At 40.5% G+C, this 555,067-nt stretch overlaps 5 protein-coding genes across 14 annotated transcripts; 3 read left to right on the forward strand and 2 right to left on the reverse strand.

Annotated features, from left to right (window-relative positions):
• Positions 1 to 10,192: 10,192 nt before the first annotated feature.
• On the forward strand, positions 10,193 to 25,258 carry LOC306771136 (clavesin-1-like; the record flags this gene model as incomplete). Its single annotated transcript, XM_079260214.1, has 7 exons — positions 10,193 to 10,294; positions 18,116 to 18,286; positions 20,614 to 20,732; positions 22,326 to 22,500; positions 22,614 to 22,724; positions 23,093 to 23,322; positions 25,124 to 25,258. The coding sequence occupies 7 exons, from the start codon at positions 10,193 to 10,195 to the stop codon at positions 25,200 to 25,202; spliced, it is 987 nt and encodes a 328-aa protein (XP_079116340.1). The 3' UTR covers positions 25,203 to 25,258.
• Positions 25,259 to 29,995: 4,737 nt separating this feature from the next.
• On the reverse strand, positions 29,996 to 101,627 carry unm_hu7910 (un-named hu7910). Of its 10 annotated transcripts, XM_079259761.1 has the most exons (26): positions 95,892 to 96,397; positions 95,761 to 95,817; positions 88,666 to 88,869; positions 85,356 to 85,400; positions 81,777 to 81,845; positions 61,689 to 61,739; positions 59,510 to 59,542; positions 59,177 to 59,212; positions 57,709 to 57,753; positions 56,205 to 56,234; positions 56,095 to 56,127; positions 53,815 to 53,850; positions 51,912 to 51,959; positions 51,240 to 51,308; positions 46,747 to 46,785; positions 46,573 to 46,658; positions 46,393 to 46,479; positions 45,221 to 45,371; positions 43,184 to 43,320; positions 43,000 to 43,098; positions 35,276 to 35,365; positions 34,618 to 34,755; positions 34,392 to 34,524; positions 32,239 to 32,330; positions 30,642 to 30,775; positions 29,996 to 30,554 (listed from the first exon to the last, which is right to left on the reverse strand). In XM_079259761.1, exons 1-26 carry the CDS (start codon positions 96,058 to 96,060, stop codon positions 30,404 to 30,406), a joined length of 2,262 nt encoding a protein of 753 aa, XP_079115887.1. In that variant the 5' UTR covers positions 96,061 to 96,397; the 3' UTR covers positions 29,996 to 30,403. The 10 variants fall into 10 exon arrangements, with proteins under 10 accessions (XP_079115887.1, XP_079115893.1, XP_079115895.1 ...); XM_079259767.1 differs by having other exon boundaries at positions 34,392 to 34,755; XM_079259769.1 differs by lacking the exon at positions 85,356 to 85,400 and having other exon boundaries at positions 34,392 to 34,755.
• An 84,721-nt stretch (positions 101,628 to 186,348) lies between these two features.
• On the forward strand, positions 186,349 to 441,129 carry LOC306770982 (sodium channel protein type 3 subunit alpha-like; the record flags this gene model as incomplete). The annotated part of the gene is made up of 31 exons (XM_079260002.1): positions 186,349 to 186,471; positions 186,587 to 186,730; positions 191,645 to 191,755; positions 199,318 to 199,415; positions 201,776 to 201,904; positions 213,648 to 213,739; positions 215,758 to 216,000; positions 232,389 to 232,452; positions 285,547 to 285,688; positions 287,812 to 288,009; positions 288,711 to 288,893; positions 288,980 to 289,237; positions 291,327 to 291,452; positions 299,055 to 299,175; positions 310,741 to 310,979; positions 329,647 to 329,820; positions 332,824 to 332,985; positions 333,079 to 333,273; positions 358,683 to 358,823; positions 358,952 to 359,072; positions 362,184 to 362,371; positions 388,267 to 388,390; positions 412,465 to 412,619; positions 415,125 to 415,298; positions 420,751 to 420,873; positions 422,755 to 423,021; positions 433,216 to 433,269; positions 433,555 to 433,696; positions 435,845 to 435,945; positions 436,093 to 436,363; positions 439,829 to 441,129. 31 exons carry the CDS (start codon positions 186,349 to 186,351, stop codon positions 441,127 to 441,129), a joined length of 5,964 nt encoding a protein of 1,987 aa, XP_079116128.1.
• Positions 441,130 to 468,122: 26,993 nt separating this feature from the next.
• LOC306770983 (coagulation factor XIII A chain-like) lies at positions 468,123 to 473,898 on the reverse strand (the record flags this gene model as incomplete). Its single annotated transcript, XM_079260003.1, has 11 exons — positions 468,123 to 468,296; positions 468,501 to 468,610; positions 468,721 to 468,874; positions 469,082 to 469,170; positions 469,253 to 469,356; positions 470,653 to 470,791; positions 471,400 to 471,574; positions 471,722 to 471,829; positions 471,912 to 472,030; positions 472,825 to 473,073; positions 473,748 to 473,898. The coding sequence occupies 11 exons, from the start codon at positions 473,896 to 473,898 to the stop codon at positions 468,123 to 468,125; spliced, it is 1,572 nt and encodes a 523-aa protein (XP_079116129.1).
• An 18,227-nt stretch (positions 473,899 to 492,125) lies between these two features.
• Positions 492,126 to 507,552, forward strand: nrn1a (neuritin 1a; the record flags this gene model as incomplete). Its single annotated transcript, XM_079259874.1, has 3 exons — positions 492,126 to 492,317; positions 501,846 to 501,993; positions 507,324 to 507,552. The coding sequence occupies exons 1-3, from the start codon at positions 492,263 to 492,265 to the stop codon at positions 507,550 to 507,552; spliced, it is 432 nt and encodes a 143-aa protein (XP_079116000.1). The 5' UTR covers positions 492,126 to 492,262.
• Positions 507,553 to 555,067: the final 47,515 nt, after the last annotated feature.

Below are 555,067 nucleotides of genomic sequence, written 5' to 3' on the forward strand. Positions count from 1 at the left end.
CTATATTTGATTATATATATTTGATTAATAATGCAATATATGTGAGTTGTTTTATGGCTACTGCTAAAGAACAAATTGTTCTCCTGGTTTATAAAGACCGAGATCTGTGAGATAAATAACGGTTTCTGTGGAGCCCAGCCCATCATATCAGCATGTCACTGAGCAGCTGGGTCAAACCTTCTGTCAGGGATCTGTCCAGACAGTCTATGGTCCAGACTTTTAAGGGAAAGCAGGGATCTGTCCAGACTTTTAAGGGAAAGAAGGGATGTGGCCAGACTTTTAAGGGAAAGACAGCCAGAGAGGCCATGTTGAATCATGGCTAACATTAGTAGCTAACGCTAACAACGCCTTCTGGAGGTGTTACTTTAAAGCAAAATACACATGGAAAAAAACTTGAATAAAAATACACAGAAACACTTCTTACCTTTGGTGTTTCTGTTGTGATTATTGCTTGATCCATAACTACGATATCGATCAGTCCGCTGTTTCTCTGGCAAATGAATGGCGGCTAAATGCTAAGCTAACGCTCGCAAGTTTCCAGGGATATTTGGCGACAGAAACGCCCGAAAAACGACCAAATAATAACAGTCACGCGACGTAACACGCACGCACAATTGTGTAAAGTTGAGAAAGTATTAAATATTTGCTGCAAATAGATAAGAAACTTTTTCTGTTCTTTTTAATGACAGAAACTAAAGGTTGAAACGAGGTAGAGAAGTCTTTAAAGACCAGTTTACCAGCAGTGAACTTTGGACAACCGGAAAAACGTCATAGTGTAATGTAGGACTCTTCACAATAAGAATCGTGAATTTCCTTCAAGGGCTTTTAATTTATCAAGCTAAAATCAAGCTGATTATAGCTTGACTGATCGGGTGAAAGCTGTTTAATGTAATAACAAGGAAACAAATATGAACAATGAAACAATAATATTGTGAATAGTTTTAAAATAAAAATAAAAAGCTAGTCCCTAAATCGAGCTTGTTGTGAAAAATCAATCAAATTAAATTAAAATATTTTATGCATTTCCTGAGGGGATGTTTGTTGCAGGGTGGGTTTTTCATTTGTAATTTTTAATTTTAAAAAAAAGAAAAGGATAATTAACTGACAATCAGGTATTATTATGGAGAGAGATTTGTTATACCTTTTTGTCTTACAGTGTAATTAAAGAAGCCTCTGTGTTGTGTAGAGGGTATGAGTTGTTGTTCATTTTATTCAGCAGCTTGAGCAGCATGCATCATGGACCTACAGAGTCGTCCACACATCCAGCCTTCTGAATAAGTTCATGTTCAGGATGAGGTGATTGTTTTCATCCCACAAACTGGCCTATACAGGTCATACTACCCAGCATTTTCCAACCAAATGTTGGCCATGAAATGAAAACACACAAAATAATGATTTGTTGATTTATCATTTAATTTTCATTCAATATTCAGTCAGTTTTTGTTTGTTGTTGTTTTTTTTTTTTTTTTTTTTTTTTTTTTGTTATAATAAAACTAATTTTTTAATAGATTTTCTTATAAAGAAATAGTTCTCGTACATAAACAGAAAATTGGTTAAAGCTAATGACCTGAAAGATCAAATGAAATAAAATAATATGGAATAGACTTGCTGCTTTACCTCCATCACCTACAACCATGTGCGCATGTCCGTATGCGCGTGTTCTATAATCTGTCCAGGTTGGCTCGTGAACGCGCACCATCAGACACTGTCAAAAGCAAGAACGTGCAGGTGTGTGAAGTGCACGTCTTCATTTTGACAAGACAGGAAATAGTCTACTGGAGCTTCATAATAAAACATAAGTTTTTGTAATGACCGAATGATTGAATTAATGAATAAATATGATTCTGTGAGGCTCGTCGACACATGATATACACTCCTAATAAATACTGCGGATTTATGATGTGTTGAATACTTGTAATTATTGATAACTAAATAATAATTGGCGTAAAAGTACACTAGATGTGAGCTTGAGGTCTGTTGGTGCTGAATATATGTAAATTCTTCATTTTAGTTTTAAAACATATGTATCTGTAGTGCCTATACCTGTATAGAACAACTTAAACTCTTTAAAATAAAGTGTAGACCATCTGAAAAATGTGAAAACTATACATGAAGGCATTCTTAATTATGATCATCACATTAATACTTTGAATCTGTCTACAGCTGTCATAAGAGTTTGTTTAATATGTAGATCCTTTTGAATATGTGGACCCTCTACTGACCTTATCACTGTCTTAGTATTGGATATTAAATACTTTAAATAATTTTTGGTATTTTAATATTGTGGTATATCAGATTTTAGATTGTTTACTTTCATTAGTATTGATGCATCCCTAGCTATGTTGTTGTTGTTTCTATATATGTGAGATTTTACCTTGCTATGCATGTATTTATTTTTTCATTTAATTTTTATTATTATTATTATTATTATTATTATTATTATTATTATTATTATTATTATTATTATTATTATTATTATTATTTTCAAATGTTGTCCATGAACTGCTAACTCTGGTACATTTACAGTAATGTCTGTTAATGTACAAATAAAGTATATAGACTATAAATATAAATGTATGAGCCGATGTAAATATGTTAACTGTACATATTAATTTTATTATTTATATAGAATAATTATTTATATATATATATATAAATCTAGAGTAATTTTATATATATATATATATATATATATATATATATATATATATATATATATATATATATATATATATATATATAAATATAAATCTAGAATAATTTTATGTATATATATATATTTATTTACATACATACATATTAAATCATAAAAATAGATATACACAAACACTAAAATTAGAAAAACAAGTCTATTAAAGGCTACAATTAATACATAATTTGTTAATAAAAAATAGACATCAGCTAAAAATCAGCTACCAGTTTCTATAAAATATTACATGTAACACAATAAAATACACGACAAGTATATTCCAGGTCTAACATCTAGTAGAAATGATCTTATATGTGTCTTTAATTCATTTATTGTTTGACATAATTAACACAATTATTTAGTTAATTTGGATCATTTATGGATAATTTAGTTAATTTTGGATTTAACCTGAAGGTAATGGAAATGTATTGTGAAATAAAAATAAAAGGTAAAATAAAGACATAGACGTAAAGCCAGTGTGTAGGACAGACTTTAGTTGTGAAAATCTCAACCGGAAGCAGTATGATCAATAAACGAACATTTGACCATGTGAAGCATCTTGACGTCTTCTATCGTTGCACAAAGTGAAATCTCACCTCCTCCTCTTCCTCTTCTTCCTCTTCGTTACGGAATCACAGGGACGAGCTTCTTTTGAAGGGAAACCTTATTTTTTATTCTTCTTCTCTTAACCAAACAGAAATCTCTTTTGTCCGCGGGATGCCGACGGCCACCACCACCACCTCCTCCTCCTCTTCCCGCAGCAGCATCAGCACCACCGCCGGAGGGCCGTCGGGCCGCGCAGGACAGCCGGGTTTCAACCACCGAGCAGGTCGCAGCACTGTGAGTTCTGTCTTTCAGAAATGACGCTAAAATGCGGCAGAAAAAGCCAGTAAAGCGCAATCTCCTGCGGGATGCTGTTAGGTTTTTCAGCTCCTTGTGAGGACATGGTGAGGACACGATATCAGGAGGGTCACTTTGACCACCAGACCGCAAACATCTGGTCTAAACATGACATGTAAACACGTTTCCACCCAACATGCAGCCTGTCAGCTCTAATTCAGACCTGCGGGACCTTTAGGTGCCTCCGGATTTTTCATTACTGCCAGTGGAAACACAGATTGGGCGACATCTGATTTGTTTAATGTGACTGGCAGATGGGGACGAACTGGGTGGGGTGTGTGTGTGTGTGTGTGTGTGTGTGTGTGTGTGTGTGTGTGTGTGTGTGTGGGTGAAGGGGGGTGGGTGGGAGTGGAAATAAAAGGAGGTCATCTGTCAGGACACAACGCTGAAAATCAGAGGAAATACTTCACATTTAGTGCAACGAAATGAGAAAAATTAGCTCAAATGTGAGGTTATTATTTAGAAAGTAAACATTTTAAGGCATTTTCCCAGAAATCTCCACCAGGATGCACCAGCAGATCAAAAACTCTCAGTCAAAAATGTAAAAAAAAAGTCATTTCCAGGTTTTTCCTGCTTCACCACTCAGCAGAGCTCATTACAGAGACAGTCAGACTTTATCAGCCTCGTTTCTGACTCACAGCTGCTTTACTCAGCTCCCAGTTTTAGACTCTTATAAAATCTCAGAAACTAAAACAGACTCTTTCAGCCTCTGCAGAGGATGCTTTTATTAAACAATGAGGCCCTTTTATGGCCTTATGGATGTTTGGGACTCTTACGAAACTAAAACAAATGTACAAAAAAACACAAGAAAGACACCAAGAAGGGCTTTTTTAAAAACTGTATTCATGAAAAAATAAGAAAACCCTTCAGAAAGGATCAGAAACTGACTGGAAAAGTGACGTAATACAAGCTGAAACTGTATGAGCAGACCAGACACGCTGCAGTGTGTCTCAGTTATTTAGTGCAAGCTGTGGCCTACTTCTAGTTATTAGAGAGGACTGGACACGAGAGGGCGATGGACGCTGCAGGACTTTGTCTCCTGAAGACAAGAAAGTGAGTTTTCTAAGCAACTGTTTCCTAAACGTACCACTTTGTGTGTGGAGACAGGTCCTGGAAGTACATAAAAAAATTAAAAAAAAAAAAAAAATCAGACTGAAAACAGTGTCCATGAAATTCATAATAATCCCATTTAATCCACAACATAGATTTGTATGATTATAAACTAAAGTGTATATTTTGAATTTAACTCGGATTATTGTATCAAACCCAGATCCTGGATTATTGACACGTTCTGGTTCATGCTAAATGACATCACCTGTGAATCATTTCTCACAGTAAAAGCCTGTTCGGTGTGTGGCAGCGATGCTGCTGAAAACACAGACACACAAACTAAACAGGAGGCTGTAAATTCTGTCGGTATTTAGCTGAATTTGTCTTATTGGGGTTCGTGTTGATGAACTGCAGCCCACCAGAGGCATTATGTTTGTTATGAGGGTAGAAACTACCAGCAGCTGGAGGCCAGATCAATACTTCGATATCTGCGTGTCAAAAGATCAGATTAGATTCTTTTCTGAGTATGGAGATACCATTCTGCTGATAGAAAACACACCATTTGTTTTAACTGGTAATAAAACTGCGTGTGAAGCTCAGTAGCGGTGTAGTCCCTCCGTGTCACGTGATCACGGCAGCCTGTCAGACGTATTGATGATGCCGCTACTGTTATGTGTGATGGATTACGTTTTGATTTATAATATTATTTATAATTATTATTTATAATATTTTATTTACCATTTAATAAATGTTAATAATCTTACATTGACCTGTAATCTAAGTATTTTATTATTTAAAAAAAAAGATTTATTTGATAATATTTTTTATTAATTTAGTCATCAGTATAATTTATTATTGTTTTAAAAGCATTTTCTTCAAGTATTATATTTTTTTGGGGTTTAATTTTTATTCCATATTGCATTAAAGATACTAATGGACACTGTACTAAATCATGATATTCCTTTAAGTGCCAAGAAGCATCATTTCTGACATGGATGAAACAGTTCCATAAATTAATGGTCTCGTTTCCACAGGAGAAACGCTGACATTGCACATCTCTAACAGAAAGATCACCTGTCTCACTACTAATCTTGACTTGTTCTATTTTTAATTAGTAATAAATTGACTGAATTCAGGTCAGCAGAAGACCTTTTTCCTCCACCGCATCATCACAAACCCTGCAGGCTTCTCTGGTGATTTTGCTTGCGGCGAAGGCCAAAATACCTTCATCATCGTTGAAGGGCTCCTCCTAGCTGAGGTGATGCTGGACAAAAACAGCAGAAAAACACATCTGATGAGTTTGCTGCAGAATAGATCAAATCCGAGCAGACGTTGGTGGAGGAGTGAATAAAATCCACAGCTTGTTTCTTTTGTTAGTGATAATATTAATAAACAGGTCTCATTCTGTGCTAGTTTGGACGTATTTAATGTTCTTTACTCACATTTCCAAGGAAAAGGCAGAGCTTTGCATGACGAGAGAAGGTTTGGTCTGAGGTTAGTCATGGATCATTCCCATTCAACATGTTTGTCTCCTTTTTAAACATTTGAAGTTTGTTAATGGAATAAATCAGCCACTGATGGCAAACCAAAACCAAAAAGCTCTAATTTAATGAGCAGAAAAATGAACCTCCAGTGGGTGAAACACTGATCTAATATGCTCTTGAAAAATCAGGAAATATTGAAACAACGAGGACATGAATGTGGCTCAGACACTGAGCTTAGAGGTGCACCACAAAGCAGGATTAATACTTACTGTGGTGTGTTTTTTGTGTTTAACCAGGCAGATTTCTACTTACCTACAGATGAGAAGTGATCGGTGAACCCAGTGTTTCTCAACTCCAGTCCTCAGGCCCCCCCTGCCTTGCATGTTTTACAGGCAACCCTGCTTTAACACACCTGAATGAAATAAAGGTTCGTTAACAGGCTACAAAGAACTTGATGAGGAAGTTCGATAATCTGACTCAAATGCTTTGGAGGAGGATCATGTCTAAAACTTCCAGGGCAGAGGGGTCTGAGGACCGGATTTGAGAAACACTGAGTTAATCTAACATACATGCAAGGGAGCACATGTAAACTACTCACTGAAAGGCTTAAACCTCCCAGTAGCCACAATAACCACAATAAATACTGGTCTGGCTATGATAATACACCAATCTATGCGTTTCTATGTCGACTCAGCGATCATCGAGGTGATGAGATCAAGATCTGATGTGAAAGGAAGTGAATGTGTTAAATCAACACGTCTCCTATCGATCGATCGCTGGATCCTGAGTCAAATCAAAGAGAAACTTTTCTACGTTGAATTGATATTTAACAATCCGATCAAACTTGTGATTTACAGTCCCTGTAACGGCCGCTGAACACATCGCCTGCTCAAGAGACGTTCATGTTCAGACTGTAAAAATCTACATCCTCTTATCCTAAACAGTCTGAAAAACCATGTTTCTGCTGCTTTCTGACATCAGAACCACGTGCGGAGTAAACAAAAAACTTCAGATGACTTCAAACATCACACTAAAAGCCAGGCAGTGATCTTCAGATGTTTGAGGGTTTTAATCTCCAAATTTAATCGTGGCATCTGTTGACGGAGCTGCAACGTGTTGAGCTGTGAAATGCTACACGCACACAGTTAAAACAGATTGCAGGCTGTGCAACCCGTTACCGTGGTAACCATGCCTCAGATGAAGAATGAAAACCTTTTTATATTTTGTCCCGATTGGCGAAGAAGTCTGTTTTATGGTTGTCCATCTACCACAGATAAGAAACGGAGTCAATATATTTCTAATATTCCATCAATAAATATGATTTATTGTGAGATTTGAGGTGATCTGCAGGTTGTTGTGGAGAAGATTCAGAAAGAAATGCACTTTTATGAGCAAGAAGTTGATGTTTCAAAGCTGTTAGACATTAACTGCAGTTTATGACCGCTGTTTTCTTTCATCTTAATAACAAATTTAATTTATTATCTTTATTTTCTACATAAAACCTGCTGTAATTACTGAAGCATCGGATTACCAGGATAGTTTGTGTGGATTCAATGTCCACGCACTAATAAGAAACTCAGGTCAGAGTCTGAGGAGGAAATCCAGGCGAGGAAAATCTAAATTATGGACCCGGTTATTTCTCTGAATGGAGGTTTGGGTTGTGTTGGACAGCTAATAAACACACACACACACACACACACACACATATCACAGTGTGTTGACCTTTCATGCAGTACACCCTGGTTAATAGAGGTGGGAGAATCGAATCGAAAATCGGATTTTTTTTTACTTTACAAAAAAAAAAAAAAAGAGTTTTTTTCAAACAAAGAAAAAATAATTGTAAAATTTTTGTCATTTTTATTGTTTTATTGATCTTTTAACTGGTCGTCTTGGGCATTATAGCAGCAGAATGATGGTCTGGCTACTGGGTTGTTGTTTTCTTAATTCAAATAAAGAAAAATGACAAGCAAAAAACAAAGTTTTATACATTTTTTTTGTTTTTAATCTATAAAAATCAGAAATATTTAAGAATTGTGAGAATTGCAATTTAAATCTAATCAGCACCCCAAAAAAATCGGAATCGAATCGAATCGGGACAAAAGCATATTGTCCCAGCCCTACTGGTTAGACTAAATAAGCTGAAAATGCAGCATGAGACCCAGTTTCACTCCAGACTGAAGTTGTCTAAAACAGGACAAGGTCAGACTGAAATGTCTCACATTTGCCTGAATTCTTTATAGAAGATTAATAATCCTTATTTATTTATTTACAGGTGAAACAAAAAAGAAGTTTTTAACTGAACCGTTTTTATATTTTAAACCACGAAGGCAACATTACTGAACTGAACTTCTGCATATTTTCACGTCGCCTCCTAACGACGGCTGATTCAGTTTCCATCTTGCATCCTGCAGCGACTTCCACCGTAGCGACTGAGGCGACAACTGAGTCCGGTTTATTTGTTTGACGCGCTGTTGGTGGTTCCAAAATGACACACATAGGTCACAGATATTGTAGATTTGTTTATTGGAAACTGGTACATAAATTGCCTGATGATCAGATACGATGTAATTTCACCAGTATAATATCACAGTGGGCAACGTAAAATGTGCATCAACGAGAGCGCTCAACAAAAATGACAGCTTCCCAGCCTTCCTCTCCAAAACCCGAGTCACTGGCTGACAATGCCCTTTTAACTCCTCAGCCCTACACCGATCCACATCCACGTGACACCAATCCATATCACCATAGCAACAACGTAACACCAACCATCCACCCAGTGATAATTCCCCACATAAACTACATTTATGGCTCCTACACATCCTGTCTCTCCTCTGAGATCTCTCCTCTCAGTAAAAGTCAGTCTGACGTTGATTCCTGTCTTCTCTCTTGCTTTGTCGCCCTCTTGCTTTCTTTTTTCTCTTTCTCTTATAACACGCACTTGGGTTGCTTTGCTAAGTTGGCTACGACTGCCATGCCATTGTGAAACGCAGTTGCAGGTGTGTGACGTGGTGGCTCGAAACAAAACGCAGCTGTAACGTGATGCTACAGACTGGGGGAAAAAATGTGACTGTCCGATCACAACAAGGGAAAAACACAAAGTTTTAATGTTGGAAAGTTATACAGTGATTCTTTAAAAACAAAAAACAACAGATCAGTTCCTTAAATGCATCTTTAGTTGAGTGTTTTTACAGATTTTCTGATTCCGGATCTTATTTTAATGTGACGTTGAAAGTGTCTGAATATCAGAGATAAAACCCGTAATTCTGACGTCAAAGTTTGATATTAATGAGATATTACTAATATTAATGATACGACATGATTAAAACTGAATTATCCACCTCCAATATTTCAATTTAAACACCATTTCATGATGGTTTGTCCTCTCTTTCAGGTTGAGGTGCTTCTCATTACACCAAGGTGCCTCAACTGACCCTCGTCTGCTGTCAAAGCAAACAGATCAACCAGTCTTCACCACAGTTTCCATCTGCAACCATCATGAGGAAGGAGAGATTTCACAGCTCAGCTTGGTAACACCTGAAAGAGCCATGACAGCGAGCAGGAGGAGGCGGGCGGCTCAGCAGGGTAAACCGGCACAAAAAGGATGTGACTTCAGCTCCAGCGTTCACAGAACTGTCTGTTTACAGACCATATGGGTCTGAAACATCCCAACCAGGCACCAGATACCAAAAACTGAAGGTCTTTTTTCTATCCTGATCCAGAAAGCTGAGACTTTCAGTTTCCTGGAGGCTGGCAGAGACGGCTGTCGGTTCTTAAGCTGCTTCTGTTGGACAACAAACTGGTGCAGCTGCACTAGATTGTAAAACTCTGTGTAACTCAGCGTCTCGTCTCTTTCTATAAATCTGAAATTAAAGACAGACAGCAGATACGATTGTGTTACAGACACAACTCAAATATCCTTCAGCTTTAATCCTTCGAACTACAAGTCTGTCTTGGGACTCCAGAAGCTGGAATAACAAACATTCTGCATAAACCAAGCGGTGTTTTGATCCAGACGAACTTCTACTGGGAGTTATTTTGGAGGTTTGGAATTAAAGCCAAGCGAGACACCATGATGAATCACCTTCATGTCGGTCTGAGCTCGGAAATGACGGAGAAAGCTCGCTTAGAGCTGAACGAAAACCCGGATACTCTGCACCAGGACATCCAGCAGGTGCGTAGACACACCACACACCTGTATGACAGACGGCTATAAAAGGATCTGTAAAACCAAGCTCCACTCCTTCCCCATTGTGTTCGGTGCTCTTAAGTTCACAGGTACAACAGCAGTCCTTTGGAAATAATGAGTAGGAATATAAAAGATAACAAGAAGAAGCAGGATATAATGTAGGAAAAATGGTTGTTTGGATAAGAATATATACAATATGTGTATTTATATTTGTAGCCTTTACTCAACCAGGAGGTCCCCTGTAACTACTGCCTCTTTAGTGTGAAGGAGACGTGACCAAGGAGGGATGCTACAACAGTCTAAACACACCACACAATAAAAAATAAAACAGACATGAATCATGTAATAAGCTAAAAAGAATAATTAACAAACTCCTGTTTGAAGAGTTTTTAATAGAACTTTAAATTGACCCAAAAAGACCAAGTAACTGAGCTTTAAAGGTCCACTGTGTAAGAACTACTGACATCTAGTGGTGAAGATGGGTATAGAAATTACTTCAAATACTAAGCACAGTTGTGAATGGGGGCTGCACGGTGGCGCAGTGGTTAGCACTGTGGCCTCACAGCAAGAAGGTCGCTGGTTCAATCCTTGGCTGGTTTGGTCAGTGGCCTTTCTGTGTGGAGTTTGCATGTTCTCCCCGTGTATGTGTGGGTTCTCTCCGGGTACTCCGGCTTCCTCCCACCATCCAAACACATGCATGATAGGTTAATTGGTCACTCTAAATTGCCCCTAGGAGTGTGTGTGGTTGTTCGTCTCTCTGTGTGGCCCTGCGATGGACTGGCGAGCTGTCCAGGGTGTACCCTGCCTGTCGCCCAAAGCCAGCTGGGATAGGCTCCAGCTTCCCCGTGACCCTGAATTGGAATAAGCGGTTCAGAAAATGAATGAATGAATGAGTTGTGAATGGATGGTGGCCTTTACTGGGCAAAATTCTCCAAGACATAAACATGTTTACATCAGCGAGTGGATCCAGTAGCTCCATGTGCAGCGACGACTGCACTGCAGGTAAATATACATTATCTCTGTGTTTGATCTTCTTCTATGGTGCTTTTAAGGCATTTCTTATTCCAAACACAACCGATACTGCAGTTTTAGATCTCAGTAGCATTTGGTGGCAGCTAACATGTATCCCTGATGTGTAGATGTAAATATCTCATTCCAAGATGGTAAAATATACTTTCGTAAAGTGAATAAATCAAACACATTGATTAATTTTCTAGTAGCAAAACAAGAAAACCCAGTTCTACTTAGCCCAGCAGCAGTCTGAATTAAAAGTTATTGGTTGGGATAAAAAAGCTTCTTGAATAAAGAGAGTTTACCTGATATAGTTACATGTGTATGTACTGAATAACTTATCAAACATTTATTGATGAGTTAGAGTTTGTTAGTAGTGGGAAGGAATCATCATTCCAGTGGAGACCCATGGTGGAATGAGTCTGATCGAAAGAGCTCCTGTGACTGACCAGCACATTACAGAGTGACTGTGAAATACTTTTTAGTATTGATTTTAGCTTGGACAACATCCTCCTCTCTTACATAATCATAAAAAAATCCAGTTCCAACTCCACGTATTCCAGATCAGTTTACTGAGCGTGCTGACAGCTTCTACAGTCTGCTGTCCCAGTATACAACACCATAAAGGATATCACTGACCACTGCAGATTCATAACACATCCCATCCTGAGTATTGTTCAGACTCTGAAAATAGTGGTTTTACTTTGGTCCAATCCAGCTTATTGTCAATAGAGGGGGTCCTCGGGTTACAAGGTTCTCGACTTACATCGTTTAGACCTCACGATGTTCATTAAATAAATAAAATAGAGCAAGTTTTGAATTGCAAGGTTCTGTATAAGCTCTTACAAGGCTGAGACAACACCTCAGTTTGTGTATATTTATTTTATTTTAATTAAAATATCTATTTTAATTGCTTCTACTGTTTTTCCATAAATATGTTGTATAATATATGTATTTAGATATTTATTTAGTGATTAAGGGGGTATTTAAAGGGGTTCCATGATGCTATTTCTAGTTTTCTGAGCTTTCCACAGTGTTATAGTGATGAATACTCATCAGAGATATGAGCGGTGCCATTTTTTTTAATCATCTAAACCAGGGGTGTCAAACTTCAGGCCTCAAGGCAGGTTTTTGCTGTTTCCTTCTACTAACACAGCTGATTTAAATCAAATGGATCCAGCAGCTTCTTGTCAACTTATTGATGAATTTTGGTCAGGTGTGTTGAAGCCTGGAGACAACAAAAACCTGCAGGATGCCGGCCCTCGAGGACTGGAGTTTGACACCTGTGATCTAAACGATCGTTTCAGTTTTCCAGTATGCTTTGTGTTTGGTTTCCATGGCGACGGAAACTATTGGTTTTAGCGGTTTTTTCTACTTCGAAATTTTAGTGACGTCCCGGAGGAGAGACTCAGTGATTGGTCATCTTCTCTAGGTTGTGCACGTTCACGAGAAGAAAACCACTCCCAACTTCACTGCTCAGAATAACTACTCCTAGCAGCTGACCAATCAGACGCAGCCTGCAGGACATAGGGCGGAGCTTTCTCTGTTCGCTTGTTTCTGGCAGACGCTCAATTCAATTCAATTCAATTCAACTTTATTTATATAGCGTCAAATCACGGTAATGCCATCTCAAGACGCTTTACAGACAGAGGGGAAAACATAATGAAGGCCAATTCTTAATAGCCTATATAAGGAAACCAACAGATTGAGTTGAGTCCAACTCAATCTCCCATCCTGAGCAAGCACACTGGCGACAGTGGGAAGGAAAAAACTCCCTTTTAACAGGAAGGAAACCTCCGGCAGAACCCGGCTCAGGACAGGCAGCCATCTGATCTGAGAGGATCAATACAAAATGAATGAAGGCGTTTGTGAAAAAATGCTTGATTATTTCTTGCCCTTCTGGACTTGCATATTAAAATAAATTAGACAAAAATGTGCATCCCAGAGACACTTTAAGGGTAAAAATCAGACTCCCGCAGAGTTTCGGGTTACGCCACGGCATAGAAACGAAACTCATTCGTAAACTGAGGACCACCTGTATACACCAGATACTGTATATGTAGTCCTCCACCGTGCCCACATCAATCCATCAGATGGAAATAGGACTAACATGTGTTCCAGTTAGCCTAAACTCCACCACCAGTGCCTTCGACTTCACCACATTAAGCTGCAAATGGTTCTGTACTACGGTTTAGTTCATCCGCTTGTATGCAGGTGCCTGAAACGAGTTTCCTCCTCTGGTGCCCCCACGACCCGACCCCGGATAGGCGGTGTAAGATGGATGGATGGTTTAGTTCATCACCATCTTTTATACTGAGTTTGTCAGTGAACTGGCAGGTGTCTGTGAAGTGTTTTAAGTCTTTAGTGTACAGACAAACTGCTCAAATGGGGGTACATGGACGTGGAGACACTGCAGAGGGGTATGTGAGAAAATTAAAAAACAGAGATAACTGGTTTTATCTTCATAACTTTCTGGATAGATCTGACTTTGGTTTGCATTCAGAGGGGAGTCAGTTCATATGGTCAGGATGACTACAAATGTCTAAATGTACACGCATGTACATTAAAATAACTTCTAGATCTAGCTTGGTTTCAATGAGGATGGGAATTACGGTATTTTTCAGTTCAGGATACCTGTGATTAAAGTTATTTTTCACATCCATTGTGATCAGTAAGTTGCAATATATGTAAATGAGTAAAAAGTAAATAAACAAAATGTAAAAAACAATTTAAAGTAGGAATGTTCGATACAGGCTTTTTTACCAATATCCAATTAACCAATTTTTTTCAACTCTTAATTATTGATATCGATATTTTTGGAGCCACTTTTGTCATACAAACAAAAATATGTGGAAAAATATAGCAGACATCTCTTATATTTGGTCATTTTAAGTTAGATGAGACATAGCTAAAGAGTTTGATGTATAATATGTGCATGTTGTGTAAAGGTTAGGTCATTAAAAGCGTGAAACCAGATACCGATAATGTCCGTTATTGCATTTTCATGCCATTATCGGCCAATAATATCTGTGTGTTAGATTTAAGAGACGTCTATAAATAAAAATATAAAATAAAAAATATAATGTACTGTGATCTTCGGGCTATAAGTAGCTACTTTTTCGCACAATTTGAACAACAAAGCCGCTAATGTATTTTTTTTCTGGCTAATGTGTCATATTGAGCATACAAACACCCTCATCATGGAAAACACACGAAGAAATGCATCTGAAGAAGCCTTCAAGTTAAAGGGATTTGGCTGTTGAAGGGAATAGAGCTGCTATACACTCGCAGAAGGTGCAGCTTATGTTCAGGTGTGCTCTATAGCCCTGATATACGGCATATAATAACAAATATATCAAGTGCATGGTTTTTTTTAAACATGTAACACTGATCAATGTTTATGCCTTTAGAAAAAAAATATAAATGCTTAACAAAACAAATAATGTTGAAAATGCACCTAAATTTCACTTTTAAGTCTTTGTACTTAAACAAAAAGGTGAAACTGTGCTGGGTTTTTTTTTTTTATTTTTATAGTTTATTATACTGTTATTTTACTGGTCTGGCCCAGTGGAGATCAGAACTGGACCCTGAACTGAGAAGTGAACAAAGTACTGGGTAAAATTATTCTACTGGGGTACAATCTTGAGAAGAAACACTAGTGTAGAGTGAAGAGGAGAGGAGAGAGGACAGTCTCCTGGGCCTCAGTATTGCTGATCACACAAAGTGCCTCATGCACACAAGCTGTGGTCTGCCTGTCAGGTAATCAACAATGGTGGGCACCTGCAGCTCTTCTTTACTGCAAAACCCAAAGCAATCTAGTTTCATCTTGATGAGGATTTATTTACATGTTTACAGCTGAGGAAGCATTTCTTGTGCGACATGTTAGCACTAAAAACGTCCTGGTGTCCACCAAAGCTTCAGGCCTTGCCCCCACGTAACAGGTATCTGACAAAAAGAAGATATTTTCCTCTAATCTGGCCTGTCTTCACAACAAAAACACAGTTTTATGTATCAAAAACTGTATTTTATGCTGTGTGAATACTCCGTTTGCACTTCACATCTGCATGTGGACATATATAACCAGGGTTTTAGGTTTGGAAAACGTCACCGTCTGCGACAAAAATAGCATGAGGTCACATGTGCGACCTTTGTTTTCAACATCATGGACATCCTCAAAACTGTGTTGTCCAGGCGCTTTGTGTGTGTTTTTACACTGCCATCAGTACCGCTCCACATAGACGACCAAAGGCGAAGAACAAGAGTAAGGACAGTTATTTTCTGCCACCTAACCATACCATATTGAGACATCCATTTTCCATTTATAGGTCAGGTTTACCTTCATAATAACTGTGGGGGGAGGAAATTTTTTTCTGACTCGCCCGTTTAAAAGTAATTTAATCTCGAAGTTCAGCAAATTTAGGGGCGTGTCCTTTTGATTGACAGGTACCGATCTCTCGCTTCAAGTCAGAAGAATGTAGAACAACCACGGTTTTTAGCCGGTTAACAACATGACTTAGCTTTAGCCCGCTAACCTCCGTTAGCTGGTTAGCTCTTGTTTTCTCGGGATTAGCTTTTAGCAACAGAAAGCTCGGAGTTCGCTTGATGTCAATCATCTGCCATGACACTCACGGCTCCCCTCTCAGCTCCACCTCTTTGCCCATATTTGTATTTTCCGGGCGAGACTGCAACTGCAACTGCAACTTTATTTATATAGCACTTTTAACACAACCACAGTCGACCAAAGTGCTGTACAGAATAAAACAGAGATAATGATCATAATACAAATACAGAGTGCAAAAACATATAAAATTTCTAAAACTGGTAGAATTGTAGAATCATGATAAAAACAGTCAGATTAATAATGTCAACATCTCAGGTGGTGTTAAAAGCCAATGAAAACAGGTGGGTTTTAAGACTTGATTTAAAAACAGGTACAGAAGAGGCCTGTCGGATGTGCAAAGGCAGCTTGTTCCATAGTTTTGGAGCTGCAACTGAAAAGGCTCTGTCACCTCTGAGTTTACGGTGGGTTTTTGGTTCACTCAGGAGGTGCTGGTCAGCTGACCTGAGTGACCGCGTCGGAGAGTAAGGGCACAACAACTCAGAGAGGTAGAGGGGGGCAACATCATTCAAACATTTAAAAACAAATAAAAGAAGTTTAAAATGGATCCTAAAATGCACGGGCAGCCAGTGAAGAGACGATAAAACAGGGGTGATGTGCTCAAGACGTGCAGCAGCATTTTGTACAAGCTGCAGGCGAGTAAGTGCAGACTGGCTTACACCAAAGTAAAGTGCATTGCAGTAATCCAGCCGTGTGGTGACAAAGGCGTGGATCACTGTTTCAAGGTGCTGTCATGATAAAAGTGCTTTACTTTGGCTAGCTGCCTTAGGTGGTAGAAACTGGACTTGACCACAGAGCGAATCTGACTGTCCAACTTAAAGTCACTGTCCATTTTAAAACCAAGGTTCCTGATTTCAGTTTTTGAATATTTAGTTAGTGTTTCTAGGTCCACAGTCGCAACTCCATTACTGGGACCAACAACCAAAACCTCAGTCTTTGAATTATTGAAATGGAGGAAGTTTATGGCCATCCAATCTTTAATGTCACGCAGGCATTTTTGTAGTGTACTGACAGAGGAATTGTCTTTCTTTTTAAGCGGGACATAAATTTGACAATCATCTGCATAACAATGAAAAGCAATGCCATGTTTCCTTAAAATAGAGCCCAGGGGAAGCAGATATAAAGAAAAAAGGGTGGGGGCCAAAATTGAACCCTGTGGAACCCCATAGGACAAGGGGGCAGAGGATGACTCACAGTCTCCCAGATGGACAGAGAAAGTTCTACCCTTTAAGTAGGACCTAAACCACTCAAGGGCTACGCCCTTAATGCCCACAAGGTGCTCTAACCGGGAGATTCAAATATTGTGGTCCACTGTATCGAATGCAGCGGTTAGGTCCAGCAATACAAGGGCCACACAATCACCAGCATCACAGGCTAAAAAAATGTCATTAAAAACTTTTAAAAGTGCAGATTCTGTGCTGTGCATAGCTTTAAAACCAGATTGGAAGACCTCCAGCAGATTGTTCTGAGACGACGCGCATGACGCTGCCAACATGGCAACGGTAGGAACCGCCCACCGAGCTTCAATTCAGCTCTTCAGAAACCTACGGGGGACGTCACGGAGACTCCGTCCATCTCTTTATATACAGTCCATGTTAACAACGCAGTTATGCGAATATGTGTGAATGGATTTGTTTTTTTAAAAAATTAGGTTGTGAGCACTTTTTTTTTTGTTTTGTTTTACTGGCCAGAAGGGGGAAGATAATCAGTTTTACAAAAACTCTACTACGTGTGGACATGAAGCGGGTGTGGCTTTCTTCTTGTGACTGTGCACCCTCTCCCATGATCCCCTGGGACATTTCTAAAATCTCAAAGTAGAAAAAAGATCTCTAAAATAAATCATTTTCATGGAAACGCGTGTAGAGACTTGCTGGAAAATTCAAACATGCATTTATGTGAGAAAAAACTGCACTGTTCACTTGTCTGATGAGTATTCAACATTATAACACAATGAAAAGCTCAGAAAAGTTGATATAGCATAATGGTGCCTCTTTAAAGAATAAGTCTTCATGATGTTCAGCTGGAAAGACGTGAGGTAGAAAATAAGAATGAGTTTTATTTGGATTGACAACCCTAAACTGAAGAAAACCACTTTAGCCTGGAAATGAGTGATGTCTGTGCTTCTCCCTTTACCAACTGTGTGAACGGTCTTCATGTTTTGGATTTGGTTTTTCCAGGTGCGGGACATGATTGTAACGCGACCAGACATCGGTTTCCTGCGAACGGATGACGATTTCATCCTCCGCTTCCTTCGAGCCAGAAAGTTTGACCAGGTGGAGACCTTCAGGCTGCTAGCTCAGTACTTCCAGTTCAGACAGCAGAACCTCGACATGTTCCAGAGCTTCAAGGTTTGTGCTTTTACATCCAAATCGTAGACACAACGAACTCTGTCGCAGTTACGGTCCTTTTCCCCCTGGAATCAGGTTTCTGAAGGAGTAGTGTAAAGAAAGTGGTCCAGGCTATAATTCTTAGCAACTTTCTCCAGTTTTCCATGGTGAAATCTGACTGGATCTCTTTTTTTTTTTTTTTTTTTTTTTTTGTCTTGTCCAGCATTTAGGCAAGCAGAATAATGGTCTGGATGCTGTGTTCTGCTGAACAAATTTTCTCTGCCAAGGGAAGCTTTATAGATATAATGATCCCCTTGACTTTCTGAATTTTTATTTTATTTCTATATTTATTTTGTAATATTGTTTGAATTGTAGAGTTTGTACTGCTGGACCAGAAAGGACAGACGAAACACAGAAAGAGAAAGGAGAAAAAACACCTCATAAGAAAAGTGAAAGAGATAAAGGGAGAGGAAAGGGAGAGAAAACAAAAACCCTGGATCTCTGAATACTTCCACACAGAGGCTTTGAGGAGGCATCCTGTACTGCTCTATGAGTGTGAGTCTCTGAAGCTCTGCAAAAGAAAGCCATTTCCTCTGGTTTTCCTCAATTTTTCCTCTTTGAGTATTTAGTAGTAGTAGTAGTAGTAGTCAAAGTAGTGCTTTGACAAAGATCCAGATCACATCATCTAAAGTGTTGATCTCTTAAAAAGGAACACAAAAATCACCAAAAGGCCCCTTTCTGCGAAATAGATTAATAGCAAGCACCTTCGGCGGTTGAAAGTGAAGCCCATGCAGATGTGCCAAAAATTGCAGTTCCCTCTTCCTCCACTAGGGCCGCAAAACAGAGCAAATCCCCATAGACTCCCATGTTCAAAAGACCAACTTCATAGCAGAAATAAACATGTTTACAGCAGAAATAAACATGTTACAGCCTGCTACAAAAAAAAGCCATTTCGGGTTCAATAGGTCTGGTTTACCTTTATGATTACTGTGATGGGAGAGAATTTTCTTAAAAACTCATCCGTTTATAACCAATTTCATCTTGAAATTTGGCATAATTAGGGACGTGTCCTTGTGATTGACAGGTACCCAACATCCAGCTGCAAGATGGCTGATGGCACACCTCACTCAAATTAATCACTCATTGTGCAGAACTTCATTGGTTATTGGATGCATTTAATGAAAACCAGGTGTTTTGGAACATAGATGTATCAAAAACCTGTAGGACAGCGAACCTTGAGGACTTATTGTGGACACCCCTGGTGTAGTACAACCACCGTTTTTATCCAGCTAGTTTTAGCCTGCCTGCATTTGTTAGCTGATTAGCTCCAGTTAGCTCAGTTAGCGCTTAGCATAGACTGTATATAAAGGGATGGACGGAGTCACCCATAGGTTTGTGAAGAGCTGAATTGAAGCTCGGTGGGCGGTTCCTACCGTTGCCATGTTGGCAGCGTCATGCACATCGTCTCGCCCGGAAAATACAAATATGGGCAAAGTGGTGGAGCTGAGAGGGTGGCCGTGAGCGTCATGGTAGATGATTGACATTGAGTGAACTCTGAGCTTTCTGTAGCTAAAAGCTAACCAAGCTAACTCCAAGATAACAGGAGCTAACCAGCTAACGGAGGTAAGCGGGCTAAAGCTAAGTCATGTTGTTCACCAGCTAAAAACCGCGGTTGTTCTACATTCTTCTTACTTGAAGCCAGAGATTGGTACCTGTCAATCAAAAGGACACGCCCCTAAATTTGCCGAACTTCGAGATTAAATTACTTTAAAATGGGTGAATTAGAAAAAAATTCACTCCCCCCACAGTTGTCATGAGGGTAAACCTGACTTATAAACCGAAAATGGATTTTTGTACTAAGCTGTAAACATGTTTATTTCTGCTGTGAAGTTGGACTTTTTAACATGGGAGTCTATGGGGATTTGATCAGTTTTGGAGCCTCTAGCAGATGAAGGGGGAACTGCAGTTTTATGCACTTCTGCATAGGCTTCACTTTTAACCGCCAGAGGTTGCCACTTGGCGCTTAGCTGAGTAAAGATGGTCCAGCCAGATGCAGTTTGTCCTTCATGTCTTGCCCCATCAGATCTGACTTGCTGAAGCCAAAACTATAGGATCTGTAAAGTTGTTCCATAGCATCAGACCTTACCAAAGTTTAGCACAGGGCGTCCAGCTCCGGTTCTGCAAATAAAATTTCTCTCCTTAACAGCTTGTTGTCAAATTCTGCCCAATCATGTTGACCCAACAATCTGATTCAGGTGCTGCAGCAGGAAACATGCAAGAACTGCAGGACAGCAGGGACCAACTTTGTCTTTCTTAGAAGGAAATAACTTGTGGTGTGTGTTCATCAGGTGGACGACCCCGGCATTAAGCGAGCACTGATGGATGGTTTCCCAGGTGTGCTGGAAACTCCTGACCAACATGGCAGGAAAATCCTCATTCTGTTTGCTTCCAACTGGGACCAGAGCAGGTAAAACCGAGCTTTTTTCTGGGGTTGTGACGACTAGAACCTGGAAAAAACTTGCATTTAATTTATCTGTTAAATGTGCATACAAGATGTGAGGAATGCGAAAAATGTTATGGCAGTTCCAAAACTGAAACCTTTAAAGATGTTTTTTTTTTCAACTAACTGAGACTTTAAGTAACATGATGCTGAAAACAGAAAATACATTAATTAGAGACTAAACCTTCCGGATTATCAATTTTGCAAGTTTGTAAACAGATTTATTGCTTGTGAGAACCAACAGTGATGTTGTGCTCTTCTTAATGTTTCAATCTTCCTGACTTGTACAGATTAGCACCAGGTTCGGTCATTAGTTAATCAAAATGACTGATTTCAGAACCTGGATCCTTTCTGTCTCATTGGAATTAAAAGAAAGTATGAAGCATTTCAGACAGTTGATTTTAGCTGCGTGAATCTCATTTGATTTTTCAGGATTTTCCCAGTGAGATACAAGATCCGTTCTGTCAGGAGGTGCTGGTGGAATAAAATTGATTGCAATAAGGGGGTTGGGGGGTATAGGGTTGAGAAGAGACTGTACGGAGAGCTAATAAAGTCTCTTTACAATTTAACATATTTTTTTTAAAAAAATCAAATGAATTGATAATTATTTTAAAATTATTTCAAAAGCAGGACCAGACTTTTTTTTTTTCCTTTGTACACCTCTATATCTGTTTTTTTCTTGCTCGTCCACTCATCCCTTTATCCAACACCGTCCATGTCGCCATACTGTTTTTTCTGCCATGCACAAATTGAGGGATATGATGGTGAATGCCATTCTTAATCATTCCTGTAGTTTTGTCCACTGTGTGGATCCAGTTTGTTTGGATGAACCACAATATACATGTGCATTTTCTTGATGTGCAGCCATTTTTAGGGTTTCATTAAACAGAAGCTCTTTCTTTAAGACGGTACCTGAAATACCAATGAAATGTTATTTAAAACTTTGATAACATTTAAGTACAGGGAATAAATTTATTAATATACTGTATTCCGTCACTTGTCTTTATAATACATTTTTTATTGTAAAGAGACTTTCTGCACACTCTGTATATTATTTGGCAAAATGAAGGGGTTTGAAGAAGCTGCTGAATTATGGGGTGAGCTTTGATTTTCCCAAACTTTTTCTCCATTTTTACTAAATAATGACAGTGTAATACTGTCTGCCATGTGTTGTTTGTATGAGATTATATTTACCTTGTTTTCATACCCTGTAAGGGCCAGATCCTAATGCTAAAAGCCTGAAATGTAAAAAATATAGCAATTAAAAGAGAGTCTACTTTCTGCGTCACATGACTATGTGAGGGAAGGTCTGCTCGAAGGCAGTTACTCCAACCTGTCTCCAAGACTGAATCCTTAAAAAGCTTTTTAAAAGGACCTGAAGTCCTCCTCTGCTGTGATTTATAGTCCTCATGAAGACAAACACACATCTACAAAGCCTAATGAGCCGTTTTTCTGAGACTGAAACCAAACAGAGGTGTAGTTAACGTTAAGAGCCTGAAGCATGTCACATGCTCAATAACCATCGATTAGCTGCTGATCAATAAATACCTCCCTCCTCAGGAACTCATTCATAGACATCCTGCGGGCGATCCTGCTCTCTCTGGAGGTTCTGATAGAAAACCCTGAACTCCAAATCAACGGCTTCATCCTCATCATCGACTGGAGCAACTTCTCCTTCAAACAGGCCTCCAAGCTGACGCCCAACATCCTCAAACTGGCCATAGAGGGCCTTCAGGTGAGCGCCTCATCCCGCCTCACCTTCCACTTATATTATCACTGGAATAGTGCCAGAGGAGGAAAGTGGGTGTTGTGAAGACAGAATAAAGATTTCTCCTCGTCTTACCTCAGGACAGTTTCCCAGCTCGGTTTGGAGGAATCCACTTTGTGAACCAGCCGTGGTACATTCACGCCATGTACACCATCATCAAGCCGTTCCTCAAAGACAAGACCAGGAAAAGGGTGAAGATATGTTTATGTCAAGCAACACGTCTCCTTCATCATGGTTCATTCCACAAACCTCACTGTGTTTCCCTCCATTTCTCCTTATCTTCACATTATCTCTTTTGTTTTCTTTTCTAGTCTATTCTCTTCACTCCTTCTGGCTTCCTTTCGTCTAATCATTTCATCCAAATCTTTTCTTCTTGCAGGAGAAAAGGTTAGTTTGTTTTATGTTGACTCTTCCCTTGTCTTCATCTTCTCTTCTTCGTTTCACCTCCCTGTCTCTCCTGTCTCTCCTTCATGTTTTCTTTTCTCTGCTTGTTTCTCTTCCTTTCTGTTCTTATTCCTTTCCTCCTTCCTCTCCTTGTTTCTTCTACTCCTCTTCACAGATCTTCCTCCACGGAAACAACCTGAACTCGCTCCACCAGCTTATCCAGCCTGAGTGTTTGCCGTCAGAGTTCGGTGGGACGCTGCCACCGTACGATATGGGGATCTGGGCACGAACACTCCTAGGACCAGACTACAACGATGAGACCGAGTACACACTGACGTACGATGCTCTGCATGTCAGGGAGAATTGTGGAGGAGGAGGAGGAGGAGACAAAGACATGATGAAGAGGTGAAAGTGTGTTTTTTTTTTTTTTTTTATTGGAAATAAGGTAAACGTTTGAAACTTTTTCTGTTAGTTTTATTAAATCTTTATCAGGCAAGTTATTCATAAATTCTTTTACAGTTACGGCCTCGTAAAAAAAAAAAGGGAGACGATGTTCAATAAGAAATATGAAATGCCTATTTAATCACCATCCACTTACCAGTACCACCTTCTAGTACCGGGTTGGACCCCTTCTTCCTTCTGAACTGCTTTAATTCTTGGTGTGTTGGATCCAACAAGGTGTTAGAAAGATTCCTCAGAGATTTTGCTCCATGTTGACATGAAGCATCACACCGTTGCTGCCCATCATGATGAGAATCTCCAGTTCCACCACATTCCAAAGCTGCTCTGTTGGATGTAGATCTGGTGACTGTGGAGGATGTTGGAGGACAGTGAACTCATCGTTGTGGTGGAGATGATGTGAGCTTTGTGACATGGTGCATCATCCTGCTGGAAGTTTCCATCATAAGATGCTACACTGTGCTCATAAAGGGATGGACATGGTCAGCAGCAGGACTCAGGTAGGCTGTGGAGGTTAAACCATCTCATGCTAGTACTCCAAAATGGACCAAAATGGGACAAGAAAATATCTCCCATACCATTACACCACCAGCAGCCTGAAGCATTGATCCAAGGCAGGATGGATCCATGTTGGACATGTTGTGTGTTCAGAGATGCTATTCTGCATGCCTTGACTGAATCAAGTGCTTACAGCTGCAACTTCCTGTTGCCTTTCTATCATCTCCAACCAGTCTGACTATTCTCCTGTGACCTCTGACACCAGCTGCTCACTGGGTATTTGCTCTTTTTCCAGACCATCTCTGGAAACCCTTGAGATTATTGTGTGAAATCACAGTAGATCAGCAATTTCTGAAATACTCAGACCAATAACATGCAACGTTCAAAGTCACCTAAATCTCCTTTCTTCCTCATGCTCAGTTTGAATTTCAGCAAGTCGTCTTCATCATAACTGAATTATGTTTATGTTTATTTGTTTCTATTTAATTGGGTGGGTAGATATTTGTGTTAACAAGCAATTGAACAGGTGCACCTGATAAAAACAAACTATTCTTTTAAACACACACTACCTACATCTAATCATAGGTTTAGTAAGTTAAGAAATATCATTGCAGCATTGCAATAAACATAAATATACATAAAACAGCCAAAATAAAAAAATATCTGTGAGCAGGAAAACAGCTGGATGTGTAGGAGAGAGAGAGAGAGCTTATAATAATGTCTTTTAAAGCAGTTTCAGTGTTTTTTGTACATTATTTCAGGTTGAAAATGACCCAAGAAAAACTTATTTATCTGAAAAACATTAAACAAAATATATTTTGCAGGTCAAAACAGCTGAAATTTTCACTAAGCAACATAAATAAGACGGCAGAAACCAAGGATGGTTTCATAAATCAACACTGAACACAAAATATAACACATTTGACTGCAGTGGTATAATTTACATCGAGCATTTGGGTTGCAGAATGATGAAGGACACCAAGCTTCTGGAGACTAAACTCACTCACTGATCAACATAAAACATCACCATAGTCTGTTTCTCTAGATTTTCTTCTAATTCCTTCTTGGTGGGTGATTATTTCATACAATACCTCCCTCCGTGTGTAAGCAACCCAAACCCATAAAAAAGATTTCAGAATTTAGCACCCAGTTAAGCCATGGACTATCCCAGTGTGACATCAAGAAGCTAAGAAAGGAAGTGCAGCTTTGTTGTGTATCCTGTGTTTCATTCATAATGTTTGTGTTTCAGGTCTCAGTCGACAGTGGAAGCAGGAACTCTCCGACAGACGGACAGAGAGACCAGCACGCCGCTGCTGGCCCTGGACTGAACACACACAGTGTACACAAAAAACATGCAGATTTATTTAAACACACACAACAACACACACAGACAGGCAACAACAGCTGAGTATTATCTGGTAGAATTGAACTCTGTTCATCTGGTTGGCCTGAACTCTTAGTTATACATCTCACACACACATTTGCACTTCTATCTTTGTGGGGACTTAATGCTTTAATTTTTTATCATGTTATCATGTCGTGCTGTTTAAGCCTGATGAATCTTTCTGTGTTGATCATCAAGACCAATGTACTTTGGGGAATGTTTCTATGTTTGTCTGTCTGAAGACAGAATTTGTCATCAGTCAAGCTTCTCTACTTATTTTTATATCGCATCATTAATTAAACAGCACAGAGCTGTTCTCAAGCAGTCATAAAAACAAAGAGAAATTTCTACAGTTACAGGAAAACATTTCATTTGAAATAAAAAAGTTAAATATGTTAATATGTATCATGCAATACATAAGTTCCCACTCTGGGTTTGATTAATGTGAACTTCATGTGAGGACAGGACCAAATGTCCTCACAGTGAAGGAATGTCCTCACAGTGAAGGAATGTCCTCACTATGAGGTCCCCACGAGGGTAGCTGTACAAACACACACACACACACACACACACACACACACACACACACACACACACACACACACACAGAGTCTGTCCTGTGTCTGAGCCATGTAATGCCTCCTAGCTGATCCATCCTCCAGCCAGCAGCATCTGTCCAGATGTTCACAACAGCATCGTCACAACACAACTGCAGCACGACTCTGTGTTGCTACGTTGCGCTAAGCCGGATTTCAACGCCGTAATCACATCTTAGATGTGACGCAAAGATGTTTCTGTGAACACTGAGAAGAGTCAGAAACAAACAAAAGAAACACTGGAGGTTTGACTGTGGAAACATGATGGGATGTGGGGAAACTGATGTCATCTATGCCACAAAGATGACGGCAATAAGACTAAAAAGTTGCAAACAAATCTAGACTTAAAAGACATTTCAGAGAAAGTTGCACCAATGAGGATTCAGTAAAACAACCTACATTAATAATAATTTAGGTTTTTCTTCATTTCTTTTTATTTTGTCGTTTTGGATTTAAATTACAGTAAACATAGAAAACTCCATAACTAAAAATGTCAATTTTACCACAATAGATTAACATTTTAGGCTACAATGGGACATGTTTCAGTCCATTTTAAATCTTTCATAGACTGATTTTACTAATTTGGTTTGACCTTGTTCTAAAAAGCCAAATTACAAGATCTGATTATTAACTAGCAGCAGTAGTTATTACTATTAACAAGTAGATTAAAATATACTTGGTTTTAACTATACACTAAGAAACAGTCGATTAGTACCTGCCTGGATGCTACATCTGTTACCACTAGAAGGTAAACAACACATCTGCACAGGACTTACTGTTCATTGTTTGTGCAAACAGTGAACATAGAGGTTTGATCTCCATCTACAGCAAAAAAAAGCATTAGATGTGGTGCCATAGATAATAATTATGGGGAGCAAATCTATTCCCCTTTACCTATTCCAGTCTCCAGTAATGTATGTTGTGTACAGCAGCTTAATTTCTGATGACACTGAATAGAGATATATTGTTTATGTTAGGTTACTCCCCTTTCCAAAACAAACAAAAATTTCAAGGTACTGGTGGAGAATGTAACTGCTGATAAAGATTGATAATTAAAAAAAGCAAACACATAACCATCAAATGGTAACAATTAAAACGGCAAATGTTTGATAATGTCACTGAAAACAACAGTTTTTAGACACATGCCAGATAGCTCTGCTGTCCCCAAGTGGCCAAATCCCAACTAATCAAGCTTTACTGACAAGTAAAAGTGTATTTCCATACTGGCATCGAGTGGTGAAGTTGGAGAAAACAGTCTTGAAATTTCAATTTCAATTGCATCTTGAGGACTTGTAACTCTCTAAAACTCTTCTAAATACCTTCCAAGACTGAATATTACTGTTCTCTAGAGTAGACTGTCACTACAGTAGATATAAATAGTCCATTTTAGGTTATAAAAACCGTAAAATATCATTTAACAAGGGGTTTAATTACAAGCAGACCATTTCTAATAATCTAGACCTTCGTTAATGTTAGATAAGAGTAAAATAAGTCTGACAACGATCCTCTATGGTGGAACTCAGCTGCTCTGATGTCTTTTAACTTAATTATGAATGAAAACACATCAGTTTCACATCATTTTAAAGAACTGAAGAATCCTGGCAGCAAAGCTCAACAACATCCTGGAATCTGGGAAACAATGGACACCTCTCGGAGGCAGAAACCTTTACGTGGATCAGCCAGCAAATGTAAGAACAATGTAAACTAGCAGAATAATTTCACCCTTTTTTCTCCTTTCTGCTACAAGAAACTCATCAAATCACACTGTTTTTGCACATTTTTAAACAAAAAGCACCTCGAGTGGGACATGAACTTTGACACAGGATGACATGCATGAAATTTTTAATATCTCCTTAGTTTCAACCACAGGATGCCAAACTCACCTTGAAGCTCTCCTGCAGTGATGAAAAGATTGTTTTTATTTAAAGATTGTATATTACTGTTACTAGTATTACTACGCTGCAAAAAACAAACAACAACAAAAAAAAGTTTAATAATCTTCACTTTCTTGACAGACACGACTCGGTTTAATGTACAGGAATACTTCAAGCGTATGAAGGTGAATTACAAGGTTTGTCATGTTTTCTGCAGTATTTGATTTGTCAGGGCAACACTGAGCTGATCTGCACTCGACTCCAGTGTAATGTATCTCCTTTCACTGAATGTAAACAAGTAAACATTTACACCAATGTTGAAGCGTTGGGCTTTTTTTGACCCAGATATGTTCTGAAAGACAAACCAGGCTTTTGTTATTTAGTTTGTTTCGTACTACTCCCAAAATTTCCAAAAATGTTGACATATTGTTGTATTTCATGGAATATATGAGCTTCCATCTGTAAAAAGTAGTTCCTGGATGATGTGTAGCGTTGTGTAAAACCATTCTTTTAAAGACACACTGCAGAACTTTTGTCATTTCCCCGTCATACGCCTCCTATCGGCGCCTAATCCAGCCTGACCTGTTAGCTCTCTCCAGCCAGCAGAAGACGATCTGATGATGACTCTGGATTAATCTTTTTTAATCTTCTTTGTTTCTTTGTTGAATCAGCGACGTTGCGAGTTCAAAACAACCCAAGTGTTGTCTAGTGGGAAGCAAAACTCTGCTGCAACGTTCTGCACCGCATGTAAAAGTTGTATAGCGTTGTTTCTCAGCCTCGGGACGCAGCTGGGAAGCAGCAGCTCTAGAAATGCACATGATAGATGTCACTGTGTCATCGAACAAGCCGGGACGCCCAGTTTTAAGATCAGAAAGCTACATAATGCATCTTTAACATCTGTCTGGAAACATCTGGGAAGTGAGGAGCGCAGCTGCTGGAGTTTCAGGAGAGGAATGTCGTCCCGTTCTGGTCTGATGCAGGATTCCAGCTGCTCTACTGGACCTTGTTGCTGGATTTCTGCTTCCATGATGCTCCAGATGTTTGGTACTGGTGAAACTGGACTGCAGCAGACCAGTTCTCCTGTTCCACCATGCTGCTGTGATGATGCAGGATGTGGTTCAGCATGGTGGAACCTGCAAGGTCTTCCCTGAAAGAGACGTTGTCTGGATGGGAGCAGATGTTTCAGCATTGATGGAGCTTCCCAGATGTGGAAGCTGCCCACGCCATCGGCACTAATGCAACCCCCATCCCATCAGAGATGCAGGCTGATAACAAGCTGGATGCTCCCTCTCCTCTTTAGTCTGCAGGACAAGCCGTCCATGCTGTCCACAAACTATTCCACATCTTCATCCAGGTTTCCACTCAGAGCATTTTAAATGAGCTTTGGTCCAGAGAAGACGGCGTGTTTCTGGATCCTCTTTACATATGATGGAGCTTTAACCTGCAGGTGTGGATGCATGCAGGGATTTCCAGTAGAAACAAGGGTGTTTTTATTGTTTTCATGCTACCAAACACGACTAAAGTCAAATGGATCGCATAGCTTCTTGTCCACTTCTTGACAATGGCTCATTTATTTCAGTCAGGTGTTTTAGAAACAACAAAAACCTGCAGGATGGTGACCCTCAAGGATAAAGAAACATGTCTGCTTTATAACTCACTGGCTGCCAGGCATTGTTGTAGCAGAGCCCTGTGTTGTTTTGGAGGATTGTGGGGTGATTTGGACAGGTGAGTTTGTTCGGGCATCTTCGGGGTGCGTTACGTATTCGCTCACCTGGCCATTTCGGCTTTCCATACACAGCAAGAGACGTCTTTAGCAGCCAGTAAGTTAATGCGGTGATGCTTGACGGCCCCAAGATCACCTACCTCAGTCTGGCCCGGCATACAGAGATTCCTTCAGATTTTCTGAAACTTTTACACAGCAGGTGGTGTGGACTTCTAAGTCACAATTCGACATTTAGGAACATTTTTCTGATAATTTTCCACAATTTTTAGACTAGTTTGTCTCAGACTGGTGAAGCTCTGTCCATCTTTACATCTGAGAGGCTTTGTTGTGGTTTAATGTGGGAGTTTTTAATGATTAAAAACACAAAGACAACAAAAGAAAATAACAAGTTATCAATGTTTTTAGATTTTTATTTTTTATATAAATATAAATCATCTTCTTTAACATTTCGTGTTACCGTGTGAATGTGCAAAAGTGATGAGTGAAAGTAAAACCCGCTTTGACAAGCTGTTAAATGCATAGTGGTCCATCAGGCTTCTTTCTTCATGAACGGATTCATTTTAGACGTTTCCGAAAACATTATTACATGATTTCATAGTGTAAAAGATTCAACTGGTGGATGTCGTACTGGTCCCAGTTCATTATTTATCCCGGCCGCTGCAGACGGGAAGTGGCAGAGAGGTGGTTCCTGGTTTGGGGGAGAAAAGTTTGTGTCTTTCAGAGCTTGAAATTAAAACTAATAAAAGCAGTAGGGGACCCAAAACTGGGCCCAAACTGGGTTTAGACCAGTACCGTCAAGTCAGTAGTATTAGGAAAGTTCACACATTCTTCAGTCTGATGTTTGATCGTTCAGCGGAGCAGTCGGTCCAGTCAGACGGCTCCTTCTGCTCAGACTCAGTTTGATCCACAAAGTCTGATTGGACGTTTCACCCCCCCCAGCTCCTCTGCTGGTCTAAATGGGACTCAGAGTCTGGCGCTGCTGCGGAGTCAGCTCCGGGTGCCAGACGTCTACGATGAAGATGAGGCGGTAGCTGTCGGCGTCCTGCCACACCTCGTGCTCAAATGAGTCATCGAAGATGAGGACTTTGCCTTCCTCCCACTCCCTGTGACACAGATAACAGAGTATCACTGAAACATCGTCATATTCTACAGGTTGAACGTAGAAAACGTAGAATACGATGGGGCCTCACCTGGTCTGGTTGGTGCAGCGGATCCTGCAGCCTTGTCTGGGGATGACGAGGCCCAGATGCATCCTCAGTCTGCAGTTTGTGGGCCCGGTGTGGGGCCACACGTGGGTACCTGGCTGCATCACGGAGAACTTAATCTGTACAGAGACACACGTCTTTACCAGAGTGGAAACAATCATCCACAGCGAGAGAAAATGGTCTCTCAGCTACGTCGGGTACCGTATGTCACATCAAGCTTTCCACAGTAAGACTAAGCAGGTTGGGTTTGGGATTCACGCAGGTGAGTTTTTCAGCAGTGAAATCCTTCAAATCATCTTAATGAAAGTCGTGATGTGACACAGACACACAGAGATGTGTGTCGTCTTCCTGGACTCCTCTGTCTCCAACATCTGAACACATCGTCTTACAACGGTTTTATTTCCAACTTTAACAAGGTTCAGATCCCGTAAGACAGACCCAGGATCCCTAGCACAGGGTGGTATTTAGATCAGTGTTTTTCAACCACTAGATTATCAAGTGTGCCCTGAGGAATTAGCAAATTTCACCGAATTGGTCTAAAAAGCAGCTCTGTGTTCATCCAAACAGACCCCAGTGAAAGATAATAAAACTTCTTCTTCTTGTGTTTATCTGATTTCTGTTCAAGAGGTTTTGACGAGATGGACTTTATGTTAATAATATGGACTTTTTAAAAAAAAAATTGGTTTGTGGTGTGCCTTGTGATTTTTCAGTGAGAAAAAGTGTGTGATTTAAAAAAGAAAACGTTTCACATAAAAAAAAAAAAAAGGATTTTTTTTGTTTTAAAATTCTTAAATAATTGTTTTTTGGTCAAAAATCGATTCTTCTTCTGTTTTAAATGTTTATATGTTTAGATGCCAGATTGAGAAGTTACAGCTTTTCTCCTGCAGAGGGCGACATGTTTCTCTTTGACTATATTAACGTGACGTTTTATCCGTTTTGGAAAACACGTAAACAGAAGACGGAGAACGGTGACAACCTGCAGAAATGTGCAGAGATAAAAACCTCCACCATCATATTTTAAGTAAAAAGTTTGGACACATTCTGGATGTTTTGCTTTGAAGGGAAAAGCAGAGCTGGACATGTGGAAAGTTGTTTGTAAACTCTGTAATGCACACGTGTTGTACCGCGGTAACACGACTAACTGCCCACCTAGTAAGACGCCATCCTGAGGTAAAAGCAGAGCTAACAGCCAAACGTAGCGCAGCAGGAAGACAACAGACACTCAAACAAGATTATAAGTTCAAACAGCTGCTTCAGATATATTACTGCTGAATAACTCAGAAAATCTGGCTCATGATTTAGTCTTTAAACTTGGTCATCATGCAACGTTTTCACGTGGTCTGCTGTTTGAAAAGCAAAGTAAAAATCAGCAATACTTAAGAAACGCAATTTAAATTGAATCAGCACCTAAAAAAATCATTAAAAATCAAATTGTGACAAAAGTATATCGTTCCGGGCCGAGTGTTATTTTATCTTTTTGTCTTCTGTTTGTATTTTATCTGGTCTTAGTGATCCCAAAGAGCCAGAACAAAAGAAAACTGCATGAAAAAGGCAGCTTGTTGGGTCACATTGTGGGCTTTACCTGTCCTCTCTTGCAGCCGGTGGCTTCAGGAAATCTCTCCATCAGGGCGCAGGTCTTGGGGACACCCTGACAGGAATTTCCCACTTTTCTTGCTGAGGACACACAGAGAACGACATCTTTTACGTCTGATTCATGAAACACATTCAGACCGGCTAAATCTTGTTCCGTCCTCCACGAGAAGCCAGAACTTTCTTCTTGTTCTCGAGGCTCCGAGAAGAAAATGACGTCATCTTGTTCTCGCGGACGCGTCTGAAGACAGTTCTCGACACATCCGGCCGGCAGAACTATTTTCTTGCGGGGCTACAAGAAGTATCATGTGATTGGTCGGACATGTGAGGTGGGCGTGGTTAACACAGAGAAAGCATGAAGTGGAGTTGCTGCTTTTACATTGCAGGTAAAACGGATTGTTTTGATGAAACATCTGATAGAGGTGGTGAGAAAGTACGAACATTTCTACATGTGGCGTTAAAACACTGATCGGTATGAGAAACCTACAGACAGTGGGATCTGATATTTAAAGGTGGGTGATGTGCTCTGCTTACCTGATCTTCTAATGGTTTATTTGCCTCATTGGAAAGTAAGAAGATGGATATATATACCCTTGTTCAAAGCTACACTGTTATTGTTTTTTTTTCTCTGTGATTCGTTTCATTTTATCTTTTAAGGGTACTTTGTGATCAATATACTTATGAATGAGCAAATTGATGATTGATGACTTTACTTACTGAGATATTTTGTGATTGTCTATATTTTTGTTTGTCAGATACAATGCACCTTTTTTTGTATTTTGAAAACTTCAATAAAAAAGTAAATTAAAAAAATAAAAAACAGTCGGACCCTGCCGCGTCTACGACCAGCCCTGCCGTGTGCATGATCCGCCCTGCCGCGTCTACGACCCGCCCTGCCGCCTGCATGATCCGCCCTGCCGCGTCTACGACCCGCCCTGCGCGTCTACGACCCGCCCTGCCGCGTCTACGACCCGCCCTGCCGCGTCTACGACCCGCCCTGCCGCGTCTACGACCCGCCCTGCCGCGTCTAAGACCCGCCCTGCCGCGTGCACGACCCGCCCTGCCGCGTGCACGACCCGCCCTGCCGCGTCTACGACCCGCCCTGCCGCGTCTACGACCCGCCCTGCCGCGTCTAAGACCCGCCCTGCCGCGTCTACGACCCGCCCTGCCGCGTCTAAGACCCGCCCTGCCGCGTCTAAGACCCGCCCTGCCGCGTCTACGACCCGCCCTGCCGCGTCTACGACCCGCCCTGCCGCGTCTAAGACCCGCCCTGCCGCGTCTACGACCCGCCCTGCCGCGTCTAAGACCAGCCCTGCCGCGTCTAAGACCCGCCCTGCCGCGTCTACGACCCGCCCTGCCGCGTCTACGACCCGCCCTGCCGCGTCTACGACCCGCCCTGCCGCGTCTAAGACCCGCCCTGCCGCGTGCACGACCCGCCCTGCCGCGTGCACGACCCGCCCTGCCGCGTCTACGACCCGCCCTGCCGCGTCTACGACCCGCCCTGCCGCGTCTACGACCAGCCCTGCCGCGTCTACGACCCGCCCTGCCGCGTCTAAGACCCGCCCTGCCGCGTCTAAGACCAGCCCTGCCGCGTCTACGACCCGCCCTGCCGCGTCTACGACCCGCCCTGCCGCGTCTACGACCCGCCCTGCCGCGTCTACGACCCGCCCTGCCGCGTCTAAGACCAGCCCTGCCGCGTCTAAGACCCGCCCTGCCGCGTACGAAGTTGCTCGTTAAATATGAAACTAGAAACTCGGAGAGCGGAAACCTCCGCCAAGCACGATGTTAAAGATTTTGTTTTAAAACATTCCTGGATCTAAACGGTGATCCGGATCACCACCAGAATTTAATCAGTTCTTCATTTTCACATTTCCAACAACTCCTGAAATGTTTATAAAAATCCTTCCGTAACCTTTTACGCAAAAAGACGCCGGAAAGACATAACCTGGTGGAGGTAACAACTGGGCACATAAAAGCAGACATCGCCCCCCGCAGTGACCCCTCCCTGCTGCAGACCTGCTTCTCCTGGAGGATGGATGGACCTGACGAAAAAGAAGCTTTTTCTTGTTCTTGCAGCCTCGAGAACAAGAACTCAGTTCTTGCTTCTCGTGGAGGATGGAAGAAGCTTAAGGAGTGAGAGTGTACCTTGTTGCCACAGAGTGTACTGGCCCCACTCTCCTTTCTCTCTGAGGTTCTCCTCTTCAGGAATAAACCTCCCACTTTGGTCCATCACAGCCAAAGCCTCGTCCCTGATCGTCTTCCAGCTCCTCTCCAACATCTGAACACACACACACACACACACACACACACACACACGACAGCCCATTACAGAAATGTGGTTAAACCAGGGCGCGTCATGGTGACGGCGTACCTTCACCAGGTCGGTGTATCCCGTCTCTTTGGCCGTCCACCAGGGCTGAGCCTTTAGTCCGTCCACGTTGTACAGAGACCTCTGCCACACCGAGGCGAAATGGCCGTGCTTGTGACCCATTTCGTACCAGTAATACGCCTGCATGCAAACACAAAACCCACAAAGAGGCAAAGCTTCACATCAGAGGAGCAGAGGAGAGTTTGGCTTACTGTGGGTCGACGACTCCACAGCTTTGTTCTCAGATCTTTCCACTCTGAGCTTTACAGGCAGAACATAGAGGACATAATGATTGCTTTCCTTTTTTCAAGACTGCCTTGTGTCATTCCAACGTCTTCTGGTGGTTAAATACAGCCGATTTCATCATCATTGGTGTTTTAGAGCTTAATATAGCTGATAAAATAGAAGAAAAATTAAAGAGACCTTTAAATGAGTGAAACTAGGTTAGACTGCGGCGTTTATAGGAAGTTTTCACTGTTTCTGACCCTTTTCTGAACTTGTTAAAGTACAAATATGTGCTGAATGTAGCTCAGGACTGTGCGTAGATCCTGCATGCTCCCCTCGCTGACTCGGTTTCACTGGAAGTGGAGCCTTCGTCGAGCCTTCAGCGCCACCTTGTGGCCAGCAGCAGGCACTGTACGACAGCTGTGTCACTACTCACGCTGTCATCGCCGACTCTCTGCAGAGCATCTCCCAGGTGGAAATAAAACCTTCCGTCATCCGTTCCTGGCTCACCTGACTCCAAACCCTCCTGCAGACACACAGGAAGAGAAGAGCAGAGTAGTTTTACAGTAAAACGCCTCACACCAGACTGCAGACCTGTAACTGCAGACTTCAAGCAGAGGCATCTGCATTATACACATTTTATGTTTTGTCATGTGTTTATATACATATTTATCATTTTTCATCCCATTCTGCAAAGTTTGCTGACAAACTTGTAGATGAAGAATATTCAGTCAATACAAGCGTTGATCGACTTTCAAAATGGCGGAAAGGCGAGCGGTCACATAAACCAACAGCTCCCAGTGGGTCTGGCTCCCCCTGTAAACTTCACAACATTTCAGAGACAAACGTAGATGGAAAATATGCCAGGAGGAAATAACAGAAGAAAGAAACGAGGAAAGACACCAGTACAACCCGAAGAAGACACTATCGTCGAGTGAAAGTGAGGATAGCAACGCGGACGCTAGAAAGCTAACCGATGATGATAGCATGGAGGCTATGAGGGTTAGCATCATTGCCGAAATACAAAAAGTACACACGGACATCGCCAAAGAGCTATCAGAAGCAACGGGGCAACTTAAGAAAGAGCTTAGTGACTTCAGAGGAGAAATGAATAACAGGCTGGGTGTTATCGAGATGGACATGAAGGAAGTGACAAATAGGATGGATGAAACTGAAGGCAGAGTTGCTGAAATGGAGGCTTTCAGCGCGGATGCAAGAGACGTATTGTCCCACACACTTGAACTCAATGAACATCTTCAAGAGAGGCTGGCAGATCTAGAGGCACGCTCACGCCGAAATAACATTCGAATACACGGCGTAGAAGAAGGTGCCGAAAAAGATGACATGTTGGGATTTGTGGAAGGTTTTATTAAAGCTGAACTGGATCTCCCCGACCACCCACTTGGAATACAAAGATGCCATCGTTCACTCGCTGCTAAACCTCCTCAAGAAGCCAACCCAAGGTCTATCGTTCTCTGCTTTCTGGAGTTTAAGACTAAAGAGCTCGTGCTTCAAACCGCGTGGAAGAAGAAACAAATCCAGTACAATGGGAGACGTGTCTTCTTTGAACAAGACTACACTACCGATATACTGGCCAAGAGAAGAGCATATGCCCCCATCAGAAAAACGCTGAAAGAAAAAGGCGTGCGTTTCCCGACGCTTCACCCCTCACGACTCCGTGTTCACCTCCAAACCGGCCCAGTGATGTACAGCACCGCGCAGGACGCCGCAGCTGACCTACAGAGGAAAGGAGTGATTGATGCTGGAACTTTCACTCAAGTAACAAAGCCCAAAGAGCCTGCTGCTTGGAGGATGGCACAATCTGCGTGGCAAAACGCTGGCACCTTGCGTCGCAACCGAGAGAGGATTAAGCGCATTCAGGAAAAGTTAAAGGAATTCCGACACAACGATGGCCATACAACCTGACATTTACACCTTTCTGATCACCGGTGAGATATATTTTGTTTTGCAAATCCTCAGATGTTTGTAAACTTTTGACCCTGCTACTGGGAAACGCTTGCCTGTTCTACCTCTTATGCTAGCTGCTCTGATATACTCAAGTCAGAGGTTATGGCCCATATGGAGGGGGGCTCACTGGTCTTTGCAGGACTCCCTTCTCATTGTAGAAGTGAATAGTACACTTAATCTTTGGAAGTCCTATTTGTTTTTGTTCCATTTTGTTATTTGTTCAACATGTTCTATTTTAGATGGACCGACATTTTTTGACTCATATCTTATCTATGTAAGTTGTTTTATCTGCTGTAATAATTCAGTTTATTGGGAAAAAGGAAATGAATAGAGAGAAATATAATTTCATTACCCTTAATGTAAATGGATTGCGCAGCCCTGTTAAAAGGAGTAAAGTTATAGCTAAGATGAAACGTGAAAAACAAGATGTCATATTCTGGCAAGAAACTCATTTGTCAGATATCGAACATGAAAAACTTAAAAAATGGTTTAAATACTCATACTTTTCTTCATTTAAAAGGGGTTGTGCAAGAGGAGTTTCAATTCTTATTTCAAACAGGGTTAATTTTCAGTTCAGCTCACAGGTGGCCGATGAGGAAGGCCGATATGTGTTCATGAAAGGTTTTATTGATCACAAGAATGTTACCTTACTAAATGTTTATCGGCCTCCCAGAAGCGATAAAAAATTCATTAGGAAGATTTTTGATTTATTATGCAATGAGATGTCCGGGGTAGTGATATGTGGTGGAGACTGGAATTTGCACTTAAATCCTTCATTGGATGTCTCATCTAAAACAAAAAAGATACAACCAGAAGTACAAATTGCTAAAAGATTATTGAAAGAGTTAGGCATGATAGATATATGGAGAGACTTACATCCAGGTGAAAAAAGTTTTACTTTTTTTCCCCCACTCTCATTCAATGTTTTCCAGAATAGATTATTTTTTCATGCCTAATTATGACAGACATAGGATTATTGATTGTCATATAGGTGTTCGGGATATATCTGACCACGCGGGGGTTTACTTAACAATACATTTAGATACTGAACAAAAAGAGTTTGGAGGCTGAATACGAGCTACCTTAACAATGAAGAATTCCAGAAATATACTCAAGAGGCTTTTGAAGATTACATGTATTATAATAATAAGGAAAACACTTCTCCAAGTGTATTGTGGGATGCTGCTAAAGCAGTCCTCAGAGGTAAACTGATAATGTGGTCATCTATTAAAAAAAAAGATAAAGAGAAACAAATTGCTGATAAGGTCAAGGAGCTTAAGTTTTTAGAAGAGGAACATCTTAAATATAACAACGCAAACAGTTTAGAACGGTTAACTTTAACGAGACGGACTTTAAACGAACTGTATGAGAGCCAAGTAGCCAAGAAAGCAAAATTTATCAAACAAAACTACTATGAGAATGGACCCAAAGCTAAGAGGTTACTTGCTTGGAGGACACGCAAACAGGAAGCCAGTCGTTTTATACACAAAATTAAAAACCCTCAAACGAATGAAATACAATATGACCTAAAGAATATACAAGAATCTTTTGTCTCCTACTATTCAAACTTATACTCTCAACAACCCGCGGCAGACCAAAACTTTCCTAGACTCATTAGATTTACCTTCTATAGGCACAGAACGAAATAAGAGACTTACACAGAAAATAACAGAGGAAGAAATTAGTAAAACAATCTCAAACCTTAAAGGTAACAAAGTGTCCGGTCCAGATGGGTTTCCTTCGGAATGGTACAAGTGCTTTAGGCAAATGATCATACCAATATTAAAGGATTGCTTTAATTATGTTCTGGAAGGCGGAGAAATATCCATATCTTGGAATCAAGCCCTTATTTCAGTAATACTCAAACCAGGGAAAGATGCTACTGAATGCAGCTCCTACAGACCTGGATCAGTTCTACATAGATTATAGAATATTTACAACAATATTAGCCAAACGATTAGAAAATATAATTCCTGAATTAGTAGATACAGATCAAACAGGATTTGTTAAGAATAGACAAACACACGATAATATACGCCGAGCATTTAAACTTATAAATCACATGAAATCCAAAGAATCTGTGCTCCTTAGCCTCGATGCAGAAAAGGCGTTTGATTCCGTAAGATGGGAATTTTTATATTCAGTCCTAAAACGTTTCGGTTTCAATAACCAGGTTGTTAAGTGTTTAAGATCCCTGTATAGCACACCCACAGCAAGAATTAAAATTAACGGAGATTTGTCAAATTCGGTTTCACTAAAAAGAGGGTGCAGACAGGGATGTGCAATGAGTGCGACGTTATTTGTACTGTTTATTGAACCGTTGGCGCAGGCCATCAGGGAATCCAAAAATGTTGTAGGCGTTACCATGTACAACACAGAATATAAAATATGTCTACGCAGACGATATTTTAATGACCCTTTCTAAACCTGATACAAGTCTAACATCATTACTATCTTTACTCCGCACGTTTAGCTCATTTTCTGGCTACAAATTAAATCTTCGTAAAACACAAATATTAACATTTAACTATAAACCAAATAGAAAAGTTCAAAAGCAACTAAAATGCAATTGGAATAACAGCATAATTAAATATCTTGGGGTCCATATACCCAAGGATCTAACAGAAATTTATAAACATAACTATAGCCCCTTAACGTCCAGTATAAAAGCAGATATGAAACGATGGTTACTGCTACCAATGAATATGCACCACAGAATAGAACTGGTAAAAATTATTATATTACCCAGACTGCTTTATCTATTTTTGGCATTACCAGTTGAAGTGCCTTTCAAGCAATTTACTGAATGGAACAGAATGATTTCAAATTTTATTTGGGACAATCACAGACCAAGGATAAAATTTGAAACTTTACAGTTAACAAGAAATGAAGGTGGCAGGGCCCTTCCTTGTCTTCAGAGTTATTATAAGGCTGCACAACTTAGGGTTCTAATTGCATGGTGTGACCCGTCGTATGATGCCAGATGGAAGGAAATGGATCAGGCTGAGATCCAAATTCCTCTTCCCTCAATTTTAGGAGACAAACACTTGTTGCAGGCACTCTTGCCCAAAATATCTATTTGGATGAAAACTCCACTAAGCATATGGCTTAAAGAACGCAAAGATAAGACTGTTGAAGAGGAAGCAAAGATCCTACGCTGGCCGGCATATGACGGATCATTCATACCCGCAAGAAATTATACCAGGTTTAAATATTGGTGCAGCAAATGTATTACTGCATATTGGAAAATTGTTACAGGGAAGGGACTGATAACCTTTCAACAACTATCAGACAGGTATAACTTAGGGAAAAAGGACTTTTACAGATATCTCCAATTAAGACATTATTTTAAAGCTGATATTAAATCCAAAAGCTCAGAGAGCAACCCTCTAATTATGCTTGTTATAGATTCATGCAAAGGTAAACTTAATAAAAAACAAATCTCATCAATATATTCAGTATTACAATCTAATAAAAAACACTCTACCATGTATATCAAACAAAGATGGGAAATGGAAGTTGGAATTAATCTATCTGAGGATGACTGGTTAAATGTGTGTAGAAATATTGCAACCGCTTCTTGCTCTGATTTATGGAGGGAATTCACTTGGAAGAACATATTAAGGTATTTCATTACGCCAAGGATTAAAGAATTACAAAGTAAAAACTCTATACAGGGGAATTGTTGGAGAAAATGTGGACAAACATCAGCAGGCCATTATCACATTTTTTGGGAATGTTCCAGGATTGCCCCCTATTGGACAGAGGTGATTAGACAAATTAAGATGATTACAGGATTGCAACTGGAGGAGACCTTTTCAGTGTTCTACCTTGGAAATATACCAACTGGACTACGAAAAGAAGATAGATATCTTTTGCTTATTATGTTGGCTGCAAGTAAAAAAGCTATTACGCGGAAATGGCTGAAAATGGATCCACCGACTGCTAAGGAATGGACAGAAGTGATAAACGAAAAATATACACAATGGAGACTCTGACATTTTCACTGAGACATACTTCAAAAAAAGGGGAGCGCTTTTGGAGAAAATGGACAAACTCATTAGAAACTGAAAATGTAAAAGAATAACTATGTAAGATAAGCTAAATAAAAGGGAAAACAAGGAAAAGGAGAAAAAGATGTAAAGGGGAAAAAAAAACAAAACAAAAAAAACCCACACTTAAAATATACATACTTAAATATACATGTGTAACCTGTGACAGTGTGGCCTAAAACCTGTAAATTGTGGTTTGTATATGTCGGTCCATCTATTGTTATATGTTATGTCTGTATTATTTCTGTTTGAAAATTTGAAAATCTTTCAATAAAAACAAAGTATATAAAAAAAAAAAAAAAAATACAAGCGTTGATCAAAGATCAGAAAATGAATGAAACGTGTTTCTCTGTGGGACTGAGGAGATTTCCAGGCTGTCAGCAGCAGTCTGATGGGAGCTTGTTACGCCTCTCTTGGCTAAACGGCAACGAGTTTGTTGATTCTTGATAAAAATTTCATCACACAACACAGAACAACAGCTAACATTAGCCTGAAGAGAACCACAAACTAAAGGGAATGGTTCCTCCATATTGGCAGAATAAAAACTCTAAATGTTCTCTGACAGGCGTGCATATCACTTTACTCATGTTCCTTATGAGTTTTTTTTTTAATATTCCTAAATGCTGGTCCGTAGATCCACCTGTAGATCCGTACGACTCGGGTTAACTGGTTTAAGTGTCAGACCAAAAGAGATATAAATTATTGAAAAGTCTCTTTACTTGTGTTCATTACAGGACGGCGGTAGCTCAGGAGGAATCTGCACTGCAGTGGTTTCAGACGCCACAAAGTGTTTTTAGGCAAGACGCTGAACTCCAGGTTCCTTCTTTTATGGACTCATTAGTAGGGATGAATTGAGCCGATACCGATACTGGTATCGGCTCAATTCCAAGCGTGTGTACCATAGACTGTATATAAAGATATGGACGTAGCCGTGATGTCACCCATAGGTTTCTGAAGAGCTGAATTGAAGCTCGGTGGGCGGTTCCTACCATCGCCATCTTGCGCATCGTCTCACCCGGAAAATACATATATGGGCAAAGAGGTGGAGCTGAGAGGGCGGCTGTGAGCGTCATGGTGGATGATTGACATCGAGTGAACTCCGAGCTTTCTGCAACTAAGAGCTAACCAAGCTAACCTGGAGATAACAGGAGCTAACCAGCTAACGGAGGTAAGCGGGCTAAAGCTAAGTCACGTTGTTAACTGGCTAAAAACCGTGGTTGTTCTACGTTCTAACGTTCGACGTTAAGTTCGGTGCAGCTGAAAGCAGCCAAAACTGGAAACTTTGACAGGGTCAGTTAGGGCCGTTAGGACAGCAGAATTTCTGCAAGCAGCCTGCAGCTCTTGTTTGTGGAGAGAACTGCACCGTTGAGGATCATTATGACTTGTTTAGATCGCATTTTCAGACAGCCAGAGGCTGCTTCACGAGCTGCAAGTCAAGAGTCAGTGAGCCGCATGCGATGAGGAACACGGCACTAAAAGCCAGATCTTTGTTCCAAAACCACACATTTATAGTTGTATTTAGGTAAAATGTGCCAAATCAGAAAAAAACTTGTTGAAATTGTTAGCTCTGTAATGTTATTATATCTGTATTGGTGAGGTAACTTCAGAAAGGATGGCTCATTTATTACAACCTGATGAAATCTGACACAGTTATAACAGCAGTAATAACCATAGTCATAATAATGTTCACATAAATCCACGTTTATCTGCAGATAAACGTGGATTGGTGCATCCCTAATCATTAGAGTGTGTGTGTAAAAGGGTTAATGTGTCCAACTAAAGGTGGTGGGAAGATGGAGCCTATCGCAGCAGTCATCAGGCGAGAGGCAGGTTCACCCTGGACAGGTCGCCGGTTCATCACCAGGCTGATTTACCACGTTTCAGTACTGAAATAAACACTCTGCTTGTGCAGACTAAGACAGCAACATGACAATGTTATGAGACTTAATTTTGTCATAAAGTTTTTCCAAACTGGAAAGTTCTGTGACTTTCCCAGTGAAGTGCACAAGAACAAAAGCAGGAAAGCGAGCGGCAACGCTCCTGAAAGGTTCGGGTCATGTGGGTTTAAACGAGCTGCTTTTCTGAATCATCAGCTGATGGCTTTACAGCGACACGCTAACACAAACGTGTGTGTGCTTACCTTCAGGTATGGGATGCTCTCGGCAATCTTGTTTTCTGACTTCAGGATGAAGCCGTAGTGAACTTTAGCAAAGCCGTTGCCAGGGGCAACCGCCAGGACCTAGAGGGCGGAGCGTAGAGGTGAGAGAGAGCCAATCAGCAGAGCAGCTCTGAGTATCAGACTGACTGCAGTTATCATTACGCACCTCCTCATAGACTTTCTTGGCACCCTTGTTGTCACCTAGCAACAGGTGGGCGACGCCCAGGTCGTTCTTCAGACCGACGTCTTCTGGGAAGTACTGAACGAGCCTCTCCAGCGTCGCCAGAGACCCTCGCATCCGACCTGAGAGACGGGAGGAAACATCAGGCGGCATCAGACATCCGAACCTGGAACTGGGGTCGATTCCTGGTGGGAACCAGGTGACGTGAATGTGGAGGAAGATGAGCGCTGGCTTCTGTCACCACGTCAAAGTTTTCACACTGAAAGTGTGTAACATGTATCCAGCAGCTGCGGTGGGGGGGGTGGGGGGGGGGTGTGTGTGTGACAGCTGCATGTGCAGACCGGATGACGACACATCAGCTGGCTGTGACCGAGTCCAAAGGTTTTCAGGGTCCAGAATTTCTGCGTGTCGCTACAAACAACGCCGTCTGCACATTTATATGGAAGGCCGGTTGCGCCAAAAATGTGCGTCAAAATGTCTTCAAAATGCGCGTACTGATCGCGTCGAGAACGCGCTCAGAACCCGTTGAGAACAGGTTCTGAGCGCCTTAAGGTGTTCTGAAAGGTAATCTCTACACCTTCTGAGCGCCTTCTGAGCGCCTTCAGAACGCCTTGACATCTATTGGTTGAGGACTATGGGTGAAGCCATTTCATTAAAGGGGTGCTATGATGGTGTTTGGAGTTTTCTGAGCTTTCTACAGTGTTACAGTGTTGAATTCTCATCAGACATGTGAACGGCACTGTTTTTTTTATCACCTAAACGCATGTTTGAGTTTGAGTTCCAGCAGTCTCTCCGTTTGGTTTCCATGGCGACGAAAGACGCGTCGTTTTAGAGATTTTTTTCTACTCTAAAACGACGGTAACCAATCATCGAAGGTTCGGTGATTGGTTACCTTCTACTGGTTAAAAAGGGCATGTACAAATACATCAGGCGGGTGGAAAACGTGGGATAAAGTTATTTCCAACGATGGCTGGTGAGTTTACCAAAGAGAGACATCCTGATGCATTCCTTGCTGTGGGTTGCTGTTTTCCACTTCGTTTTCAGGCTCTGATTCAGGTTCCAACATGTAGGGCTGCATGCTATGTGTTGACATTGTGTTTTGTTTTTTTATTGAGTTCATATCAGCCTAATCCTTCTGTTTATGAGATGTTACAATGACGGTGAAAGCAGGTGCGGTGCGCGCTCCCGATGTAGTGCAGTGGCGGGAGGCGGGGCTTAATGTGGAAGAGTCTCAATCCACTCGTTTTGCCCGCAGGCTGATCTGACAGCCTACAGAGAGAGTCGGTCTGAAGTAAATAAAGCCATTTGTGACGATAACTCGATCAATCCAAGCCCTTCTGGTCTCAGAAATAAAAATAAATTAGCCTGAAATGAACATAATAGTTCCACTTTAAGAATAGCGGAGGCTGCAGGCTGCCTCACCCTCAGTTGTTGGTTGTCACCAGTGGGTTTTATTAGTAAGCTATTAGAATATTTATTATTGTTAATATGGTTGCATTTCATCCGTAGTTTTTATAATTAAATGGAAATAAAAAAAAACAAGGTTTGTTATTTGGGGTGGAAGGCATATTTTACTTTAAGCCATATTTCTTTTGTTTGCTCTGGTGATTGCCTGTAATATATTTCAGGAGAGAATTATGATAAGACTGCAGAAATTTGTCAGACTAGTAGACATGAAAGCTGCCTTTTAAGTGATCAACTAGCAAGGTCTTGACAGAATCTCTGTCTTCAAAAAGTTTGTGTTGTCCTTTCAAAACGAAAAGAAAAAGCCTATATGTGCAGCCATTTTGGACCTACCTACTGTACACTGTCAGAAACTTATTTGAATTTCCCTTTCTGAGCGCGTTCTCAACGCGATCGGTACGCACATTTTGAAGATGTTTTGACGCACGTTTTTGGCGCAACCGGCCTTCCATACATATACAGCATGCTGGCCAGCGTGTGTGTTTCATAATGCGCTGTATAAATGAATTGGATGTGCTTTTATCTAACTGGTTTCTCTGGTGTGTAGCTGTGTGTTACCCAGGAACTGCTGCCTCTCTGCTCGTCTCTTCAGTGCGACTCTAAGGAGGTCAGAGGTCACGTCGGGAAGTTCTGCTGCTTCTCTGTAGGTGTTGATGGCTCTCTGCAGCATGTCGTTGCTACGCAGCTTCTCCGCCATGTCGTCCTCGGCCTACACACACACACACACACACACACACACACACACACGTATATTACTGCTGCCGTAATATCCACACAGTGTGCGCTCCCTATGTGGTGGCGGTGTGTAGTACCCAGTATAAAGTACTAGAAATCAAGACTATGAATGAAGTTACTTAAAAAGAAGTTGAAGTGTTCTTAAAGTGCCCCACTTAAGTAGAAGTACTAAAGTATTCAACATTTTTTGTTTACTCAAGTACTGAAAGTAAAAGTAGTTTATTGTGTTGTGTAGTTATTTCAGACAACGTTAAACTTTGTATATCTTTTAGCTGGACATTCAGAAATCGTTTTACTGGAGCAGTAGTACATAAACAGGAACATACATGAAAAAACACTTCTAAAGTGTGTTTATTCCCCTCCATAGCTTTTTCCCCTTCTTAAACCAGTATGTATACTTTAAATGTTTCTTTTCTGATGTAAAGACGTCTCTTTTCATCCATAACTTATGACAACTAAAGGCAAGTTGGCCACTTATAAGCTAGTTCTTCTGTGAAAACTAAAGAAATTAGTATTGTTGATTCACACAAACACTTTTATACGACTATGTTACTTACTTATAAAGCACAAGAAATGTTATGTTGCTGCTAACTTGCTGCTGCTTCACTCCTGCTCAGCAAAGTTACCAGAGATCCCTTTGTTAGACGAAAGAGGTCCCACTCTTTATTTTTTTAACTGGCATGAAACTAAAACTCATGCACTTGCGTACAGAGATTGTCTATAGCGACAGATTGCTACTCTAACAAGTGTCATAGATTGAAACAAATTACCATCGTATTTTTCTTTTCTTTTTTGCTGTTGTAACGAATAACGACGCAAGACAATAAAAATGTATCAGAGTAAAAATATCTGAGTGATCCAAAATATGTAGTGGAGTAAAAGTGGAAGTAGGAGAGAAAAAAATAATTCAATAATTTCAATAAGTAGAGATACCACATTTTACTACTAAAGTACAGTAGTTAAGTAGTTCTACTTCGTTACATCTATGGTAGTACCTGTGCTTTCCCGTAGCGAGCACGGGGACTCTGTGGAAACTGCTGCACCAGCGTCTCAAATGCTTTTAGAGCCTCCTCCACCCTTCCCTGATAACAAAATAAACAACAAATAAGAGATTAAAAGAAGAAGAAACATCAGAGCATCCGGAAGACGTCACAACCACAAATACATAAGTTTACCTTCTTTCGAAGCTTCTCTGCTGCGTCTATTTCTGTTTTAAGGGTTTTATCAAACTTATTCAATAGTTTAGGCTTCTTCTTGTTGGCTGAAGGGAGACAGAGATGGAGAGAAGACCAGATGAACGAAGGGCTGGAAGTTGTTTATTTGTCTGAACCAGTTTATTTGTTTTTTACCTTTTTCTTTCGGCTTCTCTTCCTGTTGCTTTGTTGCTTCTGTAGTGCATGAAGGGAAGCAGAGATCAGCGTTACAGAGCAGAAACAGAGACGGTGAAGCTGTTCAGGTTTCTTTCAAATAGTTTTAGATTAATGACATGAAAATCAAACGGGATTTTATCAGTCAGTTTCCAGACTGACGCGTCAACTTTCTGACTCTAAGATTTTTAATAAGATTTACAGGATTTGCTATAAATACATGTCAACAAACTATGGAGGAAAGAAATATTAGAAGTCATTTACACATAGCAACATAGACACAATCTATAGTCTGCAAACAAACAGAATACGACTAAATGTCTTGTGTGGAAAGAGTTGAAATAAAATCAAAAGTATCAAAATAACTAAAAACTAACTATGTAAATTAATTTTAAAAAACCAGAGAAAATGTTCGGGGGAAAATATAAAACCTAAGAAAAAACACAAAAACAAAAGGTTTAAAAAAGAATAAAAGCAGAAAAGTTAAATGCAGAAAAAAAAACAAAAAAAAACAACAATTAATTGGAGAAATAAAAGTAAAAAAAAGAAAGATAAAAAAAGATAAATAAAGAACCACAGAAGAAGAATGACAGCTCAAAGTGTAAAGAGCATAAATCCAATATGAAAGGGTCATGTATGATTTGTTTTTATTCATGTGGTGTTGTTTTTTTTAAAAACTATTTCTATTAACGTTAACTTGAGTAGAATTTACTTATAAAAAAATGTTTGTATATTTGTGGAAAGAAAAAAAGAAAATGGCATTTTCCTAAATTTCATATTTAAAAAAGAAAAAAATGGAAAATTACAACATAAACATTAGAAAAAAATTGAACCAAAATAGAAGATAAAAAGAAAAAAAGATAGAATGTTGAAGCAGAAAAGAAATAAAAAGAGAAAATATTTATAAGCCATTAGATTTGAATATTTTTCCATCGATCTGTTTTCATATTGCATTTCATTTTTCCACTTTGCTCCGTGATGCTTCTCGTTTTCTGACCTCTCATTTCTCAGACCATCAGGGTTTGAATCATTACATGAAATGTTTGTGAAGATGATTAATCTAACTGACCGAAAGCTCCTGATATAACGACCAATAAAACAATGCAGCCAGCAACGTTTCCCTCATCAGGACTCATGTTTGTAGCAAACATCCTGATCTGTGTTTCTGCACATAAATGACTTGTTATGAACAACCTGCAGCGATAAAAACACGTAAACACACGTCAGTTTTCACATGTTGAGCCAACAAATAAACAAAATATAATATTTGGCTCGTTTAGCAGGTCTGAGTAATAATGAAGATGTTCCTCAGCTGAAAAAAACTTAATACGAATGCTTATAAAGTCTTTACATTAAATGTTTGATCATTATATCAATGAATGAAAATTTATTTAGTTTCTGCCCCGAGAGAGTATTGATTAGATTTAAATCAGGGTCCAGATATCATATGAGATGAAGGCTGTAACACAATCTCTTCCATTCATATCACATTTCTCGCAAATGACTTTCAGAGCACAAATAAATCGCTGTTGTTATGTGTTTTTGTGACGCTTTGATTTGCCCAGCTTGCCTTCACATCTGACAAAACGCGTTTACGTCTGAGGAAATGCGTATACGTCTAAAAAAGCACGTATACGTCTGACAAAGCGGGTATACGTCTGACAAAACGTGCATACATCTAGCAAAACGCGTCTACGTCTGACAAAGCGGGTATACGTCTGACAAAACGTGCATACATCTAGCAAAACGCATATACGTCTGACAAAGCGCGTATACGTCTGACAAAGCGCGTATACGTCTGACAAAACGCGTATACGTCTGACAAAGCGCGTATACGTCTGACAAAGCGCGTATACGTCTGACAAAGCGCGTATACGTCTGACAAAGCGCGTATACGTCTGACAAAACGTGCATACGTCTAACAAAACGCGTATACGTCTGACAAAGGGCGTATACGTCTGACAAAGGGCGTATACGTCTGACAAAGCGCGTATACGTCTGACAAAGCGCGTATACGTCTGACAAAGCGCGTATACGTCTGACAAAGCGCGTATACGTCTGACAAAGCGCGTATACGTCTGACAAAACGTGCATACATCTAACAAAACGCGTCTACGTCTGACAAAGCGCGTATTCGTCTGACAAAACGTGCATACATCTAACAAAACGCGTCTACGTCTGACAAAGCGCGTATTCGTCTGACAAAACGTGCATACATCTAACAAAACGCGTCTACGTCTGACAAAGCGCGTATTTGTCTGACAAAACGCGCATACATCTAACAAAACGCGTCTACGTCTGACAAAGCGCGTATACGTCTGACAAAGCGCGTATACGTCTGACAAAGCGCGTATACGTCTGACAAAACGTGCATACATCTAACAAAACGCGTCTACGTCTGACAAAGCGCGCATTCGTCTGACAGAACGCGTCTACGTCTGAAAAAGCGCGTCTACGTCTGACAAAGCGCGTCTACGTCTGACAAAGCGCGTATACGTCTGACAAAGCGCGTATACGTCTGACAAAGCGCGTATACGTCTGACAAAGCGCGTATACGTCTGACAAAACGTGCATACATCTAACAAAACGCGTCTACGTCTGACAAAGCGCGCATTCGTCTGACAGAACGTGCATACATCTAACAAAACGCGTCTACGTCTGAAAAAGCGCGTATACGTCTGACAAAGCGCGTATACGTCTGACAAAGCGCGTATACGTCTGACAAAGCGCGCATTCGTCTGACAGAACGTGCATACATCTAACAAAACGCGTCTACGTCTGAAAAAGCGCGTATACGTCTGACAAAGCGCGTATACGTCTGACAAAGCGCGTATTCATCTGACAGAACGTGCATACATCTAACAAAACGCGTCTACGTCTGAGAAAGCGCGTATAAGTCTGACAAAGCACGTATAAGTCTGACAAAGCGCGTATACGTCTGACAAAGCGCGTATACGTCTGACAAAGCGCGTATACGTCTGACAAAGCGCGCATACGTCTGACAAAGCGCGCATACGTCTGACAAAGCGCGTATACGTCTGACAAAGCGCGTATAGGTCTGACAAAGCGCATATAGGTCTGACAAAGCGCGTATTCGTCTGACAGAACGTGCATACATCTAACAAAACGCGTCTACGTCTGACAAAGCGCGTATACATCTGACAAAGCGCGTATACGTCTGACAAAGCGCGTATACGTTTGACAAAGCGCGTATACGTCTGACAAAACGCGTATACGTCTGACAAAACGCGTATACGTCTGACAAAGCGCGTATACGTCTGACAAAGCGCGTATACGTTTGACAAAACGCGTATACGTCTAACAAAGCGCGTATACATTTGACAAAGCGCGTATACGTCTGACAAAGCGCGTATACGTCTGACAAAGCATGTATACATCTGACAAAGCGCGTATACGTCTGACAAAGCGCGTATACGTCTGACAAAGCGCGTATAGGTCTGACAAAGCGCATATAGGTCTGACAAAGCGCGTATTCGTCTGACAGAACGTGCATACATCTAACAAAACGCGTCTACGTCTGACAAAGCGCGTATACGTCTGACAAAGCGCGTATACGTCTGACAAAGCGCGTATACGTTTGACAAAACGCGTATACGTCTAACAAAGCGCGTATACATTTGACAAAGCGCGTATACGTCTGACAAAACGCGTATACGTCTGACAAAACGCGTATACATCTGACAAAGCACGTATACGTCTGACAAAGCGCGTATACGTCTGACAAAGCATGTATACATCTGACAAAGCACGTATTCGTCTGACAAAACGTGCATACATCTATCAAAACGCGTCTATATCTGACAAAGCTGGTATACGTCTGACAAAGCGCGTATATGTCTGACAAAGCACGTATACGTCTGACACAATGCGTACATGTTTGACAAAACGCGTATACGTTTAACAAAACGCGTATACGTCTGACAAAACGTGTATACGTCTGACAAAACGCGTATACATCTGACAAAGCGCGTATACGTCTGACAAAGCATGTATACATCTGACAAAGCACGTATTCGTCTGACAAAACGTGCATACATCTATCAAAACGCGTCTATATCTGACAAAGCTGGTATACGTCTGACAAAGCGCGTATATGTCTGACAAAGCACGTATACGTCTGACACAATGCGTACATGTTTGACAAAACGCGTATACGTTTAACAAAACGCGTATACGTCTGACAAAACGTGTATACGTCTGACAAAACGCGTATACATCTGACAAAATGCGTGTACGTCTGACAAAACGCGTATACGTCTGACAAAACGAGCATACATCTGACAAAACGCGTATACGTCTGACAAAACGAGTATACATCTGACAAAACGCGTATACGTCTGACAAAACGAGTATACATCTGACAAAACGCGTATGAGCAACTACTGTTCTCAAACAACAATTTTCATCTCACAAAAGTTCCAGCATGTCCAGCTGTGACAACATCTGGCTCTCACCGTCAGCTTCCTGACCGTCATCTTGCTGTAGTTCCGGTTCTGCTGCTGCTTCTGGAGACTTCTCTGCTTCTGTGATTAAAACACATGTAAAGTTCAATACCTATGTGGTTCTATAAACATGATCAGATCAGCCTTATCAGTTTCTGATAACCTAAAGTTACTAAAAAAAAAAAAGTTTCCTGACTTTACATTCAGATCCCTGAAAACATGCAGGAACCATCTGGATGCAGACAGAGAGGGAAACTGACAGTTTGTACTTCAGCTGCAGCGAGTTGAGACAACACCATGATCTTCATACTTTATATAAACCTTTAAACAGCCTGTCTGTAATTTTCCTTCTGTTCAATATGGAATTATTGATAATGTTTATTCCTTATCTTATAATATGGGGGGATATGAGAGGAGCGAGCTGGGTGGGTTGTGTGAACTGAATAATTCTATATCATGATTGCTTCGTGTTTAGAGTTAGTCTTTAGTGTATTGTTTATAATTTGTCACAATCTATTGTTTATATTATGGGTGTAATATTGTTGTTTGTGATTTGTGTTGTTGGTGCCCCTCGCAAACATGATGTCACATCTCAAGGAACATTTCCAGGAATAAAATGTCCAGAAATACCAATAAACACACACGTAAACATGTCTAGATGTCTGAACAGAGCTGATACTTCACCTGCTTCCTGCGTCAGCTTGGAGCTTGTCAGGTATCGTCCAGACTCCACTGCAGAGACAAACACAGCAAAATGACTGCTAACCAATGTTTTCCTTTACCTTCCAGTGGTCTAATCCAACCTCTGTTGGTACATTTACCAAACTCACAGGATGATTTTTATAAGCATTAAATATGCCTGGTGTAACTTCTGTGGAAAATAACCAAAGAAATCCACTAAAACAGTTGTTTACTTATTAAGGACAAACAGAAATAAACTACAGTAAACAAAAATAAATGAATATAATTGGATGTTTATATTTGATTTGCCAAGGCTGCATGGCAGCGTTAACACTGTTCCTTCACAGCAAGAAGGTTGCTTGTTTGATCCTAGGGTTTGGGGGGCTTGAACGGTGGTCTTTCTGTGTGGAGTTTGCATGTTCTCCTCATGCAAGTGCCGTTTCTCTCTGGGTACTCCGGCTTCCTCCCACCTTCCAGACATGCATGTTAAGTGAACTGGTTACTCTAAATTGTCCCTAAGAGTGTGTGTGTGTGTGTGTGTGTGTGTGGTTGTTTGTCTCCCTGCGTTGCCCTGTGATGTACTGGTGACCTGTCCAGGGTTTACCTGCCTCTCACCCAGTGATTACTGGATAGGCTCCACCAACCCTAAACTGGACTAAGCAGTGAAGAAAATGGATGGAAAACATGTACAGATCATAGACTGTATATAGAAATGGACGGAGCCTATGTGACGTCACCCGTAGGTTTCTGAGGAGCTGAATTGAAGCTCGGTGGGCGGTTCATACCGTCGCCATCTTGGCACAGGCATGCGCGTCGTTTCCCCCGGAAAATACAAATATGGGCAAAAAGGTGGAGCTGAGAGGGGGGCTGTGAGCGTCATGGTGGATGATTGACATTGAGCGAACTCCGAGTTTTCTGTAGCTAAGAGCTAACTGAGCAGGTAAGCAGGCTAAAGCTAAGTCACGTTGTTAACCGGCGAAAAACTGCGTTTTTTTTAACGTTCTTCTGACTTGAAGCAGGAGATTGGGTACCTGTCAATCAAAAGGACACGCCCCTAAATTAAATTAATTTTAAACGGGGGAGTTAGAAAAAAAATTCACTCCCCCCCACAGTTGTCATGAAGGAGAACCTGACCTATTAAACCTAAAATGGATTTTTGAACCAGGCTGTAAACATGTTTATTTCTGCTGTGAAGTTGGTCTTTTTAACATGGAGGTCTATGGGGATTTGCTCTGTTTTGGAGCCCCTAGTGGATGAAGGGGGAAGTGCAGTTTTATGCACTTCTGCATAGGCTTCACTTTTTACCACCGAAGGCTCCGTCTATCTTTCATATACGGTCTATGATACAGATACATGTAGCATTGTGGCCATGAAGGAGTTTGAAGAGTCTTGAGCGTTATAAACACTTAGTTTGGTGAATGGGGGATTAAAACAGGGGATGAACAGGTCAGGTCATCTGTGCTGCTTTGCAGAGTCAGCTTTGACAAAGCCTGCTGTATCTCTGTCTCAAAGCTAAACACAGACTCATCTGCATGCAGAGTACAGCAGAGAGGACCAAGCTGGGGTGACATGAGGACAGTATGACGCAGGGTAGGGGTGTTTCTTTCAGCATGTAGCTTCCTGTGAGCGGCTGAAGTAGACTCCAATAAAGGCAGAAGTCGAGTATAAACCACTTCTACTCCAACCAGTTTGCTCTTATCAAGGCAAATTACCATAATAACGTTCCATACATTAAAACCTATGTTTGTTTACATTCCAGCATCATGTTGGGATTACAGCTTGACCCTTACATGTCAGGCAGTATTTAACGCTAATAAAGTGTAAACCTGAGGAAGATTACAAGTCTAAGTCCTCACTGCTGGACAAGAATCCCCCTCACAAAGTAAAGAGACATCATTAAACTCACCTTCACTCTCCTCCGGCTGTGGCTCTTCCACCAGAACTACAACATGAAACACAGAAGACGTCAACAACCAGTGTTTACTGTCCACGTTACAACATAAAACCTTCTACAAATGTCTGAACAACCGAACGGCACGAGCTCTGCTGCCGGCGGAGGTCTTCACCACAAAGCTGGACTTGCTCTTCGCTTTTCTGTTCTACGACGCTGGTTCACCTCCTACCAGGTGAAATCACCATGGTAACTCGCACTGAACGGAAACCTGCTCCGGATAAGAGATCAACGACTATATAAGTACCATCTCCTGACCAATCAGCGCTTTTAGAAAATGAAAAATCATTCTGTTGACGTTGATACGTAGATCCTGAGCGGTTAGGAGAGGAAGAGGTTTTACGGACAGATGCTGTCTTATGACGAAGAAATAAAGTCTTGATGACCGCTCTGATTTTGTTTTTGGTCTGTCCTTGTTCCTAAGTCTGTTTTCCTCCACAAGGGTTGCATCTGAAATAAGGAGGTTAATAATAATGTCAATAAGGTCGGACGTGCTGCTTGCCAACAGGAAGGCCAGACCAACGCTTGGGGCCCCAAAGCAGAAGGCCAATAGACTTTTAATCAAGACAGAGCAGTGACCATCTGCAGAGTTTGCAGTGTCCGACCGCCACAGATCTCCCTAAAGGGGCCCCTCCTCCACCTCTCAGTCTTTCCGCCAGTAGCGTTGGATCTGATGTAAACAAACTGGAACAAGCGGGTTTATAAAAATGAGAAGTTTTCTATCTGACACTGATAAAAGAACAGGAAGAGTAAAGAAGAGACTGACAAAGAAGTGCAGACTATCCAGAAGACAATTCAGCTCAGAGTAGCTCAGCATGTCCTCCTGACAACGACATGGAGGCTGAAAATACCAACAGATAACTTGGATATGATCAAATATGAGGCAGGGTAGACCCGGGACAGGTCACCAGTTCCTCACAGGACATATCAGTCATATCAGCCTTTAGTTTAGTTACAAGAAAATAGTAAATAATGAAGTAAAAGTCAGTAGAAGAAGTAAAAGTTTAACAAGTTGTTATCGCTGTTATAAGTATACAGTATAATAAGATCAAGGAGCACTGGTTGGAGGGGTCCCCTCTGAAGTTTTGCTTGGTGCCCCCAGAGACCCACAAGGCAGAACTGCTGAACTATGAATTTAATGGACACACAGCTACTAGTGAGGAATCACTGTTCCAACATAAAACAAACCCACACAGGCGTCTGTGGCATGATGATGTGATCAGAAAGACGTCCCTTCATTTAGTCCAGTAAAGTTATATTAACTAAATGAAGAAAAAATGAAGCCTTAAAGGATTCAGCGTTCTGCCAGCGTTCCTTCCCTGGCTGTTGCTGTGGCAACGGTGATGCTTTTGCCCTGGATGATGTGCTTACATTCTCGGTATTCTGAAAGAATAATTGTCTGTGGTGAAGTTGCCGCTTTTACGAATGGCCAGACGCTGCAAACTCCACCCCTGGTTGATGTGAGCACAAGATGATGAACATGGGAGAACCCTGGTTGGACTACCCAGCTGATAACCAGCTTGGTAGGATTGCAAATGTCTGGGTAAGTCAACCCAGGTGGTGGAGAGTATGCTGATCCCACCTCGGGAGTCTGTTGTTCAGCATAAAGCAGTCATAATGTTCTGCATCTGACTGGAAACAGAGGCTCCAGTATCAATCATCAGTTTTAGCTCAATATGCAGGAGACTGTGTGAAGGCAAACACGTCAATCAGCACGCTGGAGAACTTCAGTATGGAGGACATGATCACATGATCATGGAGAGTAGATGTACATGAACTCACTGCCTGCCAAACATCTTTTTGCACTTCACGTTGTCAGTATACAGGAAGCCAATTTGTGTGAAAACGCCTCCAAAATGCGCTCTCCGAGGGCGTACTCAACATGCTGTGAATGTGCTCCAACGTCCAGTCAAATCGCCCCCCCCACACTCTGCAGTCCCAACACATGATGCTCCTAAAGGCAACAATGTCTGGCAGCCAATGAGTTAAACATTCAAAGGGTTCATTTACTTTTAGTCAAGCTTTAAGTCAGGATTCACAGCAGCTTAAAGAGATGAAGACGCCTGATATTAAACTATTATATGAAACTTAATTTGCTGTAGAAACTTAATAACACGTCAATGAAAACATGGAAATAAAACACTTGCTTTGCTCATTCGCAAACATTATTTACTCAAGAAGAACAATCGATTATTAATACTGCTAACATGTATGTTTACACGTAAAGTATCTCACCTCCAGTGGTGTCGATTGTGCTGGTTTCTTCCTCTAACAAGGAGACAAACACAGCAGAGCAGGTTATTATGAGAAGGATGGACGAATGACAGAAGATACAGTGAACTGACCGTAAGGATGAGCACTGTCCCGAGGATCATCTGGTGATGACAAACACACAAAGATGTTCTGTTATTGATCCTCTAGCAAAGGAGGGACACATTAGAAGGACAAAAAAACTAAAAGATCTTTTTAAAAAGTCCAGTTGATTGGGTTTATAAAGCAGATTATATGTTTCAGAGTTTCACAAAAAGGAAGAGAAATAATACTGGTTAGTCTGGTTTTTATTTCCAGACCAAGTAATCCAACTTCTTATGAAACGGGACATTCTGATTTCCCATCATGTATTGCATGCAACATTAATGCTTTCATTTACTTACAATTATAGAAATACAGTAATAAATAAGGAAAAAAAATAAAGACTGAAACAAACTGATCACAATAAAAATGGCAATAAATTCATAATAAATAAATAAAAATATTTTATAAATACATAAATAAAAATAAATGAAAAATAAATTAACAAAATGAAAATAAATTAAAGTAAAAAATAACAACGATTTTGCCTTTATGCCTTTTGTCAATTTTGTGACTAATTACAGTAATAAATAAGGAAAGAAAATAAAGACTGAAACAAACTGATAAAAAGGGCAATAAATTAATAATATATAAATAAATAAAAATATTTTATAAATACAAAAATAAAAATAAATATAGAGAAAAACAATTTTGCCTTCATGTCTCTTCTCAATTTTGTGACAAAATACAGTAATAAATAAGGAAAAAATAAAGACTGAAACAAACTGATCACAATAAAATGGCAATAAACTGATAATATATAAATAAACAGAAATATTACGTAAATGAAAAATAAATTGACAAAATAAAAAGAAGTTTAATAAAAAAACCCAGACCAAATTATGTTTGTTGCAATTTTGTGACAACAGGCATGAAGGAGCAAACTGTTTTTAAAATAACCTTTTTTAAAATTCAATAAAAAGTCAATTTTCCAAAAAATTGTTTTATAAAACTATAAACAGAGTAAGAATGACGCCCAGGCTTTATGCAGCGGAGATGCCAGAGGAGGGGGGCTGTGACATGAGGATAAACCAGCTGGGGGGCCTCTAGACTCATTCATGACCCGACTAATGACGAGACTGCTGCTAAAAGCTGGATCAGAACCAGCGGCTTGTGGCCTTTATGTCAGCATTTGCTTTATGCAACAGAACAAGCTGTGGACTTGTAATCTAATACCTTATCTCACCTTCATCGCCTAACTGAACCCATTTCCCACATCTGACGTGTGCAGCTTCATATAACATGGCATCACATGATCACACAGTCACATGACTGATAAGCTACAGCTGATCATTGCCTGCAGGTTCGCTAAACTCTGCGACACCGACCAGGTCACATATAAGTCTGTTACTTAGTTAATGTCAAACCTACGGTATGGATCCATCCCAGCTGACTTCTCTGTTCTCTCAATCATCATCATCATCATCATCATCACTATGAGCAACACGGCCAACTCAAAGTCCTGATGACATAAAATAACAACCAAGTTTCACTGACCTGGAACAAAGTCGTCTTCGACCGGTGGAGGTAGAGGAACAGCGGCTGGGGAGAAACAGTACCATTCAGTAACTAAACACACACACACACACACACACACACACACACACACACACACAGCCGCTAACTGCTCGCAGCGGGAGATGAGGAAGACTTTATGTCACAAACTGTTTCTGTAAACGGAGCATCTCACTGTTTTCGGCTGTTGCGGCTGCTTGTGTGAGAAAAGTTCAGACTCTGAAGCAAAAATGTAAGGAGGACTAAAACTGACTAAATAAGGACAAAAATAAATAAAAACATTAATATAAATAAATAATAATATAAATTATATATGCTATAATAAATGCATAAAATGTGAAAACTATAATCCTGATTACATTCTATTTATTCCTCGTATTTACTCAATATTTTGTCACTAATTTTTGTTTCATTTATTTAATTTGTCCTTGACATTTTTCTGTCCTTTCTTATGTGTGTATTTATAGATCTAAGTCTGATAAATAAATTTAATTGAATTTAATTTTATTTCTATTTAATTTGACTAAATCTATTTTCCATTTATCATGTCTAATATGTGTTACACTGCAGAGTCCAAAAACGAGGGAAGGTTGTTATGTGACTATAAATAAAACAATCTGTAACAGTTTGTTTTATGATCTGTATCACAGCTACCTAAACGGAAGGGATGTTTTATCTACTTTCAGTTCCCGTTTTTATATCTTTTCATCCCGATCAATCAAGAGTTGGACGCTGACTATGCCTTTAAGTTTAAATGCAATCAGACTGTGTAAAAATAGAGATACTGTCAATACGTCCTAATGGCAAAATAAAGAGACATGAATTTATATAAAAGCTACTGTTAACTAAATATAGAAATAAACAGAGACAAATGGAAAAAATATAAATGAAGATAAAAAAAGAAAGAAATCAATTAGCATAAGTAAACTAACCCAATGGCTGCCAAAGACATTTGCTACAACAATAGCTAACAGCCAATAAGATGATTATGAATAAATTCATAAAGTTAAACTGAATTAAAAAAAAAAAAACAGAATTATTGAAGTTTAATTTGAAGTTTTGGATATTGAAAGGCAGAAATATTAATATAACCAAGATTTTATGAATGAACTTTTAATTACAGTCTGTTTTTCCTGCTGCATATGTTTATTTTTGAGCCATTTCTGTACTTCTTTATTTCATTTTATTAATTTTAATGTGTTGACATATCTTCTGTAGATGACATATTCTGTATATAAAGACCTGTAAAATATATCTGTTGTATTTGTGATTGTATTTGCTGACATGTTCAGAAGCCACAGGTGTGAGACATTGTGCAAACACAGAGAAGGGCAGAGATATCTGTGGTGTTAGAGAGCGAGTGGTAGAAGTTCAACATGCCGACAGCTTCGTATCCAAACAACAGGCGGGTGAACGCATGCAGCAGCCGCTCAGCCGCAGTGAAACCAACCTTGGATTTCAGACTCCACGTCTTGAGATCCAGACACTGAATCAGACACACAGAGGCCACAACGTTACTGTCGTCACGACAACAGCTGCTCATACAGGTGTCAGGCAGCAGGTGAAGTGTGCATTCAGGAAAGCTGCTCTGGGTACAAAACTGCTCGGATACTGTGTGGATCATCACACGGCACAGCCAGACAATCCAAACCAGGAGGAAAAACAAGCTTTTATTCAACCGTTAAAGGCGGTTTTAATGTGGAGACCATTAAAACTGAGAAAAGATGAATGATCTAGTTTACTGACTGCGTTGGGGTTAGTGATCATGTGACAAACTCCTTACCGTGGTCATCTGGGATGGACGTGGCGCCGCTCTCTAAAAGAAACAGACAGTTTAAACATAAACAGTCCAGTTTCCTGCTTTCAATTGCTTTATTGATTAACATTAATATTTAATGCTGCAGCACAATATATTATATATATTATATATATAACTATATTGTTATTAATTATAAATATAAGTTGTTTATTATGTTTAATTTTATGCATTCAGTTCAGAGGCAGGTTAGAGTACTGGCTTGAGTAGAATCAGAAGGGAAGGATAAAATGGGGGAAAACTCGGGTTTGTTTTTGTGTGTGTGCGTAGGTGATGTATGCGTCGAAAACGCTTAAAACGGTGAACGGTCGACGCTGGTCACTAAACTGCCACTTTTGTGTCCGACGCCCAAAACGCTCCCAACACTCCTGCCGCGTCTGTGTGTCTGGAGCGAGCGGCAAACGCGGCGGAAAAGAGAGGAGGGAGGCGGCGCTTTCCTTCCGATCAGTTTGAATGATGGCGGATTCAGTAGAGATATGGCATGGTTTCATTTAATAAATAAAGCTGGAGGACGTTGTCATAGGGCAGTAATAGTCAGTGTTTAATGCAACAAGAGCCGCACTCAGCAGAGAGCCGTCGATGCCCTCAAACAAAGCATTGCTAGGCAATGTATCCTGTTACGTTGCCAAATCAGTAACATTCAGCTTTTTAGCAAGGAATGGTTATCCTAAATATTCCACGGAGTAATCACATCTCAGCCCCGAGTCTGGGTTCACCACAGGAATCCTCCAGGAGCTGCGAGCTGATCGCTCTGATTGGTTGACACCCCGCGTCGCACGGCTAAAGTTCAGCTTTATCCATCTCTTTATCCAACGCGTTCTTTCTTAAATTTTCGGCGCGTTCCGCGCGGAACGCCAACACCCAAAACTATCAAAACGCGACGCGAGAAAGCTCGACGCCCCCTTGCCGCGCCTCTCCATCGACTTTACATGGAAACCTGCTACTCTTGACACTCAAAACGCGTTTGGTCTGAACACACCGTTAAGACTTTTAAAATAGGTGTTTATGACTTGTTTAAATGGAACACCAAAACTCATTAAGCTCATTTCCAGAGCTGTCCCTGTCGAGCGGCGTCCTGCGGCTGAAAAACTGCGCTTTACTACTTTCTAAACCGGGACGCGACCAGACGTTTCGCTTCATGGTATAATAAGGAACTGGCTGTTTCGAACACGCAACGTCGCTGATTCAGCTAAGATTAAGCTAAGATTAAAAGAGAGAAGGGGACAAAACAAGAGCCTCAGTAAGATCATCTTTTGCTGGCTGAGAGAGCTAACAGGTCAGGTAGGATGCAAGATGGATGCTGAAGTAGCCGTCGATAGGGGGCGCGTGACGGGAAAATGCCAAAAGTTCTGTAGTGTGTTTACACTTGAGTTTACAATTGAACTTAGTTCTTTTACACACTGCTTCTGTATTTTGGTTCAGTTTTGTTACATAGACACAGTGGAAATGGCTAAATACACAGGATTTCTGCTCCTGCAAACGTTACCTCCTTCAGCTTTCCACCACCAGATGGGGGCAGAAGTCGAGAAATATTCCTGAAATAAAGTTGCCTCTTGTTTCAGTTTTTCTTGTTGGTCTTTGCCCTGAAGCAGTAAATACTTTGGTAACTTTTAGTGGAGCGAGTTAACTGAGGAAAACTTAAAAATACAGACCATCCCCACAAGCAAACTACTTTACATTTGTGCTTGTGAAGGTGAAATTTCTGGCACTTTGTTGTGCTGTCAGCTGTCATCTGGCCTTTCCAGATGAAGCCAACCTTCAGCCAATCGGCTGAAGGTCTCTGTGCGTCAACTGTATGTCTGTTTATGATGTTGCAAACAAAGAGTGTGAGCAGCAGTGTGTCTCTGCATCAGGCCACGTCGGACTGGTGGTCCTGCTGCCAGTGTGAAAGTGAAGCCGGGTGGAGCTGTGTGGATGTGAGGTGTTGGGTGAAGCTGTTGGTCAGGTTTTTGTTACCAGTTTGTGTTGTGTAAAGTGGGACTAGGATCACCATTACCAGACACACCCACAAGTCTGAAGTCACACGTGGTTTTCTCAAGTATCAGGTCAGTGCTGGCTCAATTGTTTTTGGGCGACAACACAGCAGCTCCCACAGAATGAGTGTGTGTGTGTGTGTGTGTGTGTGTGTGTGTGTGTGTGTGCGTACCGGTTTTCTCAAGTGAATCTTCTACATTCAGCTTCTTTGCTTCTTTCAACCCTGTTTAGAGCCAAAAAAATTAAATGACTTTAAAAGAAAGGAAAAAAAAGCATGCAAAACTCAACACCAACATTATTATTTGACCATCTTTGAGGACTTTTTACTGACATGATACACTGCTAGAGCCCACCAACACCCTGAGCACAGCTAAATGTTTGGGCCTGAACATGATTAGAAAAAACAAATCAAAAACAGTTTTCATTTACATTTTATTGCAGTTTGTGAGTCCACTGGAAATGTTTTTCACTTCAGGCTTTCCCCATGTTAACCACGCCCACCTCAAATGTCCAACCAATCACACGATACTTCTCAGAGGGACAGGAGAAAAAGTTCTGCTCGGCTGATGCGTTGAGAACAAGCGGCAACCTGCGGTGGTTAAAAGTGAAGCCTATGCGGAAGTGCATAAAACTGCAGTTCCCCCTTCATCCACTAGGGGCTGCAAAACAGAGCAAATCCCCAAAGACTCCCATGTTAAAAAGACCAACTTCACAGCAGAAATAAACATGTTTACAGCCTGGTTCAAAAATCCATTTTAGGTTTAATAGGTCAGGTTTACCTTCATGACAACTGTAGGGGGTGTAAATTTTTTTCTAACTCGCCCGTTTAAAAGTAATTTAATCTCAAAATCTGGCATATTTAGGGGCGTGTCATTTTGATTGACAGGTACCCGATCTCCCGCTTGAAGGCAGACGAACGTAGAACAACCGCGGTTTTAAGCCGGTTAACAACGTGACTTAGCTTTAGCCCGCTTACCTTCATTAGCTGGTTAGCTCCTGTTATCTCCGGGTTAGGTCGGTTAGCTTTTAGCTACAGGAGTTCGCTCGATGTCAATCATCCACCAAGATGCTTACAGCCTCCCTCTCAGCTCTGCCCTTATTTGTATTTTCCACGCCAGACGACACGCATGCCTCTGCCAAGACTGCGATGGTAGGAATCGGCCACTGAGTTTCAATTCAGCTCTTCAGAAAACTACGGCTGACGTCACGGAGGCTCCGCCCATAATTTTATATACAGTCTATGGTCGAGAACAAGCAGCAAGGTGTCCCCAACCATGTCCGCCAGAACACATTGACATTCTTTGTTCTCATGGCTAAAAAAAAACCCCCAAAGCCCTTGCTACTTGGGAACTTAACTCTTCCTCTGCTGATCCGCATTTACAGAGCAAACATCTTACAGTTCTGCCTACAAACTATTGCAAATGATTTATGAGATCAGCCTGCACAGTTTATTTCCATCAAACTCAATCTATGAAGGGTTAACATGATGCCTGTTGCTTCGTTTCTCTTTGTCTAAACTTCAGTTATCGAAAAATCATGTGTTGTTTGTTTTTTTATAAACCGCTTCATATCTTGTTAAGGATATTATAGACATGGAAACACAGCTTCTGTACAGTGGGTCAGCAAACGTCTATGATTTACCCACCAAATGCTTAAAATGCTAGTTGAATTAATTTAGCAATTAACCATCTCAGAGTCTTTATGTACAGAAGCAACAAGTAGTGTTGAAAAAAACCTTTTACTTTTCAACTCCACCGACTGTCTGGCTGAAGTGGAGTTTTAAGGGCAGATATTTTGACTCTATGACTGACTTCAAACGACATATTTTTATCACTGAAACATTTGGAAAACTAATAAGTTTCTCTGATGGCTGAAGTGTTTTAGTCAGTGATAAAACTGATAGCTTGAGTCATGAAAAGAAAGCAGTTTGACTTGAAGAAAACTGTTTTATACGAACAAGCTGCGACATGCATCTTGTTTCTTGACATAAACATGGTTATCTGTCAGATTAGGGCAGTAAGATGCTCCATTTATGCATCTTTCAGAAGATCCAGTTACTTCTGGAAATCTGAGAGAAAATAATTTAATCTGAGAATTATTGGACCCATATTTAGAATTTTGTAAAAACACACTAAAAATATCCATTAAAGGATTCTGTTTCACCATAACAGATGTGAATTGCATAAAAACAATGGAAAAAGATAATCAGAATATGCATCATGCATATCTTATATGGTTCACCGTTAAGTGCCTCATAGAAAACGGTTTTTACTTCAGAAAACTTTGAGATAAAATAAATGGCCCTGAGCAGCTCAGGACAATTTTTGTGTGCTGATAAAAGCTAAAGAGGAAGCTATGGTGGAGGCAGACAGCAATGAACAGAGGAAGAGGATACAATCTATATTACTAAAAAAATGTTCAACACAACAGAATATTTCCCACCTTAATATTTTTTCTTTACATGATCAAGAAAAAAAACTAACAAGAAGTTGAAAATAATTGTTTATTTTTTAAAGATTAAATCCAGTAAAGCCCCAATGACATTAAGATCCCTGGTGGAAACAGCTAAAAAAAAAAACACACTTTGCAAGATTTAATACACACTGCAGCTGTGGGCAAGCTACAAGCTAATTTAATTCATTTTGTCAAATAAAAGTCAAAAACTTAAAGAAGAAATATTCATTTCCAAAAACATGAAGATATCATCCTAAAACACAAACACACATCATCTCTAAGATATGTCTATCCAGTATCATACTCCAGGTGACCACATCTATATATTCAACAGAAAATTATACAAAAAGAAACACAGGCTTTACTTTAGTAAAGGATGGAACATAATACAACTTTCCCTATTCACGTTTTCTTTACCAAAACCAGCAAACAAACTAAAAAGAGAGAAACCAAATGGTTTGAAATGTTTAAATCAAGATCACTTTTTCTCTCTTTTCTATTTTAACAGTCTGGAAAACTGAATTCAAATCTCTTTTGCACATTTTCAAGCTTTATTCAACACATTTCTAAAAGTAAAAACATTCAGCACAACAAGCTAAATATAGAAATGTTTTTTTATTTGAAGACGTTAAAAGGAGCAAGAGTTTCTGATTGGTGTGGGTTTCACGTCTTGGGAGGGAGAGCTGAAGCACAGCGGAGAGGGCTGGAGAGGGTTCTTATTTTTAAGATAATTTTTTCTCAGTCACAGAGATCTGCTTTAAATTAGTGTCTGCAAGCAGCGTCTCCTGATTTGTTGCGTTTTTAAAGGAGAAAGTGAAGTGAGATGAGTCATGAACTGATCACAACTGTAAAATAAAACGCCAAAATGTGAAGAAAATTATTAGCAGCTGGAAAACTACAAATAAATTAAATTAGATAATCAAAATTTGCTGATTTCTTTTATACTGCAATTTTGATTTGTATAAGTTTTGTTTCCTATTACAAAAACAGCTGTCAAAGTAAGCAAACAACTGTAAAATGTAAATTATTAGGGTCCGAGCCATACGAAGTATTGGAGGAGCCTATTGTTGAAATGTTTATTCTTCTCAACACAACTCACTAACTTTTGACCCCGTTAACCGACGTGAAAAGTTGCGAAACTTGGCACACAGCTCAAGCCCGGTAAAAAAATGGCAATATTCTCGGGTCCGCATACACGCCAATGCAAAAATACCTCGACAGCGCCCCCTAGAAACACCAAAAAAGGCTTCTAGAATGGGGTAAAAAAAAGTTTAGTTTGACGTAGCACGATGAAATTCGGCACACATGTCTAACACGTCAAGCCAAGTAAAAAAAGTCAATGGAACACCTGTTGCCGTGGCAGCAGGGTGTCCGCCATCTTGGTGTTTACGACCATTTTTTTTGCCCGTTTTTTTAATTTGGGCGCATCGTATTTGAACAAACTAATCTGAGGGTATTCATGCGATTGGCTCCACATTCGCCAGGGAGCTTCGTGACAAGATGGGAACCAAAAGTTATTCAAATCTTTCGGACAGTAGAAAGCGTGTTACCGTGGCAACCCATGTAAAAAAGCCTTCTCGCCATGAAACATTACTCGTATTTTCACAGAAATACATCCGATCTGCACCAAAACTGTAAGCATCCATATTTGGTAGGTCCTCAACACATTACACTATGCATTGTTGGGGGGGGGGGGGGGGGGGGGGGGGCACTTTTTGGGTGGTTTCCGAGGGTCCCGATCGTCTACTTTGACGTAGGGCTACAAAATTTGGTACACGTCTAACATCCTAAGACAGGCAAAAAAGTCAATTATTCACCTGTTACCATGGCAACGGGAAGTCCGCCATCTTGGCGTGTACACCCATTAGTTTCTATTTATGTGAATTGTATATCTCCATGAAAATGAATTGGCTCTGTGGGTCCCTAACATGTTGCATTATGAGAAAGAGGATTCGGGTAGGGGTTTCGGCATGAGGCTCGGACCCGATGGATGCCGCTCGCGGCTTTAATTACTATTATTATATTTGCTCCAAATACATGAACATTCTTGTATTAAAATTCTTTTAATCTAAAATTTGTCTATTTGCTGCAAGTTATTAAATAGCCTAATTCACAAATTGTTTATTTCAATCATTAATATGGGAATATTCAACTAAGACTTCATGGAGGTAAATTTTTGTAAACCATAGAAACCAAAGAAACTGTTAAATGAAAAAACATATTTCCTTATAAACACAGTGATTCCTGAGGGTGCTGGCTGTCATACATTTAATTTTGTTTGATCAGAGCTGATAAATCTGCTTGTCTTTTTTTGATCGTGTTCAAATCAACAACCGTTGTGGTTTAACTCTTTGATACTGTTCATATCTTTTGGTTGTACAGTTTCTAAAACCTGTTGCATCACTTTACGGTAAAAACTAAACTCAAAACCTTGTTGTATATATTCTGGTAGTTGTCTTCTGCCCCCTGGTGGAGAACTTTTGCACTACGGAAATTCTGACATTCTGCTAAGCTGCGTTAGCCTACTGTCCCTTCATTGTTTCGTGGTTGTAGTTACAACAAATGGCTCTTCTGACCATATGAATCCACAAAAATGCTAGTTCTTCTCAACCTGGTGTTTCACATTTCAGACTCTTCTATTGATCTGTGAAATCACAACTCCAAGCATCATCTATGATGTCTTCACTTTGCATTTTTCTTTTCGGCTGCAACACTCTTCTCTCTCCTGACTCCTTTCGGGCTCCCACCCTCGGCCTCCACTACAGGAGGTTTCAGCTGGGTGGAGTTGTGTTTCCTCTGTGGAAGCTCTCGTCTTTTCACGTCGTTCCTCGTGATGTTTCGTTCCCTCTCTGCTCTCTCCTTTGCCAGCCTCTCTGCCTCCATCTTGTCCCGTAGCGCTTTCTCTCTGGCCAGCCGCTGCCTCTCCACCAGTTCCTTCTCTCTATTCACCTTTTCCCTCTCAGCCTTGTCATGCTCCAACTTCTCCTTCTCTTGTCTTTGCTTCTCCCTCTCCTTCATCATTTGTTCCCTTGCATTCCTCTCTCTCTCTTTTCTCACAGCCATTTCTTTCTCTGCTTTATCCTTTTCGAGACGTTCTCTTTCAGCTCTTTCTTTCTCTAATCGTACCTTCTCCTGTGCGATTCTAGCTCTTACTCTAGCTATTCGTTCCCTGTCTTCCTTTTCTTTTGCTGCTCTTTCCATCCTTTCTTTTTCTGCCTTCTCCTTGGCAATTCTTTCTCTTTCCTTGGCAATGCGCTCCCTCTCTAGTCTCTCTCGTTCCACTCTTTCTTTGGCGATTCGTTCTTTCTCTTGCCTTTCCTTTTCAGCGGTCTCCCTTGCAATCCTCGCCCTTTCCTTAGCAATACGCTCCCTCTCCAGTCTTTCTTTTTCTGCTTTCTCTTTCGCAATTCTTTCTTTCTCAAGCCTTTCGCTGGCGATACGCTCCCTTTCCAGCCTTTCTTTCTCTGCTTTCTCTCTAGCAAGCCGTTCTTTTTCTTGCCGTTCTTTGGCGATACGCTCCTTTTCCAGCCTTTCTTTCTCTGCTTTTTCTCTAGCGATCCTTTCTTTTTCTTGTTGTTCTTTGGCAATACGTTCCCTTTCCAGCCTTTCTTTCTCTGCTTTCTCTCTAGCAAGTCGTTCTTTTTCTTGCCGTTCTTTGGCAATACGTTCCCTTTCCAGTCTTTCTTTCTCTGCTTTTTCTCTAGCGATCCTTTCTTTTTCTTGCCGTTCTTTGGCAATACGTTCCCTTTCCAGTCTTTCTTTCTCTGCTTTTTCTCTAGCGATCCTTTCTTTTTCTTGTCGTTCTTTGGCAATACGTTCCCTTTCCAGCCTTTCTTTCTCTGCTTTTTCTGTAGCGATCTTTTCTTTGTCTTGCTGTTCTTTGGCAATACGTTCCCTTTCCAGCCTTTCTTTCTCTGCTTTTTCTGTAGCGATCTTTTCTTTGTCTTGCTGTTCTTTGGCGATACGTTCCCTTTCCAGCTTTTCTTTCTCTGCTTTTTCTCTAGCAATCCTCTCTTTCTCAAGTCTCTCCTTCTCCAATCTTTCCTTTTCTAACCTTTCTTTTGTGATGTGTTCCCTCTGTATCCTTTCCTTTTCAGCTTGCTCCCTTTCTATCCATTCTTTCTCCTGTTGTTCCCTCTCTGCCTTTTCCTTTTCCGCCCTGGCAAGGTGTTCTTGCTCTATCCTTAGTTTTTCGGCTCTCTCTTGCTCCAGTCGTTCTTGCTCTTCTCTGGCAGCTTTTTCTTTAGCTCGTCTCGCCATTTCCTGTCTCTCTTTTTCAGCCTTTTCCTGAGCCATTCTCTCCTTCTCTGCCTTCTCCCTTTCAGCCATTTCCTTCTCCATTCTTTCCCTTTCTGCCTTTTCTTTCTCCACCCTCTCTGCCTCCTTTCTCTTTTCCTCCCTTTCTTTTTCCTCTTTAAGTTCCTCTTTGGCCTCCTCCAAAGCCTTCATCTTCATTGTCCAGGCTGCCTCCCTCTCCTCCTCTTCCTCAGCCAGGAAGGTCCTGATCTCTGCCAGAGCAATGCGAGCAATCCTCTTCGCCTCCATCTTTTCATGGATCATCCTCAGCTCTGTCTTTAAAGCAGAGCGTAACTTCGCACCCCCGATGCTGTGATGGACTGAAGTAAAATGTTTTAGTCGAGGAACTATGAAAGATTATTATCAACCAGCACACAGCAACCGAGGAAAAGCTTCAAGTTAGAAGTTAGTATGATCTCTTCAAAGCTCAAACTTACAAAAATCCACGCAGTGATGTTTTAAAGTGAGAATAGTTTAGTTTTGTTTCACTATATATTGTTTAGCAAATCAGCACAAAATCGAAATTAAAAAAAAAATCTGTTTTTTATCAAGTTTTAAAGTAGAAGATCTGAAGAGAAAAATCAACACACTGTGTAATCAATTAAGAAACCATTCAGTGTGTGAAAAACTGGGTGCAACTGAGTATAGCTTGTCAAACCACTTTTAAATGCAAAAACATATGGCATTATCAGTCACTGTTGAGACAGATTTATACTTCAGCGCTACCTTTATGACCATTTTCGTATTTCCCAGGAAAGACAGCATGCATGATGCTGCCAAGATGGCAACATTGGGAATAAGCTTCAATCCAGCTATTCAGAAACTTATGGGTGACATCATGAAGGCTCCGTCCATCTTTCATACACAGTCTATGGTCCTCAACTACCAGCAAATGTAAAAATGAAGTAGTGAACTATGAACTCAACACTGTCCACTAGTGGATAAAACAACTTAACTATGAATACATATAAGATGCATGGAAGTATGAGGCGGTGACGTCTGACAACATTTGAAACGAATGTCCCCATTTATTAATGTGAGGGAGGGTAAATGGACCATTATTCTTCATTTTCTTAGCCATGAATGTCCAAAGCTGGTTTCCAAGGGGCACTGTCCTGCATGTTTTGCATGTTTCTTGCTGCAGCACAACTGAATTCAACTGGTTCAATGTAGAGTCTGACAACAAGTTGTTGAGGACATCCATTTGATTGGAATCAGGTGTGTTGGAGCACGGAAACATGTAAAACCAGCAGGATTGTGACCCTTGGAGGAGACTGGAGCTGGACAACTCTGTCTTATACAATCAACTGTTGGTGCCCAGTCTGGAAAGGGTTTTAAGGGTAATTTTCAAGCTATTTGGAGTCCATCATCCTACTGAAATAAATATTATTCACCAGTGGAAAACATCCAAGAGAGATTTTAGTCTTTCTAAGAGTGGACAATCAAAGGTAAGATTGTCCAACACACAGAGAAAAAAATCCTCAAACTCGTCAGGCTGCAGTTAGCATGTTGAATATTGAAGTTCAAGGTTTGTTTGGAAAGGCTGCAGAAGAAAGAAACTTCTCTCTGAAAACAACATAGCAGCAAAGTTTAGGCTGGTAGTTACTTCTGAATAAACCACAAGACATCTGGAACAATGAGCTTTAAACAGATTGGACCAAAGTAAAGTCTGATTAGAATGACCAGCATCATGTTTGGACTAAACCAACCACCGCATACAAGTACAAATATGGTCAAATACTAAGCACGATGATGGAGGGCAGATGATTTGGGCCCGTTTGGCAGCTATGGGACCTGGACACATTACAGTCCAAGTGGACCATGAATCCCTCTGGATACCAGTGTGACAGCTTGAACAATGTCAGACTGATAACAGCATACAGAAAACAGATGCGTCAAGTAATCACTGCTGAAGTTTAAAATCCACATATCTTACATATGATAAATTTTCTTTGATCGGTCAATTCCTTTGAAAAAATAAGTCCATTTGTCCTTTGTCAAAGCACTAAGGTCTGGTTAGTATGTTAATTAAAATCACATCTTCAAGACCAGGATTAAGCTTTTCAGTGCTTTTAACCATAAAAACACCTAAATGGGCACTTTGGACATGCATCAAGCAGATTTAACTACCTTTTGTGTTTGTTTCATATGAAGTGTCGCCTGATCCAGAGAGCAGAAACATTTGTTCACATGATGATATAAGACTAGTTTCTCCTGCAGAAGTTAGTTTATTTGTCATATTCAGTCAACCCACACAGACTGATAAGAAGCAGCTACCTTTTGGAAGTTTAATGTCTTCACCAGTGGCCTCTAATGTCTTCTCTTCTAGGACGACACACAGAGTATTGGAAACTCAGATCTTCATGTCAATAAGACAAATGAGATCAACACACCAGGCAGAGTGAAGCACAACACACTCTGAGCAAAAGCCCATCTTTTCCTGATTATTGCTTCACTCGCCAAATATCTTTAACAAATAAAACAATTTTTTGTATTTTTCAGCCAAAGCACCCTCTAATTATTGCCTCCTCTCATAAAACCATTACCCAAATCGCCTCCACTTTAGATTTATGTGAGATTTAGGTCAGAATGTGCAGCTCTGTTTCCATAGAATGTTTCTAATGTTTCCCAAAGGGTGCACATGATACATCACTCAATAATTCTTGCAATGAAGACGAAAAATTATACAGATTTTATGGTTAAAAGTGCAACAGTGCACAAATTCCATAGTTCTGCACAAGCTGCAGAGCAAAGAAAACCAAAAACACACAGTAAGATATGGATTTCTATGGTTAAGCATGCTTTTTAGGTACAAAATGGTGATAAAACCACAACCCTGACAGTTTAAAAGCCTTCCTCATTTCTTTCAGCCTCTCAGTGTCACATCAACACATGCAGGATGACAAACACATGGACAGTACCTTTACTTCTACCTCTCTTCTTCACCTCTTTCTTGTCCTCTACAAAGTTCAGAAGCACAGAAACTTGTCAAGTGAGCTGAGTGTAAATAAATTTAGAGGTGCAAACTAACACTTGGGGTATGGTACCTTTTCTCAGCCTGTCCCTCCGGAGAGCATGGCCTTTTAACTTCTTCTCATCTGAGCCGACAGACATGGAAGAATGTGAATAAAAACTTCATTCACTGCTTACAAAAATCTGCATCTTTTAATGATAAAATTAAATGCAACATTTGCCACAAAACACAAGAAAACTGTTTTAAAATGTGTCTAAATTAGCTCTTTCATTTTTTTTTTTGGGATAGAAAAACTATAAGGTTTGTGCAAAGCTGAATAAAATGGGGAAAAAAAATCAAATCTCAACATATGAATACCAATATATACCAAGCTAAAATTTCCATAAAAAATGTGTAGTTTACCAGCAGAAAAGTTAAAGTTTAATGTTTTAATCATATTAGAATTACAAAGCACACACACAAAGATACGGTGTCATTGAAAATCTGTTCTGATTTTATTATTTCACTGTGTTTTAGTATTCTAATCAATGTATAAGGTAGAAATCACACTTGATTTGGTCTATCATTTTGGAACATTCAGGTTTACGCTTAGTGAACATATATTTACAAATATATTTAAGTTTTTACAAACAGTTTTATTGTTACAACAAATAATAAGTAATGAATTCACATATTAGGCATATGTTTATAAACGCTACAGTCATTACATTTTTACACGACTGCACAATCACAAGTAAACACAAAATGAACAGAAACTGAAACAGTCGACATTCTGTATCCTCAGCTGAAATCTTCCTCCTGGTCCACAAGGGCTTGAAGTTGCTCATGCTGGTCTGGACCAAAATGCATCTGCTGCTCAAGTGATTGTCGTCAAATTTAACTTTCTTGTTTTAAAGATGCATTTTTGACTCTGCGTCTTGGACTTGTTCGATGACATAGTGACATCTATCATGTGCATTTCTACAGCTGCTGCTACCCAGCAGCATCCAGAAGCTGAGAAACCACAATATAAAACTTTTACATCCGGGACGCAACATGAGAATCTCGCTTTGTGATGAAATAAGGAACTGGTTGTTTTGAACAGATTCAGCAAAGAAACGCAAGAAGATTTAGGGCACACTCAGATCAGCCTTTTTGATTCAGATCAGAGTTCATTTGCTCGGAAAGTCCACTTTGTTTGAGGAAATGTGAACGCGCCAAACAAATTCAGACTCGGATCAAAGAAGCTTAAAGACTTAGCGTGTCTACAAACGTAGGTCTCGGTCCGTTTCAAGAAGACGAAATACATGAAGCAGACTATAAAGGAACGTCACTTCCTGCATTTACATGGCATTGCATTGTGGGTAAATACATAGCGATGGCGTTAAGAGTCCCCTGCTTCGTCTGGTGTTCATAATGCGTCCATTGTTGCAGTGTATTCTGCAGGATACTTGCATAAGACACAATAAAAAACCCAAAACAGCAATAGTTTCGTCTACATATTCAACAGAGTTTTCTTCTTCACGCAGGTTTTGTTCTCTCTTCTGCTAATTACCACCACATTTGGTGGGAATGGGGATATATTATTCTAATGGTTTGGCTGGTTTCACCACAGTGAAGTGTGAACACAATCTCGGTCCGCATGGATACACACCCCCTACAACTGAGCACAATCCCCAATTGGACCGAGTCTAGCACACTATCCTGATGTGAATGCACCCTAACGGTGTGTTAAGACCAAACGCATTTTGAGCGTCAAGAGCGGCAGGTTTCCATGTAAAGTCTATGTGGAGGTGTGGCAAGGGGGCATCGAGCTTTCTCGCATCACGTTTTGGGTGTTGGCGTTCAAAGCAACACGCTGAAAATTTAAGGAGTTTTTTAAGCTTGCGGAAAGCGCGTCAAAAGCCAGAGATGGATAAAGCTGAACTTTGGCCGCTCGACGCGGGGCGTCAACCAATCAGAGCGATCAGCTTGCAGCTCCTGGAGGATCCCTGTGGTGAACCCAGACTCGGGGCTGAGATGCGATTACTCCGTGCAATATTTAGGATAACCATTCCTTGCTAAAAAGCTGAATGTTACTGATTTGGCAACGTAGCAGGATACGTTGCCTAGCAACGCTTTGTTTGGGGGCGGTGGCGGCTCTCTGCTGAGTGCGGCTCTTGTTGCATTAAACACTGACTAACTGCCCTATGACAACGTCCTCCAGCTTTATTTATTAAATGAAACCATGCCATATCTCTACTGAATCCGCCATCATTCAAACTGACCAGAAGGAAAGCGCCGCCTCCCTCCTCTCTTTTCCGCCACGTTTGCCGCTCGCTCCAGACACACAAGCGGCAGACGCGGCAGGAGTGTTGGGAGCGTTTTGGGCGCCGGACACAAAGGTGGCAGTTTAGTGACCAGCGTCGACCATTCAGCGTTTTAAGCGTTTTGAGTGTTTGACGCTCAAAACGCGTTTGGTCTGAACACACCATAAAGGAGAGAAAGGGACAAAACATCATCTTAAGATCGTCTTTTACCGGCTGGAACGAGCTAACAGGCAGGTAGGATGCAAGATGGAAGAGGAATTAGCTGTTGATCGTGGGAGTGTGACGGGAAAATGGCAAAAGTTTTCTGTAGTGTTCCTTTAACTCTTTGTGCGGCTCTTTTAAATATGCTCTGCCACACTGGACACCTGAACCAGCAGGGTTCAGCTAATGATGGAGGTCAGGGAAGTAATTACGAGTCCACTGGAGACCTTCACCCCAGTCTGGGCGTCTACCATGCTGTCAGCACACGAAGACGTCAGCGATGATGCCAGCTAGAGATTAAATCAATAACAGATGCACGTGCTTTATAGACAACTACAGGTGGTCTCGGTGTGGTTGCCGTCAGCGTTGTTGTGCATTAGGTGTCCATCTGAAACACCAGGTTTGTTGTCCAGTATTTTCATCCTTTTATTTCAGAATTTCACCCTCAAACACATCAGCTTGATTCGGTCTCATACTTACACTAATTACTGCAAGATTTTGTTTCAGTACAGTTGACTTAATTTTCAGGAAATCTTTAAACTTTTAAAACTCTTTGGTCTCTTTTACATCTCTTCATTTTTTAATACTGTTGATATTTAATTGTACAGCTATTGATTTCCTTACTGAAGTCAATTAAAATAATTTTTTGGACTTGTGAAGGTAAAATAAATGTCACTGGTTTAAGTTTTCGTTGTATTTTACATCTTATTGAGAAAGGAAGAGCTTATTTCTTCCTTTACCAGTCTAAACAGACCTTTCATGCTAAATGAACCATGTCTGATAAGTTCTCATGTATAGCGTCTCCATTTGATAGAAAAGATTTACCTTCTTGTTTACACTCTGACACTTGTTTTCTGCTTGCTGGTGGAGACATTTTAGATTACAATCATTTTGACACATCACACAGGAAGATATTCTTTTTACATTTTGGTAAAGATCAAAATAAAGACTTGATTAAAACAAATGGATTTTCCTGTCCGTCATTTCTTGGGTTTAGCGCTCAAACCAGATCGTTTTAGGCAAAAGGCAGACAGAGGTGCTGCAGAATGAAAAACTAATGCTTTTTTATATAGAAGATAAATTTGTTGAAGTAGATCCCCAAATTTTATGTTCAAGTTGTCATGACAACACTAAACAACATAATTTCTGATTTTACTCCCCTGTTTTCTAATTAATCAGGAAGGGCTTCTGAAAATGTTGAGCCTGATAAATACAGTATTTAGATAAACCCATGTGTAGATTAGACCCTCAGTTCACTGCAGGACAGACAGGCGTGGGGAAAAATATCTTAAAAATTGTGCAAACATAAATGTAAATACAGTTTTTGTGATATTTCATGATTTGGCCCCTGCAGTAGAAACCAGAGATGAGACTCTCACACTGCAATCCTACTCCAGCTGGACCGGGCTAGATCGCATCCCAGTCTGGTCCTCACTGGTCGGACCAGGCAGCCTTCTTACAGGCTGTAGCTCTGCTTCCTGTCCTCCTACTGGTTCTGGAGGTCCAGTATGACCCCTTTCACCTCCATGTCCTCTGCAGAGGTTGTCTCAGCTGCTGCCTCCTTCTCCTCCTCCTCCTCCTCCTCCTTCTCCTCACCCCGCTCTACTGGCGAGGACACTACGTCATGAAGGAAAGTGAAGAAGCCATAGATCCAATCAGAGCCCTCCTCAGCTAAAATATTAAGAACCTCCTCGAGGGACTCGGCACTTGCACTACCACCGCCATCTTTGGTCAGGCCTGACGAAAGAGGGAGGAAGAGAGAAAAAGGAAGGGAGGAGGTGGAGAGGAGGTGAAACATAAAGGGGAGGAAGATGGCAAATTATACCAAAATTTGGAAGGAGGAGAAGGGAGAGGAATGCGAGGATGGATGGAGGTATGGAAGGAACAAAGGATGGCAGAAGGAGTGGAGGAGACTGACAACAAAACCAGGATAAAAAAGAAGGATGATGATACACGAAAAGAGAAAGATAGTAAGTTACAGCTGAGCCACAGACATTTTATCAACATTTTCTCTCTGTCTCAGTCTCGTCGGCTAATTTCTGACTCATCCAATGCCAGTTCCACTGAAGCTGGGACGTTGTGGAAAACAAACAGAACGCAGTGGTTTGCAAATCCTACATTCAACCAAATGCATTTATTGTTTAAACTGGTAAACTTTACTTTTTTTATTTATTAGTTTGTTTTTTTTGTTTTGGCAAACTCGTTTTGAATTTGATGTAACGTTAACAAAAAGCTGGAATGGAGGCGAGTGTCATGACTGGGTATAAAAGGAGCCTCAGTGAAAGGCTCAGTTCACAAGGAAAGAAGAGACGAGGTTCACCGCTTTCTGAACCACTGTGTGAGCAAAGAGTGCAACAGTTTAAGAACTTTTCTCAACGTACAATTGCAGGAATTTAGGAGTTTCATCCATAATATCGAAATTTCAGAGAATCAAAAGTAATCTTGCATGTAAGCGGTAAAGACAAAAACCAGCACGGAGTCCCTGTGATCTTCTATCCCTCATGCACCACTGCATTAAGTACCGACTTTGTCAAGAATATCACCCAAGCAGCAACCTCCAGCGGTTAAAAGTGAAGCCTATGCAGAAGTGCATAAAACTGCTGTTCCCCCTTCATCCACTAGGGGCTGCAAAACAGAGCAAATCCCCATAGACTCCAATGTTAAAAAGACCAACTTCACAGCAGAAATAAACATGTTTACAGCCCGGTTCAAAAATAAATTTTAGGTTTAATAGGTCAGGTTTACCTTCATGACAACTGTGGGGGGAGTGAAATTTTTTCTAACTCGCCCGTTTAAAAGTAATTTAATCTAAAAATCTGGCATTTTTAGGGGCGTGTCCTTTTGATTGAAAGGTACCTGATCTCCTGCTTCAAGTAAAAAGAACCTAAAACAACTGCGGTTTTTAGCCGTGTAACAACGTGACTTAGCTTTAGCCTGCTTATCTCTGGTAGGTGGTTAGCTCCTGTTATCTCTGGGTTAGCACAGTTAGCTCTTAGCTACAGGCAGCTCGGAGTTCGCTCGATGTCAATCATCCACCATGACACTCACAGCCCCCCTCTCAGCTCCACCTCTTTGCCCATATTTGTATTTTTCAGGCGAGACGACACGCATGCCCCTGCCAAGATGGCAACGGTAGGAACCGCCCACAGAGCTTCAATTCATCTCTTCAGAAACCTATTGGTGACGTCACGGAGGCTTTGCACATCTTTTTATATACAGTCATTGATATCACCACGTGGGCTCAGGAATACTTCAGAAAACCATCATCGGTTATAAGAGTCAAAAATGCGTCTTTAAAACAAGACTTTGTACTCTGCTTCATCGGTTCCTTGAGGCTGCGCCTACAAGTTTAAGTTAAAACTCTGCCATGCAAAGTAAAAGCCTTATAACACAACCCAGGAATGCTGCCGGCTTCTGTGGGCCTGCGCTCAAATGGGATTAACCTTTTCATTGACGTCCCTGCTTATTTAAGCTCAAAATGTGACGACGGAGACCCCGAACTGTGTACGAGAGAAAGTTCCACCAACAAATCTTCAACAACCAGTGAACAGAAAGATGATGTAACAGCGGTAAACACACACCCATCCAGCTTATTAGAAACGTCTTACAGGCATCAAATTCAAAATTAGTGAATATTTGCAAACAAAGTTTATCAGTTTGAACGCGAGAAATCTTGTTTTTGTAGGATTTGCAAGTCGTATTCTGTTTTTATTTATGTTTTACACAACATCACAACTTCACTGGAATTGGGGAAACAGAGGCGGCTGATGAACAACTTCACTACTACTACAAAACACTCTCCTCATCAGATATTGTTTGTTATTAAGGGGAAGGTAATTGAGAGATTAAAGGCTTTATAGGAGGAAATTATAAACTATTAGATAAGTTCTGACAACGTATTGATGTTCATAAAACCATTACATGATATTGGATCTATTTGAATTAATATGTTGGATTAAACTGTAACACAGCTCAGAAATGATCACAATGATGGCAGACTAAGCTTGTTCAGGTGTACATATTCCTGTGACAGAACTGGAGCAGAAGTAACTCTATGACTGCTCCTGACTGGAGAGCGAGTGTTTTCAGCTTCACCTCTCTGGAGAATTTAAAAAAGTTTCTGTCTGATGTTCAGCTGGTTGGTGCACCCTGTCTGTGCGATCACCTGCGTGTTCAAAAGCATATTCATGTAGCACCGGGGTGAAACTCACAGCAATACTCACAGAGCAGCTATGACATGCCATCATTTGAATTAGATAAATAACACCATACTGTTTAGTTTTTATTAAAAGAACACAGTGGCTGTGTCCTAATGTCCACACTACTCCCTAACCCCTCATTTACTACACAATGGTACATTATGTGGCACACTACATAGTGCACTCAGTTTGTTGACAATTCGGACGAGAAGCTGGCCATTTTCTCCTCGTCGCAGATCACGTGACTACCGGCCGTCACCACAGCAACCACCATGCGTCGTTCCAAATCCAATCCAAACTTGTGTGAAAAAAACTTATTTTCTTATATTGTATTTTATTCTTTGTTGCATATTTATTCATCAAATAAGGATATAAAATTAATTATGTATTGTTTTTTCTTAACCTGCTTTCACGTTTGTGTCAAATGTGTAATGCATTGTGGTCTATATTGACCCGTGGGTAATTTTGAGTGCATTATTTTTTTTCTGTCTGGGCATTTGGACACCCCTAGAAAATGGCATGAGCACTAGATTGGGCACTATGGGTACGGTTACATGGTGTTTTTTTTAATTCAGAATTAATCATTTGGAATTAAATCATTTGGAATCAATGTATTCTCCAACGTGTTTTCATGAAAATAATATTTCTGAATGAAGGTTTACATAAAACATGTCCTCACGTAATTCCTCTTTAGAGCGGCGGGTTGGGAAGGGTTCTGATTGGACAGAGGATGACGTGACGTATGACGTATACCGGAAATAAACAAAGTTGGCTCCCTGCTTCTCGTCTTTTTAGTTGTAACTTGTAAAAACTACGTAATAAGTACCAGTTTCAGCGCTATTTTTATTATAAATGTGAAGTAGCAGCTCAACACCAGCATACTACTTCACTTTTTGCAGAAACTGAGAAGGAGGAGAAAGATAGACCACCGAACACGGGAGGTAAAACAACGTGTGTCATCGGGACAGGACAAGGTAACGAGCATGCTCAGAACGACCGGAATTAACTTAGAGCGGAATAAAGGTTTACATGACGGAGGAAATAAATAGTTTGGAATTAAATGCGAATAAACCAGACACTTACATCGGAATTAAGTTTAATTCCAGAGAGAAATTTGCATTAGGAATTAATGGTGGTTTTTCATCAGTTCAAAGCAGAATTAACTTTTATTCGGAATTAAAGAGGAATTAAACCTCTCATGTAAACACACGGTATGTGAAACACGGCTGTGTTGGGAATCTGTGAGATGTTGTCTGAGTTAGAGTTCACATAAATGTCCTAAAAAGTGGAATTATGTGATGACAGAAAAGCGCCTGGTAATTCAGATGAGCGTCTACGCAGAAAAGCAGATGAAAGATTGGTGTGCTCGTCAGCTTTCTGTGTAACGGTTGAATGTGGTAACAGACAAATCCTGTATCGTTTCCAGTGTTGGGGGGTCAGGCCTTACAGTAACAATACTACGTTTTTGTGGATTAATGCATTACACATTACTGCGTGCATGTGCTGCCTGTGTGTGTGTGTGTGTGTGTGTGTGTGTGTGTACGTGTGTGTCCGTGTCCGGGCCCGGACACGTTGCTATAGAGACTGATTAGAGCGACAACTCTTCATGCCTGTCCACTTCTAGACTTTATAGACTAAAACAGGTTGGTTTATAACTCATTGTAGTTTTTTACTGCACCTACATTTTTTTGTTTGACTTTGCAGATCAGTGGCAGGAAACTCCTCTGTCTGTTATATCAGCTGATCAGTCTGATCGATCAGCTGCTGTGTGAAGTCATTCTGCTATCAGAGATCTGAAAACGCTGATGGCGTACAAGATTATGTTTCATAACAAACAGAATTTCCATTAGTGCGTTCAGTAAAAACCTATAAGCTAAGCTGGATGTTAGATCAGAAGAGGGGGAATTTCTTCCAGGAAAGCATTTACAGAAATTAATTTACAAGAGGAAGAACACAGTAGATGAGCTGCAGGGAACTTCAGCCATATGAAAATCTTCATAGCTTCTGCCAGCATGTATCATCACAGCATGATCTCATCACAGCTTCTTTCATCCTGTTTGTGGTTTTTACAGCGAGACATATATTTCTCGCGCAACATGCTGCAGACCCCATGTATCTATACAGCCAATTAGGAAACGGGAAAAGAAAGTAAGAAGTAGTGATGTTACTTTTCAAATGCAGTAACTAGTAAAGCAATCTTGTTACAATCTAGTAAAGTAATGAGTAACTAGTAAAGTTACTGTTTTTGAGTAACAACCCAACACTGGGTATAATGTTCTACACATTAGACTTAACTAGCAGACTGGTGCAGAGCTTAGTATGAAACTCTCCACTAGTCCACTAATTAGCCTTTGATTTGAGTCAAGTGTGTTGCAACACTTCTTCATAGGAGCCCAGTCTATGTCAGCTTTATCATAAAGATAAAGCGAAAACACAAGTTAAAATTAGCTAAACTTGTGTGCAAGATTGTAAAAACATAGAGCCTGCATGTACGAGACCCAACTATCCAGGTTGTGCTCATTGCTCTTATAGTTATGGGTAGTTTAGCCATCCATTACTTATGTAGCAATGGATGTTACCTGATGCACTGAGAAGTACCTCGCTCTATTTCTCTAATATATTAATGTATAAATATATGACAATATTGCCAATCTAACTTATTTCTCCTTTTTTCTGCAGGTCTTCCTGAATAAGTGCAGTTGTACATGTTGATCTGTCTTTCCTGTCGTCTCCACCCCAACCAGTCGAGGCAGATGGCTGCCCTCCCTGAGCCGGGTTCTGCCGGAGGTTTTCTTCCTGTTAAAGGGGAGTTTTTTCCTTCCCACTTTCGCCGTGTGCAGCTCAGGATGGGGGATTGGATCAAAGTCATGACTCGATGCAATCAGTTGGTTTCTATTATAGGATATGTATGAATTGGCTTGAAATGATGTGTTTGTAAAGTGTCCTTAGACAACATTGTTGTGAAGTGGTGCTATACTAATAAAGCTGAATTGAATTGAACTGAATAAATATTTTTAAAAAGTAGCTACTCTGAGCTATAATTTAGCTACAACACGGCAGAAGCTAACAGAGAAGGACCCAACCCAACCAAAGTGATCACTGCAAACTCTGGCATGATTGCCTTGTGATCAAACCAATCTGCAAACCCATTTTTTAAACTTCCTTGAAGAAAATCCCTGACTTCTAACCCTGAAGTAACCTCGGTTAGGTTTACAACTCAAACAACCTAAAACCACACAAATGTAACGCATTTCTAGCAACCAACACCACGTTGATCACACATGCTCCAGTCTTCAGTGAGTGAAGATGTAACCTCCTGTAAATGTAAGCAACATCTGCCATTTATAGATCCTTCATAAATCCTGCATGCAGCGTCCTTCTTAAAGCAGTTGCAAAGAGTTCACGTCAACAGCTTGTATTAAAGACACTGATTTCCAGAAAGAATGAACTAAATCTAACTTTCTTATATCAATATGTCTAACATGCTCAGGATGTTAGAAACAAAGTGCCAATTTACATGTTAGACAGGGTCAGATGGTCTGTGGAGAATATTTTGGGAAATGAGCAGGATGTTGACGTCCCGAAGCATCGAAGTAAAACTAATGTTCACACACTTGCAAGAAAAAGTATGTTAATGTATATTTACCTGAAATATCTGAAAACAAGTTTTTATCTGCACCAGAAATGAGTTAAAAGCCGAACTGAGCTGTCTCACTGCCAGGCTGGAAGCGCGGCGTGTGATTGGTTGACAATGAGGATCTGTGTTTACTCTGTAAACCACATCAGTCTGGATTTTCAGTGAAAACAGGCTAAATAAACAGGAGGGAAAAAAATCTAAACAAACTTGCCGAGCAGCACTTTAGCATCTTCCACATCAAAGTCTCCGTCTCCATCTGTGTCGTAGGCCGTCAGCTTGCCTGGAAGAGGAAGAGGATGAGGAGAGAAAGGCTGAATTTAAATGTAAGCTTCTTTTTCCTTAGAATCTATTTATTTATTTTAAGGTTGTTTTTTTATGCAACCCTATCGACTCTAATAACTTCAGTAAGTGCAAAATTCTGCCTCAGCTCTGCTATAAATGTAGGGTTAATTAATAAGACAGAGCATTAAGATTTAGAATTGAGATGATGATGTATGATGTGTCAGTAAAAGAAAATTTTATCTACAGCTTCATCCCCCCAAAAGGGTGTAACTAAAGCACCGCAATAGAAGAAGCAACGAGATGAAATGACTGAAAAGCTTCAATCAAACACCAAACAGTGTCAGAAAAGTAAAGAAGACATGATTTGTCAGAAACACAAATATTACTAATTCTTTAGAGCATTACAAATAGTTTAGTAATCCAGCAGGGGGCACTGTAAAATCAGCTTGACCTCATGCATGCCCTGGCTACCTTTCAGCAACAACGAAAGCTGCTTGTTGCTCTGTAAAAAGAAAAATATAGCGAGCAGAGCCTTCCCAGGAAACACGTCATCCAATAATGTGAGAAAGGTGTTGGGAAGAACTGTGGATTTTACACCATAAATGTTATAAAAACAAACAAAAAGAAGGGTTTTGTTGGGTTTGCTTAAAGCTGGGGTAGGTAATCTTGATCAGACATTTATTTTTACTCTGGGTGAAGTGGTTCCTCATCCTGACAGTAGTCTGTACATTTTGTAATCATGAACAAAAAGAAATATAGTTAGACCCCTCAGTTTACTGTAAATCTGTAAAAACTCTGACAAATCAAAACAATTGGGCCAAAATTGAAGTTGCTCTTATATTTCATAAGCTTCTTCTCCCGGCTCCCCTCCTCCCCCTCCAGCAGCGCATACCTGATAGCCACACCCTGCATATAAACAGCATGTTAGGATGAAAATACAAAGTAGTGAAGAAGAAACTCAGAAGGCAAACATGGCTGAGAAAATGCAGGAAGGATTTCCCGACCCGGCTCGGTTTATTTGCCTCCTCCTGTTAAACAGCCGAGAAAGAGAAAATTGTTGGTGGAAAAAGCTGCGAATAAAACAGCCTTGGATCACGCAAGGAGCAAAACCAGAGGGGAGGAGCCAAGAAAGGGCACCGCTTTCACATCTTACTAGCTCCCCAACATTACCTACCCCAGCTTTAACGCTCTGTGAGCAAATTTACAGACTCTCACTCTCGTTCGCCGAATGTGAGACGACGCAGGAAGCCCAGCGCAGGGTGTTCAGCGTCGTCCGATTGCTGCTGTTCAATGAAATTAGCTACAGCAGGTCTGTATCCTAAAGCTCCCTAAAATGCCACAACTAACAAGATTTTGGCAAATTTCATTTTCATAAAATCTTCCGTAAACATGGAATAACTTTACAAAATGTGTTTATTTACACAGAACCACTGAAAACGCTGAAGCACACAAGCAAGGCCTTCTGTAATGCTGAAACACCGTCACAAAAACACACCAAAAAAACACTGAAGCGGACGTGGAGCATGCACAGCAACTGGTGGTGGTGGGGTCTGTGCATGCAGGTTAAGGGAGACATGGAGGAATGGCATCACTGGTTCAGGAAAGAAGCATCTGGATTGTAAACAAAAATAGATATAAAAATATTTTCAGATTTAGTTACTATTACAATATATTATATGGAGTACTGGAGTATGTAGTGGTAGAAAAGATCAGGATATTACTATATACTATACGGCATGATATACACATTTAGTCAAATTTTTTTTAAGTTTAGAAAATTAATATTTTCAAGCTCTAAAAAAAACAAAAAAGTAAAAACCTGTTTTTATAAAATCTCAAAACGATAAGAAACTTTAGTGGACATGTCTAAACTTGTCTGTGTGAACATGGCCTTAAATGTAAAGATATGAAGCTGCTGTTGATACAATCATATCTATTAGAAGTAATTTGATTATTTTAAATCTTGCACGTGATTTTAGGAAAAAGCTACGGCTGCAGAACATATATGCGTCTGTAGACTAAAAAACCGGGCCAGTGGTTGGTTGTTTTGTTTGTTTTAAAGCCTCAGCTTCAACAATGTGCCCATTAACATCTTGGACTTGTGAAACCTGAAGTTTTAATGCTGGATCTGACTGAGAACTGTAGAAACTGGGGATTTGTCTCAGCTACATCCAGCCATAAAGACTAGAAAGGCACGTAAACTAAAAACTCTAAAAGAAAACCTTAATTTTTTTAAAACGACTCTTCTTTTAACATCCTCACGAGTCTCCCCCTGCTGGTCATTAGCTAGAATGCAGCCGACAACACTGCAATGGCTTTATTTATGTAAAGAGATCACACATTTAGCACTACCGTACCTGAAGGAACAGCATTAATGTTGCATCCTCCATGATTAATGTAGTCACATACAATGAAATATGTATTCAATGACAAGAAAAACTGTAAATAAAATCTAAAAAATTCTATTTACAACTAAATATAAAGCCCCTACATGCAAAGTGAATCGTTTAAACTCAGAAAAACACACAGTTTGTCCCCGATGCAGCATATGGACATGTCAAACTGCACTGAGGAGGCAGAATTCAGTCGACATAGTGGCTGGAAGAGGAAGGATGTGGTGAAGACTATCACAGCTGTCAGATTATAAAGCAGAGGGCAGAAGTAGCAACCAAAACCTGCAACATCAGTCAAGTCAAACCTCAGGCTGAACGTTGCAAAACTGTGGCGGCTGCACAAGTAATCACATTACTTTTAGTTTTTTTAGTTTCACAACACATTAAGCTTCTTTATTCACACTAGATTTTAACACTGGTTTGTAGTCACTGAATAATATTCCAAATTGTTTTCTGTTTAAAGCTTAGAAACGGTTTCTGTCTAAGATGTGTGTGTGAACCTGAGAGCAGATGACGAGCAGCATAAAAGCCTTGATATTAGGCTAGTTAAATATAATAATCTGCCCTGAGGCTACTGAGCATTTTCGTTCCTATTTTCACTTCAGTAAAAATAAACCACAATGACATGAAAATTGATCTTTTTACGCCAGTTTCCCCCTTTTTAAACGTCTGCAGCGCTGATCATGTAAAACAATCTTGTGGTCAGACGCAGGCTTAAAATACTAATTCAGAGTCATCTGTGAATAAAAACCCCACTTTCCGTCCTGTTTCCTTTAAAACTAAATAAAGTTTATTTACTTTGTTCTGCTGTTGTGTGTATAATCGTAGCGTTTTGCTGAAGTACGTGCAGCAGAGAGGCGACGTTTTGTCTACAAATAACACTGTTAACTCTGTCATGTTACAGTTAATTACTATTACCAGCTTCTAGATATAGTCTGTTCGGCAAACTGATGTTAATGTTAATCTTAATGTTTCCACTAAAACACCAGAGTGGCTCTTCTCACAGTCTCTACTTTTGTTTTCATTTCAAAGCCATCCCAGTTCCCAAGTGACTGATGGAAAACACAATATTTTGGATGGAGTTACATCAATGTGAGATGAAATCTAAACTGTACCTTGCAGAACTTCAGAAAAGTTCATACGAAACTCCTGAGCTCTTGCTGCATGCAGAAGAAGAGGAGAAAGAGAAGGAGAGGCGAAGACAGACAGGCCAAGTCAGGTTAAAGCACTGCAGGAGGAACATTTTAATGGTTACAGAAGAGCTAAGCTAACAATCACTTTATAACTTGTTCTGCTCGCAGTGGAAGTTTTCCATAGGTTTATGGAATGAGCTTGAAAAAGAAGTTAAAGAATCAGGAAGAATCAATGTATTTAAGAAAAGCATAAAAAGAAAAATATTAAAGACTTATGAAGCGTTAGAGGCATAATGTGAATTACCTTGAATATTTACGATGGTGTTACATTTTGGATATCTGTAAATGCTTTCAAAACTACTAAAAAGAAAGGAATGTAATGGGTAATGAATGCAAATTTTGGAACAGCTGGATGTTGTGAGTATTGTAAAATGTATAATAATAGACATAAGATGATTATAAAATTAATTAAGGGGCAGATTTCATAAGATTGCTCTTCTTTCTGCTCCTTTTCATTCAAGTTAAATTTAATTGGCAGTTTTATTTTGTATTTATTTTTATGTTGTTTTGAATGAAATGAATAAAAATAAATTAAAAAAAGAAATTTATGTGACAGTCATAAACGAGACGTCTTCATTTACACAGCAGAACATGTGTCATGGAGACATAATAAAGGTTTTTTTAGGTTCTTGTACAGCAGTTTTCTGGAACATGGGAAAACATTAGCGGTAATGCAAAAATATAACAACAGGTCGATACTTTGTATGATCATCTTTACTCTAAACACAATCTGAACCGTCTCACAGCAGCTTTCTGTCATTTCTGTACGTATTCCTCACACTTCCTGAGTGTTTTTCCAGACCTCTTCTGTAGATGTTTCTGCCTTTTGCTCTGTTCTCTATAATGCATCAGTAATGTTGAGGTCCAGACTCTGCGGAGGACTCATCCCTTTGAGGTTTATAGTTTTTCTTCTGGCCTCCATTTGTTCAGATTTCACATATATTTTGGGGCCACTGTGCACGCTGTGCCAAGATGTATCAAGTCTTCAGCTAACAGCTCTTTGCTCCTGTCTGTCAAACTGTGTTATCTTTGGCATTTCTCAGCTAAATGAGGAAAAAAAGGCAAAAAAAAAAAAGGCTACAGTTTATGAAATGTCTACAGATGCAGGTTTAAATCTACTTCACCAGTTTAAATACTGTAGTATCCTTTACAGAAGGTAAGGAGATAACAATGCCATGCAAGAAACACTTGTTTGCTTTCATTTTGATAAATAAGTGTGTGCAGCCCGTAGTGATGAAAAGTTTAACTTTGATGGTTTTATTATGGTTGTAAATTCACCGTCCAGGAGGAAACGTTCCCATGAGGTGCCTGCGTTTGTACAGCCTGCAGGAAACAACGTGGTAAGGACATACTAGATCATATAGGTTACGGAGGTTTCTCTTTAAAGCTCCATCTTCCATCCATCCATCTTCTACCACTTATCCGGGGTCGGGTCGCGGGGGCAGCAGCCTAAGCAGGGAAGCCCAGACTTCCCTCTCCCCAGCAACATTTGTCAACTCTGCAGGGGATCCCGAAGCGTTCCCAGACCAGCCGAGAGATATAATCTCTCCAGTGTGTCCTGGGTCTTCCCCGGGGTCTCCTCCCAGAGGGACGTGCCTGGAACACCTCACCAGGGAGGTCCAGGAGGCATCCTGACCAGATGCCCGAGCCACCTCAACTGGTTCCTCTCGATGTGGAGGAGCAGCGGCTCTACTCTGATCTCCTCCCGGATGACCGAGCTGCTCACCCTATCTCTAAGGGTCCCTGAGCCGTCACCTTATCGTGGTGGAGGGGTTTGTGCGTCTCGAAGATCCTAGCAGCTATGTTTGCAGGGGCTTTGTGCCCCTGATAGGGTCACCCATGGCAAACAGGTGTCTAGGGGAGGGACCGGACCGAGTACGGCTCATAGACCTCTATGATGACGACAAACATGGGCATAAATGTTCCCTTGCCTGGGCGCGGGTTACCAGGGCCCCCTCTGGAGCCAGGCCTGGGGGTGGGGCACAAGAGCAAGCGTCTGGTGGCCGGGCCTTCGCCCGTGGGGCCCGGTCGGGCTCAGTCCAAAGGGGTTACAGGGGCCCCACCTCCCGTGGGCTCACCATCTGCGGGAGTAGCAAGAGGTGGGGACCCTGGCGGTCCAATCCCCGGCTGGCTCTAGGGACGTGGAATGTCACCTCTCTGAAGCTCCATCTTTTGTCTTTTAAACCTTTAATAAGTCTCACCGTTCCTCTGCTTTGTCATGTATTTAATAAGGTCAAATGAGTTCAGAAAAAGACATCTTTTCTTTTCACCATCATGACAGATAACTATGGACAAGGCACCTGTAGGGAACGTATCAAACTCTAAACCTCTTGGGCCAGGGTTCTACAGGTTTTAGATGTTTCCCTGCTGTAACACACTTGAGTTAAATCACATGAATCTCCGACACCTTGTTAGCCAACAGCTACACAAGCCTCTAATTGATTTGAGCTTGTTTGTTTTAATAACGTATTCATTTTGGGCCAGGCATGTTGGAGCAGGGAAACACCTAAAACCTGCAGGACACTTTCCCAAGAGGTACAGAATTGCTGATCTCAGCTCGATGGGGCTTAAATCTGCCTCACTAATGTGTCCGCAAACTGATCACATTCAAGCAGAGAAAGTTTCAGACATTTAGGAAAAGGGATGAGGTGTCCTGCCGGTGAAGGACATCTGAGATTATACGGTCTACATGAACTCTTAATTATCCGATAACTGCAGAAATCACGTGATGATCAGATTTTTGGTGTGATGGAAACAGGAGTCATGTGACCTATTTATGGGAAACAGGAAGTTTCTAGTAAGAAGTCTTAAAGTCTGAAAAGTTGAACTCATGTCATCTGACATCATGATTACAACTCTATATGCGTCTGTGTGTGTGTGTGTGTGTGTGTGTGTGTTTGTTTGTGTGTGTGTGTGTGTGTGAGAAAGAGAGAGAGAAAATTACATCCAGTTACTTGTTGGAAACAAAAACTAGGCTATAAAATGCGAGAACTAGATGTTAATCGTTTCATTGCTGCAGTCTCACATCTTAAAAACATGTCTCTATGTCAGTCGTTTTCACTTGAGCTCCAACAAACACACACACACACACACACACACACACACACACACACACACACACACACACACACACACACACACACACACACACACACACACACACACACACAGAGAGAGGATACAGAGAACTGATGGAAGTATATCTGCTTCAGAAACTCGTCTTTTTACTCACCGATGACACTGTCATAGTCCACGATGTCAAAGTAGACAACCGCTACAGAGCTCCAGACTCCCAACAGAGCCAGCACCACAAACCAGGTAAACATGGTAAACCTTGGACCTCCAACTGCTACTGCTCCTCCTTCTCCTCCTCCTCCTCCTCCTCCTCCCTCTGACTTCTTTCCATTTTTGCTCTCCGAAGGCAGCGTCTTCCCCTCTGCAGACATGAAAAAACGCATCATTTCTCCCTTTCTGTTATTTACATGAACACATCAGGACGTGTACTTGCTGTAAACTGTAAAATAAATAAATGTTTTTTAATATTATGAAGAAGAAGCTTTATTTGCTGAAATTTGTTTAGATTTAACGCTAAACTGTTGGTGGTCACCAGCTGTTACAACCACCGCATGATTCAATAACCTGCAGACCAGGTTTAGCAGCAGAAACATCAGCTCATTTCTGTGTGATGTCTGACACATTGTGCTGTGGAGCTCACTGGTATCCTCTGCTTTAATAATGTTGCTTCACTTTATTAAAGATTGCAACATTTGCTTTGGTAACCCTCTACCTGCTTTACCATTTGGTAGTCATTATTTTAAATGTGTGGAAATAAGGAGTTTTTACCACTTGGTTTGGGTATGAAATGCCAAAAGTGTTTGTTCTCCCAAAAATTTTCCAAATTTGGACAATTATAAATGTAACTGGATTGTATTTATATAGCGCTTCACCAGTCAGGCTGACCACCTAAAACACTTCACACTGCATGTCACAATCACCTATTTATAAACACACTATCACTGTCTTGTGAAATGCAACTTTTTTTTTTTTTTTTATATTAGTGACAACATTAAAGAGTCGAAACAAGCTTTTGTAGACTTGCTGCAGTGTTTGGCATCATCATCTTGTTGCATGACCCAGCTTCAGCCAGGTTTTAGCTTTCAGACAGATGGACTCACATTTGACTCTATAAGAAGTCACCTTCCACTCAATGACCTAAAGATGACCAGGTCGTGTCGCTGCAGAACAACCCAGATGGTCCGCCCTCCACCGCCGTGCCTGACAGGTGTTTGTGCCGATATGACGTTTGGTTTTCTCCAAACATGCTGAAAATGTGTCCACTTTGGTCTGGTCTGGTCTGTCCAAAGCTCACTGCTCTAAAAGTCTTGTGGTTTATGCAGCTTTGCAAATCAAAGCTGTGCTACCATGTTCTTATTAGAGAGAAAAGACTTTCTCCGGCAACGAGCCATTTAGATGTTTTGTCTTTTTCATGAGCAACATTTCATATGCTGACTACAGAGTCGGATATGTAGCACTAGGATTGTTTTTTTCCCGTTTCTCTGACTGGCTGGTGTGACCTTGGGCTGACATTTCAGTGGCATTCACTCCTGGGAAGACTGGAGGCTGTGTTGAATATTTTCATCTTGTAAATAATCTTTACTGATAAAATCCAGAAAGCTTACAGACAGCCTCATAGTCTCATGTCATTAGACTGATGGGCAATGTGTGAAGACACAACAGATCAGAAAATTGCTTTTACTCCAGAAAACTTTGGTATCTCCACTCAATGACTGCATGGTGCTGATGTCTGTGGCCACAAAACAAGCTCAAACCATCAGCCCCTCACCACTGTGTTTTGCATTTCAAATAAGATCTTAAACAAGCTAATAAAAAGCTAATTAAAGCTAAACTCGCTGCTTTTATAAAGCACTTTTCTAGTCTTACTGACTCATCAAACTTTTAGTTACAAGACACATTCATATATACTTTTATCAGCGACAGGCTAAAGGTGCACACAGGTGGGCATTCTCAACACTAGTTTGGCCATTTTTTATTAAATATATAATGACATGCTATAATATATCCTATGAAGTTGCTTATCTGAGGTTTTTTTTTGTTCTTATAATAAAACCATTAGAATTTAAACCTTTTTTTCTGCATATGCACAGAAATCAACCAGATTACTTCAGATACACTCCAAGTGTAACATGCCAAGGAAGAAAATAGACAGGCAGGAAGTAACTATGGGAAGCACCAAAGTAAGAAAAAAGGACAAACAGAGGAAATGTTGAGATAGTTTAAAAACATGTAGGAACAAGAAGAGAGAACATAAAGGCTGCATGGCAGGCTGGCCTAGGAATAGACTGAGAGACATCCAATCAATATGACCTGACAGAGAGAGAGAGAGAGAGAGAGAGAGAGACAGCAGCTGTTCCTGGACTGGAATGGTTGGAGTTGATGACAACACCAGTTTGGTCGACTTAATGGCCTTAAAGCTCAAAATAGAAGCACCAACATCCAGGTTCTGCGTTAAACTAAAGAACTCTGAGCTTCTAAAGAGCAATAAACCTGTAAAAAGGCTTCTGTGCTGTGATTACAGCTACAGTGCAGCCAAACACATCCTCCGCCATCGTAATGGCCGTTACATAACTGATAACACCACATGTCTGAAAGTAGCTTTAATGGATGATAAGAAAAGTCACCAGTGACAGCACAGTGGAAAGGTTGAAGGAGCCTTCAGATGGTGCCATGTTCGCAGAACTCTCCCACACGTCAGGTTTGCATTTTTATACTGGTGTTTTGGGTTGTAGGTTGTAGATCAGGAAGTCCCGCAGAGCCAATCCAACACCAGCTGACTTGCTCCAACAAAAGATGAAGTGCGTCTGAAAGGCTTTTTAATGCATAATCTAACTTTCTGCAATGGTTGGACTGGTGCACCCAGTCGCAGCTGGTTTTAATCCGCTTAAAGTGGAACGATTATGTTCATTTCAGGCTAATTTATTTTCATTTCTGAGACCAGAATGGCTGGGATTGATGGAGTTATTGTCACAAATTGCTTTATTTACTTCAGACCGACCCTCTCCGTAGGCTGTCAGATCAGCCTGTGGGCAAAACGAGTGGATTGAGACTCTTCCACATTAAGCCCCGCCTCCCGCCACTGCACTACATCGGGAGCGCGCACCGCACCTGCTTTCGCCGTCATTCTAACATCTCATAAACAGAAGGATTAGGCTAATATGAATCAATAAAAAAAAACAAAATACAATGTCAACACATAGCATACAGCCCTACATGTTGGAACCTGAATCAGACCCTGAAAACAAAGTGGAAAACAGCAACCCACAGCAACGAATGCAGCAGGATGTCTCTCTTTGGTAAACTCACCAGCCATCGTTGGAAATAACTTTATCCCACGTTTTCCACCTGCCTGATGTATTTGTACATGCCCTTGTTAACCAGTAGAAAGTAACCAATCACCGAACCTTATCCCCCGGGACGTCACAAGGATTTCCAAGTAGAAAAAACTCTCTAAAAGGACGCGTATATCGTCGCCATGGAAACCAAACGGAGAGCGTGAAACTCAAACTCAATCTCAGACATGCGCTTAGGTGATAAAAAACAGTGTCGTTCACATGTCTGATGAGGATTCAACATTGTAATACTGTAGAAAGCTCAGAAAACTCCAAATACCATCATAGCACCTCTTTAAGGGATTACTTGCTACGATCACACTCAAATACTGATGATTATTCAAATGATTATGACCAAAAACTAGGTATAGGAAAATGTTTATCTTTACTCTTAGCACTTATGTTAAGTAGAAATCATAACAGCAGTAGGTTTTTTTTGTCAGAAAAACTAGTAATTCTGAATTGACATGTGCATGGAAAATAGGGGTAGGAAAATCAAATCGAAAAATCTGGATTTTTTCCTTCATAATTTTTAAATAGATTTTTTGTTGAAAAAAAAAAAAATCAAATTTTTTTTTTCAAATTAATAAAAATAATACATTATGAATTTTTTTTTTTTTTTTTTAAATTGTTTTTATTAATCTTTTTACTTGTCTTCTTGGGCATTATTGCAGCAGATTGATAATCTGGCTACACTGTTGTTTTTTCCTCATTAAATCAAGAAAAATGACAAGCACAAAAAAGTTTTTTTAAACCTTCAAGAATTGTGAGAATCGCAATTTAAATAGAATCGGCACCCAAAAAATCTGAATCAAATCGAATAGGGACAAAAGCATATCGTCACAACCCGAATGGAAAACATGTTTATTCGCTTTTACTTAATTCCACTTCAGATCGCTGGGTTAGGAAGGGTTCTGATTGGACAAAGGGAGGCGTGATGTATCTATGTAAACCCAATATAAACAAACTCCAACTCCTGCTTCTTTTCGTTATTACCATGGAAGACGGTGGAATAAGAACCATTTTCGCTTTGATTTTGATTATAGTCTTGAAGTACTAGCTTGACACAAGCAGACGACTTCACTTTTTCCAGCAGCTGAGGAGAAGGAAGATGAAGGAGATGGGAGGTCGCAACAGGAGAAGGTAAAGAGCACGCGCAGAATCACTGGTATGAAATTAAAGCAGAATGAACGTTTACGTGACAGAGGAATTAATTCATTTGCATTTAAAACGAGAATAAACCAGCCACTTACTTTGGAATTAAGTTTAATTCAGTGCTGTCATTTAGTTATTTTTTATCTTGTTTTCAATTCTAGTATCATTATTAATTCTATTATCATTATTATTATTAGCATTATTTCTTCTCCTCATATGTTTGTGCATTGTCCCAAATCTTGTCTTTTTGTACTTCCTATTTTTACGCTAGCTATTAGGGCTGGGCGATATATCGAATATACTCAAGATATCGTGGCTAGTCCTCTGTGCGATATAGAAAATGTCTATATTCGTCATATTCGAGTATCCTGTTGTCACGCAGGTGTTTTTAGCTGTGGGCGGGGTTTCCTCCCTCCTCCTCGACTCTGCACCGCTTTGCACAGAGAGTTAAAGATAGCGCACCTAGTTACGTACATAACGTGAGCTACGTGCTACGACATGAGAGGCAGCGTGTAGCCACTGTTGCCAACTTGGCGACTTTCTCGCTAAATCTGGCGACTTTTTTTGTGAAAAGCGACAAATCTAGCGACTTTTACTGGAGTTATTGGAGACTTTCCTGGTGTTTTGGCGACTGACTTTAAAGCGCATATTGTAAAGTTATTGTCAGAAGGAGAGTCTCTCCCCGTCCTAAAGCACTCAGTCGCTCCGGCTGCAGCTGCAGCCAGTCAGAGGAGCAGAGAGGACACCTGCACGACTCCACCTACAGTCACAATGAACAGCCAAATCCGCCACTGATCCCGCTCTGGATTACAGAGTGGGACGTAAATTGCAAAGTTTTTCACGTCACGCAAAAATAATTAATTCTATTTGATTATATTCACAACCTCTGTCACTTACTCACCTCATCCACTGTGTGTGTGACACAAGCATATTTATCTGGCTCCTCATGTCTCTAGAAAGTACAGAAAGGAGTGGGAATCAAATCCTGAATTAAAAACTGGCTGAAGCCGTTTATTGGAGACGATACGAGGACATTCTGCCTGGATTATAAGACTGATTTCTACGCTAAACTCTGCGATTAAAAAAAATATACGACAACTCAAAAACGTATCCATAAAGCAAAGCCTTATAATAGTTCATCATTTGAAAAGTCCCTCCTAGAGCACCTTTTTTCATACGTTGCATTTATTACATCTTACAAAGTCACTTTATCTTGTTTTAAAAATACATGTTTCTGCCACTGCTTTAACTGTTCAATAAATGCGGTTTTGATCAGTTTGCTTCGTTACAATTTCATCCTTTTGGCATGAATGTTTAAAATCAGCATATCTTGATGCAGTATGAGCAATTATGTTTTAATATAGACACAAAATCATCTTACTGATGTGATTGTATGCACCAAAGCATTAATTCAAGGCTAAGGTAAATATCGAGATATATATCGTATATCATGTCATGGCATAAAAATATCGGGATATTACTAAAAGGTCATATCGCCCAGCCATACTTGCTATAACAATAAAGAAGGAAATTAACCAACAGAATTTCAGCAGAGATTATAGGAGTTTAAACTCCTCACGGTTTCACACATACATGATGCGTTTATGAACCGATGACGAAGCTGGGTCATTCTGTCTGCTTTCATTAAATAACCACTCATATGGTGGCTGGTGGAGGCCTGTTTGATAAAAACACGACTGAACAAACTGAACTTTAAGGACATTTAGCTCACATATGAGTTTAAAAAGAACAACATCAAGAGACAAGGACAAAGTTGTTTCGTCTGTATTTTTCCTGACTATGAACTATGAATAAAACCAATTAGACATTTCTGATTCTCTTAGTTTGGCTGTTTAGCAAAACCAGACAATAAATTGCTGGAAAATGTTACTTTGAAAAACAAGTTTAATCCTTTCTATTTCTGAAAGTCCTGATTCACCAGTACAAACACAAACAGCCCTGCTGGTCTCAGTGGTTGATATGGGAAGGACCTCCAGCTTGCAGCTCTCCACCTTCCTGTACGTCACCACCTCAGAATCTTTCTTTCCTGATTGTTGGTATCGGTTTGGTTTTTATAACGCCAACGTGTGTTTCTTAGTTTGTTTCAGGAGTTATAAATAAGACCCCAGAAGGTTGGTGATGTTCCCAAAAAAGACCTCTGTCTGTCATTCAGAGAGCTTTCAGCAAGTAGCACAGATACTTTCAGGCAACATCTTCCATTCAGTTCCTTTAATTCCATTTGCTTCTAGCTAAACTGAACACGAATCTTTTGCAACAAAATAAACATCTGTAGTTTGTTTTGAGGTGTTTTATTTTTGTTAATACTCTGAACCGAGACGGTCACTTCGTCTACTTTCTTATGTAACATCTTTGTTTTTACACCACGATTGTCAAGTTTTCTGTTTGACCAAAAATGAAAACACTGTCATTAGCAGGATTTTTTCATCTTACAATCGAATGCACGGGCCTCCTGGAGGAACGTTTTGAAACATTTACAGTCATTAATAAATCAGCAGATCTCTGTGTTTTACTGAACACTGAGACAACTTTAGGATCTGTGCAACACAAAAATCCTTCCCCCTACTCTGGTCTTTTTACTGGAGTAAATACCAACACTGTGAAGTCTTCATGTGTGTGTTAGAACACACTGCACATCAACCCAGAACAATCACAAGAAATAATTTTGTTAAATGCCCAACACTTTAGCACAAACTAGGCCAAATCATGCCAAACCATGCCAGAATGAGCTCACAGGCTTTTCCTACCGGCGTCCTGGAGAACCACCTGCTCCATCCGTGGGACCTCCTCCTTGTTAACGCCTCCTAAATAAGCCACATCAAGCCAAGTAAGAACCAAACCTGAGCTAAACCGAACCTCCTTCATGTGTCAGTCCTACCTGCCTCCACCACCTCAGAATGCATTTCCTCCTCTATCAGGGGCTCCTCTTCTTCACTGCACACCTCCTCTTCCATGTAAACCTCCTCCTCCCCTGTGTGGATCTCCTCTACAGGAGCTGGGGGTGTTGGAGAGGCATAGGAGGTGCCGTATTGGCGATAGCGCTGCATGAACTGTCTTGTGTTTCAGAACAAAGCTGTGCGGAAAAGTCTCAGGGAAGGACCATGGATGGACCAAACCACCATCAATAGATATAGAAATATTTGTCTAAAGAGTATAAATCCTAAATTTCCAGATAAAACAAAATTGTGCGTTGTTTTTTCTTTTCTTGTTTTAAGGAAATTACACCAAAAAGTATCCTAAAAAGCAATAAGGTGATGAAAAGAGATCCAAACTTTTCACATGAATAAAACCTCCAAGTTACTGGTCATCCAAACATGCAGACAGACTCCGGTAAAGTAACAGTAGAAACTACAGCAGAAAAAAGGAGTGCCTCCTCTTCCTCCTCCTCCCAGCAGCACTGTGATTGTGAGCCTACTGGCCATCCAGAACCCGATCCACACTATTATTAGAGCTGACAAAACCCTGTTGCTCTGTGCGAGTGTGTGTCGGATGCCAGAGAGGACAGAATAGCCCACTGTGTAACCTTGACATATCATCTCACATTGCTGTAAGTTGGCTCTGTCTTTAGGCCTGTCACGGTAACAAATCTTGCCACGCGATTAATTGTCTCGTTTATTGCGATAAACGATAATATTGCGCGAAGTGAGTATTGTTGTCATTTTGAGACCATTTTCAACTAAAATAACAATAATATAATTATGCAAGTACACCAATTCAAAGCATACTTTAATTTAGAGAACATTTAGCTGGATGTGCAGACTAGTTTATCCTGATCCAGTCCCCAGTCTGCTGAAACAGATCAGGATTTCTCCTGGGGTTTTGGCTACGTGGTGATCTGGAACATTTGGTCTATAAACACCATGTAACACAGTTACATCGTCTATGGTAAAGCTCATGTAAGGGGACAAGTTTGGACTTGACCAGAGGCGGACTGGTAAAATTATATGTCTTTAAACGCCTTCAGTATGTCATTTTCATGTCATTGTAAAGTTGTGGAATAGCTGTATGTAACATGTATTTTCAACCAGGCAGATTGTAAATGTCTTGTTTTTCCCAGCTGGGATAAAACTGCAGTTGATGGTTGTGTTATAAGTGCAGATGAAAGCTTGTGGTATTGCCGTGTTTAGTTATTATTGTCTGGACAGATGCGCCACTCGCTCGGAGTGAGCGCGAAAGAAAAGAAACATGAAAATTATTGCATTCGGCAAACTTATTGTGTGCATTTTTCTTATTGTGTGATTAATTGACTTCTTGCTAATTGCAACAGGCCTATCTATCTTCTGTCACCTTAATTACAGGAACGGCTTGAGTCCATTTCTACTACAAAAAACAAATAAAATTAATTAACCAATAAAAAAGCTAATGTTTCTTGTTATTGTCAGAAGACAAATGCTGTGAAACAAAACTTTGGCATCCAAGCAAAAAGAAATTGAAGTATTTTCTTCCAACCATTTCCATTGGAATTCAGGTGCTTGCTTGTTGACCCACTTAATGCTCACTTATGAATCCTTTAAGCATAAAAAATACTTCAAACTTTAGGGATGAACCAGTGTTTCGTCGACACATAACAGTAAAACTTAGTGAAAATTTAAACTGGATCTTTATGAGCTTTGTTAGGACACAAACCATTTCTCCAGCTGCATCTCTGAAAAGTAAAAAATAACAGACAGAAGATAGTTTGTTTATCACCAACAAAGTGATTCCCAAAGAAATACGAGATGAAAAGTTAAAAAGGCTGAGAATGTCTTTCAAGAAAGGGGAAAACTATTCCTAAAGACTGCTTTAAGAAATGACTCCAGAGCTTGTTCAAACTCTGCTGAAATTCAGATTTTTAATCTGACACAACTTTTGTTATAAACAACAACTTGGTTGTTTATTTGTTATAAAATAATACGTATTGATCTTTTTGCGTTAACGCATTCATTTTGACAGCTCTGATAGAAAATCCCAAATTCATTTTTAAATTCATATTTTAAACAATGATCTGCCAAACTCTTGAAATTGTGTTGGGACCCCTGGTTTGAGAGGCTGTAGTAGCTACTGTCTACTGGTCTCCCCAGCTCCTTCTAAAACACAAACTCTAAAACACAAAGCTGCATTTGGGTGAATGTTGCTCCTTCAGGGCGGTCGGGGGGTGAAGCCTCCTCATGCAGCAGCAGATACCCCAAAAACCAACCATGACTGGAAAGGTGACTGCACTGCAAGGAGCCCAGCTGGGAGAGGGTGAGCCCCCAACAAAAAGGCAATAGATACCCATCAGAAGAGCATATGTTTGCTTAATGCACCACACAAGGTGGCAAAACTACACGCATGAAACATATGACACTTGTTTGTCTACAGATATAAAGTAAGAATGTGTGGATCAATACCATTTTCACGGAACTGGTTCTGAAGCTGTTTGCATGTTTTGTTACTCTGACAACAAATGATGGGAAGAGCTGAGAGAGAGAAAAGACAGAATAAAATTATCTTATACATCCCAGAGGGAAAGTACTCTAATTTACCTAATACCTGTGTATTAAGTAGGGCTGTGACGATATGCTTTTGTCCCAATTCGATTCAGATTTTTTGGGTGCCGATTCAATTTATATTGCGATTCTTACAATTCTTCAATATTGCTGATTTTTGTTAATTATATAAGAAGAAATGTTTAAAACTTTTTATTTGCTTGTTATTTTTCTTGATTTTAATTAGGAAAAAACAACACAGTAGCCAGATTATCATTCTGCTGTTATAATGCCCAAGAAGACAAGTAAAAAGATCAATAAAAACAAAAAAAAGACAAAACTTTTATAATAGATTATTATTATTTGATTGAAAAAAATTGATTTTCTTTTTAAACAAAAAAAAATCTATTTTACACTTGTGAAATAAAAAAATCAATAAAAATCCAGATTTTTTATTTGAATTTCCCACCCCTAGTATTAAGGTAACATAATACGGCTGATTTCATCATATAACCTTAAATCCGGGGGCTAAAGTCTAACATTGCCACTGTGTTGGTCCTGCATGCCCAACACGAACAACTGCTCTCCTTTGCAGGACACTTTGCTGTTGCATGAATCACACGAACTTACAGCAGTAGCAGAGAGTAGTTAGCCTGACTCAGTGTAAGCTACCTACTTTACAAACACAGTGCAAATTTAAACCATTCCTGGTTTATATCTGGACAAACAGCACATCCATGAATATTAAGTCTTCCTTCAACACAATCTAATAAGTAATTCATCAGTTTTAGTAGTGTTGATAAGTCCTTATAGGGCAGGCCTGCAGATGTTCCTGAATATCTGTTCCTTGTACGGTATTGAATATGACCTTAAGTACAATGCTCTGAAAAGCCACATAATGATTGTAAGTACCAAAAAGGACCAGAAGTTGGCCTTTCCCAACTTTTATCTCAGTAGAAATGTCCTTAAGGTGACAGAAGAGGTGAAATACTTCAGACACTACACCACAAGTGACCTCTGGCATGATAGAGACTTTCATAGGCAGCGATGTAAACTCTATGGTCAGATTAATGTATTAGCCCGTAAATTCTACATGTGTTCCACCGATGTAAAAATTACGCTTTTCAAAACATTCTGCTTGCAGCTGTATACGGCACGCTTATGGCGCAGCTACAAAAATAAGAGCGTGCAGTCCCTAACAGTAGCATGCAATGACTCTCTGAGAATACTATTGAAAATCCCAAGACACAGCCGTGCCAGTCAGATATTTGTGAGCAATAATGTCAGATCTTGTGCTGCTGTTGTCAGACATTGTACCTACAGTTGTGCTTATATTTATTCATACTCTATCATTAAAGAAGGAAAAAAACCCAGCTACCTGTAAAATAAGCTGACATTTACTAAAGTAATAATAAATAAAAATTTTATGAAAATCATTACATTATTTTCTAATTCTGGTTCAATAGAAATATTTTTTTTAAAAAAGCAAACAAATTAGATAATTTATTACATATTACATCACTCATAAACTAATATTTAGTTGAACAATCCTTTAATGTTTCCGCTCCAGTCAGGTGTTTTCTGTTCCTCTCAGTCAGACTTCTGCACCTGTTGACAGGTATTTTGTCCCACTGTTCAACAGAAAAGTGCTCTAATTTGTCCAGGACCAATTTGTTTGTTTTTTCTTTTTCAACTCAATTAAATGAAAAAACAGTGTCTTATACCACTAAATTATATTTTTGCAAATGTTTTAGTTATTGTTCCTTTTTAAAGTCTCCAGTTATTTGGGTTACTGTTGTAAATTCAGCCTTTTCTTTAATCAAAGGGGATTAATACATATGAGCACAACTGTATGCCTTCATCTGCAACGCTCTGAAACAGTCTAATGATATTGTACAAGCTCTGGTCTGTCCTAGGATAAGCTCAGTCAGGTTCACATATAATATCTGGAAAAACTGGCACTCCTCTCTAAATTTTAAGTCTTCTTGCATTGCACTTCTTCTTTTACTGTATCTACCATTTTATTTGATCTTATTTTTCTATTTCTATGGACCAGGATTGTGTGTCCTTAATAAAACTTGAATTGAATTGAATATTAATCTTTAACTGGACACACACTACTGGATTTCACAGTATCAAACCATTGAGGTCAAACACAGATGTGTTTGCATGTCTATGTCACCAAACAATCTAAACACATAATGGACTCATTTATAACCATGATAAAGCTGTGGCATGATTATAATATAGCTGGATTTCTTTTTTTTAGAGCTACAAATGTGTAAATAATTTTAATAACCAAAGTTGGCTCTTGTCCACATCCCAGATCCTAATTAAAACCACAATCACTTTCTCTGCATTGCTTTCAGATGCTAGCCGGTTAGCATCTGCTAGCTGTTGCTACGTTAGCTTAGCATCATTTAAAGGGCTACTTCCTTACAAACACCAGGTTGCCAGTCACAGACAGCATCTCTAAACTTATTCTGAAAAAACTGGAAGCTCATTATATTATATTTACCCTGAGAGAAAGCTAAAAAAAAAAAAAAAAAAAAATAAACCCCAAAAAAACAGCTAAAGTAGCACTGTTTAGAGCGCAGGCGCGTCAAAACCAGACTCCATTCAAAACGCAGCAAATAAAATATTCAATCCTTTGGTGTAGAAGTAAGAAGAATAGAAACTTCTAACAATGACATTAACATGATAGCTAAGGAAGTAAAAACAGATCGGCAAGTCAGAAAAAGAAGACATGCTTGTTGTTAAGTGGTGCTGCTGGTTAAAACTGTCTCTAAACGCCCAGATGGATGCGCTTTTTCTCTGCAAACGAAAGTGGAAACCACAAGCTTCCCGACACTAAAAGCCGTAGTTAAAACGGAATATTCATGCTTCTTTAAATGTTTTCGGGTTGATTAAACTGGGTGTTCACTTATAACAACTCCAAACAGTAGGATAACCCACGGAACTTCTTCACGTAAAGGACACGGAGGAGCAGAGCAAGAAAATGTACCAAGAAAAGGGTACTGACCTTTTTTGGAATGGGTTTTAGAATTCTTTTTCTGCGCCATTTCTTCTGATATGTTATTAAATTAACCAGTTATGATCATAAGAAGCAAAATGACCTATAATGACCTATAATTGTCACAACAACACACAAAAACCGAGCGCTGCAGCTCGATCTCTGCTCTCTGATGGGTTTTCAAAAATCACGTCCTCACTTGGATGCCAGCAAAACCAAAGTCCATGGTAACCGTGATTGTCTTGACGTTCCACCAATCAGAGCAGCAGAATCCGGTTAAGGGCGGGGTTTAAGGTGGGGTTTAAAGAGAGTCTACCAATCATATTGTGGTACAGATTCCCACAGTTGTCCGTTTCTTTGGAAAGGAGCAAAAACGTGGCAGAAGAGGAAGAGGAGTTAAAACATGTGGGGCGGAGAGTCATACCTATTTCATTTTAAACCCGGACTCCGAGGTACAGCTCCATAGTTTTTGAGTTTTAAAATGTCATTTAAAATGACAAGAAAAACAAATTCAATCTAGTCATACTAATTTGTTATAATCTAAACCCACAAAACTTATTTTTTTAATTTAATGTCATATATTATTGCAACCTTTTCACACTTCCATCATTGTGTTGATGAAGTGTTGATGAAGTTTTTTTTTCCCCCTCTAAGTCCATATAAAATATACCACACGAATAATATCCCCATCCTAGCGCCACTGTCTCAACAACAGAATAATATTTAATCATCATTAGGACACATTATAAATATTCTCATATTGTATTTTAACATAAAGTACTTTTTTAACATGTTAATGTTCTATTCTATCACATTTATTTACTTTTGTGACATTTATTTAACAGGTTTCTACTGGTTTATGATATATTATAATTATATGATATATATTATATTATTATATCCTGCCAGCAGCCATTAGCCTCTGGAACAAGACCTCCCCAAGTTAATTATATACTACAATACTTAATTTACCATTGGGGATTAATAAAGTACGTTTCATTTCATTTTTCATTTCATTTCATTTCATTAATACATGGAGGATTGACAAACTCCTGCATCATCATGCAATTTTTAATTTCTTCAAAAGTTAAAGTAAAAAAAATCTACTGTTTTGAGAAAAGTAAGAACGGATGACTTTTGATATTTAGAGGAAATTTTTTCGAAAATCCATGAAAAATAAAAACTGATCAATGTTTTTACACTCACTAGGTCTTGACACGCAACTCTATGTTTTCTCCTCAGGAGGGAGCTGCAGATTAATATTTGGACTCATTGAACACATGTTTCCAGTGAGAGCTACTCCTTCTGTCTGATAGTTGGATCTGAGCTGATTCCCCTGTTTTACTCTTCATCATGTCTGTGAGTAGAAAGTCTTTGGAGCACAGGTTGACTGTGTTTCTGTGTCTGTTTGTAACATGATTAATGTTTGTATTAACCATGTTTTCATTGCTGTTGGTGAAATAAAGGACAAATTCCCTGCCTTGGTGAATTACAGGAAGATTTCCCCGCTTAATGAGGATGTAAGAGGCTTCTCAGCTGTATGTGTGTGATGTGTTAATGCATAAATCAGTGTTATGTGACACATGTTTGTTATCAGCATCATGTATCTTCATTTCCTACTGTGAAAACATCGTTTAGTAATAAAGTAATGTTGATTTATTAACACTTTTCACAGACAGCCGCACATAAAAACCGTAAAATAATAGTTTAATGGGAATAATTTGTGTTGGAAAGTCCTGACAGTCATACAGAGTTATAGCCAGTATTTTCATACACCATTTTATTTTTTAATCTAGAAAGTTAACAAAAGAAATAAAACACAAAATTAGCAAAAACAACTTAGCAATGGTTCACTGCTTAAAGCCATCTTGCTACAGGTGGGAGACAGAAATGTCCATAGTGTTAGAAAGGACATTTTACTATCAGCACAGTGTACAAGGCTAATAAACAACTTCTTTTTTTTTAAAAATTGTGCATCAATTGTCGTGAAATCTGAGATGAGATGATAGAATAATAATAAATATAATAATAAGAAATGTTTTTAATCAGGTGTTCCATGTAAAGGAACTTCATAGATATATGCGAAGCACAGTGGAGGAAGTATCATGGTTTGAATGCTTTGCTGTTTCAGTGCCAGGATGATAAGAGAATAAATTCTGAACACTGAGGAACTTAACACCTTCTACAGCAGGGTTAATCATAGCTGGACTATGGTGGACACAGGGAAGGTGACATCCACCCCGAGCCGTGTTAATCCTGATGGGCTTAGGGGCAGGGTGCTGAGGGGACGTTCACCGCAGCAGGTGGGGGTCAACTCTTGGTTATTTTAGCAGCTGCTCCCCTCCAGCTGTGTCCCACAGGCATAGAAGGAGTTCACCATCATTCCAGTGCTGAAAGTCAAATGTCGGGGAGGTGGAAGTCTTCAGACCAGCAGCACTAAGATCTATCCTGTGTAAACACATGGAGAAACCGCTATGGTGTGGCAGGCAGGATAGACCCACATCAGTTTACCTACAGTGTGCATTTTATTCCACACATCCCAACCAGGATTAGAGCTCAGTCCAGATCTGATTTTATGGATAAGAGACGTCTTATCAAGTCAAGCTCAGCACGTTATGGTAAAAGGTTTTACATCCAAATAATTTCAAAACATGTGTTTTAATTTCCTATTTTATTCTCAGTCTGCACAAATAATATGACCCGCATCGATCAAGCAGATGACACGGCGCTGGTGGCTCACATCAGGAACATGGATTCCCGTCCAGCTTACCATGATCAGGTGAAACAGGTCATGGGCTCAATAAGGGACTGGCACTAGCCTGGTACTTCCAGACAAAGGAGCTTTTTCCATCAATAATTTCTGTAAATAAACATCTGCTTCTCCCCAGAACCCCGGAAGCTGAATGAACATGCAGTGGAGCAAGTTTTTCTACACAGAGACTGACAGTTGTCCGTCCTCCTCCCACCTCAGTGACTCGGTGTACAAACAGCCACAGCGACGCCTGTTTCTGCTGAGGAAATCCAAGATTTTTTTTTTTTTTTAATCTTAGAAAGGACATTTTAACATACATACACATATATATACATAATGCTCCATGCCTACATATTAATTATACAGCCTATTAGGCTTTACATTTTGTTAACACACATCATAACAGAAAACTACAAGCTTTTATAAAGATGCCTATTTAACTTTATCTCATTTATACATGTGGTGTGTGTGTGCGTGTGTGTTGTAGTTGCTTTGACTCACTTTTAATAGGTGGTCAGAAGCCATTATGTTTTTATTGTTTCTGATAGAATTGTAGAGCTTACTTTCCCCACATGGTTTTATGCACAAACATGCAATAACTTTTTATTTATTTATTTCCTAATGACTTCCACCGTGACAGTAACTGGTTATAAACACAAGGGGGAGACTCTTTTACACTTCATATGTCAGCATGCTGGAAGACAGTCTGCAAAGTTACTCAGTCACTCATGTTCTGTCTCTAAAAAGAAATAAAAGAGGACTGAAATGTGTTTTTCTTTTGGTAAAAGCTTGTGATCTATATTGCAGATTTTAATTCTGGCTATTCTCAGCTTGGTGTTTGGCCTAATAAAATAACCAAACCTTAACTCAATGTATTTATCATCCTTTATTTATTGGATATCAAGGATTAAATCACAAGCAGACTAAAAAACCAAAAAAAACCCAAAACAAAACAAAAACAATAACAAGAAAGAAAGACAGAAACCCGGACTTTCTCTGCAGAGGAGCTCCAGTTTTTAGTGCCACAAACATCCTCACTCTTCTTCCTCCAGCTGAGGATGAAGCTGCAGGAGGAAGATCAGCACCTCTGTTCTTCCTACACCAAACTGAGGTCAAACCTGCTCTGAGGAGCTGGATTTATGATCCAGAAACAATCCCAGTTGCCACAGAGTTCATACACAGAACCTTCCCTCCTTCCACACACGCGCTTCCACGCATTTAGGGGGCTGCGTGGAAAGAGTGTGTGGGCCTATTAAACATGACAGTGCTGAAATGTTTCGTCCTCGGTCACCACAGTGCGTGACAAACGGGACTTACGGTGTAACCTCGCGATACTCCGCTCACTCCCCCCAAAGCCACTTTCTCTCCCCGTGCGCGTCCAGGGGGCGATCAAGCGGCAGGGTTGATGGGAGTCCGACCAGTTTGCAGAACGACTCACAGGCGAGCTCTGCGCCCTCTGCACAACTTCCCACTTTCCAAACAAGCTTTCCGAGAAAAGTCAGATAAAAAAAGCAACAGCTGGAAAGGCGCGCGCGCTCTTCTTAATGAGCTGTCACACCTCAAACAGATGAGACGAAATTAAAAGAAAAAAAAATCTTCTCCCGAGGTGGAAGAGTTGTTTTATTCCAGGAGAGGGATTAAAATAAGAGAAGAAGTCGCCTGTGGAGGATTGAAGCGGCTGAAGTTGGGAGGATGCAGGAGGAAGCGGAGCGCGCGGAGTGAGGCAGCCCGGCGCGCACTTTGCTCCCCCCCCCCCCACCTCCACAGTCCGGTTCTCCTGCTGGAGGGACGTTTCTTCCTCTCCTCATTCACTAGTGGATTTAATCAGCAAGCTTTTCTCCTGATCAGAGATTTTGTCCGCAAACATCCACCTTCCAGGCGCTGCGCGGAGTTTCTCCGCTCATGGAGCCGCCACTTTGCGCCTCCTCTCCGGATGGGAACTGGCAGCAGTGAGCGGGACGGATTGGTGATGGTGTGAAGGGAAGCGTCACGTTCAAACCCGCAGTTTTTAACGCAGGAGTTTCACATGTGAGTACTCTTATTTATTTATGTTTATTAACAGCTGGGAAAGGCTTGGCACGCGCCCTGGGGGGGGGAGAGATCTCCAACCTTTCCACCTGGTTCTGGAGACCAGAAACACCTGCAGCACTGAGGAGAAAACACTTAGTTGGAGAAATGGCTTTTTTAAATTTTTTTTATTTAAATCACTTTGGCGCCACAATAAAACCAGTTTCGTATCATTTTAAAGAAAAAAAACTCATTTAAATATAAATATGACGCATTTGTTTTATATAGAAGTAAAAAAAAGGGCTAATAAAAACGTTTAAAGTATTTTTTTTAATGTTTAAAGCTTTCAGATGACGTAAACATCCGCGTTATTAATAATTTGGCCACAGATCGCGCGCTGTGACGCACACTGAGATGAACATAAAAAACTCCTAGTTGGGAGTAAATTTCAGAGGCTTTATCCTCCTCTTCATCCCTTCTTTGAGCTGCTTTGGCCCTCCAGAGAGACTGTCCCCCTGTCTCCATGCAACCCCGCTCCTAGCAGCCGTGCCGAGCCGTGCCGTGCCACGACACTTTCCATTAATTAAGCGGGTTTGTTTATGTAAGAGCAGATTCATGTGGGGCTACTGGAAGCTGCTGCTCGTCATATCCAGGCCTGTTTATGTTCAGCTGGAATATTCCTGTAATGTTGCTGCAGGGACTCTTAGATGTTGTTTGTTTGAGATGATTTCTGCAGGAACTTCCCGTGACTGTCCCTCTCTCCTCCTAAAGTCCTTCATCTCCATACCATGACCTTTATGCAACAATATTCATGGACGTGGTGGTATTTGCGGTGGATATTCAGGGTTTCATTTTCTTTCCCCTTGCTCCTGGAATTCTTCAACATATTTCTGTGAACTTGAAAAGAAACACGAAGTGAAGAAAAGCAAGTTTAGTGGATAAAAGGGTGATGAAATGATTGCATTTTTTTTATTTAGGTTTTTAAGAAAGTTTAATTCCATTTCTGAGAGTGTAAATGTAGCATAAAGGCGGAAGAGGAATATAATATAGAGCTGCAGTTGTTTCTGTTTGACCGGTGACCTCTGACCTTCCACCTTCTGGACGTCTCCCTCTCTCTCATGTTGCAGCAGTTTTATATAATTCAGAACCACATCAGAGCAGCGCAGGTTTCTCAGGCAGCTCCTCAAAGAGCAGATGCGACGGGGAAAAGAAACAGGGTTGGCAGTGACAGACTCATTTCTATGGCTACTTACGTTATTGATATGTAAATCCATAAATGTGATTCAGGAGGAGTGAAGGTAAAATTCTTAGAATCAGAGCGATTGTATGGAGAACAAGACTGAGAGATGCATTAAAACATCTGGAAATGCAAAGGTAAAGGAAGTTAGTTTAGTTCACAAGGCTCTGCTGGTATGATTTTCATTAATTAGTAACAAACTTTTTAATTAAAAAAAAAATTATTTAAAATTTTTTATTATTATTTTTATTATTATTATTATTATTATTATTATTAATAATAATAATAATAATAATAATAATTATTATTATTATTGTTATTATTTATCATTTAATAAGAGACAAACTTAAATAAAATGGTGCTTTTTTGCAAGACAAAAGTAAAACTAAAATAAAAAAACAACAACTGAAAATAGCCATAATTCAGCGATGTACAGCAAAGGAAATGCTTTAGAAATTCCCTTTAGGTGATTTTATTTTTTAATCAGAACAACATATTTTGCATGTTTAAGTGGTTTATAAGTAGTTCCAGCTTTTTTTCTGAGATAAATCTGAAGATAAAAGTTGCTTCAGATCGAACTTTTCCTCCAAAGATGGTATTGGAGGATAAGATAAGCTGGTTTAAAGGTGCGCTAACGGTGTGAGAGACGTCTGTTCCGACTATCAGCTGCTCTCTGAGCATCATGTCCACGTTCACAAGTAAACGTTAACGCTTTTGTCTGATTATTTTACTGGCAGATTCATTAGCCGCAGATATTTTGATTTCCTCCTTTTAAAATGGTGAGATTGCGATGCTGGGGCATAAAGGTAATTTGTTCCTGATTGTGTGTGTGTGTGTGTGTGTGTGTGTGTGTGTGTGTGTGTGAGAGAGATGTTTCATAAAACGGGTCCAGTATTTCCCTCAAACTGTTTTCATATCTTTCACTGGAATGAACAGACTGGTCCTGCTACTGGTCTCTGACTGGGGAGGGGAAGTCTCAGGGGGAACACTTGACACTCAGGAACTCCACACCCCCCGACTTGTTGAGGTGTCCTTGAGCAAGGCTCCATGTGACAGTTTACCTCGATGTCCTGACCTCTGACCTTGTCTGTGCATGCTGCGGTGCTAACGGGAGCGTCTCGTTTGGGGATCCAGCATCAGAAAACGGACGAGTAGCTGAAGATGATGAAAAGAACTGGATGCTAACTGGGAAAAAAGGGGGAAGATGGTGGGATGAGCGGAAGGAGGACGGAGGGGGAGAAAGAGGAGGATCTTCTAAAACGGCAGGTTTCTACTGCCGATCCGGAGTTTCTTCTCTCAGTATTCCTAAAAATAATAGTAATAAAAATATCCTTAAACAGCACAATGCATATGCTTTAATCCATCCCATAATTATTTCCCTAGACAACCAGGACATGAATGCAGTGATTTCTACAGAAATAAGCAAACACATTGCTGCTGGTAGCAAAATGCCTAAAGATATGAACGTAAACAGGTCTTATTAGCTGAATAATCCCTCATCTCTCGACTTAGAAGAGTTTTTTTTTTTCTTAATGTTTTACTGGTCAGATTTAAGTGTCTGATAAAAAGCCCTCTGTAAAGTACTGGTCTGGTACCAGTACTGGAATAAAAACGAGCGAGACAATGTCGAAACGGTTCAGACTCAGGTTAGATGGAAGAACATATGATACGTATCTTGTGTCTGAAACTGGTCTGTTGGCCTGGATCTGGTTTGTGCTGTTCAGACTGTCATAAAAACTCAGATGTAGACAAATGGACAACAAGGCTACGTTCACACTACAGTCTGAAGTGACTTAAATCCGATGTTTTTTCTCCCTATGCGACCTGTAACCGATCTTTTCTGAACAGTCTGAACGACACAGATCTGATGTTTTCTAATGCGACCCAGGCCGCTCGGATATGTGGTCCTAAACCCGATATGTATCTGATCTTTTGCCATGTGACTTCAGTCTGAACGGTCAGGTCGCATTAATCCGACCGACGCGTCATCGACACGCGACAAACGTCATTATTCTGCATTTGTTGTTTAAGAACTCTTTATCGGTAAATGCCCTCACATCACTCTCCCACCAATCCTGACTGCGACTCCGTACCCAAACGTTTCTCTCTACAGTTGTTGCTGCCACAGTTCCACAAAGACCAAAACTTTTACTTTCCTCTTCTGTCAACGTCTCCTTAAAACAAACCCATTCACAACGTTGTGGCTTCGGTTGGACAAAATGCTGCCGTCCATATTTACTTCTGCAAACACAAAGACGTCACACACACGCTCACTGCACGTCGCCGTGTCTTCTACGCATGCGGGACGCTTCTGGTGCGCATGAGGTTCATACAGGAGATCACATACAAGTCACATTTGATCAGAAATGTGAACGGACTTTCAAAAAATTCGGATTTCACAAAAACATCTGATATGAGCAGCAAACCCTGCAGTCTGAACGGAGCCCAAGAGTCATCACTGCGATGGAAAACTCACGACTTTTTTATACAAACACTGAAAATACACTGCTGTTGTCCAATCATCTTGTTTAAAACTCATCCAATGAAAAACATTTGTTTTTGTTGAACTTAAACAGCAGGAAAATGGAGATTTTAATGGAGGAATACCAAATTATAAGCAGAATGTCCCTGTAAATAAGCCTTTAACGGGTCCTCTACAAACCGCTCAGGTGATGTTTGGTTGTAAAACACAATACAAAATAAAGCTTTAGAAAAAAAATGTCTCAGAAAAATAACTACAACCAGTGTTTGGAGCTCAGCTAGAGCTAGAGCAAAGCATTCATAGTTTGGTGTTTATCCTGCTATCTAAGAAAAAAAAATCCTGTAAATTTACAGAAAAATACTCCCAGCTACAGATGCCAGTACTTTACTGTAAATTTACATGATCTATACTGTAATTTATTTTGAGAGTAGAAAACTGTTAAAGTAAATATGGTTCAGATACTGTAAAATAATAAGTGTAGCTGCCGGTGTTCTACTGTAAATTTAGAGGAATAAGGGATTTTAAGGAGGAGGAAAGAGAGCGTGATAATTCTAAAGATTATAAATTAGGTCTGACTGTCTCATATCAGGGAAAAGGTTACTGTGTGAGAGGATGGGACCATTGACCTGCAGGACAAGTCCAGTTTAACCAGTAGTCAAACTTCTGTATGACGTCATTATACATTAAAGCTTCTTGAAGGTAAATAGAATATTCCTGTTAGGTGATGATGCATGTAATTACATACAGCTTCAGCTGGTATGTTTTACGTCGCCATGACGATGCAGCAATGGGACACCCCGTCCTGCCAGTCCTGAGTGGATGGTTTGAGGACATCTGAAAACTGAGCTATAATGTGATCAAGTCTGACAAAACCTTCCAAATGAATCCAACTTTTATAAGCTGACGGCGAGCTGCAGGAAAACGACATGCATGACAACAAACAGGTCATGGAGTTTTATATCTGCATGCGTTTGAGGGCATATGTGGGCATGAAAAAAGACAAAGCTGTCATTTTGTTTTAAGCTTTCCAACATTAAAGGTAGAGTATGTAAGATTTTCAATATTTTCAAAATAAATTAACTAAAAAAATAACTACAATCATAATTAGATAGTTTCTTTTAAACATGGGGGTTCCAGTCTGTCCATATTTGATGCATTATTAAATTACAAGTTTAATTAATGACAAAGACCCTTCTTGAATGTTTTCTGACCAGTAAAAAAAAAAGTACTTTTTTCCACCAGTAGGGGGAGTATAAGCCCATTTATTGCAGAGCGGCTCTGAGCTACAGCTCACAAGCGATTCCTGCCCTCATTGGAGCTGGCAAGGAGGAGGGGTGAGGGGGGAGTTTTGCTCATTACTGCCAACCTGTGGTCGTTTGTGGAGGTAGCAGTTTTGTGGTTTTGCTCACGACCTGGTGTTTGCCACCTGGTGGTGGAAAGAATTGCCTTGAAATCTTACATACTCTGCCTTTAAACGTTGGTCTCCTCCCCCCAGAATCTGCAGCTTTAGACAATGCTGCATTTACTGTACCTCAGAAATGCAGAACTTCATAAAACTTTTGCAATTTTCTTTGCTGTCAACATCGGATCTTATGGAATTAGATTTGTTCCATAATCTCCAAGCAAAACTTTTTAAAACTCAAGCAAAAAAAACAATTAAAACCAAAACTTTCTAAAACTTAAGTAAAATAAATGTTCTCAAAATCAAAAATGATCAATCATCATGAAAACTTTTAGGCTTTTATTTGGTTAAATTGAGTAATTAGGGTCTGAGCCCTACGAAGTATGGCAGGAGCCTATTGTTATTGTTTTGTTTGCAGTTTCCTCTTTCTCTCTTCTCTCTATTTGGTTACGCTTCACAGTCTTTGGTTTTGATTCTCGATTGTTTGGTTTAATTTCTGACACAAACCTTTTATCATATGTTATAATATTCACTTAACTGAAGATATTAACACGCTATAGTAACGCTCCGTCAGTACTTTCCAGCACATTTTTATATCTTGATGATAAAAATTAAACTTCCAGCTCGCTTTCCGAGCTGCATTTACAAATCGGACACATGACTCACATTGAGACTGTGGCTGAAAGATGATCGGTAGCCCACCAGCTGTTCATGGTCCACCTGCATGTGAGGGAAGCGAATAAATGGCCAGTTTGTACTTTTCTTTCTTGCTGTCTGCTCTCGCTGCAATAAGAAGCCCAGAGTGTTACCGAGCGCTGCAGAGGAGAGGGGCGGAGTTGAGCGGAGGTCACTCCACGCCCCTCAGATGCTCTGCTTGTATAAAGGACTAAATTAATGGAAGAACAAGGAGCTGCTGCTGCGTCTCTGTTGTTTTGACCAAAGTGAGTTAGTTTTCATCAGGACTTCAGGAAAATGTCTCCTTCTAAAAGTTTCACTCACTTCGTCTCGACTAGAGGATGGTGGCATCCTCAGCACCAGTCTTTGGGCCATGTTCTGGTTTTGGGAGTAGAGGATGACGGGTTTTCAGGATGAAATGTGTCACCAACCTCTTTCTGTTGCTTTCCTTAACAAAACATCACAAAGACGGTCCTTTTTCTGAAATTCGTAGAGTATTAAAACTGTCAATTCAATTCAATTCAACTTTATTTGTACAGCGCCACTTCACAACAGTGTTGTCACAGGAAACCTTACACACACATCATTTCAAGCCAATTCATACATATCCTATAATAAAAACCAACTGATTGCATCGAGTCATGACTTTGATCCAATCCCCCATCCTGAGCTGCACACGGCGACAGTGGGAAGGAAAAAACTCCCCTTTAACAGGAAGAAAACCTCCGGCAGAACCCGGCTCAGGGAGGGCAGCCATCTGCCTCGGCTGGTTGGGGTGGAGAGGACAGGAAAGACAGATCAACATGTACAACTGCACTTATTCAGGAAGACCTGCAGAAAAAAGGAGAAATAAGTTAGATTGGCAATATTGTCATATATTTATACATTAATATATTAGAGAAATATAGCGAGGTACTTCTCAGTGCATCAGGTAACATCCCCATTGCTACATAAGTAATGGATGGCTAGACTACCCATAACTATAAGAGCAATGAGCAGAACCTGAACAGTTGGGTCCCATACATGCAGACTCCAACTCAGGAGATGCTCATATCCTAACTATAAGAATCATGGAAAAGGAAGGTTTTCAGCTCCATCTTAAAGGTGTGGAGGGAGTCTGCCTCCTGAACCCACGGTGGGAGCTGGTTCCATAAGAGAGGAGCCTGATAGCTAAAGGCCCTTCCTCCCATAGTACTCTTTGAGACTCTGGGAACCACCAGTAAACCTGCAGTCTGAGAGCCAAGTGCTCTGTTTGGAATATATGGAACTATAAGATCTTTTATGTACAATGGAGCTTGGTTATGTAGAGCTTTATATTTGAGGAGACGAATTTTAAACTTTATCCTGGATTTAAGATTCTGACCCGTCCGTGTAAAAAATATCCCACGTAGTTCCGGCGATGATCAGCATGCGTGAATCCAGGGTGCGGCTGGCGTTCAGACATCAGCTGCAGGTGTGGTCACAGGTGCAGCAGACTTTAAACAAATCGCTGAAAGAAGCCATGGTTTCCGGCTGCCTCCACGCTTCAACATGACTCCGCTACAAAACAGGTGTCCCATTGCTGCACGTTTGGGAGGGCGATGCTGAATGTGTGTTTGTGGATGCATCTCAGAGTGTGTTTGTGTGCGTGTCCCCACATGGCATCATGCTGTTTGTTCAGTGTTGCAGCAGCAGGCCTGACCTTTTCTGTGGCGGTGCTGAGACAACAGGAGCTGCTGTTTGCAGCTCTCTGACACGAGTCCTGCAGCTTCCTGCTTTCTGTCTGCAGCTTCTGTGCAGGAAATGATCCCAGTTCAGTCTTGGTGTTGCATTCACATGCTTTTTGTTACTGTTGCTTCCATTGACAGCCATGTTTCTTGGCAAATCGTGGTTATTTTAGAATTAAATGGTAAAATCTTATAGGATATATATGAGAAGTACATCAGCGGCTGTTTCCCAAAGTATAGCAGAAAAACTCCAGATTACAAAAACTTATTTAGCATGTAGTAGGAATTATGGATGTCATGATTACTTAATTTCACAACCGCCATGAATACAGTTGGTTGAGCTGCTTGTCTTGTGACCTGACGGTATGCGGTTCGATTCCTGCTCCCCTCCGCTGCTGCAGCTCCGAGGGGGGGAACACGATTGTTCTCTCAGACCTGGTCCCAAACCTGAATAAATTCAGAGGGTTGCACCAGGAAGGGCAGCTTCAACTGTGCAATGATTTGCTGTGGCGACCTCTTCAGACATGGGGTGTCCAGCTCCGGTCCTTGAGGGCCACTATCCTGCAGGTTTTCCATGTATCCCTGCTCCAACACACCGGATTCAAATTAATCATTCATTGTGCAGAACTCCATTTAGTGTAAGCTAGGTGTGTTGGAAAAGAGATACGTAGAAAACCTGCAGGACAATGGCCCTTAAGGTCCGACTTTGGACACATCTGCCTTCAGAGGTTCGAGTCGAAAGCGATACAACACCAACAACTCATAAAGATTCCTTAATATGGTCACTTTACAGATCATGTCTGAACCATAACTTCAGATGCAGCTCAACCTGCACATGGAACAAAAAAGTGTCACGCTATAGACCAAATAGGTCATCCTGTAGCTTTACAATGTAGCTTTACAACCTGTTTTCGGTTTCCACGAAATGTCCTGCCTTGCACTCTGAGCCAGCATCTCCTCTTTACTCTGGTCTGTCCTTGTGGTTTGCTCAGATGCAGCTTTGCAAATCTAAACCATGTTATTTTCTTTAAAAGAGACTTTCTTCTGCTGCCCAAACAAGTCATACTTCTTCAGTCTTTGCCTTTTAACTCGCTAACTGAGGTCTGTAGAGTCCTCAGTTCGTTTGACGTGCAGGAGAGGCCCTTAACTATTCAGCATGTTGCTCTACGACCGCTTCTACCTCACTTCATGTGGTTGGTTCACTGGATGGTCAGTTTGCTTTCACACTGTAAGACAATCGCACCTGGGTTTGTTTCTCTGTTTAGCATATACACCAAAGCAATGTCAGAAGAACATACCAACAACAAAGTTTCAACGTTAACCCTTCATGGGGCACTCAATGAAATACCTTAATATTGGAAATTTTACCTTAAAACTGTCCTTTTGATATGTACCAAGCAGTCCATCCTGTTGTTACATTAACAAAAGAAAAGAAAAGAGTTTCACGCTGAATATGAAAGAAAACAAAGTGATCAAAAATAGACACTTGCCCCATAAAGGGTTAAGTCATTGGTTGCCAGCTATAGGGAGCCCCGTCCTGCCAGACTTTTGGAGCATTTTGGCTCAACTTTCCAGACTGGGGAATGTTGTAGATGTGAAGGGCTGATTTTTCTGGGTGTGTGCCTTGGGACGTCTTCAGCCCTCGGAGCGCATTCACAACGTATTGAGAGTGCTCTAGGTGCAGAGAGCGCATTTTGAGGATGTTTTGACCAGCTTAAGAAGCCAAATGGACTTATCATTGACAGAAAGTTCAAAACACATCAAGAGACGTCTTTGGCAGCCAATGAGTTAAATATTACATGTTCAACCTCACTCAGTTTGAGAGGAGGAGCTAAATGCTAATAACTTGATGCTACAAAATGTTATGAAACAACCTTATCACCGCACTTGTAAAGAAATGAACAGAAAACTGCAGCATAAGTACAATTTTATATGCTTTTTAGGTGAATTTCCCTCAAGCTTTAGTCACACACGAGATGCACTCGAGCAATAAGAAATTAATATGCAAAAACTGAAATCTAAAAAATCTTAAATTGAGTACACATATGCTTATTTTTTTAAAGGTAAAATAATTCTTAGTTTTTATGCCAGAAAATTCCTCTTGTTTTAAGAGTATTTTTACTTGTTTTGGGAAGTCTTGTCAAGCCAAATTTCCTTGTTCTCTTGGCAGAAAATTTATCTTATTTTAAGCAACATTTACCTCATTTTTGCATATTTTTATCTTGTTTTTTTAAGGCTGAGATTTTGCAGTGTAACACACAAAAACAGTTGCTAGCAGCTTAACAGTTGGCTGTAAGCCGATGCAAGCGTAGTCAGAGTCATCCATTTACAGTTTTCTGTGCTACACGAGCACATTAACTGAGAGTATGCCCTTCTCGTGTCCTGTGACGTCCTCGAGAGCCGTAGTCCTGCGAATTTGAAATGTTTCCCTGTTTCAACACACCCGATCCAAACTAGTGAGTCTCTGAGCAGATGTTGGTTATCTGTTGGATCCATTTCATTTGAATCAGGTGTGTCAAACCTGCACCAGGACCGGCGTCACCTAACCCTGCACGAAACCAAACTAACCACACCATCCATGAAACCAGACCAGGGTTTGTTTGAAGCAGACCAAGCAGGCCATGGAGTCGTTGCTGATGTCTTTCCTTCTTGGCATTGTAACACACACGGCTCGCACTGATACTCAGTTAATTCTTTCATTATCAGCACCTTTCTGCTCCTCTCATTTCTGTAGAAACTGTAAGGGTGGTCTTTGTTTTTCACACACTGCTTCTGAACTTTGGCTCCGTTTTTGTTCAGTCAATAATAAATTGATCTGATTGATCATGTGTTGTCGTTCATGTCTGATTTTAAACTATGTGGTTCAATTCAATTCAATTCAATTTAACTTTATTTATATGGCGTCAAATCATGGCAATGCCATCTCAAGACGCTTTACAGACAGGAAAAAAAAAAGCCAATTCGTAATAGCCTATATAAGGAAACCAACAGATTGAGTACAAGGATCCAACTCAATCTCCCATCCTGAGCAAGCACACGGCGACAGTGGGAAGGAAAAAACTCCCTTTTAACAGGAAGGAAACCTCCGGCAGAACCCGGCTCAAGGACAGGCAGCCATCTGCCTCTGCTGTGTGGGGGGAAGAGGACAGAAAGACAACAGACAACAGGAACTGCTACTCCCGGCCAGGGAGACCTGCTGAGACAGGAGACATACATGTTGATGATGCTAGTGGTGCTAGTAAATTGTAATTCTAAAGAACTCACCCCTCTTTAAGTCACAGCTAGCTCTGATTTGTCAGCTTCATCAGACGACGTCCATTATCTCCTGTCAAATTATTCTCCATCCTTCAGTGTGAGTCGACTCAACATTTCTGTGTTTTCCAGCTAATTAAAACTCTAAAACATGATTATGTTTCTCTTTTGGCGTCCTCTTTGCTTCGCTTTCTTTGGTCTGCACCAGCTGATGCAGAGACACTCAACTTACCTGAGCGTTCAGACTGAGTGCAAAGTGTTTAAATACCTTCTCACGGTGACCAGACAAAGTGTGTGTCAAAGAGTCCAGCTTGCAGTTTCTGTAAGACCTTCTTTGATTCAGGATTGTCGTGGACGGCCATGCCGTCTGCACACAGAGGAAGCATCTCTGCTTTTTGTTGGCTTCTAAAAGGTTATTTTTGTCACATGGAAGCTAAACAGCAGTATTTGCTGGCATACTGATGGTCAGCCTCAGTGAAAGTGTTTTCAGCCTGTACCTGAGGTTTGTTATCAAACCAAAGTGTAATAAACGTTAACAACTCTGTGGATACTATGGGGAAAAATGGCATCCGATGTCATCAGTGTGTGTTGTCTATTAATAGGCAGCAGCAGTCTGTTGTTTTTTTGTTGACAGAGTTCAGAGCTAGTCAGACCAAAATACCAACCTGTGGTCCATGTAGTTTGCCAGCACTGATTTTTAGACAGTTTCATGGCATCTGCTGCACATTTCCCAGCTCAAAAGTCAAGTTTTTGCTACTGTTGATGTAATGCAGAGTAAAACATGGAAACAACTGTCAGAACGTAACGCTGGAGTCCTTCACAGCCCTCTGTCGAAAAATCAGTGATATTCTTTAATAGCTGGTCCAAAGGCCGCTGCGCCGATGACTCATGTAAAGTGAAATACCAAAGAGCAGCATGTGTCAGCTTTAATAGAGCTCCGACTGTCAACATTTTCTTAAGTGAGTGTTCAAGGCAACATAAGGCAGCTTACGGAGGAACAAAGAGGACAGATAGCTCCTGCAAAAACCAGAGAAAACTTATGCAACCGGACAAAACTTTTTTTTTTCTTCACGATTTACTCTCCCAGGATATTAGTTCTCTCCTCCAGAGTGTCCATTAAAATGAAATGTCTCCCGTTGATTATGCAAATTAGACAATGACATGATATAGCAATTTTTTAGTAGAGCACATCAGTAGGGCTGCTCGATTATGACAAAAATTATAATCACGATTATTTTGACTGAAATTGAGATATTGATTATTTAACACAATAATCCGGTATTTTTAAACAACGCTGGCGTGTCGTGCATTATAACCGTCTAATGCACGGTTCCGAGTTGTTTAATCCACTTTTACCACTTATATGCGAACTATTTTATGTTATGTTGGCCTTGATGTACGTTTTATGCCAAACAACCGCTGTCAGGCTGCAGCGCGTTTCTCTCATTCTCCTGTTAAAAAAACGGCTGATCTGAACCAGCTGGTTAACGCGTTGCTATGGTAACGCCCCGTAACGAGGGATATTACAGTATTTAACTCGTAACTATGTATAGGAAAATAATGCAGCCAGTTGTCACTGACAATGGTATAAACTATGTTTAGGTGAACTTCCACAACCTACTGCAGTTATTCTACATTGACCTGCAGCCGGAGCCGACTGAGACTGGCCGCCTGGGAGTGCTTTAGGACGGGAGAGGCTCCCGCTGCTCCTTCCTTACAGTAACTGCAGAACAATATGTGCCTTCAAGTCAGTCGCCAAAACACCAGAAAAGTCTCTAATAACTCCAGTAAAAGTTGCTAGATTTGTCGCTTTTAACAAAAAAAGTCTCCAGATTTAGTGAGAAAGTCTCCAAGTTGGCAACAGTGTCTGAATGAAAGCAAAGCGGCTGTGGGAGGAGTTTACAGCACAGCGCTGCAACGCCAGAGACGCTCGATTAGCAGCTGAAGACAGCAGGAGAGGAAACTGCAGAGAGAAAAATAATCACACCCTTTTATTTTTATAATCGTTGAAAACCCAGATCGTAACTGAGATTAAAATCCGATTAATCGCCCAGACCTAGCCAATCGCTACTTTTCTAACTGAGGAGTTGGCAACACTGGTCCACGTGCTCTCAACAGGCCCTGAAGAAGATGCAGAGTGTCTGTGGCTCTAAAAGTTCTGAACAATAGAAGCGAAGCACAATAATGCTGCTTTTCTAAGCGACCTGCAGAAAGTCTGAGCTGCAGTTTCAGACTAGTTTACGGTCAGATGAGACATGCTGCTCTGCACCACCTGATTCTGGATGCTGACATCCTGCAGTTTCATATGTGATCTGAAATGAACCCGACTTGAATACAAACCTGCGGCGGCTCTGCGTTCCCATTAACACCACCACAGGCAGTGTGGACGACGTCAGGTGTGTGGTGGGGACGTGTTGTGGACTGTTCAAGAAGCAGCTGAGCTCTGATTTATCTCCACCTGCTCCCCGACACGTGCACCTCTCTCCAGGTGTCTGCAGGCATAAATCTAAAGCAACCTCAAGCCGGTCACATGCCTCCACGTCTGCATTTGGCAGCGAGATGATTGGCCGGCCGGTGCTAGTGTGTGTGTGCATGAAGTGTGTGTGTGTGATGGTTTACTGCTTCAGAAGTGTAGGGTAGAGTTATCAATCACACTGTGGATTTCGTCTGCGTCATTATAAAATCACTTAAATGTAGAACGTACACAACAACCATGCTGTTATTTCACCCGGGTCGCCTCGGTGTGTGTCAGCAGCTGGTTAGCGCGCATCTAATGAGCAAATATGATGAGGATTGTTGATGTTTCCACGGAAATACTTTCCAGAAATGTCCTGAGTTCGACACGTTTATGTCTTCACGTTATTAACAGGAATTACTAAAAACTTTTCACATGCAATATTTCACTTCTACAGACCTGTACTAAGACACTTTTCTGTCTTGAATGCAATTCAACTTTTTATTTTGTTTATTTATTTTATCTATTCTATTTAAATATTCATGAAATAATATGTTGTCTTATTTATATATTTAAAATATTCTATAAAAATTGACTTGCATCATTTTGTTTTCCTGTTTATTACTGTTTATAAACTCAGTAATTAGGGGAATAAATGAAATTTTATCCTATATGAGTTTATTCTTCAGTGAGTTGCAGTGTCTTTGGAGACTCTCCTAATGTCCACTAAAGTGGCAAAATTGCAAATATACCATCGTCACTTATGAATATACTAGAAAAAACCTTTAAATAACCTGTCCACTGTAGTGGACATGATGCATTATAGCCAAAAGCATGCGGTAAAAGAGATATTTCATGTTGTGTCTGATTGGGATGCTCATTAAACGGAGCTTTAAACTCTGATGTTTCTGCCTTAATAAGAAATATATGATGTAAATATTAACAGAAGTCCAGTTTGTAGAACATAGCGACATCCAGGAGCAAAGATTGTTGTAGTAACTAAGACTTATATCTTTAACAAATGAGACATACAACCTCATACAACTTGGTTGGTGTATTTGACCACCGTTACTATCCAATGTGTGTGTTATTCAGGTAAAACTTCCCACTCTGTGAGGCTCCAGATCTCTACCAGTAACTCAGAAATCGGCTGCTGTCTTTGTCTTTGACAGGATAGAGAAATAACCTGTAAAATTCTGTATTGATGTTTCGTGTGTTGTTTTTATGCTAGCTGTGTTAGCATCCAGAGTTTCACCATGACGCCAAACCAGAAGAGCGTTCACATGACTTTCAGGCAAATGCTGCTTTTCCCATATAAAATCCATTTAACCCATTAAAGAACCCAACCCATGAAAAAATGGTAAGAAAAGTCCAATTATTTGAATCTGAGGTCTTTTTTTTTTTGTCCCTTTAAGAAAATGTTAAAAAAAAAAGAAGTACCAAGATTTTTCATGGATATTTACCATTTATTCCCATGTGATATAATCTTCTGCTTCCTGGTGTCTGTTAGAGGGGAGACGACAAAAATCAGATTCTTTTCTAGGGCTGACGATATACTTTTGTCCCGATTCAGATTTTTTGGGTGCCAATTTGATTTAAATTGATATTCTCAAAATTCTTTGATATTGCTGATTTTTTTAGATTAAAAACAAAACAAAAAAAAATTAATGAAACTTTTTGTTTTTGCTTGTAAAGACAAGTAAAAAGATCAATTAACCAATAAAAATGACAAAAATTTTATAGTAAATTAATTTTATTTCATTGAGAAAAAAATAGATTTTTTAACCAAAAAAATCTATTTTAGAATTGTGAAACAAAAAATCCGTATTTTGGATTTTTTTATTTTTGGATTCTTTTAATTTTTCGATTTTTTTATTTTTCGATTTGATTTTACCCCGCCTACTGTTTTCCACAGGATTTTGAGCGAAGTTGGTTCCATAAAGTGATGCCAAATGTCTCAGAAACTGTGTCATATATGTCAGCCGTTTTTGCAACACAGCACCCCTTGTATAATATTTTTTCAGCCAAGTACCCCCTAACCACTGCAAAGTACTTTTGGTTCAGAAAAAACACGAAATACAGCATTTTATTATTTGTGTTTGGCCTTTTAAACTTTATTTGTGTTTTGCACATCTCTGCTATGCGCTTCATCCAGGACTCCATTGTTTGCGCTGTCAAGGCGACAGCAGGGTTCACTTCATGTCGAAATGTGGGATTTTTGGGAGGAATAAAATTCAGTTTATGAATGTACACTTACATTTATTGGAATATATTAAATATTTATATGATATTACATTTATATTATTTTATTTAAGGATATTTTAAAGAAAACATTAAAAAAATATATATAATTTTTTGAAAAACTTTCACGTACCCCCTGGAATGCCTTTGAGAAACAGTGATAAATGTCACACTGGCTTCTTATGGGTTAACTTGCAGTATGTTGCTGCGTCGTAAGCTGGTAATTTGTGTTTCACCTTGTAAGCTGGTACATCACTATTATATCTGTCGTCTCTTCACACCGTTGGATAAGAAACATCAGGTTTATGTTAACCATGTCCAGAGTGTGTCACACACTGACTGCGACTCGGGCCTGGAAGTGCTGACGGTAACTTCACCAACAGAGTGATCCATGTTCTAACTGCTGGGGATTAACCCCGTGACCCCTCCAGCCTCCTGCACCTGCAGTCAGGATAGAAAAACCTCGTTAACATGAGGAGGTTGTGTGAAACAAGCTGTTTAGGTTCATGTTTGTGATGAAAGGAGCTGCAGGTTAAAGGCCTTTAAAATCACATGTTTACAAGCTGCTCAAGTGGAATGACAATACTCCTCAGATGCTATGTGCAACAAGCCTCTACGACTGCTCTACACACACACACACACACACACACACACACACACACACACACACACTGCTGTTTATTAACACCATGTCGGCCTCCAGCTGACCTTGGAGGCACTCGGCCTGTTTTGAGGTCTTTTGATTTATCAGTGACATGTGGAGTCACTCGACCTCCTGTTAACATGGGCAACGCTCCTGCTCCTCCTCCACCTGTTTAGCCACCAGCACCTCCTCCTCCTCCTCCTCCTCCTCCTCCTCCTCCTCCTTTTAGAAGTTACAACCTCTCCTCTGCATGTTCTTTTTATGGATTATGACTAGGGGTGGGAAAATCAAAAATCTGGATTTTTTTGCTTCACAATTTTAAAATAGAATTTTTTGTTAAAAATCAAATTTTTTCAAATAAATAAAAATAATCCATTATAAAATTTTTGTCATTTTTATTAATCTAATTGGTCTTTTTACTTGTCTTCCCGGGCATTACAGCAGCAGAATGATGGTCTGGCTGCTGCTGTTTTTTTTCTGATTGAAATCAATAAAAATGACGAGCAAAAAAAAAAAAAAAAAGATTTAAATGTATTTTTTTGTTTTTAATCTAAAAAAATCAGCAATATTGAAGAATTGTGAGAATCGCAATTTAAATTGAATCGCCACCCAAAAAAATCAAATCGAATCGGGACTAAAGCATAGCGTCACGGCCGTAATGACGACTGATTGCAAAAAAAAAAAAAAAGCTTTGCAGACAAAAACTAAAAAAGTAAAAACATAAAACAGCAAAGTAATCAGTTTATTCTAAATTAAATTCATAATGTCGCTTTTTCTTCTAGTTTCCAGGAGATACCATGAAGCTTAAAAAGGTCTGAGAGTTTCTGCTACGAGGCGGAGATGGCGGGACGGGAAGCAGAGGGGCTGATGGGAAATGGGAGGCCTGATTGTTGCTTCACCTGGTGGAGAGAAACATTAAATGTGACTCAGATCCACGGTGATTAAACAGGAAGCTGCTTGCAGTAAATCGCCGCTCGACTCGGCTGCGGTCGGACATTTTAAAACACTTTGCAGCTGGTGATTTATTTTAACGGGGGGCGGTTGTCAAACACCTCCACATCCATCCCCCCCATCTTATCGCCGTCCTTCCTCTCTTTATTTTCACATCTCTCATTTCTCTTCCTCCTCATTCTGTGGCTTGACATGAATCCTTATGAATCACATGTTCCTTACAGACACCCCGCGAGCGCGTCTCACGTTCCTACCACCACTTTCTCTTTAAACGCATGCAGGAAACAATTCATGTGCCATGCAAGTCCAGTTTTACATCTATGCTTCTTGTAGAAGAGGTTGCAAAGAAATCCAATAAAAAACTTACTTGAAGTGATGTTTAGGATGTTCCCTTTTAGTCTGCATGGAAGGTTTTTAAACTTCCTGCACTGAAAGTTCGCATTCATTTTTTAACCTTCATGAACTTGCAAAAATAAAGTTGTTTATAACCGCTCCACATTTTGAGACAGTAATCCATGAGGGCTGTGACGATACGCTGTTGTCCCGATTCGATTTTAAATTCTCAAAATTCTTTAATATTGATGATTTTTGTAGATTAAAAACAAAATAAAATTTATAAAACTTCTTTTTGCAACTAATTTTTCATGATTTCAGTCAGGAGAAAACAACACGGTAGCCAGACCATCATTCTGCTGCTATAACGCCCAAGAAGACAAGTAAAAAGATCAATAAAAACAATAAAAATGACAAAAATTTGATAGTGAATTAATTTTATTTAATTGAATAAAAAAAAGTTTTTTTAACAAAAAAAAAAATGTTTTAAAATTGTGAAACAAAAAATCCTGATTTTCAATTTTTCTAATCAATCCCCCCCCCAGTAATCCATGCCTGCATGACCTCCCGGCTGGATTACTGTAATGCACTTTATCTGGGGGTCGACCAGTCGTCTCTGTCTCGTCTCCAACTGGTCCAAAATGCCGCGGCTCGTCTCTTGGTTGGAGCACGTAAGAAGGAAACACATTACACCTATTTTAGCATCACTTCACTGGTTCCCCGTACATTTTAAAGTTCATTTATTTGTTCTTAAGTCCCTACATCTGGGGTGTCAAACTCCAGTCCTAAAGCGCCAGAATCCAGCAGGTTTTTGATGTTTCCCTGCTCGAACACACCTGAATCAAATCAAATGGATCAAACAGCTTCTTGTCAACCTGTTCAGGTGTTTTGGAGCTGCAGGATACCGGCCCTCGAGGACATGAGTTTGACACGTGCCCTACATGTTCTGGCCCCTCTGTACCTCTCTGAGCTGCTCACCCCGTACTCGCCTGAGCCTGAGCCGATCAGCTCCTCCTGGAGGCACCGAGATCGAGGCGGAAGCTCAGAGGAGACAGAGAAATTGCATTTGCTGCTCCGAAACTCTTGAATGCTTTGCTGCTACAAATTAGAGAAACATCGCTGACAATTTTTAAAACACGCCTAAAGACCCAATTTTATCATCTGGCATTTAATCCAGTTTGATATTCTGCTTTTTATTCTCTCCTACAGCTTTATTGTTTTTATTTTAATGTTTTAATTTCTTTTACTTTGGATTGCTTTTATTGTTTTATCTTTTATTCCTTTAACTTCTATTGTTATAATCTCCCCGCATGTCTTCAATGTTCAGCACTTTGTTGCAGCTGGCGGTGTGTGAAAGGGCTTTATAAATAAAGTTTATAAATAAAGCACACATCCGCAAAACCACTTCACAAGAGCTTAAAAACAAATTCCCTTTGCAAAGACGCTGAAAGTATTCAAATAGACCTCACAGTTGTAGAAATATACTCATGTCTTTATGGGCTTTAAGTGATATGAACGTCATTTTATTTAAAAATGTGCATCCACGTTTGTATTTCACGCTACAGCAGGAGTAGAACGGGAGTAATTTAGGAGATGAAGTAAATTAACTTTTACTTTTCCAATAGGTGAATGTAGGTGTGATCTGCTTCAGATGCAGCATCCTTGAAAGCCTTTGAGAAGCAAAGAGAAGCAGAGAATCTAAGAACGAATGGAGGGTTTTGCATTTTTCTCCCTCTACAGAAAATATTTGAGTTTATTTTTTTCTCTCTTCCTTAAAAAATCCTTTATTTTCCCAGGCTGCAGCTGCAAATAAGACGCTGTTCTTAATCTGTTTTGCCTTGATAAATAAAAGTTTATTATAGTAGAAAGTTCAGAACAGAAAATCATGAAACCATCGAGCGGTCTGGAGAAATTTTGGCAAATGAAGGATGTGGGAAGGAGGGGGTGCGTTAAAGCTGGACGCTTGTGAGATGTTGGATATTTGTGAGCAAAGAGGCAAAAAAAAAAAAAAAAAAAAAAAAAAGAGCCTGCAAACACAAGCAGAAACTCTTTAAAGACACATTTTCTCTTCTAACAGGAGACTAAAAAGTCTTTTTTCTTCCATTTCCACTTGTAATCTTACAAAAATGTTTTATTTAAATATCAAGCCAATTACCAGAACATAGAGAAAGAAGATGATGAGGAAAAATGTAATTAAATCCGCTAGAAAATGAAGCCAAATATATTAATAAAGGACTATTTAAACAGTCTGATGTCATTTTTAATGGTTGGCAGAAGCTAACCATTAAAACAGTAAATATCATTAAAAACTATTTCTATTAAAAACTTTAGATATTCTGGCTTTTGTTTAATTCGACATTTAGCTCACTACTTTTCCTTTCTCTTTAGTTATTCATAACAAAGCACGTAAAAACACAACAAGGACATCAATGAGGATAAAACGGGTAATAAAAGCCGATGTGGGTTGACTTAACCTTCAGCTCCGTATCAATACGTTTATGTGGTCTGATGAATCCAGGAAGCAGCAATAAAACCTGCTGATGAGCGTCGGGCCTCAGATGGAGCTTATTTTAAGGTATCGGACTGGAGCTGGTGGATCCGCTTGCCAGAAAGCCTGTCGAGCTGTACTTTGGCATTTTGAAGCTCCCTGTTTTTTTCGGTCCCATGTGGAAGTCCGGCGTCTCAGCTGGCTCCAGTACAGACTGGGACACAACCGGCAGGCTCAGCCGGCCAAGCTCTGGCCTGGTTTTGGCTGCAGTTCGCTTCATTCTTCTCTTCCGGCTGCTCCGCCGTCGTTTGGATGTGCCATGTTGGAGCTCGTCACCACTGTGAACAGCTGACAGTAGCTCCAGCTCGAGGTCAGGGAGGAACTGGAGCGTTTCCCAGCATGCACCGAGGGAAGACGGCGGCTAGCTTCCTGTCTGTGTGAGTTACAGATCCTGCAGCAACATGCAGGTCAGACAGTCAGCAGGATTTAGGCAAAGAAATCTACATTTTGTTAAAAAAAAATCTATTTTTTTGGTTAAAACCATCCAACTTTATGATTAGCCAAAGAATATGAAATAAAAGCTCTGCATCAGTTTCACCGCATCATGAGTTTGACAACGTTAAACGTTATAAGTTTGATTTTTATTGTTAAGATCAGCTGGATACTAAGCCTTGCATACATACACATGCAGCACTTTTTATTTTAGTTTTTTTCTTATTGTACAATTTTATAAGGGTTTGTGTTATTGATGATGTTTATTTATTGTTCTGGAATAAATTTCTCCATGATGCAATGAAAAAAAAAAATGATGGTAGAGGCTGAATGTTTTTGCAAATTACTGCTCAAAACCAAATAAAACAAATGGTTTGTTTGGAAAATGTTTGGAAAGTTTATTTTGATATATGTCCAATAAAATAGAACAAAAGTAACTTAAAAAAACCCCCAACAAAACCAGACATACTCGAAAAGGAGTGGGCAGAATAAAAAAACAAATGAAACCCCACCCCTTTGCCATCAGTGTTTACCGCGTATTCATATACACATACATACAGAGGCGGATTCAAGAGATTTGGGGCCCCAGGCAAAGGCAGGCAGGGGGCCCCATGGTAAATATTGCGGCTAACTGTCCAACACCATTATCTACTTAGCCGCTGCAGGCTAAACACGGGAGATATTGATGACGCGCACTAAGATGCATGTTCTCCTTATTGCGTTTGTTTATTTGTATAGTTACTTTAAATAAATTACAATGAACAAACAATACGCAGAGCAAAAACATCTAATTGTGGTCAACAAAAAGTTTACTCCCGAGCTCACCCCACTGCTGCATCCTTACAGCCAAAACGATGCGCTCAGGTGAGTGCAACTATTTCTAACGTGTGCATTCACACCCAAAGTGACACACCCTCTACCCAAGTGCCAATCAAGCCTGCACACATCAGCATATTCGCAGACATTCATGACTTATAATATGGCTCCTACTGTAAATATTGCACTTTCTACTCCACTACTGTATATTATTTGCGTTGCTAACAAACAGCCAGTGTAAAAGTCTCTTTGCTGACTGAGAGGACTATAATGACAGGGAAGGGTTGCTTCACTCGATGGAATGAACTGATCATTTATTGTGAGTCATTCTTTAAGTTACAGATTAACTCACTGACATCACACACACACAGAGATCACGTTAGGTATAGGTTTGGTCTTACACACCGTAAGAAGATCCTGGTGATTTAGACCCAGAGTTATGAAACAGTTTCATGATTTTTCTCTTAAATTTGTTAATAAACTTGGAACCATCTGACCGTCTTCGCTCTACAAAGACTCAGCCTTTCGCTGATGTTGCGAATCACGATCACATCACCTGTTTGAAACAGCATCATCACATTACCGTCTTTTACCAGTCCTGAACTGGTTCTGTCCCAACTCTGATGTCCTGCTAGCGTCCTGTATTCATGAAGCCAGAGTAAACAGACATTACTCTCTGCTTTAAAGCTTTTAAGCGTGTTGGCTCTTCACATGTGACTATTTGCGTGTAAGAAAATATCGCTAAATGAAATGATCTCAATGCTTTGTATGATGGCACTATATCGATAGTGACAAGCACTTTATCAAACTTTACATGAAATTTTTCATGAATGAGTTTACAAATGAGGCAGATTTTAATTTCTTTTTTCATCTCGTACATAAAAAGCAAGTGTTTTTTTATTTATTGTGCAGCGAAATGTAGATTTTTATTCAGTAAGCTGACTGATGCTGACGTTTTTTTTTACTATTAAATTGCAATCATCTTGCTTATCGTATGGCGAGCCCTATATTGTATCGTTGCCCCGGTATTGTGATACATATATTGCTGTATTTTTACCAATACACTGCCCTATGAAGCGACTGCACGAGCACGTTTGTTCAGACGTTAGTAACCTCTAAAGCTGCTAATGAGTAAAATCCAACGTGTTTGAAGGCGTCTCACAGAAAATCTCTTGTTTATTCATTTCTATAATTTATGAGCCTATAATATCTCCTGTGGGAGAGTCTTTAACTCAACACATCAGCGCAGGTTTACGAGTACGTCACACGTGTGATTTACGGAGTTTAATTTAGTTTTGTATGTTCGGCTTCTTTTAAAAACCCTTTGGGTGTTTTTTTTTATCGATCTGCAGGACCCAACATGAAGGTGTTTTCTCTCATAACGGGATGTTTAATATGTCTGAGATGAAGGATTTGTCCTGACAGTGACTTTGGCTTTATTGTGAGCGGGTGTTGTTCTCCGTGAGCAGAAGAAGATGAAGGCTTCACTCTGGTTTGATCGACTCAGGTCAGTGAAAAACAGACAGACTTCGGGAGGCAGATGATCAGAGATGATGCTCTGAGGGAGACGCAGATCGATGAAAGGCTGCCATGTTTGTCAGCATGTGATAGTCAAGGCCTGTGTGTGTGTGTGTGTGTGTGTGAGATGAGTGTTTAAGTGTCCTTGAGGCTCATGTGCAGCTTCATCTGTTTACTGGTTTACCTGCATCCTGAGCAGACAGGAAACAGTCATACAGTCGCAAGTCGTGCGGATCATCCATCAGCTGGCTTATAGACTGATGGCATGGCCTTGTATCTGCACGCTGTGTGTGTGTGTGTGTGTGTGTGTGTGTGTGTGTGTGTGTGTGGATGCAGGCATTAATAAGACAACACTTCAGCTTTTAAAGGGGTGCTTGCCAGGCTCATGTGGACTCTAATGGTTTATTATAAACCTTCTATGGTCTGTATATGATAGTGACTCATATCTGTGTATTAAACTGCACAGTTTATTAAAAATCTCAGTATTAATCTGTAATATTCTTATAGCAAAGACATTTTGACTTGCAGTGCAATAAACACGAGTGTGTAAATGTAGGTTACACTCTCCAAAAGATGAATAAGAATAACGTATGGCTGGGCGATATGACCTTTTAGTAATATCCCGATATTTTTATGCCATGACACGATATACGATATATATCTCGATATTTACCTTAGCCTTGAATGAATGCTTTGGTGCAGACAATCACATCAGTAAGATGATTTTGTGTCTCCATTAAAACATAATTGCTCATACTGCATCAAGATATGCTGATTTTAAACATTCATGCCAAAAGGATGAAATTGTAACGAAGCAAACTGATCAAAACCGTATTTATTGAACAGTTAAAGCAGTGGCAGAAACATGTATTTTTAAAACAAGATAAAGTGACTTTGCATGATGTAATAAATGCAACGTATGAAAATACGTGCTCTAGGAGGGACTTTTCAAATGATGAACTATTATAAGGCTTTGCTTTATGGATACGTTTTTGAGTTGTCGTATATTTTTTTTAATCGCAGAGTTTAGTTCATTGTGACTGTAGGTGGAGTCGTGCAGGTGTCCTCTCTGCTCCTCTGACTGGCTGCAGCTGCAGCCGGAGCGACTGAGTGCTTTAGGACGGGGAGAGACTCTCCTTCCGACAATAACTTTACAATATGCGCTTTAAAGTCAGTCGCCAAAACACCAGGAAAGTCTCCAATAACTCCAGTAAAAGTCACTAGATTTGTCGCTTTTCACAAAAAAAGTCGCCAGATTTAGCGAGAAAGTCACCAAGTTGGCAACAGTGGCTCCACGCTGCCTCTCATGTCGTAGCACGTAGCTCACGTTATGTACGTAACGAGGTGCGCTTGCTTTAACTCTCTGTGCAAAGCGGTGCAGAGTCGAGGAGGAGGGAGGAAACCCCGCCCACAGCTAAAAACACCTGCGTGACAACAGGATACTTGAATATGACGAATATAGGATTTTCTATATCGCACAGAGGACTAGCCACGATATATCGAGTATATTCGATATATCGCCCAGCCTTAGATTAACGTTTTTATTTTAACATAATGAAATTCTGTTATTTCAACTTTTAAATAATGAATTATGATTTAACTTAGTTACTGCTAATTAATCACATTTTATTTATTTTATTTGGTTCTATTTAGAATGTTTTGGTTTTTCCAAATAATGTCCTAAATTTAGAGTCGATCTGTTTGATTTTGCAATAACAAGATTATATTTATAAAAAATTAGTTAATGCAGTTGATGTAAATTAAATTAGTCCAGTAAAAAAATGTTAATTATAAGTGATTTAATGAGGTGGAAATCCACTACGGAGTGAATGTTAGTGTGTTGTGTGCGTTAGCACGCTAACATTGCAGAAACATTTGTTCGGATGTTGTGTTATGAAAATTCAAATGCAGATGGTTGCAGCAAGAAAAGAGTTTTTAATGTGATCTTCCTGGGGATATAGGCTGGAGGGTGAGTGGACATGCAGACAGACAGGCAGGCAGGATCCTCTGACCAAGATCGGGTCAGGAAATGCACGGTCAATCAATCTGGCAAAGACTGGAAGGCTGAGCTGTCCTTAAATACACCGCTGCTGATTTTCAGATGTAGACCAGGTGTAGAATCTGTTGCCATGGCAGTAGGCACGCCCACTATCGTCACACACCGGGGAGCGCACCATAACAGCATTAGGGGGTGAACATCTTCAGGCACATTGTAGTTTGAGATGCTGCGATGATAACATGAATATTGATGCATCTCTTTACTTCCCGAGTGGAAACGTGAAACGTGGTTTCTCATGTTTGTCCTGAGAACTGACGAAGAAGAAGAAAACTGATTGGTTCGTGCAGTTTCTGGTCCCGTCTCTAATCAGCCAAACTGATGCATCAGATCCCATCAGATCACATTTCTATCAGAACTTCTACTGAGTTATTCCATGTCTGAGTCTGACCACACGGTATTTCTTTCAGCCAGAGCCGCAGATCGTCCTGCGCGTGTTTTTACCCAAAATACTCTGCAAAGACTAGAGCTGCAACTATCGAGTACTTTTAAATCGGGTACTCTGTCAATTATTTCTTCAAGTAATCGAGTACTTTAACAATTATATGTATATTTTTTATTATAATTTGTAAAACAAATACTAGAAACTCAACCAAAGTAAATCTATAAATGTATATTTGTGAAGCTGTTGCATGTGTTGTTACTACCTAATACATGAGGAAATTGTTTTAAAATATGATACTTTTAAAAGTTTTAAGAGTATCATATTTTAAAATGTGCCGACGTGTTTGTGCACGCGCTCAATGTGAGGAGAAACAATTCTCAACCAGTTGCAAATTTCTGCCTTTTAAAAGATTTAAAAGAAGAATTCACGTAGAAAGACGGACTTACGTGTAAATATGTCCAAAATAAGAACCAGCCGATGTCTTTGTGGACGACACGCCTGTTAAAAGTGTGTCTGTTTAATACGGAATAAAAGTTTGCTGCTACGCCTGCCGTCACACGCTGCCTAAAACATGCGCTTTGACTCTGACAGATGAGGGCTGGATTACATTAGCGTTAGCAGCCGACACCTCGCCATGCCTCGATCAATTTTTGTACTCAAGTTACTCGAGTTATCCGAGTAATCGTTGCAGCCCTGTTGCACTGTACCGTACAAACCGATGTTTAGGCAAACCAGAGCATTCCCACACTCCCTAACTGTACAGGACTTTCCAAGAGAACGAAACCGAAGTACCTCTACTTACTAGCTGTAATGCTTTCGCCACCCTGTCTGTTACGTGAACACCGCGGACTTTCCAGGTGTTGCATTGTGTTGAGGTTTATTTTTTTTAACATTTGTACAATGTTTTGTAAAAAACGCACTGAGATGCATCTTGTCCCTCATATGTAGTCTACTTAAAAACAACAAATGAGTGCAAACAATTTAATCCATCCATTTCCTGAACCGCGTATCCCATTAAGGGAAGCTGGAACCAATCCCAGCAATCACTGGGTGAGAGGCAGGTACGTTCTGGACGGGTTGCACGGCATGTGAACAATTATTACTGATGATAAAATACAAATTTAAATATAATTAGAATAATTTTGACAGATAATGACAGTTTCATGTCGCTTTGTCCTTCGTCGTCTTTCTGAGAAGGTTTCAGATCTTTTGTCTTAAAGTCACATGACTCCAGTCTGGCTAAAGCAAATCAAGGTGTTGAAGTTCATGCAGGTACATGATTTAATCATCTTCTTCTTGGAAATATTAGTTATTTGTTCAGATTCCATCTTGGTTTGCAGATGTCTAAAAGGCAGTTTCCCTTTTCTGAGTGCAGTTTTGTGTTTTACAACAAATCAACAGTGAAACAAAGTTCAGTTTCACCCATTTCTTTTTGCTGCTTATCCACTTTATTGCTTTTTTGTTTTCATTGGATGGTAACCATCATTAAAGTGCTGCCTACATATCATATTATACATATATACATATATATAATAGCATCTAGGAGGTAATTAAGTGAGCCTGTGCAGCGATCTTTGGTTTAATCGACAAGATTCTCGACACTTTAGATGTTTCTACACTTTTTATTCCAACAGCGGCTCAGATGAAAAATAAGGATTTTCTTTCATCAGTATTAATGAAAAAAAAGTATTTTTCAATTTTCTTGTTGCCAGCAGAACCAGTCTGACATCTCTTCTCTATTCTGCTATAATTCTGTGATTATACCCTCACTGAGCATCGTATTCTGAGCATGCTCAGTCTGTTCCGGCACTCTGAAATACCCTCATCTGTTCATGACATTCTGCTTCACGTTGGCACGATTCATTGCATTACATCTGCACATTTCCTAGCTGTAAATTCATGCTGCCAATCAGACGTGCTCTGCTGAACTCAGACGCGCTGAATGGGAAAATTTCTGATCTCACTGTCATGAGGTTCATGCAGGAAGCAGCGACTGGAACAAGTTCAGTTAAAAAAGTTGGGTTTTGTCCACGGGAGGGTTCTCCATAATTATTACAAATGCTTCTTTGTAGCTTAAAGAGACCACAGTTTTTGTGTCTTTGGGGACCACAAAGCAAAATCAATAACTTTATTAGTAAATATGCCAAAACCAAGTGACAGGGATGTGAGGATCCACACTGACACACCAGTTGTACTCAGATGACTTCTAATGACCTGCTATGACCCCACTGTGCATTTATAAAAGTGCAAATAAATTAAATCACAATAGAAATATTTTAACATTATTTACATATTAATCTCATAGTGGAGGTTATACGACACTTTGACAGGGTGTAAACCATGACCATGAAGGAAATATGACATTATTACGTGGATGATGTTTGGATGAAAAAGCAGCAGGTATAATAGTAGATGGTATCAAAAATGCTTCTGTTAAATGAAGTTTATTTGTACAGCACATTTAATGTGAAGGGCAACTCAAATTGCTTTACATATGACATTTCCAATCCAATCCACTTTATTTATAAGGAACATTTTTAAGAACAGAAAGTCGCTAAAGTGCTGCACAGAGTTCATTTAAAGCGTCGCTGCAGAAGAAGCATTAAAAACGACATAAAAGCATAGAAAGAGAAACAAAATCTGATTAGGACTTAATTAACAGGATGTGCAAATAAAAAAAAAGAAATATATATAAAACTACAAACAGCTATTAATGAAATAATAGCAACTGTGAATGCTCATTTATTGAACTATGCTGAATGATTGAAATGAAATTGCATAAGTGTAAGAAATTGCAAAAAAAAAGCACAACTGACATTTTTTCTAATTGCCCCGCATCAGGATTGAACCTATGAACTTTTGTACTGAAGCACACTGACTTACTCACTACATCACTAGTACTCTTATTTGCATCTTGGAAAAAGCGTTCAAATTTTTTCCAATTGTGGTGGGAAGGCCTTTTTTTCACTTTCAGCAGGGTGTAATTAGTGGAATTGCAAAAAACATGTGTGAGGTTGAACTAAACTCCAGCAAAGATCTGAAAGACTTTGTTCAATGTGAAAAACGTTGTTTAATGTGTTCAAATTTAATCAAAGTGTTGAAATGTTACAGGGAGCATTGTTGGAACTAAACATTAATATTGAGCTGTGACATTAAAATAAATTCCTTTGCTGCTTGAAGTGCACAGCTTAAACCAATAGTTCACATGCAGCAGCTTACAACACTCAAGTTAAATGCTGCATTTGAACCCGTGCCTTGTATGTGTACCTGTGTACTGGTGCACAAAATGGACCAATCGCTGAGCTGACTTCTGTTTTGTCCAATCACTGGAGAGGATTTTAACATTTGGCAAAAATGTGAATAACTTGAAAAGTTGAATGTTAGAAAGACCAAAAGTTTTAGCACATATCTCCTGAATGAGCTGAACAGTTTGATATTTGAATGGTTGAAGTGAGGCAAAAAGTGTAGCAGGAGTAGCGTTTCAAACATTTTGCAGGAAAGACAATGGGGACAGGGACTTGATGAACTGGACACTGCAAACGGGTGCAGAGCTCCGAAACCTTGTTGAAGCATTTTCAGCTCATTATGCAAAAACTGACCAATCACTGTGCTGAATTTTTGCAACGTCCAATGCACAGTGAGTTTGAATAAATTTTTTACAAAATGCTAAATATCTCAAAAACTACAAAGATTTGAAACGACAAAAATCGTAGCACACGTCTTCCGAAGGAGCTGCAGGGTTTGAGATGTAAATGATTGAAGTGACCTGAACGGTTCAGGAGGAGTAGCACGGCAAAGTTTGGCGGAATAATAATAAAATTGGCCGAACAGGATCTCAATAATTAATAAAATGTAAAGACAAGCAAGCAACAGTCTAGATAAGTTAAAAGCGTACAGATTTCATGCATATGTGCACGAGAAAACGAATGTTTTAACCTGCATTTAAAAAGTGTTTATAAAAGTTTAGTCTCCGCTGGCAGCTTGTTCCAGAAAAATGCTGCTTTTCCATGTTTAGTTAATGTTCAGTCTAGGGCTGAGCAATATATCGAATATACTCAAGATATCGTGGCTAGTCCTCTGTGCGATATAGAAAATGTCTATATTCGTCATATTCGAGTATCCTGTTGTCACGCAGGTGTTTTTAGCTGTGGGCGGGGTTTCCTCTCTCCTCCTCGACTCTGCACCGCTTTACACAGAGAGTTAAAGATAGCGCACCTAGTTACGTACATAACGTGAGCTACGTGCTACGACATGAGAGGCAGCGTGTAGCCACTGTTGCCAACTTGGTAACTTTTTTTGTGAAAAGCGACAAATCTAGTGACTTTTACTGGAGTTATTGGAGACTTTCCTGGTGTTTTGGCGACTGACTTTAAAGTGCATATTGTAAAGTTATTGTCAGAAGGAGAGTCTCTCCCCGTCCTAAAGCACTCAGTCGCTCCGGCTGCAGCTGCAGCCAGTCAGAGGAGCAGAGAGGACACCTGCACGACTCCACCTACAGTCACAATGAACAGCCAAATCCGCCACTGATCCCGCTCTGGAATACAGAGTGGGACGTAAATTACAAAGTTTTTCACGTCACGCAAAAATAATTAATTCTATTTGATTACATTCACAGCCTCTGTCACTTACTCACCTCATCCACTGTGTGTGTGACACAAGCATATTTATCTAGCTCATCATGTCTCTAGAAAGTACAGAAAGGAGTGGGAATCAATCCACTGTGTGTGTGACACAAGCATATTTATCTGGCTCGTCATGTCTCTACAAAGTACAGAAAGGAGTGGGAATCAAATCCTGAATTAAAAACTGTCTGAAGCCATTTATTGGAGACGATACGAGGACATTCTGCCTGTATTATAAGACTGATTTCTACGCTAAACTCTGCGATTAAAAAAACCCCACAACAACTCAAAAACGTATCCATAAAGCAAACCCAAGCCCAGATAAAGGAGGAGGGTTGAACATGCAGCTAGCTATTCCACAAAACATAAGAATCCTTTGGTTAAATTTGATAATCTAACATTTAATAAAGGAGGACAAAGCTGATTTATGTGGTTTTAATGGTATTCAAAATAATTTTTCAAAAGGATAGCCTGTTTCAGTGGCAAAAAAGAAAAGAATAGAAGAAAAATCGTCCAGGATCCATCATCTGGTGGTGGTTTGGATACCGGAGAGAAGATGTTGACCAAACAACTGTCGTATGCAAAGTATGTTGCAAAAGTGTTGCCACAAAAGGTAGTAGTACCACAAATTCATTTCATCATTTGAAAAGTCACCCCCTAGAGCACGTATTTTCATACGTTGCATTTATTGCATCATGTAAAGGCACTTTATTTTGTTTTAAAATGACATGTTTCTGCCACTGCTTTAACTGTTCAATAAATGCGGTTTTGATCAGTTTGCTTCGTTACAATTTCATCCTTTTGGCATGAATGTTTGAAATCAGCATATCTTGATGCAGTATGAACAATTATGTTTTAATGGAGACACAAAATCATCTTACTGATGTGATTGTATGCACCAAAGCATTCATTCAAGGCTGAGGTAAATATCGAGATATATATCGTATATCGTGTCATGGCATAAAAATATCGGGATATTACTAAAAGGTCATATCGCCCAGCCCTAGTTCAGTCATATTTTCCCTGCACCTGTCTGTGCTGGTTACCACCCTAGAGTTTCTTGGATAAACTGGGTGCCATGGTGCGGCGCTACAGTTCTAGCTGGTGGACAGTAAATTCTCGCAGAGGAACAAAGTGATTTCCTGGCATGTTGTTGGATAAAGATCCAAGCTCATCCAGGGGACGTACATGATGTAGACACCAATGCCTGTTGAGTTGTAGGGTACAAACCAGAGCATTCACACCTCCCTGGATGTTCTGGACTTTCCAAGCGAATGAAGATTGGATGGTGATCTGTCTGAGAGTGAAGAACTGGGACACGGAGAGAGAGGGAACATATCTGTTACCGTGTTGAAGGAGACTTTAGAATGAGACGATGTAATAAGTGGTACTACTGAGCAGAGTTTCTCAGGGATCCCCCCTCCCAAACGACAGCTAATTCAACATCCATATTCATCCTGTCTCTTCTCTGAACTCTCCCCAGCAAGTAAAAGTCAGTCTTGTCTCATCTCTTGCTCTGTATCTCTCTCTCTTTCGTTTCCTCTCTTCCTCCAGTTGTGTCCCGTTCTACTTTTTGTCTGCTGTTCGCGTTTAAAACAGCGATTGTGTGGATATCTAGTTGCTGGCATATGATGTGCGCCATTAAGCTAAATACAGAATTAAAGTGACGCGCAAATCGAGCAACGAGGACTGCTCTCCTGTACATCAGTAATGTCTGTACTGTCATAACCAGTCAGTAGAGTTTCAGAGATAGAAAAATTAGGTACTTCAAGTGCTCTGTTCATGTTATAAGTTAAATGGATATTAATGTTAAAACAGCACATAATCTGTTATGAAAGTGTCTTTTTTATACTTGATTATTGATGGTTTATTTTGATTTCATCACCAATAGATAAACATTTATTTTGTCATAAAACTGGGAGGACATACAAATCCCTCCTCACAGTGAGTCATTTGTGGTGAAACTTGCAGGTTTTGAAACTCCCACCAGTCAAATATCACATCATCTTTCTTCTTCTGGTTTTTGACATGAGCCGAAGTTCCTGATCAACATCTGCAGGATGTTGATCTGTTCTACGATTAGTCAATACCTCCTGGTCTATGCTGCCTTTCAATGCCTGCATAAGATGTGTGAAGCTGCAGGGTCAAACGTGCACTGACAATAATGATCAACAGCGTCCTGGCTTAACCTTCTTGTAGAGTCGTCATCTCATGGTTCTTAAAACTTATACCTAACAAGGTGGAAAAAAGCAGGAACCCTCACACCTAATGACCAAGATGGATATCACCAATTTAGAGACTGGTTCAAACGTAGAAGTGATTCAGTCTTTTTGAACGTTTCAGTCCTGAAGACAGAACATTTAAAGTCGTCACAAAGAGAGATTTGACTAAAAGTTCTGGCAGCTGTTGACTGAAACTCTGACGGAGGCAGAGAGGCAGAGTGTGGTCCTAATAGAAAGTGATTTAATCAGCCACGAGGGACGACAGGGAGAAGAACAAGAGAACAGCATGACACACACACACACACACACAGAGGGAAGAACAGAACTAAAGAGACAAGGTGGGGAGGACAGAGAAATAGGATGAATCTAACTGGGTCGCAGCGTGTGTGTGTGTGTGTGTCTGTGTTTGAGTGTAGAAACAGACAGAATCAATAGAAAGCCCATTAAGCTGATCAGCATAACGCCATGTTTGTGAGGGAAGATGAGTGGAAAGACACACTGAAGCATGTTAGTGTTCAGGATGATAAGTTACTGTTAACTCACTTTTTTTCCCCAAATTGTGTTTAAAACAAAATAAACACAATTTTCACTCATTTTCAGTCTGGTTCTGCTGACCGACTGTTGTTCGAAGAATGGTTTTGTTTTGGTTTTTTGTCCCTTTTTCCGAAACCTTAAAACTCGACCAGAACGCCTCCAAGTACGTCATTTATACTGTCAGCGATGGCTGGGCGATTAGTCAGATTTTAATCTCAACTACGATCTGGGTTTTCGACGATCATAAAAATAAAAGTGTGTGATTATTTTTCTCTCTGCAGTTTCCTCTCCTGCTGTCTTCAGCTGCTAATCGAGCGTCTCTGGCGTTGCAGCGCTGTGCTGTAAACTCCTCCCACAGCCGCTTTGCTTTCATTCAGACACTGTTGCCAACTTGGAGACTTTCTCGCTAAATCTGGCGACTTTTTTTGTTAAAAGCGACAAATCTAGCAACTTGCTCCGTCCATCTTTCATATATGGTCTATGGGTGTTACTGGCTTCTGTGTGCGGTGTGACCTGCTCACTTATAGTAAACAAACTTGGAAAAACTTGCAGGTGGTTTCATATCAAACATCTTTAAACAGAAACATTTGCAGAAGAAAGCTTAAAAATAAATGTATTAAGACATAAGCACCACATTTGGTCACATTTAGGAGTTTGTCTGTGAGTTTTGTGGTGATTAAATGGCTCTTAGCCTGATTTCAGCTGATAATGTTGTCAAACGTGTGATAACATGCTGGAGGTCAGTCTTTGCTGTCAGTGTGTCTGCAGGCGATTTACTGCCTCCTCCACTGTCTGCTGCAGAAGTAGAGCAGATTGGATGGAGTGTGTGTGTTGTGGCACGCGTGACGAAGCTATAAGAGGGTGATGAGCTCGCTCGTCTGACCTCCTTTAGTGCTAAATTAAAATGAACCTGAATATTGACGGCTAATGAAGGAAGGTGTATGTGTGTGTGGAGAGAGCGGTAGAGAATGGGCGATGACGAGGCTGAAAGATGGCCACTCTGGGAGATTACCTCGATATGAGTTTTGAGCAAAACGACACAGAAAGATTAGCTGCTTGGTGAGATTTTCCTCTTTTGGCTCTATCTGTTTAAGTCATGTCAACTTTCACTGTTATGGAGAGGCGGTGAATGCAGCTTACAGGAAAACTCATCCTGAGTGAGTTTCCTCATGCAGATGTTCATATGGGTGGTCCAGACACAGATACCTTACTGTTCTGCCTGTGTGCCATGCAGCTAGGGCTGGGCGATATGACAATATATATAGTTTGGACGATAGAAAATGTCTATCGTTTGATATGAGGCTCTATCGTTTCCGCCATGATAAGGTGCTTTAAAACAGTATTTTGTCAAGATGCGATTTATGGTATGCACGCTGCAATATATAACCAAACATGGAGAAAGATGGTAGCAGACGTGTTTCAATTCAATTCAATTAAATTCAATTCAACTTTATTTGTACAGCGCCACTTCACAACAATGTTGTCACAGGACACTTTATATACACATCATTTCAAGCCAATTTATACATATCCTATAATGGAAACCAACTGATTACATTGAGTCATGACTTCGATCCAATCCCCCATCCTGAGCTGCACGCGGCGACAGTGGGAAGGAAAAAACTCCCCTTTAACAGGGAGAAAACTTCTGACAGAACCAGGGAGGGCAGCCATCTGCCTCGACTGGTTGGGGTGGAGAGGACAGGAAAGACAGATCAACATGTACAACTGCACTTATTCAGGAAGACCTGCGGAAAAAAGGAGAAATAAGTTAGAGATGGCAATATTGTCATATATTTATACATTAATATAGTAGAGAAATGGAGCGAGGTACTTCTCAGTGCAGGTAACATCCCCATTGCTACATAAGTAATGGATGGCTAGACTACCCATAACTATAAGAGCAAAGAGCATAACCTGGATAGAGGAGGGTAATTCACTAAAAGATGACTAACCAACAAAAACTGATGAGCTTGTTCATAAAAGAAGGGAAATTTGTGTCGCGTGGATGCAGTTTGCATATAAAAAGACCGACGTGGAGCCGATAACAGACTAGCTCACAGTCCCAACAACGGACTGCAACACAACTAACTCATTTTATCACCTGTGCAGGAATCAGGATAAAGAACACAGAATGAAGAATAGAGTTAACAAGCAAAAGCAGCGTCAAGTGGAGGCGAAAGCGCATAATATACTAAACAGGCCTTTCCCCTATGTAAGGCCGTACGGCCATAGTTACCACAGATGAAAGGAGATCACTGCTGTCGTTGCCAAGCACATCTGACACATAACCGATTACTGACAAAAAATTACACAAACAATGTTATATCTTTATGTATGTATCTACATTATGATAGTAAAGACTTGGTTGGATTGGGGGCTTTGTTCATATGGAGGGGGGGGCAACATTATTCCAGACTGAGACTGCGTTTACATTGCACTTCTCAAACGAATCAAATCTTTTAAAAATGTGTTTTACTTTCTACCAGAAGCAAGAAAACATGGAGCTTCATCAGATCCCAGTGGTCTGCTTGATCAGAGTTCTATCAGAACTCCTGTCCCAAGCCGTAAATTTTCCCACACACGTGGGCTGAACCAACAAAGGCGTTCCTCAGGTTCTGTTGTTCTCGACGTAAATCGTTTTGACTTTACGACGCTCATTAAATAAATGTAATTACACAAAACACAAAACATGCCTCTAATGTGATACTTCGACCTGCCTGTAGCTAAGAGCTAACCAAGCTAATGGGAGGTAATCAACTAACGAATGTAAGCAGGCTAAAGCTAGCTGGCTAAAAACCACAGGTGTGCTGCACCAAGGGTGTCCAAAGTTGGTCCTCAAGAGCTGCTGTCCTATAGGTTTTTGACGTATCCCTGCTCCAGCACACCTGGTTTTTATTAAATGCATCCAATAATCAATCAAGTTCTGCACAACGAGTAATTATTTTGACTCAGGTGTGATAGAGCAGGGATACAGTGGTCCACGGGTTACGGGGTCTCGACTTACTCCATTTCATCTTTACTCATTAAATAAATGTAAATTAAAAAAAAAAAAAGAGAGCAAGTTTCGAAGTTACGAGGTTCTGTATAAGCTCTTACAAGGTGTGGCGCCGAGGCTGAGACAATGTCTGTATAGTTATTTTATTTTAATTGAAATGTCTATTTTAATTGCATTTTCTGTTTTTCCATGAATATGATGTATAATACATGTATTTAGGTAGTTATTTAGTGGTCAAGGGGGAATTTAGGAGGTATACAGGATAAAAATCCGACATATGTGGAAATTTGGGTTATGCAGTAGAAATGGAACTCAATCGTAAACCAAGGACCACCTGTAGTCCGCTTTATCTAACTAGTACACTTGAAATGGGCCGAGACCTGCATTTGCTGGCGGACTGAGTCCCCTTCTTTGATCCAAATCAGAAATTGTTTTGTGCATTCACATTTCCCCCGAACAAACCGGCCTTACTGACCAAAAGGACCGGGATTCTCATCAGAAAGTCGTGTTGGATAAAAACGTGCGCTAAATTACTATAGAATAGAATAGAATAGAATAGAATAGAATAGAATAGAATAGAAAGGCTGGTGTAAATGTACCCTAAATTTGGGCTATGTTTGGAGATGGTCAGAATGGGAAAATGTTGAATAGGATTTTTTTTTTCTGCTTTTTGTCTAAATGACATAATCAAAAGTAAATGAACATCTTCACAACTAGAAGACATGTTCGAACAAACCTGGTCTCCAGAGATGACCAAGGCATGTGAGAGTACTACAGGTGTGTCAGAACCAAGATTTGTGTTATTGTCTCAGAGTAAATTCACCTGGAATTAGGGCTGTGATGAAATGCTTTTGTCCCAATTTGATTCCAATTCGGATTTTTTAATTTAAATTGCGATTCTCACAATTCTTTGACATTGCTGATTTTTGTTGAAGAAATGTAAAAAACTTTTTTTTTTGCTCGTCATTTTTCTTGATTTCAATGAGGAAAAAACAACCCAGTCGCCAGACCATCATTCTGCTGCTATAATGTCCAAGAAGACGAGTAAAAAGATAAATAAAAACGATAAAAATGACAAAAATTTTACGATGGATTATTTTTATTTATTTGAAATAAAAAAAACCCAAAACAAAGCTATTTTTCAACAAAAGAAAAATTGATTTTAAAATTGTGAAGCAAAAAATCTCAACATTGAATTTTTCGATTTGATTTTCCCACGCCTACCTGGAACACAATGGTCTTCTGTGCAAAAGCAGAAGCTAAAGAAGCGAACAGTCAGGAGAACCGAGGAAGAGTCCCCAACAAACATCATCCTGGAGGTCAGTGTTCATTTCCAGACTGTGGATTAAGATCACCACTGGCTGAAGAATTTCATCTCCATTGAGATTTCCTCCAGTGATGGCCATCCTTGTTTTCCCAGTCAGGAAGACGTTCCCTCACTCCATCACACTGCCACCAACAAAACCAGTTTCTCTGTCTGTGCAGCATTGGCTTCTCCCCGCTTTAATCCTAATGATCTGAACTGTAATCAATGGAAACTGGACTCATTGCTCCACATGTTCTGGTTGCAGTGCAGATGTTGCTGACACCAGCCCAGGTGGGTCAGATGCTCAGGGGCAGACTTGGCAGCAACATAACTACAAATTTCCCTTTGGGATAAATAATGTATTCTTCATTTATTGTGATGTAGTTTCATAATAACCAGTCTGGTATTGGCGGTCAGTGTTTGGCAGGGTTTCATGGTTACAACCCACCTCACTGAACTTCGTTGCTCATCCCGCAAATGTTTTCCTTACAAATGTGGTACAATTTAAAAAGGGAAAAGGAGACACTCCAAAGTTACAAGTTTTATTTATATGAACCGTTGTTGTAAATAAGAAATTCCACCACACACTTGTTCCTGACTGGAATTATGGATACAGTCTTGCTGGCCACTCAAAGTACCACTTCGTGCCTTAGTTCTCTTCCTTACATTGATAAAGACGTAAACCAGGTATGTAGACCAGATAAAACCTCCAATCACAAGGAAGCAACTGCAACAAGTCCTCTGTTTAAACATTCAACATGCTACAGTTTGTGACATTTTTGAGAACGTGAGATGGATGGTTGCTCAGTCTGCCACCGGTGTAACAACGTATTATGTGACCCCTCTTGTGTCCTGTTCTTGAATGTCTCAGATCCAGTATATATACTGTATATATGTTGAAATCCTGCAACTCTTCAACCGAGCACAGTGTTCCTCCATAAGCCCGCTCCTCCTCCTGAAGTAAGAAGGCCGTGCTGAAACGGCTGCTGCAAGCTGCACTCTGTGTGGATGAACGAGGAGGGAAAATGTTCTGGTATCAGAAACTCTGCAGGTGATGCACAAACAGCTGCAGCAGCTCTTTGAAGTCTGGAAAAAGAGAAAATTGAGGACAAATGTTGTAAACAGCTGCCTGCAGGTGTGTCTGCATGTGTTGAGGACTGTGTGTGGTTGGTTGAAGGTCCAACCTCAGGCTGATCAAACGGGTTTCTTTTTACCAAGTTCCCTCAACCTTTTTGTTTTTACTGCTTTTAAAATGATCAAATTTTTGCATAAGAAGAAATTTTCATAAATCTAACAACAGGATGTGTGATAATGAGGACCTTTGTGGACGAATGAGGTTGACAGCAGCTCTTCTCCTTGCACAGTGGACAACTTGTCCTCCTTGTGATGTCCACCTGCACGTGCGGGACATTACATGTTAACTCTTTTTACAGCTTTGCAAAAACTTTGTAAAATCTGTAAAAAGAGACTGAGAAACCAACTTACTAAATGTTTTTCTGCCCTGCTATTCCTACATGATGTCACCTTTTACGTCCAATTCTGCCGAAACGCAAGTGGAACTATTCAGAACCTTGACTGCACACTCGCATCATGATTGGCTGGATGTGTTTTCTGCTAGACAGATGATTGGCTGCTTTATGAGGTGGGCGGGGCAATCATCAACTTGATTCTGTCTCAGGTATATATATATAAAAAAAAACATTGTTTAAATATTTCTGTTCAGGGTCCTTTGAGTGCCAGCTTATTTCAGTGATGATGATGATGATGATGATCCGCTAGTCTACAGGTTGAATTTGGAGCGTTGAAAGTTATTTTTAAAAAATGAATTAATATCTCTTTGATTACAGTTTAATAGTAATTTCTTGATAATCATTCTTTTTTGTCTTTGAAATCAGTTAAATATTTAAAAATATTCATCAGTCAAGAATGTTTTTAAATGACAGGCTAGAAAAATGATTTAAAAATAAATTAGTTTAACAAAGTGATAAAGATCGATATAACAGGTAGGGGTGGTGGCCAAAATACATCCAGACATTTTTATCTGTGAGTTCAGCTACTTCAACACTGTACATGCATGAATGCATGTATGTACTGTCTTCTTCTATGATAGTTTTAAGGCATTGCTTGTCCCCTAATAGGACCATGTCACTTATCAAACAAAGCAGGTACTGCAGTTTTAAAGCTCAGAGGGTTCCTCACTTCACACACAGTTGTTTGTCCTTTTAGAGTAGATTTATTTCTGTTTTTTCTATTATTTTTTTTAAAATCTTTTTTTTGTCTTTTGCATTTTTTGCTATTCCTCCTTAGGTCTTTTAATGTTACCACACAAAAACACCCAAACACACACATCCAACCTTCAGTTTGAGTGGTCACTGCCATGTAACACCTGGTAGTAAGGTGTGTGTGTAGGTGTGTGTGTTCTGGTTGGTATCATGTTACAGTGGCTAAAACAACATTATAGGCAGAAGATTGGAGGCCTTACACACCAAAGACTGATAAATTTCTGACTCTTTGCGACTGTGTGTTAGTACTTGTGCATGTGTGTGTGTCCCAGTTTGAAAGTGACAGCTGAACAACGAAGCCCTGACACAGTAGAGGAAGAACGACAGAAATGCCAGGAGGGTGGAGGAGGTGGAGGAGAGGGGAATAACAGATAGAAGAGGAGGAGGTGAACTGAATAGGAGAGAACTGGACTGGATTTATTTGGACTTTTTTTTATGTCTCTGTGAAGAGCTCTGAGGTGTCTTCTGCTGTAAATGAAGTAGTTAAACAGGCGGATAAAAAAGTTATGAGAAAAGAAAAACAAAATGGGAGTTGTGAGAAGTAAAGAGATAAATGAAGAAGGAAAAGTGGAGAAGAATGGAGGCTTGAATGAGGTGAAATTCTTAAATGAATAATAAAGTGGCAGGAAGTTTCCACACTTCCAAAATTTCAGAAAAGACCTAAAAAAGTACCAAACTCAGACGATAATGTGTGAGAAGCAAACTTGATCAGAAACGATGCAATCTCATGAAAAACCCTGTTAACAATATAGTGGCCTGCAAATATATTCACTCTCCTTGCCGTTTTCCCTTCTTTCATTCTTTTTTTCCTTTACAACCTATAATTTAAATGGATTTTTGGGGGACTTTATGTATGAGCTTGGCACACCTAGCTACTGGGAATTTTGCCCACTCTTTAAAGCAAAACTGCTTTGGCTGCTTCAAGTTGGATGGGTTCTACTGGTGTACTGTAATTTTTTTAAGCGATGCCACTGATTCTTATTTGGATTGGGGTCTGGGCTTTGACTTGGCCGTTACAACACATAAAGATGCTCCCTTTAAAGCTTCCTATCAAACTTCCCCCTTCTTAGTAAGATTATAGAATAACTGTCTTCCAACAGCTAAATAATTTCCTGACTGTTTTGATGTCAACCAGTCAGGTTTTCAGCCATACCAGACTGCTCTAGTTGAGGACTTAAACGACATCTGCTTGACCACAAACAGGGGAAACATTTTACTGTATTTTCACGACCATAAGGTGCACATAAAAGTCTTAGATTTTCTTCAAAATGTGCGGCGCGCCCTATAGTGCAGTGCACCCTTTGTGTGCGTGTTGTTGTTGTTGTTGTAATCGGACGTAGTAGAGAACACCATGAGAACGTTAAAGGGTGAAGTGTGGGCGTTGATCGCATATAAAAGAACAGGTATGTGCGTTATGCAGAACACCTTTTTCTAACAACCCTGAAAATGGCAAAAAGACGCGCTTATGAAGCACAGTTTAAATTGAAGGCCATAAACTACGCCAAGCAACGTGGAAATCGAGCAGCCGAGAGAGAATTTAAGATTAATGAATCGATGGTTCGCAAGTGGAGGAAGATGGAAAACGAGCTCCGACAGGTAAAGAAGACGCAGCTGAGTTTCCGTTGACATAAGGCAAGGTGGCCCGAGTTGGAGGACAGACGCTTGGGCTACCGTGTCTGCTGGCACTGTTGTCCACGCTTTCGCAAAAGCCGGCATCATTTCAGAGGAGCCGCACGGCACGGAAAGTGACTCTGACAGTGAAGAACGTGAACCTCGCATGTTTGCTGGAGATTTAGCGCAGCTGTTCAGTTCAGAAACAGAGGATGAGGACTTTAATGGGTTTGACTGATGACGATTACCGGTAAAAAAATGTGAGTACTAAACTCAGTTTTGGTCCCGGTCTATTTTTAAATACGCACACTTGTGTGCTTGTTTTAGCCGTGTGTTTTACCATGCCCGCGCCTATTGATGATTGATTGATGATTAAAAAACGTTAGTACTTTGCAATCAATACTTAAATAAAGCACAACCAAACTCGGTTTTGCTCCCGCTCTATTTTTAAAAAGGCATACTTGTATGCTTGTGTGCATTGAGAATGTTAAAGGGGGAAGTGTGGGCGTGGATTGTACCGGTATATAAAACCCGCGCCCTATGGTCAGGTGCGCCTTATGTATGTGTTAAATACAGAAAGGGCGCACATAACTGAGACTGCGCCTTTTAGTACGGTGCGCCTTATGGTTGTGAAAATACGGTAGTCCTGATACGACTAACACGTTCGACCATGACATTTTACTATACCAAAGACGAGGACTACTTTGTGTCGAGGTAACTATGATTCTGAGTTAACTAAATTAACCTGTGGCGATCCACAGGGCTCCATTTTGGGGCCACTGCTGTTCATCTGCGTTATGAAAAACAAAATATGTTGCCATAGTTATGCTGATGACACACTAATATACATAACCATCTCACCAGGAAACTATAGTCAAATCCAAGCTGATCAAATCCATTGATCAAAATAAAGACTGGATGTACCAGAACTTCCTTCATTTAAATAAAGATAAAATGGAAATAATAGTCTGTGGAGCGGCTGCACAGTGGCGCAGTGGTTAGCACTATGGCCTCACAGCAAGAAGGTCGCTGGTTCGATCCTTGGCTGGTTTGGTCAGTGGCCTTTCTGTGTGGAGTTTGCATGTTCTCCCCGTGTATGTGTGGGTTCTCTCCGGGTACTCCGGCTTCCTCCCACCATGCAAAGACATGCATGATAGGTTAATTGGTTACTCTAAATTGCCCCTAGGAGTGAGTGTGGTTGTTCGTCTCTCTGTGTGGCCCTGCGATGGACTGGCGAGCTGTCCAGGGTGTACCCTGCCTGTCGCCCAAAGCCGGCTGGGATAGGCTCCAGCTTCCCCGCGACCCTGAATTGGAATAAGCGGTTCAGAAAATGAATGAATGAATGAGTCTGTGGAGCCAAAGAAGAGAGATTGAAAGTCAGCTTCAAACGGCAGAGTTCAAAATTAACAACAACGCCAGAAGTCTGGGATTGGTCGTGGATTCAGACCTGAATTTCAGAAGCTGCATTAAACCAGTCGTGAAGTCGGCCCGAAGGACCAAGTCCGGATTATCCAAAGGGCATTATTGACATGGGCCCAGGGGCCCACGCCCTCTTGGATGCCATGTGGGGCTCAAGTAGGGCAAACACCAGCAGTTTGGACACGAAACAAAATGTACATAAAAGTCAGTTACACCACAGTGTCTAGCGTATTGCTAGTGGCACCACTGGCTGAGAGATGTTAGAAATGTCGTCTCACGGTGTGTCATACAGAATTTTCACAATGTTGTGGTGGGGAAGGTGGGCCCCTGGAATACTCTGGGCCCAGGGGCCTCTGCACTTATTTTCCTGCCCTGCGAAGGACCAATGCCTAAGCAGGATTTAGAAACCTCCTCAGTAGACTACTGTAATGCTGTCCTTACAGGGCTTCCTATAAAGACCAAGACAGTGGATCATATAAGTCCATGTCCTCACATCTGAATACTGTCTTCTTGTCTGTCTAATAATTGACTTCAAAATCCTGCTGCTAGTTTACAAAACGCTGAATGGTTTAGAACCAAAATTCATTCAGGATCTTCTGGTTTGTTATGAACCAGCCAGATCCATCAGGTCATCATGGTCAAATCTTCTTTCTGTTTTCAGAGTCTCCTCAAATGTGGAATAAACTCCCAGAAACCTGCTGGTCGGCTGTTTTAAATCAGAGTTAAAACATTTTGTCACGGTGGCGTAAAGGTGAGGACCCAAATGCCGGAACAGAGGCAGACTGCTGAGAAGGTTCCGGGAATCAGGTTTATCTAGTTAAACCAAGGCAGAGGACTGACTGAGGCACAAACTAAACCTAGAACACACTAGATTAAACACAACTGACCAGCCAATGAGAAGACAAACCAAGGGGTATAAATACACGGAGGAGGTAACTAGACACAGGTGAAATGAATCATAAAATCAAACCAGGTAATGAACAGGAAAGCAAAACAGTAAAACTAGACAAAGAGAGAATTAAACAAGGAAAACTACAAACTAAAACAGGAAACCCGAACTAAGATACAAAACAAGAGACCATTAGGACACATTTTCCATTTTTCGCCTTTTATCTAAACAACTGTTAATTCCTCACAACTATTTTCATTTTTCGCATTTATGGTATTTTTCTCCAGGATTTTCAGCATTTATTTAATTTATTTTAGACTTTGTTTTAATGAACTTTGTAATGCTTCTTCCAGCCCCCACTGTAATGCTTTCAATGGTTTATGTGGAACAGTTTGCCTCACCTTAACAGTACGCTGAGGATCATGTCCTGCTGAAGAGTGAACCTTTGTCTCAGTCTTAAAGGTGGAGGAATAACAGGATATTCTCAAAGATTTCCCAGTAAGCAACATCAATTATTATTCCCTCAATAATGACCAGTCTCCAAGTCTCTGCTAATGAGAAAAAAAAACAAAAAACAACGACAAAAATAAAACCTACAGCATGATACTGCCACCACCATGCTTCACTGTAGGGATGAGGAGGTGTCTCCCATTTTAGTGTTTTATTTTTTCTGGCTATTCTTTCAAAAGTCAATTTTAATTAATTGTATTGGCTATATTGGTCCTGTGGACAGATCTTTTTCAGCTCCTTCAGGGTTAACTTTGGCCTTTGTGTCATGTCAGATTCATGATCTTGGCTGCTTTGATGGTCTTCTCCAGGCAGATTGTTTCTGTTCCCCTTTCCATTCTTTCCATTTTTGTGATGATAATAATGGAGTAAAAGGGTAGGTGATTTCCATTCTTGAAATTTCCACTGCTTGAAAACAATAGATTTTTTGTCAAGCATGTTGCTGTGTAGAAGACATCATCTCATACCCAGGGGTGTATGTTCCAGCCGGAATTAGATCCACAGTACAAAAGTAAACAAGGATTACATCACAATGTGTCTTTATGGTGATAAAGCTCATTGTGGTTGTGAGGTGTTACAGATATGCCGCCTCTTAATGCCTGTGTTAATATGTGCAGCTGTGGGATGTGTCGAAGCAGAAGACATTGATACCAGTAGCTTCTACACGTTTTCCCATTGTCACCCAAGGCCAAGTTAATGGTTTGTTTGTTCATATAGTGTGAAGTATGTGTGATGGTTGGTAAATGCAAACTGTTTCCTGATGTGTGTAATTGTTTTTTTCTTAGTGGGTACAGTAGCAACAATCGAAAACTTTCACTTGACCAGTTGATCTATATAAACTACTATTAGCTTCTTTAGCTGCCTTTAAATGAGCACAATGAGTGCTCAGCATGCAGAGGTAGGCTACAGGTGGTAGGTAGTGGTGTTAAGTAGGACTGGGCGATTAATCGGATTTTAATCTCAGTTACGATCAACGATCATAAAAATAAAAGTTTCCTCTCCTGCTGTCTTCAGCTGCTAATCGAGCGTCTCTGGCGTTGCAGCGCTGTGCTGTAAACTCCTCCCACAGCCGCTTTGCTTTCATTCAGACACTGTTGCCAATTTGGAGACTTTCTCGCTAAATCTGGAGACTTTTTTTGTTAAAAGCAACAAATCTAGCAACTTTTACTGGAGTTATTAGAGACTTTTCTGGTGTTTTGGCGACTGACTTGAAGGAACATATTGTTCTGCAGTTACTGTAAGGAAGGAGCAGCGGGAGCCTCTCCCGTCCTAAAGCACTCCCAGGCGGCCAGTCTCAGTCGGCTCCGGCTGCAGGTCAATGTAGAATAACTGCAGTAGGTTGTGGAAGTTCACCTAAACATAGTTTATACCATTGTCAGTGACAACTGGCTGCATTATTTTTGTGTAAACGCACACGTAGTTCGGCAAGTTAAACACTGTAATATCCTCTCCGTTACGGGGCGTCACCATAGCAACGCGTTAACCAGCTGGTTCAGATCAGCCGTCTTTTAACAGGAGAATGAGAGAAACGCGCTGCAGCCTGACAGCGGTTGTTTGGAATAAAACGTACATCAAGGCCAACGTAAAATAGTTTGTATAATTTAGTATATTTTGCAAATGTTGTAAAAAAGAAATAGAAATTTGTTATAAAATGTTTCCTTTGTGGGACCATGAAATAAGTGGATTAAACAACTCAGAACCATGCATTTGACGTTATAATGCCCGACGCCGAGTCGAGAACACCGCGACGTGCAGCGTTGTTTAATCCTTACTTATATTTATCTTTTCAGTTTACATCAGTTTGCACTTTGTCAAGACAAAGCTTCATGTTATTTGTTTGTTTTCTAAAATTTGTGGAATCATAAAGACTTTGTTTAAAAACCACTGTTTAATATTAAATGCATTCATGTTGTAAAAGATAATGGATAATCATGTTAAATAATCGAGATCTCAATTTCAGTCAAAGTAATCGTGATTATAATTTTTGCCATAATCGAGCAGCCGTAGTGTTAAGGTTGGTTCCCAGCTGGAATCAGTCGCTTTTTTCACCAAGCCCTGAACAACTAAGCCGTAGGCTGCGTACAAGCACACGGCGATGGCTGCCATCTACCAGTGCTGGTGTTTAGAAACTGCTTGAAAGAAACTTTTTTTTCCTCGCTCAGCTGTTGTACTGCACTTTAGCTAGCTGGCGGCTAACTGCTAGCTTGTTTGGGTCTACTGTTCCACCACTTCTTTCCTTTTTTTTTGTCACAGCTTGTTGTAGCTTGAGTTTTTTGCGGATTATTTAAGGTGAAAATTCATTGTTTTATCTCTGTCGATGAGCCAAACTACTATATTTTCCACAAGAGCTTTTAGTTTTTATTTACACTTTGTGGCTAAAGTTAAAGAGCCTTTAATTAAAAATTATTAGTTGAATTTTGAACTCATAATGAAACTGAATAGAAAACTTAAGATAATCAACCTCTGACTGACTTTCTATTCGAAATAATTTTAGGGACACCACACCAACACTGCCCAGAAATGAGTGTGTGAATAAGGGAGTGAGTGGATGAATAATGAATGTGTGAATTTATCTGTAAGCACCTCTGACCGGAGGGGTCATGATGTCCGGTGTAACCTCAGCTGAAAGGTGACCCTGTCCACTCATTTCTCCCTGCTCATCTGACACCTGCAGAGGCAAGACCCCTCCCTCCAGAACAAACGGAGCCTGAGATGGACTCAAAACAAGAAGAGACCAAAATAAGGCTGATGGGAACCTGATCATCACTTACAAGGAATATTGATTAGTGGTGCCTTCCTTTTATAGCTCTATCCTTCAATTTGGTTGTTTAAGCTTCACACCTGGTTCAGCTTTGGCTTTAAATGCAGTACAATGCAGGTTTCTGACTCATTTTATATCTCTTTTAAATTAAAACAGGCAGCATCCGTCTCCAGGTGCTCAAGTTTTGGTGTTTTAGTTCAGTAGAAAATAAGTGCAAAACCAATAAAGACACCCCAGTTTGTTCACTGGAAGATTTCAGATCAGGCATTGAAGTTGCAGAAGTGGTCAGGCTAACAAATATTTTTTAAAAGTATGTGAAAACACAAAGTTTCTGAAGTCAAATGCACCACAGTAAAATTTAATCTGCAAATCAAGTAAAAAAAGAAAAAAACAACAAACCTCAAAAACTTAAATATATGAATTCAGCTGGTAACAAGAAATCAATTAAATTTATTCAAAAGGACAAAATCAAATTTTTTAAATGGACTGAATCTCTATACGAACCTCACTCAGTCATGCTCATGAAGTTAGTCATGTGTAAGTATTTTATCAGGAACATCTCTGGTTCCAGTCTGAAAACGTGCGTTTGCAGGAAGTTCCTGTCGTCTCTCACAGCTGTAGATCTCCCAAACTTGAGACCGAGGTCGCTGTCAGTGTAAGGAGGGGAAAACGGGGCTTCCCTGCCTCTCAGAGCCAAAAAAAGAAAGGTGCAGAGGGGTTGCCAGGTTGGTGCAGCTGCCAGGTTCCAGGTTATTTGCCCCCCATCACACACCTCCGTCACTCCAGTATCTCAGTGTGAACAAACAAACAGCTGCAGCATGCTGGACTGCCAGGCGGATTGGCTGCCAGACTTTTGTCCCCCCCCTCCTCTTTTGTGTCAGGGTCATCCACTCTGGCATGAGTCGTGTTCTCTGCTTTGTGCACGCACATACACCCTCACACACACACACACACACACCTCTCTTTAGAGGACATTACATTAAGTCAGATTTATTTTCTGGAAAGTTACCACGACCCAGCCTTCCCATAAACCGACTCAAGTCCTCACAGCGCGACAGAGGAAACACATCCGTGTCCTCACAACACAAACGGCACGTCTCTGCACACACACACACACACACACACACACACACGGTCTTCTGAAGTGGATGTGAGTAGACTTGCAGTCAAACACAAGAAGTCTCTTCATGCAGATTTACATCTTCACCCAGTCTCTCCGCCTCTTCTCTCTCGCCTGCTTCTGGACATGATGGTGCTAATTACCCACAATGCCGTCTGCCTCCCTGCATTTGTGTGTGTGTGTGTGTGTGTGTGTGGCTGTCAAACAGTCGTTCTTCAAAATCAGCAGCTGATGACAGAGAAGCTGTTGATTAAGTCAAGACGTCCTCTTCAATCCCTCCTCGTACTCTTTTTCTCTTTTCCGCTCCTCACATCCGTCTCTTCTTTCTCCTTTCTTCTTTTTTAACATATTTTGCTTATTTTATTTCTCCCCAGTTTGCCCGACTTCGTCCTGTTTTCAGCCCTTCTTTGTTGGTTTCATTCCTGTTTTCTCTTACAATGTCTCCTCTGTCCTCTCGTCTCCGACGCTCTCCTCTTCCTCCCTGCTTTGTTCTTCTTCCTCTCACGCAAACGTCTCCAGCCTGAAACATTTACCGAACTTTAATCCTCTCAGCCTGATCAGCTGGATGCTTCCTGAATCTTTTGCTGCCTCCTGATTGGCTGACAGCAGCGAGCCACAGGTGTCCAAGTCCTCCTGATTTCCCCCGAGATGCTGAGTGTGTGTTGTGTGTGTGTGCGTTTGTGTTGATTAACATTCTGGATGAGACGTGCACCTTCAGCCATCACAGGACAGCTCTGACTGTCTCTTTTATAAAAATGTGGCCTGTTGATGAGTAGATCGTAGGGCTGTGACGATATGCTTTTGTCTCGATTCGATTCCGATTTTTTTGGGTGCCGATTCGATTTAAATTGCAATTCTCACAATTCTTTGATAATGCTGATTTTTGTAGATTAAAAGCAAAAAAAAAAAAGTATAAAACTTTTGTTTTTGCTCGTCATTTTTCTTGATTTCAATTTGGGAAAAACGACACAGTAGCCAGACCATCAATCTGCTGCTATAACACCCAAGATGACAAGTAAAATGATCAATAAAAACAATAAAAATTACCAAAATTTTGTGATGGATTATATTTATTTATTTGAAAAAAAAATTGATTTTTTAACAAAAAAATTATTTTAAAATTGTGAATCCAAAAAAATCCAGATTTTTGATTTTTCGACCCCGAGTTGATGGTAATAAAATCTAATTCATGACATAAACATCAGTTTTACCTGTTCAGATAGCGAACAGTATCTGCGGGAAGTCATCACTGCTGATGTCTTTCCTCCTTGGCACTTCGCTGAATGCAAACTGTCTAAAACCTTTAGGTTGCTCACTGATGATGATGATGATGATGATTATATAATTAAATGGACTTGATGATACTTGCCCTCTTCGTTACCATGGAAGCAATAAACTTTAACTTCTGCCTCCTTTTCAACAAATAATGACACAATTTATGTTCTGTTGTCTTTTATTTAAGGTGGTAAAAAAAAGAAAATCTACCACCCAGAAAGGACTAGATGATTATTTCTTACACATATAATACCTCAGAAATAAAAGAAGGTGTACTTTATTGTGCACAAACGTTCAGTCTCCATTTGAAACCGTATCATAAGCAACAGTCTTGGCACTGTGTGAGTGTGTGTTGTGCTGGAATTTGTTAGCTTGCGTAAGTGCTCTCGTTGCTGCCCTGTCAGGTAGTCCACTTATGTTGGTTTATGGGGCTGATTGCAGTGCTGATAATGGCGTTGTGTTACCAAAAAAAGACTCTCCACTTCGCAACTCGTAAGATGGACAACCTCACAAAGCACAAGAACATGAGAAAGAAGTGTTAAACTGTTGTTAAATATAGAAGATGTAGTTTCTACTTCCTGTTCATTTACACAAACAGCACATCAAACAGTGAGCCGGTGATCTGTGCGAGCTCATGCAGACTTATGCAAGGACACATAGCTTTCTATTCCTGTCTATCTCTTATTTCACTCCGTTGTTCTCTGTTTATCAATTCCCTCCTCTTCAATTCAACTCTGTAAATTTGTCTTAATGGTTGTCAGGCATGAACGGCTCAGAAACCCGTGTTCCTGCAGTTGTTTTTCTGGTGAAACGTGGCGACGGAGGTTATCAATGAGGAGTTGATGTCCAGTCAGTTTGCCATGAGAAGAATCCAGAGCGCTGGACAGCTGCAGCCACGGACGCTGACGCATGTTTCCTCTAATTTCAGTTATTCACTAACACAACAAACCAGGAGCTGATAAAAAAATACAGCGAGAAAAATGTGGCGATGGAGAGCGGACAAACAAGATGCACTAATGACTCAACTGATCATATGATGGTAAAGACGAGGTGCAGAGACACTGAGACAGTCCAGGCAGAGACGGACGGAGAGGGAGTGGGATGAGGAAGGACATAAGGAGCAAAGTGGGAAGTTGACTACCTAATGGTCATTGGAGAGAAACAATAGAATTTTTAAGATAAGATGAGACAAGAAAAGAAAAAGAGGAAAGATGGGAAGGAAATGTGTGACAGAAGGAATTAGGATTCAGTTTTACTTTTTCCCTAAATTTCCATGTTTTCTGTTGCTTCCCACCTGGACTATGTTTTACTGTGTAACCTTATATAAAAAGATTTACTGTACAGGAGGGAGGATCAGAGACAGAGGGAGGTGGTCTGCAGCAGGGGGCTCCAGCTGCATGGAGACTAAGCAGCAACCTCCGGCGGTTAAAAGTGAAGCCTTTGTGCATAAAACTGCAGTCCCCCCTTCATCCACTAGGGGCTGCAAAGCAAATCCCCATAGACTTCCATGTTAAAAAGACCAACTTCACAGCAGAAATAAACATGTTTACAGCCTGGTTCAAAAAACCATTTTAGGTTTAATAGGTCAGGTTTACCTTCATGACAACTGTGGGGGGAGTGAATTTTTTTTTAACTCGCTGTTTAAAAGTAATTTATTCTCGAAGTTCGGCATATTTAGGGGTGTGTCCTTTTGATTGACAGGTACCCGATATCCCGCTTCAAGTCAGAAGAACATAGAACAACCTCGGATTTTAGCCGGTTAGCAATGTGACTTAGCTTTAGCCCGTTTACCTTCGTTAACTGGTTAGCTCCTGTTATCTCCGGGTTAGCTCGATTAGCTTTTAGCTACAGAAAGCTCGGAGTTCGCTCGATGTCAATCATCCACCATGACGTAGTGGTTTTTTTAATTGAGCTGGACACTCAACCAGCTGACTTAAGCACCATAAAGAGATTCTTTTCTTTAGATTTTTTATATCATTATAGTTCTGCAAATGCAGAAGTCTCCCAAACAGAAGTTTTGGGGAGATGGACAGATTTATTTGCTCTCATTTACATTTATTTAAAAAGGGGGGTTGGAGGTGTTGTTTTATACAATGTGTCTGTGTGTTTCCTTTATGTCTGATTTTAAACTGTAGAGCACTTTGAGTCCCATATTTTATGTTGGAAAAGTGCTTCATAAATAGCAGCATTTCTTGATCTCCTGGGGAACTTCAGGTGTTTCTACAGGTGTCTTATGACCCATATTTAAGATGGATACTCAAACACTTTCATCCATCTCCTGCGTCGTTTTTTGAAAGCAGTTATTGTGTTTTCAGGGTCCTTGCAGATCAGTAGGGTCAGTGTTTAGCAATACCATTGACAAGCAACTTGTGAAAGGAATGAAGTAGAGATAAAGAAGAAGAATAGGCAAATGAAGAAGAAGATGAAGATCATGACGATGACAACTGTAAAGATGGTGAAAGTTTTAGAAAAAAAGGCTGTGTAAGTGTATTGGGTGCATAGACTGTATGTAAAGATGGACGGAGCCTCTGTGACGTCACCTATAGGTTTCTGAAGAGTTTAATTGAAGCTCATTGGGCGGTTCCTACCATCGCTATCTTGACAGCGTCTTGTGTGTTGTCTCTCCCGGAAAATGCAGAAATGGGCAAAGAAGCAGAGCTGAGAGGGGGGGCTGTGAGCGTCGTGGTGGATGATTGACATCTATCAAACTCCGACCTGATTGTAGCTAAGTGCTAACTGAGCTCACCTGGAGCTGACAGGAGCTACATTGCAAAAACTCAGCCTTAAAAAACAAAACAAAAAATCCAAAAATTAGGTAAATGTTGCTTAAAATAAGATAAATTATCTGCCAACAGAACAAGAAAATTTGGCTTGTCAAGACTTCCCAAAACAAGTAAAAATACTCTTAAAACAAGAAGAATTCTCTGGCATAAAAACTAAGAATTATCTTACCTTTAAAAAAATAAGCATATGTGTACTCAATTTGAGATTTATAATCTAACTTATTTTTGCAGTGTACCCAGCTAACGGAGGTAAGCGGGTTAAAGCTAAGTCACACTGTTAGCTAAAAAAACGTGTTTGTTCTACATTCTTCATTCTTGCACCAGGATATTGGGAAGCTGTCAATCAAAAGGACACGCCCCTAAATATGCTGAACTTCAAGATTAAATTACTTTTAAATGAGCGAGTTAGAAAAAAAATCACTTCCCCCACAGTTGTCATGAAGGTAAACCTGACCTTTGAAACCAAAAATGGATTTTTGAACCAGGCTGTAAACATGTTTATTCCTGCTGTGAAGTTGGTCTTTTTAACATGGGAGTCTATGGGGATTTGCTCTGTTTTTCAGCTCCTAGTGGATGAAGGGGGAACTGCAGTTTTATGCACAGGCTTCACTTTTAACCCCCCGAGGTTACTGCTTGGTCGGGTGGTTGCAGGCAACTTTACTGTGATGCGTTACATGAAAAATAAATTTTTTTCAAATAAATAAAAATAATCCATTATAAAATTTTTGTCATTTTTATTGTTTTTATTGAACTTTTTACTTGTCTTCTTGGACAATGTGGTATCAGAATGAGGGTCAGGCTACTGTGTTGTTTTTTCCTAATTGAAAACAAGTAAAATGACGAGGAAAAAAAAGTTATGTGCATTTTTTTATTAAATTATTTTTAGTCTCCAAAAATCAGCAATATTGAGGAATTGTGAGAATCGCAATTTAAATTGAATCGGCACCCAAAAAATCAGAACTGAATCGAATCGGGACAAAAGCATATCGTCACAGTCCTAGAAATTAATGGGGCCCTTTAATGAGAGTTTAGTAAGTCAGGGAAGAAAGAGGGAAGACATAATGGATAAAAGACAAAAGAAAGGATGTTTTAATAGTAAAAAAAACCTGAGGCAATGAAAGCACATAGGACTGGAAAACTAGGTAAAGTGGCACGAACACATGGAATAGACGTGAAAGGATATGGAAGAGAAAATTTGAGTAAAAGGAAGGAAAGTTACTGAGAATTTGAGCAGTAGGAAGAAGGAAGGAGGGAATGATGAAGGAACCAAGGACGAAGGGACACAGAAGCAATAAAGGAAGCTGCAGATGGATGGAAAGAAGGAATTAAAAAGGCAACAAGGAAGCAATGCAGGAAATACGAAAAGGATGCTCAGATACATTAAATGATAGAAGAAAGAAGGTTATTTGTGCAGAGAGTGGAAGGAATTCAGCAATTTATGTCAAACTTTTCCAGACAAACTGCGAAAATGTCATAATATTTTATTAGCCTTTAACCTGTTTGGCCTCAAACTCTGCATGAGTTAAATTCTCAGGTAACTTTGTTCAAACACATGATTTAAAATGTAGTTTTTAAGGTTTGCGTTTGGTTTGGAGGGTTCGGTCTCTTCCTTTACTGTCTGATGGCTATAAAACGGTTTATCTTCAGTACGACCTTGACCAGAACATGAACTGATACCAGCTCCTCAGTGTGAGTGCACATCTGTGTGTGTGTGTGTGTGTGTGTCTTAATAACCACAGCCAATACAATCAGCCGGGACACTTACCGAGACAATAGGGGCAGCTAATATGGAAATTATGATATGATATAGCGTGTGTGTGTGTTCACAGTTGCCCCCTCATTGTGATCCTTCCTATGATGAACATCTTTGTGTGTCATCACTTCCTGGTCCTGTGTTGCGTAAGACTGGAATAAAGATGTTCTGAATTAATGCAACATTCTGTATGTGATGAAATCTGGTGTTTACAGATGTTTGACCTGAGATTATCAACAATGTACTTACAAATTATTTGACTGATGTGCAAATCTGCTGCTCTACAAGGTATTTTGAAGGAACTGATCTACTGAATGCAAGCAGTGCAGATCGACCAACATGTTCTCGATTATGACTCGTCATATATGGATGTTTGGTTTAGGCTCTCTCTTTATCACGTCCTCAGGCATCGGGAACCTTTTCTTATCATTAATTGACATACAGCAGCGGTGCCCAAGTTCAGCTCTCAAGATCTGCTATCCTGAAACTTTAAATGCGTACCTCAGGATCAAGTTATCGTGCATCCCTACTAATAATGTTATATTGTGTGTGGGTCAGTTCACTATGAATATCCTTCCACCCATCCCATTTACTCCGCTTCTCTGAGGTCAAATAGTCAAACAAGGCTTCCCAAACTTCTCCCAGCTCACATGGGGGGTGAGACATCCCACGCAATGTCGTCCCTGTAGCTTATATGGGGTTTTCTATGGAACCTCCTTCCAGTAGGATGTGCCTGTCACCTCATCAGGGAGGTGTGATGCATCCTAACCAGATGCCGCCACTCCTAGGGTGGCCAGATGTCACGGGATAGTCCCGCATTTCCATTACTTTTTACACGTCCCACAGAACGGGGCGCTGTCCCGCATTGTTACGACCAGTCTTCACTTTTGTGAAGGAAAAAAAAACCAAACAAAACAAAACGGGCTTTTACTAACTATGTGTGGCAAAAGAATTGACGGCTGTCACATCACTGCTGATTTGAGTTACACGCATGTCAATCAAACTAGGAGGCGGGACTTAAAGCACATCTAGGATGCACCAGTGCACCCACTGATGAAAATAAAAAAATAAAAAAATACACCAATCGATCATGGAGAACAGGGAGACGACCTCTGTGATGAAGAAAAGAAAGTTTTGTTACAACAAAGACTGAGAAAGCATTTATTTCTGGGTTAAACCTGTTCGAGGAGACTGTGATGGTATTTGGTGATGTTTGTCAAAGTAATTTTTCCGTGTCACACGGCGGAGGATTTGATGTGAAACGGCACCAAAAATCCCAGTCACAAAAAACCCCCAAAAACACCACGCTACTCAGAGGGAGGCTACCCAGTCAACGGACATGTTCCTGATAAAGCCTCGACTGCTAATTCAATTTGATTCTTGATAATGTGAAAGGAACAAGGAAATGGTATGCAAGCATTTACTGTTTCCCTTTGTCAGAGAACTTGAATTTCAATTTAAAAAAAAGAACATATTGTTTATGTTTGGATAGTAATTTTATTACCAAAGAGCAGAATAGAAAGATTTTTAAAAAAAACCCAAAACAAAACAAAAAATAAATAAATAAAAAAACAAAGAGTGGAATCACACATTGTCCCACATTTTCATCGTCCTTGTCCTACATTTGGTGGGAGAAGATCTGGTCACCCTAGCCACTCCCCCATCATAAAACTTATTATACAAGCTTCGCTGTCATAATCAGTGAGACATATGTTGCCACATTGGATTTTACATGAAAGTCTTCCTGCTTCAGGCACCTCTGGGATGTTTATTTTTCTTTCTCCTCCTCGTGTTGGCTGCTCTTGGAGTCAATCATAGAAGCCATACGAAGGCTGTAATTTGCCGAATGTTTGGCTGGAATGTCTGAAGAGTTGCACAGTGGTCTGCAGATGACTGTGAGGTGAAGTCAATGATGCCTGAGCAGGCGAGGCAGGAGGACTTGCTAAGCTAATGAGTCAGGTTGGCGCTGTGCAGCCTGGACTGTCTGCAGTCTAAGCAGCAGGAGAGCACAATGAACCAACTACTGGCAGTCAGGGACAATCAGTCAACCTCAGAAACAGAAAAGCACCTTCAGCAGCCGTCTGATCCAACTCCTTCTGACGTCTGGGATGCAGGATGCCAATTTAGGGCCAAATATTCTGAGCAGAAGAATGGGAATGAATGCAGATCCTTGTTATAAAAGCCTATAACATCATAATATGCCCTGAATTACTTCCTTCAGATACCAAAGGTGTTTATGTACTTTTACAGACACAAACAGACTAAGCAGCTATTTTCATGTGGTTTTTGCTGATTAGATACCAGTAAAACCAGTAAATGCTCCTTTCAGCTGCATGTTGTTATGATGCAAGGTTTCATTGCTTGATTACAGTTTGTCCCCAACAGTTTGTTCTTGCTTGCCATCTGAATTCATGGTGCAAGAAAACGGACAAAATGAAGACTTCTAAGAAGCCGGTGGATGCCCCGTCCATGCTGAAGCCAGCTATTGATCTGGTTAATGACGAGCTGGTGCTTGTAACAAGTTGCCTTTTCATTTCCCATGAAATGAAAAGGCAAACTGTTACTCATGTGGTGGCCCACCCAATCAACTACTGCCTTGGCTGGTTGTTGGCACGCTTTGGCAGATAAACTGTGTCTGTTTGCATTACTGTGGTCCAACCAGTTCCACTTAAAGTTGGACTGTGGCCATTTCATAAGATTTATGATAAATGTGCACAGAAGAAAATGGGAATGAAAACAATCCCAAGGGCAAAGAAATGCGATCATTTTACTCAAATAGCAGTGGGAATTCATTTATCTAAAACCAACACTGTTAATGGCTTTATACTTCTTGTGAATATTACACATTTAATCCTATTTTCATGCATTTTGTTTGCTATGCATCGTTTTGTGTTGATTTTACTGTAAATCCAGACAATCATGAGTGTAGAAAAATAACTTTATTAAATCTTTAGTACAACCATTACAGGAACTCTCTTAAGAAGGTTTAACCACATTAAAACATCGTTTTGCTTAAATTATTCTTCTGTATTCTGTAATCAACAGGAAGCTTCCACATCCAATTTTAATATAAAAATAGTAAAATGCTTTATAAACTAACAGGTGACAAGTCCTGTGCGTGATGCTTATACATTATTCTCCTACTTATGTAAAATCAAGCCTGTATCTGATGTTTAGGCAACATAAAAAGTTATCTAGCTTAATCACTAGCTAGCTAACTAGCTAACTATCTAGTGTAGTTAGTGTAGCTAGATGGCTGTATTAATTGATTTCATGTATGTGGGAACAGACTTTTCGAGCATTACATACTGTAGAAAATGTCACCTGCTAATTCATTTTCAATTGCATCCTGTTACACACAGTAGTATACAGGTGGAATCTTTGTAATATGCGTGCACACGTACAGTGGTTGCTATGGAAAAATAAGGAGTTCTGGGGGTGGTGACACTGTGACAATACACTGTGACACTGAGACAATAAATTAGCAAAATGCTCACAGCTAGTTGTAGTTGTTTCCTCCAGTCAGTTTATTTTCACCAACTCTGACCTAACTGCAGCTAAGAGCTGACATAGCTAACCTGGGGCTAACTGGAGCTAACTAGCTAATGGAGGCAGTCGGGCTAAAGCTAAATCATGCTGTTAGCTAAAAACTGTGGTTGTGCGACATTATTTCTGCTGTGAAGTTGGTCTTTTTAACATGGGAGTCTATGGGGATTTGCTCTGTTTTGGAGCCCCTAGTAGATGAAGGGGGGGGACTGCAATTTTTAACACTTTAGCTTTGGCTTCATTTTTAACCGCTAAAGGTTGCTGCTTGGTTCCTAGAATCAGTTCTGCCCTCTAATGGACTGGTGACCTGTCCCAGGTGTACCCTGCCTCTCGCCCGATGTTTGCTGGGTAGCACAGAAGATTTCTGTTTGGGCTGTGACAATATGCTTTTGTCCCGATTCGATTCGATTCCATTTTTTTAGGTGCCAATTCAATTTAAATTGGAATTCTCACAATTCTTCGATATTGCTAACTTTTGTGGATTAACAGCAAAAAAAATGTTTAAAACTTTTGTTTTTGCTTGTCATTTTTCTTAATTTCAATGAGGAAAAAAACAACACAGTAGCCAGACCATCATTCTGCTGCTATAACCCCTAGATGACAATTTAAAAGATCAATAAAAACAATAAAATTGACAAAAAATTTGTAATGGATTATATTTATTTATTTATTTATTTTTTTTAAATTAACAAAAAAAAATTGATTTTTTAAAAGAAAAAAATCGATTTTTTCTTTAAAAAAAATTAATTTTAAAATTGTGAAGCAAAAATTCCCCATTTTCATTTTTTTCAATTCAGTTTTCCCACCCCTAATTTCTGTTGTAAATTGAAGAAAAATGTTTGCATAGACTCAACACGTTTGCTTTGTTTACCAAAGTAGCCGTCTTAATAGCTTGGACAAAAGGTTGGGCAATGTGTTATGTGGTTTTAAAAGTAAAGGAAAAAAAAAGCAAAAATGATTTAGGACTACATAAAAACTTTTATTATCTAATAAAACAAGTACTGAAAATATCAAGATGGCAGCTGAACATCTAACTTTGAACAGTGGGACTTCCTGTGTCTGAGGGACTGTCCTCCAACATGCAGCGTCAATATGACGCACAGGGAAGGCTAGAGGAGTCAGGGTCACCCCCCCTTCTCGCCACCCACACGCCCCCCTGTCTTGAAGCCAAACGCTCCCCGCGGCCCTTTGCCAGCTCAGCTTGGCGTGGTGCCCGACGTCAGTGAATCACGTCCTGCGCCGGGCAGCGGCTCCTCTGCGATCGCAGCAGCACCGTGACAAAATGTGTTTTCTTCTTTCAGCCTAATTGAATTGAAGGTGCTGCATATTCACTGGTGCTGCTTCTGGACAGCAACGTCCTCTCAGGAGAGGTATTTCTCTGTGGTTTTGCTCTCCATCACCACACCATGACAAGACACTGCTTTTCCAGCACAGCAGAAAAGAGCTGATGGGATTGATCCTGAGTGATGCCACACCTGCTCTGAGCTGCTCCCCTCCAGCCTCCCTTTTGTTACAGAGTATGGAGAGTGTTTAGTGACAAAAATGCACAAAAAACTTTTTAAGGTGTAACCTCCCTGCAGGGCAAATCTGGCGAGAAGCATCCTGGACAGACGTGATAGACCAGGAAATAGATGAAACCAGACATTTCTCTGCATTAGCTTTATAGTAGGGCAGTGACAATATGCTTTTGTCCTGATTCGATTCTGATTTTTTGTGTGCCGATTCGATTTAAATTGCCATTCTCACAATTCTTCAATATTGCTAATATTCTAAAGATTAAAAACAAAACAAATGAATAAAACTTTCTTTTTGCTCGTCATTTTTCTTTATTTCAATTAGGGAAAGACAACACAGCACCCAGATCATCATTTTGCTGTTATAACGCCCAAGAAGACAAGTTAAAAGATCAATAAAAACAATAAAAATGATCTTTTTTTTTTTTTTTTTTTTTTTTTTTTTTTTTTTTTAAATCATGGATTGTTTTTATTTATTTGGGAAAAAAAATAAAATTTTTGACAAAAAAGAAAAGAAAAAAAAAAGAAAAAAAAGATCCAGATTTTTTATTTTTCGATTAGATTTTCCCACCCCTACTTTATAGATTTTATTATGCTTTTTGGTTTTGTTTTTTAGGTTGGAATAGGTCAAAATAATGAACTTATATAAAATATAAATTCCACAATTGTACCCTAAATGTTATAATAAAATAATGAAGCTGAAAGATCTTATGTCTGTTTTTGAGCTGCTTTTTCATTTCACTACTGAAATTTGAACAACTTCTAACACCATCATTGAACTATTATTAACCATAAATGGAAGCATAGATTTCACATATGTGACATATTTATGCAAATGAACCCAACGCTTTCCGATAGCACAGTGTGCAGAATTCTGTCGTCAGCATGAATAAAATCAAATGAACATGGAGGCCACTAAATGCAGTTAGATGTGGTCACAAACGTGGCGACAGCTACGTGTACTTTCTATAGTTTGTGCAACAGCTGTGGTCTCCTCTAAGCTCCTTAGTAAACAGGATACCACTGTCAAGTTCCAGTGAGTCTGAAATGCAGTGAAGCTGTAAATGGCACAGAAGCATGTCTGTGATTAGCACCAGTGTCTTGTTCTGTAGTATGTGCAGGCATACAGCTGTACTGTGTGATATGACTGGAGTGTGATTTTTTCTATATAAACAGCCACATTGCCATTAAAAGTTCTGTATAGCTTTGCTTTGTTGATTTTTACAAGGTTCTGGTGAAGGGTCTGGTCTAGCCAACTGTGCAGACAAGCAGGCCGCCACTGAACATCTGCTTGAAAGTGATGTCTTTGCAGTCTCACTTGCGCTGTTTTTGTGCTGTTAGAAAAACACACCACTGTTGTCTACTAACATCTGACTCTTAATTACAATGTGAAAGTGATTAATGGATATTCAGTCCTGCATTAAGTTACTGTAATAGAAACAAGTCAGATGTAACTCGAAGCTTTAAACAACCCTCGGTTGTAGAGGCTAATTTTCACTGAGGATGTTGCATTTAGGCCAACGAAAACTGCCTCATGTTGTATTTTCATCATTAATAGGGCTGCTGCAGGAGGAAGAGCAGTCGTCTTTCAACTGATTCCAGTGCCAAAGTGTCCTTGGGCAAGACACTGAACCCCATGTTGCCCTCTGATGTGCCTGTTTGGTTATGAGTGTGTGTGTGAATGGATGTAAAGCGCTTTGAGTGGTCGCCATGACTGGACATATGCTACATAAGTACAAGTCCATTTACCATAGAAACAGATAATGATGTATCACTTAGGCTGAAATGGCAACAAGTCAAGGACAAAAAAAGATTGATTTCTTGTGTCTTTAATCTGTTATCAACACAAGTCAGTTCTTTATCTGCGTTGAACTGGTATAAGTGATTCAGCCAAACTTAAAGTAAACAATAGAATCTGTCTAAATCTGGAGGAGAGTTTAATGACATCACTTTATACGATTGCAGTGACACGGATGACCACTGGGATAAAGATATGCTGGACTGATACTGGCTTTGATCAGGCTGTTTTAAGTAGGTAAACTCCTGCTTTAGTAAAACTCTTTGAACATGTTACTTTTGGGTTTAAAAACTAGATTTGCTGGTAAGCTAGCAGGTGAGCTCTCAGATTTTATGTGATTGTCTGCTGTTGTCATGTAAATAAACGGGAGCTCTCTGTATATTTGTTTTAAAACTAAGAGATGGGAGTGCACAACATATTTTTTGTCACTATATTTTACATACATACACCACTTCAGAGTTTAGTGCCATAGTGTGCTTTTAGGACAACATGGCTTGCTAGTTTGTTCCAGTTGTGTTTCAGTGCAGCAAACATTAGCTTATTTTGCTTTAGGCATGCTTTAGGTCAAGTTGACATTAGAGCTTCTTCTATATGATAATGAAGAAAACTATTTTTAATGGTCTGATGGTCAGAAATACTTCTATTTTTTATATCAAGCAGGTCACTGACTTTTCTCTTTAATGAAAATGTGGCATCCCTTCTGCAGAGTGTCAGTGCACGATGCAGAAACTAAACAGGAACAAGAGCCTCCAAATACGATTAGATCATTAAACAATTTTCAGGATTTTTAAAGCATCTTTTTTTTCTCCTTCAAGGTTTTCTTTTCATATACTACTTTATACTTTATTCAGTATCCATTATTTCAAGTAACCAAAGACATTAATCTCCACTATCTTTTATTTATGTTGAACCATAAATAAATTTATCACATATTTAACTTTTTTTTTTTCTTCTTTAATTTATTCCATTAAATCTACAGCAAAAATATGTTAGCTATAGCTAGAAACACCTGGGCTGGAATCAAGTGGCAACCAACAATAAAGCCTATGCGGAAGTGCCAAAAACTGCAGTTCCCCCTTCATCCACCAGGGGCTCCAAAACAGAGCGAATCCCCATAGACTCCCATGTTAAAAAGACCAACTTCACAGCAGAAATAAACATCTTTACAGCCTGGTACAAAAATCCATTTTCTCCCCCATTTAATAGTAATTTAATCTCGAAATTAAGCATATTTAAGGGCGTGTCCTTTTGATTGACAGGTAACCAATCTCCCGCTTCAAGTAAGAACGTAGAACAACTGCGGTTTTGAGCTTCTTAACGTCACTTTAGCTTGCTTACCTCCGTTAGCTGGTTAGCTCCTGTTAGCTCCTGTTAGCTCCGGGTTAGCTCGGTTAGCCTACAGGGGACGTCTCGGAGGCTACGTCCATCCCTTTATATACAGTCTATCGGTGGAACGGAGCTGCTGTCACGTGTTTGTAGTATTACTTTAAGATTATATTCTGGCTTTAAACAACTTACATATGGAGTAAGTCTTGTCCAGGTCTCGTCTGTTCTCGTGTCCATTCAAAACAAAATGCTAGACCTCAAAACAGATGAGTAAATCTCAGAACTGTGGTTGCTATGCTAGCTACGAGCTTCCTTCTATCTCTGTTGTTTACTGTTTGCCACCGGGAAACTTTAAGGAAACGTATTTCCGGTACTTCTCTGTAAAGCGTCTACGGCATGCGCAGCTTTCATTTTCCTGCCACACTTTGAAGCTGTGTTATTTAAATATGATGAAAAAAATAGTATTTGAGCATGTATGAATTGTAATCGAATCAGCACATGTTGCATCGTGATGCAGTGATTAAATGGAGAATCAACCCACATCTACTAAATTTCCACTTTATATTGTATATTATATTAAATTTCCACAGACGAACCCGTGTTTAGAAATGAAAAATATTCAGTTTTAGGCAAAAAACCCCCCCCCCAAAAAAACGTTGATCACAATACTGTTCATGTAAACTGGTATGGAAAATATCTAGCCGATATCCAGATTTCAGATATCAGATTGACTGGAATTCCCTACAAGTGGATTGGTGAATGTGTATTACATCACACTGCTTACAGCTGTGGTGTGTCTTTGCTTTGGTAGGAGACTGTTGTGCGTCTGAGCAAGAGGAGGTGAATTTACAAAATGATGACGCTCACTTGGAAGCAGCTTGATGTTAGTTAGGAGTGCTCCAGTGGAGTTTGTTCTGCTGCTCCCAGTTGGAGTTTGCATGCAATGTTTATAAACCGACACGACTGAGAATTAGCAATGCAGACAGTCGGAGACGCCTTAGTTCACCTCCAGCACCTGCTCTGCCCTCGTTTGCAGTGTGATCACACGACTTGTGCACATCCAGTGCACGCAGAGCTCACCGTAACATCTCGTTCTGTGTGTTTACATGATTGCAACCTGATTCAGCTCCGTAGTTTGTTAAAGAGATGATTATGTTTCAGTAGTTTAACCTTCTGTCACATGAATTCTCAATGAGAGAGCACAGACGGAGCTGCAGACTCTCTGCAGCTCGCCAGGGGTTGGAAGAAACGCTCTGAGGAGAAAAGAGCAAGCCAAGCGTGTGACCATGCTCTCCACCCATCCACACACACACACACACACACACACACACACACACACACACATCGTGGCAATATGGAGGCAGAGACTGTATCTGATGTATAGCCGAAATGGTATGGAAATAAAGGAGGACAGAATATGCGTGCACCTATGCCAAGTCAACACACGCTCTCGCACAATAACACACACTCACTCACACACACACAGGCATGGCCAATGTATTCCTGATTAAAAACAGATGCTTTTGTTACTTTCTAAAGGAGCATTATGATGTTTTTTGTTGTTTTTCTGAATTCAGCACTTTTTCTGTGATGCTTGTAAAAATAATGTTTTAACAAAATATTTGTATGGACATACCAGCCTGTTTAAAATGTTATGAAGTTAACGTATGAAATGACTGACACTCCTGTAGCCTTTCTATCCTGCTCTGAAGATATGGACCCAGGTATGCTTATACTCCTGTAAAAGTTGTGCTCCTCTCCCTTCCTCTTTATATAAACTGATTAAATGTTTGGGTCACTAATGCATCTTGTACCCACCATTTTTACCTTAATTTAAAGGCCATGGCAGCTTTTTATGCTCCTCTAAACAAAAAAAAAAGGTTTTAGAAAAGTTCTTTGAGCAAAATAAAGAAAAGAGGACCTAAACGTAGAGAAACTAAAACTATAATTTGATTTAAATTAATAAAAGCCAACAAAAATGATTGAAAGTGGTTAAAAAAAATCAGTACTGCCCAAATCCCTGGACATTGTTTTCCAAACCCAAAAACCTGACTGCCTCCCGGGATGTGACATAGCTACCTCTACCAATCTTCAAAGTGTTGTTGGGGGTGTTGGTGTGGCCATCTCTTTTGGGCCCATCCACCCGCTCCATCCTGGGGCCAGAAGTGGCGAGGAAACGCATCTTTCCGACGCCTTATGACTATCAGAGTCTGCTTAACCAAGCGACCCTTCATGCCTCCCCTGGGGAGTGTGTAGTTACTGTGTCGGATGTAATGACATTTACACTTCTTAGCAAATTGCAGCCATGTTCTCTTTACTCCGACTCCTAAGTAACCTTGTTTGGAGACATACACTTTTCATTGGGGGGGTTTAACTGTTGAGATGAGGTCTAAAAAGATAGGCACATGGTTCAATAGATTAAAATAGAACAACCTCGAAATTTATGAGGCTTCCTCCGTTAATGTCTGCAGAAAGCAAAATATCTTCAAAATAACGTAACAAGGATGGAGGAGTTTGTATTTGACTTGAATGAAGTCTAAATCTTCTTTTTGCAGTGCCGAGTCAGCACACGGGGATCTGCAGCGCGTCATGTGACTTCAGTTACCGACGCTTTCAAGTGTGAATTTATCAGCCGACATGTTAATGTATCAACTCGCAGCGACAAGGTGTGCGTCGTGCTCAGGAAATGTTTTATGTCTGTTAATAAAAGTGCCTGTACAAGGCACATTCATGTTTATATTACAGGACAGGTAATGGGGAGAGCTGGAACATGAAATACGCTGGAAGTTAATCAGAGGTTTTGTACAGCTGATGGTCTTTGGAGTTTACATATTTGTGCTTTGAGATGACTTCCTGGACGCATGTTTCTATGTGTGTGTCTCCCCTTTCTGAGAAGAGACAGTTTGCATGGTGGACTATCTGTATCGCTGTTGTGTGATGCAGGAACATTTTCAGTCTCTTCACTCCCTCACAAAAATCCCTCTGCTGTTGCACGTATCTGGACCAAGCTTGATGTTAATAGCAATACCATAGACTGTATATGAAGAGAGGGACGTAGCCTACGTGACGTCACCCGTAGGTTTCTGAAGAGCGGAATTGAAGCTCGGTGGGCGGTTCCTACCATCGCCATCTTGGCAGTGTCACGCGTGTCGTCTCAACAGGAAAATACATATATGGGCAAAGATGTGGAGCTGAGAGGCGGGCTGTGATGATTGACATGGTGGATGATTGACATCGAGTGAACTCTGAGCGAACTGAGTGAACTCAATCTGTTGGTTTCCTTATATAGGCTATTATGAATTGGCTTTCATGTTCCTTCTCTGTCTGTAAAGCGTCTTGAGATAGCATTGCCGTGATTTGACGCTATATAAATAAAGTTGAATTGAACTGAATTGAATTGAGCTTTCTGTAGCTAAGAGCTAACTGAGCTAACCCGGCGATAACAGGAGATAACCAGCTAACGGAGGTAAGCGGGCTAAAGCTAAGTCACGTTGTTTAACACCTTAAAACCGCGGTTGTTCTACGTTCTTCTTAGTTAAAGAGGGAGGTCGGGTACCTGTCAATCAAAAGGTCACGCCCCTAAATATGCCAAATTTCAAGATTAAATTATTTTTAAACGGGAAGTTAAAAAATTTTTTAAAAAAAACCCTAACCCTAACCCAGTTGTCATGAATGTAAACCTGACCTATTAAACCTAAAATGGATTTTTGAACCAGGCTGTAAACATGTTTATTTCTGCTGTGAAGTTGGTCTGTTTAACATGGGAGTCTATGGGGATTTGCTCTGTTTTGGAGCCCCTAGTGGATGAAGGGGGAACTGCAGTTTTATGCACTTCTGCATAGGCTTCACTTTTTACCGCCGGAGGCTCTGTCCATCTTTCTTATATGGTCTATGAGTAATCCTGATGTTTTAAAGTGACAGGCAGGACTTTAGTATGCTGTATCCGGTTGGCCAAAACAGGAAAACATGGGAAAATAAATCCTGTGAGATTAAAACAAAATAAAATAAAAAAAACAACCCAAAACAAAAACTCGTAGCTTTGTTGATCCTTTCGTCATCCTCATCATGTTGCTTGTCTCTTAACGGGAATTCCTCGACTCAAGCTGTCCATCTCATAGGTAGCAGCATCTCTCACTACAGTTCTGTGAGCAGCTAAATCCCAGCAGTTCCAGACAGACACCGTTCTGGTTCTGGTTCCATTCTGGAGATCCAGAACCTTGGTCCTTTCTGCCGAACCTGTTTAACCATTAAATAGTACTTTTCTCAGTGGAACTAAAGAAACATCTTGAAGATTTGAGCACTTGATGCTTAAGTCATCAGCCTAAAACCTATATTTATCCTAAATAAACAATATATTCAGGTGACTGAGGAATGTGCGTATTAACCTTAGACTGTACATAAAAAGATGGACAGAGCCTCCGTAATGCCACCCGTAGGTTTCTGAAGAGCTGAATTGAAGCTCGGTGGGCGGTTCCTACCATCGCCATCTTGGCAGAGGCATGGGTGTCGTCTCACCCAGAAAATACAAATATGGGCAAAGAGGTGGAGCTGAGAAGGAGGCTGTGAGCGTCATGGTGGATGATTGACATCGAACAAACTCCGAGCTTTCTGTAGCTAAGAGCTAACCGAGCTAACCCAGAGACAACAGGAGCTAACCAGCTAACGGAGGTAAGCGGGCTAAAGCTAAGTCACGTTGTTAACCATTTAAAAACCACAGTTGTTCTACGTTCTTCTTACTTGAAGCGGGAGATTGGGTACCTGTCAATCAAAAGGACACGCCCCTAAATATGCCGAACTTCAAGATTAAATTACTTTAAAACGGGTGAATTAGAAATAAATTCACTGCCCCCACAGTTGTCATGAAGGAAAACCTGACCTATTAAACCCAATATGGATTTTTGAACCAGGCTGTAAACATGTTTATTTCTGTTGTGAAGTTGGTCTTTTTAACATGGGAGTCTATGGGGATTTGCTCTGTTTTGAAGCCCCTAGTGGATGAAGGGGGAACTGCAGTTTTATGCACTTCCGCATAGGCTTCACTTAGTACCGCCGGAGGTTGCCGCTTGGTGTCAATACTCTGCAGTATATGATGCTCTTATTTTGTTTTTCTATTATTTAGCATAATTGTTTTGTATGATGAAGTTTGTACTGCTGGACCGGACTGGAGAGGACAGAAGAGGGACAGAAAGAGAAACGAGAAGAAGAGAAAACGGAAATACATCTCATCGAGAGAAAAAGAGAGAGAGAGAAAGAGAGAAGGAGAAAAAGAAAGAAGTTTAGCATCTTTGTTCTGCATCCTGCCTCCTGTCCCTGCATTTAGGTCCACACCACCACCTCTTCATGACACAATCACCAGCCACAAACAACAGAAATTTCAGTAGTAGCCTATATATAAACCCAAGCAGAACAAGACGCAGGTGGAATAACTTAACCAATGAGTCTTGGTGAATCTTATGAACCGGAAAGCAAAACAGGAAACAAGACATTTTCCTTGTTTTTGGGGACCAAAACAAGGAAAAATACAAAATAAAACAGGAAACTAGAACTAAAGACACAACATGAAACATGTCATGACAGTTGTATATTGTTTTATTACAGTGTTGAAAGTGGGATTCTATTAATCATTTCAAAACCTTTATTGCAGAAGCAGAGCCAGGATAGCAGAGCTGCTTTTTACTCATCGACCTGTTGCTGCATTGTAAGAAAAGTTGCAGCATGCAGCAGCGACGTCGTCTTGCTGAAGTCCACATGCGCATACAACTCCAATTGTGCTGTGGCACAGCTGAAGGAAGTAAACAGCAACAGAAAGACACAAGGAGCAGGAACACATCATTAAAAGCTCTGCACAACATGAGAATCAGCTCGTAATTTGATGTTTGTTGCCCAAAGCAGAAGCAAGGCTGCACTATTTCATCAGACATGTTTATCTGTCTAATTCTTTAATGGCAAACTGAGAATTAATTTGTTTTGATGGTAAAATCACCAAATCATGAATTCATTAAGTGTTGGAAGATCATTCAGTGGGTGTCATGAACATCCTTCTTGTTGCTCACAGCAGGACGTAGGTGTGTAATGAAGGAAAGTAGGAGGTAACGTAGGAAAGAAGGGGACGTTGAGATGAAGGGACTGAAGAAAACAAAGAAAAGAGGTTTAAGAAAGCAGAGATGCTCATACGGGATTAGAAAATGATAAAGTCTGCGATGAATCAGGACAAAAAGGTGGACCGAGGTGTGAAAGTAGAGGGTTATGTCCAGAGACAGATTAGAAAATTAAGATTTTAGAGAAGTGAGAGAGGATAAAAGAAAAGGGACTTAAGAATGACAGAAAACAGACAACTGAAACCAAAACATGCAGCCTGGTAAAAACAGAGTTTTGGATGTCTCTGTGTCAGCTGCAGTTCATTCATCTGAGGCGTCCTCAGCTCAGTAAACCTGAGGAAAAAGCGTGTTTGATGGGTCATGGATGCCCCTCAATCTGACCTGCCTGCATGTTTATTACCTCCGCCAAGGAGGATATGTTTATGCCGGCGTTTAGCTGTCTGTTTGTGTTCAACATAACTCAAGAAGTTATGGACGGATTTTCATGAAATTTTCAGGACTTGTTGAAAATGTAAAAAGATAAAACTGATTTAATTTTGGTGGTGATCCGATCACCATTTGGATCCAGGACTTTTTAAAGGCCTTGGCGGAGGTTTGCGCTCTCTTGAGTGCTTTTTTAGTTTAACTCTTTAAAAGTCCAGCTGAAGAAAAACTTTTTTAAACCTGAAATGTTTATTTGACCCCTTAAAGGTAGAGTATGTAAGATTTTTAATATTTAAAAAAAAAAAATAACTTAAAAAATAACTACAATCATAATTAGATAGATTTTTTTTAAACATGTAGGTTCCAGTCTGTCCATATTTGATGTGTTATTTAATTACAAGTTTTATTAATGACAAAGACCCTTCTTAGATATTTGCCTACCAGTAAAAAATTGTGCTTTTTGTCATCTGTCATTAATTAAACTTGTAATTTAATAACGCATCAAATATGAACAGACTGGAACCTACATGTTCTAATTATGATTGTAGTTATTTTATTAGTTAATTTATTTTGAAAATATTGAAAATCTTACATATTCCACCTTTTAAAAAAATCTGAAAAAAAAAACAGGTCTTTATTAATATTTTATTTTAATTTTACTATTTATTACTGTGTGATTGGCCAAACTGATTGCCATGCAATCTTCTGCTTCCTGGTATCCATTAGGTGGCAGAAGACGCAGATCTGATTGAGTTTTGAGCAAAGTTTCTACAATAAAGTGATGCAAAATGTCTGAAACTGTCTGTCAGATGTGATCCATTTGGCTTTACGGGGTTTAATGCAGGCACCAGTCTGAAGGGACCTGCAGGAGGCTGCATGACTCAGAGCACCAGTGGTTTCTGTCAACTCACGAGTCAACGGAGCGTCACGAGTCATTTAAAAGAAAAAAAACAGCCTGACAGTTTTCATTCACAAATGGTTTAAATTGAGTGTAATGTTATTAGATTTATGACCATTTGTATTCATCTGTCTCTGAGGACATTTGGTCTGGATCTGACATCACGTCTGACCAGATTTTACAATTATGGTCAATGATTTTCTGTCATCTTCACCCAGTTATTCTCAGCCCAAAATTGTCAGGATTTATCACTTTACATCTTGGCTATGATGTTTAAATAGTCACAATAAGCGAAAACCTGCACAAAAATACGAAGTAACTGCCAATAAGGGTGAAGATGTCTGCACAAATGAGAGTTTCTGGTGTCATGACACTGTTCTAACTGACTGCATGCTTCACTTGCTCAGATTATGTCTGTGTCTAATTTTCACAGCTCCTGAAATCATTGTAGGTCTGAGTTTTCCTCTTCTGGAGACTTTTATGTGCTTGTTAGCCCATCAATCAACATTTTCACACCTAATTTCACATATATTCTTTTAGGACAGCTGCATCTTCTGTTTTTTTTTATTATCAGCGTTTGGACCTGTGGTCAGTGTGATGAAAGTGAATTTCAGATGTTTGTTTAACTTCTTTTATTAGGAAAAAGAAATCTCTCTCAGCTGTGTCCATCAAAACTCCAGCTGTCGTTCATCAAACCAGCTTGGAGACTTTAATGAACCATTTGGACACCTGACAAAGATGTGAGAAACAATTTACTTTAGCATTAAATGCTCCTGATTTAGGAAATGCTGCACTCATTGTAAACCTCCTAAAGACCTATTTAAGGTGATACCACATGCGTTTCTGACTGTAAAACTGATATATTTTAATGGCACACTGGCTTTCATGATGGGCTTTCGCAACTCTTTCGCAGCGCTTTTCGCAGCGCTTTTCACAGCGCTTTTCACAGCGCTTTTCACAGCCCTTTCGCAGCCCTTTCACAGCCCTTTCGCAGCCCTTTCGCAAGGCTTTTCCAACGTTTTCGCAACGTTTTCGCAACTCTTTCGCAGCGCTTTTCGCAGCGCTTTTCGCAGCGCTTTTCGCAGCCCTTTCGCAGCCCTTTCGCAACGTTTTCGCAACTGTTTCCCAACTCTTTTGCAGCGCTTTTTGCAGCGCTTTCGCATCCCTTTCGCAGCCCTTTTGCAACGTTTTCGCAACTGTTTCCCAACTCTTTCGCAGCGCTTTTTGCAGCGCTTTTCGCAGCGCTTTTCGCAGCGCTTTTCGCAGCGCTTTTCGCAGCCCTTTTGCAGCCCTTTCGCAAGGCTTTCCCAACGTTTTCGCAACTCTTTCGCAGCGCTTTTCGCAGCGCTTTTCGCAGCCCTTTCGCAGCCCTTTCACAAGGCTTTTCCAATGTTTTCGCAACTCTTTCGCAGCGCTTTTCACAGTGCTTTTCGCAGCGCTTTTCGCAGCCCTTTCGCAGCCCTTTCACAAGGCTTTTCCAACGTTTTCGCAACTCTTTCGCAGCGCTTTTCACAGTGCTTTTCGCAGCGCTTTTCGCAGCCCTTTCACAGCCCTTTCGCAATGTTTTCGCAACTGTTTCCCAACTCTTTCGCAGCGCTTTTTGCAGTGCTTTTTGCAGCACTTTTTGCAGCGCTTTTTGCAGCCCTTTCGCAACGTTTTCGCAACTGTTTCCCAACTCTTTCGCAGCGCTTTTCGCAGCGTTTTTCGCAGCGTTTTTCGCAGCGCTTTTCGCAGCGCTTTTGCAAGGCTTTCGCAAGGCTTTCGCAGCGCTTTTGCAAGGCTTTCGCAAGGCTTTCGTAAGGCTTTTAAATTGCTTTCAAACTGCTTTTGAAATGCTTTTGAAACGCTTTTGCAATGTTTATGCTGCGCTTTTGTGGTGCTTTCATATTCGAAAGCACTGCAAAAGGGTAAGGTTGAAAAACCATTTCTGCAGTAGGCTGAAGTCATTAGAAGTGGAGTCTGAATTTCTGCTGCTGATGGTGGGCAGTTCTCATACATGTAAATAGATCTGGTAAATATTTAATTATTATATGAAGGGATGTCATTATTTTTCTCTCTTCTTTCTGGTTTTCTGATCTATTGAACATGTTGGAGCATCTTGCATTGATCAACATGACTTTCTTTATTTTGGCGATGTCTTGATGAGTCCGGTGGAATAAAAACCGTGTACGTGACTAAGTGCTGAAGCAGACGGAAACCAGGACTGAGAGGCTCATCAGGAGCTACTGTACTTGACGTCTGTGTGTGTGTGCTTGACTGAGTGGATGACAGCTTTTGATAAGAATGAAAAACAGAGTTAAATTTTCCTTTGATGTGGACTCAGACACTCAGTTTGCTCACACACACACACACACACACACACACACACACACACACACACACACACACCATCACACACACAGTCCAGAAATCAGATTTGGGAGCTGTGAAGAATAAATGCATGAAGGCTTGAAAAATGAGCCCTGTCTAATCATTCAATTAGGACCCAAGGCAGATGGCCTCCACACACACACACACACACACACACACACACACACACACACACACACACACACACACACACACACACACACACACACACACACACACACACACACACACAGACCTGTTACGCACTTTCAGCCTTCCTCTGTTCAAACTCTGGTCTCAGTGATCCTGCAGTCAATCTCTGTCAGTGTATTCTACACTTCATTGTTTCTGAGCGTGAAAGAGACAGCCTACACTTCATTACCTGGGCATCCCATAATAATCTGACAGTAGACACGGATATTACAGCCAGACAAATGAAGAGATGTACTTAAACCACATCAGGTAAAATTCTCGAGTTTTATCTATTTTGAAAGCTGATGCTTTTGGACAAAAAGAAAAGTAGAATAAAATAAAAATGTTTCTACTTGTGCGTTTTTTTTTTCTTTTGGTGTTTAAAGTCACACATGCAGAAGCACAAGCCCCCCCCCCTCCTTCACAACAGTGCTTCTCTGCCTTTTTTCAAGACAGCGCGCCCCTATTTTATATCTAGATACCCCATGCTTAACAAGTTTTTATCAATAGATTATCAATAGAATATGGTAAGCCAGATATTATTGTCCATTTGCTGACCACTAACATATATCGAGTATTCATCAAAAGTGAACAATTGATTTTAATGCACCCCTTTTTGAAATATTCCTCTCAGCGCCCCCTGGTGGACGATATTACACCCACTCAGAAAGCTGCGTCGCAAGCTCCTGTACATCTTCTACAACTCTACTGCAGCCTCTGAGAGTGAAAAGCTAAAAAAGCCGCTAACATGATGTTAAAGTCTCAAAAATGCCGCAATGCGAACTGAACTGATGAGAGTACAAAAAAGACGTCTAGCTAACTCTATACTGTTTAAAAAAAAAAAAAAAAAGCACGTTTTTTGCGTAAATGTTTTTTATTCTTTAGTTTTCTGCTTATTTAATTAAAGTGAAAAAGATCACTGTATGGATGTTGAGATAACTGGAGCAAAAAACGTAAAGCTGTGAGTTTAATGACATCTTGGTTTTAATAGAAAAGCAATTTTTTTTGTTGTAAAACACACCAAAAGATGTCGATCTTGTTATTACCAGATTGATCACAGTATATTATAATGAATAACAATTCAGTGTTTGCTAATATATGAAATTTGGTCCTAATGTGATTTCTAGTGGACTCAGGACACACGAATTAGAAATATATCATAGATGACTGAATACTGTATTTAAATTCATATCAAACTTACACAAAGCAACTACAACATCATTTATCATTTTTATTCCTTTGTTCAGGTATTTTTATTTAATTAATTTAAATGAGAAAACTTGTTCTTGTATTGATCACAGACTAAGAATAAATGAAAAACTACCATCCAGATAGTTGTAGGGGAACTCAAAATACAGCTTTTTTTTTTCAAATCAAAAATGATGTTTGATGAATGATTATTGTCTCCGTTGTTGAACAACGTTATTGGCTCAGGGACCACACGATCAATATTGATGTAGATTATTACAATTTACTAGCCGGTAAGAACCTACTAGATCCTTCAGGTCATCTGGAGATGGTCTTGCACCTGTTCCCAGAGTGCATTCAGTGTCTACGCTCCACATGTCTAGAACAAACCCCCAGAAAGCCTCAGATCAGCTGAAACATCCAGATTAAAGACCCTCCTGTTCTCAGCTGCATGTTTTTATTTCAAAGTCCAAATCTGCTTTGTTTCTTTTCAGCTTGAATGTTTAAACTCAATAATATTTTCAATTCTGTTTTTGTCTAATGTTATTATTGTTTATTTTCAATTATGCTAATTAGTTTTTTAATATTCCAGCATCTCTGTAATGAACGTTGAATCCCACTGTGGTTGTACAAATAAACCTGCCTTGCCTTACTTTTTTTTTTTTTTATTTACCAGCGTCTGCCATTAAACAGCTTATAGAAATATACAGACTTCCCCCTGCAGTTTGGTCCCTGGTGTCTGATGTGGTTGATAAAAGGGGTCAGGACCAGTGTTTTTTGTAGCCTACCAGCTCTCTTCAAAAATGGAAAGGAAACCCGTCAGGGTGCGGATGGTGAGAGCGTCTCTCCTCCTGCATTTTGCAGACCTTTTCCTTTTTCTGATGAGCATCCAAATGTGAGACATGAGTCCAGACTGATCCCCAACACAAACAAAAGGTTTGGTTGTAAAGAAGTGTTGATTTCTTTTCATTTTCTAAGAACTTTAAAACAACCAAAACACACAAACAGAACTGTAAGGAAGCAGTAAAATCTGGTAATAGACTGCACCATCCAGGGACCAGTCATGAATCTGTCGTATTGGTCTACAGAACAAAACGCAGGGATCTTTTTCTGACTTGTTGACCTTCTTGGATGCAACTGTTGTAATCACGTGTCGACTTGTGATGACGCTGACATGATAACGTGATGACTCCTGTGATGACAGTCACTGCTGACTTCCACAGAAACACTTATCAGAGGGTAGAAGGGTTTCGCAGATTAAACTGGACTCTCATGACAGCTTTCCCACCATAGTGAGAGACTGGAATTAAAAGGTCTACAGTTTGGTTTTCATGTTAATACCAGGGCTGTGACGATATAATTTTGTCCCAATTTGATTCAATTCCGATTTTATGGGTACCCATTGGGTTTAAATTGCAATTTTCAAAATATTTTTTGATATTGCTGACTTTTGTAGATTAGAAACAAACAAAAAAAAATGTACAAAACTATTTTTAATGCTCATCATTTTTCTTGATTTCAGTTAGAAAAAAACAACACAGTAGCCAGACCATCATTCTGCTGTAAAACGATCAATGAAAACAACAAAAATTACAAAAATTTTATAATGGATTATATTTATTAATTATAAAAAATAATTGATTTTTAACAAAAAAATCAATTTTAAAATTGTGAAGGAAAAAATTCCGATATTTGATTTTTTCGATTCGACTTTCCCACCCATAGTTAATACACATGGGTTGCAGCTCCTGTCAGTTGACATATATTGCTCTCTACATGTGGACAGATGTCAGTTCAATTCAATTCAACTTTATTTATATAGCGTCAATGCCATCTCAAGACGCTTTACTGATAGAAAAAAAACATAATGAAAGCCAATTCACAACAGCCTATAAAAGGAAACCAACAAACTGAGTTGGTCCAAAATGTTGGTCCACATTCTGTTTTGATCTTGGTTTTGAATTTATATGGAAACTTTAAGTGATCATGCATTTTTAAGGCAGATTTGCTTCTTGACTTGCAACAGTGATTATTTTTCTGTTTCTTCTGTTGGTTTATTATTGTAATTCATCATGTTAGAAACAAGTGGCTCTACCTGCTTCTTATGACTGGTTACCTGGTCCCAGAATGGCCTCTTTCTACATATGTGGGTTGATGACACCAGTAACACCGTGACTGAACTTTGGCACATTTTTTTCATCAAGCATCGCCAAACGACAGCTAACTTGGAATCCATCTTGCATTCTGTCTCTTCTCTGAGCTCTTTCCAGCGACTAAAAGTCAGTCCAGTCTTGGCTCTTGCCTCATTTCCTGCTGTTCCACTTTTTTTGTCTTTTTTGCATCCTCTAATAATATTCTCTTCACCTCTATCAGTTGTGGACGTTCGAATCCATAATTGTGTTGATATCCAATTGCTAGCATGTGATGTGGTCCTGTTAAGCAAAATGCTGTTGTAGAGTGATGTAGCAGACGGGGAAAAGTTATGAAATGTGGTTTCTCAGCTTTGGGACTCCAGGAAACATATGATTTTAAGGCTAAGTTATTCAATTCAACTTTATTTACGTAGCGTCAAATCACGGCAATGCCATCTCAAGTCGCTTTTCAGACAGAAGAAAACATAATGAAAGCCAATTCATTACAGCCTATAGAAGCAAAACCAAGAGATTGAGTTGGAGGCTCCAACTCAATGTCCCATCCTGAGCAAGTACAGTGGCGACAGTGGGAAGGAAAAAACTCCCTTTCAACAGGATGAAACGTCCGGCAGAACCCGGCTCAAGGACAGGCAGCCATCTGCCTCTGCTGTGTTATAAAGGGAAAATGTGCTACTTTAAGTTTTCATCGGGTTTCCACTTAGTCCTGTTACGTGTTGTTTCTATGTGTGTATCTATACAGTCTTGTCTCTAAGTCTTCCTTTTCCCCTAAATCTTTACCCCTGACATGAACTTATCTCTTTTTCCAAAGCTTCAGCTTGCTTTCCTTATGGGGGCTGTTCATGTCCAAAAAATGTAACTTAGGCTTGTTTTTGTTCACTATTGCTGCCCTCTGTGTTGTACATCTGGGTCCTCATTTAGATTCACAGCGAGAAATTACAGCTTTCTACTATTTGATCAGTCTATTAACCTCATAAGATACGATATGTTCGAGCAACATGATGAATCATATATAAACCCTTGAACCACCACGTTAATGGTTAAATTAGATTTGTGCTTTAAAAATTGGTTACAGTTTAATATAAATATTATGACATGTCTCATAGATTTGTTCTCTATCTAGGAAAGGTATAAATGTTGGTTTTTCAGACAGGAGTTTGATTCCACTAAACTTCAACAGTACAGATTAGGTCCAATACTAGTATTGAAACTAGGGGTGGGGAAATTAAATCGGAAAATCGAATATTGGAATTTTTTGCTTCACAACTTTAAAATAGATTTTGTTTTTGTTTAAAGATTGACTTTTTTTCAAATAAATAAAAAAGATCTATTATAAAATATTTGTCATTTTTATTGTTTTTATTGATCTTTTTACTTGTCCTTTTGGGAATTATAGAGGCAAAATGATGGTCTGGCTACTGTGTTGTTTTTTCTTAATTGAAATGAAGAAAAATGACAAGCAAATAAAAGTTTTGCACATTTTTTTTCTTTTGTTTTTAATCTACCAAAAATCAGCAATTTCGAAGAATTGTGAGAATCGCAATTTAAATTGATTCGGCACCCAATCGGAATCGAATGGGGACAAAAGCATATTGTTACAGCCCTAATTAAAACTTATTTAAAACTAGTAAACTCAGCTGGACCTGCTGGTATATCCAGTAGTTTAACACCTCATTGTGCGACTGCTTAGCAGGGCAGGAGGATGCAGGTGTGATTGAGCTCCATCAGGTGGTTCACTGTTTTCCAGTCTGATTGCTGTCGTCTGAAACGGTCTGAACAGCGGTTTAATGTTGAGCGAGGTGACGCTGTGGGCCATTCTGAGCGATAGGTCGCCGTCTCAGAGGATGCAATCATCCTGTGAGTGAAGATGCCGTTCAATCAAGGCTCCGTCCTGGTACTCCAGGCACTCAAATCAAACGCTCCTCGTCTCATGACTCGAGGATTCAAAATATACTCAACAGGTGTTTGGACAGTCAGACATCAGATTATGGATGAAGGAGAAGACTGGCAGTATTTGATCTTGATCTGAGGATGTAGGAATGTGAAGCTGCTGCAGCCTGTGGCTGAAACGCAGCTTTAGACTGTGAGTAAGACTGAAGAGGGAGGAATTCAGGATCCAAAGAACTGGTGTCTATCAGACCTATGATTAAAACTCTAGAGTCAAAAGTGATGCATTTTTACCTTTTTTTTTTAAAACCTCTGAGCGAGTCAGAGACATCGTTTCTCATCAGTGATTCAGTTACAAGGATGACGGGAAAGTAACAGCAGGCATATGACTGAGGACTGCATCACGTCTGTAGAGAACGTCTTTGAGCCTTTTTCATGACTTAACTGTCACCACTTAGAAATGACGAAGAGTCCCAGACATCGTTTCTGTCAAATATTAACTGTACAGGCAGATGCTTTTCTCCAAAGCGATTTACATGGTATTAGTGATCAATAAGTGATCCCTGTGGGCAGGATAGTGGCGTAGTGGTTAGCATCAGGAGGTTTGAATGGTCTTTCAGTGAGAGCCGAGTAATTCCTCCGATCTACATGCATGTTTGGTTAATAGGGTGATAAATAGTGGAGTTATTCCTTGAAAATATTAACTAACCACCTTTTTCAGACCTGTAAATTAAGTTGGGTCATGTCTAAGCTTCAACACACAAAAAAAATTAAATCTGCAGTCATGGTGCCAATTTGTGCCGAACTGAAAAACGCCTCTTTACTCAAATCCCTTCAACTTTATATATATATATATATATATATATATATATATATATATATATATATATATATATATATATATATATATATATATATATATATATATATATATATATATATAATTCTTTTTTTTTTTTTTTTACATACATAATACGTATAGCCGCTACAATACCCATGTATTCTGTTGATAGGTCTAAAAAGGGGTAGGAAGAAGCATAACTTATTTGCTCCTACCCCTACGCACATAAGTAATTAATGGATTAAACCTAAAACTCATCCTGTTTTCCGTATCCAGTATTTTCCATAGAGCATATATATATGTGTGTGTGTGTATATATATATATATATATATATATATATATATATATATATATATATATATATATATATATATATATATATATATATATATATATATCTGCGTACATATATCTATATATATCTATCCATATATATATATATATATATATATATATATATATATATATATATATATATATATATACACACACATATATACATTTATATATACCTATACCTACACATTCTTATATAAACATACACATACATACTCATATGCATACCTACACCCATACACATACCTACAAACATTCATATTATACACACATATACTCATACATATACCGACACATACACACACACGCCTAATGATACCTAGCTATATATAGCTGTACCCTTATACATATTTAAATTTCTACAAATATACACCTCTGCTCGTTCTCACACCCATGTATATACAGACATACACCCATGTATACCCCCACATAACCACCTACATATTCATGGACACACCTATATACAGTCCTGTTTCTTTGTACCTACTTTGAACTCATTTCAAACTCTCATCCCCAAGCTTACTGCAAAGCATCTGTCAAAATCTTTTTTTAAAAAAAACTCATGCCTGAACATTGTTTCAGCTCATGGCTGAGCTTATACCAAACCCTCACACCCCCGACCGAAATGCACATCCTCTTCAACGTATTTCTTACACTCCTAGTTTTGAAGTTAAGGTTTTCCCTGTAATTGTAGTCCTGCATGTATAGCTGCATGAAACTTTGCACAGGTACTGTCAACATGTTGAGGAATGGTTTTCTGGCTTTGATTACTTATCACATGTAAGCATAAGATAATCTGCCAAATGACTGTACAATGCAGTTAAAGATGACATTACATGAGACTCTGATCACTAACATTGAAAACAAACCAGCTTTTGTCTTTATCTGCTTAAAGCAGGGGCGGCTCTAGAAAATAGTTGATGGGGGGGCCATGCAGGGGCACACACTGGAAAAAGGGTGACACATGCAGACAAGACCTTAAAAATAAACATTAAAAGTCACTATTTTAAGGAATAATGAAATGATTATTACATTTAATATGGTCAATGGTGAAGTAAAGACAATTTTGTTAAATCAACAAACTTAACCCTAACTTGCAACTAAATCAGCAGTTTTATCAATTTTCCACCATTATTCAATTTTTAAATAACATATAAAAAGAGGGTTAGTGGTCAAACATTTAACTGTTTAACTTTGTACATTTGTCACAACGTGTTTTAGGACTTTTACATCCTCCACATGAAATGTAAATAGTAAAAAATGTGAACGTGAAGGTATGCAGCTGTGTGATGACGGTGTATCATCAGAAGTACATTACATTCTGCTTTTACACTTAGTTCTGCAGTGTTTACCCAGGTAAAGACCAGTTTACACTGAATATATGTTAGAATTTATCATCTATAATAAGGGTGGTGTCTAAGAAGGGCAATCTAAGTTTAATGCGACTTTTTCTAATCGACATCTTGATACTGCTATCAACTCCACTGCAGTTGGGTAGCTGTCTTGCAGAGAAGCATGTTTGGTAATGTAGCAAAGGCTGGAGTCGACCCACCAGGACATTAAATTGATACTCAACATTTCAACATTTCAGCATCTTTTATTCTCTATTCTTTTCAATAATATATTGGCAAATCCAAAAAACAACAACAGAAAATATACTCCAGAGTTACAACTACTACACGACCATTAGGGGTGGGAAAATCGAATCAAAATATCGAATATCGGGACTTTTTGCTTCACAATTTTAAAATTGATTTTTTTTTTGTTTTTTTTTTTTTTGTTAAAAAATATATTTAAAAAAAAATAGATAAAAAAAATTTTTATAAAATTTTTGTCATTTTTTATTGTTTTTATTGATCTTTGAACTTGTCTTCTTGGGCATTATAGCAGCAGAATGATGGTCTGGCTGCTGTTTTTTTCTTTTTTTTTCCTAACTGAAATAAGGAAAAATAACCAGCAAAAAAAAGTTTTGTACATATTTTTGTTAATCTTCAAAAATCAACATTATCAAAGAACTGCGAAAATCGCAATTTAAATCAAATCGGCACCCAAAAAAAATCTGAAACGGGACAAAAGCATACCGTCAGAGTCCTAACAACCATTGTAGTACATTTCATGTAAAAAAGAAAAGAAAAGAAAATTGGAGTAGGAAGAAGTTTTAATCTTATAAACCCTACCCCATCTTCATTTCATGGTAAACCAACTGGAGGGCATCATCTACACTGAGAACGAAACACTAAATATAGTGTACTAATGAAATGAAACGTACTAAAAGCAGGAAATGTTTTAATGTTTTTCCTGTTGTGTGTGCAGCTGGTATACTGGGCCAGTCAGCAGCAGGATCAGGATGAGAAGATGGCTGGCTGTGTGTTTCCAATGGGACCAGAGAGCTTTCAGCGCTTCACGCCGGACTCCCTGGCGGCCATCGAGCAGCGCATCGCCCAGGAGGAGGCCCGACGCAAAAAACAGTACCAGGAGGTGCGACTGAGATACACAACCAGGAAGCAGAAATGGGAGCAGGAAGACGTGGATTAGACCATAAAAGGTGTGCCGTTTCAGATGTTTGTTTTTTTGTGTGGTGTGTGTGTTTCAGGACCTGGGCGACGTGGAGCTTCCCCAGCCCCGGCCCGACCTGGAAGCTGGAAAACAGCTGCCGCGCATCTTTGCTGACATCCCATCTCATCTGGTGGGCGTTCCCCTGGAAGACATCGACCCGTACTACTTCAAAGACAAGAGGGTATGCTGCTGTGTGTGTGTGTGTGTGTGTGTGTGTGTTCAGGTGTGTGAAGATTTCTGGAAATACATCCTATTTTCTGGTCCATACAGGAAAATGAATTCTTAGTCAGCTTCAGAAGACTGACTCTGAGTGTGTGTGTTGGGTTGGTTATGCTGTGGCAGCATGAATATTTTTATACCTGGAGAACTTTTCTGTGGAGACAAAAATAACCTCTAACACAGTGTAAGGACATGTTTACAGTAAGCTCTGTTAAGATCAAGTATTGTAAACTGTTTTATATCAATAAAGTAATAAATAAGAAGCAGGATAATTAGATATGATGCTAAAATGCAACGATAGAAGCATGAAATAAGCTTAGAAGAAGTAATGGTGGTATCTTTAGTTTGCAGTTTTCTCCAGTATTGATCCACCTCCAGCTACAAGCCTAACAAGTCATTTAATTCTTCAAACCCACTCTGAAGTGGACTGTTACCTCCTGGTGGACCAATTTGTGAGTCTCCTTGTGGATCAGGGGTAGATTCTGATCCAATCCTTTTGGGATCAATAGACTATTGTTTAATTTAACGTCAAATATACTAACTTTCTAACCTTGGATTACCTTTTTGTTCACATACAAAACCAGCCAAATGTTAGGATAAACTTTTCCATTAGATCCAGTGGAAAAGTGGGTCCAAACGTTTGACTTGTGGTGTATTTGCTTGTGTACAACAGTCCTTACTGGATAATTCCACTAGCTGGTGCATTAGAGGACTCAGAGCAGGTAGATTTCACACATTTCTGTAAACAAAACAAAAACATAGCAACAATAAAGAAGGTTAGCGTTTGGGTCATTTGAAGATGACGGCAGAAGAAAAAGGAAGGACAACAGCTGCATGATATATGGTAGGGGTGGGAAAATCGAATCAAAAACCGAATATCGGGATTTTTTGCTTCACAATTTTAAAATAGATTTTCTTGTTAAAATAATTTTTTTTCAAATCAATAAAAATAATCAAATTTTTTTTTTGCTATTTTATTATTATTTTTTTTTATTGATCTTTTTATTTGTCTTATTGGGTATTACAGCAGCAAGATGATGGTCTGGCTACTGTGTTGTTTTTTCCTAACTGAAATGAAGAAAAATGACAAGAAAAAAAAGTTTCGTTCATATTTTTTGTTTTTTATTGTAGAAAAATCAGCAATATCAATTCAATTCAATTCAATTCAACTTTATTTATATAGCGTCAAATCACGGCAACGCCATCTCAAGACGCTTTACAGACAGAGGGGAAAACATAATGAAGGCCAATTCATAACAGCCTATATAAGGAAACCAACAGATTGAGTTGAGTCCAACTCAATCTCCCATCCTGAGCAAGCACACTGGCAACAGTGGGAAGGAAAAAACTCCCTTTTAACAGGAAGGAAACCTCCGGCAGAACCCGGCTCAGGACAGGCAGCCATCTGCCTCTGCTGTGTGGGGGGAAGAGGACAGAAAGACAACAGACAACAGGAACTGCTACTCCCGGCCAGGGAGACCTGCTGAGACAGGAGACATACATGTTAATGATGCAACACTGTTATGGGGGGGGGGGGTAAAAGAAAGAGATAAAGAGAAAAAGAAAGAAGCTCAGTGTATCAGGAAATGTCCCTCAGCAGTCTAAACCTATAGCAGCATAACTAAGGGATGCTAACCATCCCTAGCTATAGGACTTATCAAAAAGATAAGTCTTCAGCCTAGTCTTAAAGGTGGGGAGGGTGTCTGCTTCCCTAACACTAACTGGGAGCTTATTCCATAAGAGAGGGGCCTGATAACCAAAGGCTCTGCCTCCTGCTCGGCTCTTTGAGACTCTAGGAACCACAAGTAAGCCTGCAGTCTGCGAACGAAGTACTCTACTTGGTATATAAGGAACAATGAGGTCTTTGATATATAGTGGTGCCTGGTTGTGGAGGGCTTTATATGTAAGGAGAAGGATTTTAAATTCTATTCTAGATTCAACAGGCAGCCAATGAAGAGAGGCTAAAACTGGAGAAATATGATCTCTCGAACAATATCGAACAATTGTGAGAATTGCAATTTAAATCAAATTGGCACCCAAAAAAATCAGGATCGAATCGAAAAAGCATATCGTCACAGCCCTAATATATGGTATGTAAGGACCCATAAAACAACCAGGTAGTCAACTGCATCTGGTCAAACTGGCCATTTTATACTGTTAATTTTTGAGGTCATAAAGAAAAGATGCTATAACAAATACAGAATACGGGACGTAGCCATGATGAACATGTGTATGCATGATTACAAGCTAGTTATATTTTCAGCCCAACAGCAGCGGAGCTGATAAATGGTAGCTAACGCTCGCTAACCCTTTCAAATGTCTTGATTTATTTACTTATTAGGTGAGTGGAGCCGTGTCTTTTCCAGCTGTTTTAAGCTAGTGGTGAGATACAACCTGGAGAAGTTGTCAGACATTACTGAACACCAGCTGCATCATTATGAAACACAGCTGCATTAAGATGAGTTTGAAATGCAAAAACAGCTGTGTGTAAATGCAGCATTCACTGGGAAGTTGATGACCAATCTGGGCCTGTCTCAAAATTTTCCCATTCTGGCAAGCTACCCACAAATGTCTTGAAAAGATTTTTCATACACAGATCCCATTTGACTTAATGCATTTATACCTGGGTTTGGAAATTCCCAATATAAGTTCTCAACCAGATGATCACCTACTAAGAATCATCTTAATGGCAGCTAAGAAAACCATGACCAGAAAATGGCTCCAAGGAGATGCACCTGGAATACAAGAACTTTACAATACTATTTACCAGATATATGTCATGGAGAAACTGACTATGTCTCTCCGACTCCAGAGGGATAAATTTGACCAGGTCTGGCTAAGATGGACCCAATATATCAGACATAAGAAGGGATTTTGTTTAGACGAAGTGCAATATCATAGAGATACTCCAAAAATGTTAAGATAACACCACTATCCACTAGTCCATATTGTTCATATTTGTAAGTTTTATTGCCATTGTTCTATATGTTCACTTGTCCCTGCTGTATGTTTTCACTTATTTTTATTTACTTTTTTATTTATTTTTTTCCCTTTATAAAAAAAAGCGAGAGAGAGAGAAGAAGAAAAGGGAAGAAAAAGGGAGTAGGGGTAAAAGAAAGAGAAAGAGAAGCAGATAGAACTGAGAGAAACTAACGTCCAAGTCTGCTAAATACAAATAATGACTGGTGATGTTTATGTAACCAAGCATTTTATGAATATTTGTGTGCAGATGTTTTTGCTGCTTAGAGATGTTGTATAACTCCCAAGGTGTGTTATCGATGGAAGAACAAAAAGAAAAATGTTAAAAAAAAAGAATTTGTTGACCAATCAGTGCAGACTGGGTTTTTATGGAGGCAGATCTAAGAACAGACGGGAGCTAAAATGGAGCATTTTGAACAAAAATTGACAATGCAGAGCAGAAATGCGCACTAACATAAAAATAATGTGTTTTGAGCATTAAAGCATATAAAAGCATTCTCGGAGACCCCAAAAACAGAAATATGAACCAATAAGGAAATGTGATGTGGGCTCTTTAACTAAATATAAAGCTGGGGTAGGTAATCTTACTCAGAGACATTTATTTTTACTCTGGGTGAAGTGGTTGCTCGTCCTGATAGTAGTCTGTACATTCTGTAATCATGAACAATAAGAAATATAGTTATACCCCTCAGTTTACTGTAAACCATAGTTAAATATATGAAGATTATCTCTGCAAATGCCACTTCTGGGGAAGCACAACTCAACAAAATAAGTTAGACAGTTCAGGTGAATGGGTATGGTCTCCAAAGAGGCCATTTTAGCACAATCTGTTGTTAAAGTCCCCCCTTCTGGAGCACCTCTGCTTTTAAAAGGTTAAGTAAATAACTAAATATTTATTTATACAGCGCCTTTCAAGATAGAAATCACAAAGGGCTTTACAATAATACACAAAACTTAAAACAACATAAAATAACGTAAAAGCAAGATTACAAAGAAGTGTTTTTAACTGCTTTTTAAAAGAGACCACTGAGTCTGCCGATCTCAGGCTGAGAGGAAGAGGAGTTCCACAGGGAGCCGATGCTGCTAAGGCTCTGTTATCTTTAGTTTCCAACCATGTTTGTGTAACAGCCAGCAGACTCTGGTCAGCAGATCTCAGAGACCTGCTGTGAACATGCGGCTGTAAAAGGTCCCTGATATAACCAGGTTCTTGGTCGTGTTGGGCTCTATAAGTAGGGGTAGGTAATCTTGCTTACTGTGGGTGAAGTGGTTCCTCGTCCTGATAGGAGTCTCTACATTTTGTAATCATGAACAATAAGACATATAGTTCGACCCCTCAGTTTACTGTAAATCTATAAAAACTCTGACCAATCCAAATGTTTGGACCGAATTGATTTGTTTATTTCCTATATTTCGTAGCTTCTTCTCCCGGCTCCCCTCCTCCCCCTCCAGCAGCGCATACCTGATAGCCACACCCTGCATATAAACAGCGTGTTAGGATGAAAATACAAAGTAGTGAAGAAGAAACTCGGAAGGCAAACATGGCTGAGAAAATGCAGGAAGGATTTCCCGACCCGGCTCGGTTTGTTTGCCTCCTTCTGCTAAACAGCCGAGAAAGAGAAAATCGTTGGTGGAAGAAGCTGCGAATAAAAAAGCACTCGGATCACGGAGCAAAACTAAAGGGGGAGGAGCCAATACAGGGCGCCACGTTCACATCCTGCTAGCTTACCAGCATTACCTACCCCAGCTTTAAGTTGAATCATAAATGGTGTCACTTGAACTCGTGTGTCTCTTGATGTTGTGGGACACAATGTCCACCTGTCCAGCTGTAAGCTCACAGGACACAACAGATAAATAAAATCCACTCTAACATGTTTTAATCTCTCTGCTTTTCCTGCAGACTTTCATAGTCCTAAACAAAGGGAAGGCCATCTTCCGCTTCAGTGCCACATCTGCCCTCTACATCTTCAGCCCTTTCCACCCCATCCGCAGAATCGCCATCAAGATCCTGGTCCACTCATATCCTTGACCTGTCTAATGCTGTAGGAACACTGCATGAAGCCTGCGGTTGTTGGGGGGGGGGATGTTAGAGGTTAGTAACAGTGCAGCCAGCAGGGGTTTACCGTTCTGCTGAAGCTTGTTGCGTGCACAGAGCTGGGCCGCCCCGGTGCCGATGCGTGGCCGTTTCACTGCTTCGAACCTTTGCATGGCGGGATCTCATGGTGGCCTGATGTGCCAGATTTGTGTCCAGTAGGAATAAACAGAGAACAGACTGCGACAACATGGTGAGTACGAGTATGAGTGTAGCAGGATGTGATGAGCTGGATGGTTGAGAGAGGAGGACAAGTATCAGGTGATGTGATGTAGTTCCTGAACAGAAATGAATGAGTTAACTTCATCTGATAGTTTGAGTGTTTTCTTTAGGGCTCACCACCATGAAAACACCACACAGATGCATGCTTGGGGTCCGGTAAATGAATTAATTATCCTCAAATGGTCCAAAACATGCAATAAATCAATGACACAATGAAATAATTATCTTCAAATGGTTCAAAACATGCAATAAATCAATGATACAATGAATTAATTATCCCCAAATGATCCAAAACATGCAATAAATCAATGATACAATAAATTATCCTTAAATGGTCCAAAACATGCAATAAATCAATGATACAATGAATTAATTTTCCTCAAATGGTCCAAAACATGCAATAAATCAATGACACAATGAAATAATTATCTTCAAATGGTTCAAAACATGCAATAAATCAATGATACAATGAATTAATTATCCCCAAATGATCCAAAACATGCAATAAATCAATGATACAATAAATTATCCTTAAATGGTCCAAAACATGCAATAAATCAATGATACAATGAATTAATTATCCTCAAATGGTCCAAAACATGCAATAAATCAATGACACAATGAAATAATTATCTTCAAATGGTTCAAAACATGCAATAAATCAATGACACAATGAAATAATTATCTTCAAATGGTTCAAAACATGCAATAAATCAATGATACAATGAATTAATTATCCTCAAATGGTCCAAAACATGCAATTAATCAATGATACAATGAATTAATTTTCCTCAAATGATCCAAAACATGCAATAAATCAATGATACAATAAATTATCCTCAAATGGTCCAAAACATGCAATAAATCAATGATACAATGAATTAATTTTCCTCAAATGGTCCAAAACATGCACGATGATACTTGTTGAACTTTGAGGTAAAACCAAAACCTCTTAACGATGACAGAAGTCATTCTGATGCACACAGCTTCTGTGTGTTTCTCCTGCATTGATAACTGATAACATTGTTAAAACATTAGGAGAAATAAATGGAGATTAGAGGATATTTTCTTATGGAATTAACAGCAAACGAAGCCAACAGGCAGCAGCGCTCTCATTGATTAAAACACTGTTTCTGAGAAGTGACAGGCCCACGCAGTGTTAGTCATCACACACTTTCCTAACACTGTTACATCGTTGTGTTTTGCTTCAGACTGGCTGAAATTTTCCAGTGTGAGTTTTTACTGGATCCACAGCTGGATGGTGTCCAGACACACTGGCAGGAATGATGGTGTGTATGCAGTTATGACCAGCTGACAGTGTGTGAGGACTCACCCTGACAGTTGTATTTGTGAGCCAGATATCATGTTCAGCTTTCTGCTGAGCCGTAAACGCGCAGCAGTAGAGATTCTGCATCAGTTGTCTGGACGCACTCACCCAGCTGAGTGGAAGACGACGCACATTCACAGTTACAGTAACGTCCAGGTCGGTTCCTGGAAACTGGAGCTTGTCTGAGGCTCCTGTCTGGCTGATTTCTGGAGATCTAACCTGTTTCTGGGTAAGCTGTGAACAGTACCTGACTGAGATGTGGATTTAATCGGTTTAAAGATCCGAAAGAGACGAAGAACCTCTGAATCTCAGCTGGATTGGACTGCCTGTGCGACTCTGGACCTAAATCTTCTGTTGGGACCCCCGGCGCTCATTTAGTTTCCATTACTTCCTCCTATTACTTGATTAGTTTGTTAATCTGTTAGTTTTCGGCAGAAATGTCAAAGCAGTTGTTTGAAACTTTGTTTTACCCCCCAACATATCAAATCTCTTGTTGCGGCCCCTGAAATGTGACTTTCGTGAGTTTGAACACATTTCTATTACAATAAACTGAAATTGTGGGCTTGAGGGCAAAGAATTTAAAAATGTCACAGTGACATAATGCTCATTGTAAGTTAATGAAAGCAAAAACTTTATTATTTACAGGAAGGATTTATTTTCAGCATATTCTCTTGGTTGAGTCATGGTGCATATATGAAGATGAATTTGCTTTGTTTCCATCCAAAACACAACTAAATGACTTCGGAGTCCATACACGTTGTAGAATGCTCACAAAGGCATGATGAATCAGGAAGGTAAAACAGAGCAGGTAAAAGGGTTTGGTGGTGAAAGTGAGTCTCCGTGCTTTCTGGAGTTGCTCTCGTTTGAAACATTATTTTGGTTTTCTTTGGGTTGGTTGGGAGAAAGCATCACAGCTTGTCTCGTTGTCATTTCTTTTCTGCTAAAGGTCAGAGGTCTGCGACCTGCGGTTCTTTGGACGTCTCTCAGAAAACGTCAAGAGCCAACAAATGTTTTTCAATATAGATATAGATATATTAACATGTGCAAGTTTTAGCAGTTTTTCTGTTTTTTGTGTAACATGATGAATTTTTCCTATTGTAGTCATGAAACTAAGGGCTTTTTTTAAAAAAGTTTTTTTTTAACATAATTAAAAAAAAAAAAAAATATATATATATATATATATATATATAATATATTATATCATATATTTTAAATATTATAATAGTATATAAATTTATATTTATTTTTCTTCTTTTTACAAGCTACAATAAGAAATAAAGTTGAAAGATCATTTTCTATAATAGATATTTATTTAAAAAAATGTATAAAAATCAGTGTAAATAAACGACATTTTGCCGGTCTGATTGGAAAATGGCTGTTTGGATTGTAAAGGTTGCAGACCGCTGATCAAGGTTGAATGGATAGTTTTGAGGAAAAGCTGACCAAGGTGGCAAGGAAGTAGACGGACATGCAAACCTTTTTATGATGTAGAAAATCCTCTCAGCTGGTCCAGAACAAACTTTTTTTTTTACTGCCGTGAGAAAACGAACATTATTATCCGTACCTGCAGAGTATTTACAGACCTTCAGTTAGCACTACAAAAGAAACACCATGATACCATGATACCAAGATATAAAGATACCACGATACCAAGATACTATAACACCACAATACCATGATACCATGATACCATGATACCACAATACCACGATGCCATGATACCAAGATACTACGATACCACAATACCACGATACCAAGATATCAAGATATCAAGATATCAAGGTACTGCAACACCACAATACCACGATGCTATGATACCAAGATACCAAAATACAATGATACCATGCTACCAGATATTAACTACAACACCACGATACCACAATGCCATGATATCATGATACCATGATGCCACATTGCCATGATACCATGATACCATGATGCCATGATACCAAGATACCAAAATGCCATGATACCATGCTACCAAGATATCAAGATACTACAAGACCACGATACCACGATGCCATGATACCATGATATCATGAAACCATGATACCACAATGCCATGATACTATGATACTATGATACCACAATACCACGATGCCATGATACCATGATACCATGATGCCATGATACCAAGATACCACAATGCCATGATACCATGCTACCAAGATATCAAGATACTACAAGACCATGATACCACGATGCCATGATACCATGATATCATGATATCATGAAACCATGATACCACAATGCCATAATACTATGATACTATGATACCACAATACTACGATGCCATGATACCATGATACCATGATGCCATGATACCATGCTACCAAGATATCAAGATACTACAACACCACGATACCACAATGCCATGATACCATGCTACCACAATGTCATGATACTATGATACTACGATACCACAATGCCATGATACCATGATATCACGATGCCACGATACCATAATACCATAATACCATAATACCATAATACCATGATGCCCTGATACCACAATACTACGATACCACAATACCATGATACCATGACACCACAATACCAGGATACCATGATATTATGATACCATGATACACCGATACCATGATGCCATGATCGGTACTGCCACATCGCCAGTGTGTTGCACTGACCAGATGTGTCTCCTACTGAAACTGTATGGAGCATCACCAGAAGAATCAAACTTCAACAAACTGATGGTTGAGTAGCTGAAAGCTTTGATTCATCTGTATTGGATGCAGATTCATCTTAAAAATTGCAGTAGTTGCTGTTTAACCATTAAAATGAGTCATGAAAAGGACGCTGATGGAACAAAATGGAAACATGACTTTATTTTTTTTGTGCACAGGATTCATGGATTTCCCGCCACAGTTTCGTTTTCAACCAATCAGGATTAAAGACGGAAGTTGACGCTGTTGATCCAGATGTGCTTTAAAAGCAGAAGCCATCAGCTGTGGGAGTTTGGTCTGTTGCCCATCGTGGGTGTCCGCTCCAGGCTTACATGTCAAATATTACTTCACACCCAAAATCCAACCCCCGCCTACCCTCCCCTGACTCCCCAAACCCTTAAACCCCTTTCATCCACACCTCACACTTGTCTATTTTTACCACGGGAGGCGGCTCCCGGTGTTGAGAGATGTCGAGCCGGCGGACACGCTGCTGTTGTCACGGGGATAAGTGGGTGAAGAGGTCGGCAGAAGAGGTGTGGCGCTGCTTCTGTTTGGCGGTGTGTGTGTGTGTGTGTGTTCGATTGAGTGGTTTGTGTGCCCCCAACGAAAAAAAATGCAGAAATAAGAAGTGTGTGTTGTTGTGGAGAGGAGGGGTGTGGATGTGGGGGTACGAGCTGTGGAGGTGAAGTGGAGTTTGAGCTTGTGGTTTAGAAGTGTTTGTGTGTGTTCTGGATTTCTGCCTGACCACAGTGGCGCCACTATGACAAGCTGTGGTGTGAGCAGGACGCACACACACACACACACACACACACACACACACACACACACACACACAGAAAGCTTTGATGCTATAATGCTAACGTTGTGTGTTTTATCTCTCGGGTGATAAAACAGAAAACACACTTTTGAAGGAGCACGCCGTGTTCGGTCACATTTCTCACGGGTCCTTGCTCTAGAGGACACTCTACTGTCCCCGGAGACAGTTTTCTGCCGGCTGGCCCGTTTCCCGTTAGGTTGCTGTATTTCCCCACTGTTTAGCAGCAGCGATGCTACCAGGAAGACAACGATGGGGTTTGATTTGCTCGGCTCTGATCTGGTTGAACCATAGATTGTATATAGAGATGGGCGGAGCCTCCATGACGTCTCCCGTAGGTTTCTGAAGAGCTGAATTGAAGCTCGGTGGGCGGTTCCTACCGTCCCCATCTTGGCAGGGGCATGTGTGTCGTCTCGCGTGGAAAATACAAATATGGGCAAAGAGGTGGAGCTGAGAGAGGGGCTGTGAGAGTCATGGTAGATGATTGACATCGAGCGAACTCCGAGCTGCCTGTAGCTAAGAGCTAACGGCGCTAACCAGGAGATAACAGAAGCTAACCGGCTAAAAACCGCAGTTGTTCTATATTCTTCTGACTTAAAGTGGGAGATTGGGTACCTGTCAATCAAAGGACACGCCCCTAAATATGTCGAACTTTGACATTAAATTACTTTTAAACGGGTGAGTTAGAAAAAAATTCACTCCCCCCACAGTTGTCATGAAGGTAAACCTGAACTATTAAACCTAAAATGGATTTTTGAACCAGGCTGTAAACATGTTTATTTCTGTTGTGAAGTTTATCTTTTTAAGGGAGTCTATGGGGATTTGCTCTGTTTTGGAGCCCCTAGTGGATGAAGGGGGAACTTCAGTTTTATGCACTTCCGCATAGGCTTCACTTTTAACTATTGGAGGTTGCTGCTTGGGTTGACCGCAGGTCAAGATGGAACAGAGAAGATGACGATGATGAAGGTGCATGAATGTGGACATGGAAAAGGAAAAAAAAGTAAGGTAGATTAGTGTGAGGAAGATGGATCCCGCCATGGATGTGGGAGGTATAATGACATTACCGGTATGGTGGCCTGGGAGGTCCACAACAGCAGGGCTATCATTACAGGATAATTAGCTTCTGGCTGTGTGGCAGCCGCGGTGGGGGGACGTTTGCGTTGTTTGTCAATCGTTAACTGTATTATCTCACCGCCTGCCACGGCACTCCGGCGGCGTCATTACAGCCGGCACTCAATCAACAATTACCCCACCACTCAAACAAGTTTCAGCTAGAGTTTGGGCCGCTTTCAGCCTGGCAGCGCGTTCCGTCTGCCAAATTACAATAATTATGATTCATTTATAGCTGTGATTGACAGCTGAGCGAGGTCTCACCTAGTCTCTCCCACCCGATCACGTGCAGCCTGCTGAACACGGCAGGTGAAGCTGATATTTAACCTGTACTGCTGCTGACAGTTTGGAAAGTTACCGCTCCCCATTATGAAATGATTAGACGCTTCGGGGGAGGGGGAGGGGGGGGTTCTACGTGGGTGCTGGTAATGGCAGATTAATTTGCTGCATTGATTGTGGCAGGCACAGCTACATGCAAACCTGATTCAACTCAGGACACTTCATCTTTATTTGGCACTAATGGGACATGAAGTTGTTTAAAACTGCAGCGCATGTAAAAATTTCTCCACACGCATAAAGTGGTAAATTAAAAAAAAGATTTTTACATTTACATGTCGGGCATTTAGCTGGTGAGAGAGCGACTCATAAAAGCTTCACTTTGGTCGCCAACAAAACACTCAGGACACTTTTATTCTCCATTTGAGCTGCTGTTCCTCTCCGCGCTGACGAGCAGTAAATCACACCAAATTAAAAGTCTAATGATTAAATCCAACTTCTGACCAAGACAACAACTGTTTGCAGTTTTGTGGTTATTATCACTTCAGTCTGACAGATTCACCTTTTTGCTTCGGTTATTCTGCATCAAATAAAGACACAGTTACCTAAAAGTGGCGATTCTTGCGGCTCAGATCTTCACTTTCCAGCCTTTTCTCTGCAGTTCTGCATGCAAATGTACATAGATACATGTTTTTTTTGGATTTGTATTGTTTTTAGGTGCTTTTTTAATAGAAATATTAAGCAGTGGATATTTAATCAGTTAATTCCAGTGAGGAATGAAGGATGAAGAGGTGGATGAATGAATGAAGGAAGGATGGATCTAAGCTACACGTTATCCAAGGCACTATATGTGACAAAGTGTCATCAGAGAAAATATACAGCAGATCCAGCATAGTAAATTATTCCAACAGATGGAGACGTCTCCACTTCAGCCTTAAGGGAGTCTTGGGAGCATGTCTGAGAAGATAAAGCAGCTTTGCATTGAACCATAGTAGCAGATGAAATGGTTTCTGATGTGTGAGTGTAATGTGAAACCTCCGTCTTCCTTAACCTTCTCACATTATTCAGTTTGTTCATCATGTGCACCATCCTGACCAATTGTTGCTTCATGGCCATGTCGGAGCCGGCGTACTGGGCCAAATACGTGGAGTAAGTAGACTTCAGAGGCTTTCTGTGTGTCTGTCTGTCCTTTACTTAATGTACATGTACAGCTGAAGAAGTAAAGTCAGAGGGGGGGGGCTCACCTGATCTGTTGGGTTAATGGTGACCAGACGACATTCAGATGGATCGGTTGGACTGAACTGCCCACCGTACGCAGGCGGGGATGAATTCAGAGGTCAATCGGGCAGAATGAAAATGTCAAACTCCAAATGTCAAAACTAAATGGAGAACTGATGTGAAATGTCTCCATTTCACATCAGGTTTGATATTATACATTTCCTTACTTCATTATTATTGTTTTGGAAGAAAAGCAACAATCTACATGTTATTACTTTCAAAAAAAGCTTATTTTTATGTCTCTTTCTGCATCATATACTGCTTTCAGTATCTGATGAAGCCAAACCTTTAGCTTTAGCGATGACGGGATGAAGAAGTTAACGCGTCGGTAGCGCGTCACTCTGAACCTGAACAAAGTTCTACCAGACTCGGCAAAAGCACAGAAAAGTGTTGAATGCTAATGGTAACATGTCTTCTAAAGCTCCATGGTGATGCTATCCTGGCAAGCCAGACTCTCTCGCTGGACCAGCGTAGAGTCTCGGGACTCACTCGGATTTCCAGGGCGGGACAAACAAGCGTGGAGTAAACCAATCAGAAACATGGTGGACATGATGTCAGTAAAGCGGCGGCCTACAATGTCTGGAAGTGTTGAGTAGAGCGAACGCAACAAAAGTAAATAAACATGGTGTGCAGTAAAGAAGTTGTTTTTGCTGTGAGGCAGCATGGCGTTATTGGCAACTCGGTGGCGCTTTTTGAACCTGATCGAAAAGAAACAAACTCCCGCTACGTCCGTGCGCCATCTTGAATGTTTTGAATAATACGTGGTGACGTAAGGCGAGAGTCTCCTCAGATCAACCAATCAGAGTAGCCGGTTTGTTTCAGACCGATGTGAAACTCCATGAAGGAGAAGGAGTCCAGACTATATAGATCGCTCCAGTCTGGTGTGCCAGGCTGTGGTGATGCAGCTCTAAGGGAGGTTTTGGTTCTCTGTTGGTTAGAACAGAGAACCAAAACCTATTTGGACGACTTGGAACCATCAGTTCTTAGAAGGGAGCTGCAGTTTTACCCTCAATGTTTTGGCCGTCACATCGGTTTTCTTCAGAACCATCATCCTTGTCTGCTGGTTGTGTTTTATCTACTGGTGGATTCTCGGAGGCGTGACCCAACTGGTAATTTCCCCGGTGAGTCACGCCTCCTGCTGCCCGGTGGTCTTTGCAGGAGACAGCAATGAAAGGCCCTTGTTGAGGTTGGTGGTATCTTTGGCTTCCTGATTTCTGCAGCCTCTTTGGCCCCAGCATTTGATTCTGTTGCTCTCCGATACGATGACTTCTGTGCTGTTTCATTTCCTTTAAAATGGTCTGATATGGCTGATTTTAGCTCCCCCAGTTCTGCTTTTTCTTCTTGAGACCTTGTGAGTCGTCCTGGTTTATTTAAGCATTGTTGTTTGGTGTTCATTCTTTCTTGTGTTATACCTTTCCCTGTCCCTCCTACGTATGTCTGTCACGTTTTGCACGTGATTCCATGTATTTCGTTGCATTTGCACTCTTATCTTGTTTTATGTGTGGTTTTACTGTTGATTTGGTGTTTTTCGTTGTTCTCTGTAAACACTCACTGATTCAAACAAAACCTGTGAAAAGTAAAACTGCAGCTTCTTTATTTTATGACAGGAAAAGAAACTTTAGATCTAAAATCATTCATTCATTCATTGTCCGAAGTGCTTAGTCTGATTAAGGGTCATGGTGAGCTGGAGCCTATCCCAGCAGCTTTCAGGTGAGAGGTGGGGTTCACCCAGGACAGGTTGCCTGTCCATTGTAGGATCTACAATCAGAGCAGACATAACAAACGTAATCATGCTATGGGCACCGTCAGTCTCACTTCCATTAGAATGACGTCCATCTTTACTTGCTCTCTGTCGTCACAAGGATGTGTTGGCAACAGAAAAGGTGAGCTGTCCCTTTTAAAGTGTTGGCTACTGGCTTCCAGCTGTGTCACAGCTGCAGCTCCTGGCACACATCTGACTGGACTGCCTGTTTTGTCTTCTTGACTCCAGTCGGTCAAACTTGGGACCAAATGGATAAGTGAAGGATGCTTTCAGAGTTTTATTAATTTATTGAATATTTGTTTCATAATTTGTTTTCGTCTTCCTCATTTCTTTTATCCACCATCTCATCCTGACCTTCTTTCCCGTTCTTCTCCTCTTTTCCGTCACATTTTTGTTATCCACCTTTCCGACTCCTACTTTTCTTCTATCCCATTATTTCCTTCCTTTGCATCTCCTCTTGTCTCTTCAGGTACACCTTTACAGGTATCTACACATTTGAATCTCTCATAAAGATCCTGGCGAGAGGTTTCTGTTTGGGGCCCTTCACCTTCCTGAGGGACCCCTGGAACTGGCTCGACTTCAGCGTCATCGTCATGGCGTGAGTCACACACAACAATGCAGCTCTGGTAGAAAGTTCAAAGATTTTCCTGAATAATCCACGAATGTGAAAAATGATAAAAGCTGAATATAACACATCAGCTGGATATAATCTGTTCATGTAACGTGTTTTTGTCCGAATCTTCCAAATACCTAAACTTCATGCATGAAAACACACAGCAACATCTCTTAATTAGAGCTGAAAAAAAAGTATTGTTTTGTTTCCGGTGAAATTTCTTTTGGTCTTTCAACTCGTAAACCTTCACTTTCCTGTTACTTAGCCGCGTTGATGAAACCAGCAGCTCCTGGCAGAATGTTTCGGGAGAGTGGAAAGATCACTGCACATTAAAAACACCGTCCTCCTACTCATCAATACGCCAGGTTTGGTGATAGAATTAGGATGATCGGAACAGTTGCTAATAAAACATAAAACTTTAGAGCAATAGCTGGATTTCCATTTCTGTTTTTGATCTGCATTTAGAGATGTGAAGAAGAAGGAAAATGGTAGAAACGAAATATATCTCTAAAAATAATATTTACGTTTCAAATAAATTTGGGATTTTAACCAAAATTAAACCATTATTGCAGAAATAAATCTGATGCCATTTTAAAAATCTGAAGTTGGCATCTGAAGTGAGGGACGCTGATTTGGGGGATGCAGGTATGTTGTCACAGCTGTAAATCAAATCCATCAAAACCTCCTTATTCTCCTTATTTATGAAGAATCTGAATGTTTACTTACATTGCATTCGGAAGATGACATATTTTACACATGCAATTAATCACTCAGTCACTCGAGTGAAAAACTCTTTTTCTGTTCTTTCTATCCTTTTTCTATCCTCTCCAGTGAAGTCCAGTAATACTATGCAAACTGTATTACAAACACTTATTCAAAACAAACAAATAAACAAATAACAAATAAAAAAAAAAGAATATATATTGTCTCTTCTCTGAGCTCTCTGCAGCCAGTAAAAGTCCCTTGTTGACTCTTTGCTTTGTTGCTCTCTCTCTTTGTTTCCTTTCTCTCTCTGATGATGTCCGCTCCCATTTCTTGAATTAGACATGGTGCACGTTCAATATTCCTAGTATGATAAAATACATAAGCTGACTTGTGACACAGTGCTATAAAGCAAACAACAGTGGTCATGTGACGCTGCAGCTTGGGAGGAAAAGATGTGAAGGGCAGTTTTTATTCCTGTGACTGCAGGGCAATGACAGCTGCAGAACTGTCCATAATGAACGTCATCAAAATGAGTCAGAAGCACTGAGTTTTACCGTTGAAAACTTATGTAGTGTTGCTTTAATCGAGTGAAAGATTTCTGAAGAAGACTTGATGCATCTCACCAGATGAAGATTAAATCCGTCTGCTTCTGGTCTGAGCTGATAAACAATAAACTCGCTTTCCAGATACAATAGCACGAAGAATAAGGAAGAGAATAAGGAAATTAGAGCTCTCTCCATTTTTCTCTTGTGGATGTCCACCACAGTTATTTCTGTTTTTCTTTTCCATCAAGTCATTTCTTTCCCTTTAAAACAACAATGTCTACTGAATTACAACCAGTTGTGGTGTAGTTCATGTTACAGCCCTCTGGTCACTCTACACATCCAGTTTATCCAATCAGTGAATGGAAACATCTGATTCACGTTTCTGTTTTTCTACTCCTCCGAACATTGCTTCATTAGCAAATGGAAATCCAGCCATCGCTCACTAGACTCCCTCACATGCAGCACAACAGACCTCGCTACTGCATAGTCCTGCCATTACTGCACTGGCAGGACTATCCATTTTCATCCTGACCTCCATGAAAGTCAACATCTCAAAGCTCTTGTTGTATTGCTCAGACCATTCTTGAACCCAATGGTGGTCTTAGCTTGTTTTACACCCTGGGCAAATATCCCTTTGCCAAATACCCCCCAGCATTTAAGCAGGCAAAATGAATTTTCTGGATGCTGTGTTCTGCTGGGCAAATTTACTTTTCCAAGGAAAGCATCATAGATATAAGGCTCCCCTTGATATTCTGGATTTTTGGTTTATTTTTCTATTTATATTTTGTATAATTGTTTGTATTACAAAGTTTGTACTGCTGGACCGGAGAGGACAGAAGAGGGACAGAAAGAGAATCGAAAAGAAGAGAAAACAGAAAACACCTCGTAGAGGGAAAAAGAGAGAGAAAGAAAAAAGAAAGAATGAGAAAGAACAACCTACATACATGTGCATGTACATAAGCACCAGGACCATTTCTGAAAAGTTGTGTGGCTGCATTCTTACTAGAGGCAGAAGGTGCTGCAGAATATTTCACATTTGCCCCTAAATTCACCTCCCAATACAATATATACACGGATACACGGATCAGCACCTGGACTGGTGGCTACGCAGCCAAAAGCAGAAAAACTGTGGTGCACTTGCACCTATCTGTCACCTTTTCAGCACTTTTCACTACATTTCCTCTTCAATCTATAGTTATTATAAGGGTATGTGGTGGACTAGTGATTAGAGAGGTGGGCTTGGGGATTGAGCATCCAGGTTAAGTGGATGCTCAATCCCCAAGACAGACTTGAGACAATGAGCCTTGTCTTCCATACCTTTCTTTACTTTCTTTCCTCTTGTTTATTTGACAGGGTCATTCTGCAAATACATGACTGCAATAGAGTTAGCTAAGAGCTAATTTACATCTGCAGTCCCTGGACAGGTAAACAAACAGGAGTAATTACAAAATGAAGACTAGATGTTGCATAAAACAGACGACAACTAATTAAAACAAGATACAAATACAAGACAACAGAAGGCAGATGCATATAAATAAAACAAACAATGCAGGCTAAATAACAGGATGAAAATATTATCTTTACAAGAATAAAAGTAAATGGTATCAAAAGGCTCTACTGTAAATACAGCAGCATCTTTACAGCGTCGAACCCTGAACACCAGTTTAGGAACTAATTATGCTGCTGATTCATGTCAAAGTTTAAGTAGGTTTTTAAACCGTGTAAAGCTGCAAAACTCCTGATATAAAACTGTCACATGTTTTTCTGCCTTTGACCACTTTTGGTTTATCCTGACTGGGGCAGACCAGTAACATCCCATTAAAGCTCCAGTACCTGAAACTTTGACCCTGCTGTTCAGCTTGTCTTTCATCAGAGTCACTCAAATCCTCACACTAACACGTTAAGTTGTAGGACTCACTGTTCACCTGCTGCCAGGTGTCGCTGCAGCAATGTTATCAATGCACGCCGCCTCTATGGATCATCTCTGATAAACGCAAGCAGCCCAGCAGACTAATACACAAATATTATCTAAAATATTACATGTCAAACCATCACGCTTGCTAAGGGTCAGAGAGGGAAAGAAGTTGCAAAGCAGGACTGAAGCGGAGGAGAAGCAGTGTGACATGACTCTTGTTGTTCTGACGGGATTAATGTTGTGGAATTAAAACTAAAACCGCCGGCCTCTCACCGCTCAGAAGTTTGAGAGTTTCTGCCTTTAAGTCTGTTTGTAAGCTTTTGCAACGTCAGGAGAAACTCTGCTGTGTGAAACATTGTGCCGTCAGTCCAAACCAGAGCAGAAAAAACTTTAAAGAAACCAGACGTCAGGCTGAAAGTTCAGTCATTTTAATCATTAGAAACCCAACCAGGGACGAGACGACGTGCTTCTCAGCTGCACCTCTGAAAAGTTTAAAAACGCTGACGCGTCCACGCTGTGTTGCAAATCACTCTAGCGTTTAGTTTGATCATTGATAATTATCCATTCATTTATATTACAGCGTGATTATCCGGTAGGGTGTTACACTGAGGGGGCAATTTGCATAAGAAGCATTTATTTTAGTGCATTTATTATAATTTGTACCTCTGAAACAGATGAAAACTGGACTTTAACATCTGGTATAGTTTATAATTGTGTCTGCAGGTAAATTTCATCATTCTGCAGGAGCCTACAGGTTTAATGGGAGGTTCACATGCAGCAGCGGCGTTAGAAAGCATCTGAATTTTAATCTGTGTTGACATTTAGAAATAAGAGTGCCAACTGTTTCTGTTTATCTTCTCATCGAAAGGCTTTCTGATATTTTAAACATTAATTTCATGTCAAGCAGAAATATGTCCTGATGTGAGAGCAGGACCTGCTCATCTCTTCACTGCTGCAGGAGACAAAGTAGGAAAATGAATATATAAAATAGTAAAAAATGGTTCATTATAACCAAACCTAAATATAAATACAAGATTATGTAAAAGTCCTCTGTTTAGATGCGTCACTATTCCTAAAATAATAAATAAAAGGACGAAGAGTAATAACAGATGAAGAAAAAAAACATTAATAAAAATTTAAAATAAATAAATTAAAATAAAGAATACCTTTGGATGATACATTTTATTTTATTATTTAAATTTTTTAAAATTTATAATTCAATGATTTCTATTGATTTTTTTTCTATTATTTTTATTCTCAATGCTGTTATTATCCTGTTATTTCTGACTTACAGGTCCGTTGTCTTGAACCAACCACTGTGACTGTAGATCCGCATCCTAAATAAGTTTATTCCACTTTTAGAGTCGTTAAAAAAGAAAATAATAAATGTAAATATACCAATGTAACGACTGTAGAACTGGATAAATAAAATTTGAAATTGTAAAGAAAAAAAAGGGATATAAAAGCAAACTTAGAAATTAAAATAAAAAAATAAAAGCTCTTTTATAGTATGTATTTTTTTTTGCATAGTTATTATACATTATTTTGTCACTTTAGTTAAGAAACCATGTTTCTACTTTTGATTAATTTATGTCTATGATCTATATATCTACAGAACAGCAAAAAAAGTGATGGTAAACTTTAATCTGATTGGTTGAACTAAACTAAATCAGGCTTGCTTACAGAGTGGAGGCAAATCACACAGATCCGCCTCATAAATGATGTGTCTCCTCTGCTTACTTGGTTACCATGGTAATGTCCAATACTCAATAGAGATTTTTTTAAAAACCTAAACTTCAACCTAAAAATGTCTAATTCATACATTAGAAAGACGTTTCAGAGCTCGACTCCGAGTATTAACTTCTTCACATATAATAAACCAAAAGAATAACACATCATCCGTCTCAACGGTGCTGCCTCTAACTTTATAAATGTTCTTTTATCCTTTTTCATGTCATACTTACTACAACCTTTAACAACTTAAGGATTACATGAATGAAGAGTGCGGACATCACCATAAACAACTGATTTTTCCCTCATAAGAGAGACGGAATGAAACAAATAATCATCAGTTCATATATAAAAAGAAATACTCTGACTTAAAAGGTCACAGGTAGACAGAAACAATCAGTTCTGGCAACATTTGTTCTAATAGACTCTCTGCATATTAATGGTTTACAAACTATTCATTTAACCCTTTATAGGGCAATCGCCTGGCGCCTTTCCGACTCTCACGTCTTTGTCTGATTGACATACCTTGAAATTAGAAATTTTAACCTAAAATTGTCCTTCTGGTATGAAACAAGACCCCCGTTCTGTTGTTACATTAACAAAAACAAATAGTTTCATGCTGAATATGAAAGAAAACAAAGTGATTAAAAATAGTCACTTGCCCCATAAAGGGTTAAACTGGAAGAGAAGAGCCAGAAGCTCTCGGCCTGGTTTTCCTCCGAACCGTGTCGTTGGTGCCCGCTCGCCCGGCAACACATTGCCGTTTTCTTTCAGTCTGAAAAAGAGCCCGACCTGTCCACGTCTGTAATTGGTTGAGCGATGGAAAATCGCTGCGGCTCGGCGTGGCTTGCGATCACGCGGTGATCAGTCAGAGAGCCGGGGCGCAGCTCTGAGAGCAGCTCGGGCCACCGAATGGAAGACAAACGATCAGAATGAACGCATCGGATCAATATCTGACCCTGCGACTCGGCTCAGAGGTTACCCTCCCCGGTGTAATGAGGGGCTGTCACCTCCGCTGCAGCCACTCACTAAATTGAAACGTTTTGATGAAGGTGCCCTCAGATGGCGGGACTGCATGTCTGCCGGCTTATATAACGCAACCATGACGACCTGCCAGCGGACCACTCAGAGAAAAAAATGGCTTCACTTACAGGACACATTAGAACAGCGATGGGGGAGATGTCCGAGCGCGTCCCACTTACAGAACAGTCGGCCAATCAGAGGCACATCCTGAAGAATACATTAAGTGACAAAACTTTATTGATTTCAGGACATATAACATTCCCATCTGGAGTTGTTGAGGGCTTACAGAGTAATCAGGTTTGGCCAAATTGACCTGTTTAAATCACTTTCTGCTTATGGAGACATTTTTAATGTCTTTACTCCTTCCTAAGAGACATCTATCGGGTTGGATGAGAAACTCTGATGGACCAAAAATAATCAAATCAAACTTTATTTCTTTAGCACTTTTCATGCCATGGGCAACACAAAGTGCTTTACAAGATAAAATCAAGTCATAAGGATTAAAACAAACAGTGGATAACAAGACATTTAAAACAATAAAGACACACGCTCAAGGCAGTAGACGGCTTTTTTAAGAAGACCTGTTGTCCACTTTGTAAAGATTTAAAGGAGGAACGCTCAGAAACGATCAGCTCTAATTGTTTTACTTCCTTTTTAACAGCCAATCAGAATGGGCTCAGATCCAACCTGATTTAAACACTTGGAATGACTAAAATGGTGGAGAAAACCAGTCCAGATGTTCCATATGACCACCCAGCCAGCAGGTCCATGTGGGGCCCATAAGGTTTGAAAATGAGCTGTAGATAAGGCTCCTAAATGGGGCGGTTTCCATGGTGGTCTGACCTGTTTGCCCATATGGGGTTCAAGTTGGTTCTGACTAGGTTCCAGCTGGGGCCAAACATCACGCCCGTTTAGCCAGCTCACATGGACTCTCTATGTCCGCTCAGCCCACCTCCATCCCTTATGGGGCTCATACCGTCCACATATGACGCCCATGTAACTGAAACCACATGGGACCTGCAAAATTAGCCCAGTTTAAACCCATGTCCACTCTGTACACATGTAGCCTAAACTGAACCCTTATGGGCCCCACATGGACATGCTGAGTGGGATATGTGGACTGCAAGGTTTCCTATGAAACTCACCAAAATGGACCTCCTTATAGAAATCCATATAGACAAACACAGGTGAGCCTATACTGGAAACTGTGGGTAAACCCACTCGGGGTCCTTACCTGAAGCCTTATCTGGGCCCCACATGGACATGCTTGCTGGGCATTCCCCACTTTCGTGGCTCACATACACACTATGTCCTTGAACTGAGCTCCACCCTGCGGTTAGATTGCTCTCAAGTAGGCAAGGGACACATAAGTCAGCTCTACACACACACACCCAGACTGAAGAACATGTTAAGTAAATATGTTGTGTACACAGGGATACACAAGGCTTTTACATCTGCACACAAATACCCCGCCCCTGACGCATCGCCCCTCTGCACTGGAGCTTTATTAAAACCAGACCGATAGCTGGTAAATAGATACACCCTTACTGTCCCGCCGACACACACCCCGAGTATCTGATTGATACTCTCCTCCCTCCCACTGATTCAGTATTCCCATGGCAACAGAGTCCTCTAATCTCCCCTTCCGAGGCACAGAGGCGGTCCTTCCCTGGGTCACCCTTATTACTGGTGTAATGACATGTTAAATACTGCCATCAGCAGCACCATTCTCTGCTTCCAGGGCGTTAAAGGTGCAACATTTCATATTCTTTGTCATGATAAAGTTAATTAAAAATCCTTTCAGATCGTTACCGTAAAGAGTTTTGATGTTGACCAAGCAGCTGCGGGAAGACTGGATTATCCAATGGGCCCCCAATGGGCATGGGCCCAGGGGCTCACACCCATTGGGGGCCCATGTGGGGCCCACATAGGGTATACACCAGCAGTTTAGACATGAAACAAAATGTATATAAAAGCCAGATTCTAAAGTCCACACTGTCTAGTGTATTGCTATTGGTACCACTGGCTGAGAGATGTTATAAATGTCGTTTCACAGTGTATCATTCACAATTTTTACAATGTTATGGTGTGGAACGGTGCCCCTGGAACACTCTGGGCCCAGAGGCCAGTGCACTTTTAATCCAGCTCTGATCTGCGGGATGGAAAGCTAGCAATACAAAATATGACTGATGTGTTTCACGGAAAGAAAAACTATAGTTTCATTCGATTTGAATTATTTTAAAAGTGCTGCTTCATGCAAAGCCACTGTTACAGCACGAGGAGGTCCATTTTTATAACTGGGGAAATGACGTCAAACTGAAGTTGTTTTATTTGCAGCTGAAGAAAGACTGAACAAAACAAACAACTTGAGATGAAATATAGTTTGTAAAGCATAAACTGAGATAAAAATAGGTTAAATAAACTGATGAAAATGGTCAAAAATAGGTATTGCTGGACATTTTCCACACTGCAGAGAGATCCACACCAAATGTAGAGCTGGACTTTTGGCCTTTCCAAAACTGTGGAATGAGCTTCCCCTCCGTATTAGACAAGCCTCCTTACTGTCCATTTTTAAAACTCATCTCAAAACCTATTTTTATTCCTTGGCCTTTAACCCAACGTAAGACAGTTTCTGATCAGTGTTAGTCTATTTTTATTATTGGTTTTATTTACTATTTATTCAGTTTGTTTTATTGTTTTAATTCCGTATTTCTTGTGTGACCTGTTGTTTTATTGTATTATTTATTCTTATTTGAACTGTTTTATTCTGTTTTTATTTTGGCTGATTGTGTACAGTACTTTGTTTCAACTCTGGTTGTTTTAAAGGGCTAGAAATAAAGTTGAGTTGAGTTTCCTGTCAGTTTTCCCTGGCGTTACTGGTCCAATCCACTGGTGGATGTAAACGGCCTGTTCTGGCCGCCACGCTCCCCCGCCTCTCCTGTAATTCAATCATTCTGCCAGGCAAAGCTGCTGAAATATGAGCCATAAGGGAGCGCCGTTAGCGGTACAGGATCCGATGACTTGATCTTAACTGGAGGCCCAAAATGGCCGCCATCGCCTGGCGCCTTTCGGACTCTCACGTCTTCGTCTGATTGAATCTGAATTGGATGTTCACAGCATGGTACATCGCCCGTCCCGTTATCTCATTTAACCTTCATCTGCACTTCATTATTGTTACCCATGATGTGTTGTTTGATTTAAATCAGGGACAGAAACAAACTAAGAGATGGATGTTTCCATACATCCTGCATGGAGAACAGACGACATATTTTACGTCTATTTTATGACATAATATACTAATTAAAACTCCATAACGTCCTCGCTGTGTTAGTATTAGACACAATGTGTCAGGCAGGATGTGAAAATTCGTGTAAATGATCACATCAGTCATTAAGATGGTCTTGAACGTATTTCTGATCTTTCTTTTTTTGCTTACAAAGCCTGAGGACAGAGCAGTTCGAGTGGTGGTTGTTCAGTGATTCCTTCATTTAAAATCTATTTGAGATTTTTAAATGTCCCTCATATGTTTGCTGAAGGTCTCCCTGGAGTGTTTGTTGCTGTGTAGCACATTTACAAGACATTCAACATCATGATATTAACTTTCTTAAGATAATCAATGATAAAGACTAAATTCTGCTCTCCTGAATCTTTAAGTTTTTACTTCTCATCTTTTTCTCCCCCTCCGTTGTGTAATTTGACTCCCTGATTATGTCAGAGTGACCAGTAGTGCCATGAATCCCCAAAAGAACCCCCAATTAAGGAGAAAAGGCTGGGACAACATAAAAACAAAATGAATTTCAAAACTCATTGACCAGTATATCGGATGCTGAAGTCATTTCATGGAAAATATTGAATTTGGTTTAAAGAGTTTCAACAGGGGCAAGAAAATGATCATACTGGGAAAAAGTCAGAAAAAGGAGCATTTGGCAACTAGTTGTGTTAATCGGTCAGTAACATGAGTTGGTATAAAAACAGCATTTCGGACAGAGGTTCACCAATCTGAGACAAACTTTGTAAAAAAAAATAAAATAAAAAATAAATTAAGGAAACATCTACATCCTGCAAAATATCATCAAAAGATTGAAGGAATCAGGAGGAATCTGCGCATGGGACAAGGCTGAAGGTCAAACCTGGACCCTGGTGATCTCAGGCAGCACTGCATTAAAGCAGACATGATGCTTTACTGGGGCGGTAGCTCTGGAGGAAGAGCAGCTGCCTACCTACCACAAGGCTGAACCCATGTTGCCACCATAATGTGTTTATTGGGGTAATAGTTCTTTATGAGTGTGCGTGTGACTGGGTGATAGTGACATGTAGTGTTAAAAAGCCCTTTGAGTTGTTAATATGACTGGAAAAGTCCTTTATAAGTCCAATTCATTTACTGGAAATCATCTAAAATGAGCAAAGATTTTCCATCCATCCATCCATCCATCCATTCATCTTCTACTGCTTATCCGGGGTCGGGTCGCGGGGGCAGCAGTCTAAGCAGGGAAGCCCAGACTTCCCTCTCCCCAGCCACATTTGCCAACTCTGCGGGGGGGATCCCGAGGCGTTCCCAGGCCAGCCGAGAGATATAATACCTCCAGCGTGTCCTGGGTCTTCCCCGGGGTCTCCTCCCAGAGGGACGTGCCTGGAACACCTCACCAGGGAGGTCCAGGAGGCATCCTGACCAGATGCCCGATGCACCTCAACTGGTTCCTCTCAATGCGGAGGAGCAGCGGCTCTACTCTGTTCTCCTCCCGGATGACCGAGCTCATCACCCTATCTCTAAGGGAGAGCCCGGCCACCCTGCAGAGGAAACTCATTTCAGCCGCCTGTATACGAAATATTTTCCATGAAATGGTAAAAAATCTCATGTTCGACATCTGATCTACTGGAATAAAATATCGATCGATGAGGTTGGAAATCATTGCTCTCTGTTTAGTGTCCCAGGTCTTCTGGGGGCGGGGTCGTACCTACAACGTGGTGCACTAGTTGGTGCTCTAACAAATCAGGATTGTACTTTTAAACTATCGCAGGATTTTCAGACCTTGTTATCTTTGTCTCCTTCTGTCGTTTGTTGACAACCACCACACTGCCCCCTACAGGCTGTTAACAGAGTTTATCAAAGTAGGGAACCTGCAGGCGCTGAGAACGTTTAGAGTGCTGAGAGCCCTGAAAACTATCTCGGTCATCCCAGGTAAGGCCTCATCACCACCACGGGGCCACAAGGCACGGTTGAAAAGATTTATTTTTTTGTAAAAAAAAAAAAAAAGCTCGTAAATTCGTTGTGAACGTCCTCTTCTGTTGGTCCCTTGTCCGCCATGTCTTGCAAAACCAGCCCCAATTCCCATTCAGCCCAGTCTGAGATCACAGGTGCAATCACCTGCTATGAGTAACCACCGAAGGAAAAGTCAGATATGTCCAAACCGAGCATGTGATGGTTACTGGAGAATCAAAGGCAAAAACATACCAGTCTATTTGGTGCCTTCTGTTACCTTTCAAACCTCTTGTTTACCCATCAACAAACAAAAAGTATGTCATGCTAATTAAATAACGTAGCTAAGTTAGAAAAAGATGTGTCAAATTTTGCCTATTTTCTCCAGTTTATCCATTTACCTGCACAGCTCTGAATATCTGATTTAGCCTTTTTGTTAGCGGAGCTTGAACCTCCAGTGTTAGCGCCCGACCTGGCCTGTCTCTGTACCTCTCTCTGTCTTTCGCTGGTTCTCCTTCTTTCTATCCCTCTGTGTTGGCTTGTTGTTCAATGTGGTCATACCCTTCTGTGTGTGTTTTTGTTCTTGTGCTTTTGTCTCCCGGCTTGTTGCAGATATGTCACTGAGTTTGTGGACCTGGGTAATGTGTCAGCCTTAAGGACGTTCAGGGTGCTGCGAGCGCTCAAAACCATCTCTGTTATCCCAGGTGAGAAAGCAGGGGGAGGGAATGTCCAAAGCCCGCCTCCTGGCCTGAGTCTGCTGGAAACACTAAGTGGCTGTGTTTGAAACTCTCATCCTGCATACTACCCACTGAACATGATCCTATCTGCTTTATAACCATCGCAACAGGAAAGTAGACAGTGGTGGTATGCAGAAAGAAGCACTGAAGTCTTCCTGGTCATTGGTTGGTTGTGAGTGGACAACAGAGGTTTAGCAAACTGAGACTATGTAAAACTACTGCTTTAACAATGATGTGAAAAAACAATCATCTAAGATTCAGCAGCATCCTACTGACTTAAATACCTTCTAATCCTCAGATTAAATTTCATTTTAAGCACAATTGACACACTGGAATCGAGCCTGTGGACTTTTTAGAGTCACTTACTTGTTGTCCTCATATAGATCATTACATGCATTCATTTTCCAAACCGCTTAATCCAATTCAGGGTCGCAGGGGAGCTGGAGCCTATCCCAGCTGACTTTGGGCAAAAGGCAGGGTACACCCTGGACAGCTCGCCAGTCCATCGCAGGGCTAGAACATTACATGATTTACATAATTACGAGAATAAAACAATTTTTTTTTTTTTATTAGTCAATCCAGAAAGGTACAGAAAATAATTCTTTGTTTAGAGCAGTGGCTCCCAACTTATTATACCTGAAGTCCCTCTTTGTGGATTTACCAAAAAGCTGTAGACCTCCCCTCTCCCCCAGCCCCGTGTAAGCGTGGCATTAATAAAATCTGGGAGCAGTTAATGCTGTAATAAAGCTAATTATGACATTATTTACTTAGATTTAAAGCGTTCATTTACTAAAAATAGAAAATTTTCTGAATGTACGAGTAAAATATTCAGTGTTTTCTGAAATAGCTCGACTTCACACAGTGTAAGCACAATCTATTTTTGTGTGTTTGTGATGAGACAACATCTGATTTGCATCTTCATGACTCGTCAGTCTCTTAGTACGTTCCATGTAAAGCCTATGTGTGTTGCATTTAGATGCACAAAGCCAAAATCTGATAAATATACGATTTTTTTCTTCTAAATGGACTCAAATTGTTGCAATACCCCTTTATACATACTAAATGTTTATCCTGATTTAGTTATTATTATCTGAAATTACAGCTGCTTATCATAAATCCAGCTGCAAACTCTTATTTGAATAATATCTGCAGGCAAAATACAGTAGTTCATTTTAATATTCAGCAGTCAGAATATAGAAATTATGAGTGAAAAATCATTCATAAATTTGTGCCACAAAGTAAGATGAAAGAAAATAATATTTATACAAATGTGCTTCCTCTGTTTGTCCCCACTGTGCATGTTAGCATGAAGCGCTAACAGCAAACCGTTACCGTGGTAAAAACGTTGCGTTATAACACTGTTTAATACATGTTATAACTACAGTGCAGTCAGTCGTGACTTTACACACACGTCTTCATTTCTCCAGTTTATTTGTGATAAATCAACTCAAACAGAAAAAGTGCTTTCAAGTGATCAAGAGCTTAAAAAAAAGAAACTTTTTCTCATATTTGGTCAAATTCAGGCAATCACTGGCTTGTCTGCACCCTTTGTGTTCTGAGTGTTTTTGTTCCTGCTGTTTTTACCGTGTGTTCACGTGTGTGTGTGTTGGTGTCTGGATGTTAGATTAATGGTGGGGTGTGTTTTCATAACTTTTTGGCGATTACTGGGATTTTTTTAATCATTTAACATATAAATGAAGTGAAAACGTCTTTTTTTCAGTTTAAAATATATTCCTTCATGTGCGTAAAGATGGCAGCCCTTTAGTTTCCTATCTGCAGTCTTAACTACAATCTCACAACTCTTTAATACACTTTGTGTACTTTAGTTCTCGTAATATTTTGGGATTTGGCACATTGGTCAGAGGCTGCATGAAAATGAGCCTAACCAGCCGCCATCTTTACCGTACCTGCTGGGATGAGGGTTAGATGAAGATTTTTCCACGTGTTAATCGTGTGTGCATCCCCACGTCGCCGGCGTCCTTCAGGCCTGAAGACAATCGTGGGTGCTCTGATCCAGTCAGTGAAGAAGCTCGCTGACGTGATGATCCTCACGGTCTTCTGCCTGAGTGTCTTCGCGCTCATCGGCCTGCAGCTCTTCATGGGAAACCTGCGGCAGAAATGTGTCCGGAGCACCGTGCACTGCATCAACGGCAGCCTGCCGTCCAACGCCACCTTCTACTGCAACAACAAGACCTGGACCTCCATTAAAGACTTCATAGAGCATGAAGGTGAGGCTTTTTCCTTTTTTCTCTTGGTTTAAAGCAGGAAGGTCGGATTTTGAAAGTATTACAGATGTAATGAGACACTTTTACAGCAGAATTTTACCTTTAATTCCTAAATTCCTTTCATTCATAAGCCCATACCTTACAATCAGAACAAAGAGGTGGACAGGGCTGCCTTAGTAAGAAGCATTTGCCCACCAGAAGGTCTCCTCTCCATTTACACATTTTTTCTAGTTTCACAGCTTAACTTTTGAGCCCGACCGCCGTCATTTCCGCATACGAGGTTGCAGAAAGTTCAGCAGGTGCTTTTAGTGTGGTTAGACTGCTTGATGTACTGAATGAGTTCACAACAGGCTTTTAGTTAAACAGATATTGATCTATAAATTCATGCTGGCGGTTAATAAACATGCTAATGGATTCATAAGCCGTGCACACATTTGTGCACACATTTGTGCACAAATGAAATATCTGGAGTTTATGTTGTAATTGTGCTGGACTTACAAACCACACAGAACAAAGATGTTTGTTGATTTTCATGTTTCTGTATCACAGTGGCTCTGCTTTAAATCCCTCACACTGCAAAGTTTCACACACACACACACACACACACACACACACACACACACACACACACACACACACACACACACACACAGATAATTAAAAAAAAAAAAAGTACCTGTGTCAGGTATTGATTTTTACTTAACCAAAGCCATATCATGTCTTTAAAGGTGGAGTATGTAAGATTTTCAATATTTTCAAAATAAATTAACTAAAAAAATAACTACAATCTTAATTAGATAGTTTTTTTTTTTAAACATGTAGGTTCATAAATGTTTGCCTACCAGTAAAAAAAAGTACTTTTTGTCATTTGTCATTAATAAAACTTGTAATTTAATAACGCATCAAATATGGACAGACTGGAAACTACATGCTCAAAAAACTATCTAATTATGATTGTAGTTATTTTATTAGTTAATTTATTTTGAAAATTTTGAAGATCTTACATACTCCACCTTTAAGTCATTAGCTGTCAAAATTGACGTAATTTCGATTTCGAAAGTTTCAGACACTTTCAGACCTTGTCGGCACGTAGCAGAAATCTCACAAAAAGAAGATATTTTTCTTCGATTTGACCTGTCATCCACATGAAAACGCAGATTTACGCATCAAAAGCGTTCTTTTAAACACCTCCGACCGAAGTAAAGATCTGCGAATTCTCCGTTTGCACGTCTGCATGTGGACATATATAACTGGGGTTTTAGGTTTTGAAACGTCACCGTCTGTGACAAAAACTACCATGAAGTTACATGTGTGACCTTTGTTTACAACAACTTGGACATCCTGAAAACTGTGTTAATGTTATCTGTTGTCCAGGCGCTCTGTGTGTGTTTTTACACTGCTGTCAGTCCTGCTCCACATAAACGACCAACGGCGAAGAACGAGATTAAGGACAATAATTTCCACATCCCGTTGGAGGCATGTTTTGTTTTGTGGAAGTGATGTCGTGGGATGGAAGGTTATTTTGATTGGATGAGGAGCGCTACTGCCATCTAAAGGTTCGATACGCTTATGAATGTGCTTAACGACGCCGTTATGCGGACAGGTGTGGATGGATTTGTTTTTGAAAAACAAGGTTTTATGGACTTTTTTTTACTGGCTGGAGGATAGAAGATATTCTGTTTTACATGAGGAAATGGTCTTAAAGACATGAAAAGATGTCAGAAGACGTCTTTTGCCATATTTAGTTCGGCTGGGCAGTTGGTTGGTGGTTAACAGGTGGTTTTTGTGTCTGTGGATGAGTTGGGTGCACACTTGGGTTGCACATCCAATATGTTGTGAAAAAGCTGTGATTGTGCACCCGAGGGATGCCCCAATGTAGTCACCCGGCCAAACCAGCTCTTCATATCTGCAGCCGCCGAACACAATACTCCGTGCGTCCTGACAGATGAGCCAAAATGCCGCATGGGGCTTTCTGCTTTATCAATGGCTGGCAGCCAGTGAGCCAGTATTGATAGATTTCACACCCTCCAGCTGCCAGTTACTTGCCACCACTCCCCCCCCCCCCCCCCCCCCCCCCCCCCCCCCCCCATTTCCATCATAAACCAAGGTTTGAGTTCCTGCTTGTCTTGCATCATCATGGAAATGGTTTGCAGTGTAAGCAAACTGCTCAGTCTCAGATAGGTGCTGCCTTTTCACCGGGACAACCCTCTACAGGTCAGGGTTCAGGAGATGCATCTGAGCTGATGAGAAGCATTAAAACACACTGCCTTTTTGTTTTTAAGACGTACATAAACATTGAAGACATCTATAAAATGGGAAAAAAGTTAAATTTTTCAGTAAGTAGTATGGATGCCACCAGGAAAGACCGTGCAAGTCCAGTAACCGGCTCATTAGGAAGTGTAGCTGGCATATGGTGAAAAATAAACAACGTAGCCTCTTCACTGATTTCTGTCCCGGGACATGGATTTCTTTCTCTTCTGTGCACATGTACATGAAAATAATTGCAGGCATACAGTCTGAAGACTATAAAACTGTCTCAAACATAAAATATTAACCAGCAGAAAAGCTTTATCTTTTGTAAACATTGAGGATTTTTCAAGGAATTAAACACACAACTGTCAGCCATAACTCTAGTAGTCATCTGCTGCCTTGTGCCTGTGTCTTAGGCCTCTGTTTGAAAAGCACATACCCATAATTAAACAAGTGTTTCTTTGCAACCTAAAGGTCTATTTGAACACTTCAGGAGTCATTGTACAGGAAGCACTTGTGAGATTTTTTTAAGAAAGGTAAAAACCAGTATGGGTGTTACTGGTGGGGAGTAAATGAAGATGGTCCATAACACAAATTAAAAAAGCACTTTAAAGAACATCTTCAATTCTAAACACATGTAGAAGCGTTTTTATTGTAACAAGTCTCATAATGAACATTTCCAATCCAAAAACGGCTCATATTTCACAATAAAGCGTGCTACCCCCGCCCCCACGTGGCTTTTCTTGTCGCTCTCCCTACATAAAGCACCCATGGCAGCGGACCGCAAGTGATGTATGAGGAGGCGAATGTTACTTACTCTCTTCAGGAAAACAATGAAGTCGCACCAGCAGGAAACGACAGATCCTGAAAATGAAACCAGACATGGGTTTAATACTAAAAGCACACAGTTGTTAGAAGTTATAAGGTAGTAGCTAAAAGTAAGAAAAACAGGCCATACAGAGGCCGTTTAACCCTTCGATGCATCGTGTCCACTACTGTGGACGCCTATTTAAGACTGTTTTCTGGTATATTCATAAGTGAGGATGATATATTTGCAATTTTGCCACTTCAGTAAACATTAATGTCACCCAACACACTGGAGCTCATTGAAGAATAAACACATATAATATAAAATTTCATATAATCATGTGCATGTAATTACCAAGTCCATTTATATAGAAAATTTCTATTATATAAACATGTCAATATATTAATTTATAAATATTTCTCTAAAATAGATAAAATAAATAGACTAAATAAAAACTCAGAATAAAATAAAGACAAAGAAAAGTTTCTCTGTACATGTATATGGAAGCTAAAAATTGCATGTGAAAAAATATGGCATTGTTTTTGGTAATTCATGCATCAGAGGGTTAAATATCCAAAGACACGATATTGAAACGTGCGATCAGGAAAATTCTCACAGGCCTGGAAACACGAACTGGTGAGGAAGTTTTGTAAAGTAGTACCGAAACATGTCCACAAATACACAAAACTTAAAACAACATAAAATAACGTAAAAGCAAGATTACAAAGAAGTGTTTTTAACTGCTTTTTTAAAAGAGACCACTGAGTCTGCCGATCTCAGGCTGAGAGGAAGAGGAGTTCCACAGGGAGCCGATGCTGCTAAGTCTCTGTTATCTTTAGTTTCCAACCATGTTTGTGTAACAGCCAGCAGACTCTGGTCAGCAGATCTCAGAGACCTGCTGTGAACATGTGACTGTAAAAGGTCCCTGATATAACCAGGTTCTTGGTTGTGTTAGGCTCTAGAAGTAGGGGTAGGTAATCTTGCTCAGAGACATTTTTTTTTTTTACTCTGGGTGAAGTGGTTCCTCATCCTGATAGTAGTTTATACATTTTGTCATCATGAACAATAAGAAATATAGTTCGACCCCTCAGTTTACTGTAAATCTGTAAAAACTCTGACCAATCCAAACGTTTGGACCGAATTGAAGTTGTTTATTTCTTATATTTGGTAAGCTTCTTCTCCCGGCTCCCCTCCTCCCCCTCCAGCAGCGCATACCTGATAGCCACACCCTGCATATAAACAGCGTGTTAGGATGAAAATACAAAGTAGTGAAGAAGAAACTCAGAAGGCAAACATGGCTGAGAAAATGCAGGAAGGATTTCCCGACCCGGTTCGGTTTGTTTGCCTCCTCCTGCTAAACAGCCGAGAAAGAGAAAATTGTTGGTGGAAAAACCTGCGAATAAAAAATCCTCGGATCACGCATTAAAACCAGAGGGGAGGAGCCAAGACAGGGTCCCACTTTTACATCTTGCTAGCTCCCCAACATTACCTACCCCAGATTTAAAAGTAGTAGAAATGCAACACATGGTCCTGACGTGAGAGAAACGTCTAATTAGAGCTGGATGTCGCGAAGATAATCAATCCACACGAATGAGAAGATTTTTCTGTCATGGCAGCAGGTTGCAGTACGCAAACATGCATGAGCGCTTTATACACTCGGAGCAGGTTCAGGATGATGCAGTCGCAGCAGAACTGGACCTGCTTCCAGGATGTTCTGCAGTCGTGTGTCATGCTGCAGTCATCGCTGCTGCTTCCTAAATGGACTGGACATTGTCATGTTGGCACTGTGGACACAACTGACGTCAGTAATTCTCGCAGACACGCACATACACGCTCTGTTAGAGGCAGTTCAGCTGGGCAGTTTAACAGGAGTACAGTACATACATGACATGACACACACACACACACACACACACACACACACACACACACACACACACACACACAGATGCAGAGGTCCTGCTAGGTCGCTCAGAATACACATCCATCATGTCAGCTGCATGAACCACCGCATACAAGATGAGTTATGTGTACCCTGTAATACACACACACACACACACACACACACAAAGACACACACACACACACACACAGGTGAAGGTCAAGATCAGGGTTAAGGGAACACTTAATGTTGTCAGATGAAATTTAAGCTGCAATTCCCCAAAATACTGAACATGTTTATTTTCCAGATCAGTTTGAACATTGGTCTCCAAAGAGCGCAGACCTCCAACAAGCAGCTCATTCCCACCCATCCTGAAATTCCCAGTCGATGTTCTGGTCCTGCACTCATTTTATATGGGTACACTAGTCGACTGATGATCAATACTTGCCATTAGCATTTAAAATAACAATAATATGAATGATATTATGGACATTGTCAGTGTATTACATAGACTGTACGTAAAAGATGGATGGAGCCTCCGTTACGTCACCCCTAGGTATCAGGAGAGCTAAACTGAAGCTCATTGGGCGGTTCCTACCATCGCCGTCTCGTCAGCATCATGCTTGCAGTCACGCTCTGAAAATACAAAAGTGGTCAAAGATGTAGAGCTGAGAGGGTGGCTGTGAGCGTGAAGGTGGAGGATTGACATGTAGTGAACTCTGACCTGCCTGTAGCCAAGAACTAACCATGCTAACAGCAGCTAACCATGCTAATGAAGGTGGGCGGACTAAGCTAAATCATGCTATTAACCAGCCGAAAACTTGTGGTTGTTCTACACTCTGCGTTCTTGCAACCGGATATTGGGTATGTGTCATTCAAATGGACACATTCATAAATACCCAAAAGTTTGAGATGAAATAGGTTATAAATGGATCAATAGTAAAAAAAAAAAGAAAAAAAAAATCAATCCCCTCAGCTGTCAATCAAAAGGACACACCCCGACATATGCCAAATTTCGAGATTCAATTACTTTTGAACGGGCAAGTTTGAATAAAATTCACTATTTAACCTATTTAACCTATTTTGACCTATTTAACCTAAAATGGATTTTTGAATTAGGCTGTAAACATGTTTATTTCTGCTGTTAAGTTGGTCTTTTTTAACATGTGAGTCTATGGGATTTGCTCTGTTTTGCAGCCCCTAGTGGATGAAGGTGGAACTGCAGTTTTTGGCACATTTTTTTCCACTTCTGCATAGGCTTCCTTTTTATCTGCCAGAGGTTGCCGCTTGGTATATACGTGTATAACTCCACAGTAAATGGTCAGAAGTTTACAACAGGTTTTTACAAGATCCAACAAGATTCTGGATGCTACCAACCAGAACAGAAACAAGATTCTGGATGCTACCAACCAGAACAGAAACAAGATTCTGGATGCTACCAACCAGCACAGAAACAAGATTCTGGATGCTACCAACCAGAACAGAAACAAGATTCTGGATGCTACCAACCAGCACAGAAACAAGATTCTGGATGCTACCAACCAGAACAGAAACAAGATTCTGGATGCTACCAACCGGAACAGAAACAAGATTCTGGATGCTACCAACCGGAACAGAAACAAGATTCTGGATGCTACCAACCAGAACAGAAACAAGATTCTGGATGCTACCAACCGGAACAGAAATAAGATTCTGGATGCTACCAACCAGAACAGAAACAAGATTCTGGTTGCTACCAACCAGAACAGAAACAAGATTCTGGTTGCTTCCAACCAGAACAGAAACAAGATTCTGGATGCTACCACCAGAACAGAAACAAGATTCTGGATGCTACCAACCAGAACAGAAACAAGATTCTGGTTGCTTCCAACCAGAACAGAAACAAGATTCTGGAAACTACCAACCAGAACAGAAACAAGATTCTGGATGCTACCAACCGGAACAGAAATAAGATTCTGGATGCTACCAACCAGAACAGAAACAAGATTCTGGATGCTACCAATCAGCACAGAAACAAGATTCTGGATGCTACCAACCAGAACAGAAACAAGATTCTGGATGCTACCAACCAGAACAGGAGCAACTCTTCATCACTGCAAGAGAACAAACATGCAACAAACAGCACAATATAGCCAAGAGACTGTGGATTCATTATCAATGTATCTGGAATCTAATAGTGGATTTACATAAAGATAACGTAGGACAAGAACATACGTGTCAAATCCAGTCCTCGAGGGGCTGTAGCCTGCAGGTTTTTGTGGTCTCAACACTCCAACACAACTGACCAAAATGAATGAATAGGTTGACACAAAGCTGTTGGGTCCATTTGATTTGAATCAGGTGTATTGCTGCAGGGAAATAATAAAAAGCTGTCAGATACTGGCCCTCGAGGACTGGAGTTTGACACCCCTGGACATGAACATCGGCTGGAAATCAGCGTATGGGATTGTGCGCTCAGTGCTTTTCTAGTTTTTATTATATGTCTCACTCGCCATAAAATTAGATTCACCAAAACATTATATTCTATACGTGAGGTATAACCTACTTCTCCCATATTTACATATAATTTGTTTGCTTTGTGAGCATAATGACTTTGCACAGTTCATGTTTTTTCCATCCAGATCACTCCTAAAATTGAACGTAATCTAAAGTGGATTAAGACCCATCATCAGAAATTAAAATAAGAAATCCAACCATCTGCCTAACAAACAGACAGATAAAAACACAACACGCTTGTCATTATTCTTCCTCTCTTATCTCATGTGTGTCTCGTGTGTTTTCATTGCTCATCACTAACCCATCAATATTAATGAATGGCTATGTCACTGTGCACACACCTGCGGTAAAATAGCAAATAATCATCAAGTCGGTTCATAAATTCTGCTCAGTGCGGCTTGTTTAAAAAGATGCGTCACTGATGATAAAAACACAGCTGGTTCCTGTATTTAAAACTAAAGTTGGGCTAATCTGTAAAAACCAAACAAAGGAACGAACAGTAAATATTCCCCCAGACACACCTGCCGTGCATCACTTCACATCTCTTTGTCCGTTTGACTCCTACTGTCTGACTTATAAAAAATGAAGCTATCACTGTGCAGCTGTAGGAGCGAAATCTGTGATTTATATCTTCGTCCTGGCCTTGAGTAGTTTCAATAAAGCCAAACTACAGAAATATTACACAGTCAGGTTATGTGAATTAACTTCTGTCCTCCTGAAGAGCACAAGCTGGGAGGAAAGATTAGAATAACTTCTTTTTTATTGGTCGGGGCGTCTGCTAAAAGGAGAATCTGCTCCAGATAACGTCAAGTTTGAGTTTACAGTAAAGAGGTTTGTCTGGACATGCAGCCATTGCTAATGTACCATCTATTTATTCATTTCCAGTTCGCTTTGCCATCCATCACATCAAACAAATGACCCCAGCAGGCTCTCGTATCGACCTCTAAAAGCTGCTGTGAAACCTGAGAGCCGCGGCCTTAAAGCTCAGTCCGTTGGGCTGATCTGAAAACAGCGCTCAGTTGGGGGATCAATGGCACATGTTCTCCATGCTGAACGATTCCCATCAAGCTGGGTTCGTTCTGTGTGGTCACCGCTGACTACAGCAGCAATTATCCCTGCAGCTTCCGGTTGGAGGGTTTGATCCTCGACCCTCATCAGGACAAAACGGACCAGCAGCTCTTTAATACAAGATGTAGAAATTGATTGTTCTTCATGATCAAGCAGGCTGAACGCACACAAGAATTTAGGCGTCATGGGAAAACTGGTGTCAGTGTCTTGGAAAAGACACATTTGTAAAGTACCCTAAACATCGAGAGGGTCCATTTACATCTACTTGCTCTCACCAAGTAGTTTTAGAAGCCCTGGAAACATAATGTCTTCAAGGCACACCACAGAACTTTTGCCATATTTCCGTCACGCGCCCCCTACTGGCGGCTAATTCAGCATCCATCTTTCATCCTGCCTGACCTGTTAGCTCTCTCCAGCCAGCAGAAGACGACCTTACGTTGGCTCTTGTTTGTTTTTTTTTAATCTTCTTGTGCTTCCTTGCTGAATCAGCGACGCTGCGTGGTCAAAGCAGTCAGTGTGTTTTCTAGTGTGAAGTGAAACTCTGCTGCAATGCTGCTAGCGTCCCGGATGTAAAAGTTGGATGGTGTTGGTTTCTCAGCTTCAGGACGCTGCTGGGCAGCAGCGGCTCCACAAATACACATGATAGATGTCACTGTGTCATGGAACAAGCCCAGAACATGCAGGTTAAAGGTCAGAAAGTTACGTAATTCGTCTTTAATGTTTGCCTTAAACAGGACATTTTCCTAAACCAGACATAGCCGTTTGTTAAGCCTAAACTTCGCCTAAACTTAAACACTAAACCTAAAGGGGTTTAGTGTTTAATCAAACCTAACAAGGACCGATGTCCTCTTGATTAAGTTGCTGAAATGATTGATACTTTAGGGTTTAACTTACGCCTCAGCTCACGTTATATTTAACCTATTTTCTCTCCTAACGAACGCAGATGTAAACGTGTTTTTACTCCTCATGCTTGTGCTCGCCAAAGGCTCGTCTTTCTGGAGTCACGTTCACTGAATCAATGTTGTTCAGGGGGGGGGAGGTGGAAGTTCTCTGGTGTAAACAGATGTTTTGTTAATTCGCGTTCTTCCAACTACAGTTTAAAGACGAGTTTCAGGTCAGAGAAGCCCAGCTTTATCTCCAGCAGCTGCACAAGCACAAAGGTTGATGAATGAGTGTACAATGAAGACGGTTAGGTAACAGATTAATCACTAACTGATATTATCCTGTCATGGATGCACAGATGAACTGCGCCTCCATCTAATCCACTTTGACCAGTAATTCTCCTGCTGACTCTTGTCATAGTTGCAGATTTTGCTTTTGCAAATTAATCCCCTGGTGATGGAAATGCTCGAGGGGAGAATGGAGCTTTATTAAGGTTTGACAGGGTGATTTGCTAATATCGAGTTATAAAAAGACATTAGATTAAACCCATTTCTTCGATGTCCTGTTGAGACAATTTTCTACGTTTCTGCAGCTCCGTGAAATCCTCTCAGATGGGGGGTCCGCAAGGAGAAAAACAAAAACCTTTACTAAACATCCCTGCAGGCTTGCATGCATCTATAGCATCCTCAATAACCAACTTTTAGGAAAAGACTTTGTCTGAATGCCTGAGTGAATAAACGCAGGACTGCGTAAAGGCTTCTTTCCTCCTTTGTGAGCTTGTGAATAAAAACTGACCAGACGTCAGAAATGTTAGTCGGTGAGTGGGGAAGCAGACATCCAGATGTCCTCGATAACAAATGAACGGCCGTGATCCTAAAAGGTTTAAGTGCCTGTGGTGCAGCTGCGGTCATAGTCTCACAGAATCACCACAGAGCTCGTCTTAGTTTGAAAAGATAAAGCCTTTGCACATATACAGCCACAGTAAAGGAGCTCTCTGGCAAGCGGAGGCTTATTTTTTACTTTAAAGCTACTCTTGCTCAGAAAATCTGCGTCTAGTTTGGATTACTGCGATAAGAAAATTACTGCCATCTTCATAATTTTTTAATGCTGTGCAATCAGTCATATTGACTATTAGCTGGAGTTAAACGCGTGGTCCAAATTCTCTGCTGAATAAACGAAGAGCAATACAAATACCTGTTTTCATGAGGTGTTCATCAGGTTTGCAGTCTGTATCCTGCTTCAGGTCTACACAAATCCATTAAACATTTCCCGTCGCACCATGGTTAACTGTTGTTTAAATCAGTCGATGTCAAACTGGGGGTCACATGATCGTAACAAAAATAAACATCCAACTAATTTTTTTATATTGTTGTTTTTTATCAGGACTGTCAACATTAAACCATTAATGCAGAGATGAATCTGTGAAATTTAAAAATAAATTAGCACATTAATGCAAAACAATAAAATGAGTAAACGCTACATTTATATTGTTTTGAGGGTTGTGCTTCAAAAAGTCTGAGACGCGCTGATTTAAATGATCAGACGCAACGTTTACACGTGTTTTAACAGTGTGTGTCATGAAGCTGACCGCTCACCAGACTGATTCTGACCTTGTACTCTGACACATCTTTGGTTGCAATAAATTCTAAAGCAACTTTAATAAAACTGATGTGGAGAAGCTCTAAAGTTTTCACCCATCTCTTCTTTTTCCTTGCTTCCTCTCATAATGTTTTCTTGGGTTTCTTTGCTGAATCAGCCGTGATGACCAGCGTAATGGTTTCTATTTGCTGGTGTACGACATGGTGCCATCTAGCCTTAGCTTGGCAGTCGCACGGTGCTCATGATGTTGGATAATGCTAATAATAATGATGATAATGATAATGGATAAAAAGTTGTTAAATGCAGTTTGTCAGCCTCTAGACGCACCCAGAGCGAACATGATGCATGTCACAGTCAGTCAGCCAAACCAAGCCAACTTTCTTCACAGCGCGTTACTAACAGCACAAAGCGCCGAACAGTAAGATATTATAAAGCATTTGAAAGGCATCAAATAAATATCAGAACGTTAAACAATGTATATAATAAGAGTAACGGAAAAATAATAAAACTAGATAAAATATATAAAAACCGAAAATTGCATAAAATAATAATAATAACAAAATAAAATGAAGTTTCAAACTGGTAAAAGCCCAAAGAGAAGAAACGTGTTTGATGTGGTTCAGAATAAACGAATCAGTCACTTTTCAGGTTACAAGCTTTTGTTTTAAACCCTTAACGCCTCAATTTTTTCACATGTATAGAGAAATATAAGAGACTGAGTAAAAAAAATAAAATAAAATAAAAACAGGAAAAAATATTAAAAAGAAACAAAAACTGGGGGAAAAAAATGTTTAAAAATTAAATAAATTAATAACTAAACATAGATAACAAATAAATAATACAGAAATAGATACATAAATAACTGAATAAAAGCGAACAAAAAGATAAAATTAGCAATTAATTTAATATTATTAGAAATAAAATGAAGCCTAGAAGGAACAAGCTGTTTCTACATGTGTCTCGCTTCCCGCTCTGTACAGCACATCCTTCACACAGACTGAATGAATTAAACACACTGTGCAGAGTGTGTATACTGAACATGTTATAACCCTGTAAAACCAAACGGACCAGTTTGTACTTCCAGTTTCTGAGACTTTTTCCATCACTTTATTGTAAAAACATAGTTGAAAACTGTGTTGAACATCATCTGATTGTCTCCTTCCTCCTAATCAATACTACGCGGCAGAAAACTACATAAGTATAATTTGGACCTATCTCACACACACACACACACACACACACACACACACACACACACACACACTCACAATGAATGATAAAAAATACTTTGTTCCCCCAGATTTTCTTAAAGCGCCACATAAAAACTTTAGATTAAAAAAAAAACAAAAAAAAAAAAAACACATTGGACTTTTCTCCCCAGTTTTTTCAGCTTTACAGGGTTTGATATTTGAGATTGGAAAATAAACCAATAGAACTTCCCGACGTCAGACAATCCAGATGATGGTGAGAACAGAGGAAAACACATTTTCTAACCAAAATAATCCAACAGACACAGAATAATAAAATGCTGCAGCACCACTATCCTAGTATTAGATTGACGTTTTTTATTGTTTATTTGTATTTTATATTCTTTCTGCTAAGAACTACAGATACAAATGAGCATGTTCGCTACAATCTACGGGATTAAAATCCTGCCATAAGAAGGTCAGTGTTTGAACATTAAAAACCTGAAATTATGTTTTGCAATGCTGAAAATAAGTTTTGAAACTTGAAAAGCATTTTAAAAGTCTGGAAAAGAAGTTTAAACTCTGAGAGCATGAAGGTAAAAACATGAGGTTGTTGTTATACGGAGGTTTAAAAACACAAAGCCGTGTCGCACCTGCAGCTCACACACAAAATGATGTTTCCAATATATTTTAACATTTCAAAACGCACATTTCAAGTTTAAAGACTCCTTTTCAAACATGCAGACAGCAGTTTTCAGATCGCATATTAAAGTTTTTGCAGTTTTTTGCAAACTGTTGTGGTGGGACAACGAGGCTGAAACTCTGAAACTCTCAAAACGTCGACTTAAAAGCAGCAAATTTCAGGACGTTTGAATCTCTGAAAGGCTGAAACTGTAAAATGCATGTTGCACTGATGAAAAGCAAAAATTCTGGGACAAAATTATGCCTCAATTGATTCAAACTCTTTTTGTCAGACATTCACAATACTTTTCAAGCTTTCAGAACTTTATTATTTATGTTTTTACATTTTCAAATGCTGACTTGGAAGGTTTTTAAAACATTTTCTTCCCTGTTCAGATTATAGCAGGATTGAAATCCTGTACAATCCAGCATGTTTACAGGTGTTGCTATCAGACGTAGAAATTCCTGGTCCGGAAAGTAAAAGTCCTGTCCAGCAGCTGATCCAACCAGTCACCAAACCAGCTGGATTTATTGAGCAGTTTATTTACCAGGTAAACCAGCCTGTTAGTGAAAACACCTGTTTTATATGTACAGGTAGATCCAGAAACATGGCAGGACTTTTACTTTCTGGACCAGGAATTGCCACCTCTGGTTGCTATAGATGTTCATTAATATGCACCGCCGCTATCCAATCCACTAGTAAATAAAATAAACACGTAAGAGATGCAGTAATAGCTCATCTCTGGGAGTGGCATCATGATGGACCTGCATTCCTGCTTTTTTTTTTTTTTTTTTTTAACTGAATCCTGGTTTGTATCTGAGAGAAAATGGTATCAAATTAGATTTAACCCTTTAAAGCGTGAAATAACAAGAGAAACTGGGCAGAAAAGTCCTTTTTTAAAAAAAAAAAAAAAAACCCCAAACCAAAACAAACAAATATCTGAAGTCTTTATTCAGTCCTGCAACAAAATCTGGAAATTAATTATTGTGAGCAAGAAAATTTCTTTTTAATCTTCTGGTATTCAGCAGTAGACCAGTCTCATACGGTGCACAATAAAGGTTTAGAGGAAAGTTTTTTGCCATGAAGCAGCGGGAAACTGTAAGATTTAAACAGGATAGGTCTGATCTAAACCGAGCCGATGACGGCGGCGCTACAGAGGAACCGCCGGTCTGAGGTCATGTCGACTTCACGCTGATCTCATCATCTGGAGCTGAAATTCATGATTCTTTTAACCTCACTTTAAAAGTTATCTGTCTGGAACTGGTTCTTCATCCTGATGAATGTTTTATCTCGCCTCATCCTCAGGAATGAAGGCGGCGTCTTCCAACCACAACTAAAGCTACGCAGCGCTTGTTTTCTTCCTGCAGACGGGCATTAAAAGCTTTTGAACTTATGTTGGACGCTTTTGTTCTGGAGTGCGTTGGGGGCTGGCGAGTACCTGAAGTACTCCATGTGAGGCCATTAAAGTGTATTAATGTACTTGGAAATGGCTTGTGGTCAGACTGAAGTGTTGAATAAATGCTCAACAAACTGTGTTTGCTGTAATGGTTTTGGCTTTATGGCCCTCAGACGGTCTTACCAGACCAAAACACACAAACGCAGCCTGATGAGCTTATTGATCGTGCGGTAACACAGACGGACGGCCTGAGAACCGAGCAGACTCACACTGCCATGCAAGACGAGCCAAACTAACTCACATCAGACGCCATGCGAGCTTTTTAGAGGAAAGTAAACATAAAGTTACTAAATTATTATTTATTCCAATTCAATTCCAATTCCAACTTTATTTATAAAAAGCTTTAAAACAACACAGTTGATCATAGCGCTCAACAACATACAGAATATAATACAAGTCAAATAAAATAAAAACAATAAAAATATTAGCCACTTTTTTACACACAATTTATATAATAAGAAAAAAAAGAAACATTAAAAAGGAGTCAGCAGCTCAAGCAGTGTTAAAAGCCAGTAAAAAAAGGTGACTCTTAAAGGTGGAATATGTAAGATTTTCAATATTTTCAAAATAAATTAACTAAAAAAATAACTACAATCATAATTAGATAGTTTTTTTTAAAACATGTAGGTTCCAGTCTGTCAATATTTGATGTGTTATTAAATTACAAGTTTAATCAATGACAAAGACCCTTCTTGAATGTTTTCTGACCAGTAAAAAAAAAAAAGTACTTCTTTTCCACCAGTAGGAGGAGTATAAGCCCATTTATTGCAGAGCAACAGCTCACAAGTGATTCCTGCCCTCATTGGAGCTGGCAAGGAGGAGGGGTGAGGGGGAGGTTTTGCTCATTACTGCCATCCTGTGGTCGTTTGTGGAGGTAGCAGCTTTGCGGTTTTGTTCACGACCTGGTGTTTGCCACCTGGTGGTGGAAAGAATCACCTTGAAATCTTACATACTCTGCCTTTAAGAGCAGATGCAAAAGCAGAAAGAGACGCCGCCTGTCTCAGGTGCAGAGGGAGTGAATCCCATAGTTTTGGACCAACAACTGAAAAGGAGCGGTCCCGTCTGGATTTCAGCCTTGTTTTGGGACAGCAGGGAGCGATCTGAGAAGGGGTGTAAGTCTGAAGCAGGTCGGACAGATACTGTGGGGTGAGGCCATGTTGACATATAAAAACAAATAAACTAATTTTAAATCAATACAGAACGAAACAGGAAACCAATGCAGAGACTGTAAAGTGATGTGTTCACGTTTCTTGGTTCAGTTAAAAGCCGAGCTGCAGCGTTCTGAACTAGCTGCAGTCGGGAAAGAGCTCGACATAAAGAGCGTTGCAGTAATCTCGGCGGTAATAAAAGCATGATTCAAAATCTTAAAATCATGTTGAGAAACAAGCGGCTTGGCTTTGAGAGAGTCGTCTAAGCTGAAAGAAACTAGATTTAACAACAGCGCTAAGCGGCGAATCAAACTTCAGAGCAGTGTCCAGTTCCACACCGAGGTTTGTCACTGTGGGCCGGAGATCCTGACCCAAGTATCCCAGGTCTCGGCAGGTGGAGGAATCGTCTTTCTGCGATGCTGATAGAGTGACTGTTGTTTTTATTCCCACACTTTGTAAACATCTGGTAGTTTGACTTTGCTTTGAGGTCTGGTTGGTTTGCAACGAATCTAACTGGACAGATGGAAATGATGCAAGCCAGAAGCCAACAGGCCCTGAACGCCACGCAGCTCCTTCAGCATTAATACACAAAATGAGTATTTTCAGTATTTTTACTGAGTAGAAGCATTTTCCTAACATCTCTGCTTTCTCTTAACAAGTATCCTCTCATCAGCTGCTTCCTCCGTGTGAACGCTGGAGTTTTCTGGCTGCATATTGTCTCCGATTCTTCAGGTTTTCCACTTTTTCAGGCATTTTTAACATCAGCTAAGAGTCACCCTGAGCAAACATGTGATTTCCTGAAAGGTGCAAACGGTAGAAAGTGGGACACACTGTCTACACAACCTGCAAGGGAGGAGAGGGAAGACTCCAGATGGCGGATTGAGTTGTTTCTGGGAGACAATGGAGACTAATACTTTCCCTTTTGTGTTCTAGACAACTTCTACAAGGTGGAAGGAGCCAAGGATGCCTTAATCTGTGGGAACAGCAGCGACGCAGGGTGAGTGGACGTTTTCTTAAATACAGAAGCATCTGGAAACATGGACTTACTGGTTGCAGCTGCTGCTTCGCTCCAGGTTCAGGGTGGAAACTGTCATCACAAACTGACATTAACTGGATCTGAGACCACACCAGTACAGTAACTGGGGTTACACACACACACACACACACACACACACACACACACACACACACACACACACACACACACACACACACACACACACATTTATAGAAGCAGAGACTAGCTGTGTTTCCATTACACCAAGAATTCCACAAAACCATATTTTTTGGTGAAGATGGAGAAAAAAACAACCAAATTCAGAGTTTTAGAATGAATTAGAAAAGGAAATGAGTGAGAAAGACTTTGAAAAGCTTCGTTGCACCAGAGCTAGTAGAAAACCCTGAAGTGACGCTACCTTCTCTCGTGAGATGTTACCAGGACAGCTTATGTTCAGTGTAAACACCTGCAAATTGCAAATATTGTTTGTCAAAACTTTATAGATATCACTTTCATTTAGTAAAGAACTGGAATGAAAACGCAGCTCGTGTCACTTAAACATACTGGAATAATTAGCAATCGTGTCAGTTGGCTGTGGAGTTTGCATGTTCTCCCCGTGTGTGCGTGGGTTCTCTCCAGGTTCTCCGGCTTCCTCCCACCATCCAAACACATGTATGTTAGGTTAATTGGTTATTCTGAATTTACCCTAGGAGTGAGTGTGAGTGGTTGTTCATCTCTCTGTGTGGGCCTGCGATGGACTGGCAAGCTGTCCAGGGTGTACCCTGCCTGTCGCCCAAAGCCGGCTGGGATAGGCTCCAGCTTCCCGCGACCCTGAATTGGATAAAGCGGTTCAGAAAATGAATGAATGTCAGTTAGTATTTATCCACCAGAAAGTAGATGGTTTGTTCTTTAAAATAGTTTTTACCCATCAAATTTCAGATCTGCTAGACCCCAAACCCACTGTATCCTCTCTGATATCAGAAAAGTTTATGAAACTGATGGGGAGGGAATTAAGATATGTTGTTTCCATCTTCAAACAGCTCAAATCAGCTGGGGGGGGGGGGGGTCGAATCGAAAAATAAAAAGATCTGGATTTTTTTTTGCTTCACAATTTTAAAACCGATTTTTTTTTCCAAATATATAAAAATAATCCATTACAAAATTTTTGGAATTTTTACTGTTTTTCTTGGTCTTTTAACTTGTCTTCTTGGGCATTATAGCAGCAGAATGATGTTCCGGCTACTGTGTTGTTTTTCCTAATTGAAATCAAGGAAATTGACGAGCAAAAAAAAAAAAAAAAGTTTCATACATTTTTTTCTTTGTTCATAATCTACAAAAATTTGCAAAATCAAAGAATTGTGAGAATTGCAAATTAAATCGAATCAGCACCCAAAAAAATCGGAATTGAATCAAATCGGGACAAAAGCATGTTGTCACAGCCGTACAGACCAGTATAAGCATGAGGATCGTAGTGGTTGGTAAAGGCGATGAGGGACGCGACAGGAGACACTTAACATCCAACTAAAGCTTAAACAAACCTCAGTTTCTTTAGGTCTCACTGTGTTTAGGTCCAGCCATCCAGGCCTGTTTTATTCTCTGCGTTTCTCTGCAGTTTTATTCAGATTCTGTTTCTGTAAAAACAAGTCAGGTGATGAGCGGAGAGGATCAGCCACTGAACAGCAGCAGGAAAACATCCACCATGAAGAAGAAACAGCCCTCGGAAGAAGTATTAAGACCTGATCAGTCAGACCAGCTGCTCAGTGTCTCATCAGCATAAAAAACTCTGAATGTGCATTTTTATAATGTGCATTAAAATAAGTAAATAAGCAAACAACCTTTGTGCTGCAGCTCATACAGTAACACCTATCAGTTAGTGTGTAAAATCACACGTCAGAGCGTGTATAATTTCCTTGTTTATGCACTAAACACCGTTCAAATCGCTACTTTAATTTGTCAAAATTTTATAAATATTGCTTTTTATTTTAAGAACTGTAATGGAAACACAGCTGTTGGCAATCAACACAGTTCATCCTGAAATCCCCAAATGTTAAAGCTTTGTCAGGAGAATGAATGCAGATGCCAACATGAGATGCACATGTTGCTGTTTGTCTCATTTAAAATGATCAGAGCCGAAGTGAAAAACTATTCTGTGATCTGATGGATCCAAATTTAGAAGTTCTTCTCCGAACTCAAGGATTTGCGTTCCTCCGGTCTTCCTCTGTTGTCTGGATGCCTTTTCCACTGAACTAAGGCCTCACGCACCTCTTCAGCAAACAAATAGTTGTTTTTTCTTCTCTTTAACGTGAAGGTCATCTCTTGTTTCCAGAAGATGAAGTTCATCTGTTGCAGGGAAAATGACTAAGTGGAGTTTTTCTTTAATTGTTTTATGTTGCTAAAGCGAAGCCACATTCATACGGAGTCTTCTTCATGAGAGAATATAGATGTTTAGACATGAATCTGAGGTCTAAATGGGTCCGTTCCTTCTCCTTATTGCTTCTCTATGAAGTCTGAAAACGTGGACCTCAGGTCCATTAGCACCTTGGAGCCAGTCTGAAACACAACACCACTTTCATGTGATTCACATTGTTTGTTTCAGTCCTTGATTAGTTTAATGGGATGGTTCCTTTCAGAAATAGTTTTATTCTTCTGTCCATTCCTACGTAATTACGTCTCAAATTGCTCCTGTTTTCAGCAGGAGCGTGTCTTCCTATTTTAGAGCTAATCTTTCACTATTTTATCACAGTAGTGGGATTTTTCTGGCCTTTCAGTGAAAATGCAGGAAGGAAAAAATGTTTTAACAATTATTTGTTTTTTTTTACCAACAGGTTATTTAATTCCTGTGATAATTGCAGCTCTGTCATTTAGAGCCCTGACCTATCAGCAGCTCCTCTTTGTAATATGTTACAAAATATAGCAATTTTCTGTCAGCAACAATTTCCATCACACAATTATTTACAGGATGTTTAACAGTATTTTGTTTCAGTCGATGCCTTTAGAGCTTTTCTTCTATTTCCGACTGAATTTATAGACAGATTTATATATATATATATATATATATATATATATATATATATATATATATATATATATATATATGTATATATATATATATATATATATATATATATATATATATATATATATATATATATATATATGTGTGTGTGTGTATATAGACAAAAATCTACAGATCTAGTTTTTATATATGTATATATATATATATATATATATATATATATATATATATATATATATATATATATATATATATATGTGTGTGTGTGTGTATATATATATATGTATATATATATATATGTGTGTATATATATATATATATATATATATATATATATATATATATATATATATATATATATATATATATATATATATATATATATATATATATATATATATATAAAATTTAGTTTACTCATTTTAACATGAACTCTGTTTTAGAATTATATACTGAATTTTATAAAGTTATTATATTTGCACATCTAGACATACTTAGTCTTTCTGAAGAGTGTTGCAGAGTTTGAGGGTCTGTTTTAAGATGCTGCTGAGCTGTGATTTGTGGGATCAGGATTTATTTCAACACGACCGCTCAAACAACTGAAACGCAGGATGTGCCAGCCCGCCTCCAAGGCTTCCTTTTTGCTGGTGTTGCCCGAATTTCATGGGATAACCCTTAAATAAATAATGGCTTGTAACTGCTTAAACAAAAAAAGGTCTTTTACTCTCTAATATGCTATTAAACATCTTGGTAAAACCTCCAGAAAGGTGGTTTTTGTGTGAATTTTTGCCCCATTTGATGAACCAGAAAGCCATTTTGCTGACTCCTTCGGCTGTTCAGCTGCAAGCGTTGGGACGCTGTTTTCTCTCCTGCTTTTGGTCTCCGCCGCGTGCTTCTTTAAGAAGCACTAACACGAGTTGGCCTCATTGTTTGACTCTTGCTGGTGGTAGCTCATAAAGCAAAGTACTTTAAGATGTCAGAAAGGACAAGTATCTAGGCTGACTGTCCAGGCGGCACGCTGACAGACACTGAATGACATCTGTACTGTATGACTACGCTGTGTGTTTGTGTGGAAAAATTACAATCCAACACAGAGCAGCTAAACCTTAGAAAACAGTTAGCCTGAAGCTAATTGAAGCCATGCTAAACCGTCTGAATAAGCAAAGAGATGGCTGGCGGGAAGCTAACACAGGAAGCTAACACTGGAACCTAACGCTGGGAGCTAACGCAGGAAGCTAACACAGGAAGCTAGCGCATGAAGCTAACACAGGAAGCTAATGCTGGAAGCTAACGCAGGAAGCTAACACTGGAAGCTTACTCTGGGAGCTCCAGCTTTCCTGCGACCCTTCATCGGACGAAGTGGTTCGGATACTGGATGGATGGATTAAAACCAAATGGGGTAAAAGTCTTCATGTAAACATGGCTACTGATCTGGAATAGGGCTGCTCGATTATGACAAAAATTATAATCTCGATTATTTTGACTGAAATTGAGATCTCGATTATTTACCACGATTATCCAGTATTTATAAACAACGCTGCGTGTAGTGGTGTTCTAGATATGCATTATAACTGTGCATTAGACGTGCATTATAACCGTGCATTATAACCGTCTAATGCACGGTTCCGAGTTGTTTAATCCGCTTTTACCGCTTATATAGGAACTATTTTACGTTGGCCTGGATGTACGTTTTATGCCAAACAACCGCTGTCAGGCTGCAGCGCGTTTCTCTCATTCTCCTGTTAAAAAAACGGCTGATCTGAACCAGCTGGTTAACGCGTTGCTATGGTAACGCCCCGTAACGAGGGATATTACAGTATTTAACTCGCCGAACTATGTATAGGAAAACAATGCAGCCAGTGGTCACTGACAATGGTATAAACTATGTTTAGGTGAACTTCCACAACCTACTGCAGTTATTCTACATTGACCTGCAGCCGGAGCCGACTGAGACTGGCCGCCTGGGAGTGCTTTAGGACGGGAGAGGCTCCCGCTGCTCCTTCCTTACAGTAACTGCAGAACAATATGTGTCTTCAAGTCAGTCGCCAAAACACCAGAAAAGTCTCTAATAACTCCAGTAAAAGCTGCTAGATTTGTTGCTTTTAACAAAAAAGTCGACAGATTTAGCGAGAAAGTCTCCAAGTTGGCAACAGTGTCTGAATGAAAGCAAAGTGGCTGTGGGAGGAGTTTACAGCACAGAGCTGCAACGCCAGAGACGCTCGATTAGCAGCTGAAGACAGCAGGAGAGGAAACTGCAGAGAGAAAAATAATCGCACCCTTTTGTTTTCATGATTGTTGAAAACTCAGATCGTAATTGAGATTAAAATCTGATTAATTGCCCAGCCCTAATCTGGAATGAATTGTTTTGCACCATTTACCGTATCTGTCCTCTGTTTTACACGATGTTTCACGTTAAAGACGACATGGATCAGTTTAGGTAAGGCATTTATTTATATAGCACATTTCATGCATAAGGCAACTCGTGCTGTAAAACTTTGCATTTAAACAGATTCTACAACATTGAACTTCTGTCTTTTCCTGATTCACCTCTTAAGCAAAATGCACAAAACCTGCAGGCTGTACGAACCAAACGCTCCTTTAAAAGCAATGCAGAGCAGAACAAACTGTTGTTCCTCAGCAGGAATCCAAAAATTTATGTTCTCTGACTGTTTAAGGTTTTGAACCAATTTGCTGGAAATGTGGGTGAAAATTTATTGTCCCCCCCAAAACTGTACAAGAAATGTGCTGTTTATTGTTTTTAGCTAACTTAAACCGGGCTTTAGGATGAGAATTTTTAACTTCTGACGCTCTTTCCGAGGGAGTTGTGATATTTCATGTGAGCAGCAGCACTCGGCGCTCAGGGAGGATGTTTATATTCGGTTGGGAGACACAAAGTGAGTCAACAGCATTGACGTATTGGCTAGGAAACTGCTGGAGGATGAAAGAGCGCGCCGCCGTGACGGCGATGAAGATCAGTCTTGTTTGCTTCCTGTGCTGAAGCTGCTCTGCTCATACAAGATGCTGATTCGCTGAGCCCGAAGGGGAAAAGTCAGTGAGCCTACCGTCTGACACACAAATACACACCAACACACTGCGACTCCCAGAAACACCTGCAACACACACCATGGGGAAGGTCATCATGCTGAACGTTTGGAACACAAGGTCTGACATCATCATCCCCGTAAGATGTTCCTTAAAAGGAGAAACTGGTGTTTGGAGTCAAACGGCAGTCAGAGCTGCAGATTATCAGTTTAATAATCACAACCACTTGTATCTTTGTTTAAAATAATAATGGGAGCTGTACAGAATTTGCCTCAAAAGGAAAACAAAACAAATTTTTTTTTATTAACATCCTAATTTTCGTAGAATTGCATTGAAATGATCGTTTACATCTTGAAAAAGCCTGTTTTGTAGGTAAACAAGGGCCAGAATTCTTTAAAAAAACAAAACCTCCTGAATCCAAAGAGTGATCCGGATCACCACCAAAATGAAATTACTTCTTCCTTTTCACGTTTCCATCAACTCCTGAAAATTTCATGAAAATCTATCCACAAGGTTTTGAGTTATCTTGAACACAAACAGATAAACGCCGGTAAAAACACAACCTCTTTGGCAGAGCTAACAACGGCACATCGCTAGTCGTTAATGCTAACTTTGCCACCCGGGATACTGGAAACCATGACTCCGGTGTGCTTTCACTCCAGATGCTCATGCATGACTGTTGTGCTGCTGTGGTACGCCAACTCTGCATGGCCGACGACGCATTTCACCTGTTTGACACTTTGTTTTACGTGAAATATCCCCAAACTTTGGATATAGGTTGCGCTGCCGTCAGATTCTTCTTGGTTGTTTAAACAAAGACGTTGCACAAAATGACAATACTGCCCCCAGCACTTCCTGTGGTGCTTTGCGTCATTTGCTCGGTGTTTAGACTTCTTATACTGTCTGAAAAGCCATGGTTGATAAATGGTGTTAAGTTGCCTGGTGCAGCGTTTTACTGGGAAAGCCGTTACGGGCCTTTATAACGCGACAATGATTGATGATTGATGGCATTGATGAATTTTCATTGTTGACGTTGTCGACTTTGTCAACAAATCGTTGCAGCCTTAATTTAGCTGTGACACTGCTACCCACTATGCCTTCATGCAGTCCGCTTGGACTCTAGTTCTTGACAAGATGTGTTCATGTTTCTCGTTCAGCATCCAGAAGTTTTGGCTTCGTTGTGGACGGCTGAGATGACGGCTTCACAAAGGAAGCTTTAAGTTAGTTACTCCGCTTAAGAAAACAAGCCTAAAAGCATCAGAGTATTCATTGGTAACTTGTTACTACCCAACACTGGCGGAAACATAAGACCACCACAGCAGAATTAGGTTAGTACATCTAAATTTGATTATGACCTGTAATGCCGATGGTCCAACATCATATCAAACTGGTGATATAAAGAGCCTTGCGATGAAACCTGCGACATACATCCCTAATGATGACTTCCAGTGAATCTATCTCACCTGTGTTGTCGGGCCGCAGAGACCAAGAGATTACAGGATCAGGTGAAAGGTGCTGATCTCATAGCTGTTGGATTAGTATGAGATTCAAGATTCAAAGCGTTTATTGTCAACGGGAGAGTGAACAGTCCATGCTGGGTGGGGGACTTTGATGATGGAGGCATCTCTCCTGTAGACTTTGCGCAAGTAGATGCTCTGCAGAGAGGGAAGAGGAGTCCTGGTCCTCGCCACTCTCTGTAGGTGGTTGGATTGGTGACAGCAGAGCTGCCGTACCACACGGTGATGCAGCTGGTCACGATGGACTCAACAACGCAGCTGTAGAAGTTGCTGAGGGTCTGTTGCAGGTTTTTGAGACTCATCCTGTCTTGGTTAGAGTTGGAGCAAACGTATACCGTTAGGTCTATACTCTAAATCAGTTTATCCATCTTTACAAACACGTTGAACGCTCGTCTATGGCAGCAAACAGCTGCAGCAGGTGATTTCATCTGCTGCGCTCAACAGCCTGAACGGGTGGAGTTTAACAGGAAAGTGATGCTGAGGACGATTTGATTTACCATGTGAAGTTAAATGCATCGTCCCAAAGAGTTAAGTTGTCCTTTTCTCCATTTGCTTCAAGTTTGAGCTCTACAGGCAGCTCTGATTGCATAATGGATTAAATGCTTTTCAGCCGGAGTCTGAGAGCATTTTCTGGAAACTTTTTCAAGCTGAAACAAATACATTAAAGTTGCAATGTCTTCATTGTACATGTTGCCCTGCTGCCAAAAGGCCTTTTTCCCAAAGTTCACAGTGGAAAAGTCACAGAGTTCCCAGCATCGGGTCATGATTACATGACTAATAGTTTGCGGTGTCCTGCACTGTGCCGTTTTCATATAACTGCTGGGTCAGTGGATTAAAGCAGGCTGCCCTGGTTCATTTAAACTCAACCCAGTAGCCTTTACATCAGTATTATACTGGCCAGTTTAACCCCATTTGTTCTTTTTTCCCCCCAAATCCATGTAAATGTTGTTCTGCCTGAACCGAGTGTGAACCTGGCAGTAGACGAATGTCCCAGCATGCCAGACGAATGTCCCAGCATGCCAGACGAATGTCCCAGCATGCCAGACGAATGTCCCAGCATGCCAGACGAATGTCCCAGCATGCCAGACGAATGTCCCAGCATGCCAGACGAATGTCCCAGCATGCCAGACGGATGTCCCAGCATGCCAGACGAATGTCCCAGCATGCCAGACGAATGTCCCAGCATGCCAGACGAATGTCCCAGCATGCCAGACGAATGTCCCAGCATGCCAGACGAATGTCCCAGCATGCCAGACGAATGTCCCAGCATGCCAGACGGATGTCCCAGCATGCCAGACGAATGTCCCAGCATGCCAGACAAACCAGATGACGTACAGACAACATCTTAGTTTTTAGCGGGTTGTATTTATCGGGAACTACTGTATCGCTTTGTTTGACTGCCGGCTGCCCGGCTGCTAACGAACCCAACCAGACGAGAACATCACACCTGATCGTCTCTTTCTTCATTGGCTTCCCGTCGAATTTCAGATACATTTTAAACAATGGACTAGCACCACCCTATCTGAGCTTTTGACTATTTGGGAGCACGGCGGGGCTAGCGGGTCATCCCACCAGCTCCTACTAAATGCACACAGATCTAGTGTGGTGAACAAGCTTTCCCAGCTCAAAACCTGTTTATCCACCATTACTTTTCTTACCCGGTAATGTACAGACACCTTTATCTCTTTTACACCATTGAGTTCTGTTTATGTTTTTAGTTTAATTGCTTTTGTTTGGTTACATTTTAAAGATGTTTTATCTTCCGTGAAGCGCTCTGGTCACCTTGCAGTTTGCACAGCAGGTATATCTCTCGGGTCGGCAGAGCCAAGTGTCCGGTTTGTTTATTGTGACGTATGCATTGCTGCGTCGCCCTAGAGGCTTGGGGAATTCTTGCATGCGGAGGATTTTGATTGTATGGTGCCCCTAGAGGCCAAGAATATAGTGGTAGATGATGTCTATTGTGCACGCCTGTGATAATTATACTCTGGCTGTTGTGTGTGTATCATTATACACCCTGAAGAAGCATAAAACAATACACTTTGCTGTATTTTTTTAATGGTTCTTGCCCATTTTTATTAAAGGCCTTTCATTCCAAACCACTTTGAGTGCCTTGACTTGCATTATTCTGCCATTTTTTGGGATTTTAATATTTTCCGTATGCTCAAGCGCTCCCTTCCATGAGCACCAGTGGTTTGAGGGATACCTGCAGCGCTCCTGTCATCTCTTTTTCCCACTTTCACATAACCCAACTGTGATGTTTAGTTGTGTGGGTCGCAGTTGCAGCTCTTGTGGTACGTTCTTGATCTGTAATGGTCAGGATCCACCAGAAGTGGTCCAAAAAGGGAGGATCAATGAGCCAGCATCAGGGTAATGGGCCAACAAGGCTCCCTGATGCATGCCGGAAGCTGAGGCCTGTACAGTTCTGATCAGGCTAAACTGTTAGATATGTGTTCACCGACAGCAAAGTGTCAGATTCCACAGAGCAGCGTAGTTTGTTGTGTGGGGTTTGTGTGAGGATTTACTCAGGTATTAGGTGGCTGGTGATAATGTTGTTGCCAATTAGTTTACTCGAGGGATTTGCTTGTTTACCAGCATGAAGAAGTCAAACGACTTTCTCTGAGCGTCATCTCAAAGGTACCGGTTGCTAGGTTTCAGATTCCAGGTATTTGCATTGTTGTGATCAGCCAATCGGCAGAAATCTACATGTCCTCGCAATTTTGTCCAATCTCCACAACTTTAATGCATGTTTGACAGATCACAGCGCTGCCCTACATTACCACCACGGAAGAATGTCATCAACTTTACTTCTTTTTGTCTGATATTAACTTGTGCAAGACCAATGTGTTACTTTCATAAAGGTGTTTAAACAAACTGGTTTGAAGCAACTGGACCAGGTTTGGATCATGGATCGACCCCCCACTTTCTCTCTTTGAGCTACTTTTCTGCAAACAGTCTGTCTGATAAGGACTCCTCAAACGTAAAACCACTTTCTGAGCGTTCAACATAAAAAGTGGAATTAAGATATCTCGTGCTATGTGCAATGTTGTCGTGGAAAACAAACAAAAGATGCCAGCTAACAAAACAACTGCTTGACTGTTCAATAAATAAGGTTAGAATATGTTGAATAATATTTTAAAGGCATTTCAGCTGCTTTAGGCAAGAAAAAACCTTAAAAACACACCCCGACTCTTGACCCGACTTCTCACTAAAGACATTTTAATCACAAAAATGCAGCTAAACCGTAGAGGAACTGATATTCAGCAAATCCCAGTCTGGTCTGTTTGGTCAGCATCCTCTGGCTCCTACAGAGGAAAGTCAGTTTAATATGGCTGCAGCGATCGCTGCAGGTAACGCTTTACAAAACTGAAAACATCATTGGCTTTGTTATCAGGGAACACCTTGGGGGGAATCAGGAACTAATGGGTAATTAACCAGTACTGACTGGTAACCAGAAAGAACAGGCTTATTAGAGAACTACCTGTGATCATGGAAACCAAATAGGAACAAATCAGACTAATGGATACTTAACCAGTACTTACTAGTGGTACAAAGACCAGTTGTTCCCTTTTAAACCTGGTTTTGGTGGTCACCAGTAAGAACTGGTTAATTACCCATTAGTCCCTGATTCCCCCCAAGGCGTTCCCTGGTAACAAAGCAAATGTTGTGCACAGTATTGTAAAGTGTAACCTAACTTCATGATGTGACACCAGGCAGCACCTTGTGGGAACTTTAGAAAACTCTCCAGGCCTTTCATTGGCGGTGTTTGATGGCTTGGAATGAGGACATACTGGCCGCCGTCACACGAACGCTGCTGTTGGAGGTGCTTCCTGTTGTGATAAACTAAGTTAGTTTAAAGAAGATTTATCTGCCTGGTAGTTTTCTTCAGTTCTTCATGCTAAAAGACAAATTATCTGAGCTCAAACAAGAAGAAACTGCTGTGAGAAACACACAGCTGGACATATCTCAGCGATCCGCGTTGAGAAAAGCCAGTCGTGACCAGTTCCAGCTGAAAGCTGTTTAATTAGACGTTAATACTTCAACAGCGTCACTAACTGTTAGTCATTACACAGCTTTTATGCCAAGAGAAGACAAAAGAAGTGACCTACAAAATATGTGTGTGCTGTGTGCCGTCACCTCGGCTGGGTAACAAGTATTCAGCTGACATGCTCCCAACATGCCGAGCTAAGGATGCAGAGCGACAAGCTGCCTCGTCGCTGATGCTAATTAGCGGCTGACGCTACATGTTCTCGTCATGGTGGCTCATTGGTATGTAGCGTGTGACCCGCAAGGTCGCTGTGAGGAAGTTGTTATGTGTGGAGAGGAAGTGATGCAGCTGGAGGGCAGGAGCCTGATCCTGTCGGTCCTGCTGCTGAGATGATGCCGCTGTTAGCTTCCCACGGCAGCTTTCCACCTAATAACTGTCTGCCTATCGTTGCTTTCAGACATCAACAAATATATTCAGTTATTTCAGCTAACAGGTAAAAAAAAGACTAAATTTAAGGTTTTTGAAGACATCTCTAAAATATTCCAACCTGTGTTTTCAGGATTTCCCTGAAAATGCTTTTTATCCTGAAACACAAAGAGAATTTTTAATGTTTTATCCATCAGCAAATCACGAAAAGCTGAATCATCTGGTTGTTTTTAGGTCTTAGAATAAATGTGAAATATTACACTGTAATGATGTATTAAAAAACTAATCCAAAACACCAGTCAGACGCTGGTTAAAGCGCCTTTATAAGGGAAAAACTTCTCTGTAATGATAAAGATCTCACATCATTGTGGATTAAAATTGCTCCGTTCTTTCTGACTTTGCTTCAGTTCATGGAGGTTTGCAGCATTTGTTTTTGCAGCATCTCAGTAAGGTTGAGGTCTGGACTTTAACTAGACCATTTGTTGCTTCTTCGGTCATTCTGCTGCCGTGTTTGGCATCGTTGTCCTGCAGAATGAAACTTCGGCTGTCAGACAGATGGACTCATGTTTGACTTACTTTGGTATCCAGAGGACGGTCCACTCAGCGGCTGCAAGGTGTCCAGGTCCTTTAGCTGCAGAACAGTGGAAGATCCTCAGACCTCCACCACCATGCTTGACAGTTGGCATTGGGTGCTTTTTTGCTGATACGCCGTGTTTGGTTTTCTCCAAACATGCTGCTGTGCGTTCTGACCAAACATCTCCACTTTGCTCTGGTCTGTCCAAAAGGACATCCCTCTGGAAGTCTGGTGGTTTGTTCAGATCTGGTTTTGCAACCTTAAGCTTTTTTTTTTTCTCCTGATATCCCTCCAAACCAGCCACTTTTCTGCCATTTTTCTAACCGTACTGTCATGACCTTCAACGTTTAACTTGCTGACTGGAACCAGCAGGTTTGCAGATGTAGAAGTTGAGATTTTTACACAGTTTATGTGCATTTATGACTGATTAACATACTTATCCTGTGATTGGTGACTCCCCTTTGACAACACTACCAGGTTTACAGGAAAAGGTTTGGTGGAGCAAAGATCTTCCAGTTAGACTGAAATTTTATCCAGCATTATTTATCTATCTGTCCATTATATGAGGCTCTTTAGCTCCTGCTGGACGTACTTGTAGCTTGCAGATAGTTCTGCAGCAAAACCCAGATGGAGTGCATGGAAATGTCCCACAAGAAGCTGAAAGCCATGCTGATGTTTTCAGACAAAACTTTTGCCCAAACCAGCAGAACTGCTGACTGAATACGGGTTTCTCACCTGCTTTCTAAGGCTAGAACACTTATTTATAGAAAACATCAACACCCAAATAGAGATGATCGTATATGCACATAAAAAAAAAAACACAAAAAAGTGTCAGAAAGCTTCGACCTAAACTGGGTTTTAAAAGAACAATCCTGGAAAAGTCGGGCCATGCCGAGCTCAGAGTGGGCTGTTCTGCTTTGGATGCTGGAAAGGAATTTATCTTGCGAGTAAAGCAGACTCGGTGCCAACATATGATTTGTAGCTGGAAGAAAAGGCAAATATTCTCCACCTGGAGAAACTAAACTACTAAACTACAACGAGGACAGATGGAGGGTCTGTTATGAAATCAGAAACTTTTTAAGTGCCAGACTGAAGCACATCATGCCAATCCCTCCGTATCACGGGGATGTTATGGAGGGATTTTTGAACTGTACCAATCACAGGATCTATTTATCAGCTAATGAATAAACTGTATCTGGTACAGATGATCCAAATGCTGTGCTGATTTTTTTAAACCAAATCCAATTTCCGATTTTAATTTTTCCACTTACTGTAAAGAAAAAATAGTAATAAATTACGAACGTCAAAAATGATTCTTTTTCAAAAATGCTTTTATTGCAGTCAGCCCGGGAGTTTACCTAAATTTAAAGTGCAACTAAACAAGCTGTTAAACAAGATTGTAAAAGGAGATGCAGGCGCTGCCACTGTAAACATTATAAGTAACAACATGTTGTACTTTGTGTGTTTCCACTGTGAGGGAGTTTCTAACTTCTGATCATACATTTAAGAATAGGCCTCACTTCACTTGTGTTACTTTATTCTGTTACTTTATTCTAAAATAATAATAATAATAATAATAACAATAATAATAACACTGATAAATAAATAAAGATGCCTCCTCTCCTGGGAAAAAATAGTGATTCCTTTTAGAGTATTTTGACATTAAATAACCAAAACAATTTCCCACATTGGCAATGAGGTCATAAAAATGAATGTTTCTTTATACTTGACACGTGTTTTGAGAAAAGGAACCTTTTTGATACAAAATACTATTTAAAAAAAATCCCTGAATGTTAATTAAAACTATATTTCTAACATACATGTTTTATTAGATTCTTGCAGTTTTTTTTGTTTAATTTACACATTTTTGGCAAGAAAGATGAGCCTGTCAGCTGCATCTGGCTTCAGACCCCTGTGGATGTGACAATGCCCCCTTCCACTCTGAAAACCCTGCGTTTCCATGACAACTAGAAACTTTGGAAAAACTAAATATCGCCATAAAAACCTGCTAATGGAAACACCTACATTTAAAAAAAAGTCAAATCTTGTTAAAGTTTTTACGATCTCAAGAGGTGGTTTTTCAGACATTTCGATATAGAAAATACACTTCTTTTGCGTTTACGTGTCCCCAGACGTGACGCGGGGGTCGTGGCCAGATAATTCCCGGTAAACATGGCATGGTGTGGAATAAACAACAGCGAGTTTCAGAGTTTTAGAAAATAAAATGAGGGAGAAAAGCTTCGAAAATCCAAAGCAAATTCGCCACAGCAAGTAGAAAACCCTAAAATAATGCTACGTTGGCACTTTGCATTAACCGCAATGTTTTTAAAATCTCACAAGAGAAACAAGATTTTACAAAACGTGATGCTAATGTGTTAAATGTTGTTCAATGGAAACATCCGCAAATCACAATTGTTGTTTGTCGAAACGTACAAATATTGTTTTTATTTAGCAAAAAAAAGTAATGGAAACGCAGAGGGAGCATTTGTTGTTCGTTGCTAGCCTCCATGTTGTTGTGTTTTGGCAAAAAAAAAAAATTCCAGATTTTCATAAAAATAAATCTTCATAAACAGCAAATTCAAATGAATCGATGCATCATAAACCTCACTGTGTTCCACGTGGTTATAAGTTCTGGGACTGAAAGCCTTTACAGATGTTAGTCAGGTTGATTCTGATTTACTGAAAACATCCAAAAGGTTTAACCCTTCAGTGTTGTGACTGGCCTGAGTTAACTGGCCTGAGGTGCTGGTTAGACTGGGAGAACTGAAGCAAAAATATAAAGCCTGCACAGAGGTCAGCCCAAACTGCTGCGGCTCATTGATGTAGTGACAAGTAGAGAAAAGAACAGGGTTGATATACGGCCTGGTGGTGAAATGAGATGGCAGGAAACTCCACCGACGGCACACAGACTGCGTAGAACAAGAACAGATATGCTGGTAGAAGCCGGGATAACAGTTGTTTAAACTCTTTAGTGCTAATAAAGGTGCTTTAATATTCATGTTTGCACACAAATAGTCCAGTTTGTCATTCATTTCCCAGTCAACAGATCAGACTGGGTGGCACGCAGTCATCATTTTGTCTGCATCCAAATTTCCTGTGACTGCGGCTGTCCAATAAGACGACGAGCATACGTTCATTTACCAACAACTGATGATGTCATCTTTACTAAAGCAGTAAGAGGCTTGGACTGGGAACACTGAGACACAATGATCAGACTAAAATTTAGATGACATTTATTTTAAGAAGAAGTGAAACATGAGTCCAGGTTTACAGGAAACAGCAGTGCTGAATGTTTATGATGACAGAAGTTTGCTACCGTTAGCTTTGTGTGGAACCTGGTTTCCTCAGACCTGCGCTGGTCTTTCTTCTTTTAGGACAGGCTTTGTGGTTTTTCTTTCTTTCTTTTAGAGATGGCTGGCCTTGTGTGTTTAGCTGCTTTTATTTGTTTTTAAACATCTGAATGGTGCTGCCCCGCTGTGCCTCTCTGAGCTCCTCCATCCCTACACACCGTCTCCGTCTCAGGTCAGCTGACCAGCTGCTTCTGTCTGTACCGAGGGCTAAAGGAAGCTCAGAGGGGACCGGGTCTTAGTGGTGGAAGCTCCTAAACTGTGAAATAAGCTTCCTTTACACATTAGACAAGCCTCCTTTGTATCTGCTTTCAAATCTTTACTGAAGACTTGTTTTATCTGTTTTTTTCTGCACAATAAGTTGACTTTTTAGATCGGATTTTATTTTGATTGTTTTAATTTAATTGCTTTTATTTTTGATAGCTTTTAGATGACTGTAAGTTTGTCCCAATTGTCCTTGCGTATGTTATTTATTCAGTTTTTTTTTTCCTATTTTCCTTTGGTCAACATTAAAGTGCCTTATAAATAGTAAAAAATAAAAAAAATAATAGTATAAATAAAAAGTTGTATTGTGTTTACACCTAATCGTTGTCAGTTTAGAGTTTTTAGAAATGTTTTTAATGCTTGAAGCTGGCTGTTCAGTCCTGCTTTTGGGTCCTCTTCTATCATGGATTGTGACACCGCATCCTTCTTCTGTTACGTCCAACATGTTGAAGATTAAAGCTGTAAATTTTTTTCATTGCTGTAAATTTGCCCCCAAACTCCAAGATCCTTACAGATCTACTGCACGCAGCATAAGAAGAGCACTCGTGTTTTTAAAGTTGTTTTTAAGTCAAGTTGAAACATTTTGAAAAGAAATATGAATGAGAGGAATATAAATATCATATCTGTGGTTCTGTTTCTTCAGTCCTGATCATGCTGAGTTGGAGCCGCTGCAGGAGCTTTGTGGCAGAGATGTTCTGTGTTTACAAGACATCCTAGTCCTTCTAAGTCAGACTGTTACAGCGATGCATTTTCATTTTATATTAATCATTTGTTGCAAAACTTTTGCTCATTTTTGGTGCATTTAACCTCTCGAGTCCAAGCGTCCTCCTACAAGGACATATTTACACATTATTCATACATTTATGTTTATATTTACACATTTGTGGAACCTGTTGAACACTTACTCTGTCGTTCAGTGGCATCAGAAGAGCCGTTGCTTTTATCAGAGTAAAACCATTTATATCTACTTAATATATGCATAAACATAGAAATATGTATAATTATAAATCATCACAATTTTATTTATTGGTTCCTCAAATAGCGAGAAGAAATCTGTAATGTAAAGTCAAACTACAGCAGAGTAAAAAGTCTGACTTGCAAACATTTCCATGTTTCTTCTTCACAAAGGAAAGAAAATGAAAAAAAAAAAAAGAGGCATTTTCTCTTATTAAAACCAGGAGATGGCTTTGATTTTCCCATAATACGACCAGAAAACCAGACTAAATGGAGAAGGTGGAGGTAGGATTTTAATCATCATTGACCCAGCTTCTTCTCAGAAAGACTCCCTGTCATCAGAGCAGTTAGCAAGAAATATGGCTTGACCCGCATCTGAGGAAATAGCTGCCGAGGGGGTTGATTTTCCTGGAATACACTGCGTCACATCGCTGATATTCATCATTCTATTAGCTTAGCTTGTGGTAGCTCATGTCAATGCACTGAACTGTGTGTGTGTGTGTGTGTGTGTGTGTGTGTGTGTGCGCGCGCTCCATTAAATTAGGTTAGGATTCGTCTCTGCTTGTACAAGTGCATTTCCAACATGTCTGCCTGTGCATTCTTCGGTTTGCGTACATGTTTTAAAGTGCTGCGTGTCGACGCTCGTGTCCCGCCATGCTCTCCGCTTCCTGCAGCGCTGATATAAATGGTTAAAACATTATGTTAAAAGCTGCAATGATCAATAACTCAACTGCAGTATCGATGACATTTTTCACAATGGAGCTTGATTTTGTCTGAGTGTGTGTGTGTGTGTGTGTGTGTGTGTGTGTGTGAGTTGGACTGCCTCCAACTGTTTGTGAGTGTGTGTTCCTTCTGGGTGTTTTCTTTGAGTTATGAGCTCTCCAGGAGGCTGTGAATGTGACATCTGTCCAGTGACACAAAGGAGGCTTTCACCACCTAAACGCTGGTCCGCTGGGAGATAACGGAGAGAGTGTGTGTGAGTGTGTGTTGATAACAGGCAGGTTTGACGCACTTTAACGTGTTTTTTTCAGAAAAACAAAAGGAAAATTATGCAAACCTTGACTTTGATCCTTGTTGAATACGATATGAGGAGACCTTTCTGGATTTCTCTGGAACTGCAAGACTATGTGGATCAGACCAACGAAACAAAAAGAAATGTGAATAAAACCCAAATTTAATCCAAATAATGTTTTATTCTCAGGGTATAAAATAAATGTAATTTATATTTTTAAACACTGGGATTGATGCAAATAAATTGTGAATAATTTAGAGCTGAATTATCCACATTTGTGTTTAGGCACGCCTAGTTTGATGCAAAATTGTGAATAAATGATGAAAACTGTAAAAAAAACTCACATGGCGGATTTCACATCGAACCACGACGACAGTGTGATGATGCTGCAAAGGAAAAGAGGCGCTGGGTTGATCCTGGTCTGGAGAAGAGGAGAAACCAGGAGAGTTTCATCTTTTAATCCAGAAGCAGCAGCTGGAAGTTGTCCGCTTCTGGACGGTCTTCAGGACTTCATGATGGACTTCAGGACTTCAGGACGGACTTCAGGACTTCAGGACGGACTTCAGGACTTTATGATGGACTTCAGGACGGACTTCAGGACTTCATGATGGACTTCAGGACTTCAGGACGGACTTCAGGACTTTATGATGGACTTTAGGACTTCAGGACTTTATGATGGACTTCAGGACGGACTTCAGGACTTTATGATGGACTTCAGGACGGACTTCAGGACTTTATGATGGACTTTAGGACTTCAGGACTTTATGGTGGACTTCAGGACGGACTTCAGGACTTTATGATGGACTTCAGGACTTTATGATGGACTTCAGGACTTCAGGATGGACGTCAGGACTTTATGATGGACTTCAGGACTTCAGGACGGACTTCAGGACTTTATGATGGACTTCAGGACTTCAGGACGGACTTCAGGACTTCAGGACGGACGTCAGGACTTCATGATGGACTTCAGGACTTCAGGACGGACGTCAGGACTTTATGATGGACTTCAGGACGGACTTCAGGACTTTATGATGGACTTCAGGACTTCATGATGGACTTCAGGACTTCAGGGAGTCTGTGGGACAGCTGGACGTCTGCGGGACGGCAGGACGTCTGTGGGACAGCAGGACGTCTGCGGGACAGCTGGACGTCTGTGGGACAGCAGGACGTCTGTGGGACAGCTGGACGTCTGTGGGACAGCAGGACGTCTGTGGGACAGCTGGACGTCTGCGGGACAGCAGGACGTCTGCGGGACAGCTGGACGTCTGCGGGACAGCAGGACGTCTGCGGGACAGCTGGACGTCTGCGGGACAGCTGGACGTCTGCGGGACAGCTGGACGTCTGCGGGACAGCAGGATGTCTGCGGGACAGCAGGACGTCTGTGGGACAGCTGGACGTCTGTGGGACAGCAGGACGTCTGTGGGAAAGCAGGACGTCTGTGGGACAGCTGGACGTCTGTGGGACAGCTGGACGTCTGTGGGACAGCAGGACGTCTGTGGGACAGCTGGACGTCTGTGGGACAGCAGGACGTCTGTGGGACAGCTGGACGTCTGTGGGACAGCAGGACGTCTGTGGGACAGCTGGACGTCTGTGGGACAGCAGGACGTCTGTGGGACAGCTGGACGTCTGTGGGACAGCAGGATGTCTGCGGGACAGCAGGACGTCTGTGGGACAGCTGGACGTCTGTGGGACAGCTGGACGTCTGTGGGAAAGCAGGACGTCTGCGGGACAGCAGGACGTCTGCGGGACAGCTGGACGTCTGTGGGACAGCTGGACGTCTGTGGGACAGCTGGACGTCTGCGGGACAGCAGGACGTCTGCGGGACAGCTGGACGTCTGTGGGACAGCTGGACGTCTGCGGGACAGCTGGACGTCTGCGGGACAGCAGAATGTCTGCGGGACAGCAGGACGTCTGTGGGACAGCTGGACGTCTGTGGGACAGCTGGACGTCTGTGGGACAGCAGGACGTCTGTGGGAAAGCAGGACGTCTGCGGGACAGCAGGACGTCTGTGGGACAGCTGGACGTCTGTGGGACAGCAGGACGTCTGTGGGACAGCTAGACGTCTGCGGGACAGCAGGACGTCTGCGGGACAGCAGGACGTCTGGGGGACAGCTGGACGTCTGCGGGACAGCTGGACGTCTGTGGGACAGCAGGACGTCTGTGGGACAGCTGGACGTCTGCGGGACAGCTGGACGTCTGCGGGACAGCTGGACGTCTGTGGGACAGCTGGACGATCTGCTCTAGCAGCAGCTGCTTGCAGAAGCAGAGCAGAAATAATGAAGAAACTCGGCCATGATGATACAAAGTTTAAATGAAATAGCAGCAACAAAGTGACGCATCGCTCGCCATCGCTGATCAACCAGACTTCTCTGATTGGTCGATTAAATATTTGTTGGATGCAAATATTTAAAAAAAAAAAAAAATTACCTCAGTTTGAAAAACCAAAACTTGCAAAATTGCTGGATGGAATTTCGTCACTGATGCGAATGTTCAGACTGATTTGACTTGATATAAAATATTAAAATGTGATATTTTCAGACAAAATATTCGAGTACGTGTTCAAAGCCTTTTTTCTTCAGGTGACCTTTGTAACACAGCAGATTGACAGGAAACGGGAATGAGACGGCGTGAAAGACGCTACCTGCAGCTGAAGCTCCTGTAGAAACAGCCAGATGCTCAACCATTGCCTCCTTTCATTTCACTTTGCATTAAATGCAGCAGCTTGTATGTATTTCTTAATTATCAGTAGTATTCACGTATTATTAATACCCCACCACCACAAAAAAAGGCCATTTCCTATAAACACATTGCTAAGAAGACATTTTTCTTTGTGTTTCCAGACAGGAAACATGAAATAAGAGAAACATCTTATCTACGATGCTTCTCTTGGCAAAGTAAATTTACCCCGCAGAACACAGCATCCAGAAAATCCACTTTGCCTGCTTAAATTATGGCAAAAAAAAAAAAGAGAAATAAGAGAAACATTAGTCTCGTCTGCTGTGTTATGAAAGATGCTTCGCCGTCTCTCTCAGCACTTCTGGACCAAATGGTTCGCGGGACGGATGAAGGTTACAGGGACTTGGGAGTTCCTGAAGGACATCAGAGGGTTGCGTTGGGATTGGGAAGCGATTATTCCTCGTCCCAATGCAACCCTCGAGCTGCTTGTTTGACACCAGTAAAGTTGACAAATGACACCAAGAAGATGAAGGCTGCATGCAGCGCAACCCTTCTTCATCAAGTCTTAGTTTGTTTGCTTGAAAAGTCCAGTTTGTTTGGTGAGGTGTGAATGTGCAACCGAGCCCTGATCCACATGAAAGAAGCGAACTCTGGTCTACTTTACAGCGCAGGTTTCGTTTTGCTTCAGGTCCACCAAACAGACCTGCGGGTGAGTGACTTTTCTTGTCTGTACGCATCGTAATCCTTGATGAACCCCCGTTTCTGGCTGTTCAAAAGGTTTGATTTGGTGTGAAAGCACCAGAGAATGACATCATCCACAGTGGTAGCAAACTGGGAGAAGTGTAAAGCCAAAACTGGTCCTGGTCCATCTTTCTCACACCTGCTGTCTGAAAGCCTCTTTAAGCTCCATGCAGAAGATGGACGGCCAGCTTCGTCCGTCTCCAGTGATTGTTGCAAGTAATTTGCTCCATTTTCAGAGTTAGTGCCGGAAATCCAAGGAGCGGTGTTGAGTTGTAAAGCTGACACACAACCAGCGAAAAGAAGCAAATCTTAATGGTCCTTACTGTGACAAATGGAGTCAGGACACGGCCCAAACCCGCTGGATCTGTTGTGGGCCAAGATGTGCTGAAACAGGCAGTACAAAGTGTTTTATTAATGAGAGACAGGAACCAGTTTCTGGTTCCTTTTAGGGCTGGGCGATATATCGAATATACTTGAGATATCGTGGCTAGTTCCTTATGGGATATAGAAAATGCCTATATTCGTCATATTCGAGTATCCTGTTGTCACGCAGTTGTTTTTAGCTGTGGGCGGGGTTTTCTCCCTCCTCCTCGACTCTCTGCACCGCTTTGCACAGAGAGTTAAAGCAAGCGCACCTAGTTACGTACATAACGTGAGCTACGTGCTACGTCATGAGAGGCAGCGTGTAGCAGCTTTTTCTAGCAGGGAACTCCGGCAGCAGTAGCAACGCGAGTTACAAAAAATGGAGGAGGAAGAATTTGTTCCAAAGAAAAATAGTACAGGATCCATCATCTGGCGGTGGTTTGGATACCAGAGAGAGGATGTTGACCAAACAACTGTCGAATGCAAAATATGTCGCAAAAGTGTCGCCACAAAAGGTAGTAGTACCACAAATTTAAAATGACATGTTTCTGCCACTGCTTTAACTGTTCAATAAATACGGTTTGGATCAATTTGCTTCGTTACAATTTCATCCTTTTGGCATGAATCAGCATATCTTAATGCAGTATGAACAATTATGTTTTCATGTAGACACAAAATCATCTTACTGATGTGATTGTCTGCACCGAAGCATTCAAGGCTAAGGTAACTATCGAGATATATATCGTATATCGTGACATGCCATAAAAATATTGCGAAATTACTAAAAGTTCATACCGCCCAGCCCTAGTTCCTTTATTGTTACAGATAAAAAAAATCGCAAATGGACTTTGATGCAAATCCATTTTTATGTTGCTAAAAATGTTTGTTAGCAACCGTTGTTAATGCAGATTGTTTTTCAAAGTTGTTGTATAAGTTTTGCTGGCAACGATTGACCGTCCTGCAGGGAGAGAACGTCCAAGGCTGGATAACAACGAGCCAACAGGAGGACTGTCTTCAGTTCTTCAAACTTACCGTCGTCCTACAACATGGCTTCAGCGGATGATTTTACACACATGAGATCTGATCAGTAGCCTGATCCTTTACTAAGAGTAAATCACAGACAGATTAGTGAAATGAAATGAGTAAATCAGATTGTGACCACTCCTGTGGATTGATAAAATCTCAGCTGAGTACAGATGAAAGTTCCAGCGTTTGGATGAGTCCATCAGCGATCGCCGGCTGACAGCGCTCTCACAGGACACTTCCTTTCAGTCCTCTACAGAAATGTGTTTTACTGCACAGTAATGTAGCGTATGCTGATTAATGTGGTTATCTGTTATTTCTGTTGCCATCTCTTCCTTTCGCTCCTCATGGCTGTCTGCATTAACAGGCTTTCAGCCGACTTCTTTTTCTTTTTTTTCCCTGTTAAAGTTCAAAAGTGCAGCAATGACTTGGCGGCATGTTTCTGTGATGCTTGCGGTCATAGAACGATGCAGATGGGGACATTTGCTCCCTCAGTTTGTCCTTCAGGCGTTGCTTTTCTCTGGTACACTTACATCAGGTCGGTGTACTTAATGTTGAATATTATTCTAAATTTGGAGAAAACGCTGGAAAATTCATATGAAAGACTTTAACATGACTGATTACAGCTTTAAGTAAGGACTGATTGATGTGTTTGGGATTGTTTTAGGGAGTGTACAGTAAAACCTTTTGGTTTGACTGATTATGAATAACTAAAACTTCCACCCACTCTGCAACCATCACAGGAAACTCTTTACTTGTTTCCAGGTGGAGTCAAGCAGTGACCAACTGGGCAAGGCATGCTGCATACATAGAGGGGCTAAAGGGGGTCGCTCGGTAGCACAGACTATTTCTTGGATAAAATCCAGAGACTTTCTGCAAGAGGGCGCTTAGCCAACCCGTAATGGAAACTTATAGGTGAGGGTTGAACGGCTGGAGCTGTGAATGGTACACATATTTTATTATCTATCTGCCTCTCCTTACGCTCTGTTCTCTATTCTTCTACCTTTAGTTTGATGCCAGTCATCCCAAAAATTCGTTACTCATAACAGTGTTTGTTTAAAATGTTTTCTTTGCTTTAGGCAGAACATGTAGTTTATTTTTAATCATTTGGGCACAAACAAGCGGCAACCTCCGGTGGTTAAAAGTGAAGCTTATCCGGAAGTGCATAAAACTGCAGTTCCTCCTCCATCCACTAGGGTCGACAATACAGAGCTTATCCCCATAGACTCCCATGTTAAAAGGACCAACTTCACAGCAGAAATAAACATGTTTAGAGCCTGGTTCAAAAATCCATTTTAGGTTTAATAGGTCAGGTTTACCTTCATGACAACTGCGGGGGAGTGAATTTTTTTCCAACTCACCCATTTAAAAGTAATTTAATCTCAAAGTTCAGCATATTTAGGGGCGTGTCCTTTTGATTGACAGGTACAGATGTCCTGCTTCAAGTCAAAAGAACGTAGAACAACCGCGGTTTTTAGCCGGTTAACAACGTGACTTAGCTTTAGCCCGCTTACTACCTTTAGCTGGTTAGCTCCTGTTATCTCGGGGTTAGCTTGGTTAGCTTTTAGCTACAGAAAGCTCGGGAGTTTGCTTGATGTCAATCATCCACCATGACGCTCACAGCCCCCCTCTCAGCTCCACCTCTTTGCCCATATTTGTATTTTCCGGGCTAGATGACGTGCATGACGCTGCCAAGATGGCGACGGTAGGAACCGCCCACCGAGCTTCAATTCAGCTCTTCAGAAACCTACGAGTGACGTCACGGAGGCTCTGTCCATCTCTTTATTTTCAGTCTATGGGCACAAAGTGCAGAAGAAGATGAGAAAGCTGGATGAAATTAAAAGTCAGCCACTTGCTGACAACACTGAGTTATAAAAGTAACGCACTCTGAAATGAAGAAGAATGAGATGAACTTCATTGATCAGGGCAGAGGTGTGGGCTGAAGAACGGGGAGAGATGCTGTCAGCGGACATTAATTATCATACAGTAGCAAGAAAACCTGCTCTGCTGGGATGGAAGAACGTCGACACGCAGCCACTGTGGTTTCTGCAGACTTCCTCTTCTACTTGCATCTTTTCTGCCAGTGAAATGGCCTACAGCACGAAGTGCGAACAGAAACAGACAAAGTGACACCTGAGCTGTACACAGAAGATGTCAGGAGACGATGGCGTGTGAACAAGCCCACTGGATGAAAACAACATTGGAGTTGACACTCTGACCTTCTCTCCCTGCCCACGTCCAGCCGAACAGACAGGATAATGTCGACCATCTTGATCCTGACCTGCCCTCCGTGTCCTCTGAGCGCACGGACCAAACCAACCATGCACACTGTATCATGGCTAACCATCAGGTGGGAGGTGGATGCTGCGGTTTACTGCTGAATTATGAAACTATTAGATGATGATTCACACAAAAAAAAAACTTGAAGCTTAAAACATTTCTTATACAGTCCCTGTTTGCAAATATAAGATCGTCTGTCTTCCTCTTTACAGGGAGTTTAAACCAGAACCTCAGAAACATCAATATAAATGTTTTAATTAGCATTTTAATTCTTTATAAGTTTTAGAAAAAGATCTTCAAGTAATAAATAAACAACTTCATCATAAAAAAATCATTAAAATAGGATCTTAAACAGTAATATATTCAATTCAATTCAATTCAACTTTATTTGTACAGCGCCACTTCACAACAATGTTGTCACAGAGCACTTTACATCCACATCATTTCGAGCCAATTTATACATATCCTATAATAGAAACCAACTGATTGCATCGAGTCATGACTTCGATCCAATCCCCCATCCTGAGCTGCATAAGGCGACAGTGGGAAGGAAAAAACTCCCCTTTAACAGGAAGAAAACCTCCAGCAGAACCCGGCTCAGGGAGGGCAGCCATCTGCCTCGACTGGTTGGGGTGGAGAGGACAGGGAATATATGGCAGGGATCCATACAAAGCTGCAGACTGGGAAGCAGGCTGGTATGTCAGACATGCTGGACTAAAGCCTGTTACATCCTCCACGAGAAGCGAGAACTTTTGTCTTGTTCTCGAGGCTCCGAGAAGAAAATGACGTCATTTTGTTCTCGCGGACGTGTTTGAGGACAGTTCTCGACACACCGGGCTGGTAGAACATTTTTCTTGCGGGGCTGCAGGAAGTATCGTGTGATTGGTCGGACATGTGAGGTGGGCGTCGTTAACACAGAGAAAGCATGAAGCGGAGTTGCTGCTTCCGTGTGTTTGCTGTTGCCGGCAAAACGGATTGTTTTGATAAAACAGCTAATCGAGGTGGTGAGAAAGTACGAACATTTTTACATGTGGCGTTAAAACACTCGGACCCAGCCGCGTGCACGACCCGCCCTGCCGCGGACGAAGCTGATCGTTAAATATGAAACTAGAAACTCGGAGAGCGGAAACCTCCGCCAAGCACAATGTTAAAGAATCCTTTTAAAACATTCCTGGATCCAAACGGTGATCCTGATCACCTCCAGAACTTAATCAGTTCTTCATTTTTACATTTCCAACAACTCTTGAAATATTTATAAAATCCCTCCGTAACCTTTTAAGTTATCTTAAGTAAAAAGACGCCGGGGAAAACAACCTCCTTGGCGGAGGGAACAACCGGGTACATCGCGCATAAAAGCAGACATCGCCCCCCCGCAGTGATCCCTCCCCGCTGCAGACGTGCTTCTCGTGTAGTATGTATGGACCTGCCGAACAAGACGTTTTTTCTTGTTCTTGCAGCCTCGAGAACAAGAACTTGCTTCTTGCTTCTCGTGGAGGATGGAACAGGCTTAACCTGCATGTTGCTAAAGACCCTCAGACGTCTACTTTAAAAGTCTTAACGACCTGCTATCCTGTCCCAGTAGGTATCAGGTTAGAGGCAGTTACACCTGGACAGGTCTCCAGTCTATCACAGGACCAGTGCAGAGAGACACACTGGGGAGGATTTAGAGATTAGCTAACCTAACATTGTTTGTTTAGACATCAGGAGAGATCCAGGACCCCGTTTTCTGCTGCTTGTCAGAGACGATAGGTTCAGGAGGGACACCTAGAGACCCCTCTCCCAGCAGCAATCTCCAGCTTCTCCTGGTGGTCTCCATGTTCTATAACACTAGCGACAAACTGGGTCTGTATGTGGTCTTTCCCCAGTGGCTGCCTCATTCGATGCCAGAACCATCACAGTTGACTCCGTTCTGTTCGGCTTCATACCAAGCTCCATTAGATGTGAGTTCTTCAGCCCACCTCCATCTAAAGCCAGAACTTTTCTCTTGTTCACGAGGCTAAAAGAACAAAATTCCAGCATTTTGTTCTGGCAGACATGGTTGGGAACATCCTGCGGTTTCTTCAGCAGAACTTTCTTCTCATGGTCGCTTCCGTATTTTAGCTGATGCATGTTGAATGGACAGTTTTGACAAACAGCTGATCGAAGTGGTGAGAAAGTATAAAAATGTTTACATCACCTGTGGCATTTACAGACACAGACCACGTTGAGTGTATTCCACTTACCAAATAATCTGGTAACGTGTTCATTGCACAGTTTCTCATAGAGTCTGCCTGATCAGACTAAAACAAACTTTTTTTTTTTTTTTTTTGTGGCCTCAAGAAGAAGACAATGATCTAAGAGGCATTTCAGATATCGTGTTTAGGCTTTTGTCCTGTTATTTATATCTGATCCTTCCATGAGTTAGCAGTGTAGACAACCAGCTGTGTTTTTACGAGTTTCTTCACACCTGCTTTTGTCATAAATTCATAGTAAGACGTGTGTGTCCAGACTGATGCATGACAAAGCAAAATGTTCCAACTTTTCTATGTTCCTTTCTTTCCTGCTGTCCATCGTCTCCTGAACGGTCACATTGGTCAGTCGGGTGTGAAACAGTGCATCGATCGCACCTCAACACACAGTACAGCGTCCACCTGCACCAACGTGTCAACAGCATCAACTCATTCTGTGTCAATAAAGAAACTTGTCAATAAATATTCATTTGTCTGAGCCCATTTCCTCCTCGGTCTCCAGGGCAGACTGTCATGTTTAATCTGTCAGGCTGACTCCATAATCTGACTCTTTATCGTTGCTCCGGCAGCTGGACTGTTTACACACACAAACAGAAATAAGAACATAAAGGGAAGGCAGAGGACTTTGGTTTTTGATGACAGCTGATTGGCTCGATCCACTGGTTGAGTTTTCCAGATCTGAGTTTCTCCATAGCCTCTTAAAACCTTTTACCCTGTCATCTGTTTGATGACAGGTGTTCTGCAGGTAAGTGTATGAGAGAGAAAAAGACTTCCAACTTCCTGTTACTTCCTTCTACAACAAACTGACATGACTTTTAATTATAATTATTATTTCCAAAATACCTCACAAAATCTACTCATGACTTCTGACCCACTCTCTGTCCACACTTACCCTCTTCTCATATCTGCAGCCTTGGAGTCATCTTTGACTGCCATTTTTGTTTGAACGCTGCATCAGCAGCATTACCAGAACTACAACCTAGCTAGTCTTCGTCCTTCATGCTTCTCCTCTGCTGCCGAAAGTCTAATCCACGCCTTCATCACCTTCTTTCTGGATTTCTCTTCTTTGGTTCACCAGCCAAACTCCTCAATAAACTTCATCCAAACTCAGCCGCTTGTCTCCTCAGTAGAAGTAGACTGAGTCACTAATTAACTGGTGCATCCTGATGCAATATGATTCAATGACAACTTGTGAATGTTAGGAGATAGCAGGAAGCTAGCAGCTAGCCTTGCGCGCACGTTTACAGAGCATAAGATTTACTCATCGGGTTTGAAGGCTGACATTTCTTTTTTTTAACATTTTTATTTTAACTTCCTCATTAGTGTCATTTGTCATTGTTTTAAAAGCATTTCCTTCAAGTATTGATGTTTTGAGTTTTATATATATTCCCTTTTCCCCTTGCAATAAAGATATTAATGTACACTGTACAATCATGACTGTCCTTCAAGGGGCAACAAATATCAGTACTGATCAATGAAACAGTGTCATAAACTCATGGCATCTGGAAAACTGTTGGTATAGTCCTTCCCTAAAACAAAGCTAAATGAAACCAGCAGACAGTTCTGGATGTACATCCCTTACATATTGGTATTTTATCTGTCTCTGATGATCTGTGAGTTTTGATTTGGGTTTCTGTTGGATTTGCGGTTGTCTAAGTTGCTGTCCTGGTTTCCCGTTTCGTTTGCCCTCCTCTGCAGTACATTCTGTTTAACTTCCTGTTCTCCACAGACCTGGTTTCATTTGCTAATTTGCGTCACCTGCTGCTCGTTTACTTTGTACTTTTCAGCGTATATTTACCCCTTGGTTTCTTTTGTTCATTGCCAGATCAACTCTGTGTCTCAGTTTTCATTTTCAGTCTTTTACCATCAGTTATTATGTTTATACCTTTATTCCTGCACCTGTCTACTTCCTGCCTCTTTCAAACTTTATTTGTATAGCACTTTTCAGACAAAAGTAACCCAAAGTGCTTAAAACAAAGCAACCAGGTGCAAACATATCCAAACAAAGAAACACAATTAAAAGCAATGAAACACAGCTTTTCCAAGCATGGAAGACAAATACAAATTCAAGCAAAAGCAAAAACTAAAGACTAATTAAATGCAGCAGTAGTTAGTTTTTCAGCTGACCAGCAGTTTTAGGAGCTTATTCCAAATGGAAGGTGCGTGAAGACTAAAAGCAGCTTCTTAGTTCATCTCTGGGAAAAGAAAGCAAACCTGCACCCATTGGTCAAGATGCCTGGAAGGTCCACGGTATACCAGAGGGTCTGAGATGCACTTTGACTTTAAACCAATTAGAACTTTATCAACCAGAGTTACAATTCTGAAATCAACTCTTTGTTGGACAGAGAACAAGTGTTAAGATTACAGAACAGGAGTGATCTAGAACTCGAGCAGTTCTAGATCAAATGCAACTTTCTGATCAACCTTAGTGATAAAAAGCGAATAGACGGTTACAGTACCCCGATCTGCTGACATCAAATCCCTTGGAAACAAAACGTTTTCCAAGTCACAAATCAGTCGTTGTTGCTGGTCCTCTCTTGCACTAAAAATCATCACCTCCGTCTTGTCCTTATTTAATGAACAAAATTGGAAAACATCCAATTAATTTTCCTCGAGACACATAATGAAGTACTCTGAACTGTCCTTAGGAGTGTTTGTGGGTGTGAATGTCTCTCTGTGTGGTCATGTGATGAAATGGCAACTTCTCCAGGGTGTATCCTGCTTCCCGCAACCCTGAACTGGCATAAGTGGTTAGGAAAATGTATGGATGGACTTAATAAGGTTTTGTAAAGGACTGTAAATCCCAAGTTCTATGGTTATATTCCATCCAAAGATCAAACCAGTGAGCTTTTTGCTCTGAGGCCACAGTGCTAACTACTATGCCACCATGCAGCCCATGTGACTGTCAGTGGTCGCAAAATAATGTCTATCTGTAAGATATTATTTAATCCAGGTTACTACAGTGCCAGAAAGACCAAGTCAGTCTATTCAGCAGGTCAGTTATGGTCAGTTGTGTCCAGGGCCACACTGATCCAATAAAACTAAGAAAGAGGTGTTTCCTTTGTCTATGTTTGAGTGAACATCATTTATTACTTAAACAGATGTAGTTTTCACCCTGTATTTTAGTCCTCATCATCCACACATTGACAGTATTGAAAACAGCCCGATCATGTTCTCATTGCAACACAATTGATTCTCCATTCAGCGATTCTTCAGTGTCATTATTTCTGTCATGCAGTAAAGCCACTAGTTATAAAAAAAAAAGATCATTATATTAGTTATTAATTTGGCTTTAAAGGTCTCATAAATTTGGTCAACAATTCCATATTGATGTCAGAGGTCCAACAACATTATTTTCAATGTGTTTTACGCCTAATTCAGCTTCTGTCATTATTTTCAACCATTCCGAAAGTGTTTCTCATGAGTTCCACAGAGAATGGGATGTTACTGTGCATGAACCTGTGAGGGAAGGTGGAGTTGAGGAATATCTCTAAATGACAGAGCAGAAGATGACAACAAGCAGAGGCAAAAGCAAAAGCGTTCGCTCAAGTTTCACAGTTGTTGTTCCACAGTTATTGATCCACTGTGGGACTGAAAAACAGATCCACAGCTGATCTCAAACCCACGTCTTCAGTCCACTGTGGGCTCTTCATCCCTCTGAGACATCGTCCCTGACGCCCCCTCAGGCTCTATTTCTGTAGAGTCACATTGCCCCCCCCCACAAACCCCCTCCAATGCTATAAATCATTTGGACACAGCTGGTGAAATGAACATGACTTAGCACTCTGCGCTATTCCCGAGCAAAGCCAACAAGTGTCTGAATCACAGCCAACATGACTTCTTCCCATTTCGACTCACATAGCTAAGTAATGAGCCACTCGAGAACTTGTTTCACAGGGGTTTTACAGCAGCCGGGAGCATTTGTTAGGCTGCTCCTCTTTCTTTTAAAATGCATGTAGAGCACTGAAACCACCGCTGGCTAAAACAAACAGCACCCACTTCACAGGATGATAAAACTCTCCACTAAAACAGCAAAGGAACAAAGCTCCTTTTTCTAGATGATGTTTATAAAACAACCGTAAATGCAGCCATCCTATGGCCTCAAATGTTCTAGATGTAATATCTCAGCTTTTGCTTTTTTTCAAACTCAATGTTTGCTTTGCTGAAATGTTTTATCATTCAGAAACATGGCAGAATATCAGTCTGATAAGAGATCCACTTCCTTAACAGAGGTTGTGATGTATATAAGCTGCTTTCAGACGACAGAATATTAACAGTATTGTTACAGAAGTTAATGTAAAGCAACACTAAGCCTTTTGACCAAAGATGGTGGACCGGAACAAGAATTAATTGGACTCTCACTGCAGGATATTGAAGCTGCATGCAACACTACAGCTACATATGAAATTCTGTCATGGAGCATGTAAACAATAAAACAGTAACTGACACAAAAGGTACCAAGGGAGGAGCAAGTCCACCAAAAAAGGCCCAAGCTTCTCTCTTCCCTCCACACTGAGCTGTGTGCCAGCTGTGCAGGACCTAATGCAGTGGACAGCAACCGCTGGCCTGCAGGCCTGCTGACAATAATATCTGGTCCACCAGATTCTATTCTAATAATGGCAGCATTATTTGTCAATGCACAGACACTGTCATGTTTACAACGCTGTGTGTTAACAGAACAGCGTGGCTCCTTTAAGAATGGTCGGGCTAGAGAGAGGAGAGAGAGAGACGCACAACATGTTAGCGGCGTTAGAAGCAGAGGAAGTTAGGTGTGAGAAACTGTCTGTTTAGTGGTGAATGTTTTGGCAATAAACACCACACAGCTCTTCAGGTTCCAGCAGCATGCTGTGTTTGCTGTTTCACCGCTGCTGGGTGAAGTGAAGGAAGTTTAACCCGAAGCTAGCTGCAGTTTCTTTTCCATTCAGCCTCCAGAGTTGGTTTGGAGGCAGAAAGTTTAACAGTATTCCTCTCAGAGTTTTCAAAGGTAGTACAGGCAGCAGACCAGAGCAGCACAGTTACTAAACCATCAAAGAAATGTGCTTCTGGACTAAAAATACCAGATGGAAAGATTAGGAAAATAACTGGTTTTGTTGGAGATGAATGCTAATGAAGGTGTTTAGTTCACCTGGTGAAGGAGCCATGTGTAAGGTTCCATTTCCACATCTCCTGACCAATTTTTTCATCATTCGCTGGATAATCAAGGACAGTAGAGCCGACACCATGTTGAACATTTAACACACACACACACACACACACACACACACAGAGTATACAAATAACATGTTTTAGCCAGCTGTTTCCATTTGGACATAATATATAAATAAATATAATGAAACAGAATTTAGCATCAAAAACAGGCTTTAGCTGTAAAGAGGTCATTTTGGCCCACCATTTAGTTGGTCGAAAAATATTTGGCACCTGACCAAATCTTGTTGACCCCTGTCCAAAAAGCTTCGGGTTCAGATGGGACACTCAAGTTGGACAGGTCTTAAGGTAGAGCTGGACAAACTGCAATCCATTTATTGGGAGTTGGACTGGCTAACAACCTCGTCCCATTAGGAAGCACTTAACAACAACAACAACAAATGGACTTGATGCATGATGTGTACATAAGATGCCCCTTCACATTTCTGCCTGCTCTCTCATGCATGCATTCCTAGAGCCGACCTTGCATGGTAGACAAAAGAAAAGCGATGCTGGATAACAAATGAGACACTCCTCAGATCCTGACGTGCGACTTAACAGATGTTAAAGGATAAAGAGATCTGAGGCAGTTCAGAAAAGGTTAAGAAGCCTTTTCATTCTGAAAAATGAAACTAAACCTGACACATTTTCCTCCAGACCTTTGAATCTCTCAGCAACATTCAGAGCATGTGGCATGAAAGCTCTCTGTTGGAATTAATAGAACGGTGGCATTTTGTGCTATGGCACATGGACAACAGAGCAGAGTCTGCTGAACACAGAGAAAGTTTCCTGAGGCACCATGAACACCATTAATGATTAATCTCAAACAAAGTGCATTTAATTAGAATGCACTTGTGTGTTTTTTCTTGCCTTAACTTTAATTTTGCACCTGTGGTTACATGATGCTGTTGTGTCAAAGCCAGTGTCCTCTGTGAGGTGTTATTTGCTGCAATGCACCTGCAAAGGCTTTTTTTTACACCAGGAGGAAACGCCTCTGCTTTGCACTAAGACGACAAAGATGTGGCAGAAGTAGACGCTGAGTATTGAAATATTTTCACTTCATCCACCTCAATACAGACACACTGTTCCTTTGCAAAATCAAAAAATGAATAATTGAAAAAAACTTTTAAAATAAAAAAAAACATCTAGACATTAAAAATTAATGTAAAGAATAAAAAAAAATAATATAGAATATATCCTATCAAAACCTAACACCCAGATAGTGGAGGTTAAGAGGGAATCTTGTTGCAGCCATATGCTCAGATAGGCTGAGAATATTCTTGCTTTTATTTTATTTTTATATGCATGCTTATTATGGCTACCTTATATATATTGTTTATTTTGGATGTATTTTGTGCACATTCCCAGGAATTAACACTATGCATATGCAATCTGCAGTTTGCAAGGAACCAGTAGGATGTGTGCAGGATTCAGTGTGATTAAGGCTTGAGGATCGACAGCAGTAAAATTTGCTAAAGAGTTTGAAGACAAGTCACAGCGGGCTTATTTTTGAGGCCTTATGAACCAGCATTCATTGCTGCTGTGATCTCAGAGATAACGGAATACTAACATTCATCGATTATTGATAGCATGTTCATTGTCTTGATTACACTTGATTACACAAGAATGAAGAAACTCACCTCTGTCTGTGTTCTCTAAAGTGTCCCCTCGTGGAACTCTTTGGTACCACAGCATTACTCAAGCAAATATTCAACAATTTATCCTTACAGTAGAACTGGTTGCTTTTGTAAATGTGAAGTTAAAACACAAGTATATTTCAGCCTAAGACGCAGATGGTACCAGGTGCTCTGCACATGCTCAGTAAACGTCAACAAAGTATGACTGCTAATAATGAATCCAATTTCCTATAAAAGCTACTGTCAGTCACATGATGTTCTGTTTTTGCCAGATCAATCAGAACTTCTCTTTGAAGACTTACAGAATGCATAAAACATTTCCAGACCGTCACTTTTCTCTTAAGAAATTTTGATAACTCCTGCATCAGCTGACTAAATCACCATTCAAGACGTTTTAAGGCAACATCTGGGCAGTAAATTCAGCTACATTTACAAGGATAAAGAATGTCGGCATAGAAAGCTAGAAGCCGCAGAACAAGTTTCTGACAGATTTTGGTAAATTAGGAGTAAAATCCTGCGTATGTATACTGGGACAAGTATGTGGATGTAGTTGGGAGCGTTTGTGAAGAGACCCTGGTGGAAACCTTTTCTCCATTTTTACCTGATTTATGGCTGCTGTTATATTTGTTTTGTGATGGTGTTTGGTCAGGTTTAAGCACCTAAAATACCTTGTAAGAGGTTCAGAGGTTGTGCAGAGTACAGTTTCAATCTGAAAGGAATCAAAGTGAAACAAGTCATGCTAACTTTCCTCACTTCTCAAAGTGTCCGAAGGGGTACAGAGTGCTTATTTTTAACCACACTTTTAAATCCTTTCACAAAAAGCCTGGTGTCATCACCATAGTCACCAAAGAAACTCTTTTTCTTTTTAAACTTTTCTAAGGCTACGTTCACACTGAAGTCACTTAAATCCGATGTTTTTTCTCCCTATGCGACCTGTAACCGATCTTTTCTTAACAGTCTGAACGACACAGATCTGATATTTTCTAATGCGACCCAGGCTGCTTGGATATGTGGTCCTAAACCCGATATGTATCTGATCTTTTGCCATGCAACTTCAGTCTGAACGGTCAGGTCGCATTAATCCGACCGACGCGTCATCGACACGCGACAAACGTCATTATTCTGCGTTTGTTGTTTAAGAACTCTTTATCGGTAAATGCCCTCACATCACTCTCCCACCAATCCTGACTGCGACTCCGTACCCAAACGTTTCTCTCTACAGTTGTTGCTGCCACAGTTCCACAAAGACCAAAACTTTTACTTTCCTCTTCCGTCAACGTCTCCTTAAAACAAACCCATTCACAACGTTGTAGCTTCGGTTGGACAAAATGCTGCCGTCCATATTTACTTCTGCAAACACAAAGACGTCACACACATGCTCACTGCACGTCGCCGTGTCTTCTATGCATGCGGGACGCTTCTGGCGCGCATGAGGTTCATACAGGAGATCACATACAAGTCACATTTGATCAGAAATGTGAACGGACTTTGAAAAAATTCGGATTTCACAAAAACATCCGAGATGAGCAGCAAACCCTGCAGTCTGAACGGAGCCGAAGTATAAAATTTGACTGTTCTTTTTTTTTTTTTTTTTTCTTTTAAAGCTGCTTCTAAGCATTTAGGAGCCTTAATTCAAACTGCTTTGTATTCACAACCCACCATATTCATGTTGTAATAGACAGGGTAAAAAAAAAATCTCAAAACATTCAACTCAGACATAAAGCAGTACCACCTGCAACCACAGAGGCAGTGTTGCCCATTTTAGCTTACTTGCAACCAGTAAAAAGGAACAAAGAAGAAGCAGTGCTGTATTTAACGGTCCCACTGACCACCACTGCCAGCTGTGTTGCCTTTTTCTGTCTTTCTAGGAATGAAACTTATTACCATCTCATGCATCAACATTTTTTTTTGTCTGAAATTGACATCAGAATTTAGAAGTGAACTCTAATGAGCCCTCAAGTGGACGTGTTGCCTAGCAACCACAATATTATTACTGTGTTCACACAATCGGTTTGACGAACACAGAAGTATTCTGTTACTGTGATGCTGATATTTACAGAGTGTCACTGAACATGTCAGAGGTCAGAAAACTGGTCATTCAGTACAGTGCATTGTGATTGGCTAGAAGTTAAGGGGGCGGTTCTGCTCATACTTTCCATTTCTGTGTATCGAGGAAGAGTCGCTACGGAGCTGATGTTAGAGTTTGTTGTTTTTGTTTTTAACCTTTGTGTTAAGTTAACAGCAAATTATAAGCAGGAGCGAGAACGCCAAAACATTTTACATCTTAAATATGTGGTAATGGTCATGATTAATCATTAGTTCTCACTGGAGCAGCGGCTCTGAAGACACATTAACTTATTTTTCTTTGCCAGAATTCTGCCTACAATACTATTTTTGTTTATTTGTTTTTGGTTATTCATTTGAAATATTTCCTAGTTTTCTCGTTTGTTTTTCCGTTCAGATGTTGCTTCATTTCCTGTGTGTTATCCAGTTTTGTCATTGCATAAACAGAATCTGTGGTTCCTGCATTTCTTTTGGTAGTTTTGTATTTTATTCTAAGACATCCCGATTCCCATCCTGAGCGTTATCCTCAGGTCTGCACATGCTCAGTAAACAACAGGTTCGAGAAGCTAAAAGCTAAAAGTGTAAATGAATGTGAAATAAATTAAATCAGTCTCTGAAATTTGACTCCCAGACTTGCAGGTTCTGTTTTTAACTCGTCCTCTCAGTCCTGGAATGTTGATGAATATTTTTCTTGGTTACTGTGAACAAGTCAATCAGGGTGGTCTGAGCATGCATCAGCACAACGGTGTGTGTGTGTGTGTGTGTGTGTGTGTGTGTGTGTGTGTGTGTGTGTGTGTGTTTCTCCTTTTAAGTGCTTGGTAATCAGGCTGGTTTAGACGTTCTAATGATAACACATCGGAGGTGACTCTGTTATTAATGTGACCAAATGTGGTGATCAAAGTGCCACGCAGACGGCTGTGATCAAAGCGCTGGTTTGTAGCCAGCCTGGTCTGTGCTGTGATGCTAACAGCTCGGTGACCCGCCTCGATAGTTTAGCTGCTATTTCAGGAGATGCTGTGTCACTGTTGAGACATTAAAACACAATCAAAGCAGCAGGGAATTATCTCCACGCGTCTCATAGAAACACTGAAAGCACTTTGATGACCTTAAGTTAATGCAGACGTCTTCACCAACCTGCCCGTCCCTTCGGCCATCCCTGTGAGCTCCGATTCCACCAGTAGATCATGGCTGGTGACCTCTGACCTTTTCCATCATTACTTTTCAGTGCAAACTGCGCATCTATTTGTCTGCTAAAGCATAAATATCTGCTGCGGAAATCCTGTGTGAAACAAAAGGGGGAGGAAATTTATGATTGTGCTCAGTGACCGTGGTTTGGCTTGGCTTTGGCTGAATGCCACCTACGTAGGTGGAAAGTCTTGTTTTGAAAGTCATGCATTGTAAATCTTGCATAAAGCAGCAACCTCAGTGCTTTATGTCCAGACAACTGCTTACACGGAGCTGCCGAATCCTCTGCATGGAACTAACAAACATTAGAAGCCGCATATTAAGCAACATGCATATGTAACTTCATCCTGGTTGGTTGCTGCTGTGTTCTTCAGCACCACTAAAACCAGCTTCCAACACCAAAGAAAACCCACCAAAACGTTACTTTTGCTTGTTCATTTCCCAGTATGAAGTTCATTCCTATTTATTTCACCAGATTCTTCTTCTTTCTTGGTCATCTTGTTTGAGAAGGAACCTGTTTTCATTCTCAGGACATCAGCTAGCGCTGTCCTGTCAGAGCCACTGGCATCTATAAGACAAGGTGTCCGTTGTTGTTTGTGTTATGATGCAACAGCAATATTAGACGCCGACGGCAAATGAAGCAAATGAGGGCCGAGGACATCAGTGGTGTATGTCTTTAATCGGCACAGAAAAATGGGGACTGCCGCTGTGGATGACCAGCACCATACTAATCCTTCTTACACGGTTGAGGGTTTCTTCCTTTTGTTCTACTTCTTCAAACGTTATTCTAAAGCATTACCATACAAATAAAGGGGACACTCCCAGGACCACAGAACGTGAGAAGTTAAAGTCCTCTTTTAATCAGACACAAACCTGAAGGTGGAGAAAAAAACAACTGTGGTGGACATCTGTAAGATAAAGATGACCTGTATACGTTTGGGGAAGTGGTCGGTCAGTCATGAGTTTTATTTTGGCCACATACGATCAACCACTCTTTCTTTTACATCCGATTCACATGAGTTCTTATTTGAGATATGTTTAAAAATAAAAACACACGTCAATAAAGCATGCATGTTGCAATAGGCCAGGTTCTATTGTCTCATTGCCCTTTAACACGTTCACTGGCTACGTGCCTATCTCAGCCTGCATTGTGGTGTTTAGAAGCCTCTGCCTGAACAAAGGAGCAGCTGGATGAGAAGAAAAAGTTAAATACAGTGGTGTGTAGAAAGAAATATATAAAATGTAATAATTTAAAGGTGGAGTATGTAAGATTTTCAATATTTAAAAAGAAATTAACTTAAAAAATGACTACAATCGTAATTAGATAGTTTTTTTTTTAAACCTGTAGGTTCCAATCTGTTCATATTTGATGCGTTATTAAATTACAAGTTTAATTAATGACAAAGACCCTTCTTAAATGTTTTCCTACCAGTAAATAAATGTGCTTTTTGTCATTTGTCATTAATTAAACTTGTAATTTAATAACGCATCAAATATGAACAGACTGGAACCTACATGTTCAAAAAACTATTTAATTAGGATTGTAGTTATTTTATTAGTTCATTTATTTTGAAAATTTTGAAAATCTTACATACTCCACCTTTAAATTAGGCTGATTAAGAGACAAGAGAGGAGGGAATGAAAAATGTCAACAACAAAACAGGACACTTAACACAAAATGGCTTTCAGGTCACAAATAGCTGGTGTTCAATCAAGAAAAAAATTCCTGATTCTAAAGATTGATGCGTCTCCACAGAAGAAGAAATAACGTGAATTGGTTAATTGTAGACAAATCATTTTAAAGTAGAGATCATGGAAGACAATGAAACTGCCAAACAGACCAAAGGTATCTAGCCCTCCATCCGTCTGTCCGTCCATCCATCCATCCATCCATCCATCCATCTTTTAATCAATTCATTCATTCATCCATCCATACATCAATCTATTCATCCACCCATCAGTCCATCAATCCATCCATCTATTAATCAATTCATTCATTCATTCATTCATTCATTCATTCATCCATCCATCCATCCATTCATTCATTCATCAGTCCATACATACACACATACATTCATCCATCCATCCATCCATCTATTCATCCATCCATCCATCCATCAATCAATCTGTTCATCCACCCATCAGTCCATCCATCCATCCATCCATTACTCATTCATCCATCCATCTATTAATCAATTCATTCATTCATTCATCCATCCATCTGTTCATCCATCCATTCATCAATCAATCTATTCATCCACCCATCAGTCCATCCATCCATCCATGCTGGCTTAACGGTGAAGCCCAGACTTCCCTCTCTGCAGCCACATTTGCTGGCCCCTGTAGGGGGATCCTCAGGTGTTTCCAGGCCAGCTGAGAGACATAATCCCTCCATCGTGTCCTGAGTCTTCCCCAGGGTCTCCTCCTCTTGGGAAATGCCTGAAACACCTCACCAGGAAGGCGTCCAGGAGGCATCATAACCAGATGCCTTCCCCATTTCATCGGGCTCCTCTCAGTGCGGAGGAGCAGCGACTCTATTGGGCCCCTCCAGGGTGACCGAGCTTCTAATCCCGTCTCTATGGGAGAGCCCGACCACCTAAAACGTATTCTACTTTAAAACATCTGTGACTCCAGACAATAAACATACTGGACAGATAAAATTCACCTTATTTTAAGTCATTTTGTCAAAAATCTACAAAACTGAAGTTAGGGGTCAGTAATTTTAATCGTGTTCAAAGTAGAAGTTACTTTTTTCTTTGATGGAAAGAAAACATTGATAAAAAATTCCTGCTGTTGTTTGGCATTAAAACAAAACAAACACAAACATGTGTGATAAAATACGTCTAATCAAACTTTATATAGCACTTTTTGTACAGATGTAAACAAACAATTTCACAAGTACACGCATGCACCCACACACAACACAACCCAACCCTTCCCCCTGACCTTTGCACCAACACAAAACTCAGCCTTCAGGTTTCTGTCTCTGTGTCTGACCTGACACTGCTGTAAGGAAGCGATACCTTGGGGATCCGTCCACATCAGGAACTGCACCAGGAAAGACCTCAAACAGCTGTTTACTTTGCCTAAAAAACACAATTATGTCTAATGGAAATTCTGACTGACAGATATATTTAGAAATCTATCAAGAACGTCAACTACTGATCAAAAACGGTTCATTTAAAGCCCAGCATGAAACACAAACACACTGCTTCAATTAGGGATGTGCCGATTTGAAAACTCTGGTTGATACCGATACCTGACATAAATATCATCGTTATGGCCAATAATTGAAATGTATCTAAATCAATCTGTCTTTTTTTTAAAAAAAAAATTATTTAAAAAAAAAAAAAAAATCTTGGTCTGATTATGTGAATGTCATGATGAAGAGAACTGTTTAGATAAAATTTGTAATGCATTCAGAATGTTTAGTGGTTGATTTGTGGTTCAGACTTGTCTCTTTTTGGGTTATGATGTAACATTCTACAAGTGTTACATAGTATGTAAAAGCATTCTACTTTTTACAGGTTCTTATATGGACATCATGAAAAATGACCATACAGCTGACATTCCTTCCCGGTTTCACTTAAACACTCCACAATGTTCTGCATCGCTATCCCTTTCACCTGGCCAAAAACAAACTGCATGACCAAACCCCCTGACACCCTCCACATACACACACACACACACACACACACACACACACACACACACACACACACACACACACACACACACACACACACACACACACACACACACACACAAGCAGCTGGAAAACAGACAGATACAAATAATGGTTTAAAATGTTAATGTCAAATCAAATCAAACTTTAAGATAAAATGTAACACAAATGGCTTTTAAAAAAGCATTACAAAGAACAATCCATCAGCCCCACTGCTTTACACACACTCAAACGTACACACACACACAGACACACACACACATACACACCCCCATTACTAACACCCGTCTAATTATCACACATACAAATACTAATATGTTGCTGAGCACAGACAAGCCCGATAAGGAAATGCTATCAGATGGTCGCCAGGAGTCAACCAGACCACAGCAACATGGGCACCAGTTAAAAGACCGATGACGTGAAACGCACCACCGCGGCCATGGCCAACATAACACCTGGTGCAGAGGGTCCCGCACAGAAACGCTGGAAAATATGCTGAAATGATCAAATACATAAAGATAATATCACCCCAGTTTTACTCATTGGACTGATACCAGTAAGTAAAAAAAATAACCAACATCTCCCGATGCCGATATTAATGCTGATACTGTACATATTGTACATACTTACCTCATGGTGCCTTTTATTTGAATTATGACGTAATTGGTGCTGCAAAAACAGCTGTTGAATTCCTGTTCTGGGCAACTGCAGCAAGAAAGGAACGCCTTAAATCCCAGATAGCTGCACCATTCCCTCAAGTTCGTTTCTGTATCGCTGACACACAGCAACGTGACTCTTTCATGAAGTTTTATTTAAAGTTGAAGTGAAACAGGATGATGAGGTGGTTTAAACGTAACATCATACACATATCACAAGGAAAGAGCTACAGGGAAAAACTTTGGTGGTAAGAATATATATATATATATATATATATATATATATATATATATATATATATATATATATATATATATATATATTTCGCACCATCATGTCAATATTGTGGTTTGATATTTTCCATTTACTCATTTCGTACTTGTTGAGCACAAGTTGGTTCTGTTTGTTTTTGTAGAGTTTTGTTTCCAGCTGTTGTCAATTCAAGACAAACTAAACTATATTAAATGAATTAAGTGAAGGATGGAATGACATCCATCATTTACATCACTTTACATCACATTTAAATAAATGGAAGTTTTGCAGAATATTTATCAATCACATCAATCATTAGGATCAATTAAGATATCATATTGTTCAGCAATGTTTTAGAACAAGATAAAGACAGTAATGTTTCCATTAGACTTAAGAAAAAACTAGATTTAATTAGATAAAGCTGCACTATGTCATACATATTAAGTGAAAAATAAAATAACTTATTTGACAAACAATTCTTCACCATATTAGGTTAGGATTACATTAGGATGGCTGAATTAGATTAACCAGATTGGACATGACAGAACTGGACTTCCTCTCTGTTTAAGTGGATTAAATTACTGATTGGTGAGCAAAACAAGCTAATCTTGAGGTCAGGAGTTGTGATCAGAGCTGTGATGATGGTTCACAGTAGAGTGAATAAAGTTATTCTGGCTGTTGGGGACAGAAATGGGTCTAAACATCCTGAATCTTCACAGAACTTCACACACTCTCTCTTGCACACACACACACACACACACACACACACACACACACACACACAAAATGGTCTGTCTATATACTAACAGAGGTGGTAGCACAAAATGGTTTCCCCCGGCAACCGGAGCCGGGATATGGTTGCTATAGCGATGCTAAGTACTCTCTTCCTCCCGGATTTGAGTTTACCTGAGTGTTATAATTAAAGGTGTGTGTGTGTTTATATTTGCAGGAGGTCATGGGGAACAGAATGAAATGACAGGGAGAGTGTGGAGTGAAAATACAGACACACAAACAGAAATCCCCAGGATATCTCCCAGAATAGCACCTGGATGTTTGTCTCTGAATGAATCTATTTGTCCGTGTCTCTTTTCCATTGAGCTGTTTTCTGCACAGCTTCCCTTCAGCTTGGATTCAGCTGCAGTTTCAGTGCAGAAGAAGGATAAAAACTTCATCAAAACTAGCAGATGAAGTTTGGCAAACAGAGATAACATGACTTAACATGAGTAAAAGCTCATTTATGCTCATTCATTCATGTATATGAACTGGTAGCTTCTTTTTAAAACTTGTCAGACATCATTTACCATATACTGACATGTGTTGCTGTGGTTACATATAAGTTCTGACATCAGTTTGAGACCATAGCATACATGCCGGTAGAAAAGATAATAATATTGTAATAAGCAGTCTCAGAAAAAGACATCAAAACAGACAAAGTAGATCACATCAGTCCGGCCATTAAATACGTCTCTGCTTCTTCTTTGTTCCTTCCACTGCTACATTGCACCACACTGCCCCCAGTGGTTTCCAGTGGTACTGCTCTGTTTGCTACTCCAAGGCACACAACTCTCTGAAAACAGACCAAAATAAGGTCAGTGAAGGACGGAAAAGACTCACTATTATAGACCATTAATTTACGTTTTGTTCTCTGATACCAGGATTTACATTCTGAATTTCATTCAACGATGTTCGGATTAGGATTTGGATGAATCCTTGTGTAGGAAGAATGCAGTGGATGGATAGATGAGCGGCATTAGCTCTTTTGAAATGTCATGGCTGCGGTGTGTTTAAAAATACATTCTGACAGGCTAAACAAAACGCTGAAGTTAAAAATGGTCTGAAACTAAATGCTACTGAGGAGAAGCAGCTAAAAGAACATTTTGCAAAATGTAAATGATGGCAGGTGAGTCGCATGAATGGAGGTAAAGAGATCACCTTTGATAAGATGTAGATGTAGATAAGATCTACAAAGTCAAAATCAACTAATTATGGAGCAATTTTTTTAATAATGTCCAACATTAAATTGCCAAAACTTTGAAAATCCCATCATTTAAAGTAAATAATTTTGTCTAATATTATCTATGAACACTGTACTGCCCAGAAATCCAGTCCAAAGTGCAAAGAAGATACAAAGTGAGAGTACAATCCAGAAACAGCCCCTTTGTTCTTGGACCAAAGCTCATTTAACCTTGTCATGTGTGTCGTATTTGATACATAAAGTTTCTGAGACCTTTCACATCACCTTACCGTGCTTAAACACTCTGCCCCCTAGTGGATACCTTTTACATTACAATAATTTAGACTTACCACATGTTAAGATGTTTTTTTAAATGGATTTTGTCCCCGTTTGTCCTTGGTTCAGGCTTTAAAAGCTTAAAAGGAACGAGGTGTGAAGCTGATCTTTGGACATGCAGTTGTCTGCATGGTATAACATGTAGACAGCTGCTTGGCTGTTTCATCGTGTCACCATTGTCAAAACTGTGTTCTGACTGTGTTCTTAGCAAATCCTTGATGAATTCATTGATAACTTGGTATCTGAAGCATTTGATGATGTGTGAGCTGATAAATTCGCTGCGACTTGTTGAACTTAAACTCTCCGTTTGAGTGTTTGAATCTTTGTGTCGCCACAGCAGCACATGTTTGCCATCGTAGACATTCTGTGTGTGTGTTTGTGTGTGTGGGGGTGATGTAGGTGTGTAAGTGCCCAGCTGAGAGGCCCCCCTTTGGTGTGAGAGCAGGGTTTGAAGTGGCGTCCCTCCATTAACACAGACTGAGGTGTGTGTGAGAGATAACTGCTGCCTCTCACACTCTGACACCTCACACACACTCTGTCTGTACAGTAACCTCCTGTCTGCTTTTTCCATACACACTTCAGAGTCTACATTTTGCTGTCCACAAAACGCTTAAACACACACACACACACACACACACACACACTCAAGTCAAGTCATCATACACACTTCATAGCCTCTCTCTCCACTCAGATGCCAACATGTTGACTCACTTGCCATGAGATGGATTGATGGAAGTGGAGGAATGACAAGCCAAACTCAATGTGTGTGTGTGTGTGTGTCTGTGTGTCTGTGGTATGGCCTTGCTGGGAGTTGGTGTCACTCTAACTGGCATCATGATGACTGGCGGTACATGAGTGGTTAGTCATATTTTGTGTGTGTGATGACTTCATCACGTTATCAGAGTAAGTGTCCGGCAGCGGTGCCTTTTCTTCCGCTCATCACTCCAGTTGAAACCGTAACATCAGCAGATCAGAATTTTTCCAGAAGCTGTTACCGTAATCCCCACATCGCTTCCTGCGTGGACCGTCTGATCCAATCAGCATCGATTCGTACCGTAATGTTTGGATCAGCAGCTCCTCCGAGTTTGCTATCAGAATCACGTTACATAACTGCAGCGAACAGCTTGAGTCGGCCGCCATTTGAAGGTTTTATCTGCTTTAACATTGACTGCTGGTGCCGTTGCGCTCAGACAGGCAGCTGCTTTACTTTTCATTATCACATTACAGCTGCACATGACTCATGGCTGTTCAGCCAGAGCGGCTGCATGAGCGGCCTGGCCCACGAGATGCAGATTGGAGATGAGATTGACTTCTACTCCTAATATCTACGTTCACTCGAATTTTATGGACATTGTTGTTATTTTCACTTTGCAAGCCTTTAAATGAAGGCTTTCCAGCTATTTTCCTGAGAGGTGGCTGATATGTTTTAGCAACTCACGTTACCAAAATAAGAGTGGGTGATTTTAAAAAAGATAAACAGTTTTCACCAGATGTCATACAAAACATAGCATGGCTGCAATGGATCCATATTAAAATATAGACATTATATATAAAAAATATTAAATTAGGATGTTTTTTTCCCTTTTTTTTAATAATATTTGGTATATTTAAAGATAAAGGCAGTATTTTAAAGCAAAATTGACCTTTGCTACATATATGGTTTATTTCCTTGTGTCTTTGATAAATTAGCATCACCAGCTCTCACCAAATGTTGTGTAGTAAGGTGATATTAAATGCAAGCAGGCTGAGATGAGTCAGCGGGAGAGCTCTGTTAAAAAGCCTCCCAGCATCTGCAGCGGCCTGGCGGGGGCGGCACCAGTCGGGACGGGTCACTGCAGTGGGCTTGTGACTGCAGGGTTGTCGGTTTGAATCCCCAGATATCGTCTGCACAGCGGCAACCTTTTTCTGAGTCTCAGCATGAGAAGTCCTGTGTGAGTCAGAGCTTTATTCAACCAGAGGTCTGTTAATGTTGCTGTTAATGTCAGCCCCAACAACAAACAATATCTCTGCACTTTAATACAGAGCAGACTTGCAGGTGCAGCTGTTCTTCAGTCTTTAACTTCTGCCTACAGGTTTATTTCGTATCAACTTACAGGAGAAATAAACATCTCATTGAGGAATTTGAGGGTATATTTACAAAAGAGTCTAATGCTGTTTGACAAAATCAATATTTGGAGTACAAACGTATAATTTCAGCATGTCTCTGAGTAAAAAGAAACAGATAAAACTCTAGAATAGAGCGAACTAGAAATAAAAATAATGTAGGAGTTTCCCGAAGTTTGCTACTTATTGTATATCCATTTTCTGACTAAAACGCTGTTAGCATGTTTGGTTTCTTTTTTTTTTCTAAAGAAATGTTCTCAACACCAGGAAGGCATGATCTGCTCCTATCTGCCTTCAACTGGACTGAGATACAAGAAGTATGGATGGTTAGATTTAGGGTGAGCAACTACCAGTTAAGGGCTGCACGGTGGCACAGTGGTTAGCACTGTGGCCTCACAGCAAGCAAGAAGGTCATTGGTTCGATCCTTGGCTGGGGGGGTTTGGTCAGTGGCCTTTCTGTGTGGAGTTTGCATGTTCTCCCCGTGTATGCGTGGGTTCTCTCCAGGTACTCCGGCTTCCTCCCACCATCCAAAGACATGCATGATAGGTTAATTGGTCACTCTAAATTGCCCCTAGGAGTGAGTGTGAGCATGAGTGTGGTTGTTCGTCTCTCTGTGTGGCCCTGCGATGGACTGGTGAGCTGTCCAGGGTGTACCCTGCCTGTTGCCCAAAGCCGGCTGGGATAGGCTCCAGCTTCCCCGCGACCCTGAATTGGAATAAGCGGTTCGGAAAATGAATGAATGAATGAACTACCAGTTAAGCAGTGCTTTAAAATAAATACCAGTTCAATAATCACAAAAAGTTAGAGATATTTACCTTTCAGGTAAAATTTACAGAAAATGTGAAAAAGTTGATGAGACACTAATATAATATGAATGTATGATATTTAAGTAGAATGATGGAATGGTAATCCCATCATTCAGTGCAATTTATGGACAAAAAAAGCTTAAAACAGTATTGGGTACATCACAACCACTGACTGTATATAAAGGATGGACTGTATCTCTGTGACGTCTCAAAAGCTGAACTGAAGCTCAGCTGAGCAATTCCCACTTTCACCATCTTGGCAGCGTCATGTGTGCCGACTCTCACAGAAAATACAAAAATGGGCAAAGAGGAAGTGCTGAGAGTGGGGCGGTGGGCGTGGGGGAGGATGATTGACATCTATCAAACTCTGAGCTGTCTCTAACTAGGAGCTAACTGAGCTAACCTGGAGCTAATGGGTGTTAACCAACTAATAGAGGTAGGCAGGCTAAAACTAAATCATGCTGTTAACTGGCTAAAAGCTACAATTGTGCTGCATTCTGCCTTGATGCAGCGGGATATCATGTACCTGCCAATCAAATAGACACACTCACGATTATGACAAATTTTGAGATGAAATTAGTTATAAATGGATGAGTTATAAAAAAAAAAAAATCACTCCCCCACAGTTGTCATGAAGGTAAACCTGACCTATTAAACCTGAAATATTTTTTGTACCAGGCTGTAAACATGTTTATTTCGGCTGTGAAGTTGGTCTTTTTGGCATAGGAGACTATGAGGATTTATGTTATGGAGCCCCTAGTGGATGAGAGGTAAACTGCAACTTTTGGCACTTTAAGCGCTGGAGGTTGCCTTTTGATTTTGTCCCACAAAATCTAGACTTTTAAAGAATCTGACAAATACTATTTTATTGATTGTTTTCACCACAGGCAATTGATTGTATGTTGTTAACAGCGAAAACACATTTTTTGGATGCACTACCCCTTTAAGTGTAATCTTGGTCTGATTATGTGAATGTCATGATGAAGAGAACTGTTTAGATAAAATTTGTAATGCATTCAGAATGTTTAGTGGTTGATTTGTGGTTCAGACTTGTCTCTTTTGTGTTGAATCATCTTGTTAGAACAGCATGGTGTCAAATACTTAAAGTTGCACTCTTTAGAGTTCACCTTTAAATGTTTTTATATGTGTTAGGTTACAGTAATATGAAAGCTTCAGTTCTGAGACTAAGCAGAATTTATGTGTAAATGTTAAATGTATTAAACATGGCCATTATTGTTTATGATGTAAGTTCTTCAATGAGGGTCAACGTTAAAGGTAAAAGGGAGACAGAACTCACTATTGGCCAAAACGATAATTTTTGTGTTTGCTGTTTCTTTAACTTCATTGCTTTTCATTTCAGCCCGTGACTTCCCCAGCAGCATGCAGCTGGGTAATCTCAAGCCAGTAATGATGTTAGCTCCCATTACAAGCTGAGTCTCTGGTGACTGTTTAAATGCTCAAGATGGCCAGAGGGTCTTCAGTTTGTGTGTGAGAAGATTATTTACCTGTTTGAACATAATGAGAAATATGGGATGGCATTTACATATGTCTTCATCTTATGTGCAAAATATTAAATCATTCAGACATGAGGATAAGGGTGTGTTGTGGTGTGTAAAGGATAACAGTGCCAGTCTGTGCTGGAAACCCTGTTCGCTGACCCCCCAGACAACACTGCATCAACAACTATCATCATTAACTCCTTGAAATCCTTCAGTTTTCACCTCGTACTGTTTTAATTGATAAAAGACTTGCAGCATCATGAGCCACTGGAGGACCGTATGACTTGAAAAGATGAATTGCATTTGCAGTTGGTCTAAAATAAGTGTTTATACAGTTTGATTTGTAGCCTGATTTAATTTGCACCATTAAAAGCCTTTTCTTTCAATGGTGTATAACATACACTGCTCACAAAAAGTTAGGGATATTTGGCTTTCAGGTGAAATTTATGGAAAATGCAATATGTTCATGCTACAGTGATATAATATCATAAAAGGAAGACATTTAAGTAGAAGGATGCACTACTGATCTCCTCATCTCAAAAAATTCATTCAACACAAAAGGTAACAACAATGGTAGTTACACCACAACAAAAAATTTGAACGTCTCAATATCTCGTCATGTGCCCTTGAGCATCAATTACAGCTTGACAACGACGTCTCATGCTGTTCACAAGGCAACTTATTGCCTGCTGAGGCATGGCATCCCACTCTTCTTGAAGGGCAGCCCTCAGGTCATTGAGGTTCTGGGGTGCAGGGTCTCGAGTCTCTACACAACGGCTCAGCTGATCCCACAGGTTTTCAATGGGATTCAGGTCTGGAGAGAGTGCAGGCCATTCCATTTGAGGTACACCAGTCTCTAACAGCCGTTCCCTGATGATGCGGCCTCGATGAGCAGGAGCATTGTCGTCCATGAAGATGAAATTAGGCCTGTGCTGTTCATGTAGGGGCACAATCACTGGATTAATGATGTTATTCAGGTAGTATGGGCTTGTCACTGTACCATTCACAAAGTGTAGGGCAGTTCTGTACCAAGTGGACACCCCTGCCCACACTGTAACACCGCCACCACCAAAAGCTCGCCTGGTGACAACAGTGGCTGATGCATAGCGCTCTCCCTGACGTCTCCAACATCGTTGCCGGCCATCATTTCTGCTCAGTGTGAATCGACTTTCATCAGAGAACAGCACTGAGGCCCACTGGTTCCTCGTCCAGCGTAAATGCTCCCTGGCCCATGCAAGACGATGATGCCTGTGCCTGGTGGTGTGGTCAGGTACCCGTGCAGGTCGTCTAGCACGCAGACCACGCTGATGGAAACGGTTTGGAATGGTCTGACGTGACACTTGGGTGCCTCTCACCTCTCTTAAACGTGCCTGGAGTTGAGTGGCATTCATCATCCGGTTTCTCAGGGCAGTGTTCACAATGTAGCAGTCATCAGCACGGGATGTGGCCAAAGGACGTCCACTTCTAGGCCTTTCTGTGACTCTTCCAGTCTCTCCATATCTCTGTTGCAACCTGCTGATGACACTCTGTGACACTCCAAGCTCAGTGGCCACTTCTGTCTGAGAACGTCCTGTTTGAAGCATCGCAATGGCAAGGGACTGTTGTTCCATTGTTAGGTGTCGTCTTGGTCTCATGATGTCAAAATGTGAACAGCATGATGAGGACAACTGTTTAAACACCAGCTCTAATTGAACCAGGACATTTACTGGTCAATTCAAGGATCACACACCTGCCGTGATTTTTGCCGTTAAGCTCCTTGTTAGAGAACAGCAACTTGTGCAAAATTTATTGAAACTTTTAACAGTTGGACATGTGCATTTAAAAGCTTAGAGAAGATCACATTAAGTTCACCTGTACAGGTTTGAATGCATTTTAGGCTTGTTGTGAAATTTCACCCAAAAGCTGAATATCCCTAACTTTTTGTGAATAGTGTATGTAGCTATATGGAGGCTATACTAAGGGAAATATTAATTTATATATCATTTCCGGCCCACAAGACGCCTGTTATCGCGGGGTTAATACCTGATAAAACCACATGGACAACGGGTTACTGAATAAAACCATTGCCAAGCTCTGCTCAGACTTACATTCAGAAATGCCAATTCAAATTTCACTGTGCAGAGAAGAAGGTTGATACCAACTATGTCCAGAAATGGGAGAGGGTTTGGCTGCAGCCTGGAGAATGAGGCGAGGCTGGATACTGGGCGGGATTGGACATCCAACCCTGCCTCCTCAACATTTTGATTGGAATAACCCGAACCCTAACTCTAACCCTAACCCCACGCCCATTTGACATCCAACCATGCCCGTTCAGCGTACAACCCCGCCCAATATCCAGACCCACCCCATTCTACAGGCAGCCGAGGGTTATCCAGAAATGGGGATTTCTCTGATGTGGTCATTTCACATATTTTTAACCTCATGTTTTCTGGAACAAAGACCAAAAGAAGCATCCAGACCGCTGTCAGCAACAAGTCCAAAAGCTCAGTTTTGGGTTGAATCGATGTTCTCTGCAATAGTTAGCTAAGATTTTATACCAACCTATGATACCTCCAAGACCACATGTTTTCCTGGGACATCCATGGATTTTTAAATGAGATGATAAAAAACAAATTTTGCATAAATTACAAAGACTTGACTGAGGAAGAAGAGGGTACTGGTACTAGAGTGGCCTACCATCCTGATTCTCCAGAAGAGCCTCAAACCTGCAATGTTGCACATTTTAAGACATGTTGGTATGAAGAATGAGACACAATAAAACCTGAAACTCTTTATCACTTGGTGTCCTTAATGCCACAATATTTTTCTAATGTTGGAAGAAAGAGTGACCACATGAAAAAAAATACTCCAGAGAACAAACATCTCTGTGGAACAGTAGCTACAAAACAAATCTGAGGCGAATCTGGTTAAGAACTAACCAAAACAAATAGGATTAAACACAGAGGAGCCGTGCACTAGACATGTTGATGTCAACTCTGCATCGTATATTATAACCGTTTAATGGATGGATCCGAGTTGTTTAATTCGCTTGTACCATGGTCCCACACAGTAAACATTATTATAACAAATTTATATTTCTTTTTTACAACACTTGCTAAAGATACTAAATTATAGGAAATATTTCATGTTGGCCTGGATGTACTTTTTATGCTAAACAACCGCTGTTAAGCAAAAGAGCATTTCTCTCATTCACCTGTTAAAAGACAGCTGATCTGAACCAGCTGATTGACACGTTGCTACGGTGATGCCCCATAATGGAGAGATGTTACAGTGCTTTAACTTGCCGAACTACGTATGCATTTATACGGAAATAATGCACGCTAGTTGTAATTAGAATTAGCACTGACCATGATGTAACAGGTATTAACTGGACATTTTTGCCATGTCACTATCCTTATATGTCAGGATGTATCCCACCCAAAGTAAAAGGTAATTGAAATAAGTAGATGCTTACTGGGAAGGAAAAAAGTAGTCTCACAATCAAAGCCAAAAGGTGTATGTAGGGAGATCCTGAGCTTTTCAGAACACATGAACACATCATCAAAACAGAAACCAGGCAGAATGGAACCAATGTAGTTAGATGTCTTCTTCACACAATCACCAGGAAGTCAGAGGTTTTTATCAGCTTCTTCTCTCTGCTGGTCTCCCAAAATGCTTTTCTCTTCATGCTTTCAGTACGTCTGAGACTAAAAGTCGCTGTCAGCAGAGAGAGCCGCTCACCTTGTCGTCTCTAAGCTGACCAGCACACCACCAATAGGACTGCTGCGCATCAGCGGATCAGATGTGTCCGTGTGGGCGGCGATGAATTTGATAGGATATGAACACAGGATATCAATTATGACAAATGCCTTCCTTGTGTTATCTGCTCTGTCTCCGCGACGACGTGTGTGGGCGGGTCGGCATCACACGGTGGTAGCAAGCACTCAGCCGTAAACAGTGGTGAGGAAACAGAGCTGGTGTTTTTGTTAGGGACAACTGGGGAGATGGATGGACAAGTAGCCTTCAAAATGCTACCAACTCCCACATGCTGCACAAAGCAGCGATGCTAGCTTTTCCAAATAACAGGTGTAAGAGAACCTGTTACGTAGCCACCCCCCCTCCCCCCAATCACCTAACGATGGCTGACAACTGTAAAATCCTGAAAATCTCCTGGCCTTCAATGTCCAACTGAAAAAAAGGAGAAATCTGCAGATATTTCTGTGGGTGGTAAAAGATACTAACACATTCTCAAGTGGTTTCACAGCAGTTCTGTTCTGTCTGTGTTTGTGTGTGTTGTGTTACAGAAAGTGTCCAGATGGGTTTGACTGCTTGAAGACAGGAAGAAACCCCAACTACGGCTACACCAGCTTTGACACTTTTGGGTGGGCCTTCTTGTCTCTGTTTCGTCTGATGACACAAGACTACTGGGAAAATCTCTACCACCAGGTAACATTACGGATCGGTTTAATGTCCCACAACAAAAGAAAAGCTGTAAATCTAATTAAGCGTTGCTGTGTTTTAGCATTAAAAGTACTTTTTGATAGAGTTATGCTAATAAGAAAGTACATCCCTGTTCAGTTCAGGTTTCATGCATCAGGTCATAATTACATCACCTTGTCCTAAACCAGGTCTTTAAAGCCTCACATAAGCAAAAACACATGGAACTTTACCCTTTGTTGTTATTTTAACCAGCACAAAACAAAATAGAAAAGTTCACCCTATAATTCAACAGCTTGAAGATTTACCAACTTTAAAGACGCACTACAGAACTTTTGCCATTTTCCTCGTCACACGCTCCCTATCAACGGCTAATTCAGCATCCATCTTGCATCCTACCAGACCTGTTGGCTCTCTCCAGCCAGTAAAAGACGATCTTACCATGACTCTTGTTTTGTCTCTCTTTTAATCTTCTTGCATTTCTTTACTGAATGCGACAGTGCATGTTCAAAAGAGGCAATGTGTTTATATCCATTTTCTTGCATGAAGCAAAACTCTGCTGAAACGTCACGCAGTGAAAAAGTTGTATAGTTCGGTTTCTCAGCCTCTGATAGATACTGCTGCACAGGAGTGGGTCCCGAAAAGGCACATGATAGATGTCTCTGTGTCACCAAACACGTCCAATACAGACAGTTTTAAGGTCATAAAGTTACGTAACACATCTTTAGGTAATGGGACAGAGATGACTTTACTTAGATCTGTTAATGTCAGAAAGTTCAGTCAGCTTTGCCGTCATCTGTTGTGGAAGCAGCAGCAGAAACCAAAACTAAAGTCATATTTACAATTTATAATCTGCTATACCGCCCTGCAATGGACTGGCGAGCTGTCCAGGGTGTACCCTGCCTTTCGCCCAGAGCCGGTTGGGATAGGTTCCAGCTTCCCCACGACCCTTCATTGGATTAAGCGGTTAGGATAATGAATGACTGAATGAATCTTCTATACCTGCATAGAACTGCAAACAACCTGCCAGGGTGTGCCCTGCCTTTCATCCTTTAACTGCCTGCTAGGCTCCAGTTTTCCCCAAATTAGATTAAGTGAAATTCAAAATGAATGAATTACCTGCTGTACTTGCAATCTGGGGACTCCCGTTTAAATTTGGGGAACAACATTCAGCTGGTCCACATTTACTTTCACACTGCACTTTGATTGTTCCCCTCCTCACCTGAGGGGGCGCTGCATCAGAAATGATTAAAATAGAAGACAAAACAACGACCAAGAAAATGCACTCATTTGTTCATTTTCAGTGCTGCTTAGTCCAATTCAGGGTTATGGGGAAACTGGAGCCCATCCCAGCACATACCAGACAAGATTCAGGTTGTCAGGTTGCCAGTCCATCGCAGGGCCAACAGAGACAAACAACCATTCACATTCATTCCCAGAGACTGAATGTGACCAATTAACCTAACATGCTGGTCTTTGGATGGTGGAAGCCAGAGTGGACGCCAGAGTACATGCAAACCCTGTGCAGAAGTACATTTGATTTGCAGCATTTAGCTGCTACTGACCCTCTTAAATCCTCTGGAAGCAGTGAAGGTGGACTTGGCTTTACTCAGACTGCTTCTGCATTTGGCTCAGTTTTCTTCTATAAATAATTCCACAGTGTAACATTAATGAAATAGGATCTACTTGAATTATTTGCGACCCTGTGTTCATAGCTATTAACATTGTGCAGTCTTTCCTGCCCTCAGTTCTTGTTCTTCTTTCCTGTGAAGGATCATTATGCAGATTAAGATTTCACCTAAATGAAAAAGTGGGGATTGAAATACAAAGTAAGTGAGAATTTTCAGTGGAAAGATTCACCTGTAACCAACATTCAGAGCAATATTCTGACCATTAACTTTGGATCTGAGTAAAGATAGAATCATAATGGTGCTGCTGGAACTGATGTACACCACCAGTCAAAAGTTTGGACACAGTTTCCCATTCAATCCAGTGTAAAAGTGTCTCCACATCAGTGTAGTTACCAGAAGTGCAGTAGTATGGGTGCACTCCTTTATGTTTTTTGGTGCATCTCTTGTTAAACATATAGTAATTGTTGAGACACCAACTGTCTCTGTGTTTCGTGTCTTCAGACGCTGCGTTCAGCCGGTAAGACCTACATGGTGTTCTTCGTTGTGGTCATCTTCCTCGGCTCGTTCTATCTGGTCAACCTCATCCTGGCCGTGGTTGCCATGGCATACGAAGAGCAGAACCAGGCGACCATTGCTGAAGCCTGCCAGAAAGAGCGAGAGTTCCAGCAGGCCATGGAGAAGCTAAAGAAAGATCAACAGGTGACGATACACCTAGTTGGGATTAGAAACACTATGACTTCAGCATTCTTAAATTGATTATAAGAGAATCAGGTTATTTTACCTTTACTGTTTGTTTACAGGACTGTCGATGCATTTCCATTACAACTAAAATTGTGCAAAAACTAAATATTGCAATAAAAATATGCTAATGGAAACACCTGCATTTTAAAAAAATGTCTCAAAGACTGCTATAAAATATTTACAGTCTCATGAGGTGCTTTTTCAGACATTTCAATACAGAAATATATGGCAGAAGTGGAAACACTTTTTTCACATTTACATGTCCCCGGACATGACATAGGGCTCGTGACCAGTTCATTTCCAGTAAAGACGCCGTGGTGTGGAACAAACAGCAGCAAATTTATGAGTTTTAGAAAAGAAAATGATGGAGAAAAGCTTTAAAAAGCCGGAGCAAATTCTCCACCGCAAGTAGAAAACCCCAAAATAATGCCAAATGGCAATCTTGCATGAGCTGCAATTCTCCTAAAATCTCGTCATTCGGAGGAGATTTTACGAGATCTGAGGCTTGTGTGCTAAACACTGTTCAACGGAAACACCTGTGAATCACAATTGTTTGTTGTAATTTACAAATATCACTTTTTCTTTGTGAAAAAATGTGATAGAATCACAGCTAGCGTTGATCTGACAACATTTAATGTAACATTGGACCTTTCCACCAGCTTGCTGCCCAGAAACCCCCCGACTCTGATTCACTGATGTCACCAGACCTCTCGTCGTTTGGCCCCGGACCGGATAGTCTGGAGGAGCGAAGGCGGAGCCAAGTGCTGTTGGGTATGGGCGACACGGAGGCAAACCTATCAGAGGAAAAGCTGCTGCAGGTGGACATGACAGATGGAGGAAAGGTAAAGGAGAAAGGATCAGAATTACATGTCTTTCATCTTGCTGAAAGACAAAGAACAAAACCAACATGTATCCTCCCGTCCTCCAGCCCCTGCACCCCCTCCTCGCTCGCTCCTTCTCCACAAGGACTCGGCGGAGCAGTCAGGTCTCTTCCATCTTCAACTTCCGTCTGAGGAGCAGAGGGTCAGAAGGAGAGATGGCTGACGATGAGTACAGTGTCCCCGGCGACGTTGTGGAGGGAGTTGGGGGTCGGACGTACAGCGGAGGAACTTTCAGCGGCATCCTGCCCAATCCATGGTCCAAACGGCGTCTGAGCACCTACAGCACGGCCAGCAGGAGCTCCCAGGTGAGATAAACATTCATTCAGATTCATTAAAGTGAACTTGTCCAAGACTATAACTTTGCATGATATGAGATTATCCAGTCAGCTAAAAGTGACCTGGGAGTGAGATAAAATACCATGAGACATGAAAAGAGTCACGTGGAAACAAAATAAGACAAAGTTTGGACAGACACACAGATATAAAACATTACATGGAAAAGAGGGGAGAATATGAACCACAGAAGGTTTATGTGTTGACAGACAAGATGAGGTCACATATTGGGGTTGTTATTCTGGGTTCTGACTGCATCATATCAACACATCTACACCCTGACTTATCATGTGTTCAGTGTCAGTCATGTCATCTTAATTAGCTTCATCTTTCTTGCTCTTTTTCATTTTCTTTTAAAAGATGTGAAAAAGAAAACAACTCATGGCTGAGCCTGATGTTGCCAAAAGAAGAGTCATTCCGGCAACACTCTGTATTTTCATCCTGTGGATGTCCATCACAGTTTTTTTTTTTTTTTTTTTTTTGCCTTCTCAAGCTTTCTTTCATTTTCTTAAACCTTTTTCTTTAAGTATCATCACATTAAACAGTCTATATTATTTACAGCGGTACAGATGCCCCCTGAGCAGACAGCTTCTTTTCATTTTCGGCTTTTCTAAAGATTGAACCATGCAATCCTCTTTGGATGAGCCTTGTTTATAAAAACCGTTTCAAATCTTCTCATTGACGAAAATTATAAGACCAGATATGAATTGCTGTTTGGAGATGACAATACTAAGATTTATATATTTATTTTTGAGAAGATGGACATAGCTAACTTAGTCTGAGTGGTTTTGTAGCGAACTGAGAAGGACAAGGATGGTAGATGGAACTGCCAGGCATGAGGAAAAGAATACGTTAATATGTGAAGGAGGATGGTGATGTCAGGGATGGGGTGAGAGAGAGAGACAACGCCTAAAGAGTAGAGCAAGAAAGAAATACTTTTTCGCCATTGCATCATGTAGGTTTAAGGCATAGACTGTATATAAAAACATGGGGGGAGTCTCCGTGACGTCACCTGTAGGTTTCTGAAGAGTTGAATTGAAGCTTGGTGGGCAAAGATGGGCAAATATGGGCAAAGAGGTGGAGCTGAGAGGGGGGCTGTGAGCGTCATGGTGGATGATTGACATCGAGCGAACTCTGAACTTTCTGTAGCTAAGAGCTAACCGAGCTAACCTGGAGCTAACAGGAGATAACCAGCTAACGAAGGTAAGCGGGCTAAAGCTAAGTCACGTTGTTAACGTTGCTAACCCAAAACCGCAGTTGTTCTTCGTTCTTCTGACTTGAAGTGGGAGATCGGGTACCTGTCAATCAAAAGGACACGCCCCTAAATATGCCGAACTTCGAAATTAAATGACTTTTAAACGGGTGAGTTAGAAAAAAATTCACTGTTCACCCACAGTTGTCATGGATTTTTGAACCAGGCTGTAAACATGTTTATTTCTGTTGTGAAGTTGGTCTTTTAACATAGGAGTCTATGGGGATTTGCTCTGTTTTGCAGCCCCTAGTGGACGAAGGGGGAACTGCAGTTTTATGCACTTCCACATCGGCTTTACTTTTAACCGCCGGATGTTGCCGCTTGGTTTCAGGCCTCAGTGTCTCTATTCTTATGGTGTGATGTCATGCTTGACTGGACTGGTTTGTAACTATGTTGTTTCACCTTCCAAGAATCGTTTGTGCTGAATAGTTTTTGAAAAAAAAAAGTTCAGCCTCTCAAACGGCAGCACCGACACATGAAGGAAAACAAAACCTCTCTGTGGATGACTGTGGTCAGACAGACTCAAAGTCACAACACAGGTGGGAATCCCGCCCGGACGCTGCTGACCAATGAGCAAAGCGTAGTCTGTCATGTGTGTGTCAGCCGAGTCATGGCAAGAATTCCTGCCTCGGCCGTCGTCTGTGTGCCTGTGACCCAGTGCGGTCCGAGACCCTCATAGATGAGATTAGCAGCAGTGAAACCAGAAGAGATGAGATTAGACTGAACCACAATCACTCCAGATGCATGAAAATCTTCACACACTTCTGTTTCATCCCACTATATATGTGTGTGTGTGTGTGTGTCTCCAGGTGTTTTATCCAACGCTAAACGTCAATGGGAAGCTGTTTGTTGCTATGGACCAGAATGGGGTTTCCCCACCGCCGCTGCAAGGGCAGCTGCCTGCTTGCACTATGGAGAAGGTCAAGGAGGAAAGTGTGAGTACAGTTGTGTGTGTGCGTGTGTGTATGTGTTTGTTGTGGTGGAAAAAATGGTGGAGTGTGCAGCCATCCAACACTCAGTTATGCGAGTTATGAATCAGCACTTTGCATAACTGCACTCTGATATCATGGCTACACACACACACACACACACACACACTCATATCGACCGCCTCAGTTAACAATACTTTGGTATTCCCCCCATCTACACACACACACACACACACACACACACACACACACACACACACACACACACACACACACTCAAACTGGCATGTAACCCTAGCATACGTGTTGTCACCGCGGAGGCATCATGGCCTAAGCCGGACATTACTGGTGCCGAGCCAGGAAAGAAGTCATCAACGCTCAGAGTTTTCTAAAGCAGCAGTCGCATGGATTATCTCATTAATGTGAATTTATTATCAAATCATTAAAACACTGATGTAACGTGTGTGTGGAGAACTCCCAGCCTTCGTGAGAGTTTTCTCTGTTTGAGGAAACAAAGATGGAGGATCTTGATGATCAGTGTGTTGGGAATTTTCCTTTTAACTGATCATAGTTAATGTGTGTAAGAATGAATCTGGAAACTAATAACTGTTTTGCTAGGTGACTGTGGATTAGAGCACTGTGGATTTTTCAGCCAAGTACCCCCTAACCACTGCAAAGTACTTTTGGTTCAGAAAAAACAGGAAATACAGCATTTTATCATTTGTGTTTGGCCTTTTAAACTTTGTGTTTTGCACATCTCTACTATACACTTCAACCAGGACTCAATTGTTTGCGTTGTCAAGGCAACAGTGGGGTTCAATTCATGTCGAAATGTGGGATTTTTGGGAGGAAAGAAATGGTGTAAATCTAAATGTAAATTCAGTTTATGAATGTACACTTACATTGATTGGAATATATTAAATGTTTATATGATATTACATTTATATTATTTTATTTAAGGATGTTTTAAAGAAAACGTAAAAAGTATATATAATTTTTTAAAAACTTTCACGTACCCCCTGGAATGCCTTTAAGTACCCCGTTTGAGAAACAGTGGATTAGAGTCAGTCGGGTGGGAAAAAAAAATAAAGTTTCACTGGAGATGTGACCAACCATTGCTGTGGATTTGTAACGACACATCCTAAATTTTAGTTTTTCATTTTTAATGAAGGAAGCCTTTCCCCCCCTTTTTTTTTAATATAAAAAGGTGAATATTGAAAAATTGGTGTGTACTTGTACAATTAAGAAGTCATTAAAATAACTACAATTTGGTATTTAATACCATCTGCGGAGAAATTGAAGTTGTTCAGACGTGATATTCTGCCTCAGTCTGAGGCTCGATGCCGTTTGTAAGGACAGTATTCTAACAACAGTATTATATTTCCACATCATACTGTAGAATCAACCTCTAAATAATAATATCTCAGTCCATTTCTAGTCCTTCCAAAGACATTTCTCATATCCCTTCTCTGAAAGTTAAAACATAGTGGCGGACTGTCTCAAGACATGAATAATGCTGCATATACTCCACACATCAATGGTATATTTGGAAGCATTAATTCATTCATTTTCTGAACTGCTTAGTCCAATTAAGGGTTGTGGGGAAGCTGGAGCCTATCCCAGCAATCATTGAGCAAGGTTCATCCTGGACAGGTCACCAGTTCTTTGCAGATATTTAGAAGCAATATCTAAAAAATGTGAGTCAGATTGTACAGGTGTTATTCGAATTGTAGGATGTGGGTTGTTTCATTTCTCTGTGAAAAACAAACATTAGACAAAACCATAAGTGAAACCATTGGCCTGGATGTAAAATGAGACAACAAAAAGATGGTAAGATGATTCGAGTGATTCCACTCTGATTCAATCAAACATAAATGCTTCATTATTAATATCATTCATCCTACACCATTCTGATGTATCATTAACATGTAAGTGCTATTTTTTTTTAAAGAAATCTAAACGTAAATCTAGAAACCTTAGACATATTAGGAGAACATTCTTTAAAGGATGGCAGTCCGGTCCCTGCATGCAACACGGCCAGATGTACCATCACACATTTTACTGATCACTTGCAGGATTAGTATTCAGATCAATATCTAAATCACACAACATTACATCTTGTATATGGTATGACGGGGTGAGGCAATTTTCCCAAGAGAAACCAGAACTTCTACTCCGTCATGCGGGTCTCTGCTTCCTTTGGACCCCTGCTACAGAACCAAAGGTCACTCTGTAGGCAGCTTTAGTAACTTGAACTTGATTCACGCAGCTTTCAGTTACTAATGAATAGTTGAATGATGTGTAATGGAACACCAGGTGCCCCACTGTCTTTTGGACCATCTGTAGGAGCTTAACTGTGCATGCTAGGAGGCCTACTAGAAGAACTTTCATACTTTATAGAGACAAACTAAGTTGTGCCGAGACAGTGGATAATCTGTCAGGAAAGAACGGTATTGTCGAGTATCCAGTGTTTAGACCAGGATATGGAAGTCTATTTGAGTGCAAAACAAGACAAATGAGGTGTTGTATGTTTTCAAGTTAAAGGCCTTGAGGTGCTGCTTTGATATAGTTGATAAGATGTGGACACAATGAAGTAAAATCAACCCAGAAGTGCAATAAATAGTCTTGTCTGGTTGTACATACAGTAGAATGCAGTTATTTGCACTAAACAGCATTTTTAACACATGCAAGTTGCTCTAACCCCACTTTATGGTAGATATTTGCCAAAAGTCACAACACTGAATAACACCCACAGACTCACCATTTCCCACGTTGTCCATATTTTATCTGTGTTTTTGCTGCAAGGCTGCTAACATCCAGTAGATCAGCTGTGTGCCTGCACACAGGCATACGTATAACCAATATTATGCCCAGTAGAGATGATAATCAGATTACTTTCATGCTGCATGAGTTACTGAAAAAACTCATGCAGAGATGAAGATCCTGCTTTTGTTTATGGGGATGTGTGGACATGCATTCAGATCTGGTGACTTAGAATGGGTGCACATTTGAGCGATGTTGGAGAAAAAAAACCCATAAAAAATAAGAAAATCAAAGATAACGCATTGATTCTTATCCATGGAAACTGAAAATTATTTTTAAATGTGAAGTCAGGGGAAAAAGAAACTGTTACCTTTTCAATCAGAAGATTTAACAGAAATAATGTAAGAACTGTATTATAAATGATTTGACCTACAAACTGTGCAGTTAAGTCATTCAAGTAAATATAAACTGATCTGACAGGAAAAGATCTGGGAAAAAAAGTACAATAAATAGTTATCACATAAATAACCATCAAAGAAAGAATAGCTAAACTATCTTTATATACCTCACTAAACCACTGAATTTTGTCAGATTTTCACACTGAGGCATCCTGTCTCTTCTCTGAGATCTCTTCGGCCAGTAAAAGTCTGATTTTGACTCTTCCCTTATTTTTTATCTGTTTCTTTCTCTATTTCTTTTCATCACTTCCTTCAACAATGTCCGCTTTTTTTTTTCTTTTTTTAGGGTTGGGTATTTCATGGGATTTTTAGCATTGACTAGGCCAGTTCAGATTGAGTCAGTAAAATGAACTAAACTAAAAATACTTTCCCCTCATGAGGAAATTGTAAAATGTATTTGTATATTGTGTTTGGGATTCAGTGTCCTTTTACAGTAGGTAAATGAGAAAGTGGGTCAGGTGATGTGACTGAATCTGGGCTAGCTGCATCAAGAGGTGGTACCTGTCAGTTAAGGTGCTCTACCAGGTGAACTAAACACAGCACCAAACAGGAGCGTTCAGCTACAACAAAACCAGTTATTTTTCCATTGTTTTTTGTCTGATGTTTTTGCTGTAGTTCAACATTTTTGTGCTGGTTTAGTAATCATGCTGCTCTGGTCTGTTGTTTTCACAATCATTAAAAACCAGTAGAAACAGATTTTTAAAAAGTCAGACTATGCACTCAAAGATAATGACTGATGTTCTATGGTGGGGCATCGCAACCCATTTAATAAGAGCTGAAAACAAAAAAAAACAAAACATAAAAAATAATTTACTTCACAAACGACCATGTTTTACCTTTAGCATATTAGCATTAACTTGTGTGCTTACTGAAGGCATTATACACAAAAAAATATACATACAAATTGTTATACAGTTAGAATTCAATCCTGTTCCCTCCTCTTCACTCCATTCACGCCTCCGCCTTCATACCTGTTCCCCTTCCAGTTGGACACTTAATGATAATAAACAACTTTCGCCAACAGTGACTTTATCGAGATAAGAACGTCCGTATTCCAACCCTCCTTCGTGTCTCTGCATTTGACTGGTCAGGCGCATTAATTCACCAAAAAAAAAAACAAAAAACAAAAAAAAACAGGAAAGGAAACTTACAAAAATTGCCTTCACAATAAAAGTAAACATAATACAATTTGCTGTAAATTTCAAGTTTACAACTTAAAGAAGACAAATCAGAAATATTAGGCACATGCTATATGTAAATATAAAAAGGTATTAAAGCAAATATTCTGGGTCATTTACACTGCCTCCAAACTGAGGTTGGTAGGCGGAGGTGTTGTGATTCCTCCTTGTCTCCTTGGCTGTTTTGCAGCCCCTAGTGGATGAAGGGGAACTGCAGTTTTATGCACTTCCACATAGGCTTCACTTATAACCGCCAGAGGTTGTACTGAGGATTTGGAAGCTTCAGCTGGTTTAGTAATCCTAATCTAGCCTGAACCTTTGACCTGAATGCAAAGTTGTAGGAATCTTTGAAAGAAGCCCCAGGGTTTTAACATCTGGGTCAACACTAGGTTTCTGCACTTATTGAAAAGAAACATGTTACTTTCAGGTAACATCTGGCGGTCCTAATCCTTCCCACATCTCATTTTGTCCCCTAATTTAACTTCACAGAAACCTCTGATGCAGTCTTGAGAAGTTACTTTATATTAAATGGGAGCACTGGGCTGCGCTGCAGGGGTTGTGTGGGCGTTTGAAGCTGGTCAGAGTTCAGTTCACAGTGTCGTGTTTTGACACACGTTATTTCTGCCTCCTCTTGTCCATGAAGAACACAGACCTGTCGTCCTGCTGCTCAGACAGGAGTGGGAGGAGGAGGGAGCAAGCATACTCTATTGCCACGGAAATGTCACCATGGCAACCCACATCAGCTAAAGGAAGCTGAATGAGTTCACGGCTGGTTGCTGTTCGAGTGTGTACGTGTTTCCCTGGTGCTTCCCTGCCTGGCACACAGACAGGATGTAGGCGTCGTTGTAGGCGGCGACCTTCAGGCCCTTGCATCACGTCTCACCGGAGGGATGATGTACCAGGAAGTGTTATGTAACAAGACCAGAGCAAATTAAGTTCATGCAGGTTCTTTAAGAGCTCGGAAGTCTGAAACTCAACAGGGAACACTCTTCGGTCCATTTCTGCAAACTCATGTTGAAAGAGTGAGCAACCTGCAAAACTTCAGCTGAAAGGAAGAAAACATCTGAAACTTACAGAAAGGTTAAAAGTGTGAAATGATAATGCAGATTTGGGAAGATTTGAGCAGTTTTAACTGTTCTCCAGTCAGTTGGACGTATCCAACACTGCTGTGTCCTCTTGTCTTTTTAACGTTAGAAAATCTTGACCAGCTAGACGAGAATTTTTGCTGAACCAAAAGTATCAAAAGCTTAAGGACCATTTTAAGCTCCAAACATGTTTCATATTTTGTTAATAACCTCATGTTTAAGGCACTAAGATGCATGTATGTGAAAACCAGAGGAGTGCATTGTAATGGTATAGTGGTTATAATGTCCTTTCTATCTGTTTTTGGTTGTTTTTGTTCAATTTGACTCTGTTTGCTTTTGATTTGTCACATTTTTGTGTTGCTTTGACTTTGTATGATATTTTATTTTTCCCTAGTTAGTTTTTGTTTGGTTGCTTTAGCTATGAAGTCTGTGTTATGAAGAAGGTCCATTAAATTCAAGGCATCTTCCTAAGAGTTGGCACCAGATGATATCACAGCCATGGATCAGAAGCAGCGGCTACTGCAGTTGAAGAAAGAAATTAAACTAATTAACAAAGCAAAACAATATATACCATAAATTTCTTTCTGACCTGAATTGGATTAAGCAGGCAAAGAAAATGGATGGACAAACGGATCATTTGATGATTTTGGTTTTGTTCAGCGAAAGTTTAAATTTTCTTCAGATATGTGTACAGGTCATATAATTGGATCCTTATTAAACTACAGACGTGAGAGGTGGAAGTTGCTAAAATAGAAGGCTTTCCTGGTTGCAGTCGTACCTGTTTAAAAGTGGAGTATGAAAGATTTTCAGTATTTTAAAAATAAATTAACTTAAAAAATAACTACAATCATAATTAGATAGTTTTTTTTAAACATGTAGGTTCCAGTCTGTCCATATTTGATGAGTTATTAAATTACAAGTTTAATTAATGACAAATGACAAAAAGCATTTTTTTTTTTTTTTACTGGTAGGAAAACATTTAAGAAGGGTCTTTGTCATTAATTAAACTTGTAATTTAATAACGCATCAAATATGGACAGACTGGAACCTACACATTCATTCATTCTTTCATTCATTTTCCGAACCGCTTATTCCAATTCAGGGTCGCGGGGAAGCTGGAGCCTATCCCAGCCGGCTTTGGGCGACAGGCAGGGTACACCCTGGACAGCTCGCCAGTCCATCGCAGGGCTGGAACCTACACGTTTAAAAAAATGATCTAATTATGATTGTAGTTATTTTTTTAGTTAATTTATTTTGAAAATATTGAAAATCTTACATACTATACCTTTAACCTGTAAATAGTAGTAGAGTTGTAATGAGTTGTAGTCAGTAGTTGGTTTGGTCGTAGAAGCAGTACGATAGGACATACTGTCACTAACTATAGTCTTTGTACATCAGGATATTACATTCTTGTCCTTTTATTGACCATTAGAGCAAAAGACCCTTTAACAGATTCAAGGATTAAGCGATCGTCGTTGCTTTTTGCTTGGGGGTGCATTAGCACATGGACTCATATGGAGCTTAATGAAACCTCATTTGGAAACCTGCTCAATTGATCTTGAAGCAGAAATCAGGAGCAAAGGAGCTGATGAAGGTCAGTGTTTGCAAGTTCATCTTGTCTGCAAATCATCCAGCAGTTCTTTCAGCGACTGAACAGCAATTCATTGAACACCAGTTCTTACTGGTTTCTCTGTTGCCCTGGTGACAGGATGCACACTCAAAGCAACACATTTGAACAAAGAAATCTCTGCACAATGCATGACCTGTTAGTCCTTGCATAAATGTGTGTGTTGTGTGTGTGTGTGTGTGTGTGTGTGTGTGTGTGTGTGTGTGTGTGTTTAATCCAAATGGTAATGGGTGAGTAGTGGGCTGCTCACATTTATGAATGAACATAACAGATGCCTGGAGCTTTTAGACGTTTAGGAAATGGTAGTAAAGTGACGATGCCCTGGTTCGTGTTTAGCATCATTGCAGAGCTGAAGTGGAGGGTTTCTGACTGGGTTGCTTTACCAGCTGCAGAATGGGATGATCGACAACTCCTCAGTGGTGTCAGTAATAGATATGATCAAAACTTTTATCCATTCATGAAGAAATAAAATGACTTTGCATCTCTTTGTGTCTCAGGTCCCTACATCCACCACAGAGCTCAGTACAATGCTGCTGCCTCGGCCTTCATCCACGCAGGACTCTGAGAGGAGAGGGAGGGCGCTGAGCGCTGCCAGCTACATCACAGATGCCATGGAAGGTGAGTCTCTGCAGCAAAATGCTTTATTCTACCACTGAGCTTCTTTATTTCAAAAAGTTAGTTATTAAATACCTTCCAAAAGCTTGAAGGTGCTACCAAAAAAGAGGAAAAACATTGTCAAGCAAAAAAAAAACAAACAAAAAAAAAACCCCACACACCAGCACCATTTAGTTTTAACCCCTCAATGCCTGAATTTATTTACAATAAATAAAAAAATACAGGTAAAAACAAAGAATAACAAAAAGAAAATCACCAAATTTAGTACAGTTTAGTCGTGAATAAATTAACTGAATGACTAAAGATTGATAGGAGATAGATAATTTAGAAATAAAAACATAAATAGGTGTGAATAATAGCTAATAATTACATCAAATAGACTAAATAATATAAAGAAATAACATAAACAAGTTTGTGACTCCAGTGTTTGAAGGATAAACTTCAGTTTGCTGGATGATTTTTTTTTTTTTTTGTAAAAAAAATGGCCGCCATGGCAGAACGCCAAAAGCAAGCGAAGAGAAATCTCTCTTCCACAAATGTGGAATTCATAAAAACCGGCAGTCCCTTACCTGTGGAAATCGAGAAGCAGCTCATAAAAGCTCAGAAAAAGATAGCCGATCTTTTGGAGGATGTTGGTCGGCTCTCCGATGAGCTGCGGAGGAAGGACTCATTGCTGGCCTCCTTTAAGTCGCGGCTTCCGACGCTGTCCAGCTGGCTGGAGACCACACAGACCGGTGAGCAACCTCAAAATACCACTGCCGCACTGAGGGACACAGTGATTTGGGACCCTTCTTCCTCCATCTGTCACCGGCCCTCCTGCTCTACTCCGAGCAAGGCAACCCCCTGGTCTGAGGTTGTTGTCCGCAAACGCAGAAGGAATCCCGGTGGCGCTCCATACCCGGTGTCGTCGTCCTCCGCCATTCTCCTAAACAACAAATTCTCGGTTCTTGACGGGAATGTGGACACGCAGGTCCACCCGTCGGATCAGGGGATTTCCCCAACTTTTCCCCAGACCAACGTTGCGTCGGTCACTGCCGCCTTTCCCCCGCTTGCCGCTGTCCCCACGAACGGGGGTCCGATGCCGGGTCGCCCTCCGCCGTCCTCCCGCCCCTCAACCCACCGAAGGCGGCTCCTAAGAGACGCGGTTAGATGGCACTCCGGGCGTCCTCAGCCACGGGAACGTGACGGGGGGACTGAACCTGCAGCGACAACCATCCGACAACAAGCCACCACGCTCGTCATCGGAGACTCCATCATCCGGAACGTCCGTCTGAGGGGAGCTCTCACCCTGGTGTTTCCCGGCGCCACCGTGTCAGACGTGGCGGAGAAACTCCCAGACGTGCTGGATTCCAACCCTCAGGTAAAACGTGTCATCATCCACGTGGGCACCAACGACACCTCCAGGCAGCAATCTGAGCTTTTAAAGCGTGATTTCATGGAGCTTTTTAATAAACTGCCATCACTCCAGTGTAACGTTTTCATCTCCGGCCCCACCCCCACCTGCGGCAGAGGAGTGGGCCGCTTCAGCAGGTTGCTCAGCCTGAACACCTGGCTCTCCTCTGCCTGCAGCACCCACAACGTCAACTTTATAGACAACTTTGACGTTTTCTGGGAAAGGCAACATCTTTTTGGTGCAGATGGCCTCCACCTGAACCGAGCTGGCACCCGCGTTTTGTCCGCCAACCTGGCCTATGGATTACAGCATGCACGTTCCGCTCATCTTCCCACACCTGCACCAACTAACCCCTCCCCCACCGATTGATGTCCCCCTGGTCCCTGTTCCTATGTTTTTAGTTCCACCTCTGGCACATATAATACTGGACTTGGATCTTCTGTTCTTATTCTTAATCATCCAATCCCTGTAATCATTACTCAAAGATATAAAACCAGATTCCATCATAGTTCCTCTGCTAACCTTAATAATCTCAGAACTCCTCCAAAGCATCAACAATTCAACCCTACAGTCCATAAGTCACCTGTCACTGTAAACATGGCACTTTTAAATGTACGTTCCCTTTTTAACAAGTCTTTTATTATCAATGACCTGATATTAGATAATAAGGTTGATTGCTTATTTTTAACTGAAACATGGCTGGGTACAGATGCACCAGTTATTCTCACTGAGGCCTCACCACCAAATTTTAATTTTTTATTCTCCTTTAGAAGCAACAAGAAAGGTGGTGGTACTGCATCAATAACAAATAGTCTCCTAAATAATAGACAAATACTTTTAGATCAGTACACCACCTTTGAGCATCATACTTTTGTTTTTAACAGTCCCCCAATCCTCTGCATCACTGTTTACAGACCACCCAAACATGATGCTGCTTTTATCAGTGAATTTTCTAAACTTTTATCAGCAATACATGCCGCCCACAATCTTATCATCATATCTGGTGATTTTAACATACACATGGACAATCCCTCTGATTCAATGACAAAAGGGTTTTTAAGTCTATTAGATTGTTTTAACTTTACACAACATACTAAACAGCCGACTCACAACCGAGGACATACATTAGATTTAATTATTAGTTATGGCTTGTCAGTTAGTGTGTCTTCTATCGTGGATTTAGCCATATCAGACCACTACTGTGTGTTTTTTAACGTCACCAGTTTTAACCAGCAGGGGGCCCCAGTGAGAACCGTTAGGAAACGATGTATTACTTCTGAAGTGGCTGAGAATTTTATTGAAATTTTATACCAAACACCTTCTGAGATCTTACCTGCTTCCTGCGATTCAGTTGTTGATCAGTTTAATAATAGATTAAAATCAGCAATTGATACAGCAGCTCCACTTGTATTAAAAACCGTTAAAACCAAACTGAAGCCACCGTGGAGAACTGAAGAAATAAAAAAGCTGAAACAAAACTGCAGGAGAGCAGAAAGACGATGGAGAAAAACTAAACTTGTAGTGCACTATGAAATCCTGCGTGATCACCTAAGAATCTATAATAACACGATAAAACAGGCAAGAACTGATCACTTCTCAAAACTCATAACTGTCAACAAAAGTAATCCAAAGTTCCTTTTTAAAACCATTGATATTTTAATAAACACTGGTTTTAATAAGTCCTCCATGCAACCATCACAAACAGCATGTGAGGACTTTGCAGACCACTTCAGAGGTAAGATCAATGCTATCAGATCCGGTCTTTTATCTAAATGCAGTGTTGATTTTAACAGATCTGAAGCATTGTTTTTACCCGAGGAGAAGCTGGAGAGTTTTGTCCTGGTTGATACAAAGATGCTTGGTCGAGTTTTCTCCCAGCTGAACCCAACAACCTGCCTTTTAGACCCTATTCCCACATCACTGTTCAAGAAATTTTATGGCTTCTTTGAGTCTGAGTTTTTACTTATCATAAATTCCTCTCTTCAGACGGGTGTCTTCCCCACTGCCTTTAAAACAGCGGTGGTGAAGCCCCTTCTGAAGAAGAGTAATCTGGATCCCAACATTCTTGATAACTACAGACCTGTATCCAACTTGCCGTTTCTTAGTAAAATGATAGAAAAAGTTGTTTTTATTCAGCTAAATGAGTTTTTAAACAGGAATAATATCTTAGAAAAATGTCAGTCTGGTTTTAGGACAAACCACAGTACTGAGACGGCCCTTTTAAAGATTGTGAACGATCTAAGAGGCAATCTGGATGCACAAAAACTTTCTGTCCTGGTGCTGCTGGATCTCAGTGCCGCTTTCGATACAGTAGACCACCAGATTTTATTAAACAGACTCAGATGTCTGGTGGGCCTCTCAGGTACTGTTTTAAAATGGTTTTACTCCTATCTCACAGATCGACAGTTTTTTATAAGTATGGATACATGCTCCTCAAAGACCCATAAAATAAAATGTGGGGTTCCCCAAGGATCAATTTTAGGCCCATTACTTTTTAACCTGTATATGTTGCCACTTGGGGACATCATCAGGAGACACGGCATTGATTTCCACAGCTATGCTGATGATACACAGCTTTACATCGCCGTGTCTCCTGATGACCTGGAGCCAGTCAACACCCTTTTAAACTGTATTTTAGATATAAAGTCATGGATGGCAGAGAACTTCTTACAGCTCAACCAGGACAAGACTGAAGTTTTAATCATCGGTCCTGAAGACAAGAGAGAGATCATTTCATGCAAACTGCAGAGTTTTAAATCCTCCCAGTGTGTACGAAATCTGGGTGTTATTTTTGACTCTGAGCTGAATTTTATTCAACATATCAGAAATGTTACAAAGACAGGATTTTATCATCTCAAAAACATCGCCAGAGTCCGCCCATTTCTCTCTCTTGCCAGCACGGAGGTACTAATGCATGCTTTTATTTCTAGTAGACTAGACTACTGTAATGCCCTGCTCTCTGGTCTTCCCAAAAAGAGTATTTCTAGTTTACAACTACTGCAGAACTCGGCGGCACGAGTTTTGACAAGGACCAGGGGGCGGGAACACATTACACCAGTTTTAAAGTCGCTGCATTGGCTCCCTGTGCAATTCAGGATTGATTTTAAGGTTCTTTTAGTGGTTTATAAATGTCTTAATGGTCTTGGGCCTTCTTATTTATCTGATCTGTTTTTAAGGTATGAACCCTCGCGGACCCTGAGGTCCTCAGGTACCGGCCTTTTAGTTCTTCCTAAAGTTCGTACCAAAACATATGGCGAGGCCACATTTCAGTATTACGGGCCTCGCCTATGGAACAGCCTGCCTGAGGGCCTCAGGGCTGCAGAGACTGTTGATGTTTTTAAAAAAAAGCTCAAGACCTACCTTTTTAGTTTAGCTTATAACTAAGTTTTAACATTCTTATATTAACCCATATTTATCTTTCTTTTTAGTTAATTTTATTTATTTATTTATATATTTTATATATTGATTTACATAGTATAGATTTTATTATTTTATTTTAATGGATTTTATTTTTGTTTAGTTATCACTCCAGCTCTCTCCTCATCGGGGTCCTCTTCGCCGAGGGCTGCCCCTGCTCTGACTGCATGGGTGTTGCTGTGGGGGCTGTCCCTGTCTGGTGGGTCGGGATCCAGCGCTGCAGCTTTACGGTTGTGGCGTGGGTCCTGTCTGCCCAGACCCGGGTGGCCCCCATGGTGATGGCCTGGGTGGTCTTGGTTGGGGGTAGCCCTTTGTGTAGAGGCTCCCTGAGAATACCGTTTCCTTATCTGGTGCACATCTGGTGCAAATGCACCTGGCCATTCATTCATCTTCTTTTAACTGTTACAGGGCAAATAGGGCATGGGTGAGGGTGGTTGTGGGTGGGTGGAAGGGGATGTGTATGTGTGTTAGTGTTTTATCTATTTTGATGTAAATTGTTTTATAATGTAAAGCACTTTGTATTGTTTTTAAGCACGAAAAGTGCTATACAAATAAAGTTTGATTTGATTTGATTTGATTTGATGTATTCTGAAAAACTAGTCCTCAAGGCTTTAATGATGAAGAAGAAGGGTCATGCATACCTTTGATGACCAAAAATTCACATGGGAATTAGGGGATGAATAGAGCTGCTGCACATTATTAGACAAACTTGAACCATGTCTCTTGTAGTGTCAACCCATTAAAAGATAATCAAATTATGAAACCTCAGGGCGCCACCTTCTCTTTTAATACATGGAAAGAAATTCTATAATTATATTATGAAATAAATCAGTCTCAAGACGCTAGTTTGTCGAGTCCTCATTTGAACTGACCTTATTATTACACTGTAGAAAAACCACAGCCACTGGTTATAATCATAAAATATATTCAACTAATCTCAAAACCACATAAGATTATGTAGAATACGAATATTAGAAAATAAAACATCAACAAAAAAAAATTGTTAAGTGTAAAACTGTAGGATGAGAGATCATGAACAGTTCAACTGCTAATTAGTTAAGCTTTCATGGAATAAAGGAAGATTTTATTTTATTTTATTTAAGTCGGCTGAAATGAGTTTCCTCCACAGGGTGGCCGGGCTCTCCCTTAGAGATAGGGTGAGGAGCTCGGTCATCCGGGAGGAGATCAGAGTAGAGCCGCTGCTCCTCCGCATCAAGAGGAACCAGTTGAGGTGGCTCCGGCATCTGGACAGGATGCCTCCTGGACATCCCTGGTGAGGTTTTCTGGGCACGTCCCTCTGGTTTATTTTACTTATGTGTTTCATTTTAATTTAATTTAATTTTAACTTTAGTTTTTTTTTTAAAAAACTAAATTAAATAGATTCTTGACTTTTATTTGGCAGATACAACTTAAAAAGTTGTTTTTTCAATCACTAGTCTTTGTCAAACAATCAAATCATCACATTTGAGGCAAAAGCTGTGTTTTTTTGGCAAAGCAACAATAAAGTACACAAGAAAACTTATAAATATTGTGTTTTGGAAAGATGAAACTTAAATAAATTAATAAAAATGCAGAGGAACTGATCCTTGAGAAACTCCACTGAAGGAACAAGCTCATTATGCTGTGTAATGTTAGCCACAACAATAACACTGATAAAAACCGGTTCAACAAGTCTTGCTGTTGTAGCATATTATCATTAACGTTAACCTGGGAACCAATGTCGGAGCAACAGTGGGTGTTTTAATTATTAATTCGCTGTGTCCTTAGACAAGCGGACGATCTCGGGGCACCACCCAGCCCTAAATTTGTTATACTGTCAGGCAGGGAATAATGACAATGATATTTGTCTAATAACAGATAACCATCAGTCTCAAAATACGCTTACTGTAAGTTCTCGTCAGAGGGAACAAATCACTTCCTTAAAGATCGATCACGCTGCCACGACATTTTAAAATATTACACACTTTATTAAAAACCACACCGGTTAAAATCATCAGGCACAAATGAAATCAATAATGTAAACCAGAAATAGCGTCAGCAAACATCAAATACTGAATTAGCCAAGATGAGAGAGAGGGAGAGTGAGAGCGCGAGCGACAGAGAGAGTATGGAAGCTCGAGCCGAGCCAACCACAAAAATGTAAAATAAAATTATTAAAGGTAAAGTTATGTAAGCAGCTTACATAATTTACACAACTAGGAAGGTTGGAAAGATGGCAAGTCTAATGAAGTTAACTAACTATGTCAGGGTAGACTATCAGGCGGATACCGGGGGAATGGATTTAAAAAGGGCAGCTTCTGCTAAGACACCAGCTGGATTGGAGACAGTGGAATAATGGGTCGGCCTTACTTCAGCGCCTTGGTGGTCGAGAACCCGAACCTTGGGTCCAGTGGGCAAGGATTCAGTGGTCGTCCTGATACTTGTCCAAAGGAGACCTCCACAGAAGTCAAGAGCTCGCCTGGAACCGCCTGGTTCGACGTCTGAAGCTGGATCCAACTCTGATTAGAATCCACGGGTCACGGGTGCCGGCAGAGTCCTGGGATCAGCTGGCGCAGTAACGTTCAGGTCGTCCGTGCGTTACTGGTCACAGTCTTTGTGGGCCGGGAGAGCAGCTTCGATGGTGTGTCAGAAGCAAAAATTGTTCAGCCAGAATTGGATGAGTTTTCTGGTGTTAAGCAGGAGCGAGCTTACTTACTTAATAAAAACAAACATGACGCCAGACGGACATAAACACGACTAAAGCAAACATCAAATGAAAACGAAAAGAAAAAAATAAGAGAGAAACAAAATAAAACAAGATAGAAAAACAAGAGAGGAAACAAAAGAAAAAAAAGGGGGTAAGAGAGCATTTCCGGGAAGACCCGCAGTTAAATTTGCGGGTGCTCTGGGGCGGACTTTAGATTATCCAATCAGAGTGCAGGGGTCAGGACATGGGGTCTGAAGGTTTGGTCAAAATACTAAGTTCTTGGGGAATTAAACTTAACATTTTTCCAACCTCAAAACATGTCTATAAAATCCATTTATAGATGAGAAGAAGTATGAATGATCCTTATAAAAATTAACCTTAAAACAATTTTGCTGCTGTCAAAAGGGGAAAAGGTTTGTTAACAGGTACAAGACATTTCTTCAAGACATTTCAATACCCTGCATCGATGATTTTTACTTTCCACGGATCTGGTGGGTCAAGAAATCATTTGCACACAACAAGTTCTTACTTTGAGTCAGAGTCGTTAATAGCAACATCATATAATGTTAATCACTGTGTATTTAATCAGCCTGAAATGCATATCTCAACCTGTTTGAGGGTGTCTGCTAGATGGCGCCATAGTTTCACCCAAGGAATCACAGAAATTAACTAACTTGTTAACTTCTGTGGATTTCACATCTGAAAAACGGTTAAAATCTTGGATTAATTTAGAAAGGAAGAAGAGTCCATTTATCCAGGTGTGCTGAGGATACATCCAGTATTTTATACAGTTTAGAACTCAGAGCTTAAAGGTTCTGCTCTGGAATTTGGTCTTTGTGTCCTGTGGCTACAAAGGGACCTCCTGGGGTGATGGACAACAGGCTCTTACCAGGGTCCAACTTCAAAAGGGTGCCACAGTCTGTCTTTGTAGATTTTTCCTACCAGGAACAAGATAAAACCAGCAGGGTTCCTGGTTTAAAGTGGAGGTCTGTCTACCCGGATTACAATGGATCTGATTTTTAGGGCTTTCATTGAGCTCTGTTTTGGAGATGTGTGGATGGACTTCCTTTTGAAGTATAAAGTCCTGAGTCCTTATCTGATTTGGGGGTTAGTTCGGCCTTGGGGGTTGCTACACTGTCAAAATAAATCAATAAATTTGTCAAACTTTACCTTGTTAATATTTTAGATAAAACATTGTTAAAATAAAATATATGTTGAAACCCTGGCAGTTACAGAGCTGAGTCATGTGTAGTGCTAGTAGAAGTAGGAATGTAGCATGTAGCTCTGCTGATCTCACCAAACAGGTGTTAGACTGATTTCCTTTCAAGCGAGCATTGATTTCAGCGCGACTGGCAACCTGTGACGAAAACGGTGCACAGCTTTGATTTGCTTTCTGCACCAACTCCAACATCACGTCCACATTTCTGTTTTCTTTTGAGAGTCAGGACGTGACTGTCGCTTTCCCTCAGTGTGTTTTAGCAGTTGTGCGTTTTCACTTTGTCTGATTGTGTAACCGCATTTTTGTCCAAATTTTACATCCAAGTGAGTCTTTGACCGCTTTATTTCAAGTGAATGTGTTGAACCTGGATTGTGTAGCTGTGTGTCTGTGTGTTTGTTGTTCCTCCAACCGTCCTCGGGGGATCACTGGCTTTTTTTGTGCAAGATTGTCCCAAAAAGAAACCCAAAAATGAAAGGGAGAGTCAAAGAAAATGAATGAAAGAAAAAGAGAGAGAGAATGTGTCGTTCTGCTTCCCTTATTACCCACAAGTTCTGCTGTGTATGCGTGTGCGTGTGTTTGGTTGTGTAGGGAAGGTCTGCTGAGTCACTCTATGTCCCCTTGGTGGTTCCTGATCTTAGAAAACAGATCATCATACAGAAAAACATAAAATCCCACTGCTGTCCTCAGTAATCCATCTACATTTCTTCGGCACTTTTTCTTCACATGTTCCCAACTAGAGATTTCATTTTACATGTTAAACTCTAAAACTGTCATTTAAAATGTTCCCAATTCATCTAAATATGGTTAAAAATAATTTTCTTGAATATTTTTCTGTTTTTTACTTGGAAAATGTGTTATTTCCCTTAAGAATAAAACCCAAACCAGCAGTCCCGGAGTCGTCTACTACCCTACAACATTTCGATGCATCACTTCTCCAACACACCTGAAACACATGAATGTTTCATTACCAGGCCTCTGCAGAGCTGCATTGCATGCAGGTTATTCAAGGGATGCAGCTAAAAGTTGCAAGATGGTAAATCTGGAGGACTAGACTGAGCACATCTGATCTAAACTGAGTACAGCTCCACATCTTCCCAACAGTCAGTTCTACTTCATCTTAGGTCCATTTGGAGTGTAGCAGAAGCTAAGGAGTCAAATGAGTTTGCAGGGGCAGGTCTGGGAAAGATTTTGATGGGAGCGTTCAGGTAAAGACACAAACCAGGGAAAGGGTGGCGACACCTTTTAAGCAAAACTCTGCAGCAACGCCACATTGCTACTTGATGGAAAAGTTGTATTGTGTCGTTTCTCAGTCGCTGAGAAACTGTTACCACCAACTGTTACCAACAATGCTGCTGGCTCCAGAAATACACATGATACACGTCACTGTGTCATTGAACAAGCCCTGAACGTGGAGTTTTAAGGTCATAAAGTTACGTAATGCATCTTTAAGACAAGTAATTATGACAGTATGTCAAGTAACTACAGAGCCAGCATCCCTATGTGGGGTCACACAAGGGGTTGTCTGAAGTTTCCATGGTGGCCTTATCTGTGTTTGCCCATATGGGTTTTAAGTTGGTTCTCACTGGGTTTCACCTGGGGTCCAACTTGGGGCCCATTTATGTAACCCTCGTGGGCTTTTTAAATTTGCTGTCCCCACCTAGACCACCTACTGTCTTTATTATACAGCCCATGTGGACATCACATTTGGGGTCATGTAACTGGATCCACGTGGGACCTGTAAAATTTGCCCAGTTCAAGCCCATGTCCATTCAGTATCTGCATAGCCCAAACCGAACCCTAATGGGCCCCACATGGACATGCCAGCTAGGAAATGAGGCCTACAAGGGTTTTATGCAACTCACCAAGTTGGGTGAAACCCAGTCCGGACCAACTTAAAACCCAACTGGGCAAACACAGGTGAAACCAGCATGGAAACTACAGACAAACCCACATCGGCTACATTTATTGTAGCAAAGACATTGAAGCTTAAAAACATTTCATATAAACACTCATTATTTGTTGATAATATATCAGACCATGGTGAATAAATACTATATTGTAGAGGTATTATGGTACAGAGAGTTCATGATTAATAATATATATCAATATTGAACTTCAAGTGTTTTGCATATAAACCTGACCTTAGCAGGAGTGTGTCACTAAACAGTAACACGAGCATGATCTTAGCTGTTGATGCTAACCTGTAGCTGCCACATGGGCACTGCCAAAATGCTGCAGATCTGTGGTTCCCAAATACTTTGAACCATGACCACAGAGACAATGTACTTTAGTGTCAACCCTACACCTCCAAGGGACAACTGGGTGATTAACTGTATGAAATATTAAATGGTCATGTTGCAGCCATCCTTTAAATGTTAGACTGGTAAACTGTCAGAATTGGACAATAAAATGGTTTTTGCTGGATTTGGTTCATTTCTGTTGCAAACATCTACATGACATGATTCTGATTTTTAATCTTGCATGTGTACTATGTTTGTTGTCTTTGTGTAAATGTCTCTAAATATTTTTTTTAAAGTTTTTTTTCACAAATTTATTAATACATTAATAGTTTCATTCTTACATTTCATGTAAATTTTCTTTTTTTTTTTTTTTTGTAGGCTATATAATTTTCATAATAATCTGTTGACCCCCTGAAATTATCTCGTGACCCTCCATAGGGACCCCAACCCCCAGTTAGAGAACCACTGCTCAGGATGGTTAAGATGAAACATTACAAGTCATTAATACAAGTCATTAAGTAATTAATAATTTACCTCATCCACTGAACAAAAAACTGCTCAGCCCTCCTGATTATGGCTCTAAACTCATCCATCTGTCTTATTTTGCCAGCAGAACTGGAGGAGACCCATAAGAAATGCCACCCCTGCTGGTATGTCTTCGCCCACCGGTTCCTGGTGTGGGAATGCTCCCCCTGCTGGCTGAGGGTGAAGGAGTTGGTGAAGATCATGGTGATGGACCCTTTTCTGGACCTGGCCATCACAGTCTGCATTGTTCTGAACACACTCTTCATGGCCATGGAGCACTACCCCATGACACCGCAGTTCAATGTCATGCTCAGCATCGGAAACCTGGTAGGAAAGATGGATGAATGGGTGGGTGGGTGGATGGTGTTGGTGTGGATTAGTGGGGAAGGAGTGGGTTGCTTTCTGGATTCACACATCTTTTCTCTTTAACTGTAGTAGTTTTGAGTCTGTGCCTTCAATTTGGAATGCAAGTTTGGATTCTTTATGTTGGTATCAAGTCAGATGAAAAACAAATAAAGATGCGCTTTCATTTTCCATTTTTAAAATTTGCCTCAAATGCATTTTTAAAACCCACCAGTGGTATTTGGTTTAACTGGTCTTATTCTGCTGGATTTGAATTGTTCCTATGTCATTTTAAATGTGTCAGATGTTTTTGTCTATGTTTTATACATTTGAATAATAGTTTTTAGTATTCTGTTATGTGCAGTGCCTTGTAACCTCTGCCAAGGTGGAGGTCATGTATTCACTGCCATTGGTTTGTCTGTTGTCTGCGATGGACTGACGACCTGTCCAGGGTGTACCTGCCTCTCACCCAATGATTGATAGGATAAGTTCCAGCTTCCCCATGACCCTTAAGGGTTAAGAAAATGGATGGCTGGTTTGTCTGTCTGTTAACAACATAATTCAAAGTTATGGATGTATTTTAATGAAATCTTCAGGAAATCTCAGAAATCAATCAATCAGAATTAATTTAAATGCATTTACATCATAACAATAATAAGCAATCGATCAAATTGAAAAACAAGCCTTTATATACCAAAACATAGGACCTCCTTACAATTAAAGCTTACTTAATATTTGAGCCAAGAATTTTGTCCATGATTTTGCACAGTGATAAAAGACAGGAAATGAAACAAAAATTATTTGTGTCAGATTTACAAAGATAATACTGGTTTTTCTTGTCAGCGCACTCACAACAGAATGAGTCAGCCCTATTTGCAAGATTTCTATTTTTAATAAAAGAGTTTTCTAAAAAAAAGAACCCTTGGTTGTACATGAAGACAGTATCAATGTACCATTACACTAAAGAATATGAGACCTCTGCGATGGACTGGCGAGCTGTCCAGGGTGTACCCTGCCTGTCGCCCAAAGCCAGCTGGGATAGGCTCCAGCTTCCCCGCGACCCTGAATTGGAATAAGCGGTTCGGAAAATGAATGAATGAATATGAGACCTCTAGTGGTTGTCAGGAAAACTGTGTGCCGTGTCAAAATGGAATTAAAAAAAAAAGATGACAGTGGTAAATGCAGAAATAATGTATCATAGCCCAAAATATAATTATTTTTTAACTCTCATCATTTGACATTGTAAACCCAGACAGGAGGGGATGGGTGTGCTTTAGTCAGGTGTTTTTGTGTAGTTGACTGAATATAACAAGTAACAAAGAGTTATCCTGGAGCCAAACATGAATAGCCACCAGCCTGTCGCTCTCCATCCTCTTTAAGACTCCTTTATGCTCCCATTATGTACATAATCAGGTATGTCTGTTTCAAATTTTGGTAAACCTCAGTGCCCACATACTCCCGTGAGTCTTTTATGTTGTCATTGTTGTTAAGCAATACATCCACTATGGAGAGCAGTGCAGAGTTCAGAGTTTACCTCCAAGTTCTGAATTTATTTATTCACTTTGCATACTGCTTAGTCTAATTAAAGATCATGGGGAAGATGGAATCTATCCCAGCAATCACTGGGGCAGGAGGCGGGGTACACCCTGGATGGATCACCAGTCCACGATGGGGCCAACAGGGAAGGACATTCTGAAAACAGCTTCTGCCAATAAAAAAAACATGATGACTTCAGTGGAAACTAGAAAAAGCACTTGGAAAACACAAAACTTTAACAATGTTAAAGAATCCTTTAACAAATTCCTGGATCCAAACAGTAATCCGGATCACCACCAAAATTACATTAAATCTTCCTTTTCACATTTCTAACAACTTCTGGAAAAATCATGAAAATCCGTCCATAATGGTTTGAGTTATCTTGAACACAAACATACAAGCAAACAAACAAACAGATAAATGCTGGTAAAAGCATGACCTCCTTGGCAAACTTAATCATGACACATTCTCAGAAAGAGCTGTAAAAAGAAGCAACACGGTAGACGATGGTGGTCAGTGCAGGCATTACATGACAGTCTATCCATCTTCTTCACTGTCCATTTAGCCGGTTGCAGTGAGCTATGCTGTGCAGCGACGCCCCTACAGTTTCTGGTGTTTGGTGTTTGGATACATTCACTGGCTCTGACAACAGGAGCATAAATAAGCCTTTATGATGATTTTCTATCTTGTTAAAGAAACATTTAGGACTAATTGCTTTCATGTAAAAATGTTAATATGAGTAGAGTGTTTCTTCTGGTGCTGATAGGGGACATTGCTTCTGTAGGACAGCAGTAAAGGCTGGAAGTCAATAAAATTACCGAGGGAGTTCTTTATGCGTGTAGCATCTGGACATTATACTGACACAACAAAATTGCTCATTTAAATTGGAAGATTTACAATGTTATGTAGTTTTTATTCTGTTTCCATCTTTGAATAATTTGAATAGAAAACCGTCACAATTTGGCTAGCATTTAAAAAGACATATGAAAGAACTTTGGCAAATTTCCCAGTGAGGTTCCCTCTGTCTTTTGCTAATTCAGCATCCATCTTTCTATCTACCTGTACTGTGAGCTCTCTCCATGCAGCAAAAGACAGCTTTTCTTTTCCTCTCCTCTTCCAATAACGTCTTTTTGCATTTCTTAGCTGAACCATTTACAGTGTGTGTATAAGGAATCCGGTGTGTTTGCATCCATTTGCCAGCGTGTGAAGCAATACTCAACTGAATGCCACACATCTCTGATGTAGAGTTGTGTTGTATGGTTTCTCAGCCTTGGGAAGCTGCTGGGCAGAGATGGCTCCGACAATACATGATGACACAACACTGTGCCATCAAACAAGTCCAGAACTCTGAGTTTTTAGGTCAAAGTTACATAAGGTGTCTTTAAACCAGGGGTGTCCAAAGTCGGTCCTCGAGGGCCGCTGTCCTCGGTTTCCCATGTATTCCTGTTCCAACACATCTAGCTTCCACTAAATGGATCAAACAGCCAATGACATGCACAACTGATTAAGCTCTACTACTAATTAATTTGAATCAGGTGTGTCTGAGCAGGGATACATAGAAAACCTGCAGGATTCTGGCCCTCGAGGCCCGGAGCTGGACACCTCTGCTTTAAACAAAGCCTCAGAATATATATACATATATATATATATATATATATATATATATATATATATATATATATATATATATATATATATATATATATATATATATGTATATCCCATTAGTAACTAAATGTTTTACAGAATAGTTATTTTGACTTGCGAACAGATTATCAGCCATTTGTTTGAGACAAATAGTTGGTGGAAGCTGATAAGAGTTGTTCAAAGCAGCTTTCTCATTTAAAAACCATCCAGACTTTTGTATCCATCATTGTTGGTCTACACCTTTGTTTTAAGCCAATGAAGCGTCCCTGTGACCGTTCTTGGAAAAGCAAAGCAGAGAACTTTCTTAAGTAGCTGTTTACCAAGTATGTTCAGGCCCCAACAAACAAACGGCGAGCTGAAGACATTTAGCATAAGTGTAAAAAGAAGAAGATGAGTTTGGAAACCACCTGTGGACATGTGAAACCACCTCAAAGCTGGTTTTCTTCTAGAGACAAAAATATTCAGAGAGGAAAAATCAACCATTGGTTTTCTTTTCTAAACAAGGAAAATAAAGAGAGTGTGTGCTGTCTTTGACTGTGGTGGGCTAAAGTGGGTTTCAGTATTGGAGCTGACAGAAATGGGTCGGATAGCTTTAAAGCACCCTGACTAACTCCAGTGTTTGACCCTGCAGATGTTTCCGACGAGCTGACGGGAACTGATAGGTTGATGCAGTATGGTAATTGTTTCACCTGAGGTGTGAAAGGCCCTCAGCCAAAATCACCATGCTGATCACACCTGTATACACACATACAACCACACACACCTATCCGCCTATGTCAGGTGTGCTCAGCTTTGGCTGCAGGCAGCATGAGGGAAACAGCATGCTAATGAAGCTTAAAAGTAGAAACAGTGGCCTTGGACAAGCCTACAGCAGTGACGTTCAGTCAGAAGGACTGGAGCCCAAACGTGGGACACTGCTGGAGTGGCTGAGACAATATTTTTTTTATTAGATGTACAAATAAAACTGCTTCAGAAGCACCCACCTTTTATCATTATAAAGTCATCTCTTAAATTAAAACACAATAAAGCTGTCCTTCATCTCACGATGTAACTCCCAAATCCAACTCACTTTTGTCCTCAAAACATTGAAAAGGCAGAAAAATCCTGACCACCCCAACGGAAAACAATTTCATTTTCACACGTAACCCTTCTGGCCACAACTTACACATATTGTTTTTTTTTTACATATTTACAATCACCTTGGTAAGGTAGATAGTAACTAAATGATTAGTTATATGGTAACTCTATGGTAAGTTAGATAGTAACTAGTTGGTAAGTTAGATGGTAACTAAATGGACAGTTAGATGGGAACTAGATGATAAGTTAAATGGTAACTAGATGGTTAGTTAGATGTTAACTAATTTGTTAGTTAGATGGTAACTAGATGTTAAATAGTAACTAGATGGTTAGTTAGATAGTAACTAAATTGCTAATTAGATGGTAACTAGATGGTAAGTTAGATGGTAACCAAATTTAACTAGATAACTAGATGTAACTAGATAGGTAACTAGAGGGGAAGCATGAAATCGATCCACCACCTGACCAGTTGACTAGTAGACAACTGCACTTTCAAGGATCCTTCCCAGATAACAAAAACTGTTTGGCCCAAACATGGCTCACATCTGCAGATTTTTTCATTCAACATTTGATTTATGATGAGTTATGGCTGCCATATCTCAGCCACAAGACCTCTACATGTGGCCCCCACATGGTGTGATGCTCATCCAGGCTGGCTTTGCATATATTTATACAACCTCTGGCCAGCATTACATTAAATGTAACCCACGTCAGGCTAACACATTAGCTACTGCTGAAACTGAAGCAATAAATGCTAAAAAATTATGTCTGTCTGCTATCTGAAAACCTGAAAATTTTATTCCTGGAAAACCCCTTGAAATGTGACATCTCGTTTGCGATGGGAAGCGAATATCTGTTTTTTTCTTTTACCTGAAACTGTATCTAACTGGGATAGATTCCTAAACTTGAGTCAAAAGGGGTGAAAAATTAGCAAACAGAAAAACTTTTCAGAACTTTAGAAAGCTTAGAAAACTGTTGCTGAAGACCACTTTAAAAGATTAGAAGAGAATTTGGCTGCTTGGAAGCAAAACAGAAAGAAATGGAGGCATTAAATCCGGATACATTGCAGAGAGATGGATGTTGTTTTTCTTTAGCTACTGTCCTTATAGCAAGGAGTGGCAATATGTTCGTCCTCTCTGTTCATCTGTAGTGGACAGTCTTAGTCTTAGTTGTGATGCAGATGTGTAAATGCTATAAAATATAAAATCTTTCATTTTTAGACAAATTGAAAAAAAAAAAATCCAAAATACAGAGTTAAATAAGGCATATGGATGCAAGAAAATGCAGTACAGTCAACAAACGTTTGAGCTTTTCTTTTTAGGTATTTTAAAAAATAACTGGGTTAAAAGACCTTAATTAGATTCCTGCACCATGTCCTGAGCTTTCACCTGGTTTACTGTTTATTAGTGTCCAGACGGAGTCCACAAACACCCAGAGGGACATCATGCTGACAACAGATTCTGTAATAGCCCTCTAATATTGCTTTTGCCTCCAGTTTGATGTAGCCGGACAATTTTGCTTCGCAAACAGTCTAAACTTCTTCTGTGATTCAGTTTGGAGGTGTCGGAAAATAGCTGAGTCGTGTCTCTAGGATTCCTCAGCAGTTTGAAGTTTCTTACAGGATAAATGCTCTAATCCTCACAGATGTTTACATAGCATTTAACTAGCCTTTCTGGCAGAGGGAAGAGCCTCACTGTGTGTCTCTTTGCAAGTGTGTGTGTGTGTGTGTGTTATATAAGCTAGTTTGTAGAGGATCATGTCAGGACACTGTGCTGACAGAATCAATGTCAGCTAATGCTTTCACTGCTTACTGTTGTTTGCTTTCCTCTCTGGGTTTCAATATTTCTATATGTGCAAAAACATAAACCGTGCATACAATTTGTGAAGGCTTTTATCTATAGCTCCATGCTGAGCAGTAAGCACACAAGCTCTCCTTAATGTGCCGAACCTGCAATGTCTTGCACAATGAGGTCTGGTTGTGTTAAAACAGCCTCACATCCCACATTCATGTTTAGGTGGTCGGGGTTGTTCTGGCTTCACATTACCTGCTCCATTCATGCTGTTTTTTAATGCAGTTGCTCCAGGGAACCATTCTGGAAATATGTAAATTATGAGACGGCTCGTTTGTTTACATTGCCATAGTTGTTAAGTCAGTTCATCCACTAGTGGGCAGCGCTGAGTTCCTAGTTTACTGTTGTTCTTTTTTTTTTTCTACTATCAGTGTTTTATTTACTTCTCGGACTTTTTCAAACGATCTCCCGTTTATCCTCTGTAAGGACTGAAAATAGCTGACTTCCTGTGACGTTACGTATGTTGCTGCTCACTTCAGATGATGTCAATTCCATTGCAGTGGTCCTGAGAAAAACATAAATAAAAAGCAGTATGACTTCCATTGTAGCTTATTGTGTTGTGTTTAACTGTGTTGTGTTGTGGCTGAATGTGTTGTGTTGTGTTTAACTGTGTTGTGTTGTGGCTGAATGTGTTGTGTTGTGTTTAACTGTGTTGTGTTGTGTTGTGTTTAACTGTGTTGTGTTGTGTTTAACTGTGTTGTGTTGTGTTTAACTGTGTTGTGTTGTGTTTAACTGTGTTGTGTTGTGTTGTGTTTAACTGTGTTGTGTTGTGGCTGAATGTGTTGTGTTGTTGTTGAATGTGTTGTGTTGTGGCTGAATGTGTTGTGTTGTTGTTGAATGTGTTGTGTTGTGTTGTGGCTTAATTGTGTTGTGTTGTGTTTAACTGTGTTGTGTTGTGTTTAACTGTGTTGTGTTGTGTTTAACTGTGTTGTGTTGTGTTTAACTGTGTTGTGTTGTGTTTAACTGTGTTGTGTTGCGACTTATTATTGTGTTGTGGATAATTGTGTTGTGTTGTGTTTAACTGTGTTGTGTTGTGTTTAACTGTGTTGTGTTGTGTTGTGTTTAACTGTGTTGTGTTGTGTTGTGTTTAACTGTGTTGTGTTGTGGCTGAATGTGTTGTGTTGTGTTTAACTGTGTTGTGTTGTGTTTAACTGTGTTGTGTTGTGTTGTGTTTAACTGTGTTGTGTTGTGTTTAACTGTGTTGTGTTGTGTTTAACTGTGTTGTGTTGTGTTGTGTTTAACTGTGTTGTGTTGTGTTTAACTGTGTTGTGTTGTGTTTAACTGTGTTGTGTTGCGACTTATTATTGTGTTGTGGATAATTGTGTTGTGTTGTGTTTAACTGTGTTGTGTTGTGTTTAACTGTGTTGTGTTGTGTTGTGTTTAACTGTGTTGTGTTGTGTTGTGTTTAACTGTGTTGTGTTGTGGCTGAATGTGTTGTGTTGTGTTTAACTGTGTTGTGTTGCGGCTTATTGTGTTGTGTTGTGTATAGCTGTGTTGTGTTGTGGCCTAATGTGTTGTGCTGTGGCTTTTGTTTTTCTGTGACACTTCAGGGCCACCGTAGGTAACGCACTTCTACAAAGAGTTTTATTTGCTTTTCTCCTCAACTTCTTCAGTTGCTTTAATTTGCCGTTTCTGAGTGGTCTCCTTCCTGTTCCTCCTGTTTTCTGGTTCGTTCCTTTTGCTGGTTGTGTGTGAGATATATTACACAACCCTGCCCCCGACATTCCTGGCGCTATCGCCCTGTTGTCTGCGTCAGGTGGCCAAAAGCTAAGCCCCCTGAAAATGAACCAAATTGTGTGAGAATACAATGCATGAGATGGCAAGACCAAAGTTCATCTGAGTGCTTTATACTCTGTGGAGCATAAATGGGCCTTGAGATGTCAACCTCATCCAGGCTGACCAGTATGTTTACTGAGGTTCTCTGGTATTTTAGGGAAAAGGTTGTGCACAAAGCATCTTTTTCTGATTTTCGGTGCATCAAAGTGGAAACACCTTCAAATGGTGTAAACACTGTTTCTACCTCTCAGGTAACCTGAGTTGGGCACAAATGATCACCTGGCAAAATTCTGGTTTCCATCTCATCACAATGTGACTTTTCCTCAAAGTGTTTTCTATCAGTTTTTATTGTCATTGACTTTAGAGTCTCCTTCTTGTCTGGTTATATTACATCAGTGACGTCGTTTTCTGTTTTGTTTGCCAACAGATCTGAAAGGTAGACGTAATTTCATGCTTATTTTAAGTTACAGAATCGACATCAGCTAATATTTCACTGCTTGCTGTTTACTTTCCTCTCTGGGTTTCAGTAGTTCTTTATGTGTGAAGTCTAAACATTTATTTATCTTTGATTCAGTCCAGTTCAGGGCCACGGGGAAGCTGGAGTCTTTCCCAGGAATCAGCAGGGTACACTGTCAACAGGTCACCAGATGATCTAAACAATGCAAACACTTTGTGAAAGCTTTTATCTATAGCTCCATGCTGTGCACTAAGTACACAAGCTCTCCTTAATGTGCCGAACCTGCAATGTCTCTGTTAGTGGAACTGCACAATGAGGACTGGTTCTGTTAAAGCAGCTGGTTGCTGTGCCTTACATCCGTTATTCTTGTTTAGGTGGCCTGAGTTGTTCTGGGTTCACAATACCTGCTCCATTAATGCCATTTAGTTGATAAATAATGAGACGTCTCTTGTAGATAGCCACCTTGTCTAAGATGACGAACAATTTTGTTAGGGGAAAAACCAGATATTTCAGACAGGTCTAAACACTGTTTTTGCTTTTCAGGTAACCTGTCATATGCAGAGAAATGAACAGCCACGCAAATTTGCTAAATTCTTGTTTCCATCTTGTTACATGCTGGCTCTTGGTAAGAAACTTTGTGACAAATGCTGCAAATGTGCACATACCTTTATTATAGAGAAAAAAAAAGCAGTTTGAGGAAAGTGTTTTACTTGAGTAAAACTGAAAAAGATAAGTGTTTTTTTTTCTTGTTTTTTACAGAAATGATGCCTTATCTTGTTTTAATTGCCAGTAGATATGAAAAGGATAGTAATTTCTTAATTAAATAGTTCCCATACATATAGTGACAGAATGACCTTGATGTAAGTAAGATGCAAAATCCACCTGTTGGGAACTTCTGTATTTTTCACCATTTATTGTGGAGTTCTATGCATATTTACTGAAATGGTCCCATCTCGCAGTAAGAAAGAATCCTTCAAATCATTCCTGGATCCAGATGCTGATCTGGATCACTCCCAACATTAATGGAGTCTAAGTCAGACCAAACAAGACCCATTCTCAGAAAGAAAAAAAACATAAAATCTGAGCAGTAGTTTTTGTGTAAAGTTGTTAACAGACAGATAAACGTGGGCAGAAACATTGGCGAAAGTAATAATTCATTAGTGTCTTTGTCACCAGTATAAACCACTTTACTGCTACATGGAAACACACATGGACACGAGTTCAAGCCTCCTCTTTAGAAGTCTCTTATACACATCCGTGCAACGCTCTTCCTCCCTAGACTTTGTACTTAATCTCTTTCCTAAGTGATTTTTAAATGTCGACCAAAAGTCCTTAGCAATCAGCTTTAGGAAGAAATTCTCCGTTGACTATTGATGGATCATTTCAAGCTGCCAGAACTTTCCACTCAGTTACTAACGAGTGATCTAAGACAACAGTCTGAATGTAGACCTCAGCATCGGCAGTGAGGATGAGGAGATTTAGGTGCACTTTGATTCCCTGCGATGTATAGGGTGACCAACAGCTTGTATGTCAAGATCTGAGCTCTCAACTAACAAAGTTAACTTCATCAAGCTGTTTCTGGATGCGTTAGCAGTAACGCTTGCAGTAATGAGGAGTGTGTGTCCTCGCTGTATCCATGACACACCGTATCCTTACACACAAACAGTCCTCGGCTGTAACTTATCTCATCTAGTCAGCACAGCACTGTCCTTGCTCAGGGGCACTGAGGCAGTGCAGAGGAAGACTTCAGCACATGAATGACTAAACTAATAAATTCCTGAATGAAGCAAGTTTGTTTCAATATTTTCAGTCAAAATAGTCTTAAATCAGAACAAAACACTTTTACTGTGGTCTTAAATAAACAGCTTATTATAATGAGATCGGCTTGGACTGGAGCGGCTCCGTCCTGCCTGAAGCCACCAGTGATGGTGTGTGTGTGTGTGTGTGTGTGTGTGTGTGTGTGTGCAGTGTGTGTCCTGGTGCTTACTCATTACATCTGCCTGGTTGTGACAAAAATATAACGTGTCTCACAAACACACACACAGAGTCCGTGTCATCCCCTCTCTGCTGATCTTACTGTTATTAGTGAGTGCTGATGTCGACATCCAATGTTTGTGAGCCGGCGGCATACACACACACACATGCGTGTACCCATACACAGTACTTCATCATCCCTCTGTTGGAGAGTCAGAAACTCTGCAGAAAAACACACGTTCGCATAAACACACCCAGCTGAACTGGATCTGAGATCCACCACAGTTCTGGACCTCGTCCTCAAACACACCCTCAAGTCAACTTTTTCTTTTTGTTTACAGTGTTTTCGTGGATTTGTGGGGCATGAGGGGGAGTTTAAAGCTCTTTCTGTGCTGCTGATGTTTGCAGATGTTAATTTGCATAATATTGTTGCAGTTTTATTTCTGCATTTCTTTCAGCAGCTTTAGTGGATTCAGATTGTTTGTTCTGGTTAATGTCACAAGTTCTGTGTTTTCAGAGGTGCTTCCTATTCAGTATCACCTGCAGCTGATATTTCACCTCTGAAGTGTGTTTAGACTTATGTAGGATGCTGCTTCGAAGTCATGACTCGATGCAATCAGTTGGTTTCTATTATAGGATATGTATGAATTGGCTTGAAATGATGTGTATGTTGATTCGTGTATGTAAAGTGTCCTGTGACAACATTGTTGTGAAATGGCGTTATACAAATAAAGCTGAGTTGAATTGCTTAAACGCTTTATGTATGTGAAACCTTCAAAGAATTATTTCCAGGCCGGCTGAAAGTTGATGTGCTTAAAGGTGAAATTTATTTTGGCACAATTTTCCCTTCTTTATGAATTCATTTATTAACAAGTTTTTAAAACTGTTGTCATCTCAAAATGAAAAGAAAAGAAGAAAACCAAATTGGGTCTCTTTATTTTCATGATTCAGAACTAACTAGATGAAGATTTAAAGGCTTGAATGCGTATGTGTGTGCTGGTAGAGGATGCTTTGGTTTCACACAAGTCCTGATAGTTTATAGCTATAGGGAGAAAACTGTGGTGCAAGGTTCACTTATGGCACTTATGGTTTCCATCCATACCTCAGACTCAGACCTCAGTTTGGAAAATCACATTGAGGGAATCACAAAGTCCGCCTGCTGTCACCATGAGAATAGATGAAAGTAAACGATGTGATGTCTCGGCAGGACCTGCAGAACTAGTCCAGGTTTTCATCTTTAGTCGGCTTCATGACTGTAACAGGGTCTTTATGGGTCTTAGACACCTGCAGCTCCAAGAGTCCTCACAAAAACCAAGAAAGTGGACCACATCGGTCTAGTTTTGAGGTTTTTACATCGGTTCCCTGTCTGCCAGAGGATAGGCTTTAAAGTTCTGTTGCTGGTCTATAAAGCCTGTAATGGTTTAAGACCACATCAGAGACCTCTTGACCCAGTATGAACGTATCAGACCCCTCAGGTCATCCGGATCTGGTATTTTATCAGTTCTCAGAGTCAGAATGAGACATGGAGAAGCTGCATTCAGCTTCTATGCTCCACATGTCTGCAGAAACTCCCAGAAAGCCTCAGATCAGCTGAAACATCCCGGTAAAGACCCTCCTGTCCTCAGATGCTCTTCACCAGTTTTCATCCCAAGTTATTATTTTCAGTCCAAATCTGCAGGTTTGCTTTAAGCTGGAATTAGTTGTGATTGGTAGTTTTTTTTATCAAATAGCATTTCCTTTTTCTTACTAGTCTTAACTTTGAATTATGCCTCATATTTTCTAATGTTTTAATGTTTATGTGCGGTTGTAACACGAAACAGTCTCTGAGCTTGTCCACACGTAGCAGGTATCTCACAAAATGAAGATATTTTTCTAGATTTGGCCTGTCGTCTACACAAAAACACAGATTTATGCATCAAAAACTATTCTGTAAAACACCTCTGTCCCCAGTGAAGATCTGCGAATTCTCCGTTTGCACGTCTACATCTGGACATATATAAACGACACCGTCTCTGCGACAAAAACTACCATGACGTCACGTGTGTGACCTTTATTTTTAACAGCATGGACGTCCCTGAAACTGTGTTAGCATTTTCCGTCGTTCAGGTGCTTTCTGTGTGTTTGTTTTTACTGTGTCGTCACACCGCTCCACATAGACGACCGAACATAAAGGACGAGATTAAGGACAGTTATTTTCCACCACATGACCACATCATGTTAGAGACATGCCGTGTTTTGTGGAAGTGACATCGTATGATGGAACGTTATTCTGATTGGGTAGCATTAGGGGTGCTGCTGCTTATGAATGTGCTTAACAACGCGATAATGCAAGTAGGTGGTTTGTTTTTAGAAAACAAGATCATGTGGTCTAACTTTTTTTTTTTACTGGCTGGAGGAGAGAAGATATTTGGATTGACAAAAACCTTGCTACGTGTGGACATGGCCTTAGTCCTTACACAACAGCAGCAACCCCCAGTCAATGACCAGACTGAAAATGACACATCCCAACTTGCCTTCAGATATTATTAATGAAGCGTAATGAAAACGTATAAAACTTAAACGTACTATAACATGTTGCAGACTTTTAACCATAGAGTGGTCAGAGCTGATAGTTAATGCTAACAATGACACTTTAACTTTAGATCTGCTCATTTTGTCCAGGGATATTTTTTATTTCTTTATCAGCTGTTTTAACTGAAATGCAATTAAATCCATTTTTCCAGACACAACTGGATCCTGAATTTACTTCTATAATGTCTGTGTGTCTATTATTTGATTGAATCGTTGACTAAAATCCATTTAAATCAAATAATGTTACTTTGTGGGACAAATATTGTTACTTTATCAAAACTAAGATTTGTTCATTTCAGAAGTTGTAATTGTAACAGTAGGAACGGTTGTTTATCCAAATTGTAGCAGAGCGGTCCGCTTATGTTATTGTGTTCAGTACGGACTGGAATAGGTGTAACACCGGAAGTGTAAGGACGCGGACTTATGTAGCTTTTATGAGTTGCCCAATGAATCATATTACCCATAGTATAGTATGATTTATTGAATGTAGAAAAGAGACATTCAGTGGTCTGGATGTGTGAGAAAACAGACAGAAACAGTAATTATTTATTTTTTTAATCAAGTCAAACCCTCGTATATATATATATATATATATATATATATATATATATATATGTATATATATATATATATATATATATATATATATATATGTATATATATATATATATATATATATATATATATATATATATATATATATATATATATATATATATATATATATATATATATATATAATATGAAATAGGATTTCATTTCAACGACCACATTTACATGCTTTCTTAATTCAATTCAATTCAACTTTATTTGTATAGCGCCACTTCACAACAATGTTGTCACAGGGCACTTTACATACACAAATCAACATACACATCATTTCAAGCCAATTTATTCATATCCTATAATAGAAACCAACTGATTGCATCGAGTCATGACTTCGATCCAATCCCCCATCCTGAGCATGCATGCGGCAACAATGGGAAGGAAAAATCTCCCCTTTACCAGGAAGAAAACCTCCGGCAGAACCTGGCCCAGGGAGGGCAGCCATCTGCCTGGACTGGTTTGGGTGGAGACGACAGGATCTTAGTCCAGCTTTAGTTGGACTAACAGAGACTTTGTTCTCCTCATATCACATAAAAGTATTAAATGCTAAGGTGATGTTGTTCAGGCTAAACATGAACGTCTCTGTTCACTGATCACAGCCTGCTGGACCGAAACCTCGAACCAGACCAGGACTCGCTGCAGGAATACGTTTCCCAGCCTGGGATCAGCTGGAGTTTTCTCTCATTACTAGATGGATTTCAGACGTTCTTGTCCGTAATGAATGCTGAACGCTGCTGCTTTCCAGTAAAAGCAGCTTCACTGACAGAACTAGACTGAAGCACACAGGACTTCATCTTCATCTTCCTCCTCTTCGTCTTGCTTGTTGTTCACAGTTAATTCTGAGTCTTTTACAGTGTGACACAGCCACAACTACACAGATAAAGCAGTTTGTGTAACTGATAAAGCGCGCAGGAGTCTCTCCTGATGTCGGTAATAATAACAGTGTGATTGTTGAGTAGCTAATCAGCACACCACAGAGCTAATGAGCTCCTATAAGAGGAACATCTGTGTGTGTGTGTGCTGACTTCATGCAACCCACACAAACTAAATAGTCTCGCTGTGTGTGGAACTCAGAACCCCACCTTTTCATTATTTACCTCACACACATGAACACACACACACACGTGCAGGCGAACGTAATAGACACAACCATGCGTGTCATGTAGCCAGAGTCACAATGAAGATGTCCACAGTCTGGGACAAGAAGCAGGACAGCAGCTGCTGCCAGAGAACACACACCATCATAAACACACTCATCATTTATAGGCAGCAAATGCAAACACACATCCACGATGTAAAGCCGTGTGAGGTAAACTGTGGACTCGCTGAGGTTGGCAGAGGGAGAAGCTTAAGAGATCAAACCACAGAAGCAAAGCTCAGAGGAGTTTTAGTAGGTTTTTGTAACCTCTAAGAGGGAAGTTGACTTCACAAACTTGGATCTGGCTGGTCAACAGAACTACAAGCTACAAATGAGATGCTTTGCTAGTTTTCTGTGTTCCAGATAGTCCAGACTCCAGTCCTCAAGGGCCAATGTCCTGTTTCTCTGCTTCACCACCAGTCCAACACCAGTCATTGTGCAGAACTGGTCAACAAGCTGTCGGATTAAGTGTGTTGGAGCAGGGATACATCTAAAACCTGGAGGACAGTGGCCCCCCAAGGACCTGAGTTTGAGAAACTTGAGCTAAATGTTTCTTTTCTTCTCTGTGGAACCCATTTTTTTTCTCTAAACAAGGGGTGCTCAGCTCTGGTCCTTGAGAACCACAGTCCTGCAGATTTTCCATGTATCCCTGCTCCAACTCACCTGACTCAGATGAATCAGTCATTGTGAAGAACTTCATTGGCTGCTGGATCCATCTAATGGAAGCCATGTGTGTTGAAGCAGGGAAACATGGAAAACCCGCAGGACCGACTGAGGACTGACTTTTGGCACCCCTGCTCTAAAAAATGAAAGTCTCCATTAATCATCCATCCTGACACAGGCCAAGAGTTAAGATGAGGCCCAGCTGAAGAACTGTAGTATAAACTCAACAACTTCCTTCTAAATCATGACATGGAGAGGAACGCTTTCTTAATGTGCTGCACCAAAATATCCTCATCTTCATCTTCTGCCGCTTATCCGGGGTCGGGTCGCCTAAGCAGGGAAGCCCAGACTTCCCTCTCGCCAGCCACATTTGCCAACTCTGCGGGGGGGATCCCAAGGTGTTCCCAGGCTAGCAGACAAATATAATCCCTCCAGCGTGTCCTGGGTCTTCCCCGGGGTCTCCTCCCAGAGGGACGTGCCTGGAACACCTCACCAGGGAGGTCCAGGAGGCATCCTGACCAGATGCCCAAGCCACCTCAACTGGTTCCTCTCAATGCGGAGGAGCAGCGGCTCTACTCTGATCTCCTCACGGATGACCGAGCTCCTCACCCTATTTCTAAGGGAGAACCCGGCCACCCTGCGGAGGAAACTCATTTCAGCCGCCTGTATATGAGATCTCCTTCTTTCGGTCACGACCCACAGCTCATGACCATAGGTGAGGGTAGGAACGTAGATCGACTGATAAATCGAGAGCTTCGCCTTCTGGCTCAGCTCCTTCGCCGCACCGATCTGTCGATCTCACGCTCCATCCTTCCCCTCACGTGTGAACAAGACCCCGAGATATTTAAACTCTTCCACTTGAGGCAGGACCTCACTCCCGACCCAAATATATATATTTTCTTTTAGCTTAAAATAAAAGAAAGCAAAGACACACATCTGTGAGAAACAACAAAGGTTGGAACAAAAAGATGACTATAAAACAGCAAATGTTAAGTATGAGAAGACAGAAACATGAGAAAAAGAAAAAAAAAACCCAACTGTGATGAAAATGGCTTTAAAAAGAGCATAAATATGACAGACAGGAACTTTTACACAATGCAAAGAGCCGAAAACATAGAAAAACCAAAACAGAAGTGCAAACAACTGTTAAACAAAGTCTTCCTGTTTCTCCTCCTCCTTGTGTTGTTTCTGTGTTTGAAGCCGACGCTCTCGCCCATCCTAATGGCAGCGTGTGTGACATACTCCTACATTTAGCATACAAGCTGAGCTGAGTGATGCCGGGCTCCATGCTAACCCAAGCGTGTGCTAATGTTAGCGTAGCGGGTCAGTGTGCTGCAGCAGCTGAACTCCTGTTGGCTTTTAAAGAACTTGTGCATTTCAGCTGGAGTTATAGGAGATGACACGTGTGTGTGCGTGTGTGTGAACCTAACCCAGTCTGAAATGTCCTACCCTTTGGTGGACTTTGCCCTTCATTTAGCTCTTGTAACTTTGTGCATTTGTGTGTGAACACAAGTGTGTGTGTGTGTGTGTGTTTGTCCTTACCTGACTGTGTCTCTACCTGTGTCTTCTCTTTATCTCCTGACTTGTGTGTGTCTTAGTGCCATGTGATACTTCAAATACCGGAGTATTACAGGGGCCCTTTGATGGAATAGTGAGCAGTCCAGGGTGTACTCTGCCTTTAGCCCAAAAGACTGCTGGGATAGGCTCCAGCTTCCCCGCGACCCTTAATCGGACTAAGTGGTTAGGATAATGAATGAGTATTAGAGGGATTGTTTGTATTGTGTTTGTGAGTATCTGGGAGGCTTTAAGTGTATCTGCTCTGTTTTGGTTGGTAAAACAGCAATTAGTCTGGTTAGCTTAGCTTAGAGTGGTGGAGGAACACTGACAAACACTGACACTGACAAAAATGCTGAAATTTAATTCTGTGCAAAATCTGCCCCTCTACTTGACCAATTCAGTAAAGATAGAAATATATTGAGCTGTATGTAAATTTCATGTTGTGGTAGTCAGCAGTTGTTATGTGATGCTATAAGAGTTGCAATAATAAAAGATAATACCACTTAGTCCATTTCATGCTCCCAGGGAAGCTGGAGCCTATCCCAGCAGTTTGCAGGTTAGAGGCAGGGTTCAGGGTACACCCTGGACAAGTCATCAGGCTGCTGCAGGGCCAACCACTTGCTTCCCTTCACTTTAAGGGAGCAGGGGTCTGGTACAACTCTGGTCCTCAAAATTCACTATGTTGCAAACTTTTAGATGCATCTCTTCTTCTACAGACCACAGGAGCAGACTTGGGAACCCCTGATTTAGAGTGACATAACATGCATATCTGTGATACCCGGCGGGAACCAATGCGATAACATGCATCTGGGAATGTTACGAACAGATGGTGCCAAACTGGGCCAAAATGGCCATTTTTGGGACATAACCTTAACCGTGTGTTGAAACATCTCTTACTTTATTATGCTTCACTTTAACAGCATCTGCCTTTGCAGGATTAATGCAATTGTTGGTTCTTTTTTACAGTAATACTGATGTTTAGGAATTTCACGTGTTTTCTTTGCTATGTCTCCAAAAGTCTTCAAATAGACCATGTTCAGAGATCTACTCGTTTTATAATGAGTCTTATATTTTTAAGCTTAGGTCTAATATATATGTGTCGGGTTCAAAAGTGTTAAAACGTGTTCAAACACAACCAATTATCCACAGTTCAACACATTCTGAGATCAACTTCTTATTATCTAGGTGGTTTATCTCATTGTCGTTGTGGTTTTTACTTTATTTTTACTTTAGTTCTTCTGCCTGTGGTGAAAGATTGCAAGTACTAATGAATTTTAGTAGATGATTGGGCTGCCAAGCAAGTTGTTACAGACTGTCTGTTTCCTGTACAAGTAGGGAGACAATAAATAAGACTTTGTCTTAACTTTATTCTTTGTTTTACTGGTTTGATTCACACAGGGAAAAAGGCAGGCATTTTCTGAGACGGATATGTGTATATTGGCCAGGATCTGGATTTACCACCCCTGAGCCTGAGCTCTTGGTTCTTTGATGGAAAAAAGATGGATTTCCCACTCTGATTAAACAATGCTGCATCTGGTAATTGACAGATCAATGGCACATCTGGAGGGATGAAGAAAGAGTTGAACAAAAAGCAAAATTGTCAATTTATTTGTCAATGTATGCCATGATTATGGGACCAAAATAATGAAATCGAGGATGCAGCCTAGTGACTGTTGCCCCTTTGACTCAGACATCTGTAAATCAATTGCAGACGGACAGATGGATGAATGTTGATTCAAGAGTTTTTATCAAAAGCACATTGTTGTAAAAGTGATCAATTTGTCTGGATTTGTTCATCAGGTGTTCTCAGGAATCTTCACTGCAGAGATGGTGTTGAAGATCATCGCTCTCGATCCGTACTACTACTTCCAGACAGGCTGGAACATCTTCGACAGCATCATCGTCTGCCTCAGCCTCATGGAGCTCGGCTTGTCCGATGTGGAGGGGCTCAGTGTCTTACGCTCCTTCAGACTGGTAAGTCCAGGTCCTAAAGACCCACAGGCCTGCATGTAGACGCATTCCTGTTACAAGCCTGTCAGTTTAGATGTGTTAAAGCAGCAACCATAAGGTTCCAAAGGTAATATCAGAGGGTCTTAATAAGTGTCGTAAAAGAAATATAAATTCCATCCATTCGTCCGTTCTCTTAACCACTTACCCCAATTCAGGATCACAGGAAGCTGGAGCCTATCCCAGCAATCATTGGGTGAGAGGCAGGGCACATCCTGGACAGGTTGCCAGTCTATTACAGGAGCAACACAGAGAGACAAACAACCATTCAAACTCATATTCACACCTAGGGACAATTAAAAGTAATCAATTAACCTAACTTGCATGTCTTTGGCGGTGGAGGGAGCTGGAGTATCTAGGAAGAACCCACACATACACATGGAGAAGGGGCAAACTCCACCCAGAAAGGCCACTGTTCGATTGTGATACATATAATATAACACACATAATCACTTATTTGGCTCACACTCTTTACCTGCAGAAATGCACCAAATCGTTGAAACACCAGAGCCAGAAAACAATTTCTTTCAAATACAAAGTGGCTGATGGTGACCAGAGCAGGATGGAGGGATCTGGGAAAGCTTTGGCCATTTGGACGGAAGTTTTAGAAGTACAAAGACAAACAATCAATGAAAATGTTATCATTTGCAGAAGGAACCGAAAGGGGTTTTTGTTTCACCAAAGTTTTACTTTATCAACATCAAGCACAGGCCACAGTTTCAGGTTCAACACCTAGCTTGCAGAAGATCACAAGCTAGTCTGGGTGTTGTGTCTCAGTATGGTTACCTCTAAAACATGAAACACTGATCTATTAAATCCACGTTCAGTACAGAAATCTTTTTATGGATACTATCAGCTTATTGATTCTACCAGCTTTTAAGGTCAGAGAAAATGCAGAAGAAGATAGAAAGTGTTGACAATGTAAGAAAATATTATAGACAAAGAATAGTGCTGGTGGAGGCGGTGGAAGCACCAATGAGATGGCGGCGTCAGCAGGATGTTTCGCACAGCTGAGGGGACGTGATGATAGGCTGATGATGAACGATGTCACTCAACACAAAAGTTCAGCCGCAGCCAACTTCACCGCACCAACAAACGAGGAAAACCAGACGAGAGCGGAGGCGGCCAACATCGACCCAGAAAACACAAACACACACACAGATTTCTGCAGCCTGTCTTTGTCGATCTCTCCGAGTGTCACTCTGGACATCGCCGGCTTCCACCAGAGGCAAACACACTAATAAACACATACTCATGCTTCCTTCAATCTCTCTTTGCCTCAGCTTACTTTCTCTGTTTTGTTATTGTTCTTCTTTACTTTCAACTCCTTAAAGATTTGTCATTTTTTCCCCTTCTAATACCATTGCTTCTTTTTTTTACTCCTCTTTTTACTTATTTTCCTTTTCTGGTTTATGAAAGTAAAACATCAGAAATAAGATGCAGAAGTGAGTGCAGAGGAGCTGTGAGACAACATACAAACAAAAGGCAGATAAACATCCTTCTGTGCTGATGATTGATTGTATATTCACATAGCGTATAGTACTTTGGGGCCAAGCTAACTCTCTCATTGATATTTGGGAGTAGATGTTAATGGTCTGCTCTTAAACCTTTCAGTTGTAATGGTTTAACATTACTGGCTTCATCAGTCTGCTCATGTGACGACAGCTTCAGGAATCAGGGAGTTGGGTCAGACTTGTTAGCTAGCTTATTGTTGGACATTAATTTTTGACAGACGCTTTTATGTAAAGTGATTTACAAATGAGAACTGATCAATAAACCTAACGTGCATGTCTTTGGATAGTGGAAGGAAGCCAGACAGAGCACACGCATCGGACAGAGCACACGCATACCCTGGGAGAACATGCAAACTTATAACAGAAACCTTGGCTTACAAAACAATAACTCAAATAACTCCCATCTACCTTCACTCCCTAATCCAGTCCTACGCTCCCTCTCGACAGCTACGTTCCAACAGTGAAAGACGCCTCGTGTTTCCACCAATACGTAGGACTAAATCGCCAGCCAGACTCTTTTCCTCTGTTGTGCCACGATGGTGGAACACTCAAAAATAGAGGTACAAGATAAGGACATTTCTGTACCTATAGGTACATTTTAAAGAAATGTTCTCTCAAAAGTACATTACTGGTCTTTAAGAGACCAGAAGCACACCTTCAGAGTACGAAAAAGGGTACAAAAATGATAAGGTACAAAAATAGACCAGAACTGAAGGGTACAGAAATGTCTCTCAAAAGACTACACCCCCAGCGACAAGCATTTGTACCTTTTTAGGTACAAGCTGGTACCTCTATTTTTGAGTGTGAATTATCTCCCAAACTCTAGCCACTCTGCAGAGTCTCTGTCTACTTTAAGGAGCAAGCTGAAGACTCAGCTCTTCAAGGAGCACTTCAACACTTAGTTTAGCTATATTTATTGGAAAGTTGGAGAACTTAGCCCAATGCTTTGCAACAAACTTTATGGTATTAATTCTTTGTATTTTAACATAGGTGATATTATGGGTGAGAAGGGAAAAAACAAAGAAAAACCCTGTAGCACTTCATGGAATGACCTGCGTCCAACTGGACAGTCCATTAGCACCTTCCTATGATGTCCTCTACTGTTTGATTTCATGCTTGTGTTGTTCTCACTCATATGCAAGTCACTTTGGATAAAAGCATCTGCTAAATGACTGTAGAATCAACAGAATAGAACAGAAAAACAGTTCGCACCCCCCCATCTGAGGCTTGGACCAGTGACCTTCTTGCTGTGAGGCCACGGTGCTAACTGTAAAGGCTACTTGTGGTTTTGTGGCCTTTGTTGTCTCAGAGTTGGTGTTTAGTTGTTGGGATTGGACTCGAGTTATAACTAATCATTGTCGGCATACATTTACAATCACACAGGAACATGGCAGTATAAAATGTAAATCTTTTAAATGAAAAGGCATTTATTCATTTCTCTCTGTTTTTATTTCAGCTGCGTGTATTCAAGCTGGCTCGCTCATGGCCGACTCTCAACACCCTGATCAAGATCATCGGCAACTCTATGGGCGCTCTCGGCAACCTGACACTCGTCCTCGCCATCATCGTCTTCATTTTTGCCGTGGTGGGCATGCAGCTGTTTGGAAAAAACTACCAGGTGATGCTTCTCACCTCACACTAACACACAAGCATGATGACAGACATGTGAACGTAGGTTTGATTCCCTCTCTGTCCCATCGCCTCCCTTCAGGACTGTGTTTGTAAGATCTCGAAGGACTGCACTCTTCCTCGCTGGCACATGAAGGACTTCTTCCACTCCTTCCTCATCGTGTTCAGGGTCCTGTGCGGCGAGTGGATAGAGACCATGTGGGACTGCATGGAGGTGGCCGGGCAGCCACTCTGCATCCTCGTCTTCATGCTGGTCATGGTTATTGGAAACCTGGTGGTGAGTTAGCTTCTGCTGCTCCTCTGTTGTTCAGTAAGTTCAGGTTTTTTGGTGGTTTTGCTTGGAGTTGTGGGTGAAATAGTTCAGACTGGAGTTCAGAATGCCTCCAGATTGTGCTGAAGTGTTAGGCTGTGGTTTGATCAGAAGGAAAATGTATTTTCCATCGCATTGTCTTGATTTTTCTGGTTTTAGCTTTCTTTTTGTATCGCCAATCTTCCTGCTGTGAATATTTGCTCGTGTACTGTATCGAGTTATTATTATAACTACACATAAACCAGATGGTAAAGTTTAACACTAACTATGTAATCAGGTGTTTGGATAAGTTTTTACACCTTTAGTAGGGGTGCGCCACCTTAGCTATATCACGATTTGATTCCATTATGATTCACGGTGGTTCAGTACAATCATTAATTTAATTGTAAATTTTAAAATGAATTCTGCGTCCATTAAATAAAGTAACCAAAGAAACGTTTCTAATGTATTTTATTTATGTCAAACCATAAACAATGTCCGATGTTTCTGATATTATTTTAAGATTCTCATGGAATTTACAGGAGAAAATGTTTGTAATAGTAAGAAGCAACAGCGGCGGCTCTGTGGGTTTGGCACATGTTGATTAACATGCATGACCCATCAACTCAGCAACACCAATTACTCAGAAATTGCATCAGCATATAGTTAAAAACGACAAGCACTTAGTTTTATATATGTTATTACTAGCGTGGGATAGAACGCGTTACTTATGATTAATTGATTACGGAAACTTTAACATGTTAAAGATAATAACGCATTTTAATCACAGAACCTTTGTCAGAGCATAATTTCCTGGCACGTCGATTGCACTGATGCACACACTACTTCCGCTGCTAACGTAGCCGCATCGGCTCAATGTTTAGTGATGTTTCAGGTCCTTCAGTGAGTTTATTTAAACACAGAGTGAGCATGAAAAAGGTCTAGCATCTTATTTTTGTGGTATGGAGGACTTTTGGTGAGTAACAATGAAAGAATGTGTAGTTTTCTCCTCACCCCTCCCCCGTTCTAAATGAATGGGGGAGGGGCAGCTCCACGCTGCTGTCAGAGCAGGAGGTGATACCCTTTGCTGCAAGATCAGACTGAAGTTGCCACCAAATGATCCCTGGTTTCCTCTCAGATATTAATGTCTATTAATGTGGATGAAACGTTAATATTACAGTAACATGTTGTAGACTTTTAGAACAGCAGCAGCTTTTAGTTAAAGTATTTAAAATGACACTTTGACTTTGGGTCTGTTCAAGTTTTGGCCAGGGACGTTTTCTATTTCTCTTTTACTGTTTCAAAAGTTAAATGCATTTTTCCAGACATTAATAGAGTTTGCAATATTAATCTCTTTTTTATTATTTGATTTATTTATTCCATTAAAATCCATTTCAATAAAAAAAAAAAAGTTGCTTTTTGAGGCAAATATATGATTAACGTGATTAATTGAGATTAAGTAAATACAAAGCCTTTAATAATTAGATTATATGTTTTAATGGAGTCCCACCCTAGTAGTTACATATGAACTGCACATTGCTCATGTCCATGTGAGCTCATGTGATGCACGGGCCGCCGCCTGTCACTATGGGCTCCATTTAGGGCAGAGATCTGAAAATTCTCTGATTGGTTCATCAGGGAGGATTTAAAGGCTGCGAGGACGAAACTCGGGGGTTCAGTACCAAGATGTCAGTGTCCCACTTCCGACCCCCAGATGGTTCCTAGAAAACATAAACAAATTAATGACACGAGGAGCAAGAAGAAAGTAAAGATGATGAAGAGGGATGGGCGAGGACAGGAGGCGTGATGGAGGCACGGTGTGTGGAAGGGCAGATGGGAGGAGAAAGGTTGGAAAGATGAGGTGTGTAAGGAGGGCTAGATGACTCAAAAAGAGTCCACTGTAACGTCCAACCATCAACAATTAAAACCTTTATACTTCCTGTGTTTGTCAGGATTCAGTAAATGTCTGTTTCTGGTGAAAACAGCTGATAAAGAGGCGGCCCTTCCTCTCACAGACACAACGTGCTCTGATTGGTCAGTCCCACGCAGCCTTTCGGAGGCTCCGCCTACCATTAAATCTGCCTTACTTGATGTCAAAATAACAACAAGGCAGATAATCAGATATAAACTTCGTTCACACACCTGATGCAGGTCAGGTCATGATGTTTCTAATTATTGTCAAAGAAATGTGACAAAAGCATTTCCCAAGTTCATGGTGACCTCAGGATCAAACTAAGGTTTGGACCCCAGAAAAGTCTACATCTGCTCATTTAGGATGCTGTAAACGACACATTTATGCTGCTCAGACAGTCAGTCATCCGTTCTGATCACCTCTACCAGCGATTCATACGATCTCTCCTGTTGTAGTCAAATCGGACCTTTTGGTGTCGAGTACCTTCGCTTTCTCTGTTGTCTCTCGAAGATCAAGTGGCTCGGTTGTGTTTTCTTTCTGTAGAACAACTGTAATCCACCTGTAACACACACGTACATGCACACACCGCTGCGGGGCGGGAGGTGGGGGGGGGATCTCGCCAGGTAAAAAGAGGAGCAGAAAGATTTCCTTTCTCCTGATATCTGTCTTCTCATCTTACTCTGCAACCCCCTGGACACCCACACACACATGCACACACACCCACACACACCCACACACATGCATACGAACAAACATCCACACACACACACCAGCTTTCTTTACCCGCTAACTCTAAAACATGTCCCCTGCAGCATGAACACATCACGTCTTCACCTCTAAACACATCATTCAATCCATCACTGGCTCTGTGTGTGTGTGTGTGTGTGTGTGTGTGTGTGTGAGTGTGTTTAATTAGAGTGTTTAGATCAGTCAGAAGGCAGTAATTGGAGGAGAGAAAGACCAGTTTATCTAATGTACAACCCATGTACACACACAGACACACACACACACAAGTCTGAGCTTTATTCCGATGATCCGTCATCATCTGCTGCGTTTCTTCTTCAGCATCATGATGAGGAGCTGCAAGCATGGAGGGAAAACTTGCAAAACATTGGAAGTTTGGTTCCTACAGAGGTGTAAAAGCATCCTATTGGTCAGTGAAACCCACCTGGAAGAAGCTGAGCGTGGTTGGGAGGTGGAGGTGTGGAAAAGGAGGAACCTAATGGGGATCGCTTACTGGAAAGGTCCAGTTTAGCACTGGGACGTTTCACAAGCTGCCGTGTTTGGGTCGGGTTGGTTGGTGGGCAGCCAGCCGGTGGTGTCTACAAGCTTTTTCCCAGCTAGTTAAACCACCACAGTGACAAGATTATTTCCTCATGTAAACATGGTTTTATAAGTCACACTGCATTTCTGTCTGTCCCTGATTTTCCACACTGGAAGTGAGATATCTGTGTGTCTGAGAGGAGTCAGGATGTTTTCCACGGCGCTGCAGGAGAGTCCGGAACAAACTGCTTTAACTGGAGCTGGTGTTTCTGTCAAATGAAACACCAAGTTGGAGAAAAACTCATTTTCCTGTCAGAATTGTCACTAATATTAAAAATATTCTAAAAGATATAAAATAATTAAACGACTCCTATAATTCCTCATGATGGGGTTTCAGTCCCAACGGCACCAAGCCACAGCAAATATTTCTCCTGCATCGCTTTTCCTGCCTCCTCTTCTTCATCTTTGTCATTGATACACAGTGGAGTGTGTTCTCATAGTCACCAGTCAGTGGATCAAGAAGTGTGTGTGTGTGTGTGTGTGTGTGTGTGTGTGTGTGTGTGTGTGTGTGTGTGTGTGTGTGTGTGTGTGTTTGCAGCAATTATAGAGTCCCACTCATCTATTTAGCTTAATGGTCTCATGGTTATTTAATAACGAGCTTGATATGCCAGACAGCCCTACACACACACACACACACACACACACACACTTGCAGTCAACAGCCTTTTATTCTTCTCTTGTCAGTAACAGGAATTGTATCTTCTCCTGCAGGGAGATGTGCTGACTCCACTGAGTGAATATGCCAAAACATGTGTGTGTGTGTGTGTTTGTGTGTGTGTGTGTCAGAGTGTGTGTCATGATGACCGAACCTTTCCAATTCATATGATTTATCCCTTTAGAAATGGCCTCATTGTGCTCACATCAGCTCTTGTGAATGTGTAGGCATTTGTGCATGGATGCACTCACATGTGTGTGTGTGTGTGTGTGTGTGTGTGTGTGTGTGTGTGTGTGTGTGTGTGTGTGTGTGTATGACATGTCAAATGCAATATTTTGCAACAGAAAGACATGAAGGAATGTCAAAATAAAGTAAAGGGAAGAGTGGAATAAAGAGGAGACAAGTGTAAAATAAAAGAAGATGAAAAAGTCAGAAATGATGGACGGATAGAGAAAGTTAGAAGAAAGGAAAGGTTGAACGGAGATGGGAGGATAGACGGCTGGAAAAGAGGGAATCGTGGCGATAAGATGAGAAATTAGACAGAAGTTTAGACATACAGACTGAAAGGACATTCAGGCCAAAACAAACGATGAAGAATGGAAGAGGTAATGACCTGGAAAAGAGAAGGAAGACAGGAAGAGAGCAGACTGGAAAGAAAGAGTGGAAGGAAGGAGTGATGAGTGGGGGCCAGGGATGAAAGGAGGAAAGGAAATGAAATGAGAAAATAGGTTTATATTGATAAAAAGGCTGAGAAAGGAGGAAGGAAGGAAATGAGAGAAACCAGATTCAAGGATGTCAAGTTATTTGGAAGAAAAATGGAAGGAAGGTGTGGTGGAAAATACTCTGGTCTTGAGAAGTTGTAATACATCTAAGAGTCAACTGTCTTCTTACAATGAACATTTTATTATAAACTAATACAAGCACACGCTGGAGCTTGGAGAGAGAACTCTCTCTGCAGATGCTGAAGTAACACCCGATTATAAACCATGCTTAACTCCTCCTAGTTGCTGGGCAGACCACAGAAAACAATCATTCTCTTCCTGACCTTTAACCTTAAGCAACTGGTCAATCAAGCAGTTGACAAAAACAGATGCCCTGCAGGAAACTCTTCCTGTCTCAGACTTTGTCTGCACATTCCAGACAAGGATCATATGACTTAAAGAAAGCTTTGTGCATAGACACAAAACACAGCAGGTTCACAGCAAATCAATGCATATATGTCTAATACTTAATTCAAACCAAAACCCATAATAATTTCTCCAACACTCTCCCTCCTCTTGGTCCTACAGGACCAACAATAAGAAGAGAAATTATCAGAATGCAAAAATACATACAGAAGACAACATTCTCAAAACATCAGGAGCCTCATGCCTATCAGGTTTTAAAAGAATCTTTCAGAAATTACAATAGTGAGGAGCCATTCACTTCAGCTTCAAAATCTGAGTCTAACAATAAATGTAAGAAAAGTGGAAACAAATCATTCCTCTTAGGGGGTGACAGAGGTGTAGTGAAGACACTGTCGGCGTTCTGGTGGGACTTGGCATGTCACAGTGGCAGTGGAGCGCTTCTTTCACCTCTCACTGATCTTGCTTGAGAGCGAAGGCTGGTCTTCAGGCGTGAGAGTAGACTATCTCACTTACCCACGCAACCACAGGGATTATTCTGCCCTTTGTTGGGTGGTGCGTTATTCTTCTGTAATTTCAGACTGAAGAGCTTCAGGAGGTTCAAGCAATCTGTAGTGCCAAGCAGCTCACTCTGCGACCTTTACCGCTGTCTGGGTCGTCAGGAAAACCTGAAATGGCCTAAACCATCGATGTTGGTTCCAGCACTGATGTTTAAAGCTTCTTATCAGGACAAAATCTCCCGGCTGAAGTGAATAGAGCTGCGTAGATGCTGATTCATGAAGGCTAGCTTTCACCTGTGTGCAAATGCCTGAAAAGGGTTCTTATGAGGTTAGGACAATATGTTAAAACATTACTTTCACACAGAGCTGTGTCTGAACAGGCAGTCTTGGAAGGAACCATGCCCACTTGGGTGAGGGTCCTGCAAAAAGAATCACAAAAAGGCCCATGTTTCCATGTTACGCATGCGCATGTACATCAGAACCAGAGAAAGTACTTTTGGTCCAAGGAAGACCTGAAAAGAGAGCCAGAAGGAAATTTCCCCGTCTGCAACCTGTGGGAGGAAAACATTCAGGAAAATGGCATCCAGAAAGTCATTCATAAGAGAGCGCCAAAACATGGACTTGTTTTCAGCTAAAGAGTAAGCTCAAGTAATGAGAACTGAGACGGGAGAGCTGCAGCCTCCACCGTGTCACAGTCAGAGCAAACAGCATCAAAAGGAAAATCAAGTCAGGGTCAGCTAGAGGTCGGTCAGGGGCCAGGCCTGGGGGGTGCAGAGGATAGTCAGTTTCAGCTAAACAGTCAAAGAGTAAATCATGAACAATACAAAGCAACAGTTAGGGCCACTCAGTTATCTGGTAGGTAATCATTCAAAGTAACCAAATTCATTTAATTACTTATTGCAAAGTTCCTATCAGGTAGTCTCATCTTAATCAACAACCAGAAAAATCCTTGAGCACTGCATAGCAGGACATGTGTCAAACTGGACTCCCAGCAGTCTGACCAACACTTATCCATGCTGGAATCTCCTTTCTGATTTACTGCTCGTGTTGTTTATGTCATGTCTGCTAAATGACAGAAGCAGAACCACACTGAAGAATCTCTGCATATATTAAATAAAGCTCATTCAGAACTGTTGATTTAATCAGTAATGTAGTCTAGTTTAGTCTCATGGTTTACTCTGGTTTGTCTCTCTCAGACTCCAACAGACCCATTCAGGAGCAACACACACATGCAACAGCCAGCATCCTCATTAATGCATAACACAGACAAAACTGAGATCATGATAAGACTGGCTTTCTATTCCAAATATATTGTAAACATAAGCATAAGCATAAAGCAACAAGATGTAAACCCATCTTTAACAGCTGGACTTCAGGTACTGAACAGCCAGAGACCTTCAGGTCATAATAAAGCTGTTTGTTTTCTATCTACATTTGAACTAAAGCAGCATTTAGAAACAAACTTCTAATACTGATGGCAAAACTGTTTTCATCTACAACAACACGACGCACACATGTACGTGCACACACTCACAGCAGCACTTCTTCCTTAATGATTTTAATGCAAACGTGTGTCACAGAAAAGGCCAAGGCTAACGGTTTAGCATAGTTAGCTTAACTTTGGAAGTATCAATACTGTTACAAATAATCTGCCTCATATTCATGTTATTTTGAGGACATACAGGGCTTAAATGACTTGTTTGTTTACCTATTAAGCGTGTTAACTAAGAGACTGGTCTGTTTACTGGCAGCCATCGCAAGAGTTGGTTCTACTCTTTAAACAAAAATCATCTGATGTGTATTTTAACCACTGAGCATGTCTGCTTTAATTCAAAATAATGAATTCAGATTAGGGATGAAACACCAGCTGTCAGCAAATAAAACACGGAGATTGTTGTACTTGTGTTGCATTCACTGAAGTCGGGAAATTACAAAGCTACCTTCTTATTTAATGTCATATAGCGGCTTATTTTTTCTCTTTTGACATCTATTCTGTCTCAAACATTAAAAACTTAGTATTCATCACTTTTTTTTTTTTTTTTGAAAAGGCGGCAGAATTTGACACCTTTTTTTTTGTTTTTTTATAAGGGACAGCGTGCCAGAAGTTAACTTGTCTGTATGAACTGTTCAGCTTCCCTGCAGCAGAGCAGAGATGTCTGTGTCATTGTTCAGTTGCAGAAGTCTGCAGGAGTGCAAAATTTTATGCATGCTCATAAATGTGGTTAAGAGCTAAGCAGAAACAGTGAGTAAATGTTTGGTTGTAGGGCCTCATTTCTTGGCCTGGTCTTGTGGATAATCATTCAGCTCGTATCACTTGATCTGCTCAGGAGTCAGACGCGCCACAGCCACCATGCCCTCCTCCAATCAGCATACAATCAGAAATTCATGCCAGGAAGTGCCCGACACATGTTCATCAAAGCTTCCTGGTAGATAAATCAGATTCATATGTGTAAATAACAAAGAGTGACATGTAAAGGATCAGAGAGTGGGCAAAAGTTCCAGGAAGCAGATCCAGGTTTTCCACAGAGAACTGAGTGAACCCAACAGTCTTTCTGACAGAATCAGGGTGCAGCTTATTCCAGAAAACATCATCTGATTCTGTAGTTGGGGTGGGACTTGTGCTGCCTGCCGGCCACATCCGTTAGTCTTTTACTTCCAGAAAATCCCACAACTGAAACACAGTCTGAGGACAAGGAGGATCCATCACCTCCAGAGGTCAAAGGTGAAAATCCAGCTCACATGTCCACCATAGGAGCCATATCCACACTGTTCACAGTCACAACCAACAGGGCTCTGCCAGACCCTCTGGTTCTGGGATCTCCGGGCCCCATCAGCAGCGGCCGGGTCCATGCAGCCACATCTGCATATCAGGTTCTGCTCCAGGACTCAGATCGGTCACAGAAGGGAGGTGGAATGATGCTGTAGGTTGTAGGGACCGTTTCTGCTCCAGTCTCCTGACTGACCACATGTGTGACACCCAGAACTCTGCGGTGACCCGGATCAAGAACTCACTCTCCCCCAGCCCCTCCTCTGAATCCCCTTCAGGCAGGATAGACAATTTTAGGTCCCTGTGGACCAAGCTGCATGCTGACAAGGGTTTAGAAGGGAACGCTGCAATGTGTCCAACACCATACAGCAGACGAGCTTTTGAGACTGAACCATTTGGTCATGTGGTTTATTTTCTTCTCCAGTAAGGGGAAAATAAAGATCATAGCCTCATAATTATAATAGTTTTCTTCTGAATCCTGTGGCAAACATATTATGTGGACCATGTTCTGTGCTGTGAACATCATGTAACTTGAATATTACAGTGTAACTGTGTGTGTGAGACTATATTATCAGTGGATTCATAACTCAGTTCTCTCCTGGGAAAGCTGAACATGATCTTGCTAAGAAGATACACTTGTTCTGAGAACTTCTCTTCTCGCCGTTAGCTCACATTTAACTAAAGTGAACTTATTGCAAGGGAAATTTACTCTAGCAAAGTTACGTTGGTTCACCATTCCTATTTTAAGGTCAAGAATTTTCTTTTTTTTCCCTAACATTATGCTTATTTTCAGCATCCTTCAGCTGCATTATTCATTTCCAGTTTATCTAGATTTATTTAGACATGCTAGGCATAAATTAATAATTGCAGTAGTAAAGGAATAAAAATCACCTTATGAATGTCTGAAAGGGAACAGACAGAAACCTAAGCTTATTGCCTACACAATGTACAGTAATTTAACAGAATAAGTTCCTAATACTATAAATCAAATCTCTCACATTTCTGATTTTTCATTCTTAATATGTTGTTGCTCTTTAAAATGTTCTCAGGTGATAATAAAGAATGCTTTTCCTTTAGGAAAAGGTTCCACATTCATACAGGGAGTGGCTTTTATGCTCTTATAAAAGCTTTAGGAAGAAAAGCACAAGCAGCTATTTTACACAGGATTTATATGTTTGTTTCTGCCTAACATGCTATGACATCATCTCCTTCAGTGAGCAGAAGGCCTTTAATGAACACACTCTTTTCCTCACTTCCCTCTCTCATACATTTTTTGTTGTTTGGTTTTTTTTCTTACTGCAGTAAATTAGATTTTACACAAACAATTCACTTCAACAGTTGGATGAATGCATGTGAATGGGTCGTGCCCCCACGTTTGTCTACCCCCACACAAGCTTCTAGGCTCTCCTGCGAGAGTCCGGTGTGGCTTCACAAGACGTGGTTTTAATTCTCCACACAATCAGTCCAATCAAGTTTAACACAGGAAATTTTACACAACCACCCCAGTTTACCCCTCACATGAAGACAGAGATTTCAACTTCTTAATGGTGCTGTACATCAATCTCCTACTGCAAAGGAACTAGTTCTGTTTGCAGCGGATGTACTCAGAGGGTCAATCCCACACCTTTGTAGAATTATCAGGCAAAATTCTCAATGTCTCCAGAAACCAGCCCACACAGTTTCTTCTCTGTTCCTCCTCACTCAAGATGGCTTTCCTCTCCGTCTTCTAACTTAAGGTTGGCCTGGTCTTGCTTTTCAAGCTCACAGGACTTACTAATTTACTGGTCTCGGTCTTGTAACTCACAAGATTTACTGGTCTGGTCTTGCTACGTCTAGCTCACAGCACTTACGACTTGGTCTTGTTACTCACGATTTTTAACTTAAACTTTAACCTAAACTTAACTTAAACTCACAGGATTTTATTTATGACGTCAACCTGATCTCGTCTTAAGTTATTCTCTTATCCCTTGAGTTATTTCGATGAGGAGGTGAGGAGGAGAATCCCTGTCACAATGAGAATAATGAAGACAATTGACCACAAAACAGAAAAATATTGTGATTATTAATTAAGATATTGATTATTAATTTGTGATAAATTTCTAGTAATGTTTGACTCCAGTTTGAGTCTGAAAATTAATGTAAATTTAGAATAACACTTCTCACCATTGCCTTTTCACACTGGTTCAGAAGGAGTCCTGGCGTAGTCGACCACGGGTGGGAGAAAGATGTCCTGTCCTCTGAAATTCTCTAATTGAGGTTCTTAGGATGAATCTGTGGATTCAGGTGGCCAACCCGTCTATCCCCAACCTGGGCGGACTGACGCAGGATCCCGGACGAGCCCCCAAAAACTGTGGTGGAAAATACTCTGGTCTTGAGAAGTTGTAATACATCTAAGAGTCAACTGTCTTCTTACAATGAACATTTTATTATAAACTAATACAAGCACACGCTGGAGCTTGGAGAGAGAACTCTCTCTGCAGATGCTGAAGTAACACCCGATTATAAACCATGCTTAACTCCTCCTAGTTGCTGGGCAGACCACAGAAAACAATCATTTTCTTCCTGACCTTTAACCTTAAGCAACTGGTCAACCAAGCAGTTGACAAAAACAGATGCCCTGCAGGAAACTCTTCCTGTCTCAGACTTTGTCTGCACATTCCAGACAAGGATCATATGACTTAAAGAAAGCTTTGTGCATTGACACAAAACACAGCCGGATCACAGCAAATCAATGCATATATGTCTAATACTTAATTCAAACCAAAACCCATAATAATTTCTCCAACAAAGGAGTGATGGAGGAAGAGAAGGTCTGTGGAGATGTGGAGCCAGTTGCAGAGATGGGGGACAGGAATGTCAAAGTTTGGACTTTTTAGTTCTAGTTTCCTCTTTTATTTTGTAGTTTTCATTGTTTACTTCCCTTTTGTTTTGTTTCCTGTGTTGTTTTCCCTTCATTAAGTGCATCTGGACTCATTTAGTTCTTCCATTTCACCTGCATCTTGTTCTGTTTCCCAGTTTGAGTTGTGTCGCTTCAGCCTCAGTCTCATGTGTGTGTTTCATGTGTCATTCTCCTTTAGTTTATAAAACATCTGGATTTTCCACTCCTGTCTCCTTCTCTGCTTTTGGGTCCACACCTTCACCTCCGCTCCGTGACAAGGAGAGCAGAGGAGGTGCCGGGAATATTATTTAATAAACTGAACAGAGTATAAAAGCAACTAACAAACAATAAACCTGGGAGTACAAACTGGAACTAAGAGAGAGAAATAAACTAACAGAGAACGAGGCTAAAACTGCAACATAAGAGAGGAAACCAGAACAGAGAACAACCACGCCACAGCGGAAACGCTCCCAGAATGTAAAGGACCTGACCGAAAGGAAGGACATCAAATGAAAACTTCAAAAAGAAATAAAAAAAAACCACAAAAAATGAGTGATAAAAGAGAAAAGAACGATGATGGAGGACTGAGAAAAGGAAACAGGAAAGAAAACGGTAGGAGGGAAGAATGATGAGAAGAAAGACGAAGGTAGAAATAAAGACAAGAAGAACAGAAAAGTAGGAGAACTGAAGAGTTGGAAGATGGGTTGTTTCCAGTAAAAGAAAAGAAAAGATTAAAAAGCAAAATGGACAAACTAAGCTAAATTCTAAGAGAAATGGTGGAAATAAGAGTGGGATGGAGGGATGTTGGGAGGAATTAAAGGAAAGCCAGGAGGAAGAGGAACAAGGTGAGGTAACGGGATGAAGGGAAACAGGAAAAGTTCAACGAGAAGGAAGGAAGAAAAGTGGGAATAAATAAAAAACAAACGTTTAAATAAGAAAAAGAAACATGTGAAGAGTCTGCAAGCAGCCTGCCAAAGCTTTGTCATGGAGACCGTTGCCACCTGGTCGCCATGACGATGAAGCTCATTATGTAACGCGCTGAATTGACGGGTGGGAGGGAGAACCAGCTGTGTGTAGACACACACACACACCAATAAACACACATTATTACGTGACATTATAAAGACTTTATTTCAATCGTGAATTTCGGTCCAAACACACACACACACACACACACACACACAGCGCTGCAGGTGCCTGGCCTTGTGCGGTTCCTTCCAAACACAGTGGTGTTTGTGTGTACGGTGGAGCAGAGTGTGTGAAGCGTCCATGCTTCCGGTGGCAGATGAAGGCTGAGGAGGGGAATTACCTCTCATCTCACACACACACACACACACACCAAGGTGTATGACTCCGCTTGTGTGTGTGTGTGTGTGTTTGTTGCTGCAGGCGGTCGTGGCGTCAGCCGTCTGGGTGTGAAACATCGTCACTCTACAAGAGATTCACATCTATTTAAACTTCTTGTTCTGTACGAGCAGAAAATGCAGATGTTTCCATGGAACACAGCTGGTTTTCCTGCATCAGGAACGCCGCGAAGCTTTGCTCTCCCGTTTAACGCCAAACTCCCGCCGCATTGTGCAGACCTTCTTTCCTCGCGTGTGCAGCTGCTCAGAGAGGAGCAGGTGAGCAGATGTTTAGTTTCTTTATGACAAATGAGCGGCTGAATGTGTTTCCCTGAGCCAGCAGTTCAGCTGCAGAAACACCTGCCACCTCCTCCTCTGCTCCTCTTTCTCCTCTTTCTCCTCTCACCTTATTGTCTCATCACACACACACACACACACACGTGTTCACTGACTTTATTCATCTGAACTCGTAGAAGGGCCTCCAAAGCTTGTAAAAACCACCACAAATCAGCGGTTTACGCGGTTTGACTGATTACTTAGATTAATTATTCTTAACAGGAGAAACATCTGCTGGGGAGCGATGATCTAAGTGGACGTGTCGCCTCCTCCTCCGTGTGTTTAATATGACAATATGAAAATATCTGGGAGCCGAACCGAGAACGTAAAGGAGCAGAGTCCACAGTGGAGCTGGGGTTCCCGGTTGGCTGAAATCCAGCAGGTTTACAGAGTATTCCTGAGTAAACTTACATGGATCTAACAGCCTGTCAAGTTCAGCACTATGACTCATTAGTAGTCAGCTGCTTTGAGCTGGGATGCATGGAAAACCTGCTGGATTGCAGTGGAATTTGACTTTTTCTGCCAATATTATTTCTAATTTCTTTCAATCTTTGGTGTTAAAACATGACTTTCTGACCCAAAAACTAATCAGGTCAAATCTGAACAAAACAAAAAGCTTCACTTTGGCCTTTTTTTCCGCCCTTTTGCCGGGGTTGGTGTAGATGTGGGGACATAAATGCAGGAAGGAGAGGCAGGAGATTAATGGTTTAATCCAACAAGAACACTGGACGGAGGAAACATAATGATCTGATAAAGAAAATGAGAACCTCGGAGTATAAATACACCGAGGGACTAATAACTAACAGATATAGTAAATGAAGAAATCCAACTAATGAACTGGAAGCAAAACAGGAAAAACTACTAAATAAAACCGGAAACAAGAACTAAAGATGAGACAAAAGAACCACACACCACCTTTATGTCTGTATTTATGTCTGTTTCTAACATCACTGCCTTTCATGCCTCCCTTTTATCAGCATGGCTGTCAGTCCGTCCATACGCCGGACGGTGAGCAGAGCTCAGAGCGTCTCTGAGTTTCCACGTCAGACGGGAACAAACCTGCTGCAGATGGAAGAAATCATCATGGTCATTCTCTGAAAGAGACATGAAAGAGGCAACGCAGTAGACCGCGCTGGTCTGTGCATCTCTACATATAAGTTTTACTGCTCAACAGCGCCCCCCATGGTTTCTGATAGTACTACACCCTTTGCTCCATCAGGGAACGCATCAAACTGTATCATCATGGCCGACCGCCTTTCTCTTCGCTGCTTCTTAAAGTGAGCAGCTGCTGCTGAAGCAGATCCTCCAACTGTCCCACAGACGTCCTGAAGTCCGTCCTGAAGTCCGTCCTGAAGCGGACCTGGTCCAGCTTCTGCTCCTGGATTAAACGATGAAACTCCCCAAGTTCTCCTCTTTTTTCCAGACCAGGATGAACCCCAGGCATCGTTTTGTCTTTTCTTTGGCAGCAGCAGCACACTGTTGCTGTGGCTTGATGTGGAATCAACCTCTTCATCGATTTTCATCATTTATTCACAATGTTTGCATCACACTTTGTGTGCATCGACAAGAAATATCAATAATTCACCTCCAATTAGTTGGTATTTTGTGCCGTTTATCCACATTGCTCCTGGTTTGTGAAGGCCTTTATTCTTATGTCGCTCAAATCCATCCAGCACCCCTCCGGTTCATACCAGACACAGACATGGTTATGTAGTTTCCACGTAAACAAAGATGGTAGATCAACATCCTTCCATACCATTGACTGTATATAAAGAGATGGGCGGAGCCTCCGTGACGTCATCCATAGGTTTCTGAAGAGCTGAATTGAAGCTCGGTGGGCGGTTCCTACCATCGCCATCTTGGCAGGAGCATGTCGTCTCACCTGGAAAATACAAATATGGGCAAAGAGGTGGAGCTGAGAGGCGGGCTGTAAACATCATGGTGGATGATTGACATCTAGCGAACTCCGAGCTGCCTGCAGCTAAGAGCTAATCAAGCTAACCTGGAGATAACAGGAGCTAACCAGCTAACAGAGGTAAGCGGGCTAAAGCTAAGTCACGTTGTTAACCATTTAAAAACAGCGGTTGTTCTACGTTCTTTTGACTTGAAGCCGGAGATCGGGTACCTGTCAATCAAAATGACACGCCCCTAAATAAGCCGAACTTCGAGATTGAATGACTTTTAAACGGGCGAGTTAGAAAAAAATTCACTCCCCCCCACAGTTGTCATGAAGGTAAACCTGACCTATTAAACCGAAAATAGATTTTTCTACCAGGCTGTAAACATGTTTATTTCTGCTGTAAACATGTTTATTTCTGCTGTAAACATGTTTATTTCTGCTGTGAAGTTGGTCTTTTTAACATGGGAGTCTATGGGGATTCACTCTGTTTTGCAGCCCCTAGTGGATGAAGGGGGAACTGCAGTTTTATGCACTAGGCTTCACTTTTAACCACCGCAGGTTGCCGCTTGTTCCACACTTAGAAATATTTTGACTCAGCTTGTATAGCAGAGTGATGCCGATCATTTCTATATGCAGCCCTTCGTTTCTGTTGATGATGATGATGATGATGATGATGATGTTGTAGTCTGGCTCGCAGAGACATTCCCATTTATCCCAACGACTTACTGTGGAAACTTTTTTCCACCGTGAGCATTTTTCTTCTTCTCTTTACGTGTTATTCAGACAAACAGGTCAGCAGACAGCCTGCAATTCTTCTTGTCTAGACGTCTTCTTTATCCTCTTCCTCACTCACTCTTTCTCACCCCTTCAGTGGTTTACTGGGACTCTCTCTCTCTCCCTTTCTTGCTCGCTCGCTCTTCATCTCTCACATTGCAAACTGCTATCCCAGGGGGCTGCGCTCACGGGGGTTTGTTGTGTTGAGAAGCACCGAAAGCAGATCATGTTACTGCTCATTCATCATCAGGTGTGTTGGTGTGTTGAGTGTGTGCGCTCACATGTTTGCGTGCAGTGATGCTCGGCAGCCCGTTGAGCTCGGCTGTTTCCAGGACAGCAGCTGCTTCCCGGTCTCTCCTCTCTTACCTGAGATGAACTTGTTTCTGATTCAGAGCTCAGTTTTCCCTAATCGGGAATTCTTTGATGACTTTGGCGCATGAATTTTAGGTGGGATTTACTCAGCGTTCCAGGAACAGATCCAGACTCAGACCTGGGCTTTATTTGCCAGCGATTGCTCGTTCTCCAGGATGATCAGGGGAAGAGATGGTGAAACATGTTGCATATAATCGATATTTGGGACCTTTTCCTTCTCAAACTGCTGTTCAGACATAAAAACAACCATCGTGTGGGCAGAGCTAGTCATCATAGACATAAAAATAGATCCAGCATTAAAAAAAACCCAATGTAAATCATCTGTGATTCACACAAATAATGTATGCAAACAAATAATAAATAAGTAATTCTGTGTGTCCGGTCAGAGTCGTCACCCAGTGGCTCAGCTGTGCTTTGGCCTTTCTCGTTTCACCATGTGCAGTTGTGTGTGTGTGTGAGAGTGTGTGTGTGTGTGTGTGGACCATGCCACTGGACTAATTGGTATGATCCGCTTAACAAGTTAAACGAGGAGAATTGGGGTTCGGGAAGGGAAGGGGGGGGGGGGATCAGGTGGTCCTAAGCTCCGGAAATCGACACACACATCCACAAATGCACACACATCCACAGATGGTTCTTGCTGTCACCAAACATAAACACATCAGCAGCTGATCCGTGGACACACAAACATGCCTACTTTCTTCTCTGTGTCACGGTCAGCCTCACACATCATCATCGTCGTCATCGTTGTTGTTGTTGTTGTTGTTGTACACATTTAGCTGCTTTATGGAGGGGTTTCCCATCCAGAGCAGCAGGTCTCTATCCCAGCTTGATTATCCTGCTGGAGCTGCGCAGACACCAGTCAAATGTGAAGAAGTCAAATTAGATTTGGTGTTTCCAAATGTGAGTTTAAGCTTGCGTCAGCTGAACAAACCTGTGTGATCACTCTTTCAGAGAAGATTTAAAGGGAGAAGAGGGAATAGTTTGTGATTGGAAGTCTGCAAATGTAGGTATTAATCTCCCCCCACAGCATCTCAGAACTGTGGTTGGGTTGTTACACCAACAGCAGCAGAGATGGATCAATAAGCTGCTGCACATGCAGCCGATCATCCACTGATCCACGCCCGGAGGGCAGGAAGCTCCCAACTGAGCTCTGCATAATACCATTTTCCCAATTTACCAATTGTAAATCCTGTAAGATGTAAGGAATAAAACGGAGTTGATTTTTGATGGAAGCTTGAATGTATCTGACTAGAAAACTGCATTAAGAACCAAAGATGGAGGTTTTATATCAATCAAAGTCTGTGATTAGAAGTTTTAGACAGAAGCTGTATCAAACTGGAGTTATATTCTGTCCCTCATACACTCAGCTTTTTGGTCCAATTCAGTTCAATTAAGCTTTATTTGTACTGTTCAAATTGATAACAAAGTCATCTCAAGGCACTTTTACAGACAATTGTTGTCCAATAATATCAAATCCATCATATAATAAACATTACTCCAATGTATAATTACTAAGTTCATGGAAAACAATTTTAAAGAAAATTGCCAAGAAAAGGAAACCAGTGGATTGCATCAAATCTTCTCCTTGACTCATCCTGAGCTGCACAGGCTACCGGGAAACAACAATCCTAGACTTCATTGGATACCAAGTGGCACATATGGCTTCTATACTTTCCTCCATGGTGGTTGTTCCGTGCCATCTCGCTGAAGGTCTCACCTTTCTCAGCTGCCCATTGCCAGCTGCTCTTTGGCTTTCCATCCCTCTCCTTGTCACACAACGGCTTCTATGACTTGTTGGTCTGGACTGTTTTCATCACTTTAGCTGTTTATTCTATCCAGGATTTTATCCTTTGACTTGTGTTCTTGCTTTCATCTTCTCTTCGTACCTGTTTTGTGTTTTACCTGATGATCTCTCTCTGTTATGATGTGTGTTTTGGTTTGGACTTTTTGTGTCTTTCGGTTTCAGTCTTATTTAGTAGTTTTTCCTGTTTAGTTCCCTTGTGTCTTGTTTCCTGGTCAGCCTTGTTCTTTGTTCATGAGTGTCACCTGTTCTCGTTAGCTTATTCACATCACCTGTGTCTTGTTTTGTTCAGTGTATTTATGCCTTTAGTTTTCTGTTCTCCAGCGTGGGTTCATTGTGTTTAGTCACTCCCCTGTGTCCCAAGTCTCCTGTGTTCCTATGGCTACGAATAAAAACCTGCTTGACTCTGCACCCTGGCTTCTACGCTGCATTTGGGTCCACACTTCCTGCACTCCCCACGACACTCTCACCTTCAGATTTTGTATTTGGTGAGCAACAAGCTCCAAAATAACACATACACATCACATTAATATGTTGTTGTTTTAGGAGTTCACCCACTCCAGCACCTCATAGCAGTCATGGTGTGATTGGCACCAGATGAAGTGATTGGAACTATAGATGAATTTGTGGACCAGTGGTCCTAGAGAGGTCCTAGATCCTGCAGGTTTTAGTGTTTCCCAGGTAAAGCCCGCTTAAGTTAAATGAAAAGGCTCTCCAATAATTTGTTGTCATCTTCCCCTGCCATTTATTTGGATCAGGTGTGTTGCAGCGGGGAAACACTAAAACTTGTGGCATGGTAGCGCTCGAGGATCGGAGTTGGAGACCCATGTTGGTGACTCTTCATCATTGCTGTCATGACATTCCAGTTCATGACAGAGCAGAAGATAAAGAGTGAGAGTGTTTGGGTCCAGTCAGCAGTAATAAATATAGAACACACAGCCTCACAATATGTTTTGGAAAAACATGTTAATAGTCTGCAGCTTAACCCACACCAGAGACGCCACGGATACATTTCACCAGCGTGTGGCTGGTAGGCCGGTTGATCCAGCTGAACAGAGCCGCCTGCTGCAATCCTGGACTCCCGAGCGACACTTGCTAACTTCTTTATGTAAAAAAGGAAGCTCAGGAAAGAAAAGCTGTGGTTGTTGCCCAGTCAGACTGGTTGCTAAAGTCACCTTGAAGACGCCAAGCCCCCACATTTTCCCCCATATGCCCATCGGAGCGTAACAACAGAGATAAAATGCTGCAAATTGAATTCATTTGTATAAAACAAGAATAGTTTCTGCATGAGTGGGTGAGTGAGAAGCACACTGTGAGGTGCTTTGTAGAACCGAGACATGCTCATATGTATGTGACAGTTTGGTTTCCTGCCTTTATTTAGCTCCACGCCTGTGTTCAGTTAGTCATTAGTTTCAGATGTATACACTTAAGGTCTCTTTGTTCACCGCTATCACTCCTGATTTTTTCCCTTGTTTTGCTCCAGAGCCCTCTCTGCCTTGCACATATGCATTGGTCATGTTTTATGGTTTTCTCTAGGTTCTGGTCCTTAAAGTCAGACTTTGGTATCTGGACAGTAAACTGACTTGTATTACGTGTCAGGATCTTCTTCCCTCGGTAAACTGTTACAGTCAACTCTCCTGGTAACATAAGAGGAAGTTAATGAACCACAGATGGATGGAAAAGTCATGTACATCTGTCTGGTTACCCTGCTTTTATGCGAAACTATCAACACAATTATCCCACAAACTAAGAACTGTTTGGCCCAAACATGGCCCCCTTCTGCAGTTTTGTTTGGCCCATTTCAGGCCAACTAATGATATCTGGACCATATGCGGTCCAATTAATGCTTGCTGTAACCCACGTCCAGATCAACTAATCATATCTGGACCACACAATTCTTGCTAGTGCTGTAACTGAGCCATACGTGACTAAAGTTGTCAGCATTAGACCATATGGGTCTTCCATTTTGGACTGGCTTTGGTTTCTCACATTTGGGAAATTCACGTTTTTGTATTTCATGACGGTAAACAAATATTTGTTGACATTATTTTGGATTTTTATTGCTTTTTAAAACATATTTCCAGATGTTTCATTAATAATCAAGTAACGGACCAAAAATGAATCAATAAGACTAAGCTAATAGATGCTACCTGCTGAGCAGCTAATAGACAGTCGTAGACAGGAGGTACCAGGCTGGTTCTTTGGGGGTAAAAGAGGAACATTCTCCATCAGAATACACAAGCAGACCTAAAAAAGCACAAACACAAACATGACTGTTCATGTTTCGTGGCTGCTGGATGAGAATCTAAGTAACTGTTCGTCAACATTAGCAACTGTAAGAGGTGACCAGTGATAAAACTGTTACTGCAGGTTGTGTCTATCGTCTCCAAAATGCCAAAAATACAGTTAAATCTGAGAATTTCTTCATGTAGGAAACATCCATTGTCATGATATGAGTTTTTTTTCTATAGCCTTTAGTTCTTCTTTTTTTTTTTTTTTATTTAGTTTTTCCTGTTTGACTCCTTTGTGTCTTGTTTCTCGTTTTGCTTTCTGTTCATTAACTCACCTGGTTGGATTTGCTCATTTACTTCACCTGTTCCTTATTAGTCCCTCAGTGTATTTATACGTTTCTGTTCACAGTTTCCTTTGCCAGATCACCCGTCCAGCCTTCTTGTTCATTTCCTCTTGGATTAAAACCATTTTTCTTGCATCCCACCTGCCTTGTTCCTCTTCGTCCTGCATTTGGGTTCACATCTCTGGTCCCTTCACTGGTAAAAACCAATGTAGGGAGTTCTCTGTAATCACCGCCACCAGCATTCTGTCATCGACCACTGGAAAGCAGCAAGGTCACTGGCCGAGCACATGAGGGCAGGTTGCCATGTTAACCAATCAACTGCATTGATCTATTGGAGTTTGATTCCGGCCCCAAAGTTAATCAGATGCGAGCGATTTGGGTGGGTGAAGAGGGGCATTTGACAGTCAAACGTGTATCAGTAGCACAAACAACAACAAACACACTAACTGCTGGGATCAATACACACACACACACACACACACACACACACACACACACATATATATATATATATATATATATACACAGAAATCAATATATTTACTTTTTTTGTTTTACACTTTTGCAGGAGTGAAACTACAAATAGCTGTTTTGCTGGGTCACATGCAGTAAACATGCACATATGGATTTAACTGTTTGTATTGATTCCTATCATGTACACACACAAAACACTGCCTGTGTTCCTGTTTATTCAGTCTGCAAAGAAGAAAACTTGACGTGTTTTCTTCTCGTTTTGTCGGCCATCTTTGCCAGGATTGATTGAAAGCAGCACTGATGTTAGACACTCTATAAAAACACTGAAATATTTATTTAGTGTCAACTTCCAAGAAAGAGATTTGTTCTGATCTGTCATATTATTTGGTGGAAATGGAATTTACCACACAATGATCCATTGCAGCTGAAACTGCTCCCTGAAACTCCTCTGTTAGTCTCCAGAGGGGCTCCTGTTCAACAAAACAAGCTGCTCCACGGCTATTCATCACCAAAGACTTCATAAACCTACGTACAACTTCCCTCATAGCAGTTCTCTCCATTGCATCGGTTTTTGCAAACTAAGATTTGTGTGTGTTTTTACCAATAAGACGTGACATAAATCATTTCGCCAGTTGTTCTACTTTGGTTCACGGGTATTGCCTTGAATGTCCTTGAGGACTTCTCTGTATTGGGAGTAAAAGTGAGTTAGAACCACTTTGAAGAAGGTTATAGACTTTGTTTAATTATTTCCAGTAAAAAGTTTAACCTTTGCTTATTTATGTACATTACACTCTAAACAAACAATGGTCTTTTTACCACAGTTTATATGAATAAACCCAACAGACTGGTCTGAATGATGTGGTGACTGGAATCAGATTTGTCAATCTGCTCGGGACAAAAGCAAACCACAACACTGGACAGGATGGGCAGGCCACAAACAGCCAATCAGAATCCAGTAGCTAAGGATCTACCTGCATGATATCATGCAGTGGAAAGTGGTTTAAAGCTGCAGTAATGGTGGATGGTTGTAAATAAATGATTGACAGAAACCTGTTTAAGTCCTCTGTAGAATAAAAAGTGGACTGAACTTCACCTTTAGGAGCGACTGAACCAAAACAAACAGGAAGATGCTTTGCCAGAGCCAGTTTAAGAAGAAGGAAATATAAGTGAAACAGTTTGATGATGACATTGTTGCCAGTTGCTAAGCAAGAAGTTGGTGTGTAGTTGTAGGATGTGGTTAGTTGATCTTGGGAGTAGAAAAAATGAGCATGTTTTCAAATAAATAAAAATAATCCATAATAAAATTTTTGTCATTTTTATTGTTTGTTTTTTTTTAAAAAAAAAATCTTTTTACTTGTCTTCTTCGGCATTATAGCAGCAGAATGATGGTCTGGCTACTGTGTTTTTTAAAAAAAAAAAAATTAAAATCAAGAAAAATGACGAGCAAAAAAAGTTTTGAACATTTTTGTTGTTGTTTTTAGTCTACAAAAATCAGCGATATCAGGGAATGATGAAAACTGCAATTTAAATCAAATCCGCACCCAAAAAAATCAGAATCGAATCGAATCGGGACGAAACATTTCGTCACAGCCCTGGAAACTACACGTACCCGGTGCCGGTTCAACACATCGAGTAGGTAAAAGTTCAGCAGCACAAGAGACAGAAGAGACAGGCAATCACTGATATGTTAGTGTAAAAAGCCCCCCCCCCCAACACACACACACACACACACACACACACCCTCCTCCAGATGTTCCTTTTGCTTTCTTTTACTGTTTGTTATCCTTTAGTTACCACACCACACACACTGTGGTTTCCATTACAGTTGATTATTTATTGTGTGCTGAATAATGCCTGAGGCTGGTGATCACTATTGGACGCCGCTCTCAGCCAGATTGTCTCATTCAGCCACAGGTGAGTGTTAGTGTGTGTCAGGTGGATCAGGTGGCAGCTTCCTGTGTTTGTCTTCCGATGACCCACCTCAGGTCTTCTGACATTTGGGTTAGTTCATTGGCCAGAAGTACTTCCTACGATACTACAGACGATAATCCTGCAGATTTGACTCTGAAATCACAACCATGACCGTGACTGCAGTGCATCTGAGGAATGGGATCTGTTTGTGGTGAACATTGTTACCGTTAGATCTTTGTTCACATCAGGATCAAATTGCATCTTAAATCTATATTTTATCTGGTAAAACACGTTGCTACTCATTTCACACGTACATATTGATACACGTGCACGCCACCCTGCAGGCTGGATGCTGCTCCACAGCTGCTCATCTGTTACATAATAGTCTGAATGGATCCAGCAGCTTCCCAGTTCCTGGTTGTGTACGTGGAAAGCAGGCCAGTGGGTCAATATCTGACATTAGGAGGCAAACTCTGTGTGTGTGTGTGTGTGTGTGTGTGCGTGCGTGCACGCTCTATCATTGTTAATGCTTTGAAGACATCAGCATGTTTACAACCTTACACACGATACATCTTCCTGCTGCAGAAAATACAGACCATTTCAAAGTGTTTCAGAAGTTTAAGCTGATCTTTATCTTTACTTTCCAACAAATTTACTTCATATCTGTTTGATCTGATTCAAATATTTAGTTTGGGAATCATTTTTACTCATTTATTGAATTATTCATTCATTATCTGTACTTAGTCCGATTAAGGATCGTGGGAAGCTGGAGCCTATTCCAGCAGTCTCTGGGCGAGAGGCGGGGTACGAACTGGACATGTCACCAGTCCATCACAGGGCCACATGGAGAGACAGACAACCACTCACGCTCACTCTCACTCCCAGGGACAATTTAGAGTAATCTATTAACATAGCATGCATGTCCTTAGACGGTGTAGACATTTTTTATCTACATTAACTCAAAATCGTGCTTGATATTGGACTTAGTGGGTGTAGCCAGTGAATGGATGGATGGATGGATGGATGGATGGACGGATGGATGGATGGATGGATGGTTGGATGGATGGATGGATGGATGGATGGATGGATAGATGGATGGATGGATAGATGGATGGATGGACGGATGGATGGTAGGATGTATGGATGGGTGATGGATGGATGGATGGATGGACAGATGGATGGTTGGATGTATGGATGGATGGTTGTATGGATTGATGGTTGGATGGATGGATGGATGGATGGATGGTTGGATGGATGGATGGATAGATGGATGGATGGATGGATGGTTGGATGTATGGATGGATGATGGATGGATGGATGGATGGTTGGATGGATGGATGGATGGATGGATGGTTGGATGGATGGATGGATGGATAGATGGATGGATGGATGGATGGATGGATGGATGATGGTTGGATGGATGGATGGATGGATGAATGGATGGATGGTTGGATGGATGGATGGATGGATGGATGGATAGATGGATGGTTGGATGGTTGGATGGATGGATGGATGGATGGATGGATAGATGGATGGTTGGATGGATGGATGGATGGATGGATGGATGGATGTTTATCTCATTATTTAGCACTTTTGAATCTGACTGACGTCTCCACATGGAGCTTGAGTGAAACATGTTTTTAGAGCTTTTCAATACCTTTTAATGAATACGATTCCTGTCATCATAATTCAGCTATTGACTGGTCTGGATCGTTTGGATCTTTAGATTTCCTCAGTGAAAAGACAAACAAATGCCTGCTGTTGTCCACAGTATCCTGATTTGAACGACTCAGCATATGCGCCTTGTTTCTCAACAGCGAGAAAGTTGTCTGCTGTCTGTTTAAATAATCATAGCTGATCTTGCATGTTAAAATAATTCATGTTTTTGAACATTCATCCCAATTCTGATGGGATGAACTGTAAAAATCATGGAGATCTGTTTAACTTTCCCTCCAGTGCGACGAGGTTGTTGTTCTGAATGAAACATCAAAAAGAGATTTATGAGAGGATTGCTATTAGTTTCCTTTCCTAGCCAATATTTTTACCACCAGCTGGAAACTTAGACTTAAACTTGAACTTATCCTTTGTGTTAATTTTATTGTAATTTTATTGTTCATTTATTGTGTATATATATATATATATATATATATATATATATATATATATATATATATATATATATATATATATATATATATATATATTACAGTATATAAATTTATATAATAAAATCCTCTGAATAAGGGGAGTAAAAAAAAATTTTTACAATCAGAAATGATTTAAAACAACTGGTGGTCACATGCTTTGGTTGTCACTTATTTACGTGTTTATTCTGACCTGATGACTGGAAACAAAAGAAAACTGTGAGTGAAGACTGCTGACATACCTGCAAAGAAACTTAACAGGAATCATCTACAGCTTCTGTTAGAAAACCACACAGGCAATCACCAGGGGCGCCTTAAAAAGACGAACTGAGAAAAACATTTAAATCACCGGTAAAAATGATGCAAAACCAGAACTGGTAGCTGCTGGTGTACATCAGGGATCTCCAGATCTACAATCCTGCAACTTTTAGATGCTTCCTTTCTCAACACACTCGTACTACAGGACTCTCTCCATGGTGGACCTCTGCAGAGGGGAACGACAAGCACATCAACAATTCCGTCATTTGATTAAAGTGTCGGAAAAGTTCTGCCAGAAACTAAAGTTTCAAACCAGACTAATTCTGCGTATCTGTCTCTTTGTCTTTCAGCTGTTGAACCTCTTCCTGGCTCTGCTTCTCAGCAGTTTCAGCTCCGACAACCTGTCAGCTCCAGACGACGACGGAGAGATGAACAACCTGCAGATCGCCATCCACAGGATCACCAGAGGCCTGGCTTGGTGTCGCACACAGGTACCGACCCGCCAGAGTGTCACTGCCGTTGAAGAACTCTTCACATCTCACTGCGCTACTCAGATAACCCGTTGTAGAGCTGAAAATGCCTCATGCTGGGTTCTGTTTCGTCCATGTGTGCGACGCAGGTGGTCGATATCTTCAACGGGAACCTGAAGCGCCGTCGTCAGAAGAGAAAAGAGGCCAAAGCCATGATGAAGCTGAAACGTTTAAGTACGATACACACCGAGGCCAACGGAGCCGTCATCGGTGAGACATAAACACACGGAAACCTTTTCCAATTCATGGTTTTATCAGCTAAACACAAATTCCACTCCTAACTTCCATTATTCAGTCTTCTGCTCTTTTCTGCTACAGCAAACATCACATTATTCTACATTAGTGATTATTAGTTATTAGACTAAACTAATTCAGGAAATTGTCATTTTCAGTACAGTAGTTTTTATAACGTGGTAAAATCTAGGTTTGTGTGTAAGAATACTTTGCAGAGCCGTTCAGTAAAAGAACAGTGGAGCATTTGTGCTGAAAAATGCACCAACACAACCTTATAGTGGATCATAATTCATTTCAATTAATTCAACTTGCCATCCCAAGACGCTTTAAAGACAGGAAAAAAACATAATGAAAGCCAATTCATGATATATAAGGAAACCAACAGATTGATTTGGAGGCGCCAACTCAATCTTCCATCCTGAGCAAGCACACTGGCGACAGTGGGAAGGAAAAAACTCTCTCAATGAGATCAATGAGAGGAATTACTTCATCAAAAGGCTTTAACGTTGCAGGACGGTGATTCTCATTGGAGGACACTGGAAAGTCCTGGATTTGGGTCGTTGCGTTGATGAGTTGGGCATGATGAGATGTTACTTAGAGCACATATAGTTTGTTTAAAGTGATGGAAAGACTAAAACTAGAACATAGTAATCTGACATTATTGTTATGTGCAGAACTCCTTCTGGACCCTGAGTCAAGCAGTAAAAATTATGACTGTCTTCTGTACATACTTGTTTCTCTGATCATTTCATGTGAATAAGATTTCCCACAAATTTTATGTACACCATTAAGACTTATTAGAAAGGTGTTGGTATGTTGATTTATATTAGGTACTAAATACGAACGTATTAAACAAGATTAGTGCATTACATGGTTATAATGCACAACACGGCAACTAGAACACTATGACGTGCAGTCTTTGATTAGTTTTAATATGCAGAGATTATTTCATGCCACAAACAAATCACCTTTCGGACCCCCTGTTGGTCACATGTTCATGTATCAGCCAACACTGAGAAAAACTGGTGAATCTTCTGAAATACAGTATAAATGTCAAAAATCACTACTTTACTTCCAAATACAACGCTTAAAACACTGAATGGATGGTTTTAAATTGTAATAATAAAGAGTTTTACAAAAATTATGAAAGTTATTATGAAAGTCAAAGAGCCAGTTTTGTCCACGAAAGTGTCAAACGGGAGGATCTGACTTTGCATAAATATACAAATCAAATAAATGATAATGCTAATCTTAATCATATCCAAGGCTCTAATCACCACCAAGGAATTACCCCAAAATTATTATTTTCTCAATGGAAATAATTCACTTTATCTGTACTTTAATATTAATGTGAATGCCCATGGGCCATTTTTTATTATTATTCCGCCAAACTTTGGCATGCTACTCCTCATGCACTGTTCAAGTCACTTCAACCATTCATATCTTAAACCCTGCAGCTCCTTCAGGAGAAGTTTGCTATGACTTTTGTCATTACAAATTTTTGTAGTTTTTGAGATATTTAACGTTTTGCATAAATTAATTCAGCTGTGTGATTGGATGAAAGTCTTTCAAACCCACTGTGCATTGGACGTTGCAAAAAATTCAGCTCTGCGATTGGTCAGGTTTTGCATAATGAGCTGAAAACTGCTTCAACAGGGTTTTGGAGCTCTGCACCAGTTTGCAGTGTCCAGTTCATCAAGTTCCTATCCCCACTGTCTTTCCTGCAAAATGTTTGAAATGCTACTCGTCCTACACCCTTTGTCTCACTTCATCCATTCAAATATCAAACTGTTCAGCTCATTCAGGAGATATGTGCTATGACTTTTGTTCATTTAAACTTTTCATGTTATTCAGCGTTTTGTCAAATTTGCAAATCCTCTCCAGTGATTGGACAAAATGGAAGTCAGCTCAGCAATTGGTCCATTTTGTGCACCGGTACACAGGTACACATACAAGGCATGGGTTCAAATATAGCATTTAATATATTGCTCCATTGTCGTTTGTCGGCAGTTGCTTGTGTGATGGTGTGCAGTTCTGCAGACTGCTTAAAGTGAACTATTGGTCTCAGCTGCACACTTTAAGGAGCAAAAGAATTTATTTGCAAATCTCACAGTTAAATAAGAAGGATTTGTTCCAACAATGCTCCCTGCAACATTTCAACACTTTGATAAATCTTAAACACATTAAAAAAAAGTTTTTCACGTTGAACCATCTTTCACATCTTCACTGGAGTTTAGTTCAACCTTGCACATGTTTTTGCAATCCTGCTAATTACACCCTGCTGGAAGTGAAAAACAAAGGCATTCCCATCCCAATTGAAAATATTTCAATGCTTTTTACAAGGTAATACTAAAAGTGCTAGTGGTGTAGTGAGTAAGTCAGTGTGCTTCAATACAGAAGTTCATGGGTTCAATCCTGATGTGGGGCAATTAGGAAAATTGTCAGTTGTGCTTTTTTTTCAATTTGTTATACTTATGCCACTCCACTTCATTTGTTATGAAATGCCATTTCATTTCAATCATTCAGCATAGTTCAATAAATGGTCATGCACAGTTGCTATTATTTCAATAATAGCTGTTTCTAGTTATTATTATTATTATTATTATTATTATTATTATTATTATTAATAATAATAATAATAATAATAATAATAAATAATGATAATAATTAAAGTGATAAAACTTGCACTTATTGGGTTAAAAGTCTAACAATTAAACAATTTGTTCTTTTCTTTTCTTTTAGCTGGTCTGAAGTTGTTTTAGTGTTTTATGAAAGATAAAAACTATTGATGTATGACGATGTAGCTTTTTTGCTTATTAATGTCAAAAAGAGGCTCATAAATATGTGGAAGACACAACATTTTAAACTACTTAGTTTGTAACTAAATATTTCTCATTAAGTAATGTAAAAAATAGAAAAACAAAACAGTAAAATATGGTGGAGCACTCATCTCCTGTGTTGTACATCCATCCACCTGTTGACTGCAGTTCTCTGCTGTCTGAGTGTCCCTGAACGCCTCAGTGGGGGTTTCAGAGAACCTTTCAGGTCCACCATCATCACCTCTTTGTGCCTCTGTCTCCTCTCCAGGCCGCCATGTGGAGAAGTATGTGGTTCCGGAGGACGACAGCTACATGACCAACCCCAACCTGACCATCAGCGTCCCCATCGCCCCCGGAGAGTCAGATGTGGAGTTCCCAGAAGAGGAGGAGGAGGAAGAGGAGGAGGGGGAGGAGGAGCAGAGTGGGGGCTCAGAGGTAGAGGAGGAACAGGAGGAGGTAGGGAGAAGATCTATGTTGCTTTCTAGTTCACACACACACACACACACACAAATACACACACCTGCATGTGACGCACAAAAAAGCTCAGGTGTGAGTGTGAGTCAGCTGTTGCCCCTTTGGTAACTTCTAACAACCGTCGGTGTGTCAGCTGGTCTCTGAGTTTTTTTTATTTATTTAGGCGTCTGTGTATTTGGGTCAGTTCACATGAAGCCGAGAAACTGATGGAGACGTTCATCTATCCCAGAAAATGTTATTCATATTAATAATATGAATAATATTATTGTTCTTATTTCCCAGGAGAAAAACAGTCATCAAAGTACTGCAGCTAAATGACAGACAGGCAGACAGCAATTCCAGTTGACCTTTTATTAGCAGGTTTTGGTGGAAGGACTCTTATCAGACGTGTTTTTTCCCTTGTAAAATCTGCTGTATTCCTGTTTAACACTGAGGTTAAAAAGCTGCTAAGAAGCTTTTTAATAACAAATATCAAACTAATACACACATTTTAAGTCCTGCAACAACACACCGTCTCACTTCGTCTCTTTAACATGGAGGGACGGTTCAACACGCAGGAAGCCAGACGGCCCCTCAGACAGAACCGGAGACCTCCGGCTTTGCATTACGGTCCAGCATTTTTCTCACTCTGCGAGGCTGCATTTGGGATGTGTTTGTGCTAAAAGGGTGTATTTCAGCTTGTGTGTGTGTGTGTGTGTGTGTGTGTGTGTGTGTGTGTGTGTGTGTGTGTGTGTGTGTGTGTCCGAGTAGCTGTGATGCAATTTATTTAGTGTGTTTTTTGTGTTTCTTTCATATGTGTGTGTTTCTTGTCTGTCCTCATCTATTCAAATGACAAAAAGTCCGACTGAGCCACAGACTACTGTTGTGTATGTGTGTGTGTGTGTGTGTGTGTGTGAGTGTGTGTGTGTGTGTGTGTTATGAGGCAGCAGGAGGAAGAGGAGGAAGAGGAGATGTTTAGTTTCCTCTCTTTTCTTTGCATCTTACATGAAATGACAGATTTGTGTCGTGTGTGTTTGTGTGTGTGCGCACACCTGTGCTGACTCAGTTCATCATAACCTCTCCTCTTTAATCATGTTGTGCACCTGTTTTCCTTCACTCTCTCTCTGCCTCTCCATGTCTCTTTATCACAGTCGCTTCCAACCTCGGGACCCCTGGAAATCATCCCCAGCTCGGGGATTCAGGGATTTGTTGCGACTTTAGGACACACAAACACACTGCAGAGTGTCTCAGCTAAATTTCTAAAGGAGAAAAGCTGATGTTGGAAGACTTTGACCATAAAATACATCATTTATCAGCTGTAACACAAGAGTAAAAGGTTTGATTATCTTGTTAAAATGCCATTCCACAGCAGGCAGGCTGTATTCAGTAAGTCAGCTTCTTATCTTGACCCAGAGGAACATTTTACTGTTCATGATTTCCCGTTTTAAAGCTCAGGAAAGGAATTCTTATTTATACTATCTATATTTTCTTATATACTTCTCCAGAAAATTACTGGGACAAGCAGACATAACGTTAGCAGCGGGATTCGTCATGGAAACGTAACAGAGACACCTTGCAAAAGTCTTCTTTTTATGTCCCTTTAAAGACAAACGAGCGATAATAAAGCCGTAAATCTTTCTGTATGTATCACTTATTCCATCTCAGGGTTGTGAAGGGAGCGGGGGGGGGGGGGGGGGGGGGGGGGGGGGGGGGGTGCTTCAGCTTGTCCCAGCTATTTATAAGAGAGAAGCAGGTGCACCTAGTCATGTGACCAGAGGCCTTCACTATGCAGATGAAGTTACAGGGTTATCTCTGGTTTTACAACAATGCTGGTTCACCTCCTACCAGGATAAATCACCATGGTAACTCACGCTGAATGGTTTTACTACAACACTGGTTCACCTCCTACCCGGATAAATCACCATGGTAACTCACGCTGAATGGTTTTACTACAATGCTGGTTCACCTCCTACCAGGATGAATCACCATAGTAACTCACGCTGAATGGTTTTACTACAACGCTGGTTCACTTCCTACCAGGATAAATCACCATAGTAACTCACGCTGAATGGTTTTACTACAACGCTGGTTCACCTCCTACCAGGATGAATCACCATGGTAACTCACGCTGAATGGCTAACTTGCTCCACAGCAGGTCATATTCTCCTGACTAATCAGCTAGCTTGGCTGATCATTGTTGTGAGAGGATCGTATCAGAGTGTTTTAATGGATAGTTGCATTGTTGAGTGGCAGGTCTACTTTCAGCAGCTCTTCAACTCTTTGTCCATCAGCAACAACTAGCAGAATGAAGTGATGGATTGCACCACATTTAGCTTAAAGTAACATGGGTCACATCGACAACATTTCATCTGAACTGTTGTTGGAATAAAGTCCTTCTGTTCATATGATTGATCCATCGTACCTGTTTTCTGCTCCTTCAGGGACTCTGTAAACCTGGAGGTCTCAGACAAGGTCTCCATGTTATCCTGAAGGTCTCAGAAAGGGTCTCTATGTAGTCCAGGAGGCCTCAGACACGGACTCTGTAAACATGGAGGTCTCAAACAAGGACTCTATGTAGACCTGGAGGTCTCAGACAAGGACTCTATGTAGACCTGGAGGTCTCAGACACAGACTCTGTAAACCTGGAGGTCTCAGACATGGACTCTGTAAACCTGGAGGTGTCAGGCAGGGACAGTACTCATGAATTAGTTTTAGCTGCTAGTTGTCCAACAAATAGCAGCACAGTCCTCCTAGATTTGCTTAACATTGTTCAGCAATAAGCAGCATCAAGCGAAAAATGACCTGATTCTCATCGGAGGGACTTTAACCAGATGTATAAGTGCCACTGCAAAAATGGAAGACAGTTTAGTGTCGGTAACAATGACAAGTGGGATAAAATCAGATTTACAGTAGCTGAGTTAAGTAAGGGATAATGCCCGACGACGTGTCCATTATCAGAAATTAATGGACGACGCAGAAGCGTGAACCATCCGATGCCAAGGACATCCGGGAGGACGTGCGATGGTTAGTTTCTATAAAAGCATCAGAAAAATTTGGCCTAAATGCGAACAGCACGGACCTTTTTAATTCATGAAGATTGCTTCACTGCTGCAGGGTGACGTCAGAGCCGCTCTGTCCCTCTTTGAGAGATCAAGATACAATTTTTTTTATCCATGAGTGAAAATGAATTTCAACACCATCTTCAACGCTTTGTCCAGTAGTGTGTACATGAGGATAAAAGTTGTGTTCCTACACAAGAAAGAAAATCAAGCAGGGTCCTGACATATTAACACATAAACAGAAACTCGGGTTTCTTCTTTTAATTCCTCATTAGGATTCCTGTTGGATTTGCCGGCTTGGACTGCAGCTACATTTACTTTAAATTCCAAGTCTCTGGACTCTACATTTGGATGCTGTAAAAATAAATAGAAATAAAAATCATACAAAAATTTAACTTTAGTTTTATATAGTTAACACCAAATAAATAGTCGCCTCTGAAGGGTCAGAATACTTATATGGTTTGTTAAATAACGTCAGTTTTAGAGTTAAAAATGAAAACTAGAATATCATAAGAAGTAAAATACATTCTCCATTATTAAATCAATGATCACATGCAGATCCTGTGATCAGGAGACGCTGCATGTTCCATAGACCTGAGCTCATTTTGGTCTGCATGAACAGATGGGGTCATACTGAGAAGAAAAGTCTCATGTAGGTCTGAAAGAAATGACATCTGGTTCTTTTGGTCCACTGTAAAAAGGGTAAGAAATGAAGCACAAATGCTCGTTTTGCTTTGCATAGAAGTGATTTATCCAGCTCTTATCAGGGCTGCTACTAAGATACTTCTGTTTCATTTCCTTCTGTCAGAAACCGTCGACTCCGACACGATGGGCAGAAAGAAAAGGACTCAGCTTTACTGCATTTTTACAGTGGAACGATAAATTAATCTTAATGCTGCTGGTGCTTCATATCGACAGAAAATGTGACCAATTTTGTTTTGAGGACAAAAAGTGTTTAAAAATGAGGCTCTATAATCTTTTTCCGAAAAATTGATTCCTTTTTATTCATTTCTTGTTTTCATTTAACTTCATTCCTGCAGATTAAACCGGAGGTAGAAAGTCAGTTATCTCAAGCACACAGTCGTCTGCTACTCCGTTTTACTGTAAAGTGTAAAAACAAATAAATAAACAGAATATAGAAAGGTTCATAGTTTTAAAAATTATTAAAACATTTTACTTTTGTTTTTATGTTTTATATTTTCACATTAATTTATTCTTTCATCTTTTTTTTTCTCAAGTTTTCTCACAATATGAGGATTTTTTGTTACCAGGGTAACCAGTTAACTGCATCTGAAACAGATCTCAGTATCATAGTTTGTATTGTACAACAGTTGATTTGACTCACAGTTTAAATTACAGAAGTCCAAACATGTTTTACTTCATATTAAACATGTTTTACTCCATATTAAACTGTCACTTGCTCAAAAATATTGATATTTTCAGAGCTCGGAAGACAGAACATAACTGTTTTATATTAAATCCCATCCAGACCCAACAACAAAAACATTTTTCTTGTTGACTTTGACATCAGACCTGGTTGGTCAGTGTTTAGGATGTTTCCAAGTATGAATGTGATCATGCTTATAATGCAGTGGTTGGGGGCGGGCTCCCAGGTGAGGGGGCAGAGTCACAACAGAGGGGGAGGCAAGGCTAAACAAAACTTTGCAGTTTTGGCACTGGACAAATTTGAAAAAGTACCAATGGGAAAGGATGATGAATGAACAAAAGAAACTTAAAGTACTAAAAAATGGGACGAAAATAGGATGTAGCATATCCGCTAATGGGTTAATGGTCACGTAATAGTAATCATCAATGGTGCGTAATGAAGAGAACACAGTGTGGTGTATGTATCCAAATATTATCATGTAATATTATAAAGTACTCCGGCTTCCTGTCATTGTCCAAAGACATGTTAGGTTAATATGTTACTCTAAATTGCCCATTGGAGTGAGTGGTTGTTTGTCTCTGTTTGGACTGGCGACCTGTTCAGGGTGTACCCCGCCTCTCGCCCGAAGGCTGCTGGGTTAGGATCCAGCCCCCCTGTGACCCTTAAGCAAATTAAGCGGTTTAAGAAAATGAATGAATAATATTATAAAGTATGAAGTCAAACCAGTAACACTACCAGGAGGGAACTTTAAATCTTTACAAAAACAACTGGCAAAGACAAATGTTCCCAAATTACAGTTTCTGTACCTTAACCCTTTCATGCATGAACTAATAAAAAAAAAAACAATGCAACATTTTTTAAAGCAGTTTTTTACCTCTACAGATATATGCAATTATACTTTTTTCTTTATTGGTGATATTTAGAATTTATAATGATTTATAATTTATTTTAATGTATTCTTTAAAATATTTATAAAATAATATATAATCATAATCATATTATGTAAATATTCTATAAAATATAGCTGTATCATTTTCTATTCCTATTTATCACAAAGGCAAACATGCATAATTACATTATGTTCAATTATATAATATATTTATTTATTCTCCAGTGAGTGGAAATGTGATGACTCACTAACATCCACTGAAGTGGTTTATTTACAAAAATACCATCATCACTCATGAATATGCCAGAATAAAGCTTGTAAATAGGTGTCCACTAATTGGATTCTATGCAGGAAAGGGTTAAACTCATATTCCAGCACTATGGCATATTTTTTCAGTGACAAACTAACAACAGCTAATTTAGCATTTATCTTGCATCCTACCTCTACTCTGTGCTCCCTCCAACCAGTAAAAGTCACACAGATGTTGACTCTCCCTTACTCTACTATTTTCTGTATTTCTTTTCTTACTTCCTCCAGTAATCTCCTCTTGTGTTTCTTCGAATGTTGAATCTGTGAATCTGAATCTGTGCCGGGTGTCTAATTACTGATGCATAAAGAAAAAGTCAACTTCTGTGTCTTTGAAGCTTCAGTTGTAAAAGTTTAGTTTCTCAGCTTCAGGATGCTGCTGGGCAGCAACAACCCTAGAAGAGTACATAATCAATAGGGCTGTGACGATATGGTTTCATACCAATTCGATTTAATTCCGATTTTTTTGGGGGGGCTGATTCGATTTAAATTTCGATAATCATGATTCTTCGGTATTGCTGATTTTTGTAGATAAAAAACCAAAAATGGACAAAATGGTTTTTTTGCTCGTCATTTTTCTCAATTTCAGTTAGAAAAAAACAACACAGTCGTCAGACCATCATTCTGCTGCTGGAATTTTTTTTTTTTTTTCAAACCAAAAAAAGGACTTTTTAAAGAACAAATATTTGTTACAACAAACAACAAATAAAATAAGCTTTTGAAGTTTGAAAAAGGGTTTTGGAAGAAGTTGGGCCTTATCAATGACACCGTAAAATTATGCCCAAGAAGACAAGTAAAAAGATCAATAAAAACAACAAAAATTACAAAAATTTTATAATTTATTATTTTTATTTATTGGAAAAAAATCTATTTTTTAAAATAAAAAAACTATTTTAAAATTGTGAAGCAAAAAAATCCCAGATATTTGATTTTTTTGGTTCAGTTCCTCACCCCTAATAATTAATACCACTGTGCCATCAACCATTACAGGCTACTTTTTGATCATATGATCAAACGTATCAGTGATATATTTTTTTGTGGGACTAAACCACGTCTGCAGTCCAGGACCGGCGCGCTTCTTTCATGCTACAGGCCAAAACACACAGCATGTACAGTCCAAGGGCTTTTCTAGCTTCAGCTCTATGGTGGTGCCGCAGAACTGTTAGCCTAAAGGTAAAATGTGCAAAAACAGTGTAATTCACACACACCGCACACACACCGACCACACACACTGACCTAATATGAAAGGGCAGAGTAAACAGAACACAACTCAGTAACATACTCTCCCTGAAAACCGTCTGCTTTTCCGTCAGAGAGACAGTGAGAGTGTGTATGCATGTGTTTCGGTTCTGATGAGGTAAAGTATGTGTGTGTAAAAGCTGTTCTGAGGGGCATTGTGGGAAATACTGAGGGCTCAGATTTGGATTTATGGTTGAGGGCAGAATCAGGTCTTGGTTAGTATTAAACATTTAGTTGTCATGGTGAAGGTTAGGCTAAAGGGCCACTGAAGGCTTTATGTCCTCAGAAAGATAGAGGAGCAGAGTGGGAGGCTGGTGTGGGGTCAGGACTGCAGAGAGAGTCAGAGAGCGGCGCTGCTTTCACAACTCTTTAGCATCAAGCTTTGTTTCCAGGGTGTGTTTTCTCCCTCTGTTTCGGTAACATCTCTCTTCCCTTCTTCCATGTGTCTTTGCTTTTCTTTAAGTGTAGTAAATGTTTAAGCCTTTCCACCCGCATGTTTTTCCTGATTGTCTCCTTTCACGTCAAACATCCTGAAATCTTCCAGCTGAACGGGAATGTATGCAAGCTGAGTTACAGACACTCCTTCCAGGTGTGATCAAACCTTTTCCCAACCTCTGAAATATTTCACCTCCTCACTGTAGCTTTGGTTTCGTTTACCTTCACCTGTCTCCAACGGTCCAGTAAGAGGTCAGGACCAGTTCATGTGTAAATAAATGTAAATAAATAGATGCGTGTTGTAAAGGAAGTATAATAAAATGTCTTTATATCAGTGAATCATTCTCTTACACAAGTCAAACATGATTCAGTGATCTTATTTCTATAAAACATGTTATTCAACTTGACGTGCTTCCTGCTTGTTTAAGAATATGGAAAAGAGAAACAACAAGCAACACCAGTTAATCCATCCAGCTTCCAACTGTAGGGCTCATTTATCAGGACATAAATAACAAGTTTTGTGACTTAGGGCTGAATTTACTGAACTTTTTGCCGGGAAGATATTCTTAATGTTTTCTACTAATTAACAGTGGTGTAAAAAGTATTCACATTCATTACTCAGGTAGAAGTATAGAAGTATAGATACTCAGGTTTAAAAACACTTCTGTAGAAATAAAAGTACCAACTCAATTTTTTTACTTAACTAAAAGTGTAAAAGTACTGATTTAATAAAATACTTAACAAGTATAAAAGTAAAAGTAATGCATGTGTGAAAAATACCATTAATATGGAGTCTACATGGCACTCCCCAAAATAACATTTTTATAAAAGTTATAATGTTATATCAGGATATTAATACTGAAAAAGCTGGGAAGTACTACACCTTTTCCAGCTACACAGATTCTGATGGAAAATTAACACAATCAAGTGCAAATATTCCATATAAGAACCATATATGAGCATTAAGATGTTTCATGGCCTGGATGATGTGACTGTAAGCATTTTAATGTCGCAAATAGTCCAAATTCAAAAGGCATGTTATAAACAACCTTTTTTTTAGAATATAAATAAGCATAAGCTCAGCTGCAGGAATCAGTGAAGGCAACAGATTTGTATCAAGAGACAAAAGAAAAATGAAGTGATAATTGATAAGAGAAAAACAATACTATATATATGTATATATATATATATATATATATATATATATATATATATATATATATATATATATATATATATATATATATATACATATATAGCATTGTTTATATATATATATGTATATATATATATATATATATGTATATATATATATATATATATATATATATATATATATATATATATATATATAGCATTGTTTATATATATATATATATGTATATATATATATATATATATATGTATATATATATATATATATATATATATATATATATATATATATATATATATATATATATATAGCATTGTTTATATATATATATATATGTATATATATATATATATATATATATGTATATATATATATATATATATATATATATAGTATTGTTTATATATGTATATATATATATATATATATATATATATATATATATATATATATATATATATATATATATATATATATATATATATATATATATATATGCTGGAAATATGAAGGAGTAAACTACTTTTATTTGAATTGTTACAGATAATTTCAGCGCAAAAATGTAAGGAGTTGTAAGTAGAAAGTTGTCTGAAAAATAATTAATTAAAAAAAGTATAGATACCCCAAATTTCTACTTCAGTAAGGTAACTAAGTATTTATACTTCATTACTTGACACTTCTGCTTATTAATTTTCTTTCTCACTATAAAACAATGGAAATTATCTATAAGTTGAATTTCTGAACAGCAGCAGTTGCTTTGCTGAGATGAGTGCTGATGTCTTTCCTCCTTGGCGTTGTGTCAACACACCTGAACAGCTTGATGTGAAGCATCCGGCTGCGACTTTCTGTCGTACTAAACATAGACACAATGTTTCTGCATTTTGCCTCCGTTGTTGTTAGATAAATACTGACACAGTGTAATATCTCCCCTGCTGTTTGTTGTCATTTCAAGACCTGGTTTCAGTTTCACTGTGTCCTGATCAATGATCATATTTTAAAGTGTTTTTTTTTTTTTTTTTTTCTTTTACTTTGACTGATAAGGATTCATGGTCCATACTGATCAAGTTTCTACATTTTGCTTCTATGACTTCATGATCAGCTCTGGTTAAAAACATCATTTTCTGGTCATAGTTGCATCCTTCATCAAGTCAAATTTAATATATAAAGCCGTTTTTTACACACACACATACCTTCACAGACAAAGTATAACATAATTCAACATCACACCTGATTAACTATCTACTTGACTCCCTCTCACACACACTGTTTATGAAAATAGTGAATAAAGCACATAGTCAGATATTAAAAGAATGAATAACAGAATGAAATAGATTAAAACAAGGTAAAATAAATCATATGGTGGAAGCCTCACTTCATCATGTAGTTCTCGTGCGAGCCGTTCCACATGATGAAATGAGGCTTTGCTGTAAGTTCTGGTTCCAACTTTAGGGACCATGACGAGGCCTCTGCTCTCATTCACGTCACCTGAACATGATGAACACCATCAGTAGTAAAGCTCGTACATGAAATAAGCAGCAGTGCTGACAGCGTTCTCCGCATCATCTCAGACGATTAGTGTACCTGCAAGGAGAGTAAAAAACACAGGTGCGTTTCTTCATTTTTTCCAAGAAAAATAGACGTGGCTGCTTTTTTTTTCTTTTTTTTTTTTTTTTTAATGCGTAATATTTTGACATGGAAATAATTCACGTTGGTGATGTTTTTGCTGAGTTTCTTTGCTGGCTCAGCACCATAAATGTGAAATAATTTTTTTTATATGAGCCAGTGTGTGTGACCCAGAAAAGCAGTTAAATAATGATCCAGCGAGAGTCGGGGCGGGAAATCTGAATCAGATTAGTCAGCAGTGTGGTTCAGGTGTGGCCTGATCGCTTTCGCTGTCAGGGTTAGCTGAGTTGCACATTGCTGGAGTCATCTTTGCCCTACTGCATCCAGAGGCTGAGAAACCACAATATCACTCTTTTTTTCTAGTTATAGGCTTCACATTACAGCTGCATTTCACTTTATGCCTCTGGCTTACATGCCTAAAACACCGGAGATGGCCTGGCGAGCTGTCCAGGGTGGACCCTGCCTTTCGCCCGTAGTGCTGCTGGGATAGGCTCCAGCTTCCCCGCCACCCTTCACTGGACAAAGCAGTTAGGATGATGGATGGATGAACACCAGCAACACACTGGTCCTTTTTGGATGAACATCATTGCTGATTCAGCAAAGAAATGTGAAGGACATCTTCGAAGTGAGTGAGAGAACAACAGATAAGACAAGACTTTTACTGGCTGGACAGGTCTCAGAGAAGAGGCAGGATGCATGCTGAGATGACTCTCATACCTGGAGCTGAAAATCTGCCAAAGTTCAGCAGCGTTGCTTTTTATGACTGCATGTTTGTCTCATTGTAAGATTATTTCTGAAAGATGCTATTCATGCCTTCATTTTCTGAAACCGCTTAATCCAATTGAGGGTTGTGAGCAGATCCTATTTGTGACTAATAATTTGAATTTCCTGAAGTTCATAAATTACAAAGGCTATTTAATCTGTAATGTAATGATGTCTGGTCTAAGTCAAGTCTAAAGAGCCACTTTCCTACAAGTTTTATACATTTTCCATTATTCCAGTCCATTATTAGCAGGCTTGTTTGGAGCTCAGTCTTTTTAAGGAGGTCTATTTTAGTCTGGATCAGGTGTGTTGAAGCAGGGAAACATCTAAACCCTACAGGGCAGCAGCTCTCAATAATCAGAGATGGACATGCCCGCTATAGTCAGTATAAAACTATATCAGTACTAAATGTGTACTATATTATTTCTCTATCAATGCAGGTAGAGGAATGTAAAACATTTTAGTCTTTCAATCTGGATTAAATCAGTTTCATCCAGCTGAAAGAAAACCGTATGAGAAGAGTGCTCCACATTAATAAGCAGATACCGGTGCTCCAATAATGAGGCTGAAGCTGCTTTCTTTATAAAGTAGTGTGAAGGCTTTTTTCAAAGGAATACATAAAAGTAATAACAAACTTTCCAAAACTTTCAGATTAGAGTATTTACAAAGACAGACCTGTTACAGATCTCCTTCTTTAGAGTTTGCAGACGAAAAAAATGAACATTTCTGACACAAGACGCAGAATCCTTTTCAATATCAATGTTTTGTGTTAGATTGTCATAATAATTTAATGGTTGAAATGATTTATTTATGGAACTCCTTTCTTCCTTCTGACCTCCATGATGTTGAGTTCCCCTCCCTCCCCCATTTATGACTTTAAGACCTCATTATGAGAAATAACCACCTCCCTTGTAGTGGATACCACTAGTGGTCCAACTCCCGGCCGCTGAGCATGCCCTGTAAAGTCACTGATCAGGTGCATGTGAAAGCTGCATCCTCTCCCTGAGAGGGGCGTGGAGTGGGTGTAGGAGGGCACCACTCATCAACAACTAAAGGAGCCCACTAGAGACACTTTTGGAACGGCTGAAATTAAGGACCAAGGCTGAATTTGTGGTAAAACACACAAAACAATGCTGCTGGTCCTCTGACAACCATGTGAAGTTGTTTAAAAAATGTAAAATACTGTAAATATGGGACATTTTTACATGATGTGAGAAAGAAAAACATACTGAACAATAAACAATATTCATTTCTCACAGATTTAAGGCAACTAAAAAAAAAACTTCAGCTTAAATGATCCTAAATAGGTTGAATGTATAGTTCATGCTGTGCAAACGTTTTAAGCTAATCTTTATTTAGTTGATGAATGTAGCTCTGCTTTGTAAGTTAGCTTAAATTAACTTTGATCATTGATCCAGTCTAATTAATTAAAGGGTTTTGTAATTATTTATTTTTTTGTTTGTTCCAAAATGATTTTCGTGGATGACTTAGTGTTGATATAAAGTCAGTGGAAGGGTCAGAAAACTCACTAAATGAGACGCCATTGTCGTTAGTTGGCAACGCTAATTTAGCTGAACTCTGACGTGTGCATCAATGTAACCGGTGTACCAGAAAATTGTGCAATGACAAAGGTTCCGCCTTGTTTCAGCGTACAGAATGAGATTACATGTCTTTAAGCACGTTCATTTTTCTGTAATTAACACCTTAAAGTCTCACTGCTACTTTGAACATTTAATAAACAGCATGTTTCGCCCCTAGACATGCAGATATCTGAGTGGCAAAGCTAACTGTAAAGCTAATGACGGTGTTATCCTGCAGCATTTCTCTCTTCATGTCTTCGTTCCTTGCCAAATCTTCTTCCTTCTTACTCTTCCTCCATCTCTTCTTCCTCATCGTATCTGCCACCCTATCTCTCCGCTCCCTCCATTCCTGCTGTTTGTAATTTATTCTCAGTAGACAAACAGCGCACTGTAAATAGAAGCTGTTAAGGCGCTCCAGCTCCTCGGTTTTAATAGAGCACTGGTTTGGTTATGTAATGATTAAATGGCTGACCCAGGCAATAATGGTGTCATAAATCACTGATTGCGGTTTTCATCGTCTTGTAAAGCGTGAATCGGCCGCTGCAGGTGGTCAACATCCATAGTCAGAGGTCAGACCACAGTGTTGGTGGAAAGTTGGCCTTTGTGTATTCATGCTCTGACTGTTCTGTTGGTAGTGTGGACAAAGATATGGTGACAAGTGAATCTTTTGTGATGTTAATATGTTGTTGTGGTCTTTTTTTCATATATATCATAGGAAATATATTGAGTTATTCAAGCAGTTAACACCATAGCAGAGAATGGCAACACTGTCACTGAAGCTTTATCGGGTTCACGATGCAGAATCAGACAAAATTAGTGTGGTGTAGCGAATGTAAACTAAACACAAACATGAAAACACTTCATTTCAGTATAATTTTATTGCAGACATAATGAGCTTACAATGTTATTTTTGTTTTTTAAAAATTCAATTCATCCAAAAAAGAGTTGGTATGGAGACAACTTCGGTCTTCATCTTCATCTTCATCTTCAGCCGCTAATCCGGGATCGGGTCGCGGGGGCAGCAGCCTAAGCAGGGAAGCCCAGACTTCCCTCTCCCCAGCCACATTTGCCAACTCTGCGGGGGGGATCCAGAGGCGTTCCCAGGCCAGCCGAGAGATATAATCCCTCCAGTGTGTCCTGGGTCTTCCCCGGGGTCTCCTCCCAGAGGGACGTGCCTGGAACACCTCACCAGGGAGGTCCAGGAGGCATCCTGACCAGATGCCCGAGCCACCTCAACTGGTTCCTCTCGATGCAGAGGAGCAGCGGCTCTACTCTGAGCCCCTCCCAGATGACCGAGCTCCTCACCCTATCTCTAAGGGAGAGCCCGGCCACCCTGCGGAGGTAACCCATTTCAGCCACCTGTATACGAGATCTCGTTCTTTCGGTCACGACCCACAGCTCATGACCATAGGTGAGGGTAGGAACGTAGATCGACTGGTAAATCGAGAGCTTCGCCTTCTGGCTCAGCTCCTTCTTCACCACGACAGACCGGCGCAGAGTCCGCATTACTGCAGACGCCGCATCGATCCGTCTGTCGATCTCGCGCTCCATCCTTCCCTCACTCGTGAACAAGAACCCCGAGATATTTAAACTCCTCCACTTGAGGCAGGACCTCACTCCCGACCCGAAGAGGGCAATCCACCCTATTCTGGCTGAGGACCATGGTCTCAGATTTGGAGGTGCTGATTCTCATCCCAGCCGCTTCACACTGGGCCACGAATCGCTCAAGCGAGAGCTGGAGATCACGACCAGATGAAGCCAACAGGACCACGTCATCTGCAAAAAGCAGGGACCCAATCCTGAGGCCACCAAGCCGGATCCCCTCAACACCTCGGCTGCGCCTAGAAATTCTGTCCATATAAGTTATGAACAGAATCAGTGATAAAGGGCAGCCTTGGCGGAGTCCAACCCTCACTGGAAACGAATCCGACTTACTACCGGCAATGCGGACCAAGCTCTGACACCTGTCGTACAGGGACCGGACAGCTCGTACAAGGGGGTCCGGTACCCCATACTCCCGGAGTACCCCCAACAGGAGCCCCCGGGGGACACGGTCGAATGCCTTCTCCAGGTCCACAAAGCACATGTAGACTGGTTGGGCAAACTCCCATGCCCCTTCCAGGACCCCAAAGAGGGTATAGAGCTTGTCCACTTTACCGCGACCAGGACGAAAACCACACTGCTCCTCCTCAATCCGGGATTCGACAATCCGGCGGACCCTCCTCTCCAGGACTCCTGAATAGACCTGACCAGGGAGGCTGAGGAGTGTGATTCCCCTGTAATTGGAACACACCCTCCGGTCCCCCTTCTTAAAAAGGGGGACCACCACCCCAGTCTGCCAATCCAGCGGTACTGCCCCCGATGTCCGCACGATGCTGCAGAGGCGTGTCAGCCAGGACAGCCCCACAGCATCCAGAGCCTTAAGGAACTCCGGGCGGATCTCATCCACCCCCGGGGCCTTGCCGCCAAGGAGCTTTTTGACCACCTCAGCGACTTCAGCCCCAGAGATAGGAGAGTCCACCCCTGAGTCCACCAGCTCTGCTTCCTCATCGGAAGACATGTTGGTAGGATTGAGGAGGTCTTCGAAGTATTCCTTCCACGGACCCACTACGTCCCGAGTTGAGGTCAGCAGCTCCCCACCTCCACTGTACACAGTGTTGATGGAGCACTGCTTCCCCCTCCTGAGCCACCGGATGGTGGACCAGAATCTCCTCGAAGCCGTCCGGAAGTCTTTCTCCATGGCCTCGCCAAACTCCTCCCATGCCCGAGTTTCTGCCTCGGCAACAGGCAAAGCCGCATGCCGCTTAGCCCGTCGGTACCCATCAGCTGCCTCCAGAGTCCCACAGGCCAAGAAGGCCCGATAGGACTCCTTCTTCAGCTTGACGGCATCCCTCACTGCTGGTGTCCACCAACGAGTCCTGGGATTACCACCACGACAGGCACCAACGACCCTACGGCCACAGCTCCGGCCGGCCGCCTCAGCAATAGAGGCATGGAACACAGCCCATTAGGACTCAATGTCCCCCGCCTCACTCGGGACATGTTCGAAGCTCTGCTGAAGGTGGGAGTTGAAGCTCGCTCTGACAGGGGACTCAGCCAGACGCTCCCAGCAGACCCTCACAACACGTTTGGGCCTGCCAGATCTGACCGGCTTCCTCCCCCACCATCTGAGCCAACTCACCACCAGGTGGTGATCAGTTGACAGCTCCGCCCCCCTCTTCACCCGAGTGTCCAAGGCATGTGGCCGCAGGTCCGACGATACGACTACAAAATCGATCATCGAACTGCGGCCCAGGGAATCCTGATGCCAGGTGTACATATGGACACTCTTATGTTGGAACATGGTGTTCGTTATGGACAATCCATGACGAGCACAGAAATCCAACACCATTTGGGATCGGGGAGGGGGGGGGGGAACCATGCCCCCCAATCACTCCCCTCCAGGTCTCACTGTCATTGCCCACGTGAGCATTGAAGTCCCCCAGCAGAACAATGGAGTCCCCAGAAGGAGCACCCTCCAGCACTCCCTCCAAGGACTCCAGAAAGGGTGGGTACTCTGATCTGCTGTTTGGCGCATAAGCACAGACAACAGTCAGGACCCGTCCCCCCACCCGGAGGCGGAGGGAAACTACCCTTTCATCCACCGGGGTAAACCCCAACGTGCAGGCACCAAGCTGGGGGCTGATGAGAATGCCCACACTGCTCGGCGCCTCTCACCATGAGCAATTCCAGAGTGGAAGAAGGTCCAGCCCCTCTCGAGGGTACTGGTTCCAGAGCCCAAGCCATGCGTCGAGGTGAGTCCAACTATCTCTAGCCGGAACCGCTCAACCTCGCGCACAAGCTCAGGCTCCTTTCCCACCAGAGAGGTGACGTTCCACGTCCCTAGAGCCAGCTTCTGCAGACGGGGATCGGACCGCCAGGGTCCCCGCCCCTTGCTGCCGCCCAGCTCACATTGCACCCGACCCCTACGGCTCCTCCCGCAGATGGGGAGCCCACGGGAGGTGGGGCCCATGTAACCCTTTCGGGCTGAGCCCGACCGGGCCCCATGGGCGAAGGCCCGGCCACCAGACGCTCGCTCTCGTACCCCACCTCCAGGCCTGGCTCCAGAGGGGGGTCCCTCGTCCGGGCAAGGGAACATTCATGCCCAGGTTGGTCGTCATCATAGAAGTCTATGAGCCGTGCTTGGTCTGGTCCCTCCCCTAGACACCTGTTTGCCATGGGTGACCCTACCAGGGGCATACTTAGGTCTATTAATAAAATACCCAGCAGTTATGAAATATTTATTTATGCAGTGTTTCTCAGTCCTTGTCCTCGGGACCCAGACCCAGGCTTGTTGTTATAATATAGATTTAAATGGAGTTTCCAGGAACTTCGCAAACAGGATTGTTTGTGTTGTTACTAAGAGGCGAGCAAAACCTCAGAAAGTATCTTCTTATCAAATCTCAGAGTGGCGGACAAGGGCTGCTGTTGTTCACAAAAAACACACAAATAAAGTGACGTAAAGTGTATGGCAGGACTATTCAACTCAGTCCCACAAGAGCTGCTGTCCTGCTTCAACACACCTGACTCAGATCAATGAGTCACTGAGCAGAAATTCATAAGCTGCAGAGTCAGGTGTGTCGAAGCAGAGGTAGGTAGAAGTAGTCCTGTTTTAAGTAACCCTGCTTAACACACCTGAATGGTATGAATGGTTAAAAAACAACCTTGCAAAGAACTTCATCAAGAGGTTCATTAATCTCCTTATCAAAGAGGAAGGGGGTCCTGGATGACTGGACTGAGAAACGTTGATTTATCGAAGCAACACTTCAGTACTTCAGACTTGTTTTGATGGCACGCTGACATCCGTTGTGTACTTTCCTGAAGCTGTCACAGCGCTGCAGTGTTGCCAGGCTGAGAAAACAGACTTGAACATATTTTTTTACCCATCCAGGACCATCATGTCACTGGTACGTTTTGTTTGACGCCACCGTGTCACATGCCAGCAACTAGATACCAACACAATGACCATTTTGAATGTGCATTTAGGGAGATTCAGGAAGAAGTGCGAGGGTACATTTTCAGAGGAAGAGAAAAAAAGAGACATGACAGAGGACGAGCTAAGGAGTCGACATCTGACTGACTTTTACTGGCTGGAGAACGGTTAGAGAAGAGACAGGATGCAAGATGGATGCTGAATTAGTTGTCATTAGTGCCGAATTGCACTTCAGTACTGGGGCTATAAACCATTTAATTACCAGTACAGAAGTAGTTTTTCAGTGACTATAATTAATTCTGTTAGACATTTGTGGGAGTAAACCTGCCTGAGCCATTTCTACCATCTCTTTTACCTTAACCATTCATCAAAAACATTCTTTTTACTACTATTCTCCAAAAGAAATTTTTTTTTATTGACTTTTTACTTTCAGACTTCAAAGGTTTAATGGATTACTTTACTAAGAAAAAACCTCATGTCTCAGTATGATGAATTGCTTATCAAATTTTTCAACCAAAGAAGGAAGAACGTTTTACAGATCTGACAGCACGGCTGTTAGAATAACCCTTCTATATAATCACAGTCCCACTGGGTTTCTAACCTCTGTCCATTTCTGCAGGACAAATGCACACCATTAATATTTACATAGGAAAAAGAAATAAGCAAATATGCCTAAACTAAAAAATATCCATTTAACTTCTGTTGCTGTATTTAATCCTAAACAGGAAATGCAGTCAATAAAAAGGGAACCTCTTATAAAACAGTCTAACACGCTGCTTTCTTTCATACATGCAAAAGATATTCTACAAAAGTTCCACACATATCTGAAGAGGTGTAAACAATCCCTGGACTTCTGATCTGCCTTCAGTTTAATCGGCCAAGCTCTGAGCATGTACTGTAGTCCAGTCCAGTACTTCGTTCAACTAGCAAAGTAACAAAACTGTCGTCACTGCAGGACAGTTTATTTCCTGAATGTCTGCACCTGATACTGCAGATGTTATATTTGTGTTTAATACCACCAGTTCTAGTACAACGCTGCCGTCTAAATCCTGCAGTGATACAAACATACGTTAATCTAATGTCTTATGTTTTTTTAAGGTGATTCAGAAATAGCTTCCCAGGCTGAAGGCTTCTCTGTGCACATGTACACATGAAACTGCACAGTTTGTAGCTGGTGACCTCTGACCTCTCATGCACCTGCAGAAACAGGTGGTAGGAGCCAGACGCCAGAGGCCTGCTTTGATTTTTCCTATCTGTTATGAAATAGAAAACATCAAAACACTCAAGCGTCCTCTTCTGCAAATCAAAGATCCAAACAGATTATGTAAACACGGCAACATGTCCAACAAATAAATTTAAAACGTCGACAAATGCTTAGAAACTGCTTTGGAAACACTTCTGGGTGCTTCAAGTGATCTCCAGGTGCTTTTGATCCTTCAGGTGTGTTTATTTCTTTTTAACGGCTTCTTGCTTAAAGTGAAAAACCATTCGCTTTTCTTGAAAGAACAAGAGGCGTATTGGTTGATTGACAATGATTAAATATGTAAAAAGACCAACGCGGTGCGACCAGCTGGGTCAGTATCTGCTGTGGTCAGCACAGCTGTGTTAAGTCTCACTAATGAGCAGAGGAGTTTAGTTGGAAGTAGAAGTAGAAGTCCTCTCCAGCAGCTCTTTCTAACCACTAAACCGGCTGAATTTAATCATTAAAAAAATGGAATTTTAATCCAATGAATGATCAGGGGAAGCTGGAGCCTATCCCAGCAGTCTTTGGGTGAAAGGCAGGGTACACCCTGGACGGCTCGCCACTCCATCGCAGGGACACACAGAGACAAACAACCACTCTCTCCTATGGGCAATTTAGCTAATTGACCTAACATGGATGTCTTTGGATGGTGGGATGAAGCCAGAGAGAACCTACGCATGCATGGGGAGAACATGCAAACTCCACACTTAGAGGCCACTGACCAAACCTTGCCCCAGCTGAGGATCAAACCAGTGACCTTCTTGCTGTGAGGTCATGGTGCTAACCACCATGCAGAACACAGCATCCAGACCATCATTCTGCTTGCTTAAATGCTGGACAAGACAAAAAAAAAGAGGCTTAGAAGGCTCAAGAAGGAGCGTTTTTTTTTTTTTTTATATATATATGTATATATATATCACTTTTATCACAGTAAAGCAAATACATTTCTATTCTATTCTAATCTATTCTATTCTATTCTACAGTATTTTGACAGAGGGTTTTATCCAAAGCGATTCACATGTGAAAAGTGATGAATGAACCATAGCGTTTGACCTGCATGTCTTTGGCCGGTGGAACCCGGAGAGAACCCACGCATACACGGGTAGAACATGCAAACTTCACACACAAAGACCCCCCCCCCCCCCCCCATCTGAGGTTTGAACCAGCAACCTTGTTGCTTTGAGACTAAACCACTGCAAAAATAAATGGCTCAAAGAGATCGAATTCACCCAGAATTATAAAATAAATGGTGTTTTTTTTACTTTGTTGCACCTGCACACTCAGCAGTCTTTTGTGTTTTTGTGACGTGAAGTGATTCTTTTCCTAATTTTAGCCCCGCCACACGGTGCGCATGGAGGTTCTTGCTCATCCTGCTGAATTTCAGAGTGTGCACATCTGCCTACATCCATCTCTGAGGTCCTCTTGCTCATCTAGATTCCTGCTTTTCGTCTCGTCTTTCTCTCTCTCAGCGTTGCACGGAGAAGAAAAATATCTCACTTCTGCCTCTGTAAGCAGAAAAGGCAGAAGTTGTCCCGCTGCGAGGAGGAAATATGTCCTTCCATTCCTCCTGCCAAGTGAAGACGAACATTGATGACTGCATGAAAAGTCTGTCACTATGGTAACCACCTGATGAAGCACCTGAAACGCCACGCTGAGTCTTTTTCCCATCTGTTAGAGTGAAAGTATGAGTCTGAATGTTCTCTGAAAAGAAATTAAATCCACATTTAAGTTCATTTTATTTGTGTGTTTCTGTGTGAGTGTGTTTTTGTCCACCAGTCTGAGGTTTGATAAGAAGATGCAGGTTTTACTCGCCTCTTACAAAACAATCCTGCTAGCCAAGTTCCTAAAAACTCCATTTTAATCCATATTATCAGAATTGTTGACAAAAAATATAATTTTGTTTCAAACAAAATAATTTGATTAAACTGAACAATAGAACCATAGAAATTGGGCAGTCCTGCAATTTTTAGGACATGTAAACACAACGCAGACACCAGATAGTTCTGCAGTTTTTAAGAGATTTCAACTTACCACAGAGTCTGAACTTTCCTACAGTCATTGAATGCACTGAACCTACCACAGTCACTACACTGTTCTGAAGTTACCACAGAAAATGTGGTGAAAGTTCATTTAGCACAGAAACTGGAAGGTTGTGCAGTTTTCACTGTCCAGCAACACTTGGAAAAATGCCAAAACTGAGCTCTCCTACAGTAATTAAAGACATTGAACTCACCACAGTCAGTGCACTGTCCTGCAGTTAGGACTGTAAGTGAACTAACCACCGACTGTGAACTGTCCCCCCCATCATTACATCTGTACACACTGCAAACTCACCAGTCTGCAACTCATTTACCCCGCTTTTAAAGCAGACATTGAACTCACCACCGTGTCGCTTTTCTACATGATCAGAAAGTTTCTGCGGAACGACACGATACAGTGCGTTTACTTTTGCAAGCTGCTCATCCTGTAACTTGGATTACAGTCATCAGATGACTTGTGAGCGTCCCTGAGTGTGTTTTACTGCCTTCAGCTGGTCTCCGCAGTAGAAACAGCTTATCAAGAGAAATACATTTAAACGCCTCATTATGGACGTCAGCTGTCAGGAAGTTTTGGCTCAAGGCTGCTGCGTGTGCCTGTTATCCACTTTGTGTGTGCATCGCTTTTCACATATCGGTGTGTGTCAGAGATTAGGTGTGTATTCACATCTTTTTGGCTTCACCTTTGTGGAAGTGTGTGTGTGTGTGTGTGTGTGTGTGTGTGTGTGTGTGTGTGTGTGTGTGTGTGTGTGTGTCCAAGGCTGGCATTTGTCACAGTGGCTGCTCTCTGTTCCCAGACCCTGAATGTATTCATGAGTATCTGTTGACTCAGGTAGTTAGCTCACCTGTTCATACATGCATACCCCCCAACACACACACACACACACACACACACACACACACACACCACCTACTGTTTCTTTGTCCAGACAATCGACAAACTTGCCAAATTTCCTTTCTCAGCCCTCAGCAGAAAGTCTCCCATCCCTCTCGCTTCCTTGTCTTTTTGTGCGTTTAAACTCCCATGATGCTCAGCAAACGGGGGTCTTTGAAGTCAGCTGGGATTGAGAAGGGGGGGTGGGTGTGTGGGGGGATTTCCTAACATCTCGTTTTGTTCAGATCTCAGAGTCAAAGTGAACAGACAGCAGGTTCTTTTAGCAGAGGGAGGAGGCGCTTGGAAGGTGCAGCTTCTGCTTTTCCGCCAGGTTTCCTGGCGGTTATGTAACATTAAATCTGACTCATTCAATCTGGACTGCAGCAAAATGATGCTGATAATAACACACACACACACCGAGAACACGCTAGCGAGGATGCAGACCCTTTACCTGACACACTAAAATGTCTCTCTGGTTGTCATTAGATGGAAAGAACCAAACTAACCCAGTCTGAATCAACATAATGAGTGTGTGTGTGTGTGTGTGTGTGTGTATGTTTGAGAGCTGATATACCTGACTCTAGTGGGCAATGGAAAGCTGGACTTTAGGAAATGCGGAGTTAATATCAGAACATTTAGGAAATAATAAAGTTGACAAAGCAAACTTTGTGTTAGAGCAGCTTTTCTTAAACCGGGGGTCCCAAGATCGCTTCGGGGGGGTTGCCAGATCATCCTGAAGTAAGAATATGGCCGGCCTTAACTAAATGAGTTTCAGATTTTTAATTAAACGTGTCAAAATTAACGCCTGAATTAAAAGAGATGAATCTAAATGAACATGAACACCGGCGGATGGCATCTTGGGGCGGGTCATAATGTTTGAGAAGTCCTGTATCAGAGGAAGACCTGTGACTGTAACATGGGACCTCGTGATGAGCACTGTCCTGTTACATGTTGGTGGTGTCGTTGTTGCTCTGGGCTGTAAAAAAAACTAAAACAAATGGGATTTCTGAGCCTTCAGGACACCAGAGCAACAACGGCAGGATGCAGAATGATGTTCGCGTGTCATTCCGAAGAGTCAGAAGCACAACATTTTAATGCCTGGTACGGCCCGGCTCATCTAGGGGTAAAGGCCGCAACATAAAACAAAAGGGTGCCAAACTGAAAGTAAGTCTTGGGAAATTTTATTGTCCCATAAAGAGAAATAAAAACAATACAGGCCCAAATGGGAAGGCAGGTGGTGGTTACAAATACAAAGCAGAACTATTTCAAAAAGAACAAAGACAATTAAACACCGTTAACTACCCAAGTCACACAAAACAATCAAAACAGCAAAACAAACGGCCAAGCTCAAAGGCTACACAAAAAGCTGACAAGACTGCACACAAGGCCGTGAAGACTCTTCCAAACAACAACCATCAAAAACCAGTCTCAGAGAGGGCAAGCTGTAGCTGCCACTCAATGAAGGAGGTGATGCTCTTTTATACTGGTGTGGAGAGGTGTCAAATCTTCATTGGCTCAGAGGGCAGCCACTTAGCGATGTTGATGAGACCAGGTGACGAGGACGAGCCAACCCCAGCCAGGGGAGGCCAGTGGAGGTTTCCAGGCGAAATGAAACGTGTGATTAGAGTAAATTTACAGCCTCCGTAACAATGCCGTTTTGCTTTGATATGACTCTCAGAAGCTGATTTTTTCAGGAGTAATCCACACACAAACTTTACTCTATATCTGCATAAACAGAATCTGTGCTCAGCGTTATGTTTGCCATTGGAAGTGACACAGAAACAGTGAAAAATCCAGAATCTCCTGGTTAGATAGTTTCCATTTCCAGCATAGCAGACAGATAAACTTTTGAAAGAAGTATTACCAGAATGTAATTCCTCCTCTTCCTCCTCCATCTCAACATTAAAGATCCACGCTGACTGTAACTGTTGACTATGTCGAAACTACAGAAAAAACTGATGTTTGACTGAATAGAAAAGCAGTTTTGGTGTCTGAATCAGAAGTCGTAGACTTTTCTCTGGTTCTAAGTGAGTTCTGTTAACTTAATGTCTTCGTGGGTGTTTGACCACCTACGACCTCCTCATGAGGTTTTAATGGATTTTTTACATAATGGCAGAGAATAAAACAGGTGGTTATTGGGAACAAGCTACAACATACCATTAAGAGCACTTTACAGGAAATACCTTATATTACCAGAAGTGTTCGCTCACTATCCAAATAACTGAACTCATGTGTTCCAATCACTTCCAAGGTCACGGGTGTATAAAATTGAGCAGACATGGCAGGCATTTGTGAAAGAATAGATCCCTCTCAGGAGCTCAGTGAACTCCACTGGGGTAACTGTGATGACAACAAGCCCAGTGGTGAAATCTCCTCACTCCACAGTCGACTGTCAGCAGTTTTATAACGAAGCTGAAGCGTCTGAGAACAACAGCAGTTTAGCCATGACGTGGTCGCCATGTAACATGACAGAGCAGGTCAGCGGATGGTGAGGCACATAGGCACAGGAACATTTCAATCATTACAGACCTCAGGACTTAGTGTGGTAGTCAGATTAGTCATCCACAACAAAGCCAAGAAAGCTTTGTGGTTGGTTGCCATGGTGAGCTTCTGCATCCCAGCCAAACATCACCAAGTGCAATGCAAAGCATCAGATGCAATGGTGTTAAACCCTGTACCACTGGACTCCAGAGCAGTGGAAACGTGATCTCTGGAGAGACAAATCTCGCTTCTCCATCTGGCAATCTGACAGACAAGACATCTATTTGACTGCACTGTGCCGAGTGTGAAGTTTGATGGTGGAGGGGATGATGGTGTCGGGTTGTCCTTCAGGAGCTGGGCTTGGCTTCTAGTTTCAGTGAAAGGAACACTGAAGGCTGGTTTCTGTTCCCAAGGCGTTCCCAGGCCAGCCGAGAGATATAATCCCTCCAGCATGTCCTGGGTCTTCCCCGGGGTCTCCTCCCAGAGGGACGTGCCTGGAACACCTCACCAGGGAGGTCCAGGAGGCATCCTGACCAGATGCCCGAGCCACCTCAACTGGTTCCTCTCGATGCGGAGGAGCAGCGGCTCTACTCTGATCTCCTCCCGGATGATCCTCACCCTATCTCTAAGGGAGAGCCCGGCCACCCTGCGGAGGAAACTCATTTCAGCCGCCTGTATACGAGATCTTGTTCTTTCGGTCACGGCCCACAGCTCATGACCATAGGTGAGGGTAGGAACGTAGATCGACTGATAAATCGAGAGCTTCGCCTTCTGGCTCAGCTCCTTCTTCACCACGACAGACCGGCGCAGAGTCCGGATTACTGCAGACGCCGCACCGATCCATCTGTCGATCTCGCGCTCCATCCTTCCCTCACTCGTGAACAAGACCCCGAGATATCTAAACTCCTCCACTTGAGGCAGGACCTGACCCCCGACCCAGAGAGGGCAATCCACCCTATTCCGGCTGAGGACCAACTCTAAGACAACAACACAAAGTAAACAATAAAAACTTACATAGGGCAGGCCATAACAAATGTAAACAACAAATGTAAACACTAGAGGGAGGGAAATCGAATCGAAAAACATCAAATATCGGGATTTTTTGCTTCACAATTTTAAATATTTTTTTTATTTTTATTTATTTATTTTTTTTTAATAAATACAAACAATTGTTTTTATTGATCTTTTTATTAGTCTTCTTGGGCATTATAGCAGAAGGATGATGGTTTGGCTACTGTGTTGTTTTTTCCTGATTGAAATTAGGGAAAATGACGAGCAAAAAGATTTTTATACATTTTTTTAGCCTACAAAAATCAGCAATATCGAAGAATCATGACTATCGCAATTTAAATAGAATTGGCACCCAAAAAAATCAGAATCAAATTTGGACAAAAGCGTTTCATGACAGCCCTAATAAACACACACTTCATCTGCGTCAGCCATGCGGTCCTGATGCAAACTCTGCACGAGTACAAGCCGTCTTTAAGAGATTTCGGACAAGTCCATGCTTCTATCTTTATGAGGGTAGTTTGGAGACAACCAGCATGATCGGTGAATATTACTGCTGCTATTAAAATTTTCTTCAGGACAGAGACATGCTAGTTGTCTCTTCTCGGTTTCTGTCTGCTGAGCCAGCAGTCGGTTGTGCATCAGCTGCTCCCCAGTTTTACATCGTCACCTGAGCAGCGTTTGGTGTCGATGTGCAGTCAGTTCACATTGAGAGAAAAACAGCAGTTTCTGGCTGATTTTACCGGCAGTTTGGTGGTTTTACTGAGCACTGCTTGAACCAATCAGAGGACAGTGAGGAGAATCTGATGAGTTTGTTCTGATCGGCTCTTCTGTGTCGTTTCTCTCAGCAAAAAGATGAAATTAGCCTATCAGAGGGCAGCACTGTGGACCTGAGAAAGCCTGGAGAGGAAGAGGATGAGTACTCAGAGATGGCTGAGGAGGCAATGGACCCTGACAACTGCTTCCCTGATGGTAGGCGCAAACACACACACACACACACACACACACACCCTTCAGTACATCGAACTAAACAAACTCAATTTGCATGTAATGACAGGCAGGGCTAGATTGTCCCATCTTGGCAAATTAGAATGAAGTAATCATCCGAGGAAGATGTCGATGGAAAGGGAAGGTTCACCAGGTGATCTACTGACACTGATCCATACACAGACATGAAGATTTCAATGACAAACAAAACAAATCCAACAACATGAGCGTAAAATGTTCTGGAGCTGAAAACAAGCCGAGATTTTGATCAGGAGTGGATATTTTACCAACAATACAGTTTTTTAGACATCAAGAAGGCCTGAACAATAATTTCCTGCTTTCATGTGACTTTTACGATTCTCCAAACTGGACTGAATGGGTTCAGGACCACAGAGCACTTCGACATGGAGGTTGTTGTTGAGTCATGTTAGCCACATTGCTGTAATAATATTGACAAACACAGAGAATGTACCAGAACTGCAGATAGAAATCATTATATTCTGATTCCTCCTGTTGCTGTCATGGGTTTCTGGAGAAGAAGAAGGACGATTCTCGCTGAATGAGGTCCAAAAGATATTTATTTTAGGAAAGCTCCAGGAGGGGAACAGGATACGGTGACGGACTGGTGACTGCTGTGGAGAAGGGTTCTGGCTTTAAAGCGAGGTGGTGGTGATGGAGAACAGGAGGTCATTAACATAATCAGACGCAGCGTTGGCTGGAGAGGGAGGATAAACCAAATGAAGACAAGGCAGGGCATGACAGTTACAGACATTATAGTATGTTGATTAAAAATCCCAAAAGAGAAAACTGAATGAAACATGGAGACTTGGAGAGAGAGCAAGACTCATACTCCTGCTTCCTAAAAGACACAGAAGTCCAGACTATCTCACATTACTCCTGCTGAATTATGAACCAAATCAAATTCTACTTGTATCGCACCTTTCAGACATGAAGCAAAGCAAAGTGCTTTATGTATATTAAAAACAACACAGATTGCAAATATATGGACTCACCTGACCATTTGCACACACACACACACACACACACTCCCAATGCCATGTTGCACAGCACAACTAGAGATGTATATCTTCTGACTCCTTAACCAAAAGTAAAGAAATAAAGAAATAAAAGAACATCTGGCTTGGCACATCGCGAGGAAACAATATCCTGGGGATCCTTTCCCACCTGGCGCCAGCCCACCCATAGCCGTAGTGGATGTCACTACTGGAGCTGCATGTCTTCACAAACAAGCTCATATTTCAATTAGATGATTTGTTTTCTGTCGCTCACTCTCCTCCCTGAAGCTCCCTGAAGCTCCTCTTCCTCTTCACAACATCCATCACAGTCAAAGGATTCAGAAATCCCTGCATGGTTTGTATCAACCCCTCCCCGAACAACTTTATTACCTCTGAATGGAAAACTTTTATTTTTAAACTCTAAAATCAAATTACAAAAATTAAAACGGCTAACACAGGACAAAACCAACACAGACAGGACAGGATGAGACATGATGAGACAGGAACCAGTTCCAGATGTTGAAACCACCATCAATCAAATATTTCTTTAACTTTGATATATTTAGGTTCAGAGTCTGAGTTTGGCGTATTATTAATTCTTAAATATAATAATTTCAGTGTTAGCCCTGTGATGGACTGGCGAGCTCTCCTGGGGTGTACCCCGCCTCTTGCCTAAAGACTGTTGGGTTAGACTCCAGCTCCCCCGCGACCCTTCATTGGAATAAGCAATATGAATGATGAATGAATGAATAAATCATTTTAGTGTCATTATTATAGATGGACGGAGCCTCCAGCAGTTAAAAGTGAAGCCTATGTGAAGGTGCATAAAACTGCAGTTCCTCCTTCATCCACTAGGGGCTCCAAAACAGACCAAATCCCCATAGACTCCCATGTTAAAAAGACCAACTTCACAACATAAATAAACATGTTTACATGTTTCCGTTAGCTGCTTAGCTCCCGTTATCTCGGGGTTAGCTCGGTTAGCTCTTAGCTACAGAAAGCTCAGAGTTCGCTCGATGTCAGTCATCCACCATGACGCTCACAGCCCCCCTCTCAGCTCCACCTCTTTGCCCATATTTATAATTTCCGTGCGAGACGACACGCATGCCCCTTCCAACATGGCAATGGTAGGAACCGCCCACCAAGCTTCAATTTAGCTCTTCAGAAACCTACAGGTGACGTCACGGAGGCTCCGCCCATCTTTTATATACAGTCTATGGTTTTTCTGCTGCGTTTCTGCAGAATTAAGACGATGATCAAACTGAGCCTTTCATAGCTTTCTGAGCTGTTTAATATCCGCCCCGTTGCAAAGTCGATGGCAGAATGTGGACACCATTATCCTTCGCTGCCTAAATCATCACATGGCTTCAGCCTTTCTGTGACTGCAGCTTCATAAATCGCTGGAGGTTTCACAGACATGTTTGGTTTGTCGATGAAGTCGAGTCCCAGCAGTCACATTAAGGTTTCCCCAACACACCATCCTGCCCCACCTCCTCTTCTTGCCCCAATACTTTCATAACAGATTTATGCTCCTGTACTGACTAACCCAGGTGAAAAGCAAACACCTCGTTTCCTTCCTGACTCAGCCAATTTCCTCCTGGAGCATGGAGATTTGTCTTGGACACATTTCGGCTCAGCCAGCATGAACCAGAAGCGCAGAAGTATTCGCTCAGGTTGTGTGCCGCTACATAGGTTTTTTTTTTAGGGAAAAACAGGACACGTAGATGTGATATTTTATTCACTTGAATCAGTAAAATGTTGTTACTCATTTGACTCTCAGAGGAAACAAGAGGCCTAGAAAAGCCAGAGAAGGAATGAGGTCAGCCAGCTGGAAAACCGTCTCTGCAGGATGAAAACAAGCAGAAAGCATCCACACACCTGCAGCGTCCCTCAGAGACGATCCTAAACACTCAAACTTTTCCCTGTGTTTAAGACATCAAAAAGCTCCACTTTGTGAAAGATGCTTGTTCATGGTGTTCATGGTGTTCGATGGCGTCTTAACGCCCATTTACACTCAACACAGAAGACGGATTTGCAGACTGACGGACAGTTTCGTCTTCTTCCTGCATCAGTTACGTGCATAATTTAGTCTCAGCTATCCGAAACTTGATGCAGAAAATGGTGCAATACCAGCAGAAATCATGGGGGCAGTGTTGAGCTGTGCTGCTGAGGCACAACCAGCGAAAGGAGCAAACCAGAGAAGAAGAACAGGCAGAAGACGACGTAAAAACCATCAAATCAACATTGCATGAAGAAGATGCAGAAGAATTTGAGAACAGCAAAAAAGTTTGTGGTTTTTTCTTCCACATCTAATGTTGTTTTTGGACGATTGTAGCTGATGTTTTTGGCGGCGTGTTACCACTAGTAACCGGTGTCAAAATGCGGAAGTGACCTCTGAACTCTGGCCACTAGAGGATGAAATGACTTAATGATGGCAACACAGAAGTATGAGGACATATGACAACATTTGAAACGGACGTCTCCATTTACGTACGTATGGGAGCAGAAATGGGCCCAAATGGGAACTTTGGAGGCTGAGAGGAAACACTGATGGAGTGAAATCTCTGCACTGCAGACAAATTCAGCTACTTTGAATCTGAGATACAGAATCATTATTAAAGAATAAAGTTCTCAAAAATATGACAGCAGGCATTAAAAGCACTAGTTAACTACAGAACAATAAAATATCGGTACACAGTTCCATTCAGCCGACCTTGTCCTCCAGGCGAATCACTGCAAGAACAAGCTTGAAGAGGTAGTTCACCCCATGGTGGAACGATTTCTGCCTTTCTAATTCAAAATCACAGTTTTAAACATTGTAATTAGAAACGCACAAAGTGGCCGGAGTCGATCACAAAGCAGGACGTTCTGTTAACTTTAATAAAAAGTAAACAGCAACGATCAGGTTGAAGCACCGACTCATCAGCATATGTTGACCTGAAAGATGACAAACTCTGTCTTTTGTTTCACAACCTGATGTCAATCCTGAGTTCTATTCTTTTCTTCTTTAAATGCATTTGTCAGCATTCAGACTCCCATCTTCTGCAGGAAGACTTGTGGTTTGTGATGTAATTATGAAAATATAAACATAATTATAACCTGTAGTTGCAATGTCATAACATTTTAGCCCGACATAGTGAATAGTATTTGGGTTCGTATTAGGTCTGGGCGATTAATCGTATTTTAATCTCAACTACGATCTGGGTTTTCAACGATGATAAAAATAAAAGGGTGTGATTATTTTCCTCTCTGCAGTTTCCTCTCCTGCTGTCTTCAGCTGCTAATCGAGCGTCTCTGGCGTTGCAGCGCTGTGCTGTAAACTCCTCCCACAGCCGCTTTGCTTTCATTCAGACACTGTTGCCAACTTGGCGACTTTCTCACTAAATCTGGAGACTTTTTTTTGTTAAAAGTGACAAATCTAGCAGCTTTTACTGGAGTTATTAGAGACTTTTCTGGTGTTCTGGCGACTGACTTGAAGGCACATATTGTTCTGCAGTTACTGTAAGGAAGGAGCAGCGGGAGCCTCTCCCGTCCTAAAGCACTCCCAGGCGGCCAGTCTCAGTCGGCTCCGGCTGCAGGTCAATGTAGAATAACTGCAGTAGGTTGTGGAAGTTCACCTAAACATAGTTTATACCATTGTCAGTGACAACTGGCTGCATTATTTTCCTATACATAGTTCGGCGAGATAAACACTGTAATATCCTCTCCGTTACGGGGCGTTACCATAGCAACGCGTTAACCAGCTGGTTCAGATCAGCCGTCTTTTAACAGGTGAACGAGAGAAACGCGCTGCAGCCTGACAGCGGTTGTTTGGTATAAAACGTACATCCAGGCCAACGTAAAATAGTTCCTATATAAGCGGTAAAAGCGGATTAAACAACTCGGAACCGTGCATTAGACGGTTATAATGCACGACACGGAGTCTAGAACACCACGACACACAGCGTTGTTTAAGAATACTGGATTATTGTGTTAAATAATCGATATCTCAATTTCAGGCAGAATAATCGTGATTATAATTTTTGTCGTAATCGAGCAGCCCTAGTTCATATCATGTTTTAATCCCGTTAAGTTTTAACACTTAATGTGAAGTAGAAGCAGAACAAAAGAAGAAGAAACCCTGCTGCTTTCAATCCTCTGACACGATGCGACGCATTCAGCCCAGAATCTCTCAGTATACTGCATATCAGCCGCCTGCTGCTGCATCATTTAGCACCAAACAGACAGTGACAAACAGAAAAACATCCAGAAATATGCAGCATATAAGTCACGCAGCCACTACAGAGGTGGAAAGGCACTGACACTGGTAATTCCTCGGCAGAGGCTCACTTTCCATCAGTCTCTGGTGTAAAACCAGAGCGCCGCTTTCGCCCCACAAGAGGCACTTTGTATGAAAGCGCCTGCCAAACGGCAGATGTTGTATTAGCTTTGATTCATTTAGAAGATTGATGCGTCCATCATGACTGTCCCCACACGGCGCCCCGTTCTTCCTGATTCAGCAGAGTCCTTCACAGCAGGCAGACGTTTGTCACCGGCTGGACTCGGATCAGAAGAGGGATGAGACGTGAGTTAAGCCCCTCTTGTCTGTGTTAGCGGCAGAAACACATGACAAGGTAACGGAAGCAAGGCGACGATGACAAAAGAGGAAACGAAAGACTCGACGGTGAAGGATGAGGAAGCAGCAGAAGATGGAAGAAAGACGGAAAACTGGACGGAAAAACGAGTGAAAACCAAAGAAGACCAAGAGGAACGAAGGCTGAATGATAAAGATACGCTTTAACCTGTTGACATTTGGACCTTGCTGCATCGACAAAGTCAGGAAAGAGAAACAGATTTCAACCTCTGGTGTGCGCCTGACTCAGCTCACGGTCCACTCACAGTGCACCAGTAGCACCAGTATGCTGACACAGCTCTGTGTTACAATGTGTGTGGGAGCTGTGGGTCCTGCAAGTCGGCCAGCTGCTGCAGAAGTAGGCCAGAAAAATGACAAAACAGCAGCATGAGGAGGACCAGCTGTGTGTGTGTGTGTGTGTGTGTGTGTGTGAGAGAGAATACGAGTAGGATGCAGTGTGTCTGTGCGTGTCGCCATCTGGATGTCGACCGTCCCGCTGTGGGTTGTTAATGCCACACATTATAACCCACAGTCACGTAGCCGTGTCAATGCAAAGTGTCGCTACTGTTCGCTGCTAACTCAGAAACAAGAACCACATCAACTCACTCGCATCATTTAACTGTAAAAACATGTCAGCAGAGAGACGCAGAGCAAAGATGAGCAGCTGGAGGAAATTTAGAATACACAAAGAAGGAAAAGGAGTTCAGGTTTACGGGGAGATCGTCACGGCAGGAAGCGTTTCAGTATCAGCTTCCAGAAGACATGCTGGTACTCCGCAGGGGCGAGGTGATCCAGCTGGCAGAGAGCGAAGCACCAGGCTGAATAACTCCGGTGCAGGTTCCTGCTTCTCATGAATGAGTTCAAAGTTCGTTTCATTCACTTGTTTTAAGTTAGAAACAGGAGTGAAAGACTGAACTTTAAAGCCAGCAACAAACCAACTGGGCTGGGAATAAATGAAGTCCTTCCCCAGCAGCAGAGGTGGCAGTTCCTGGTCCAGAAGGTAAAAGTCCTGCCATGTTTCTGGATCTACCTGTACATTTAGAACAGGTGTTTTCAGTAACAGCCTCGTTTACCTGGCAAATAAATCCAATCAAATCAAATCAAACTTTATTTCTATAGCACTTTTCATGCTTAAAAACAATACAAAGTGCTTTACATAATAAAACAATTTACATCAAAACAGAAAACACACACACACACACACACACACATACACATATAGTCCCCTTTCACCCACCCACAACCACCCTCACCCATGCCCTATTAGTCCCTATAACAGTTAGAAGATGAATGGCCAGGTGTATTTGGACCAGATGTGCAGCAGATAAGAAAATAAATTCTGCTCATTAAATCCAGCTGGTTTGGTGACTGGTTGGAACAGCTGCCGGACTGGACTTTTACTTTCCGGACCAGGAATTGCCACCTCTGCCCAGCAGGCAGTGTGATTGGGTTGTTGTGGGGGTCTTCTCCATTCCTAATGCTTTTTATTTTAATGGGGAGGACCTGCAGATTTCCTCTCAAACTGGACGGATGCTTCAGCTCCAGTTGAAGAAGCTGACGTTCGTGTAGACATAACCTGCATGGAAATGTTTAATATTTACTGTCAGTCTTCTGCAGACGGTACGTTTTGTTCCCGTTAGTAAGCATTAGCACACAAAGCACGAGATATATCTGCAACTTCTCTACTTTTATGTTCATTTGAATTTGTTCATGCACAACTCTGCTGCAGCCTCATGTCTTCCCATGTTTCACACACTGTTTAGCCACATATGTAACACTGCTTCTGCTGAACAAACACATCAGCAACATCTGTTGTCACCTTGTCATTCAATTCAATTCAATTCAACTTTATTTATATAGCGTCAAATCACAGCAATACCATCTCAAGACGCTTTACAGACAGATTAAAAAAACATAATGAAAGCCAATTCATATAAAGAAACCAACAGATTGAGTTGGGTCCAACTCAATCTCCCATCCTGAGCAAGCACACGGCGACAGTGGGAAGGAAAAAACTCCCTTTTAACAGGAAGGAAACCTCCGGCAGAACCCGGCTCAAGGACAGGCAGCCATCTGCCTCTGCTGTGTGGGGGGAAGAGGACAGAAAGACAACAGATAACAGGATCTGCTAATCCTGTCCAGGGAGACCTGCTGAGACAGGAGACATACATGTTAATGATGCAATTAATTCAGAAAACTCAGTTTTATAGTTCACAACAGCATTTGGCTCAACCTAAATTTACTTTTATGTCAAGGTTTTAGTGGAGGTGTGGACCTAAATGTTGGACATAGAGGCAGACAAGTTGCAGGAACATGTTTTATCCTTAAGTTATAATTACTAAGTCCCACCCTCTTTGCCTTATACATCGAACCGCTGGCTCAGGCGATACGACAGAAAGATGATTTAAAGGGCATTATAATTAACCATAGAGAACAAAAGATTGGACTATTCGCAGACGACGTGTTGTTATATCTTGAGGATATCAACACATCTTTACCTAAACTAATGAACCTTCTAGAAATGTATAACACCCATGCAGGATACAAGCTGAATATATCTAAAACCCAAATATTAATTTTCAACCACTCACCCTCAAATGACATCATTCTTAAATATAATATAAAGTGGAACGCCAACAAAATTAAATATCTAGGTGTATACCTGTCTAAAGATCCACTACTTTTATATGACTTTAACTACAAACCAATTGATCAAAGTATTAGAACGGATACTCAAAGATGGTCCACCTATCCACTCGACTTAAGCAATAGAATAAACGTGGTGAAAATGAGCATTCTCCCCAGGCTTCTTTACTTGTTCCGATCCCTCCCGATAAATATACCACCTAAACAATTTACAGAATGGGATAAGTTGATATCAAAATTTATTTGGGATGGTAAGAGGGCCAGGGTTAAGTACGCAACACTACAGTTGCCAAAGTATAGAGGGGGCATGAATCTCCCTAACCTGAAAATGTACTTTTATGCAGCACAACTGAGGTATTTGTGCTGCTGGTGCGATCCTGGCTATCTAGCAAAATGGAAAGAGATTGAGGCATGCATTCCGGGACATAACATCCAAACAATTATAGGTGAAGATTCTATACCAATTAATTTGAAAGATATACTAAGTCTAATTACACAATTCACTTTAGAAATTTGGTTTAGTGTGCTAAGACAATTAAAATTGAAAAAGGAAAGAAAAATATTTAAATGGATAGCGTACGACAAGGATTTTAAACCAGGAATGTATGACTCAACCTTCAGGTATTGACGCTATAAGGGTGTTACAGCGTTTTGCATTTTGATTAATAATGGTGAGATGAGGAGTTTTCAATGTTTGAAGGACAAATTTGGTCTCGATAATCAGGATTTATTTCGGTATTTACAACTAAGAGAATATTATAACAAAGAAATTAAAGTAAAAGGAAGTGTATCTCATGTAGTTTTAGAGACAATATGCGATGCGTACCAACAAAAAACACGTAAAATTATATCTAAGCTTTATTTGAGCTTAATGTCCTGTCAAAAACGTACAACTCTGTATATCAAGGAAAAATGGGAGAAGGAATCACTTACTACAGTTTCTGATGAGGTATGGCATAAAATCTGTGAGCTATCTCAGTCTTCTACAAATTCTTTAAAATGGAGAGAGTTTAATTGGAAAAACTTTATTCGGTTCTTTATTACGCCATCTATTAAAAGTAAACAATTATCCTGTCAGCAAATGTGTTGGAGGCAGTGTGGCACTATAGGTGCTAATCATACTCATATCTTCTGGGATTGTTCACAGATTAAATTGTTTTGGACATCTGTCCACGTAACTTTGTGCGAGATGTTAAAATACCCCATTCCTTTGACATTCATTACATTGTATCTTGGCTATCTTTCTGATGTTGTAAATAAGGATGACCAGTATTTAGTAAAAATATTATTGACAGCCGCAAGAAAAGTAATAACACGGCGATGGCTAAAACCTGAACCACCCAGCCATACTCATTGGATGGAGGTCGTTCAGGAGATTTTCACCATGGAGAAAATGACTTATGTCTTGAGACTTAAAGAGGGTGAATTTCATGAAAAATGGGACAAATGGATTGCCTACAAAATTTCAAAGAACACATTTTAAAAAGAAAAAAAGAGGGGGAGAAATAGAAAAGAAAAGAGAAAAGAAGGGAAAGGGAAAGAGAAAAAGAAAAAAGGAGAAAAGGAAGAAAAAAAAGGGGAAAAGAAGGGAAGGAGAAGGGAAAAAAAGGAAAAAGAGAAAAGAAGAAAAAGGGGGAAGAAGGAAGGAAAGAAAAAAAGGGAAGAAAAGAAAGGGAAGGAAAAGGGAGAAGGGAAAAGGGGAAAAAAAAGAGGAAAAGAAGGAGAAGGGAAGAAAAAAGGAAGAAAAATGCATGGGTGCCGATTCGATTTATTGCTATTCTTCGTATATACCTGTATATTCGAATACTGGTTGCTGTCTTTTCCTTTTTTTTTTTTTTTTTTTTGTTGCTCTCACTTTGTGTGTTTGTTCTTCTTTTAATGAATGTTGTGTTATTTTACACAATGTAAATCTATGCATCGAAGGGGCACTGGTTTGCCTTCTGTATATGTTTATATTTTATTTCTAAAAAAATTAATAAAGACTTAAGTGGGAAAAAAAAAAAGAAAAACAGGTTGACCAGAAAAACTACCGCAAGAAGCAAACACATGAAGTTAACACAACAAACCAGCAACTCAAGACAAAAACTGAGGGATTTAAACACACAAAACACAACAAGACACAGGTGAAACAAATGAACTAAATCAGGGGAGTCAAACTCATGTCCTCGAAGGCCAGAATCCGACAGGTTTTGTTGTTTCTCTTTCCCGCCACACCTGATTCAAATCAAATGGATCCAGCAGCTTTTTGTAAACCTCTTTATTAATTTCAGTCAGGTGTGTTGGAGCATGGAGACAACAAAAACCTGCAGGATACCGGCCCTCCAGCACTGGAGTTTAACATCTGTGAACTAAATGAACCCAGGTGAACACAGAAAAAGGCAAAACAGGGAAAAACTACTAAATAAAACAGGAAACCACAAACTAAAGAGGCATCACAAAACAGACATCATGACATTTTTAAGGCATTTGATCAAATGTACAAGAACAACCACAGGGCTTTAACAAAAACAGGCACAAAAGGGAAACAAATTACATCATTTACATAAAAAATTTACAGGATAAACAAAAGACCATGATAAAAACAGTTGGAGCGGTCACAGGGGTGGTCAGTAAAATTAGTCAGGTGGCCCCCAGCCCTCTAAGCCCCCCCCCCCCCCCCCCCCCCCGCATAACTGCCAGGGCTTAGAAACAAAAATCTGTGTTCACACGTTTTTAGTCACTAAAATCATCGTTTATCATGAGACACCAAACATTAGCAGGTCTGGGGCCTCATTTATAAAACTGTACGTAGCAACAATGACTACAGGTGGCATACGTACGCAAAACAGGAAAAAAAACGTACCGATTTATAAAGTAGTGCCACGCACGTCCCACGCCTGTTTCGCTTTATAAATCACTAAATTTTGAACATCTTGTCACGCCCACATGTTTGCTGTAAAAGGTCAGGCGTACGCCCCTGATAAATATTAATCCATCTCTTTTCCATGACGGTTCAGCAGGAAGAAAAAACAAAAAAGAGGAATTTTCATGAATATAAAAAAGACGTCATCTGGATGGAAACATATGTTCCTTCAAATCCTGTATTTATCTTTCAGCACTGGAGCCACTCCAGATGTGCAACTCACCGTTTCCATGGGCACCGCTACAGCCGCGTAGAGTCCCATATGTAGACTTATGAACAGAGTTCTGATAACAAGCCAGATGGTCCCTCTTCTATTTTTGCAGCATCCATAGTTTCCAGTTTTTCTGAACATAAGTTTCCCACTTTGCTTCATTACATTTTAAATGTCCTTTGGCCCAGTGAAGTCCAGTGTTCCCAGTACGGGTCTCTGTTTGGACCAAGAAAAACCACCTAAAACTCTTGATCATTGTGAGCATTAAAACAGCTGGAAACCTGTAAATCAACTCATTTTCTGATTCATGTAAATGAAGCTGTGTATGAAGTCGCTGTCGGATTCTGTTTGAACACATTTAGGATGTGAAAGTAAAACATTTTTATTACTTCTTTTAAGCACTACGAAACGCTGCGTCTTCAGAACAGATGGCACGTTATTTTTTACCTTTTCCAAAGGGGTTGTTTGGGATTTTTAAGCCTGTAGGACAACATTATGTAAGTCTGAACATCAGCTGCATGAAGATTTACCATGCTCCTCCTCTGCACTGTCAACATATGTCCACACACACAGACCGTTATATCATTTAACCCCTTTTTTTTTTTTAACCCTCTTAGTGTCTTCTGTTCACTACATAAGACATGGAGATGAAGAAGTTTTCTTCTTAGCATGCGGTCGCTTTCATTTGTAGAAGTTTGTGGTTTCTCATAATTTTTCTTGTACATAGGTCTGATTTATCAGCTTAGAAAGATGGTTTTTGTGTATTTAAAGCTTGTGTGTGTGTGTGTGTGTGTGTGTGTGGTCCACGCTGTGATTACAAAGCACAAGCGGCATCATGCCTTCCTGCTGCTCCCCCTGGCTGTCAGTAAGACGGAGTGCGAGCATCGGCCTGAATGGCGACGCTCCCTCGCCACTAATTATTCATCACGTTGGAGGAAAGGTCGAACTAACGGGAAGATCTCAACGCTAACGAGGTGGAGAGCAGCGATACTAAGAGTGTGTTGAGATGAATGAAGGTCATGGCTTTGCATTTACCTGATGAAGCCAAACAAAAGCTCCTTTATACACGTTTTTTAGGGGAAATAATTAAGTGAACAAGTGAACAAAAAGGAGATGGTAGGTCAAAGAAATGTACTTGACCCTGGAGCACTTTTTTAAATTTACATTTATATTTTTGCAGTGTTTACTGTGAATGAAATCATCATTTCCAGCTACTTCTGGAATTGATGACTACGGTGTGACTACGGTGGCTGGGAAGTTCAAAACAACATTACATTTACTGAACTGCTCTTAAAGTGCTGCGAAACACTTTTAGCAAGGACAGAACAACTTTACATTTGAGAAAAATCAGCTATGAAACACTTTTCCGATATTTGATGCAAACTTACAAATTACACCCACTAACCTCTGAATACATGAAGCACTTTTACCAACAAAGAAAAGCTACTTGCTGTCACAATCTTCAGGACAGTTTTACATCTTACAAATCACTTTTACAAGCTCTGGAAACACAATTACAAAGACATGACCTGGAAGCAAGCGGCAACCTCTGGCGGTTAAAAATGGAGCCTATGCGGAAGTGCATAAAACTGCAGTTCCCCCTTCATCCACTAGGGGCTGCAGAACAGAGCAATTCCCCATAGACTCCCATGTTAAAAAGACCAACTTCACAGCAGAAATAAACATGTTTACAGCCTGGTTCAAAAATCCATTTTAGGTTTAATAGGTCAGGTTTACCTTCATGACAACTGTGGGGGGAGTGAATTTTTTTTTAACTCGCTTGTTTAAAAGTAATTTAATCTCAAAGTTTGGCATATTTAGGAGCAACAACTGCAATTTTTAGCTGGTTAACAACGTGACTTAGCTTTAGCCCGCTTACCTCCGTTAGCTGGTTAGCTCCCGTTATCTCGGGGTTAGCTCGGTTAGCCTTTTGAGCTCCAGAAAGCTCGGAGTTCGCTCGATTTCAATCATCCACCATGACGCTCACAGACCCCCTCTCAGCTCCACCTCTTTGCCCATATTTGTATTTTCCAGGTGAGACAACGCACATGCCCCTGCCAAGATGGCGATGGTAGGAACCGCCCACCGAGCTTCAATTCAGCTCTTTAGAAACCTACGGGTGACGTTATGGAGGCTCCGTCCATCTTTTTATATACAGTGTATGCCTGAAAGTGATTTAATGGATTGGAAGTGGGGTTAAGACACTGCAAACAGGAAACCACCCAGTAGCAGAATTGTTCCAGCAGCTTAACTGGCAGAAAAGTTTTGCTCATTTTGCGGTAACTGTGAACACAACTTGAACTTTCTCGCCAATATAAAGGAAGAGTTTAGTTTTATGGATTGCCTTGTTACGTATCTCAATGAAGGCCATACACAGTGTGATTGTTGACATGTGGAAAGGCTTCCCAATATCCACTCCTCTGTCAGGACAGTGAAAACTAAATTAAACTATGCTGAATATTACACTTTGCATACACACCTGAGTTGTTGTCCTGTAGCAAAACAAGCAAGAAAAAAAGTGACCACATTCAACTCTTTGGTGATTTCAAGGTTGCAGTGAAAGTGGTTTTACGAGTCAACCTGTGTCCACTCCTGTGGCTAGAGGCTCTATTTGCATCAGTGGCAGGAAGAAAGCTCTTTTTGAGGTTCAACCTTGCCCAGGCAAACAGAAAAACCATCCAGGAGGTATCTGGTGATAAGCACACACTAGGGCCTACACCAGTACAACAGGCTGGTATTTGGCCTGACCAGTGTGGCAACATGCCATGGACCAGTTACATGGGGGGGACTATCTTATCTTATCTTATCTTATCTTATCTTATCTATCCATGGTACTTGTGTAGATCCGGAGACTCGTTTAACTAACCTAGCAGCGGCTCCGAGCCAGGTTAGAAAATATGGTCTAAGACAAAACAAAAGTTTTTTGAAGATACCATTGATTACTATGGACACAAGATCAACAGACATGAACTCCACACAACCCAGGATAAGGTGAGACAGTCCTGAAAGCATCCAACCCTGAAAATGTGAGTCAGCTGCACTCATTTTTTAGCTTAATTAACCATCACCATGAATTTCTCCCAAATCTTTTAACTTTCTTGTACTTTCTGAACAACTCACTGCAACAACATGTCAAATGAAAGTGGACAGAAGACTATGAGGAGGCGTTTGGCAATTCTGACCAGCTTATTGCTTCAGGGGTGGTGCTGACACACTTTGTTCCAATTCTTTCCCTACACCTTGCCTGCAATACCGCACCATATTGGACAGGCATAGATGTGGCGTTATCTTGTCAAATGACTGATGCATCTTAGCAACATATTGCTTTTACCTCTAGGTCTCTGACTTCAGCCGAGTGGAACTATGCACAGAAAGACGGAAAGGCTCTCAGCCAACCAGTAATAATTAACCAGTATTTATGTGGGAAATGCTTCACCCTCTTTACAGATACCTGTCTACTTGTGTCCCCCTTTAACACTGTTGCAAACCCCCAGGTCTCCAGAGAAAAAGGGAGAGGTTCGTAAACATTAAACCCACAAAAAGTTAAAGTTAGTTGTTAAAAGTGTTTATTTGCAGGTGGTATCCCCATGACAAACAGGCAGGAATGGAGGTCCAGAATATTGTAACAGACCTCTCCTATTACAAGTCACAATTCCAATATCATGTTGTTATTGTGATATTACAATATCACAGTTACAAAAACAGTTTGAGTTTAAAAAAAGTGTGACGGCAACATGAGAGATCAGGTGTAAGATATTTGATTCTAGCTCACTTTATTTGGCTGCTCCTTCATGCCTCACATGTTTACAGAATGGTATAATTTATATACATATACTACTTATTTCCACAATCTGCACCAAAGAGACGGCACTCTCAATTCACGTGAGTCCCAATTTCAACAAAAGGGAAAATGTTTGTTTTAAGTTTCATCTTGGTGACAAATGTCTCTATTGGCCTTTTTTCCTTTTCACTGTTGCGTCATTGAAGTGGAAGTAAAATGTGCAAAAGGAATGTTTTTCTTTTTTTTCCCACAGAAGAGAAAGCCTTAGTATTTATTCAGTTTTCTGTATGGATGTAGGTTTTTCTCCTTGTCAGGCATACAACGAGACTGCAAAACCTGAATTTTAAAGGATAAGAATAGGTACAATTAGTCCCTTTTTCACTGTCAGCTCCATTAAAACAGCTGCAGACGCAGTTTGATGGATCCAACTCCTCCATTTAATACAGACAGCTTCCACATACTGGTAAAGTGTAACAATACTAATGTAAAAATCCGTAGAAATGTTCAGATTTAAGTCTTGGGCACGCGCACATCTGTGCTGACGGTGAACGTTACATTAGCTGCCTCATTAGCTCTCTAAATGCCAACTCATTGGTTAATGTTGTGATGCTACACAACACAATTGAGAGGGAATATCTGAGTGTGTTTCTGCCTCACTGGGCAGTGAGTAAGTGTGTTTACTGCGCTGTAACTGAAAGGTCTCAGGTGTAACTCTTAGAAAAAACACAAACTGGCTGCTGATGTGCCCCTGAGCAGAAGGACTTGTCACCTCCTTGGTTGCTTCATCGTGTTTCTGTCTGGCAGAATGCTGCTCAAAACATTAACTCAGATTTCATATTCGGTCAGCGTTTCTGGAACCTAATTAATCCCTCTGAAAGTGAATAAAAAATAAGGGTAAAACACTGTTTTTCATTTTTTGTTTTGTTAGAGCCGGATCATGTCATGTGTGAAGACAGAGAGGAGGAATGTGGTCAACACGTCATCGTAGAGTTGACTATTTAACTTTTCTTTTACTTAAAGGCAAACAACCTCATTTGAGTGACTGAGAAATGGGAGAGATTAGAGATGGGACGTTTGAAACGGAAGCACCGAAGCTTGTTCCCTTTAAATGAGACGGACTTGGTCGAAATGTTGCATTGAAGCCCCGTGAAATCTCAGCCGTCACATGACCGATGACGAATGACTCTTCGTACGCTCCAAGGAAACACCGGAAATGACGTAACTGATTGAAAGTGTTGGCGGTTCTGGTATCGGAATGAGAAACGCCCGGTTTCACTCCTGCTTGATGCTTTACAGGCTAAGAGAGCATTAAGATTAAGAAAGAAAACTTTTAGTATAGAGACTTCTAGTGGAAGAAAACAATCACGTGTATGGGAAAACATCCATCTTGTGTCACCCACAAAGGAAGGAGGATAATGATATGGCAAAAGATGAAATAGTATTAGATTATATAGTACTTACTATAATTGTTAATGTAGTATTGTATTCAGTATTATATGGTTTTGCTAAATATCTCTCTCTGACATTGGCTAGGATAACTGACAAAAGAAGATTAGTTAATATTAAAATATGAAATTCCATGATGTTGATGGTGTTGCTGACTAATGAGGAAATGTAATATATCATTCAGAAATCAGGAAAAAAATATAAACAAAATTTAAGATTGTTCTGAGAAATCCCTCTAATTCCCACTGAGATGCATAAGCACTTCTCCCAAACCATCATATCTCCCAACAAACTAATTTTGACATACCTGTCTATCATCTTATTTCACAGCATACACACTATCTAAATCATGTTAGAAAAATCTAATGAATAACAGGACAACACATTGGGCCATAACTAACACACTGAGAATATAGAATGTTACAACATAGAGATGACGACCCCTTAGAATGAAGACAGCTGCAAGACTGACTGAATTGTTTGTGTTGGAAGTTAAACCAAGTTGGAGAAATGATTAGAAGATCTGCGCCTGTAATACCTACAGCTGACCACTAGATGTCACTGGTATGGTCTATTTTATAAGGCTTTGAAGCTTTGACTCTTTTTTCAGTGCAATCAAATAGAAGCCTGAAAAGCTTCACAAGGCTTTATCGACCTATCTCTAGGAGAGATTATCTGTGTTTCAATACAGTTTTTCGCAATTTAAAGGCGGTATTTTTTAAACGTAGACAAACTACATTTGGTATTTGCAGGTGTTTCAACTAAATGGTGTTTAGTGCATAAGCCGCCGTTCTTGTAAAGTCTCGCGATTTTATGAGAACTGCAGGTTATGCAAAGTAGCCACATAGTGTTATTTCTGGGTTTTCTTCTTGCTGTGGAGGATTTGCCACGGCGTTTTGAAGACTTTCTCCCACATTCTTACTCATTGTATTCCGCTGTTGTTTGCTCCATACCGCACCATCTTTAAGTAAAGGTTTAGTTATATAGCACCTTTCAAGATTAAAATCACAAAGCACTTCACAACAAAACATTAAAACAACATAAAAAACAAAACATCAAGAAAAAACATAAAAACAAATCAAACTAAGTAAAAGCTAGATTAAAAAGGTGTCTTGAGCTGCTTTTTAAAACAGGTCTCAGGCTGAGAGGAAGGGAGTGCCATAAAGCAGGGGCCACTGCTGCAAAGGCTCTGTCACCTTTTGATTTAAACCCCGTACGTCAAACCGTCAGCAGACCCTGGTCAGCAGATCTTAGAGACCTACTGGGAACATATGGTGCTAAAAGGACTCTAATATAACTAGGCGAGTGGTTATGTAGACCTCTATACGTTAAAACCAGGACTTTGAATTGTACTCTATATGTAATAGGGAGCCAGTGCAGCTGGATAAGAAGTGGAGTGACAGGGGCGAATTTTGATGATCTAATAAGTAGCCTTGCGGCAGCATTTTGGGCAACCTGAAGACGGCCCATCGATTTTCTGTTTAGGCAGGTAAAGGTAGAATTACAGTAGTCAAGCCGAGTGGAGATGAAGGAATGAATCATTTCCAACTCAGATGGAGAAACAAGTGGTCCCTTCAACAGATATAATTTTTTTTACCAGGTGCAGAAGTTGACCTTGGATCAAATCTAACTTTCACAGTCTCAGCTTAGCAATGTTCCTCAAGTGATAAAAACAGGAACAGACAAGCCACTTTATGTGGGCAAGCGGGCCAAGACCAGTTCATTTCACACTGCCGCGACCAACCGGTGTTAAAACGCGGAAGTGAACTCACAACTGTCCACTAGTTAAGGATCTGACTTAACTATAAGAAATACATTGAACATGAGAACAATGTATGAAAATGGACATCCCAATTTCTCGATGTAAGGAAAGATTCTATAGTCATTAAGCAGACACTTTTATCCAAAGCGACTTACACACACACTAATACCATGATAGGCACATCGGGTTCAGCGTCTTGCCCAAGGACACTTCGGCACATAATCTGGGGAAGCCTGGAATTGAACTTCCAGCTTTCCAGTTACAAGCTGACTGCTCTCCTTCCTGAGCCACAGCCACCCTGATAAATTGTCCTTAAACTGTTTTTAAGGACTATAAAAAGAGCACATACCCCAACTTGACAAATGGTGAGGACACATTGTATTAGACACAGTCCTCCTACACAATGTTATAATCATTGTAGTGGGGTCTTGGCATTGCGTTACAGTCAAAAGTATCTCGGCAAAGCTGCAACACTTCTTCTTGAAAGGGCCATAAGAGAGTGAAACACAGAAGTAACAACAGCCTTCATACGTATCTGCAGCTTTATTATGGTCAAGTGATCCCTTCTCCAATGTTAATCACTTTGGATAAAACGTCAGCCAGATGACAGTAGAATAAAATCTAGGATTCACAACCACGTGTGTCACGTGTACATTAAAGGAGTGTGTGTCAGCTACTGGCTGACACCATACAACAAACACAGGAGGTCTTTGAGCAGTTCCTCCAGATTTGTGTGGCTTTAACTTCAGAAGCAGCAGAGCTGTTCATTAAAAAAAAACATTAAAAGCATTAAATAGCAGGGTAGAGGGAGCATTTAAAACAAACTTTAAGAAAAAATATATACACAGAATAAATCCAAAACTGATTTCATGACGTATTGCATGATGACAAAAACATCTTAAGCACCCTCTACCCTGTACTGCTTCTTAAATGTGTGTTTTTTGAGAACAGCACATTTATTTCTTGAAACCATGCGTAAAGAGCATTGAGGATCATTCGGGAGCATTTTCTGAGTAGTGTTCAATAACAAATCAATACCCTCAGCAGCAGAGAACAATACTGAAGTAGATATCCACTAGACTAACAGACAATCTAATGAGGCAATTATGGTTGTGTTCAATAAAACTTTATGGTGGTAAAAGTGTTTATAAAGGCTTCCTTCAAAATAAGCTGAGGGGGTTTCCTAATACAAACACACACACACACACACGTGGATAATAGCTCCACGGAGTGGGCTGATTGAGTGTTGGATTTCTGCTCACTTGTTTTCATTGGATTATCCAGCTGACATGTCAGCGAAGAGCCTATGAGTAACCATAGAAACTGAAAAGCAGAGTAATCAGAGCTCTAATTACAGAGGCAGGCGGACGCTGCAATCAGTCAGTGAGTGAAGAGCGACTGAATCAGATCAGGATCTTTTCTGTCTGTTAGAAAAATCCCACACAAATCCAGTTATTTACCAGATATGTTTTAATTACTCAGTGTTCCTGAAAACAGTTATGTACCCCGTCAGTGTAGCTCCGATCTGGAATATTTATTGGGGTGATAAGTGCTGGCATCATAATATTTTAATGAAAATGCTTAAATAATAGCAGAATCATGGTGAAAATTAGACTTTAACAATAAACAGTTTGAACAACAGCTTATGCTTTATTTAAAGATGATGCAGGATGTTATTACAGCTTGTGAGAGACAAGTCGTCCATCATAGATTTCCTTTTACATGGTTGGAAAGTGAGGATAAAGCAGGTTGGTTTTACTCTGCAGTTCATGCTTCTAAATATCTATTCAGCTTTATTTGTATAGTGCCACTTCACAACAATGTTGTCTCAGGGCACTTTACAGACACATCAGTTCAAGCAAATTCATAAATAACCTAGCTAATAGAAACCAGCTGATTGCATCAAAGTATGGCTTCGATCCAATCCCCCATCCTGAGCTGCATGAGGCGACAGTGGGAAGGAAAAAACTCCCTTTTGAACAGGAAGAAAACCTCCGGCAGAACCCGGCTCAGGGAGGGCAGCCATCTGCCTCGACTGGTTGGGGTGGAGACGACAGGAAAGACAGATGTACAACAACTTTTATGAAGGAAAAATTAGAATAACGTGAGACACAACAAAATGGACCATCAACCACATTATTGGATACTACTTGGTCAAGTTTAGGAAACAAAACAACTTCACTAGGTTCAGTAAGAATAATGTGGTTGGGTTTAGAAACAAAACTTTGACATTGGATTTATGCAGGAGCACAGAGTGTGGGTTCAGAATATGCAAAAGGTTGCTTACTATGCATATCAAGTCATGCTGGAGCAGACGTGCAGTTTGAACGGTATCTGAAAAGTGTCAATAACTCCACATTTCTTTATATTTTACACTCAAACAATCAGATTTTTTCATATCGTAGAGCATTATCCTTCAGCTTTCTGAAGATCTTTCAAAGTTTTATTTAGACTTTTTTTTATTTAACCCAGTCTCAGTGCATTTCCTGTGTTTGTAGTGACTTAACGCTGAGCGATGAATCAATCAGGCATAAAAAGGAACATAACTCAAGTGTTGTCTGTACACATCCCTGGAAGTCCTTTGAGCTGTAAATTGACTACTGAGCTGACAACACTGTAAACTACGAGGGTTGTATCAGTTGTAAAGCTGCTATGCAGACAAAGTTTTTATGTTGTTAAAATATTATATCTTTTCCAAACAAGAAGGTGTGCCGCAGGGCTCAATCCCTGGGTCACTATCATCCCCAACATAAAAACAAATGACTTACATGGACGTCCAACTACTTTGGACTAGTTGACCTCCCCAATCTTTCCTAACTATATCCTGCCTCCTTCCCAGCAGTCTTCCTCTGTCAGCTACTAAGCCATCACCATGCCTTGCCCAAGGTCATGTCAGCATTGCTCACTCAAGCAATCAATCTCTTTAAGTTCCCAGCCATGACTGTGGGTGAACGTCATGTTGTGGCTCATCTTCCCAGGCATGCTTGCAGATACTCTGATTGAATCTGGACATGGCAGGAATAAGCTTTTAGGGCCACAGTCACCCAACGGAACTGAAAGTCAATCCTTGCGATATCAGCTCACACCCATCCGATGACACACGGCAATAACTGCCTCACTAAGTGATTCCATGTTTCAGGCTGCATCATAAAACTCTGTTCCAAGATGTATTAAAATGTATATTCCGAAAAATTCTGCTTGAAATAATTGAAAAATCTGTGCTACAATGTTAGACCCAATGTTAAATGTTAATGTTCAAAAGACACAACTGAACAAACTGAAACGTCCTTTACGAGTTATTTTAGAACTTTTATAAATGACCTTTCATCCTAAATTTATTTCAGATTTAACCCTTTGAGCTTTATTTTTCCAGCAACACCTCTTACATCAGGACAAACACCTCATACCAACTGTCAGGCACTGTGGTGGAAGACCAGTGATGCGGGCTGGTCTGTACAATGTTTCAGAGGAGCCTCAACTCCTCAGTCGGCTGTAATGACCAGGCAAGGTTCAGATCTCCACTGGACTGAAAGGCCTTAGTGTGAAAGGTTGTGCATAAAAAGCCTGAAGCAGTTCTGTTAAGAGGAGTGGACCAAAATTATTCATAGATTTTAGATTTTCACACCATCCTTCTGAATATTGGTTTACATTTTGTAACACATTACGACCCAATGTAATATGTTATATGCTGTTGTTCATTTGAGTTTGTATTTACCTCATTCTAATTCTTATAAAGGAACCAGTTATGCCTTATTATACCTGTGGTTTACTGATAACCACAGTTTTCTGTGTGAATGAATGTTTTTGAAGCAACTAAAGAAAAATGCAACCCACTGTTTAATGGGGGGGGATTGGCGGTAGTGGTGACTGAGATGGAGAAATTTGCTAATCTATAAATATACTGCCTATGACAGTGTTTTGAAAAGATACCAACTAATAAAGTAAGACTTTTTTCTAAAAAATATTGTAAACAGCGGTATTTTAATTGTGACTGAACAGAAAAAGAAGTGTGGGAAGCACAGACACTAAAACAGTATTTAAGAGGGTGTCTTTCTGCCACTAAAATGCACCTTTCATTCTCCAGTGTTATCTACTCTGTAATGTTGCAGTTACTGGTCGTGGCTTTCTCATTATGGGCCTTTTGTTTTTTGCCAATATGCAGATACACACGGATATGAGAGTCAGACATATTAATTCTCCATGAATAACAGTATTACATTGATGTCAGGCTGTAAACACATGTGATGCAATGGAAAAGAGAGTATCTATGCTTTGAATATTTCATAATTGTATCTGGACCTTTGACTGAATGTGGCAGGTGTTAGGGTACATTCACATCAACCCTTTTGATTCGAATCCTAGCCCGTTTGCCCAAAAACTCTTCATTTTTGGGAAATGTGAATGCATCAACAAATTCTTATTCGGATCAAATAAGCGGACTCAGTCCAACTACACATGTAGATCTCGGCCAAATACAGGAAGCGGACTACAAAGTCACGGAAAAGTCACTTCCTGCATTTGGCGTAGTATTTCATTGTGGGCAGCGATAGTGTTGAGAGTCCTCTGCCTTTATTGCAGTGTATTTCTGCAGGATACTTGCATAAGACACAATAAAAACCCAAAACAGAGATAGTTTCATCTCCATGTTTAACTTGCAGGTGGAGGAAACACAGTTTTCTTCTACTCATGGGTCTTGTTCTCTCTTTTGCTAAATACTAGTGCAGCGCCACCTCTGGTGGGAATGAGGATATATTATTTTAAAGATTTGGCGCGTTTCACCACAGCGCAGAGTGAACGTGGTCTCTGTCGGCATGGTTACAACCCCCAACAACTGAGCTGAGTCCCCAACTGGACCGAGTCTCACGGACTTCGCTGATGTGAATGCTTCTTTAGTTACCTCCAGACCAGGAAGAGGTCACTAAAGGTCTTTCCTCTGCCTACCTCTAACAACAAGGTGCATCTAGAATGATTTTTGTCCCAACGTCAGATTGAATCACAGGAACCAAACTTTTACATTTACAGTAGAGAACGGTGAAGGAGAATTTAAGTGCATTTTGATGAGGATAAAAGTGATCATGACACCTTCCAACTTCATTTCTGTTCAGTAAAGTTATATGAACCCTATGTGAAGACCCCGGGCTGCTACATGCACCACTCCATTATACACACACACACACACACACACACACACACACTGATAAGGTAGGTTGTTATGGGAGAGCTGCAGCTTAACATCTGTCAAAGAGTTACGCAAGAGAACCCACATCTGAACCTTCTCTCTTAGCACAGAATACATGTTTGCATGCTCAAATGCATCTGAACACAAACACACAAATGAACCGAAGGGAAAGATGGAGATTTACTGCTTTGGGTCATCCGTGTACAGCAACACTGCAGACCTGACACGGCCCTCTGTGCGTTCGTGTTCCTGCTGGAGTTGTGAGACCAGCGTGCCCTGCAACAATGCACAACTGTGAACTGAAACTCATGAGTTCATTTTGTTTAACATCAGAGGATCAAGAAAATGAGATGAAGAGAGAAATGAGAGCTTGGAGGGTTTGTTTCCCTCGTGTTTCCTCATAAGGGATCAAGCCGAACACGAGGGCGTGATGATGAAGGACTCGTGTTTGAGACACAGTTTATTTATGTAGCCTTTCATGTCTGTGTTTCCTCTTGCCCACAGTGTGTGTGTCCAGGTTTCAGTGCTGCGACATCGACACCACGGCAGGTCTCGGGCAGATCTGGTGGAAGCTGAGGAAGACCTGTTACCAGATCGTAGAGCACAGCTGGTTTGAGTCCTTCATCATCTTCATGATCCTCCTCAGCTCCGGAGCTCTGGTCAGACACACACTTCACTTTGTTCGCTTTACTGACCTCCACTCCTGTTCATTTACTCATAATATTTCTATTTTGTGTTTTTTTTCCCCATCATTTTAGTTTCTTTTATATATTTTAAGATGGTTTAATTGCCATATTGCTGTATTGTTTTTATGTATAAACCACAGACTGTATAAAAAGAAGGTTAATGAAACTATTCAAATGAACCATCAGTCTGGAATAAAGATTTAAGACTATTTAAAAATACAAAAGTACCTTAAAGGTCCAGCATGTAGGTTTAATGACATCTAGTGGTAAAGATACAAATTACTTCAATTGTGAATGGACAGTGACCATTAGCGGCCAGAATTCTTCCAGACATAAACTGTGACTGGTTCCAGTGGTCTCAGTAGCAGTAATGACTGCATGACAAGTAACTGCTCCAACATTAGGTACATGTTTACTGACTTCTTTGATGTACATTTAAGGTGTTACTTATCCCTAACGATGCTCTGACTCCTAACAAACAAAGCCCGTACTGCAGTTTTAAAGCTCAGAGGGTTCTCCCTTCACATAGAGTCGTTTGTTCATTCAGAGACACCGTAATAAAAAATGATGGCAAAAGTATGGTAGCTGCCATGTATGTGGAGCCATTAGTACATACGGTACATAAAAATGGCTCATTATAAAGGAATTTAAGGAAAAATGATCAAATACTAATACAAACATGTTGTTTTTTTAAATAACATATTAAACTTTTCTGATATTGACATTTGATCTTGTTACATATTGCACAGTGGCATGGTGGTTAGCACTGTGGCCTCACAGCAAGAAGGTTGCTGGTTTAATCCTTGGCTGTGGTAAAGTTTGGACAGTAGCCTTTCTGTGTGGAGTTTGCATGTTCTTTCCGTGTGTGCGTGGGTTCTCTCTGGGTCCTCCGCCTTCCTCTCACCATCCAAAGACATGCATGTTAGGTTAATTGGTTACTTAAATTGCCCATAGACATGTGTTTGGTTGTGTGGCCTCGTGGTGGAATGGCAAACTCATCAGGGTGTCTTTTGCCCAAAGACAGCTGGGATAGGCTCCAGCTGCCCTGTGACCCTTCATTGAACTAAGTGGTTAGGATAATGAATGAATGATTCCACATCTAGCCATGACAACAGTGTGCTGATGCTACAAAAAAAAAGACAAAAAGAGGCGCTGGGTTCATCCTGTTCTACAAAAGAGAGGAGAACTTGGGGAATTTTGTTGTTTAATCCAGCATTTGAAGCTGGACCATGGCTGCTTCAGGATGGACTTTAGGATGTCCGCGAAACAGTTGAGGACTTGCTTTAGCAGTGAGATGCTTGCTTTAAGAAGCAGAGAAGAAATACCTTGAATGAAATAGCAGCGACATCTATCAGTCAGCATACCTTCTCTGATTGGTCGATTATATACCTGTTGGACGTGGATATTTCAAAAATCGACCTCAGTTAAAAAAAATGAAATTCTTAAAATAGCTTGACAGGATTTAATCACTGATGTGAACATTTACATTGACTTTACACTGATCCCATAAAAAATTCTTGCCATGCGAAATTTTCAGACGAAATATTTGCGGTAAAAAGACTTTTAGACGGAGAACTCCTGCAATAAGTTTTTAGCAATATAATCTTGTGAGACAGATTTTGTCTAGTTGTTGACCACTGGCCTATAAGGACTAATCATTAAAAGTGAACAATTGATTTCCAAGGCCCCCCATTAACACTTCAACGCCCCCCTTTTCAAAATATTGCTACCAGCGCCCCCTGACAGTCCATGAACTTGAGAAGCTCTAGTTTAGACCTACAATTTACAGGCCACTATTGGCCAGAATTTGATGTGACAAGATGAGCCATTAGAGTGACTCCTGATAACAAGTTTGGATCGTATGAGCAGACAGCAGCACGATGGCTTTTCCATCAACAGCCTCCTATTCATGAACTTTTCTCTTAATTACAAGCCATAGACTGAGTAGCAGGTAAAGCAACACATCCACCATTGTTGGGCCATGTGTTTCGCAAAATGACTTCACAGTACTTACATCTGGCTACGGCGACCAATGCAACCAATTTCAATGGAAACTATCGAAACCAAGTAGTGATGTCAGCTGAAATAAAGTATGCTATAGTATGTTCCAGTGGAAAAATGACAAAATACATGATCAGACACCATTTAGCCGGTCTCATGTATGAACAGTCAACACAGCAGCACTTTACAATCACACTGTGTTCCTTTCTGTCTAGAGATGCATAATAATATCAATTTTAAAGAGCTGAAATCAAAATTATTGGGTTATGATTAAACTATATTAAAGTTGATATTATTTAATGACACCCTATCTATCTTGGTGTCACCAACATTGTTTTTACATTAACTTTTGAATGTAATTATTGATTATCTTTGCTTGCATAATGAAAACAAAATTACAGCTGAGGGCAATTTTAATTTTTAAGCTTAATTTTTAAGAGCTCTAACCCCAACGGACCTCTCTGCTGCCTCCGCCAGGCCTTTGAAGACATCTACATCGAGAAGAGGAGGGTGATCAAGGTGGTGCTCGAGTACGCTGACAAGATATTCACCTACATCTTTATCCTTGAGATGTTGCTGAAGTGGCTTGCATACGGCTTCAAGAAGTACTTCACCAACTACTGGTGCTGGCTGGACTTCTTCATCGTTGATGTAAGTTGTTTTTTGGCTCGTTGCTGCTCAGCTGCAAGCTCTGACTTTTTATTGTGGATTTATTGCTTAAATAGCAGCGTAAACAAGAATATGAATGTATTGCTGTCCCTTTTGTTTTATATTCTTTCTGTTTTAATGAATGTGGATTGTATGCAGTAGATGACCAGAATAGTTTTTCATTTCCCGAGACTAAATCAGGAAAAGATATTTCATATTAAAGCAGAATTTTATTGGTAAATATTTATTTATATTGTTTACATAGTAAAATGGTTTATTTTTAAATTTCATCTATATTTATCTTTTCTCGACCAGAAAATTTGAGCTTTGGTTTCTGCTAGAACTTGTCTTTCATTTTCTTTTTTTCATTTTCTTTTATTTTAATTTTAACTTTCACCTTTCAGCCACAGCGTAACAAAGTTTATTGAAATAAGGGAAAAAATTATAATGAGAAATGTTGAAAGAAAGTAGATGCTGAAAGAAGGCAAGTTTGGGATGGAAATGTGAGCCATGAAAGAGCCTAAAAAAGGATGAAAGGTGAAAATAAATCAACAGACTGTAGGTTAAGGAGAGAGTGTTTTCCACATTTAACCATTCTGACATAAGTACTATAATGTGACCTAATGTGAGTATCAATGGATCATTTCTGGGGTCACGATGCTAAACAGAGCTTGACACGTGTCGGTGCACCGACTTCAAAAACCAGACAGTTCCTTTGCAGGAGCGGATCTGTCTCACATAGGATCATGTGACCTGGAGCGCTTAGCCTTACGGCTCCCACTCTATAAACACAGTGGGATCTGCTTTCTGCTGCTTTTTCCTCCTCTTCCAACAAAAGTTTGTCATGGCTGAACAAAGTAAAAAGGTGAAAACGGTGTCTGAGGCCAGAAAGGGATCTCTCCAGGGAGAAGACACCAGTGGTCTTTGATAAAGAATTTGCTGGTTGGAGTAAACAGTGTGGATGTGAGACCCACTCCCTGTTTGCCTCAGTATTGTTAGACTGTAAAGTTAGCTCTTTGTCTGTTGTGTAAGCGTACTAAAATTTGATAAGCACATTCACATCTTTCAGCCAGCATTTATTCAGAACAATGGCAGTAAGTGCCCATCGAACAGTGCAGTATACGTCTGTGTCTTTATTTTTCTGTTTAGTAGAAGCTAAATGCAGCTAGTTTAAGCTAATCGGCTACAGCCCAAAGCTAACATGACTCGCTAAATGTTTTACGCAAGCTAGGCCGATTTGTATGCAATAAATGCATTTCCTATACATCATGTAAATATCAAAGAAGTGACAGAACAATTAGCAATTGACCTGGTTTAGTTGAATGGTTTTCATACACTGTTCAGCAGTACTACTGTAATAGCCCATAAGCTAATGGCTAATGCTAACATTTTCATAATAATAACTTATTGACATAGGTTGTGCCAAAGTTACAGCTTCATTTGATACACAAAACTATCATTTATAGTAATGTTTTTGGGGCAGTTTTTGATTCATGTGAGTGACTGCTTAGTGAGTGTCATCGATGGTGACAGTGTAATTTTGTGGCAGTTTCGCGTGGCCTGTTAGAAGTTACAGGTTTAGCGCCAATAGTGGCCAAAAGTTACACGGTATCCTTTTATTGACCAGCACATCGCTGCTCATTACTAACTCACTGTACATGGAAGCAGATGTTTTTTCCAGTGTTTCCAGCAGTTTCAAGTTTCCTCAGCTACCATTCTGCAGGACCCATGCATTACACGGTTTTAAAGCCCAACGCAGAGTCTAAAACACCACGACGCATCATTTACCTCCGTGAAGTGCATTAAAACCATATATACCATGTCAGTGATGATTCTAATGCAAACTTGCCACATTATTTTTTATATTGCACAAGTAGTTTGGCAAGCTAAATCACTGTTATATCACGTCATTATGGGTGTCACCATAGCAATGCATTAATCAACTGGATCTGATTAGCTGACTTTTGACAGATGGCTGAGAGAAACTCATAGTATCTTGATAATGTTTTTTTTTTGTTGTTGTTTTTTTTAGTATATTAAGGCCAACATGAAATAGTTCTTCTACTTCGGCATATTTGTCAAGTTTTGTTAAAAAAAAAAAAACAAAAAAAAAAACCCCATTTGTTCTAAAATGTTTACTGTGTGGCACCATGGTATAAGTGGATTAAACAACTCGGAGCTGTGCATTTCATGGTTTTAAAGCCCTTTGCAGAGGAACACCATGACGCTCAACAGAGTTCCTCCGCCATGTAATACACAGCTCCTAGTTGTTTAATCCCTACTAAATGTAAACTGTAACCAGGGAATGGTGGAATCATGTCGTTCACATCTAAATACAAACCAAGATACCTTGAATTTCTGATATCACAGACAAGCTTTTTATACTTTCATATCTGTCTTTTTGTGGAGCAGGGTTCGTCAAGATATAGTCCAGTATAGTATATTATATTATGTGTACTACAGGACATTATTAGTGTCTGGGTTACAGCTGATGTGTTGTTGTGAAAGTCACTCCAGAGCTGTAATACAACCCTTTGTATAAAAGAGGAGACATGCATGGAAAGAGAGAAAAGTTAAAACAGCCGCTGGTCAAATAATGAGCTTTTTAACCCACACACACACACACCCACACACACGCACTCACACACACACAGGCATGTATGACCAGACACTTGTACTCTCTTTTTAGTCTTCCAGGCAAGATCATAGCGAGGTCGAGTGTCATGTATTCACTACATGATGCACAATGTGCATATGCGTGCACTGATTCGGAAATCTCACTCTTTGTCGTTCTGAGGGTGTTTTCTGCTGGGGCATCTTCATAAGTGACACTGTGTGTTGTGACGTTTTATATGACTGCAGTGCCCTAAAGAGCAACAGAGCTGTGTGAGTCATAGAGCTCCAACATGCAGATATGACAGAAAGCACATCACCATCTTTCCCATGAGAAAAGAAAGAAATTGGTTAAAGACTCAATTTTAAGCCGTGCGAAGCTTCCGTTTTGACCACTAGAGGGCAGAAAAACACCCAAACAAACTGGCAGACTATAAGAGAGTACAATCATGTTGTTATTGTATAAATTACATTCATTAACTTATTTCCTTTCAGAGTTAATTAAATCGTTATTATTAGCTTTACTGATATAGGATTTCTTTTGATAATTACGTATTCTTTATTTTTTTAATTTGTCTTTTGCTGAATATATGTATTTATGCTGGACCTGACAGATGGTTGGGGGTTAAAGAGAAGAAAAGGAAACAACGGTACATTAGATATAAAGTAACAGTACTGGGATGAACCAGATAACTGTTGGCTACACTTAAAAGAAAACAGAAAGCCACATGTAACATCTTCAAGAAAAACTAAGCTGACAATCATCGAGAGCACCTATAAAAATTTATATGTGTATACCTATTAGTCATTTCCTTTTAATAATCTGCATGGATGACACTGAAAAATGATCTAATTATGATTAATTATAAAAATTTTAACTAAAAAATTTAGTTTAATTGATATATACAGCAGTTCCAGGCTACAGGGGCAATTTAGTGAACAGATTAAAAAATAAAGGCCTGAGAAAGGATCCTTGTGGGACTCTGTACTTATCCTTCAACATGGGACACATAACTTCAAATATCTTCAACAGCTTTCATAATTTAACATTTTTTCTAAAACTGAAACAGGGACCAGCTGCTCATGAACACAACATTCAACTTCGCCCCTCCTTCCAAACTTGGTTGGTGAAGCAGCAAATCAGATGATTAACATCAAATCCTTCAGCCTGATTGACACAAGTGTCTGAGCATGATCCTGTTTTTTACAGAACAGCTCGGTGACTTTGGTCACTTCCAGGTCCTGGTTCTTTGGTCACACTGTGGTTTTTACCCAGTACAGCTGTGGGAAGTCTGTGGGTTGTTGTGCAGTTCCGTGCAGGCTTCCCTATGCCACCCGGTGTGGGATCTGATGAACTAACTGGTCCTACTGGTACTTTTAGTGAAAGATGTGTTGTCACAGTTATTTATTTTGTTTGTCCAGGAATGGTGATCAGATTTTGTTGTCAGTACACACATTTACATCTACATACACAACACAAATGAAACCATAAAACCACAGACCTCCCACATAACAAAGACCACTCTAACCCCTGCTTCTAAGTGATCTGGACCACATAATGGGCTGTTCTTCGAGCAACGCAGTTTTCAGATATGTTTACAAGTAATTATTCAGCCACAAGTGCTGCACAGAGCTTCACTAATAACTGCTCAAAGAGGGAACGAGGGACTCCATGAATCATTTTCAGTCTATCCAGATGAGCAGAAGATCCGAATTTTTTCTGTCTTTTGACTGATTCCCCTGTTTTCTTCTATTTGTTTGGGAGGTTGTGTCATGTATGTGTTTCTGCCTCGTATGTGTGGCGGATATTCACACAACTATGTGACCTGTAGATTTCAGTGTTGGGTCTGCTGGCTGAGTTCATCTCAGTGAACCAGATGAGCACCATGCGAGTGCTGAGGACACTCAGAGCTCTCCGTCCTCTCCGGGCCGTGTCTCGCTTTGCTGGTATCAGGGTAAGAACAAGCGGAAAGCATCCGCATTGCAACTGGTCCGAGACCCGCCGCTTGATGCTGCAAATCAGACGGGTGTGTGTGAGGGGGCTTTAGATTGTTCTAGAGCTGCTGTTCTTTCTGGCTTTGATCAGAGGGAATATCTCAGACTGTTATTTATTCAGTAACTATAATTAACTGCTAACTGTTCACCTTACGCTAAACTTAAGCATTTCTAGTGAAAACTGCACATCTGCTCTCGCAGGATTCTTTAATCCGTTTGTCTTTCTGAGTCAGTTTCATTTTTAAGTTCAAGTCATCGCTCTCGTAAAGTAAAAGCCATCATTTTCCACCTTTTTATCAAAACATCAAAAATTTTGTTTCCAAATTTGGTTTAGTATTTTTGTTTCTGAAAAAAAATTAGTTTAACAATATAATTATTACAGCTGACTGTTAATGAAGTTGGAGAGAAATGAAACTTCCTCTGCATTTACTCCAAAATGACTAGAAACTTCAACAGGTTCTGACATATTTACTCTTTTTCAAAGCCTCCCATCACTCGTTCTCTGTGATCCTGCCTTTCCTTCACAGTACAGTTTTTCTTTCTGAAGGATGACTATGAAGATGACTCGTATTTAAACACGGAAACATTTTTTTTAATCTCAAAATGTGCAGCTTCAGCTGAGGAAGAGTTCAGTAACAAAACATTTTGTTTCACAGGTCAGATGGAAACCAGAGAATCCTGTAAATCCACTCATCTCTTCTTCTTCAGCAGCTCACTGTTAACTGGTTTCTTCTCACTTCTCTTATCAACCCACTTCTCTTCTCTTCCTCCTCTTCTTCCCATCTCTCTCTAAAAACTCCATCTTTTGCTTTCCTTTGGCTCTCCTCCTGATCTCTCCCTCATCCAGGTTTCATTGGTCAGTTTGGCAGCCAACATGTTGGGTTATTCTGACTTTGCAGCCATCAAATCCCTGCGTACGCTGCGAGCCCTACGCCCCCTCAGAGCCCTCTCCAGATTTGAAGGCATGAGGGTAAGAGTCAGTATTACTACAGATAAACACACCTGGGCGCCTGCATTTACTGTTGAGCTCGTAACGAAATGCCAGGAAACTCTTTCCTGCATTGAGACAGATCAGGGGTGTCAAACTCTAGTCCTCAAGGGCAAGTACCCAGCAGGTGTTTGTTGTTTCCCTGCTCCAACACACATGACCAAAATTAATAAATAGGTTGACAAGAAGCTGTTGGATCCATTTGATTAGAATCAGAAGTGTTGGATCATAGAGACAATAAAACCTGCAGGATACTGGCCCTGAACCAGTGGTTCACACCTGTTATTTAGATGATGAAGAAAAATTTAAAGCCTTTCAATCCCTTTTTTTTTTTCTTTTTTACTTTTTCTAAAACAAACTATATTTTCTAAATACATCAAAGTTGTTCAATTGAGACACAATTCTTCAAGCTAATGTCTGTAAGTTTGGAAATATTCCCAATATTTCTGGAAAAGGAGTTTGTATGAGTAATTCTCCTTTATATTACTTATACTTTACACCACGGTTGGCCAACTCTGGTCCTCGCGAGCCACAGTCCCACACATGTTAAGAATTTTCCTGCTGCAACACACCTGATACACCTCAGAGTTTAATGCAAGTCTGCTAATTACTCATTGATGCAGGACTACGGCTCTCAAAGACCAGAGTTGGCCTTCCTGAGAGGGCCTTGGTTGCAGACTGGAGAAGGAGGTGGGGCTCGATATTGGACAGGGCTGGATGTCCAACCTCGCCCATTCAACATTTTGATTGGATGGCCACTGGTAACCCTAACCCTAACCCTAATACCCATTGCCCGTCTAACCAAGCCCATTGACTTCCAACCACGCCCATCTGACATCCAACGCTGCCCAATATCCAGCCCCACCCCATTCTCCAGGCTGCAGCTGGGGTAATCTGCCGACCCTACTATACACCGTTTATTGGTGCTCAGGTGTGTTTGAAATTCCACCCCATCCTGTACCATGTGACCTTTCTGTTATCACAGGTAATGGTATCTTGTCACCCTGTCAGTGTTTCTGAGTTTGACTTGACTTGTTCCCCTTCAGGTTTTCTGTTTCACATTAACCAGAGTGATTTCTTACATAACTATTCATCAACTGTAGAAGTTTTTGCAAGACAGACAAAGCTCAAGCCACCCGTGTTCTGTGTGTACTCATGTACTTTCAGCAGTATTACAGAAAGCAGAACCGAGTCAGCATTTTGCAATGCATATACCTGCACAGTCCAAAAACATCTGCTGTGTTTGCCATGTTGAGACATTTACATCCACTCATTTAAAGTCAAACATGGAAAATGAACCCGTGATACACTGTCTCTGCTACAGTGGACACCTATTTAAAGGCTGCTTTTTGTTTGTGATGTAATTTTTATTAACAGTGGAACATAGGCAGTTCAATGTCACAACAAATGACACCCAGTTTCCTTCGGAACACCCTCTTCCCACCCAAACCACCTATAAAGGCTGTTTTATAGTATAAATTAAATGATTGATAGCTTAAGTTTTGTTCCATACTTTAATTTCAGACCTGTAATATCATCGTGACATTTTTGTAAAAATCTGGCATCTGCAGAATGCTGACGGGTTAAATTCAGGACCCGTGTTACACGCTCATCTTCCTCTCTGCTCTTCCTCCTCTGGCTAATAAGTGTTAGCTTTAGCTGTGTTAGCTTGCAAATGCTCTGTGCTCACACAGCTCACTCTGCATGGGTCTCTGGGAAAAAGAAGCGCATGTTTGTGGCAATTGAGAATGCTAACATTGTTGTTACATAATGTTGTTAATACATGAAAGTAGATTTGGCTAACTCGACTTGTAAGACTTTAAACAACTTGTAAGAAGTGTTGAAAGATGTGTTTCTGTGTAGGTGGTGGTGAACGCTCTGATCGGGGCAATTCCCTCCATCATGAATGTGCTGCTTGTCTGCCTCATCTTCTGGCTCATCTTCAGCATCATGGGTGTCAACTTGTTTGCCGGGAAGTTCGGCCGCTGCGTCAACCGCACCGGCCATGTCTACGATGCCACCTTTATCAATAACAGGACAGAGTGTGGGGTGTTTAATGACACCTACTGGACCAAAGTCAAGGTGAACTTCGACAATGTTGGTGCTGGGTACCTGGCTCTGCTGCAAGTGGTGAGTAACAAGTATTTGGACAGGTTTTTGTCTGTTGTTCTGTTCATTTTTGTTGGTTAAAGCAGACTTTGTGTAACTGACTTCAAAACATCACAGACACAAGTTGGTTCCTTAGAACTGGTGTTGATAACACAGTCACGACTCCTTAACAATACATGCTGTAATAACTTTAAATGCACCATATAAAAAGGAGGGTTTGAATATTCCTCACTGGCTGTTTGTCATGTAAAGCTGGATTATTACTCATGCGATGTCTGCGTACGATAGAGCCAGCATCGACAACTGGTGAGTGTACTCTCACTTTCCAGAGTATTGACGGTGTTAGTTACAGATTCACAAATTCATCACATTACTGACCAAACTGACCAATCACAAGGGAGTGTTCCACGCAACCGTGGTGCAAACTGTTATGTATGGTAGGTCTGGAAAAGGTGCACATCAAGACTCAATGGACCTACATGGCGAGGCCATAACTGACGTTATGCATATACCGCATGGGTATACATCCAGCTTTAAAGGGTAGTAGTTCTTAAAAATGGATCATCTGCATTACTTGGACATAGCTGGACTGTTCACACATTTATTGGCTCACAACAAGACATTGCGAGATCAACCACAAACAATGAGAGACTACGCTTGCAAAGCCTTACAACACCAACAGGGAATTCAGGGTCAAAGGGAAGCTGGAGCCTATTCCAGCAATCATTGGGTGTGAGGCAGATACACCCTGGACAAGTCACCAGTCCATCACAGGGCCAACACACAGAGACAAATTACCATTCAGACTCACACCCACTCCTAGGGACAATTTAGAGTAACCAATTAACCCAACATGCATGTCTTTGGATGGTGGGAATAAGCTGGAGTCCCGAGAGGGAACCACACATACATGGGAAGAACATACAAACTTTTCCAACACGTCTAGCAACTTTGCTTTATGCTGAACTGTACCATCTGACTGGGGGGGCATGAGTACAGAAAGAGCTTTGTCTGAATGCTGAGTGCTTAAATAGATTAGGCTAATATTAAGCATGTCAGAAAAGTGAGCTAGATTAAAAGTTGAAAGTGTAACAGAGTTAGAGACTCGCAGACTCTTTGAAAAGCCATTTTTACATCAAACAGAAGGGAGCCTGAAGTTTTTCCACAGAGCAATTCATGATTTATTATGTGACCTTTTCCATAGGTCGTCGTTAAGTTTCTATTTGACACAAAACAGCCCCCCCAGCGCTTTATGTGGCGTGGGCAGGGGCTTTTCTTTCCTTTCTCATGTTGTCTAAAAGAAGCATTCAGACCCTGAGTCCTGGAGAGAGAGAGGCACAACAGGAAGCGTGCGAGCATCTAAACTCTCCACAGCACCTAAAGTTCATTTTTCTTTTTATATGTGCTGTCAAGACTCCCCTGTAGATCTCAGTGCTGCTGTGCGAAACAATCCCAACCACACACGCCGAAGCAGGATTACAAAATACAGCCACAGAGAGAAAAAATGAACATTGTATAAATCTGTCATTGTAGCAGCGTCTGCATGAAGCCTTTCAAGGAAACAAAGAGCTTCCAGAGGAGAAATGCAGGCACAAAGTGAAACATCCTTTCCTGCACAGCGACTTCAGAACAAATTAAAGCTGAGTGTCTCCTCCATACGCTGTAGGAGGGTTTACTTCTCTCCTGCTCCCCCCTCTCTCTCTTTTCTCTTCCTTCCGTCCATTTGCTGTCTTTGCCTTAATTTTCCACCCACACCTGCTCTTTATGTCTCTCACTTTTGACTCTTCCACTTGATTGCTCTGCTGCCTCGTCTCCATTCGTAATGACAGCTTGAATTCTTTCTTACTGACTTCTTTCCTTTTTTAATATGATTTTTCTAAATTCCACAGAAAATTAATGAAACATTAACTAAAAAATAATGATATTTTCTTTTATTATACTGAGCATGATTACAGGATTTTTATGTTTAGGATGATTTTTATGTGCAATTTCAAAGAATAAGTCTTAATACATATATAACACACAATCAAATTGTGTTTAGATGTTGTGTTTGTGCTCTGCAAGTGCATGAAACTCTCCTGCATGACACTTCAGCTGATTGAAGTTGTGGCCAACCTTAACCAGTGCTCACAAAGAGAAACGTTTGCAGTGGCTCAGATACATAAACACTCAAGTTTTTTTTTTCTCTGATGACTGCCGTGATGCTCTGGATGGTCCAGATGGAAGGAGGTCTGGATGCTTGATGGATGGCCACCATGCCCTAACAAGGCCATCACATCAGCAAGGTGGTGGTGGATTGTTTGGACTGAAATAATGGGCAGTGAGATACGTTCATGGTCACGAGCTGTGGGTAGTGACCAAAAGAAAAAGACAGGCAGCTGAAATGAGTTTCCTCTGCAGGGTGGCCGGGCTCTCCCTTAGAGATAGAGTAAGAAGCTCGGTCATCTAGGAGGGGCTCAGAAGAGCCACTGCTCCTCCACATAGAGCGGAGCCAGATGAGGTGGTTAAGGCATCTGGATAGGATGCCTCCTGGACGCCTCCCTGTTGAGATGTTCTAACTACGTCCCTGCGGGAGGAGAACCAGGGGAAGATGCAGGACACATTTGTGAGGGTTACATCTTTCTGCTGGCAAATGTGACTGGTGGGGGGGAAGTCTGGGCTTCCTTGCTTAAGCTGCTGTCCCCACAACCCGAACCCAGATAAGCAGAAGAAAATGGATGGATGAGCATCGGTTCAGTTGCTAAGTGACTATTTCCTGCCAGGGTTTGAAAGGAAAACAATGTTCCTTCTGCAGTGACGAAAATGCTCCATACCATGCTTCAAAAGTTACCATTGAATCTTAGGCTGCTTTGGGTATAAAGGCAGCAATCCTCATCTAGGGGTCGGTAGACCACCAAACAGCAACTACGGGAGGAATTTCTGGTCTTCTAGATTAAATCCAGATTAAAACTATCCATAAACGTCCAGGTCGAGTGAGGATTGTTAAGGTTATATAAGAGAAAAGCTCCATGTAAAAACATTAAGGAGCTTTTTTTGTTTGTTTTTTTGCTTTAGAAAAATTATCCACTACTGAAAAATATATAATGTTCCACTTTCTTACATGCAATTTCATTCATTTTTTGAAAGTGTTGAAAGTTTTATGCAAAATAGTTTGGAACGGTTTCAGTAATTACATGCTTTTTATTAATAGTTTTCTTCAATAAAATCTAGATTATTCTGTAACCTAATATTTTATTTATTATTTAAATATTGTTTTCAATGTCATTTATGTTAATTATTTAGGTGAAATGTATTCATATTCTGGGGAAAAAAACCCAGCTGCCTGGGAAATAAGCAGAAATTGACATAATAAATACAAATTTTATGAAAATCATTACATTATTTTTTCAATCATGGCTCAATAATATTTTTTTTAAATGCTAATAAACATGATAAAATAATCAATGTAACATCACTCCTAAACTAATATTTAGTAGAACAATCCGGTGATTTTTCCACTCCAGTCAGGTGTTTTCTGTTCCTCTCAGTCAGACTTCTGCACCTGTTAAAAGGTATTTTGTCCCACTGTTCAACAGAAAAGTGCTCTAATTTGTCCAGGACTGACTTGTTTGTTTGTTTATTTGTTTATTCTTTAACTCAGTTAAATGAAGAAAAAAAACAGTGTCTCATGTCACTAAATTATAATTCAGCAAATTTTTAGTTATTGTTCCTTCTTTTAGTCTCCAGTAACTGTTGTAAATTCAGCCTTTTCTTTAATGAAAGGGGACAAAGACCTTTGAGAACCTGTTATTTTGACGACATATCAGGAGGAAGATGAGCAGTTTGATTAAGGCTGATAGTTTGTCGGCGCATAATTGAATGTTCATCCAATGGGTTTGCTACAGAGGTTTCTTTACCTACATACAGTTGTTTTGCTTTTGGCTTTTCCCTCTGAAGAGGACGCCACAGCAAATCATCGGCTTCCAACTACAACAGTTCCAAAGTAAAACCCTTCCAAACCGGCCCAGTTGTACTTTCACACAGTTGTAGCACGCAGGATGCCCTTCCTGACAAAACCCTTTGCATTTATCTGGGCTTGGGACTGTCTTAACACTTATGTCCATCTTGGGGCTGCAGTGTAGGGTAGCAGGACTCGCACCGCCGACCTCCAGGTCACAGGACAGCCAGCTCTACCACCTGAGTTCTTCAACTACATACAGTAAAAGACAGAAAAGCAACGTTCCACAGAGTGACTGGGCTGATATTTCTCAGTATGGTGTCATCCTTCTTTCCATCCACTCTGCTTTTGTCACTTTCAATTGTTTGTGATTAAGTTCATCTTCGCTCACCCTTTCTCTTTCTCGCTCTCCCTCGCCCACAACGGGCATCCTGAGAGTCTCCAATCTATCAGCGTCTGAGAGGGCTTTATTTTTAGTGACTCCAGCCAAGTGGGAGGGAAACGGAAAGATGGAGGGAGAGGAGGGAGAGAAAAGTACATGTAGAGTTAGAAAATAAGCTTCTAAGGGCAAAAGGAAAGAGAAGCGACAGTGGGGAGGTGAGATGGAGGAATGGAGAGAGGCAATAATGAGCCAAGTGGTGGATTTGTACCTGAAGATGGAGAGAAAAATGAAGGAGGGTTGAAGTGACGCATGAATCCAGAGGGTAGAAATCCAAAAAGAAAAAGGAAAGTAAGAACAATTGCGGTAAAAGAAAAGGAAGGAAGGACTAATGGAAGAGAATATAGAGTTTTATGGAGGGATGGCGAGCTAAAGCTTTTCTGAATGGCCAGAGAGAGAGAGAGAGAGTGAGAAAGAGAGTGAGAGAACAGTGTAGGAAAAAGTCTGGATCAGCATGGTACTACTTGACCCTCAGCAAATGAGAACTTAAGACTTGTCAGAATCCTGTCGCCTTGGCAACGAGTCGGCACAGCAACAGTTGGAGGGGGGCTTTCCATTACCATCTGGAAATAGCTCCACTCTGCAACACACGATGGAGTGAGAGTCTGCTGAGTTCAGGATGTGATTCTGGTTATTTTCTCTGGTCATGTCTCTGACAGCGACCCTCTATCATGAACTTCTCAGTCTAAAATCCTGAGAAGGGGCTGCTCGCTGGGTATCTCCACTTGACATTACAAAGTCTGTAACGTATATTCGACGCATTCAGCAAATCAGCGACTCTTATTACAGACTGGAAAATCTACTTAAAAAGATTTAGATGCGTCAGATTCAAGAATTACAGCCAAGTCAGGACATAAGAGCAACAGGGCCAGATGACTCAAAGTGCTTTACATGTAACAGAAACACGACAGCACCGTAACAATCTCCCCTACTGGGACTTCTACTGTTTGCTGTTCTTGCTTTCCATCTGACTGGTCTGAACAGAAACCTGGAATTCATGATCTTAAGCTTCATTAAACATGGCCATCACTGTGAATATTCACAGCTTTGTACAAAACACCATCAAACTCACGCATTTCAGTAGTTTCACCATGGGGTATTGAAAGTCGTGCCACAGGAGGGTCGAAGGTCAAGGATGAACAAGTCAACTTTTGAAAGGATGCTGGAGGATCTTAACCCATAAGAAGGATTCTTTTTCAGTTTTCTTAATTTGTTCTGGGTTTAAAATTTAAAGGTGAAATATCCACAAGATCATAATCCAGACCAGCCACTCAAAATCTGTCCGGACATAAAGACGTGGTGTCACTTCAGATCAAATGGAACCATAAGCCCATTGTAGTGGTGTTCAGCATTTTTAGAAGTTTGTTAGAAGTTATGGTGGAATTCTGAGCGTAAGTGGAAGAAGGACAGACTGCAGGTTTCCTTTCTCATCCTAAAGGACTCTTGGCATTGTTACCAGGACACTGTTACCAGGAGGCCAAAAGAAAACATTTGGCGAACATCATTGAGTCTAATTGCCACAACCCACAAGTATTATTCAAAACTATTGATTCAATTTTTAATGCCCCACAACCTGTTAGTTTGGAGGCATCTTCTGAGACTTGCAGTAGCTTCCTGCACTTTGTTTTATTGACAAGGTTGCTACTGTAAGGACTCTCATCTCTGCATCTGACCACTCTGTCTCTGTTCCTTGATCTGCTACTCTTGAGAAATTTGAGCCAGTGTCCTTATCATTTATGGAGAAGTTGATTGGTCATATTAGGTCATCAGGTTCTCCCCATGATGTTGTTCCTCCTAATCTTTTGAAAAAGGTCTTTCCTAGTATAAGCAGACAGTTCTTGCAATTATAAACAGTAGTTTGTCATCTGGCCCTGCGATGGACTGGCGAGCTGTCCAAGGTGTACCCTGCCTTTCGCCCAAAGACTGCTGGGATAGGCTCCAGCTTCCCCGCGACCCTTAATCGGACTAAGCGGTTAGGATAATGAAGGAATGAAAGAGTTTGTTATCTGGAGATGTTCCATTAAGTTTTAAACATGCTGTGGTCCAGCCCCTACTTAAAAAACCTGGCCTGGACAGTGGCGTGCTGGCCAACTTCAGACCCATCTCTAGACTGCCTTTTGTTTTTAAAAAGTCTGTTTTTAAAACATTACACAGCACTGAGTCAGCTTTAATGAAAGTATTCAATGACATTCTCTTTGCAAATGACTGGTTAATATACTATTCTTATTTTATTGGACAGCAGCATTTGACACTATTAATGACAACACTTTAGTGGCTTGGTTATGCCACTTTCTGGGAATCTATGGTACTGCATTGGAGGGGTTCAATTCCTATCTGTCGGACAGAAGTATGAGCGTGAGTTTTGGAAATGTTGAATCCAGCTCTGCTCCACTTCCTTATGGGATTCCACTGGGGTCGATTTTAGGGCCCCTGCTTTTCTCTTTCTATTTACTGCCACTGGGATCACTGGGATTTACTGCCACTGGGATCAATCCTTAGAAGGCATGACATTTCATTTCGCTTATATGCTGATGATATGCCTCTTAAAAAGAAAAATGCCATCTCCATTGCCCGTATTTTAGCATACCTGGAAGACATCGAAGCCTGGTATACTTCCTACATCTTAACCAGGGAAAAACTGAAGAAAGTGTTTGGTCCCAGTGGAGGTCGTGAACCCCTGCCTGTTGATTTTGGGCCCTTTGGCAGATTTTTTTTAAAAGTCAACAGTATCAAACTTGGGTTTTAAGATGGATGATTTTAAAACAGGATCAGCAAATCAGTTCTGTAGTGAATTCGAGCTTTTTCCATATCAGACAACTAGCTAAAGTAAAATATTTTCTTGCACAACAGCACTTTGAAACAGTAATCCATGCCTTTGTTACATCTCGGCTGGATTACTGTAATGCCCTTTATTTTGGGGTGATCCAGTCCTCCTTTTCACGTCTCCAGTTGGTGCAAAACCCAGCTGCACGCCTCCTTACTGGTAAAAGGAAGCACATAATACCTATTCTGGCTTTCTTCCTTTGGCTTCCAGTGACCTACAGGATTCATTATAAAAAATTGTTTTATTTGTTTTAAAATCTTTGAATGGTTCTGGCCTCTCCTTACCTCTCTGAGCTCCTCCACCCCCACACTCCTGCTCGGTGCCTCAGGTCATCTGATCTGCTGCTCCTAGATGTACCGAGGACCAAACGGAAGCTCAAGGGGGACAGAGCTTTTCTGTTGCCGGTCCAAAACTGTGGAATGAGCTTCCCTCCGTATTAAACATACCTCCTCACTGTCCATTTTCAAAACTCATCTTAAAACCCATTTTTTTATTCCTTGGCCTTTAACCCAGCATAAGACAGCTTCTTGTCAGTGTGCTATGGTTCATTTTCATTCATTTGGTTTTATTTACTATTTATTCATTTCGTTTTATTGTTTTAATTCTCTATTCCTTGTATGACATGTTGTTTTATTGTGTTACTCATTTTCCATTTGAACCATTTTGTTTTTATTTTGGCTGATTGTGTACAGCACTTTGTTTCGACTCTGGTTGTTTTAAAGGGCTTTATAAATAAAGTTGAGTTGAGAGACAGATCTGTAAACACATTCAGAGAGATTCAACATCCATCAGCTAAGCTCACGATCCTTTACAGACCCCCTCCTCTTCCATCCCCATCACTTACATCCAACAGACCAGAATAATAACTGGTGGTAACCAATAGCGACAAGCTGATTTCAGTACCTGAGTGACAGCCGACAGACGCCCACTCAGAGCAAAGTGCTCTGCTTCTTTATGCGTGCATGTCTTACCTCTTCATTTCCTTTCCCTCCACCTGTTCACCCTCATTCCTTTTATGCACCCCCACCACCACCACCCTCTCCACCCGCCCCCATAAAGGAAGGAAGTCCTTAAAAGGACATTTTGATATTTCATTGAGAAAAACAGCAGCAGGGATTTCTTTTCATCACTCTGCTACAACAGGTCCTCCTTGTTCCACTCAAGTGGAGAAAATGTGCAAAGCGTTGCCGTGGTGACAAAGAAATCTCACTTAGAAACTGTAACTCAAGATTTTCACTCTGGCAATAAGAACAATGTGTGAGATGGAGAAATGACATGAAAAATCAAGACGTGATATACCAGCTTTATGTACAGCTTTATCACAGTGTGTTGCTCCCACGTCTGAGTCTACAAGCTAAATGCTTTTGTTTTAACACTTCCTGAAAAGACTTCTGCAAATCATTCATTTGTGGTGCTAAACTAAAATCAGAGAATTCATCAGACTACATGGGATCTTCAGCTTTAGAACGAGGTTGTACATCTCATCCATCACCATGTTGTGGCTAAAATGAAGAAAACCCCTGCATCAGGTTCTTCAGTGTACCACATGATTTCAGGATCATACTTAGTCATATTGTCATATTGAATTTCCCTTTGGGGATTAATAAAGTATTTTTCAATTCATTTCATTTCATTAGTTGCTCACATATTTTTTTACTATGGGGTAAATCCAACAGAAGATGGCGGGTATCAGTCATAAGAGAACATAATCACAAGTCAGATGGTGTCAAGAAGAGCTCGGGTTTCATAAAAATACTGAAATGTTAAAAATGTATTTCTTCTAAAAAAGGAATTTTGTGTTAGTATGATTGTTATCCATCTTTAATACCATCTGTTTACATTTTTTCATGCATAGTTGCAAAACTTTAATCAGACACCTTTACAATGAGGTGCAGCTTTGAAGTAACACAGTTAACTAGGCGGGTAATATGGACTAAAATCCCCTCCAGTCTCTCAAGGTGGTGTTCACTCTTGTTCTGAGTTTAAGTGTTGCCAGATGTTTGTTAGTCACAGATGTAAAACTGAAACTCGATTTATACCTAACTGATAGACTGACATGTCAGAAGGTTTTGGAGCCAGACATGATACCATATCTCCAGAACTTGGGTGTTAACTCCGCCCCCCACAATGACAACATTCAACACCAGTGGGAGTGGAGAGGATGAAATAACCTGCTGGGAGTTCAGACCTCAACACACTGAACATCTGTTGGACCAGCTTGGTTGGCTCCACATGACCAACACAACCACACTGGTTGAGCTTCAACAGCTCCAGGTTGTTGAATGGGATGTGATCCCACAGCTAGATGTCACCAGACTGGTGAGCAGCATGAGGAGGAGCCAAACTGTTGTACCAGTTGTGACGGCCCCACCCTGGGTGGGAGGTCCTCTTGGTTGTGTGGAGGCATGGCACTTTGTTCTGCTTTGGTTTAGGTTGCGTTTTTTGGTCCTGTTTTGGTTGAGTTTTATTTTATTTAAGTTTCCTTTTAAATTTTATTTTTGGATCAACTACTTTTGTGCCTGCCTCCCTGTTTGGTTGCCGCCTTTGAACCGGGCTGTAACACCGTCAGCACACCACTAAGGTCCTTGAAAATGTAAATGAATAAAGTCTAAGCGTTGGCTTCTTCCCACTCCCTTTGGACAAAGACGTCTCGCTTCTCTCATCCATTCCCTTGCTTTTGTTTGTCCTGTTTTATTTGTCTTTATATCCAAATCAAAAACTTTTAATTCAACTAAAAATGGTCAATTTGTGTTGGTCTTTCCATGGTTTTTGTGAATTTTGGCCCATTTTAGTGGCGCTGGTCACACATTGCGCTGTGTTGCATATTCCTCAGAAGGATGATCTTTACAAGCTATATGTTGTTGTAAACAGCGTATAACAACAAAAATTATTTTTCCTGGAAGGGAGAAACAATTATCCAGACACATTTACTTTGTGTTTTATTTTAAAGTTTTTATTGTTACCATGTTGTAAAATCACTGATGATAAAAACTGGATTATTTGTCCTCTTTTAAGGCAACGTTTAAAGGCTGGATGGATATCATGTACGCGGCGGTGGACTCGAGAGCTGTGAGTTAATATTTTGCATTTGCTTGTTAAATTAAGCTCAAAGACGCCAGAAAAATTATAAGTTACAATAAAAATCTGTTAAAAGTGCAGCTTTACCTTTGCAAATAAAAAAAAACACATTTGCAACAAAGATTAGTGGTTTAAACATGACATTCTGTCGTGTTGTCGGTTGAAAGAAAGGGACACATAAAAGGCATGGATGACAAGTCCTGTTTGACTCAGATTGAAAGATGAAAAGGAAGCAAAAGATGGACTTTTTAACCTGATGGGAGCGTTCCTTTACAGGTTGAGGAGCAGCCAATCAAGGAGATCAACCTATACATGTATCTGTACTTTGTTATCTTCATCATCTTCGGCTCCTTCTTCACTCTCAACCTGTTCATCGGTGTCATCATCGACAACTTCAACCAGCAGAAGAGAAAGATAAGCACCAAAGCCAACACACACACACACCTTACACAAACACACAACAGTGATGTTGTAGCATGCTTGCATTTCAATTTTTCACCAGTTTACAAACTGAAATATTATTTTCAGATCACCTCTGTTTAAGATTAGAATCAAGTGAAAAAAGGTCAACATGAGACCCCTGACATCAGTTTACTCAGCGGATTAAAACTAGACACAATAAGAGAGTTGTGTGGGTTGTGTTGTATTTCTCAGCCTTATGAGGATGTGATGGACACCTGGCTGTGTTATTACAAAGCTTCACTTCCCACTAGACACCTGGCATGCGTACTACATCGTTTCCATGCAAAGTATGAGTCTGGTAGTCTTATTCCATCCTAGTAATACCGACCAATATGCTGGAAGGAGAAAACTGTACGCACCCCTTCCAGCATCTTGAGGTTCTTAGGTGGGTTTCCAAACAGCGATGTGAGAGGGTCTGAACTCGTCAAAACTTTTAGAACTTTAGAAAACGCATAAGATGTATGCAGCCAGATTTTAGCCAGCTTAACTGAGCATCAGAGAGTTCGACAAGCTACTTTTGATCTGAAGTGAATCGTGATGAGCGCACATAGAGGAAGAAGGTCCTGTTCATACAGCTCTGATCATGACATGGCATAGTAGGAGTAGTCCTACTAGATGTTACTATATATTATTATGTATTACTATATATTCTTTTGTGAAGCATGCAAGTGGAATTTATTCATTCATTAGCCCAACATGCTGCTAGTCGGATGATTAGGTAGATGTGGAAAGATCCTGTTTAGAGATCAGTGTTTGAGATGATGTAACCTCATCAAGTCAGAACAAACACTGATCTTTGTTTTTCTTTATTAGCACCATAAATGAACAGTAAAAAAAAAAAAAAAAACAAAACAAATACATGAGAGGAAACAAATAATAAACAGCCTTTAAATTGCTGTATAATATAATGAAAATAGCATGTGCATGGGGGAGGTTGAAGCCAAACAGACTTATAATAACAACTAAACTGACTAAAATACAGAAAAATATAAAATCCAAATACAATGGAAAACAAGGATACAGTACAGAACAAAATCCTGTTTGTATTATTAGTATTTAGCTAATAATTTCTTTTTTAGTTAATCTTTAGTGTCTTAGTTGAGTCCAAAGATTTAAAGGTCTGTTCTAGGGGTGGGACAACCGAATGGAAAAATCAAAAATCACAATTTGTTTTTAACACGCAATTTTAAAAACAATTTTTTTGTTAAAAAAAATCTTTTTTTTTTTTTTTTGTTTTTTTAATAAATAAAAATATTCCATTATAAATTTTTTTGTCATTTCTATTGTTTTTATTGGTCTTTTTACTTGTCTTCGTAGGCCTTATAGTGATCTGAGTTTTTTTTTTTCCAATTTAAATCAAGAAAAATGATTATTAAAAAAAAAAAAGTTTTGTACTTTTGTTTTTGTATTTAGTCTACAAAATTCAGCATTATCGAGGAATCATGAGAATCGCAATTTAAATCAAATCAGCACCCAAAAATTGGAACTGAATCAAATTGGGATGAAAACATCGTCACAGCCCTCGTCTGTTCCATAGTTTGGCACCACACTATCTGATTGCTATTTGATCACTAGATGTTTTATACAACAGCCGATGCAGATGCCATTTGGCCGTCTGACTAGCAGAATAACTATGGAACTGATAATCATAGAAAAAATAATGGTTAATGTCAGAAGGCCAAACATTAGCAAACAGTGCTCTATATATACACGTACAGGGCAGATTAATGTTAATATCAAACATATTTAAGAGTTTTTAATAAAAAAACAAAAAACAAAATAGAGGTGAACTTGGGCCATTGGGTTTGGAAAGAGTTGCCATCCACTCAAACTTCTTTTATAGTATGAACATTTAGTTAAGGCGGGGAGTAAAAGTACTACCCTTTAACTGCACTGAAATACAACTCGTCTAGGATTGTAATCATTCGTCTGCCTGAGATGCTGATCTACGTGATTTTAGTTATGTGTTACAGTTAGAATATTTGGAAATAGAAGCAGGAAGAAAAAGCCAAGCTCTAACCACCAACCTACAAACAATCGGTAGAATATTCTCTTTGTATGCTTCTGTAAAATAACAGACTCTTCTGTGGGTGTGTTTACTTAGGAGGACAGGATATTTTCATGACAGAGGAGCAGAAGAAATACTACAATGCCATGAAGAAACTGGGCTCCAAGAAACCTCAGAAGCCCATCCCCAGACCTCTGGTACGATGCTTTTAATGAATGCACCGACTCAGTTCAGCTCTATCTCGCACTCTAATCCAAACCTGCCTTTTGCTCCAAAACTGGTCAGATAAAATCTATCATTTCTGGGGAAAGTCCATCAGTTCCAGCTTTCTTCTTTCTATCCAGAACCCGCTGCAGGGCTTCTTCTTCGACCTGGTTGGGAAACAAGCGTTCGACATCATCATCATGGTGCTGATCCTCTTCAACATGATCACCATGATGGTGGAGACGGACGAGCAGCCGCCTCAGATGGAGAAGATCCTGTACAACATCAACCTGGCCTTCATCGTCATCTTCACCACCGAGTGCCTCATCAAAATTGTGGGCTTGCGATGCTACTTCTTCACCGTCGGCTGGAACATCTTCGACTTTGTGGTTGTCATTCTGTCCATCGTTGGTGAGCTCTTTTATCTCCGTTTCATCGTGCACTTTGTTTTACCAGCTGCGTTTTCATTACACCTTGAAATGCACAGAAACTAAATATCACAATACAAAAAAACGCCAATGGAAACATCTACATTTCTAAAAAGGTCTCAAACGTTTTTACGCTTTTACGTTTTTCAGATGTTTCGATTTAGACATAGATTACAAAAGTGTAATGGAAACATTGTTTTTGCATTTACACGTCCCTGGACGTGGAGAGTCATGACCAGTTCATTTCCCGTAAAGATGTCGCAGTATGGAGCAAACAACGGCAAATTTCAAAGTTTTAGAAAGGATGATGTAGTAGAAAAGCTTCGAAAAGTCGTAGCAAATTCCAGCATCAAGTAGAAAACCCGGCAAGGTGGCATAGTGGTTAGCACGATGGCCTCACAGCAAGAAGGTTCAATACTCGGCTTGGATAGTGGCCTTTCTGTGTGGAGTTTGCATGTTCTCTCCGGGTACTCTGGCTTCCTCCCACTGTCCAAATCCATGCTAAGTTAATTGGTTACTTTAAATTGCCCTTAAGAGTGAGCATGAGTGGTTGTTTGTCTCTGTGTGGCCCTGCGGTGGACTGGCGAGCTGTCCAGGGTGTACCCTGCCTTTCGCCCAGAGACAGCTGGGATAGACTGCAGCTTCCCCGTGACCCTTCATTGGACTAAGTGGTTACATTAATGGATGGATGGAGGTAGAACACCCCAAAACAATGCTACACGGCTTACTTGCATAGGGGGTTTTTACGAGATCTGAGGCTAATATGCCAAACACTGTTCAATGGAAACACCCGCAAATCACAATTTGTTGGTTGTAAAATACAAACTTTTTTTTTTTCGCAAAAAATTGGTAACAAAAACTCAGCTACAGTTCCTCCGTTTCTCTCTTTTCCCCTAATGCTTTTCTTTTCTTAATTTTATTTAACGTCTCCAGTTCCCCTCCTACTTCCAGTTCTACCTTCTTTCTTTCTTTCTCCTCCTCCACTTCTGTTGCTTCTTTTCCACCTCCTTAAATCTCTTCCCGTCTTAGTCTTCCTCTCCCTACACCGTTTCCACACCCTCCTTTTCTGTCTGTAGCAATTTTGCTGTCTATGAAAACTTTTTTGAGTTTTTCTTAAAAAAATCTTTTTAAGTACAACTTGGCAAATTTATGAAGATTCTTAATAAATCAATGAGGTCCAAGAGCTTTTCTGACATTGGATTTTAAGGCTTATTTGCTGTTTATCAGCAAATTAGCCTGGTAGTTCCTTTCACTGTTCATGTTACATGGACCCACTCAGGTTTCTTATTATTTTTATGCACAAAAAAAAAAAAAGATAATTGAAATGATAATTTTGGCAGCCACTTAATATCTTTGTGTGTATGTGTGTGTGTCTCATTAGATGAAGTAAACAATGTACTACTGACCTGACAGTAACCAGTCCACAAAGTCACAATTGACATGGCCTTTTTTGTCCTGCACCAAGGTTTAGTGTGAACATTTACAGCAACACACACAGATGTAGCAGTGTATCGAGGTAACGCAGAGCAAACTAAGCGGTTAATTTAGCTACCAGTGTTCATATTACATGTGAGCTTCTTCTCCAGTTAGCCTGACAAGATAGTGTATGTGTGCAATTAAGTGTGATTCAGTTTGTGTGTGTGGTGAGCACGCCCAAACGAGGCAGCCTGAGGGAGGTGAAGGTAACGGCAGCAATCAGGGCTGTCAGAGAGCGGCCCCTGGGGACAAATCCGACATGATTGACCTGTTATATCAATGTGTGTGTGTGTGTGTGTGAGAGAGAGAAAGAGAGAGAGGGAGGCAGCAGTGTCAGGACAGGGGAGTAGCTGAGCTGATGTACGACATGATGGTGATTCCCTCTCAACTCCTTTCTGCTCATCCCTTCTATCACCTATACCTCACTGCAGGAAGATAAATGACAAATAGAAGTGTGTATCTGTGCGTGTGTGTTTGTGATGACAGGTCAGCTTCTCTTCAAGTTTATCATTCCTGGGTAACAAGGAGAAGGTGGATGAATTACAGTGTTTGACTTGCTGTTGGAGGGAAAAGACAGCTCAACCCTCCAGAAGCGATCGGTCATGTTGCAATCACAGCCGAGCTGCCACGTAACGCCTGAAAGATCCAAAATGAGAGCTTTTAAATGGTGCAACTCTCAAATATGTCTTCAAATAAAAAGAAATGTAACAGTCTTCTGCTAATCGATTTTTGGTTTCATGACTGAAATTCTGCCGTTGAACTCATGTAGATGAATGCAGTACAAAAACTTAACATTAGTCCATCTGAAGGTCAAGACTTGTTTATTACTGACGCTTTCTTATTAAATGCTATAAAAACGGCATTTTCTAACTAGAGAGCATTTCTATTCTAACCCAACATCTAGAGAAGTTGGACACCCTCATTACTGAATAAGTTAACTGATTTATCTATTATCGGTGAGTGTTGATTTGTTTGCTGCTTCGTATTTGAAGAGCAAATAACCAGGTAGTTTTAAGGCAAATGTCTTTGTAACTGTCACATTAAAGCCTTCATTTGCCACCATTTCAGTCACTTTTATCGTCACAAAAGAGCATATTTGGACAGGTGAGGTTTTAGCTTTTTTTCCACATGGGAGTCTATTGACATCTCCCCCTGGTGGCAAATAGTTGTATTGCGCTTTACAAAACTTTCACACTCGCTTTGATTTTTGATGGCAAGTGCACCGCATACTTGTTCCTTTACTGTCAGATGTGTTTTGAGTCATCATAAAATATTTTTAAATGGAGGAGTGAAAGAATATAGGCCTGGTTCCCCCTTTAAACAGAGTGGAAGTGCTTAAAGCTGCATTCTATTTAACACCCACCAGGGGGCAGCTGTCATAGACAAGTTAGTTGTCATAGAAGTCTAAACACGTTGTGACTTCAGTTAACATTTATTTCATGAGTTTATAGTCTTAGGGTGCATTCACACACACTACACTTCGTACAATTGGGGAATTGGTTCATTTGGGAGTTGCAACACTTTTTCTGTCAGATTGGATTCACACAGCACTTTGTCAAATGTACTGGACCTTTGAATAATGTATGTCCATCAGAGGATGCATCAAAAATTACTGAAAGTGAAAAAAAAACATAATTAGTAAAGGAAACTTCCTCCATTTGATCTACTTGCAGCGAACTAAGACCTGCGTTTGTTGGTGACAGAGATTGTGTCTTTGATCTGCATCAGAGTTTGTTGCTGGTGTGGATGCATCCTTAATCACCAGTTTTAAGTCTTTTTCAAATGACATGATGAGCAGTATGGTCCCAGTCTGAGTGTCCATCAGAGTGGAATTGCATCATGACCTCAGAGCCATTATCTAATGGAAGATCATAGTTATCAACAACAAATTCACGCCTTTTGAAATGGGTGTTTGCCAGATGCAGCAATGTAAGTAAACTAGTCTTTGTTGTTCTTTCTGTGTGTTTTTTAGGGATCGTCCTGGCTGATATCATTGAAAAGTACTTTGTGTCGCCCACCTTGTTCCGAGTGATCCGACTGGCCCGTATTGGACGCATTCTTCGTCTCATCAGAGGTGCAAAGGGCATCCGGACGTTGCTGTTTGCCCTGATGATGTCCCTCCCTGCGCTCTTCAACATTGGGCTCCTCCTTTTCCTCGTCATGTTCATCTACGCCATTTTCGGCATGGCAAACTTTGCCTACGTGAAGCGACAGGGGGGAATTGACGACATGTTTAACTTTGAGACGTTTGGAAACAGCATGATCTGCTTGTTTCAGATCACCACATCGGCAGGGTGGGACAGCCTGCTCAGCCCCATCCTTAACAACTCCCCCGAGGAGTGTGATGCCAACATCCCCCACACTGGCACCACAGTGAGGGGGAACTGTGGGAACCCATCGGTGGGCATCACCTTCTTTGTCACTTACATCATCATCTCTTTCCTCATTGTGGTTAACATGTACATCGCCATCATTCTGGAGAACTTCAGTGTGGCTACAGAGGAGAGCACTGAACCTCTTAGCGAGGATGATTTTGAGATGTTCTACGAGGTTTGGGAAAAATTTGACCCTGAGGCCACGCAGTTCATTGAGTACGTCAAGTTGTCGGATTTTGCAGACGCACTGTCGGAGCCACTGCGAATAGCCAAACCAAACAAGATCAAACTGATCTCTATGGACTTGCCCATGGTCAGTGGCGACAAAATCCACTGCCTGGACATCCTCTTTGCCTTCACCAAGCGTGTTTTGGGTGAGTCAGGTGAGATGGATGCCCTCAAGCAGCAGATGGAGGAGAAGTTCATGATGGCCAACCCATCCAAAATTTCTTACGAGCCGATCACAACAACTCTGAGGCGCAAACAAGAAGAGGTCTCTGCTACCATTATCCAGAGGTGCTATCGTAGACACCTGGTGAGGCGGCAGATGAAAGCCGCCTCTTACTTGTACCGCCAGATCACTACGCCTCGGCATGCAGCCAGTGACGAGGAAGGAGGCGATGTCATATTTGGAGACGACGCACCTGAGAAAGAAGGGCTTATTGCTACCATGATGAAGGAAAACTATGGCTCCAGTTTATTAGGGGTAGAGCGCTCAGAGACGATTTCCTCCACCTCATCTCCACCATCCTACGACAGCGTGACGCGAGCCACATCAGAAATTTTTCATCCACTTGCTGCCACGACAGAAGGAATTGCTGATGCGGCAGGCAGCGAAGTAAGCGAACAGTTGCCGTCGGCATGTGACCCAGACAGACAGAAGGAAACAGAACCATAGCGAGAACTCAACTGCAAAAAAAAACATAAAAATGAGAAACAAAATCAAGCCCCATCCTGGGTTATGCGTGTTTGTTCTGTTGTTTATTGAATGTATTATAGCTGAGGAACACTGAGTCAGCAGCGGAAAGGAACTATGAGAGGCGTCGAGTGAAGGGGCAAACAACGTAGAATATTTACTACCTTTAATCTTACTTCCTGTTCCCTGTGGAGATTCCTGGACTCAACTGAGCAGCATTTTTTGGAGTTTCTTAATGGGAAGGAGAAAAACTGCAAGGCAGGGAGGGTAAAAGCCCCACCTGTCAAGTGGGCTCCACCTTTATTGGAGCAAAAGACTGAAGAATAACAAGGAACCGCGGCCTGGTTCCTTTGTGTTGAGCAGAGTTCAGACTGATCTCTGACCTCAGCTACAGCTGGTCAGAGCGACTATATCACAGATGTATCTATCATTTATTGGTCTGGGGGGGGGAGGGGGCGTTGTGCCTTCCCACAGTTGATCAATATTCTCAGAGTATGCTTGGCTGTTTAGAGCAACGTAATTGTGTTTCTTGACACCCTAATGGTCGACTGAGACTTGAGAAGGGGGGGCAATGCAGTTTAAAAAGAAACATTTTCGTAGTCAAAGTATAACGTTGTTGATGTTGATACCAGTCTTTTACTAGCGGTACAATTACTACTATTTTTTATATTTTTTAGAGTAAGTTAAAAAACAAAGCAGTCCCTCTTTTGACTCTGCAGTGGCGCTTGCCATGAGGAAGTGGCCGAACTACCGCGTTGTGATAGAAGAGAGATGGAGAGGAAACAAAGACATCTCAAAGACCAGAAACGTAACTTCATCTGTTTTTGTGGGCAGTTTTGCACTTTTGAGTTTACATTTGTTGTCACTTTACCGCTCCTTGGCGAAGACACGCTGAATAAGAGCTCGGGGATGTGTGCGTTTTGTTTTTTTTCCCCCCTCTCCTGCGATAACACCAAATACTAACACAAGTGCACAATGAGATTTTCTACACGGTCCTGAACTCTTCTAACTTGCTTTGCCGTGATAGTGAACATCTTCATATTCGTCCACTTCTTTGGTCGGTGGGTGATTTGTCTAAAAGTTCACATCCATTCTAGATTTTCCCTGCTGCATTACTACACTGCATGAAGACGGACCTGCTCGCTCTGAGTCGAGGCTACTAAGGTTATTTATTCACAATGCATGATCTCACAATATCATTAAATACCAAATAAACTTTTGAACACTTCATCAAATGTTTTAAAACGTTCATATCACAGGCATGACCATCTTCAGGTGCATTTACCTTTTTAGAGAAAGTATGTATATTATCTTATTTATACATTTAATCTTGCAAGAATTTACTAATTTAACAAAACAATGTATTCATCTAAGACTCTGCGTAAACCATACATGACCCACTTATGTGACAAATCACCCACGGTCATTAACTGTCTGCCAGGTCTGAGTTCGGTTCAGCGTGCGCGAGAACTTTCACCGAATGCTTAAAGCTGAGCGTATTTATGGTCCTGGAAGTGTCGGCCAGCTCGGACCGGGATGACACAATCAGCTCAGCACATCAGCTTCAGTTTTATGATATGCTGGATGCTGATCCTCATGATTCGAGCTGACATCGGTGTCCTGGAAAAACCTCAATTTCAAAGCACCAACTGGAACATGACCACCGGCTGTGTTTATCAGTGCAGAGGCAACCTGGGGGGGCCACATTGTGGGGGTCAATCTTGGTTCAGACTTCTCATTTATTGTCACTTTTTCTGCCTTTCTTAGAAAGGGCTTTCTACGTTTACTTTAGAAGCTACAAATTTAAACTAGAAAAGACGTTATTTTTTACGTCCACATCTTATTTGAAACTGAAATAAAGACATTTAACTCTTTCCAACTATGTGACATTATAGAACCTTATAACCTCTTAAATAATAAGATTTTCTACTTTTCTTTCTGTCAGCAACTTAAACTTGCTGGCTTTTACCTCCCTCAGCTGTCCCAGTTCCAGCGACAACTCCCTTCAGGTAATCTCAGAACTGCTTACTTTGGAGGCTGGAGCTGACACACCAGTCAACGTCGGAACGAGGCTCTGTGGTCACACTCTGCCACGTGGAAACTCATTCTTGGAAAGTTTTAAAGTTGAATCTGCTCTGAAATGTGACAAGCACTTGGCTCAAGCTGATGTGACAGAAAAAGGGGATGTGTGGCTCTCAGCTTCAGGCTCACTGGCCCAAAATATCATTTAACTTTAAACCAGTTTTTACTCACGTCTGTAGTCATTTGCATATTTCCCATCAACCACAGGCAGAAGGACTCTTAAATAGATGCTGATTGGATGAAAGTTTCTTTGAGCAGAAAAGGTGAGGCAAGGTCTGACAACTAGCTTCATAACAAACAACACTTCAGACACGTCACCTTCATGAGCAAAAAGCATCCCATATAACATGCTGAGAATGAGAGATATTTTGGATGGCCCTGTTTGTGAAAAGCTGAAGCAGGTAGTTGACTGTTTGCAGCAAAGGTTGCAGGTTTTCACAAAGCTGCAGGAAAATGGTCAAATAATATTTTCCCTATTTGTTTATAAGAGAAAATCTGCATCAATATGAGCTTCTTTTCTTTTTTTTTACAAAATTCTGTCTCGATATGAAAGGTGAAATCCTGCGAACAATAAAGTAATTGTGTAAGGCGTGATATTGTAATTCTGAGTTTACCCAAAGACATTAACGGTTTCACTTGAATTATTTATGCGTAACCTTTTGAGTGTACAGCCTGACTGCAGCCGCAAAACTGAAACACAAATGTGTCAATGCAAAGCCACAAAACGTAAAGAAACGGGTATTTAGTTGCTGTGATGATAGGCTTTTGTCCCAATTTGATTCGATTCCGATTTTTTTGGGTGCCAATTCGATTAAAATTGTGATTCTCACAATTCTTCGATATTGCTCATTTTTGTATATTAAAGGCAGAGTATGTAAGATTTCAAGGTGATTCTTTCCACCACCAGGTGGCAAACACCAGGTCGTGAGCAAAACCACAAAACTGCTACCTCCACAAAGGACCACAGGTTGGCAGTAATGAGCAAAACTCACCCCTCACCCGTCCTCCTTGCCAGCTCCAATGAGGGCAGGAATCGCTTGTGAGTTGTAACTCAGAGCCGCTCTGCAATAAATGGGCTTATACTCCCCCTACTGGTGGAAAAAAAGTACTTTTTTTTTACTGGTCAGAAAACATTCAAGAAGGGTCTTTGTTATTAATTAAACTTGTAATTTAATAACGCAGTAATTTTTTTAGTTAATTTATTTTGAAAATATTGAAAATCTTACATACTCTACCTTTAAAAGCAAACAAAATGTATAAAAGGTTTTTTTTTTTTTTGTTTGTTTTTTTGCTCGTCATTTTTCTTGATTTCAATTGGGAAAAACAACCCAGAAGCCAAACCATCATTCTGCTGCTATAATGCCCAAGATGACAAGTAAAAAGGTTAATAAAAACGATAAAAATTAACAATTTTTTTTCATGGATTATTTTTATTTATATATATAAAAAAAAAGATTTTTCAACAAAAAAAATTTATTTTAAAATTGTGAAGCAAAAAAAATCCAGATTTTCGATTTTTTGATTTGATTTTCCCACCCCTCGTATTTAGACACTGCTGTCTTAGTTTTCAGTGCATGTGCATTACACGAAGCATGTGCTTAAAGTAGGCCAAAATTAGGATGTTCCAAAATCTGCACCAGTTTGCATGTGGACGAAAGGCGCCTACTCAGAATAAAAATATCCGTCTAGAGGACAGGGCCTCGTACATTCTGAGAAAAGTCACCACAGTTTCCCAAAACAGTCCAATACAGCTGTAGTTCTAACACACAAAAGGAGAAATCAAATTTTGAGACTTTTTCTCGTATTCATTTGTCAGTTTTTGACTTAAAAGGCATTAAGAATATTTGGTTTACATGATTTAAAAGCTTGTTTCGATAGAATAACAATCCTGCTTTGAAACCTGGCTTTCCTGAACGGAGTGCAGCCATGGAAACTGGAATCCGACGCCTTTTATCCAACTTCCTGAACATTTTCTTTTCTGCTGATTTGGGAGTTTAAACACAACTTTCCAGGAACTTTTCACCTAAATGACCATGTTGAACAAACAGCACAACAGGACGCAGCATCAGTTTGAACAAAATCCAGCTTCAGTTTTTTCCAGGACACTTTCCAGGACAAAAGCTTTTCTCAATCTTTTTTTTGCTTAATTGATGTGAAGCGTTTCATTTCAAGCACGACGAAATACATCCGTTTCTTTTTCTCGTTTAGCTTTTTTTTTTTACATAAAAATGGAACTCGCGGGTTGAATGATCGATGCAAGTGATCAAAAGAATATTTTCAAGGACAAAAACATTTTTTTTAATAAATTTACAGTTTTGATTTACACAAATCCAAGTTTCAATGGAAACTCTTCAAATCCGCAGCTTTATTTATTTATTTATTATTTATTTTTTCATTTCCTATTTTTTGGCACATTTTTGGTTTTAAAGGAAAAAAGGCCAAGTGAGGCTGCTCTATATCTATTTGCACAGAGAAACAAACTAGAAAACGAAAAAAAAAAAAAAAGCTGCATCTAGCAATAATGGTTTGCTGATACCTTTTTAAGTGAATTCACAGGTGCCGCTTGACTTCAGAGGCTTTTCTCGCTGTATGAACCTGTGGATTCCCACGCAGACAGGCGAATGCACCAAGCAGCTGTCAGGCAGCATCACTGCCCGTTGTCATGGCGATGAAGTGTCAAAGTGTACAGCCTTTGTTCAGTCTGCTTCGATCTCAATATTTGGATCAACCTCTGTCTCCGTTGTCGTGGTCACCTGAGGGATCTTTATGAAACAACGCTTTACTGGAATTGTTTTAAAATGAAAAAGTAAAAAAAAAGAAAAAAAAACCCAGTTTTACTGGCACCGTCTGGATTCTATTTCTACTAGGTTCTATTGAGAATAGATCCCCATGTAAACTAGGTAATTATTCCTGACGCTGCAGAGCGTATTTCAGGTTGCAGTTTGTGCTGAAGGGCTGTTTTCAGTAGCAATAGACCCAGAGTGTGCCTGCTACACATCAACCCAACACTCCAAGCCATGCTTTCCCATTGGTCGATTGATAATGTGCTCGATTGATTGATTTATTGATGGATGAACTGGTTGATTGCTTGACTTCTTGATTGATTGTTTAATAATCGGTGGGTTGATGAGTTGATTCTTTTTTTTAATAATTAACAGCTTCACAGACCCCCTTTGGCCTCCGTCTGTTCCTCTTCCTCCGTCACTGGTTCACTTCTAAACTGTCAGAAAGGTTCAGATTCACTGAAGTCTGCTGAAGGAGACTGTTTTCATGGTTTCATCTCAGCAGAAAATATGAAGTTATAATGTCTGACACGGGATCTCAGAATGTTCCAGCACCAAGTCTGAGTTTGATCGCAGAATTTTTCAGAACTGATCCCTGAGGCTCGTTACTTCCTCCTTATGTTTCATCACAGCAGTGTAAATGAGGTTTAACCAGGCGTCTTGCTTAAAAATGGCTGAGACAGAAAAAAAGGGATTCAGTTTGTTATCGTAGGTGATGATAAACAACGAAAGCAGAGCTTCAGTTCAGGTAGATTTTCGTTGTGTTCAACGCACTGCCAGTATGGAAACATTGTCATGCACTTTGCATGTTGGCAAATTAACAATGAAGATCTGGTTATCAGGTCGCAACATTTATCTGCAACCTGAAAACTGCTGCAGATCAGATGGAACTAGTACCTCACCTTACCATGCTGCCCAACAATAAATACTTACAGTAGTATGAGACTCTGCAGTTTTGTTGTAAAAGCAAAATTCAAACGAGTCACTATCTGTATTGTCTTCATCCACTGTGCTGGGACTGACTTACACAAAGGAGAAAAGGAGGTAATATATGTTCCAAAGACTTGTGGTGTCTTCAGCAATCACTGAACTTTCCTGCCTGCTACCTTTAAAGGATTTCAGCTTAAATGATTGTACGTTGGTAGGACGACATGATTTAAAACACATGACCAGACTTCTACTAAATCCTACATGGAGATTTGCACATTTTTCTATTCATGCTTCATAATTCCCATCATGCCACACTGCTCCACAGAAAACAGGCCAAGTCCTGCAATCGCACTATTTCCAACCAGATTATGAAGTTTTCCATGTTTTCTGCTGAAACTGGGGGAAACCTCTAGATTGGCTTTATTTGCATCTTGTTGTTTTCATATGCCTTTTTCCAGTTTGAACTGGTTGGAGTACCATGCTTAGCTGATGTAGAAACATCCATTTCTCTTAAACCAGGGGTGTCCAGCTGCAGCCTTTCAGGGCCACAGTCCTGCAGGTTTTCCATGTGTCCCTGCTCCAACACACCTGACTCAAACCAATCACTCATTGTGCAGAACTTCATTGGCTGCTGGTTCCATTTAATGGAAGCCAGATGTACAGTGGTACAGCGTAAACCGGCAGGACAGTGGACCCTCAAGGACCGACTTTGGGCACCTCTGTCCTAAACTATCCGAAGAGCGCTCCTTCAGTGAATCTGGATCTCACACTTTGGTTGACACTGAGCACAATAACTCATTCAAACACTCGCTGTCAGTGTGAAGAAAACAAAAATGAAAGCAGTCCACGAGCATGTATTAATGCTTTCAGGTAAAAGAAAAACCATTCATCGTCCAAAACGCTAGCCAATGATCAAAAGAGGAAGAAAAACAGCTGGTGGCTGTAAGGAAAGGAGATCTGGTTTGTTTTTAGGTGGAGGAGCTTCTGTGTGGTGGGCTGTGGGTGAGACCATGTGGTGCTAATGGGGGGTATGGAAGAGTCCATGTTAAAATCAACGGGGGCTCTGAGACCAAGAATCTGCTCCTTCCTGCCTTCTTCTCCGTTTCTCAACCAAAAGCTGCTTCGTCACGTTTCAAACAAAACAACCAACATGGAGAAATCCACACGGAGGAGATGCACTGAAAACGTGGTTTCATTGTTCATTATTATTATTACTATTGTTACTATTTACCATGTGATAAATGCAATACAACAGTTCTGTAAACAGGCAGTGAGTGATGCTGTATTGTATTTACAGTATGAGGAGACTAATAATAATGATGATGTTTTGAATATTGTCGTCGTCATGGATTCGGTTTCTCCAAGCATCCTCTTACTGCTTAAACCACCTCCGCCCCATTTACACCACAGCTGGTTTCACAGCGGTTGTCAAACTGGTTTCTTCAGACTTTCGCCATCATATCAGTCTTGCAGAAACCTCATATCCCAAGAGAGTTGCCTTTTACAGGAATGCAGGTGCAAAACAGGTTGGCTCTTTCCATTCCTGACACCTCATGTCAGTAGTTCAGGATGAATGAATCTTGTTTTGATTGTTTTGAGGCGGAAAGAGGCTGCTACAATTTAGTAAAATACGAATGACTAACTTGGAGATACGAGGTTTCTCGACACAAGTATTCCAGTTGGGATTTACCTGGAAAAAGCTGAAGAAATTTACAACGCAGTTCAAGGATAAAAACTTTGTAACTCTTGAGAGGAAACAGGAATTTGTGATGCCAAAAAATTCCGAAAGGTTTATGAAGATTGAACACAAACTTTATTTTGACTATTTAAGTCAATCTTTAAACTCTTTGAGTTTAAAGATTGACTTTAAACTGAAAAGATGTTCTTGGCAGAATTAAAATCCTGAAATGACCCGATAAGTGAATGAAACACGTTGCAAGGTTTTCCTTTTGAGCACAGCCTGTGAAACCTTGGTGTAAAGGAGGCGAAAGCCGTGCCTCAGTGACCCCACCCTGGTGTTTTAGAGACAATAATAATAATTACAATTATGATATGAATATATAAATATATATATATACTTTTTAGTACTTTCAGTTAAAATACTTTTTAGTATTTTGCAAATACATGTCTCTGTATATAAAACAAAAGCCTCCTGTAATAAACAAGAAAAAAACTTAATGGGTTGTGATGTTTTTGTAATGATGGTCTATCTATCTATCTATCTATCTATCTATCTATCTATCTATCTATCTATTCATCCATCCATCCAACCATCCATCCATCCATCCAACAATCCATCCATCCATCCATCCATCCATTCATTCATCCAACCATCCATCCATCCATCCATTCATTCATCCAACCATCCATCCATTCATCCAACCATCCATCCATCCATCCATCCAGTCTTCCCTCTCCCTGACCACTTCTTCCAGCCCCCCTGGAGTCTCGGGACATGACCACACCCAAACCACACACGTAGTCCTGGTTCTTCCCAGGGGTCTCCTCCTGGTGGGATATGCTCAGAATACCTCACCAGGAGGAAATATCCAAAAGGCATCGTAATGATCTGCCCGAGCCACCTCATCAGGTTTCTGCTGATGTAGAGAAGCAGCAGCTCTACTTCCAGCCCCTCTCTGATGATGAGATTCTCACTCTCTCTGAAGGAGAGCACAGAAACTCATTCTGGTCTTGTATGTTTGCTCACGGTCCACAGGTCATGGCAGGTAGGGATGTAGATCGACTGGGAAACTGAGAGCTCCGCAGCACCAATCCAGGAGCTCTTTACCGACCCTGAGAGGACACTCCACAGTCTGACCGAGGACTATGTCTTGGATTTTTGTAGTCTATCCCAGCTACAGCTAGAAACCACTGCTGTAACAGGACCACATCTAACCAGAATCCCATCAACACCTCAGTTATGCCTAAATATTCTGTATATAAAGTTATGAACATCTCCTTTTTAGTTCAAGTCATTAATTTAACAGCATTGTTATTCCAGCTGTCGGTAATATCAGTTGTTCTCAAACTGGGGGACACAAAATAATTTCAAGAGGTTACCAAATAAATGTAAAATCTATAGTCTACATTTATTACATACATTTGCCATTTTATTAGGGTTTTCAATATTCAACCCTTAATGCATTAGCAACAAATACACATGTATTAAAAATCAGAATTTGGCGTTAGAGCTTTGAATTTGGGCATGAGGGTACGTTGTCACAGTGGTGAACTTAATCCACTGAAAACAACTTTATATTCAATATTTATGAAGGTTCTGACATTTTTCCAACCTTACCTTTAGCGGCTGCAGGATGACACATCTAATATATCAGACAAGTAGTAAACTCAGTCGCCAAGTGGTACAGTGTTAACGTATGGTTTAAAACTTTGCAGGGATACCTTTGCAGAGGTATGTGGGTTAAGAACTGCAACTTTTGTTAAATATTTTTAATAACCATGCTTTCACATGGAAAGGTCCATAATCTTCTGAGAAAATGTGTTGACAAAGATATTAATCAGCTGGAAGTGTTAAATAGGTTTTGCATTGACTGTACCTTGACTGAAAGCCTGTTTTCACGTTCGATATCATCTAACATCTGATATCATCTGACTAAACACTGCTGTCCTCTCTGAACTGGCTCATTGCCCTTGAGCAAGGCACTGAACTGAGAGAGAAAGACACAATACGTGTGTGTGTTGACTTGTTTACTCGATTATGTAACTTCCTCTGCAGCTTTCAAATTTGGAGTGGGTGCCAGGCATCCTAAATATGCCTGGCACCCACTCATATGACATATGCTAAAAAGAGCTTCCCCATCTGTTTGCCTGCCAAAAGTCAAACTGTTTTCTCTTACAGAAACAGCATGTTTTAGCATAGTTTTATGTCTGTTCTAGTCATTCATTCATTCATTCATTCATTCATTCATTATCCTAACCGCTTAATCCAATGAAGGGTTGCAAGGAAGCTGGCGCCTATCCCAGCAGTATTTTTGGGTGAAACGCAGGAGACATACATGTTAATGATGCACCACTTTTATGGGGGGGGGGGGGGGGGGGGGGGGGGGATATAAAAAAGAGAGATAAAGAGAGAGAGAAAGAAGCTCAGTGTATCAGGAAATGTCCTTTAGCAGTCTAAACCTATAGCAGCATAACTAAGGGATGCTAACCATCCCTAGCTATAGGACTTATCAAAAAGATAAGTCTTCAGCCTAGTATTAAAGGTGGGGAGGGTGTCTGCTTCCCTAACACTAACTGGGAGCTTATTCCATAAGAGAGGGGCCTGATAACCAAAGGCTCTGCCTCCTGCTCGGCTCTTTTGGACTCAAGGAGTGATATTTCCATCATTGGGGATGGATACATCGATAACTACGGCTTTCCTCTGCTGCTTATCCATGATCACTATGTCTGGTTGGTTGGCCACCACCATTTTATCTGTCTGGATCTGGAAGTCCCAGAAGATCTTAGCCCTCTCATTTTCCACCTCCTTGGGGGGAGTTTCCCACTGGGACTTGGGGGTCTCCAGTCCATATTCTGCACAGATGTTCCTGTACACTATGGCAGCTACTTGGTTATGGCGCTCCATGTATTCCTTGCCTGCCAGTATCTTGCACCCTGCTGTGAAGTGCTGGATTGTTTCAGGGGCTCCTTTGCATAGTCTGTACCTGGGATCCTGCTTGGTATGGTAGATCTGGGCCTTGATCACTCTGGTGCTCAAGACCTGCTCCTGTGCTACCATGATTAGTGCCTCTGTGATGTCTTTCAGTCCAGCCCTCTCCAGCTATTGATAGGACTTGTTTATATCGGCCACTTCCTTCCATGATGGCTCTTTCATTTAATGTTCCTCCAGACTCCATTGTCTGAGACATTCACTAAGTGCCTTTATGCCTCGATGCCCTCTTCCTGATGTATTCGTGGAGCTGGGATGTTTTATCTTGGATAGTGGCCTTGATGCTCCCTAGTCCCCGGCCCCCTTCTTTGCTCTTAGTGTATAGTCGCCGGACACTGGACTTGGGGTGGAACTCTTGGGGTGAGCAGCTTCTGTGTGTTGACATCCATGGTCCTTTGGCTATCTTATTATCCCAGCTGTTAGTTGCTCAGATCTTGTTTTTGCCATTGAGCTGACTTCTCAGTACTTGGCTCACTTGTTGCAGGTATTTAGCTGTGGCATGAAGTAGTCCGCCATCTTGGCGTTTGCGGCCATTTTTTTGCCCGTTTTTTTTTTTTTTAAATTTGGGGGCATTGTATTTGAACAAACTAGTCTGAGGCAATTCATGCGATTGGCTCCACATTCGCCATGGAGCTTCGTGACAAGATGGGGAGCAAAAGTTATTCAAATCTTTCCAATAGGAGAAAGCGTGTTACTGTGGCAACCCATGGAAAAAAGCCTTCTCGCCATGAAACATGGTTCACACATATCTTCGCAGAAATACATGCGATCTGCACCTAAATTGAAAGCATTCATATATGGTAGGTCCTTAACACATTCAAACATGTATTGTGGGGGGGCACTTTTTAGGGGGGGTGCCTGAGGGTCCCGAATGTCTACTCTGACCTTGGTCTACAAAATTCAGCAGACATGTAGCACGCCAAGATGAACAAAAAAGTGCAGTGACCACATGTTACCATGGCAATGGGGTATCCGCCATCTTGGCATTTACGACCACTTAGCACTGTATGTGTATTGTTTTTAAACTAACTAGTGTGGGATTCATACCATTGCCTTCACATCCACCAGGAAGCTTTGTGGCGAGTTCGGATGGAGGTTTCAGCATGAGGTGAGGACCCGATGGATGCGGCTTGCGTTTGTGTTGCGGCTTGTGTTTTTATTCTGCACTGATGCAATTGAGTACAGCCACATTTCAGCTGAGAAAGACAGCATGTTAATGTTAATAACTATATAAAGAATAGTTAAAACGTTATTATGTTTAGAGGTTTTGCTTCTGAAAGGTATGCACACCTACAAAGATGTTTTTGGGTTGCCGTACATCTCTGTGTTGTTGTGTTTTTGTGGAGAGAAAACTCCCATGAGAAACAACCGTCAGTGCTCAGCATAATATGCTAGCTGCTGCCAACCACAGCCAATTACCCTCTCAGTAATTGTTTTTATTGTTTTGTGTGTCATTACGGTAATAAGACAGTGTTTAAAACCAACCAGTGGTATATAAAAGTGTGATTTTTATTTATTTATTTTTTTTAGACATAAATTTAATTAAACATTTTCATGACCGGTATGTGGTTAGGCCAAATACACCATTTTATGGTGTATGTGGCGGGAAAATTCACATACACCATTTTATGTGTGTTGCCTAAAAAAAACTCAGATACATTCTTAGTGTGAATGATTCATGTTTGTTGATTACAACTAAAAAGAGAATAATTACTGTACAGTTGGTTTAGATAAATGAAAGAGATAAAGAGAATAATAATGAAAAAAGCTGCAGGTTGGTGTTTTGTTTGGTTTATGAGTCAGTTGCCAGAGCCAGAGAAAAGTGGAGCAGGGCATTGCCTTATTTGTGAGGTGGGTGTAACACCAGTAAGTTTCATCATGCATCTGGAAAAAGCACATCTATGTCATTATACAGATAGGAAACAAAATTACACTTCCCATGTAGATGGACAATTTCACAATCACACATTAAAGAACTAACACACACAGATGAACTGATGACACTAGCTGCATTTCCATCATCTCTAGAATTGCTCGCTATCAGAATATCTCCATAAAGTTCAATGTGTTTGACATTTACAGAGCAGAACAGTGGTGAGTCCAGCTTGGGAACAAGAGGTCTTAGACATGTCTTAGATACTGACAGAGACAGATTTGTTCTGATTTTACTGTAGACAAACAATTTCTTTTGTTCAGTTTCCAGGTAAGAACTTGTACAGCTCACTGCATGTAAGATGAGAATTGAACCTGATCCCAGATCTTTGTGTGGATCCACACTGGACAGTTTTTGGTTTGCAATGGAAACGGCCTCTTTTGAAAGTGGAAAAACATGCATTCTTATTTGTTGAAGGTAAGTGAGGCACTGCTAAGGCATTTCATGTTTAAACTTATGCGGTGGCAGGAGGAGTCAGAAAACTCTATCATACAGAATTGAACAAACCCTAAAATGAGCAGCTGCCGCTATACCTCTGATTTGAGGAAACATTGGATGGAGAAACTGTTGAACAACCACATTGACTAATCTGTGTGGTGTCTGTGTATTTGTGTTTGTTGATGTTGTTTCTTTTATCTATATACATAGTGTCTGTACCAAATGAATAAAAAAAAAAAAAAACATATTTCCCATAAATCAATTCATAATTGCAACCAATGAAAACTTTTGTCGAAGGTTAGAATGAGTTGTGTACACATCCATCGGCATCAGCGCACCCAAAAGAAGGCTGCCATGTTGCATTACCACATTTGAATAGGGAAGCTGAAAGAGGCTCAGACAGCAGCTACTTTATCCTCCCTTTAAGTTGCATCATTTACTGTTACTGCTGTATAAAACAGCAGAGATGCTAATTTGTAAGTTAGCACTGGACCTTCCTCTTGCAGCACTTGGGGGTCGGTCAGTCGTCTCTGTCTCGTCCCCAACTGGTCCAAAATGCTGCTGCTCATCTCTTGGTTGGAGCACGTAAGAGGGAACACATTACCCCTATTTTAGCATCACTTCACTGGTTCCCCGTACATTTTAGAGTTATTTTATTTGTTTTTAAGTCCCTACATGTTCTGGCCCCTCTGTACCTCTCTGAGCTGCTCACCCCGTACTCGCCTGAGCCTCAGATCAGCCGATCAGCTCCTCCTGGAGGCACCGAGATCGAGGCGGAAGCTCAGAGGAGACAGAGAAATTGCATTTGCTGCTCTAAAACTGTAGAATTCTCTGCTGCTACAAATTAGGGAAACATCGCTGACAACTTTTAAAACACGCCTAAAGACCCAATTTTATCATCTGGCATTTAATCCAGTTTGATATTCTACTTTTTATTCTCTCCTATGTACTGCTTTATTGTTTTTGTTTTAATGTTTTAATTTCTTTTACTTTTGATTGCTTTTATTGTTTAATCTTTTATTCCTTTACCTTCTATTGCTATAATCTCGCTGCATGTCTTTAATGTTCAGCACTTTGTTGCAGCTGACATTGTGTGAAAGGGCTTTATAAATAAAGTTGAGTTGAGTACCGACACAATTTAGCAGTAAGCCTAACTCCGGTTGAATGATTACGCAAGTCAGGATGTAGCTTCCTTAGCTCCACTTTAATAAGGATGATCCATGTATACATTCCAACATGGAGTAAAACTGCATAAAGACAATGAAATAACTATTTTTAGCATAGTGCATGTCTGGACCCCAGTAAACCAACATAACCAATGAAAATAATATAAGTATCAAAATTTACGTTTACGATAAACATTCCTCATAAATAAAACTTAAATAAAATACTACTCTTAAACATAAATAAAAAACTTACAGATGGTGATGTCGATGGCACAAGAAGAACACAGATGCCAGTGGATGAACTTCCCTGCATGTGGCTTACTGAAAACTAAAACAAGATGGCTGACTTCCTGTCACAGGCTCAAGTGGATCTTCAAAATAAAAGGCTCCATAGAAAAAACTGAGGCTAGATTAACATAAAGCACTTATTACTAAACGAAAATCTATGTCAGAACATCCACAGTCCCTGCTTAGATTGCATCTACGTCTCCCTCTTCATGGTCCTCTTCCTCTCCTCTACGTCATCAGATCTCTGAGTCTGCAGATCATGAAAAATCATTTCACACGATGACATTAGCTGTTAGCAGTAGCTTGGTACCAGCATGAAAAAATTAAACAGAATTGTGTTTGTACCTCATCCCCAACTTGTGCAAGATGTTGACATTTTCATATTTGTGACTCTGCACGGTTTCGGTTGTTGTCAAGCAAACAAGCTTAAATGGCGAGAGCATTACTCCATTGTTTGCATTCAGTTCCACACTGCTAGATGGGAACAATTTTCGCACACTGGGCTTTAGGTTGATTGCTGACTTCAACAGTTGCCTGCAACTCTTTTGAGACCGTTGTTGCCCAAGCTGAGTCTATTACTAAGCGACTGAGAATGATTACCTCAGGAGGTTTGCCGCTTGGCCATACACTGCCTATAATAATTGACTCTGGATACTTCTAGATGCAGGTTTAACCCTTTATTCCTTCGTGCACAACAGTAACTTATAGCCTCGCACCATCTCTTTCAAAACCCTTTTGCCCATTCAGACCAAACATCTAATGACCCCAGTGACATCTTCCCCTTATACATACATACACACTACCTGGACAGATAACACAACAGTTCCAGCCTAACAGGAACAAGGTGAACTGCAGGCAAACATTTTCAACATCTCTGAATTACAAATTCTGACATAAACTCTTGTGGGTTAGGGAACATGCTGAACACCATAAAACCATATTTATCTGGCAGGAGAATAATAAAGATTTTCATTCCAATGAGCTTTCACACCATCTTTACTGTTCATGCCTAATTAAAGAGCTGATGAGCATCATTTGTCAGGAAAACATCCTAAACAGTAAAAACTTAAAGAGTATGGAACAGCTTCAAGTTTTCATGTTTGTCTTGTTTCTCCTCTAATTAATCTTTGCTCATCCTGAGTGCGCCTCTCTTCGCTGGTTAGGATCAAAGTGACAACGCTATCCTACAGCTCTGGATGCACAGTGCACTGTGTGCAGGAAAGCTGCTGACTCAGCATGAAGGAGAGACACTGTGATGTCACCGTTTCTTTGAGAGCACAGTCTGCAAGCAGCAGACAGCGTAACAACTTGCTCCTCTCCTTCATCTCATCCTCCTCTTCCTCCGTCTTTTCCAACTACTATAATATAATAAGTGTCTGGGCTCCCCATGGGAGGCTGTCACACAGTGTGTCTTCACTGTTGCCATAGCAGCAGGGTGTTGATGAAGTCCCATGATGGTCTAAGGGTATAGATGAGTGTCTTCCCTAACCTTATTCTCCAGAGTGGGGGACGGGGTTAAGTTTTCTTTCTTTTGCTTAAAAAGAAAACCTTTATAAAAGCTGTTCTATGTGTGGTTTTCTATATTTTTCCAGAAAAGAAAACATTACCAGAACCATTAAAACAGGTGCAGGAGCTCAGGCTCAACAGTTTTCCACATTATGTGCATAATTCTCACTATGATTTACTGCTGTCCTATGAAGTGTGTGAAACAATGATAAAACTTACAATGAGGACATTATGGACACAGAAAGACTGTAAATCTGTTGTACTGATCACACTGATCTCACCTGGTTGGTGTCATGTTTCTTTTAAAAAACGCTCAAGCTGCCAAATATTCACAAAGTTTCTTCAGGGAAGGAACCAAGTGGGAGATACTGACGACAGTCTGGTGGAGTAATCTGTTTTTATAAAAGGATGAAGGACAGGTGTGCTTCTTGTTTAGTGCAGCTGCAGGTGGGGAGGGAGGAGAGCCTGAGCGAGCAGAGCAGGAAGGCCTGAGAACAGGGGTGTCAAACTCCATTCCTAAAGGGCCGTATCCGGCAGGTTTTCGTTGTTTCCTTCTACCAACACAGCTGATTCCAATCAAAAGGATCCAGCAGCTTCTTGTCAACATATTTATGGATTTCGGTTAGGTGTGTTGGAGCATGGAGATGACTAAAACCTGCAGGATAGCGGCCCTCGAGGACTGGAGTTTGACACCCCTGCCTTAGAAGCAGGAAAGCACAGTGACATGACAGTATGATGGTAAACGCCTGTCATTCCATGAGTCCATTCTGTTTGTTGTCACATCATGGCCAGTCGCACTATTTATAAACTAAAGTTATTTAACAAAATCAAGAACAGATCTAGATTAAATTATCTAGAAGTCTTTCAAAACTTTCAGATGTTACTTAAAAAACACTTTTCATACAAAACGTAGAAAGTTCTTCACATGAAAACAATTTTGGCACAATAAAAACAAAATCTTAACACACAGATGCACAAAACCTAACCAAGGTTAAAACACGCTTGCAGACACGCACACACACACATATACACACATCATGCATGCACCAACCGTGCCACTACCACCATGACCACATACAAACCCCACTGCATATTAAAATAGAATTTTTTCTTCATGACACGTCACTCCAGCAACTGGACATCAACACATTGGCTGTTTACAACATGCAGTGTGGCTGATGTGTCAAAGAGATACAAGAAAGAGGAAAAGAAAGGGAGCAAGTGACCGACCTAGAGTCAGTATCATACTGACTTTTACTGACTTTAGAGCGCTGAAGGAAGAGACAGGATGTAAGACAAATGCTGACTCAGCCTTTTTTAAAGGTCACCAAAGTTAAAAATCAGCCAAATGTTGAAATAATCTGTAATGAACAGGAAATACATTCAGCACAAAACATTCAAATGTAAAACAAGTGATTAAAAGATTGAACAACCTCCTTTACTTATTACTGAATCATCAAAAAGTTTCAAATACATAAAACTTAGTGGCTACTTTAGTTTTGTAACTCTTCTCAATTCTAAATCTAATTAAATAAAGTAACTTTAATAAGAGCAATAACAGTAAAATCTAAGTTCTTTCTAATGGTTTGGAAACAGTTTAACATCAGTTTATTGCTGCCAATCAGCAGAATTTAATGTATTTATGTGTGGAGCCACATAAAAAACAGACAAGCGCCTCAGCTATAAGCGCGGTAAAGCTGGGGTCTGCTGTAGGAGCACAGACGGCCTGTTTTCTCAACAGAAGAAACACAAAAGGACATAAAAAAAAGAGAAAAAGACAGGAGTAAAAAGAAAGAGAGAAAGAGTTGAACATCAAGTCACCACTAATTGTTTCTATTTTAAAGTGCTGAGCTGCTTTCAGGCTGATTAAAGGAAGTTGGTGCAAAAGTGACCTAAAAACAAAGAGAAGAGCCGGCTAATGTTCACCAATATCACACACTCAGGCTTCATACGACGGAGCAAATATTTAAATCACGTCTTCATCGGCTTTGTCACTGATCACGAGCAGACGAAACATAATCATGAAGGAAAAGGATGAGCTCCGAGGTCACTCAGCAGAGAAACGGCAGATGGATGTAACTTTACTGCTCTCTGGAGGATCACACAGGTACTGTGACGCAAGACCTGGTAAATGATTCCCATTTGGTCCCCTTGATGCGTTTACATTTGTGCTTCTCTGTTGGAAACAAAATAAAATCATGTGAATAAATGTTTATTTCACAGACACAAGAAACAACATCTTGCTTTTAAGCTTTCAGGCAGGTATTTATTGGCTGTCGCTGTCTAAAGCTTTAAATCCAGTCATACAAACCTAAACCTGGTTTCTTCTAAAGACCATTTGATGTAAAAAAAAAAAAAGACATTTATTTATTCAACAGAAACAACCGGAACTGGTAGATAATTTAGCAAAGTGTGTGTAGACATAAAAGGCGAATACACAGTTAAAGACAATAGTTAGGTTGTAAATGATTGTAATAAACAGTTTTATTATCCATGTAGCAACCTCCCAGGGCTGTATTTACCCCCGAATCAGATAAGGACTCAGGACTTTATACTTCAAAAGGAAGTCCATCCACACATCTCCAAAACAGAGCTCAATGAAAACACTAAAAATCAGATCCATCTTAATCCGGGTAGACAGACCTCCACTTTAAACCAGGAACCCTGCTGGTTTTATCTTGTTCCTGGTAGGAAATGTATACACAGACAGACTGTGGCACCCTTTTGAAGTTGGACCCTGGTAAGAGCCTGTTGTCCATCACCCCAGGAGGTCCCTTTGTAGCCACAGGACACAAAGACCAAATTCCAGAGCAGAACCTTTAAGCTCTGAGTTCTAAACTGTATAAAATACTGGATGTATCTTCAGCACACCTGGATAAATGGACTCTTCTTCCTTTCTAAATTAATCCAAGACTTTAACTGTTTTTCAGATGTGAAATCCACAGAAGTTAGCAAGTTAGTTAATTTCTGTGATTCCTTGGGTGAAACTATGGCGCCATCTAGCAGACACCCTCAAACAGGTTGAGATATGCATTTCAGGCTGATTAAATACACAGTGATTAACATTATATGATGTTGCTATTAACGACTCTGACTCAAAGTAAGAACTTATTGTGTGGAAATGATTTCTTGACCCACCAGATACGTGGAAAGTAAAAATCATCGATGCAGGGTATTGAAATGTCTTGAAGAAATGTCTTGTACCTGTTAACAAACCTTTTCCCCTTTTGACAGCAGCTAAATTGTTTTAAGGTTCATGTTTATAAGGATCATTCATACTTCTTCTCATCTATAAATGGATTTTATAGACATGTTTTGAGGTTGGAAAAATGTTAAGTTTAATTCCCCAAGAACTTTTTTATTTTGACCAAACCTTCAGACCCCATGTCCTGACCCCTGCGCTCTGATTGGATAATCTAAAGTCCGCCCCAGAGCGCCGGCAAATTTAACTGCGGGTCTTCCCGGAACTCGCTCTTGTTTGCTCTTATCTTACCTTTTTGTCTTTTTTTTTTCTCCTGCTCTTGTTTTTACCTCTCTCGTTTTTTCTCTCTCGTTTTCTTTTGTTTCTCTCTTGTTTTTTTCTTTTTGTTTTCATTTGATGTTTGCTTTAGTCGTGTTTTTGTCCGTCTGACGTCATGTTAGCTTTTATTAAGTAAGTAAGCTCGCTCCTGCTTAACACCAGAAAACTCATCCAATTCTGGCTGAACAATTTGTGCTTCTGACACACCATCGAAGCTGCTCTCCCGGCCCACAAAGACTGTGACCAGTAACGCACGGACGACCCGAACGTTACTGCTCCAGCTGATCCCAGGACTCTGCCAGCACCCGTGACCCGTGGATTCTAATCAGAGTTGGGTCCAGCTGGAGGTCCCCTTTGGACAAGTATCAGGACGACCACTGAATCCTTGCCCACTGGACCCAAGGTTCGGGTTCTCGACCACCAAGGCGCTGAAGTAAGGCCGACCCATTATTCCACTGTCTCCGATCCAGCTGGTGTCTTAGCAGAAGCTGCCCTTTTTAAATCCATTCCCCCGGTATCCGCCTGATAGTCTACCCTGACATAGTTAGTTAACTTCATTAGACTTGCCATCTTTCCAACCTTCCTAGTTGTGTAAGTTATGTAAGCTGCTTACATAACTTTACCTTTAATAATTTTATTATTAAATTTTATTTTTGAGACTGATGGTTATCTGTTATTAGACAAATATCATTGTCATATTACGGTATTCCCTGCCTGACCGTATAACAAATTTAGGGCTGGGTGGTGCCCCGAGATCATCCGCTTGTCTAAGGACACAGTGAATTAATAATTAAAACACCCACTGTCGCTCCGCCACCACCGGGCGGGTCATTGCTTTGGGCGCTGCTCGCCTGGCGGGCTTGGAGCTCTGGTAGCCCGAAGGCTGGGGTCGCATGGTGGCGGGCCGGGGGGCGGCCGGGAGTTCGGGGTGGTCGGGGGTTGGCCTGGGCTGGGTGGCTGGGTTGCTGTTGTGCGGGCTGCATGGGGGGCCGGGGCTCCCGGGTTTCGGGGCTGCCTCCCTTGGGGATGCGGAGGCCTGGCCTGGGGGGCCTTGGTCGCCTGGAGCATGCCGTCGGGGTCGCGCTGCTATGGTACCTGGCGGGTTCCCTGGGGATTATGATGTGTCCGTAGAGGGATGGGGTTTGGTGCGGGTTGGTAGAGGGAGGGGGTGGGGGGAGGGGGGTGTAGGGGGGCATAGCGTAGGAGGAGGTGGGGGAGAGGGGTGGGTGGGGGGGGCGGCGTAGGAGGGGGTGGGGGTGGCAGAAGAGGAGGGGGTGGATGGGGGGGGGGGGGGGGGGGGGGGGGGGAGAGGGATGGTTGGGAATGGGTGGGGTAGGAATAGGGTCCATGGCGGAGGGGATCCTCCCTCTGGCTCTGTCTCCTCCTGTCGGCGGCAGTCTTGGCGTTGCTGGTGGCACCGGGCCCTGGACCTGGATGGATGTCTGGGGGGAACCAGGGACTCTCCGGCCCCTGGAGTGCTGGCGCTGGGCCGCCGGGGATGGGGGGACGGTGGTGGGTGGTGCCTCCTGTAACGCCTGACGGGCTGGGACTTGCCCGGCTGTCCCGGTGAGGTGGGGGCACCTAGTGCTGTCACGGGGCGGTAGGGATGTGGACCCAAATGCAGGAGTCGGGAAGCCAGTATGCAGAACTCAGACGTAACTTTAATCCAGGACAAAGTGAAGGCAAAACTAACAAAATGAACCAACAACCACAAACTGAAACAAAGGGGTATAAATACACTGGACAAAACGAGACACAGGTGAAACAAATTAACTAAATGAACCCAGGTGAACTAAATCAATAGGAAATCTATGAAGCTAAACAAGAACCAAGGGAACTAAACAGGAAAAACTACAAAATAAAACAGGAAACCAGAAACTAAGGCACTGAATGAAACCACATTATGACAACTGCGGCCAGCTGAGGAGTTGGTCGCCCAGGGGAGGAGTCCTTCTCCCCTGGTTGTGCCCCTCCCAACGCCCACCTCCTCTTCCGCCACCCGACATCATACATACAGCATATAGGGCACGGTGGGGCGGGGGAAGACGGTGGTCCCGGGAACCCTAAGGGGCATTTTCCGATGGACGCCGGCGGCCACCTGCCCCACTAAATTATAATTGCAACATAGACACCAATATACATTTAGGGTTTCGAGGGGACAGGCGCCTTGGCCATGGGGGGTGGACAGGAGCTACAGCGGTGGCCCTTGCCCATCCCCTCCCATTGGGGTCTTTCTCCTCTCGATTTTACTCACAACTTAGACACTATTACATTTACACAAGCAGCACACACACTTAACACACACACAGACACTCACATAAACAAGGGAATGCTGAGGAGGGTGGGTCTGGCTGTCTGGCAGCAGCTGGTCCCACCACCCCACGGCCACCCCTTTCTTCACTGGCACTACAACCACTACCCACCCATGCACACACTACAGAGGCGGGCGGGTGGGGGTGGGGGGGGGGTCTTCCTATTCCCCCTCTTATTGAGGAGCACTCAGGGTGTGGGCCTGGTGCTGGCCTGGGGGTTGGGGACGGGGCGCTGCAGGGGACCCTCTGTCCTGGGCAATGCCTGGGCCGCATGAGGGGGCCGGCAGGGTCTCTGGTTGGCTGCATAAGTGTGTGTGTGTGTGAATGTGGAGAGATCAGGTCTGGGGCCTGCAGTCCTCCGGCGCCGGCTGTCGCTGTGGGCTGCCAGCTCTTTGTGCGGCCTGCGCTTCAGCACCCGGCACCCGCCGGGCCGACTTGCCGTCGCCCTGTGCAACCTGGTGCCCCTGCCTCGTCGCGCCGGGTGGCGCCTGCCTGGAGGCTTCCACTGCTCTGGGCTCGGCGGACATTGCACTGACCATTTGAAGCTGGGTTTAGATGTGTTCACAGCAGAATATGGAGCCGATCCAGGTGTGTACATTTCTATGTAGTCTGCTCTAGGGAAAATTGCCAGAACCATGTGCCAGGATGCACATGGTTGTATAAATTGGATTGTTTAGTGCCTCACACATTCTTCAGTGAGGGTCCTACGCACCATATTATAAATGAGACCCTAGATCGTAATGTCTGGCAATGACTGGAATATTTTGTGTTATAAACTTCAGCTTGTTCAGATTTTTTTGTCCACTCAATTATATGATTCCACAAATAAACATCTACTGTAAGTGCAATAAACCACTCATCTTCAACTGGCTTAATGTCAATAAATCAAATTTACATCCCTGATTTAAATTTAAATTTAAATTTAAATCCCTACTAATTTAAATAGCAGTGCCCCCTGGTGGCGGATGTGAGTGCTTTTTAATCATTGTTTGCATGAAAATCTGTATAAAACAAGAAATTAAAATCCTCAAACAAAAATGTACCTTAAAGGTACATAATTTTATCATTCTTAAGGTTGTTTGACTGGAAAAGTGTCAATGTTTTATGTGAGGCTGTTTCTGGTCTGAATTCGACAAATTCACAAATGAATAAAAAACATTTGTTGACTTTTGAATATGCTTTTATTGTTAGTAGACAGCGTAAGCATTATTAAAAAGTATACTAGATACACAGCAAAGAAACAAAATCGTGTTCAGTTTTAATCATAGAGTTTATAATCAATTTTTAATCAATGTTTATAATCAAGATTAATTTTTATTTTAATGAACTACTTTATTTTCCAGACAGACAGGAGGTTGTGATGCATCTTCATGGCAGTTAACTGTGATATTTGATTAAATAAAAAGGTGGAAAGATACATGTTTTATTCATTAAATTGTGAACATTAGATTGTAACTGGTGGGATTTCATCATATCTCACCTTTTACATATTATTGTTTATCTAATTTAGAGTAATCTGAGAAACTAAAAATAGACCTGGATTTTTTAAAAAATTTAATTATCTCTTATTTCTTTCTTCTGAATATTGTTTTAATTGATATTTATATTCTTCCTAAATTTTTACTTAATTATATGTTAAAAAGAAAAACACAATGTGAAAATAAGTTTCCCTCAACAAATATGATATTCATTATACTAGTTGAATTCTTTTTTTTTACTTTCAGCCTGAAATTTCATTGAATTTAATCACTTTGGAATTGAATTTTTGCAATTTTAATTAAATTTGCAGTTAGGAAACATCTATTTAAATTTGTAATGTTTCCAACCTGAATTTTAAACAAAAACAGTCAGTGCAATACAAATGTTGGTGTTCATGTTGATCCACAACTTTTTTGGTGTTCTCAATAAAATGGAACATTTATGGATGCGTCAGCTAATGTTTTAAATAAATTTTACAGTTTCTCCACTTTGTCAGATTATAGGTGATCATTTACATTTGTAGTCTAATCTATAGCAGTAAGTAGTCGTACATTTCTTCTCCATTTTACCTGTAAAATTCTGAGCGTGTTTGTGTGTGAATAAGTACAACTGCCTCAACTTGCACGTGTCTGCAAGAGGAGTTGTGATGGCTTACAAATTCAAATGAAGTTGTCTATGTGTCCAAAAACAGACTCTAGGTAAAATACTATTCAAATTGATTAAATTCGGATATTAGACAGTCACAAAGCCTCCATATCTGTGGAATAAAACATTCAAATTTAGGATTTTTGCAATTAGATGATTAAGAAGGAAGAAAATAATCATGACAGATGCAGCTTGTGCAGATTGTTTGCCACCTCAGAGGCATTGCCAGGAACTGATGTGATGATGAAAGTTAGTTTTTGATGTCGAATTCAGCCCTGCCACCCATCTGTAAAAAAGAAAATAAAAATGTTTTTAAAGGTCAGATTTTCACTTTAAGGCATCACTCGCTCTCTCTCTCTCTCTCTCTTTTAAACCATAGCCATATGCTAATGCATGCTAACATCTGTGTATACAGGCTTTAAAAGTATGGACAGAAACTTCTGATTTGGAGGCAACACGGTTGTTTATTAAGGTACTGTGAGGTTGCATAAAAAGCAAAAGAAGGTTACTATTGGCTCAATAAGTAGTGGAAATAAGCATAATCCATTTTAAAAGCTATCTAATGCTAACATGGAGGCATGTAAGCAATTATGCTAGCATTCTTTTCTTTCGCTAATCTCAATTTTCAGGGAGTTAAGTCACAATTTTCTGGACTGGATGCACACTTTATCATATCTTAACTGTAGTTAGCATTCAGATACCCATAAAATTAAAGACTGAGTATCTTGATGTTTAGTGGTTAATGCTAAGAGTAACAAAATCTTTGCTAACGTCTAAACCTTGGTGAGGAAGGTTAATTACATTAGCATGTTTAATAAATGTTGAAGTGTGCTACCTAGATCTCCATCTGGATTAAGATATTTGGGAAAATAGCTCATGTGGATGTAGATTTTGTATAAAATGAGTGGGGATTACAGTTCAATTGCCCAGCTTGAAGAAGATAGTGAATCATATTGCCTCCAACATGCCTTCCTGTCTGTACCGCAGACACTAAGATGTTGCAAAATGTGAGAATTTACTTGTGTATGAAATGTATGTTATTTGCTTTTGCATATTGTTGATTAACTAGAAAAAGCTGAAAAGTCAAAGAAAGCTAATGGAAAACTCAGTTATAATGTGAGCAGAGCTGCTATCTTACATCCTTCATGTTGTCACAGTCCAGCAACGCCACTATGGCTTTGCGGCCAGGAACCCGTGGTAGGAACATCACTTTCTGGCCAATCTCAGCATGCGGAGCAATGGTACTGCAACGGAGAAAGTTGTTAAATATCCAGCACATCATGGCAACCATTCAGCTGTTATGTTGGGTGTATTGACCAGTAATATGAAATACCGCTGGTTTTCTTTCCAAGTAAAATTCAAGCCAATATTGGCAATATTGATCCAATAACAATACTTTGTACAAAAAGTTAATGTTTTTGAAAAATCACTAAGTGGAAAATATATAGTTAGACTTTTACAAAATATCTAAATATTCAAAATTAAATACAAGACAAATGCATAAATAAATGTGTAAATGCCATAACTGCATGTATTAATCAAAACAAATTAAAATGACTGATATTATCCATCTACCAAATCTATTAAATACTTTTTCTGCCTCATTTTTGTTTTTTAAAAGATCCCAATGGCCATTTTACTGAATGTTAAACATTACCCAACCTGAAGGCATCCTTACCGAGTAAATCTATGCCTGTCGAGCTGATGTGAGCTGAAATTAGGGACATGTAAAAACTCTTCTCCTATTCCTCATCATAATTTCACAGTACTCTGTGTTACGATTAACTCTCAGATGTTTAGGGTGGTTTGTGGTGTTGTTGCAACACCTCTGTGTCTTCTCACACATCATATAGTGCTGATACTCTTCAGCTCCAAACATGACTGAGAGTAAGGAGCGATAGTGCTTCACCACTACCCTTTGCATTTTCTCACATACAACTAATGGGGGGCGGAAGGACAAGTAGTTCCTACCAACTAGGTATAATTTAGACAAGATCCTGATATTTCAGCAACTTTGCAATGTATTCCAGTTTCTGAAAAAATACATATTTACCAAAAATGACTAGAATATCAATATTCTGAAATGAAAATTGATTCAACAGCATAATATGTTGGTATTTTAATAATCTATATTTTCAGATCAATCTGCATATCACTAATATTTACCTGTAGGGGTATGTCTTGTGAGGCATCAGTCCAGCTGCTTCAATGCACAGTATGGCGTTTTTTAGGGGCACGTTGAAGGGGTTCTTGAAGGTAACAGTGGCAAATGTTGCCCTGTTCACTTGTTTGTGGCCGCTTATCTAGAGAAATATCAGTACAATTAGTCTGATAGGAATTTTTTATGAACTTTTTACACCTTTTCTTTCATTCTTATTTATTTTGTGGTTTCACCTACAAATGGCTACAGCTACAGTTTGGAACAAACATTCATTTTTTTTACATTTATTTTGTAAAACTGGGCTGAAAAAAACAATCATATAAACATACTAAACAATTATATAACTTAATAAACTTAAATGAACCCCCTGCTGGTTGTAGCTGGCAAAAAAAGAGTTGAAGCAAAGAGAAAAATTAATTAAATGAATCAATAAAAATATATCATTTTTATCATATATATCAATATATCACTTTCGACAGAAGTAAAAAAGTAAACATTGTTTATGCATTGTTTGCAACACTTGCAACACCATTGTGTTGGGCACACCTACTTGTGAAGTATATACATATATATATATATATATATATATATATATATATATATATATATATATATAATAAAGATAATGATCTAATGGTAATTTTGAATGCATAACTTTTCAACTTTATAATTCTGTACTTTTTATTTGTTTTGATGTCACACAGAGATAGAAAGTACATTAGAGATAATCCTTGAGTAAATATCTAAGTATTTCAGTGTGTGTTTTACCATTATGTTGACTTTTGGAAGAATCAGGTGGATCACCAGCACATCAGACATTTGTTCAGTATCAGCCTGTCCATTCACCACAAACTGCAGACTGTGTTGAGAGCCCAGGTGTTGCATGTACTCCTGAGGTGGGATCTCAAACATTGCACTGCTGCCTAGAACACACACACACACACACACACACACACACACACACACACACACACACACACACACACACACACACACACACACACACACAGACATTGTTAAACATGAAATTGTTAGCCAAGCGCACAGTACAATTAGGCTAGTTTTACTCACTCTTGTGGGGAGGTACATGGATACTGAACTTCTCAGCTTTGAAGCTTTCCGATGTCACTCCAGTGTAGAAGATGACAGATACTTCCATGTGAGCTTTCACATTTTGGTCCATTCTACCCTGGTTTATGAAAGTCACCATCACCTTAACAGTGCCTCCCAGAGGACACTGAGGACAGGAACAGAATGAGAAGTGGATGTGAGTCGATCTTTTCTTCTTCTGTGTTGTAAATTAATCCAGTAATGAAAATAGACTAATTGTCCTTATTTCTGAACCTTTCACCCTCTATTGGTACTATTTACAGGTTGGGCACACCTACTTGTGAAGTTGGCCCAGTGGATATTAACAGACCAGTGTATACAGATATATTACCGGTTCAGCCGTGATCTTGACAGACAGCTGGGTTTCAGGCAACTCAGAGTGGTCTCTGTCAGCACCATACTGTTCTGCCGTATTCATAGTCCTCAAATCGTCTTCACTGCCTGCAGACACACATCAATGCGCTGGACTTACTTGCATTATCAGTTGAAATCTAACTGTATTTGTATTGTTACATTTGGTCACATGGATGTAACAGCAGTACATATGTTACCTTCAGGGTACTTGTAATTGTATGTGACATTCTCAGGGCCCCAGACACCAACAGCTTTGGTGTAAATCAGTTCTCCAACAGAAGTTTTGTCCACCTTGAATGGAGTCAGGTTGCCATATTTGTCACGCTTTATATAGATTATGTCACTGTTCACCTGGCGGAAGCAGAGTAAGTCATCAGGACACAATCACTTTGAAGCCAAAGGTTTTAAGGTAGTTAAAAAAATGTTTTAAAAAATCCATGGAAATAAATTTATTTTGAAGGTAGTGTTAAGAAGAGGCTTTTGTTTTTGTTTTTTTTTTTGTTTTTTTAAAATAATGCAGCCATGATGAGTTAAGCATTGATCTTGTTCGTCACCAACCTCAGCAAAGACAAATCCACAGTCAAACGGGTAACACAGTTCACCATCCTTGATGGCAATGACAGGAGCCGGACCACAACGGAAATATCCTTGAAAGCAAAGAGAGCCATGTTATTCATTCAAGATTCATTCATCTCTGTGCTGACGTTTCCATTCGTAAGTCTGTCCTACCATCACTGGTCTCCTGGGGTGTGGCATCCACCACCTGCCACCCACTGTACTTTGGTGGGAGATCATTGCGCTTCAAGAAGGCCTCGCACCAGCAGTGGTAGTTCCTACATAAGAAAATCAAGTTAATTTTCTTGTTTGTTTGGTTTTCTTTGGTCTGAGCCTCTATTGTTTTCCAAATATATTAATATTATTGTCACTACATTAAGCTCAAATTTGACCCTCTTAACACCCGTGAAAAGTTGTGAAACTTGACCCGGTGCACCTTCTGTGTGTGCCGAGTTCCAAAATATGTAAAAATGTTGATGTGCAATTTTAGAAAGTGCTGTGCTTGATTGACTGTAAGACATTTCCTGTTGCATAGTTGCATAGTATGAGGAGAAAATGAAAGAGTGGCTAAGAGAGGTGTATTTCAGGAAACCAGATGTGCTTTTTCACACATTAGCGTCGCTGTTGATCTGCAACTCCATGGGCACCCATATCACCACTACTGTGAAAAGTCAAGTAAAGCAAATGAATTCTGAGCTTGCCATCACTAACAAAAATAACTGGACATTGGTGTGAACAGGGTGTTTAAAGCGAACTTGGGAGCGTCATAGGAGCGATGGACGAGAGACGGTAAACACACCTTCACAAGGACTGGGAGGCAGCATTGAGCAAGTTACACCACCATATATGAATGGATTGTAAATACCTGGGCTACGATATCTCCATCGATTGTTGTCTGAGCTTTCGCAAAAGCAGGTATCATTGTTAAACATCCACAAAGCAACAACACTGACTCTGACAACAAAGAGAGAAAACCCGGTATGCTGAGGACTTCGACAGACTTATTACAATAGACTGATAAAAAATTTTTTTTAATGTATTTTAAAATAAGTACCGATACTGTTGTTGAATAAAGTTCAACCAAACTCACTGTTTTGCATGTGCCCAATAATGCGGTGTGCCTTATGTATGACCCAAAGCTAGAAATAGACTCCGTAATTGAGGCTACGCCTTATAATGTTGTGTGCCTTGTGGCCTAAAAAATACAGCAATCTAAGGGGATTCATGCAATTGACTCTAAATTCGGCAGGAAGCTGGGTGAAAAATTAGGAACCAAACGCTATTGAAATAACTCTAATAGGACAAACTGTGTTACCACGGCAACCCACTGAAAAAAGCTTTCTCACCATGAAACACAGTTTCAAATATCTTCATAGACATACATGAGATCTGTACTAAAAATGACAGCATTCATATTTGTTAGGTCCTTAACAGATTACACCATGGCGAGTTAAGCTAAATAGATGTATGAGTAGGGTGGCAGGGGCCATGGTCATTGGACCTGACACTGCATGTGGCTTTAATTTGTATGTTCTTGTTGTATTTCTCATACATAGTTGTGTCTTCAAACTGACCAGATAGAGTCCTTGGTGTTGTTTCTGTCTGGTGAACCATCTGGGTTGAAGATGAGTTCAGTCTTCAGGTTAGCCGTGTTGTCGTGGGCTGAATTGAAGTTGGTGATGACCCTCGTTGCGATGCCAATACATCGTAGGACTGTAGACATAGAAAGTATTTCATGCACTGTTGAAAATAAAATATTACCACCCAAGAAAACAAATAAAAGCCGGATTTCAGTGGTAATTTTTAATACAAACTAATACAGCAAGGAGCTTCTCATTTCTTAAACTAACATGTCATAAGACAAATCCTATGGTTTTGGAAAAGATATCAAGCTGTTTCAGAGTCATCATTTTCCTTACTTCTTCACAGCTGTTTTCTTTTTTTGTGTGTTTTTTTTTTATATAGTCTCTTTGGAAACAAATTTGAACTCCACATGGTTGCCATGTGTGTCTTAATTATTTCTATGTATCAAAATCTCTTTCTGTGGTATCTTTTTCCTTTTTTACAGTCATATCAAGCCTTTGTTGACATTAAACCTCTCACAATACATTTTGTTGACATTAAACCCCTCACAATACAACGTCCAACGTCATTGTAGCTCAAAGACTAAGTAGTTTGTTTGTTTGTTTGTTTTTTTGTTTTTTGCCAAATCAATTTGGATCTTTTTTGGATCTTATTTATGGTCTTTAGTCCATCTGTACTCAAAGTGTTTTGAAGACTTGAAATAGAGTATTTTAAGGTATCTCAATATAAGCACTTACAGGTGCAAAGAACTCCGGCATACACCCAACACTGAGCATAACAGACTGGATTTCCAGAGCCATGGTACTGTTGCAGTATCTTGCAACTGCCTGTCCAGGATGTTGGGGAAACACCCATGGAGTAGTCATCACTCCAGTTTCCAACCAACACACCATTATCATCCTGAGAATTTATCTGAAGGAAAAGGTTAGTCAAACATCAGCCACTTAACAATGGTGAAAAAAAGGAATTTGCTGGATGCAAATTTTGTATGAAAGGTTCAACTATTTGGCACAGCAATGTAAAACCAGGCGACTCCTTTTCCCAGCTATGTGCCCTTACCACCGCAGATGCTGTTCGTACGATTTTGATGACATCGTTACGGTTGTAAATTGCCATTTGACAACTATCCAAGATGTAAATACAGGCATCCAAAATGCCCTCATCAAACTGCAGGGGGGACAACATATCATCCATTAACATCAGTTTTCTCTCTGCTTTGTATATGACATGTGTGCAAGTTTCTGAGTACCTGTCCGAAAACCCAGTTACGCTCTGCTATGGATGACACTGAGCCCTGGTAGATGAGTCCAGTTGTGTTCATGACGTATTCCCAACGTCCAGCTTCGTCAGGACAATACACTTCATCATCTGCACAGAAACTATTTTACTATAACTGGTAACGTTGGGATCCACAAACACATCAAAGAAAAAGAACCGATTGGTCATCGTCCTGTAATGATAATATTAGAAGGTTATAAAAATTATTTTTAGATCTACTGGTGACACAACGTTTAACATATACTCTTTTGTTTAGGAATGCCTTTCTTGCTTTGGATATATCCTCTGTAGCTTTGGTCAAAATCCAGCTAAACAACTACCTGTAGTGGCCAGAAACAACAGAGAGAGACTGAGAATAAGCCATGATATTTGTAGCTGGATAGTAATACAAAGGGCATAAACTAAACCCCTCCAACTCCAGAGGGAGTTGCAGATTCAACCATTAATTCTACAATTTTCACTGATGATTCGGGCAAATTTACACCAGATTTAACCAAAGGGCTAGTTCTTATCTGTTGTCCATGGTCAGGTCTTACAGAGGCTCTCTGGATGAAGTAAATACAGCAACAGAAAATTGTGCTTCGGTTTTTGTGCAAGCATGCTGTACCGGTAATGTGATTTTATTCCAAAACCTTTGCAAATAAAGGCTACTTTTGTGCCGGAATGTTTGATTACAAAGTAATTTTTTATTTTTTTTTATTGTACTGAAGATACAGGCGCGTGATTTTTTAAACTTCTACAACTGTTAGCCATTTCAGTGATTCAGATATAAAATGTTGTGGTCATAAAAACAACACTGCAGCAGTTTCTACTATTTGAACATGACAGGAAATCTACAGTTCTCTATAGCCATTAAGAGGCAGTGATGTGAAAAAGGTCTGTACCTGGACACCAAGGGTTAAACAGCAGGTACATGTTAATGCTGTTGTCCTTCTGGTTCCGCACCATGCCGTTACCCGTGGATACACCGACATAAGTACGATAAAGCCCAAAAATGGCTTTGGGATTTGGTGTAATGCCCAGTGTTGCGACGTTGTCGTGCGTCCCCAAGATCTGGCCTGCCCATTGACCACCTTCCCGGTTACCGAAGGTCACCACCACATGAGTGGCCTTGTTGATTGCCGGGTCAGAGCCTGGTGAAGAGAAAACACAGTGACAGTGAGTACTGGCCAAGTACACATGAACACAATGGCATCGTTTTGTTCTTGCAGACGTAGTTTAGGACATCTTGTAGATTGTTCTTGATGCATTGGCCAGGAAGAACTTTTTTGCTGAAAGGGTCCAAGAAATATTCTGTGATTGGTAAAAAATTTGAGATGGGTGTTGTTAACGCAGAAAATTATAAAGCCGGAAGTTGTCCCTTCTGCATTTTTGCTGATGCGAGTTTAATAAAAACTGACCAAGGTGGTGCAAAAGTTATGAAGCTGTACAAATCAAATTTACCAATATGCATAAATTCTAAACACCCAAAAATACTAATTAAAGTCCAATCAAGTAAAAAAGATTAGTTCCACATTTAACATGCCTTCTTATCAACCAATCAGTTTAATCCAATCTTCTAATTCTGTGACCAATTAAATGTCATATATAAAATGTATACATATATATATATATATATATATATATATATATATATATATATATATATATATATATATATATATATATATACATATATATATATATATATATATATATATATATATCCGGACCCATATATGATTTAAACCAATACGCAAGTCTCAGAAGAGTGACAAGATGATTATGAAGTGATATGATGAAAGACAAGATCAAGCTTCAAACATACCAATGAGAAACTCCACCTGGAAGTCGTCCTGTGGTCCTATTGGACGGCTGAAGGTGACTTCAATGACAAACTGCTGACCACGACGCACCACCAGCAGTTGGGTCATGTATTCGCCTGTGTTGTGACTCGCCTTATTGGTTTCCTGGCACATGTTGATGTCCATCACCTGCATTTGCTCTAAAAGAGGCAAATAATAGTAGTGTGTGATGACTCATGGAGCTTAAATCATTCCTGCTGAGCAATTGAGGCCCATGTATTATGTGAATCTTACCACCAGGTGCAAAAGCTCTGGGTCCGGATCCAGATTCACCATAAAATGGTTCAAATTTCAGAAAGTCCTCCTTATCATCTGCAAAAAGGTTGCTGGTCGGCAACTGACATAATCAGAAACACAAAACAGAGTAGATCAACATGGTGTCTGTCTTTGGCAACTTCCAATAAAGTGCAATTTTCAGTTGGTGGTACGTACTGGCCGATTAAAGCGTCCTTTCGTGGTATACAGTGGCATGGTGGTCAAAGCTCAAAAGTTCCACTGCACAAAAAAATAAAATGAATAATAAAAATAAACCACACAGAAACGTAATTCAGGAAATAATTTTGATGATATTCCAAAACCAGAAATTCTGCAGGAGGCGGAAATAAACTATTTAAAGTGATTTAAGGTCCTCAAAAAGAATGAAAAGCAAACTTCCTTGAATGTTATAGGATAACATATTAGTTTAAAGTTACAATTGTTTTACAAATTATTATTTTGTTTTCTAATAACTTTAAGTTGAAATTAAATCATTTCCATCAGTTGATATAAAGGTAAATAACCAATTTATCAGAAAAACAATAGTTTCATCAAACAATAGTTGAGTCATTCAACTGAAAAGTAGAAAATGGGTTTTGATAACTTTAGTATTAAAAGCACAAGTCGACACAATCCCACAATGATCCAAAGTGATTTAAAATGTAATAAAATAACTATTTATCAAACTGAATTTTATTTTGAAAATGGCTTTATTTATATACAGCACTGTATTTTGAGTTGCTCTGGCACATTGTTTGTGTTTATTATTAATCTGTTTTTGTTATGAGAACAGATGTTTTTTTCATTTAAATGAAATCATTTAAACACCTGAGCTCAGGAATAACAACAGTAAATGAGAGTCTAGTTGTTTGGTTTTGATATCAATGGAAATTATTGTGTTCAATTTCCTGTGATTTTGTTTGATATTCATCTGTGGATCTTGAATAAAATTGAATATCAATCATATCATGATTGAATTTGAGATACAGGCAAACGTTAAATTGCTATCCAGTAAATAGTTATAATATCAAACTTTAATTTACACCCCTTGATTGCAAGTCATGCGTGAAATGATATCATTCTATGTTACTGAAATAATAAAAACATTTTTAATGGATAATAATTTTGTGTCTTTTTCCCATCTAACAGTGATCACTTATTAATTTTGACAATGAACATACGAAGATAAATAACCAAAATACAGTATATGAAAGTATACACTTGGCTGTCTCTGTTGTTCTGCTTTCCAAAAGACTTTCATGATGTTATGTCCTGATGTTCATGCTCATTTGAATCAAATGTCAATTTTTTTTTGTTGTTTTTATGGGTAAAATCATGTCTGACAGAACATAATCATTTTATTTCAATTAATAATTAGCTATTTATTTAGAAAGAAAAAGCTATAAAATGCAAAAACAGATCTAGATTGGTATCAGTTATGTTGTTTTATTTGTTTATTCTAAGTATACCTTTACTGAAGATCACTCCCAAAACTGAATGAAATAGAAGAATGAATAGACCGAGACCCATTCTCAGAAAAAAAGCAAAAATCTGCCTTTTGTGTATACTTGCTAATAGATGAAAGACAGACAGAAAGACGGACAGACAGAAAACTTCTTTAGTGAAGTTAACGGACACACAAAAAAGACCCAAAAAAACCAAAGAAAGCTGAAAAAAGCTGTAACAATAGCGGATATACCAGTTTAACTGTTGATGAGACTTGATTGGTCAATTTTTTATTGTCACTCTTCATCTGCTCAACCAAACAAGTGTATTGTCTTATCTGACAGATTAAAACTGTTTAATTTCCCCCAAGATGATCAAATCTGTTCAGATTTCTGAAGAAAATGTTTTGTTCTGCTACTCACCAGTTAGATGGAGAGAAGTTGTTCTGTCCGGTCTGTGATCCGATCAGACGATGGTGATTTGACCTTCTGCAGCATCACTTTATATACACACTCAGCACTTCCTCTTTTCACAAACACACAGCCAGGTTTCCATCACTTCAGAGGACTTCACATTGGCTTCCATTAATTTCCTGCAGACTCACCAGAAATCTGACATCAAACACAATTTCCAGCATGAATTCAAGGTTTCATCTAATGACCATATGTTTATTTATTTAATATGAAAAAACAAGCAGAAAAATCCTGAAAAGTGATTGAAAGCAGCTAAACACCTTCTACGTGGTTCTATTTACAGGTTTCTTTAGTATAATTATACGTGTGAGGTAGAAACTCAACATTTCCAAAGTTTCCACATTAAAATTAAATGAAAACATGGTTTTAATTCACAAGAATTTAAAACTTGACATCTTTATTATTACAGCCTGGCACAACACCTAAATCCACATTAAATGTAGCATTTTTATAAACTTTTGTTTGGTTGTAAGTGTTATGACATGTGCGCGCGCGCGTGTGTGTGTGTGTCTGTGTGTTGTTTGCACCATTCCACCTACAGTGGAAGTAGGGGTCCTCTCTGAGAATGTGGTCCACACAAAGAGCTAAAGACATGTATGTGTGTGTGTGTGTGTGTGTGTGTGTGTGTGTGTGTGTGTGTGATGTGTCAGTGTGACCTCAACCCCAGCTGACTGTGGTCAACACATTGACCTCAGTTAGTAATTTAGAGAAAATCCAGTAAACAAGTTGACATATTATGGATAAAATAATTTCTCCTGGTTTGACGGAAACTTGAATAGAAAACTTCTATACTCGGAGGATCTACACGATCTTCCAAATTATTCTGCATATGCTGCTGAGATCCAGCAGTTCATATTTGTCTGCTTAGGCATTATGATTTGGTTCCTTTAGAATGAAAAACAAAGTCCCTTTGCTACTACTCTATTAAGTCCCGTTGATCCTCTCAGAGGACAACTTTAGCTTCAAGATAAGAGGTGTGGCATCGCTAACTTGAGCTATTCTGTCCTTTCCCGTCCCTCTTATCATTGTGCCGTTGGTCTGCAGTGGTTTTGCGCTGAGCAAGCGAGTCCCGCTTGGTCTTGGTCGGGGCTCTGCCGGGGGGTATGGGGGGTCTGACCTGCGCTTCGGCACCCAGTGCCCACCGGGCCCACTCGCCGTCACCCTGTGCTACTCGGTGCCCCTGCCCCGTCGCACCTGGGGGCTCCTGCCTGATTGCTTCCTTTAATCTGGGCTCGGGGGACAGCAGCGCTCTCTGCTTTGGCTGCCTAGGCTCTGTGTTCTGTGGGCCTGGTTCGGCCCTGGGGCCTCGGGTTCCTCCCCGACACTTCAGACCGTCGTCACGCTCCCCATACTCGCTCTCAGTTGATCTTTGATTGCATGACCAAAGGTTGCACATTCCCATGTGCATGCCCACAAAAGTGTTCATCTTTCCACCTACTTCCTACTAAATGTTGCAGATGTTTATCTGTTAAGTCTCTCTGCAGGTGTGTCCAATAATGGTTGTGTGTGTGCATCTACTTTTTTTTTTTTTTTTTTACATATCGTCATTACTCCACTTTATATATCTTGTTGTACTGTAACACTGTAGTAGTTTTTGTTGTTTTTGCGAATACTGTGTTTTTAGCAGTTTAACCTTGCTCTTTTCTCCTCTTTTTTTTCTTTTCTCTTTCCTTTTTTTCTTTTCCCCTGTCAGGTACAGCACTGCCATATCAAGACTGATGAGGATTTCAATAAAAAATAATAAAAATATTCTAAATATCAAGGGCAGTCAGATACATGGCATGTCTCCCTTGACAGAGCAAATCAGCTCTCAAAAATATCTTGATTTCTGGTTGGACATCTCTCCTTTGTTTAAGCTTCATATACATAATCTACAGGCCACTCAGGGCCAGACTTGGGTTTCTTTATCGTTAGAAAGCCTCCTTCACACATTCTGCTAAACACACCCTGGTTAAAATGACCATACTCCCTCTGCTGGATTATGGCGACATCATCTAGAAAATAGATCCCAAATGTGCCCTTAATTGCCTGGATGCACACTACCACTCATCCATTCGCTTTGCCACTGGTGCACCATATTCCACTCATCATTGTAATCTGTATAAATTGATAGGCTGGTCCTTCACACTAGGCGTCTTCATCACTGGCTCCTGTTAATTCACAGGACACTTTTGAGGAAAATACCCCAATACCTCTCCACCCTTTTTGCATCTTTCCCAAAGCAACTATCATCTGAGATCCAACGACTTCATTACTTTATCTGTTCTGAAAGTCTGTACTTTCTAAAGTCAGAATTCCTTTTGCGTTGCTGCGGCCAAGGATTGGAACTTGCTCCAAAACTCCTTCAAACTTTCAGTTTTCCCTTCAGTTGCCTCATTTAAACTGAAACTAAAACTTTCCATATTGTTCCGTTGTAATCGTTGACCCCCTACGCCCCCCTTTCTAGTTTCTTTCTATATATGTTAGTGGTTATTTAAGTGGTTTTAACTTCATATTAACTTTATTTTTGGTTGTGAGACTTTATTCGCCTGTATTGTGCCTTTTTACCTGTTCTTTTCTTGTGTCGTTTGATCTTGTTTTGTTTTGTCTGTTTGTCTTTGTTTAAATCACTGCGGGGGTTTTGCCAGGTCATCATTGTACACGACAAGTTGTTATCAACTGATTTTACCTGGTTAAATAAAGGTAAAATAAAAAATAAAAAAACACAGCACATCAGCTGCGTCGGGAGGAAGTTAGCGATGAGAAACTGCCTTTTTAGCAGTGAATGTGTTGCTACAAGTTTTAGCAATAAACACCACACAGCTCTTCTGGTCCCAGCAGAGTGTATCTGCTTCACCGTTGCTGGGTGAAGTGAAGAATGTTTACCCAAAAGCTAGCTACAGCTAGCTTCTGATGGGTGAAGTGAAGGGGGTTTACCCCAAAACTGGCTGCAGCTAGCTCCTGATGGGTGAAGTGAAGAATGTTTACCCAAAAGCTAGCTACAGCTAGCTTCTGATGGGTGAAGTGAAGGGGGTTTACCCCAAAACTGGCTTCAGCTAGCTCCTGATGGGTGAAGTGAAGGGAGTTTACCCTGAAGCTAGCTGCAGCTAGCTTTTGATGGTTGAAGTGAAGGGGATATACCCAAAACCTAGCTGCAGTCAGCTCCTGATGGTGAAGTGAAGGGGTTTACCCAAAAGCTAGTTGCAGCTAGCTGCTGCTGGGTGAAGTGAAGAGGTTTATCCTGAAGCTAGCTGCAGTGAGCTGCTGCTGGGTGAAGTGAAGGGGTTTACCCTGAAGCTAGCTGCAGTGAGCTGCTGCTGGGTGAAGTGAAGGGGTTTACCCTGAAGCTAGCTGCAGTGAGCTGCTGCTGGGTGACGTGAAGGGGGTTTACCCTGAAGCTATCTGCAGCTAGCTGCTGCTGGGTGAAGTCTCAGCCTCCCAAGCTGGTTTGGAGGGGAAAGTTTAACAGCTGTTTCTGTCTGAGTTTTCACAGATCGTGGAGGCAACAGACCAGACCAGCAGGGTTCCTAAACAATAAAAGAAAAGTTGAACTTCAGGACCAAACATAACAAAAGGAAAGACAAGAAAAATAACTGGATTTGTTGGAGCTGAATGCTCAGTATTTAGTTCACCTGGTGAAGATTTCTCATCCACTGCTGGAGAATAAAGGACAGTTGAGCCCACACAAACGTCAATGTCATCTGTAATGAACGTCATGTATATTAACCATGTAATGCACGGCTCCTCATTGTTTAATCCTTATTTGAAGTGAAGTGAAGCATTATGGGTGTCCATTGCAGAGAAGCAGGCCTCTGTTTGTTGTCATAACAGAATAGCAGTTTCTGTAAAATGTTTATATCTAAAAAGTCTCATGAGGTGTTAAAATGTTGAAAGCATCTTCAGATCTGTCCCCTCTGCAGTAACTTCCTCAGAACAGGCTGTCCTGACACAGTCAGATTGTACACTTCCACTTTTTTTGACATGGCAACAAAAAGCAGAAAATGATAAAAAATAAGACAGTAAACACGGTTGGAGAGAGAGGAGTGAAGAGGTTGTTTACAGTCATCTGTCACTCTTAGAAAGGGAATTTGGTTTTGTTTCTGTTTTTTTTCTGTAGTAATAAAATGTTATTGTCAATGATTTGTTGGATTCTTGCAGACATTTAAAACACACTAACAAAGAAGAAAAAGAACCCCTCAGATTTAGACCATCCAGAAGCTTTTAAGCTGGCATGCTGAGATGGAGACCCAGAAAAGTTTCATCCACAGTGTTTCAGCTGCCTTCATCTGTCAGAGAGAGAATCAAATCAAACCAATAACCACTGTTAAAGTTTGCTCCTGCTGTGAAATGAAAGTTTAAACATGTAAAGACCTGTATACAGTACTACAGCATGAAAATGTAAAGAAATATCTCGTCTCGTCTTCGTGCCGCTTATCCGGGGTCGGGTCGCAGGGGCAGCAGCCTAAGCAGGGAAGCCCAGACTTCCCTCTCCCCAGCCACATTTGCCAACTCTGCGGGGGGATCCCGAGGTGTTCCAAGGCCAGCCGAGAGATATAATCCCTCCAGCGTGTCCTGGGTCTTCCCCGGGGTCTCCTCCCAGAGGGACGTGCCTGGAACACCTCACCAGGGAGGTCCAGGAGGCATCCTGACCAGATGCCCGAGCCACCTCAACTGGTTCCTCTCAATGCGGAGGAGCAGCGGCTCTACTCTGATCTCCTCCCGGATGACCGAGCTCCTCACCCTATCTCTAAGGGAGAGCCCGGCCACCCTGCGGAGGAAACTCATTTCAGCCGCCTGTATACGAGATCTCGTTCTTTCGGTCATGACCCACAGCTCATGACCATAGGTGAGGGTAGGAACGTAGATCGACTGGTAAATCAAGAGCTTCGCCTTCTGGCTCAGCTCCTTCTTCACCACGACAGACTGTCGCAGAGTCCGCATTACTGCAGACGCCGCACCGATCTGTCTGTTGATCTCACGCTCCATCCTTCCCTCACTCGTGAACAAGACCCTGAGATATTTAAACTCCTCCACTTGAGGCAGGACCTCACTGCCCCCGATGTCCACGCCATGCTGCAGAGGCGTGTCAGCCAGGACAGCCCCACAGCATCCAGAGCCTTAAGGAACTCCGGGCGGATCTCATCCACCCCCGGGGCCTTGCCGCCAAGGAGCTTTTTGACCACCTCAGCTACTTCAGCCCCAGAGATAGGAGAGTCCACCCCTGAGTCCCCCAGCTCTGAGGTCAAAGGATTGAGGAGGTCTTCGAAGTACTCCCCCCACCGACCCACAATGTGGGTCAGCCCGTTGTGGGTCAGCTCCCCACCTCCACTGTACACAGTGTTGATGGGGCACTGCTTCCCCCTCCTGAGCCGCCGGATGGTGGACCAGAATTGCCTCGAAGCCATCTGGAAGTCTTTCTTCATGGGCTCGCCGAACTCCTCCCATGCCCGAGTTTTTGCCTTGGCGACAAGTAGTACCTCTCTCTATTACTCTAATATATTAATATATAAATATATGCCAATATTGCCTTCTCTAACTCATTTCTCCTTTTTTCCGCAGGTCTTCCTGAATAAGTGCAGTTGTACATGTTGATCTGTCTTTCCTGTCCCCTCCACCCCAACCAGTCGAGGCAGATGGCTGCCCTCTCTGAGCCGGGTTCTGCCGGAGGTTTTTTTTCCTGTTAAAGGAGTTTTTTCCTTCCCACAGTCGCCGCATGCAGCTCAGGATGGGGGATTGGATCGAAGTCATGACTCGATGTAATCAGTTGGTTTCTATTATAGGATATGTATGAATGGACTCGAAATGATGTGTTTGTTGATTCGTGTATGTAAAGTGTCCTGTGACAACATTGTTGTGAAGTCGCGCTATACAAATAAAGTTGAATTGAATTGAATTGCCGTAAAATGTGAATAAAAACAGAACCCAGTTCTCCTAAACCCGTATTCTATTTCAAGCAGAACATAAAGAACATATCCAACTGTTGTTGTAACTGGAACAAACAAACAACTGCAGGAGAACTTGACAGATAAACTGGTAACAGGCCAGTAACATTACTGGACTCAAAAGGAGCATTTCAGAGAGGCAGAGTCTCTCAGATGGAAAGATGGACAGAAGATCTGAGACAAACATTGTAAAAAAAAAAAATTAAACAATTTCAGAAAAAATGTTTCTCAACTTAAAATTAGAAAGACTTTCAACATCCCGCCGTCTACAGCGTATGATATCGAAGGATTTAGAGAAAAGGGAGGAATCTTAAATGGATTTCCATGAAAAACAGCAGATTTAGAGATTTTCTTCTTAATATCATCAACATACTTCACACCGGTCATTTTGGTTTATAAGTTAAAAAATATGACTTGACTTGAAGGCTTCGGGCCTCCATATGCCTGGCATACAGGTTTAAGGTGGAACGTGAATTAAATTAGTCTTCTACCCAACATGGAGATTAAAACCATGAGTTTTTAATCCACCAACATCCGTTCCAACATTTTTCATTGGAACAACTTTCTGCTGATGAGACACTTCTGTAAAAATGTGCTGACGAGTAGTTTGAGCTTTTATCTGATCAGTTATCTGATGCTGATGTGTTCAACATGTGGAAGGAACGCCGTGACCTCCTGCTCTCACTTCCTCTTTCCTTGCGTCTCTCTGACATGTTGACCTGGAGCAGCAGAACTGTCCGGTCTTCTTTCTGAATGCTCCGTGTTGTTCTGTTCCTCCGTCTGTCTGCAGCGCTTCACATGAGCTGACGAAGACTCCGGTGATTAAAACCGGTTCGATCTGGTGGACCAGGGAGTGAAGGTTGCCGACTCATCTGACATGGTCTGAGACCAAGAAAGTAAAACCTGAAGAATCTGGAGTCCAGACCAGAGTCCAGACTAGAGTCCAGACCAAAGTCCAGACCAGATTCCAGGTTAGAGTCCAGACTAGAGCCCAGACCAGAGTCCAGATCAGAGTCCAGACCAAAGTCCAGACTAGAGCCCAGACCAGAGTCCAGACCAGAGCCAAGACCAGAATCCAGACCAGAGTCCAGACCAGGGTCCAGATTAGAGCCCAGACCAGAGTTCAGACCAGAGTCCAGACTAGAGTCGAGACTAGAGCCCAGACTAGAGTCCGTATCGGAGTCCAGACTAGAGTCCAGACCAGAGTCCAGACCGGAGTCCAGACCAGAGTCCGGACCAGAGTCCAGACTAGAGTCCAGATCAGAGACCAGACTATAGTCCAGACCAGAGTCCCGACCAGATTCAAGACCAGAGTCCAGACCAGATTCCAGACCAGAGTCCAGACTAGAGTCCAGACCGGAGTCCAGACCAGATTCCAGATTGGAGTCGAGACCAGAGTCCAGACTGGAGTTGAGACCAAAGTCCAGATTGGAGTCCAGATCGGAATCCAGACCAGACCAGTGTCCAGACTGGAGTCGAGACTAGAGTCCAGACTAGAGTCCAGACTATAGTACAGACTAGAGTCCAGACCAGAGTCCAGACCAGAGTCGAAACCAGAGTCCAGACTAGAGTCCAGACTGGAGTCGAGACCAGATTCTAGACCGGAGTCCAGAACAGAGTCCAGACCGGAGTCCAGACCAGAGTCCAGTTTGGAGTCGAGACCAGAGTCCAGATTGGAGTCAAGACCGGAGTTGAGACCAGAGTCCAGACCAGAGTCCAGACTGGAGTCGAGACCAGAGTCCAGACTAGAGTCCAGACCGAAGTCCAGACCAGAGTCCAGACCAGAGTCCAGACCGAAGTCCAGACCAGAGTCCAGACCAGAGTCTGGACCAGAGTCCAAACGAGAGTCCAGATCGGAGTCCAGACCAGAGTCCAGGCAAGAGTCCAGACTAGAGTCCAGATCGGAGTCCAGACTATAGCCCAGACTAGAGTCCAGACTAGAGTCCAGACCAGATTCCAGACCAGAGTCCAGACCAGAGTCCAGACCAGATTCCAGATTGGAGTCGAGACCAGAGTCCAGATTGGAGTCCAGATCGGAATCCAGACTAGAGTCCAGACTATAGTCCAGACTAGAGTCCAGACTGGAGTCGAGACCAGATTCCAGACCGGAGTCCAGACCAGAGTCCAGTTTGGAGTCGAGACCAGAGTCCAGATTGGAGTCAAGACCGGAGTCGAGACCAGAGTCCAGACCAGAGTCCAGACTAGAGTCCAGACCGGAGTCAAGACGAGATTCCAGACTAGAGTCCAGACCAGAGTCCAGACTAGAGTCCAGACCGGAGTCCAGACCAGAGTCCAGACCAGATTCCAGACTAGAGTCCAGACTAGAGGCCAGACCAGAGTCCAGACCAGATTCCAGACTAGAGTCCAGACTAGAGGCCAGACCAGAGTCCAGACCAGATTCCAGACTAGAGTCCAGACTAGAGGCCAGACCAGAGTCCAGACCAGAGACCAGACTAACATGGAGAAGCAGCATTTAGCCGTCATGCTGCCAACAAGTGAAACAAACAGATTTTATTCTGATTTTTGCAGTTTCGTTTCCTTTTATGACTCTTTAATGTTTTCTTTTCACCTTCTGAAAAACTTTTGATCTTTTATACTGATCTCTGTGAATTGTCTCACACATGAAATGTGCTGCACAAACATTCAGACAGCAACATTAGCAAAAACTACAATATAATCATACATTAAATGAAAGTTATTAAAATCTTGATCAGTAAAAAGTTACCGTGAAGATTTCATGCATGAGGAAAGAAATGTTTTAACCTGGATTTAGAAGTCTCTACATGTGGCGTGAGTTTCACCTTACAGGTGTTCTGCTCTTTATCACTGAAAAATGAAAGAACTTTTCCACGTCCAGTGCTGTTTTAGTGTCAACGATGTAAAGAAATTGTTAAAAAGAGCAGGACAGGGTGTCCATCCAGGTGAATACGTTCAGACAACATCATTGTGATGCTGAGTCGACAGCTGCAGGACTGTGATGTTGTGATTCTGGAGTTGAGTAGCAAATAAACACAAATGGATAAAAGGTTAAGAATCCATCAGATGATCAGTTTGTGAAGCAGGAAGAGGAGAAGCAGTCTGTAGATAGTTAATGTTATGTTTGTAATGAAACATCCTTGTGTTGATTAAAAGTATTTAGCATTAATACAGCTAGACCGCTAGGGGGCAATCACGTGTAAAGCCTACATAAACATGTAGTAAAGGCAGCAACGAGTTGTCAGGAAGTAGGCAGTTTCTGGGAAGTTCAATAAACGGCTTAAGCAGAGACCCACGTCTAATTTTTTATGTTTTAATCAAAACATAACAATCCTGATGTGGGTTAACAGGTTTCTTTTGTTTGTTTGTTTGTCTTTTGCTGCGTTTCTTATTCAGTTTTTAGTCTTTCTGAAGTAAAACTTGTTCTAATCTGAGACGTTATGTCATCTAATTTCTTCCTGTTAGTTTGTTTGTATGTTCAGCTCAAACATTTTTCTGAGTGTTTGGTTCATTTTGAGTCTGCACACACACACGCACACACACACATGAATAACTTCTACTAATGAACATGTTGCATTGTTTGTGTGTGATGTGTTGTTGACAGTATGTTGGATGTGCTGAAAACATGTCTGCAACATCATGGTGATAAAATCACGTTATTCCTGTTAATTCATGTATTTTATGAAAATTTTGCCTAAAAAACATTTCCAACAACCTGCAGATACATATTTCTTCCACTAGGGAGAGCAATTGGGAAGGGAAATGCTTTTGGACCGCTGTTTGGCTCTTTTGGGTCCAGATCAGACTCATGAGAGGCTCTGTCAAGGAGGAGCTGGTGGGTCCCTGAGTCTGGTACCTCACAACTTCGCAATATTTGGGCATCAGTAAAAACAATGTCATGTCAAATACAGTAAAATATAACCAAAATTTATATATATATAAAAAGAGACCTTCTTCTATTTATTCCAACCAAACCTTCTTGTTTTATGTTGGATTAGATTCCCTTTACCTGAAGAAGTGCTTTAATGCTTGTGACATAAGGTAGATATGGAAAACACAATGCATTGTTAAAATGATTAAGTCAAAACAAGAAACATCCATGAAAGGAAACAGAAATATTTAACATATGAAGCAAAGAAAAGGGAATAATAGAATAGAATTTAGTTAATGTGAGAAGATTCTTGGTTAAATTAAATAGAAAACAATAAGGTAGTTTTTCAGGTTATATTAAAACCTGATGGTAGAGAGGAAGAGGAGCTGATGTCATCTTCATATCATCCCTTAAACTAAGTCTAAAATAAAAAAAGAAGAAATTTATTGTTCCCTGATTATCATTTAAATGTTTTATTTATGAGTAGTTGTGTCTAAAAGTGAATTTGAGCAGAAGAGTTCCTGCTTGTCACAGCTGCTGCAGTTCCTCATGTTCACCAGCAGAGGTCGCTAACAGATTTCAGCTTCACAGAGTCAAACACGGGGCATGGGGTGTGTGTCCAGCTCCATGCTGCCCTCTGATTGGTTGAGACGAAGACAGACTGTTTGATGGTCAAAGTCAAAGTCAGGTTACAAGGTCTGGGGGTGTAGAGAAGCAGCTTTATGGAAGCGCGTGCTGGGAGCTGTTTCCTGTCCATGAACATGATGGTCCCCACAGAAACAGAAGAATGAACATGTGTGTTTGTGGGGACATAAATCTGTTTACAGATTCACAACGCAGAATCATGAAATTTTCATCTGAACAGGCAAAGCAGCGTCCTCGGAGCAGAGGGAAGCTCTGTGAGTGTGTGTGTGTGTGGGGGGGGGTTCCTCTTGCTGCAGCGCTGCATCACCTCAGGGAAACATCTGTGTTAATATGCAGCAGAGAAGGAATCTGGGTTGTTTCAGATGCAGCTGACGTCAGCAGGAGAAGTGAGACCCCCTCACTTTGTTTAATTCAAAAACACTCACACATGCACACAATTCTTACTGTGTGTGTGTGTGTGTGTGTGTGGTGCAGTCTTCTTTAGTTATACAAAAGATAAGATTACCTTAAAGTTACCATCATGAAACAGTTTAACTTGTCTATCACACAATAAATGGTTTACATAAGGGAACATCTACAAAAAGCTGCCATGATCAACAGATTAGGGTCTTATGGGCCCCCAGGAGACTGTTTCAGCGTCCCAAAGGGACCCATGAACTGGGACCATTTTTAAAGGGACTGCAGATTTTGTTGGGAGTTCATTTAAAAAAATGATTAAAAAAGATGCAAACAAATGCAAAAACCAATACAGTGAAGCACAAAATGCATTCAAATACTCACAATAACTACAAAAAGATCCACAGAAATGTTAAAGGAGTGGAAAAAATGCAAAGAAAATCACAAAAAAAGACATTAAATATCAACAAAATAAGTTGCACATGAAGAAAGAAACAAAATATGTAAAAGCAGATGCAAAAAAGAATAAAACTCAATCTACTGCTGAGAGAAACTAAATAACAGAACTAAAAAAAATTACAATGAAGGATCAAAATGCAAGAAAGCATGAAAAATGATAAATGGTGGAGACCCAATAGGACAAATCGCAAACAAACGAGACAAACATAAAGATCACAAAATGGCAATAACTGGAGACACAAAACAGCCATAAAAACACAGAATGGTGATGAAAACCTGCAAAATGACCTATAATTCAATATGAAAACTTGCAAACCAGCACAAAACAGGGAAAAGGCATAAAAATGCCACAAATATAAAGACAATAAAAACACACCAGATCCAAATATGTGTAGTTTTTTCCAGTCATGAGTTTTTCAGATGTCCATATTTCTCAAAAGATTACATCTCTAAGTCTTCCTTGTCTTCATCACTTAATGATCAAATACCTGCAACGCAGGTGCAACTAATATGAACAAGTTACATATTAGTGGTCCCTCACAGCTGCACACACGATGAAAACCACATTTTATCCAAAAAAGTTGTCACTGTGGAAGCTGCACTGCTGCTGAAAAGACAAAAGGTTCCTTATCTAAAGCCAGCAGGTCGCATTACATAATCACAGGCATGAATACCTTCATCCCAATTCTGCCCTGCTCCATGTCATTGCCTCACTCTTTACTAAGAGCTCTTTTGAATGAATGTGATGATATTACTAGTCCAACACCAACAGATTGATGGGTATGTAACAACAAATAATCTAATAACAGCCCATAACATTCATTTAAATGTAATGAACCCAATAGTGTAGTAACTTTCGTATGATATAATCATATATTAGAGCCAGTTATGTAATTAGCGATGATGCTTTTAGTTGGTTATTGGCCTGGCATGAAAAAGCTTCTCTAAAAATGTCGAAACTGCAGCTGATAATGTTATAATATATAAATGAGACTGAATTTCTGAGAAACACGTGATTTTTATTTGCAATTTTATTCAGTTTTCTTGTTAAAGACAGGTATGATTATTATGTTAGCAAGTTACATTACTGGCCTTTTTACATTATTGGTTCCAACAGGGTGACACCATCCACTTATCTATTTGAAACGGTTCGAATTGATGCTAATATATGTTAAAAACCCAAAGATAATATTTGATTTATTGACTTCTGAAAAATATCTGGATTCTGACTCTTTCTCTTTGTGTCCTTAAACAACCAGAATCGTTATTTTTGTGCTTTAAAACCCTCAATAAAATTTTTGCAACTGTTGGTTGTAACTGAGGAGGCTAATATATGCTAAATAAGAAGACACAAAGTCCAATTACGATAAACTCATAATACAGTGAGAACATGCTTAAAGCAGAACATGCAATACTGACATGGCTTTAGCAACCAAACATAGTGGCAACTGTAGCAGCTGGCTGTAGTTAGCACAGCAGCAAAGCAGCTGGTATAGCAGCCATCATAGCAGTTAGCAGAGCAGCTGGTATAAGCAGCTGGCACAGCCGCTAGCAGAGCAGCTGGTAAAACAGCTAGCATAGCAGTTAGCAGAGCAGCTTGTATAGCAGCTAGCATAGCAGTTTGCAGAGCAGCTTGTATCGCAGCTAGCATAGCAGTTAGCAGAGCAGCTTGTATAGCAGCCAGCAAAGCAGTTAGCATAGCAGTTAGCACAGCAGGTGATCTAGCAGCTAGCATAGCAGCCAGCAAAGCAATTAGCATAGTCGCTGTTTGTTTGTTTGTCCTTCTGTCTTTCCAGTATCTGTTATCAGTCTTTATGTACATACTTTTTGTTCCTCTGATACGTTTTCACTCTTTTAAAACAGAATAATAAGTTAGCTAAGACACCTTCTATAGTTCACATCAGTTTCAGGTATTCATCTCTAAACTGCTTTTTTTTCTATAAATAAAATGAAAGGTCTGTTTGACTTCATGAAGGTCCAAAATCTTGTTTTCTTCAGTCTGAGAACTATACAGTTCCTCTCCCATTTACTTTAAAGAACTGGATTGTGTATCTAGTAAGTCTTGTGTTTATTTTTCTAGCTGGACTAGCTGTAGCAGGCTTCTTATAAGGCCTCAGCAGTTATATTACATTATTAGGATGAAGTGAAGTGGCTGTGCAACATGTAGGATGCCATCGGTTTTTATATCGTTTGCTCTCGTTAGCATCTACTCAGTGCTGTACTTATAGTTCTACTCGATATTGATATGAACTTATAGCACTACAACTATTAGCAATAGCAGCTAAAATAGCAGAACTATCTAACACAATTATTAGATAAAGACCATGATGAAAACTCTAAGTAATTCATATATTAATTTAAATTTGTTTTATACATATATATATATATATATATATGTATATATATATATATATATATATATATATATATATATATATATATATATATATATATATATATTGTGTTGCAGTTTTGAATGGCTTGCTTGACTGGAGTTTGGTTTTTACCTGTGTACAGCACTCGTGTGATTTATTTTCTTGATTGAAGACATTTTATTTCATTATATTTGTTTCTTAATACCACTTGATAACATGTTGCAGAGCATGGAAATGTTTGAAATTTGTGATGACAAATAAACAAAACACAGAAAATCTGCAAAGCTAATCGCACTGGACAGATAAACTTCCTTTTCACATCATCTGAATGTGCCCAAAGGCTCTCATGTTCTGTGAAATGTACAGTGCGCCAAAAAGTAGCCTTTTTGCCCGCTCTTGATATATTACTATTTGGCAAATTTGTTACACCTAAATATTTCAGATCATTACCCAAATTTTAATGTTAGACTAACAAAACCTGAGTAAATACAAAATTCAGTTTTTCAATGGTGATTTTACTTATGAAGGGAAAAAATGGTTTCCAAGCTTTTATGACCCTGTGTTGAAAACCAGGCCGGATTATCCAATGGGCACTTTGGGCACAGGCCCAAGGGCCCACACCCACTTGGGGCCCGCATAGGGCAAACACCAGCAGTTTGGACATTCAACAAAATATAGATAAAAGCCAGATAGTTACAGCACAGTGTCTAGTGTATTGCTATTGGTACCATTGGCTGAGAGAGGTTACAAATGTTGTTTCACAGTTTATCATTCACAATTTTCACAATGTTGCGGTGGGGAAGGGGGCCCCTGAAACACTCTGGGCCCAGGGGCCTATACACTTTTAATCCGGCCCTGGTTAAAAAGTATTTGCCGCCTGAACTTAAAGGCTTGGAGAGCTTTTTTTCCCTTAATAAATAATATCACAATTTTAAAAAGAATTCTTGTGTTTACTCAGGTTTATGTATGTGAATGCGTGTGAAGATCTGACAAAGGGAACAAATTTGCAAAATTGTAAAAAATCAAGGAGGGGGCAAATACTTTTTCGCAGCACTGTAAATAAAAACAATGATTTTTAAATCACATCAACACATATTTTTTCCCACGAAGATAAACAGATGATGAAACTGAGACATTTTATCATTTTATGGAAAATATGAGCTGATTTTTAATCTGTTTTCGGCATTGGGAACACGTCTGTAAAAAGTTGTCCCAAGATGATGTTTAGCATCGTTAGCATCGTTAGCATCTTCTTCTAACATCTGGAAACATCTGGGAAGTGAGGAGAGCAGCTGCTGGAATGTCGTCCTGTTCTGGTCTGATGCAGGATTCCAGCTGCTCTACTGGACCTTGTTGCTGGATTTCTGCTTCCATGATGCTCCAGATGTTTTTTTTTACTGGTGAAACTGGACTGCAGCAGACCAGTTCTCCTGTTCCACCATGCTGCTGTGATGATGCAGGATGTGGTTCAGCATGGTGGAACCTGCAAGGTCTTCCCTGAAAGAGACGTTGTCTGGATGGGAACGACATCACAGATGTGGAAACTGGTCTTGTTTGTTTTTTTTCTTTAGCTGACGGTGTGCGTGCATGTGTGTGTGTGTGTGTGTGTGTGTGTGTTATTTCCATGTAGTGTAATGCTTCTGCCTTTAAGTATCAGATTGTGTTCAACAGGATTTTGAACAAGTTCCTACCATATAGTCATGCAAAATGTCTTTTTTTAGGGTTCATTTTTAAATGTTTAAATCTGCTTTATAAAAAAAAAAAAAAAATTGTCTCCCACACAAAATGTTTTATGGTCTTAAAAAGCACAAAATGAACCTGTATATTCTTACATAAATGTATTATGTTAAAAAGTGGTCAGTGTTCATGGTAGACTACCTGAAGCAACCAATCAGGGAGCAGCGTCAGGTCACCTGTACTTTGACAAAATACACAGTTCAATTTTAAAACAATTTTAAATAAATAATAATCCTTCTTTTCTTTAATCTGGTATAAAGTAATATATCTTATATCTTTATATTAAATTTTGGTTCAATTTTATTCTTTATATTTGTATTGAATGACAGGCTTTTTGCATTATCTTAATTATTATTATTATTATTATTATTATTATTATTATTATTATTATTATTAATAATAATAATAATAATAATAATAATAATAATAATTAAGAGAATTTTACTGATTTATACTCAAAATAATGAAGACAAAATAATAAAACATATAAAGATTATTTTAGCAGCAAAACAGTAATAAATGAGACATTGTGACATTTTCCTTTAAAATTTCCTCAAATAAAATGATGGAAAAAAGGATGGAGGTTTGTGAGGAGGAAGGAGGGGCTCTCTCTCTCTCTCTCTCTCTCTCTCTCTCTCTCTCTTCCTTCTCTTTCTGTGTCGGGACGCGTAAAACGGAGTGAGAGCGCAGCGCGCAGCGCAGCAGAGAGGAAGAGCAGCGCAGAGCAAAAAAGCAGTCAGACGTAAAAAGAAACAAAAGAAGAAGGAGGAGGAAGGAGGAGGTGACGCCGGGCAGCCGCCGGAGGACTTTGCCGCGTTGGATTGTAGCTGTTTGCGGGTGTTTTGCGGGGAATGTGCGGCTCCTCCTCTGCGGCTCTCCAACTTTGTGCATGTGTGCTCTCATGTTGAGAGGCGGACGCAGAGGATGGGAGTTACCTGGTCCTCCAAATGCCTCGCACTTCTTCTAGCTCTTCATATAGGTGAGCAGCAGAAACCTCCTTCTCTTCCTGCTGGTTCCGCTTCTGGACACTTTTTATTCCGTTTCCATGGTTTTAAAATGTTTTTATTCCGTTTTAATAATTTTAAAATGTTTTTTATTCCGTTTTCGTGGCTTTAAAATGTTCATTTCCTCCCTGGAAGCCGCTGCTTTAAACTCTTTTAGATATTTTAGTTCGTGTTATTTATTTTGGGCATTTTTCTCTGAGCATCTCCAGATTTTAAATCAACCAAATTCCTCATTTTTCCACATTTATTCGTTCATCAACAACATTTAAAACTCTTATTTAAATCTGTTTTTATTTTGCACGTGCAGACTTGAATGAGTTTTGAATGATTTAGGAGGATTTTTTGCATTAATGTGCAGCTTCTGTCAACCGCCTGCTTTAATGGGGCAACACTTCACGTTCCCTGTGCTGGCGTGCATGCGCGAGCATGTGTGCGTGCGTTAACAAGGGGAATGCCCCCCTCCCTCCTCCCCTCCCTCCCTTCCTCCTCCCCCACCTCCCCTCGTCTCGGTTGTCCCAAACTGAAGACATTTGCTGCATTTTTTTTTCTGCTCCTGCGAAAGATGAGATTATTTTCATGGTTTAATTATTAAATTAGAATTTTTGTTTTTTAATTATTATTATTATTTACATTTTAAATCTGAAATGAAAATATTCACAGTGAGGAGCTGAAGCGATTTAAGAAGTTATGATGAAGAGAAAGAGGAAAAAAGAAAAAAAATATCCTGAATTTATCGCTTTAAATTTTTTTTATTTTATTTCTTTATTTGTTTTTATTTTTCTGTCGGTGTGTGTGCGGAGCCTCCCGCCGCAGTGTGTGTGTGTGTGTGTGTGTGTGTGTGTGTGTGTGTGTGAGGAGCACCGGCGTCACACCCTGCACTGTCCGGAAACCATAAATAAATAGATAAATAAATAAATAGGGAGTGGAGGGAAAATATGTAATAAAACCAACATTTCATTCAGTGTTTATTTCTCTATTTTCCGCTGCAGGTTCGGTAAACTGCATCTTAATTCATCGTCATTTTTCCCGTACGTGCACGAGCAGATTTGCTCGTGAGTGAACCCCACGAGCGTGGAAAAATGTCATCTTTCCCTCTGAGCTTTATTTTAGTTATTGTTGTCATCATTATGACTCTAAATCCCGCGTTTTACCGGCTGCGTGTGTTTCAGAAGGCAGGACGTAGCCGCCTCCCGGGATGCGTCTAATATCTGGAAAGTCTGATGATGTGAGCAGAAGCAGGAGGGAAATATGGAGTAATATGTTGCATTGCATAACGACACTGTGGAGGAGGGCTCTGCCTGTGCGTGTGTAGAGTGTAGACGTGGTCGTGCATTAATGTGTGCGTGTTGTAGAGATGCTGAATTATTCAGGACGCAGAATCCTCTTCTGGTCTATTGTTAGAGAGAGAAGGAGATGTTCACGCTCCAAAAGCTTCAACAGGACGAAACAGGACCGAAATAAACCACAGACCAACAAAAGAGAGAAATGTTTCTGTTTGTTGCGTGTTTGGCGGGATTTAGTGGGAAATAAAATAATGTGTGAATTATTTCAGCCAGGATCAGATGCAGAAGAATCGAATCAAATCGAACCTGGATCAGATTCTGCGTCCGTTCATGGTTCATTTTGTTCTGTTTGTTGTGTTTATGGAGCTGAAATCGCGTGGATCTGTGCGTTCATGTGCGAATTATGCGCGTGTTTGTTGAACTTCCTGCAGTGTGATTGGTTGGAGGTTTGGCGCGCTGCTGCAGCAGGCACGCGCGCGGTTAAAAAGGTAAAAAAAAAAAAAAAAAAAAAAAGCATCGAAATGTTTAAAAATAAGTTCCCAGGATATTTACATCTCCTTATGAAGGTTTTTACTGCCGGGATTATTTTACACCCGATGAGAAAAAATCTCAATAATTATTCTAAACGTAATGAAACAAATTATATTCATTTAGATTTGTGTGGTTTTTTTTGGGGGGTTTTTTTTAACCTTTGCGTGAAAAATGGCCTCGTGTGTGTGGTGGGTGTGTCCACGGTGTGAAGCTCCAACATGCTGCTTTTGGCATCCGTACGGTGCAGGCAAGCGGTGTGTGAGTGTGTGTGTGGAGGTGGGGTGAATGAGGGCTTGATGGGAGGCGTGAACGAAAAAAAAACAGAAAAAGGAAAAAGGTTTGTGCGCGCGCTCCGTTTTTCCGTCCTAGTTTTCACCCAGATTGAAAAAACCCTGAAATGTGCAGAAAAAATAACGAGATAAATAAATAAACATCAGACAGAAAGATGGATGTGAACGAAAGAAAGTTAATATTTAGTGATTAATTTGTTTTTTAGGATAATAAAACAAATAAAAGGTGTTAAATGCGCGTGAACAGATTATTAGTTTTAAAAAAGGGAAAAACTTTCTGCTTTCTGCTGCTTTTTAAAGGAACAAATCGAAACTATTTGTGCCTGAAATAATGAAAAAAAGCAAGATTGAAATAAAATAAATATTAAACTAAACTGATGCAGAAAAGTTTGAAGAGCTTCTGATTTTAATAAAAATAAATCCTTTTCAGTTATTTAATGGAAGAAATCAGAAAAAGACACAAAAACGTTAAATTTATATCATTATTATTTTATTCTTCCATTTATTTTCTTCTCGTTTTATTTACATGTTTACAGAGTCCAGAAGAGAAAAAAAAAAAGCTGAATTTCGGGGCTGAAATGAGGGATTTGTGGTGAAAAAGCTGCGTTTTGTTTGGAGCTGATTTAACTGAGAGGAAGATGATGAGAAACCTGCAGAGTCGCAGCGACGTGATGCTATTAGAGATGATGTAATGCCTCCAACATACAGAGGTAGAGACAGCAGGGAAAACAGAGGAGGAGGAGGAGGAGGAAGAGGAGGAGTTTCCATCATTCAGATAAAACAGCAGAAAACTGTGAGGGATAAAACATCACGTTCATCTTTCCTGCAACGCCAAGAAAATAAAAATAAAAAAAAACTGACAAAAAATAATTCAACATATTTAGGATGAGAATATTTTTTATAAAACTTTTACAGAAAAGAGATTTAAAAAGCAACCTGAGCATCATGGGAAATTAAAGGGACATTAGAAACATTTAAAACACAGAAATGTAAAATAAAAGTGTGAAAATCAGCGAAAGCCTTCAGATTATGACCGGAAATACGAATCAATCTTTACTATTATGAAGATTTGTTTGATTTAATGACGCCTCACCGTGTAAAGGATCAAACAATTCATGTGCATTTACATGAAATCTCACATTTTTGTAAAGCAGAATAAAAAAAGTTTAGTTTCTGGTTGGGAAGAAAACATCGACACGTTTCATAATCTGACATTTTTATGAGGCTGAAAGTGGAATATCTGGCCTGTTTTATTCTGCTGCACAGAAGGCTGATCTGTCGTTTCTGTAAGAAGTCTTCAGAGATATTTCTCCAGGCTTCTTTCAGGACTTTCCAAAGCTTTTCCTACATGGCTTCAGGAACGTTCAGTAACAGGGGAGGATTCACACATCGGCCTGTTCTCCCAGCTTCCCGACAGCCATTTCCCCATGCAGACCAGAACTGATGCCAGCAGCAGGTGGATCCGCTGGAGGCCCAGATGCGTCACTAAAAAGATAAAGTTCCAGCTGACATCTCTGTGGTGGAGCAAAAATCCTGTCTTCTGTTTTATCTGGGAAGTTTTTCCAAAGCTGCAACTAAAGAATGGGAGCAAAAGATGCATAGTTTGTTTATAACAGTCTAATATATAACATATTATTTATCCACACATCACTGTTTTTTTATTGGGAATCTTGACGCTTCAAAGGTTCATGAATCATTTATTTATTGACTTTAAAAAAGAAAACAGAAACTTATATTCCTCTGAAGGTGGTCAGGTACACAGACTGGACTGAAAATGAGCAAAAATACAGAAAAATGCCAGTTTTCTGTAGCTGGAGAGATTTTTACACGATGAAAAGTAAGTCTGACTGCTGGGAGGGAAAACAGAGGATGAATTTGGATCAAAGGTGTTTATATTTTCATTCAAACTGTTTGACAAAACTGATGTAAGTTTCAGTTTTTGCAGGTTTTGGAGACAGCTCAGGTAAACCAACCAAACACCTGGCCTGGAAAAAATACAATTCTGTTGGAGGTTTTTGTGAATATTGTGGCATTAAAGCAGAATAAAATGATAAATTAAACCTTTAAAGTAGAACATTCTTCTTAATATGTTTCTGTTTGTTTTGATCCAGAATAATCAGAATTAATGTTTCTTTTTCTTTTTTTTTTTTTTTTTTTTTTTGCCAAATGGTTGAGATATAAGTTAATAATTGCGTAACAATAATTAAATGGTCTAAATTTGAGACAGTAGTGTTAAAACAAATCCCCAGTTTGGATTTTACATGTCCAAACCAGTTGGTAGAGATGAAGAAACCAGTGGCACAACTGGAGTTCTACTGGCCACCACTACGACCACCTGAAACCTGATTGGTGGATCATTAGTTTTTTTTAAACATGGGAACAAAAATAGTCTTCTTTATATTAGAATCTATATTATTATCTATTAACTTGCTTTTATTTTTGTTCATTTTTAATTTATTTTGGTCCAAACAATGAATTTAATAATGGATCATTGTTTTATTGTGTTGCTTCGCTGCAGTAAATTTAACATTTATATTTTTTCTTCTGAAGATAAAATACTTGTGTAGAATAGAAATTAGATTTTTTTTTTTTTTTTTAACTTACAATAAAATATTCTTTAAAACATGAAAACAGTGGTTTGGTTTTGACATTAAAAAGGCTCGAAGCTGTTATTTAATTATTCTCTGCATGTCACAGCGTTTACAGCGATCCTGCTGGACGTTGCAGTTCGTGATACCAACACCACACCAGTCTGATGTTCTTCATCCCATTAAACACTTACTGGAAACTCCACTGGTTGTATGGAAACAGCCACATGCAGGACTTTGTAGTTTATCAGAGGCAGGAGGGACGAAACAACGTTAACCAAGGCCGGATTATCCAATGGGCATTATGGGCACCGGCCCAGGGGCCCACGCCCACATAGGACCCACATAGGGCCCACATAGGACCCACATAGGACCCACATAGGACCCACATAGGGCCCACATAGGACCCACATAGGACCTACATAGGACCCACAGAGGGCCCACAGAGGGCCCACATAGGATCCACATAGGACCCACATAGGACCCACATAGGAACCACATAGGGCCCACAGAGGACCCACATAGGACCCACATAGGACCCACATAGGACCCACAGAGGGCCCACAGAGGGCCCACATAGGATCCACATAGGACCCACATAGGACCCACATAGGAACCACATAGGGCCCACAGAGGACCCACATAGGACCCACATAGGACCCACATAGGAACCACATAGGACCCACAGAGGGCCCACAGAGGACCCACATAGGAACCACATAGGACCCACAGAGGGCCCACAGAGGGCCCACATAGGATCCACATAGGATCCACAGAGGGCCCACAGAGGGCCCACATAGGACCCACATAGGACCCACAGAGGGCCCACAGAGGGCCCACAGAGGACCCACATAGGGCGAACATCAGCAGTTTGGACATGAAACAAATGTAAATAAAAGCCAGATAGTTACACCACAGTGTACAGTGTGTTGCTTCTGGCTGAGAGATGTTAGAAATGTTGTTTCACAGTTTATCATTCACAGTTTTCATAATGTTGCGGTGGGGAATGGGGCCCCTGGAACACTCTGGGCCCAGGGACCTGTGGACTTTTAATCCGGCCCTGACGTTAACCCTTTAAGGTCCTGCTCTACCATTTGGTAGAGGTAAATCTGCAGTGACTATAATTAATTTATTCTTACAAAATTGTTGTATATGAAGCTGCCTGAGCATCTCTAGCAACAGGATTGGGTCTGTAAAACCCAAACTAAGTGGTTGTTATGACACAACTGTTTCAGATTTAACCGTTGTTACATTATTATTAACTTCTTCTGTTTAAAATCTCAACCATTTGTTAAAAAAAAACATTTATTCTGTTCATTCTTGTCCAAAAGAATGAAAAAACACAGAAACATATTTTCTCTGGTCTTTTTGTTAGTGTGAACATTAAAGGGTTAATTCCAGAACTCCTGGAAAAAACTAGATTTCCAGAAGAAATCAGTCTTTTGTTAGAAAAACTTGATAGAAATGACTTTGGCCGTCATTTTAAACTCACATCAGGACAGTTTCCACCAACATTTCCTGGAGTTTTTATTAAATATTTATTTACTGAAGTAAAACAATTCCTGCCAAATCGCTAAATTCTGGGAAATTTCTTCTAATCATGCTGGTACCGCTGACTGGGATGGCTGCCAGGCACAATTAGGCTGTTCGGGTCCTTCAGGTTTTCATCATCTTGTTTTAGTTTATTTAGCTCTTCCTGGATATATTTCTGCCTGTTCTACGTCCAGCTTGTCAGTTTTTATTCCAGGCAATTTGTTTTAGTTGCCAATTAAAATTTTTGTTGATTGTTGTCCTCGGTAAGAAACCGAACCTCGTCGTCTGTCTACTTTTTATATTTCTAATTGTCAAATAATCAAACCACTGGGTTCAGTATGTCCAAGTATAATAAATATGGCTGCAGGATACAAAATGCTTCAAGCTGCTTCCAGCAGTCCCAGCTCTTCATCCCTCCTCCAGGTGCTTCTTCCAGGGAAAGTTTTCTAACATGCCAAAATTTTTATTTTATTATTATTTTTGTATAAAATTCCAGATAAATGAAAAAAGTTCCTGCAGTGGAATCTGGTCTTCCTTGGTCAGTCGTTTCCTAAACTTAATAACTTTTATCCTGAGAATTTGTTGGCTTAGTTTTTGTTCCTTTTAGAGATTTTATTGGAAAAAGAAAGTATTAAAATAACTTCACTAAAGGAGGTGAATGGCTCATTGCAAGACGTTTTAACTTTGTGTGTCGACTCTCCATTTCAGAACGACTCTTTTGTTTCTGACTTAAGTGAAGTTTAGGCACATCTACCACTTATTTAGGTTTAGGAAACCATCTTGTCTTTTGTGGTCATTTTTATTCCAAAGAAATTATTTTCTTATTAAGATGTTTTTAATTCAACACTCTCAAAATATTAATGGTCTTTTTTTTGTTTTTTATTTTTCTTTTCAATATTATTTATTACTTGTCAGTCACTACAACAACAACAACAGTTAAAAAATAAAAAGAAAAGCTGGGCTCATTCCTAAACCCAATGGCACATGCTACAAATAAGGAAGATATATGCCGGTTGGTTAGGATTGGAGGAACATGATGGACAATAGAGTCTCCGACCAGATCTGGCAACACTTTCATTATAAACATGTTAGAAGTTCCATTTTATACCTTTTCTAAACTGTTTTATTTGGGAGTCAGAGGTCCAGCGTCATGCTTTACAAAGCGTATCACCTATATTCAGCCTTGAGCCCGACTGGCTACGAGTTGTTTCTGTGTTTTAGCCAAATGTTCATGACGCTGCCTGGAGGGGGATTTTTTCTCTTCTTCGGGTCACAAAGGGAAAGATCTCACACTCACCTGGTTAAGCTCATATTTACTTAAAAGTGAAGCAGAATTTTCTCATTTTGGGCCTCACACACATGAAACAGGGACACATTAACTGCTAGAAAACCTTTAGGAAGTGACTTTTGCATAATGTAGGACATTTAATAGTTCCTTAATATTTTACTGCTCTTACGGGACCTCAGAAAATTTTTCTCCCTCTTTATGTGAACAGAAACAACTTTTATTTCCTCTTTTTGACCAACTCATCACCATGATAATTTAACTATAAGACAGACTTTATGCATTACATTGATACAGATGGTGATGTGGGAGTTTCTCAGGCCGATTCCTCCCCCTCGTCCCCCTCTAACAGCCGTGTCTCGTCCTACACGTCATGCTGTGTTAGTCCACAGTCTGATCGAGCGGAACCGGACAGCAGCCGCATTATTTTCCAAAACAATCAATCAGTTCGACCCCTTGCTTAACCAACCACATGCACACAGTAAACAGAGGTCATGTAAAGGGGGTGTGTGCTGTTAAAGCATGTGCGTGACGGGAATGGAGGGGTGGAAGAGGCGGGTCGGATGTGGTGGGCTTTCTCTTTTTGTTTGGGGAGATGAGTGACCCCGCCTGGTTAAACACACGACCTCCCGTGTTACCAGCCTGACAGCGTGTACAGGGGAGTTTATGGTTTCACTCCGGCTTCTGCGTACTTCCATGTGGTTCATAACAGATGCCCTCTGACCTGCATATTAAGTTTTTAAGAGTCTCAGATGTTTGGCGTTTAGTCAGAGGCAGTGCTTTGTTCAACAACCAGCAGCCTCCACAGAATGAACACATTTCTATACATTATATGACCGTACTTTCAGAGTTTATGATTAAATAAAATGTATTGTTATGGGTTTATTTAATAAAAACAACAAAAGCTGAAAAACATACATCGATACAAGTTTAGCTGCACCTGTAAATGCAGAGGGTTGTGTCAGGAAAGGCATCCGGCGTAAAACATGCCACACAGGTACGATGATTTGCTGTGGCGGCCTCCTCAGAGGGACAAGTCGAGAGTGAAGAAACAACCTGTAAAGTATATATATATATATATATATATATATATATATATATATATATATATATATTTATATATATATGTATACTTTATAAGTTATAACTATATAAGTTAATTTTTTATTAAATTAAATTAACTTTACCCTGTGATGAAGACACTTGTTTGATGTTTTAATCCCATAAAGAGCAGCAGTTTTATTATGTAGCACAGTTATGGAGCAGTTTCTGGTTTAAAGTAAAACTTTATTTCTAAGTTAAGTTAAAAATTAGCTTAAAGCTAAAGAGTTTTCTCATTTGTATTTCAACTTTTTAAACAAATGATGTATTAGCAAATGAATGTCTGGAGAGTCCTTTCTGACCCCTTTATGGCCCTACCTCCACCTTTTATTCTGCATTTACGTTTCCTCCTTTTTAAAGGGACTACATTCTTTTCTTTCTGCTCTCTATGTTTGCCGATGACACTACCTTTTATATCACACGAAGGAGAGAGGAATTCATCTTCTTCTAAATCAGTGGTTCTCAAACTGTGAGCCTGGACCCTCTGAATGGTCTCTGTTGGGGTCATGTGACCCACCATGGGGACTTTGAGTGGGAATCCCTTTTCTAGATAACGTTTGTGTAGCATGATAAAAAGAATCGTGTAGATATCATAATTTGATGTTGGAGGGGGCTTCTCTGAACTGGTGGGAAATACAGATTTATAAGTAAAGAAAAGGAAAACATGTTTATTTTCCTACATGTATACAGGCTGTAAACAAAACAGTGGATTTGCATTGAATATATGAATTAACTTGAACCATGTGAAGCTACCTGTCGTGAAATAGCCCTCAGAAGGTCACCTTCATTCGCCCAATAAGTAAGGAATGTGTTGACTGACTTTATATGGTAACTGCAGTACACTCCAAAGTAATTTCTCCTATTTTCTCCCTCCTCTTCCTCACCCCTGCAGTCTCCGTGTTGCAGACGGTGCTCGTCAGTGCTGGTCAATGTGACTCTGTATTTAAGGGTTTCTCGGACTGTCTGATTCAGTTGGGGGACAACATGGCCAACTATCCCCAGGACCTGGACGACAGGGAGAACCTGCAAAGGATCTGCAAGTAGGTGCTAAACAAACATGTCCATATGGACAAAATAAACAACAACAGGCACATAATTGTAACACGAGATGAGATTTTTTTCCTTCCTGGTGCTCTTATATTTGAAAGTATGGTTACTATGTCATGTTAGTTTATTTTCTGGTATTATTTCACAAATTCAGTGAGAAGTTCCAGAAATTCACTAAATCACAACCTGACCAATCACATCAAGTACTTCGACATCGCCGCTCTGCAAACAGGAGTACATGTTTGGTATGGAAGAGGCGCCAGTTTGTGGACCCACGCAGAGCATATGGCAGTGGTGCCGTAACTTTTCTTGCGCAAATGTTGCACAAATATAAACCCAGCTTTAGTTTAACCTTCTAAAAACAAAGGTCTTCCAATTGGGGAATGTTGAGAAGAGATCACCAAACTGTGGCAGACTGGGCCAAAATATCCATTTGGGAGCTTTGGCCTAAACTGTCTGTTCACTGTCAGAAAAAAAAAGCAGTTTTGTGAACTTTTCTTACTTTTTAAGTTTTCTCAACTTCTTATTTCTTAGTTGGGAAGTTTGTATCCCATCCCTTCATTTTCTATACTCTCTTATGCCAACGCAAAGTCCCCAAGAGCTGTCCCAACTACAGGCTGTAAGGCTGGGTATACCTTGGACAGGTTGCTGGTCCATAACAGGTTTATCAAAGAGAGACAAACAGAAAGATGGAAGCTCAAACCAGAAAAATGGTACTAACCACCACACCGCCGTGCAGCCTTTGAAGTCTGTATGAAAGAATTCAAACATCTTTAAAAAAAAAACTACTTTTTTTAAAAGAACAATTATACATATCATATGGTGTTCAAAGCCACAATCACAAAGCGTGTCTTACTCCTTGAACCTCAGCTGAGCAGTGGAAACAGATTCAGAAATGCCTTTTGAACTTCCTCATAAGAACTCCAGGTCCTTTGGATAGGTCAGATTTAGGAACAAATATCAGGCCAAACTGTACCCAAAAGTGTATTTGTATTCTTTAATGCAGACTTCCTGGGCTGCATGTGGTGTCTTGCCTTGCCTTGCGTTTCTGTGTGAATGATTGTTTGTCTTTCAATAGACTTGCAACCTGTCTAGGCATTAAGTCTGCCTCTCTTATATAGTAGAAGCTGAGAAAGATGACCTTGCATTGAAATAAACCAGTATAATATGTGGATTGATAAAATACAATGCGACCAAACGATCAGGTGGCCAGAGGGTGAACAAGACTTTATCAGTCAGGGATAAATACTAAGAAAGAATATTATTACTTTAAAATCAATGATCATCTTGCAGCCTCCTGCTTAGATCAAACCGGACCATGTAGAACTAGCTCAGTCAGGGCTAATTAATATGGATCATGTTTATAGTTATGTTCAGCTTAAATGTGAAACTTTTGATTAACTGGGTTGATATTTAGTCCCTAAATATACGCACCGAAAACTAAACACAACATAGTTTCCCCACATTATCTGATCATCTTAAAAAGACAGGAGTAGACCTGCATATCTATCCTAACTTTGCTAAATGTAAGATTGTACTTAGAATTTCCCTACAAACGTTGGTTCATACAACACCAGAAACCCTAAAACCACTTTACTAATTTAGTTCTGCTTCATGTTCGATTGGGAGATTGATTCCAGGCTTCCCCTGACTATGTGCCGAAGTGTCCTTGGGAAAGACACTGAACCCTAAGTTGTCCCCGATGTGCCTATCGGGCTATGAGTGTGTATGTAAGTCATTATGGATAAAAGCATCTGCTAAATGACTGTAGAACAGAATAGAATAGAATAGAATAGAACAGAATAGAATAGAATAGAATGTAACTGGAGTTGACTTTTGCAGAGACAATGTTCACACATGATTTGATTAAGGTTTAGAGCTGCATCTGCATTATTTCAAATATTCATCATATTAAACAATATTATTTACTAGGAATCCAATGCGTTCGAACAGACCTTGAAGTTGCAGAGATATACTCGCACCATTTAACACGTCATTGTTAAACAAGGCCTAAAATGTAGACAAAAGCCATGAGTTTGGACTGAAAAGAAGCCAGGGTTGATGGATGGGCCAGGATTTTGCTGTTCTTATTGTTTAACCATGTTTTCACACTGATAACATCAGATTCTGTTGTTTGGTCTCACCAACACCTCCAGCATTAGATTTCAGTGTGGTATGTAAATATAGATGGCTTTCCTTTTAGTTATTGCAGCAGTGAGGAAGCATTTTAAAAAAATTGTGTTTCCTTGTTGTATTTGGAAAATTTCCATCCACATAACAAAGACACAAGGAGCATGCAGTTTTTATAATCTAAAAAGTTTCCTGCCTTTCAATCAGTCTTATTCTCACATGTGTCCCATCAGTTTGAGGTTTAACCTTGTCATGTTTGGACTATTTACATAAAACTATGATGCATAACAGACAAGTAAAACACATTGTAGTTTTTATATTCCATTTGTACAAAGTATATAAAATATTGATTAAATGCAGGTTAACCATGCAAAATAACACGAACAAGAAGTTAAATGCCACTGATCTCAGCTGAAAACATCTTGAATGCATCATCGCAGTTTGGATTTGTTTTTGTAGCTTCGGAGCTTTTTCTCCCCACTAAAAACTGACACATTTCTCTGCTATGAATATTTAATGCTTCACGAAAGGCCCCTTTTTTAGAGAGATCCTGGTCTGCACTCAGACTACTGCAGTGTTTTGGCGTAGTGGGACAATATTTAGTGAATATATATATATTCCAGATACTCTGCCAGTATTGTTGAGCCCCATCTGAACGGCAGTGTGACGTGTGGGACTCTACTAATCTCAGAGAAAAGAATATGAGTGATTCAACCACAAGCCCTAAGGGATGGACTGTGGTTTTGTGGGGGTGCAGTTAATGGGGGGAGTGTGCATATGTGCAGTCCCCTACCTCCTTTAATCCACTGCACACACCACCACCCAAACTGGTGGGTACCAGATGGCACACTGCAGCAAGGAACAGACGCACCCCCTCACCCCCCACCCACCCCCTCACTCCACACATGCATGATTTTTTAATTCAGTGACAGCTCCATCACAATGGTGTTGAGGCGTGGCAGGAGGAGTGTGTGTATCCTCACACACATACACACGATAATTACTTTGAGATGTGGCTTCAACACAACTCGGTTCAAGAGGTCAACATCAATAAGAGCAGATTGGAAGATTGGATTAGATACGCTCTGTGTGTGTGTGTGTGTGTTAAAGCATGCTTCATTGGGCAGACTGGTGCCATCCTTGTATTAACTGGGAGCTGGCTAGAAAAAAAAAAGATTGACAGATGAGATGTGGGTATTTAAAAAGAAAAAGAAGACAAAGAAATCAATCGGAGAGTTAGAAAAAAAAGTATGACAATAAACACAGAGAAGATTCAAAGAGTAAGTTGGAAAGAAGGAGGAAAAACAGGAAAATAAGGGAATGAGGGGGAGGATGCCTCAGTATGAATAAAACATCAAACAAAGTGAGAGTGAAGAAAAACCGTAGGACAGAACAGAAGAGGGAGTTTAAAAAGAGAGTTATGGGAAAATGGGAAAACAAAGAAACAAAAAAGGGAGGGAAGGAGGATATGAATGAAACAAAGAAGAAAATAAAAGGAAAAATGGAATAGGTCAAACCTGAGAAGGAAATATTACAGAAAAAGAACACAAAGTTGCCTCAAATGTATTTTTTTTAATGAGAATAGCTGCTTTATTTTTTCTTAAGCAGATCTATATTACTTTGGGTAAAAAGATGCAATTCTCTTAAGGCGCCATTAACTGGAAATCTTCCCTCCCTCTCTAAACAGACCTGTAATGGATGGATGGTTGATTGCACTGTTCCAACAAAGACCAGGCAGGAGGGAAGAATCACACAGAACTGTCTGTAATCATTTGTTAAGATTTATATAGCAAGTAGTTACCAAACATCTTGTCAGCTGACACAGATCTTGCTTGATGGGAGACCAAGGACAGAACTGGGACCCATACCCAGTTAGCTTATTTTTAATTATCCCATACCGCTACTTTCCCCAGATTCTGAACAGACACTGTGCTCAAACAAACAGATATATACACAGATACCAGAACTTCTCCACCCACTGTGGGGAAAAGAAACTCATATTTTTATTGCAAACCTTTCTAAAAGTTGTGTTTAACATACCGGTGTCATGAGAATGCCATATTTAGCCTTTCACTGAGTTTCTGTCTGACTGTCTGTCTGACTACTAAGTACCATCCACACCAGGGATCCTCAATCTAGGTCCTCGAGGGCCGGCGTCCTGCAGACTTTCCAAGTGTCTCTGCTGCAACACACCTGATTCAAATCAGGCCGGCCCTCAAGAACCTGGACTGAGGATTCCTGGTTCACATCTAAACAGCACAACCATATCATCTGAAAACCCAAATCTTGGAAGACATTTTCCCTAATATTTGTTTACAGCACCCCAAAACTGTCCTTTCATCAATTTGTATTTATTGTTCTACCCATGTACACTACGTCTAGACGAGGACTTTGACTTGATGTAACATTAAATGGAAAATGAGCACAGCAGCATGTTGCTTAAACTTGTTATCTTCAGGTCTTATTTGTTTACTTTTCTTATGAATTAATGCTCCAGGGTGACATTTCTTGTCTGTGTCTAAGACTGAAACCACTGTGTCATTCATTCAGTATCCTAACCGCTCAGTCCGATTTAGGAAGCTGGAGCCTATCCCAGCAGTCTTTGGGTGAAAGGCAGGGTACACCCAAAGAGGTTGGAAACCATGTGTTTTAACCCAAATCATCAACTGTTCTATCTCTCTAAGTACCTCAGGTACATAAACTGAACCATTTGTTTAAAAACCTAAGTCAAACTAAAATCAAAGTAATGAACAAATTTGCTTCCTTAGACATGATTTAAACGTATGTTTAGACGGATGTATGGAGTATGGAGTTTTTAATGCCATTTTATAGGCTTCCCCTCAAGTCATATTTGCTGCCTGTGAAAATGATGTAATCAGCCTGTAAAACACTAACTAATATTGTATATTGTGTTGCCAGCTTGTATTATGTGTTTTCTGTCCAAAACTGATGGAAACATTGAAGTCACTTGCTCAGAGACTCCAGTCCACTTCAGTTTGGTTGGAATGTAGAAAGTAGATGAAGTTCACTGGCATACGCTTCTTCACTTGCTATGTTTTTCTGTGTTGCCAGATTCTGGGATGACTCCCACTCTTGGCTCTACTTCCTGACTAGTTGATGCATTCAGTTTAAAACCAGCCTCCCACTGGAGTCAGAAGCTTGTGTTAATACTTGCTGTGTTTTCTCTCGCCAGTTACTGGGATGACTTCCATTCCTGTGCCACGACAGCGCTGGCTGACTGCCAAGAGGGAGCAACGGATCTGTGGGATAAACTGAAAAAGGAGTCCCGCAACCTGAATTTCCGTGGGAGTTTGTTTGAACTCTGTGGCGGCGGCAATGCTGCCCCGAGATCTGCTGACGCCAGGGGCTTCGTCTTGGTCCTAGCAATGCTGCCTACCATACTGACTTGGCTGGCATTTTAACAGAAACAAGGAGAAACAGAAAAACAAAGTTAAAAGAATTAAAAAATGAAAAAAAAAGAATCAGTTCAACTAAAGAAAAAAAGAGAAAAAGAGTGATTCCTACTCTTCCATACCTAAAATACAACCTTCAGGACTGAGTTTGAATTCGTCACAAGAAAATACATCCAAATCGGATTTTTACAGCTTCATCACAACACAGCGACCTGGTTCGCCCTCTGGGACTTTTGCAGGCCGTCTTCGTGGAGTGCTCATCCAATCATATGCTGACCTGACCCAGAGGTCGATAACATTAAATATTGAACACACTGTTGAGCTGAAATGAAGACAATAATGAAATTTTGATGGATACTTGCCCGCTTACAATTGTGGAATTACATAGTATTAAAGTCAACCATGCATTATTGATGTTTAGTAGGCTAGGCCTAGACAGCATTATGTGAGTGCTGTGCGCTGACACAGTATCAGGCTATATATTAGGGTTCCAAATAGCCCAAGGTACTAATTCATGTGCAACGCAAGACCAAGTGAAACTCCACAAAATCAATAAGACAAGCCACGGCATTAAGCCCATTTCAGACCTGTCACCTCATTTTCACAATGGACAGCATCTTTTTTTCTTTTTTTTTTTTTTTTATTATGGCACTAAGTTGACTCAGTTGACCGTGGTAAATGTGATAGACTGGATGCTTGATTGTGATATACCTGTAATGTTTATACTGGTGTTGGCCGTCATTGTGCAAAGGCCACGGTCACACTAGCTATGTAGTTGTCAGAATATGTAAAGACAGTTTTCCACAATGTCCTCAGTGCTGACCCTTGAACCTTACAGCATGACTTGGAGCTAATTTTGAAATACTGTAACTAATATGTTGAATATTTAGTGTTTTACATTTGGCTTTTGAGCTAGCCAGCTTGCTACCATGCTAGCTAAAACTTTATGAGTCAATGTTATGTGAAAAAAATATTCTGACAGTTTCTGGTGTGACCATAGCCTTTTACCCTCACCAGAGTTCAAGGTGTATGGATGTATTCCATTAGAAAAGCCTGCTTTAATGTTAGGAGCAGAATCTTAGAATGGTATTGACATGCATGATGTTCAGGACTCAAATATTTCAGGAAATGAGCACACATGTACTGCTGCTAATTACATGCAATAATCTGAGGAATTAGCCTGGTAGTCATTTTTAAATTAGCCCATGTCTAATCTAGCTAACTAGCCAAGTTGAGTGAACAGTTCTGCACATTGAGTCACTGAGTCAATAATTACTAATAATTAGTAGTCACATTGACATGACACAGGAAGTTGGTTTGGAATTTGATTTAAAATGTATTATCATTCATATGAACATTTCAATGAGCTGTTTACCAAGCTGTTTAACTAAAACTACTAACAGTACTCAAGTAACACTGGCTGGACTTAGCTAAAACTCAACTAACAATTGAGTTTGTCTGTTAAAACAAATATTTTGGGAATTTGTTTAGCAGTTTAAAATCTAAAGATTTCTTTTTGTTTACAGCTAAATTAGATTACCAAAACTGGTCAGATTATTTAAATGTTGTATTAACATTTAATCCAGAATATGTGAGGTTTTCTAATTGATTACCACATAAACCAGATTAGCTCAGTCATCTAACAGACTGAGTTTGTGAATTAGATTTTAGCTGACAGGTTAGAGGATAAAAGTCAGGTTAGCTAAATATGGGATTAACATCCAAAACACAATATGGGAGGTAAACTACTAATAATAATTTACCAGTTTAGATTAGATTTACTAAAATATTGGTTTAAGTTATAAACCACAATAGGTAATGTCAGCTAATGCTAATTCAGATTATCACTTAGATCAGGTTAGCCATAATATTGGTTTAAGATTTAAACCACAATATGTAAGTTAGCTAATGCTAATTCCAATTACTTGTTGATATTAAGTTAGCTAAATTATTTGATTAACATCTAAACCAGAACATGTAAAGTTAGCTAACCTATTTAGGATTGTGAGTTTAGATCAGGTCAACTAAAATGTGAGGTTAGCTAATGCTAATTCAGATTACTTGTTGATATTAGGTTAGCTAATATATTTGATTAACATCTAAACCAAAACATGTAAAGTTAGCCAACCTATTTAGGATTGTGAGTTTAGATCAGGTTAGCTAAAAAATGTGAGGTTAGCTAATCATACCAGTTAAGATAATGTTAGCTAAAATAGGCTACTTGATTAACATCAAAACTAAAAGATATGGAGATATCAAATGCTTGATCACTTGATTTATCACTTAAATCAGATTATCTTACTTAACAGCTACTAAACTGTTTGGTTTTGTAAGCAAATTAGATTAGGTTAGGCTAGTTAGATCTGAATCAGCAGCCAAACCAGAAGAAGGTCAAGAACCAGGTTACTCCAACAGATGAACCAGAACAGGAAAGCTTGATTTAATGATTTGATTTAGCACCACACTGGCTCAGGTTAAGCAAGAGCTTGGATTCTTGTGAATTAATTCAGTGTCATTTTTTCTTTTTGTTAATCTTTAGCCATTGTGCTCATTTTCTGAAATCCCATGAGAACAACCTAAATTTCAGAGTGAACTGCTGTAGGATTCTGAATAGTTATTAAATGGTGTTGAATGTGAATGTAGCTGCACATCATAATTAACTACAGTTGTTTGTTGTTGATTTCCACCTTGTTTCTGTTGAACAACATCAACAGAACAATGTTTAGAGATGACTTTACTTAAACCTGTATCTGAGAGATGATTGATTTCTTTTTAAAAATGCTGACAGCAATATGAAGATGAGACTTAATGGTCGGTGTAGCTAAAAACAAGAAAAAAAAAATAACAATACAACCGTGGCTGAAGAGTGATATGACTGTTGCCATTTAGCACATCCCCAACTCATACCAGTGATTCATACTAGGATACTTTAGAGGTGATATATTTTAGGTCTGTATGTTAGATTAAAAAGCAAAGTCCCAACAGTGCAGTAGCGTTGTACATTACAGAAATACAGTATTAAATTCTTGGAGTATGTTTATTTATTTGCTGAGACACAGATGACATTCCACTGCCTTCAGACTAAAAGATGTGTACTTATGTTTGTTTGTTTGTTTTGTTTGTTGGTTGCTTGGCTGGTTTGTCCCTTTGTTTGTTTATGGGGATGTTGCATTTAAAAAAAAAAGAGTTTTAAAAGATGGACTTATTTCAGAAATCATCTATCAAGAGAAAATGTATATGAAAAGGATTTTGAGATAATAAAAATAATGAAAAACACTATTAGAGATAGTCTAACCAAGAAAGTTTTAACATCAGATTGATAATTTAAAGCCTACTGAAATACAAAAGACAATATAAAAAATTGCTACGATGATAAACAGTAATAAATAAAATGACTAATGTTTGAAAATTTGTGTGATGTGGTTTTAATTGAGATTTTCTTTGAAATGTTAATGGTCTGGTTTGTTGCATATAAGATGATGGCCTCATCTGCCTCTTGTAGAGATAGATGTGGAGTGAATTCATTATTCATGAGGGAGAGTCCCAGAGCTGCCACGTCTCAGCACTCAGTTTGCATTGACTGAGAAGTGGAGGAGGAGGAGGAGGAAGGTTGTTTGTTGCTTTTTCAGTCCAGCATGGATAATCTATGTTGCCAAAAACCTTCACAAAAATTCTGACTAGATCTCATTTGAACATTTGGACTTACACTTTTCCAATAAGAGAATCTAAAATCTGTTTTTATGCTTTTGAGGGAAATAGGTAATTTAATGAAAATGACATAAAAAAAAAACAACAATGTGAAGCATGAAACTGTTGTGTGGGTCAGGGTTTGCTCAGTGAGCATAAAATGTACATTCAATTTCTCTCAGCTCTCCTCTTGTGATAAGTTCATCCAGATATCAGACTTGACCAAAGTCATCAGAGTTTAAGCATTATAGACAGCCGTTAGTGTCAGTTCTAGACTGACATAAGGTGCGTTTCCATTACTCCTGAACTGTGAAAAAAACTAAACATCACAGTAAAAAACTGCTAATGGAAATTCCAACATTTAGTCTCAAATATCGCTAAAAAGTTTTACACGCTCTCATGACTTGTTTTTTTTTTTTGTTTTTTTTTTAGATGTTTCAACACAGAAACCTATCGCAAAAGTGTAATAGAACCACTTTGTTTGCATTTACGTGTCCTGAGATGTGACGTTTGGGGTCATGTCCAGCTAATTTCTGGTAAAGATGGCAGGGTGTGAAACAAACAACAGTGAATTTCAGAGTTTTAGAAAATAAAATAAAGGAGAAAAGCCTCAACAAGCCATAGCAAATTCTCCGCAACAACTAAAAATCCTAAAATAACACTCCGTGGCTACCTTGCATAAGCTGCAATTCTCGTAAAATCTCATCAGACAGTCAAGAACTGAGGTTTATGCACTAAACAATACTCAATGGAAACACAAAATTGCAATTGTTCATTGTCAAAACTTACAAATATTGTTTTGATTTAGCAAAAAAATGTAATGGAAGCTATCGATGTTGGGGTCTGGCTGGGGCCAGTTGATCTGTTGGAGAAGAACGTAACAAAAAAGAGCCTTCATGGATTTTAACATTGACTACATAAAAGGCAATATTACAGGTGCAATTCAGTTACATTATACTGCTTTTTCAAGTTATTATTATGTACCTAAAATTTTTTTCATCTGTGTGTTCTTCATCTCAAAGTGAAACACAACTCATCTCAGCATCACATCTCAACTTCAAACAAATGATAACTAAACACATTTTTCTTTAACAAAAACACAATTAAAGCCAACGCAGGAATACCAGCTAAAGCTCTGTGACGGATCTCTGCATGCAGTCATTACATGTTTGTCCTCTGATTTGGCCTGGATGGAAAAACTAGAAGTAGCTTCTGCCAGTTTGTGTGTCCAGATGGTGCATCATCAGTGTCTGGGCTATTAGGAGGGCTAATTTTTTTTTTTTCCCCAGCATATTAATATGCTGTCTGGTTGTTTCTGTATTTGAATCAGTTGTGAACTTGAGGCCATGGTGCCTTAAAAAATCTACTTCAGTCCCCAGATAGATTTCTAATTTGGCTGCACCGTCAGTTCCTGTCTGGTTTTGATCATATCTAAAGGAAATTTTAATCAGTAAAAAGCAAAAAAGAGAAAAAAAAGGTAGTTTTCAGTGGATTTAGCTCACTGCTGTGACAAAGCACCAACAGGCCCAAAATCAGCTTCTCTCAACAATGTAATGCCGAATTAATGTAACATAAATTAACCACAGGTTAGCCCACTTACCACTGGTGGTGCATTTCTTAACTGGAATATTGAGCCAAAGCCACACTTTGCTTTCTGACACACACACACACACACACACACACACACACACACACACACACACACACCACCAGCTAAATATTTGTACATGAAAAGGTACTTGCTCTTGTAGGGATTTGAATCACATCTATCCATAAAACAAGGTAATTCCAACAGTGCTGATGATGATTGATTGTCTTTGTATGCATATAATTATTTGATAATAATTATATTAATGATTCATCACATATTTCTGAGATAATAATGGAATGAATGTCCTGATTTAAGAAAAGGTTTAGTCAGCATCAGACGCTTGAGAGTGCTGATTATGGTGGGTGTGAGCATCTTCATGCAGTCTCAAAGGAGAGTGAAACAAGAGTGGAGGTTATCTAAGGACAGTAAAGTAAGAAGGGCTGAAGAAATGTGTGTGTGTGTGTGTGTGTGTGTGTGTGTGTGTGTGTGTGTGTGTGTGTAAAATGCCAAGAATGAATGGTTTTTAATGGAGTAAAGGGTAAGAAGGTGAGAGTTTGGGACAAAATATTGTGCAGTTTCTTCAAAGCCAGTTGAAGTGAGCATCTCCCTGAAGTGGAAAGAGACTTAGAAGAAATCTTTTAATTAGTTTTTAATGAAACATACTCATCATGACTGCCTTGTGTTTTTGTTTGAAGCGTTGTTTGTGTGGATCCTAGGAAACAGGGAGAGTGTAGGGATCAATCTGGCCAGAAGTCACGAAAGTCGAAAGTGTTAAAAACTTTGTTTAAAACACATGGTCCGCTTGGTTTAAGGGTCTTACCATCCATGGTAGCTTACCAGTTGCTTTTTCTGCCAAGAACTGAAAATAAATGAAATGCTGACCTTCCTTATGACTTTTCATAATTACGGATATGTCTGACATATGCATAATTACATCTGGAAAGCAGGAATAAACTTTTTACATGCTGTTCCTTACCCTGTTAGCATGTTTCATTTAAAACGTCTTATAAACAGGCAGATAAAAAGAAACAGAACAACAGGAGAAGAGATTTACAAGTCATTCTGATCTGCTTAAGAAGCGTCTTAAGCAACTGAAATTCCAATGGCCAAACCAGCTGATCTTACTGGTGGCGAAAACCAAGAGGCTGTGACGCAGTGGAACAGAACTAGTGTAGATCATGTACATGTGGATTTCAAAGGTCCTTGAGGGAACGAGTGTTTCAAAAGCAAGTATGTGAACAATTACGATCAAGCTATTTGTTCAAAGTTAAAAAGCAGTTTTTTTTTTATTTTTATTTTTTTACTCTTTTTACCTTCCAAATATCATTAATTTAGTTGTAGATACATTCAGTGACAACTTATTTCTGTCAAACCTGTAATGATTATGCCACTTGATGCTAACCAAAACACTCAACGCCAACAATCTACATAGCAGACACTTTTGGACCTAATTCAGGCTACATTTGGCACTTATATCTCAGCTCTGACACTGGTGAGTGTGTTGGACAGATATGATGCAGATGTCAGTCTAGAAACTGGTTACAGAAAGAGTTGTGTGGGCTAGAAGTTTGAGGAACTTGCCTGAGCAACCATTGTGGGACACATGGTGGTCATTTGGCTGTGTTTTAGAAGCCACGTTCACATGGAGTCAATATCATAAAGTAAGACCAAACATCAGCGATAATGGGCAACATGTTTGGGCCGAACATTTATTGTAATCTGTGAAGTACTTGTAGGATCAGATCTGCAACAAAACAGGAAAGAAAAACAGTGCTGTTAGAATCTGGGGACGCATGGCAGGAATTTAACAAGTAACGAGTCCGTCAGCTACTTTAGCAATGGTCCTGTGCTGTGGGTAATGACCAAAAGAACAAAACTACAAATGCAAACAGCTGGAATGAGATTCTTCTGCAGGGCTGTCCTTTAAAAATAATGATGGAGCTCAGACCAGAGCTACTCGAAGTGGAGCTACATGAAGTGGCCAGGGAGCCGGCAGGTGCAGGTCTGATGCCACCTGCATGGTTCCCTGAGGTGTTTAGGGAAGACCCAGGATACGCTAGAAAGACAATATCTCTTGGCTAGCTGGGGAAATCCTCAGGGTTGAGCTAGAAGAAGTGGCTGAAGTGTGGGAAGTGTGGGATCTCCTGCTCAGGCTGCTGCCCATGTGGGCCAGCCTTGGATGAGTCACAAAAAATGGATAGATAGATGGGTTAGAGTTCATCTGCTGATATATATTTTAAAATCTGGGAACCTGATCAGAACGATCCTTTATGTTCAGCAGATGTCTTGTAGCTGTGACAGGAATAACAGAGACAGAAGTTACAAACATCACCAGTCTAGTTCATGGGAAGTTGTCTTCTTAAGCTGAATTTATGCTCCTGCAGTGTGTAAGGTTGGTGATGGGGTCACCACCGTATGCTCCACATAGGTCTGCGGAGGTTTGATGCTCACCTCTTCCAGACCCAATGTGGACCTCTTCTGGCAGCACAGGTAATGCAGAACTACTCCCTTGTGACTGTTTGGTGTCTGATTTGTGTTTCTGGATTTCTGGAGCTTCTCTCAACCTTTGCAGCAAACGTGGAAGAAGAAGTTCCTCGGTGGACTGCGAGAGCCTTACCGTAAGTAGTGCTGACGGCCCCACGCTAGCATAAATGCAGCTTTACCCGATCTGGAATACCTTTTATTCCAGCTCCTAGATGTGATCACATAATGCTGTTCTGGTCTCATTTAGACCAGGATGTGTTTACCAGCAATGGAGTTGTGAGAAGACTGTGAAAAGGACTGAGATGTGGAGCTTCCAGCACTGAGGGGACAATCTGTAAGACAGAAGAGAAGGTCATCTTCTGAGGAAATGCTTTTGGGATTCAGGTGGTTCAGCTGAAGATGCCGTCTTATCATCCAGAGAGGAGCTGCCTTTCCAACACAGCAGGATTTTTCTCTGTGAATGTAGCCAGACCTTGAATTCTCTGACATCCAAGTCTCTTTAAGGTGGTTTGGTGATCCCTCTGCTTGGCCAGGGTCACTGGGAGGATGAAATGAGGGTGGAAAAGGTGATTAAGTAGCTCAAACCAGGTGATTCCAAGCAGAATATTGAATATATTTTGAAAAGACTGATGTATTTTATCAGGATTTCTGAAGAATTCAATTCAATTCAATTCAGCTTTATTTGTATAGCGCCACTTCACAACAACATTGTCACAGGACAATTTATATACACATCATTTCAAGCCAATTCATACATATCCTATAATAGAAACCAACTGATTGCATCGAGTCATGACTTCGATCCAATCCCCCATCCTGAGCTGCACACGGTGACAGTGGGAAGGAAAAAACTCCCCTTTAACAGGAAGAAAACCTCCGGCAGAACCCGGCTCAGGGAGGGCAGCCATCTGCCTCGACTGGTTGGGGTGGAGAGGACAGGAAAGACAGATCAACATGTACAACTGCACTTATTCTGGAAGGCCTTGCGTAAAAAAGGAGAAATAAGTTAGAGACGGCAATATTGTCATATATTTATACATTAATATAGTAGAGAAATAGAGCGAGGTACTTCTTAGTGCATCAGGTAACATCCCCATTGCTACATAAGTAATGGATGGCTAGACTACCCATAACTATAAGAGCAAAGCATTGAACATCTTGCTGTTTTTGTAGAGTTACGTTGACGCTGTCAGATTTAACGTTACTTTATTTGCTTTAATCGGACGCTGCAGACATAGCTCCATCCAGATTTCTACAAGTTTATTTTTGGCTGCTTGAGCTGGACCTTGAAAGGCTTGCTGTGTTTCTGCTGCTTCTAATAGTGAAGGTTTGAGTGCTGCCATAACTGTTTAAATCCGTAAAGGTTTAATGAATCTTCATTGAAGGCGGCGTTTGCGTGCAGCAGATTCCCGGGGGGTAACACGTGCACTTCGTGTATCTATATTAATATGGATGTGATGGGAAGTGAAGGAGAAAACGGCTGCTTTCTGCAGACCTGGCAACTCCCCACCAGCAAATGGAGAACATGTAGGAGGGGTCTGGTTTCCATCCAGGCTTATTTATACTTAAAAAATCCTCAGACATGATCACGTCTAGTGGGAAAAGGGAATATCAAACAGCCAAATGTAAGCTTGCTTTTTTGGTTTTTTTTAATCACATGTTCTTCAGTTTAGGAGCAGAAACAGAAAACATTCATGAGGTGTGACAAATTTATTAAAGCCAAACTGGAAAGAAAGAAGCTTAAACATACAAATACACACAAAACTCAAACAAAAATGACTTTCTTGCACAAAAAATTAAAACATTTAACGTGAACTTTTAAGTTGAACGTTCCTGTTTATGGAAACTTGATTTAAATGTCTAAACACTAAAAAATCCAGTAACAATAATGAGAATTCCCGCTGAATACAGGAAGAAATAGCTACATTTATAAAAAGATGGCCAACTTTTACAATGTTTAAGAAGACACAGTTAACATGCAGTGACAGTAGAGGATAGAAAAACTGTAAAATTCCTGGAAAAAAGAAAAGATAGAAAATCCTCCGCCACAATTATCCTCTGTAGGAGGAAACAAGAGCAGCTGCGATTTGAGCCGAGCAGCTCATTAAAAATGTATGGAGGAAAGCCTGCGAGATGCTGGAAATCCTGTGGGATTTAGACTCTTCTAATAGTCTGACCCCGTTTTTTTCTTCCTTCAGTTCTCAGCCTCCATCAGCTCACCGACCCCAACCCACTTCTTCTGGCCATATGAGGATGTCACTGTGTGGTTAACGGGGTTCAAGCTGAGGCTCTCGGACCAGAAGGGGCCCCCGTATGAATTCTGGTCCTGAAGCAGTTTTATTTGGGAAGCTTCAGACATAAACGATCTGGTGTGTCCAAACCATAGACTGTATACAAAGAGATGGACGGAGCTTCTGTGACGTCACCCGTAGGTTTCTGAAGAGCTGAATTGAAGCTCAGTGGGCGGTTCCTACCATCGCTATGTTGGCAGCGTCATGTGCATCGTCTCGACCGGAAAATACAAATATGGGCAAAGAGGTGGACCTGAGAGGGCAGCCGTGAGCGTCATGGTGGAGGATTGACATCTAGCAAACTCCGAGCTTTCTGTAGCTAAAAGCTAACCAAGCTAACCCTGAGATAACAGAAGCTAACCAGCTAATGGTGGTAAGCGGGCTAAAGCTAAGTCACGTTGTTAACCGGCTAAAAACCGTGGCTGTTCTACATTCTTCTGACTTGAAGCAGGAGATCAGTACCTGTCAATCAAAAGGACGCACCCCTAAATTTGCCAAACTTCGAGATTAAATTACTTTTAAACGGGCAAGTTAGAAAAAAATTCACTCCCCCACAGTTGTCATGAAGGTAAACCTGACCTATTAAACATAAAATGGATTTTTGTACCAGGCTGTAAATGTGTTTATTTCTGTTGTGAAGTTGGTCTTTTTAACATGGGAGTCTATGGGGATTTGTTCTGTTTTGGAGCCCCTAGTGGATGAAGGGGGAACTGCTGTTTTATAATTTCCACATAGGCTTCACTTTTTACCACCGGAGGTTGCCGCTTGGTCCAAACATCAAACCTGCTGTCATAGTTTAATAACAAGAATAGCTTTTATCGGCATGAAAAGGTGCCTGAAGGAAGTTTGTGTTGTTTGTGGAAATATCATCCAGGTTTCAGTTTTCTCTGGAGAAGATTTTGCTTGTGTGCTGATAACAGTCTCCGGCTGGTTTGAGATCAATTAAAGGGAAACCACCAAAGGAGGTTGTTCCACATTATTAAGCAGGTCCAAGTTTCCATGCAGGATGGCGAAAACAACGGATGCTTCTGGAAATTGAGCAGCATAATGTCTCATGAATGGAATGGAAACACCGGACATTTCCATCAAAATGAAGGAGAAAATAAAATGAATGTGTGATTGAGAGAGCAAACGGGTTGGTTAAAATAACAGCAGATCAAGCAGTGTCTCCATCCAGTAAATGCTTCGTATTCAGGCTGTAAAAATCCACCGATGAGCAGCAGCAGGCACCTTTCCTGCTGGTGAACCTCTCCATGCAGGATGCTGCAGACCAGGTAACCAACTCCACCACTCGTTGGCCAGCGTCCTCTTTTCAGTTTCCCTGCCGAAACACACCTGGTTCAAATAAAAAGGTTCTCCAGCAGCTTGTTGCCAAGTTCTATTCATGTGAGGCGTGTTGCAGCAGGGAAACATCCAAAACATGCAGGACAGATGCTGCAGTTGTATCTGCTACCGTAGAGTTTTGCCAGATGAGATTGACAGTTTCCAGCCCAATCCAATAAAAACCAGCTCAAACCACGAAGTTTCCAGACACCTGTGTAAAACCATAAAATATTTACATGGACAATAGATAGCACTCATAAGTATCCAGAGCTTCCTATCTGCATCAAATGGCAACAGATAAACGGTTGACAAATATTTTATTGCAACCAACAAAGAGCACAGTAAATCAACCAAATAGGCTACATATGTTGCAAAACACGCCATTGCTATGATTAATATGTTGCTAGGGACGCCAGCAGCTCTTTCCACACAGTGCTGAAAACGTTAGGTTACTATGGTAACCTCGGTTCTCTGAAAAGTGAGGTATCTCATGATGGGAAGCGCCCTCTGGCGTGACCAATCACGGAAGCTCAATTACCACCAAGTCTGTCCAAGACAGACCAATTACGTGCCTGGCACGGGGGTACCCCGCCCCCTTTATAAGTGCCTGCAGACCTGTGCCTGACATTCTAAAGCGTATTTCTTCCACGTGCCATAAGTGATCGTCACGAGGAAGAAAGCGAGAATCAGTATGTTGTGCTGTTTTCACAATACTAAAAAAAACAATACTAAAAACCCGCCATATGTGGGCAAAAGCAACCCAAATGTCACACACCTGCCCAAAAGTAACCAAAAGTAGCCTAAATGGGCAGAAAACCGTACAATCTGGCAACACTGCTCCCGTAACTAACGCTCACAAAGAGAAAAGTTTCATTCAGAAAAACATCAAACCAATTTCCTAACAGTTGTATTCTCTGATGAATGCTGAGCTGCTCTGGATGGTCGAGATGGATGGAGGTCTGGATGCCTGGTGGATGGACACCATGTCCCACGTCAGCAAGGAGGTGGAATGATGGGTGGAAACGACCTCTGTTGAATCTGTTTAGTGTCTGACTAATCATCTCCCATCGTGGTATAAGAGGAGGTAGACTCCCACTGTCATGATGTGTTGTCTCTGTAGTCCTAGCTTCCGGTTTTATTTAGCAGTTTTTCCCTTTTCAGTCCCCTTGCCTTGTCTCCTGCCTTTGTTCCTGTTTTTCACCTGATCTCGTCAGTTTCATCCATTTCACCTGTCTTGTTGTGTTCTTGTGTGTATTTATACCCCTCTGTTGTAGTGTTTTGTTGCTGGATCATGGTGGGACCGCCATCATCCCCTCGTCTCATAGCCACTCAGAACATTGTAGCATCCTTTAAAGGAAGATCGATGAGTGTGGCGGGAAGAAACTATTCACAAACTTCCAGGTTCAACGATTAGATAGATAACATGGAGCTGGATCTCCTACGTAGTGAGAGATGCACATTTTAGATTCTTAACAATGGAATTAATGTTTGGAAACTGTTGTTTGGAACAAATACAGCACATACTGAATCATTTGAAACATGCAGAGGCTGTTCTGTTTATAAGGTTGTCCTGGGAATTCAGCTTGGTTACATCAGCAGTGATTCACTACACCAGTTTACCAGTATCAGACTGGAACGATACGACAGCCTGTTGACACTTCTACAAATATTCCAGCAATGGCAAAGAGATCCCCTGGAAAATGATGTCTGTGACTGAAAAAGGGAAATGGGGACAAAAAAAAGACCAAATTTGTACAAAAAGATGAAGAAAAACACAAAAAAATTATGACAAGGAGGCATAAAATAACCATAAATACAAGAAACGACCACAGAAACACATGTAAGAATTAGAACTGCAGCTGCTTTAGAGTCAGTCATCTTATTTCTGCTGCTTTCTGGATAAAGTCTCTTCAGGAAACCAAATCTAGCCGTTTAGCAGCAGGAACAAGCCATGATGCGGACAGGGAGAGACACATCAGGCAAGTCTGCTTCATCGAGTTGTTCTGGGAAAAGTCACAAAGAGACATGCGCTTCCTGAGAGCCAAAGCAGGCCTGGCAGCCCAACCTCAGTGAAGCACAACCTAAAATAACATCGTCTATCTTCTGTGGGACTTCAGCTCCTGCTGTAAATGGGACGGATTTCTAGCGGCGTTCCCTCCGGAGCCTCAGACTGACTCCAGAACGGTGTTATGTGGGAATCAGCGGGGACTGGAATCGAGGTTGTGGGCTGTGAGTGCGGGGCAACCATGTGTCCAGCAGTTTGTCACCACAAAGGAAGCTAAAAGTGAGTTTGCTGATGTTTAAATGGGTCAGAAGTTGTTGCTTTGCGCTAACAGCCCACATTTCATCTGGATGACGCTCTGCAGCAGCAGATCAGTGGGCTGGAGCAGTGTTTCTCACTGCCAGGGGGTCACATCCTCACACCAACTGCTCACACTGCGTTTGACAAACACCACTGATACACACATTGTCATCATGGATAATGGCTTTGACCTCTCCGTGTAGCATTTTATTACAGCAATATTCATGACAGAAGAAGCCATCCATCCATCCATCCATCCATCCATCCTTCCATCCATCCTTCCATCCACCCATCCATCCACCCATCCATCCATTCTTCCATCCATCCATCCATTCATCCATCCGTCCATCCATCCATCCATCCATCCATGCATCCATCTATCCATCCATCCATCCATCTATCCATCCATTTATCCATCCATCCATCCATCCATGCATCCATCATCCATTCATCCATCTATCCATCCATGCATCTATCCATCAATCCATCCATCCATCCATTTATCCATCAATCCATCCATCTATCCATGCATCTATTCATGCATCCATCCATCTATCCATGCATCTATCCATCCATCCATCCATCTATCCATCCATCCATCCATCCATCCATCTTCTGCCGCTTATCTGGGGTTGGGTTGTCAAACTTTTGTAAATATACTCGAGTTTCAGGTTGTTTCTAGTCACTTTGTGTGTCGCTGTGATCACTCACTGATTGGTTCATCTCGTCGTGGGGGCCTTTTGTGTCAATTGCATCACTATATGGTTGTTTTTCATCATCTACAGGTTTTTCACCAGTCTCTTTTGTGCCCTTTTGGTTTTTTTTCTCTTCATGTCTGAATTTTATCCTGGTCGTAATTGGGTGTTTTTTTGCATCTCCTCTAACCAGGCAGTTTTTTTTTTTTTTAATCACTTTATTGTCTATTTTTGTGTCTTTCTGGTTATTTTTGTCGTCCTTTGGTAGTTTTTAATGGATTTCATGGTTGCTTTATGTTGCAGTTCAATGTTTTTATTGTTGTTTTGTGGATCTTTAAAGTAGTTTTGCTTTTGTTTGTATCACTTTGTGTTGGTTCGTGTGTCTTCATGGTAATTTCTCATTTATTTGTGGTTGGTTTGTGCATGGTTTTGTAGTTTTTCATATTTGTGGTCATCTCTGTGTTTCTTTCAGGTCTGTTTTTTCTGAGTAACTTATTGTTTTAGATCACATTTTCTCTTTTATGTGTTTTTAAAACATTTGTTATTTGAGTTGACTTTTTATTATGTCTGTATTTATGAAAGCTCCTCATTTTCTGCTGTCTACTCACAACATTTTTACTTTCTCTGAAGTTAAACCTCTGTGAATATGAGAGACAAATGCAGCCTGTTAGCTTAGCTTAGCATAAAGATTGGAAACAACGGGAAACTGTTAGCCTAGCTCGGTCTGCTACTGTGCATGTCTTTCATTTTTCTGTTCATAAACTAGCCTCATGTTGTCTCCAGTCTCATCAGACCAAAAACAACTGAACATAAAGTGTACTAGTCACTGCGATGAGTCATTCAGGTGTCACGTGGAGGCGGAAACAACAGAAACTCAGCGTGATTAAACTTCTCTCTCCTTCAGGCTGTCTAAATGTGACCAAAGATTTTCTTTATCTCTACTGAACATCTTCACTTTTATTCTTTTGTTATCCTACAGGAACCCTGGAAAAGTGGGTTATTATTTGATGTGTGAACGCCATCCTCATGGTTCACCTCCAGCATCCGCTCCTGAACCACACGTGCCCGACATGTGGCGCTCTATTGATAGCACTGTGGAGAGCAAAAATAATCTGGCGAGCACGCAGACACAAAATCGACATCCAAAAATCAGATGGAGACGGCCAGCTGGCAGAAAGAAGAGGAGCTGCTACCCTGAAAGGAAAGCAGTGACATGCTCAGGCTTCCCTTGGAGTTGAGCTGGGCTCACACTGTGGGATCTGCTTCAGTGGATCAGCTACAGGCGGCATCTGCTTCCACTTCAGACGTTTCCGGTCTCATTAGTTCTTCTGGCCACTCTGTGATCAGTGTTGTCTTCCACACAGAGATGCAACAGACATTTAATGTAAACCTTCACCAAGAAGGTTACGTTTGTCTGAATTTCTGGGTTTGGGATGGACGTTTCTGGAGATGATACGTCGATATTTGCCAGTCAAAATATCGTATTCGGTACTTTTAGGAGTATGGATACACCACTCTGCTGATACCAAACATGCCATTTGTTTTCACTTCTGGGAGTTTTAAAGCAATAAAATTCTGCGTGAAGCTCAGCAACAGTAGTGTTTTCATTGTACGTCACATGATCATGGCAGCCAATCAGACGTCATGACAATGATGCTACTGTTAGCGCCGATGAGCTGTTGTTTTTATGTTACTCACTTAATTATTACATATTGTTATATTTAATTTATCATTTTATTCCCTGGCCCAGTGATGGACTGGTGACCAGTTCAGGGATGGACTCCAGTTTCCCCACGACCTTGACTTGGACTAAGCAGAGGAGAAAATGAATGAATGAACGAACAAATAAACAGGATCCTCCTATCATCTAATTTCCTCAATATATTATGATTTTGTTTTACGTATTTCATGGTAATTTTATACATTTAAGATAATTTCTTTCAGCTTTTACTTTTCAGTTGTGAATTTCTGTGACGATGAGGTGGAGGTGAAGACCCAAACGCAGAGATGGAGGCGGAAGCTGAGCGGGTTCCAGGAATGTTGTTTTATTAACTAAACCAGACAGAAGACTAAACTCTAACTCAATAAACAAGCAAAATAAACCTACAACTGAGGGCTATAAACACACAGAAGAACACAACGAGACACAGGTGAAATGATGAACTAAATGAACCCAGTTGAACTAATAAACATGAAACACGACAAAACAGAAAAAAAACCCCCCACAAAATAAAAGAGATAACCAGAACTAAAGACACATGAAACATAACCTCATGACAGTTTCTTATTATTTTGTAGTGTTCTGATGACGCACGATGACGCACGATGACGCACGATGACGCACGATGACGCACGATGACGCACGATGACGACGCAGGATGACGCATGATGACGCACGATGACGCACGATGACGCACGATGACGCACGATGACGCACGATGACGACGTAGGATGACGCAGGATGACGCATGATGACGCACGATGACGCACGATGACGCACGATGACGCACGATGACGCATGATGACGACGCAGGATGACGCATGATGACGCACGATGACGCATGATGATGCATGATGACGCATGATGACGCACGATGATGCATGATGACGCACGATGACGCATGATGACGCACGATGATGCACGATGACGCATGATGACGCATGATGATGCATGATGACGCACGATGATGCACGATGATGCATGATGACGCAGGATGACGCATGATGACGCATGATGATGCATGATGATGCATGATGATGCATGATGATGCACGATGACGCATGATGACGCACGATGATGCACGATGAAGCATGATGACGCACGATGACGCATGATGACGCACGGTGATGCACGGTGATGCACGATGACGCATGATGACGCATGATGACGCACGATGACGCACGGTGATGCACGATGATGCACGATGACGCAGGATGACGCATGATGACGCATGATGACGCATGATGACGCAGGATGATGCATGATGATGCATGATGACGCATGATGATGCATGATGACGCATGATGACGCACGATGACGCACGATGACGCACGATGATGCACGATGACGCAGGATGACGCATGATGACGCATGATGACGCATGATGACGCAGGATGATGCATGATGATGCATGATGACGCATGATGACGCATGATGACGCAGGATGAAGCATGATGATGCAGGATGACGCATGATGACGCATGATGACGCAGGATGACGCATGATGATGCATGATGATGCATGATGACGCATGATGACGCATGATGACGCAGGATGAAACATGATGACGCAGGATGACGCATGATGACGCATGATGACGCATGATGATGCATGATGACGCAGGATGATGCATGATGACGCATGATGATGCAGGATGATGCATGATGACGCATGATGACGCACGATGATGCATGATGACGCATGATGATGCAGGATGATGCATGATGACGCATGATGACGCATGATGACGCATGATGACGCACGATGACGCACGATGACGCACGATGACGCATGATGATGCATGATGACGCATGATGATGCATGATGATGCACGATGAAGCATGATGACGCACGATGACGCATGATGACGCACGATGACGCACGATGATGCACGATGACGCAGGATGACGCATGATGACGCATGATGACGCATGATGACGCAGGATGATGCATGATGATGCATGATGACGCATGATGACGCATGATGACGCAGGATGAAGCATGATGATGCAGGATGACGCATGATGACGCATGATGACGCAGGATGACGCATGATGATGCATGATGATGCATGATGACGCATGATGACGCAGGATGAAACATGATGACGCAGGATGACGCATGATGACGCATGATGACGCATGATGATGCATGATGACGCAGGATGATGCATGATGACGCACGATGATGCATGATGACGCATGATGATGCAGGATGATGCATGATGACGCGTGATGACGCATGATGATGCATGATGACGCAGGATGATGCATGATGACGCATGATGATGCATGATGACGCGTGATGATGCAGGATGATGCATGATGACGCATGATGACGCATGATGACGCATGATGACGCACGATGACGCACGATGACGCAGGATGACGCAGGATGACGCATGATGACGCACGATGACGCACGATGACGCACGATGACGCACGATGACGCATGATGACGCATGATGACGACGCAGGATGACGCATGATGACGCACGATGACGCATGATGATGCATGATGACGCATGATGATGCATGATGACGCATGATGACGCATGATGACGCATGATGATGCATGATGACGCACGATGACGCATGATGACGCACGATGATGCACGATGACGCATGATGACGCATGATGACGCATGATGACGACGCAGGATGATGCACGATAATGCATGATGACGCAGGATGACGCATGATGACGCATGATGATGCATGATGACGCACGATGATGCACAATGATGCATGATGACGCATGATGATGCATGATGACGCACGATGATGCATGATGATGCATGATGACGCATGATGACAACGCAGGATGACGCATGATGACGCACGATGACGCATGATGATGCATGATGACGCATGATGATGCATGATGATGCACGATGAAGCATGATGACGCACGATGACGCATGATGACGCACGATGACGCATGATGATGCACGATGACGCATGATGACGCATGATGACGCACGATGACGCACGATGATGCACGATGATGCACGATGATGCATGATGACGCAGGATGACGCATGATGACGCATGATGACGCATGATGACGCATGATGACGCATGATGATGCACGATGACGCATGATGACGCATGATGACGCACGATGACGCACGATGATGCACGATGATGCATGATGATGCATGATGACGCAGGATGACGCATGATGACGCATGATGACGCATGATGACGCAGGATGATGCATGATGATGCATGATGACGCATGATGACGCATGATGACGCAGGATGAAGCATGATGATGCAGGATGACGCATGATGACGCATGATGACGCAGGATGACGCATGATGATGCATGATGATGCATGATGACGCATGATGACGCATGATGACGCAGGATGACGCATGATGACGCATGATGACGCATGATGATGCATGATGACGCAGGATGACGCATGATGACGCATGATGACGCATGATGATGCAGGATGATGCATGATGACGCATGATGATGCATGATGACGCACGATGATGCATGATGACGCACGATGACGCACGATGACGCACGATGACGCAGGATGACGCACGATGACGCACGATGACGCAGGATGACGCACGATGACGCACGATGACGCACGATGACGCACGATGACGCAGGATGACGCATGATGACGCATGATGACGCACGATGACGCACGATGACGCACGATGACGCATGATGACGCATGATGACGCATGATGATGCATAATGACGCATGATGACGCATGATGACGCAGGATGATGCACGATGACGCACGATGATGCATGATGACGCATGATGACGCATGATGATGCATGATGACGCATGATGACGCATGATGATGCATGATGACGCACGATGACGCACGATGACGCACGATGATGCACGATGACGCACGATGACGCACGATGACGCACGATGACGCACGATGACGCATGATGACGCATGATGATGCATGATGACGCATGATGACGCATGATGATGCAGGATGATGCATGATGACGCATGATGACGCATGATGATGCATGATGACGCATGATGATGCATGATGATGCATGATGACGCAGGATGATGCAGGATGATGCAGGATGATGCAGGATGATGCATGGCGATACATGCATCATGCGTGCCAGTGGTATTAGTTCATAAAGGCAGCTTCAAAAAGTGATTTCTGACGTGCAAATCAGGGTAAATGTAGTCCAGTTGTGGCTCATTTCAATATTGTTGCCAAAACTTGGAAGCTTTTTAAAGTCAGTTTTTCATCAATACTATATAAAGCATTAAATATTGATGTTTCTGCCCTACATTAAAGGTGAATTTTGTTTTTTTCCCAGTATTTTGTTCATTTCGGCCACAGCTGAAAGCAGAAATGTGAAAACCTCTGCAGAGGCTTGATGATCCCCGTCAATGTCACTAAAAACAATCTAAAACAATAAAACAAGAAACACTGGCAAAATGCAAAAATGTGAATGAATTATCTTAAATATTTGGGGAGATTTAACCCCATTTATGATGCTATTGTGCCATTTTAGGTTGTTTTATTTTGTGTAAAATTGGCATATTTTGTATAGTATTAATAACAAAAAGTTGGGATGTTATCTAAATGAAATAAAATCTTCAGCCTGTAATTCGCTCCACGTTGTTAAACTGTAATTAACAGGCACATATCGACTTGCATATTTTCTGGCTTTCATCAGAACAGGTAAATCCACTTTTATTTTCTTGTAATTTATTTTTTTCAATATTACGTTTTTTTATTTTTATCTAATTTCTTCTGTTTCTTAGTTTGTTTTATGTACTTTTTAAGGCTTTTTCTGCATCCTGCTGCTTTTACTGTTTTATGTGACGCTCCTTTCATGTCTTTTTCCTCTTGTGACATTTTCTTGTTGAATTGATTGATGTGACACAAATCTGTCACTCCTGCGTTCTTCTCAGTCTCTTTCTGCTGCTCTTTTATAAATCAAACTCACGTTGAATGTGCTGTTAATGTTTATATTCCCTCCATGTTGACACAAACACCTTTCCCGGCTGAGCATGGGGGAGAACTTAAACTGAATTTTCTGAGTGGAAACGAGCCGTGAAAGTGAAGCTGATGAGATTTTGGACTCTGACAGGAATGTTTCCACAGGGACGCCTGGTTTATGGCAACAAGTGTTCAGACCAGCATCGCCTTGTTTATTCTTCAGCATAAGCTCCAGTCGTTGTGAAGCCGACGTCTCAGGATGACAAATCGATGGTGTGAACAACCGGAGTCTGAACTTCTTTGAGTTAAAATCCCACCCTGATCTAAAACCAGTGGAGGCAACAGCAGACGCAGTTAGTCACTATAAATCCTGAACAGTGGGTTCCCTTTGCAGGACGAAAAGCACCAGTCATGAAATGGTGACTACAGCTTTAAATTAACCACTTGTAATAATCACACCGAAAAAAACAACGTATTAAACTTATGATACGTTTACTCGTACAAAATGAATACATACGGTGTATTTTTAAGAAGTTAAACTTACCCGTCGTCTCCTTTGTCTGCGGAGACGTTCTTTTCTTTCTTCATGAAACGAAGAAGTATCATTGGCCGCTTGTTTCTTCTTCTACTGGCCCTCTCGATGTGGTTTTCCAGCGTCTGTGTTAGCCGAATGAAGCGATGCTTCGTGATTAATAAACCCGTTAAGCAGGCTACCAACACCATGGCCTTGTCGCTCTCCATATTTGCTCCTTTGTGGGTTGTTTTGTTGCTGAGTGGCGCTAAAATAACACATGACTGTGGCAGATGGTTGCGTCAGATCAGTAGCGATCGGGTCTCCGACTCCTGTCCAAATGCAAAGCGACACGGATCTCTGGGGAAGGCCAGTTCTTAGAACACAATGAGGCTTTTATGGGGGACCTGAAAAGGACAGGGGCCACACCTGAAATTTCACTGCCCATTTATCTAGACCTGGTCTAAATGTGGTCTAGATGGCACAAAAGTTATAAAAATGAGCCGAATTTTCATTTTCATCACTGGAATAAAGGTTTAAAAAAGTTAAAGATGTGATTTAATAAATAAGCACACAGTGTAAAATATTTCAATTTAGATTTAAAAAGTCAAACTATTGAAGTTTTTCATCAGGTTCTGGTCTAATGTGGTCTAATGTGGTCTATGTGGTCTAATGTGGTCTATGTGGTCTAATGTGTGGTCTAATGTGGTCTATGTGGTCTAATGTGGTCTATGTGGTCTATGTGGTCTAATGTGGTCTATGTGGTCTAATGTGTGGTCTAATGTGGTCTATGTGGTCTAGGTGGTCTAAGTGGTCTATGTGGTCTAATGTGGCCTAATGTGGTCTAATGTGTGGTCTAATGTGGTCTAGGTGGTCTAATGTGTGGTCTAATGTGGTCTATGTGGTCTAATGTGGTCTAATGTGGTCTATGTGGTCTAATGTGGTCTAATGTGGTCTAATGTGTGGTCTAATGTGGTCTATGTGGTCTATGTGGTCTAATGTGGTCTATGTGGTCTAATGTGGTCTATGTGGTCTAATGTGTGGTCTAATGTGGTCTATGTGGTCTAGGTGGTCTAAGTGGTCTATGTGGTCTAATGTGGCCTAATGTGGTCTAATGTGTGGTCTAATGTGTGGTCTAATGTGGTCTAGGTGGTCTAATGTGTGGTCTAATGTGGTCTATGTGGTCTAATGTGGTCTAATGTGGTCTATGTGGTCTAATGTGGCCTAATGTGGTCTAATGTGTGGTCTAATGTGGTCTATGTGGTCTAATGTGGTCTATGTGGTCTAATGTGTGGTCTAATGTTGTCTATGTGGTCTAGGTGGTCTAAGTGGTCTATGTGGTCTAATGTGGCCTAATGTGGTCTAATGTGTGGTCTAATGTGTGGTCTAATGTGGTCTATGTGGTCTAATGTGTGGTCTAATGTGGTCTATGTGGTCTAGGTGGTCTAAGTGGTCTATGTGGTCTAATGTGGCCTAATGTGGTCTAATGTGTGGTCTAATGTGTGGTCTAATGTGGTCTAGGTGGTCTAATGTGTGGTCTAATGTGGTCTAGGTGGTCTAATGTGGTCTATGTGGTCTAATGTGGCCTAATGTGGTCTAATGTGTGGTCTAATGTGGTCTATGTGGTCTATGTGGTCTAATGTGGTCTAATGTGGTCTATGTGGTCTAGATGGTCTAATGTGGTCTATGTGTTCTAATGTGGTCTAATGTGGTCTACGTGGTCTAATGTGGTCTATGTGGTCTAATGTGTGGTCTAATGTGGTCTATGTGGTCTAATGTGTTCTAATGTGGTCTAATGTGGTCTATGTGGTCTAGATGGTCTAATGTGGTCTATGTGTTCTAATGTGTGGTCTGATGTGGTCTATGTGGTCTAGATGGTCTAATGTGGTCTAGGTGGTCTAATGTGGTCTATGTGGTCTAATGTGTTCTAATGTGGTCTAATGTGGTCTATGTTGGCTAGATGGTCTAATGTGGTCTATGTGTTCTAATGTGGTCTAATGTGGTCTACGTGGTCTAATGTGGTCTATGTGGTCTAATGTGTGGTCTAATGTGGTCTAATGTGGTCTATGTGTTCTAATGTGTTCTAATGTGGTCTAATGTGGTCTATGTGGTCTAATGTGGTCTATGTGGTCTATGTTGTCTAATGTGGTCTAATGTGGTCTAATGTGGTCTATGTGGTCTAATGTGGTCTATGTGGTCTAATGTGGTCTAATGTGGTCTAATGTGGTCTATGTGGTCTAATGTGGTCTAATGTGGTCTATGTGGTCTAATGTGGTCTAATGTGGTCTAATGTGGTCTATGTGGTCTAATGTGGTCTAATGTGGTCTATGTGGTCTATGTGGTTTAATGTGGTTTAATGTGGTCTAATGTGGTCTAATGTGGTCTATGTGGTCTATGTGGTCTAATGTGGTCTAATGTGGTCTATGTGGTCTAATGTGGTCTATGTGGTCTAATGTGGTCTAATGTGGTCTATGTGGTCTAATGTGGTCTATGTGGTCTAATGTGGTCTATGTGGTCTATGTGGTCTAATGTGATCTAATGTGGTCTATGTAGTCTAATGTGGTCTAATGTGGTCTATGTTGTCTAATGTGGTCTATGTGGTCTATTGTGATCTAATGTGCTCTAATGTGATCTAATGTGGTCTATGTGGTCTAATGTGGTCTAATGTGATCTAATGTGGTCTATGTGGTCTAATGTGGTCTAATGTGGTCTAATGTGGTCTATGTTGTCTAATGTGGTCTATGTGGTCTAATGTGGTCTAATGTGCTCTAATGCGGTCTATGTTGTCTAATGTGGTCTAATGTGGTCTATGTTGTCTAATGTGGTCTATGTTGTCTAATGTGGTCCATGTGGTCTAATGTGGTCTAATGTGGTCTAATGTGCTCTAATGTGGTCTAATGTGGTCTAATGTGGTCTATGTTGTCTAATGTGGTCTATGTGGTCTATGTGGTCTAATGTGGTCTATGGTGTCTAATGTGGTCTATGTTGTCTAATGTGGTCTATGTTGTCTAATGTGGTCCATGTGGTCTAATGTGGTCTAATGTGGTCTAATGTGCTCTAATGTGGTCTAATGTGGTCTATGTTGTCTAATGTGGTCTAATGTGGTGTAATGTGATCTAATGTGGTCTATGTGGTCTTTGTGGTCCACCATCTGGCACCTGCAGTGCTCCGTATGATTGTCTGCTTTGCAGTCGCATTCATAACGAAAAAGGTCTGACTTTTTCTTTCAGTCCCAGTTTTCGTAATTTGCGCGTATATCATATGCATAAATGTGTATAAATTCTAAATGTTTGCGTGTTCACTTGAACATGATTTTGATCCTTCAGTTCCACCCAGAATGATTTGCAGAGTTTAGACACCATGTATGACACACACATCATGATACTGAGTCAATTTTCTCTAAACTCATAATTCCTTTATTGGTAACTGCGACTTTTATAAGTAAAAAGTTCATTTTGTGAAATTAAATCAAGTGTTTGTTTTTTTTTATTATAAAGATTTAAAGACATTAAATACATTTATTATTATCAGTCTGTTTCTTTCTTTTTGTTAATTTTTTGTGCTCTGAAAGCACTTTAGGTTGCTTTTATAAATTTGATGAAGTGCTGTATAAATTAAACATATAAAAATGCATAAAATCTTTTTTAGTAACTTAAGATGGTAACAAATGTTATAAATGGGTGAAGTCTGTTTGCCTAAACCCCGGGACATATTTGGCACATGCAGTTTCGAAGATATTTTGCATCACTTTTTGGTAAAAACGTTGCTCAAAATCCCGTTGAACACAATTCCATCCTTGTTTCCTGCCTGCTGATAGATACTAGGAAGCAGCAGATTACACTATGTACATAAATGTCAAATCTCCCAAAAAGAGTTCATTTTTTATTACATTTTGCTAAAGAGACAAAACAAGACTTTATTAGAAATGTGACTTTTCTTACCATTTTTTCATGAGTCAGACATTAAAGGGTTAAAACCAGACCCACATTCCAACCAGTAGATCCCAGCAGAAACATGAAAAGCTGCTTTTGTGTTGACTGATTGATCATTAATTGTTTTTGTGTGTTTAAAATATGTTTAAAGCCTTTTATTATTTTACTTTACGTTTTTAATTCTAATTAACTCTTGTTTCATGTTCTTAAAAATCTATAATCAGACTGATATTGTTTGACCTCAGAGAAAAATTCAGCCTGTTTTAATTGTTGTATTTCACACACTAGTTAGCACAGATCCTGCTGACTTGGTAAAATCTATTGATTCCCCCCCCCCCCCCCCCCCCCCCCCCAACACACACTGGCGTATCTGGGCCACACGATTAAAACCTCCTGGATACGCCACTGCTGTCGGGACTCAAATACGTAAAAACTTTTCCTTTAGCTAGTCGACCTGCCAGGTTCAGTCAAACAAACCAGGAGGACTCACCTAAGAGACAAGAAAACCACCATTAATCACCTGCCAGAGACGCTGAGAGGCGGCGCTGGACACTGTAGGTCATGACAGCACACACGCATAGACACACACACACACACACACACGCGCGCACACACACACGTTAAGTCAGACAGGCCGCCTGCTCAGGGAGTGCGCTAATGAGTTTATTACATTCAGCCCTCAGACAATAAATGAAGCGATCAATCACGGGGGGGAACATCTGTGGTGCTCCTCTTTAATCACACAGTGACTTCATCAGCACTTTAACAGGTCGAGGAGGAAGAAGAGATGGAGAGGAAGGCAGGGGAAGACAAAAACTTGTAGATTTAGAGAGGAAGAGGAGAGGAGGCAGACTGAATGGTGAAGATGAAGATGAGGAGGAGCAAAGGGGCTGTACAGTTTCACACTGTCAGAAGAGGAGGAGGAGGGTGAGAGTTTAGGAGGGAAACAACATCTGTGGAACATTTTAATCACACCGCAGCTTCATCAGCACTTGAGGAAGATGAGGAGGATGAAGAGGGAGGAGGAAAAGATTTAGAGGAACTCCTCTGCAGCCTGATGAAGTCATACATACAAGTCATTAGGAGGAATCAAACACATAATGAAGAGGAAGAAGCAACATCTGCGTAGCAACCTCTTCATCCCTCAGCAGCAGGAGGAAGAGTGATGAAGACGTCATGTGGCAATCACACCATGACAGGATGGAAACAAAACAACAAACCTTTGGTGCTATAAAACATCGTTTGATAAATAACGCTGTGAGAAAAACATGAAAACGTTGAACAGTTACGGAAAAGATTCCAAAAATTGTCTGAAAACTCATGAAAATTTTAGAAAACTCAGAAATATTAACTTTTTTTTTCAGAAAACGTTGAACAGTTACGGAAAAGATTCCAAAAATTGTCTGAAAACTCGTGAAAATTTGAGAAAACTCAGAAATATTAACTTTTTTTTTCAGAAAACGTTGAACAGTTACGGAAAAGATTCCAAAAATTGTCTGAAAACTCATGAAAATTTTACAAAACTCAGAAATATTAACTTTTTTTTTCAGGAAATGTTGAACAGTTACGGAAAAGATTCCAAAAATTGTCTGAAAACTCATGAAAATTTTACAAAACTCAGAAATATTAACTTTTTTTTTCAGAAAATGTTGAACAGTTACGGAAAAGATTCCAAAAATTGTCTGAAAACTCATGAAAATTTGAGATAACAAGTAAAAAAAACTTTGAAAAACACCCCAAAAAAACTCAGAAAAGACTAAAAAATGTCAGAGACAAACACACAGGACCACAGAAAAATAAACAGAAACTTTAAAAAAAAAAAAAAAAAAAATGTTAGATGACTCATTTTACAAAAATCACAAATTTGACAAAGATTCATTCATTTTCATTCATCTGATTAAGGGTTGTAGAGGAAGCCTACAGTGTGTCCCAGCAATCATCGTCAGGTTCACCCTGGACCGGTCGGCAGTCCATCAGGCACAAAAACACAAAAACATAAAAGCACAACAGAACAATATTTAAAAAAAACTCAACATGACTGTGCCAACAAGTCTCCCATATGACCTTCTTAGCTGCCTTATGGTTGTTTTTTCCTTTTTATCATCAATTCGTCCTGTAAAGTACCACCTCAACGCCTGCAAGAAGAGCAAACATTTCAATAACAAACCCTCGTTGCCCTGCTGCGTCCTAAACCTGACAAGCATCATTTCAGGGCTGCGTCACGTTAAAGATGTGTTTGTTTCTTCAACACACACACACACACACACACACACACACACACACACACACACACACACAAGACACTGGATGTCAACACACTGACATGGATGTGCATCATGGCTGATTCAGCAGATTAAAGGATATTATATAAAAAGAAAAATAAAGTGACAGAGCAAGAGATAAGAATCAACATCAAACAGACTTTTACTGGGTGGAGAGATCTCCGAGAAGAGACAGGAAACAACAACCGCCGTCTTTAGGACGCACCAATGTGTGGAAATCTAACAACTTGTTGTGGTTCCTGCTCTGACCTGTGCTGCCTGTTTCCCTGGCAACCAAGTCCACACCAGGTTCTCATCAGGAAATCAGCAGCAGCAGGATAAAAGGCCAGCTCAGTTCACCAGTCATCGCCTGATTGTTGTTTCATCAAGTGGTAACAGCGCTCGGCCATTGCAGCATTTCTGCATAAGGATTTAAACAGCTTGCCTAACAATTGTATGTTCTGTCACCAGAGCGTGTTTCTTGCCTGCCTGCCCGTCAACCATTCTGCCCAGTAAAACAATAAACCCTTCTGAGTATCCACATCCAATCTGCACTTGGGTCCTTGTTTGTCTTGTCCTACACCACAACACAACTTTTAGGAGTGTTGCTTTAAAAATGCTTCAAGTGTCTCAACGTCTAAATAAAAACGCAGCGCCCCCTCTAGGTGTGGATGAGAACGACACCCGCAGCCACGTCTTCCTTTCTCTTCATCCAAACACCGCTGGGGTTCACGTTGAGCATGGTTGTTCATCCTGGGTGAATTAGTCTTTTCTGGTCATGTCTGAAGACCTGGCCCTGAGACATACATGATATTTCCCTGTTCACGTTGTTAATCTAGTCACACACCATGCAGTCCAGCTCCTCATCACGCCTTATTGGGTTACAGCGCCGCTAACCAAGTTAGGGACTGTCTGGAAGGCGTCCACGCCTCCGGCTGTGGCAAAGTAAGTTAGGGAGTGTCTGAGAGTGTAGCGATAACTTAGGGAGTGTCTGCCATCATGTACCTGGTAATGAAGCGGTAAAGCAATCAGGGATTTCTTTCATCAGACCAGTTCGGGGTGTGGATGTGCAAAGCGTCAGCGCAGCACTTTAATGAAAAGTTAAATGACTTAGGATGGGACTGATTGGTGATCACCCTCGAGCTGCTGGAGACTGGATTTTATTATGTAAATGAGTATTTAGCTAAGAGTTAATGAAAAGCTTTTTAGTTGTGTGTGAGCACTGCTATCGCTGGCTTGTTTGTGTTTTAGACAAGTAAAACTGTGCATTGTAACAAATAAAAATCAGATGTTTATTCACAGTCATTTTTATTTTGTTACCTTGTTTGGGTAAAGTACCAGGTAATAATGTACTTCTTCTTAAAATTACATGGTAAAAGTAACGTTTGAATCAACATTTACCACAAGTATGTCTGATAACTCACACGTGGATGTTTATAAATATTTAATGAAAGGTATAATTTAAGATTAAGACCACCTCATTGCCAGCTTTTAAATCCTCTCTTAAAACACATCTTTTCTCCTTGGCTTTTAAATCAGTTTGAGAGGCTGCTCAATTTATTTTATTTCATTTTATTTTAATTTTTTTTTATTTTATTGTTTTCTGCCTTTACTGTTTTATATTTTGTTTTTAATTTACAGATTCTACGCATTTTAAATTGTCCTGTGTTTTAACTAATTTATGTGTATGTGTGTGTGTGTGTGTGTGTGTGTGTGTGTGTGTGTGTATGTGTGTGTGTGTGTTCAGCACTTTGGCCAATCTTGATTGCTTTTAAAGCGCTAATAGATAAATAAAGGTTGAGTTGAAGATTGTTTCAGCTAACATATCTAATCATCTGAAATATTTATCCTTAAATTGTTAAAGAAATACCACCAAAACAAAACACATAAAATAAAAAACAAACAGAACAGACAGACTGATTTGAAAATAATAATAAATGACTTAAATAGCAAAAGTTGTGAAATCCGTTCTGACATTGATAGGCAGAGGATGACCTACCAGTGTTAGCATTGGGCATTAAATTTAATTTTATTGTGTGTGTCACCCATAGAGCTAATAGAAAAGATAGACGGAGCCTCTGCTACGTCACCCACAGGTTTCTGAAAAGCTGGAGTGAAGCTCATTGGGCAGCACGCCGTCACTAATGAGAAATATAAAAATGAGCGACAACATAGAGCTAAGAGAGGAGCTGTGAGCGTCGGGGTGGATGATTGACATCCATCAAACTCTGACATGCCTGCAGCTAAAAGCTAGCTGAGCTAACAGGAGCTAACAGGAGCTAACCAGCTAATGAGGCAGGTTGAATCTAAACCTGAACTGTTAAACCTGAAATGGATTTTTGTACCAGGCTGTAAACATGTTTATTTCTGCTTTAAAGTTAGTCTTTTTAACATGGGACTCTACGGGGATTTGCTCACTTTTGGATCCCCGAGTGCAATTGTTGGCACTTTCGCTTCGGCTTCACTTTAGTCCAACAGAGGGAACCGTATGGTGTCTACTTGCATGTTCAATAAAATGGCAAATAGACTCAGTTTATGAAATGAAATCAGGCTGCTACAAGAACCAATTTTCAAAGCTCAAGTTAAGCTTGATAACAAAAAGGAGGAACTTAATAAACTGATGCACTTATTAAATATACATTCAAAATAATAATAAAAGGTTCAAATCAACCAAGATGTACAGGAAAACTGACCTTTCCTGCTTCTGTATTCTGTTCATTCACACAAACAAACCAAGTATTGAGGTTAATGTGTTCCTGTCCTCGCCAGAAGAACAGAATTTCCTCAGGAAAAGACAAAACATGAAGAAGGAAACTTGTTCATCTTTTTAATTCACATCAGAGTAAAACATGGAGCTTTATTAAGTTCCAGTGGTCTCGCTTCGATCATATTTCCTTCAGAACTTTTGCTGCATTTTTCTATGTCTGACAATTCTCCTAGTTATCGTCTTACATGCGCAGGCTTCAGTTATTTACCCATAATGCCTTGTGCTATTGTCCATTTCCTATGTTCAGTTCACCCCAAAAAACCAAGAGTTACATTTGAAGGCTGTGTCTCAATTCAGGTTCTGTTCGCTTCAAAGTGCAGATTCGTTGGTTGCATATTTGATCGTGGTGCACCAAGTGCTGTCCCACTTCAAAGGCTCCAAATCTCTTCAAGTCCGCACCTCCTATTCCTCCAGATTAGCTTAAAACGACTACAAGGCTACATGATGCATCCTATCCACATGAACTTGTGCGCCTAAATGAGTAGCAGAGCTCCAGTGTAGGTACCACATCAATTAAACTGTTTTTTTCTTTGTTTATATTTATGTATATATACACACATATTTGTCCCAGTAGACAAACTGGGAGGACAGCGGCATTGTGTCCAATAAATACAAATAAATTTAATTACAGTCGTCCTCGAAGGTCTTCATCCCCTTTCATTAAAGAAAAGGCTGAATTTATTACAGTCACTCAGATAACTGGAGACTTAAATAAGCTAAATTATAATATAGTAATATAAGACACTGTTTTGTCATTTAATGGAGTTAAAGAAAAAACAAACAACTTGGTTCTGGCCAAATTAGAGCATTTTACTGATGAACAGTGGGACAAAATACCTGTCAACAGGTGCAGAAGTCTGACTGAGAGGAACAGAAAACACCTGACTGGAGCGGAAACATTGTTCAACTACATATTACTTTATGACTGATGTAATATGTAATAAATTATCTTATTTGTTTGCTTTTTTTTAAAAAAATTCTTTCTACAGAACCAAAATTAGAAAATAATGTCATGATTTTCATGAAATTTTTAATTTATTATTACTTTAGTCAGTTTCAGCTTATTTTACAGGCAGCTGTTTTTCTCCTTGTTTAATGGGAGGGTATGAATAAATATGAGAACGACTGTATATGCGTCTAAAGAATTATTTGAGTGTGTAAACATGTGTCCAGCCCCAATTGTTTAATATATTGTGAGCTTAATTAGCAAACTGAATTTTTATCTACAGATTTTAAGTAAAGCAGAATAATGGTGGAGAGGAGAGTGACGGATCATTTGTCGGTTTTAGCGACTGATCAGTGCTGCTGCTAAATGCTAGTAGATAGAAGTATGACTATTATAATGCAGTGATCTACGCAGACCAGATGGCAGATTGCTCATTACAAAAGTGACATGAGACTTGCCTTGGACTTGGACTGCTTGCAGAGGACAGTGAGTGATTAGAGTTGCTGTGGTCCATCTTCTCCTCAGCAGCAGACTATTGAAGCCCATGTTTCCCACCAAAACCTAGAGGGGCACTCCTGTTATTCTTTCTTTATGTGGTTTCACTAAAACTTCAATTTTCTCGACAGCTGCCTCAGATCAACCTCTAACATTGACACATCGTTGGCAGTGAGCATTTTGCATGTTCAGCTGACATTTATTTGACGTGCTCGCTCGTAGCCGACGGAGGAAACCCCGGCTGAAGATTGTGAGTGACTAATTGGAAGGTGGAAGGTCACAGTGGGTTGTGGTGCGATCCGAGGTGTGGCAGTGACTCCAGAGAGCTGCAGCCGGTGGTAAAAGGTGCAGCTGAAGGACAAACACTCTTCATGAAGCATTGAGTGCCTGCAGGGACTTGAAATGAGATGAAATTGAAAGCTCAGAGGAGGAGTGGGAAAGTCAAAGTGTTCCTGTTAGGCAGCACTGGATGTTTGAGGGCAGCCTGACCTTAAACACAAAAACAAACCACTACACTGAGGAAGTGTGTGACCTGGAGCGCTTTGTCAAAAATACCTTGTTTCCATGACAAAAGAGTGCTCCTTGCAGCTCACCTGTTATAGTCGAGAGACTTGGGTGAGTGAATTAACAAACCATTGGAACAGAAAGCTTTCCGATGGCTCGCTATCTGTTTTTGGGTCCTTTGTCACTCCAAGTTCATGGAAACCAGGCGGATGGTGAGGGTGTGTGAATGTTATGGTGTGTAGGCGAGGAGGGACTGTGACACGTCTCCAGGTGGGGGCGTCTCCAGGGGGTGTAGGGGCGGTCCCTCCATGTCCCTGTCCCCCGCCCCCCTTTGCATGTGGTTGGTTGGTGCCTTCTGGGGTCGGTAGCAGCTCTTTGGTTGGTGTTGCTGAAGGCTCTGGCTGTTGGGGCGACTGCCCCTGGCTTGTCCTGGCCTTCAGGGGCCCCAGGAATGGGGGGAATTCCTAGTGCCACTGGTGTCTCATCTTCTGGAGGGAGGCTCACTTCCTTATGGACCTAAATCCCCGACAAGAACTTCTGCTCACACTGTGTCCATAAAAACAGATTACAATAACCTACAAATATACAAGACCAATGAGAGCAATCGAAGGGTCTCTGACTGCTCTGACAGTTCATAAGCCGCAGATTGGATGTTCACACTTGATAATCGTTGGGTGTTTATGACTTATCATTCCCACCCGTGAGTTGCATACATGTCGGATGTCATCTGTTTTGGTCACAGGACTTTAGATGTAAATGGCTTCTAGCTGTCTGGGAAGGGGAGTCAAGACTGGACCGCAGGTGTTGGACAAATAAAACCTGAAGCTTCCTTCCTAGAGGTGGAACCAGACCGGTCGCCATCAGATTTGACACCCCAGGTGTCACCCTGAGTGACTAAAGCTGGAGTTTCTTTTCTGGACCTGCAGGTTTCTGAATCCAAAAATCCAGAAATATGCAATCACAGACTGATCAATCAGAAGGTATTACTTCTGCAAGGCTACATTCATGTAGCCAGACTGCACCTCTGGTTGGGAGAAGAGTCTTAACGGGTCACCTGAGAAGTAGGACGGACATGTCTTCTAAGTGCATGAAGAAGAAGGCTGAAGATTTCTACCAGAGATATTTTCCCTGTGCGGGTAAAACTAGTGATGTTATTAAAGGATTTAACCTGATGTTAGCCTGAAGCTACATAGAAGAGCTAATCTATCTATATGGCAACACCGGATTAGTTTTATGACAGTATGGGTAAACATGTTATATTTAGTTTTCAGTGAAAGTACTAAGGGACTACACCACAACTAAGTTAAATATGTTCACATTGCAGCTGAAAATAAACTATAAAGATTCTCAAAGAGCATTTAGTGCTAACTGATACCTGTCAGGTCCTGCCTCAAGTGGAGGAGTTTAGATATCTCGGGGTCTTGTTCACGAGTGAGGGAAGGATGGAGCGCGAGATCGACAGACGGATCAGTGTGGCGTCTGCAGTAATGCGGACTCTGCGCCGGTCTGTCGTGGTGAAGAAGGAGCTGAGCCAGAAGGCGAAGCTCTCGATTTACCAGTCGATCTACGTTCCTACCCTCACCTATGGTCATGAGCTGTGGGTCGTGACCGAAAGAAGGAGATCTCGTATACAGGCGGCTGAAATGAGTTTCCTCCACAGGGTGGCCGGGCTCTCCCTTAGAGATCGGGTGAGAACGCCTCGGGATCCCCCCCGCAGAGTTGGCAAATGTGGCTGGGGAGAGGGAAGTCTGGGCTTCCCTGCTGAGGCTGCTGCCCCCGTGACCCGACCCCGGATAAGCAGCACAAAGACGAGATGATGATACCTGTTTTCCAGTAGCACATACTCAGCTCTACTTTTCTGGGTTTTAGGTGGTTTTCCATTACAGTTGGGGACAAGGAATCTCAAATGTTCTATTTTTTTTCTCTACTGTCATTGGTGCCGATGTTTTATCCTTTTTCATCGCTGTCTTTCACCATACACTGCCTAGTGCTCTTTGTGGCTCCTAAGTGTCTGATAAAGTACTGTATAAACTATATTCATATATACTGTTACAATATACGGCCACAGGTCAAAAGTTTGGACACACTGTTACAATCAATCCAGTCGATGAGCCACCAGTATCATATATATATATATATATATATATATATATATATATATATATATATATATATATATATATATATATATATATATATATATTCTGCGAGGCCTAAGCTTCATGTCCAAACTTTTGACCTGTGGCTGTACAATGCAACAGTGTGTTTTCTGAATTGATGATTAAATGGGACAACAAATGTTGCACATGAACTTGTTCATCAGAGTCACATGATAAGGGAGGACAGCAGAGCCACAACCAGCAGATTCGGGCAGGTACCAGAAAAGCTGATTTTTTGTTGAAATTTAACTTTGTGTGTTTTCTCTACATTATGATTACTGTTATAAGGCGGCGCCGGTAAAACTGGCAGCGGGGCTTAAGCTTCAGTTCGGTTCTGTGAACTTGTCAGAAATATTACAAGTTTGTATGTCTAACCTTGGTTAAGCTGGCTTGAACCTTGATTTTCCCCTCGGGGATAAATAAAGTATCTTAGATTTGATTGACTGATGTTAACAGCGTTTTATTGCTCTGTGAGATAAAGGACTGATAGTCTTTGTAATATTAATTAGCAGTTTTTTAAAGTTCTTATCTTTTATAAAATTCTTCAACGTCTATAAACAGTTTTATTTGAACTTTGGAAATAAGTTAAAGCTGTTCATTCCCAGTATTTTACACATTTACTGTAATCCTACTGATGGGCCACCTCACACTAACCTCTGCCTTGTTCTGGCCACCCCAAGAAAGATTTTGTCGATACGCCACTGCTGATTGTTTGCATCTTTTGATGAATCAGCCATAGTACAAGTTCAAAACAGTCAGTGTGTGTTGATAATCAGGTACTGGTAGGTGACGTAGTTCTGACAAAGCTAAACGCAGCCGTCATGTGATGCACCAGAGCACCAAAACAAGTTTCTGAGCTTTGAGACGATGCGGGGAAACAACGGTTCCAGCAATGTTCCAACTATAGGACTGAAAATACATGCAGTTTTCCTTAAAATAATAAATTAAAACAAAACAAATTTTGAATCACAAGCTTTTTTTTTTTCTTTTTTTATTGTATTTTACTTTACTTTATGTTTGCACATTTTCAATAAATCTCTGCAGCCACAGCTAGCAGACATCTGGTCCACTTTTGGCACTTATTTGGTCGGTTATGGTCCTGGCAGGCGCTGTGTGGGCCAGAACTGGTCCAAAGCTGGACTGGATATAGATTACAGCCATTTCCTCATGGGGAACATGTGCTGGTCATGTGGAGATTTTGCAGCCAAATGCACATGGAGTCCTAAATGCTAAATGTGAGCGAAACTAAAAGTACAGATGTAGACCACGTTTGGGCCAAATGTTTTTTACTGGTTTTATTTTCCCAGTAAATACACATTAACCTGAAGCTTTTTGCTGGTACCAGATTCTGCTGCACCACTATGCAGACCAGATCACGTTCTGAAAAATTCCTATTTTTCCTCAGAAAAACCACTTTCCTCTCATATTTCTCCTTCGTTTATAACATGAACTGACTTTTCTGCAGTCACGTTTCCACTGAGCACATATTCAGCATCATTCCACAGCATCACTATGCTGTTTCTGTGCTTTGTTAATGTAAATATAGAGTTTTACATCATCTAAAATGAGGTAGAAGCTTCATTAGAAGACTGTTCATCATTATTCAGATTTATTTGTGAATCTGAACATGATGAGCGAGACGTCTGGCAGCTGCCATCGTTCTCTCCTCTCCCACATGACCTGAACGTATCACAGCTCCGTTTTTCTGTCGGTGTGCTCCACAGATGATGTAATGGATGCTCTCTCTCTCTCTCTCTTTCTTTCTTGTCGTTTCCATGGCGATAGATCACACAGATTCCAGAGGTGTTTTCTTTCGCCTCCATGGATAAAACATCTTCATCACAACTCGCAAGTGTGTGTGTGTGTGTGTGTGTGTGTGTGTAAGCTGAAAAGGGTGTGTAAACAGCCTGATTCATCTAAAAATACCTGACACCCCCCCCTCTAACACACTCACACACACACACACACACACACACACACACACAGAGGCTGATTTAGCTTCTCAGACATTGGTTTGACATTTCCAATATGCTGCCTAACTCAAACCCATTACATCCAATCTGTTTTCTCTGTGTGTGTGTGTGTGTGTGTGTGTGTGTGTGTGTGTGTGTGTGTGTGTGTGTGTGTGTGTGTGTTATTCCATTACAGTGAAGACCTGAGATATGAACAGGTAGGCAGTATGGAGATTATTCCTGACTGCAAAACTCCTCGTTGTGAAGAAGGAGGAAGCGGAATGGGGGGAAAGAAAGACCCCACAACCCAGTTCAATCACCATGGCAACCACTCCTCATCCTCCATCTTCACAGCACTCCAGCGATGTGTGTGGAGGTCCTTCCCAGACTTCCCATCTGCTGTCTTGCTGGGCTGAGGAGTTCATGGGAAGAGCACCAGGTCTGTGGGAACGTTGGTGCGTTCCGTCGGAGATGAAGATGTGTGTGAGCAGCTGGTTTCTGCACGGAGGTCACAGACCGCCTGACCTTTCTCTCAGGAACTTTCAATTATAAGTCTGGACAAGAAGTTCCAGTTCCCCTGCATATGCTGTTTTACATGAGCCTACTTTGAGCTGAAGGAACACAGAAACGAGGAGCAACGCTGAAGTCATCTCATTAACGATAACTTCCCAACAACACTCACAGCCTCTGAATGCTCCGTTTTCCTCCTCTCCACCACGTTGATCAGGACTCTTATTTCATGGCTTTATTGTGGCTTTTTTTCTAGTTTACAGAACATCCATCGGGGATTTTATCAGCTTGTTGACACACATATCTAAGCAGAACTAGGATTTTCACACACAACCATCTCATGGTCTACAGAGAAGGTCTGGAGGAGAGCGGCACAGTGTTCCTGGTAAAATGGCCATTTCTCTGTAGAGACTAATTTAACCCTCTGGGGACCAAGGGTAATTTAGTGAAATAAAACTGCCTTTTTTTTTTTTTGTTTAAAATATATTTAAATAAAGTAAGTTTCTATCTTTTATGGTTCGAAAGCTATGCTGGATTAAACACAGCATGGTCCCTGCATCGCCGACGATGCCGGCGTCCCCAGAGGGTGAAGTAAAGTCTAGATATGAATGAAATGATAGGTTTTGAGCAACATATGATTCTTTCCTCCAACAAGTTTATTGAGGGTTTTAAGATGCTGGACTTTTTTGTGCTGATCACCTGGAAACGCTCAGAGGAACCACACTGATGGGTCAAACAGCTGAGATACTAAATCACAAACTCATGTTGATATTAAAACCTAACTGGATCTTTTCAATAACTTATCCTAAACAACGAGGAACGGAAACTGGCCTGTCTTGTGGTTGATGAGTTCTGGTTCCACCACATCAACGTAAAACATGCAGCATCCCAGCCGTCGGGGGTTGATCTCTTTTCTGTCAGGACTCTAACTGTGTTCGTCCACGTTTGACCATAAGACACGTCTCCCGGCCAGAGCCACCCATCATCCTACAGGCGCGTAGGTTTGGGTTACATTTCCCCACAATGCCTTTAGTTTTGTGGTCCGTTTCCTGTATTTGGTTAACTTGAAGCAAACTGATCCAAGTCAGAGTTCATTCATTCACACCTCCCCAAACTTTTCAGTCCACCGAAGTGGGATCTAAATCAGAAGAGCTGTTCTGAATGTGCTCCTAAGCCAGAGATGTCCAAATCCAGACCTCAAGGACCACAATCCTGCAGGTTTTAGGTGTCTCTATGCTCCAACACACCTAAATCAAATCCAGCAGCTTCTTGACTGTTCCATTTATTTCAGGTCAGGTGTGTTCAGTGCTTTAAGTGGGCCGGTACGCAGCGGTACGCAGCGGTACGCAGTACCGGCACTTTTCATTTCTATCCCTTCGCATACCGGGACATTTACCGGCTTTCTTCAGCAATCAGTATCCCCTCCTACAACTTCACCACATATTAAAACTTATATTTGTTGATTTTACTTAAAACAAAAAAGAAGTCGCTTCAAAAGAAATGTATTGATGAGACCAGTTAAGACGCAGAACGCTCGCTGTAGGCCACAACGTCACGCCGCACGTCACGTTGTTCACTCACTTCTGTGTTTACATTGAAGTGGACATGCTCTGAATTAGAGGAAAGGCGGAGTAAAAAAAACTATTGTGTTGTTACAAACTACAGCAGAGCTGAGTGATAACAGTAGTACTACTTTACAGTCATTTACTACAGTAGTACTACTAACAGTCATTTACTACATTAGTACTACTAACAGTCATTTACTACATTAGTACTACTTTACAGTCATTTACTACAGTAGTACTACTAACAGTCATTTACTACATTAGTACTACTAACAGTCATTTACTACATTAGTACTACTTAACAGTCATTTACTACAGTATTACTACTTTACAGTCATTTACTACAGTAGTACTACTTTACAGTCATTTACTACAGTAGTACTACTAACAGTCATTTACTACATTAGTACTACTAACAGTCATTTACTACATTAGTACTACTTTACAGTCATTTACTACAGTAGTACTACTAACAGTCATTTACTACATTAGTACTACTTAACAGTCATTTACTACAGTATTACTACTTTACAGTCATTTACTACAGTAGTACTACTTAACAGTCATTTACTACAGTATTACTACTTTACAGTCATTTACTACAGTAGTACCACTTAACAGTCATTTACTACAGTATTACTACTTTACAGTCATTTACTACAGTAGTACTACTTAACAGTCATTTACTACAGTATTACTACTTTACAGTCATTTACTACAGTAGTAGTACTTAACAGTCATTTACTACAGTATTACTACTTTACAGTCATTTACTACAGTAGTACTACTTAACAGTCATTTACTACAGTATTACTACTTTACAGTCATTTACTACAGTAGTACTACTTAACAGTCATTTACTACAGTATTACTACTTTACAGTCATTTACTACAGTAGTACTACTTAACAGTCATTTACTACAGTATTACTACTTTAAAGTCATTTACTACAGTAGTACTACTAACAGTCATTTACTACATTAGTACTACTTAACAGTCATTTACTACAGTATTACTACTTTACAGTCATTTACTACAGTAGTACTACTTAACAGTCATTTACTACAGTATTACTACTTTACAGTCATTTACTACAGTAGTACTACTAACAGTCATTTACTACATTAGTACTACTTAACAGTCATTTACTACAGTAGTACTACTTTACAGTCATTTACTACAGTAGTACTACTAACAGTCATTTACTACATTAGTACTACTAACAGTCATTTACTACATTAGTACTACTTTACAGTCATTTACTACAGTATTACTACTTTACAGTCATTTACTACAGTAGTACTACTAAAAGTCATTTACTACATTAGTACTACTTAACAGTCATTTACTACAGTATTACTACTTTATAGTCATTTACTAAAGTAGTACTACTTTAGTCATTTACTACAGTAGTACTACTTAAGTCATTTACTACAGTAGTACTACTTAACAGTCATTTACTACAGTAGTTCTACTTAACAGTCATTTACTACAGTAGTACTACTTTACAGTTATTTACTACAGTAGTACTACTAACAGTCATTTACTACAGTAGTACTACCTCACAGTCATTTATTACAGTAGTACTACTTAACAGTCATTTACTACAGTAGTACTACTTTACAGTCATTTACTACAGTAGTACTACTTTACAGTCATTTACTACAGTAGTACTACTAACAGTCATTTACTACATTAGTACTACTAACAGTCATTTACTACATTAGTACTACTTTACAGTCATTTACTACAGTAGTACTACTAACAGTCATTTACTACATTAGTACTACTAACAGTCATTTACTACATTAGTACTACTTAACAGTCATTTACTACAGTATTACTACTTTACAGTCATTTACTACAGTAGTACTACTTAACAGTCATTTACTACAGTATTACTACTTTACAGTCATTTACTACAGTAGTACCACTTAACAGTCATTTACTACAGTATTACTACTTTACAGTCATTTACTACAGTAGTACTACTTAACAGTCATTTACTACAGTATTACTACTTTACAGTCATTTACTACAGTAGTACTACTTAACAGTCATTTACTACAGTATTACTACTTTACAGTCATTTACTACAGTAGTACTACTTAACAGTCATTTACTACAGTATTACTACTTTACAGTCATTTACTACAGTAGTACTACTTAACAGTCATTTACTACAGTATTACTACTTTAAAGTCATTTACTACAGTAGTACTACTAACAGTCATTTACTACATTAGTACTACTTAACAGTCATTTACTACAGTATTACTACTTTACAGTCATTTACTACAGTAGTACTACTTAACAGTCATTTACTACAGTATTACTACTTTACAGTCATTTACTACAGTAGTACTACTAACAGTCATTTACTACATTAGTACTACTTAACAGTCATTTACTACAGTATTACTACTTAACAGTCATTTACTACATTAGTACTACTTAACAGTCATTTACTACAGTATTACAACTTTACAGTCATTTACTACAGTAGTACTACTAACAGTCATTTACTACATTAGTACTACTTAACAGTCATTTACTACAGTATTACTACTTTATAGTCATTTACTAAAGTAGTACTACTTTAGTCATTTACTACAGTAGTACTACTTAAGTCATTTACTACAGTAGTACTACTTAACAGTCATTTACTACAGTAGTTCTACTTAACAGTCATTTACTACAGTAGTACTACTTTACAGTTATTTACTACAGTAGTACTACTAACAGTCATTTACTACAGTAGTACTACCTCACAGTCATTTATTACAGTAGTACTACTTAACAGTCATTTACTACAGTAGTACTACTTTACAGTCATTTACTACAGTAGTACTACTAACAGTCATTTACTACAGTAGTACTACTTTACAGTCATTTACTACAGTAGTGCTACTTAACAGTCATTTACTACAGTAGTACTACTTTACAGTCATTTACTACAGTAGTGCTACTTAACAGTCATTTACTACAGTAGTACTACTTAACAGTCATTTACTACAGTAGTACTACTAACAGTCATTTACTACAGTAGTGCTACTTAACAGTCATTTACTACAGTAGTACTACTTTACAGTCATTTACTACAGTAGTGCTACTTTACAGTCATTTACTACAGTAGTACTACTTTACAGTCATTTACTACAGTAGTACTACTAACAGTTATTTACTACAGTAGTTCTACTTAACAGTCATTTACTACAGTAGTGCTACTTAACAGTCATTTACTACAGTAGTACTACTTTACAGTCATTTACTACAGTAGTACTACTAACAGTTATTTAATACAGTAGTTCTACTTAACAGTCATTTACTACAGTAGTACTACTAACAGTCATTTACTACAGTAGTACTACTTTACAGTCATTTACTACAGTAGTACTACTTAACAGTCATTTACTACAGTAGTACTACTTAACAGTCATTTACTACAGTAGTACTACTACCAGTCATTTACTACAGTAGTGCTACTTAACAGTCATTTACTACAGTAGTACTACTTAACAGTCATTTACTACAGTAGTGCTACTTAACAGTCATTTACTACAGTAGTACTGCTTTACAGTCATTTACTACAGTAGTACTACTAACAGTTATTTACTACAGTAGTTCTACTTAACAGTCATTTACTACAGTAGTACTACTTTACAGTCATTTACTACAGTAGTACTACTAACAGTTATTTACTACAGTAGTGCTACTTAACAGTCATTTACTACAGTAGTACTACTAACAGTCATTTACTACAGTAGTACTACTTAACAGTCATTTACTACAGTAGTACTACTTTACAGTCATTTACTACAGTAGTGCTACTTAACAGTCATTTACTACAGTAGTACTACTAACAGTAATTTACTACAGTAGTACTACTTTACAGTCATTTACTACAGTAGTACTACTAACAGTCATTTACTACAGTAGTGCTACTTAACAGTCATTTACTACAGTAGTACTACTTTACAGTCATTTACTACAGTAGTGCTACTTAACAGTCATTTACTACAGTAGTACTACTTAACAGTCATTTACTACAGTAGTACTACTTTACAGTCATTTACTACAGTAGTGCTACTTAACAGTCATTTACTACAGTAGTACTACTTAACAGTCATTTACTACAGTAGTACTACTAACAGTCATTTACTACAGTAGTGCTACTTAACAGTCATTTACTACAGTAGTACTACTTTACAGTCATTTACTACAGTAGTGCTACTTAACAGTCATTTACTACAGTAGTACTACTTTACAGTCATTTACTACAGTAGTGCTACTTAACAGTCATTTACTACAGTAGTACTACTTAACAGTCATTTACTACAGTAGTACAACTAACAGTTATTTACTACAGTAGTTCTTCTTAACAGTCATTTACTACAGTAGTACTACTTAACAGTCATTTACTACAGTAGTACTACTAACAGTCATTTACTACAGTAGTACTACTAACAGTCATTTACTACAGTAGTACTACTAACAGTTATTTACTACAGTAGTTCTACTTAACAGTCATTTACTACAGTAGTACTACTAACAGTCATTTACTACAGTAGTACTACTTTACAGTCATTTACTACAGTAGTGCTACTTAACAGTCATTTACTACAGTAGTACTACTTTACAGTCATTTACTACAGTAGTACTACTTAACAGTCATTTACTACAGTAGTACTACTAACAGTCATTTACTACAGTAGTACTACTAACAGTCATTTACTACAGTAGTGCTACTTAACAGTCATTTACTACAGTAGTACTACTTTACAGTCATTTACTACAGTAGTACTACTTTACAGTCATTTACTACAGTAGTACTACTAACAGTTATTTACTACAGTAGTACTACTTAACAGTCATTTACTACAGTAGTACTACTAACAGTTATTTACTACAGTAGTTCTACTTAACAGTCATTTACTACAGTAGTACTACTTTACAGTCATTTACTACAGTAGTGCTACTTAACAGTCATTTACTACAGTAGTACTACTTAACAGTAATTTACTACAGTAGTACTACTTTACAGTCATTTACTACAGTAGTACTACTAACAGTCATTTACTACAGTAGTACTACTTTACAGTCATTTACTACAGTAGTGCTACTTAACAGTCATTTACTACAGTAGTACTACTTTACAGTCATTTACTACAGTAGTGCTACTTAACAGTCATTTACTACAGTAGTACTACTTAACAGTCATTTACTACAGTAGTACTACTTTACAGTCATTTACTACAGTAGTGCTACTTAACAGTCATTTACTACAGTAGTACTACTTAACAGTCATTTACTACAGTAGTACTACTTAACAGTCATTTACTACAGTAGTACTACTTAACAGTCATTTACTACAGTAGTGCTACTTAACAGTCATTTACTACAGTAGTACTACTTAACAGTCATTTACTACAGTAGTACTACTTAACAGTCATTTACTACAGTAGTACTACTTAACAGTCATTTACTACAGTAGTACTACTTAACAGTCATTTACTACAGTAGTACTACTTAACAGTCATTTACTACAGTAGTACTACTTAACAGTCATTTACTACAGTAGTGCTACTTAACAGTCATTTACTACAGTAGTACTACTTAACAGTCATTTACTACAGTAGTACTACTTAACAGTCATTTACTACAGTAGTACTACTTAACAGTCATTTACTACAGTAGTACTACTTTACAGTCATTTACTACAGTAGTGCTACTTAACAGTCATTTACTACAGTAGTACTACTTAACAGTCATTTACTACAGTAGTACTACTTTACAGTCATTTACTACAGTAGTGCTACTTAACAGTCATTTACTACAGTAGTACTACTTTACAGTCATTTACTACAGTAGTACTACTTAACAGTCATTTACTACAGTAGTACTACTTAACAGTCATTTACTACAGTAGTGCTACTTAACAGTCATTTACTACAGTAGTGCTACTTAACAGTCATTTACTACAGTAGTACTACTTTACAGTCATTTACTACAGTAGTACTACTTAACAGTCATTTACTACAGTAGTACTACTTAACAGTCATTTACTACAGTAGTACTACTAACAGTCATTTACTACAGTAGTACTACTTAACAGTCATTTACTACAGTAGTACTACTTTACAGTCATTTACTACAGTAGTACTACTTAACAGTCATTTACTACAGTAGTACTACTTAACAGTCATTTACTACAGTAGTGACTACTTAACAGTCATTTACTACAGTGGTACTACTTTACAGTCATTTACTACAGTAGTGCTACTTAACAGTCATTTACTACAGTAGTACTACTTTACAGTCATTTACTACAGTAGTACTACTTTACAGTCATTTACTACAGTAGTACTACTAACAGTTATTTACTACAGTAGTTCTACTTAACAGTCATTTACTACAGTAGTACTACTAACAGTCATTTACTACAGTAGTACTACTTTACAGTCATTTACTACAGTAGTGCTACTTAACAGTCATTTACTACAGTAGTACTACTAACAGTCATTTACTACAGTAGTACTACTTTACAGTCATTTACTACAGTAGTACTACTTAACAGTCATTTACTACAGTAGTGCTACTTAACAGTCATTTACTACAGTAGTACTACTTACAGTCATTTACTACAGTAGTACTACTTTACAGTCATTTACTACAGTAGTGCTACTTAACAGTCATTTACTACAGTAGTACTACTTTACAGTCATTTACTACAGTAGTACTACTTTACAGTCATTTACTACAGTAGTACTACTAACAGTTATTTACTACAGTAAGTTCTACTTAACAGTCATTTACTACAGTAGTACTACTTAACAGTTATTTACTACAGTAGTACTACTTAACAGTCATTTACTACAGTAGTACTACTTTACAGTTATTTACTACAGTAGTGCTACTTAACAGTCATTTACTACAGTAGTACTACTAACAGTAATTTACTACAGTAGTACTACTTTACAGTCATTTACTACAGTAGTGCTACTAACAGTCATTTACTACAGTAGTGCTACTTAACAGTCATTTACTACAGTAGTACTACTTAACAGTCATTTACTACAGTAGTACTACTTTACAGTCATTTAACTACAGTAGTGCTACTTAACAGTCATTTACTACAGTAGTACTACTTTACAGTCATTTACTACAGTAGTACTACTTAACAGTCATTTACTACAGTAGTACTACTTAACAGTCATTTACTACAGTAGTGCTACTTAACAGTCATTTACTACAGTAGTACTACTTAACAGTCATTTACTACAGTAGTACTACTTAACAGTCATTTACTACAGTAGTACTACTAACAGTCATTTACTACAGTAGTTCTACTTAACAGTCATTTACTACAGTAGTACTACTAACAGTCATTTACTACAGTAGTACTACTTAACAGTCATTTACTACAGTAGTACTACTTTACAGTCATTTACTACAGTAGTACTACTTAACAGTCATTTACTACAGTAGTACTACTTAACAGTCATTTACTACAGTAGTGCTACTTAACAGTCATTTACTACAGTAGTACTACTTTACAGTCATTTACTACAGTAGTGCTACTTAACAGTCATTTACTACAGTAGTACTACTTTACAGTCATTTACTACAGTAGTACTACTTTACAGTCATTTACTACAGTAGTACTACTAACAGTTATTTACTACAGTAGTTCTACTTAACAGTCATTTACTACAGTAGTACTACTAACAGTCATTTACTACAGTAGTACTACTTTACAGTCATTTACTACAGTAGTGCTACTTAACAGTCATTTACTACAGTAGTACTACTAACAGTAATTTACTACAGTAGTACTACTTAACAGTCATTTACTACAGTAGTACTACTTAACAGTCATTTACTACAGTAGTGCTACTTAACAGTCATTTACTACAGTAGTACTACTTTACAGTCATTTACTACAGTAGTGCTACTTAACAGTCATTTACTACAGTAGTACTACTTTACAGTCATTTACTACAGTAGTACTACTTTAACAGTCATTTACTACAGTAGTACTACTAACAGTTATTTACTACAGTAGTTCTACTTAACAGTCATTTACTACAGTAGTACTACTTAACAGTCATTTACTACAGTAGTACTACTTTACAGTCATTTACTACAGTAGTACTACTTACAGTTATTTACTACAGTAGTGCTACTTAACAGTCATTTACTACAGTAGTACTACTAACAGTCATTTACTACAGTAGTACTACTTACAGTCATTTACTACAGTAGTACTACTAACAGTTATTTACTACAGTAGTACTACTTAACAGTCATTTACTACAGTAGTCACTACTTAACAGTCATTTACTACAGTAGTACTACTTTACAGTCATTTACTACAGTAGTGCTACTTAACAGTCATTTACTACAGTATTACTACTTAACAGTCATTTACTACAGTAGTACTACTTTACAGTCATTTACTACAGTAGTGCTACTTAACAGTCATTTACTACAGTAGTACTACTTTACAGTCATTTACTACAGTAGTACTACTTTACAGTCATTTACTACAGTAGTACTACTAACAGTTATTTACTACAGTAGTTCTACTTAACAGTCATTTACTACAGTAGTACTACTAACAGTCATTTACTACAGTAGTACTACTTTACAGTCATTTACTACAGTAGTGCTACTTAACAGTCATTTACTACAGTAGTACTACTAACAGTAATTTACTACAGTAGTACTACTAACAGTCATTTACTACAGTAGTACTACTAACAGTCATTTACTAACAGTTAGTGCTACTTAACAGTTTACTTTTACTACAGTAGTACTACTTTACAGTCATTTACTACAGTAGTGCTACTTAACAGTCATTTACTACAG

This window comes from Telmatherina bonti (assembly GCF_933228915.1).
Source record: "Telmatherina bonti genome assembly, chromosome: 20".
In the NCBI taxonomy this organism is placed as follows: Eukaryota; Metazoa; Chordata; class Actinopteri; order Atheriniformes; family Telmatherinidae; genus Telmatherina; species Telmatherina bonti.

What these genes read in the sequence shown, in the direction of transcription:
- unm_hu7910 (XM_079259760.1), bottom strand. Translation starts at nt 96,060, where the DNA reads ATGCAGCGCTATCGCCAATACGGCACCTCCTATGCCTCTCCAACACCC. An exon ending in TTCTGAGGTGGTGGAGGCAG is followed by an intron (nt 95,818 to 95,891) that starts GTAGGACTGACA and finishes TGGCTTATTTAG; the next exon opens with GAGGCGTTAACAAGGAGGAG. An exon ending in AGATGCTAAAGTGCTGCTCG is followed by an intron (nt 71,365 to 81,776) that starts GCAAGTTTGTTT and finishes CTGTCGGCTCAG; the next exon opens with ATGAGAAGAAGTTAAAAGGC.